General features: G+C 43.6%; 1 protein-coding gene across 1 annotated transcript; it reads left to right on the top strand.

The window, feature by feature from the left end:
- Positions 1-139,306: 139,306 nt before the first annotated feature.
- Positions 139,307-463,433, top strand: PLXNA2 (plexin A2). The gene is made up of 32 exons (XM_044001416.1): positions 139,307-140,111; positions 183,201-184,468; positions 194,259-194,441; positions 284,447-284,581; positions 346,813-346,913; positions 354,358-354,481; positions 356,625-356,778; positions 358,270-358,366; positions 364,285-364,399; positions 376,540-376,740; positions 379,993-380,089; positions 384,560-384,744; positions 410,960-411,111; positions 421,398-421,515; positions 424,762-424,898; positions 428,541-428,708; positions 429,043-429,136; positions 434,683-434,922; positions 436,023-436,166; positions 437,358-437,592; positions 439,291-439,433; positions 439,994-440,262; positions 443,218-443,284; positions 443,576-443,722; positions 445,024-445,183; positions 445,816-445,919; positions 452,274-452,373; positions 453,699-453,889; positions 455,480-455,649; positions 460,014-460,226; positions 461,035-461,185; positions 462,905-463,433. The coding sequence occupies exons 2-32, from the start codon at positions 183,281-183,283 to the stop codon at positions 462,998-463,000; spliced, it is 5,679 nt and encodes a 1,892-aa protein (XP_043857351.1). The 5' UTR covers positions 139,307-140,111; positions 183,201-183,280; the 3' UTR covers positions 463,001-463,433.
- The last annotated feature ends 113,283 nt before the right edge of the window (positions 463,434-576,716 follow it).

The following is a 576,716-nucleotide window of genomic DNA, read 5'->3' as shown; positions in this document are numbered from 1 at the left end:
GGAAGGCAGCCCAGCGCTGTCTGGAATCCTATTTATGGATTAAAGGATTTGAACAGCATTGCAAGCAAGATCTCTAAAGAGGAGGATAATGTAAACCTGGTTCCATATAAAATGCTTTACCTCTGCTATGGTAACCCCATTAAAGGCAGATTGTTAGAGGACATTGGGCATGAGGGCTTTCGTTACACTAAACCAGGATATCACTGCCCCTGAAGAGCAGGGATTTGCCGAGCTCAATCTTCCCTTGTTTTGACATTTGGAAACTACCTTTGTGGCTCCACTTGCTCCTGGGACCTGTCAATGCCAAACATCATAGGCCTGGATAGTACAGAGGTTACCGCAAGCATCCCCCCAAAGGTCACCTCCAGGAACAGATGGAAGTGATACTGTGAGGTTTTGGTGGGAAGAGTCCCAGGTTTGGAATCTGAGGTCATGAGTTTACATGTTGTTTCTGCCACTCACTCTTTATGACCTTGAGCAAGTCACTTATTTTTAGGATCACAGTTCCTGCATCTATAAAATGAGGGGATTGAGCTTGGTGACTTACAAGGTCCCTTTCAGCGCTAAATCTTAGCATCGGAGATCTAAAGTTGGAATGGACGTTAGAGGTCATCGAGCCCACCCATCCCTCATTTTAGAGATAAGGGCAGAATCTGAACTCAGGCCCTGTGACCCCAAGTTCAGCACTCTTTCCACTGTACCATACTGGGTATGATCCTACATCAATACATATCCCCACTTTTATACTCATCATATTTTGCTTATTATTGTCCTCCCAAAAGTTTTCCCTCTCTCACTCCCAGTTCCCTGGTCCAGATTGACATTTCAGGTGGGCCACAGAAAGCTTGGAGACACAGAGCTCATGGAAGGCTGAATTTCAGGGGATTGCCTGAGGTCTTTGCCGACTATTGTGCATTGCAGGAAAGGAATGTTGCCTTCTGTAGATAATATACCACTGAGCAAGCTCCTTGCTCTAGGCTTCTTCTCTCTTCCCTTTTGGGTATTTTCTGGGAGCCGAACAGGCCCTGGAGTCAGGAGGACCTGAGTTCAAATCTGACCTCAGACACTTAATACTTACTAGCTGTGTGACCCTGGGCAAGTCACTTAACCCCAGTTGCCTAAAAAAAAAAAAAAAGAAAAGAAAAGAAAAGACTCAACCAGGGTTAAGACACAACCCCCAGCCAAAAAGAGCCAGGAAGATGACTACAGGTCTCATCATGCAATACTTCCTAATCTCTCTTCTCACTTTTCCATCTTAAATGGAAAGACACAACATCCCATCATTCAGCAAAACTATGACCTATTAACAGAGTCATCAAGTGGACATCATCTGCCATCTAAATAATGAATGGTAATCCTAATTATAGCACTATGTGGAACTTGATTCAGGAAGTCCTGATTTATTTTTCTCCAAATCTTCTTTTAATCACTTCAACCAGATCCCATTAAATTCTACAAAATTTCCGTTGTGTGTGTGTGTGTGTGTGTGTGTGTGTGTGTGTGTGTGTGGTTTTTTTTCTTCTTAGGTTCAGGGCTGGGCTTTGTATGATCAAAGGTGTTTGGGATCTTTCAGGCCCTCTCATTTACCTCTCTGAAAGCTCAGGGTGAAACAGAGCCCTGAGGTTTGGCCACAGCAGCCACTGCAGGGATATGATCTCCAGGGTCTTTGGGAACTGAGTGCCTCTGAACAGAACAAATATACCCATAACATAAATTAGTTATATTGATATACAATACAATATGCCTCATTGATCTGGCAGCCAGCACTGTCAGGGAATGACTTGTTCAACATTAGTGAATTTTCCAGGCGAATGAAGCTTATCCTTTAAGCGCCAAAACTTTTATTTATTTATTTATTTATTTTTGTTAACCATTTAGGATGAAAAGCTTTCTAAAATGGATTAGACATTTCCTTTTTTTTTTTCATAAGTGGATCACATCGACCATGATTTAGCCTTTTCTTCATTCTCATTAGTAAACATTCAAACACATTTAATTCAACAAATATCTGTTTTAAAAACCTACTATGTGCAGCTACTGTGCAGGCACTACAGATACAAAAATAAAAATATGTCACAAGCCCTGCCCTCAAGGAGTTTGAAATCTCATAGTGAGATATCTCATGTACATAAATCAATATGAAACTAAGTCAGAGGTGATGAGGACAAAAGACAGTTTATCTAGGGAAACTTGAGATTGTTTTCAGGAGGGGAGATCAGGGAAGTATTGAGGGAAGGGGTCTGCGGGCTAGGACTGAAAAATTTCAACAGGCTGATGCATGGAGAGAATGCAAAAAGACCTATGTCATATGCACTGAGGTAGGAAAAGGAAAGATAAGATCCAGTTTGGCTGAAACATAGAGAATATGATGGAAACGGTATGAAATTAAATTACCAAAACAGGATGGAGCCTGATTGTGAATAACTATAAATTCTAGGCTAAGGGGTCTATATGTTTTCCTATGGGCAAGAAGGAGTCACAGAAGATGTTTGAGCAAGGGAATGACACGGTCAGTTCTGTGCCATAAGATTACTTTAGCATCTGTGGGGACAGACTGGACACAGAAAGACCAGTCGGGAGGCTAGTGAAAATAGACTTCAGGTAAGAAGTGGACAGGCACAGAACTTGGATGTTAAACAATACATGGAAGAGCATATAGAAGGAATACTTTGGAAGTAGAGTCAAAAGGACCTGGTCACATGAGTGATTGTAATGAAGTGTAATACAACGATGGTCTCAGAGGTAACATATGTGTATGTGTGTTCACATTGGTGGGGACTCCACAGGGTGAAGGCAAGAGGAAGGATTCTTTGTCCCTACATTAATGGAGAAGGCTATACAATTTCTTCTCTACTTCTTATCTCTCTTAGTCAATCGACAGATCAATTTTTTTTGTTCTCAATAGGACATCCTCCAACAGCCTCCTACCTCATGAATTCTGAACAAGTGAAGTATTGCTATAGATTTACATATAGAAATAGCTTTAGGGGCAGCTAAGTGGTGCAGTGGATAGAGCACTGGCCCTAGAGTCAGGAGAACCTGAGTTCACATCTGGTCTGAGACACTTGACACTTACTAGCTGTATGACCCTGGACAAGTCACTTAACCCCCATTGCCCCGCCAAAAAGAAAAAAAACCAATCAAACCAAAAACAAAAAGATACAGATGGTATAGATGATGTCCCAAAAGTTTTAGTGCAGTTTTAAGCTTTAATGTATGTATGTACTATGTGAATAGTTGTATTAATAAAACTCACATAACACATTTTTGTTGGTGGGGCAATGAGGGTTAAGCGACTTGCCCAGGGTCACACAGCTAGTAAGTGTCAAGTGTCTGAGGCCGGATTTGAACTCAGGTCCTCCTGAATCCAGGGCTAGTGCTTTATCAGCCGCACCACCTAGCTGCCCCCCCATAACACATTTTATAGATAAGTGATAACTCTATGTTATACATACTCAGCAAAGTAATAAATCAATTAGCAGTCCTCTGTCTTGCTAAGAACCAATAGTTTGGGTAGTCATTCAAATTCCACAACAGCTTGGAGAATCTAGGCCTACAGGCCACAGAATAATTTTAAGAGCTCCATCTACCCCCTTGCCATAGAGATTTGTCTTCCTGCCTCCAAAAGTCAGAAAACATATTTTCAATTCTAGCATTCCATGTTCTCTGTTCTCTGCTCCCATTAGAGTGGAACAGATGCCAGACTTTGCATTTAGAAGACCCGAATTCAAACCTATATCTGCTGGGGCCTTGATTTCCACATCTTTAAAATGGGCTGGTTATTGGGACAGCTAGGTCTCACAGTGGATAGAGTACTGGCCCTGGAGTCAGGAGTACCTGAGTTCAAATCCGGCTTCAGACACTTAACACTTACTAGCTGTGTGACCCTGGGCAGGTCACTTAACCCCAATTGCCTCACAAAAAAAAAAAAGGGCTGGTTATTTGTACACCACCTTCTTTGAAAGGCCGCTTGTAAGTATTGCTATGTTCTCACTTGGTGGCCCCTAGTGGTATTAGGGTCAGGGGGAATGGTCAGCTTAATCAAAGACAAACCGTCCAATCTAATTAAAGGGAGAATGATGGGATAGTTATGCCAGGTCAGCCTAAAAACAGGTAGGACCAATATTTGGGGAAACTAGCTCAAGGGAAATGACTATTTATTCTGATATCAAATGACTAAGTTGAATGTGACTGGCTTCTATACTTCTTGAGTCATGATTGTGCTTTAAAAAGAATGTAGCATAGGCTCACAAGCTCATAGAGCCTGGGAAAAAGAGACCTTGGAAGTCTAACTCCCTCATTTTACAGATGAAGAAACCAAAGCACAGGGGCAGCTAGGTGGCACAGTGGATAGAGCACCGGCCCTGGATCCAGGAGGACCTGAGTTCAAATCCGGCCTCAGACCCTTGACACTTGCTAACTCTGTGACCCTGGGCAAGTCACTTAACCCCAATTGCCTCACAAAAACAAACAAACAAACAAACAAAAAACCAAGGCACAGAAAAATGAAGCAACCTGCCCAAAGTCCCCCAGATTTTCTAAGTAGCAGAGTCCAGTTTTGAACACAGAACTTCTAATTCCAAAGCCAGCTTTGAGCTTTGGAACAAGCAGTGAAATCCCTGTGGGTCTTAAGGATTTATTGCATTTGTAAAGGACTGTCCCTCTTAATGATGTTTTACATGGGAGCCTACTGTTTGTTGCTGTTGTTGCTACTGCTACTGCTGCTGCTGCTGTTATTAATGCTGTTGCTGTTGGTTTTGTTTGTCCTTCATTCTTTTTTGTGTGTGTGTGAGGTAATTGGGGTTAAGTGACTTGCCCAGGGTCACACAGCTAATAAGTGTGTGTTAAGTGTCTGAGGTCAGATTTGAACTCAGGTACTCGTGACTCCAGGGCCGGTGCTCTATCCACTGTGCCACCTAGCTGCCCCTTGTCCTTCATTCTTGAAGGGAATCATGATATTAGGGTGATGTCATGACTAGAAATGAAATGGATGTAAGTGAGGGAGGGCTGTGCAAGGTCACCAGCCTCACTCTCTCCTCCAGAGCCATCAGGGCCCAGTGGCAAGATACCTATCAGGTTGACTGGATGGGATGCAGTGGGAAACCTTGGTCTCAGTTTGCTGAAGGCAACGTCCATTCAGTGATTAAGGCTAGGTTATTGTTGTTTGTCCTTTGTTCTAGGTCTCCTTCTCTTAGAGGAGCCATCTGGGTCCAGTGGCAAGGTATGTTATTCAGGAGACTGGAGATGGCCCAGATGCTTAAGGCTAGGTAAGGAGGGAGGCAAATAATGGCCTCCTTTACCTAGTCAAAACAAACAAAGGAATGAATGAATGAATGAAGAAAGAAAGAAAGAAAAGAAAGGGAGGAAGGAAGGAAGGAAGGAAGGAAGGAAGGAAGGAAGGAAGGAAGGAAGGAAGGAAGGAAGGAAGGAAGGAAGGAAGGAAGGAAGGAAGGAAGGAAGGAAGGAAGGAAGGAAGGAAGGAAGGAAGGAAGGAAGGAAGGAAGGAAGGAAGGAAGAAAAAGAAAGAATGAATGAATGAATGGATGAAAGAAAGCTGAAGGGAGCATGGTATAATGGATGCAATGGGATCATATTCTGATGTGTGACCCTGGGTAAGTCATTTATCTTTCCTAAGCCTCAGTTTCCCCATCTGTAAAAAGGGACAATAATATCAACCCTACTACCTCACTGGATTTATGGGGAAAGCACTGTGTAAACCCACTAAGGACCATTTAAAGGTTGATTGCTATTATTGGATATATATCTCCTCTCATCCTACCTGATATTCTCCCAATACTCTGGAAGGCATGCACTGTCCGGGAAAGTCACTCAGCTAACACTCCCTTGATGCTGGGGGAATAATTCACAAGACCTGGCTAATGTGCACAGGGTCTGGCCACTGGCCCAAGCATTTAATGGAGAGTGGGGAACAGGCCGGGAATGGGCGTTCCAACATCAGAGGCCTTGCCAGTCAACAAAGCCAGCATGACTTCCCCTCATGGTTTCACCCTGGTCCTGTAGGGGTGACGATTTGAAAACTTGTATGTTCTATCTGGGCTTCCCAGAACAGTTTTCTCTGCATTAGGAGCTGGTGGGCAGACAAGGGGGAAGGCAGCAGCAGCTGTGTGGGCACCAAGGCTATGGTGGTATGTTATTTTCCCACTCACAGACAGTTTTGTCAACACACAACCAGAAAACATCTGAAAACAGAGGAGGCTCTGTATTTGGGGTCAATGTCAAGTGGATCACAATAGAGAATAAAAATAATAACATTAGTAACTCACGTTCATCTAGTCCTTTAAGGTATAAATGGTACTTTCAAGGACTGAACAGTCTTATTTGCCTCTTGTGCTAGGGTGTGGTATGCTGGCTAGGAAGTGAAATGGTTAGAAGGCAGAAGGATTATTCAATCATGCCCTGCCCCCATGGGATGGAGAATGAGGGTAGTGTTTAGAATCTTAGGGGTAGACATCATCTAGTTCAATTTCCCATCTAATGTAGGAATCTATTATTCATCATCCCTTGACGGGTAGTCAAGGTAGGAGGCAACTAGGTGGTACAGGTCCAGTGATTTCTCAGGAAGATCAGAGTTCAAATCCTGCTTTAGACCAGCTGTATGACCCTACATCACTTCCCATCTTCTTTCTTAGTTTCCTCATCTGTAAAATGGGATAATAATAGAACCTGCCCCTCAGGGTTGTTTTGAGGACAAAATAAGAGAATATTCATAAAGCACTTTGAAACTCTTACATATAAGAATCTAAACGCTCGATATTAGTATGATTAGACATACAAACTCCCACTTGAATCCCTTAGATTAGGAGCTCAGTTCTTCAGCCAACTAAGAGTAAACAAACTCTGCTTGGCCCCAGAGGGGGTAGAAGTTTGATGGGTTACTGATTTAAGATCAGTATGACAGTTAAAGCACTGCCTTAGAATGAAATGAAAAGAGTTCAGAGTAATGAAGGAAGGGGGATGGACTTGGAAAGAGTGCCAGGGAAAAAAAATTGGATTTACAGCTAGAGGGCCTAGATTATCTCTGTCAATTAATACCTTTTGTGGCCCTGAATAGATCATCTCACCCTTGAGGCCTTGGATAGGTCATTTAATCTTTGTGGTCTTTAGTTTCCTGACCAGTAAAATAAAGGGATTAAAGGAGAGAACCTCTTGCTGCTGCTGCTGCTGCTGTTATTATTTAGTCCCATCTAACTCTTCATAGCCCCATTGGGATTTTCTTGGCAAAAGCACTGGAGTGATTTTCCATTTCCTTCTCCAGCTCATTTTACAGATGAAGAAACTGAGGCAAATAGGATTAAGTGACTTGCCCAGAGTCATACAGCTAGCTAGTAAGTGTCTGAGGCCACATCTGAATTCAGGAAGATGAGCCTTCCTGACTTCAGGCCTGGTAATCTAAATACTGTGCTGCCCCAAAGTACTTCTAAAGTCCATCATAAAACATCTCTATATGTGAGGGTTGGACAAGACTGAGATTCAATGAAGCAGTGATTTCTTTGCAACAAATGTTTATTTTATTTTTCCAGTTACATATGAGGGTAGTTTTCAACATTCATTTTCATGAGATTTGGAGTTCCAAATTTTTTCCCCTCCCTCCCTTTCCTCCCGGCTCCACAAGATCGGAAACCAGGTTATATATGTACAATCCACAAGGGCTCTTTTTATCAGGTCTTTCTTTGGGGGTGGATAGTAAGCTTCCTCATTAGTCCCTTGGGATTGTCTTGGATCATTGTATTGCTGAGAGTAGTCAAGTCATTCACAATTGCGCATTGCACAATTCTGCTATCACTATGTACAATGTCCTCCCAGCTCTGCTCACTTCACTATACATCAGTTCATGAGTCTTTCCAGGTTTTTCTGGGATCATCCTGTTTGTCATTTCCTATAGTACAAGACCATTCCACCACAATCATATACCAGAAGCAGTGATTACTTAAACTATGAAGTTTCCCCAGGAAAAACTAAATGGATCATTTATCAAGAGTATTGTCTCTTCAATTCATGCTTTAGGTAGGGGTGGAATAGATGATTCTGATTCTATGAGTAAATAGTTGCCTATAGGGTGAGATTTGAGGCAGGGGCTAAAAGATCCCTCAGTTCCTATTTCTCTCCCCACCCCTCATAATGACCATAAAGACTAGGATAAGGGATTGTTCCAGAGGTTGAAATGCAAATAACTCTTGGGTGGGATAGGATCAGCCTAGGCAGTCAACCTAGTAAAACCCACAATAAGCTTTGATAGCATTAAGGTTTGAGTTAGGGTTGAGGCTGAGGAGTGAATAAGGCTCTGGGCTCCTGGCAGAGGAAAGGATAGGGATGAAGTCACCAAAACAAAATAAAGAAGACCACTGAAAGAGAGGAAAGAGGAAAGCAAACTCTTACTTCATCATTTTGCCCGGAGCCAACTGGTGCTTACTGTCTTCATTAGGGTCTTAGGTATCTGAGCAACCTGGGGGTGGAGCAGTGAAATCTTTCCTAGGAAGCATTAACGCAGAAGTTCACAAGTAAGCACAAGCATCCCCTAAAAAACCCACTTTTATACATCAGATAATTGGCTCCATCATTTTAGAGATGTCTTATCTCCATTTTCTAATTGGCCCTCAATGGGTAGTGGTTGCCAACACTTTAGTTTTTATTTAGTCTGCCTCCCAGGCCTTTCTGTCAAGTCATTAATGATGTATAATGATGTGTTATGAAACTCAGACCTCCCATCATGCATTGTTTTTGAATAGTGTGTCTTATAGCTATCTGTGATTGTATCTTCTCCTCCTACCAGATCATGGGTTCCATAAAGGCAGGGTCCACTATCTCCATAGGCACCTAGAACAGTATTAAACAAAGTTGGTGCTTGATAAATGGGCAATTTGGGTATAAATGCATGAAGAAAGCTACTATATGAAAGAAGGCATTTGGCAATAGAGTTAATACCCCCCTCATATTTCTCCCATGGGCATTTATTTCCTCACCTGAAAACAAAAGGGTAAGGAAAGGTTGACCTAATGGCTTCAAAGAGTCCTTCCGGCTATAATATTCTATGCCTCTAAGAGTAGGGTCCAGAACTTGTTTGTCTTTTGTGCTCAAAGAGGACTAAAATGGCATCAGACATTTGGGTCAATGTAGAGTGTGTCCAACTATGGCTGATCAGACTGGTATGATTTAGGGAAGGCTTTGAGCACAAATAGTCCATGTGAACATTTGGAGTGGAGATGTCTCTAAATTTGTACATCTCATGTTTCTTTTGAGCTACTTTTATTCTGCTTTGCTCACAGAGCACAGTACCTTCTTTGATGCGGCCACATTATGCTGGATTACCCTGTGCCAGTGTCTCCTCTGTCTCATAAAGAATTCCAAAGTTCTCCAGTCCTTAGAACCCAAGAAAGAGGGGTTCAGATCTTGACTCTGATACTCAAATAAGATAAGGAGTTTCTCTCTGCCTCAGTTTCTGTATCCATACAATGGCAAGCAACAGATAATAATACTTGGACTATATCCATCTGGAAGGATTGTTGTGACTAAAACTCAACAGAAGAATGAAGTATCATTGAGTTGAGTTTGTCTATACACTGTTGGGTTTTCTTCAAATAGGGCACAACACAATTCCAAACACCCAGCTCACCCTGACACCAGAATAAAATTTCACCAGGTTCAGCCCTATTTCTGACCAAACCAAAGAAAATGGATTAAGACTGCAGCAAGGGAGATTTAGGTCAGATCTAAGGAAGAGCTTCTTGACAGGGAGAGCTGTTAATTCTGGAACAGGTCACCAAGAAAGACTTGGTGATTGGCTTTCTATAGAGATCTTTTGGGAATAAGCTTATCATGAGATGGTTTCTGTCACAGTCCTGCTTAAAAAAAGGGGAGGTGACCCAGAACACTTTCAGAGGTGTCTTCCAATTCTAAAATTTTGTTGTTTCTGGACCTAATCCCCCTCCCTCCCTTCCTCCTTCCTTCTCTCCCTCCCTCCTCAGGTTAAGCAAAGGAAGCCGTCCAACTAGCCCATCCTCCATTCTATGTCATGAATTCTTCTGGGATAAAAAGTTTAGAGCTTGTCTGAAAAGAAAAGCAGCAAAGTCACTCTGGAAATTCTGATCAGGAACCCAGAGCCTATCTTGATAAATAAAATGTGACATCCATAACAAACAAACCAAAAAGCAGATAAAGGATGAGAGCCCTCAGCATTAGTGCTGGGGAACCTTCGGCAATAAATAAGTAATATTATAATAAAAGATATTATAATGTGGTGTCATTTGTAGAGGGAAATGCAATATAGTCTGAAGAGGAAGATAGATAGCTCGAGTTGTCTTCCTGACAGTGGAAGTAATAGCTATTGGATGTTATGTTTAGCATATCATAAAATCAGTGTTAGCAGAAAAGACAGCATCCAAATCTTCCTACAGTCCACATCCAGTCTCTTGACATCAGCAAAGAGAAAAGGCACCAGATGCAGTTCACTAGGGAGGGACACTGAAGTGTAGAACAAATAGGAAGGGACATGAGCCACTCCCTAACCCTCTGCCTTTAGCTTAAAGTGGAGTTGAACTCTGGGGTAATTGAAAAGTTTCTTCCTCCTTCTATCCCTTCCAGGTTTGCTGTATCTAAGAGATTTCTATCGACTTTCTGGGCAGGCTTAAGGGGCCAGTGTCAGCATTTAAATTACTTTTAAGTCTGCTTCAGGACCAACCAGGGTCAGTTCTTATGTGTAAGCAAAGTATTCACTTGTTTCTGGGGTATAATTTGAGAGATGCTGAGAATACTGCCTTTCCTCTCCACCCCGCCCTTAAAATCTCTCTCTCAACCATCCTCGTGTCTGAAAGTATACATTTATCACTTCTTTGAATTCAAAGACTCAAGATCCTGGAAGGGGAAAGAGGGAGCATCAACTTCATCAAGAACCCCAACCCAATGAATGAATGTATAGAAATACAAAGTTTCCCACCCTCAGGGAGTTTATGTTCTAAATGGGAGATTAAACAGAAAGAATGAAGCCATAGGCAGTAGATTGTCAAGCCCTTTCCAAGAAGCATTGATAGTGTTGATCTGACTACTATTCCGCATGGTAAGAGATAGAAGAGAGAAAAGGTGGGGGTAGGAGGGGAGCTTGAAAAGAATCATCCAGGGGGCAGCTAGGTGGCACAGTGGATAAAGCACTGGCCTTGGATTCAGGAGGACCTGAGTTCAAATCTCACCTCAGACACTTGACACTTATTAGCTGTGTGACCCTGGGTAAGTCACTTAACGCTCATTGCCCTGTAAAAAAAAAAAAAGAAAAGAAAAGAATCATCCAGCAGTAGGGCTGATGGCAAAATGTCCTAGGTGGTCATGCGGATATGAAGCTTTGTCTGAAACAAGTTAGGTATTAGAGATTAGTCTAGCTTGTACTCGCTCACTCGCTCACCAATCAGGACAGATCAACCCCAAGGAGGAATTACAAAACCCTACCCACTCTGGTCTGGTTCAGAAGGTATCATTCCAGGGGAGGAAAAAAAGATATTGTTGTTGTTTGTATTGCTGGTGGTGGTGGTGGTGGTGGTTCCTCCAGGGGAGGAAAAAGCATTGACAGGGCAGATGGCTAGATATGAAGGGCAAAACAGTCTAATCCAATAAGCCTTCATTTTTTAAAAATCCTACTAAGTAACCCCAACACTTGGCACAGTACTTGGCACCTAGATGCTTTATGAATGTTTACTGACTATTGACTGACTGACCATACTCCTAGCACAGTGCTGGGTGCTGAGGAACCAAAGGAAAAAGGTAAACAGAGGCTGGCCTCAGGAAACCTCTATTCTACTGATTCAGCAAATCTAGGAACACATTTTATACACATAAGGGTCCCAAAGTCCCTTATGGAATCAGGAAGCCTAAGACTTCACTGTGTGAAGTGGGATAAGGCTGGACCTCAGACTTACCTATTAAATGAGAGGGTTGAATGAGATGAATTCTTAGGTCCCTTTCAGCTATGAATCTAGGGGCTTTGCCCTTTCTACAAACACCAACAATAGGTGTACCTACATGGGGATGCAGAAAAGCCATTTGGGCAATAATAAATCAATACCCCACAAAGAAAAAAAAAACTACACAGCAACCTGAACCCAAGGTATCTTTACATGTCAGGTAAGTTTTTTGTTTTATTCCTGCCAGACAGGGCAGACTGGGAAAACATGTTGGTCAAAACATTATTTTCAGAGCTACAATAAAACCAAATTAAAATATGAACTACAGGAAAAGCCTCCATATCCCCACACACTTGGGTTTGTAAGATCATAGACTTAGCACTAGAGGAAACCTTGGATGTCATCTCATTTAATCCCCTCAATTTACAGAAGAGTAAACTGAGGCCCAGAGAAGGGAAACAAGTGACCCAAGGTCACACAGTGAGGAAGTGACAATCGATATTTTAAGTCGAAATCCAGCAGTATTCCAATTGTGAACATGTAGGGGCTAGATTTGAAAAGGCTCCTCAGAAAGCTCAGCCTTAGCCTCTACCAGTAGGAAACGCCTCTGAGATTCAACTACAAGTACAAGGAGCAAGGAGCTGTTCCCCAGAGGGACCACAGCCCCCAAATATGTGCATCTCTCTGTAGACCTGAGAAGCCCAATCTGAGATGCATATCTTATTAGTAGGTAGTTTTCTCCAGCCACAGCAGCAGTCCTCCAATGTGCAAAGCGTTCTGATTTCTGAGGGATGTTCTTGTCGTCCCCTCCCCACATCCCAAGTCCTCTTGCCCACCTCTCTACCCTGTAGCATAGAGTGGTTCAGGATAGGATTGGAGAAAACATTGTCTCCTGTATCTCCTCCTAAGCCCACCCCTTCCAGGTCCATGGACAGATTTCACGGGGTCCACGAACTTGGTAGGGGGAAAAAAATTACTTCTTCATCTTCTCTAACCTCTAGTGGAAATATAGTGTTTCTTTCACTTATGAAATCAATTTTTAAAAATTATTCTGAGGAGGGGCTCATGACACAGAAAAGGTCATGACCCCTGGCCCTGTACCCTTGAACCTCACTGCATATGTTATGTAGTAGATATAATGCTGGCTGTGCAATTACGAAGACCTGATTTCAAAACAGCCTTCAATATTTATTAGAATATATACTCCTTGGAGGTAAAGACAATATGTGTGCCATTCTTTGTAGCTCTAACACGTAGGACAGTGCCTTGCACTTAGAAGTGCTTCAGGAATGCTTAAGGATTGACTAATGAAACCTCTCTCAGGTTCAGTTTCCTCATCTGTAAAATGGACACCCATTGGGCCTCCAAAACAGAGTTGTTGTGAGGATATTTAGAGATCTTAAAGCACTCCTAAAATGTCAATTATTATTAATATCGAAGTCCCCTGAGCAGGCACTTCCCACCCTCAAATTCCCAAACTGCCCCAGAAACCATGCCATCCAAGCAAGAAAATAAATGCGTCTATCACCAACTCAGCAGTCTGGCAACGGCAAAGAATCCCATTGTGTCAATCACCATCAGCAACTCACTTTAACTGGCGGGCTGTCATCCTCCAGGAGATTAATTGCCTAGAACTTGTTGTATGTATTAATAGATCATTTATTCAGATTGATCTCTCACCCATTGATCTTCCATCCTTGCCCATGGCCAGGTAGCTCAGCATTACCCAGATCTAGACCTAGAGCCAACTTTTTACCTCCAAGAAATGCTTGGAATTTCCTCAAGAACACAGCAGCCTCTCCCCAGTACAAGGGCTGAACCCAGATGCATCTCCAGAAAGTCATGCTGTCTTAATGCTCTTTTCTATTTTAAAATCCCCCCCCCCCGCCCAGTTTGGCTTCGAAGATTGTTAAGTCCCAAATCTGCCTCCCAGAACATAACTATCAGATTATCAAGTCACTCCCACCTTGGGTTGCTATAGTACCTTCCCTCTCAGGACCTCCAGCTTCTTTCCTACCTATGAATTTCATATGATCTCTCACTCTCTGGATTTGGGAGGACTGGAACAGGCCAGATTCTCCACCGCATTTGACTGGATAAATAAGCCAATGTCCCAAGAAGATAAGTGTCCTACCCAAGGGTCACAGGACCAGGCAGGGCAAGAAAGGTGACTACGACCTGTCCTGAGCTAAGGCTCTTCAGGAGATCAGCTGTCTCCCTCTCACACATGTGTCAGTTGACATCTGACATCTTGCAGCCCCACTCTGAGAGAGATCCCACCTGAGAAGCCCTCATTTTTCCCAGAATTTAACTAGAGTTCCACAATGCTTGGATCCAAGAGACTTTGGGCCAGTCCCTTCATCTTTGCTTTAGTTTCCTCATCTCTAAAATGGGAGAGCTGAACTAGACAAGCTCTGTGGTCCCTTCAAGCTGTGACATTCCATCATTCTACTTTCTTGATGATACTGGGTTTATGCCTTCTTAGAATTCAAGCTCTTTGATAGTAGATACTGATTTACTAACTGCATGACCCACACAAGTCACTTAACCCTGTTTGCCTCAATTTCCTCATTTGTAAGATGACCTAGAGAAGGAAATGGCTAAACCACTCCAGTATCTTTGTCAAGAAAACGAAGTGGGGTCACAAAGAGTGAGATATGACTAAAAATGAATCAGCAACAACTGATTTGCTTCTATTTTACATCTCTAGTACATAGCACAATATCTGAAACACAGTAGATGCTTAATAAATGCTTGTTGAATTGAATTAAATTATATTGTTCTGGGGCAGCTAGGTGGCGCAGTGGATAGAGCACCGGCTCTGGAATCAGGAGTACCTGAGTTCAAATCCGGCCTCAGACACTTAACACTTACTAGCTGTGTGACCTTGGGCAAGTCACTTAACCCCAATTGCCTCACTAAAAAAAAAAAAAAAAAAGATAAAAAAAATTATATTGTTCTGTTTCATTCTTCACATTTTATCTCAATATGAATATAAACTCCCTGAGGGTTGGAAATATGGCTAGCACATGACCTTCTCTACTCTATAGCACCCTGCATACAACACACTGGACATAGCATCCACCCCCACAGATACCTGCTATTGGTGGGTAATAGTGACAAAGACTAGGAAAAAGAGGGAGAAGCATTTACTGGGGCTTCAGGGTGCCCTGGGTCTATTCAAGTAGTCTAGTTTGTCATTGCCTACAGATTAATAAAGGGCTTGGAAAATCTGTGAGTGTCCAGAAAACAACACGAGAGGCAGTGAGGACTGAACCAGCCTCTATTTTGAAAATGTCTAAGATTTCTAAAAAGCTTCAGAGTGCCCTCTTCCCCAGCTTTCCCCAGATTCCTAGGAATGAGGTTTTACATGTGCAAGAATGAGCAGCTGGTGCTTTTTATAGCAGCAAATCACTAGAAATGAAGTGGGTGCCCATCAACTGAAGAATGACTGAATAAGTTGCAGTACATGAATATAATAGCATATTATCATACCATAGGACATGACAAATACTGAGGAAATCAGAGATGCACGGAAAGAGTTATAGGTACTGATACAGAGGAAAATCGGCATAACCAGGAGGACAACGTCCACTGTGACTCCAATGATGTAGAAGAAAACAGCACTCCCAGGCAGCCAAACTCTGAGTGATTGTAATGAACAAGCTCTGTCCTAGGAAACAGATGATGAAACACATCCTTCTCTCAGTAGACAGCTGTGAGGACTATGGGTACAGAATGCTGTCTGTTGGATGTGGTTGCTGTCAGATGGTTTTGCTTAACTGTCTTTCTTTGTTATAAGGGAGGGTTCAATGGCTTAGCAGGAGGTACGTGGGGAAATGATATAAAAACAAAAGCCATCAATAAAAATTGCATGTGTTTTTAAAAGAACTGGCTACCGAGTGCATAGTGGTGCTTCCGCAGGCAAAGGGTCTCTGGGAGTCATAAAGCCTGGGGATCACAGTCTCTCGGAGGCTATCCAGTCTATCCTAGTTACCATGACCTAGAGTCACTCCAATTTGTCAATGTGGTTCAAAGCAGATGTCACCCAGAACTGAATATAGTAGTCTAGATTCTTTCTTCCCAGCATTACATTAGCTGTTCAGGGCTGTCGTCTCAGTCAGTCAATAAGCATTTATTAAGTGCCTACTATGTACCAAGCAGGGCAGCTAGGTGGCGCAGTGGATTAGAGCACTGGGCTTGGAGTCAGGAAGACTCACCTTCATGAGTTCAAATCTGCCTCAGACACTGACTAGCTCTGTGACTCTGAACAAGTCACTTAACCCTGCTTGCCTCTGTTTCCTCACCTATAAAATGAGCTGGAGGAGGAAATGGTAAACCATTCCAGCATCTTTGCCAAGAAAACCCCAAAACGCAGTCATTAAGAGTCAGACAAGACTAAAACAAAGCTAAGTGCTGAGGATACAAAGAAAGGCAAAAGACAGTGCCTGCCCTCAAGGAGTTCAGTCAAATGGGGGAGACAGTATTCAAACAGCTATAATCAGGATAAACTGAAAATAATCAATAGAGAGTTAAGAGGGGTTGGGAAAGACTTCCTATAGAAGACAGGACTTTAGTTGGGACTTAAAGGAAGGTGGAGATGAGGAGGGAAAGCATTCCAGATATGGGAGGCAGCCAGAGAAAATGCCCAAAGCCATGAGATGAAATTGTCTTCTTGGTGGAATAGCAAAGGGGCCCGTGTTACTGAATCACAGAGAATGCAAGAGTGAGTAAGGAGTAAGAAAGCTGAAAAGGTGAGGGTTGTGGGGAGAGGAGTTGAGTTATGAAGAGCTTTGAATGATCAACAGGATTTTATATTTGATCCTAGAGGTAATACGGAGCCACCGGAGTTTATTAAGGGGGGGGGGGGCGGTGACACAATCAGATCTCAATGTTCAATGATATTAAGCTCTTAAAAGACCACTAAAATTCCCAGATCTTTTTCACAGGAACTGCCACTTAGTGACTCCTCTACTCCATCCTTGTGTGACTAACACAAAAAATATATAGGTACAAATTTTAATTTCATACCATCAAAGGTTTAAAACTAGAAGGGACCTTAGAAGCCATTTAGTCCTACCTCTTCATTTGTAAAGATGAGGAAGCTGAGGCTCAAAAGAAGTTACTAATATCCCCAAGGTCACACAGCTAGCAGTGATAGAGATGGGATTCAGTGGACAGTCCCCTGATTTCAAATTCAGTCTTGTTTCTGATGCACAATTGTGCTTCAGTTCTTGTTCAATTTCATCTTAGACTGAACCAAGGTGAGCGACATCATGAAGAAGTAGATGTGGCCCATCATTCTTGCCTCTCAAGATCTTTTGGGATTTTGTCTCTGACAGTGCCGGGCGCATCCCGTGCTTATACTAAATGCTTGTTGACTGACTGACCAACTGTCTCTCCAACTTCATGTCATCTGCAAAAACCTGAGATTCTGTTATTCTGTGATTCTGCCACCAGAAGTAACGAGTCATAGCAAGGTAGAAGGAGCCTGCTGTCTCTGTGATGGAGTCAAGCACCTGCAGGCAGATTGGGCCTTTGGTCACTGGCCCGATCTGCAGGAACATCATCCAAGGAAACCTCCCTCTGTGCCCAAGAAGGCAGAAAGGCAATCCTCCATGGTGGGGTCTGTCAGGTCTACAGGAAAAAGCCCAGGAATGGACAAGGAGCCGACAGCACAGCAGCAAACAGCTGAGAAAAGACTGGGCCAGGATCTGGGTAAGCTGAGGAGGAGGGGGAGGGAGCAGGCTTCTTTGGGCCAGAAAATAAAATCCCTGTGACCTGGGGGAAGGGAGGAGAATCAGGAGGATATGTGCTGGCAGTCCAGCCTCAGAGCAGAGGGACTTGAGAAGTAGAGATCACACTGCGGGTTTTGCTTCCTCACCAAATAAGCATGAAAATACCTCTCAGGCTCCACAGCTGTCCTTTTAACTCATACCCTATCCGACAAGGCTGAGCAGAAAGCAAGTGGTGACTGGGAACTCTTAGTCTCACACACACACATACACACACACACACACACACACACACACACACACACACACACACACCCCTGAGAAAAATCACCACCCAACTCACTGGTGGGCGAAGGCATAGGAGACAGATGTACACACTTGTTTACATCACCCAACAACTGGCCAATGGAAACAAGGGAATTGGTCCCGCTAAAATAATCTGGGACAAAGCATGGCAGCGTAAATTGCTAAAATCCTGACCCCACTCAGACATTTTCCCTGCTGTTCCTGTTTTCCCTCTTTTCCATTCCAGCTGAGCTAGGCCCAATAAGAGCCTGTGGCACCTAATTGTCTTCAACTTGTATAGTCCTTAGAGAGTTGCCTAGGGTACCAAGATTTCTTGCACATAGTACTTAATAAAGTGTTAGGTTTTTTTAATGAATACAAAATAAGATGGTCATGAACTGATCTTTGTATTCATGGGAGGCAAACCATGCCAAAACATGGCTTGGCCACAGCAAGCTGGATTTAAGTTAGACAAGAGAAAGGATTTCCTGACTTGAAACTCTCACAAAGCCTCTCTCTAAAGATCTTAGCCTTAATTAACTGACAAAATGCTCATATGACTGGAATATCTAGCTAAATTCTTTAATGTTTGCAAAATACCACATGTATACATATTATCTATAAATGCACATATATGTACATATATGATCTCATTTGAGCCTTACAAAAACCCTGAGAAGTAGGGTGCTATTATTACTCCCATTTTACCCATGAAGATACTGAAACAGAAGTCAAGTGATTTGCCCAGGATCACATAGCTAGTAGTTGTCTGAAACAGGATGCCAATGGAGGTCTTCCTAACTCCAACTCTACCTCTCTAACCAGTTTAGAAGTAGCCCTGCTGAAAAGTCCCTCAAAATCTATAATGAGCCCCTTTTTCCTTCTTTCCCCCCTTTGTTGAGACCTCCTTCAGATCCCTCAGAGAATGGACATTAAAATCATCATAACCACTCATCTGAAAGACACTGTAGTATTTCCATTCTTAGTGATCTAAGGCACAGAAGGGACTTAAGCTCTCCCCAGGCACCAGACATGGTGCCAAGAAGAGTTCATTTCCAGTAAAATGATGCAGGCTACTTTGTGGCCCATTCCATTTATCCTCGGGAGCTCCAAGCTCCCCACTGCCCAAACCCAGCTTCTGTCCCATCCTCCGGCAGCATGATCTCCCAGAGAGAGGCTCGCACATACCTGGGAGTTGAGTTTCAGATCTGAGATGAGGGAGGCCACCCTGCCTCCATCACTCCAGATGGCTACTGGAGCCCAGTCAACCTAGGCCATCCACTTCCCCCAACTTCTCCCCAACAGCTTGTGACTCCTCAGGAGCTCTCTTTGGTGGAAAAGTATGTTCCACCCTCACTGTGAATACAGCACACACACACACACACACACACACACACACACACACACAGAGCCCTCCTTCACTAGACACAGTTCACCACTTCTTTAACCCTTTACTTGCCTAGCTGTCCACATCTCACCATCAACCCCCCACGCACACACAACCATGAAAGCTACAAATGGCAGATGGGCTGTTTAGTGTTGGGGATTTGTTCCCCAGTGAGTGCACATGCTTCATGCTGCAATGGATCCCACTGGCCAAATTGGTGGAATGCCTTCTGTAGGCCAGAGATACTCTAAGCTGGCAAAGACTTTCCTGCCTGAGGACCTAGGTACAAAGGGGCTGGCATCCCCAAATTTGATCTTTCTGAAGATGCAAAGGACACTTTTTATGTTTACCTTTCCTATACCCATGAGAAGCTACTAATTCTTATAAGTGGTAGAAAGGATCCCTCTACAATCCAGTAGTAGCATCATGACTTTAAAGCTGGAAGGAAGCTTAGTGGTTGTCTAGTTAGGGGGTCTTAACCAAGGGATCCATGAACTTGGATGAGAAAAAAATGTATATCTTTATTTCAATATCATTGTTTTCCTTTATTATCCTCTTTGTTTTATTTTATGCATTTAAAATGATATTCAGAGAAAGGGTCCATGGGCTTCATCAGACTTCCAAAAGGGTCCGTGACACAAACAGAAAACTGTTAAGAACCTCTGATGTGGTTCAGACTTTTCATTTTGCAGATGGGGAAACTGAAGCCCAGAGAGGGTAAGTGATTTACCCTAGATCACACAGGTAGGAAGTGGCATAATTAGGATAAAAGCACAAATATTCTCTTTTTAAATTTTATTTTAAATTATTTTTCCAATTGCATGGAAAGATAATTTTTTGAGCTCCAAATTTTTCCCCCACCCTCCCTTCCCTCCCCCCTCCTGAGGCCATCAAGCAACATGATATAGGTTATACATTTCAATCATGTAAAACATATTTCTACATTAGTCATGTTAAACACAAATATTCTCAAGCCACATCCAGTGTTCCTTCCTTTTCATCACTTGGCTCCCTGTATGTATCTTCCTTCCTCTCCAGGCTACTCTCTTGGCACTCTGGACTTTCCTTCGGCACATAGTAGGTGCTAAACAAATGTTTGTTGTCTGGCCACACCATAGAAACCTCTTTGCTCTGGAAGCTGACTCTCGGCTCCTGGACTTCACACGCTGAAAATATCCTCTTCCTCTGTGATATCTCCCTCTGATTGGCTGATCCTTCCCACACCCTCCATTTTGAGAAGGACACCCAGACCAGACATACTTTCCTTCCTGTCCAGGCTATCTTCCTGATTCTCATGCCCCCTCTCCCTTTCCAATTTCCTTTTATGTATGGTCTTCCCCCCATTAGAATGTAAGCTCCTTGAGGACAGAAACTGTGTTTCTTTCCATTTGTATTCCAATTCTCAGCACTTACTACAGTCTGGGGCTCTTAGAAAGCAAGTTTGTTGATTGACGGTATTAGCATAGAGTCCGGGCCTGGTGCTCTACAACCAGAGGCATAAACTAACTAATACATGCACCTGAGGCAGTACAAACAAATGAGCTCTTTAAGTCATCACAGATCAGTTTGGGGAGTGAAAATGGGAAGAAGAGTGATAAACTATCACTTCTGAAGGATTGTGAGTGCTTTCAGTGAACTCCAAATTTGGCGCCCTGGGGCAAAGCCCAGCTTTACTGTCTCTAGTTATGTCTCTGCTGATGGTACATTTCCAAGACTCTGCACAATCTACTCCAATCAAAAGGTCGTGAACATTCATGCTCATTATTTTACCCCTGGCCCATTCCCTAATGATTAAAATGTTATTTTTAAAAATCTGATCTGATCAATTGGAATTTAATTAACACTGAGCAATTAATCCAAAATAATTCTCAGTCTTTTAATTATGGATTGAATCTCTGAAATAAAAATGATGGGAATTTTAGCAGTTGCATAAAATAGAGAACTCTTTTTCCTCCCTGTGGAAGCCTGGGCTGTGGGAGATGTGAATCTGACATAATTGTTTTATTCGTGCTTAATTACAGCTTTGATACAAGCACTTCAAAGGAGTGACCTTTCTTTATCTCCTTTGAAGTACAGAAATCTTCCTTGCATTCTTGGTTGTTTTAAGGGGCCAAAGACTCTCCACATGGCTCAGACCTAGGGAGGGGGGGAGCTTCTGGGGCTCTCCAAAAACACCCAGAAACCCTTTTTCTTTTTCTTTCCCATCCTTGTCCCTGCCCACAAGAGCAGACATTCTATTCAGGCACCAAGATACTCTGGGTCCCTCGGTGCAGGACAATCAAAGGCCAATCAATGTCTTAGTCACAGGATTTGAGTCCGAATCTTAGTTCTTGTTGCTTAGTGACCTCAGAGAAGTCACTTAATATGTCAGAGTCTCTCAGTTTCCTCATCTTACAGATGAGGACTAGATTATCATAATGTCCCTTCAAAACCTTTATGTATGACATAAAGTGCAGCTCCATGGAGCAGTTAATAAGTGTTGGACTGGAAGCCAGAAACACCTGAGATCAAATGCAGTCTCAGACACTTACTTAGTTAGCTATGTGGTCCTGGACAAGTCATTTAACCTGTGCCTGACAGTTTCCTCATCTGCAAAATGGGGATCATAATAGCATTCATCTTCCAGGATTGTTATGGGATAGGGATCAAATGAGATAACATAAGTAAGATTCTTTGAAACCTTTAAAGCACTACATAATAATAATAATAATAATAATATTATCAATAGCTAATATTCATATTGGGGTAGCTAGATGGAACAGTGGATAGAGCTCTAGGCCTAGGGCCAAGAAGACTCATCTTCCAGAGTTCAAATCTGTCTTGAGACTACCTGTGTAATCCTGGGCAAGTCACTTCACCCTGTTTGCCTCAGTTTCCTCATCCGTAAAATGAGCTGGAGAAGGAAATGACAAATCACTCCAATATCTTTGTCAACAATAATGATTAGAATGTAAACTCTGAGGGCAGGGATTGTCTTGCATAACTTATCTATTCCCACAATGCCTGGCAACACAGTAAATGCTTAATAAGTTTATTTTTTGTTTTTTCATTCAGATCTCCTGCCTTACTGCAATGAGTCTGTCTCACTTCCAGGTCCCTTCCATGACTAGCCTGGCCCAGTCCACTGTCAACCAAGCCCTAATCCTAACACATGTAGTCTTAGGAAGTTAGCACTGGAAAAGACCTTGAGGTCACTTAATCAAATTGGTCCCAGTTCCCATTGTAGACCTCTCCTTGATAGATGACCGTCCAGGCTCTACCTCAATACATCTATTGATGAGGAACCTACTATTTCCCCAAGGCATGCTCTTCCATTATATGACAAATCTAATTATTATGGGGGGAAAATTTCCTTATATTGAACTAAAATGAAATTCCCTCCACTGATGCAAACCAGCCACCTGTCTGGAACTTAGAGCCTTATTTCCCTCAGGCACTGAGAGGTTAAATGACCTACTCATGGGCATGCATCTGCGGGGTCAGAGGACAGACTTGAACCTGCCGCCTCCAAGGCCAACCCTCTATCCCCTGAACAAAACAAGTAAATGGCTTGATCATCTATAGTCACTGATGAGCACCCTCTGATCCTCCCAGAATGACTTAAGGAGGAGCATAAAGGTGAACTCGCGATAATGGTGCCTTGCCTTGGATGTGAGATGTTAGCAGCAATCAGAGAGAATGGATTCAAATCCCAGCACAGAGGTTTTATTACATGCATGACCTTGTAGGTTATACTTAACCTGCAGGGAACTCTGAGCTCCCTTTCAGCTCTGGTTCCAGAATATCACAAACTTGATCTGATTCTCTCCTCTCTCTCTCTCTCCCTTTGTGTGGATGTGTTTGTGTGTGATGGTCTCCTCTGTTTCTGTTTCTCTGTCTCTGTTATTTTTTTCTCTCTCTGTCTCTAATTCTCCCTCTGTTTCTCTGTCTCTATTGCTCTGTCTCTGTTGTGTGTGTGTGTGTGTGTCTCTCTGTCCCTCTGTCTATCTCTGTCTCTGTCTCTTTCTGTCTCTCTTTGTCTCTCTGTCTCTTCATTTTGAAGACTTTGTGCAGCTGTGTAATTTCCTTGTCCCAGTCTGGACACACACACACACACACACACACACACACACACACACACACACACACACTCACACTCACACTCACACACACTCTAACCCTCCATAGTCCTATGTTGTTTTTCCTTTTCTTTTTCCCCTCCAGTATGTGAATCTGATGAGAATAAACCCCATTGTTTTAATGTTATCTCTGTGTTATAATGAATCTGCTCTAGGAGCAGCTTGTTATAACATCATCTGTCAAGAATGTATTCCTAATGCCTTTTAAGACGGCCTTTATAATCTGTTACTACACAATAGCACTGTGCCTAGAAATCATTTATTAAATATTAGAGACACTGTCAAGTAATTTCACACACTAAGCAAGGAGGGGGGAGGAGGGACATTGTGCATGTGCACGGACATGGCATTTGTGGGGGGAGAGTCTGAAGCCCCATGTGAACATGGATATTTGGTGAGATTCGGTCATTTTCCACACACCCCATTCATTTTCTTTCTTTATTTCTTTTTTTGTTTTTTTTTCTTTTGTGGGGCAATGGGGGTTAAGTGACTTGCCCAGGGTCACACAGCTAGTAAGTGTCAAGTGTCTGAGGCCAGATTTGAACTCAGGTACTCCTGAATCCAGGGCTGGTTCTTTATCCACTGTGCCATCTAGCTGCCCCACCCCCATTAATTTTCATAGAAACCTTTCAGGGCAGGGAGATTTATTCAAACACAACTCCATGGAGAAGGAAAAGATAACAGGGCAAAATAGCGGACCCCCTCCTCATTGAAGAAAATGAAAATCAAACTGATAGATAGCATCAAAAAGCAGAAAATAATTCATCATCCATGGGGTCCATATTTAGATCAATGTTACCCTCTACTCAGAAATCTCCAATAGCTCTATAGTACCTTTAGGATAAAATATAAACTCTTCAACTTAGTGTTTAAAGCCCTGCACAGTGGGGCTCCTACCTACCCACCCACTGTCATATTTTATTACTCTCTTTCAATTTAACTGAGTCAAACTGGCCTGTCACCATCACTCACCTCTTCCTCAAAAAATCTCTAGCTTCCTCTAAAGTATAGCTCAGGAATCACTGCCTACAGAGAGACTTTTCCTGATCCTACTTCTAATCAACCTATCAATCAATAAGTATGTATTAAGTTATTAAGCACCTCTTATGTGGCAGGCACTATGCTAAGTGCTGGGGATGCAAAAAGGTAAAAAAAAAAGTCTTGCCCCCAAGGAACTTACAATCTAATGTAATAACTCTCAGTTATGTGTTATTTCTCCTTCCCCATATTTTTGGTTCATTTATGTATGTGTGTATAATATATATCACACACAAACACTATATATAAACTACACACACATACATACACACACAACAAACACTACATATATTATGTTTGCTTACTTAGTTACATATCTCTGGGTCTCAGTTTTTGTCCAGTGACAACTTAATCAGGGATATTTGATCCATTTTCTTCCCCACCAAACTTGACACCAAACAGGAACAATCATGATCCTCTGCAGTTTAACCTCCTCTACTGTTGCTCTAAGCAGGATGCTGGACTGGACAGATCACAGTGTGGTCACTCCATGTTCTAATTCTAGAGAGAACTGAACTGGTCCCTGTTTCTTTCTGCAGGTCGCAGAGCTTTATCTGTGTGTGCTCAGATATTCACAAACTTGGTTTTGTAGATAAAACATAGGAACTTCCCTCTCCCACCCACACACCATTACCACACACCTGGTACTGCAGACAGGATGAATGAGAAAGCCATAGAATTAAATTGAGTTCCTTAACCAAACAAGGAATAGAGGAGATCATAAAAGACAAAATAGACAATTTTGACTACATAAAATTAAAAAGCTTTTGCACGAATGAAATAAATGAAGGTAGAATAAGACAAGAAAATGTAGAGTGGAAAAAAATTTGCATCACATATCACCAATAAAAGTCTAATATCTAAGATATATAGGGAACTAACACAAATATGTAACACCAAGAACCATTTCACAATAGGTAAGTGGTCAAAGAATATGAACAGTTTTCAAAAGAAAAATTGCAAAGTATAAATGGCTATATGAAAACACACCACAAATCAATAATAGTAAGAGAAATGCAAATTAAAACAACTCTGAAGTTCTACCTTACATATTGAAAACTGGCAAAGATCACAAAAACTGAACAAGATTGAAAGGGTTATGGGAAAACAAGCATAAGAATACACTGTTGGTAGAGCTGCAAATTGGCCCAACTGTTCTGAATATTGATTTGTAATGGTACAAGAAAAGTAATTATTTCTATCTATGACTTCCTTGTGGTATAAGACCAATCAGTGGAGGGGTTGCTGGGTCAAAGGTTTTGAAAAGTATAAAGGTCTAGTATATACATATTTTCATAGCAGCCTTCTTTGGGGTAACAAATAACCTGGGAGGGGTGGAAATAGTGGATGTCTATCATTTAGGGAATGGCTAAAAACTATAGTATATTAATTTTTAAAATATTACTGTGCAAAAAGAAATGGTGGCAGGATGAATGGATGGGTGGGTGGGTGGATGGATGGATGAGTGAACAGATAGATGGATGGATAGACAAATGGATGGTTAGATGGATGGACAGATGGGTATATGAATAGATGGATAGGTAGACAGATGTATAAGGAATATGAACAACTCAGAATAAGATTTGTATGAATAGATGCAGAGTGAGTGAAATGAGAAAAGCCAAAGGACAAAATACAAAAAGGTTACAGTAATATAAACTAAAAGTTCACTAAAAGGAAATCAAACTCTGAGTAAATGAAAAACCAATAGGAAAACAGATAATGAAATGCCTTACTCCTCACAGCAGAGAGGAAGGGGCCTTCTAGGACAATATACATGGTCAAATACATTCACTCTATCAGATATTTTTGCTTAATTGTTGCTCTGTCACATGTACCTACATGTCAGAGGTGCAATTTTAACATCAGTACTCCTGGTTCAGGTTTGATGTCAGAAAGAAATGAGATATTCACAAATCATAACATTTAGCAAAAGGAGGCTTATTTTGCCCTAAAACGGCAAGGATAGGCAAGAGGAATACACTAGCACTTAGCTTCTCTGGCTGCAGGGAATAGGAAGGCTAGGGAGGTAGGGAGCATTTTGTCTTCATAGGGAAACCAGTAAAGCTGGGTAAATTGACTCATATGGTCCTCAGGAATTTACCAAATTTGAGGGACCAAGAGTTAGCATGGCCAGTGGAACTTTTATCTCTTTAGATGTTCAGGAAGCTGCAAGGAAAACCTACACCAATCAGGTCCTGGGAGAAGCTTTGTCCCCTTTTAGGTAAAACCTCCCTATGTTGTGGGGGGTTGGGTGGGGAGAGGATGTATCAAGGAAACTGTAAAGAATTAATTGTTATTTGAGGTTTTTATGCCTCAGCTCACACTGGCCTGGGGCTCCGCAAACCGCACGGTGCTCCACCCACTGGTTTTAGCTGTTGCCAAGGCTCTGGCACCTCACGTCATCACCACTCGCCTACGCCTACATGGGCCTGGCAAAATTTTAATGATTGGAAGCCTAGTGAGGGCAATCATGTGACTGTCAGAACGGCCATCCCATTGGCTGGGGCTGTTTGGGGGAGGAGAATTGGGCATTCTAGGTGGAAGCTGGAAAGCGACAGGCGTTCTGCTGTGTATTTTCAGCTGATTCCTGGACGATGGTATTTTTTCAGGTATTATAATTTCCCTTTCCTCATTTTATTTCCTTTCCCTTGATCCTACTGATCCTGTTTGTGTTTTGTTTTGTTTTTTAAGTTCGTTCTTGTTAAAATAAATCTTGTTCTGTTTTGAGGGAGGCTGCCGGTCTCCTTCCTTGCCCCAATATTGCAGCGAGCCGCTTAGCTAGCACTCCCCAATTAATATTTGGTCCCCAAAAAACACTGGTCCTATCTCAGTAAGGTTCACTCTGGAGGGAAAGTGGAGTGGCAGACATGACCAATATAATAACAAAATCCCAACAAGGTCTGTGACATCCTTGACTGGAAGATTACCCAGGTTCTTTAAAGTCTGAAGAGTATGTGAGTTTATGATTTGACAGTCAAATAAAGAAATTTAAAAATAAAGGGGTAAATGTACTTAAGGAATCTCGTTCCATGGGAATTAGTAAATGCAGCAAAAAGGCACCTTTCTTTTATGTGGATTAGAGTGGTCCCCAGTGGTCAACAAATAAGCCAAGTAATGCCTAATCCTTCTAAACTTAAGTGTTGGTTTTCTCTGGCCCTACTTGACTAGAACCTCCATGAAGAAAAGGAGTATTTACCTCATCTTTGTGTTGCCCAAAACAACTAGTACTGGTGTTTTCTTTTCAAAATTTATATTTTATTTTAATACACTTTTTTTCAATGCATTTTATCTTTGTATCAGTCATTTCTGACACTCCACCTTCCCTCACTGGAACCTTCATCCTATATGGGCATTTCATCTACTAACACAGATTACAACTCCTCTTTGCTTTAGTTGTGAGTAGCTATGTCCACAAAAAATCAAAATCAAGATCACTCTATGACCAAGGGATTATGAACCTCTCCAAACTTATCGGTGCTTAGCATGAGACACTTTCAGTTCATCATTAAGTTCATATTCATGGTCATTCTAGCTTGATATTTAGGCTTTATTTTGTCATGGATTTCAAGTAGTCTGATGATTCTTAGATTTTTATCTCCTTAGCCTTGTTTTATGTGAGGCTTTTTTTGGTTGTTGTTCTAGTTTTTCTTTTTGTCTCAAGGAATCACCTATTTATATTTGGTCCATTCTAAATTTCAAGGAATCTGTTATTTGAGTGAGATTTTGCCCCTGGTTTATGCTCCTTCTAACTCTTTCTTCAAGATCTCTCATATCATTTCTAGTTGTTTCTTCTAGGAGGTCTCATTTCATTTATGATATTTTAAAATTCTTGCTTAGTTTCTTCCAGGGATTTTAGTTGAGTTGAAGCTAAGTAATGTTCTTGTTGAGACTTTACTTGTAAATGTAGTGGAGGTATTCTCTTTTCTGGGTTTGTGTCTTGGGTATTTCTGGAGCTATACTATTTCTTTATTGTCAAAATCTTTTAGTGTTTACTCATTTTTTTATACTTTTCTTTCTTGAACTATCACTTTGTCTCAGGCACAGGCTTTATATATTTCTAGAGGATATTATAGAGACTGTTTTGGTCCTAATTTACATTATTTGAGGTTTTACTGCTACTATCCCTGAATATTGAGCTCTGTATCCATCAATAAGGACTTGGGAGGGGGGGGGGGTTAGACTAGTAAGCTGCAAACTTCCAAAGTCCTAAGCAGCCTGCACTAAAGAGTCATCTGATCACTATAATCCCAGCCTGAGTTTTTGTAGGCTCCTAGCCCCAAACTGGAGTCTGAGAGACATAGCTACAAGCTTGCACTGGTTAGAGCTCCATCAGATAGCTATTGACCCTAACCATTGTCAGCATACAAGAAGGCTCAGAAACCCTGGTGCTGAGCCAAAGCAACACAGCTGTAGGTTCATTCCTGGTTCATGCTCTATTCTGGACACACAGCTACCAGCCACAGCTTCCATTCTTTCAATGGAAGGCATCTGTTCAGACTCCTTAACTAAACCTTCCTTAGTATTTATAGGTCTCTATCTCCCTTACTGACTAGGGTTAGAAAAAGGTATTTACCATAGTTTTCCTTAGATTTCCTGATCACTACTTGGTCTGGTGCTTTTCTGCTATATTTGCTGGGGTAGTTGCATGAGAAAACTGGGCTGCATTACTTCTTACTCCACCATCTTTGCTGGTCTCCCAGAAGCAAATTTAAAAGCATACTAAAAACTTCCCTTACATAAGAATTTCTCAAAGAAAACCCCAAAGATGAATGTTTGTGTGGGAAAAAACTGTCTTCCCCCAAAATATCCATGTTTCTAAGTGAACTTCTTTCTGGGAGACAGGAGCAATGGAATGGAAAATGTAGTTGTAAGTATTCGAAAGTGTTAATGTTGTGAAGAGCAAATAGTACTGGGCCAGGCATCTTGGGGATAAGAAAAGGTTCTCAGGGCAAAAAATGAAAGGGAAATTATCCTACTCAGAGAAACAGAAATCAGAAGGCAGGATGATTTGATTCAGGTTGATGTAGCTACTGCATCAAAATCTTACTGAGATGACTCATTGTGGCATAGTGGTAGCCCTGGGGACTAGGTAAGCCAGAAGATCACAAGCTCTGGCCCATCCTACCAAACCATAGAGGCTGACAGCATGAGCCCAGGGATGAACGGAAGGTGTCTCACCAAAGGACCAACTTCAATAAGTTTGGAGAGGTTCATAATCTCTTGAATACAGGGTGATTTTTTTGCCACAATGACTCGCAAAAAGTGCCTACTAAAGCAAAGAGGAGTAGCATTGTAATATGAACTACCCATGAGGATTAAATCATGAATTCTTGAAGTATTGAGGTAAATTGGACAAGAAGCCTTGTAAGAAAACAAGTGTCTCCTGAAAAAATAATCTCCTCCCCAAAATTTACTATATGTATATGTGTCTATGTGTCTAAATTTATATATACAGATATATTCCTCCATACTAGGAACTGAAAGTACCTAATTAAAATGTAAATGTATACCTTTAAGTAAAAGTCAATGAGTTGTTTTTAACATGAATGTTATAAATTTCCAAATGGTGATTTTTTAAAGGAATTTTGTTGTGACTCAATTGCAAAATCACAGACTCTTAGAACTGAAAGGAACCTTTAAATATCATGTAATTTGATCCGTAGCTTTTCATCTCCCTAGCATAGTCAAGATATGAAAAAGAGGCAACAGGATTCAAGATGATAGATGATGATGATGAAATAGGTATATGTATGCCCATGATAACATATATGTATGTGTGTAGTACTTTACATATATAATCTCATTTGCTTCTCATTGATACCCTGGGAAGTAGGTGATATTATTATCTCCATTTGACAGATGAAGAAATAGATATTTGGAGAGGTCACACAGTTAATGTGTCTGAAGTGAGATTTGTAATCAGGTCTTCCTGCCACCAAGTCCAGTGGGCTATATTGAACAACATGATGCCTTTCCTTAGAGCAAAAGATTAGTCCAACCAGATATAGGGCCTATATCACATAATTTTTCCCTCTAGGAATAGCACTTTCAGACATCAAATTATAGTACAAATTATTAAATTTTTAAAAAACTATTTGGCATTGGTTAAAAATTCTAAGAGAACATTAGTGGAACAGTTTGAATAAGGAAGAATCATAAAGGAACTCAGTAATCCAGTGGTCATAAAACTCAAGAATATAAAAATGCTATGGGAAGAAATCCCTGAGAAAAATTTCTAAGAAAATTGGAAATCAGTTGGACAGAAATTAGGTGAGATCAATATCTTACACTAACACATTCAAAATGGGTTCATGAAACTGAATATTAAAAAATCAGGCTATAAAAAATTAGAAAAGACCTAGATAAGATACCTTTCACAGGAATAGCTAGAGGGTAAAGTCAAACAAGCAATAGTGGTGATCACATAAAATAAAATATATAAATTCAAGTACATGAAATTTAAGTTTTTCTATAAACAAAATCAATGCAACTAAGACAAAAAGGTGAGCAGTTGATTGAGAAAAAATCTTCATAAACTATCTCTGATTTTCATATAATGTTCAAAATATATAGAGAACTAATGCAAATACATACAACCAAAAACCAGTTTCTAATAAATAAATTATCAAAGGATATGAATAGATAGTTCTCAAAAGAAGAATTGCAGTCTATTAGCAACTATATGAAAAATATTACAAATCATTAATACTAAGAGAAATACAAATCAAAATAGCTGAGTTTTCACTCATAACAAGCAAACTGTTAGAGACAACTGAAGATGGAAGGAATGAATGAATGTCTAAAGTGGTGGGGAGAAATAGGCATGCCCAACCATTCTAGAAAGCAATTTGAGATTATACTAAGAAAATGACTAAAATTCCCATACCCTTGATCTAGTGATCTCACTGCCAGGCATATGCCCTAAGAAAGTCAGTGATAAAAATAAATGGTCCTACATATACCAAAATATTTATAGCAACACTTTAAAACTAGAAAAAAACCCTGGAAACAAAGTTATTCATTGCTAAATGGAGAAACAAGCTATGTTACACATGGAACATGACTGCACTGAAAGAAATGAAGAACACAGAGAATCATGAGAAGACATATGAACTGATGGAAAGTAAAGGAAGCAGAACCCAGAAGGAAAAAAAAAAACACAAACAGTGACTACAACAGTATAAAATAAAATGAACAATTCAAAGCAATTGAAAATCAATTCTATGAAATTCTAATGCATAAGTATGGTCCCAAATAAGAGACATGAGAATTCACTTCTCTTCCTTCTCTGAAGAGGTAGGGAATATGAGTACGGAAAAGAATATAATCCTAGACTTGTGTTATGAACTGTTTAGTTTTTGCTGAACTGTCTTTTTTTCTCTTTCTTTTATTCTTTGTTGTTTATAAGAGATTGCTCTCTGGGAGTGGTAAAGAAGGAATATTCTGGAAAATATAAGTGATATAAAAATAAAAGATATAATAAAAAGTAATTTTAAAAGAAATTCGCCCCCTATGGTTCTAGTGAATGAGAAAAATAATTTTGTCCTTTTCCCCTTACTGCTGATTTTCAATGTAATCAAGCTTTAATTAATGGAATAAAATCAAGTGCATTTAACAACCACTGTGTGGGCTGTATGCCAATGGCACCTCCCAAGCCCATGCAGCCCCAAACCTTTAAGTCTGTATACAGCCTGAAAAAGCCCAGGAGTTCAAGGAATATAGTTTGGGCACTCAGGTTTAAATCTTCCCCTTCTTCTGCTCCAAGGAGGCAAAAATAGTAGCTATTCAGCTCTAGCTCCAGCTACCTAGGATCTTAAAGTCTTCACTGGCTCCCTAGTGCTGTTCCTTTCCCCTCTCTACTCAATTCTCTTTTTCATCAGCAAACAAAGAAGGTGGTCATCTCCAGATGGCAAAACTAGTTCCTGAGTCATATCCATCAGCTAGAGGGGGAAAACACATAGGCACCCATCATCACTACTCCATTTCCCTTTCTCTGACCCTCCTTTTAAAGCATGCCTGCTCTGTATCTTCTTCATCATTTCCACCTTGGCTTCCAAAATTCTTCATTCTCTTTGGTTCTTTCCACACTCTTTTGGTAGCTAAAGCTTGGAAAGTCTATCCACTTTTGGTTTTCTCTGAAGCTTTATGGGTAGGGTCTACCTGAGGCAATGGGCTGACTTCTATCAGTTGGAGGTGGGAGATAGAAGCATATTTGCATGCCTCACTCCACTTTTTTTTTTTTTTTTTAGTGAGGCAATTGGGGTTAAGTGACTTGCCCAGGGTCACACAGCTAGTAAGTGTTAAGTGTCTAAGACTGGATTTGAACTCAGGTCCTTCTGAATCTAGGGCCGGTGCTCTATCCACTGCGCCACCTAGCTGCCCCCCTCACTCCACTTTTAATATAGGAAATCTGAGTAATGTGAATGGATCTCATAAAAGTCTTCACTAGTGTATTTTATGCTTCTAATTTATTTTATCTTTCTCTTCAAGTTGCACTCCAGACCCCCTCTTCCATGCCCCAGAAATTTCTTTATACTGGACACTCACTCCAGGCCTGAAATCCATACTCTGGAAGAAATGCACTTGGCCCCTCAGACTTATCCCTCTGACTGGGCTCCTCCCAGAACCTTCATTTATAGAGGGCATCCCAGACAATCAAGTCTACTTTCTTCTTCTGTCTAGGCTATAGAATTTCTCTTCCATGACCCTTCCCTGGGTATCTTGCCATTAGCTCCCTTTTCAGGGTAGGGACTGTCTTTCTGCTTGTATTTGTATTCCCACTGTTTAGCAAGTCCCTGGCACTTAAATGATTGTTGAATTGACTGACTTCACATTGTTAAAAAAAAAAAATCTGATTGTTCATTGAACTCATCTGTAAATGCTGGACTTCAGTAAATAAGGATATCATTAGAGAAGCCAGAGAAAGTGGAGAAAGCCCAGAACAGAGAAGTCTTTTATGGAATAAATGCAATTTGATGCAGTCTTTAATGGGAGAAATCTCCCTATTCAGTTGTTCACATGAGGAGTGAACCCTAGACCTAACAGTGATAAGACAGGATAATGTCCTTCAGATTGTCACACAGTATAAAGGAACAGACCAGGGGGTATACGCCTAAGAAAGGGAGAAGCTGGTTTGGGATGATTTTTGTCAGTTGGAGATCAAGGAAACATCACCTTTCAAATTATCAAGAAGCTGCTTGGGGAAAAGTTTATTCAATGCCCATGGATAAAGTGCAGATATACCAAGTTAAGTCAGACCAATAAGAATTTAAGTACCTACTATGTGTCAATTGTTTCTTTTCTGGCCAGAGACCCTAAGGGTCTTCCCCTCCGAATTTGATTTTTTTTTTTTTGAGTAAGCAAACTAGGCCATCTTTTGCCTCATTTCTTATCTAGGTTTTAATCACTGAATGAGTATTGCTTCAGATAAACTGAGACCTGGGAAAGTCCTGAACTATCTGGGGTCATCTCCATTTCTCCAGACCTATGTCTTACCACTGGAATCAGATGATTTTGGAGGAGAGAGGGAGGCTGATAACTATTCATAGCCCTGCCTCACTTAAATCCAATTCATTCGCAAGTGAAAACATCACCCTCCTGATGTCCTCAATCCTCTTTGAGAATGAAGGATGAACAACAGTAACAACCAGCAGTCACCATTGGCTGAACACCATTAATAAAAAAAAAAAATTTTAAATACCTTTCTCTCAACCCCCTGCTTCTCACTCCAGCTAAGTGCTCTCAGCAACTTCTATCTATAAATCGGAAGCTAGCTCAGTTGGTGACTAATTCTTGCCAACATATAAAACTCCCAGGCTGAGGCAAAGTTTTGCTTAGATTTCAAAGTCTTTTTAATTGTTGGCACTCAATCTATTCAGCACCCCTAGCCTGCCCCTTCAATTTCTAGGACCTCCCTCTTTGCTCAGGTCTAAAGTATTTATGTTCTTCTGATCCTTGGCTGACTGGTTCTTGACTCTATTCATGTATGCCCAACTCTGGCTGACCTTTCAACTACTCCAATTTTCAATTAAAACCTGGCAACTTTGCCTCAGGTACCCTAGAATCAACTACTTGATTGGTATTTTGACCCACTGCTATGCCTTAGCACAGGGGGTCCTTAAACCTTTTCTCTGTCCTGAATCCTTTGGGCAGTCTGATGAAACCTATAGACCTCTTTTCAGAATAGTGCTCTTAAATGTATAAAATTAAATACATAGTATTATGAAAGAAACCAAAGGTTGGCAAAAATTAAAATGTAATTTTTTTCTCATCCAAAGTTCACGAACCACCTAAAATCTAGCTTCTGAACCCTTGGAGGGTCCCAAATTAAGAACTTCTGTCTTGATATAATACCAAGGGAGCTGCTCCAGGCCTGTCTCCCCATAGCACAATTTAAAAATCTTCATATAACTGAAGTCTGTGTATAGGTGTCCAGGCTGGAAGAATTTTCCCTACCCCATTAAAGAGTCAAAAATGAGTCCAAGTAATGTTAAGAATAATTAATAAGAATAATGACAGTGAGCACCTGGATATTTTCAGCAAGGCAATGATCCAATATAACTCTGAAGAATATATGAAAATTACAATCCATCTACAGAGAAAGAACTGATGGTATCTGAAAACAGACTGAAACACTTTTTTTTGACAATTCCTTAATCTGAAGTTTTGTTTTTATCTGTTTTCTCTCATAACCTAGCTAATGTAGAGATGTTTTCCATGACTACTCATGTATAATTTATATTGAATTGCTTGAGTTCTTGGGGTGGGGGGTGGCAAGGGAGGGAGAAATAGAAGTTGGAACACAAAGTTTTAAAAAACTGATGTCAAAATTTGCTTTTACATGTAATTTGGAAAATAAAATTCTATTTTAAAATTTCCTACAATATGCCCAGGGATGTGTTGGTAAATGTTTAACAACTAGCTCTTTGAAAAGTACAATATACTTTTCAGTTTAATCTGACTTATTGACACTTTCTCCATCACTTTCTTAAGTCTAGACAATCAAGAAAACAATCAATCAAGTCCTGATTTGTAAAAAATAATAATAATAATAATGACAATGACAATCTCAGCTAGGCATTTATATGGTACTTTAAAGTTTACAAATTACTTTACATCTGCTATTTCCTTTGCTCCTCATAACAACCTTGTAAAGTAGATGCTACTATTATCCCCATTTTACAGACGAGGAAACTGAGAAGGAGAAAAGTTCCATAACTTGCCCAGGGTAACACAGTTAATGAATATCTGGGAGAACAATTTATACTACAACAACAGTATTGTAAAGACAATCAATTGTGAAAGACTTGAGAACTCTGATCTCCATAATAACCAAACTCAATTCCATAGGACTCATGATAAAGCAGGCTACCCACCCCTCATAGAGACTGACACACAATTTGGGGGGACGTAGCCAGTGTGGTCATTTTTCTTTGCTTAACTATATGAGTAAAGAAATTTTGTTTTCCTTGCTTTCTCAATTGGTGATAGGGGGAGGTGGGGAGGGGAGAAGGAAGATCTTCATTTGAAAAACATTCTTGTGCTAAATGATATGATTCATGTAAACAAAACTATGTATCAGTCAATGTTTTATTTTAATAAAAGTAATTTTCTTTTTTTAAAAAAAAAGGTATCTGTGAAAGGATTTGAACTTCATATATAGTGCTCTATCTATTCTGCCAACTAGCTGCCCTACAATTAGGGGTGGTCAGAAAATAGATGGTTTAGTAAATGGAAACCCAATCATTATTTACTGAACCTGCCTGATTTGGGTCTTATTTATCCTCAGTTCTTTACCCAAAGCATTAGAATCTCAGAAACCTTTTTTCCCTTCTGATGGAGGGAGAGGAAAAGAGTCATTCTGGGAACTGGGAATGAGCCCAGAGACAGAGAAAAGTGGAATGATGCTATCCCCTGTCCTCCTTCTCTACCCCTTTTCTCAACCTACAACACTCCCTTGATTCACATTTCGTCCCTGCTAAACTTTGAGTGGATTCTTGTTGACTTTGCGAAAAGTTGGTTTTAGGGGCACTGAGTTGTTGCATTAGTTTAGCAAGATTGAGCTGTTTAAAATTTCAGAGTTGTCCGCCAAAAAAATAATAATAGGAAGTTGTATTGAGAGGAATGTGCTGACAGCAGTACTGTTTCGGTAATAATTCATGTGTAGTAGATGATGCTTTGGAAGGCAGCCCAGCTGGCTAATGCAGACTGGTGAAGCTCTCCCGCTGATGGCCGAAGGATTGATTGGCATTTCTGCTCCATCATGAAATCAGCTTGCAAATGAAATAGAGGAGGATCCAAGAGGAGGGGAAAAGAATTGGGGAAGGAACTCAGAGGAGGGGAGAGGAATAGCAGGTGGGGGAATAAGGGTGGATGGCCAAGGGGCAGCACTTCCTAGATCAGTTTCCAATCTAAGCCCGCTTCATCTTGATTTGTCAACTTGGTATGATTTCAATAAAAGCTCATCTTCTAATAAGTACCATACAGCTTCTCCAGTTTCTCTCCGCCTCACCACCCAGGGATCAGCCAATAAACCTCCAATACAAATGAGCTACCTTTTGCCCATTTATCTAGAGATGGGATACATACAACTTGCACACCAGGGGTTCGCATGCAGGAAATTTGCACTAAATATTGTATCCCTGAAAAAAAATCTGTATGATGTATAAAAATAAAATCAACAAGAAAGGACAGAGAGACTTTCATCTAGGGCTTAGATATTAATAAATGGGGCAATGTCAGCAAATGGGGTAATGTCCCCCTGTTCCCCATGTATCCTGGGCCACCTACCCAACCTTCTTTATGCAGAAACAATAACTTTTATTAATAGTCTAGCATGTATAGAGAGCTTTAAGATCTGCAAAGCCTGTAGGTGTTTTATCTCATTTGGCCTTCACAACAACCCTGGGAGATAGATACTATTATTATCATCCCCATTTTACAGATGAGAAAACTGAGGCACAGTCTTCAAGTTCAGTAACTTGCCCAGGATTGCACAACGGGTGTCAGAGGCTGGATTTGAACTCAGGTCTTCCTGATTCCAAATACTCTATCTACTGTGCTGCCTGGATGCCTACTGCACTGGAAGGTTAACAAATTGATTTTTTCTCCTGAAAGACTTTATGAGACAGGTAGCATATTTACTATTATCCCCATTTTAATTTATTAATTTATTTATCCCCATGTCCTTCCCCAAAGGCAAATAGCTAATGAGTCAGTCAGGATTCAAACAAAGATCTCTCCCAAGCTCAAATTCAACAATCTTTCCACTCTACTATACTCCCATGGAGATCTGTGTAGTTATGTCTACATGCCCCCACTGGTAGTCATGCTGTCCTACCAGTCCTCATGTCTTGCCAAAGACTGACCCTATACCAAGGTTCTCAGCCTTAAAAATGCCTCGTCCCCTACAGTCTTTTGACTCTGGAAGATCCTTCTACTCCCATGGCCCCTTCTTCTGCTCGGTCATTTCCTCTATTTTAAGGAAGGGACCCCCAAGTCAGCCATGTTTTCTCCTTTATTACTCTCTGATCCCCATTCAGATTCTTGAGAATTCTTTCTCCACTCTGACCCAGATAGATTTTCCTTTCCTCCCACCCAGCCCCAACTTTTCAGCTTCCTTGTAAGTTATCCTCTTCCCCCGTTAGAATGAAAGTCACTCAAGAACAGGAACTGTGCTATTTTAATCCTCAGCACTAGGCACAGTGCCTGGCACATAGTAGGTATTAAATGCTTTTTGACTTGACCCTAGGTTGCCATTTCTCCTCCCCCCCCCCAACCTTCTCTCCACCTATTCCACTAAACACCACTAGAAGAAAACACATAACAGTGTTGCACAGGTACATTATGAATTTGTTATCTCATTTCTTTTTCTTGCAAGGCAATGAGGGTTAAGTGACTTGCCCCGGGTCACATAGCTAGCAAGCATCAAGTGTCTGAGGCTGGATTTGAACTCAGGTCCTCCTGAATCCAAGGCCCATGCTTTATCCACTGAGCCACCTAGCTGCCCCCTGTTATCTCATTTCTACTGGGCTCTCCCTAACTCATTGTAATCCTATTATTCTTCCCCTACTGGATTCTCTGTCACCATTCCCACAGCAGCTATTGACACCTCCCCTTCTCTCCTCAAACTCCCTCCACCAGCCCCACCACATTATCATTCCAGCGGACCATTCTAAGTTTATTTAACATTATTCCCCTTCACACATATTCCACCAAATTGCCCTACTTGTGTTTCCTTAAACTGAGCACTAGTCTCTCACTTCTGGACCTTTGTCCAGACTGTACCTCACAATTTGCATTCACTTCTTCCTCACTTCCACCTCTTAGAATCCTTTGCATTCTTCAAGGAACATCTCATGTAACACATCCAATAGGAATCCTTTCTTGATCTCTCCCTCCTCAAAAAATTATAGAAAGAGAAAGACACATCATAGGTAGGTAGATATAGATATAGAGATGGAGAGACAGAAAAGATAGAAAAGTTCCCAGAGGGCAGGCATTATTTTTTCCCTCCTTTATACATCCAGGACCTTGAAAAACACCTAGATCACAGTAGATGATTGTTAAATACTTGTTATATTGGTTACTGCCAATTGTCAATTATCCAAGGGTGGATCACCTGTAGTTCATTTCTAATTCTGGACTGGTTTTCCCTTGCTAGCTATCATGCATGAGGAGTCCCATTTCCCCTGGCCATCAGTCCTTTATGCTTTCAGAGAATGCAAATTTATTTTGAAATTAGCCTCTGCAAAACATCATTAGGAAAGAAAGTCTGCTGCCAAAAAAAGGGGGGGAAAAAGAAAAGAAGAAAGAGAAAAATATGTAACATATTCCAAAGCCAAATGCAAATGGACTGGGGGCGATCCACATCACTGCTCATTCCTTTTATGTGGATAATTGAAAAGTGTCTGTATAGCACATATATTTCAAAGGTCCCAACCTTTGGAAAGGATAACTATTCTTCATCACTGGGTGTAGCAGCTCCTAACAGTGAAGTCCATAAATATGGATTATGGGCTCTCGGGATTTAGAGATTATATCATCTAACTTGATCATTTTATAAATAAGGAAGCTGAGTTATAAGGAGGGGGAAATGACTTGTCTAAGGCCATACAGTTAAGTAGCAGAGGTGAAATCCCAACCCATATCTGCTGACTATCAATCCTAGAGTGGGAAGAGAGAGGAGAGAAGGGCCTCTCTTGCTAGTTTTGATTCTGCCTAAACTAGAGATGTATCAGGCAAGGCTTCAAGGTAGATTAATAAATGAATTAATAAAGATTAACTAGATTAATAAGGCCCAATCTACTGGATCCATTATACATACCTAGAAGTTTAGTGGACTTCAAGCTCAATAGGAGAAAACAGTATGATTATAGAATCATAGATATTTTTTGAAAAGACCTTAGAGGTCATTGAATCCAAACTCCTCATTTTGTCATTGTTTAGTTGTTTCATATCCAACTCTTCATGACCCCTTTTGGGGTTTTCTTGGCAAAGATACTGAAATGATTTGCCATTCCATTCTCCGGCTCATTGTATAGATGAGGAAACTGAGGCAAACTGGGTTAAGTGAATTGTCCATGGTCACATATCTAATAAGGGTCTAAGACTGGATTTCAGCTCATGAAGATGAGTCTTTCTGATTCCAAGCCCAGCGCTCTATCCATTGAGCCACCTAGCTGTCTCCCTCTTCATTTTACATTCTAATAAACTGAAGCCTAGGGAGGTTACATGACTTACCCAGGGTCACACAGCTAGTAAGTATCTGAGGTGGAATTAGAACCTCCAAGATCAGTACCTGATCCACTCCATCCATGTGCTATGAAGAAAGTGCCTCACAAAGTTCAAACTATCATGGGAGCAAAGGTTTTTGTTGTTATTATTACTGTTATCATGTTATCTTATCATCATTTTTATGGAGTTCAGATAAACATGGCCCAAGCAGAAGCTTGTTGTTGTTCAGTCATTCATTTGTGTCCAATTCTTCATAACCCCATGCTAAGGTCATGCCAGGTTCTTCTATCCTCCATTATCTCCCAAAATCTATCCAAGTTCATGTTTATTGCTTCCATGACACTAACTAACCATCTCATCTTCTGCTATCCCCTTCACCTTTTGCCACCAATCTCTCCTAAAATCAGGATCTTTTCCAATAAGCCTGTCTTCTTGTTATGTGGCCAAAGTATTTAAGCTTCAGTTTCAGTATCTGACCTTCTAGTGAATCGCCTGAATTAATTTAAGTATTGACGGATCTGATCTTCTTGCCATCCAAGAGACTCTCAAAAGTCTTCTCCAGCAGCACAATTCAGAAGCATCAATTCTGCAGCACTCATCTTTCCATAAAGTCCAACTCTCAGCCATCTGTGAGAAACCATATGGGAAAAACCATAGCTGTGACTATACAGACCTTTGTCGGTAAGGTCTCTGCTTTTTAGTATGCTGTCCAGACTTGCCATAGATTTCCTTCCAAGAAGCAAGTGTCTTTTAATTTCATGGCTGCAGTCACTGTCTGCAGTAATCTTTGAGCCCAAGAATATAAAATCTGACACTGCTTCCATTTCTTCTCCCTCTATTTGCCAGGAAGTGTGGTACCAATTGCCATGACCTTAGTTTTGTTTTCTTTTTTTTGTTTTTTAATGTTAAGCTTCAAGCCAGCTTTTAAACACTCTCCTCTTTTACCCTTACTGAGGGGCTTCTTAATTCTTCACTTTCGGCCATCAGAGTGGCATTATCTGCATATTTGAGATTGTTGATATTTCTCCTGACAACCTTCATTTTGGCTTTTGATTTGTCCAGCTCACCTTTCATATGATGTACTCTATATATAATTTCATTAAATAAGGTGACAAAGTACAGCCTTGTCTTACTCCTTTCCCAATCTTAAACCAGTCAGTTGTTCCATGTTTGGTTCTAACTGTTGCATCTTGACCCACATATAGGTTCCTCAGGATCATCTGGTATTCCCATCTCTTTGAAGACTGGTCACATTTTGTTACAGTCCATAGAGTCAAAGGCTTTAGTGTAATCAATGAAGCAGAAGTAGATATTTTCCTGGGACGCCCTTGCTTTCTCATAATCCAGGGAATGTTGACAATTTGGTCACTAGTTCCTCTGCCTCTTTGGAAACCAGCCTGCTCTTCTTGTAATTCTCAGTTCACATATTGCTGAAGCCTAGCTTGCAGAATCTTAAGGATGACCTTGCTAGATACTATCTTTCTATTATTCTTTTATATTTAATGTTCTGTGGCTTATTGTGCAGTGGGGTAAAATGACTACTTTTTGTAATGAAATAAGAGTACAGAAGGGGGCAGCTAGATGGCGCAGTGGGTAAAGCACCGGCCCTGGATTCAGGAGTACCTGAGTTCAAATCCGGCCTCAGACAATTGACATTTACTAGCTGTGTGACCCCAGGCAAGTCACTTAACCCTCATTGCCCTGCAAAGAAATAACAACAGCAACAAAAACAAGAGTACAGGGATGTGAGCTTGCCTTCTGTTTGTTGCTGTTCAGTCATTTCGGTCATTCCAACACTTCATGACCCTATTTGGGGTTTTCTTGGCAAAGATACCAGGGTAGTTTGTCATTTCCTTTTCCAGCTCATTTGACACATAAGGAAACTGAGGCAAACTAGGGTCACATAGCTAAGAAGTGTCTAATGCCAGATTTAAACTCGGGTCTCTCTAACTTTAGGCCCTAGTGCTCTGTCTGGTGCACCACCTCACTGAAAACATGGTCAGTAAGAAATAAGATAACATTGATGACACGGACCTCATCCTATTCCTAAAGAGTTTTTAAGTCTTCTCGGGGTCTCTACATTCTGAAAACTTTGGATTCCATGTAGTTTGGAGATTATGTGTATTCACTTTGGTGACTTCTATTAAAAACATTGTTCTCAAATTTTTATGGATCAATGTTGTGTCCAGGTGGTTTTGCAACAGTTCTGTCCAAAATGATACTCCCTTTCCAGTGCCATTTATTTGTTGACTTCTCAAGGTTATTTGGGGGAAGGGCTGTAATTCAGAGTATGAAATCTGTCATCTTTTAACTGGCAAAAGCTGGTAAGTTTCTGCTACCTAATTGTAGCCACTGAATCATGTCTTTCTAGGGATCCTTATTCTTATTTCCATCACTTACAATGAAAGAGCTGGAAGGTATCTTAGAGATTATCTAATATACCTTCTTCATGTTAGAGAGAGGGACCAGAGAAATGATTTATTCACTCAAGTTCTCGTAGCTGGTTTAAGGTGATCCTTGCTAAGGAAATGGGACTTCCATACTGGGCCCTATTCTCTCCTACACATATCTGCAATAATCTAATAGGTATGCTTGGATGTTGAAAGGACACATATCAACCAACAAGCATTAATTATGTGCCAGGCTTTGGGCTAGTGCTAGAGGTACAAAAACAAAGATGAGAACATCCCAGCCCTCATAGAGTTTATAATCTAGCCAAAGGAAGAAATAGGTATAAGATATAAAAACAAAGATGAGAACATCCCAGCCCTCATAGAGTTTATAATCTAGCCAAAGGAAGAAATAGGTATAAGATATAAAAACAAAGATTCATTAATTGGGAAAAATGTAGAAAAAAGTAGCATAGTTCTACAAGAATGAGTCCTGTGACGGTAAAACCAAGAATTAAGTAATAAATGCTAAGGAACATTTTTTATGGCTGTTTTTAGCTGTGTTAGAGTCAAAAGAAAGAACAAGGTAAGAATGAAGTCTTCTGTCCAGGCATGAAAATAAAATAATAATGGACAACAGAGAGAAGGCAAAGGTACTCAATTCCTGTTTTGCTTCTCTGTTCCTACCAAGAAGAATGACCTTCAGATTGGGAAAGATAGAATAAAAATGCTTAACAGCAAAGTGAAACCCAGTGTAAATGAGGAGCTCATAAGAGAGCACTTAACTATTTTTACTAAGTTCAGGTCAATGAGCCTGGGTGAACTAGATGCCAAGATATTAAAGAAACTTACAGATGTGATTGCCAAGTTATTTTCAGTGATCTTTGAATAATTGTGGGAAACAGAAGAAGTAGGTGCTGTAGTACAGAACAAACTTTTTTCTGATTTCTTTTTTTTTAAGTAGAAGGAATTGATACCACCTGTAATCTTCATGTCAATTCCTGGTGATATTCTAGAAAGTATTGTTCAAAGTATGATTTATGAGAAGTTAGAAATGGATGAAGTTAGACAATATGTGTAAATTAAGACCAGGACATACCAGACTATGTGATTTCACCACAGTAGAGAAATTCCATTCTGAAAACTTCTTCCAGTGGTACAGATCAACAATTCTTTACACTCTTGGAGACCTGTTTAGGACAGGGCTTATTAAACTTTTTCAACTTGTGACCTCTTTTTGCCTGAGATATTTTTTATGTGACCCCAGGTATATAGGTATATAAAATAGGTATACATAACCTTTTACTGTGGCCAAATGTTGGGGTCCTCCACATCCACAACCCACAGTTTAAGAAGCTAGGGTCTAGGACACTGAGAGCTGAAGTGATTTGCCTATGGTCACACAACTAGTATGTGTCAGAGGCAGCCATTGGACTCAATTGTATGCCTTTTGAATGAATGGGAAGACTACAGGAGAGGACAAACAGAATCCAAAATTACCTTTGTTCCTTTATGGTCTTCTCTTACTTATTTTCTGGACTTTCTCCACCAGGCCACAGCAGCCTCCTCACTCTGGAAGTTCACTCTGTCCTTGGCTTTCTTACTACAGAAGTATATTCCATGCCTTCAGCCCCTTCCTCTGATTGGTTGATTCCTGCCCCTCCCCAACCCTCCATTTTAAAAAGGAAAGTGCCTCTACTAACCATGCTTTCACCTCTCTCCAGACTCCATCCCTCACTTCTCAGACTTTCTCCACCATGCCCCCTGAGTCAATGCCTTCTCCTTCACCCCATACCCTTTTTAACTTCCTTTTATGTGTTGTCTTCTCCCATTAAAATGTAAGCACCTTGAGGGCAGATACTGCCTTTCTGCTTGTTTTCCTAATACTTAGTAGAGTTCTGGGCACATAGTATGCCCTTAATAAATGCTTGGTGACTTGATTTAACCTTCACAGGGCTGAAGGGGGGAAGGGGAGCTGAAAATAATAATTAGCATTTTAAAGACAGACCCATTATACCTCTCTTTCAGAACCTGTTGTACTTGAAGAAGAGAGAGACAAGAGATTGAGAGTTCTTAGTGAACAGTGCCGCTCAATATCTGCTGTTCTTGGACAGCTTTTCTGGTGTATCTATATTCTTCCCCTGGGGAAGAACAAGTGCAAAGATGTGCTTTGAGCTGCTTGAAGGCTTAGACACAGAGAATACCCAGAGTTTTGTTAGTAATAGATCGGTGCCATTAGGATAATGGTAGGGTATCATTGAGTCCCCCTCCCCCTATTTCTTCTCCTGTGCCTGTGTCAAAGGTCACAGAATTTTTCTAGTTAAAGATTATGGTACCCTAACAGGGATGAAACAGAATGGTGAGGAAGGCTTAGGAAAAGTTAGAATAAGTCAGGGAAGACCAAGAGTTCTGTCAGCAGAGTAGAGGATTCGATGACCGCTCATTGACAGTGTTATGAGCAGGAACCAGGATAGGAACAGCATGCCAAAGTATAGTATCCAGACCTAGGCTCAGGGAATTTTAACTGAAACAAGTTTTTGACCACCCAGTCTGAGCTAGATATCTTCTTGTACAGGCACATTGGATTGCCTATAACTCCATCCTACATTTTGCAAAGAAAACCCTTAGAAAACACACCCTGTGGTCTTAATTCTAGTGCTTTCCCTCTATTGATCTTTTCTAATGTTACTTCCATATAGCTTGTTTGTATTTAGTTATTTGCACACTGTTTCCCCTATTAAAGTGTGAGCTCATTGAAAACAGGGACTGTCACATAGCACTAAATTGATGCTTATTGAAAGACCAACTGGAGTATGTGAGGGTAAGTAGAAGAAAGGAAAAATGAAGAGGCACTTGGATTGAGGGTTCCCAGATATGGTGACAACAGCTGAATAGAGATCTAGAAAGTAGTCAAGGTTCGGGTGTGGTAGATTGCTGAACCCTGAAAGTGGAGTAGATGGAAGAACCAGAATTTAGGACACTCCATATCTTAAGTTAAATACTAGCAAGATTCATAAAAGAATAAAAAGGAAGCCATAGGCTAAGGGCAAGGATTCTTCAAGTTCAGTCCCAAAAAGGAAGTGATACCCTGGGAAGTTGACAGGATTCCCAAGGACTTCCTCTTAGTGTAAATCAATGTAGTTCACAAGGCCCTCATGCTGATGTGGATCTTACACAAGGCCATGCAACCACACAAGGAGTGCTAACCCCACCTTCCTTAGTCTAAGTAGAACCACTTCCAGATGAACTCCTCCTCCAAAGGTTTAATCCACACAAAGGAAGACTACGACTGAGAGAAAAGATCAGAGTAAGATGGGGGTCAAACCAAGTCCAAAGCATTCATTGCCCCACCAATACAAAAGTGTAGAGTGGCCATGGATAGGTGACAACAAACAACAAACTAAGAAATACATGGGAGAAGCAGTGAAAAAGATGTCATCAGAGGGATGTACAACCATCTCTTGAGAACAGAGAGTAGCCAATAGAGAAGCCATATACTCCATTGGTAACCATACAACATCAAGAGAACTAGAGAGAAACCACTCAGTGGGTAGACCCCCATGGAGAATCTACAGAAGGGCAGGCATTTATCAGTTGTGATCTATACTGTTGGAGGGGTTACATACATGGACCAAATCACAGGCCCATCTAAGTACCAAAGGAAACATCAAACCACTTTAAGACAGTCCTTTAGTTCTTCCCACTAGGAGAGACATCACCACTCCACTAGCTAACCTTCTTCCCATGTCTCACTTCTTTGAGCCTGTAGAGATGCAATATGGAAGGTCTGCCATACCCTGAATAGATATGCTTAGTTGGGGGGGGGTGGAGAAAGAGAAAAAGAAGAATATTAAAAAGAAAGGATGAGGAAGGGAGAAGGGTTGGTGGGAGAAGAGAAGCTTTTCCTTATCAAATATTTAGTGATCATCCAAAGAGTCAAGGCCCCAACTATTTGACATATTCAACAAGAAGATATAACCTTGGCTTTAAAACATACACATGACCATCCAAACATAGGTTATAGTGAGCAAGGTATTGTTCCATTATCATCTGATCATTTTTCAGAGGTGTCCAACTCTTTGTGGTTCCATTCGAGGTTTTCTTGGTAAAGATACTACACTGGTTTGTCATTTCCTTCTCTAGCTCATTCAACATATGAGGAACTGAGGCAAACAGGGTTAAGTGACTTGCCTGGGGTCACTCAGCTAATAAGTATCCATGGGTTTCATCAAATCTTTGCTTCTTCCCATCAAATGGGATCAAAAGTCAGATAGTCTATGGTCTTTCCTTGTTAGAGTACAATGTAGATAATTAGGTAGATAGGTAGATAGACAGACAAACAGACAGACATAGTACAGGTCATTTCTGATGAAAGTACTAGTTCCTCTGTCTGTCTCTCTGACTCTTTGTCTCTCTCTCTCTCTGTGTCTCTGTTTCTCTTCCTCTGTCTCTATCTTTCTCTCTTTCTCTCTCTGTCTCTTCTCTCTCCATCTCTCTCTGTCTCTGTGCCTCTCTCTTTCTCTGTGTCTCTCAGTGTCTCTCTGTCTCTCTGTGTGTGTTCTGGTTCTGTGTGTGTGTCTCTGTCTCTCTGTGTCTGTGTCTGTCTGACTCTTTGTCATCATCGTCATCATCTCCCATTATCTCTCTGCCTCATTGTGGTTCTATTCAGAAAGGTTCCCATCACTGTACCCAGGACTCATTCTGTCAGCTCCCTCCACTAGAAGACCAGAGTTATCAGCTGAAGCATTCCACTCTTTGAAAGACTAATGCTCCCCCTTGTTACTTCCTTCTTGGAGCACATATCCCCACTTTAAAAAAAATACAGCTCTGCTTTGCTTGGCATTTCTTTTCATTGTCCTTCAGGTGATTGGGGGCCCTAGAAAAGATCCACAGAAACATAGCTCACTCATCTAATTCTGAACACATTCCCATGTCTGACCACATTAACAGGGTCATAAATATGTCTGGGAGAAGTCTGAAGTTTAGAATGGATGAGAGTGATCAGCAAATGATTCAAATAAACATAGTTATTATGAAAGCCCTATGAGGGACTTGATGACATGCAGAGAAGCTCACGCACATCATTTTCACCTCCATCTCCTAATCTTATCCACTTTTATTTGGTGCCACATGAGAAATGGTTGGAGATTTTATCCCTCCTCCTCCTTTTTTTTTTTCCAAATAAAGTGTCACTAGTGGGCCAGCAGGCATAGTTATATTCAAGGCAAGCCCATTCACATCAAGTGAACAGAACAGTCAGGGCCTCATACCTTTTGCCTAAGAAAGCCTCATCCATGCTAATAAAAATCAAGTATGGAAGCAGTGAAGTCAGACAGAAAGACTAAGAAATATGAAATTATAATCCATGACCACTTAGCACTCCAAATGCTGGGATTATATGAACTAGATTCAATCTTCAGCCAGGAATAGAGCAATACTCTCCCAAAACACGTTTCTTAGCTTCACTTTTGCCCCTACTTAGAATTTCCTCTAAAAGCCTGAGAATATTGCTCATGTCTAGGTCTACTCCCACATGAGCAAAAAGGGTCCCAGCTCCCATGATAGCACTCAAGGCAACAATGCACATCAGGATCAGGCAAGCAAATTGTAAAGTGTTGGTAAATGTTTAACAAATGGCTCTCCTCCAAAAATAAATTACACATCATGTATATTAAGTTTAATCCCCATTATTAACATTTTCACCATCGTTTTCTTAAATCTAGACAATAACCAACAAAATAATAAATCAAACCCTGATTTGAAGCATTTGCCAATTTCTGAGGTATAAACACTCACCCTGATTATTTAACAATCAACTCTAGCAAAGCTGACTCCAGAACACCCTCAGGTATGGGACATCCTTTAGTTAACCCACAGAAAACACAATGTAACATAAATAAAGCATTTGCAACAGCCTATAAACTATTGATATAATTCTTCTCCCCTTTCTAGTGAATTCCAGGGACCTATTCAAAATCTCCCCCCATATATTTCTGCAGACTCCCAGCTTTATAATACTACTCCAAGTCTTGGAATTCCCTTCAGAATGGAAACAAACTTGGGGTTACTAAGAAAGCAAACCCCCAACTTTCTAATGGGGCAGCTAGGTGGAACAGTATAGAGTGCCAGGGTTAGAGTCAGGAAGACTCCTATTCCTGAGTTCAAATCTGGCCTCAGGCACTTATTATCTATGTGACCCTGGGCAAACTCTGTTTGCCTCAATTTCCTTATCTGTAAAATGAGCAAACCACTCTTGCCAAGAAAACCCCAAATGGGGTCATGAAGATGCGACTGAAAAACTACTGAACAACAACAAACTTTCTAATGAGTCTGACCTTGACTCTCTGTACAGAGACCTGCACAGAATTCTAATCTTATAGTACTATCCTGAAGAAAGAAAATAAATGTAAGGTTCCTATGGAACCCACTAAATTATGCTGTTACCTTATGGTAATGTAGTAAGTGTCTGGACACTACCTGGAAAAAAATTGAATTTAGGATTGCAAAAGAAGCAACCCCTTTTCCATCAATCCTGTGCTATCTGAATAAGGGAAATGAATTTGGGATTACAAAGAGATGCAACCCTTCTCCTATCAAACCTGCACTTTCTGAATAACTGACAGTGAATGTGAATTATAATATACTACAATAACTAGCAGTGGATAACAAAATACAGTGTACCAAAAAGTCTCAATGCAGTTTTTAGCTTTTATAAGCTTAAAACTATTTAACCATTTAAGTTTAAAATTGCACTCATCCTTTTGGTGTACCCTTCATAGGTTTTTGCATACACTGTATGGATTTCTGCTCCTCTTGATGCTCTTCCCCATCTGGGACCACATTCTAGATCCCCAAGCCAGGAATTCTTGCCACTTCCCTACAAGACTGAAGCTAAGAGAACTCTCACCACTTGGTCCCGCTTTAGCCCTCTCCAAGCCCCCTATCTCTTGGGCTTAGAGTTTATACCACTGCCTGTTCATGACTGTGACCAGGAACTTGAAATCCAGATAATAATGGTCTAGAATTCCCCTGGGTCTATGTGGTAATAAGACCCAACCATTGACTCTTGCTGCCTCCTTTCACCAAAGTCAGAGTAAGAGCACATGCCATTGCAATATGCCTCTGCCCTGCAAAGCTGTCATTAGGGGCTCCCTGGAGGAAACGTTTTGTGGCCACACAGATCTCCTAACCCTGTGGCCCAGGCTGCTCTTAGGTCTCTGGTTTCTGGTGAGTGCCCAGCCCTCCCTGGACGTCTCCTGCAAGAACATGACTGCTCTGTTGTTTCCCAGGGGGCTGTTGTTAACAAAGGGGCTAGTTCTGACTCACAACAGCCAGAGCCAAACAAATCAGATCTACTCACTGAAACCCATTGTCTTCTATGAGGGGTAAACATAATGTGTTGACAAATACCTAGGCCCACGATGCTATATGTCTACAACATTCTCAAGGAGGTACCGTGGGCTTCTGCACCTTTCACAGGGAAATGGAATTAGAGTCCCAAGCAACGGTTTCCCTTTCTGAAGCCATATCCAATTGATTAGGCTCCCCCGATCAGCATGACCATCTCCCCTGATCTACTCCTACAAGTGGTTGCCTTTCATAAGCTCTACTGACTGGGCAGGGAATGTCAAAGTATTTTGAGAGGATAGAATGTAAACTCCTTGAAAATAGGGACTTCCATGGGGCAGTTAGGTGTTCCAGTGGATAGAGCACCGGCCCTAGAGTCAGGAGTACCTGAGTTCAAATCCAGCCTCAGACACTTAACACTTACTAGCTGTGTGACCCTGGGCAAGTCACTTAACCCCAATTGCCTCACTAAAAAAAAAAAAAAGAAAGAAAGAAAATAGGGACTTCCCCCCTTTTGTCTTTGCCTCCCAAGTACAAGCACAAGCTTTACTCAGAATAGGAGCTCAATGAATTCGTGTTGAATCGAATTGAATTTGTCACCAGCAGAGGAGAAAACCACCAGCCTATGGATGATATCTTCAAGGAACTTTCAGAGGAGAAGTCCCTGATTTCTAGATGAATCCATTCTTCATTTGGAAAAGAATATCAGAAGTTAGGAAAGAGGTGGAAAATAAAAACAATCGGCCAACAATCAGCCAAACAATTAGCCAACCAAAAGCAATCTGAGACCAGTTGGTCTGGGAAACTGATCTCTAACACTGGGCCATACAGCCTGTTCTGAAATGTGAAGGTGTCCTTTTCATGTGTTCTTTACAGATCTGAGGCTTATGGGTGCAGCTAGGTGGCCCAGTGGATAAAGCACTGGCCCTGGATTCAGGAGGACCTGAGTTCAGATGTGAACTCAGATACTTAACACTTACTAGCTGTGTGACCCTGGGTAAGTCACTTAACCCTCTTTGCCCTGCAAAAACAAAACAATACAAATCTGGAGGTTAGCATTCTTTCCTAGATACTTATCATCCTAACCTAGCCCCATGACTGGCCAAGAAAGCACTTCCAACTTGAGCCAACATTTTGCAGGTCATCTCCTACCCAGGGGCAGATAGTATTGATCTTTCCTGGAGACATCCAGACATTTATCTGGTGGTTCAGGCCCCCTCCCTACTTTTCCTACCTCTTCTTCACTCCTGCTTTGCAACCCTCCTAATGCAAGCAGTTCCATTTTTATTCTATTTGCAAAGTAAATAGAGCTGTGATACAGATTACTCTCAAGTATCTCAGCTTTTATCCAATATAAACAGAATCAGTGTAACTCGTTCCCCTTCTCTCCTCTCTCACACACGGGCTCTGGGCCAGCACACAGCCATAATTACCACAAGACAAATAGAACTCAGGTATCATCACCAAGCAGGGATTGGCCAGATCCAGGAGAAGTAAAATGGTCTAATAGTTCATGAAAAGGCCATTGGCTTTAGACCGAAAGGGCCTGAGTTTGAATTCCTCTGGATCCCTAACCTATATCATCTAAGGCAAGACATTTAGCCTTCTGGGCCTCTGTTTCCTCATCTGAACAAGAAGGTCAGACTAAATGAGTTCCAAGGTCATTTCAGTTCTCGAGCTGATACATACAAGGTGCTTAGCACAGTGCCTGGAATAAAGCAGGCCCTGGAAAATGCTGAATGGGTTGATTGATTGAAGGTAAGCTTCATGGTGGATTTCTAACTTACCCAAAGCCTAAAATATCCATCTATCCCTTTTCTTTCCCCTGACATACAGCAATCTTGGAGTCAGAAGACCCAAAGTATAGCCTCTGCCCTCTCACCCATAGAATGAGTCACTTTCCCCCTCTCGACCACAGATTTCTCATCTGTAAAATGGACTATGTGATCATTAAAGGCCCTTGGAGGGCAGCTAGGTGGCACAGTGGATAGAGCACCGGCCCTGGATTCAGGAGGACCTGAGTTCAAATCCAGCCTCAGACACTTAACACTTACTAGCTGTGTGACCCTGGGCAAGTCACTTAACCCCAATTGCCCCACAAAAAAATAAAAAATAAAAAAAAATAAAGGCCCTTGGAGTCCTAAAAGTCTGTGACTCTTGTTTGATTAGTCCAATGACCATGAGAACAGAATCATCACTGTGAACATATGAATAAATATTTTCATATGAACATATGAAAAGAGCCATAGCTAGCGAGAAATTGATGGAGTATTGACATGGTACTGTCACCCTCCTCTGGTGGGCCCACCTTCCCCTGACAATCCCCATATTATTATTATTCTTGACTTTGGATTCAGCACTCTATCCGTTGCCCCAGATGGCTCGATTGGCTGCATTCTCTGGTCAAACTACCTCCCTTTTCTGAACCTCAGTTCCCTCCTTGGAAAAAAGTAGAGGGTTCAACTGGATGACCCCAGAGGGTGCTTCCAAATCAAACATACAATGAATCGTTGGTGGCACAACATTATCTTCACCTGCTCAATTAGCATAGCATAAGAACATTACAACCAGCCTTTCAATAAGTTGAACATCCAGAGCAAATGAGACAGTTTTGGTTCTTGAAGGTCCTCAACCTTCGGTCAAAGGGAGAAAATTTTTTGGTGGGTCATAAACAGGGCACAGTAGGAAGACTCAAAAGGAAAAGAAAATTGAAAGCCTAGCTCTCTACATTCAGAGAGTTCCTAAGTTAATGGGGCATTATGGTATGATGAACCTGTCCTGATGAGTTGGGGAAATTATCACTGTTTTACTGTATATTCAAAGTATTTTTCTAGTAAATCTCTCCCTTGGGGAGGGGATAAGAGCTATGACTCATCTGTCTAAGAACAGAGGAGGGGATAGAGCCAACCGCTGGCTTGAGGAAAAAGTTCAATTTATTCATTGGCCTCAGAATATGCCTGTTATCTGAGCCAGTGAGCTGGTAGCTAGCAAGGTCCCTGGCAGAGGATCTGCCGGCAACTGATCTCAAGATGGAGGTTTGAACCACTGCAACCCAAAAGCAAGTCTGGTGGGATTCATGCTAGGGGAAGGAGAGGGATGCCAGGCCTAGAAAAGGGGGTCCTAGGAGCAACCTGTTATCTTTAGGATAAACTACAAGCTCCTCAGCCTGGCATTTAAAGCACTCCACAATCTAGAGACCAATCACCAGACTTATTTTATAGTATTCCCTTTTGACACACAGTAGGTTCTTAATAAGTGCTTGATGTCTTATCTTCACCTGCTCCATGTATGTTCCAGATGAGTTGGTGTACCTGCTCTCCCCCACACCCAACATTCTATCACCCTTCTCCACGCCTTTGCAAAGCCCTAGAATGCACTCTGCTCTTAAGAATCCAACTCCTACAGAAAGCCTTCCTTTCCCAGTCTCCCTAATTCTAGTGTTCTCTGCCCATCCCCAAATTCTCTGATATTTAACTTACCTGTTTAAACCCTTCCCTTTGGGGCATCTAGGTGGCACAGTGGATAAAGCACCAGCCCTGGATTCAGGAGGACCTGAGTTCAAATCCAGCCTCAGACACTTGACTCGTATTAACTGTGTGACCTCGGGCAAGTCACTTAACCCTCATTGCCCTGCAAAATAAATTAATTAATTAAACCCTTCCCTTCCCTACCCCCTCAATGAATAGAAAAACCTTAGGAACAAGGACTGTGTTGCTTTGTCTCTGTATTCCAAGAGCCTAGCACAGTGCTTTGTATTATTCTTTATATACTTACATATGTTCTTTTTGTCTCTCCTAGTAAAATGTAAGCTACCTGCAAGCAGATTTGCTTATTAAATTTCATCCCTAGTACCAGTACATTAACTGGCACAATATAGCTCTTAATAAAAATTTGTTGATTGATTCGTTGGTGGCATAGGGCTTATGAAGCCGAGAACACCAAAGATAAGGGAGGGAGGGATGGGGAAATGCTAGTCTAGGGTAATGGGTGAAGAAGACAAAATTTCACCTCAAGGGCTTAGCCTATCCTCATTTCCGGATAGTAAATTTGCATCAGGCAAACCAAGCCAGACAAAAGCCCAGACAGGTCAAAGGAAGAGAGAGAGAGAAGTCCCAGGAAATGGAACCACTGAAATCTCCAGGAATCTGAAGGAGATAACTGGTAGGATAGGACAGGAGACTCAAAGCCAAGAGTATGTTTGAGGCAGCTCTGCCAATTATTACAGAGCTTGGTTTCTTGTTCTGTTGATTGCCTAGACTTAAGAAAAAGTTAATAAGGCAGATAAAACTTTAAAAGTATCCACATAATTTTTTTTTTTTCCTGGACAGTCTGGTTGTTAAACATTTACCACCATATCCTTCTATTATTCTATAAACATTGCTTGAGCTTGGCAGTTCAGTAGAATGCCCTTGGAATGAAAGCATTACCATACTAGAGGCCTGGTGACTATAGGCTGATAATAACAATAATAACAATTTATATTTTACACAGTTTATTTATATTGCGATTTATATAGGAATTTAAATAAATGCTGATCATAACAATAATAATTTGTATTCATATACTGCTGATAATATAAATAATAACAGATTTTATATAGGGATTCATGTAGTACTGATAATATCAATAATAATTTAGATTTTATATGAAAACTTATATAGCACCAGTAATAAAAATAATTTCTATTTTATATAGGAATTTATATCATCCTGATAATAACAATAATAATTTACATTCTATATAGGAATTTCTATAGCTCTGATAATAACCAAAATCATTTCTATTTTATATAGGAATTTAGATAGTTTTTATAATAACAATAATAATTATATTTATTTAGGAATTTACATATTGCTGATAATAATAATTTATATTTTATATTAGAATTTATATAGTGTTTTAAAGTTCACAACATGTTTTACTTCCATTATCTTATTTAAGGCTCACAATACGCCTTCCTGAAACTCAGAGAGATTCTCCTGAGGACAGATGGGGAAGAGTTTTCTTGAATAGTAGGAAGTCAAGGAGTGACGTGGAGCTTCAATATAATTAATACCAGCAAAGCTGCATGGATCAAGGTGGGAGAGTGCTGGATGTGAAGAGTGTAAATCCTCCCTCACACACAATTAGCCTATGTCACTTTGGTTGATTCACTTAACCTCTCTCAGTCTCCGTTTCCTGGGGATAAGTATAGCACCTACCTTACAAGATTGTTGAGAGTATCAAATACCATGTAAAAAAAAAAGATAACTTGTATAAGAGCTTTGTAAGCTTATTATTGTTGTGGTTGTTATTAAAGGTGAGGATAATGAAAATGACTATGGGTTGGGGGCGGCTAGGTGGCACAGTGGATAAAGCACTGGCCCTGGGTTCAGGAGTACCTGAGTTCAAATCCAGCCTCAGACACTTTACACTTACTAGCTGTGTGGCCCTGGGCAAGTCACTTAACCCCCACTGCCCCGCAAAAAAAAAAAAAAAGAAAGAAAAGAAAAGAAAATGACTATGGGCTCTTGGCAGACCTGAAGCCCAAGAAAATAATTAGGATACAGGAGGGCAGTATTTGGTATTTGAAACTGAAAAGAGACTTGGAGAATGTAGAACAGAGGGCAAGCCCGTCAGGTTGCAGATGAGTTCATTGAGTCATGGAAGATATCAAGTGATTTGCCCATTAACCCCCATATTGGAGGGAGAGGGCGAGGGAGGGGAGGGGAGGGGAGAGGAGAGGGGGGAGGGGGGGCAGAGAGAGCTCCGTGGTAAGACTGGAACAAGGAATTTAATCAGGAAAGAGAGAGGGGACAAAAAAGGATTAATTAATGCCTGGTTTCCTATTGTTTTTAGGGAGGACCAGAATTAACTCTCAGGGCTTCAGGAAACTTAAAACCTTTCTCCGTTTTGTTATAACCTCCTTGTTTCTCTGTAGTGTTATAACCTCGCATGTTTCCCTTAGTGTTTAATAGTAAAACCCTTTAAAAACCTAAAAGAAAAACTACATATCTTCAGAAAAGAGAGAAAGGTAAAGAAAGCTTAAAGGCAGTGAGGTGACACAGTGGATAGAGTTCTGGGCCAGGACTCAGGAAGACTCATCTTCATGAATCTTACTAGCTGTGTGATCCTGGGTAAGTCACTTTACCCTGTTTGCCTCAGTTTCCTCATCTGTCAAATAAGCTGGAGAAGGCAATGGCAAACAACTCCAGTATCTTTGCCAAGAAAATCCCAAATGGCATCACAAAAAGTTGGACATGAGTGAGATAACTATACAACAAAAAATAAAGCTTAGGTTCTATCCCTAGGACAAAGCTAAATGATAAGGCATTCATCCCAAGACAAGAAAGGCAGTGTGATAGATACAATGAGGGGGAAGAGGGAGGAGGATAGGTTTAGGTTTTGATTCAAAGGATCTGGGTTCAAATACCACCTCTACCACCTATGCAATGTCAAATCAGACTCCTGATTTCTCTGAAACCCAATTTCCTTGTCTGTAAAACGAGGTCAAATTAAATGGACTCTCATGTCCCTTCCACCTCTAAATCAATGTATCCCTAACACATGCATTCTTAACCCTTTCATGTGTCTTAAACTCCTTTGGAAGCCTGGGGAAACCTATGGATTCCTTCTCAGAATGTTTTTAAAGACATCAAATAAAAGCACAGAGAATTACAAAGGAAACCAAAGATAAGTGAAAATAAAGATGTATTTTTTCCCATCCAAGTCCATAGGCACTCTCAAAATTCCTCATAAATGTGAGTTATTATTAATATCAAGTTTCAGGTCTTCTTCCTAGTGCCTCTAGAATCCCGTGCAAACACTTCAGCTTAGTATTCAATGATCTCCACAATTGGGTGCCAAACAGGATTGTGCTGGTAAATGTTTACCCACCAGCCCTGGGTGGGTGGTAGGGGGTGGGGTGCAACAGAGAAGTGTGTGCACAAAACATTCAAGTTTTGTGCATTATTGACATTTCCTCCATCATTTTAAAAGTCTAGATAATGCACAAAGCAATAAATCAAGCCCTGAGTTGTTGTGTTTTCTGATTTCTGAGATGTAAACGTTCACACTGAAAATTTAACAATCAGCTGGAGAACTGATAAGAGCTGTCCCCAGCATTCCCCATCTCTCAGTGCAATTTCGAACCCCTCCTCTTCACAAATTTGATGTTCCAGCCAAACTGGACTATTAACCCTTCCCCAAAATATCCATTATGAAATCTACCTCTATGGACTCATCCAAGGTGCCCCCCATGCTTGTCACATACTCCCTCCTCATCGCTGCCTCTCAGAACCCTTGTCTTCTTTCAAGATTCAGTTTAGGTGTCATCTCTTCCAGAGAGTCCACTCACCCCCTACCCAGTAACTAATGCTCTCTCCCCTAATCAAATCACCTTGTTTTCACTTTAGAATCATAGAATCTTAGATTCAGACCTGGAAAAGATTGCCAGAGGTCATTTACACCAACAGTAACAAACTTAAAAAGAAACAGGAGCCACTAATCCATAGATAAGGATTCCTGTAGGCTGCATATTGACTTAGTTTTAAAATAGAATATTTGCTGTTGTTCAGATGTTTTTAGTCCCATCCCACTCTTCATGACCCCATTTGGCATTTTCTTGGCAGAGATGCTGGAGTGGCTTGCCATTTCCTTTTTCAACTCATTTTACAAATGAAGAGACTGAGGCAAACAGGGTGAAGTGACTTACCCAGGGTCACACAGCTAGTAAGTGTCTGAGGCTGGATTTGAACTCAGATCTTCCTGATTCCAGACCTGGTACTCTCTCCACTGCACCACTTAGCTGCCCTAAAATATAACGTTATCCATGTTTTATTATATTTTTTAAATTTTGTTCAATATTTCCCAGTTATGCTTTAAACTGGTCCTCATCTTTGACACTTCTGATCTAGACCAACTCTGCCATTTTGCAAATGAGATCCATTAAATAGAAGTGACCACAGCTAGGGGGCACCATAGTGCGCAAAGCTCTGGCCCCGGAGTCAGGAAAAACCTGAGTTCAAAACCTGCCTCAGGTACTTGCTACCTATGTGACCTTGGGCCAGCCGCTTCACTTTTCTCCGCCCCAGTTTCCTTTAAAAATGGGGATCACAATAACACATACCTCCTAGGGTTGTTGTGAGGCTAAAAGGAGGTAATATTTTTAAAAGTACTTTGCAAACCATAAAGTGCTGTATAAATGTTAGTTAATATAATTATTATCCAAGTTCATATATGTTGTAAGTGGCAAAGCAAAAACATGAACTTGGCTTCTATGACTACAAATCTAGTCCCCTTTCTATCACATTATACTCCCTCACTTAAGTGCATCTTTATATCCTACAATGGAAGATAAACACTGAAAGTAAAGAGTGTTTTGTTTTTTGTTTTGTTTTGTATCTCCATGTCCTTGCACATTTCCTTGCTTCTAGCAGATACTTAATAAAGGTTTTTTGAATTGAATACAAGGCATATCTGTATAGTAATCCCACTGACTTTTTTATACAACTGGAGTTTACATTTCCCTATGAATTCTGTGCCCTGAATTATAGCCACCCTGTGAAGAAGCATGCTTATTACAGGTGATGTTGCCATTGAAGACTGTGCAAGGGGAATTCAGGCATCATGGTACCTATTAGGAATGGGTAGCTAGCAGGGCAAGGCTAGCAATCTATTGGACAAGTGTGAACGTGAGCTGGTTTGTCATACAGAATAGCAACATGCAGATGTTGCAGGACTAGGAACTGAGATGGGTATTGACTGAATGTGTTGTTGTTGTTGTTTGTCCTTTGTTCTCAAAGAGGACCATGACATGGAGGTGTTGTCATGACTTGCAGTGAATTGTGTTTAAGTGAGGGAGGGCTGTGCAAGGTACCAGCCTCACTTTCTCTTCCAGAACCACTGGGTCCAGTAGCAAGATATAGAACAGGACGACTGGAGATGGCCCTGGATGTTTTAAGGCAATTGACTTTAAAGATATAGAACAGGATGACTGGAGATGGCCCCAGATGTTTTAAGGCAATTGGGTTTAAGTGACTTGCCCAAGGTCACATAGCTCATAAATGTCTGAGGTGAGATTTTAACTCAGGTCCTCCCAACTTCAGGGCCAATTCTCTATCCACTGCATCAGCTAGCTGCCCCAACTGAATAGGTAAAGGCCAGAGCAAGTGGGTGAGCAGAGCTCCTGGGAGAAGCAAGCAGAAGGGAGAGTAGACACTGCCTTCACTGAAGTTTCCAACTTCACTCATGTTCCTGGAACCTCTACTGATTCTGTGAGTTTGCTCATGCATGGCCAGGACTGATCCATCAGGAAGAGAAGCATTCCACCCACACCCCTTCCCTTGCTAATTGGCACACAGATGCAAGTCTCACATCTGCCTCCTATATGCTCTGTAATAAAAGTGCTCAGTATTCAAATGTTTGCTAAGTGCCTGCTGCTTGCAGGGTGGAACCAAACACACCTCGGTGAGATCAAGGAAGGAGCCAAATTCAGATGTTCCCAAAGAGAGCTTCCTGGTTAGAGGCAAATAAGAGCTATATAGGTGAGAGAAATCCCCCACAACTTAACCCAATCGATGGTCTTCTGAAAGCAGAGGCGCACGGGATAAACATTCTAAGGAAAGATTTAATAGGACATTTGCAAATCACCACTCACCCATTTGTACAGGCCCAATAGCGCTCATTCTCGCTTCATTCCCCCAAGGGTGTAGGGGTGCAGCTAGTGATTTCAGCAGCCTGGAGGAATTCTCAAATTCCACTTTGTCAAACTCCCGGTTGTGAGGAGAAGGGATAAAGGGTGGGGAGCCTCTAATCTTATTTAGACTACTCTCCTTGACTAAGAGTGTGAAGCATCAGAAGAAAGATCCCTGTGCCAGGAATCTGAAGACCCCAGTTTGAGGTCGGCTTCGGCCACTCTCGAGACAGGGTGCCTGAAATCAACCAATCAGCAAGTATTTTATTCAACACCTGCTCTGTGCCAGGTGCTTGGAACTGGTCACTCCATTTCTGGACCTCTGATAACTCCTCCTTGAAAAGAGGGGGCTGGGGGCAGCTAGGTGGCGCAGTGGATAGAGCACCGGCCCTGGAGTCAGGAGGACCTGGGTTCAAATCCGGCCTCAGACACTTAGCACTTACTAGCTGTGTGACCCTGGGCAAGTCACTTAACCCCAACTGCCTCACCAAAAAAGAGCGGTTTGGACTAAGTAGCCTCTGATGCCCACTCCAGCTCCAAAAGTCTATGATTCACAACTGGTACCCAATTGGAAGAGTACCCTTGGAGCCTGAAGGAGTTAATTCACTCTCTAAGGTACCTCAAGCTTTCCAAGGAAATATCTGACATACTGGGGGAGTTAGGGCGGGCTCGGGGAACGGAAAACAACCCTGTGCTCATCCCCAGAAGACAAAGCTGCCTATCATTTGCTTCTAATCTGTTTTCCTAATTTTCTTCCGAAGGAAAGTCGGAGCTCCAATCAACCTTCTAATCAATGGCTGCACCACTCGTGCACAAATGAGCCGGATTTATTAAAGGAGTCATCTCTCTGATGGAGATAGGCACCCTGCTGGGGCTGAGATTGACTGTTCTGAGAACAGACAGACACCAAGAAAATGAAAGCAGGCCTTCCAAGGTCTCTGGTGGCCAGAGAGAAGGTCAGAGCACTCCAGGCAATGATGTGTCCCACAGTTTTCCCATTCTAGAGCGTCCTAATTGGGGAGGGGGTGGAGAATGTCATCAGTTGGTAATTGGGTATTTTTAAACCCACCTCTGGCAGTATCAGAGGCTCACCTCTGGCTTAGTCACAGGGCTATAGTCTTAGGGAGTTCACTACCTAGACTGAGAATTCTTTCTGACCTCTCTGTCCCATGAGATGTTTACTCAAATACAGGTCAAAGGGTATCGTTAAGAGGAATTTCTTTTTAGTATGGATTGACCACTGTAATACTTTATGAAGTGCCTTCCTACAACAACCCCAAAAGACAAGTTGTTTAAATATTGCTATGCTCATTTTATCAATGAGCAAATTGAGGTTTAGAAAATGTGAGTGGCCTGCCTATGGTCACTCAGGTAATAAGTGGTACCAAGACTGCAACCTAGGACTTCTTATTCCAATGCTTATATACCTTTCCTAATTTGGTGATTTGTGAATCAAACAAAGTATTTAGCACAGTGCTTGCTAAATAGTAAGCACTTAATAAATGCCTTTTAATTAACTGATATATCTATTTATGCATTCAAATCCCCGTTATACCAGATATATTTTTCAGGCCCACTTTCTGCTTCACTCAAATCCAATTCGTGCTCAAGTCAAGAGATACTCCTGATGTCATTGGTCCTCTTTGAGAACAAAGGACAAACAACAATACTCTAGGCCCATGGACATGTAACTCCCTGGATGGGAGTATAAGGCTAGAACACAGTACTGATTAAGCAACTCTCCTGATCTGAAAATAAGAAGGGAAGAGTATGGGGGAGCTTTTACACAAATGTTGGTCTACAATTCAGCATGATTCAATACCAGGAGTGACATGGACCAATACGGACCAATCAATGAACTGTGGAAGATATTTTCAAAGATAAAAGCAGGTTGAAAACCAAGAATTAACCTAGGCTGGTGTTTTAACTAGTCATTTATACTATAGTTACTGAGTTCTGTGTGTTGGAAAGAGGGAGAGTGAGTTAGGTGAGACTTTTTTATAGTTGAACTATAAACTCTTGGGATCTGTGCTTCTGGATGACTTCCCTGGTGTCTGTATTTATGTTTACCTGTGTTTTGCACACAACCCTGAGAAAGCATTGTGTACCAGAAAGTGCCACTAGCTGCCTGAGGTCTTTGGCACAGAGAAAACCAAAGGGCTGGATGATGATGACTCTGTGTCATCAAGTCAATGACATCTCTAAGCCATTATACCTTCTGAGTCCTTCTGTAATCACTCAGCATAGCTATGCCAGAGGTAGCTAAACCTCAACATGTTTCCCCAATCAGACCATAGGCCTCCCTCAAACAAGTGACCTTGTCTTGTACTTCTCTTGTAAAAAAAAGCATCTGGCACAATGCTAGACATATAATGCATGATCAATAAAGGCTTGATTGATTGCTTCCCAACTAATCCATCCAATTTCCCAATGATTTTAAAACTAAAGTTATTTAGAAAAGCTGTTTAGCTAATATAAGACCTGAGTTCAAATTCTGGGCCTGTCATTTATGATCTATGTGACCTAGGGTAAGTCACTGGGAGTAAGTCTGGGACTTGGTTTCCCCATATGTAAAATGGTCAAGTTGAACTAGATCAATGGTGTCAAACTCAAATAGAAATAGATCCTCGTGGGCCACATACTAACTTAGAAAACCACAAATTGGCATTATCTATGTGGTATTATATTTTTATTTATTTTACTAAATATTTTCTTAATTGCATTTTAATCTGGCTTCCATCTCTATATCTGTGATCATATATCCTTATGTTTCTCTCAGCTTTTCTTTCTTTTGTGGGGGGAGAGGGGGACAGGGCAATAAGGGTTAAGTGGCTTGCCCAGGGTCACACAGCTAGTAAGTGCCAAGTATCTGAGGCCAAATTTGAACTCACGTGCTCCTGAATCCAGGGCCGGTGCTTTATCCAGTGCATCAACTAGCTGCCTCCAGCTTTTCTTTCTAAATGATTTCTCAAAGTCTTTTCTAACTCTAATGATTTATCAAAAGCTTTTAGCTGCCATATATATGGGTAGTTAGGTAGCACAGCAGTTAGAGCACCAGCCCTGGAGTCAGGAAGACTCATCTTCACAAGTTCAAATCTGGCCTCAGACATTTATTAGATGTGTGACCCCGGACAAGTCACTTAACTCTATTTGCCTCAGCTTTCTCATCTGTAAAATGAGCTGGAAAAGTAAATGGCAAATCACTGCAGTATCTTTGCCAAGAAAACACCAAATGGGGTCACAAAGAGTCAGACACGACTGAAAAACAATTGAACAATAACTATTCTACGTATTCCCATCCTCCTTGACTTTTCCCTTCTCTGTTCTCACTTTCCTCATTTCTAAAATTATGGGGTTGATCTAGATGACCTCTGAGACCCCTTCTGGCTCTAAATCTATGATCTCCTCAACCTCCTATTACAAAAAGAACTAAAGCCTTAAAGAAATCCATTAATGAACTGTGGACACATCAGATGGAAGCCTCCCAGATGGGCCTCGCTCACATCCTTTCCCTTTGTCTTTGGTCTTCGTGGATCTCTGAGGGAGGAAAAAGAAAGAAAAGGGCAGAGAGTGTGGCAGTCTGATTGTGATTGCAGCAGGTAAAGCTCATCAGACAGTGTTAGAGAACAGGAGGAGGAGGTGGTTGAAATAAGTGGAGGTGGCACCACAAAATATTTTGCAGATAGGTGAGAATTTGAATGGATGTGTCAATTGCGCCTCTCTCCAACATCTGCTTCCCGACATTACCAGCTAATTTCCAGCCGGCTGCCATTCCCCGTTTGTGTCTGTGTATTATAATACTAAAATTTTACTCAGAATATAAACATGCCACCCCCAAAGTCCTAAGGTAACTAGGAGAGCTGTAAAAACATTTATGATGAGCTTGAATTTTTAGCTGTCTTCTCTTTTCATTTCAAAACATTCTTGGAAAAACACACAGAGATTTCTTCATAAACTTGGGAAATGGAGACAAGAAGTTGGAGTGGAAGAAAGTATGCACTTGCTTTAAGTGCCCATTTTAAAAGACCTTTTGCTTGGCACTATGTGATTACTTAACATGTTTCTGTTTGGAAAGAGAAACTTGGATTTATTTCTTTTCTGTTGCCTGGCCAGGTCACCTCTGTTGCCTGCCCACCCCCCTCTGAATAGCAATAGCATCTGTCTATTCATGTGGGCAAACCTAGGAAGAGCAAAAGGCCAACTCGCCCCACTGGGGTGCCACATCTTCTGACTTTCAATCCCTCAAGCTACTTGGTTTCAAGGTGAGCAAGTCATGTCTTAGAACCAATTAAATATACATACCAGGGTGACCAGAGTATTCTCAAAAAGATACGCAAGGAGAGTACCAAGGAAGAGAAAGCATTTCTGGATGAATTATTGATCAAGATTCCCATCAAACACACGCACAAACACACACGCACACACACACAATCATACAATAGGTTTGGCATGCTGAGCAAGAAGCCAATTGCATCTTGTGGAGTCTTCACAGGGTTAAGAAAGATAACCTCTTTGCTTAAAAACCTATTCATTTACTAGATGGGAAATGTATTTATGTCTTCATGTGTTCCCTTTTGTTTGGCTTGCCAAGAATGCCTGAATCAGCAGGTTCATGAGGAAGCTAAGACATCTGACAGGCTTAGAGAAATGATGTGTGCTGGGCTCAAAATTAATTGAAAATAAATGCTTTTCACTTATATAGCAGTTTTTAAACCAGTCTCTTAACAGGTTGTGGATATTAATTAAACATTGTCATGCATCAGCCATTACTTCCATTTTTATTAACTTCTGTGGAAAATAATAATAATAGTAATAATTCTCTGATATGAAACTTTAGGGTAAGCAAAGAGTGTGACATACAGGATCTCAATTGATCCTCACAACCTCTATGTATTCCAGGTATAATTATTCCCATTTTACAAATGAGGATACTTTGGCTTTAAGAGATCAGGTGGGGGGGGCAGCTAGGTGGTGCAGTGGATAAAGTGCCAGCCCTGGATTCAGGAGGACCTGAGTTCAATTCCAGCCTCAGACACTTGACACTTACTATCTGTGTGACCCTGAGCAAGTCACTTAACCCTCATTACCCTGCCAAACAAAAAAGAGAAAGAGATCAGGTGAGTTACCTATGGACCCAAAACTGATGTCAGAAATGGAATCTGAACCCAGGTTTCTCCTTACTTCAAGTCCAGTGCTTATGTCTCAGTTGTAGGTAGGAAAACTGAGGTAGGGTAGACTATGGCCAAGCCCTTCTGCTGAGCACCAAGACAGCATCATTCACTCTTTTCAGGTGGATTCCATTTGGTGAAACAGAGCCACAGCCCAGAGTCTATTCTATTCTATATGATTCATTTTAACTACTGTTTGATGGACTTGGCCAGAGAATTGGAGAGACCATAGACTCTGCCTGGGGTAGCCTCTTACCAGAACTCATAGAATAACCCCCTGTCATTCATTCCCAACCTCTGTCAATTCTGGGAGCCAGGCTGGGGACAGCCAGCTCTCCTCCAACAAAACTCTAGATCCCGTTGATCTTTGCTGTGGGTTTTGGAGCCAGGAGTAAGAAACTAGTTGAACTATGAGTTTCCATCTGACGAGTAACATCAAGATCTAGCACAGTGCTGAGTGAGGAATAATTGGTGAATGGTTCATTCTAGAGCACAAGCTGCTAGACTTATTCACTGTGATTCCCAGTATCACCTCATCCAGCTTAATGCCTTTCCATTTTTTCCCCAGAAAATGCAACTATCCCGAGTATCTTGCCCTCCCACCACCCTTGCAGGCCAGCCTCAGAACAAGGAGAAAGTATACAAGGAAACTCAAGAGAGACAGGAAGTTCCATACAACAGAAGCCCCATAACAACATATCTCTTTACCCAAAACATGACTGTTAATTATGAAAACATGTGTGAAAATGTAAACGTGGAGTGCTAAGTGTGTCAAATATATGTCAACAACAAGATAGGATTTACCTTTTACATATAGATGTGCATTATCCAGTCTGAGGAAGGAAGGAGTCTAGAACTCAGCCAGTTGGGTGATTAATGGTCAGAGGTAGAATTGTGAAGAATCAGTAGTTCCTTATTTAGGAAAAAAGGGAGGTGTCACAAATTTCAGAGTGAGATCAGTTACATGATGCCAAATTGAGACAGTATTGTCTGGTGGAAATAATATCAGATATAGAATCAGAACACTTGGATTTTATTTATGGTTCTGCCATTTACTAGCCATGTAACCCATAGAAAGTCACTTAACCTCACTGGGTCTCAGTTTGCATATCTGTAAAATAGAAATTGTTGGATTAGGAGATTCTCTGGACCTTTCCAAATCTAAAATCTCATATGTCTATTTTCCCATGATCAAAAGGCAAGGAGGGAACAGACATGCCTATAGTCCATGGCAAAGGAAAAGAGAAATAATCTAGCGAGGCACCATAGAATACTAAGATTGGGAAAAGACACAAGAAAATGGAAGAATCTGAGAATCCTAGATAGACTAAAAGTATAGAGTCTAAGTACAATCTCTAAAAAGCCTTTGTCAAATCTCAGAAATCCCTACTTAGAGAGAGGATAAGACATCCAAAGAGAAGCTAATGGGACACGACCTGATTTGGTGATGGAGATGATCATGAAGTCAATGCAACTTCTAGAAGATGTGTTCCTGGCACCCAAAGAGGAAAAGACCATCCCTCTCCAGAGACCAAAACATTGAATAAAAGCCATGGTTCAAGGACCCTTGTTGGTCTCAACTTCTCTAGGCCTCATCTATATGTAGAGAAGAGGGAGAGTTGATGAGGCTCTTTTTTTTTGGCAGGCAATGGGGGTTAGGTGACTTCCCCAGGGTCACACAGCTAGTAAGTGTCAAGTGTCTGAGGCTGGATTTGAACTCAGGTACTCCTGAATCCAGGGCCAGTGCTTTAACCACTGCACCATCTAGCTGCCCCTGAGTTGATGAGGCTTAACCAACTTCTCCCCAATAAATGGGGCGAAGGGATTAGACTCAATGCCATCTCCTTGAAGTTTTACATCTCTGAAGGCAGGAACTATTTTTGTTTTTCTTTGTATCCTCAGCACTTAGTATAGTGCCTAGCACATAGTAGGCACTTAATAAATACTTATAGACTAACTGGATCCATGAACTAAATCAGATGAGACAGAAAAGTGTGATGTTATAGAAAAAAACACAAATGTATGTTCTAACCTTGGATCAGTTTTCTGACTTTGGGCATGTCAGTTCTCTCCTCGGCCTCTGTTTTCTTATCTGCAAGATGAGTTAGCTGGACCACAGTCCTTTTTAAGGGACTCATGTTCAAAGATTTTAGGATTTTATGAACAGTACATAGGCATGTACCCCCATAATTCTCTGATTGTACAGTAAAATCGATGTGCACCTGACCCCACAATATGTGCTAAACTATGAGAAATAACAACCTGACAAGCCAAGGAGAGTGAAGAAAACTCCAAGACTTTGATGGAGAGAATCTCTCTGACACCCCTCCCCTTTCTGTATCCTTAAGCCAAAATGTAGTAACAGTAATGAGTGAACTAAAAATCAAACATCAGAGGGGCAACAAGCTAAGGGGCTGTCTCCCCCTTTCTCAAAGACCCCCAGATTGCCCCCCATTCATGTTACCTTCATCTTCAAAAGCCCAAATAAGCAGGAATGACTCTCCTGGAGGGAATAAGACCACACCAGGCTGCAGTATTTTCTGACCAAGGCAATCAGGAAAGGATTTAAATTGAGGTTTCAGAACTGCAAAGAGAAGGCATTAATCACACTCATCACTGGAGCCAGAAACAAATTCATTTCTCTAGTGAAGAGGTTTATCAGGCAGAAAGTGTAGTCCTGGGGGTGAGTGCAGTTAGGTGCCCTGGTGGAAGGACCAGAAGACCTTGGGAGATGTTAAAGGAGCTAATCTATTTACCGAGGCTACCCAAAGATGAGACAACATGGCAGGTGAAATGGGCACTTTCCTTCCCATGCTTTGCACAAGGGCCTTGTCCAAAGTTTATGAGCTTCAGAGTGCCCTCAGTTTCCCCTGAGTAAATGGGGTCTTCTCTAAAGCGATAGTTACTCTTTAGGATATCTCTGTCTCTGTCTATCCCTCTGTCTCTCTGCCTCTGTTTCTGTCTCTGTCTGTCTCTCTGCCTCTCTCTATCTCTGTCTCTCTCTCCCTCACTCTATCTCTCTTTCCCTCTCTTTTATGTCTGTGGCAGATCTTAAAGGATCCAATACCAGGATTAGTCATTTTACAAATGAATAAACTGAGACCCAAAGAATTTTAAGGACTTTCCCAAAGTCACATAGGTAGTAAATCAAGACAGGATTTGAATCCAGATTCTTTGACTCCCAGTATAGATCATGGAAATGTCACTGAAGGGTCCTTGAGATCAGCAATGATATTTTGTGGTCAAAGTGAACCTTAAGACAGAAGGCGTTGGTAGCAGCTTAAAACTGAACTTGTGGGGCAGCTAGATGGCGCAGTGGTTAGAGCACCGGCCCTGGATTCAGGAGTACCTGAGTTCAAATCCGACCTCAGACACTTGACACTTACTAGCTGTGTGACCCTGGGCAAGTCACTTAACCCCCATTGCCTGCCCCCCCCCCAAAAAAAAAGGAAAAAAAAAAACTGAACTCATTGGCCAGGAATAAGTTATGAGAGAAGTCTAGTTGGGCAAGCCCACCTAGTGGTGGCGATGTGGGTGGGGGGAGTCAAGGGGAAGGTCTGTGGGTACACATACATGGGAGTCTACCTATTCCAGGAGACAGTTCACTCCTCAGCCATTTGATTAGCTTTAACAGGAAGAAAAATAACATTGGTCCTTGGACATCTGGGTTTGAATACAATTTGCAACCCAGTAGGGGCACTGGAAACAGGGCTCCTCAACCCTCACCCCACCCCCTTACCCCATCCCCCAACACATTAGCATAGCCCCCTTCCTGGATTCTAGATTGCTCAGGCTGAATCTTGAGAGCATCTGCAGTGAGAGGTCAGGTCAGCCGATTAGAGGAAATCTTTGCAAATGCAGTTCCATCAGTGTTCTGGTTAATGCCAATTAAAGACAGAGATGGAAATGGGGAGATTCAGATTCTTGGTTTTTTTTAACATAAGGATAAACCCAAAGCCCAGGACCTCTGTGATCTGCATTGGCTAATGAGGAAGAACCAAATGGAAGCTAAAATCAGAAGGAAAAACTGAAATCCAAAGGCAATGGTGGCAGGCAGGATTTTGCATGGCTTTTTAAAAAAAATAATAATAATAGCTTACATTTCTGCAAATACTTAAAAAGTTCTTGCTCATAACAATAAAACAGTGTCAATATTATACCTGTTTTACAGATAAGGAAACTGAGGCTGAGAGGCTAAGTCAACCAGTCAGACAGTGAACAGCTATGTCAAGAAGACTTGAGTTCAAATCTGGCCTTAGACACTTTATAGCTGTGTGATCCTGGAAAAGTCATTTAACCTCCATCTGTCTCTGTTTCTTCAACTATAAAATTAAGATTATAATGGAATCTACCTCCCCAGGTTATTACAAGGATCAAATAAGACAATATTTATAAAGTGCTTAGCACAATGCATGGCACATTGTAGGTGTTTATTAAAAGCTTGTTCCCTTTCCCTTTCCTATTAAGTGCTTCTATATGCCAAGGAAGTGAATCTTCTATATATTGTATGTTCCCCAGAACCCAGCAAGAAACTCTCTTGAATGCATTAGGAATGTCATTAATGTTTCCACAGTTATCATCAAACTAAGTATCAGAGACAGATCCAGAACCTGGATTTCTTGGTTCTAAGCCCAATGCTCTTTTCACTATACCTTATTTAAATACTCAATTACACAAATGAATCAGTGAGTTCATCGATTTGGATCCTTGTTGTTCAGTCATTTCAATCCCGTACAACTCTTTATGACCCTATTTGGGGTTTTCTTGGAAGAGATGCTGGACGGGTTTGCCATTTCCTTCTCCAGCTCATTTTACAGATGAGGAAACTGAGGCCAACAGGGTTAAGTGACTTGCTCAGGGTCACACAGCTAATAAGTGTCTGAGGCTAGATTTAAACTCAGGTCTTCCTGACTCCAGGCTTGGCACTCTATGCACTGCCCCTATAGATTTGGATGCACCCCTCTACTGTCCCAATAATGCTGATCATAACCCACCTTGGCTACCTACCCTATTCAACTCTAGTCCACAATCTCCCCTAACTTAGTCACAAGGGATATGCGCAATATGTTGCAGGTCTACCTCACTTTCTCCTTATATCAAAAAGATAATGATGGAGCACACAGGCTGCCCACCTGTTGCTGTTCACCCTTTGCATGTGGCCAGCCTAATGTCTTTTCCTATCTTTTCCTGGTGACATCTTTTAATCCTATTCTTCCCAGAAGTACCTTCTTACAACTATGTTGCAGCCTGCTCATATCCACCTTGTTCCTCTCTATTGCTCTCTATTTGATGCTCACTTTCAGTTCTGGAATTCTTGTGTTTCATGTCTCACAGCCATACAATAACTGAAAAGAATATTGGCATTCAGAATGTGGGTTTTTGTTCCTGAGAAAAAGATGATGTCAATAAAGGTGCTTTGTGAGTTTCTAAAGGCAAGCTAGAGGGAATTTTACCCTACTTAGTTCAAGAAAGGTCTTTCGAGTGAGAAGCAGTGGACTGGAGTATAGCAGTCCCCTATCTGCTTCTTCTTGCTAGCAGTGTGATTTGGGCAAATACATAACTTCTCTAGATGTCCATGGCCTGAGATATAAAACAGAGAAAATAAAACTGTGCCTTCCTGAATAAAGTGGGAAGGACCTGCCTGAAAGTTCTGAGATCGATGATTCTATGGAATTCATTTTCTAATCATATCTTCTATCCTGCCTGGAATTATTTCCCTCCTCATTTCTGCTTCCTGACTTCCTTGGCTACCTTCTCCAAGAACCGTTTCCAAATCCACCTTAATTAACCGGTGGCTTCCCTCTGTAGATTGTCTCCAATATATCTTTTTTATATCTTGATTGTATGTATTTTTTAGATCCTATCTCTCCCTCACTATGGATAATACCTGGAGTAGAGAATCATGAAGGCAAGTTCAAATCTAACTTCAGACATTTATTAGCTATATGACTCTGGGAAAGTCACTTGAGCTCTTTAAGCCTCCATTTCCTTGTCTATAAAATAGGCATAATAATGGTATATACCTCCCAAGATTTTTGTGAAGACCAAGTAAGATAATTTTTGTAAAGTTAGCAGTGCCTAGAACATAGTAGGCATTTCACAAATCTTTGATTCCTTTCTTTCCATTAGTCTGTAAGAACCTTGAGAGTAGGAACTGTCTTTTTTTTTTCTACTTTATATCCTCAGTGCTTAGCACAGTGCCAGGCACATAGTAGATGCTTAATAAATGCTAGTTGATTGGTTAACTAATGGCCATCTGACAACAATCCAACATAAGTGTCCTTTGGTTACCAAGACTTTTCACAGAGTTCATCCTGTCGAGTCCTCTGCCTCCACAAGATCTTTGACTAAACCACCTGAGAGGCATAAGGCTGGGGATGTGGTGATCTATGCCATTCTATGATCCCTCCAGGGGTATGTGGATTGCCTGGTCTCCTTGGCTACCATTGCTTCTTGGCTAAGGCATGACCCAGAGGTCTGCCCTGAGCAAGAAATCACGTGGAGTCTGCAGCAGCCCTGAATGAGGCCAACCTCAAGAAACCAGGAGGTTGATTCAATGATCACATGTGCAAGCTGTTTTAAGACATCAGAAAACTAACTAAAGAACCACCAGGCATGTAACACCCCCACACACACCCTGCATGATCAATGTTCCAGGGATTCTGGCAGGAGAATTCTCTCTTCCCAAACTTGTTTTACTCAGAAAGACCAAAGATTCATTAATTAATCATTAGGCTCATTAAAAAAAGAAGAGACACAATTTCACAAAGCACTGGGGACCATCCGTACCAGCAGCCAAGAACTAAGCCCATCTGGGGAGGCTAGAAGGGAACAGCCACTTCATGACCTGTCTCAGAGAAGTACAATGTACCCAGAAGCTGTCCCCTAATTCCATTTCAGAATGAATCTCCAAAGTGTTAATAAGTAGCACTTTACTAAAAACATCATCCAAAATTGTAAAAATTCCGCAGACAGAATCATCATCTGGTTGCCTGAATAGAGAGGAAGGTTACCAGGAAAATGAAGAGACTGGAATCTATGTCATAAAAAGAGTAAAGTGAAGGAATTGTGGGCATTTAGCCTGCAGAAGAGAAGGCTGAGGGGCAACATGCTATGGGTCTTCAGTTTTCTCAAGGGCTATTAATTAAGATGGTTTAGACCTTCTTTACATTGTCTCAGAGGGCAAAACTAAGAGTGATGGGAAGAGTCTGTTGAGTGTAAGCCAAAAACTTCCTAGCAGTTAGACTCGCCAAAAGGTAGAGAAAGAAACAGACATTCTGGGGCATGGCAATGAGTTTTTTCTTGATTGCGTTTGTTACAAGGGTTTTTCTTTCTCTCAATTAATTGAGGGAGGTATGTTAAGGAAAGGTAGAGATGCATAGCAATGATGATGCAAAAAAAGTTTTCTATTCTAACATTTTTGTAAATGCACAAACGAGAACAGGAGGTTCAGAAGGAAGCACAGACAAGCAAGACAGTTTTGAAAGTATCATGGAGAATTTAATTATATATTTGTGGAAAATCAAATTGTATGAAATTCATAGTTTCATAGGGAATTATTTTTGTGTGTTCTGCTATGTGTATTTAAATATTACTATTTGGTCTTTAAGTTCATAATTTTTAAAATTTCATAAAAAGTAGAATGGTCTATCTGCCTCAGTAGGCGATAGGTTCCCTTTCCTTGAGGATTTTCAAGCAGAGGATGAATGGCCACTACCACTTGCCTGGAATAGTGTAAACCAGGGGTCCTTAAACTTTTTTCTGTCATGGACCTTTTTGGAATTCTTAGTAAAGCCAATGGACCTCATATCAGAATAAAGTTTCATATAACTTAAGGAGATGCCAAATTTTCTTAGAGATCAATGAAAATAAAGATGTATTTTTCCCATCCAAGTTCACAGACCTCCTAAAATCTATCCACAGGCACCTTTGGGTTCTATAAGCCCTAAATTAATAATCTCTCTTGTAGAGGTATTTGAGGTCAGTTATGGGTTGGACTCTTTGGACTCTGAAGTCCCTTCTAACTCAGATTCTGTGGATCTGTTCATCCTAGGGGGACAAGCAACAACAGGGACAAAGGACATGGCCAACCTCACACAACAAAGCAATGGAAAAGCGGAGACTAGAATCTAGGAATCCAAAATATTCCTGTGACTCTGTTGTCTGACCTTGAAAACAATATAAAATAAATTGTTATCCCACAAAATATTTTCTATAGCCCCAGAGAAGAGTCTGGGTCTGGGTCAGTAACAAGAACATAAGCACTGTCAGGATTCTCTGTTATTCATCAAAGAGAGTTTATTATTTACCCTAGATAGATGGTAGGAAAGCACTCAAGATATCCAAAACTGAAGATTATCCTTATCCCAACCCCACCCCAAGATTTCTTATCTCTAATATTCTTCCAGTATCATTATCATTAACATTCCTATTGGTCCATACATACATACATAATGGATTGCTATTCTCACAAATCACACTCTATCTCCCATCTTCACACCTTCGCACTGGCAGTCCCTCATCCCTAGAATGCTCTCCCTCCTTGCCTCCACCTTTTAGAGACCCTTAAGACTTAGCTCAAATATCACCTTCTACAGGAGGTCTCTCCTACCTCTTCTTCCCCATCTGCTAGTGCCTTCACCTGTAAGGTTACATCCCCCTATACTCTGTATATATTTATATGTCCTTATTTGTGTGCACATTGTGTCCCCCACTAGAAAGTAAACTTCCTGAGGGCAGGAACCATTATTGCTTTTCTTTGTATCCCCAGAACTTAATACAATGGCTGGAACATAGTTGGGGCTTAATAAATGCTTTTTGACTAAATGATTGGTTGATCGATCCAGTTTCCCATGTTCCAAACAGCATCACTATCTTTAGCTCTAGCACCATCCTGACCTCTCAGTTACTAAGTTCCACATCTACTTTATCTCTCACATCTGTCCTCTCCTCTCTATTTTCAATCATTCTCAACCACCCTTATTACTACCTGCCCACCCTATTGCAATAGGTTTTATACTTCTATTCTTTCTCCCTCCAATGCATTCATTAAACTAGAGATATCAAATATACTACCAGATTAAAATGTAATTGGGAAATGGTTCACAAAATAGATAGAAATACAATAAAATGTAGATAACATTACATTTTAAAACTAAGTCAATTCTTATGAGACATAAGGGATCCTTATGTATGGATTAGTGGCCCCCATTTCTATTCGTTTGACCACATTGCTTTAAACTACTACCTGATCGATGTCATTGTTCTCCAAATTGTGAAAGACTTCAAATTGTGAAGGCTAGGAACAATTGTTCAAGCATTTCTTGGAGGACAATATGGAATCACCCTACCTTCCCATACCTATCTCATATTGCTCTTCTCTATCCACTCTACACATAAGTTGAATTCAACTATGCTCGGTCTGCTGAATCAGTGCTATACTTTCCCTGATCCTTGACTTTGTTCATATTGTTCCTTAATCATAGACTATCCTCTGTCACCCTCTTTGTCTGTTGAATATCTGTTGATCCTCCAAAATCCAAATCTTATGCCATCTCCTCCATAAAACTATTTCTGACTTTTTTATTGATTAAAAAAATCCCTTATGGCATAGCACAGCAAAAAATCCACTCCCTTCACATAACATTTTATTTTGCATCTAACTAACAAATTTATCATATATTATTGTGTCTCATAGGAATTTGTCCATATGTCATCCCCTTACCAGACTACAAACTCCATGAGGGAAATGATTGTGTTACCTAAACTTTTCTATCTTCTCCAGTGCCAACTCGATGTTCTGCAATAATGTTTCTGAATTAAATTAAACTAAGCCAGATTTAGAGTGATGCAGTGGATGACTCCCTAAACTAGGAATCAAAAGACCTAGGTTCTAGTCCCAGTTAGTCATGTGATCTTGATCCTTTATGAACCTCAGTTTCTTCCAGGATTCTGGAGGGAATTGATCTATAAATTCCATTCTAGATTTAAAATTCTGTGATTCTCTAACTAATGGTCATTTGCAAGATGGTATTATTAAATTATTAGAGAAATCTGGAGAACAGAAGCAATTGTCTGTAATAGATGTGCTAGCCAGAGGGCTAAGATATCCAGAGAATACTTCCACAAGAGGTGCTGTTGATTTGCCAACTTTTCAGAGGTTTGGGTTGGGGAAGAATAATGCCAATCAAATGGGAGCAATTTGCTTGCCCCCGACCTTTGTGCTGTTTCTTCTTGAAGGGGCTCTGATAACTCCCAACAAATACTTTTTTATGTGGAGAAACCAGTAGATTTCTGTAGAGGCTTTGTTCCAGGACTAAAGGGACAGAGATATGGGGATAAAACTACTGTGAAGCAAGGGAGTGAAGACCCCATACCAAGTGCCTGATGGCACCCTGCTTGCTCAAGCTGTGCTACCCTTGATACATTCATCCAGGGTGCTCTGAGTTTCCTGCATTGTATCAATGGAAAGTCTAACAACCAGCATTGTGAACACTGATCTACCACAGAGGCATTAGTTATGAGTGAAAAGCCCTGGGCACACACCCTTGCCAGCTCCCTACTGGGAATGACTAGGAATACTACACTTCTGGGCTAGCAGCCCATCTGCCTCTGGGAGGGGCTGATCTTGGGACTGAAGGAGGATGGAGCAGAGTAGGAAGTGCTCATGAGTTATATACATTGATTTTAACTTGCTTAAAGTTATTTCTATTATTCAGATTAAAGATTATATACAATAGCCAGGTGGCACAGTGGATAGCACACCAAGCCTAGAATCAGGAAGACTCATCTTCCTGAGTTTAAATCTGACTTCAAACACTGACTAGCTGTGTGACCCTGGGCAAGTCACTTCACCCTGTTTGTCTTGGTTTCCTTATCTGTAAAAATGAGCTGGAGAAGGAAATGGCAAACCACTCTAGTATCTTTGCCAAGAGGATTCCAAATGGGATCACAAAGAGTTGGACATGACTGAAATGACTGAAGAATGACAACAAAATTAGGAGGCTGAATTCAATGGCTTCTAAGATTACTCCCAGCTGTATATCTCTGACTGTGTGTGTGTATGTGTGTGTGTGTGTGTGTGTGTGTTTATGTAAACTGGAAGACTATTGGTTGACATTGGGGCAAGGAGGCTGCCAATACTGAACACTGGCCATGGAAACCTAATATAACATGAAAGGTAGGTAATCAATCCTTAAGAATTTAGCCATACCACTGCCAAAAGTCTGAGACTTCTCTGAGTCAGTTAAAATGACCTCTAGAGTTCTAGTGGCCTCTCCCTTTTGCTCATGGGGTTTTGAAGGAGAAAACAAAACTAGCTAATGAAGGCTCAACTACCTCATTTCTAGGTGAGGTATTCAGATTGGCATTTGATGCATCCCAGACCAACACTTGTTGATTGATTCAATCCCGAGTGATACTTGGCTTGTCACAGTGTCCAGGGCACTCTCCGGTGGCCAGTCTCCTAAAGAGATATTGAGTCATTTGCTGAACAAATTTGTCATTGTTGTTCAGTCATTTCATTCGTATCTGACTCTTTGTGACCCTTTTGAGGGATTTCTTGGGAAAGATACTGGAGTGGCTTGCCATTCTCTTCTCCAGCTCATTTTACAGATGAAGAAACTGAGACAAACAGGGTTAAGTGACTTGCCCAGGGACACACAGCTACTGAGTATCTGAAGCCAGATTTGAACTCATGAAGATGAGTCTTCTTGACTCTAGACCCAGTGCTCTATCCATTGGGCCACCTATCTGCCCAAAACTAATTTGACATCAACAACAAAAAAGCCTATGAATGGAAGGATTTATTCCTTAATTATCACGCATTTATCAAATATATATATATGTATTTGTATTAGGCTTATAATATATATATATATATATATATATATACTTATAAGTGTGTATGCTATCTCCCCAAATTTGTCCCTGTGTCTTGAGGGCAGGGATTGCCCTTAAGGGCAATTTTTTTTCTTTGTTTCTCTAGCCCCTGGCACAGTGGCTGTGAAATGGGAATAATAACATCAACTTCCCAGGTTGTTGTGAGGATAAAATGAGATCATTTTGTAAAGCACTTTGCAAAGCTTAAAGCACTATATAAACACTAGCTATCATTCTAAGGCACTTAATACAAGCTTGATGATTGATTGGTTTTGTGAGAGAAGACAAAAGGTATGTCATTCAACTTAGGTGCTCCTGCTGACTGCATTGAGTTTTCTTCCTATCATAGTTTCCTTCTCTCCCTGAGCATTTCCTTTCCTCCCAGCCTGTCATCACCATGACTCTGGAGTATGTCCTTCAGTAAGAGCAACTTGTATTCCCGTGTCAGATTTCTTAACTCCATCCATTAGGTCTTGAGCAAGTTTCTCAAGCTTCTCCATTTATTGACCAGGTAACTATCACCTAATGGACAGAGGATTTTATGAAAGAGAGAGTACCACCTTGATAACCTTCACTGTCATTTCCAGCTCAGTGGTCATAGTTAGCCTGAAGAAGGGAAGCTTCAGTGGGGAAGTGTTAGCCATCTTCAAATATTTGAAGTACTGTCATATGGAAGAAGGATTAGACCAGCTGTTTGACCCAACAGGCCAAAAAAAAAAAGATGGAAATTTCAAAGAAGCTAATTAAGGCATGATGTAAGTAAAAGCTTATTACCTACTAGAGCTGTCCAAAAGCAGAATGGGTTATGTCAAGAGACTGTGTCTTTTCCCTCCTTGGAAGTCTTCGGAGCAGAGGCTGCCCCTTGTCTGGCATATGACGATCAGAATTCCTTTTATATGGGAGTTAGACTAGATGCCCACTGACATCCCTTCTGCCTCTCAAAGGATATGATTCTATGAACTGGTTTCATCTCTAAAGTGGAGGAAAATTTGAAATCTCTTTCCTCAGAAAGAAGAGGAGATTCGCATCTCCTATAAATTCATTATATCTTTCTTGGAGGCAGAGGAATGAACCACTGGGCTTCAGAGGTGGGATTCAGCCTCTTCTATCCTCAGACTCCCCATATGATTCAGCAGAAATAGTCATCTGTCTCCACTGCCTAAGAATCTACAAATCCAAATGGAAGGGGCAGTTTTCTTCTCTATTTGACAATAACCAGATGTAGCCATCTCTACCCTCATCTCGAGAGGAACCAGAGGTTAATTTTGCTTCAAAATGTCAAAGGGGTGGGGGAAGAGGAAGAGGCAGTCTCACCTGGTCACAAATTCTCATTGCCAATTTTTTTCAGTGTCCCCCCACCCCCAGCCTCCACCAAAGCCAAACAAAGCACACCATTCCATCCTGATCCGTGTCCCTTTTCTGTACTATATAAAGCTGGCTACAGATGGCACACATGGATTGCAGCTCCAAAACTCCCCGGTGCCCACTCCCTTCTATCAAGCTGCTCCCTAAAATCTGTGGACGCAGCAGACTTCAAAAGAGGAAGCCGGCTTGATCACGCAGCATGAGCCTTGGCACACCAGAGCAGGGGCTGTGCCAGGGCCATGGTGCCCATGTCTATCCCACTCGGATGCGGCACTCTGAGCAGCAGCTGGCTGCCCACTGCCCACGTGACTGGAGCTGGTTGCTCAGCGCCAACTTACCCCCTCCCACAGACCCTGCTTAGATATATAAAGTTTATTATTTGAGAAGTAGACGAAGTCAAGAGGAAATAGTTTAAAAGACAAAATGGATTTGGCAAGGAAAGGATACTCCCTTTCTCATACTAGCCATCAGATGTAATTGTGACATTTCTCTTCTTTGGTCACTCTTACTGCAAAGCACATGGGACTTAGGTTCATATACCTGAGTTCAAGATGCTAATTATGTGACCACGGACAAGTCATAAATCCTAGATCTAGACCTTTAAGAAAGCTCAGAAGCCATCTAGGCCAACCCCTCATTTTACAGATCAGGAAACTGAGGCTAAGGCAACTTCAGTGACTGCCCAAAGTCACACAGATAACAAATATCAGAAGGAGGATTTGAACTCAGGCTCTCTACTTTCATAGTCAGTCTGTTTTCTACTGTACCATGCCACCTTCTATATTGAGCCTCTTTTTCTTCATCTGTAAAATGGGGGAAATATATTTGTTCTACCTATCTCACAGGATGGGTGTAAAGAAATCTTTATAACTACACAGTAAGATTGTAGTAGCTTTTACTCTCAACCAGCTGCCATAATCTACTTTTGGGGTGGGGTGAGGTGGGATGGGGGGGAGAGAATATTTGCAAAACCTTCTGTAGAGACAAAAATGAATTTCTAATGGTAAATTTTCAAGCATTGTGACGAGTGTTAAGGAAGATATTTGTGGGGCAGAGGACCTTACCCAAAGCAATTCAAATCAAACCATGAAAATAGTCATTACATTCTCTATCCATGAGGCCAGCCCTGTCTGGAGGTGAGCTATGTTCTGATTTTCATTGGCACTCTCCTTCCCTTCAAAAAGATGAACAGTATTAAGAACACTAGAATTTCTCAGTATACCCAAGTCTGGGAAGGCAACAGGATATTTTGCTACACACACACACACACACACACACACACACACACACACACACACACACACACACACACACAGGAGAGTAGATTGTCATCCTATCTCAAGGCAGAGGGCTGGATGAGATGAACTCTCCAGAGAACTTTCAACTTCACCTTGGAGTCCTAAACCTTCTTCCAAAGAGGTTTCTTGATTTCCCAGGACTCTTCAAAAAACAGACAGCAGCTGACATTTGTCGTCCTTAAAATAAGACTTTTTCTATACCCTTTAAAAAGAAAAACATCATTTCCCCCTCCAGCGTGGGTCAGGAATGAGTTGTCTTGGCCACCACTGTTTGGGGAGTCAATTGCTCCCCTCCCAGCCTTGCTCCCAGCACTCTCTAGAGAGGAGTTTCCAATTACATCCTGAGTCTACCTACAGTACTTCAGGACCAAACCTTATAGGAAATCATTTCCTGACAAGCTACCAAACACAACTCCTTGAAAGCAAACAGACATCCAAATCCTTTATTTATCTTCCTCTCTCCCCTCCTGCTGTGGAGAGAGAGCTTATCTCTGGGCTGAGGAAGGGACAAGTGGTACTGAGCTGAACTACTCCAGAAACCCCAGGGCCCCTGAGAGAACAAGGGATCCAGAGGTCAGAGGTCAGCAGCAGCAAGACTAGGGTGGAAAGCCCTCCCTCCCCTCCTGTTCCCAACTTCCCCTCTGGGCGTTTCTGATATAGACCAAGACAAAATGAACCAAGTGATTAAGAAAAGGGATGGGTAGGTGCTGGTAGGAAGGTGGAAAGCCTTGCAATGGCTGGTGGGAGTTCATGCAGGACTGTTTTTGGTTCCTCCTATTCATTCCCATGTTTTTCACTTCTAATTCCCTCAATTCCCATAGACACATGCTTTCTCTATCCACTCCCTAAGGAAACAATAAAAACATACACCTACATAGAATTTTATATCCACTCTCTCTTGCTCAGTCAACATGTATTTTTAGCTTTTTTAAAATAATAAACATTTTTATTATAGTTTTGGGTTCCAATTCTTGCCTCTCTGAGGCAGCAAACAATCATACATGGGTTATACATGTATTATTATGTAAAACATTACCACATTTGTCATTTTGTACAAGAAAACTTGATTAAAAGAAAAAAATGAAAGAAAGCAAAAAATAGCATGCTTCAGTCTGTTCCATCAACATCAGTTCTTTCTTTGGAGATGGAGAGTATGTTTCATCAATAGTCCTTTGGTATTGTCTTAGATCATTGTATTTTTGAGAATAGTCAAGGGGCAGCTAGGTGGTGCAGTGGATAAAGCACTGGCCCCGGATTCAGGAGGACCTGAGTACAAATCTGGCCTCAGACACTTGACACTTACTAGCTGTGTGGCCCTGGGCAAGTCACTTAACCCCAATTGCCTCACCAAAAAAAAAAAAAAAAAGAATAGTCAAGTCATTTAAGAATATTGCTGTCTCTGTGTACAATGTTCTCTTGATTCTGCTCACTTCACAATACATTATTTCATACATGTCTTTCCAGGGCTTTCTGGTTAACTCTTTTTTAATTTTGAATTGTCCAATTCTTCATGATCCCATTTGGGATTTTCTTGGCAAAGATCTTGGAGTAGTTTGCCATTTGCTTCTCCAGCTAATTTTATATATTTATATATGAGGAAACTGAGGCAAACAGGGTTAAGTGACTTGCCCAGAGTCATACAGCTAGTGAAAGTGAATCCAGATTTGAACTCGTCTTCCTGACTCCAGGCTCAGTGCTCTATCCACTGCACCACTTAGCTGCCCATTTGAAATTTAACAAATACCAAAAAATATTACTATTTCCATATACAAAGTAGGGCAGGAAAGGAAACCATGCAAAACTGTGAATCTCTATTCCATCCAATCAACATTATTAAAAGTACATAATAAATTCAACATGTTACTTTCAAAGCTGTCCTGCTTTCAATACACATTTGTTAAGCTGATTCTCAGTACAACATTGCAAAATAGGTTGTTCAAGCATTATTAGCCCCTATTTACAGGTAAGAACACTTAAGATCAGAGAAGTTAGGTGAATTTGAGGGCCAGTAATGGTGGGAAGAACAAAGATTTGATTTGGAGTCAGAGGCCCTGAGTTCAAATTCTGACTCTGACATTCTTTACTTTTGAGACCTTGGACAAGTCACTTCATTTTTTTGCAACTGTTTCTTCATCCATCAAATGAGGAGTTTGGATTAGAGTAATCATTAACAAGCAATTGTGAAGTGCCCACCAGGCACTGTGATAGGCTCTAGGGAAAATAAAGACAAAAATAAAACAGTCCCTGTCCTCAAGGGGCTTACATTCTACCCGGGAAACAAACCATAGGCTTATAAGTAAATAAAAAATAGTTGTGTGAGAGGCATTAGCAGCTGAGCGGGGCGAGGTGAGAATGAGATCAGGAAGAGCCTCTGTAATAGGGAGGACTTAAGTTAAGCTTTAAAGGAAGATAAGAATTATGGGAGTGATATAAAGAATAAATTCCAGGTATGGAGGCCAACCTATGCAAAGACAGAAAGAGGAAAAGGAGGCAGCTAGGTGGGGCAGTGGATAGAGAACCGGCCTTGGAGTCAGGAGGACCGGAGTTCAAATCCGGCCTCAGACACTTAACACTTACTAGCTGTGTGACCCTGGGGAAGTCACTTAACCCCAATTGCCTCACTTAAAAAAAAAAAGCTATTAGTAGAAAAAGGAAAAGTAATGTTGTATATGAGCATCAGCAAGGTTAGTCTAACTAGATTATAGAGAAGGTGAAGGGAAGTGAAGAACAGTAATCCTGGGGAGGCAGAATGGGGCTTGTGAAGGATTTTAAATGTGAAGCAGAGGAATTTGTATTTGATTCTAATGGCAATATGGAGTCACTGAACCTTATTGAGCAGAGGAGTAGCACAGTCAGGACTATGCTTTATGAATGTCGCTTTAACAGCTGAGAGGCACCTAGATTGGAGAAAGGAAAGACTTGCAGCAAGGACTACATGAACACCTAATTAATAAAATGCTTGTTGAATGAATGCATGATGGGCTGAAAGAACAGAAAAGTACAAGAATGTACATAGCATGCACAAGCTCCATTAGGGAATTTGTCTTGGCTTAGATGTTTTTTAACAGTACAATGCTTTCTGATAGTACATTTCGAATACCGCTCTGCTTTTCAGTATCTTTCCAACATGAAAGTATGGCAAATTGTCCACAACAGTGCTGCCAAATCTATATAGGAAAGGAGCTCTGGGCCCTTACAAATACATTGTTGTTGTTGTTGTTGTTGTTGTTGTTGTTGTTGTTGTTGTTGAGTAGTTTCCATTGTGTCTGACTCATGATTCCATTTGGGGTTTTCTCAGTAAAGATAGTAAAATGGTTTGCCATTTCCTTCTCTAGCTTATTTTAGAGGTGAGGAAACTTAGACAACCAGGGTTAAGTGACTTGCCCAGGGTCACACAGCTATTAAGTGTCTGAGACTAGATTTGAACTCAGAAAGATGAGTCTTCCTGACTCCAGGCTCAGCATTCTATCCACTATGCCTAGTTGTCCATATTATTGTCAAGATGATCAGGACAGAGAGGTCAGGTAGCTTCTTGGGCTTGGCCTTAAAGTTTGGTATATGTCCAGTTGGGGTCACCAAAAGTCCAGGGTTCTCAGTTGGAAGCTCAGAAACTTGATATCATCAGATCCAGCAGTAATAAGGTCCTGGAGAACAGAGAAATGTGTGTGGGGGGGGGGCAGGTTGCAATTCAATATAATGAAAAAAAGTACTGAATTAGTAGTTAATTAAAGGATCTGAGTTCTAATCTCACTGACTTTGAGCAAATCACCTCACCCCATGAAGTGAATTGGCATCCTTTCCAGTGATTGGAGTAAATCATTTCATCACTCTCCCAAGCTTGTTTCCTTATCCCAGAAACTAAATGACCTCTACTGCCTTCCAGCTCAAAATAATAATTCCCATTTATGTGGCACTTTCATAATTCCAAAGGTTTACAAACATACCAAGATTTTATATGATAGGTACTTTCCCCATATTAAAAGTGAGGAAATGAAAACACCCAGCTATCAAGAGTCAGAGGCAATATTTGAATTCAGGTCCCCAGATGCCAGGACCAATGTTCTTTTTACCATGCCAAACTACTTAGTCTATGATGTTAGTATTCACACTAACCCAACTCGAAAGACTATAAGCCAGAGCACTGACTGATTCATGTATAGGGAAAGCTATATCTACCAAGGCTGCCAGAAATCTTTGCACTGGCTGGTCAGAGCTCTTGGTATTATCTTCCCAGGAGCAGCCAAGTTGGAAATCCAAATTCAGATCAGAAGGTGGTCTGATGAATAAAGGGAGTTGGTTAATCAAAATGGATAGTGCTATCAAGCAATGAGCCCCTGATGGAATGAGATAATGTATGTAAAGTGCTTTACAAAGCATAAGGCAGTAAATAAGTGTTAGCTATTATCATCATCTTCATCATTATTATCATCACTGTTATTATTATTATCATTAGTTACCCTCTGCTCTAGAAGCAGATACCTTTTCAGCAGAACAGGTCCTCATGTCAGGGGGTATCCTGTGTCCTGAACAGGGATAGTTAAAAGTTGACAAATTTCCACTATAAAAAAATCATACAAGTTTTCTGCAAAACTGCTATAGAGGCCATGGCATCTTCCAATACAATGCGTGGCCATCCCACGCATTCGATGACATTGATCTGATAGGGTATGGTGGAAAACTGTTGACCCATTGATCCTCTATTGATCTGGATGGCACCCTTGAACTTGGGTCTATTGAAGAGAGCAGACAGATCTAGTGAAGAGATAAAAGAACCAGTCAGTCAGGCTATTAGTATTTATTTAGCACCTACTATGTGTCTGGCACTACTAGGTATCTAAACACTGGGAATCCAAAGAAAGTCGAAAAGAAGTCCCTTCCTTCAAACAGTTCCCAGTCCAATGGGGAAGGACATCATGCAAAGAACTATGTAAAAACAAGATATGTACCGGATAAAGTCTATTCTTCAGATAGAAGGCACTAAGAGGAAGGATTGGTAAATGCAGAAGGTGCAGAAGGTGGGACTTTAACTGAGGCTTGAAAGAAGTCGGAGAAGCCAGGAGGCAGAGATGGGAATGGAGAGGGAGAGGGGGACCATTAGGGAAAACAATTAGAGCTGGGGAATGGAGTGCCATGCTCAAGGAACAGGAAGAACTGCAGAATCACGGAATCATAGAATACATGGAGAGGAATTAGGTGTAAGATGACTGGAAAGGTAAGAATAGGCCAGGTTATAAAGGACTTCAAAAGCCAAACAGAGGGGCAGCTAGGTGGTGAAGTGGATAGAGTACCAGCCCTGGAGTCAGGAGGACCTGAGTTCAAATCCATCCTCAGACACTTGATATGTACTAACTGTGTGACCCGAGGCAAGTCACTTAACCCCAATTGCCTCACCAATAAAATAAAATAAAAGCCAGAGGGTTTTATATTTATCACAGAGGCAAAAGAGAACCACTGGGGGCAGCCAGGTGATGCAGTGGATAGAACACCGGCCCTGGAGTCAGGAGGACCTGAGTTCAAATTCGGCCTCAGACACTTGACACTTACTAGCTGTGTGACTCTGGGCAAGTCACTTCACTCCAATTACCACACACACACACACACACACACACACACACACACACACACACACACACAGAACCACTGGTTTGGCCCACACCAGAATTGAGAAAGAAATGAACAAGAGAAAGCTGATTTGGGACTTGGGAAGTGAAGCCTAAGCATCTATGGGATCTCCCAGGTAACCTCTTGGCCTCAGAGATAGCAGCCATAGAAAGTCAGAGGCAGAAGGGCCAAAGAGTTCTTAAAGAGGAAAAACCACATGGCCCCAGGACAAGAGGAAACCATATGATCCAATTTGCCAGCAGATGGAGACAGGAAAGTTAGGAAATTGTGAGAGTCTCTGGACCAAGCTTCTTGTAGAGAGAAGAGGGAACTTTCCCCCATCTTTTTGTTGTTGTTCAATTTTTTTTTCAGTTGTGTCCAAATCTTTATGACCCTATTTGGAGTTATGTTAGCAAAGATGCTGGAATGGTTTGCCATTTTCTTCTCCAGCTCATTTTACAGATGAAGAAACTGAGGCAAACAGGGTTAAGTGACTTGCCCAGGAACACTCGGCTAGTGAGTATCTGAGGTCAGATTTGAACTCAGGGCTTCCTGACTCCAGGACCAGTGCTCTATTCACTGAGCCAACCTAGCTGCCACCTTCCTGATTCTAGCCTTATGAAATAGAGAAGAGAAGCAAGAACATGGTCCTGGAAATGAAGGAACAGCAAAGGACTGAGCCACGATGAAGAGAAGCAAGCCTGCATTTGTCCTCTGCTAAAGCACGATTCATGTTGACTATGTAAATGCCCTGGGAAGGGGTTGGGTAGGAGACTTGCTCTCTACTCACCACAAGCATAAAAATCCCTCCTGAGCAAACTCCAAATCTTGAGCTGGGAGGGGGGGGGGAGGGGAGGGAGGAAAGGGGAACTGAAGGCTGAGTGGCCATTTCCCTATATCGGATTCAATTTCATTTCCTTTTTTGCAGGAGCAGAATAAGGATGGTCTATCAGTCTAAAGGACTGTATAGGTCTCTACTACAAAAGGCAAAATTTACCAGAGAGGGAAAGAGTTGTTGTGAATGCATACAGACTCCTGTAAATCTTGGGTATGTTTTCCATTTTCAGGGGAGATGGTGCTAGTGAAATAAAGACGTTACAGTACCCAAAGTACATTGTTAGCTTGACTGTCTGTGCGCGAGCTTTTTACCCACATCTGTAGAGATCTAGGTAGGAAGGATATTCCAGTGTTCTTGAATGGGGACAAGAGCTAGTGATTCATAAGAGAAGACCCCCCCCATACACAAGGCAAACCCAAACCATGTAAACTCAGAGCTTGGGGTTCTAGGCCACAGGATATGCTTCTATTCTTACAGCATCTCTTCATAACATGTTACAGTTTATTTTAAAGTACTAGATAAATGGACGTTGTTATGATTGTTAATTATTTCGGTTTCTGAATGGCAGCTAAGCAGTTCAGTGGATAGTTAGCTGGACCTAGAGTCAGGAAGACCCGAGTTGGAATCCTGCCTCAGACACACAGGCCAAATGACTTAACCTCTATCAGATTCAATTTCCTTCTCTGTAGAATGAGAATTATAGCACCAACCTCAATGAGAATCAAATGAGATAATATATGCAAAGTACTTTTGTAAACCTTAAAGGACTATCTAAATGTTAGCCATTAGTATTAGTTTCCTCTACTACCTTCACCCCACTTTCATTGGAGGGAACTGGGTGATTAGGAGAAGAAATTGTCCTTCACTGCATGGGAACTTGATGGAAGGTATATTCCCCCTCCCCTTAAGTGCTGAGGAGATAAGTCCCCAAGGACTCTGAGTGTTGTAGGTGTAAAAGCCTCATAGGGATCCCCTCCACCACCACCAGCCCCCCATGCTATGCATTCATTTCTGGCTCATCACTCAAATGTTTTCCAAGGATTGTAGTGCAAGTTGAAGAAGAAGCAGAATGAGGAGTGCATGTATCCCCTCCCTGCCCCACATCATCCTACCCCGTGCATGCACCACTCACTAGAGATCACCCCAAAGAGGGAAGAGAATTGTGAAGGTACAATTTGAGAAAGTGGAGTATGAACCCTTCCATTTGGCAGCCGGGCCCTGGGGGCCTCCCACTGCATCACTTCTCTGAGGGAGTCTGTTGAAAAGCCACAGTGAAAGAGAGAGGTTGTTGGAGGTGAGAGAAACAGAAGAATTAAAGAAGAGAGGGAGGGGAGGGGAGAGGAAAGGGGAGCTCGGAAGTGTGGAGAAAAATCGGCTTGATTCTCAAGCCTTCTCTTCCTGTTGCCGATTGTCCTGAGAAAGCCATTGGCCCTTGGCTATCCTTATCCTTCAGCCAGGATCACACTGGGATGACATCCAGAATCGCCTTTTATCCGATGTGATAAACACTTTCTTTGGGGTCACATGTGGGAAAAAGTACTTAATAAAGTGCCTGGCACACAGTAGGAGCTATATAAATTCTTATTTCTTCCCTTCCCTAAGGCCCTGGAAATCCCATAAGCCAAAGGCAGTTCAGTTTCCCTCTCGAGGGATGAGCCTCTAATGCATGATCCCCCCTCCCCTCCGCCTTCCCCTTTCCCAAACTCTCCTACCCCCCCCAGCCCCCGCCCAGATATCCCAGCACGATTGGCCCACTCCCAACTTTCTCCCTCCACACCCACCGACCTCCCTGTCTCTGTGATCTCTCATACACAAAACCCAATCCCCATTTGGGATCAGTCTGTCATCTTCCTGACGCAACGGGCAGTAATGGAGTTTTAGTCTATTCCTGGAAAGGGAGGAGGAGGAAGGGAAAAGCTTTTTGTCACCTGTGTGCCGAGAAGTCTATTGTTGGGTACTCAGAGAACACAGTAATTGATAATGATACTCTGAACAACACCAGGGTTCGATAAACATGAAACAATTACAGCAAGAGCCAGAACAGCAGCTCTCTCCGCTCCATTAGGGGAGGAGAGCCAAGGGGCCTGTGTGTGGATGAATGACCCCACACGCTCCTCTGCCAACTCCCGGCTCGCCAGGGGTTGTCAGCTATCCTTCCGCCTAAGGATTCGAAGCAGAGAATCGTGGGATTCTACAAATGTGAGTAGTAGACAAGAGCACGACGGCGACACTCCCTCCCTACCAGTAAAAATGACAGCAGAAATCCTGACCTAGAAGGAGAGAGTTGACAGCCCCAAAGAAGGGATGGGGAACCGATGCAGGGGTGGTGAGCTTCAGATTCAAACCCTGCTTTTTCCTGAACTATCTGGGTTACTGGGGCTGTGTGGAACCAGGCCCGAAATAGAGAAATTGAGCAGAATATAACACTTATTCTGGGTGCTTGGGGACAGTTTCTGTAGCTATAAAATGATAGCTTTATAGTTAGACAAGATAATCTCCACAGTCTTTTCCAGCCCTGATAGCCTGTGAATCCATGAATAATACTGCTTTATTATGCTACCTTTTGTTTTCACATCACTCATATTTCTGACTATGTCCCTCCCCCGCCCCAGGGCTGTCCCTTTGAAAGAAAGAAAAAAGAAAGGAAGGAAGGAAGGAAGGAAGGAAGGAAGGAAGGAAGGAAGGAAGGAAGGAAGGAAGGAAGGAAGGAAGGAAGGAAGGAAGGAAGGAGAAAAAAAGAAAAAACAGAGGAAAAAATATTTCAGCAAGAGAGCCAACACATCGATCAGCTTCCATATTGCACACTATGTTCCATATCCATATTTCCCCTCATCCCCATCAACCTTTGCAAATAAGGAAGGGAGATGTAACTTCATCTCTATCTCAGGACCAACCTTGGGCATTATGATGAGATGGCATTACATTTTTATTGGTTGTCATTGTTTCCATTTACACTGAGTCATTATGGATATTGTTTTTCCTGATTCTGATGACTTCATGTTCCATCAGTTCACATGTCTTCCCATGCTTCTCTGCATTTCCATACTCATTATTTCTTAAGTGCATAATATTCCATTATATTCACGTACCACAACTTGTTAAACTATTCCCCCGTTGATGAACATATACTTTGTTTCCAGTGCTTTGCTAATGTGAGTGCTGCTATAAATATTTTTGCCCATGTGGAACCTTTCTTTCTATAATTGAACTCTTTCGGGTGTATGCCTAGCCCTGGGATCTCTGGGTCCAAGAATATGGATACTTTCTCTGCATAATGCAAAATTGTTTTCCATAGTGGTTGGGCCCATTCACAACTCCACAGAGTGTATTGGTGTCTTTCAACAACCCTTCCAACATTTATAATAACATAATAATAATAATAAACAACTGACATTTATATACAACTTTGTGGTTTGCAAAGTACTTTACAAATATTCTCTCATTTTATCTTTACAACAGCCCTGGGAGATAGGTTCTATTATTATTTCCATTTTACAAAAAAGAAAACTGAAGTTGAGATTTAATGACTTGTCCAGGAACACACAGTAAATAAGATTTGTATGCTGATCTTCCTGACTCTTCCAGGTCTAATGTTATGCACTGAACCACCTTCCTAGACCCACCTTTTCTAAAAAAATCATACTAATGGGGCAGCTAGGTGGCACAGTGGATAGAGCACTGGCCCTGGATTCAGGAGGACCTGGGAGTTCAAATTTGGCCTCAGACCCTTGACACTTACTAGCTGTGTGACCCTGGGCAAGTCACTTAACCCCAATTGCCTCACAAACACACACACACACACACACACACACAACATACTTATAACTAACATTGCTATTGCCCTTTAAGGTTTATCAAATATCTTCCTCACAACCACCCTATAGGTGGGTAGGAAAATGCTACTATTTTTCAATTTTACAGGAAGAATCAAATGTACTAAAAAGGACTTGTGCCCAGTCAGTGTCAGAGGTGAGGGGACTACCTAAAGAGGAGTAGTTACTGCACCCACATTTCTTCCGTGCTTCAATATTTTAACCTGGGGCCACCCACCCACACAGATAGCCAACCTCTCAGCATCTTAGTAGAGGGTCTTTTGTAATTGTTGTGTTCAGAAATTTTAATATCCTATAGCCAACCTAGTGATGACCTTCTCTGAATTTGTCTTTGAAGGACAGACAGACACACAATTCCTTGATCATAAGCCTTTTTGGTTCAGTAGGACGTGCCAATGCTTTTTCTCCCTTGGCATTTGATACCTCATCATGCCATGATGATGGATAAGAGGAGGTATCGTAGTGCATATTATTTCTGTTGAACAACACCACATATGTATGTTTCTACAGACCAGTGAACAAAAATCACACGCTGCAACATTTTCTGACCTATGGTAAGTAATAACTCCAGCTAAAACTCGATAAAGCAATAAAGGTGTTTCTCGGTTCTCCTGCCACACAGCCTAGCTCTGGTTCACATACCACAGCAAGTTCAAGGATAAAGACTCATCATCTCTAGGTGCCAGAGTCATTTCAAGACCTAACTCCAATAGAAAGACAGGCACACCCATATTCTGGTGACACTACAAATTGATCTGAACATTGTGGAAAGCAATTTATGATTAGACTAAGAAAGGAACTGAAATATCCATACCCTTTGATCCTGAGAACCTAATGGTGGGCTTACATTTTGTACAGCTTGCATGGGTGTAAAGTCCCCATAAGACAAATAGAGCAAATGTTACTATCCCCATTTTTCAAATGGGGAAACTGAGGCTGGGAGGTTAAAATAACTAACCCAAGTCTCACAGCTTATAAGTAGTCAATCTGGGGCTTAAAACAATCTTCTGACCCCAAAAGGTATTATTTCCATCATACCTTTATAGTTTTCAAAGACCCTTCCCTACCTTCTCTGGCTGCTAGATCAGAACTGGAGTATCTTGGAGAAAACCATGCCAAGATCCTGCCTCTGTGAGAGTCCAGTAATCCATGTTACTAGCTTAGAACAGAGTAATTGCTTCAACTTACTAAGACACTATCATCATAGGTTTAGAGATGAAAAGAACATCAGATTTCTTATCCCTCATTTTATAGATGAAGAACCTGAGACAAATAGAAACGTTAAGTGATTTGCCTAAGGCCACTGCTAATAAATATCTAAAGTAATATTTTAACTCAGGTCTTCATGATTCCAAGTCCAGTGTCCTAATGCATTACACCAGTTGTGTCGACCTTAAATATAAACAGGGGCAGGGGGGGCAGCTAGGTGGTACAGTGGATAAAGGACCAGCCCTGAATTCAGGAGGACCTGAGTTCAAATTCAGCCTCAGACACTTGATACTTACTAGCTGTGTGACTCTGGCCACTAAACTCTGCATAAGAATCCCTTTGGGCCATATATCAACTTTAGAACACCACATATTAGCATTATCCATGTTCTATAGTATTTTGTTTTATTCTATTAAATATTTCCCAATGACATTTTAATCTGGTCTAGGAGGTATGTTTGACACCTCTGCATTACATTATACTACATCCCTCAATACCTACTCTCCTTTAATGTCAATTCTTGCCAAGTTCCTGGACTTTGGTCCTTTTGGGGAGAACCACTAGATTTGGATTCAGAATACTCAAGTTCTAAATATTGGCTCTCACATTTACTATTAGCTATGGCTTAGCCTCTCTAAGAGACAGTGTCCACATCTAAAAATGGGAATGATATTGGCATTCTCTATCTCTTAGAGTTGTCATGAGACTGGAATGAGATAACAGGCACTTAAATGCCCAAAGTCAGGAAGACCAGGATTCGGGCCCTATCACTTACACATACTGGTTGTGTGACCCTAAGCTAGTCACTTCACCTCTCAGCTCTCTAGACCAGTGGCATTAAGCTCACATAGAAAGGGGGCCACCAATCCCTACATAAGGATCTTTGCCAGCCACATATTGACTAAGTTTTAAAACATAATATTATCTACATTTTATTATATTTTATTTCTCTTTTTTTTTGGGGGGGGGAGGGTGAGGCAATTGTGTTTAAGTGACTTGCCCAGGGTCACACAGCTAGTAAGTTGTCAAGTGTCTGAATCCAGATTTGAACTTGGGTCCTCCTGAATTCAGGGCCGGTGCTCTATCCACTTCGCCACCTAGCTGCTCCATATTTTATTTCTTTTAAGAATATTTCCCGATTACATTTTAATCTGGTTCGGGCTGCACTTGGGAGTGTTACAAGATGTGCGTTTGCCCCCTCTACTCTTAGACTCTCTTAGACTAAGTGGCAGAGAAGGTGCTGCCCTGAGTTGGTAAGAGGGAATTTCATTTTGTCAATGAAACCACACACCCTGTTCCTATCCTAACATTATTATTGCTGTTATTGTTATTGTTGCTGCTGCTATCTCCACTTTCCTCTGCATACAGATCCACCCCTCTCCATGCTAAGCATGCATCAAAGAGGTTAGAAGAGCAGGACACATTTGGTTTTAGCTCCTGGGAGGGATGCAAAATGGAGTCAGATTTGCATAGGATGCCAGACAAGCCCTCTAGCCCCCGAAACTTCACACTTGTCTGCTGCCAGGACCCAAAGTGCCATCTGCTACCCTGGGAAAGCCAGGGTACTGTAGGCCCCTTTAGTATGTATGTCTTTTGTGGCTGATGAGAAAACCTGGTGTGAGAAACCTTAATTGCTCAAAAATGCCTTCCTGGTATGCAATACACACACACACACACACACACACAATTGCATGAACCCAGAAGAAAGAGCTTTTACAAAAGCAATGGCATTGACAGAGAGTAAAACATGATGACAAAGACAAATAGAAAAACTATTGGCTGCCATTTTCTGGACTCCAAGTCTCTCTAATGTCAGGGATGTTCTAAGTGAGTACTGTGTGTGTCCGTGTCCCATAAAACAGGGATATGGGAAGCCCAAAGTACAGCCTCATTCCTCCCAGGATCTGGGAATCTCTGAATTTATATAATATGATGCATTAATATTATTTGTAAGAGTAGCTTGGGTGAACTGATCAGTGGGGTATCTTGTTTAGAGAAGCACAGATATTCTCTGCTTGGTCCCAGTCCAAATGGCCATGTAAGAACTTGGGGAGAGCCAGATGTTGGCCACTTGTGACCAAGAGGCTTGTTCTGAATGATAATGCAAACCTTTATGATTGGATGCAAAACATGGTGAACCAGGTCGTTGAGTTGGAAGTCAGTGGACATACAAAAGGAACACCCCATCCATCACTCTCTATCTCTTGAATTTGAAGTAGGAAGATTGCTTTGAACAGCCTCCCCAATAGGCAGTAGGGAGCCAGGAAGCTGTGAACATATGGAAGCCTCTCATTTCTTTGTGTCCCATCTTTCCTAACCATAAGCAAATACAGAATCTGGGACAAACAGATCTAAGAAACCTTGTGAGTTCCCCAGAGGCTCCATCAGAGATCCTGGAAATGATCAGGGCCAAAAAAAAAGCAGGAGTGGTGACCATCAGAGCAGTAGTGGCCAATGGCAGCAGAAGCAGCTCTCAGGTCACTTTGGACCTACAAGGGAAGTAATGCTACTTCCTAACAGTGTGAACACAGATGGGTTACTTACTATATATTCCCATCGCTTTCCTCATCTACAAAATGGGTCTAATAATATTACTTTCATTACTTCCCTTGTAGGGTTTTTTGGGAGAAGGAGAGGGAAGAAAACGGGAGGGGAGGAGAGGAGAGAGGAGAATGAGGAGAGGCAAGAGTAGACAAGGGAAGGGAAGGCAAGAGAAGGGAAAGCAAGGGAAGAGAAATTTACTAAGCACCTACTATGTGCCAAGCACTGTGCTAAGTGCTTTGCAAATATTATCTCATCTGACCCTCACAACAACCCTGGGAGGTATGTGCCATTAATTATCCTCATTTTACAGATGAGAAAACTGAGGCAGAGAAAAGTTTAGTGACTTGCCCAGTGACATACCACTAGTGAGAATCTGAGACCAGATTTGTATTCATTCAGGTCTTCCTGACTCCAAACCCAGCTTTCTATTTATTGTGCTACCAGACAGCAGCTTTCTTTCCACTACTGGACCCAGCCTCTAAGGAGTCCTAATGCCTATGAAAGAGAAGCCAGCTTTTTTGAGCTCGGCATAGCAGCACCACAGGCCTGGAGACCTCTTTAGGTCCTTGCTGGGCATGAGATTCTATGGTGAATGGAGCCTAGAAAGGCCGCACAGAGAGATTATATTCAGGTGACTCCAGTTCAAGCTCTCCAGTGCCCCCTTCCAGTCACTTTCCCTGTTCCAGGTACTGGGAGGTATTTTTTAAAACCTAATAAAATAAATGACTAAATAAATAGAATCTCTTGTCTAAAGAACACAGAGATAAGATAAATCATTCTGAGTCTTAGGAAAATTATCTCCACCATCCTGCCCTGGTTTCTCTGTTCAGCCAGAAAACACTTTAATTTATCTTGTGAAATTTTTCACCCGCTAGACAAACGTTAAGTATTTCTTTCTTTCTTTTTTTTTTAATATTTCTTTTTCCCCAAAGGTGGGTTGGCTCCCAACTCATTGCAATAAAAGCTTCATTAGCCTCGGTGCACAGAAGGCATGTGGGGTTGGATTGGATTCAGGACCAGCAGAAGGATAAAGAAACCTGACACTCACTCTTCACGTAATTAGAGTTGGTAAAAAATAAACTGTGTGCATTTCATTAAGGGAATGGATCCATCACTATCAAGAGAGTCATTTATGAATCCTAGGTCCAGAACACAGAAGGAGTCCCATGCCAACAGGACCAGCCATTTGTCATGTATTAACCCCAGCTGTTAAAAGCTTCCTGTAGAGTCACTGGGGACCATTCCTCCACCCCACCTCTTTTCACCACTTCCATGTTGGTGTCCTATCTGGCTAGCTTCCCAGATGGCTCGGCTCCAGCTGATACTGTACATGTCTCCTTATATATGACACATGTTCTCCTTCCCCTCAAATAGTCAAACATATCTGTGACCTCATCGGGCAGGATTCTTCCTCAATTGAAACCTATTCATGTCTTTCCATACTACGAGACACTTATATAATCTTATATAAGGGCTCCACACAATATGCTGAGGGTCTTCCTTGATTTTTCTTGGCATCAGACAGCTTGCCGGCTCTGTATAATACCTGTGGTCAGAAAGATCTGAGTTCAAATTTGGTCTCAAATACTTACTACCTGTGTGACACTAAGCAAATCACTTAACCTCTATAGGTCTCATTTTTCTCATCTGTAAAATGAAGCTAATGATAGCAATGACTTCCCAGGATTGTTGTGTGGATCATATGAGTTAACATATATGGAACACTTTCCAAGTGCTATGTAAATGCTACTTATTATAAGCTATTGATGTTGTTGTTTGTCCTTTGGTCTTGAAGAGGACCATTGAAATCTGAATACCAGTGGAACATCCAGGCTTCCCATAAATTATTCCCCAGTCTGGACACGTGACCAGCCTTCTCCTCCTTCTCCTCCTTGTTTTCCTCCTCCTCCTCCTCCTCCTTCTTATCATTTCCTTGATGACATTCCTGACCCTAGTTGTCAGGGATGATGGTGATTATAATTCCTTGTTTGTAATAACTGACAATCATATTTAATGTTTGAAAAGTACTTTGCATATATAGTGTGTCCCAAAAGCCTTAGTGCAATTTTAAGCCAAAGCTTAATTGCACTAAAGCCTTTGGGACATCCTGTATTATTTCATTTTATCCTCACATCAACCCTGAGATATGGATGCCATCATTAGTCCCATTACAGATGGGGAGACTCAGGCTGAGAATGCCGAGTGACTTGCCCAGGACCACATGGACAGTATCTGAGATGAAATTTGAATTCGGGTCTTTCTGACTCCAGGAAGTCCAGCCCTCCTTCAGCTAAACCACGTAGCTGCCATGTGTAATGTTTTGTAGCCTTCTCACTCCCACCATGCACCTCTCTATTGCCTAACACTCCCCTCCACCTATAACTTCTCAAAAGGATGCCTTCCTCCCCCAAGAATTTGAGGAAGCAAAGTGAAGATGCTATTACTGACCCTGCTTTGGCAGCATGCAGATTTGCCTGTTTTTCTGGTAGTCAGGATGGGGTTGCACAGACCCATCCTCCCCCCCCACCCCCCACCCTTGACCATCCCTTCAGCTGAACAAAGGTAGGCATTAGTGAGAAGCCTGACAGTGGACCACAAGCCTACCTGATATAGTCATAAAGGACTGCTCTGGGATTCAGAACACCTGGGTCCCAGTCCCAACTCTCCCACTCACTTGCTTTGGCAGGACACTTCCCTTCTCTTGACCTCAGTTTCCAGCATCCAACCCCAGAGACATTCCCCATAAAAATGAAGGTGGTGCAATAGAATCAATTCAATAAGCACTGATGGAGTGCTTCCTCCCTGAAGGATGGTGATGCCAAAATTTGTCCCATACCTGCGATTCAGGATGTAGTTTTCAGAACATTCATCCTATGTGGAATAAAATCACACTCATGACCTTGGTCACATAAGTACCAGCCCCTATCCATACTTCTTTAGCATTTTCACGGGCTCTCTGCCATGTCTGGAATTCTCTCTGTCCTCTCTCCTGGCTTCCCTGACTTCCTTTAAGTCTCAGCTAAAGTCCTGCCTTCTATAAGAAATCTTTCCTGATCTCCCTTAATGTTGGTGCCTTCCCTTTGCTGGTTATCTCTAATTTATGATATGTATGCATACATACATGTTCTCTCCATGTATACATATGTGTATATAAGTATAAATATAGGTATAGATAGCAGCTAGTGGCACAATGGATAGACCACTAGGCCTGGAGTTAGAAGGACTCATCTTCATGAATTTAAATCCACCCTCAGACACTGTGTGACCCTGGGCAAGTCACAACCCTGGTCACCTCAGTTCCTCATCTGTGAAATCAGCTGGAGAAGAAAATGGCAAACCACTCTAGTATCTTTGCCATGAAAATCCCCAAATGGAGTCATACACAACCAAAATGGCCGGACAATAACTACTATCCTTCTCCAGCTTGTTTTACAGATGAGGAACTGAGGCAAATAGGGTTAAGTGACTTGCCTAGAGTCACACAGCTAGTAAGTATCTGAGGTCAAATTTGAACTCAGGTCCTCCTGACTGGAGGGCTAGTTCTCTATCATCTGTACCATAGAGATATATAGATATTGATATATAGATAAATGATAGATAGATAGATAGACAGACAGATAGACAGATAGATAGATGATAGAGAGATATTACAGGTGTTTGTACATTATTTCCCCGCCCCCTTCATATTATGAGAGAAAGAGACAGAGGCAGAGAAGAGACACTTTCTGTCTGTTCCTTATTTGAGATCAGGGACTGTTTTTGCCTTTTTTTTTTTTTTGTATCCCCAAGGTTTAACACAATGCCTGGTACATAGACAGAAATGCTTGTTGACGACTTGAATTGAGTTTAACCACTCAAGCTACCCAGCTAGATTGTGAAGATATGGAAGTCTTGGTTGTCCCCTTATTCATTCTAAGATAATTTGATCCACCCATCAAAACTCTGGGAATGACAATGAAATATGCTCCAATTAAATTCTCTAGGATGTGGACTCTTATCTATATCACTCCCTCGATTTGCTCACCCTGATGCAGGGGCTCAGTGGTGCCTTAAAATATTCACTCATTCTCCATCACCAGAAGGGGAATCATTTACATTTATATAATTTACATATTAAGCACCTATGGTGCACTAAGGTGTTTCAAAGATATGTGGGGCAGGGAAGGGAAGGGAGGAGGCATTTATATAGTGCCTACTATATGTCAGGTACCGTACTAAGTACTTTTTACAAATATTATTCATTTAGGGGGTAGGTAGGGTGATATGAGGAAAGTACAGAAAATGACAAAGACAATTCTCTGCTCTGATCAAGGAAGAAGATCCCAAGTAAGAATTCCAGCTAATTAAAGGGAAAGACCAAGGGAGAGGCACTGGTGTCCAGGAGAGCCAAGGGGCAGTCCGTGGCCAATAACAAAACAGCTTAGCACACTTTGAGCATGGACCTGAACTTGGTCACGTGGGCAAGGGTGTAGGACTAGTTCCGAAAAGTGGGAACAAAGGCCAAGAAACCTGAGAAAGTGTCAGTTTGAATGGGGGAAGGGGTAAAGGCATAGAGAGAGGGAAGGGAGAGGGTTGAAGCAAAACATTCAAACATGAGCCCAGGGCTGGGCTAGGCTGGGTCAGTAAGTGGATAGGATTTCTCTGAAGGGCAAGAGTGAGGTCACCTACTCAGCAGAACTAATGAAACAGGTGGGTAAATGCTCTTCAGTCATCCAGACTGACCTCATTCATTGCCAGAAAAGAGAGAGGTTTTTCCCCCTTGGGTAGTGGTCAGAACCAGGAAACCAGAAAGGGTAAGCCAGGATCAGAGGCCACACTTAGCAACAGGGTGGGTTGTATATCCACAGGCCATTTTTAACAAGAAATCTTGGACTTCCCCCTGATGAAATCTCAGTGAGGGAGGAAAAAGAGCATCTGCATCAATCCATCAATAAACATTTATTAAGCACCTACTATGTGCCAGGTACTGTGCCAAGTAGGGGGGGTACAAGGAGAGGCAAAACACAGATCCTCCCCTCAAGGAGCTTGCAATCTAACGGCTCCATAAGATCAGTAACTCTGTCCTCTTTAGTCCAGAAGTCAGAGTTACAGAGCTTCAGTACTGGAGAGACTCAGAGCCCATCTCATATTAGTCCAAACAAGGGTGCAGTGGTAAGTGCTTAACATCAAGCTGAATGACCCACTTTTAAGTTCAATCTTCTCCATCGCTTTCTTATGTCTAGACAAGTAACAAAACGATAAATCAAACGATAAATCAAGCCCTGATTTGTAGCACTGAATACTCACACTGAAAATTTAACAATCACCTCTCAGGAGCTGGTTCTAGCTGGCGTCAGCACACCCCTGAGTCTCACCCATGACTGAATTGAGTTCCTCTCTGCAACATCCCTGGCAGATTATTCTTCAAGGCTCCATCTGAAAACTTGTAGACCCTCTGGAGTCAGACCATATACTTTTGGATATCTGTAATTATTAGGAAATCATCATTTTTTTCCTTACATCTGCTTGTCTTCACCTTCCATTCCTCCTGGGTTTTTTTTTTCCTCTAGGGCCAAGCAGAATAAATCTCATATATCTTCCACCCAAAAAGTCACACCCCCTGCCTGTGTTTCTTCAGACTAAATCATCCCCATTTCCTTTAACCTCTCCTCGTTGGGTATGGTCCCAGTTCCCTCACAATCCTGTTCACTAGGCTCTGGAGGATGAGAGATTTAGACCCAGAAGGGACATTAGGGATCGTCTAGTCCTTGTTTTGCACCCTCCTTTTACAGATGAGGAAACTGAGGCCTGGGGAGAATAGTCTCAGAACAACTATCGTCATCATCACCATCGTCGTTGTCCTCACAAAGCTAGCTTTTACACAGGAGTTAGAGGCTTGCAATGCCTTTTACAAATAGTACCTCATTTGATCCTCATAACAACCCTGGGAGGTAGGTGCTGTTATTATCCCCATTTTATAATTAAGAAACCTAGGGGCAGCTAGGTGGCACAGTGGATAGAGCACGGGTCCTGGAGTCAGGAGTACCTGAGTTCAAATCCGGCCTCAGATACTTAACACTTACTAGCTGTGTGACCCTGGGCAAGTCACTTAACCCCAATTGCTTCACTAAAAAAAACAACAAAGAAACCTGAGGAAGATGAGGGTGCACGAGATGATGATGGTAATGATGGTGATGATAATGGTGGTGGTGGATGGATGGATGGATAGATGGATGGATGGATGGATGACCTGTCTAAAGAGGGGACTCTTCCTGTCGCAGAAGATGAGGCCATGATTCTTTGAGTCCCCAGGATCATCACTGTTCAGTCTATTCCCTAGCACTAAGTAACCACACTGGGGGCGATGAGTTTGAGATGGGAGGAGGGAGGCAGTGTACAGAGAACAGTTTAATGACAGATGCAGTCACACCAGCAGAGGGATAGAATGGTTTCTTTGAGAGTTTGGACCTCACCCCACAGGGAGTGGGGGACAAGGCAGACCCCAGAATCTGGGGGCCAAAGCATGGAGACATGGGAGTAGGGGGCAGTCTGGCCATCTGCTTGGGCAGTGCCAATGAACAAGACGAAAAATGAGAGGACTGGGAAATAAGCTAGAAGGGGAAGAGGTTCAAGAAACCAGAGTTGTTTAGTCTAGAGAAAATAAAGCTGAGGGGTGATCTTCCTGACTCTGAGGGCCCTTATAGAGATGGTGCGGATCAGCTGTTCTCTGTGGACACAGAGAACAGGACTAAAGGAAACAACTGGAGGTACAGTAAGAGGGATTAAGGCTAGACAAAAAAATCCCCGATTCTGACAGATGGGGAACATTGGAACAGGAAGCAGGATAATAGATCTATGGAGGGGATCAAGGGAGGGGAAAGAAGGAGAAGAAGGGATTACTATGTGCCAGGCACTATGTGAAGTGCTATGCAGTCATTATCTCATTTGATCCTCACAACAACCCTGACAGGGGTTATTATTATTCCCATATTACAATTGAGGAAATTGAGGCAGGTAGAGGTGAAGTGACTTACCAGGGTCACACAAAGAGGTGGCAGCTGATAGCAATACTCATATTGAGGGTCTCTCTCTGTGCGTCTCTGTCTCTTCTTCCCTTTCTCCTCTCTATATCTCTGTGTGTGTCTCTGTCCCTCTCTCCTTTCTGTCCTCTGCCTCTCCATTCCTGTCTCTTTCTACCTGCCTACCTCTGTCTCTCCCTGTTTCTTTGTCTGTCTCTGCCTCTCTGCCTTTCTCTGTCTCTCCGTATCTATCTCTTTATGTTTCTCTCTGTCTCTGTCTCTCTCTGTGTCTCTGTGTCTGTCTCTCTGTCGCTATGTCTCTGTCACCATGTCTCTGTCTCTGTCGCTATGTTTGTGTCTCTGTCTGTCTCTCTTTTTTTTCTGTCTCTGTCGCTCGCTCTCTCTCTCTCTCTCTCTCTCTCTCTCTCTCTCTCTCTCTCTCTCTCTCTCTCTCTCTCTCTCTCTGGAAGCTTATATAAACAGAAACAGCCCAAGTTTCCAGGCTGGTACTTGACTGGACTATGACTGTAGGCCTAAGTGTTTTTAAGAAGAATAAGCTGAGGGGCAGCTAGGTGGTACAGTGGATAGAGTACTGACCCTGGAGTCAGGAGGACCTGAGTTTAAATCCGGCCTCAGACACTTAACACTTACTAGCTGTGTGACCCTGGGCAAATCACTTAACCCCAATTGCCTCACTAAAAAAAAAAAAAAAGAATAAGCTGAAAAAAGATAGCTTGAAACCCTTCTGTGACAAATCAGTGAAGTTCTGGAGAGTCTCATTCTACCTTTGTACTACCCTGTTCTGTAGCTGTCTAAAGGCCACAAGGGAATACACTAGATAGAGTGCTAGGCCTGAAGTCAGGAAGACCTGAGTTCAAATTCAGCCTCAGACACTTACTTGCTGTGTGACCTTGGACAAGTCATTTAACCTCTGTTTGCCTCAGTTACCTCAACTGTAAAAAGGGGATAACAATGGGACCTATCTCCCAGGGTTGTTGCGAGGATCAAGTGAGATGATAATTGTAAAACACCTAGCACAGTGCCTGGCATATAGTAGGCATTTAATAAATGCTTTTCTCCTTCCTTTCTATTTGGATCTCCTGGGAAGAGTCTCCAGGATAAGGTTTTAGGCACGCCAGCTGATCATGTCTCCAAGCCCCCCACCAAGATTGCTTTGTATCTGGTATATAGATGCATATTGTCTATATTTCTGAATACTATGAGGGGCAGTAAGGTGGCGCAGTGGATAGAGTACTGACCCTGGAATCAAGAGGACCTGAGTTCAAATCTCACCTCAGATACTTACTAGCTGTGTGACCTTGGGCAAATGATTTAACCCTAATTGCCTTGAACATCCGAGGCCATCTGCAGTCATCCTGATGTATATCTTGCCACTGGACCCAGATGACTCTGGATGAAAGCATGAGACTAGTGACTTTGCACAGCCCTCCCTCACTTAAACACAATTCACTGCAAGTCATGACATCACCTTGATGTCATGGTCGTCTTCAAGAACAAAGGACAGGGGCAGCTAGATGGCACAGTGGATAGAGCACCGGCCCTGGAGTAAGGAGTACCTGAGTTCAAATCTGGCCTCAGACATTTGACACTTACTAGCTGTGTGACCCTGGGCAAGTCACTTAACCCCAATTGCCTCACCAAAAAAAAAAAAAAAAAAAAAAAAGAACAAAGGACAAACAAAGTACTATACACATAGATATAAATGCATATACATATATGTATGTATATATAAATATATATGTACTATATATATCTTTTCCCTTTGAATGTAGTTTCTTGAAGATAGGAAATGCTAATCATTATATTTTGCATTTACCTATGTTATCTCATTTGATCTCACAATAACCCCATGAGATAGGTGCTATTATAATCTCCAATTTACAGATGAGGAAATTGAGACTGAAGGCTAAGTTACTTGCCCAGGATCCCACAGCTAGCGTGCAAAGCACATTATAAGCTTAAAAAAAAACAATATAGGGGGCAGCTAGGTGGCACAGTGGATAAAGACCAGCCCAGGATTCAGGAGGACCTGAGTTTAAATCCAACCTCAGACACTTGATACTTACTAGCTGGGTGACCCTGGGAAAGTCACTTAACCCCCATTGCCCTGGGGAAAAAAAGTATAAAAGTAACTGGTGATTTTTAGCTCTTCAGGTACTTTCCAACTCTTAAAAAAAAACTACAGAAACTCAGTTTTAAACATCCACAATGAGTTACAGCCAGGCCAAGTGTAGACAGGACCTGAGCTGTAGAAATGCCTGGGGGCTGATGAAGAAGCACTTTGCTGCTGAGTCACCTTTGCCTTAACCCTGGGCTACGGGAGCTGGTCCTCTTCCTGGAACCTGGAAGGGTTATTTGGTGAACTCTAAATTCCGGGGGGTTCATCTATTTTATTTTACAGTTAAGGAAAATGAGGCAGAATGATGCAAGAATCCAAGTCTTCTGAACCACCACCCCCCAATGACATTCTTGCCTCTGTTCAACATTTCCTCCCCCTGATTCCTTAAGGGTAGGAGCATGTAATTTTGCTGCTCAACGCCACCCCTCTTGGCCAGACGCCCTGTGGAAAGCCTCCCTGGGATGTTTCCATGAGAGAGTGGAGTAGCCTGGGTGGGTGATGACAGAGGACATGGAGAGATGGCTTTGGGGGCCTGGGTAAGGCTCTGCTCATGTCTGTGCCTTCATTTCTCCATGAACTCAGCCCCTTGGCATCCATGACGTTTCTCCCTTTAAGGACACAAGAAACATCCCGAGGAGCTGCTCTTCCCAGCTCCCTTTGCACACTGGCCCTGTCCTCTGCCCTATCTCCCCCTTCTTCCTCTCTCCCTTGTTCTCTTTCTCTCTGGTTTCTTCAATTTCAATGACTTTATTGGCATGACGAGAGTTGCCAAAACCAATAACTGCACGTCTCCGTGTCTGGGGATGGATTTCACAGTGGGAAGGGGGTGGCTGGGACCTTGAACCACATTCCCACCATGGGTTTCTGCCTCAGTCTGCTTCAGTGGCAGACTGCCATTGGCCTCTGTCTCTGGTTTCCAGACGGGAGAAAGTCTTCATTCCTGCAGAGGCCCAGTCTGGAGCCGAGGATCTGAGGAGCAACCCCAATCCTATGTTTTCTAGGGGTCATTTGTAAACAAACCTCAAACTGTCCTATACACATGCACACTGCAGCCAAAGCTCAGGTTTCCTACCCAACACAATAAAGTCACAAACTGGGGCAGGGAGGACATGAGAGGGCAGGGACGGACAGAGACAATCATGTCTGGTCCCAGCTCCCTGGACCCTTTCAGTTGGGGTACAGGAAGAGAAGTCAACTCATGCTGAGACCATTGGAACATTGGAAACCCTTCTTTTTGTCTACCCCATCCCCATATCACCATATAAATAATATTTGGAAAATTTCTCAGAAATAAGCAGAGAAAGCATTCCTCATCCTAAATGAAGCCTTAACCATGATGTGGTGGAAAGAGGAATGAACCTGGATCATACTTGCTAGTTATGTGGTCTTTGACTAGTCACTGAGCCTAATCTGTAAAATGGGAGGTTACTTTCATTCTCTACTCTACAGTATTATTGTGAAGAATATGCTTTCTAAAGTGTATAGCACCATATAAAAGAGAATAATCACCTAAAAATAAACTCAAGGCAATTTCCCTTCTTATGGGTAAATTATGTAAACAAAAAATAAAACCTCTCTCTCTCTCCCCCCCCCACCCCAAACTTGGTCTATCAATTTCTATGCCCAACTCTGAAATTACCTCTGTCTAGATACATCTAGGTGACACAGTGGATAGATCTCTGATCCTAGAGTCAGGAATTCCTTCTCAAACACTTACTAGTTGTGTGACCCTGGGCAAGTCATTTAACCTCCCTCTGCCTTGGTTTCCCATAAAATGGGGATAATAATAGTACCTACCTCCCAAGGTTATTGTGAACATCAAATGAGATAATATTTGTTAAGCACTTAGCATGATGCTTAGTACATAGTAGGTGCTTAATAAGTGCTCAGTTACCTTTCTTCCTGTCTCTTCCTCCCCTTCTATGTCTGCCTTTCTCACGCTCTGTCTCTCCTTTCCTTCTGTTTCTGCCTTTCCCTCTAAGTTCTCTCTGTCTCTTCCTGTCTTTCTCTGCCTCTCCTTCCCTTCTGTCTCTCCCTTTTTGTCTCTCCTTTCCCTCTGTCTGTTTCTGCCTCTCCCTCTAGTTCTCTCTGGCTTTCTCTGTTTCTCTCTGGCTTTCTCTGCCTTTTTCTTATAAACACACCTTGTCAACATAGCAGACTTTCCCCTCCGGGGTGCCTCAGCTAACGGAAATTTCTATTTGCAATGAAAATCAACTTTGGAAAACGTCACAGCAAGAGAGTTTGGGGGTTTTGTTTTGGTTTTTTTTTTTCCTGGCTAGCCCAAGATTGATCCGGTCCATAGGATGCACCAGATCATTGCATTCGGTAATTTCGTTCTGCTTATGATCTATTTCTTATACGATCAATATGATAAATGCAGCAGAGAGCAAAGTAGGTTACAGCGAGTGCTGCGACGCCAGGCGGAGTGATGTGTAGAAGGGAGCTGGGCTGCCTGGCTATGTGTCTCATGAAGCAAAAAAAGCAATTCAGTCAGACTAAGGGCTACAGATGAGGCGGTATATTCTGGGCAATAAATGCAAATGATGTGACTGCATTTTCCCCCCCAGCGCAATTGGGGATGGGGAGAGGAAAGGAGCTGCGATGTCTCAGTGCAAGGGTCTCTGCTAAAGAACCCACAGGAATTTTTCATAGAAGCATGCACTCAGATGCATTTGGAGGGAAAAGGGAGAGACTGGAGTTTTCTCATACAATATGTGTTAATGACAATCCCCTCCTCCTTAGATTACTGGACCTCTGAGCACTGTCGTTTTTAAAGCAAAAGCGAAACGGAATCAGCCATCCACGCCCCGAGAAAATGGGGCACCACATTTGTCCCAGAGAATGGATCACCAGCCTGGCCATCTGAATTTCCATCGCTACTGCTTTTTGCTAGGTCACTGAGAATCAATGTGGAATTAGCTGGGTGACCTGGAGCAAGTCACTTTACCACTTTGGACTTCAGAGATGTTATCTGTAAAATCGAAGCAATCATTCAATTCAATGCAATGCAATGGACCGTTCCTTGAGAACCTATAAAGTTTACTCTGGGGCAGGGGAGATAAAATTAGATAGAACACAATTCCCTCCCTCATGGATCTTACTGTCTGGTGGGAGGATATGACACAAAGAACCCTAGTATAGAGTAAGTAGGTATGATGGGGTGAAAAGACTAGGTGAATTTAGAGTTAAAGGACCTGGGGTTCAAATCCCAGCTCTGCAAGTTATTTCATCTTTCTGTGCCTCAGTTTCCTCATCTGTAAAATGAAGGTGTTGGACTCAATGGCCTCTCAGATCCTTTCCAGCTCTAAATCTATGACACTGTAGATTGGTTTGTTTTGTTTTCTTTTTTCCCCTGGGTCTCAGTCTCTTTATATGTAAAATTATGGGGTCGGACTGAGTTGCCTCTAAGATCTCTTCCACCTCTAAATTTGTGATCCTATGACCTTCAGATCAAAGACAAAGAGTGTCTGTCATCTGAGAAGCAGCTTGGTTGAGTTGGAAGAAAGTCATCATCAGGTTGGCAGAAAGGAGGTGAATGTTTTAGTGACGTCAGCATGTATTAAGCACTTCCTTTGTGCCAGGCAATGTGCTTAATGTTTAGAGACAGGCTACCAAGCCATAGTGTGAGGGCTCAGTGGAGAGGGAGGGAGAAATACTCACATAAACAAAAATACAGATCCCTGAAGTCCTGCCATACTTCAAACAGCAATAAAATTATTTTTAAATATTTTATTTTTCAAGTTACACGTAAAAACAATTTTAACATTCATTTTTTTTTAATTCTCTCCCTACCTCCCTCTCCTCTCTCTTCATCGAGAAGGCAAGCAATTTTGTATAGGTTATCCGTACGCAGTCATGCAAAACATATTTCCATATTAGTCATGGTATGGGGGTAAAAACAGACCAAAAAGGGGGGACATGAAAAATAAAGTAAAAAGAAATATATGCTTCGATCTGCATTCAGATTCTATCAGTTCTTTCTCTGGAGGTGGATAGTGTTTTTCATCACAGGTATTTCCCAATTGTCTTTGATCTTTGTATTGCTTGGAATAGCTATGTCATTCACAGTTGTCATTGTACAATATTGTTGTTACTGTATATAATATTCTCCTGGTTCTTCTCACTTCTCTTTGCATCAATTCATGTAAGTATAAGTTTTTTGTTTTTTGGGTTTTTTTATTTTTTATTTTTTTTAGTGAGGCAATTGGGGTTAAGTGACTTGCCCAGGGTCACACAGCTAGTAAGTGTTAAGTGTCTGAGGTCGGATTTGAACTCAGGTACTCCTGACTCCAGGGCCGGTGCTCTATCCACTGTGCCACCTAGCTGCCCCAGTATAAGTTTTTCTGAAAGCATTCTGCTCATCATTATAGCACAATAATTTTCCATCACAATCATATACCACAACTTGTTCAGCCATTCTCCAGTTGATGGGCATCCCATCAATTTCCAATTCTTTGCCACCACAAAAAGAACTGCTTTACATATTTTTGTACATATAAGTCCTTTTCATTTTTAAAAATCTCTTTTGGAATACAGACCTAGTAGTGGTATTGCTGGGACAAAAGATATACACAGTTTTATACTCTTTGGCCACTTGCTCTCCAGAATGTTTGGACCAGCTCACAACTCCACCAACAATGCATTAATATCCTAAATTTCCCATATCCCCTCTAACATTTGTCATTTTTCTTTTCCTCTCATATTAGCCAATCTGATAGGTGTGAGTTAGTACCTCAGAGTTCTTTTAATAGTAACAAAATTAAATAGCAATATTGCTATTATTTTTACTCTCTTAGTCCTGGGAGTGGGGTAAGAAAAATAATTAAAAGACTTGGTTACTGCTCCTATGGAAATTGGAAAAGGAAAGAAAAAAACTGGTGAGAATATATAACAATGGAAACAGCTCTAAGCTGGGGGTGGAAGTCATCAGAATTAGACTGTAGACCTGGTTGTGCCAATGACTACTATGAAGCTTTGGGTAAGTCACTTCCTTTCTCTGGTTTTTAATTTCCTTACTGCAAAATAAAGGGCATGAATCAGATACCCTATCCCTGAGTTCCCTTCCTAAGATCCTGGCATGGGTGGAGGGCAAGTTTCATCTCTAGTTGGCTGTAGGGAGTGAGCAGCTGAGCTGGGGGAGCAGCTGAGCTCAAGCAGAAGAGGAACATGAATCGCTGAAGACAGAGGAGGAACCTCCCTCCTTCAAAGCTCAGCTCAGGCATCACCTCCTACATGAGACATTTCTTGATCGAAGATGCTAATGATTCACCCACACCTGCTCAAATTGCCTGGTACTTAAGATATATTTCATCTACCTCTGTGTGTGTGTGTGTGTGTGTGTGTGTGTGTGTGTGTTTGTAGGTTGTTTTCCTGATAGAATATGAGCTCCTTGAGAACAGGGATTGTCTTGATTTTTTTTTTGCTTGACACATAGTAGATGCTTATTAAATTAAGAGAGATTGGGAAGGGAATAAACATTTTATATAGCACCTACTATGTGCTGGAAACTGTGTTAAGTGCTTTTTACGAATAATAATACTTAATATTTGTATAGCACTAAGTGCCAGCAACTATTCTAAGCATTTTCCAATTATTATCTCATTTGATTCTTATGACAACACTGAGAGGTAGGTGCTATTATTAACCTATTTTTGCATTTGAGGAAACTAAGGCAGCTAGCAGATAAGTGACCTGCCCAGGGTCACAAAGCTAGTAAATGTCTAAAGATGGTCTTGAGCTCAGGTCTTCCTGATTCCAGGTCCAGTGCTCTAACCACTTGGCCACCAGTTGCCTCTAAATGATTCCTGATTGATTCCTAATGGGATTACTGGCAAATCTGAAATTGTAGAATGAGTCAAGAAGAGGAAGTCACCTGCAGGAGATGGTGAGCAGGGTCACTGGACAAAAGCAGAAAGTCTCCTGTGAGCAATAATGAGAAATGAAGGGAAGGGGCACTTACTTATCAAAGGGTCCTGGAATAATGCCCACATTTATTTTGCACATTAAGGCTCCTCTAATAATTCTGTAAGCTAAGCAGGATAAGTATTATTATTATTATTATTCCCATTTTAGAGATGAGGAAATTAAGGCCCAGTGCTTAAATGACTTGCCCAGAGTCACACAGCAAGTTTCTAACTCCAAAAGCAGTACTCTTTGCCCTATGGCCTGTCACCATTAGTGTAAAGAGAACTAGACTCAGGGTCAGCATTTAGTCCCTGCTCTGCCACTGACTCACAGTGTGACAAACTTTCTGGCTGATTTCTGTAGCTCTTTGCCACTCTAAATGCTAAAACACAGAAGGGAAGGGAAGGGGAGGGAAGGGAAGGGAAGGGAACGGAACGGAACAGGAACAGTAACAGTGCCTGGCACATAGTAAGTGCTAAATAAATGCTTCTCCCCTTCCCTTGCCTTCTCTTGCCTCACCTTCCCTTCCCTTGCCTCTTTCATGTCATGGGGCTTTAAATTCTTAAAGTCAGCTCTCTCCAAGTTAAACATGTACACAGTTCCTTCAAGTAATCCTCAAACATCTTGAGGTTCATACCCTGCCTCATCCCAGTTGCTCTCATCTGAAGATGTCACCTTTCTTCCCCCACCTCTACCCCAATCCTTCAACACTATCTGCCTCTCTGAATGCAGCATAAGATAAGTTTGGGCTTTTCGGCTGCCGTGTCATATTTCTGTCGTCAGGAAGTCCTGCCTTCACGTAGAATCATAGATTTCAAACTGGAAAGGACCTTAGAGACCATCGAGTCTAACCCTCTCATCCTAATCCAAAACAGATGTGGGGAATCCTATCCTGCTTTTCTTGTACGGTACCTGTGAGTCTGTCCTCGTCAGGAATGCTTGTTAAGCAACTCTACTACACAGGGAACAGTGCTGGCAGCTTTAAACAATTTTATAACCAAGCAGCAGGTTCCCCATGTGAATTCAGCTAAGTCATTTGATGTGGAGACTGTCCCCTTCCCCACATCAATCCATAGGAATAGGAGAGAGATATATTTTTGATGTATTATACACTTAGAGTTCTAAGAAAGAGTAGGGACCCCAAAAGAGCTTCCGATCTAGGTCCCTGACTTAAAAAGGCATGGATGGTATCATTTATTATACCCATTTTATAGGTAAGGAAACTAAGACTTGCCCATCATCATACAGACAGAAAGTAAGTGACAAGTCCTTGAGACCAATAAAAAGATAATTATATGGGACTGGAATGAGGAGCAAGAGAAGCTTTCTCATGGTATAGGGCAGAGTGTCATATCTGGAATCAGAAGACTTGGGTTTCCATCTCAGCTTTTACCCTTGTGACCTTGGGCAAATCGCTTAATGTCTCTGTGCATCACCTTTAAATAGGGTTGGACAACTAACTAGATAAACTTTGAAGTTCCTTTTCAGATCCATATCTATTATCCTTTGACTGGATATGATTCATAGATTGGAGACTACTGAATAGCACAATTGATAGAGCACTGGGCCTGGAATCAGGATGATATGAGTTCAAATGTGGCCTCAGTCACTTATTTCCAGTGTCATTGTGGGCAAGTCACTTGACCTCTGTCTGCCTCAGTTTACTCACATGTAAAATGAGGATAATAATAGCACCTACCTTCCAGGATCATTGTGAGGAATCAAGTGAGATCATAATTGTAAAACATTTAGCACAGTTCCTGGCACATAGTAGGTACTTAATAAATGTTTCTTTCCTTCCTCCTTCCTTCTTTCCTTCCTCCCTCCCTTTTTTCCTTCTTCCCGTTTCTCTCCCTTCCTTCCCTCCCTTCCTCTCCTTCCTTCCTTCCTCCCTCCCTTCTTTCCTTCCTTCTTTCATTACTTCCTTCCTCCCCTCTTTCTTTCCTACCTCCCTTTTTTCCTTCTTCCTCTCTCCCTCCCCTCCTTCCACCTTCTCTCCCTCCCCTCCTTCCACCTTCCCTCCCTCCCTCTCTTTCTTCCCTTTCCTTCCTCTCTTTCCTCCCTCTCCTTCCTTCCCTCCTCTCTTCCTCTGATCTAGAGCATCTCTTTGCAAAAGAAGGGAAATGTCCACAGAGTTACATAGTGGAAAGAGTCCAAGGTCTCGAGTCCCAGTTCAGACTCTACTACTTACAACCTGTGTGACCTTGAAAAAACCACATGCCCCTTGGACTCCAGTTTCCTTATCTGTCAAATAAATGGGTCAAGCTAGATGATCTCTAAGGTCTATCCTGGCCCCAACTCTTATGATCCTAAACCACTCATTTGGGTTAAAAATTTTCTCATTTTCACTCCAAATGAGGACAAGCATCCCCTGCCACTCGAGGCTTAGAAGACGGCCTACAATGTCGGCAAGGAACGAAGGGCATTCAGCTTGCCCTCTCTGACCTTCGTTAAATGAGTTGTCTAGACAGAAAGCTGCTGCAGCCTTATCAGGGACCTCGGCCCATCAGCAAAGGAGAGAAACTTTACAGGCTCACAATCTACAGAGGGAGATGGGTTTTCATTCTTTTCTCTGCTCCAAGCTCATTTTTCTATTGACTTGACTTAAGCTCCTTGGGGCCTCTGGCCTTGGAGATATTTCTCCATGCCCCTCTTTGCCAGCATCCCAGACAGCTCTTCTGTTGTGGGTAATGAGTCTGATTCACATGAAAAAAGCCCAAGCCAGTTTCTGAGGCTCTGAGCAAAGGCTCGTAGAAGCTTGGCAGTTCTGTTGCGGCTGTCTCTTGTCTTCCATCTCTCCCAGACTGAGGCTTTGGGTCCCAATGTGCCCAGAGGACCCAAAAATTCCTTTTCTCTCCATACTGTTCCAAGTGTTCCAGAGTGAGTCAAACACCCAAAAATCCGGTGGGAATTTTCCAACGAGAGGGCTTCCAAAATCACTCAAGACTTGTATTACCTTTCCATAATTGGAAAAGTTCACCAAACAGCAATGGAATTATCTCTTTCTCTTCCCCCAGCTTGCCAATCAAAACGTTGTCTGCATTAATCCAAGGCACAGAGGCCCATTCCCAACAGCTAACCAGCAGTAATTGGAAGCAGCCTTTCTTCTGCCTTTGGTCTGGGGGTATTTTCGTTGTTGGGCTGTTAGAGCCAATACTGAGCCTTTTGCCAAGGAAAACTTTCTTTTGAAACTCCCATCTTATCTAAATAAAGAGTTGGAAGTGACTCTTGGCAGCCTTGGAGGTGGCTTTGAATTATGAAAAATAATACACACGTCAGCGGGGATGTGAGCTTTCCCCTGCTTTAAGGAGAAGGATTGTACTTTTTACCTGCCCTCACTATTAAATTCATCTACTTATACACCTGTTTAAGCCTTCCTCCACTGTCACCCCTCAGTAACATCCATTTGACTCATCTAGGGGTGATGTTTTCAGAGGCAGCTAGGTGGTGCAGTGGAGAGATCATTTGGCCTAGAGTTGAGAAGACTAAGCAATTTTAAAATATTATCTCATTTGTTTGGACAACAACCCTGGAAGGTAAGCATTCTTATTATCCCCATTTGACAGATGAGAAAACTGAAGCAAAAAGAGGTTAAGTGACTTGCCCAGAGTCACACAGCTAGTAAGTATTTGAAGTCAGATTTAAATTCAAGTCTTCCTGACTCCAGACCCAGAGCTCTATCCACTGTACCACTTTGCTGCCTCTGATAGGGAAGCACTTCAGCATTGTGGGTACTGCATCCAGAGTTGGGAGACCGGGTTTTGACTCTTTGTTATTTAGTTGTCACAGTCCTAAGTTTAAATCCAGCCTCAAACTCTTATTAGATATGTGACCCTGGGCCAGTCACTTAACTATGATTTCCTTATCTCTCAAATGAGCTGGAGAAGGAAATGGCAAACCACTCCATATCTTTGCCAAGAAAACTCCAAATAGGGTCATAAAGGTTCAGAAACAACAAAATAATAAGTGGTCATTTGTTGTTCAGTTGTATTGGACCCTTCATGACCCCATTTGGGGGATTTCTTGGCAAAGATACCAGAGGGGTTTGCCATTTCCTTCTCCAGCTCATTTGGCAAATGAAGAAACTGAGGCAAACAGGGTTAAGTGACTGGCCCAGGGTCACACAGTCTGAGGCTGGATTTGAACTCAGGAAGATGAGATTTCCTGATTCCAGAGCTGGTGCTCTATCCTCTACTCCTCTGGGCCACCTAGCTACCCAGGTTTAAACTCTACTTACTAGCCATTAGACTTAAAGCAAATAACAACTTCTCTGTCCCCAGAGCTTCTTAAACTTTTTCCACTCATGACCCCTTTCTACTTGAGAAATTTTTATCGACCCTGGGTACATGAATCTACAAAATAGGCTTATATAACCTCTTACTATTGCCAAATTTTTGTGACCTCCCCACATTCAGTTATGTGACCCCATATGGGGTTGTGACCCACAGTTTAAGAAGCTAGGGCTGAGATCTAGGGCCTGCAACCTCATACAACACTCTCAATGTGTCAGGAACCAGATTAAAATGTAGCTCCTATCTGATTTAGGTGTAATGATGTATTAATTGTTTTTTTTTAAAGAAATACATAAATGTATGGTCTTCTAAGTCAAAATTTGTCCCACAGGTATCTTGATATACCATTTAGTGGGCCCCCTTTTCTATCTGAGTTTGGCACCTCTGGGCCAGACAATCTCCAAGATTCCTTCTAACTCTACCTAAATCCTATGATCTTGAGCACACCAGAAACATTTTTCCTATATCCCAGAGAATCAATGAAGGCATCTGCACACTTGGGCTATCACCAGGACAGAAAATAGTTATGGAGTGTGGCTCTGATCAGCTCTGGAGCTAAATCTCACTTAGAAATCCTTACATTCTGAATACTTCAGTCTGGTCTACTCTCAATCAATGGCCCACCCCAGTAGAAGGAAAAGTCCCTGAGGGACTGTTACATTTCGGACATCATCTCCCCAGTGACTACTACAATGCCTGGCAAATATTAAGTATTTTATAAATGATAGGCAGCTTGGTGGGGGCTAGAGTGCAGGACCTGGAGCCAGGAAGACTCATCTTCTTGAGTTCAAATCTGGCCTCAAACACTTCTTAGCTGTGCGACCCTGGGCAAGTCACTAAACTCTGCCATCTCAGTTTCCTCATCTGTAAAAAATGAACTGGAGTAGGAAATGACAAGCCACTCCAGTATCTTTGCCAAGAAAACCCCAAATGGGATCATGAAGAGTTAGAGATGATTGAAACGACTGAATAACAACAAATAAATGATTGTTGGTTCATTAATTCCATCCCAGTCTCAGGAGCTATCTTTCTAGTTCCTCCATCCTTTTCCCAGTCCAAACTGCACTTTCCCTGAGTTCTCCTTGACTATCCAGTGCTTTCATCTGGTTTCTGATTCCTTCTCTGGAGTCAGGCTAAACCATAACCGATATCTGAATTCTGAACTTATCCTGGTCTCATTTCCACAGAACTAATTGTGCTAATGAACCCCGATTTAAGCTGTCATCTTTCTCTCCCCAGAACCCTCCTTTCAATGTACTACTCATACTGGGATGTGGAGCCCTCCCGTCTCTCCACAATGAGCCAGAGACCTCTCTTGTACCATTGCCAATTAATTCTTAACACTTAATTCTCATCATTAACACATATGAACATGGCCACTCAGCAATGAGATACATGTCCCAACCATAGAGTCCCCAGTGGACCATGCAATGATATAGCATAGGGGAAAGAGTGTCTAGAGTCAGATGACCTGAATTGGAATCCCAAAACAGCCACTTAATTTATCTATGTGATGGGCAACCCACTTAACTTCTCCTTGCCTCAGTTTCCTCTATTATAAAATGAGGAGGGGGCAGCTAGGTGGTGCAGTGGATAGAGCACCAGCCCTGGAATCAGGAGTACCTGAGTTCAAATCTGGCCTCAGACACTTGACACTTACTAGCTGTGTGACCCTGATCAAGTCACTTAGCCCCAATTGCCTCACCAAAAAATAAAATAAAATAAAATGAGGAGGTTTAACTGGATAATCTCTAAGGTCCTTTTCAATTCTATAATGATATACGAGCCTATATTCAAGGCAGTAAGTCATACACCCAGGCTCCAAGCATCCCTTATAACTCCCCTCACCCTGCTGTGTTAGAGAAGTTGCTATTGCTATAAGCTAACTCCCAAACAGATTCCTCCCTTGCCTCCTGCCTCCTTTCCCTGCCAGGCCCCTGGAATGAGGTATAGAGGAAAGAGTGGGAGAGGGGCTAAATAAGGATTATCTCCCCCTCAGATAACTTTTATGTGCTCTCACTCTCTCTCATTTCATTTTTCTTGATCATCAGGAGAGAATGAGGTGGTGGGAGGGTGCAGTGGTGGGGGGTGGCAGAGGGAGCAGCAGAGCTTGCTCCCCCCTCCCAGTCTGCCCCAGTTGCTATTACTTTTATCTCTGGGGTTCTATAAGCAGAAGAAAGTTTAATTGGTGTCCTGGTGGAATGAGATGGCAGAAGAGCTGAATGGCAGCAGGGTTGGGGTTTTCTCTTCCATTGTACTGGCGGACATAATCCTCACCATGCCTGGTCCTCCTGCCTGTGGTTCAAACCAAAGGCGGGAGCTGGAGGTGGTCCACTCAGTGCATCTGGCTGTTTTGGAAAGCTCCAGGGATAGACTCATCACACATAATCTAATGCATCAATTAAACCCAACAGATCGCTTTTCAATCACTTGCAGCAGCAGGGCACACACACACACACACACACCCCAAATAGAATAATCTCAATCAGTGGATATCCCAAGACTCACACCAGCCGCCCCAGCATCTGCCATGTGGGACCAGGCAGAAAGCTATTCAGGCCACAAGGTAGAGGGGAGGGAAGAAAGGAGAGAAAGGGAAGATGGGGGGGGGGGCTTGCTGTTGAACTTGAATGTGTGCCCAAGAAGGTCCAGAAGGGCAGGGGTGTGAAGAGCTTTGAAGGCAAAGAGCACTATACTGATGCTAATTGTGATTTTTTTTTTTATTGTGCTTTTGATTCTCTTTCTCTCACTTGGATACACACAGAACTGAAACCTGGGGTGTTAGTCGCTGGGCCATTCTCTGAATTATTGGAAAGAGGCCAGCAATGGGGGAGGGAGACTTAAAGAAGGGCTTCATGTCCAAGATGTCAGTTTAAGACATCACCACGTGAAACAAGAATGCCCATTATCACCACTATTATTCAATATTATACTACAAATATTAGATATAGCAATAAAAGAAGAAAAAGAAATTGGAGGAATTAAGATAGGCAATGAGGAAACAAAACTATCACTCTTTGCAGATGATATGATGGTATACTTGGAGAATCCCAGAGAATTAGCTAAAAAAAATAGTGGAAATAATTAACAACTTTGGCAAAGTTGCAGAATATAAAATAAACCCACATAAATCATCAGCATTTCTATATGTTACCAACAAAGTCCAGCAGGAAAAGATAGAGAAATTCCATTTAAAATAACTGTAGACAATATAAATTACTTAGACGTCTATCTGCCAAGACAAACCCAGGAATTATATAAACACAATTACAAAACACTTTTCATACAAATAAAGTCAGATTTAAACAATTGGGAAAATGTTAATTGCTCATGAGTAGGCTGAGCCAATACAATAAAAATGAAAATTTTACCTAAATTAATATACTTATTCAGTGCCATACCAATCAAACTACCAAACGCTATTTTATAGAGCTAGAAAAATAATAACAAAATTCATCTGGAAGAACAAAAGGTCAAGAATATCAAGGGAATTAATGAAAAAAATATGAAGGAATGTAGCCTAACACTTCCAGATTTCAAAATTTATTACAAAGTAATAATCATCAAAGCAATCAGGTACTGGCTAAGAAATAGAGGGGTGGATCAGTGGAATAGATTAGGTACACAAAACACCATAGGAAACAACCATACTAATCTTGTGTTTGATCAACACAAAGACTTAGACTTTTAGGACAAGAACTCACTATTTGACAAAATTGAAAAACAGTTTGGCAGAAACTAGGTATAGACCAACACTTCATGCTGTATACCAAGATAAGGTCAAAATGGGTAGATAATTTAGACTCAAAGTGAATAAGAGAAACATGGAATAGTTTACCTATCAGAGCTATGGATTAGGAAAGAAGTTGTGACCAAACAAGAGATAGAGTATCACAGGAAATAAAATGGATAATTTTGATTATTTTAAATGTAAAAGGTTTTGCACAAACAAAACTAATGCAACCAAGATTGCTTCATTTCTCATATATGTAGAGAACTGAGGAAAATTTATAAGACTACAAGTCATTGCCCAATCAGTAAATAGTCAAAGAATATGAACAAGCAGTTTTCAGAAGAAAAAATCAAAGCTATCTATAGTCATGCTAAAAAATTTCCCTAAATCACTATTGATTAAAGAAATGAAAATTAAAATAATTCTGAGGTACTACCTCATACCAATCAGGCTGGCTAATATGATAGAAAAAGAAATTAAAATGTTGGAGGCATTGTAGGAAAATTGAAATTGGAGATGAGTACTAATTTGTGAACTGATCCAAACATTCTGGAAAGCAATTTGGAAGTATGCCCAAAGGGTATAAAAGGTTGTTTACAACCTTTGAGCCAGAAATGCCACTACTAGGTCTGTATCCCAAAGAGAGGTTTAAAAAAAAGGAAAAGGACTATATGTTCAAAAATATGTATAGCAGCTTTTTGTGATGGCAAAGAATTGGAAATTGATGGGATGCCCATCTACTGGAGAATGGCTGAACAAGTTGTGGTACATGATTGTGATGGAAAATTATTGTGCTATAAGAAATGATGAGCAGAATGCTTTCAGAAAAATTTGTACTTACATGAACTGATGCAAAGTGAAATGAGCAGAACCAGAAGAATATTGTACATAGTAACAGCAATAATGTACAATGATCAACTGTGAATGACTTAGCTATTCCCAGAAATACAACAATCCTAGACAATTTTGATGAAATCTGAATGCAGATAAAAATATTCTGGTTTTTTACTTTATTTTTCTTGGGGGGTTTTTGGTCTGTGTTTTCTTTCACAACATGATGAATACAAAAATATGTTTTGCATGACAGCATATGTATAACCTTTATCAAATTGCTTCCCTTCTCAATGATGGAGGAAGAAAAAGATGGGAGAAAATTAGGAATGAAAATTGTGTAAAAAAAGAATGTTAAAATTTGTTTTTACATGTAATTGGGGTAAAATAAAATATTAAATTTTTTTAAAATAATACATCACCATGGATTTAAATGGATCAGGAAAGATTTGGGTTAGACATAATGGAGAACTTTCCTAGCTAAAATTGCTATGAGAATGATCCAAATTACTAGGAGATCATGTAATGCCCTTCTATCACAGAGTTTAAAAAATTGAGACAGACATCTGTCTGTGGTGGTTAGATTACCCCATTAGATAAATGACCAGAGGACATAACAGGCTGTTTTCAAAGGAAAATATTCAAGCTATCAACAACCATATGAAAAAAATGTTCCAAATCACGAATAATTAGAGGAATGCTAATTAATGCAACTGAAAGGTTCCACCTTACATCCATCAGACTGGCCAAAATGGCCAAAATGGCAAATGACAATTGTTGGAGAGGCTTCCCCAAAACAGGCACACTAATGCACTATTAGTGGGGCTAATAGTCCAGCCATTCTGGAAAGCAATTTGGAATCATGCCCCAAAAGGCACTAAACTGTCCGTTCCCTTTGACACAGTGATACACTGTCAGACTTATACTCCAAAAAGACCAAAGAAAGAAGGAAAGGACCTATATATATACAAAAATACTCAGAGTATCACTTTTTGTAGTAAGAAAGAACTGGACACTAAGAGGGTGTCTCTCTATTACAGAATGGCTAAGCAAAACATAGTACATGAATGTAAAACAATATTTTTGTGCCATAAGAAATGATGAAAGCAATGATTTCAGAGAAATCTGGGGAAAGTCTACAAACTTATGCAGAATGAAGGGAGCAGAACTAGAAGAACAATTTATACAAAAACATTATAAAGAAAAAGAACTTTGAAAGACTTGAGAACTCTTATCAGTGCAATGATCAACCATGATTCCAAATGATTAATGATGAAGCATGCTAATAATAATAACAACAATAATAACTAGCATTTATATAGTACCTTAAGGCTTGCAAGGCACTTTATACATGCTATCTCATTTGCTAACCATCTCTTGACAGAAAGGTAATCGACTCAAGATGCAAAATGAGACATACACTTTCAGACACAGCCAATGTGGACATTTATTTTTCTTGACAATGAGTATTTGTTACAATGGCTTTGTTTTTCTTTTTTTTTTCTCCTAAGGGCTAAAGTGAGAAGGCAAGAAGAGATAGAAGAGAGGGAAGGAAGGAAGGAGAAAAAGAGAAAGGGGGAAAGAAAGGAAGGAAGGAAGAAACAAACAAAGAAAGTAAGAAACAAAGAAAGAAAGGAGGAAAGGAAAGAAGAAGGGAGCAAAAAAAAGAAGGAAGGGAAAGAGGAAGGGGGGGTGGAGAAGGTTATTAATACATTTGTTTTTTAAATATTCAGTAGAGAACAAAAGGAAGGCCAAGAAGAAGCACAGATAAGACAGCTTTGGAAGATACAAATTGACTTTATTATATACTTAAAAAGAAAAGAAAGCTGTACATAATAAAGATTGGTAGTTTCATGTACAATCCTCTTTCTCTGTTCTATTATATGTGTGTGTGTGTGTGTGTGTGTATGCAAAATCCCATTTTAGTTAGTGTTAGCTAAATCCATAATTAAAAAGATTTTTTTAAGAGGATACAGTCCTGGGGGCAGTTAGGTGGTGCAGTAGATAAAGCACTGGCCCTGGATTCAGGAGGACCTGAGTTCAAATCTGGCCTCAGACACTTGACACTTACTAATTGTGTGACCCTGGGCAAGTCACTTAACTCTCATTGCCCCTCCAAAAAGAAAAAAAGGATATAGTCCTACTAAGAGGCTAAGCACTGAGTAGGACTCTAGAGAAGCATATAATAGAACAGGCTCCATAGTCAGAGGACCTGAATTCTAGTCTCAACTCTGCTACTCATTCCCTATGTCCTTGGACAAATGACCTTACCTTTGTGGGCCTCTGTAGAAAGGAGTGGAACAAGATCACCCCTGAGGCAGTTTCTAGCTCTAAATCTGTGATGATAAAGAAGTCTTTGGCCTCAGAAGTAGACTTGAGAATGAGAGCCAGGCTGGAAGGCAAGAGTCCTGCCGACTGCTATAGGATAGCTGAAGCCCAGGAAGAAAGAGGCCACTTTGGTAAACTCCATGCTTCACAGCCCAGCTCAGGCCTTATCATCAACTCCATTAGTCAGGTGTGGAGGAAGGGGGGTAGGAGGGTGGGCCAGGGGCTGCTTCTTCCGTCCCTGGCTTTGGGGATAGGAACCAGACCAGGATTCCATGGACTATAGATCTGGTGCTTGGCTCCAGAGCTCCCCTTTCCCCCAAACAATTAGATAATCCAATAAGCATCTCAAACAGGCATGTCTTAATGCTGCTAGAGGCAAGTGTCAGAGGCTGGATGAAAGAGAATCAGATTTGAAATCAGAGGATTTGACTGTGAATGTTAAATCTGCTTTTCACTATGTATGTGAATGTAAGCAAGTCAGTTCACTCAGTTTCTTCATCCATAAAATGAAAAGATTTGATCAAAATTATTTCTAAAGTGCTCTACACCCTCTGTTGACCTAATCAAGCAGGGCCCTTTTAAGGTTGGTTCCATGATGATCATCAAAGTTCTGTCTGGTCAAAAGGGATATGTGTGTGTATTTGTGTGTGTCTTTGTGTGTGTTTGTGTTTATATAGAAGAGAAAACTGCTGGGGCAACTGGATTTTCACCAATCAACAAGTATTTATTGAATATATATTATATGTCAAGCACTGTGTTCTATGTTACCCAGGCAGCTAAAGAAATATGAAACGGTCCCCTTCGTTAGTGTTGCTGCTGAGAAGATGACACATCCACACATAAAACAGGGAGCAATTATGTGCTAAGTGATAGCATGCTGCCTCCAAGTACAATAGGAATTCAGGGATGTGTGTGGGCTAAGGTATTCAGAAAGGGCTTCCTGTGAAAATGACCGGTTTTTTAGTGGCCTGCAAGCTCAAGATGAATCCATAGGGAGGCCCCCAAACTCATGCACTCATAAGCTGTTTTAACTGAAGCATGAAGGAAGTGGATATTCTGTTATACTCCCCACCAGTAAGACCACAATGATAGCAGCATATTCAATTCTGGACTTCACATTTAGGGGGGAATATTGACAAATTGGAGAGTATCCAGGGGACCGAGGCAGGGACCAAAGGACTGAGAACTACAGGGGGAAGGGTTGAAAGAAAACATGAATATTGTCTTCAAGTACTTGAAGGTTTGTTAACTGTGGAAAAGAGATTAGATTTCCTCTGGTTCTGGAGGGCAGAATAATAACAATAACAATAATAAAATAATAATGATAACGATAGTAGTATTTGTAAAGATTTATGCATGTTATCTCAATTAAACTTCACTGACACTGTGGGAAACAGGTGACTTAATTATTCCCATTTTATAGATGAAAAAAATCAGTTGAGGTTAAGTTACTTGCAGTAACCATCTGAGACAGGATTTGAACTCAGATCTTTCTGTGAATACAGCCCTCACTCTCTCTACTGGGTGGTACACCTCCCTCACAGGGTTATTGTGAGAATCAAATGAGATAAGATTTATAAAGCCTTAGCATAATGCCTGCCACATCATAAGCATATAATAATAAATGCTTATCCCCTTCCCTTCCTTTCCCTTTCCACCACCTAGCTGAAGAATAGGTAGAGGGTACAGGGAGATAGGAAAGGTACCAAGAGGTGGTGCAGTGAATAGAACTGGGCAAGGAGTCAGGAAAACCTAAGTTCCAATCCAGCCTCAGACACTTACTAGCTGTGTGACCCTGGACAAGTCACTTAACCCTGTGTGTCCCAGTTTGCTCATCTATAAAATGAATTGCAAATCACTCCAGTATCTTTGCCAAGAAAGCACCCAAAAGGGGTCACTAAGAGTCCAACATGACCAAAAATGATTAAACAACAGCAACAACCAGAAGCAAAGAGTTGGAGCATGTCCGGAGGAAGGTGGCAAGGATGGTGATAAGACATGAAACTAAGTCACATGAGGAGCAGTGGGTGATTGAAAGAACTGGAAATGTTTAGCCTGCAGAAGAGAGCAATAGATAGGAGTTATTGGGACTTAGATTTTGGCCCGATGCAAGGAGAAACTTCCTAACACTTTGTGGAAATTTTAACAGGGCCCAGGATTCCAAAGAACACGGATGAATTCTCACATTACATCAGTCTATCTATAGGATTTCTTGAATCATATGCAAGGCATGCACATATACTCATTCATACAAGAAGTATACAAGAACACATAAGCACATCTGTGCCATAGCCACCCACTGAGCCCTCATCTGTGGTCTGGGGAATAAAGCTGAACACCAAACAACTCCCCAAAGGGTGGCTCTTTCTGAGAAAATAACCCAAACTCCAGATGGACCCCAGATCTTAGGGGCTCTGCAGTTGCACACCATGGTAGACAAAGGGAGCAAGATGCTCCCATCTCAGACAAACAAACAATCACTACCAGAGCTGGAAACAGGGTAAGGGCAGCAGAGCAGAAACAACAAAGCAGAGTACCTGCTTTCAGGAATAATTAGTCAGAATGGAAAGCTACCAGATGTATGTCCGGAGTGAGCTCCTCCCCAACCCAGGTGGCCTCCCCAGCAACAATTTCATGCTGGTTTGCTAGGGTCTCCATCTCCCCCTCGATGGAGCAATGTCTTCCTATCCCCCCCCCAACTGAAGGTGGGTTTATACATTGCCCTTGGAGAACTAAAAGTTACTTTCTCAAGCTTCAAAAATTCCTAGTTATGGCTCACTTTTTTTTTGTTTTATTTCGCAGGGCAATGAGGGTTAAGTGACTTGCCCAAGGTCACACAGCTAGTAAGTGTCAAGTGTCTGAGGCTGGATTTGAACTCAGGTCCTCCTGAATCCAGGACCAGTGCTTTATCCACTGCGCCACCTAGTTGTCCCTTATGGCTCACTTTTGAATACAAGAGTCATGAGTAGATCTGTCATATCTACAAACAAGATTTAGTATTGCTAACAATAATAATAATAGCTGGCATTTATATAGAGCTTTAACGTTTACAGAGTGTCTTATGTGTTATTTCATATTATTCCTCACAACAACCCTCTAAGGTAATTATTATCTTCACTTTACAGATGAGAAAACTGAGGCTTAGAGAAATTAAGTGACTTGCCCAGGTTTGCACAGCTAAGTATCTGAGGCAGAATTCAAACTTGGGTCTTCCTGAATCCAAGTCTGGCACTTTGGTAATTGGTAAAAATTTCCTTCAGAGTCAGGAGGATGCGTGAATGTTCATGAGACACTCTTGTTGTCTCTGGCTAGGTCACTCCTCTTCCCTCTGGATGAAGGGGTCTCTTATCTAACTAGCCTGCCCAGTTCCAGTGCTCCCAAAGTTTAATGAGCTCCCTCTAGAAATAGTAAGTTCTCCACTGTTGGCCTGAGGCAGTAGAAAGCACTCAGGTTTTGTAGTTACAACACCTGGGTTTCAAATCCCAGTTCTGCTGTTTGAAACATGACTCGATTCAGTGGATATTTTTGAGCACCTACTATGTGCCAAGCACTGTACTAAGCACCAAGGATACAAATAAGAAAAAGGAAAGACAGAGCATACTATCTAATGGGGAAGATGAATCAACAAAAGGAAGCTGAAAATTGGGAGGAGGCCACCAGGCAGTACCCAGCAAAGGGGAATGAGTCAAAGCCAAACAGAGCTGCTGATGGAGAACAGAGAGTTACCTGGAAAGTTCTGAGAGTTTGAAGCCTTCTATAAAAGGCTCCTTTAGGAGGAGATTACTGCTCCATCCTCCAGCCCTCCAATCAGAAGAGAGAAGCAGCTGAGGGAGTCGAGGAGGTATTGAGTATTAAAAACTGAGTCAATCAGCATGGTGATAGAATTTCAAAAGATCAGCTTTTCCTGGGGCAAGGCAAGACATTCTGTAGAAACTCTCTGGTGCCTGGCTTCCTCATTCCTATAAGGAGGTGTTGGACTAGATGTCCACTCTGGGCCCTGGACAACACAAAATCCTTCATCCTAAGTCTTCAATCAGGTACTGAAGGAATCAGTAGGAATTTTGCAAGAGGGAGAAGGGGAGATGGGAATAAGCATTTATATAACACCTACCATGTGCCAGGGATTGTGCTGAGTGCTTCACAAATATTATCTCAAATGAGAGGTAGGCGCTGTTATTATCTGCATTTTACAGCTGAAGAAACTGAGGCAAGTAGAGGTTAAGTGACTTGCTCAGGGTATCTGAAGGCAGATTTGTTTTCAAGTCTTCCTGACTCCAGGCCCAGTACTCCATCCACTGTGCCACCTAGTTGCCCTATTTTTATCATCATCATCATCCCCATTTTTTAGATGAGAAAAAGATAGATGGATAGGGCATTGGATTTAGAGTTAGGTAGATCTAGGTTTGGTTTCTACTTATTAGATGTGTGACTCTAAGAAAATCACAGGGAACCCCTCAACCTCAATTTCCTTACCTATAAAATGAAGGGGGGGTTGGATTCAGTGACATCTGACTTTCCAGCTGTACATCTATGATCCTATTGTAATTGTAGCCATCCCAAGGACTGTGGAAAGAGACAGGCCTGAACCCTGACCACATCTAGTGACACATGTTACAGTTGTATTCCTCCCATGGGGCACCAAGGCTGAACTTTAACCACTTCCAGTGAGACATGATTTGTTTTTATAAAGAGTTTGGGCCACCAAACACCTCTAATTGGTCTCCATGTATCACCTCCTCCATCCTCACCACGATGAGGGGGGAGAGGTATTGTATCCAAGAGTTCCCCTGATGAACAACCACTGAGCGGTGCACTCAGTAGTCTTTGAAGGGAAGGATAAGTTCTTGGTCTCTTCTTCCTCTCTACTGCACCTTTGTCTTGGCACTTTGACAGTTCTCCATTAGATGCCCCATGATGGGAGGGAGAGAAGGGAGAGAAAAGATCTTCTTCCTGGCACCTATGAGAGTTGCTCACGCATAACAGTAGTAGCATGTGCTGTCCTAGAAAATCTTGAGACTGGACTTCTAGTCTCAGGCTAAATCTTCTGCTTTCTATCCTGAACACATGACCAAATAACAATCTTGGGATGGCTGTTTCTAGCCTTTGTGGCTACCTCATGGACTTGAAAGGGCATAAGGTCATCAAGAAGTCAAAGTGATTAGGTCCAGGAGGTACTTTTTTTCAATTACACCCTTTTTATAGGGAAAGCTGAACATGGGCAGGAGAATGAGCCCAAGCAATACCATGGCTTGCCAGAAGATAGGAACCTTGAGTGAGTTGCTGAAGGAGTAACAGAGTTGAGATAAGAATGAAATACAGTTCAACAATTCCACAAAGCATTTCACATCTTAATGTTTTAAATAAAAAATCTCTTGGGAGCTATGGGTTACTAGTTCATATTTTAAATATCTGTCCATGAATATTTGCGAGTCATCTGTGTTCTAAGCATCTCTTTTGTGGTGGGGGGGGTGAGAAATAGCCAACCTTTACCTGATCTACTCTGTACATTGAGCAACTTTCTAAAATGAACCCTGTTAATCGTTTTCGAGGATGCCCTGGACAAGCCAACCTAAAGTCCCCAGAGTGAGAGGTGTAAGAAGCCACAGATGGCCCATCTCCTTAGAGATCAGGTTTTCCTAGAAATGAATTGAGTCTGTGTGAGCTTAGAGTAGGAGAAGGTGTCCCACCCCCCTGAGTTTTCAGGCTTCAGGTTTGTTACTTGAGGCAAGATTTACTGAGGGGTTTTGAAAGCTGAATGATAGAAGGGGGGAGAGGATTGATATATTGCCCACCAGAACATCAGAATAATATATTCTCTTGAGATTATGCTTAGTGAAAACACTCTTCCAAAATAGAAATGTATAAATAAATAAATAAAATAATTAAGGGAGGATTAAAAAAAATAATAACAAGCAGAGCAACATTCATTTTAGCTTTACTGAAAACCCAGCGGGAGAAAAAAGCTATATTTGCCAAACTCTAGAAAGAGACACAATTACTAGGAGGGGTGTAGGAAGGAAGAGGGGATAGGCGGAGGAGGGGTCCAGTGTTGTTTTATTCTCCTGAGAAGATATTGCAAATAATGGAGAGGTATAAAGCAGGGGAGGAGAAATTACTTTGACAGGGCCCTTTTAGGGAGGAAAATGGAGCTAAGTACACGTTCCATTATTCCCGATCTTTCACTCAGCTCCCCATTTACACGGGGGCTCCTGGAGTTGATGTTTCCCCTTTGCTGTCATAAGTAGTCATGGACTGGAACCCATCATTTCAAAATAACGGTCTGCAATTCCCCCATTGTCATGATTAACACAGGGGAATAATTATTAGCCACGCTGAAGACGGCAGTGAATAGACGTGCTGACAGCCCAGGCTGCCAGCCGGCCCTGCTTTTCCAAAGCCCATCAAGTGCAATTCCCAGGCCTTGTACCAGGAAGAGGATGTGATACCTCGAAGAGATTTCAGAGGGTGCACTTTTCTCTTCTCCCAGAAGGGAGAACCAGAGGCCTCCCACAACCATCACTCAGGCAGAGCTCTTAAGCTAACTTCAGTCACCCAGCACCAGTGACTCAAACCCATGACTACTAACACTAAGGGGAAAAGCTTGGAGTGAGGGTGGTGCCGGGGAGGGAAGAAAGAAGGCAAATAGCCAATTGCCCCAATCCATCCCACAGTCTTGGCCCCTGAAAGCAACAGGGAACATTGTCAGCTGAATGGATCGAAGGGGCCAGAGCCACCCATGACTCAGAAAGATTCATAGGCTCTGAGCAGGAGAGTTTCTCAAAAGCAGGAAAAGAAAGAAATCATGGGGCTAGAAATGATTGGAAGGCAAAATTCTATTTCTCATCTTCGTCCCTGGGTTGTACTGCCTCATCCTTTCTTGGGCATCTGACTTCCTTGGCTATTAGGAGGCTACTCTTCACTCAGCCCAAGACCTTCCCTCTTCTGCCTAAGGGTATTGAAAATAATCGAGAAACCTTAGATGTCATCTAGTCCAATCTCCTCATTTCAGAGACTACCAATTTGGGGGAAAAGAAAGGCTAGGTGACTTGTCCAAAGTCCCATAGTATTACTAGCCAACTCAGAACAAGAGCCTATGTCTCCTGAGCGAGTGGTAAATAAGCAGGGATGGAACAGATCAGGAGTTTTTAATGTGCAATTGGCAAACTTTTTTTTACTTAATTTCAACATTAATTGATTTCCTTTGTAATCCTCTGTATTTTATGCATCTAAAAACATTGTTCTGAGAAAGGGTCAACAGGTTTCACCAGACTGCCAAAGGGGTCCATGACACTAAAAAATAAAATAAAAATATAAACAATAAAGATGAAGAGCTTTTAAGCTGTCTGAAATTAGTAACTGAATATGACTGAAATTAGTGAATGAATGAATGATTGAATAAGTGTTTATTGAGCACTTATTATGCACCAAACACCAGACTGAGCACTAAAGATACCAAAAGAAAAGCAAGACAAGAAAGCAAGACAGCAAGAAAAGCAAGACAAGAAAAACAAGTCCCTCTTTCAAGGAACTCACATTCTAATTGGGGAAAGCAAGACATATAGATTTTCCCTTTCCCCTCTAACATTCTATAAGCCCTGAGTCTATGACTCATATGTAGGGAGAGATCTGAATGAACTAGTCCCTCTCTTTCTAGTTACTTTATTCAGTGGTGACTTAACTGTCCAGGAATCTTTGGGGGATGACTAGAAGCTATACAACCTTGATCCTCAGAATTGTGAAACACCTAAAAATAGCCTTTTGGTTATTATTCCTCTTGAAAGCCACCCACTTCACTAACTTACTCAAGTAGCTATTTCAAATATTATTTATTTAATCATCATATTGTTAAGAGTTATTGCTGATGAAGTCAGAACACTCATTCTGGAACCTGAGAACCTTGGCTTAACAGTTTGCCTCAATTGCTTAATACCAGTGTGACCTTGGGCAAGGTATTTTAACCTCTCTGGGACTCAGTTTCCTCATCTGTAAAATGAAGGAGCTAACCAGATGTCCTTGGAGCACCTTTGTCCCTTCCAGCTCTGGACCCATAATCTTCTGAGGAGTGGGGAGAAGTAATTGTAGGCATGGTGGTCATGCTCTCCATTTTCCTATGTCCTTGAAATAGTGAGAGTCAGTGTTGGAGTTACTAGGCTGTGGGTGTCTATGTACTCCACCATTCAAAGGGCCATTCAGCCAGTGACCATGGCTTATGCATAGGGCATTTCAATGTTTGTCTTACAAAATGTACAGACTTGCAGAATTAAGGACCAGGTACTGGACTTTACTCCTCACCAGCACCCTCCCTCAGGAACCAAGAGCCCCACAGAGCCCTAGGGTAGCCCCAACAGATCTGACAGAGTTCCCCTAGACTTCTTGTGTCACCTTGCCTATTTCACTCCATACTCTAGACACACCTGCTGGGTAAAGTGCTGCTCCTGAGAATGAAGCTGTTCAGCATTCCCATGATACCACTGGTTTTGGGGTTGTTTTTTTATTGTTGTTGTTTTCCGGAGGGACTGGCACCTTCTTCAACATGACGGAGATTAAACAGGAGCTAGAGGTAGATGATGAGGGAGAGAAATGAGGAGCTGAAGACTTTACAATTTGGAGGCAAGGAAGAATCCTTTAATATCATATACACTGTTTCCCCTCATTAGAAGAAGATGGGAGTTCAAGTCCATAGAAGTTTGGCCCACATAGATGTCATCGAGAAGAACACAGCAGCTGCTTGTGTGTTTACTGTCCCTTTGCCCCGGTATGATGCTACAAAGCTGACCCAGCACATCTTTCACAACAGGGGCAAATTTTATATTCATCAAGCCCAATTATCCCATTATTTCGAAAACCATGTTAAGATACATGAAGCTACGTGGGACAGAGGTGTTGATCTCCTCACAAGCACTGGAGCGTGTTGGTACTATCTTTGCTTCATGCCATGCCCCCAAGATGAACATACACACCCTTTAAAATAGGGGGAAATTAAGCTCATTATTATGTTCGTTATTAACTATTGTTAATAATAACTAGCATCATGAACCATGATCCCTTTTCATATAAGATGATGATGCTTCTCGTCTATTATCACAGAATACATGGACTAAGTTTTTTCAGACTTGGCGATAGCTTTGCTTTGATCCATCCTGTTATAGATACACTAGATTAGTGGGCTGAGAAGTACAGATGGAAAAGGTATCCTTACTCCTATTACCTGGCTCTCAGATCATTGATTTCCAGTCTCTTCCCTTTTCTACCTCAACAGAGACATCATAAGATCACAGAATCATCCACAGAAGTGACTTCAGAGGCCAGCTAGTCCAATTCCTTCATTTCACACATGGGGAGATGGGGTCCAAAGAAATAATGTGATTTATCCAAGGTCATACAGGTAGAACTAAGATTTGACATAACTAAAGAGTTTGGTGTAGTGAAAGGAGTTCTGGGCCTAGAGTCAAAGGACCTGAGTTTGAGAGATGTCATATTGCACAAGGCAAGAGGAGTAGGAGGACTTGGGTCAAATCCATCCCCTGCCACTTAATACCCTCTGTGACCTTGGGCAAATAGCTTAAACTCTCTGTGTTACATTTTCCTCATCTGTAAAATGAGAGGCTTGGCTAGACAGCCTCTAATATCTCTTCTGGCTATAAATCTATTACCTTAAATCCCAGTTCTGAACTTGCTATTGTTCATCCTTCATTTTCGAAGAGGACCGATGACATCGTGGGGTGATCTCTTGACTCCTGAGTGAATCGGATCTAAGCGAGGCAGAGTTGTGCAAAGTCTTCAGCCTCACTCTCTCTTCCAGAGTCATCAAAGTCCAGTAGCAAGACAAAAGGCAAATGATTGCTGATGGCCCGGGAAGTAGTGAACAACCTTGGCATCTTTGATGTCTGACCAAGCTCTAAGTACTCCACAGTGCCTGCTTCAGCTGCCTTCACAGCTGTTGGAGTAAATTGTCCTCATCTGCCCATTCCCCCAGGGGAAGTATTCACATGCTTGCAGTAGACATCTCCCTAACTCAAGGATAGGTTTGAGGCCTGTCAGTTACCCTCAACCTGGTTTAGCCCATCTGCTGAGACGGTTTGCCGGGGTGTGGCCACTTCCCACACTACAGCTTCTTAGAGTTACAGGTGAGAGTCGGATGATAAGTGGACATCAAAGGTGGATGAGCAGCTCCGAAAAGGGCTCGGCAAGTCTTCACACCAGAGATAATTGTCCTCTCTAAACACTCTATACACCCCATATACAACTGGTTAGTTAAGTGACTAGAAGCCAGTATTTTTCTCTCTCTATTCCTGTTTCCTCATCTATAAAAAGAGAAATTTGGACTAGATGTGCTCTAACATCCTTTCCAGATTGAAATTTATAATCTTAAATTCCAGCTCTGAAGCTTAGTAGCCATTTAATTTCAGACTAATCATTTCTTGTGCCTCAGTTTGCTCATCCACAAAATGGGAATGATATCTGAACTACCAACCTCACCTAATGGCAGTGAGGAGACTCTTTTATAAACCTTAAAGTGATAGTTAAAGGTTAGGTATTACCACAAAACCTGGACAAAGAAGGAAGACTAGACCACGTAAGCTTCACAGGTACCTTTGGGATCCGAGTACCTTTGATTCTCAAAGGACAAGCTACACTGAATTTCATGGCTCCTCTGCCCCTGCCTTCTTACAACATAATCCTCTGGAGTCCCTTCACCCCTGAAGGCTAAGAGGTAGTGAGAATGATTGAAGCCTGAGCTAGTTTGAAGCAGCCAAACTTAGCCCATCTAATCAGACACCTGGGAGGTCAGGTCAAAAGGTAGAGAACACTGCCCTACTCTAGCACAGTCTGTGGCTCCCAGTGAACAGCAGCAGCAGAAGAAGAACAAGGAGGTGGTGAGTCATCAGCTGCTTCTCTGAGCACCTGACTTTCATGACACAGTTTGGGAACTCATGTTCCTAATGTATCTGAGGCAATGGAGGTCAGAGCCATTCAGATTCTGACTTAATCAGGGGCTATTCTCCCCAGGAGTCTGTCTGGGTCTATAACTACATTTCCCTAACTCCCTAGTGACATCAATGTGTCAGTACATATAGGTCTTCCCAGAGGTAAGGAGCCAATTACAAGACTGATCTACTCCACCATGAGATACAGAGAACTATATACAAATGTAGCACAGTGGATAAAGCACTTGCCCTGGAGTTGGGAGGACCTGAGTTCAAATTTGACTTCAGACATTTGCTAGCTATGTGACCCTAAGCAAGTTGCTTAACTAAAATTACCTTTAAAAACATCTGGGGCAGGGCAGCTAGGTGGCTCAGTGGATAGAGCACCGATCCTGGAGTCAGGAGGACCTGAGTTCAAATGCAGACTCAGACACTTAACACTTACTAGCTGTATGACCCTGAGCAAGTCACTTAACCCCAATTGCCTCACCAAAAAAAAAAAAAAAAAAACAAACATCTGGGGCCATGTCCAGAGGAGATAGTGAAGTTGGTGACTTTGCACAGGCCTCTCTCACTTAAATCCAAGTCACTACAAGTTATGACATCACCCCAATGTCATGGCCTTCTCTGAGAATGAAGGACAAATAACAAACTTCTTGTTAGTAACTTTTTGTTGTTGTTTGGAGAATATTGGTGTTGGGAAGGGGAGGGAGGAATCATTAATGGGAAACGAAGGAAGAGGATACAGTTATCCAGTCTACAATAAAGGGATGTTTGTGTGGTTATGATTCTCTGTGAAAACTTCACAGAGAACAAGCCAAGAAAGGGATTGGACTTAAGCTGCAACATTGAGGAAGAAGCTCAAGCAATAGAAAGGACTTCCGGGCTCTAAGAGGTGGGATCATAGCTTGGGGACAGACTATGCAATCTTCTTTTCTGAGACTTTAAGAAAACTGAAGAAGAGGTATACTCCAGTGGGACTTAGGACTCTGGGCAGTCCTAAACACATGTAAAGAAAGGATCTGCAATATGAGAAAATGCACTGGGGTGAGAGGACCTGGTCTTGAAACCTTGGCTGATTTGTGTGACTTTGGGCACATTACTTCCTTTCCCTTGACCTCAGTTTTCCTTATCTGTAAAATGAAGTCCATAGACCAAGAGGTGAAAGGGAGCTCAGAGACCCTCTAGCCCAAGTGCCTCTTTTTACAGATAAGGAAGCTGATCAGTGTGTTAGATCAGCATATCAACCTGGATCTGTTGTGACCCTAGTCTTAACATTTTCCCCCAAATATCCCAGGATGCCTTTCAAAGAGCAACAAAGGGGACTTGCTTAAGAAAGACTTAGAGCTATAGTAACTCATGACAACAAATTCCCTTCCTTGGGGGAGGATCCACGAGGAGGAGAGCAGAGGGAGGGAGGTAAAGACCCGAAGCTGGAAGGGAGAGGTAGATGTGGAATGGAGAGGGTAAGCAGGGCCTAAACTCTGCTCGTGGGAGGTTTAGTGAGCAAAGTAAAATCTTCCCCTGTTTGAACTGTAACCTTAACTGGCTCGCTACTGTTTAAAGTACACAGGAAAGTGGGATTTGCAAATTGATGAGAAAGGAGGAATATGGGGACATCTTTATAAATGGCTCTGAAAATCCCAGAGTGGGGTGGCCAGTTCATTGCTTCCTAGGTTTACGGCTCAACCAGTCGGGGCCTTATCTCCCTTGGACTTTGGACTTTTTTATCTCCCCATTTGGTCTTTGGGCTCCACAAGCCAGGCCATCATCTGTTCCCTTGGTGTACAGCAGGGTTTCCAGGGCTTGCCACCTCTGCAGACACTTGAGATACTGAACCGTACAATGGTGAAGAGGTGGCATGGGAAAAGGATCCAATAAGGATCACTTCCCTGTCCTCAAATAAACTAAATAAGGGAGCTCACGCAAGTGAAAGTCAAAGAAAATTTCAGATGAGAGACAAGTGGGTGGGAGATCTTATCATGGTCCTACACCTTCAAAACTAAAATCAGGCCTGGGATGTGCAAATACACAGCCACATACTGAGAACAGACATGTACAACCACCCCCACGTGCCCTCCCCAAGGCATGAGCCTCTGCACACATTTGCTACCTCCCTTTCCCCTCCCCCCAACCCACACACATTAATCTAAATATATGCTCGAGCTCTCTCTCTCTCTCTCTCTCTCTCTCTCTCTCTCTCTCTCTCTCTCTCTCTCTCTCTCATATGCACTGGCATTCCCATGCTAAACCTTGACAGCCCAACACACCACCCCCACCTCCCAAAGGCAAGCAGACTTGATACTGAAAAGCTGCCAAAGCCTGGCTAGCTTCCAGAACCAAAAATACCTTCTCTGATACGAGGGGCTGGTGAACTGGAGTCTTATTTGTGTGGCTGGGACTGAGTCTGTTCTCCAGAGGTGGGGTGGGGGAGGCCTACCCCAAGGGACTAGGTGACTGGTCATTTACAAGCAAGGCCAAGTCCCCTTTTCTCTGAGCCCAGTGATCTTGGGAGAAGATTTGAAAATTAGGTAGTCTTATATGAGGCTCATTCCTCCACATATACACACAAGGAAAATGCTCCCCTTTATTCTCCTCTCCACACCTTGTATACCAACCCCTCCATCCCCTCTAGTTTATGGAGATAATAAAGATAGAGGCTGAGTTCTTTTAATATTTTTTTTTATTTTTTGTGGGGCAATAAGTGTTAAGTGACTTGCCCAGAGTCATACAGCTGGTAAGTGTCAGGTGTCTGAGGCGGCATTTGAACTCAGGTCCTCCTGAATCCAGGGCTGGTGCTTTATGCACTGCACTACCTAGCTGCCCCTGAGAGGCTGAGTTCTAAGGAAACAGTGTAGCATCAATTATAAAAACAATTACACCTGTGGAATGTTTTAAGGTAAAAAAGTTTACAATTAATCAACAAATATTTACTAAGCCCTTATTATGAGCCAGGCTTGGGAGTCATGGTGGGGTGGGGTGTTGAGAATACAAAGATCAAAATAAAATAGATTATAAACTACTTGAAGGCAGGGACTATCTGGAAAGACAGTACTCACTTTTATACATCTACATACACACACATATATTATATATAAAATACATATCTAGACATATGCAAAACACCTTTAAATACAAGGTAACCAACAAGATAAAGTATAGATTTTAAGAAAACTTGGTGGTGGTCGTGGTGGTGGGGAGGCAGTTGGGGGTAAGTGTCTGAGGCCAAATTTGAACTCACGTCCTCCTGAATCCAGAGCCAGTGCTTTATCCACTGTGCCACCTACCTGCCCCAACAAAACTTTTTAATAAAGCATCACATACTGTTCTTGTGGAGGAGATAGAAAGCTGTGGGTTATATGAAAATAAAGTTCAATTCAGAACAAATTGGAAGGCCAGAATTGAAGAATAGCCCTTACTGGTTCAATGACAACATGGGAAGAGGTTTCCAATGAGTATTCCAGGGATCTTTACTTGGCCCTGTCCTTTTTAATATTTTTATCAATAACTTGACTAAAGGCATAGATGACATGCTCATTAATTAATTTGCAGATGAGATGATAACAAACCAGGAAGGGATGGCAGATGCAAAGGAAGTTCCAAAAGGATCTTGACAGGCTAGAGCATTAAGTTGAATCTAATAAAGTGAAATTCAATAGAAATAAATGTAAATTCTTACCATGGTGCAAAAAATCAACTTTGCAAGTACAAAATGGGAGAGGCATGAGTGGAGTGGAATGCAAGCTCAATATGAATAAGCAGTACACTGTGGCAGCCATAAAAGTGAATGTGACCTTGGGCTACATTAAGAGAGGCCTACCTTGGGGGCAGCTAGGTGGCATAGTGGATAAAGCACTGGCCCTGGATTCAGGCGTACCTGAGTTCAAATCTGGCCTCAGACACTTGACACTTAACTAGCCGTGTGACCCTGGGCAAGTCACTTAACCCTCATTGCCCTGCTAAAAAGAGAGAGAGAGAGAGAGAGAGAGAGAGAGAGAGAGAGAGAGAGAGAGAGAGAAACCTAGCTTCTAGAAATAGGGAAGCGATAGCATCACCATCCTCTGCTCTTGTCAGAATTGTGTGCCATGTATAACCTATGTCAAATTGCTTGCCTTCTCAATGGGGGTGGGGAAGAGGAAGGAAGAGAATTTGGGACTCAAAATTTGGGGGGGGGGAGAATGTTATAATTGTTTTTACATGTATATTGGGGGAAATAATTTTTTTAAAAAGGAGTATTGTGCACATTTTAGGGAGCCACTACTGAAGAAGGAGATTGACATTGTAGAAAGGGCCCAGTGGAGAACATTAAAGATGACTAAGTGAAGGGATGATATTGAATTGATGATCCTTGAGGGGAAGTTGAAGGACTGGGGGCATGTTTAGACTAGAGAAGATCCAGGGGAAGTATGATTGCTGCCTTCAATCATTTAAAGGACCACAATGGGGAAATGGAAATGGATTTATTCTAAATGGATCCCCAGAGTGCAGAACCAGGAGCAAAGAGTAGACATTGAAAGAGTCAAATTAGTATTTGATATCAGGAAAAGGTTCTAACAATTAGAGATATCCATAAGTGGAATGAGCTGCCTGGAGAAATGGTAGATGCTTCTTGGAGGTCTTCAACCATAGGTAAGTTATGGTAGGGGTTCCCATTATGTATGGGTTGGACTACGTGGCTACTAAGGTCATTTCCAACTCTGAAATTTGGTGATTCTGTAATTTGGGGGTGGGAGGAGGGAAGTCACTGGAGTAGAGGCCCAAAGCTGGATTTTGAAAGAAACTAGGGATTTCAAGTGGTGGAGGTGGAGGAAAGAGTGTGTTACCATAGGGCATAGTTTGTGCAAAGACATGGTAATGGGAGATGAAATATTATGTGTGACAAACAGCACAAAGGCCAGTTTAGCTAGACTATATAATGCATGGAGTAGAATAATGTATAATAAGATTGAAGAATCGGGTTGCTACCGGGATATGAAGCCAGACATTAATTCATTTGATACTCACAACAACCCTGTGAGGGCTGTGGTACAAGTATTATTACCCCCATCTTACAGTTGAGGAAACATATACTCAGAAAGGCAAAAAGACCTTTCCAATTATGGCCATGCAGTCAATAAGAGGCAGGCCTGTGGATTCAGACTTAGGTCATTTGATTCCAATCTGAATACACTTCTATAATATCTAATATTACCCAACTGTGTCACACAAAGATCCAGTGCAATGGGAACCAAGATTCCATGAAAGACATTTAATTTTTCCTCCAAAATATTAAAAATTAAATTACATATGAATCCAAAACACTTATTAAATGCAGCAGTTTTCAACATAGAAAAACTTTATTTTTCTCTATTTTATTCTAGAACTTTCTTCATCCTGGGGAAGTGGGGCAGGGAGAAGAAGGGAGTCTGTAGGCTTAGAAGTATTTATAGCTTTTATCAAGTCCAAACTGCATTCATAATCCATTACTATTAGATAATTCTGATTAACAGTAATAATACTATTGTTATTGTGATTAATAATAGTGTGACTCCTTTCATTTCAATGGCCTTTCACTGTTAAGAGTTCTTTCACATTTATCATATAATTTTATCCTTGCCACAATCCTGTTAAGAAAGCAGGGTAAGTTGCTATAGTGAAACTGAGGCACAAAAAAAGAAACTGAGGCATGCAGAGGATGAGTTGCACAGGCTGCAATGAGAACTAAAGATCCAGACTCCCGACTTTCAGATATGAGACATTTCTACTGAATTCAAGTTGATCTTTGGGTTATTTTCCTTTTTGTTGTGTTACACAAACTTTTGCAGTGCTCCAAATCTTAGGTACTTGGGTCTTGGTGCCTGAATCTAGAGCTAGGTAGACTGTCTTCTCTAATACAAAATGGATTATCTCCTTTGGAAAACTCTTCCTTTGGGGATTTCCTTTGCCTAGAGGGTCCCAAATTTGCAGAAAAGGGGAGAGGAATAATCTAGATTCCTTCCTATCCCTTGATTTTCCAAGGACTCATTAGGATATTTCGGTCCAAAGTTGGTTGGTAGAGGATTGAAAAGATTACCTTTATAATGTCTCTGAGATAGAGTGAAACTGAGGTACAGGGGAAAGAAGCAGATTAGCTCTGATCACACAGCAAGCTTATCATATTCCTCATGACAGAATTGAAAAGAACAGGAATAGGCAAAATGAATGGATGGATGAATAAAATGAATGAATGAAAACACATTTATTAAGCACTTTGTATGTGTCAGGCACTGTGCTACAAGCTAGGGACACAAAACCAGACAGTCCCTGTCCTCAAGGAGCTTACATTCTAATATAAATAACACATATTGGGGAGTGATAGCCAGAGAGTGGTAGAAGGTGGTAGAAGGGCAGCTCTGCCTAGGGCACAAAAATGTGAGGAGAAGGGCACAAATTTTGAATATATTTGTTTTATAAGTACACATCAAATCTGGCCTCAGACACTTGACACTTACCAGCTCTGTGACCCTAGGCAAGTCACTTAGCCCCCATTGCTCCACCAAAATAATAATAATAATAATAATAATAAATAGGAACACATAAGTTAAATGCCAGAAAATATAGAAAGGAAAATAGATCATGGAATGTTACAGCTAGATGAATTAAAGTGAATGAATGAATGAATACCACTAAGTGATTGCTACGTGACTAACACAGAATAAAGCCTATTTCCTCAAGGAGCTTCCATTCCAAAAGGAGATCACGAATATAGAGTGAGTAGTGGCCTGGAAAGAACATTTCGGTAAGAAAAATGAGTGGATACATTAGGGAGTTGATTGACACAACCTGTCCAGAAAGAGTAACACATGATTTCTATGTAAAGCATTCCATAACCTAAAACGACTATACAAATGAGAGCTATAATGACGATGCCCTCCCTGGATCGCTGCTTCGTCGTGGTGAGGGGCTCACGTAGCTCAGTGAAACCATGAACTATGCCATGCAGGGTACCCAAGACAAACACTATGAGTGGAGAGTCCTGACAAAAGGCAGTAGAGGATGGAAGGATTTGGCTTGCAGGAATCCATGGGAATCACGAAGAATCAGACACGACTGAACGACTGAACGACAAAAACAGTGATGATGAGTTCAAGGTTCCTGCCTGCTCTCGGATTAGGGATTCTTCTACTTTGGCACTTTTTCCCCCTCCCTCATTTACATCAATGCCACTAGAGGGCAGGAGAGAGCGCTTTTCAGAAACCTTGAACGTCTAGGTGAAACTGTTTTGGGCTGAAACTGAGAGAGATAGGGCATTAGAGCCCACAGCATTTACCGCTTTCAGGGAACTTCTCGGATCACGTTTGGTGTGAGGTCTAAGGATAACGGAGATACCTGTCTCGAGGCAGTCGGTGGTTTTAAAATGCTCTAGACTGGGTTGGAAAGTCTTTTAGAGAAAGCCAGAGTTGAGAATTCTCTTTGAAATGCAAACTCTGTGGACCTAATAAACTGAATAAAGGTAAACAAGTCCGGATAGCAAAGAAAGTGAAGAATAGTGACTCATTGTTTACATGCTGGAAAGTGAAGACAAGAATATTATTCATTAGGAATCCCACCTGTCTAAGGGTCTGGGAGGGAACAAAAGCCCAGCTAGGGGCTAATCCCAAAAAGGGAAATCAGACACTGGTGCTCTAAGGGAGGGAAAGAGGGAGGAGGTGAAGGTCATTCGGCAAAGTGGTTAAGTTCCTCAAGCCCAGGCAAGGGAAGGGGGTGGAGGTGGAGAAAAGATTATATCAGTTTTTAAAAAAAGAAGAAGAACCTGCTATCTGGTGGCGAGGCTTGTGTCTGAGTCTGTGGGTGGAGATGGGGGAATCTGACTGGTGCAGGGAAACTGGCCGGGTGGAGTCCTAAGAAAGAACACTTTATTTTGGACACCAAGAACCTGAGTTCAAATTCTAACTCGATCTTTACTACCTGTATGACCTTGAGTAAGTCAATTTTCCTCTCTAGGCCTCAGTTTCCTCATTTGCAAAATGAAGATGTGCTAAACCATCCCTAAGGTCCCTCCCAGATCTAAATCCTGTGATTTCATAACATCAACCTGCAGAAATTGCTCACTAAAGGGCGGTCAAGTGGGTGCCTCTGTCCTTCTCCGTGCAGAAACCCGGGTCTGAATTCTAAGAGCTAGTTCTCCATCCCCCAGAAAACTTGGCTGATGTGTCTCAATCTCTCTACCCTGAACCCCCAGCTGAAGGCTCTACATACAAAACAGGAAAGGGTTTTTCATTTTTAAAAATCCTAATTATTATGTTTTAATACTGCGGAAACCACACTCGACACTTACTTGTTTATTTATACTGCCTTTATGGGAAGATAAAATTCCCATTTGGCTGCTGGGGGGGGGGGGAGGGGGAAATACACCCGCACTACTGTCCCTACTCCCCAACAGGCTAAGAGCGGGATGAGAAGGGGATGGAGTGCCAGAGACCAGAGTCGTGTGGTGGCAAGTGGCCCCTCTGAGCCGACCCTGTCCTGCCGCCTCCTGCTCTCATCGCTGGCCCCAGCCTCGGCATCTCAGGCAGCCTGGCTCTCGCAACCTTGGCCCTAAGTCCTCCGGCCGCGGCCGAGGTTTCCGCCGTCCCCTCGGGACGCTGAAGGTGGCCGGTTAGGTCCAGCCCCGACTGGCAGCCAGGCATCCTCCCCTATGCCAAACAGGACTTTTCCCTTTGTGGACAGATTCCAGGGGAGGAAATCCAGGAAAAGCGCGCCAGGCAGTGGAGAGGGGTGGGGAAGAGAAAGGGGAGAGGCAGAGGGGGAGAGATGAGACGCGGAGATGCAGCGGCTGGTGCCAGCCCCCAGCCCTGGTGCCGCTGGCAGGGAGAGAGTTAATGCCGCCCGGCCTCTATGATAATGAGCTGCATGGTAATATAGAGAGAGGGGCAGGCTCAGTAGGCTCTGCCGCCGCGGCTGCTGGAGCTGCCGGGCGATGAGCCGTCAGTGCCAGACTGGAGCAGAAGCTAGGGCTGAGCGCAGTGCCTGGGAATTTTTCAGCTGGTTCAGCGAGCGAGCGAACGAGTGAGCGAAAGGGGAAGCGAGAGACAGAGAGACTGAGAGGAGAGGGAGAGAGAGAGGAGAGAGCTACATCTTCGGAGACAACATCCACGCGCACGCACACACATGCACACACACACACACGCACACACGTGTGTGAAACGGATTCCCGGAGGAAATCGGACTGTGAAAGAGTAGAAGAGAAATAAGGGAAGGAAGCGCCGGGATTGCTGATGTCAGAGAGAGCCCGGAAAGTCGCGGTGGAAAAAATCGGAAGACAGGCACGGCTTGGCTCATTCCGAAGAAAAGCCATTGCCACCTAGCCCGACGCGCTTCCACACCCCCCTCCCCAAAATCGAGGCTTCGGGGGCCGAGGAGCCCTGGATGACTAGAGGAAGGCGCTGATCGGAACCCGGCGGCGGGGCGACTTGAGGAATACAGATAAGTGGCTGGCGGCTTGACGTGGATTTTAATGAATTTGGGCTCCATGTGGATGTTTTCGTCTCCGTGAATCCGAGCTGGGGGCAGGGAGCGAGGCTTCACGCAGCCCCCGGGGGCCAAGGCGAGCGGGCAGCTGGACAGACAGGCATCGGCAGGCTGGGTAAGCAGCGAGGGACTCCTGCCGGGCTCGCCGAGCGGGCAGCCGCTGGCTCGCCCTCTCCTTCTCCCCAAACCGTTGGCCCCCTCTGCTAAAGGACACCCACACACACACAGACACACACACAGACACACACACACTCCTTCACCTTTGGGGCGTTGAGATCCTACGGAAAGGCAGGAAAAGACGGGGGGGGGGGAGAGGAGGGCAGCTGCCTAGGGAAGGAGGAGAGAGTTCGCGGCTCCATTTGGCTCTGCCCACCCCGCCCCCATGCCTTTCCTCTCTCCCTTCCCATCCCCAAGCTCCGTGCCTCGGAGAACGCCGGGCCACTTTCCTGGTGCTGGCATGCGTGTCTGTGTGTGTGTTTGTATGTGTGTGTGTGTGTGTGTGTGTGTGTGTGTGTGTGTGTGTGTGTGTGTGTGTGTTCGTGCGCGCGAGGCAGGATGACCGGCTGTCTCCATCCGTGAGGGGAGAAGGGGGAAGGTGACTGGAGACAGTCAGGAGCTCCCGGGTTTGCAGTTCCCAGGGCTTGCATTCCCAGTGGTTCCTTGAAAACCCGAGGCTCAGGTAAAGGATAGGACTCGGAAGAGGAAACCGTCCTGACACCCAGTCAGAAAGGGCCTCCCTGGCTTGATTAAGAAATAGCAGGGAGGGAGCAAAATCCGCTTGGATGCTTTGGGAGTTTTTTCTAGTAATAGGCTTCCCCGTCCCCCAATACCACTGCTCCGGAACATCAGACGTTTTGGATTTTGAAGCTAAACAGCCACCCTACATGCAGTTCTGGTGTGGCTCCAGGAGAGATCCCAAAGCACTTAATAGGTCAGTATCTGGCTACTGTCTTAGAAGAGCAACACTCTCCTGAAAAGCTTCAGCACTGTTGGAGGGGTCAGGCGGCAGGAGGGAGGGGTGTCTGTGTGCGTGTGTGTGACACACGATGTGGTGGGAAGGGTGATGGGCTGGGATGAGATTTTGCCAAGGGTCGTAGGGGGCACTTTGGGTGCTCTCCTCAGTTTAAACAAAAAATTCTGGCCAATGCCCACTTCCTCTCCTCACTCAGCCCAAGAACCAGGCCTAGGAACTCTTCCTTTCCTTTATCCTAAGGCACTACTGATGCCATCTGCTCATAATCTGGAGGTTGGTCTAGGTGGAAGATGTTCCTCAGAATCTGCTGCTCCCTAGGGAACTTCAACCACTTGGCTCCAGAGCTGTGTTGTCTCCCCCTTCCCTAACTGGCCCACTTCTGAGACCCAGGCTCCTTGGGAGGGGGTCTCATGAGAGGGTGACATAGAAGTTAGGTACGGGACTAGGGCTTCTAGGTTATAGTTCTAGAAAATGAGGCTCATTTATTGGGGCTCATCTAGAAAGTAAAAGGACCCTGCCCATGACAAGGGTCTCATATAGGCATCTTCAATCCCAATGTAACAACTGCAAAGTGGTGATATAGGACATGCAGAGATATGAAGGTGCTCCTAGTATAGGTGACGAAGAGGATGGAGGTTAGAGTTTGGGAGTTTCTGCCTAGGGCTAGAAGCAGTGGCTTGGGGACTCACTATGGAGGAAAGACCTACAGGGTTACTGGATGTAAGATTCCTTAAGAGTCTAGCGAACTGGGACCATCTCAGCAAGTTAGATCGCCAAGGCTACTGATGGGGATGGCCAACTGGAATGGGAGTGGAGCCCTCCCTTGGTGAGGGAGCCCCACACACCATCATTCTTTGAAACACAATGCTAGGATCACTTCTTTATCAGCCTCCTCCTGGGGTTTGGCAGTTTCAGCCTCCTTTCTGGGTAGGCTAAAGACTCCAAGGCCTTTGCTAGAGAAGATCCAGCAACTAGATGCTATAACCATGGCTTGGGAAATTTGATTCCATCTCATGGTAACTGAAATACACAACTTCTGTGCTGAAATGCCAGCTCTCCCAACCCTCCCCTCTCTAGCCTCCAGGTGAGTAGATATCTACCATTCTGGACTCCTCATTACCCCCAAGGTACCATTTGATACAAGTATAGAAGCTCCCCAATGGCCTGGATGTAGTGGGAGATAGTGTTAGAGGAAGAAAAAATCAGGTGGATGTTGTATAGAAACCAGGGGAACAGCATGGGGAAAAAATATTGTTTCTCTGTGTGACCCTCCTGTCAAACACCGTCCCCCCCCCCATCTCAATCCTTTACTCTGACCCCTTCTCCAATGCTAAATTTGCCACCTACAAGCCATTACTAGGAAAACTAGCCCTGGCCCACAGCTGATCCCCACCAGGGATTTGATGAGAGAGAAGGTGATTCCGGCTGCCCTCTCTGCTCCCGCATGGGCCTCAGCAAATTGCATTAGGATGGGGCAAATTGGCTTGCAAAGCAGCTAAATGGAAATGACATTTGGAGCGATTTGCAGTGGGGATGCCGAGGGGCAGCAGCTACAGCAAAGGAGTACCTGAGCTTCCTGGTTTCTAACGCTTGGAGAAGCAGAGGACTAGCCAAGAGGGTCTCTCCTGGCCTTTACTTTGAGTTGTGTGTCTCGGAAGGTTGAGGACCTGGTTAGGGGCAAAGGAGACTGAGCAACTGTCTGGCTGACAAATTGTCTTACTCCAATCCCAAATCACTCTGGTGACTAAGGAGAAATGCCTTTAGTTACCGGGATCTTCATTCTTACCTCCCTCCTTCCTTTATTGACTAGGGTCCTCCCCCTCCCCTCTGTCCAAAGGTCCAGAGTTCTCTATCTCTCTCTGTCTCTATCTCTATCTCTCCCAACCACCTGGCACTAAGGTCTGGAGAATTCGAAAAGTTCACCCTTCCCTGGCCTCTACTTAGAGCATCCTTAAAAGGACAGCACGAGGGGAGAATGAGCCCACCTCAGAGAACAGTCACTTCCTGGCCAGGCCCATTTCCCATTTACAAACACGTCTGATTATTCAGCTAATCTTTATTTCATGGGCATGTTGCAAGAAAACACACAAGCAGGAGGGGAAGCCAGTGACACGGTTAAATATACACGGCGGCGGCAGCTGGCAGCAATCTAAGCGCACCGATTCAGGTAGTATGAAATATTGATGGAGCTGGGCTTGTCACTGTGTTTAGGTGTTTTTATATTGTCTATCCTGCTCCCTCTCCCCACAGATGCCTCCCTGACATGGGATATGGCAAAGGGGTGCCCCCCGGCTCTGTCTCTGGAGAGGCACAACTACACATACACACACACACGCGCGCACACACACACACACACACACACGCGCACACACACACACACACAGACTGAGGCACAATATACTTCTGTCCATCCCAACGAATGAAGAGGCAGCAAGCTCCAAGCCAAACCCCCCTACACACACACACACACACACACACACACACACACACACACAATCATAAAGAGACTGGAGCGTTGTGTTAGAGTCTGTTAAGGAGAAATGATTTCGGATTGTCCATTGGGGAAACTGGTAGAAAGCAAGGCTTTGAGGAGTCAGTGTTTTATAGCTCAGCCTCTCCACACACCACCCTTCCCTGAACCTCCTCCTCCTCCTCAGGGATATTCAGTTATTAATTCATTAGATTTGAATTTTCTAAACCCGCCTCTCCCCCACCCCCTATACGCTCAATTCAAACAGTGATGAATGGACTAAAATCCTTCAAGGGAAACAGTTTTTCACTTAGTTACAAAGATTTCATGCCTAATTAGAGGAAATGTGGGTTGGGGGTTCCCTCTTTTGGGGGGGGTATTTTAAAAGTTGTTCACCTCCACCCAGCTTTGCTAAGCCCAGGGTTTCCAGATAGGACAAAGAGAAAGATATTGTGAATGGGGAGAGGGGAAAAGGCAAAGAGAAGGGGGGAGAGAGAATTCAGACCTTCCGTCCCCACGTAGCCCCTAGAGGATGAATGAGAAAAAGGGTCCCTATTTCCACATCTCTGTTTCCCTGACTCCCATGCCTTGACATTTAGACATTTGGAGGTTTCCTATCTAGAGCCATACTCTATCGTCTGATTTTCTAGGACAGAATTGGAAGGGAGAAAGTTCTTTGTCTTTGGGAGTTGGTCCGGTGTAAAGAGAGTATGGGAGTGGGTAGAGGGGGGTAAACCAGGAATCTAAAAGAAAAGGCAGAGACGGGCAAGGAGAAAAATGCTTTGCTGCCCCACTCAGTTAACTATTAACCCTCCTGCCCTGCCTTAGCTGGTATCTGGCTGTCCCAGTGAAAGGATATCGCCTGGAAACCCAAACGACTAGCAGGTGTTCCACCGGCCCCCTGCCTCCACAGACACTTCATGTTCTCCCTTTTCTTCCTCTTTCCTCCCCCCACACCACGCAATCACCACTTTTTGTCTCCCCCCCCCTCCCATGCACAAGCTCTTCCCACCCCCTCCCAGCTGTCCCTTCACCCAGGCTTGCCAGTTGTTTGAATGGGAGGGCACGTCGGAGATTTGTCACAAAGCAATGGGGGAGAATGAACTGAGAACAGAGGGGATCCTTCCCTTCAGGGCTCCGGAGCAGGTGCCCCAGTCCCCAGGTCATAAAGAACCTGTCCTTGGCCAAGGTTTGCAGAAGGGCAAATTACAGCCAAAACTCCAAATTGCTGCAAAGAAGTTTGACTCTCCTTGGGCCTCCAACTCTGTACATTGTATACTGAATGTTGTTTTGACCCTTCTGGGTATGAGATGTTTGAATGCAGCCCTGTCCAAAGTTCTTCCAGAAAGTGTGAGACTTGCAGTATGGTGCCAGATACAAGACCAGAGCCAGGCTGAGACACCCACAGAAGCAGGAACTACTCAACCAGTTAGCATATATTAAGCACCTACTATATGTCGGGCTCTGAGCTAAGCACTGGAGATACAAAGGCAAAAAACATGAGATAGGAAGAGGCAGAGATGGAGAAACAGAGAGGAAAAAGACAGGAACTGAACAAGATCACAATATAGCCAGAGAGACAGAAATAGGGCATGGACCCAGCTGTCACTGTACAATGTGTGTGTGTGTGGGGGAGAATTAAAAAGGGGGAGAGAATAAGAACAGGAAAGAGTGAGGTTAGTAAAAATTAGCAATGAAAAGTACTCTTGGTTCTATATGAAAGTCCCTTGCGGAGGTTTGAGGAATTAAATGGGGAATGGAAGTACCACTTTATGGCCACTAGAGGGGGCCTCTTGCAGATAAGGCTTAGTTGTAAACAGTAGCTTTTGTGCATTTTGGGGAAAAAAAAAATGAGAGAAATGGGAAAAAGCCAGCTGTCACTGCACAGAGACCACAAGTGGCTATGTTGTGTTGTCAGCAAGACCCCAGGGTCCCCGTCTGGCTGAAGGGGAAATTGAAAAGGCGCCTGCTAGCCTTAAATAGGACTGCACCTAGGACTGTAAGGGGATTGGGGGTGGGGTGAGGGTAGGAGGCAGTAAGAAAAGGTGGGGACTACCCAGGAGGGATGCCCTAGGTGTGCAAGTTTGCCAGCATTCAGATCTGCCAGCTCACTGGGTGAAGGGAATTTGCCTTTATCTGGGAGAGGCTCTCGACCCCTCCCCCATGAGCTTTCTGGTTTCTGCACTTAAAAGATTCTTGCAGCTCCCTAAATGCAGATTTGCCAAACACTCTCAGGTGGTAAAACTGATCCTAAAGGGACTTAAACAGGGGAGGGAAATGGCCCTTGCAATAACTGAACATATGTCAAAGATGTATCACGAATCTAATCTTCTGCTTTGTGTTCTCAGTGGGAGCTTTCCTCTGAGTTATAATCCACCCTTCTATTTCAGTTGGAGTACAACATTGAGAGAGAGCAGAGTCCAGTGTCTTTCCTCGCCTGAGGAGTTAATGACTGTCTAATGGGGACATTGGAGAAGCATTGAAGTTGGGGGTGGAGAGGAGAAGGTGGAAGGCAAGGGGATGGGGAAGGGACCTGAGGAAAGTATCTCTTACCATCTGATCTTATCCCCTGATACCAAATCTTGGCTTTCCTTTGGCTCAAATTTAACCTGGGGGGAGAAAGAAGAAAAGCAAGATATATGTATCATGTTATGAAAGTTTAATCCTGCTTTCCCTCAGCTAAAATGACTTTCAAGATGGGAGATTAAAAAAAAAAAAAGCTACAGAATCACTCTTGGAAAGTTTAGCTTGTCTGTGAGGAAGGAAAAAGGAGAAGAGAGGTTAGTAGGAGAGTGGAGGCTGGAGAAAATGTCCAGGACCATGTTCCCTCCAATCTGATGTTATATCAATGCCCCATCCCACACATACAATGAATAGAAGGAATGAATGGGAAGAGCAAGTAAGCATATACTGTATGTTAAGCATTGAAGATACAAATACAAAAACAAAGCCTGCCCTCAAGAAACTTACATTCTGATAGCAGAGTCTGCTCACTGAAGGCAGCTAGGTGGGCTGTGGCTAAATCGCTGGGCCTGGAGTCAGGACCTGACCTTAGTTCAAATCTGGCCTTAGACACTTCAAGCTGTTTGACCTGGGACAAGTCACTTAACCTTATTGGCCTCAGTCTCCTTCTCTGTAAAATGAACTGGGGAAGGAAATGGCAAACCACTCCAGGATCATCAACAAGAAAACAACAAATGGGATCATGAAGAGTCAGACACGACACGACTGATACAATTGAACAACCACCAATACACCTAATAGAGTGGTTGCTAGAGAGGGCCAATTTAGTTCTGGAAGTTTCTGGGATGGTGAATGCCCTTGATAGTCAGAGGTTTGGTTCAAGGGATATTATTACAGCTAGATCTAAGGCAGTTCTATCATAGGATCCCTAGTCCCTTCCTTTCTAACTTAAACTCTTACTACCATGGCGGGGAGGGGAGGGAAATCAGAGAATATTGAGGGACAGTGATGTAGTAGAGAGAATATTAATGAGAAATCAAATCTCAACTCTGATGCCAACTGTAACCATGCATAAATCACTGAGCCTCAGTTTCCTCATCTTTAAAACGGAGATAATACTGGTAATGCCAGCCTCACCCAGCTGATGTAATAGTCGAGTAAGATAATGCATGGATATCCCTTTGCAAATCTTTCAATGCTATTTACATATCACCTCTATCTACTATTTGAGGGACTGGGTCCACTGGATTGACAGGCTGGGTGTGGACAACTGTTTATTATTACATTCAACTCATCTGAGCCAGAGCTAAACTAAAGTGGATGGGAAGCACAGTGAGGGCAGGGACTTGACTCTTCCGTGTTATTTTATTTTACTAACAAAAAAAAAAAAGTGTGAGATGGGAGGCAGGTACTTCTCCATAAAATACTGATCCTCTGCCATTAGAAAAGATCTGACACTCACCCCAGGGCCTCTATATCTAGTATTCAAAGGGCATTCTTTTATGTTGAGGGATTAGACTACATTGCTCCAGGGAAGCATAGCAAGCAAAAACTAGTGGGTGAAAATGATGAGATTCAGTTTCATACTCCTTATAATGAAGAACTTTGTAACAATTAGAACTATCCTTCTGCGGGACTGCTAGCTACAGGGAAACAATGAGTTCCTTTTTTTGCTAGAAGTGTTCCAGCATAGACTAGCTGAACACCAGGTTCAAATCCTGACTTTCCCTCTTTCTCTCAGTGTGACCTTGGACAAGCCCAAATTTCCTCATCTGTAAAATGAAGAGATTAGACTAGATGATCTCTGAGGCTCAAAATCTATCATCTGTGTCCTCTATGAGCTCTCAGGGATGTTGCAGAAGGGGTTTCTCAACTGAGATCGTGACCTATCTCTAGGATTCTGTGCTTCAGGACTGGCTGGGCTTGGCAGGGTTAACAGGACTGGACGCTTCTAGAAAGACAGCTAGGAGAGGGATCCAAAAAAATGATGTTCTAATCATGTTAGGCCATTTCTTAGCTATGTGACCTTGGGTCACTGGTCCCACCTTTCGAGGTCTCAGTTTCCTTATCTGTAAAATGAAGAGACTGGACTAAAAGGTCATCTAAGTTTCCTTCCTGCTCTGAAACTCGAAGTACCATACCCCTAGGAATCCCAAATCATCTGACCCTAACAACCAGGATCAGAAACTCTGAGGACTCACAATTTCAAGGAGACTGAAGATTCGGGATCGTTGTTTGTCTGGGGGGAAAGCCACGTGACTTCTCAGGGCAGTCAGCCAGGAAGGATGGGGGCAGGGCAGATGGCTCCCTACCTTTGAGGCAGGGGAGGGGAGGAAGAGAATGTCTGAGCAGATTGTCAGCACCTAGCAGAGTCCCCAACATGGAGTAATCGCTCCATAAGTGTGTGTTTGCTGACTGACTCACTGACTAATGCTGTGCTAAAAGATGATGATGACCCATAGGACAGACAGGAGCTGTGGGAGGGGATGCTACTACTTTGAAGCAGTTTCCTGATTTGGGAAAGTGAAAGCCTGGGCTGGGTAAATATTAAGTTGACCTGTGACCTCCCACCTCCCGGTGGCTCCCCTTGCCTCCCATTCTAACTGCTGGGGGATCATAGATACCTGAAAGGAAGAGGGACTGTTGCATGAGTGGGAAGGGGGTCATTTCTCAGGAGCAGCCCATGGGGCTGAAGCACTTTTTTTAATCTTTTAAACTATTTCAGGAGCCCACAGGACAGTCAGGCAGACAGATAGACAGAGGGATAGAGAGAGACGAGACATCAGACAGACAGACAATTCTTGTCTTCCAATCACATGATTTAGAGTTAGAATGGTACAATGTGCTGCTAGATTCAGAGTTAAGACAATCCAAGTTGGAAACCTGGCTTCTGAAACAAAATTCTTTACTAATTATATGTCCCTGAGTGAGTCATTTGACCTCTGTTTGCCTCAGTCTCCTCATCTGTAAAATGGGGATAATTAACAACATCTGTCTCACAGGTTTGTTATGAGGATCATATGAGATGAGGCTTTGCAAAGCTTAAAGAGACGTATAAATATCAGCTGTTATTATTCACACAGCTGCAAGAGACCTAAGAAATCATTCGATTCAACCCCTTTGATTACAGATGAGGAATCTGAAACCCCCTCCCCCCCCCCCCCAGTGATAGGACATAAGTAACATAGTAATTCAGAACTGGACCGAGGTCTTCCAATTACAAATCCTAAGCTTTATCCTTCGCATCTCTTTTCCTGTCCTTATCATTTCCTTCTGTGGGATTTTAAATCAGTAGCCCCCGGTGGTTTTCTAGAAGCCAAACTACCTTGAGCATTTTATCTTGGTGTGAATGGATTGGGCCCCAAAGTCACACACGTATGGGGAGGGAGTGGGAAGTGGCAGGCAGGGGGCCACACCAGTCAAGGAGAGAACAGATCAATTCAGTAACCTGGAGTCTGGGATCACCGGATGGGGATCTTAACACATCTAGAACAAAAGACCTCCTGCCACACTTACCTCCCCTCACACCTTTCCAAAAGGTTTATCAGTCCTCCAACACACAATTTGGCTTCTGGCCCTACCTGGGGAGAGTGAGGAGGGAATAACCATGCATCCTTGAAATAAGATGCATAGAGAAGACAGGTCTAGCAAAGGTCTCTTGATGGCGGAAGCATATGAACAAGAAAAAAAAAACACTATGCAATGATACAGAGGTTGAGAAGTCGAATGTGGTGTTTGTGGAAAGGCTAATGAGCTTTTACCTCACTTAGGTATTTATTTCCGTTGTTTCATCATTTGAGAGAGTCAGAGTGGAGTAGTGGCCAGGGAACTGGTCCTGGAGCAGGGAAGACCTGGGTTCAAATCTCACATCTGACACTTACTGACTGTGTGACCCTGAGAAAGTGATTGAACCCCTCAGTCCTGTGAGCATCTTATCTAAGATTATAAATGGTGGGGAGAGGATGCTTTGGAAGAACTGGCTTCCTCATCTGGGAGTTCCCTGTATGGATGAAATCCCAGGTTGAGCCCCTTTTCCTCCAGTGGGCATGAGGGGCATTCATTCTCTTCCTAAGGGTTCTAGCTTTGGGGAGGGGGTGGGTCAGAGAGCAGAAACTACAACTGCCCCAGAAATGAGAAACTTCCACTCCCCGGCCCGGGCTTGGAATTTGTCTTCAATTTTCATCCAAAGCATTTGTTAAACACTTATGTGTGTAAAGAAAGCACAGTGCTTCATTCCAAAGTAAGATGTGTCTAAAAAGCCACACACAGGAGAGTGCCATCGTTACAATGGGCATGACTTTGTTCCTTGAATCCCAAATATGCCCATTTCCTCCGATGGCATGCTTTCCAACGAATTCTCTCACTCTCCTGGTCAGTCTGCTCCAAACACATTTCCGCTTGTCAAGGACTTCCTAAAACACAACGCCCAGAACGGAGCAAAATGCTGTACGTAGGGTCCAACACCAGCAGATCTTAGCAGATCTATTTTGGTTATTTCTGGTTTTCTTCTTATGTGTTTATGTATTAAGCACATTGTTGTTCAATCCTTTAGTCACATCCGACTCTTGGTGACCCCCATGGACCATGGCCTGCCAATGTTGTCCATGGGGAAACGTTTTCTTGGCAAAGATTCTGAAGGGGTTTGTCATTCCTTCTCCAGTGGATTAAGGCAAACAGGCTAAGGGTCATCCAGCTAAGTAAGTGTCTAAGGCCAGATTTGAGCTCAGGTCCTCCTGACTCCAGGCCCAGGGCTCTAGCTAACTGAGCCACCCAGCTGCCTCATGAAAAACATAGTAAGTGCTTAATAACTGCTCATTGACTATCACTTCCCTCATTCTGGATACTGTTTCTTATTGACTTAACACAGCATAAAATCAGATTAGCTTCTTCAACTGCTCTGTCACACTTTTAAGTGATTGAGTTTACTACTACCCCTAGACCAGGGCTTCTTAAAAGTTTTCCACTTGTGATCCCTTTTCACTGGGGAATATTTTACTCGACCCCAGGTATGTAGGTATATAAACTAGGTACATATAAGCTTTTATTGTGGCCAGATTTTTCACTACCCCCCACATTCAATTATGTGACCCTATATGGGGTTATGACCCACGGTTTAATATAGGCAGTTGGCCCTAGACCATTTCCCACACAGACTGCTGTCCAACCACACCTCCTCCATCTTGTACTTTCATGGTTGATTTGTTGTAACCCAAATGGAGGTGAACAGTCAATAGTCCATAAACATGAAGTGTCTACTATGTGCTGGGTGCCTGTGACATTTGTTCCTACTTATTTTCATCATATGAGATGACCCAATTGTTATAAGTTTTTTTGTTTAGTTGGTTGTTTTGGGGGTTTGTTTTGGTTTGTTGTTTGGTTTGGGGTTTGGTTTGGTTTGGGGGGGTTGTATGTGTGTTTGTTTTGTTTTTGCAAGGCAACCCAGGGTCACACAGCTAGTAAATGCCAATTGCTATAGTTTGTGGAGATTATTTTGGATCCTGACTCACCCATCCAAAATGCAATCTACCCAGGAGTGTTCCGGTAAATGTTTAACCACTGGATTGGGGGGTGGGGTGGAGAGGTTTGTACCTAAATTTAATCTGTGTTGTTGATATTTCCTCTATCACTTTCTTAATGCTAGACAACAAACAATGCCAAATCAAGCCCCAATTTGTAGTGTTTCAGGGTTGCTGAGGTCAAAAGGCTCAGCCTGGAAGTTTGACCATCAGTTCTTTCAGAGCCATTGTGAAGTAGCACCAGCATACCCAGTATGTCTCCCAGCTTTGTCTCATGCACACATTTTTTAAAAATGGATAATCACGCCACCTATGGGATTCATTGATAAAATGCTGAACAGAACAGGGCCCAAAATGGATACTGGGGTGTAGATCCAAACTGACATCCATTTATTACTTATTTTGATGAGAAGATAGATTTAAAACCGCTACGGACCTTAAGGCCTTTTACTATAGAGAAAACTGAAATTCAGAGAGTCCTTTGTGCCTAATTCCAGAGAATTAGAATTAGAATTATAAGCAGCAGAGACAGGATTCAAACCCAGGTCTTACTCTAAAATCATTGATGATTCTACTACATTCCCCTGCCTCCCAGTCACTCAGTTTGTTCTGAATCCTCTCATCTATCCCACCTCTGTCTCTCTATAGGAATAACATAAAGGTCACTGTCAGAACTCTATCTGACATACAGTGATATTATGTCTAAAGGTTTCTCCTGATCTACTTACTAAGATGCTAATCCTGTCCAAAAAGAACATGAGGTTAGTCTGGCACAAGGTGTCCCCAATGAACCCATGCTAGCTCTTGGGCATCACCTTTTCCCTGTCTAAATGATCACAAACATCCCTTTAATAATAAATTTCAGAATTTTTCCAGGGATTGAAATAATGATCACTGTCCTATCATTTGAAGATTTATCTCCTCCTCTCACTTTTAAAAATTAAAGTATTTTTAGTTTCTAGTCCTTTGGCACCTTTCTCATAAGCTGTGATTTTTCAGAGATCAGCAATAATATCTTCAAGTTACTGCGGCTCCTTGGAAAAATAGTTTGCCCAAGCTTGGTGACTTGAACTCATTGAGCACAGCTAGGATTTTCTTACTATCTCCTCACTTATCTTGGGTTTTACCTTCCTAGTAACTATTTCTGTTCTGTCCTGGTACAAAGATCATCCTCCTCGATCAAGAAAACAGAAACAAATTGAAAGTTGAGCAATTCTGCCTTCATTCCCTTAAACATTTGCCTTGAATAGCAATGCTATCACTTAGATCTTTCTCTTGCTTCCAACACAGCTAAAGAAGCTAATTTTGTTGACTTCAGCCAATTGCTTACTTCAACTAATTCTGAGCTTTCTTATGGCTGACATACATATATGGGGCTTTTGTATTTTTTTATTCATTCTCATTTACCTTGTTCTTATTTCCATTTCCTTTAGGTCTTTTGAAAACATCAAAGTTGGTGGATGAGTTCCCAATTCATCTATGTCAGTCTCTTGACACGATTCACTACTTTATTCTTCCTCAAAATTGTTTATTGTTGTGTTATCAGAATGTCACTTTTTTTTTTGGCAGGGAAATGGGGGTTAAGTGACTTGCCCAGGGTCACACAGGTAGTAAGTGTCAAGCATTTGAGGCTAGATTTTAACTCAGACCCTCCTGAATCCAGGGCCGGTGCTTTATCCATTGCACCACCTAGCTGCCTCCCAGAATGCCATTCTTGAAAGTATTCCATCTCACTTGGGGTTCCCACTTGCCCTGTAAAATTTTGGGCCATGGATTCCTAACTGTCCTTTCCTTGAAATCTTTTCTCTTAAAAGCTAGGGTGGTCACTCTTGAAGCAGTCACTTTCTTCCATAGTTCCCATCATTTCTACTTAGGCAACTGATTCCTCCTTGTTTTTAAGAATCAGGACTAGGGACAGCTAGGTGGCACAGTGGATAGAGCACTGGCCCTGGAGTCAGGAGGACCTGAGTTCAAATCCAACCTCAGACACTTAACACTTACTAGCTGTGTGACCCTGGGCAAATCACTTAACCTCAATTGCCTCACCCCCCCAAAAAATAAAAAAGAATCAAGTCTGGAAACAACAATTTCTCCTTTGCCTTCTGCCATCTTTTGCAGAGTGTAGTTATCACTAAGGGAAGACAAGATGTTTTATCAGCTGCTTTGCTGTTAGCAGAGAGAAGACTTTTGGCATAGAGATATTATTTTGTAGGGATGGGTAATTTCAACTATCCTGATATCTGTTGCATAGTGCTTTTATTCTAAATATATCCATTCCCTTCTTCTAACCAGGTAGTTTGTAGTATACTTCTATTTTTTAATGGCTCAAATACTTTAAATATTCATTTTCAGTTCTTTCATTTGGTATAACCTTTGAAAATTCGATAATTTGAAATCATCCTCTGTAAAGTTTTGAGTTCCAAATTCCATCCCTCCTTCCTTCCCTCCTACCTCCCCTCCCTGAGGCAGTAAGCAATCAGATATAGGTTATACATGTGCAATTATGTAAAACATTACCATATTAGTCATTTTGTATAAGAAAATTTGAATAAAAGAAAAAATGAAAGAAAGTGAAAAATAGCATGCTTCAGTCTGTTCAGTCAATATCAGTTCATTCTTGGGAGGTAGATAGTATGTCTCATCATTAGTCCTTTGGGATTGTCTTGGATCATTGTATTGTTGAGAGTAGTTAAGTCATTCACATGTTCACAGTTCTTCATCAAACAATATTGCTATCACTGTGAACGATGTTCTCCTGGCTCTGCTCACTTCATTATACATAAGTTCATACAAGTCCTTCCAGGCCTTTCTGAAATCATCCTGCTTGTCATTTCTTATAGCACAATAATATTCCATCACCATCATATACCACAGCTTGGTTAGCCATTCCTCAATTGATAGGCATTGCTTTGATTTCTAATTCTTAGCCACTACAAAAAGAGCTGCTATAAATATTTTTGCACAAATAGGTCTTTTTAGGAGCAGCTAGGTGGTGCAGTGGATAGAGCACTGGCCCTGGAGTCAGGAGGACCTGAGTTCAAATTCGACTTTAGACACTTGACACTTACTGGCTGTGTGACCCTGGGCAAGTCACTTAACCCCAATTGCCTCACCAAAAAAAAAAAAACAACAAAATAAAACAAAACAAAAAAAAAACAAATAGGTCTTTTTTTTTTGTCTTTTTGTAGTCTTTTTTTTTCCTTGTCTTTGGAATATAAACCTAGCAGAGATATTGTTGGATCAAAGGGTATTCACAGTTTTATAGCCCTTTGAACATAGTTCCAAATTGCTCTCCAGAATGGTTGGATCAGTTCACAACTCCACCAAGAGTGGATTAGTGTCCCAGTTTTCCCATATCCTCTCCAACATCCAATATTTTCCTTTTTTGTTATTTTTGCTACTCTGATAGGTGTGTAGTAATAGCTCAGAATTATTTTAATTTGCATTTCTCTGATCAATAGTGATTTAGAGCTTCCTTTCATATGACTAGATAGTTTTGATTTCTTTGTCTGAAAACTGTTTTTTCATATTCTTTGACAATTTATCAATTGAGGAATGACTTGTATTCTTATAAATTTGACCCAGTTCTCTATATATTTGAGATATGAGGTCTTTATCAGAGATACTTGTTTCAAAAATCTTTTCCCAGTTTTCTGCTTTCCTTAAAATCTTGGTTACATTAGTTTTGTTTGTGCAAAAACTTTTACATTTTATATAATCAAAATTATCTATTCTACATTTTGTATTGCTCTCTATATCTTTTGTGGTCCTAAATTCTTCCCTTGTTCATAAATCTGTCAGATAAACTATTCTATACTCTCTTAAATTTGCTTATGGTATCACCGTTTATATATAAATTATATACCCAATTTGACTTTATTTTGTATATGGTGTGAGGTGTTGGTCTATACCTAGTTTCTGCCTTATTGTTTTCTAGTTTTCCCAGCATTTTTTGTTAAATAATGAGTTTTTGTTCCAAAACCTTGGATCTTTAGGTTTATCATATACTAGATTACTACAGTCATTTATAAAAGTGTAATTTGTACCTATTCTATTCCACTGATCCACCTCTCTGTTTCTTAGCCAGTACCAAATTGTTTTGATAATTACTACTTTATAATACAGTTTGAGATCTAGTGCTGCTAGATCATATTTCTGTGCATTTTTCAATTTATTTCCTTGATATCCTTGAGCTTTTGTTCTCCCAGATGAATTTTGTTATTATTTTTTCTAGATCTATAAAATATTTTTTCTAGTTTGATTGGTATGGGGCTAAATAGATTAACTTACGTAGGATTGTCATTTTTATTCTATTGGCTTGGCCTACCCATGAACAATTAATATTTTTCAATAGTTTAGATCTGATTTTATTTGTGTGAAAAGTGTTTTATAGTTCAGTTCATATATGTAGTATACTTCTATCATATGGCTTCTTTTTCTTCTTCCACTATTCTACACCCAAATACTCTCCATGATCTTGTAATTTCATAATATGAAGACCTATTCCTAAAATATACTGTCACTCTACCAGATTATCTAAAAATAAATTATAATAACGTGTGCTACCAAAGGTTTGCCATGCCGGGGTGGGAGTGGGGATAAGCTCCCACTCTCTATAAAATGCTCCAATAGTGTGCGTCTCAAATAGCCTCTGACAACCGAAGCCCAACTCCTGGCCTTCTCATGGAGGAACTGTTTCCACTAACGGGAGAAGGGGCGAAGGCAAGTCACTAGTGCCTTAAAACCAGTTGCTTGGGGCAGGTGGAACTCATTAGCCTTGGCAGGCAACCCGCCTAGGGGAAGGAAACCCTGATTTTAAACCTCCGCTGCCTTGCAGCTATACCCATATATGGGAAAGGCTTTGGGAGTTAACCCCAAGGAAAAATCAGGAATTGGAGTCCCTTAGGCAGTTGGATGTTGGACATCACATCCCTCTGGCAACTCCTGCAGCGGCACTGGTGCCAAACTGTATTGGCTCTGCCTCTCCTTTGGATCCACCAATGTCGCAGAGAGGGAAAACCTGCTGCATGGGCAACAGCTTGTTTTCCAATTGATCCGCCCAGGCCAGCGCCCTGGAGAGGACACTCCAGCTACTCCTCATGGGGTAGATACAACATGGGATGTGGCAGTTACTGGTTATAAGTCACTCAGGAGCCACAGCTCCCGTATCGGACTGCACAGCCACACTGTGGCCTGTGGCTCTTCAAGGTGCTGATCCATGGTCGTCCACCACTGGTGGAGGCCTACTACTACTACTACTACTACTACTACTACTACTACTAAATTCTCATTTCTCCAGATTTTAGCCCCAAAAGGTCATTTGTATTACTTTTCTTGGTTGTGTGGTTTCTTTTGTTTTACTTCTGATCTGGGTAACATTCTCAAGTAAGGACTCAACATCACAGCAAGCTGACATTTACATGGGTTTTGTTTGGGTTTTTGTTGTTGGGTTTTGTTTTTTTTCAGTTTACAAAGCATTAAATACATATATACACACATACACACTCATTCTCATTTGATCCTTATAACAACTCAGTGAAGCAGTTGTTGAATATTATCATTTTAATTTTACAAATGAGGAAACTGAGGCAAGTCGAGTTTAAGGAATTTGTCCGTGGTCATAAAATTACTAACTAAACAATAAAGGAACCTAGGGCTTTTACTATTTTATGTCCAGTGATATTTCCATTATACTACGTTGGACAGACACCCCATGAGCCCGGCTTCCTGTTTCCAAGCAGGGGGAAGGAGGGAAACTGCAGTATCCTTCAGTTTGCTTGCCTCTGATACAGTTTGTGATTGCCTTGCAGAAAGGACTCTTTGGGAAATGGACATTCAAGGCCTTATCCTATCCCTTTCATTAGATAAACTCTCTGTCTATGAACTGGTTATGCTTTTTCTGACCCTGGATTTGAAGAGCTGGAATTCTGAAGTCAAGGAATTTCAGAGTTTAAAAGGATCAGGAGAGGCAGGAGAAAAGATATTTGGTGACTTAGGAAACAAAAAGAACCTTTTGAGGGCAGTAAGATTTGGTGCCTGGAGTCAAATCTTGGGGAATTCCCATAGCATGGCACTAGACCCAGACTCCACTATTGGAGAATGGCATCTATTACCTTTTAGAGAAAGAGATTACAGAATAGGAAAGACTGACAACAGGTGTTCTTGCAGACTCAGAGGGTGTCCCCTTGTCCCCTCCCCAGCAAGCTTGAGCTGGACTTTGGTTTCCGTTGTTTGAATTGTAGAGAGAGAAGGTGGCTGCTTGCCAGAATAGTTTTCCTTGCCTCCTTTCAAACCCCCATGTGCCCAACTGATATCCTCAGGACTGGCTTATCACAGGAAATAGGTGAACCAAGATAACTTTTTGTGCATTTTTCATACTAATTTCTTCCTCCTGTGCCCATGTAGCATGGTGCAGTGGAATGAACCATGGATTTACTATTATGAGATCTGGGTTCAAATCCTAGTTCTCAGAGTTTCTAGCTGTTATTTGGAGCAAGCAAATCACTTGACTTATACTCCTCAAATTTTCTGATCCATGAAATGGGGATAATGACACTTGTACTACCTCTCTCACAAAGTTCTTTAGAGGAAAGCTGTTTTCCCTCTTTGGTTCTAGAAGGGAACCAATGATATCAAGAGGGTGGTCTTGAATTGTGCAAAAACACACACACAAGAGGAAAGTACTTTGAAAGCCTTAAAGTGCTATCCAAATCTTAGTTATTAGTACTCTAAATGGAAGCCCAGAGTGGATAAGTGATATGGTCTGGGTCACATGACTAGCTGGTAAACAGACTCACTACCAAGACTTTACAGGTGGTTTCTTTGCTCAGTCTTATAGCTGAGGCAGCCACCCTGGCATCTTCTCCCCCTCACCCAATGGCCAGGCAGGTGTTTCTGAATGAGAACAGCTAGCCTGCCCCAGGAAAGTGCAACCCCAGCAGCCTCTCTACTGACCTTCCCAAGGACAATGAAAGCTGACCAAGCCTTACGTAGGACATGACCACTGGCTCTTCAGTATACTTGAGATGGCAGGAGAAAATGATGTGGAGAGACACTCGTGACCTAAACTGTTCCAACTCGCTTCTCTGCATACACTGTGGGCCCTGCTGTTTGCAGTCTGTGATTTGATCATGGACAGCTGAGTGGTCCCTGAGGGCCAGGGCAACCTGGCTTTGTGTTTGGACTTCTATAACTCAGCTTTTACAACTTTCAGAAGGGAAGACTACAAAAGAGACAGCTTCCTAGAGACTTGATTGGGAGGGGGAAGGCAGAACTTTCCTCATTCTTGAGCATCCTTAGTAGGAGAGAGCCCTGTTTCAACTCTGAACCACTAGCATCTTCTTTTCTCTGTTGGCATTGGCTCTATGCACTAGCTGGAATTTAAGGAATGCTTTTCTGTGATGAGACTAACTGATCCAAAGGGGCTTGGAAAAGGGATTATGGCCCACTGTCCTGGTTTGGGGATACCCAATTATCCTCCACTTTATTCCCTGGAGGAACCTTCTACCAGGTGGCCTTCCAGCCTCGGGACCCTTCAGTTTCAGCTTTTGGGGGAATGATGCTAAAGATTTTAAGGGGCAAAGGGAGGGGCAGAGGTCTCAGAAAGAAAGAATTAAAGTTCTGAGGGCCATTGGACTTCAGCAAGATCCATCCAAAAAAGAAGTGCAGGAGTCATGACGGTACAGCAGAAAGATTCTCTGGGGTCAGAAGACCTGGGTTCAAATCCTATCTCTGTCACTTAATTCCTGAAGCACCTAATCCAATCCAATCCAACAAGCACTTAACATCCCTGAGCCTATGTCCTCCTCTGTGAAATGAGGGACAAGGCTCAGACTAGATGACTTCTTAGATACTCCCAGCTCTAAATTTATAATCCTTTGACCAAGAACTGAAAAATAAATGAGAGTCTCTCTCCCCCAATTTGACCCTGAATATAGTGGTGCAAAGAAGGGGCCTTGGGGGCGATAGGAACAATACTAAGAATTGGGTGTCCAATAACTGAGAGCTGTCAACCTTCCCCACCAGTATGTCATGGGGTGCAGAGCACCCCAGAAGTTCTCTGGGGCACATCAAGGAAGCTTCTCCTTGAGAAACTAAACCAGAGGACAGGTAACGCCTAGAGAGATAAGCTGAACCAAATCGGATTGAGCTATCTTGGGATTCCTACCCTTCATTCTGGTCTCCCTTACCCTGGGGAGATAAATTTGGGTGTGGCTGCGGCCTTTGTGTTCTGAAGAGGGATCTGTAGCCACCCCTCACCCAATTCCCCCAGCTACCACCAGTGGGGGATGGTCCTCTCTCACTAAAGGAACTTTTCACAGGCAGATGGTCCACCCCCATCAGTCCTCTATAAAAGTACCTTCCAGTCTCCTGTTCAAGATTTGGTACCTCTGAGCCGTGTGCTTTGTGCCAATCTCCCCATGAAAAGTCCAAGGATTTCTTTCATGGTTTCCCTCCCCCCACCCTTCCCTTCCCTTGCTCCTAAATAAACTATCACCTTATTCTAACTACTTTTATGTGCAAGAGGGTGTGATTCTTTAAAGAGGAATTCCTAAGAACCCCATCCCCTACCCAACCTGCACCCCATTTCCCCCCATTACAAGTAGAACAAGGTTTCTCCTCCCAGACAACCAGTGGGGCAGAGAGGGGAGCAGTGAGGCTAAACTGATTAGAATCTCTGAACTATAGAAGGAAGGAGATATTAGCCATTAGAAAAGTATTCCTGATGCACAGATCAGCAGAGCTGGGTTTTGATTTCCGGTTTTGACATTAGCTATGCTACTGTGGTTCATCCACTTACCTACTCTGGGCCGGTAAAACGGAGGCTGAGTTCTAAGGACCCTTCCCAGCTCTAGGTGTATGATTCTAAGAAACCAGGGCTCAGCGTGGTTTGCCTTGGCACACAGCCAGTGTCCTGTAAAACCAAAAAAAACATCATTATCTCTTTCAAACTGCTCCTTAAGAAGGAATTAGAGGCCTAGAGAGGTCAAGTGACTTGCCTCAGGTCACAGATGCAGGGTTGAGGAAGAGAGGGATCTAGAACCCAGGTCTTCTGAATCCAGGTTGCCCGTCTTTCCCTTCCACAGCCCTAGATTAGTCAGGGTCTCTTTCTGAAGCAGAACTCCTCTCCTAATAGCGTTGAAATTAGCATTCCCTCTACACGCAGGGGCAGACCTCTCTGAACTGAGCCTTGGTCAAGTCTCAGCCTCCTCTGCTTTAACTTCTAATCATTGTCATAAAGAGGACTGAAACAGCTGCTCACTCGGGTCTATTATCAGCTTGGTTGGAGACGGCGAAATTTAAATGACAGTAAGATGCTTAGCAAAGAAACGAAAGTCAGTGTTAAAAATAAAGAAAACAAGACAGCTTGTTTCATCTAAATAGAAGGGTTATTAAACAGGCCTGAATTAATCAGTGATCTGCCAGGGTTGAGAAATTGACGAGCAGGGCCAGAGTGGAGAGCCGGCAGAAGGAAGCTGCAGGGAGAGAAGTCGGTCCGCAGGTAGGGGCTATTTGGGGGCTGGCTGTTGGGAATACGGAAATAGTCTCTTCTTCTGAGGTCGACTTGGCCACTTGGCTGGGTTTCTGCTCTGGAGGGAGCGTTGAGAGCATCACAGATAAGGGGAGGGCAGAGGGGAGGCTGGGGCTGTGCTATGGCACTTGGCTTAGTGATTCTGGAATCTCTCCATCTGCCACCACCTGAGCCCCAACTCCCAGCCCCTGCCCCACCCCCCCCCAAATGCCCTCCAAAGTCTCTCTCATCCTCTCCCCAGCTTGGGCAGGAGCCAAGCTGTGGGAGCTGTTGCCTGTGATTCAAGAGACAGCAGGGAGCTGCTGGGCCCTGGCCCTTTCTCCTCATCTCCGTGATGGGAGGTTAGGGGCCTTGGAATCCTGAGATTTTAAGCCTGAGCTCGCTACACTCGATTCCACTTTTAAAAAGGGGAGGCAGGAGTCTGTATAGGATGGTTTGAGTGCAGGCCAGACCAGAGCCGAGAGAAGGCATCCACATACTCCGGAGAAATAGCCCAGGGTTTGGGAGACCCTGAGCAGCCCCTGTTCAGTTAGCCCACAGGCCTGAAGAACATAAATTAGAGCTGGAGGGACCTTAAAGGTCATCTCATTAAACTCCCTAATTTTATAGATTGAGAAACTGAGGCCAAGAGACGCAAACAGACTTTCCAAAGTCATGAAGTTAAGTAAGTGGCAGAGTTGACATTCAAACACAAGTTAAATTCATTGTTCTTTCCTCGGCACCTACCAGACTTTTTGAGAGAGAAAGGGTTGCGCCTGAGGGGAAAGTGGGAGACTTTCTTGGAGCCCCAGCCAGAGTGGGTAATCACTCCTGGAGCAGTTGGCTCTTTGACCCTTTTCAAACATTCCTTTTTCTTATTCCTCCCTCCTCCCCCTTCTCCCCATCCCCACTCCCACAGGCATAGACCCACCCTCTACCTTGTGCCTCTTCACCTCTTCCTTGGGGCTGTTTAGCCTCTTAAGCTCTCGCTATTGCAGCCCATTCATCATCCTGGGGCCAGACTCTGCCCCAACTCTTTTCATCTCAGGCTTAGGGTCAGCCCTCACTATCCCTGGCATCGTCATTGCTCTCTCCTCAGCACATTCCTCTCACTTTATCAGTGCTTCTGACTTCTCTCCCCATCATTTTCCCCCTTCAGGGGCGGGGTGGGAGGGTGGGGGGTTGGGGGCTCCAATGTTCAGAGTTGGCAGAGTCCTAGAAAATCCATCTGGTTCATTCCCCTGCCTCTCTATTGGAATCAAACAACTATGAGGCTGCTGCCTTCTAGAGGCACTTGGAGGGTACTGCCTTGGTACAATTCTCCTGGCATGGACTTGGGCGAGAGAGTGAGGGAGAGGGAGAGAGAGAGAGAGAGAGAGAGAGAGAGAGAGAGAGAGAGAGAGAGAGAGAGAGAGTGAGTGTCAGGCTGTTGGCCACAGACGGCTTACAGTTCAGACAGTAAGCTTCAGCCAGGTACACACTACACGGCTTTTGTCCAGCTTCCCCATCTTTGATTTTGTTTGTGGTTTGGTTTTTTGCCCCCTGCTTTGAGTGTGCAAGCATGTGCATTTGCTACTCAAGACACACTTGAGGGCTCAAGAACTTGAATCCTTGACCAAGAATAAAAGGTAAGATGGTGCAGGGGACAGCTGCCCCCAGTCTACTTTAGAGGCTCCCTTCCTTCGACACACCGAGTTAGCTTAGAGCTCTTTATCCTGGGGTTGGCTGACAGTTTGGAAAACTACTTAAGAGAAAAAGAAGCAAGGAGAGATAAGAAAGGAAAGAGAAACCTCATCCTCTGTGTTGGGAGTAAGCCCAGTGTCAGCGGAGCCCCAGAAGAATGCATTGAATTCCAATTGGGGGGGGGCGGTCTGGAGGTGGTGAGAGATTGGTTATCCAGGGAGCACCTTAGCCTCCTCCAGAGACCTCTCTCTTCCTGCCTTCATATCCAGTCAGCCCTTCCAACTCCGGTAGCCTAGAGGAGTCTCTGCTTTCTCTATGGCCAGCTGAAACCTGCTCACTGAGGAACAGGATGGTGTGGAAAGAAGGATATAGAGGGGTAGGAATGGGAACCTGAGAAACTTTGAGAAAGCTGGAGTCAATCAATACATGAATCAAGCATTCGTAAGTGCTTTCTAGTTGCCCATCCTTGCGCTGTCGTTGATTTAATTCAATAAACATTTCTTAGATGCCTACTATGTGCCAGCCATTGCACTGGATATTGAGGGTACAAAAACAAAATAGTCCCTACCCTCAAGGAACTTACATGGGGGAGGGGGAAGAGAAACCAACATGGACACAGTTAAGAAAAGACAAAATGTATACAAAGCAATGAGAGAGCCCTAACTGGGAAAATCAGAAAAGGGCTCTTCAAAGAAGTGCCACTTGAGCTGAGCCTTGAAGGGGCTTCCAGAGGCAGAGGTGTCCCATAAAGAAGTGCATTCCAGTCCTAGAGAACAGTCTGCACAAAGGCATGGGATTAGACCCCTAGCTTTTCTTCTTACCAAGTGGGCTCAGCGGGTTACTTCACTTCCGAACCTCATTTTCTTCATTCTGTCACTTCCACTACTCAATAAACTGCTGTGGCTCTCTATTACCTCCAGGGGCTAATACAAAATGCTCTACTTGGTATTCAAAGCCTATCTCTAGGCTCTAGGGATTTTATCTATGTGTCCTCCATACCTGCATTGTTCTCTATCCACATCTTCTGCCCATTGACTTCCCTGGCTTCCTTTACAGTTTCAACTAAAATCCCAAAGTCTACCGGAAGTCTTTCCCAACCCCTCTTAATCCTAGTGACTTCTCTCTGTTCATTACTTCCTATTTATTCTGTATACAGCTTCTTTGTATATGTGTTTGTTGTCTCTCCTATTAGACTGTGAGCTCTTAAGGGCAGGGACCCTCTTTTGATTCTTTGTATCTTCAGCCCTTAACACAGGGCTTGGCACATAGTAGGCACATAATAATGTTTATTGATTAATCTGTAATCTACTTGCCTATTAAATAACGGGGGATAGAAAAGTAGAGATATGGCATTATGAGTAGTCCTGGCCAGAGAGAACCAGATGACTTTTCAAGTCCCTTCTAGCTCTGGATCTCAACCTGTGGGATTTCAGCCTTCACTCGTGGAGAGAGTTTTCTCATGTAGAAGTTCCCCATACCAATTGAATCACAGGACTGTGTGCCAATCACTGTGCATAGCTCTTCCTTCCTCCTATACTTACACGTCTCTTGTTGACACATTTCTTTATATTGTATCCATGACTTTTCTCTTTGGAGGCAATCGGCCGTGAAGTGACTTGCCCAGGGTCACACAGCTAGTTAAGTGTCTGAGGCCAGATTTGAACTCAGCAAGATGAATCTTCCTAACTTTGGACCTGGCAGTCTATCCTCTACACCACCTAGCTATCCTCTCTCAACTAGAAAATAGGGATAATAACAGCACCTATCTCCCAGGATTGTTGTAAAGATCTAATGAGATACTACTTTGCTTAACACAGTTCTTGGCACACAGTAGATCCTAGATAAATGCTAGTATTATTAGGTCCCTAAAACAAGCATGGGAGTTCAAACTGGTCTTGGATCTACACGGGCAGGAATGCTATCAGATCAGGAGAAAACAAGTTAAAATCCATTCTTCCCAGCAAAATACACATATATCTCCTAAATGCCATAAGCTTCCTTTCCTCCCCCAAGACAGAACTGGCTTAAACCTATTCTTTCCACCTAGCCTTCAGAATCAAGTTCAAATACTGCTACTTTTTTGAATCCTTTCCTTTTCCCCCTAACTAGAAATGATTTTCCATCATTCTATTCCTTAGCACGTGGGCTTGTGCTTCCATTTGTGTGAATTCATCTGTATACTTTCATAAGCTAGTTACTTCCATTCATTACATAGCTTCATACTTTTATTACTACTTACTATGCATTCATAAGCTACTTACTACCTATGGGACTTTCCTTGGTGAAGTGTAAAATGAAGGGGCCAGACTCAATGATCTTTTAAAGTTTTTTCTAGCACTAAATCCTAAGTCTGTCTGTCTAGATACATAATCATATTATGGACTTGTCATATTATATAATTTGTACTATTATCTATGAACGTGTCATTTCTTATTAGATTGTACGCTTCTTGAGGACAGGCACTAGATATCCGCTACCTTTGCATTTCTCCCAGGACCACCACACTTCACCCATAATGGGCACTTAATAAATGTTGGTTGAATTAATATTTTTTTCATTCCTCCTGCTTCAAACTTTCCAGATCACATCCATGTCCATAATCCTCCTCTTCAATGAGTTTTCCCTTCACCATCTGGCTCTTACCTACCCTCTAATCCTTATTTCATATTAATCCTCCTTCATAAATTACATTTAAGCTAAATGGGACTCCTAGCTCTTCCCCCTACTGAACATTACTTCTCTTGCTTCTGGGCACTGGTGCTGACTTACACTCCCCATCTCCAACCTTGTCTGGAATGCACTCACTCTGTCCTCATCTTTATCTCCTTCCAGGCTTAGCTCTGGTGTCTCCTCCTTCCGGAAGCCTTCCCTGAACTCCTTGCATGTTAAACTTTCTTCTCCCTCAAACTATTTGTTATTTTACTTATGAGTACATAAAATCTAAATGAAAATTTAAAAATTCATAAAAATAAAATGGTTCCTACCCACAAGAACGTTACTTACCACGGGAAGTCTCAGCGGACGTTGATTTCTTTTCTTCCAGAACTTTGTTAGGGGAGGGGTTTGAGTCACCCTAAAAGAGCATAAGTTATTTGTGTTTAAGGACCATTCCATTTTTTTCCCCTTTTTATCTGTATGGTCTAACATATGGATAAAGTCATACAGAGTAAGCACTTAATGTTAGCTTGATCAAATTTATAATTTATGCTCTAATGTCTATAATCTATATAACCTTAGTTATTTCACTTAAACTTCTCTAGGCCTCAGTTTCCTCATCTGTAAAAAGAAAAGCTTGGGTTACATGATCTCTAATGTCCCTGCCAACTCTATTATGATTCATTTATCCATTCATGGTGGTACGTGAGAGAAATCATTTTTACTTGGCATTTTAAAGGAGGATTCTCTTCAGGAGATGTACTTTCACAAGGCCAAGCATGTAGATCTCTCACCCTAAACTTAGGGAAGCCAAGACACATGGCACTGAGCAGGTTTCTGACCTGAAACTTGTCAATATTTTCTATTCCAAAGTGACATCCTCTCTGGGATTTGTTTCCTTTGCCCATTCCTGGAAGTGTTTGCTATATGAGGCTTATACTTAGAAAGGAGGGAAAATACAGCAGGGAGAGACAGGCTTCGTCAAGGGATTTCTATAAGTGAGAGAAGTACAATTTCAGAGAAAAAAGTTTAATCTAGTTGGTAGTCCAGACACCTGGCCAGAGATTGGGATGTAAAGCTCTGTCCCCAAAGTTCACCTATTTGGTTCCCCCCATCTTCAACTTAAGTTTCCTCCATTTCTCCAGCAGTCTCCACTCAACTCCTTCCCTAATCTCTGGCACTGACAGGTAGATCCCTAAAGAGTGACTGACTACTTCTCCCCTCAGGCTTCTAGGAGTAACCTTCAGGGGATAGGAATTTTTTTTCCTAATACTGTCACTCAAGTCCCCATTCATTGTACTCAAAGCTCTCTCATTTAGCTATTTAGAGTTAATTAGCTTTCAGAAGCAGCTATTTACTAAGGTGGTATTGGAAAGACAGTTAGTACAAAACATCCCTAATACAGATGAGGTACTCTGAGTCCAAGAGGAAATGGGCTCGATCCTAGAGAACACATGAGGCTCATTTTTGGATTATGAGGTTTTTTCTCCCTCGTAGAGTCCCTCACTAAGTTTTCCTGAGGCGTGGATAGACTCCACACTAAAGGTCATGCTCCCTGAAGCTGCTTTTCCTCATGTTTAGTTTGTCCACTCTCAGGTAATATTGATATAATGCTTTTTACTGATCCAGTCTCTCCAATGACTTGGTCAATAAAGGAGAGGGGGGGAAGGAGTATGACACTCCCTCTGGACTCACTATCCTTTCCCTCCACCCACCCACCCCCAACCACACCCAATGAATTATCATCTGATTTCATGAAATGAATGAAAGTACTTCTGAGACTCCCAAATTTTGATTGATTGATTCAATAGAGGTGCCTAGAATTTGTTTACACCTTTGATTGATTGATTGTGCAACTCAGTAAAAGTGGTTTTCTCACCTGATAAAGGCATCAAAGCTAGAACATCTTTTTAGCACATTAGTTAGAATTTAAGGGTATGAAGGGTTTGAGGGGTTTTGTTGTTGTTGTTGTTGCTCTTCCTTTCTTTCTTTTTCTTTCTCTCCTTTCTTTCCTTCTCTCCTCCCTTCCTTTCATCCTCCCTCCCTCCCTCCCTTCTTCCCTCCCTCCCTCCCTTCCTTCCTTCCTTTCCAACACTCCTTTTAAACTACCATAAAGAAAAAGGCATCCTTGCCTCTTTCTTCCCTAATTTTTAGTACAGCTATTGTTTTAAGATCTTTATTATTACAAATAATGCCAGTGTAATATTTTTGCTCATTATACTATCATTAATCTCTTTCATATATAATCCCAGTACAGGGACATCTAGGTTAGAGGATATGAACAATTTAATAATTTTGCATTAATTACAAATTTTTTCCAGAAAAAGTTAGGTCAATTCACAGCTGTAAATTTGGATTCCTGTTTTCCCACAATTCCTCCAACATTGAATTTTCCTATCTTTTGCTACCTTTTCAACTTCACATGTGTGTGATAATACCTCCAAGTTTTTAAATTTTTATTTCTCTGATTATTTCTGATTTTGAACAATTTTCCAAATAGTTGCTGATATCTTTCAATTCTTTTTTTAAAAACCATGTGTATCTTATTGGGTACTTATCTACTAGGAATGGGTCTTAATCTTATAACTTTGTGTCCATTCCCTTTCATGGTGAGTGGAAAGACCACTTAAGTAAGTTTGAAATCCAGCTCTGCCACTTAGTTACCACCTTCATTTTCTACATCCTTAAAATGAGAATTTTGGAACAGATAAATTCCAGATCTAGATCTATGATCTGAATGTCAGACTTTTAGCAGAGATATTTAAGGAAAAGATTATTTTTTCTTCAATCCATCTTTTTAAAAAGCATTAGTTGTGGAGCAGCTAGGTGGTGCAGTGGATAGAGCACCGGCCCTGGATTCAGGAGGACCTGAGTTCAAACCAGGCCTCAGACACTTATCACTTACTAGTTGTGTGACGCTAGGCAAGTCACTTAACCCCAATTGCCTCACCAAAAAAAAAAAAAAAAAAAAGCATTAGTTGCACTGATTTTGTTTATGCAAAATTTTAAATTTACACATTCAAAATTGTCTATTTTATCTTTTTAAATCTCCCCTATCCTATGTTTGGCTTTGAATTCTTTCCCTCTTATAAAAACAACAGCTGTAAAAGATAAAAATCTTTTATTCTTTTCTTGGAAAAAAAATTGATTTTTTTATCATGCTATTTATATATTAGTAATTTATCATGTTATATCATCTAAAGCACTTGCTCTTATACTGTGATGCCTTAATGTTCTATGGAAATAGCTTTAAAGAATCCAGGGTCATCTCCACACTACAATGAGGCATTGGGTAAGACTTCAATGAAGGGACAGAGAATAAGTGTCAAAAAATGTTTTGTGAAAGGGAAAGCTATATACTTGAAAGCAGCCCTTTTTAAAAAAAATCCAGCCCATCACTAGAGTTCTGGCAAGTTTTGCTAAGCCATAGAGTATTTGGTTGAGAAGAGAACTGTAAATTTAGTTTGCAAATAGTCACTAACATGGCCTTTGGTTGTTAGGAAAACCAAATACCTGTCCTCACTCCTCCTCACTTTTCAAAGAAATGTGAGGGTTATTTTCCAAAGATCTCTTTAGTATTAGAATAACTTCATAGCTATTAGTGGTGGCTTAACTGGAGTCCTGCCAAGAAACAAAGATGAGTTGACATCAGACACTGCCTTTGGGGTTGATATACTCTGAGGACCAGTTCAGGGATAACACCCACAACTTTGATAGATTTTCTTAGTCTAATAGCATCCCTGCCTAATTCACCCAAACCCCTTAAGGCCTGGGGCCTGGGTAGTTTTGACAAGCAAGCTCTCTAATTTGTGCTCTTCCAACAGGGTTAGAGTGAGGGAAGAGGGGAGGGATGAGGTTGGGATGGGGGGGATTCGAGAGGAAGGCACTGTACGAAATTGATTGCTCTTGTAGTTTGGTTTATACCATGCTGCTCGTTCAGCTCTGCCCGGGTGGCGACCTTTAGATAATAAAGGGAATTCTGGGAGATTTCTGACAGGCCTGTGACATATGGGGCAGGTCTGCAGGGTCAGTCAGTGTATCTCCCCACTCCCGGCCCCAGGGTAATGAATCTTGTTTTGGCTTCAAAAAAGCCAGCCCAGCCAGTGCCCTAGAAAGATGAGGAGCCACGGGAACAGGATACCAACCCCACCTCCCCCAAACCCCAGCCCCCAAATGAGTACATGTCTTTGGAGTCCTTCATAATTCAAGGAGACAACTCCAAACTTTAATAGCCTGCACAAGAAAAGACAAACACTGGATGTTTTGCTAAGGTCCTGGGAGAGCTAGCTCGGTTTCCAGGGTTTGACCATAGCCCACTGGGGAAACCTGGGGCGGGGGGAGAAAAAACCCCACTGACTGGCATCAAAAGCCACGGTCTCAGGACAGGGATCAGGGAGGAGGAGTTGGGATAGGAATCAAAGGGGAAAGAGAACTCTCCCTGGGAGCTAAGAAACTCTCAAGAAAGATTCTATTGGCTCACACGTTGTCTTCACTGACTTCTGGGAATTCATAAGGGGCAAGGAGGGGAGGGTCATGCTATGAAAAGTGCCCACCAGATGAGGACTTTACAGACTTCAATTTGAGCCCACTATTGCTTTGCTTTTTAATTCAGAATAAGTTGCTCAATAAACCTTTCTGGGCTTCAGTTTTCCACTCTGAGATGGGGAGGTTCTTGCCTCTCTCTGGTTTTTATAGGAACGAGACACTAGGAAATTGATTGATTTTTGGTAGGGCAGCATAGTGCAATGGACAGAGCACAGTCAGAAGCCCCAACTCCCACTTGTGCTGTTTCCTAGCCTTGTGATTATGGGCAAATTTTCTCACCTCAGAGCCCGCCTTTCCTCCTTGTAAAATGATATAATTACTCTTGCACCACCTACCTCCGATAAGCTATTGTGAGAAAAGTGTTTTGTAAAAACTATAGAACATTATAGAAATGTGAGCTATTAATATGATTGTTATTCTTGGAGATCTTTGCCTTCCCCCTCCCTTTCCTCCACTTCATCCTCGCCCTTCAAAAGAAGGACTCCCCCAAAGTTCAAGTTGGAACACGTTCTTGCCTTCCCTCCTTCCATTCCATTGCCCACAGCATTCTCCTTTTCTGGGAGGGAGATGATGATGTCCTCCTCCCCAGCTTTTTTCTGTCCCCTTGCCTTGGGGTTTGAGAGAATTATGATGAGAATACCAGTGATTCCCACTTGTATCTCCCGGCAGCTTAGGTGGCTTGGATCTGAGCTTGAGAGGAGCCTACCTTCTGTCTTCCTCCGTGGTGGGTCCATTTCTTCCCCTGACAGCAACAGCTTAGATATGGATGAGTTTTCCCATCTCTTGCACCTTTCCTCAGCCACTCAGTGACCAGGTTCCACCAGTTCCCATCTCACCTGTGAAGAGAGTATGATGTATCTTGACCCCTGGGACATGATTCTTCTTGGGGATGAGGGAAGAGTGTCTCCATGAAGATTTTCACCAAAAGGAGATTCAGTCCAGGATAGAAAGGCAGTAGATCCCATCTCCCATGTTCATTTTTTTCAAAGAGGTGAAATGCTAGATATGGAGCCAGAGGCTGTAACTCATCTGGGCTTCAGAATGTATTAATGAACCTCCCCTCTGGTTCTTTCTGTCCCTCTGACTCAGTCTCATTCTCTCGGTTTTTTTCTCTGTCTTTTTTGGGGGATCTGGGGGACCTGGCTATCTGTCTTCATCTAACTCTCTCAATGTGTCTTTCTTCGGCTATCGCTATTTTTTTCTTTTTATCTCTCTACTGTCTTCTCTTTTTTGTATCCCTCTCCTTTTTTTGTCTTGCTCTCCCTCTCCCTCCCTTCTCGTCCATCTTTCTCAGTCTCTCTTTTTCTCTCTGATTCATCTATCTATCCATCACTATCTCCCTCTTCCAAGTCTCATTTTTGTCTCCCTCTCATCCTCTTCCAGCAGGTCTTTCTCTTCTCTTGCTCTCTCTTCCTGTCTCCCTCTTTCAGTCTCTGGCTCTCACTTTCTATCTCTCTTTCTCCTCTCTGTGTCCCTGTCTTTCTTTGGGATGAGGTATAACAATCCCTGTTCCGCATAGCATAGTAGACTCTAAGGAAAAAAAAATTGACATCCGATTAATGAAACCAACGCAGCTGGTACAGCAGTGACATCTAAATTGTTCCTTTGGTCCCGTTATTTTCTGTAGGAAATTCTCTCTCTCCCTTTTCTCTCTTTTCCCTTTAAAATCGCGTGCATAAAATACGCTAATAACAATCTTCCGTGTCTCTGAGTGAGTGACAGCTGAAATAAGAAAAAGACTAATCATCCCTCCTGCAGCCCTGTCACATGGAGATTAAATGAGCCTCTCTTTTCTCCCTACCCCCCCCCCATTCCTTTCCCCCTCCATGACTTGCTTGCTCTTTTCTCAATGAGAACCTTGGGCATTGGAATAATAATATTATAGACACCATCAGGGTGACAGTGGGGGGAAAAATCAGCTCAGACCCATGATTATTCCTTCAATCTAATAATTATTTAAATACCAGATAACTCCTTTCACTCTAATTGAGGCCTTTCAGTTGCTGGCATTACCAGCACCGTTCCACGCACCTCCTCCCTCACCTTATGCTGCCCAACATGTTCTGAGGCCACTGTTAGAATTCTATTCAAAGGGCCCCCAGTGCACACATGCCATCCAAACAGGGCTCTTCCAATAGCTAGGATGCTGGAACCAGTCCCTGTGAACATACAGTTCCCACCTTGCCTTGAATTTACAGAAATCTTGGGCCAAAAGTACCTGATAAAGGTCATCTACTCCATCACCCTGCCTTCAGCTAACTGCTCAGACAGAGAGCTGTCTAGCCTCACCTTAAAAGAAAAAAGACCCTAGAGACTGCATCTAGCACATAGTAGGTGGTTAATACATGTTGGTTGGATCAAATCAGATAATGAGCGCAAAGTGCTTTACAAAACTTACAACACTCTATAAATGTCAGCTAATATTAAGGGGATTAGTATTGTTGAATCGACGTTGTCAAAAGTCATCTTATTCATGGCCCTGCCTTCAGGCTCGAACAGATAAATGTCTACCCTTCCCTAAAAGAAGAAAAGAAAAGAAAAAGAGAAGAAAAAAACCATCTAAACATAGATTTTTAGCATCCACACCACTCTAATAGCTAGGATGCTGGAGCCAGTACATGAACATGCAATTCCCACTCTGCCTTGAATTTACAGAAATCTTGGGTCAAAAGAAGCTGATAAAGGTCATGTCATCCATCACCTTGCCTTCAGCTAACTGCTCAGACAGAGAGCTATCTAGCCTTTCCTTAAAAGAAAAAAGACCCAAGAGATAGCATCTAGCACATGGTAGGTGGTTGATGAGTACTGGTTGGATTAAATGAGATGGAATGTACGAAGAGCTTTGCAAAACATAAAGTGCTTCATCATTAGCTGACATTGTTGTCATTGTTATTGTTGTTGAATTGACAGAGAAAAAGATGTCCCACAAGCTCCCTTGGGAAGGTTCGCTAAATTACCCTTCCAGTCAAGTTCTTCCTAAGATCTAGCTTCGGTCCCTCCTGCTTTATGCTCTCTATGAATTCAGAAATTTCCTTCCTCATGCAATATCTGACCTTGCTTAGGAAGTATTTTCAATTTAATAGCAAGCTTTCACATTCCTTTAGTGTGAATTTTACAGTCTTGAAAGCATTTTTACACGTGTTCTTTCTTTGATCTTCACAACCCTAGGAGGCAGACAAAGAAGACTATTCCTACTTTACTTTTACAGGAAGGTGAAGAGATTCCCCTGAGGTTACAAGGCTATCGAGGGTAGAGCCTAGGATTTGACCTCGGGTTTTCTGCACCCTAGTCCTCTGCTTTTTCCCACCATTTTTAATGATACCTAAAGACTTGACATGGAATGCTTGACTTCTCCTGTGAAGTGGCATTCTCCATCATTATATCTCCCTGCTTCTCTGGATGGCCAGGAAAGGGAAAGGGAAACCCGTGGAGCTTACCCGTTTAGGAATGGGAGATGGCATGGTATATAGCTCTGTATTTAAAGTGCCAGGATGTGGGCTTAAATTCTGCCTCTGCTACTTAGTAGAACATGGAGTATAGTGATGGAATCCATGCTGGTTTTGGAATAAGAAAGACCTAGGTTCAAATCCTGCCCTTGATAACTTAACATCATTTTTATTTTATTTTTTGTGGGGCAATGAGGGTTAAGTGACTTTCCCAGGGTCACACAGCTAGTAGATGTCAAGTGTCTGAGGCAGGATTTGAACTCAGGTCCTCCCAAATCCAGGACCGGTGCTTTAATCCACCTAGCTGCCCCCACTTAATATAATTTTGACTATGAGCAAATCACTTCAGTTTTCTGAGACTTAATTGTCTCATTTGTAAAACTGAGATAACATTACTTATAGTACCTATCTCAAAGGTTTGTATGGAGGTGCAAGAGGTTATTTAAAGCACCTCTTAAATGTCAGGTATTATTATTACCTCTGTGACCATGGGCAAGTTACCTAATTTCTTGAGGCCTCAGTTTCCTCATGTGGAAAACAAGATGTTGGACTATATAATCTCAAATGTCCTTTCCAGCTTTAAATCTACTAATGAATCATTTTGCTGGTCTCTGGTTTCTTCCCTAGATCTCTGTTCTCATCTGACCCCTTCATTCTTTATTCTTCATGAGCACAGCTCTCCCATTGCCACACCCTGCACTCGTCCTGCAAATCAGGCTGACTTCTCCATTGCCTTAGCAGGTCTTTGTTCAAGGGACATCCTATCTCTTCCCAGAAGGGCCAATCCAGGATAGAATAAAGCTTCCTGTCAGATGCATTATCTGGTTATGTTTTTATTGATAACTTTTGTGTTTACATCACCTATGTCTCCCAGAATTCTTTCTTCCCCCTCCCAGGGAGCTATCCCATATGAAAAGAATATTTTTTAAAGAAAAAGAGGAAAGGAAAAAATCATCAAAATAGAACAATACATTGAAAAAGTCTGAAAACATATGCAACCTTTTTCACTTTCTAATAGAAAACAGCAAGATACAGTAGAAAGAGAATTACTGGGACTTAGGACCCAGACCTACTGCTTTCTTGTGATACTGGCAAAGTGACTTCCTGCTGCATTAGATGATCTCCAAGCTCTAGGAAACATTATTCTAAGGAGTCAGCAACATCCCAAGGCAAAAGGGGGTTCCAAACCACTTTTTCCATACTCCAGTTAGAGATGACTGAGGGAGGAAGCATCTGAGAGGGAGAGACCCAGCTTAACCCAAGAAGATCCATTACTTACTCCCTCTGTTGGTCCCATACCACTCATATTTTCTTTTTTCTTGTCCATGCTTGGAACCCCAAAGTTCTGGCTGCCATCCAATCCTCTCTGTTGGAAGAGGAACAGTTGAGGTTGGTGTAGAGATGGGAAAGAGAGCATCAGGCTGGACCCTTCAGCTGAACTGCAAACCTCTAATTGTCATTCTTTCCCTGCCCTGTCACTGACACTGTGCCACCCAGCTCTGTCACCACTACCTGCTGCCCAGATGGTGTTATCAGGCCTTTGAGATAAAATATTTAGTGGAAGTGACTTCTCAGGCTTTAGGCTCTGGCTCAGGCATCCAACTTGGCCCAAAAACTGAGTATGAGAGAACAATAACCCCCTAGTTTGAGGCTCAGAGTAAGAGAGTCGGGAGCAAGTAAGAAGTTGGAAAGAGGCAGTGCTGAATTTGGGAAACAGTCAGAAAATTTGAGGCACATAAACATGTAGTGATAGCATTTCAGTTCTATGAGTCTGTCTCCCTCCTCATCTGCAAAATGGATGATATCCTATTACTGCCAGGGGGCATTGGGAGAAAGGTGTTTTGTAAACTATAAAACATGATAGAAATATGAGCTACTGTTATTAATGAGAAATCAAGAAAATTCTGGATCCTAGGACTGTCTTTGTGTGCTGGTGAGATCCCCTCAGCTAGCTGGAGGAGGAAAGCCATGGACAGAGGTACACATTCTACCGTACCTACCAAAAGGCCACTGAGATAGAGTCTAGCCTGGAGCAAGAGTAGGGAGCAGACTCCTGAAGGAGAGAAGATACAGGAATATAGGGACTGGAAATACCCAAGTTGAATCAATCAGCAAGCATTTATTAAGTGCCTACTATGTGCCAGGCACAGTGCTAGGCACTGGGGAATACAAAGACAAAGAATGTCACAGTTCCTCCCCTCTGGGAACTTGGGAACTTAACATTCATGTTTTTGTGTGTGTGTGTGTGTGAGGCAATTGGGGTGAAGTGACTTGCCTAGGGTCACACAGCTAGCAAGTGTTAAGTGTCTGAGGCTGGATTTGAACTCAGGTCTTCCTGACTCCAGGGCCTGTGCTCTATCCACTCATTCATATTCTTTTGAAAGTATCTTTCCATGTTTTGTTTTGGTTTGGTTTTGTGAGGCAATGAGGGTTGAGTGACTTGCCCAGGGTCACACAGCTAGTAAGTGTCTAATGTCTGAGGCTGGATTTGAACTCAGGCCTTCCTGAATCTAGGGCCAGTGCTTTATCCACTGTACCACCTACATACCCCCCTCCATGTTTTTTCTAAAATCAACTAGCTCCTCATTTCTTAAAGCACAGTAGTATTCCATCACAATCATAAACCACAATTTGTTTAGCCATTCCCCAGTTGATGGGCACCCCTTTAATTTTTTTTTGCAGGGCAATTGGGGTTAAGTGACCTGCCCAGGGTCACACAGCTAATAAGTGTCAAGTGTCTGAGGCTGAATCTGAACTCAGGTCCTCCTGAATCCAGGGCTGGTGCTTTATCCACTGTGTCACCTAACTGCCCCCACCCTTTTACTTTCCAGTTCTTTGCCACCACAAAGAGAGCTGCTAGAAATATTTTTGTACATGTGGGTTCTTTTCCCTTTTCCTTGATCACCTTGGAAAACATAGCTCATAGCCATATGGCTGGGTCAAAGGGTAAATACAGTTTTATAACTCTTTGGGCATAATTCAAGGTTGCTTGAAGGGGACATCTTCGAAGTTGAAGATAGTAATCTCACTTTCAGGCTGTTCAGAAAATTTAGGAGAAGCAGGAGGAATGGGGATCTAGGGGACCAAGTAAAAAAAAATAATAAACAGTACTCAACCTCAAGGAGCTTACTTCTATTGAGGGAGACAAATGCAATTCCATAAAAGAGTATATAAAATATCAACTTGAGAGCTCACTCTCTGGCTGCTCAGAAACCAGGGACACAGGGAGCAAAGTAAGTGAAGTACTTGGGACCAGTGCTGAGAATTCTGATAGGAAATTTGACCTTTCCAGAGTGGTTATGGATTGGAGCCACGACTCAGTGCCATTAACATTGGCCACTTAGGGGGCAGCTAGGTGGCGCAGTGGATAGAACACCGGCCCTGGATTCAGGAAGACCTGAGTTTAAATCCGGCCTCAGACACTTAACACTTACTAGCTGTGTGACCCTGGGCAAGTCACTTAACCCCAATTGCCTCACCAAAAAAAAAAAAAAATTGGGGACTACTAGGTGGCACAGTGAATAGAGCACTGGCCCTGGAATCAGGAGGACCTGAGTTCAAATCCAGCCTCAGACACTTGATACTTACTAGCTGTGTGATCTTGGGCAAGTCACTTAGCCCCAATTGCCTCACCAAAAAACAAAACAAAACAAAAAACAACATTGGCCACTTAGGGCAACAGGGTCTTGGCTTCCTCCATCTCTGAGATCAGCAGAACTTCTGGAAGTTACATGTGTGGAGTAACTGAGATCAAGTCCCATCTCCTCTCCAGGCAAGGGAAAGTTGGTACCCTGGCCTTCCAGGTTCTTAGAGTGGCAGCTGCTCATAGCTGGGTGCTTCTCCTTGGCACCATGGAGAAGCCTCAATTGCCTCAATCTCTTGACCTACCACCAGGAAGAGTCTGCTCTGATCAGATCCAAACTGCCTAAAAGAAGTGGCCTCTGTTGTCACTGATGAGGAAGTCTGACCCGCTCAGCCCAGTCGACAGGGTTAGAAACCTCTAAGTCGGTCTCATTTCTAGCCTCTGAGAGCTAAGGGGGCTTTGAGATTCTGATGCCCACCTCCCTCACTTTGTTGTTAAGTCATGTCCAACTCTCCATGACCCCATTTGGGATTTTCTTGGCAAAGATACTAGAGTGGTTTGCCACTTCCTTCTCCGCCTCATTTTACAGATGAGGCAAACAGGGTTAAGTGACTTTCCCAGGGTCACACCACCAGTAAGTTTCTGAGGCCAAATTTGAACTCAGGATGATGAGTCTTCCTGACTCCAGGCCTGGCATTCTATCACCAAAAACTGAGACCTAGGAAGGCAGAGTGAGTTGTTGAGATCAGTCTAGACTTATCTCCTCTGGAGAGAGGAGTCAATCAGTCAAATATTTGTTATAGTACTTACTATGTGCCAGTTGCTGTCCACATTAAGGATACAAGAACAAAGGCTGACATAATCCTGACTCACAAGGAGCTTACATTCTAACTGCTGACCACGGGACCCACATCCTTTCTGCTGTATCATACTCCCACTGACTTTATCTTTCAAGCACAGGCATCCCATTTCACTGTGGTCCAGTCAAGTTTACACTAGCCAGACTCCTATGCTCTAACGTCTCTGTCACTGTCCTTGCTGAAAGGGGCTCTGTTATCACAGCTCCAGTAGGGTGGCATCTGTGGCTGCCACATAGCCTCTAAACCCTCTCCCCCTGCCCCAAAAAGGAACAAAACAAATATACCCCTTTCTAGTAGCTTAGTGGATAGAGCACTAGGCTTGGAATCAGGAACATTCATCTTCATGAATTCAAATTTGTCCTCAGATACTTTCTAGCTGTGTGACCCTGGGCAAGTCATTTAACCCTGTCTGCCTCAGTTTCTTCATCTGTAAAGTGAGCTGGAGAAGGAAATGGCAAACCACTGAAATCCCAAATGAGATCATGAAGAGTTGGACATGACAGAAAAACAACTGAACAACCACCAGCCCTTCCTAGAGCCCCTCCACCCCAAAAGGGGCAATAATGGAGCAGTTATATGTCAGCAGAGTCAGGACATCATGAGCAGAAAAACATAAGCAGAAAGGGGTCTCAGAGATCACCTGCTCCAATCACCCTCCTCTTACAGATGAGGAAACTGAGGGTCAGAGAAATTAAATGACTTGCCCAGGATCACATAGATGATGGGTCACAGAGCTAGAATTGAAGGTCCTCTAACTCCTAACCTGAAAACCAGGTTTCCTGAGGTTCTACTTTTATTTTCCCTACACCACAACTCACTGGCCCCATGAAAACACAACACTCCTGAGTACCACCTGAACCAGATTAAAGTGTAATTGGAAAATATTTAACAAAATAAATACAAATACAAGAAAACACAGATGCTATTACATTTGAAGACTCAGTATTTGGCCTCAGGGATCCTTATGTACAGATTCTGAATCTCCTAACTCTGCTATAGGCACAGGGCTTCTTAAATTTTTTCCACTCATGACCCCTTTTCATCCAAGAAATTTTAATGTGAGCCCAGGTATATAGGTATATACAATAGGTATACAAATCAAACATTTACTGCCAAATTTTTCTTGATCCCCACATTAAGTTATGCTACCCCCATATGGGATCGTGACCCACAGTTTAAGAAGCTTTGCTCTATACTATACTGTCTTCTTGTGGGACTTACTACTAGCCAATCAGTTGTTTAAAAAGAGTTTATTATGTGCTGAATGTGTTCTAAGTACTGTGGTAAATTCCTACAAAGAAAGGGAAAATTAATCCCTGCCTTCAGGAAGCTTACATTCTGTTGGGGAGGCAACCTGTAAATAAGTAGGTATAGACAAGATGCATACAGAGTTGATAGATGGTAAGCCTAGAGGGAGGAGGCAGCTAGGTTGGCTCAGTGGACAGAGCATCAGGCCAGGAGTCAGGAAGACCCAAGTTCAAATCCAGCCCCAGTTACTTAGTAGATGTGTGACCCTGAGCAAGTAAAAGCCTACAAAGGTGAAGTGACTTGCCCATGGCCAAACAGCTAACAAGTAGCAGGAGTGGAATCTGCATAACTCTTTGATGCCCTTTCTGCTAAAAGAAGGCATTTTCCTACACAAAGATGTGGTGGGAAGGGAGCTGATGAAAGAAAATGTCCTTCCCAGGTGCTTCTCCAGCTGGAGAATTGGGTGAGTCTCTGAAAATCAGAGAATTCTCTTGAGCTCATTTCCCTCTCGGAATCTGAAACTTGCTTCCAGCCCTGGAATGCAGCTAAAAATACCCTCTGGCTTCCAAAGGGGAGCTCTTGTCTGGGGCTCCTGTGGAGAGGGAGGCTTTGCCGGTGTGGTGTGCGTGGAGCCGGAAGGGCTGGGGCAGAGGGATCTGAGGTCAGCCTGTGGCTCACGCTGGTGTTGCTTTCCTCTTTTCAAGGAGGCCTCTGGGACCTCATGACTCACCCCATTGAGCACTTGGGGTGACTCTGACCCAAGGTATGTGGGTCCTTTCTCAGGGGCTCTGCCCCAGACAGGAAGGCACTGCTGTCAGACTTGAATTTAGGGTTCAGAAGAGAGAGCTGGAGGAGGGCTCAGAAAGGCAAGGAATGCTGCAAAGACTTGCAAAGCCGTGTGTCCTGTTCTAATTATAACCTGGCCAAGCCGGATGGGGCAGGGTTCAGGAGACGCCTGAACAGTGTCTGAATGAGATTTCCACCTTCCACTTGGATGTTTACAACCCCAACACACACACACACACACACACACACACACCAGCTTTCTCCCAATTCTTCAGCACATCAGTTCTTATCACATCACTTATCACATCACTTTTCTGCTGAAAATTCTTAGGATCAAAGACCCAAGATCATAAATGTGGAGCTAGGAGGGACCTCCAAGGCAATCTAGTCCATTCCTATCCCCTTATCTTACAGATGAAGAAACTGAGGCTTAGGAAAGATAAATGACTTCCCCAAAGTATTCAGGGACTCTTGGTTGCCTTCCAAGCAAAGTTTAAACTTTGCCTGCATTCAAGGTCCCCTGGGATCTGGGACTATTTGACCTTTCCATCCTTATCTCATTGCTTCTCTTCATGAACTATGTTCCAGTTCAAGTGAACAGGTGGCACAGCGGATAGAGCACTGGGTCTGCCTTCAGGAAGACTTGAGTTCAAAGCCAGCCTCAGACCCTTAACTAGCTTGTGTGATCCAGGGCCAGTCACTTCACCCTGTTTTCCTCAGTTTCCTCATCTGTAAAAGAGCCGGGGAAGGAAATGGCAAACCACTCCAGTCTCTCTGCCAAGAAAACCCAGAATGGGGTCACACAGCTGAAACGACTGAACAACAACTCTCGGAGTCTTTATTCTCACTATTCCCACTTCCCTCTGCCTAAGAGACCTTCTCCCCCACCCCCTCATTCTTTATATCCTTTTAAAACTCAATTCAAATGTCAGCTTCTTTGTAAAATCTTCCCTGATTCCCCTGGTCCTTCCCTCTCAGACCTCCTACAGCATTTTGTTTCACAGACTTTTAATGTATTTGTCATGTAAGTCTGTCTATTATACTTACGTATGTTTGTCTCTAGACTATAAGTAAACCCTTAGAGGCAAACATCAAATCCTACCTAAACTGTCTATCTCCTGAATTATCTAGCACAAGACTGTACATGCAAGAGGCACTTAATAAATATTTACTGAAGGCAGCTAGATGGTGCAGTAGATAGAGCACCAGGTCTGGAGTTAGGAAGACCTGAATTCAAATCCAGCCTCAGACACTTACTTACTAACTGTGGGACCCTGAACCAGCCACTTAACCCTGTTTGCCTCAGTTTCCTCACCTGTAAAATGAGCTGGAAAAAGAAATGGAAAACCACTCCAGTACCTTTGCTAAGAAAACCCCAAATGGTGTCACGAACATTTGGACATACTGAATAATAACAAATATTTGTTGAAATGAATGTCACTTAAAATAGAAGGGACCTCAGAGACCATCAAATCCAATGCTGATTTTTTATAACAAAGGGCCAGAGAAGGCATGTGATTCTCCTCGGTTTGCACAGGCAGTAAGGGGAAAAAGCTGTAGCCTGTCCCTCTGATTCTTCCCACTACACCTGGTGGCCTCTTCAGCCCCTTCATTTCTGAGCCTCAGTTTCCTCTTCTATAAAAAGCAAACACAATAACATTTAGACTTAAATAGAAACATGGGCCACTAAGCCATCCATAAGAATCCCTGCAAGTCACAAATTGACTTAGAAAAACCATGTTAATATGATTCATGTCCTATTGTATTTTTATTTATTAGGTTAAATATTTCCCCATTACATTTGAATCATATTCAGGATTGCCCCCTGCCCAGGCCTCATGTTTGACCTCTGATCTAGACCACCTATTTAGCAGTATTTCTGTGAGATAAAGCACTGTCAATGTTCTAGGATCTTACATAAAGGGAAGAAACCTGAAATGCCATCTAGTACAACCCCTTCATTTTACACATGAGGAAACTGAGGCCCATAAAAGTGGAGGGCTTTTTATCCAGTCACACAGGTAGTAACTTTACAAGTGCAGTCAGAATATGGGTTGTGATTATTACTGTTGTTATTTCACAAATGAATAGTCAAGTAATGCCTGGAGTAGGAGTGACCCACAAACCTCTATTCCCCCTGCTTCTCTCTACCCCGCGGTGTCCACGGGGTGCGGTGTGGTTGAATGAACATGACCCAGAAAACTACTTCCATTAGCAAAAGCTTGAGCAGCCTTTAATGCGGAGATACCGAATTAAGCAGCTTGCTGGGGGTGGCTGGACTTTCCTTGTCCAAATGGATAAGGAATCGGCAACCCTCCTTTCCTGGGGCCGTTCCTCCATCTGAGTGGCACTTTCGGGCCATTAGCCCAACCTAACTCAACTGGAAAACCACAATGCCTCTCTTACTGATAATGTGCCAAGCTATAAGGTTAAAGAACGGAGATTATTCGGTCTTCAAAAGAGAAGGGTGAGGGGAAATGGGAGCTGAAATTATTCATGTGGAACAAGTCTAGGAGCAACTTTTTACAGAATGATGAGATCGTGGATTTAAAGGTGGAAGGAGCCATCTTGTAGAAACATCTCCTTTTATAGAGGAGGAGACATGAAGTGATGAGTCTGAGTTCACACAGGCAGTAAACCTCAAAGACAAGATTTGAACCTAGGTCCCCTAATTCCAAAGCCACTGTTTTGTCCCACTTAGGCTGAGAAAATAGTTCAACTAGTTCCTCCCCTCCACAGAAGAAAGAATAAGAAAAAATAAGTTTAAACAGATAGCATGCTGTTCTTAGGGTCAAGAAAACCTGAGTTTTATGCTGGCCTCCTACTCTTACTAAGTGTATGACCCTGGGCAAGTGATTTAATGAGCCTCAAAATCTTCATTTATAAAGTGGGGTGGCAAGGTAGCCCCTACCTCACAGGTAAGGCTCAAATTCAATAACACGGACACATTCAGAGCTTTGCAAACTTTAAAGTGCTATGTCGGGGTGGCACAGTGCCCTACTCGAGCACAGGCCCCGGAGTCAGGAGGACCTGAGCAGATGACACAGAAAAAGTATTTTTACTTAACGCTGACCTACATATAGCCTACGGCCAAAGATTTAACCCAAATTTTATAATAAGGTATTGTAAACACCCCCAAAAAAGAAAGAGTCAGGCTTCTTCTCTGGTAATAAGGGAGGGCCAAGAAATTTACTCGAGTTTTCCAGCTGAGGGTGTCCGCCCCTAACCCCCGTGATGTGGAAGGGATAATGGCAGGTTCCACCCCCACCCCTTTATTGTCCTAATGCGTTTTTAGAGCAGTGAGAGGTTAATTAACTTGCCCAGGGTCACAGGATCGGAGGCTGTACTGAACCCAGCTTTTGAGGTTTCAATGGCAGCTCTCTCCACTCCGCGGTGAGTGCTGAATCTCTTAACGTCTCTCCAGAGCTTCCCTGCATCTGACCATCTGTGCTTTGTGTTTTCCAGAACCATGTGAGTCTCACCCTTGGAGTGTGGGATAAACCAGACCTTGGAGAATCTGTCTCCTCTCCCTACCCCCCCTCATAATGGAACAAAAGAGACCTTGGCCTCGGGTCCCAAACTCCTCTGGCTGGCCAGTGGTTCTATTCTCAGTGGTTTGGGTGCAGCTCTTACCCCTGACAGCTGGGACATCCCCACTCAGCACTTTCCACTCAGAGAACAGAGACTGGACCTTCAACCACTTGACTGTGCACAGAGGCACAGGCGCAGTGTACGTGGGGGCCATCAACCGGGTCTACAAACTATCGGGCAACTTGACTATCCAGGTGGCCCACAAGACGGGACCAGAAGAGGACAACAAGTCCTGTTACCCACCCCTCATCGTCCAGCCCTGCAGTGAGGTGCTCACCCTCACCAACAATGTTAACAAGCTGCTCATCATTGACTACTCTGAAAATCGCCTGCTGGCCTGCGGGAGCCTATACCAAGGGGTCTGCAAGTTACTGCGTCTAGACGACCTCTTCATTCTCGTAGAGCCATCCCACAAGAAAGAGCACTACTTGTCGAGTGTAAACAAGACAGGCACCATGTATGGAGTGATCGTGCGCTCGGAGGGAGAAGACGGTAAGCTGTTCATCGGCACAGCGGTGGATGGAAAGCAAGACTACTTCCCGACGCTCTCCAGCCGTAAACTTCCGCGGGACCCAGAGTCCTCCGCCATGCTGGATTATGAGTTACACAGCGACTTCGTCTCCTCTCTCATCAAGATCCCCTCGGATACCCTGGCCCTGGTCTCCCATTTTGACATCTTCTACATTTATGGCTTCGCCAGTGGTGGCTTCGTCTATTTCCTCACCGTCCAACCCGAGACCCCGGAAGGCGTTGCCATCAATTCGGCCGGTGATCTCTTCTATACCTCCCGCATCGTGCGGCTCTGCAAGAACGACCCCAAGTTCCATTCCTATGTCTCTTTGCCCTTCGGCTGTACTCGGGCTGGGGTGGAGTACCGCCTTCTGCAGGCTGCCTACCTCTCGAAACCTGGAGACTCTCTAGCCAGGGCTTTGAACATCAGCAGCCAGGACGACGTCCTCTTCGCCATCTTCTCCAAGGGGCAGAAGCAGTACCACCATCCTCCTGATGACTCGGCCCTCTGTGCCTTCCCCATCCGGGCCATTAACACCCAGATCAAGGAGCGTTTACAGTCCTGTTATCAGGGTGAGGGCAACCTGGAACTCAACTGGCTGCTGGGGAAAGATGTCCAGTGCACCAAGGCGGTAAGGACTCTATCCCTCTATCCACTCCCTTCTCTGCTAGGGCTGGATTTTCTGGGCTGGGCATTTCCCATTTGTCTTCACTATTAATCTCACACTCCTTTCACCGCATCTGTGTATCTTTGAGGCGTCGAATGGGACTAGCTTTCAAGCATTGTGTTGCTAGTATATTACTAGTGAGGATAGTACTTTGTGTATTCAATGAAGATTTATTTATACTGTATTTATACTTTTATACTTTTATTTATAGTATAAATAAGCATAGTATAACAAATAAAGTGCTGAACCTAGAGTCAAGAAGACTTGGGTTAGGGGCAGCTACCTTACAAAGTGGATAGAGCATTGGCCCTGGAGTCAGGAGGATCTGAGTTCAAATCCAGCCTCAGATGCTTATTAGCTATGAGATCCTGGGCAAATCACTTAATCCTGATTGCTTCCAAAGGAGGGGGTGGAGGGGTGGGAAGAAGACCTGGGTTTGAATTCCAACTCATGCCAGGATAAAGCACTTAATGTTAAAGCCTCAGTTTTCTCATCTATAAAATGGGGATAATAATAACACCTACCTCACAGGGCTGACATTAAGGATCAAATAAAATACTGCATATGAAGTGTTGCAAACCTGGTAGTGCTACATAAGTGCCAGCTGTTGTTATTGTTATCAAGAATCATCATTATTGATTGATTGGGCCAGATTAGGATTTAGAACTGGAAGAGATTTTAGAAATCATTTGCTTTCTAATTTTATAGACGAGAAAACATAGCCCCAGAGAAAAGTACTGATTTGTCCAAGTCACACCATAGTCGGGTTGGAATTCAGTCTAGGTCTCTAATCCCATGTCCTGGTTTTTTCCACTACACCTTAATGAAACAATAAAAAAATCAGAAGGGACCCTTTCATGTTTGTCTTTATCTCCAGCATCTAGCATGATGTCTGTTCCATAGCAGGTCCTGAATAAATGCTGCTTGAACTGAATTGAATAAGAATCAGAGATTAAATAAAGAAGGCTCATCATTTTATAGGAGAGGAAAATGAGATTTCAACATAGGATTTTTAGATCTGGAAGTCAGGTGGTCCAACTTCCCTCATTTTTTTGTTGTTTTGGCTTGGTTTGGTTTGGTTTTTTTGCAGGGCAATGAGGGTTAAGTGACTTGCCCAGGGTCATACAGCTAGTAAGTGTCAAGTGTCTGAGGCAAGATTTTATCTCAAGTCCTCCTGAATCGAGGGCCGGTACTCTATCTAATGTGCCACCTAGCTACCATGAAAATGAGATTTCTAACTACACAGGAGTTACTGGTAGAGCCAGGACCAGAACCCATTTATCTCTTGGCTCTCAATCATGAAGATCTCAAAATTCTTTCTACCAAACAATGCTACCCTTAATGATTACCTTATATCAGTTCTGTGCTTTATCCTTATAATCTATTCTGTAATCTTCATTACAGCTAAGCCAAATTATAGAGCTAGATGTGTTCTAGATTAAGCATGATTGGTTCCACTATTAGGGCAGATTGGCCAAACCATGGTCTGAACCAAGATGGTGGCTCCTTTTCAGTATCCTTCTGAAACAGCAGTTTAAACATATACCAGTGGGATTAGCATAAGTCTCCCTTGACAGATGGGCAACCCAGACATTATAAAGGGAATGGCAGGATGCTGTAGGCTGTAGGCTCTACTACGCAGCCCAAAGCTTGGCTGGGCAGAAGGCAATCTGGGTTCAGTGTGGCTTACTAAAAACAAAAAGAAAAGAAAAAACATCAACAAATCTGGAGTAATGCAGACCAGTAACCTGGTCTTCCCAAGACCGGAAAGAAGCTCTGACCTTTTAGAGACATCATTCAGGACTATTTGGGGGTGGGAGTGGCTTTGATCTGAGCTGGTTTGTTTTGAGGTCTTCTCATTCCAACAAGTCCCTAATTATGCCCCAAGTTCTACAACCCAGGTAGGCAGCATGCCTTCTTCATGCTACCAGAAGGAACCGCCTCCTTGTACTCCTACTCATTAAAAAAATGTTTAAAGTCTTGTATTAAGGGGTGGGTGAACACTGCTTCTAATAGTGAAGGAGATGGAGATAAGCTAGACTAGAGTTAGTGTGGAAAAGTAGGAGAGAATGAAATACACACACACACACAGAAATACTGTAGGAAATACTAGGGTTAATTCTCCCTTGCATGGCTCAGAGGGTGTTCCCACAGAGCAGGAGGGGGCCTTGTCAGGAGGAAACTGCAAATTCCTGCCTTGCTCCTGAGCCAGGGGAGAGAGGAAACCGACACCCTTCTCTGCTCCTGTATTGATGCAGGGAGACATGGAGACAGGCCCAGACTTGTTACATAAGGAGAATCAGGACACAGGAGAGGAAGGGAGACAGCAAGGGACTCTCTATAATGACAGAAATAAGAATAATAACAAACAAATGCCTTTTACTTGTAAACTGCTATATAGTAACCCGCAAAAGCATTTTCACGTACACTCACTCCTTTGACCCTTACGACATAGTAGACGGGCCGGGTATTGTCCTCATTTTGCAGATGAGAAAACTGAGGCTGAGAATTCTGCAATTTGTACAGGATCACTGATAACAAGTGGTGGAGGGAAGATACCAAAGTGGGAGGTACACAGAAAGATCTGTGAACTTGGGGTCATGGGACCTGAATAGTGATATCATTTTGGTCCTCTTCAAGAAGGAAGGACAGCACCCTTGGGAACTGAATTTAAATCCTTGCTTTTAACTGAATCACTTAATTTCTAAGGGCATGTCTACTTCAGTTCTATGATCTTATGACTCAAACCAAGGTCATGTGCCTTAAATTTCATTGCTCTAAGAAGGTCAGATTGAGGGGCAGCTAGATGGCGCAGTGGATAGAGCACCAGCCCTGGATTCAGGAGGACCTGAGTTCAAATCCAGACTCAGACACTTGACACTTACTAGCTGTGTGACCCTGGGCAAGTCACTTAACCCCAATCGCCTCACCAAAAAAAAAGGTCAGATTGATAGGCCCCTCCCCCTTTCTCTTTGCCTTCCATTATTACCTTTAGTTTAAGCCTATGGTTCTTTAAATTGCTGAGAACGTGGCAAAGGGGAGATGGAACAGGGAGGGAAATCCAGTATAAGGCCTAGTATGATCCTTAGGAAGCCACGGTCTTAATCTTAGAGCTGGGAGAGACCTCAGAGGTCATTTAGTCCAGTTTACCCATTTTCTAGATGAGTAAACTGAGAACATCATCAGCCCCAGGACTGATTTGTGGGTTTGGACACCAAGGGCCTAGAACCTGACCCCTGGAGTGATGCTAAGCTTGCAGATCAAGATGGGACCGGATCTGAGCTTTAGAGAGCAACATTCTCTAGGTCCCCTCTCCATGAGACAAGGATGGGATGTGGGGGGAGATTGGGAGGGGAAGCAGAGAGCCAAGGGTCAGGCAGTATCTGTTATGAAATTATATCTGTTGTATTTGTTGTTGTTATTGTTCAGTCACTTGCCGTAGTGTCTGACTCTTCATGATCCCATTTGGGGTTTTCTTTGCAAAGATACTGGAATGGTTTGTTATTTCCTTCACCAGCTTATTTGACAGATGAGGAAACTGAGGAAAACAGGGTTATGTGACTTGCCTAAGGTCACACATCTAGTAAGTGTCTGAACTCAGGTCTTCCTGACTCCAAACCAGTCACTTTATTCACTGCCCGTGTATTCGTATTTGCTGTATGGTAATTATGTAACCCTACTTAGATGTTCCCTGATACCTCAAAGATCTAGGATTTCATTTGTTACACAGTGGGCATTCCCTTCACAGGTGTAGACTGCCCAAAAGAAGAAGACTTTGTCTTACAGGCTGCTGTCTCTCTTAGCCCAGAGACTGGCTTCCACCCTTGAATTAGAAGGGTTTCCCTAGTCTCTGTGGCCAAAACAGCCGATCACCAAGTGACCAGTCGACCTTACCTCTGAACTTAGCTAGAGGTTGGTTCTGAGAAGGGTGGAGCACAGTACATCACTGGGCCCTACTCAGAACCTCAGCATCTTGGAAGGGCCTGCCAGAGCCTGCCCTCCAGGGCCATCACCTTTGAAAAGTCAAGACCTTAACCCAGTCACAATGACATACCTGGGTAAAACTTAGGTCTAAGGAACTCTCCATATACATAAGTATTCATTCAAACATCTTATTAAGTACCTGTTATGTGTAAAAAGGCTCAGTGCTGAATACTGGGGATACAGATATATTCACAATATGAGCATATAGGATCGTGTGCACACATGTGTATGCATGTACAATACATGTGTGTATCATATGTGTTGTGAGAATACACATATACAATATATACATGCAATGTTCCAAAAGTCTTAGTGCAGTTCAAAGTTATAATAGCTTTGAACTGCACTAAGACTTTTGGGACTGGGACAGCTAGGTGGTCCAGTGGATAGAGCACCAGCCCTGGATTCAGGAGGACCTGAGTTCAACTCTGGCCTCAGACACTTAACAGTTACTATCTGTGTGACCCTGGGCAAGTCACTTAACCCCAATTGCCTCACAAAGAAAAAGACTTTTAGGACTATATGTGTATGTGTGTGTATACACATACACACATGTGTATACATCCACATATACATACATTATACACACATTTATGTATATATATATACCTATTCACATGTATACATATATACCCACACATGTATATATGTATGTATGGATGCATTTATGTGTGTAGATATTATTGGACTGGAAGGGGAATCCACTTCAGAGGAGAGGTATGATACAAGCCAAGGCCCAGAGGTTAGAGATAGTGGGGAAAAAATAGGGGATGAAGATGAATATAATTTGTCTGGAACATAAGCCATATGAGGAAGAGTGTTATGAGATGTGGCCAGAAACAAGTGGGAGCCAGATGGTGGAGAATCTCGAAAGCCAGAATCAGGACTTTATACTTTGTTCAATAGACAGTGGAGAATAGCTGAAGGTTTTCGAGTTGGGGAGCAATGTGATTCAAGAGGTGCATTAGTATTACTCAGGCATCTGTGTGAAGGCTGGATTGGAGCAGGGATAGACTTGAAACAGAATGATCAGTTAGGAGACTCTTGAAGTAGTCTCAGTGAGAAGAGATGATGATGAACAAAGGTGCCTATGTAGAAGGAAAATTGACAGGGTTGTAAGACCACAGGCATCTTTGTATTTCCAGCACAGAGCTTAGTGTTTTGCATATAGTAAGTACTTAATAAATGTTCATTGAATGAAATATGGCTTTTATATCTTCTGGTGTCCAGCCCGAGCTAATAAAGGAAGTCAAGGGAGAAACTAATATGGATTAGGAAGTTTGGATCCAACCACAACGAAGCACCTGAAGAATGGAGATGGGGGAGAGGGGGGGGTAACAGAAGAAGAAGAAACTGAGACTGAGAGCAATTATGTAGCTTACCTAGGCTCACACAGCTACTAAATGGACCAAGGCAGGATTTGTACTCAGGTCTTCCTGACTTCAAGTCCAGTACTCTAACACACTAACTAGTTGTGTCATTAAAGACAAAGGATCCTAGACTTAGAGCAGAAGTGACCTCAGAGGCCATGTAGTCCAACCACCCCATTTTCAGGTAGGTCTTGGTCTGTTTGAACCTTTGCCTATCCAGGGATACTTCACCTTCACCTATGACATGAAAGGCTATTTGAGTAAGCTAGCTAAGCTCACCTTTGACTCTTCTCCTACTCATGAGGAGGAGGAGGAGGAGGAGGAGGAGGAGGAGGAGGAGCAGCAGCAGCAGCAGCAGCAGCAGCAGCAGCAGCAGCAGCAGCAGCAGCAGGAGGAGGAGAATAATAACTGACATTTACATACTATGTTATGGTTTTCAAAGTGCTTTAAATACATGATCTCAGTTGACCTTTACAATAACTCTATGAAGTAGGTAGATCTTCTGTGTGAAGAATGTGGGGCCCAGAAAAGTGAAGCCTGTGGTCACATAGTAAGTTAAATGGCAGAGCTAACCCCAGTCTTCCGATTCTACATTCAGGGCTCTTCCACTACACACCCCGGGCTGCTTCACAGGGTTTAAAAGACAGGTCTTCCCTCCTGAGAGTAGGATATCTATGGTGGGGGAGGAGGTTCCTCTAGTGCTTTCTATGCTTCCCACAATAGTCATTTCCTTCCCCCTCAATTTGGACAAGACTCATTTCCGTACCAGGAAGGAGCCACTAAGGGAAGATAAGTGCAATTCTCTGGCCCAGAGTCCAGTGCGTTTCTCCATGGAGCACTTGGCAGTGATCAGCCATCAAGTACCAATAGAATACCTGCTATAGCTTATAGACCTCCTGCCCAGTGCTTGTTACCCCATGGTAGGAGTGAGGGAAGAGGATGTGTTAAATGGAATACAGAAATAAATAATACAACCTCTTCCTTCAAAAAGCTTGCAATCTAGCAGACTGAATCGTGGAATCATAACATTTTAGAAATGAAAAGATCATCTAGAGCCAGAATGCTTATCTTATATTGTGTCCTGGACCCCTTTGTTAGTCTGATGAAGTCTATGAACCTCCTTCTCAGGGTAATGTTTTTTATCTTTCAATTCATAAAATAAAATACATGGGATTACAAAGAAAACCCATTATATTAAAATTCAGTTATCAAAAAAAATTTTTTTAATTAATGGACTTCAAGTTAAAAACCCACAATCTAGAGGCAGTTTGATAGAATGGAAACCAAACAGGTATTAAAAGCCAGTCAACCAAAGTTCAAGTTCTACCTCCAATGCCTAGTTGCTGGGTTGCACTGAAAAAGTCATTTAACCTCTCTGAGCCTCAGTTTCCTTATCTGTGCAGTAGAATACTTGAACTTTCTCATTGAGTTGCTGTATAGAAAGAACTTTGTTAAATCAAAAGTGGTACATAAATAAGAGCTAGTATCTAGTTAGTCAAGTTTCTTCATTTTATAGATGAAGATATAGATATAGAGGTGCAGGAGGCCACAGAAGATGATGAGTCCTACCTCACATTTTACACATTAGGAGGTAGAGAGCCAAGGAAGTTAGATGACAGTGTCAGAGGTAGGATTTGAACACAGATTACTGGGGTCCAGATAGGTCAGTAGTGCCTTGCAAAGAATAATAGGTGACCTATAAATGTTGGATTTGAATTTACTCAACCAAGCTTACTCCACTACTTGGTGACAAAGCCAAGGCCACATCCTCTGTCAGCCTACGTAGTCTTTTGTTGAGCTCAGTGTGAATTGGAGATTGTGGATCCCTTGGAAGAACTCTGTTGGCTACCAAGGGTATCTGGACATAAGTACGTGGTCTTCCACCCTAGTACCCCCCAAAACTGAAAGGCATAAAAGAGGGTTGGAGAGGTTTGAGGTCATCTCCTCAATAACAATAAGAACTAACATTTATATAGCCTTTACTGTGACAGGCACAGTACTAAATACTTACAGTTGTTATCTCATTTGATTCTGACAACAATCCTGAGAAGTAAGAGCTGTTACTATCTGCATTTTACCGATGAAGAAACTGAGGAAGACTGAGATTAAGTGACTTGTCCAGGGTCACACAACTAGGAAGTGCCTAAGGCCAGATTGAAACTCAGATCTTTTTGGCTTTCGGCCTAGCACTTTATGCATTGTACCACTTAGCTGCCCCGAGAACTCTCCTATACTAGATAAGTCCCTCTTATCTAGTCTTTAATATAAAACAAGATGTCTTGTATTTAGCCCCTTCTCTCCAGCTCAGGACATGGTCACAACCCTAGGTGAAGCCCTCAATCACCTCTCACATAGAGATTACAATAGCTTTCTAACTGCTTTTCCTGCCTCAAATCTCTCCTCACTCTGGTCTAGTGGTATCCAACTCATATAGAAAGGAATCTCTATGGGCCACATATTGAAAACCACAAATTAACATTATCCATGTTGTATTGAATTTTTATTTATTTTGCTAAACAATTCCCAATTACATTTTTTTTTTAGTGAGGCAATTGGGGTTAAGTGACTTGCCCAGGGTCATACAGCTAGTAAGTGTTAAGTGTCTGAGGCCGGATTTGAACTCAGGTACTCCTGACTCCAGGGCCGGTGCTCTATCCACTGTGCCATCTAGCTGCCCCCCCAATTACATTTTAATCCAGTTCAGGCTCAACTTGTAATTTTACTGACTGACTCCTCTGGCCTAGTCCATTCTCCATTCAGCTACCAGAGTAGTTTTTTCCTAAAAAGTAGTTATGACGATTTCATTCTCCTACTCACTCAGCAAACCCCAATGACCACCTACTGCCCCCAGAATCAAATATAAACTCCTCTGTTTGGCATTTAAAGATAACAACATGGCCTCTTCGTGCCTTTCAGTCTTATTCAACTCTATGATCTAGCTAAACTGGCCTACTAACTGTTCCTTGAAGACAAGCCTCCATCTCCTATTTCTGTGCCTCGGCACTGGCTGTCCCCTATAAATGGAATGGTCCCAATCCTCACCTCTGCCCTGTTTTCCTACATGTCCTAGCTCAAATGCCACCTTCTGCAAACCATCCCTCGTCCCCCTCCCCCCTCCACCCAGATACCAATTCCCTCCCCTTTCAGATTTCCTTCCACCATAAAACACTGGCCCTGGATTCAGGAGGACCTGAGTTCAAAGCGGCCTCAGACACTTGACACTTAGTAGCTGTGTGACCCTGGGCAAGTCACTTAACCCTCATTGCCCTGCAAAAAAAACCAAAACAGATTTCCTTCAACCTATACTATATAAATCTTATATACATAGAATGTAAGCTTTAAGGCAGGAACTTTTTTTTTGCTTTTCTTTGTCCCTAGAACTTAGCATATTGCCTGACACATAGTAAGTGCTAAATAAATACCTATTAACTGACTGAGTAAAGATAAGGATGTAGAAGTCAGGGAAGAAAAATGACCAGAAGTTCCTGCCCTTTAAAGGGAGACCACATAATAACACCCCCTGATGACAGAAAAATTCCAGTGATAGAGTTGGGGAGAGCATGGGAGAGGAACACAGGACTTAGAGCCCACAGGAGTTCCTGATATTATAAAATGCAACAATTTGTTTTTGTGGGGGGTTTTATGAAGCACCTACTATGCATATAGCATTATGCTAATCTTGGGCAGATACAAAGTTTAGATAAGGTAAGGTCCTTGCCTTCTAGGGGCTTGCAGTCTAGTAGAGTGATAACAGCGATGCGTCTAAGACACAATAATATTTGATCATTGCATTGGAGAGTTATAAAACAAAGTTCTTTGTTGACTAGTTCCATTGGTTGATATATGAGGTCTCAGGAGGAAGACTGTCACTGACCAGGGGAATCAGGCAAGGTTTTTAGAGGAGGTGGTATTTCCGATGGGATCTCAAAGGATCCAGATCCATGGTAAATTTATACCATAGAAGAATCTAAGCTAGTATTTCCACTTTGCAAGCAGCCATTAGTCCCCTCCCAAAAGTGACTCAGTGACAACTTTGGGTGAATGGTAAAGAATTTTATTCATGAGATCATAGATTTAAAGCTAGAAAGAATCTCAGAGGTCATCTAGTCTAACCCTTTCATCTAATAAATCACTCCCTGGATACCCCTTGGAAGGCTGTCTATAGGGTCCTGTGAAATCGCTCTGTGGGTTAATAAATAGTTCTTAATTCATAAATCTATCCAAAAAAAAGTTTATTAAGCACATAGCATTTCCAGGTAACAGAGGATGAAGGGTAGTCTCTATGAGGCTTCATTGGCCGATGCTGGTAACTCTGAGTGGACCCAGCGTCTCAGGCTTGAAGGACATGACCATTTTCTGGCCTCATCTTGACTCACCATTGTCCCTTCCTTCTTTTTCAGCCGGTCCCCATAGATGACAACTTCTGTGGCCTGGACATCAACCAGCCTTTGGGGGGCTCCACTCCTGTGGAAGGGCTCACCCTCTTCACCACCAGCCGGGACCGAATGACATCAGTAGCCTCATATGTCTACAATGGCTACAGTGTGGTTTTTGTGGGCACCAAGAGTGGCAAGCTGAAGAAGGTAGGCACTTTAATGTGTTCCAGGTGTCGTGGTGGGATCTGGAGAAAAATGCTGGCACCAGAATTCTCTGGAAGACAGCCATAGGAATGGATCTAACTATAGACAGTGCAAGAGGAACAGGGTCCAATTTGTGTACTATCCAGAGCTTATTATAAACCTCTGACTGGCTTCTGCTACCAACTGGTGTGCCCCAAACCCTTCTTCCTCTTGCCGTTGTCTTTAGGGGTTTTGTTTGTTCTCATTTTAAATATATTTTTAATGATAGCTTTTGTTTTACATTGCCTAAATTTCCCCCTGAATACCTTTCCCTTCCCCTTCCCTGTCTCAAAAAGCTATCATTTATAACCAAGAATGTTTTTAAAAATAAGAGAAAAAAATTCAGCAAAATGCACTAATACAACAAAAAAATCTCATATGATATGCAGTGTCCCACACCTGTCTGCCATTATCTTGTTAGTTCACCATTCCAACCTGTTGAGACACTGAAAAAATCTTGATTGTGTCATCCAGTGTATTAGCTATCCCTTTCAACTTCATGGCATCCACAAATTGGATAAGTATGCAATCTATTCCTTCAGCCAAATCTTTGATAAAAATGTTGAACAAATCATCAGTTGATGGATGTACAAGGAGTTAAAACTCATTTTTAAAAATTTTTTCCCTAAGCTACAAAGGTACACCTTCTTGAAAGTTGGGGAACTAGAATCAAACAGAAATTCACAAGTTGTGGGGTTTTTTGGCTTGTTTTTTGTTTTTTTGAGTGCCTTATGGATGTAGAGACTAGTTGAGGCTAGGTTAGGCTTTTTTTGGCTTTTAAAAGAGGAGAGGTCTTGGAATCCATGGAGCTCAAGTCCCAGCACTGTGACTTATCAGTGTGACCATAGGCAGCCATATCATTTCACTGGGCCTTAATTTCCTTGACTGTAAAATGGAATAATAACCATTTTAACTTGAAGAGTTGTTGTGAGAATAAAATTAGATATATATAAAGTGCTTTGTAAACTTTAAAGCCCTGTATAATGTTAGCAGTTATTATCATCATCACCAATTATACCACCACAAGTTATTGTGAGGAAGTGCTTTGTAAATCTTTAGCATTATATAAATCTGATTCGATTCAACAAACATTTATTAAGATCCTGCTATACTAGATACTAAAGATAATTGGATCAAGGACACACGGTCCCTACACTCAGTGAACATACAGTTTGATGGGGTCCTGGGGAGAAGGACAGATAAAAAAATAACTGTGATACAGGCAATAAGTGCAAAGGAGGGGGTCCAGGGAAAGTGTTAGGAGAAACCTGTAGAAGAGATGATTTTCTCTTTAGGAAGAGGAGAGTGGAAGGGTCAGGGAAGAAACATTTAATGGAGGGAATGGCATTTGAATTGAGCCTTGAAGGAAGGGAGAAACTTCAACCTGTGGAGAAACAGGGAAGGTGGGCATAGGGGACAACATGAGCAAAGGTGTGGAGGTTGGAAAATGTAGGATGAGAACAGGACATGGAGAGTAGTCCATTTTGTCATGCCAAGTGTCATACAGCGGAAAGAGCACAACTCTGGATTGAGTTAAATCCCACTTCTTTTATGCCCTAGCTGTTTGAATTTAGACAGGCCTCCTTAGGCCTCAGTCTCTTCAACTATAAAGAGAAGTGATTGGACCAGATATTTCCTGAAGGTCCTTCCAACTCTAGATAAAGATCCTGTGAAGTGGGGTAGTACAAGTCTCTTAGTATTATCTGTTTCTTTTCTTCTAACATCATCATCATCATTCTTGCTGTTGTTATTGTTGTTGTTATTATTATTATTATTATTGATCAAACTCAAAATAATCATTTCAAACCAGCCAGGGTCAGGGTGTGCGTGTTGGTAGGCTGCTATGCCAGGGTAGGTGGGGATGCCACCTGGAGTTCCCACTTCTGCTCCAGCTGGATGAACCCTCTGCCCTGCCCTGGAATCCTGGGTAGCACTCACAGTCTGGTAAGCAGCTTTCCCTGGCTGTGGTGACATCAGCAGCTGGAGGGTTCGGGCTGCCCGACTCTGGAGCCAAGGGGGCCAGTCTTGAGGCAGGCTAAAGCCAACAGCTTGTACCTGCTTGTCGAGCATTTAGGGCTGGGAGCAGGAGCACAATCTCCTTCATTATGTGGGATTATAGGAGCAGCATTCTTTCCGGTTCTGCTTAATCCTTCCTCCTCCAGACCCCTCCCCACCACCTGCCACTGACAGGCTCGGTGGAGGCCTTGCTGCATCTTCCTCTTGGAGGCTGACCCCATCTTCTCCCTCCTCACGGGCCTTAGAAGGGATAGGATTTCGGAAGGTCGGGAAGGAGGAGGAAGGGACCAGGAGAGGGAGGGCAGGCAGGCAGGAGAGAGCCTCCAGGAGAATCCCTGTGTGTAAAGCTGCCAGGAAGGGGTGAGAAGACAGACAGACAGACAGACAGACAGACAGACAGACAGACAGACAGACAGACAGACAGACAGATAGATAGATAGATAGATAGATAGATAGATAGATAGATAGATAGATAGATAGATAGATAGATATGGGTTTGGCATGAAGGCAGTGAACCTTCTAGATCTAGTCTGGTTTTCATGTCACCAGAGAGATCCCTTTAACCCTTTCTCAGTCCCATCCGGGGGGTGGCCCCCCTCAATCTGGCCTTGTGTTCCTTTAGATATCATGGAGGAAATACCTAGGAAATGGGCCTCCTGCTTTCCTCTCGACTCTGACAGCTAAAGCTGTTTTCCTAACACAGAGCAGCCTTCTTTCCAGGGGTCAGAATCAAAGAACCTTAGAACCACAGAACCCTGGATCAGATAGATGTTCCAGGGGCTCTTATCCTGTTCTGTGCAGTGGACCCCTTTGGCAGTCTGATGAAGCCCATGAAGCCTTCTCAGAATGCTGTTTTTAAATGCATAAAAATAAAATACATCAGATTACAAAGGAAACTAGTTATATTGAAATCTAGTCAGCAAATTTTTTGATAAAGTTCCATGGACCCCACGTTAAGAAGCCCTAATTTAATCCAGTCTATTCATTTTACAAATGAGGAAACCGAAGCCCAGCGACATGAAGTAATTTGCTCAAAGTTATACAACTATAATTAGAACCCAAGTCTCCTAATCTCAATGGGCAGAACCAAGGGCAATTCTGGGACATATAACTGTATGTAACAGAGTCAGCTGTCAGTGTGTTTCCTGCTATGCATTCAGTTCCCTGGTGACCCTTTGAGTTGAAGAAAGGAAAGCTCAGGGTGCATTGAAAAGAGACCGGAAGGTGAGCCTGAATTTGAGACCCAGCTCTGCCAACTTACTATCTAGGTGACTGTGGGCAAGTCACTTCCCCTCGTTAGACCTCAGTTTGCTCTAAGCTCCTTCTCAATTCTAGATCTAAGCTGCATTAGTAGATTAATCCAGAACAGAAGGATTTGGCCCCCAGGATACTAAGCTGCCCGATATCTTTTCGCTGTTTTTGGAACACAAGGTTCTTCAGAGGCATCTTTCCAAATTGAATGCTCTCCTTGGACATGTTTAGCTGACTCTGTAAAAACCATGGCCCCAGTGCGTATAGGCAAGTCAGAGGGTTCAAGGGTGGGGCAGGGGAAACTGCAGCCAATGGGGCACTTTCAGACACGAGTTGGCTGCCCTCGTGATGTAGGCTTGTCCTTTGCATGACTGTGTCTCTGAGTCTGTCACTCACCTCCTTCGGCCCACTCACCCTCTGCTTCCACATCCACTTTCCAGGAAGCTTTGCAGCTCTGAAATCCCAGCCTTGTTCCTTACCCTACCTGGTAACCACCCCCACTCCTACCCCCACCCCAGCTCCTCCAATGAAGTGGTCTGTCAGGAAGCCCTGGAATGTCCCCAGGAAATGCTTCTGCAGTCCCGGCCCCACAACTCTTTCAACATGGAAAGGAAAATAAAGAAGAAAATAGACAAGGGGGTGTGGGCGGTATGGGGGGAAAGCCAAGGGTGCTCAGCAGTCATTTCTTCCCTTGCTGGGCCATGCAGCTGTCAGCCAGCTCCACCCTTGACCCATAGAAATAGGCCTTCTCTAGGGGGTGACAAACTCAGCCGGGGGGGGGGGGGGGGAGGGGGAGGGGAGCAGACTCACCAACAACATTGATAGCTACCTTAGGTAGTTTGGAAGCATGAGTGTCCTGATGTGACATCAGACCAGGGTCTTCTGATGTCATCTAATCCAACACCCACCCTAGGACTTTCCCATCCAAAAGCCCCAACAAAAGTGGCCATTTCTTCTTCAACTGAGTCATTCATTCATTCAGCATTCATTAAGCACCTGCTGTATTCCAGAGGGACTTGGGATACAAAAACAAAAACGATTCCATTTCTTGCAAGGACACGTAGAGAAAATAAACTTTTGGAACTCTCTAAAGGGCTACCTATGTATTTAGATCATAGGAATCCAAGATCTGGAGCTGAAAAAGAACTCAGAGGTCATCCAGGTCAAGCCTCTCATTTTATACATGAGGAGACTGAGGCCTGGAGAGATCCAGTGACTTATCCAGAGTCATAGAGCTAATGAGTGACAGTGACATAGAATTGGAATTCCATGACTTCCTTTCCTACACCTCTTTGGTCCTTTGGCCTGAAGCAGTTGGGCCAAATGGAAACACCCATTCTTCTGGGCACATATAGATTTAGAAAACCACGAATTAACATTATTTACCTTGTACTGTGTTTTCATTTGTTTTGTTAAACATTTCCCAATTACATTTTCATCTGGTTAGGGCCCCTGGGGGTGTTTTGTGGCTTTGTGGCAGGTGGGGTTGAAGCTTCTGGTCTACAGGTTAGCACTCTAAGTATGCTGGGTTCGGTATTTGGAATCAGGACCTGGGTCCTACCTCTTCCACTCACCCCTGGTGTGGACTTAAGCAAGTCCCACTAAGTCCAAGTCGTACTTTACCCATCTATAAAATAAGGGAGTTAGATGAGGGACTAGATGGCTTCTAAGGTCCCTCCACTTCTAACCAGATCTTTGATCCTGTGACCACTTGGTAGAACTTTTAGAGAAGCAGGATGTATATAGTAAGAAGTGTCATATGGAGGCCTAGATTTGATGCCTACCTCTGACAAGCACTAGTTTAGGAGCTTTTGACGTTAAGGAGATTGGCTAAGTGGTGTGTGGCGGATAGAGTGCAGAATTTTGGATCAGATGTTTATTAACTAGGTGATTCTGGGAAAGACATTTAATTCCTATTGCCTCGGTCTCCTCACCTGTAAAATAAAGATAAGAATAGCATTTTACCTAGTAGGGTCAAATGAGATAACATATGTACTTAGCAGACCTTAAAGGGCCTCTTAAATATTAACTCTTCTTCTTCTCCTCTCCTCCTCTTCCTTTATTATTATTATTTATTATTTATTGAAAGTCAGTGGCAGTAAGTTTGAAGTGTCACAACACTGAGGTTGTCATGGAGAAGGACACAGATGAGAAGTGACTGGAAGTTCTCCCACCAGAAAGTCTGAAAAATAGGCGATATTCCCCACTTATGGATTTCTTACCTCTGCAAAGCTGTGGAGGTCCGGAGGTGTCTTCTTTGGTGCTTTGCTGGTAATGCTGCAATGTTTACTTTCCATTTTTGTAGTTGCTGGTCTTTCCATTTACATTGTTGCATTCATTGTGTCTCTTGTCTTCTTAGTCCTGCTTACTTCTTTCTGTATCAGTTCATGTAAGTCTTTCCATGTTTGTCATTTCTTAGAGCTCAGTAATACCCCTTTACATTCATGTATTGCAATTTGTTTATCCATTCCCTAGTCAATGCATTGCCTCAATTATTGCCCATTCCACTTTTACAGATGAGGAAATGGAAAGAGAGACAACTTAATGTTTTCAAAAATCTAGATTTGAACTCAGGTCTTAACTCCAGGGCTCCATCCAATTCAGTTGTTTCAGTCATGTGCAACTCTTTGTGAACCCATTTGGGGTTTACTTGGGAAAAATACTGGAGCGGTTTGACATTTCCTTCTCCAGCTCATTTTACAGATGAGGAACAGAGGCAAACAGGGGTAAGTGATTTGCCCAGGGTCACACAGCTAATAAGAGCCTGAGGCCAGATTTGAACTCAGGAAGATGAATCCTCCTGATGCACTCTATCCATTGCACCTCCTAGCCGTCCTCCCTCCAATACTACTACTTCCCATTACTAAGGCTACTTGCAAAGGAAGCCTCTTCCTTCTAACACATGATTCCATCATAGATGTGAATACTGTCAGGCAAGCTACCTTAAAGGCATGAAGGAAGAACAAATTGGTTGCTATGGGTTTTTTTTTTTAATGCAGTTAATGAAGTTTTAAAGACAGGAAGATGGTCTTCTAAAATCTGGATTTTATAGGCATTGGGGTGTTGGTTAGAAAGGTCTTAAAAATGGAAAAGTCCCCTTTTTTGGCTCAGTTTGGTAAGAGATAGTGGAGGATGAGATGGGGACCTCCTACCACAATCCTTAAGAAAGGGAGTTTGATCCTCCTCTAGAGTCAGATGACCTGAGTTCAAATCCTGCCACTGTTTGACCATAGGCAATCCACTTTAATGGGTTTTGGTTTCCTAATCTATGAAACGAGGGGATCCAACTAGATGGCCTCTGAGGGTTTCTCTCCTCTCTGGAGCTGCGATCACGCCAGTGCCTTTGTTTCTAGGATTTTGTGTTGTGAGTAACATCTGATGGTCCCCTGGGGCATTTTTGCAAATTCTCAAGCATTGCCCTTTGAAAACGCTTAAGGGGAACCACTAGACTCTTGGCAACATCCCCTTTCCCATTAGCTAACCATGACTGAGATGCCTGTGAAATTCCTAAGGAAAATTCTTTCTGCTTTTCCCCAAGGAAAAAACCAACACAAGGTCTCCGGTCCTTGGCGCACAGGAAGCACTGATGTCACAGTCCTATTATTCTATGCTTTGTAATCTCACAAACAGTTTATTGAGAAAAGCTCTGAAACTGAGTTTCAGTTCATGTGCTGGCTTCAGTCTCCCACCTGAGCAGAGAGTATTAACGCTCCCAAGCCCCAGACTTACTGCTCGGGATTTTGACTTGGGCCGCCCTGTCTGTGTGCAGGTTGCCCGAGTTTGCCTCTTCCCATGTTCCTCATAGGCCTTGCATCAAATTAGTGTTGTCATTACCCTACCCATTTTACAGATGAGGAAAACCGAGACCCAGAAAGGTCAGATCACTTGGCACATTCATGGCAGAATAAGAACTCTGCCAATCAATAAACATTTATAAAACACCCATAATGTGTCAGGCACTGTGCTAAGTGCTGGGGATACCAAAAAAAAAAAAAAAAGGCAAACGATAGTCTGCCCTCAAAGGCTATGTCTCCTTCCCTGTGTATGCATCTCTTTCTACCTCAGTTTCCTCATCTGTAAGAACAGGGATAATAATAGCACCCACCTCCCAGGGTTGTTGTGAGGCACAGATAATATTTGTAAAGTGCTTAGCACGGTGCCTGGCACACGGCAGGTGACTGATGAATGCTTTTTTCTCCCTCCCCCCTCCCCCTACTCACTGCAGTCGGGAACATGGACAAGTTTCCAACCTGTTGCTTGGCTCCATCATGAAATAAGGGAGGAGCTGCTGAGCAGGAAGGAAGGCTGAGTTGGATAAAGAGCTGAGAAACACGCCATCTTCTCAGCCAGGCAGGCCAAACAATAGCGGCTGGTTCCCCCTCTGTGGAAATGATTCATTCCTTTCTTGGTGTGAACTCTTGATTCTGTAAATAGTGAAGGCTCCAGGGTCAGATTCTGAGGGAGGGAACTAGTTCTGTGTCCCAGCTCCCCCATACCTCTCCAGGACACCCAGCCATGCTGGGGGTGGGGGCAGGTAGGAAGGTGAGGATCTAGGCTTTCCCTTCAAGCCCCTCCCTAGACCCCCCACCCACCCCCCCAGCCTGAAGACAGGAGGGAGTGGGATAGAGCACATTGCTGCATCCCTGGTAATGAGTTTGGCTGCCTGCCCAGGTTCCTGCCAGCAATCTTGCTGTCTGTTTTGTTCGTTTATAGGCCTCTTGGGTCTAAAGAGCTGGGCTTCTGAAAGCCCGTAAAGGCCGAGCTCAGTCAGCATAGGAATGGGACCTGTTTACCACTGTTGCCCACCGTCCTGGAGCACAACCCTAACAGGTGTAGGGGGGGCGGACTCAGGTTTATTCAGTTTCCAAGCATCTGCTTCTGTGGTGACTCCCTCTCAGAACAATGCCCATGCCACCTAGGATCATAGGCTTTGGGGCTGAAACGGTCATCTCATCCAGCCCCCACTTTGGAGGTAAAGAAACTAAACCCAGACACAAGTGACTTGTCCAAGGTTATGAGCTTAAAATGCTGAGCTGGTGTTCTACCCAGCATGCCCTGACTCCAGGTCTGTTAGACTTCCCATTACATAGTGCTGCCTCTCACTAGTATCCTTAATTATGGATTTATTATTATCTTTACTAGTAATAGGCAGTGACGTGGCAAATAGATATTTGACCCAGGGTGGGGGGCTGAGCTTGAGGCCTGCCTCAGACACATACTAGCTGTGTGACCCTTGAAAGGGATAGGGAAACCCAAATCCCCGCCTTCCTATCCCCCATACGCTATATCCTGGAGAGGCTTGGGGAAGCAGTGCAGAGATACTAGTTTCATCTGCCCCGGAGCCTTCACTAACCCCTTGTGGCCTCCGGTGAACTACATAGGAGCAGGTATGGACTGATCTATAGAGGTAAAAGGAGCTTCTTCCCTGGAAGGACCCTACCCCAGTGAAGTCACACAGCCTAGAAGCAAAAAAATAATAATAATCAATTATATTTATGTAGTTCTTTTAAGGCTTCCAAAGCTCTCTAATGTTCATAATGTCATTTGTTTTTCATGACAACCCTATAAGGTAGGTGATGCAAATATTATTAATTATCCTCATTTTACATATGAGGAAACTGAGGCTCCTCAGCTCTTCTGATTCTTATGTGCAGGACTGTTTTCACTAAAGCACACTGGCCACGGTCTCTCCCATTTCATATTTTGTAACTCTTGCGGCAGCCTCTTTCAGACTAAGCCCTTCTCTAAGTCCTGAATATCAGGAACCGGACCATCTATTTACCATCTGTCCTTAGCAACCAAAAAATCCCAGCGACAATTCAGAGGTTAGGGCTGCCTGCCTTTGCTCATTTAGATTTTCTAACTGCTTGGCCTCCGAGGGCAAAATGAAAGGCAGTGTCCTTTGTTGATTATCTCCCATTTATGCTGTAATTAGCTTGTTTGTACGTAGTTGTTTGCAATGTTGTCTCCTCTCATTAGCCTAGGAGCCCCTTGAGAGCAGGGACAGTCTTTTGCCTCTTTTTTTGTATCCCTAGCACTTAGCTCAGTGCCTGACACATAGAAGGCACTTCATCCATCCATATCGACTCATCAGAAGTTGGAGAGAGCCAAGTTCAGCTCCCTGCTAACAATTTGAGTGGTCTGAAACTCAAATATCCTAAGGGCAGGGCAGCCTCACTGGACTTCTTTAAGCTGAGGCTGCATCTCACTTATCAGGGTGCTGCAGAGAGACTTCTTATTCAAGCCTGAGTTGCACTAGACAACTTAAGTTTCCTTCCCACTCTGAGCTCCTCTGACTCAATGATGCTCATCTGACCTTTGTTCCCCAACTTCCTTCTCAGGTTCCTCTAGGTGACTTGCCAGGGGGAGGGATGCTCAAGGATTTGGGAGAATTACCCTTTGAAAGCCTTTTACATTCCAGAGAGAGAGAGAGAGAGAGAGAGAGAGAGAGAGAGAGAGAGAGAGAGAGAGAGAGAGAGAGAATATGAATGAGAATGGGCTCAAAACCCATGCCTTGGGGGCAATAGCATAGAGTTAACTTGCCTAGACCAGGGAAAAGGAAGTGGAACCCAAGTCTTCAAGCTTGGAATGAAGTGCTGCTCTAGTCTCTGCCCAGCCATAACCTCCCTGATAAGATTCAGACCTACTGCTTGCAAGCTTAGTAGTCAAGCTAAATACAAACCAGACCCTCTCCCTACCCTCTCCCCAAACCCTGCAGTTGCCTGTTGCTAGAGAGAGGCCCAGAGCAGTTTCCCAGTGGCCAGCTCATGGGCTGGTGGCTTCCAATTCCACTTCTCCATGGTTCCCCAAGGTGCTAAAACACTCAGTGCAACTTCCTTGGCTACATGGACGTAGGAATTGGGCAACATGAGGAAAAGCCACCCTCCCAGGCCTGAGTCATGGGAAAGGATATTTAAAAGACTGGACCATCTGACCTTAATTCATCTAATCCACTGGGACTTCAGCCTCCAGTTGTATTAGTCACCAACAGAGGCAGCCCCACTGTGTCCAATCAGCAACAAGCAACAAGCCTGGGGCTCCCCTCCGAGGGTGTCGGGGATAAAGACAAGTTTCTGCCCTTCCACTGGAGCATTGCAAAATGATCTCAGAAAGGCCCGTGCCTCATACTCCCATAATAATAATAACAACCAGGTCTCTAATGTTAGTAACTAGCATTTAGATAGCGCTTTATATAGCAAGCACTCTGCAAATATCCTCTCATTTGACTCTCACAGCTACTGGGAGGTAGGTGCTATCATGATTAGCCCCATTTTACATCTGAGGAAACTGAAGCTCAGAAAGGCTAGTAAGGGCCTGGCGCCAAATCCTGTATTCTGCATCTTGCATCACCTGGCCAACTGTAGTTCTTTAAGGTATATGATGTGCTTGGCCTGTGGTAACCCTGGAAGATTGGTGGTAATAAAACAATGAATGAATCGCCTAACCTCTCTGGGCTTGTTTCCTCATCTGAAAAGGGTGGGGGGGGATCCATTTTGTAGGTCACCTGAGTTTTCAGCTTATCATTTAATTTTCCTACAAGGAGTTCATATCCCTCTGGCTTCTGTTCCTCATTTCCCCTAGAAGGTAAAGTAGGGTTGGGATAGCCATTCTCCTCTTATACATGGAGAAACTGAGGTCCAGAAAGGTTCATTAAGAACAGTACCCAAGTTTGCAATCTACACCTTAGGTCACCATAGAGAATCCAGTAAAAAGCTCACCATAGTCACAGTCAAAAGACTGCTCTAGGCCTCAGATTCTTCACCTGTAAAATTAGGCCGTGAGACTAGATGATCTCAGAAGTTTCTACCAGTTTTAAATAGAATGGTTTTCTAGAGACCAGGCTCCTCATGCCAATGGCCCCCAGCACACAGACCCAGAGATGTATAATGAGGCATTTAGAAATGTCTAATGGAAGATGATCAGAGCCAATTTCATTTCCCTTGTGCTTTTCTTCTATTGTTTCTGCTGACCATGCACCTCATGCTCTCCCCCACGTAAAAGGGGCAGAGTGTACAAACAAGTACTAGGGAAGTGTAATTGAGTATCGGAAAGCAAGGCCCAAAGGTCTACCCTTTTCAAATCCCTATTCCCCTCCCCCCCAATCCCTGTAAGCATGGGAAAAAGTCCCTGTGGGGCCCAACGGGGAGCAGGCAGGGTTTGGGGCTCTCTCACCTGCCCCCCTTTCCTTCCCCCTCTTTGTGAGCATTTGTTTCCTAATTCAGAAACCGATGTTGCCAGCTGTGCATCCCCACCTAACCCAGAAAGGGAAACAGCGGCAGCAGCAACAACAAGAAGCTAACAGAGGCTTCTCACATCTTCTTTTTCTTCACCTGTGAGAAAGGTGCCATCTCTAGAGAAGGGGGGAAGGCCATGGAGAAGCCTGGAGAGGGACACAGGCTCTGGGAAAACAGGGTGAGACCTTGCTAGGTCAAACAGGGTCAGGCTTATTTATTCGAATGTGGGTGACCATTCGCTCTGCCCTGGAAGCACACATTCTCCTAACCAACCTCTCGGGCCTAGGCAGTGCCTTGACAGAAGCTAGGCTTGAGCCGCTCAGGTTCCCAATCCATGATCCCAGCCATTTAGAATTCTGTTGCAAGGCATTCCTTCTAATGGGCATTTACCTGTGGGGAATTAGCCCTCAGTAGACATGCATGGTAGACAGAGGGCCTGGTTCTGATCCTGGGTCAGCTTCAACCTGCTCCCATCACCTTGGACAAGTCTCATCCTCTCTGGGCCTGTTTCCTTCATTATAAAATGAGGGCTTTCTTATCTTAAATCTTATGAGCCTGTGATGGATTAGAGAGGGTTACCTGTTGAAGAAGATGTTTGGCAACTGAATCAGGAGACTCTGACTACTTGGGCAACTCACTATTTCTCTGGGCCTTCGTTTCTTCATCTATAAATGTGCTGAGTAAAGTGAGGGTGCTGAACTAGATCCCCTCCAAGGTCCCTTTCTTGTTTTAATTCTCTAGGCTGAGAACTAGAAAGAGAACTAGACCAGTATCCTTAAGCCCTGGCTCTAGGCATGTCTTGTGACCATTCTGGGCCTCAGTTTATCTGGAGAGTCACAGGGGAAGAAGTGATGGGAAATATTTTTGAGCTCTTAGAGAAAAAAAGTGCCTCGGAAATCGCAGGAACGTTTACTCTGACCATGTTGTTGGCAGACACTGCTTGGCATGCCTCTGATTGGGTCTCCTCCTCTGCCTCCCATCCTCCCCCCCCCCTCCCCATACACACACACAGCCCAGCCCACAATGCACTGGGGTTGCAGCCCTTTATGCCACACGCAGTTCCCAGCTGACTCCCCTTTATCTGAGCCCCATTGTTTCCAGTGAGCTCTCTGAAGGGGAGACAAAGGATCCTCGATGCCGAGGCCAAGAGCCACTGTGTAAAGCGTGGGGCCTGGGCCCTGCGTTGGAGCAGCCTTTGACATCTCCCGGCTCTTCTTCAAAGACCGTGTCTGGAATCTTTGGTGTGCCAATCATACCCATTCAGAGCCCGAGTGAGGCAGGGGGTGGAGGGCATTCAGAAATGGAGTCACTTTGGTAGGACAAAATTGGAATAGACATTAATGCAATAGTTACCAAGGGCCCATCGATGGGGGATGGGTCCGCTTGCTTGTTCTCTGTTTATGGGGCTTATGCAATTCCATCAATATTGATGCCTGATGCCTTTGATTCTGACACTAATCATTGCTATGAATTAAATTTGCAGCCATATAATTAGGATTGCTATTAATAGGGCCCTGAGCTAAGTGCTACGACGTGGCATGTCTTTTTCTTGATATAAAATGGCATCCTTGGAACTCTGCTAATGGGGTGCACCTGGGATTTGCCAAGAATGATGTGAAAATTATATATTCTATATTTATATTGGGCTTTTGTGAAATACCAGTGCAGAGAGGTGAGGCCCGGGAGAAGGTGTTTTCTGGATGGGGGCAGTGGCTACCAATGGTGCACCTTTCCTGGGTTAAAATGTTAAAACGTTTCCGGGAGAATCTTTAGATTCTATGGACACCTTTATTCTCTCTGCTCAGCCTCAAACCCCTCCCAAATCAGGAAGGTTTTCCCTGAAGGCTAACCTAGATCTAAATTGCTGTGTGGGCTACACTAAATCCTTGTTGCTCAGTGGCAATGAGGAAAGTTTTTTTCCTAATCTTCACAGACTAAATTGGAGGAAGACAAAGAAAGGACCTGGGATTTCAGGGCTACAAGACACACCTGAATGAGGAGATCCCCTCTATTAATGCAGAATGGAACTTTCTCTGCCAATTATAGTCTTAGGAAGTTAACTAGGGTATTAAGAAGTAGGGTGACTTGCCCAGGATCACACAGCCAATATGTATCAGGCTCCTCCTGGTTTTGAGGCAAGCTCTCTAGCCACTATGCCATGCTGCCTTGTAGACTAGAAAGGTTTATTAATTTCCCTAAAGAGAAGAAAATCTGCTTCCCAGCCAGATGGATATATGTGGCTTATGCCTGAATCTCAATGGGCTAGTTTCAATACAGACTGAGGAAGAATCTTCTCTCCTCTCCAACATCCAGTTGCACTACTTCCCTGACCCAGAGACCCCTGAAGAGCTCAGAGCCCATTTAGAGAAGCACTCTAAGAGGTAGACTGCTGAACACAATGAGAATGGATGGATGCAAATATAATTAAAAGGCAGTTGTCAAGGTGGCTTTGCTACCTGTGTGTCACTCAGACCATTGGCACATCTGGCTGCCAAAGGCTCACGCCTCTGAGGACAAGTTGCCTTCACTCAGCTCACCTGGACTCTTGTCTACAGCTTCACATAGCCATGGAACTCTGCTAAAATTCAGACTGCGCAAGTCATGAACATCCCAGCCTTTACCTAGTGAGCTCTCTGATGGGAGCTGACATTTAGATATAGTGCTTTAAGATTTGCAAAACACTTTGCAAACATGATGTCCTTTGATCCTCACAACTCTGTGAAAGAAGTACTAATGCTATCCCCATATTACAGATAAGCACACTGAGGCTGAGGAAAGTTAAGTGACTTGCCGGAGGTCACATAGCTAGGACTTTCTGTCTCCCAATCTGTCACTCTACCCATTCAGCCAGTGAGCCATTAATATGTCATGATACATGAGAAGTGCCCTTTTATCACTGAGAATATGTATTTTCATCAATCTGCATAAGGAATGCGTTAGCCTGTGCTCTTCTGCGACTTCAGATAAGTTGTTTTTGATCTCTCTGAAGCCAGCATTTTTTCATTTCTTTTACCTCATCTCTTTCTTTTCTTTCTTTCTCTTTCTTTCTCTCTCTCTTCCTCCCTCCCTCCTCTCCTTCCCTTCTTCTTTATCTCCCTCCCTTCTCCCTCCCACCCTCCTTCCCTCCCTTCTTTCCTTTCTTCCCTCACTCCCTCCCTCCCTTCCTTTCTTTCCTCCCTCCCTCCCTCCCTTCCTTTCTTCCATCCCTCGCTCTCACCTCCTTCCCTCCCTCTCTCCTCCCTCCCTCCCTTCCTCCCTTCCTTCCTTCCTTCCCTCTTTTTCCAATACAGAAAGATAGAGAAGGAAAGGCAAAAATTCCAAGTTCCACTCTCTTTCTCAGTGTCCCCAGATGCCAATTTGTTGTTCTCTCCAACTAACTCAAGGATAGTAGAGTGAACTCTCTAAGTGTCCCCGGCCTGAAGTGTTCTGTGCTCCTCAGAATACAAACACGCATAGGCACTGAAAAGGAAATGAATCTTCACTGGATCACACAGCAGTTTAGTTCAATTCAACAAACATTATTAAGCTCCTACTATGGACAAGGCCCTGTTCTAGGTGCTGGAGAGATAAAGATAGAAACAAAGCTGACTCGGGATCATAGATTTAGAAATGGCAAGGACGTCTAGTCCATATTATATAAGAGGAGCCAAGGCCTCTAATGGTTAAGGGGCTTGCCCAAATAACACAGGAAAAGTGAGTGGCAGAACGGGCATTGAACCTTGATCCCCTGGTTTCAAGTCCAGGGCTCTACCCTCAAGGACCATGAATTTTCCTTGGGAGTGGGGGGTTGGGAAGGAAGTGTGCACAATACATACACAGATGAGTAAATGCAACCTAATACAAAGACAAAGAAAGCACTGACTGGAAGATGCCCAAGAAGGCAGTTCAGGGAAGGTTTCAAGGAAGGGGTGGCACCTGAGCTTTCTCTTGAAGGAAGATGGATACTGAAGAGAGAGATGAGGAAGGAGTGTATTCCAGGCATGGAGGATAGCTTGTGAATATGGCCCAGAGACAGGAGAGGTGAAAGTCAAACAAAGAATCCGCTCCTCAATCTATCCCTCTCCAGACACTGAGGGGTAGGGAGAGATTCCTCCAGGTGGCCTTCTTATTTATATCCTTCCATATAAGTGCCAAGTTGGAGTCTTAGGAAATCATATTTGGCACCACCCAGGATGGTGACGGTGAGGTTGGCTTCGATGCATTGTAATCATCTGGAGGTGGAACAAGTCTCCACTGGCTTCCAAATGGATTTACCACCCTCCAAACCCACCCCAACCATTCAGCCTCAGTATTCCAACACGTAGACCTCCAAAGGTAAAGAAATGACAGCAAGAGTCTCCCAGGAAACCTGCAGTAAGAGACATCTTAAGTTGGAAGTCCCCTGGTTAAATCAGTCTCTCAACTTACTAAAGTGGGTTCCTGGGCAACTCCTAGGACATGAGCATGTGGAGCTGTGGGAATAGGGTACAATGTCTCAGGTAGTCACCTCCCAAAAAAGACTCTCAGAACAAATGAATACATCACTAGGAATAGGAAGACATGATCCCCCCCCCATTTTTATCCAATTCTCTGCCAAACACCACACATTCACACAGCACACCTACATCTTAGAAATCATACCAACATTAGCTCTCCTGCATATGCTAATATCTAATTGACTGGTGTCTGTCATTGGCCATCAGGATTGGCTAATATTCAATAGAAAATGTAAGACATCAAAGTACTCGGTTGCAATGTGCCTTAACTTCAGTTTCCTAATGGTGTCTTTAATTACTTAAATGCTAAGATAGATCACCAGGGGGTATTTCCTGCACAGATGCAGATGTCAGCCTTCTTTCCCTCCAAGTCCAGTTCAATTCTTACTCTTTAATATAGGCTGTCCAAAAAGTCTTAGTTCAGTTTTTGTTGTGTTTTTTTGTTTGTTTGTTTTGCAGGGCAGTGAGGGTTAAGTGACTTGCCCAGGGTCACACAGCTAGTAAGTGTCAAGTGTCGGAGGCTGGATTTGAACTCAGGTACTCCTGAATCCAGGGCCGGTGCTTTGCCACTGTGCCATCCAGCTGCCCCACACTTAGTTCAGTTTTAAGCCTTAATAGCTCAAATCCCCAAAGATTGGGAATACCGATACAACATGAAGTCTGTCCGTCTCTTGCTCCTCATTCACGTGTAGGAATATAAACAGTTTGATCTTTTAATATCCCTCATTCACTACACAGCTAACCCACCTCCTTTTACTGTCCTTTAGGAATGTATTTTATGATGTCTTTCATGCTGCTTCTCACCCATGTCATTTTTGGCAATATGCTTCAGCCTACTTATGCCCACTATGAGTCTTTCACTATTCACTTGGAAAATTAAATGATTAATATCCAGAGTTTAAGGCAGAGTTGTGCCCTAATGGCCTCAAGCTGACTGAGCTGGAGACAGAAGACCTGGACTCAGATCCCTGCCTCCATGCCACTTTATTAACTGTGTGACCTTCAGGCAAGTCACTTAACTTCTATGTGTTTCAGCAACTCTTGTAGGACTTAACTGTCCTTGATGGAAGAGAAGCCTCATACTACAGGTGGAAAATTGGCTACTGCCCCTGAAAAGGGACTGGTTTCAATACCTGCCTCTAATGTTTGTGTGACTTTGGACAAGTTATTTAATTCTCCCTGGGCCTTATTTACTGATCTGTAAATTTGGAGTTGGATTAGGTGGCTTCTGAGGTCCTTTCAAGCTCTAGGTCTGCTGTTCTTCTGGCCTAATTCAAATCTGCCTAGACATTGCCCTTGTGACCCCATTCGGTTAAACCACTTAACCTGCCTAGGCCTTAGTTTGACTATCTATAATCTGAGAGGGCACTGGACAAGTGGCCTCTGATATCTTACTGACCTGTAGATATACTGTCCTATTATATTGATAGGAGAAATTCTTATAACAAAGGGGCCCTCAGAGGGATGAAATCCCAGTTCCCTTGCTTATTTTCATAATACCTGAAGCAATATGCAGAAGGGGATTTTCTTATAGTTTGATTTCCGCTGAATTATGGACAATAGCCAGGCTTTCCGGCTAACACTAGATTCGCCAGATGTTGAAAAGGCAATACTCATTTGTTCATCTACTCACTCCATTTCCATATAGACACACTAATACAGTGTTATCACCTCCACGGTACGGAAAGCCCATATGCCAGCAGCAGAAAGAAAAAAAAAAGGCATCCTAAGACCCATCGAGACAAGACACATTCACATTCCTCTCACTTCCCCAATCCTTTCTGGGATCCCCCCTTGCTTTCTGGAAGCCCCCATTGTAGGGCTGTCTGTTCCTCATGCAGACTGGTAGTCACCCCGAGGGAAAAATAACTGTAGCTTGATGAATAAAGGGGAGGGGGCTGAAATGACCCCAACCTCAAAGTAAAAAGCTAATCTCTTTGGTGTGTCCCCAGTATTTATGGCTGAGCTCAGCAGACACCCCTGGGCTGCAGCTAGTCTGTATATTAGCATTAGGTCCATTTATGCCTTTTATGATGCATGCTCCAACCCACTCTCCCCACCCCGATTTTATGACTGTCCTTTTCATTTCTGGAAAGAGCTCGCTGGAATGGCAGATGCCTACATTTCTGTCTTCAGGGAGCTGTTTGCAGGCAGCCTGGCCCAGGCCATAAACAACAGGAGATAAACCACAGCCAGTGGCATGAAACGCCTCCATGGCCAAGAGACTCTGTGTTTGTGTGTGTTCTGGAGGCGGGGGAGGGGCTACCAATTTGTCTAGACATGGGTTTGGGGTCTGGGCTAAGGTGGTAGTCAAGAAGGAAGGAATGAACAAAGCATCTGCTTCATTCCTGGTCACCATTTATTGGAGGATGAGGGGAATCCCTTCCCCACCCCTCCTGACATTACTTGTGCCTTAACTGTTGGAGTCAGCAGCTTCCCTTGGAATGGTTTTTCTGCTTTCTGCTAGTGTTGCTACATAGATTACTGTAGGCTGTCTTGCTCCATCTGTGGTTCCCATTCCTCAGTGTTACTTCTCTGAGTCTCTACCGCTTCTCCTATTCCATCCCTCTACCACCACCCATCACCCACTGACCCCCCCTCCACTTACTATTCTTCCCACTCCACTACCCTATCTCCTCATTCTTCCCCTAAGACCAGATCCCACCAATCCATCACTGCCCCTGGCTCATTAAACCCTCAGTTTGTTATTGGGGGTGGCCACGAATGTGATATTTATCTCCAGCCTTCCACCAACAAGTCACTCCTGAAGCTTTGGGAGACAGGCACCCGGAGTCAGCTCTGCTCCTTAAAAGGCACCCCTGGGAGGAGAAAACCAAATTCTGAATGAATAATTGGCCTTGTGGAGATTTTACATTTCTTCTGCACACACACACACACACACACACACACACACACACACACACACACAAACAGCTAGTGAAAACTAAGAGAGCAGGAAAAATAGCAGAGAGAAGGAAAGAGCCAACAAGCCCTGAATAATTAGTCAGTGGATTAGAGATATTCCTTCCTATTATTAGAGATCCTTTTTGGTGGTGGTTGTATAATGGAAGGGGGAGGGGGCAGCGTGTGTGTTTGTTTATTGGAGGTGGGGAGGGATGCTCATTGTCTCTTTCTTATTTGGTTCTGGGTCTCCACCTCCAATGGAAACGTGTAGATGAAAGCAATGTGCATTTAAAAATGTATGTACACATCAGACCGCTGAAGATAGTCGCTATTATAGTTCGTGTGTGTGTTTTTTGCAGTAAGCTGCTAAATTATTTATTGGGCATTGGGCTTTAATCTCATAAACCTGCCTGCAGGCCCCAGGCACTGGCAGCCTGAGAGCGAAATAAAACATACAAGTCGGGGGGCACGGAGCACTCCAGTGACTCTAGGTAGTAATTGTTCATCTTCCCTCGGCCTTTTCCCCCAGATCGGCTCATTAAAAGCAGCCGGTCCCTATGAAGTACGCTCTCATTTTCCCATCACTGCTAACTTGGGAAATTGATTTGCATCTCTTATCAGACAAGAGGCCCCAGCTGAGTGCTGTGGAGCAAGGGAAGCAGGGGAGAAAGCTGGATCCCAAAGCCCAACCCTCCGTTCCCAGCACTGGGATGTTCCCCACTGATGAGGAACAGGACCTGGGGCCTGGGTTTAGGTGGAGGTTTGGGTTTGCCCTTCTGACCTCTGAGGTACTCACGGTTAATGGAATTGTCCAGGACCTAAGTGTTCCAAACTTTCAAGTTCCATATGCAATGTTCCATTACCTGGAGGCCCAGTGAGGAAGATGAATCAGAGCATCTCGATATGAGAGAGTGCTACCTCAGAGTCAAGCTTTGTGATTGATCTCCGAATACCAAGATAACAGAATCTTAGAGGCAGATGGCGTGCTGGACTACAGTCTAGAAGACTTGGGAGCAAATCCAGTATAAGACACATACTAGCTCTTTTGACTGTGGATTAATCACTTAACCTGCCTCCATTTCCTCATCTGTAAAATGGGATAATAAGAGCATCTACATTCCAGGGCTGTCATGAGCACCAAATGAGATGACGTATGCACTTTATGCATCTTAAAAGGGCTATTCTTAGAAGTAACCTCAGGCAGCCCCTAGCTCTAAACCCCTTATTTTACTGAGAAGGAAACTGAGACCGAGAGAGGGAAAGTGATGACATGCCTGGAGGACTGTGACATTGGGAGGTGATATCATGACTTACATTGAATTGGATAAAAGTGAGGGACAGTTGTAGAAAGTCACCAAACCTCACTCTCTCTCTAGAGCCATCTGGGTCCGATGGCAAGATATACATCAGAATGACTGGAGATGGCCCCGGATGCTTAAGGCAGTTGGGGTTAAGTGACTTGCCCAGGGTCACACAGCCTGGTAATTGTCTGAGGTTTGAACTCAGTACTCTTGATTCCAGGGCCAGTGCTCTATCTCCTGCAACCACCTAGCTGCCCCTTGTTGCTGGCACTCATCTGTAGAGCTACCTATTGGCTATGACTGGAGCAAAGAATGATGGAACCACACTGTGATTGGTGAACCATAGCACTGCCAAGTCACCCTCCCTCTCCCTGATGGTCAAAGCCAGTCTAGTATCTGGTTAGGCATGAAGCAAAGTGTAGCCTATTGTGCCAAGCAGTTCTATAGGGAGGAGCTGACCAACAGAAGGGCAAGGTTCTATCAAGGTTGGCGTAGGCAGCATGCTGATCAAAGAAGGTCCTCTGGTCCTCTGATCAGTAGACCTGCAGGAAGCAGCAGGCCAGTGGGCTGCTTAACTGTCCTGGAGAGAAGCTTCTGTTCCAAAGACTGAAGACTTAGAATCCTGTAGATTCATTTACTATCTCCCTGCAACCTCAGGGCAAGTCACTTAACTCATCCAGGCCTCTTTCTTTCCCTGTAAAATGAGGGAGTTGCATTAGACGATCTCTAAGATCCCCTTCCAGTTTTTAAACTCATGATGCTATAAGCTCTAGACCTTTTTATAGGATCATCAATCTAGCGCTTAAACACCCCCCCCAGACCCACCCATTCTCCTGTTTTGTAGTTGGGGACACTGAGACCCAGGGAGGTCTCAGTGGTTGTTCCCAAGGCCACATAGTTACTAAGTTATCAGGGTGTGACTCTCACTCCAAAGCTATTCCTACCGCATCACCCTGTCTTGGCTCTGCCCACTCTCCAGGTTTCTGTTCAAGGGACTTCATCCCTTTATAGTACCAGACATCCCTATGGAGCCAGGAAGTCATCCTCCCAAGAACTTGTAGTCTCTGACTAAGAGAGAATGGCCTAAATTTGGCCCGAGAGAGCCAAAGTAAATAGTCATGAGCCAAGGTTCAATGTGAGACAGTCAGGGAGGGGCAGACAGGAGCCAAAAAACATCTTCAATCATTCAACAATATTATTGAGCATCTATAAGATACAAGGCACAGAACTAGGTGATGAGGGAGATTCAAAGCTGAGTGAAACAGCCCCTCCTTGCCCTTAAGGAGTTTGTTGAGAGAGATACAAAGATGAATCTAAGAGTCCCTCCCTGACTTCAGGGCTCTTCTGAGGCCAAAACCTACAACAGGGAGGCAGTTTTGTATTCTCTCCCTCTCCAGACCTTGGCCTCATACTGAACCTTATGAGGCATTCACCAACCTGTTAGTTAATGGAATTATAGAATGTTAGAGCTGGAATCATCCACCTCAGCTCTTTCTTTTACATGAAACGAGGATGGAGCCAAGATGGCAGTTTTAAAGCCAGGAAGTTGCCCGACCTCTCCCCAGTTTCCCTCACAACAACTTTAAATCATTTTACATGTAACTCTTGGGTGATAGCTTCAAATAAACTCTTATATATAGCTCCAACCTCTGGGATTTTATGGACTGGGTCTGATCTCAGAGGCTGACCCAAAAGGGTCAACTTATCATTGCCTCATTCTATCCCTCTTCCCCTGAGTTTGTTGGGATTTTCATGTTTTGTTCCGCTTTCATTTGTTGTTTTTATTAGGCTTGTGATTTCCTAAGTGTAGGAAGCTTCCATTGAATAATTTCTTCTCACAATGTAAATGGTCACCTTCCATGTGACACATAGTCTTATGTTGTCACCTTGAAGACTCAGAGTTTAAGCAACTTTTGCCCATGGTCATAAGCCAGTATATGTCAGAGTTAGAACTTGAATCTAGGTGTTTCTGACTTTAAGGCCAGCTCTCTCTATCCACTGTGCCTTTGCCTCATTTACCCCCACGAAGAGAAAATGCCTGGGAAATCTCTGAATTTACTTGAGGGAAAAAAGATTGGATTGTAATTCCATTGACATAGGGAACTAACTTCCAATGAGGATTTTACCAATGTGGGTTGGCATGTGCTCGGCAACTTTTAGTTATACAGAGTTCCTTAGGGCACTGAAATGTTCAATAACTTGAACCCAGTGTTTCCTCATTCTAAGGCCAGTGCTCTACCCACTGGCTGGCACATGCTGCTCTTGTCTTTCTAAAAATGTTGATAACAGAGTACTCAGCTCCCTAGAAGTACTTTGGTAACAAATGCATATCGAGTAAAGGACAGCCTTTATTTCATTCCACGGAAAATGCAGACAATACAAATGACTCACAGAAGCCCATAAACAGATCTAGGAAAGACATAAAGCATTCACAGTAGTTCATAATTCCCCTTGAAAATGAACTGAATTCATGGTTTGGAGAGCACATTCTTGTATATCCCTAGCAAAATCTTACACAATCACCCCCAAACTCATCATGTCATCATGTGATTTGAACTCTTCCCAAGAAGGCAAACACACTTTGGGGCTGATGGACAGGTGAGCCTTTCTCCATCACACCTTTCCAGTCAGAATCATTCATAAACATAGCAAAGGGTGTCAGCATCCTGATGCCTTTGTCTTCCATGTTATAAATTCAGTCTCCTTGTTTCCCTGCATCTCCCTGAGGAAGAGGGGGGATAGTAGCTAATCATCTTAGGTCTCTGAATTAACTCTGGAACTAGGAGCTCTTTTCTTTCTCTTCCTTCCTTCCTTCCTTCCTTCCTTCCTTCCTTCCTTCCTTCCTTCCTTCTTCCTTCCTTCCTTCCTTCCTTCCTTCCTTTCTGGCAGGGCAGTGAGGTTAAGTGACTTGCCCAAGGTCACACAGCTAGTAAGTGTCAAGTGTCTGAGGTCAAATTTGAATTCAGGTCCTCCTGAAAACAAGGGCCAGTGCTTTATCCATTGCGCCACCTAGCTGCCCTTAGGTAGCCCCTTTTTTTAGCTCTTTTCTAATAAGATCCCCAAACTCATGCTCCTCAAGAAATCTCCCTTCCGTCTGAATTCCAGAATCATGCTGCCTAGGAAATCCAGATTCTCCCTTCTCTGTTTAGGAGGTTGAGGTTCAGGAATATTCACCCTTCCTCTGGGTAAGCACATTGCCCTGTGTTTCTGCAGGATATTCCCAGCATGCCCCTGCACCCGGCTGCTGCAGTCTATTGGGCTAGGCATGCACTATCAGAAATTCTCCTCCTGCCTAGGAGGTGAGCGTCCATAATTCACATGAGTCTTCTTTCCCAAGACAGCCAGTTATGGGACCTGGGGAGAGAAGACTATTTATATGAACAGATTTCCTATCATCACCATCCACCCACTTATACCCATGTCAACTCAGCTTCACTCTGATCTGTCCTTTAAATAGAAAATAGGTAAAAAAAAAAACTACCAGTTAAGAATTTGGGGTCACTTAGTAGTCCAGCACAAGGAGGCGGTTTCTCCCATCCAAGTCTGTCCTCCCAGCCAGCCAATCATTTTGGGGCAGCCCTTTCCTAGAAAGTGATGAGCAATTGCCCTTGACCTCAACAGACTCTATAGGAGAACAACAGCAACAATAAGAACAGCAGCTAAGATTTATATTGTTCTTTAAGGTTTGCCAAGCACTTTACGAACAGTATCTCATTTTATCCTCATAATGGCCCGGGGAGGTAGGTGCTCTCCTTGCCCCATTTTACAGATGAGCAAACTGAGTCAGATAGAGGTTCTGTAATACATCCAGGATCACAGAGCTAGTGTCAGAGGCTAGATTTGAATTCAGGTCTTCCTGACACCAGGTAGGGTCATCTTTCCATTGCATTGCCTGGTTAGGGTCATCAAATTTATGGGAGTGGGGAGAAACTCCTTTTTTTAAATATTTATTTATTTATTTATTTTAGTGAGGCAATTGGGGTTAAGTGACTTGCCCAGGGTCACACAGCTAGTAAGTGTGTGTTTAGTTTTTGAGGCCAGATTTGAACTCAAGTACTCCTGACTCCAGGGCCGGTGCTCTATCCACTGCACCACCTAGCTGCCCCGGGAAAACTCCTTTTGATCACTCCCTCTCATGTAAATGAGGAAGCTGAGGTTCACAGAGTTGAACTCAAATGAGGATCCAGGTCTTTTTCCCCCCTAAAAAACTGATATCTTTTGTTTATTTCTAAAAATATCCCATCTTCCTCCCCAATGGAGAGAGCCAACCCCTGTAACAGAAAATAAACAGAGGGAAGAAAAAGTAGTTCAGCCAAACCAACCAACTTATCATCTAATTCTGACAGTATCAGCAAGGTTCTCTATCCACAGGGGAGAGAGGGGCATTTCCTCCTCCCTTCTCTGAAGCCAGACTCAGTCATAATCTCACAACTTTGAGGGGCTCTGTTGCTGCTGTTCATGCTGCTATTCTTTCCATTCACATTGTTGTAGTCGTTGTGTATAGTGTCTTCTTTCTTCTTCTGCTTCCTTTGTATAGGCCCATATGTCTTCCTCTGTTTTCCTGTGTTTTTCATCATTTTTTACAGTGCAGTAATATCCTCTCACATTCATGCATCACAATTTGTTTAGGCATTCCCCATTTGATAGAACCAGGTCTTTTGTCTTCAAGTTTGATGTTCTTTCTCTGTGCTACTTTGCCTTATACCAAGGCTTCCCACACCCTAGCCTAGCAAGCACAACAAACTTACATATGTAAGCATCAGCATGAATGGATGCTCACCTATGCCCTTCTGTGTCCATACAAGCAAACTCCTACCTACCCCCCCCAACCCCACCAAGGACCTTATCAGTACTGGGTTGTTGGGGTGAAATGGGACAGGACAAACTATGGGGCTCTATCCAAGACCAGTAGCAATGTCAAACTATTGAGGTATGGCAGATAATACAAAACATAAGAAAGAGGACATTAGTTTAGAAAAAGGGAAAGAGCAGGTGCTATGAATCTAGAACAGTGGTTTCCAACCTGGGGTATGCTTATCCCAGAGGGTACAAGAATCATGTTGAGGGAGTCCAAGTCAAATAAAGTCAACAAATATTTATTAAATGCCTACTGTAGGTAGCTCAGCAGATAGAGTGCCATCCCTGAAGTCCAGAGGATCTGAGTTCAAATACAGTCTCAGACACTTACTAGCTGGGCAAGCCACTTCACCCTGTTTGCCTCCGTTGCCTCATCTGTAAAATGATTCAAAGAAAGATATGGCAAACTATTCTAGTATCCATGCCAAGAAAACCCCAAATGAGGTCACAAAGAGTCAGATATGAATGAAACAACAGCAACAACTATGTGACAGACATTATGCACTGGGGAAACAAAGAAAGGCAAAAACAGTCTGTGTCCTAAAGCAGCTCACAATCTAGGGAGACAAAAAGCAAACAGCTACAGTATGTACAAATTAGGATAAATTAGAAATAATCAACAGTGGGAAGGTACTAGCAATAAGGAAGACTAGAAAATGCTTCTTGTAGAAGGCACAAGGAATATTTGGTGAATAACTATTATCCTATTGAAGTTAAACCCAAATTAATTAAATTTAATTAGTGAAAATTAATCCCTTTTATTTTTGTGTGTATATTATGGTAAGCTCTAGAATTTATTTCCTTTCATATTGAATAAGAATAATGAGAAGGTTTGCTAAAATCCAAGGAGTATTTGGAACCAAAAACATTGAGAATTCCTGACCTGGAGGGTGAAACCATGATCAGGGTTTATGGCACTAGACTAAACTAGGAGGAACACACCTGGTGGGGAGTGTGAACAGGGAAGGAGTCAGTGCCTCTGGAGAGCCATTCTCTGAAGGAGGGTCTGGCTAGAAATGTGCTCCACATATTGGCAGGATTTCTACCCAGAAATCCAGGCTAAGAAGGATGGTCCAGGCAGAAGCAGAGTTTTGAGGATGCAGAAATGATTCAAACTGAGCATGAGGGAACTAATGGAAAACAAAGGCCAGCTAGGGAGACTGGAAACAGGGTTCTAGGATCTAAGACAGGAAGGTGGGGTCACTTGATAGAGTAACCAGGAAATAATATGACTGAATCTTAGACCAGGAGATACCATCTGTCAACCTTGCTTAAAAAAAAAAACAAACTCTTTTTTGGGGGTGGGAGGATGTGTTGGTGGTATCTCCCACACCCCCAAGAGTCAAGGTTATCTCTGCATCTGCTTAGAGCTGGTCACTCACCTCAGAAGTGGAGGATTTGGGCTGAATGACCCTTGAAGTTTCTTTCTCCTCTCAATCTTATAACCTTGCACTCCCAGGCAAAAGACTGGGTATTTTGAGGAGTGAACTTTATTGGTTCCTTGATACTCCCATCTGGAATTGTTCTGACTCCTCAAATTTTCTGAGCATTTCATTGTCTCCCTCTTTTCCAATCCCACCCCAATCTCTTCCTACCTTACATTATACTAATCTGTATTGTACGAGCAGAGATTTAAACCCGGAATGAAACTTGTTGTTGTTCAGTTGTTCTTCAATCGTGTCCAACTCTGAGTCACCCCTTTTGGGGGTTTTCCTGGCAGAGATACCAGAGGGGTTTACCATTTTCTTCTACAGCTCATTTTACAGATGAGAAAACTGAGACAAACAGGGTTAAGTGACTTGTCCAGGATCACACAGCTAGTAAATATCTGAGGCTGGATTTGAACTCAGTATGTTGAGTCTTCATAACTATAGGCCTGGCGCTCTGTGTGGTATGGCGCCACCTAGCTGCCTGGATGAACTTTAGAGGCCATCAAATCTGACTCCCTCATTTTAGCAAGTATGTGTGTATAGATCATATCTCCACCTCCCCACTGCAGTAAAATGTCAGCCCCTTGAAGGCATTTTTTTTTTTACCTTGCATCCCTTGTGCTTGGTTATACATAGCTTTTTTGAGTGTGCTGAATTCTAAACCCACCTCTTGTGTTGAGATGTAAGCCATTAACTGCGCCGAAGAGTGCCCCTCAGGTTTTGTTCCTCCCAAAAGGGGCTAACCCTTCCTCCTCTGGATTAGCTTGCAGTTTCCCCTACCTTTTGAGACACAGTCCTAGGTCAGGATAATCAGACCTGACCCTGCAGGTGGGCAGGAAGCTGAGAGGCCTCCGGGAGCAGTCAACATGGTTGTGTCCCCCCTGGGCCTATCTGCCTCTGAGTCTCCTAAACTTAGCAAAAAAACCCGTCCCTCTGCAGAAGCTCCCCGTGCCATTCCACAGCTCCCGTAGGACATTATTGCTTCACCCACCTCCACTCTAGTCAGACTTGAGAAATTGTCAGGGAAAGAGAAAATTGTGTGAAAGAGAAGAACTGGGTGGAGAGGAAAGTGAAGGCCATAAATACAGATGGGGTCCTTCCCACTGGCCACTATGTCCTGAGCCTCTGAGCCCCATTTGTCCTGAGGCTTTGCCAAGGTGGGGGGCGCCACAGGGATATTTTAGTCCAAGAATCCACCCCTCTCTTCCTAACTAAATGAACTTTCTCATCTCCTTACAGATGGGTTTGGCCCCTGACAGGACCTGATAAAAATCTGCTCTTTGCCACTGCCTCCGATTGCTTGTTTTGATTTAGTGCCCAGAGAAAGAGGCCTGTTATCTGATGTGGAGCTCCTAGGTGGTTGGCTGGGTCCCCCTAATACTAGAGCTTTCCCCTTTAAGATAACCTTCCATCTACTCTGTATTTATCTTGGATGTACCTATTTACATATTTTCTCCCTCATTAAAATGTCAGTTCCTTGAAGTCAGGAGGGGTTTTGCCTTTCCTTGTATGTCTGCACATATAAACTCATAGCTTTAGAGTTGAGAGGGACCTCAGTGACATCAAGTCGACTCCATCATTTTATAGATGAGGAAACTGGCACCAACAGGTTAAAGTAATTTCCCAAGGCAAAACAGCTAGTACACATTTGAGGCAGAATTTGAACTCAGGTCTTCTTCACTCCAGTTCCACCATTCTTTCTATCATGCCCCACTGCTTCTCATAGTTACCTAGAAAGTGTTTAATAAATGTTTGCTGACTGATTGACCGTCCCCCCACCCCCACTTTAATTTCTTAGAGGGGGGGGGTTGTTTCTAAACACACAGGCTCAGATTGGGACATGGCATCAAGAGTCAGCTTGTGACTTTTTGTAATTGTCACCCCTTCTAGTGATTCCACCCTCCCCCAGGATTTGGGTCCTTCCTGAGATAATAAAGAACCCGTCCCAAGGGAGTTTCATGGGTTGGCCAAGATTCCAAATAGTTATCCCTTCCACATCACAACTTTCCCCATTGAGGTTTCAACATATCATGGGTCAGCATAAGAAATTAAACGGGAATTTTGGGGAAGTTTTGCAGAAGCTGCAAACAACACGTGAAAACCAGCAGATGACACGGAAAGTTTATAAACTCCAAAAGGCATAAAATATATGTATAATATTGTACAATCTCAACATATTTTATCTTTTAATGTCATGAATATATACAACTTCTTCTCTGGTACAAAGGGAGGGCCAAAAATTTTACATGGATTTTCCAGATCTCGGGGGCACCGCTCCCCTCACTCTGGGGATGTGGAAGGGTTAACTGTATGTATACCTCCAAGCAGCCACCCTACCCATCTCTGCAGTGAGTCAATCTCACACCACAATTTCATCTTGAGATCAAGTGAGCTAGGGAGAGCATACTTAGCTGACTCCCTTATTTCTACCTCAGCTTAGCTGAGATTCAGAGGGTGCCCTGGGAGTAGTAGCCAGTCTGTGCTGATTGGGTGAAAGTTGTGCCTATTTTTAAATGCTGTCAAGAATCGACTTAGAACCCTAGGGCTGAATGCCATTGGAGTTAATTTCCTTTCCCTGGGGCACTCTTCTTAATCTACCCACTTGTGACAGATGGGTGTCTATACAGGTTTAAGAGACCTTTTGGGATGGAGAATGCACATCCTCCCTCTATCTCAGTGCATTAGGACAGCACAGTTCGGAGGAATTTTGAATTGTTTGACCCCAAAAAGAGCGATTAATACATAGACTTCAGTCTGGAAGGAGGGCTTTTGTAAAGTGCCTCTAGGATCTGATCTCAGGCTTTTATCCTCTGAGTTATGGAGACTTATCAATTTTGCTGATGACACAAAGCTTATTGGGAGGGGCAGGGCTGGAGGAGGGAAATCTAGAGCCAACTCAAATTTTCAGCATGAGCATTTACACCTTGGAAGTCAACAAATGTTACAAATCAGGGCTTGATTTATTGTCTTGATGACTTAGTGATGGATTTAAGAAAGTGATGGAGAAAGTGTTAATATGGCAGATCACACTTTAAACTGTGTTCCTTTAGGAGAGCCAGTTGTTAAACATTTACTCACACAGGACACATTCCTAGCCCAGAGCTAACATTAGACGACAGAATTAGACTCCAAAAAGATCTGAACAGGCAAAACCCAAGGGGCAAATCTCTAATAAGGTAAAACACTAGGGATAAATGTAAACTACTATGTGGGTTCAAATAATCACTTTATACAAGTACAGGATGGGGGAGGTATTCCTGAATAATAGTTAATGTTTTTAAAAACCTTCAGAAACTTAGTGGACGAGTATGATATGAGTCAGAATTATGAAAAAAGGATAACATCATCTTTTCCTTTTCCTTCTTTCTTTCTTTCTTTTTTTTTTGGCGAGGAAATTGGGGTTAAGTGACTTTCCCAGGGTCACACAGCTAGTAAGTGTCAAGTGTCTGAGGCTGGATTTGAACTCAGGTTCTCCTGACTCCAGGGCCAGTGCTCTATCCACTGTGCCACCTAGCTGCCCCTATAAACATCATCTCATGCTGCATTTACAGAAGCCCATTGTCCAGAACAAGGAAGGTATTCATCCCATTATAAAAATTGTACAAAGATTTCTAAACCTAAAATCCATGAACTTTTTAAAACAATATTTTGGCAACTGTATTTCAATATAAGTGTTTTCCTTTTTAATCCTATGTATCTTTAAGCATTTAAAAACGTTATTCTGGGGGTACAGTAGATAGAGCACCAGCCCTGGACTCAGGGGGACCCGAGTACCTGGGTTCAAATCTGGCTTCAGACACTTATCAACTGTGTGACCCTGGACAAGTCACTTAACCTTGATTGCCTTCAAAAAACAAAACAAACAAAAAACCATAATTCTGATAAGGGGTCCATAGGCTTTATCTGACTTCCAAAGGGGGCCAGGACACAAAATAAGGTTAAGAACCCATTCATTATACTCTGTCAAATCAAAGGTGAAGCTTTGTGTTCTATACCGGCAGGGCATTTTAAGGGGGAAAACATTGACAAACTGAATCTGTTCAATTGAAGTTTGGTTGAAGAACTACAGACATTTACCTTGGAGAATCAAAAACTTAGGTGGGATAGAATGTCCTCAATTGTTTATAAGACACTCATGTTGGAGAGGGATTAGATGTGTTTGCTTGACCCTGGAGGAACAAAGGTTAGAAGTTACAAATTAGAGTCCAAGTCAAGAGAAAAAAAATCCCCAAACAATTCAGCTGGTGCAAAACAGAATTGGCCAAGTTGGAAAACACATCCTTGCAGGTCATCATGGGAGGCTGAGTAGCAGAGGAGATTCATTTTCAAGCATAAGTTTGGACTAGATGACCTGTTTGTCCCATTGAAACTCTGGATTCTAATTATGTGACCTTAATGTCAGAAAGTGGTGTGTGTGTAATGTGTGTGTGTGTGTACATACACACACATACAATAGCATTTCCTGACATATATATCTCTACATGTGTATATTTACATATAGAGACCTATATGTGTACATAGATATATAGTATACACAGACATATACAACGTCTACGTATATGTAGACATAGACATAGACATAAAATCTTAATCAACAAATATTTATTGAGTGTTGACAAAGTAGAAAACTCTAGGCTGTGTTCCATGAAGGATAGAAAAGCATGACAGAAAATCATGATGCAGTCTTTTGGCAAGGATCTTACACACTGTTAAGGTGATAGAAGCAAGGTAATATTTAACAACTGGCTCTCCTAAAATGCACACTCCCATACTTTAAAGTTTAATTGCATTATTAAACATTTTCCATCACTTCTAAGTCTAGACAACAAAACAATAAATCAAACCCTGATTTATGGAGTTTGTCCATTTCTGAGGTACAAAATGCTTGCTGGAGGAGCCTGCTCCAGCACACCACTCAATAGAAGGCACATATACAGAAGAAAAAAAAAAGATAACTCGTGATACCAGACAGTATATGCTAAATACCCAGTGAGTGTCAAAGCAGAGAAGATGAGGAAGTGTAGAGGAGGGAGATTTGGCTGGAGTGGACAGGGAAAATTTGGAAATGGAACTTGAGCAGGGCTTAGAAGAGTAGACATGCTTTAGAAAGGTCAGGATGAATGGGGAGGGCAGGAGTGGTCTGACTGGTATGATCAAAGGTGAAGCTGTCTGCTCTGACCCAAGCCTTTTCCCCTTGGCCATTCCTTAGTAAAGACAGAAATGTCTTTTTTTGGCTACCAGAGGTTCATATGATACGTCAGTCACAGTTATACCATGCCAATCTCTCTAGGGAGAAACTTACCTAAATGACCTACATTAAGCCCAACTGCCCCTGGTATCTAAGCGTTGTTCTCCAGGATGTCACCAACAAACTGAAATAGCTAGTCTGCGGTGGAGTGTAACAGTGGTTTAGGAGGTAGTTAGGTGTGCAGTGGATAGAGCTCCAGGCCTGGACTCAGAAAGACCTGAGTTCAAATCTGCCTCAGATACTTCCTAGTTGTGTACCAATGGGCAAAGTCGCTTCATCATGTTTGCCTCATTTCCTCATCTGTAAAAGTGAACTGGAGAAGAAAATTACAAATCACTCCAGTATCTTTGCCAGAAAATCCCAAATGTGACATGACGAAAAAACAACAGAGTAGAGGTGTCAAATATTTTAGCCTCAGACTGTATGACTTTTCTCAAGACAACCAAACCAGATAAAATGTATTGGGAGGGGCAGGCTAGGTGGCGCAGTGGATAGAGCACCAGCCCTGGAGTCATGAGTACCTGAGTTCAAATCCGACCTCAGACACTTAACACTTACTAGCTGTGTGACCCTGGCAAGTCACTTAACCCCCAATTGCCTCACTAAAAAAAAAATTTTTTAATGTAATTGGGGGGGCAGCTAGGGTGGTACAGTGGATAAAGAGCACTGGCCCTGGATTCAGAGTACCTGAGTTCAAATCTGGCCTCAGACACTTAACACTTACTAGCTTTGTGACCCTGGTCAAGTCACTTAACCCTCATTGCCCCACACCAAAACAACAACAACAACAACAACAACAACAAAATGTAATTGGGAAATATTTAACAAAATAAATAAAAATGCAATGGAACATATGCTTTTCTAAGTCAACATGTGGCCAGCAAAGATCCTTTGGTATGGTTTTAGTGCTCCCATTAGCATTTATACCACTCCTGTGGTGTCTTGGATAAAGCGTTGGGCTTGGAATCAGGAAGATGTGGATTTGGATATTGCCTCAGAAACCTTATTAGCTGTCAAATCACCTCTCTGGTGCTCAGTTTCCTTATCTATAAAATAAGGGCTTAATTCACGTAGCCTCTAAGGTTCCCCAGCTCTGTCTGTGATCCTCTGATCCTTATTGAGCAGCCTCATAAAGTAGCCTCAGGAGGTACGACAGTAAGTACTTAGGACTAGCTAGAGCCCCAAGTATTGAGTGGTCCTCACCAACCCCCAGGCTCTTTAAAAGCCCAGTTGCCTCATGAGGAAAAAATGAGGAGGAAGCCTACCGATGGTTGTGACGATGAAGAGCCATTTAGGTGAAGATCCTTTGAAAGAGATCCAAGAGGAGTCAAATGGGAGGTGGTAGAAGACTCCTGGATGATGCTGGCATCATAGAGCCATGGGAATGGATTTAAGTCACATGCTCTGTCTCCTCACCCTCCCCTCCAAAGAATCCACTTCTTTCTACCTTTCCCAGCTGTCTTTAGTGTGATCTGGTCCAGAGATCTTTGGCTTTAGCCTGTGGTATATGAGAGAACATATGTGAAGGAAAGACCACTGGTTCAGGTCTTTAGGGGGCAGGAGACTTGAACTTTGATCCTTTCTCTGGCACTTAAACCAGTTCTGTGACTTCTGGCAGTTCATTTGGCCTCTCTAAGTGCCTATTTCCTCAACTACCAGATGGAAATAGTGGTATCTGCCCTGGCTTTTTCACTGGAATGTTTGTGAAAATCAAGTGAATTACTCTATCAAAAGTGCTTTTAAAAACAACTCTAAGGCCCCATATAAACAGAAGGTGTTCTTATCAATGTGCCCCTTCATTCGCCAGCTTTCAACAACCTTGAATTTTCATTTGCCTCGATTTCTACTTCCCATTCCACTCCAAAACCAAGTCCCAAGTTCAAGTCACTTGGGTATATAACCTGCTTCTTTGCTGCCTGACAACCCAACCTCTACTAACCTCACCAAAATGCCCATCAGTTATTCTAAAGGGGGGCAGATTACAAAGGACCTCCCCCAAGTGAGCAGGAAGAGGGAAGATCCCAGGACAAGAAGGGCCATTATGCTATCCTGGTAGGTTGATTCCCTGAAGGTGGTATGGCTTTCTGCCCAGTGGGCAAGGGAACAGTTGTCATGCAAGTGGGTAAGTTTCTGGCAAGACCTTGGTCATTGTCCAGGCAACAAAGGGATTAACAGGACAGAAATACCATGTCTTTATTTGGCTCTGTCCCTGATGCTTAAGGAATTTTCGGTTTGTTTGTTTTCTGTCCCCCCACCAGTCAAGTTAGCATACACAGGCCTGAGGAAAGCTTCAGATATGAAGGGCTCTTCGCTGTCTGGTTTGTCAGGGATCTATCATTGTCTGCCTCCCAAACCTTGAAGCCACTTGGGTCTGTGAAGGCAGGCAGTCTAGTCCTGAAGGAGGAGACATCTCTTCCTCTTACTCACATGCCTGAACCACCTTCCAGATGTGGATCCGTGATGCTGCCGACCCCTGAGTGTTGGCAAAGATCCATCTCAAGAGATCCTGGGTCCCTTACTTAATTTTCTAGTCAGCTGATCCCCAAGACAGCCATCTGTGATGGACAGGGAGAAAGGACCAGAGCAGTTTACGACTTTTGCTCAAAGTGACACAGTAAGCTGTTGGTGGGAGACTCCAAGACCAGGGCTTTGTTTGTAGATGTGGGTGAGGTCATCTTGTCCCCTCCCCCACCTCCAGCAAGATTTTATCCAAAATACCTTCCTGACTTCCCCTCCAAGTCAAGAAGAATTTATTAAGCACCTACCCTGTATCATGAGGGGTAGCTAGGTGGCACAGTGAATAGAGCATTGGGCTTGGAATCAGAAGATTTATCTTGAGTTCAAATCTGGCTTCAGATACTTCCCAGCTGTGCAACTCTGGGCAAGATCCTTAACCCTGTTTGCCTCATTTTCTTCAGCTGTGAAAATGAGCTGGAGAAGGAAATGGCAAACCACTCCAGTATCTTGGTTAAGAAAATCCAAAATGGGGGTCACAGAGTCAGATATGGCTTAAATGACTCAAGCAGCAGTGAAGAAGTGTAAAAATGGATTCAAACATTCAGGACCCCAATGGGGTCAGGAAGAGCAGACACAGGATGTGACTGAACAGCAGCAGTAGCATGTATCATGAACTATCCATTTGGGATTCAAAGAAAAACAGAAACAGTCTCTTCTCTAAAGGAGCTCACAGTCTAATGAGGAAAGAAATAAGGAAGTTTATACAAGAGATTTAAGGAAGTGGAATCCACAGAATTTGGAAACATATTGATTGAATGAGAGTGATGAGTTAAGGGTGACATCTATGTTTCGAGCCTAAAATGAATGAGAGGATGGTGGTATCCTTAGTATAATCTGCAAGTCAGCAAAAGGGGAGGCTTTGGGGGGAAAGATAATCAATTCAGTTTGGACATAATTGAGTTTTAGATGTCTGTGATACAGTTCTATATGTCCAATGGGGAGAGGAGGTCAGGAGAAAGGTTATTGTTTTTGAGTTTTTTTCTGAATCTTCATGACCCCATTTGGGGTTTCTCGGTAGAGATATTGGAGTGGTCTGCCATTTCTTCTCCAAGCTCATTTTACAGATGAAGAAACTGAGGCAAACAAGGGCTAAATGATTTGTTCAGGTCCATAGCTTAGTTTTCCTGACTCCAGGCCTGGCACTGTGGTCCACTGTGCCACCCAGCTGACCAGAGAAAGTTTATGGCTGGATAAATATATCGGGGAATCATTTTCATATTCACTTTCATGGAATTTTGAACATTCATTGAATTCAAATTTAATTTCATTGAATTTATGGGAACTGATCCATCACCAAGCAAAACACTGTAGAAGGAGAAGAGAAAAGGGCCCGGGACAGATCCCTGAGGGACAACCCACAGTTAGCAGCTTATGACCTGGATGCAGCAGACAAGTAGAAGGCAAAGCAGGAGAAATGTCATTCATTCCCTCAGCTGGTTGGGGGCAAGAGGACTAGCACAGATAACAAAGCTATCATGTCATTAAAACCTAGAGAGAAGAGAATATTGAGGAGAAGAGCGTGGGAGACAGTATTCTATTCTCTATCAGCCTCTCTTTGGGGGTTGGGGCCACATTCTTCACTTCTTATCCTACATTCTCCATCACTCCCTCTGCCTTCATTTCTAACCTTCTGAACTCATTCTTGACGTTGTCATGAAACAGCTGCCAGCAACACCTGCCCATGTTCTCTGTTGTGCAAATAATAATCCAAATAAAAGGAAAAGGAAAAAAGAAAAGATGAGAAAAGAAAAGGTAATGGGGCAGGAAGAGAGAACAGAAATGGAATGATTTGGGAATTATTTTTGCTAAACAATGACTTAACCTCAGTGCCTGGAGCAACTCTCAAAGACTATAAAAGTGTCTGGAAGGTGCCTACCTACATTGATTGAGGGAGTTTCCTCACCTATAAGGTCCTATACACATGAAATCACAGGTCTGGTACCTATTCCTCCTTTCCTCCTCTCCCCCTCTCCCCCAGGTTTGTTTTCTTTCATTTTCTTCCTTTTTTTTTTTTTTTTTGCTAAATCCCATACTCTGTCATTTCTGTTATAATTCCTTCTTCCTACTGCATATCACCTTCCTCTCCTGCTAAGGATCCCTTTAAATCTTGAAAGAGGAAGGGTTGGGGGAGATCTTTCCCCTACCCCATGTCAGGGCCTCCTTTCCTCTCTCTACTTTGAACCCCATTGAAGGAGGAGAAGCGGGGTGGCTCCCCTCACCCACTCTGCCTTGCCGCAGACATTCTAAAAGGTTTTGGGGAGGAAGATGGGAGGAAAAAATATCCTTCCCCACCCTCCTCCCTCTTGGGCCTTCCTTCCAAGAAATGCTGATGTGCCCTGATGAAGATAAGCTTCCCAACACCTGGGCCTAATGATAACTCCCTCAGAAAGTCAGTACCTGTGTTGCTTTCCCAGCCCCTTCCCCCTCCCCCACAGTTTATCTAAAGGGCCATCAGAGAGAGATGCTCTCCTGCATCTTTGCTAACTGCTAGAAAGCACAATGCCCCAGCGATTACGAATGTTGTGTTATTATGTTAAAAAGCCAAACTGACACTTAACAGCTCCCTTCAGCACAGCCCGACAATGGTGGCCTCCTAAATCCAAGCCTCCCTTCTCCACATCTGCTCCCAAGTGCCATCCAACCCTTGACTCCTATCTGACCCTCTCCCTCCTCCCTGCCTGCTAGAGCTAAACACCAGAGCATTCCCTGCCTTCTCCCCATCACCCCCCATCCCCCTTCCCCCCCAAAAGGTGATGGGTTAAAGGAGGAAGGTGCATGCTTCCCGACAGGGCCTGAGTTATCTCCGTCCCAAAAGTGGGAGAGGAGGTGGAGAGATAGGAGTTGTGTTTTTTCAGCTCCAGAGGGGCCTGTGACGTTGGTGGTGTGGGGTGCAGAAAGGGTCCTGGCAAAAAAGGTCAACCAGAAACTCTGTTTGTGGGGAGATCAAACTGATGACTCGCTCATTTTCTATTGTGTCATGGAAAAGGCTTCGAGGAGAACCCTTGCCAAGTCTTTAGGAGAAAGATATATATAAGAATGTAGATATGTATATTTATAGCTATATCTATATATGCTGTGAGAGAGATATTTATTCTACCATGGCAGCGAGCTGTGGTGGGGGAGGATCCTTCTGGAAGGAACAAGGCACCAGGGTCTCTTTGCAGCTTCTCTCTTGGTCCTTAGGAAAGGGAGGATGAAGGCAGTCCGGGAAGGGGGCTGACCTCCTGAGCTGGGATTCCTAGGTGCCTCACTCATCCATTCATGCCCTCCGCTAGCAAAAGCCTGAGGGAGACCCCGGCCTCAGAGCAGGGAGTTTTCCTTTGAGCTGAATTTTTTTCCTGACTGCAGTCCAGGGTATGCCTCTTGGGAAGCTATTTCTAGGATCTCTGAGCCCTGAATAACCTGATCCTTAGGGTAGGGTGTGAGAGGAAAGGGTTCCATATGGAAAAAAGAAATCCTGGGGGGCTGGGGGGTGTGTGAATGGATTTTCTTGTTTCCTAAAAGAGAAAAGGAATAAAGTCTAGGGATTTGTTGGCTTTCCACCTGTGGGATGCTGGCTAATTAGACTCTGGGCCTTGGAGGGGCCAGATTATGTGATGGGGAGGCTTTGGGGTCCTTTACTGCTTAGCCAAGCCATCTGTTGGTCCCCTCTGAGCCTGGGGAACAGCTAAGACCTGCCAGGAAGCTAAACTCAAGATTCTTCTTTCCAGAAACCCCTTTGGGTCACTCTGTGGGCAACTGTGTGGTAAGCCCTGGTGTATATTTTACCCTGCTTGTTTCTCTCCCTTGTAGAGCCGGATGCTAGGGCAGGTGGGACAGCCCCGGGCCCCTGGGTGAGATGGGTGTAGCCTATCTGAGCATCTCCCATCTCATCTCCATCCCGTCATGCTGTCTTGGACAAGATATGAAACTGACCTGCTCACAGAACAGGGCTTGCCTCATCCCCTGCCTGCCTCCTCTCCAGCTCTGAGGAGCCCCTGGGGCGGGGATGAGTAAGAGAGGTTAATGGTGCTCCACCCACTTTATCTAAGCTGGTCTTGATAGTGCTTTCTGGGAGAAGTTTTGTTGCAGAGCTTGCTCAACTACTGCCTTCAACTCTGCCACCCTCAGTGTTTCCCTGCTCCCCAGTCAGGTCGAACAGTTCATCACTTGCAAAGAGGCAGGAGGGGCGAGGGCAGTCTCAGAGTCAGCAGGGCAAGCTAGACGGATGGGACAGTTTTACCCATCTCCCTGTCTTCCTGAATCCTCATAACCATCCAGTCCTTGGTGCTAAACAGACCCATCATTCCAAGGCAATGTGGTTTGTGCTGGGTTAGAGGATGCCTGGAGATAGCTAATGTTAGATCCAGAGAGCAAATTCCTGGGCTGTGGGCGTCACCAGGGAGTAGTGAAGACTTCCCAGAAACCTTTAAGCATGAAAAAGAATGCCATCCTGATGCCCACGACCCCCACTGCCTCTCTTCTGCCCCCAACTCCACTATCCTCGGTCTCCCACCTCTCTTACCTGCTGTGTTTGGGCTGAGACAGAATACTCCTTATGTGGAGACAGGGGGAAGGACAAAATGACCCACTGGGGAGAGCACTGATGTGGAGTGATGGGATCTGGGTTAAAATGCCGAGTGTGACCTTTCCTCAGCAAGCTGGCTCTCATTGTCCTCATCTGTAGAATGAGGAGATGGACTGACTTCCTGACCTGGGAGATGCCCTCCCGCCCCCATCCTGTGGTTCTGTGTCCAGAAGGCCACAGTCGGTACTTTCCTGCCCTAATATTGCAGAGTATTTCCAACTAATCAGGTTGAGTGAGGGACTCCCAGGGAGGCTCAGAGAACCTAATTCACAACGCTCTGTCTCACAGCCAGGAGGAGTAAGCAGTGGGATGATGGACCCTCCCCACCCAGGACAACCTTTAGCCTCCCGCTTCTGCAGTCACCCAGGAGGCACTGGTCCCTTGTGAGTCAGCCTGGGACCAAGCCAAGTGGTGGTGGAGCTCTGGGCATCTGGCTTCTCTCTGATCTCTGCCCCTTCGTTTCTTTCCGGCATCAGCAGCTTGGAGCCCCTGCTGGTCAGCTGACTCAAAGAGGGCCTCTTGGACCTCTCTCACCCATCTGTCCCCAGCTGTGAGCTGTTAAGGGACATGGGGAGGGAAAGAAAGGGGTAGATTCAGAGTGAAATGAAATTCTAGTGACAGGAAAAGAGATTTCTGGGGCTTTCGTTGCCCTCCGTGTCCTAACTCAGGATGAATTGCTGTCAGGTTTATAAGTCAACAGTGATTTCCCCATTCTCTGAGTTGCCAGCCCTCTCCCCCCAACCCCCAACACATGCCCCTCTCCTTCCCCCCTCCCCCTTCCAGTCATTTGCAAATCCAGCTGTGACCTTTTTTGCGTCTGACCTCATCCCTAGTGGGAGAAGGAGGAACTTAGATGAGCTTTCATCGCCTGTCCCAAGCTGAATAAATTCAAGGACCCTCTCTCTCCCTCCCTCCCCTTCTCCTTAGTTCTATAGGGCAAAGGGGGAGGGGGAGCGGAGAGAGGAGAGAGCTCCAGTTCTGGATCATGAGGCTGCTTTGGCTTGCCCTCTGGCCTGGAGTCCACATGTGGAAGAACAAACCCCAGGTCTGAAAACTAAAATCCAATTGTTCCTTCTCTAATTCTTGCCCCTTGACCTTTCCGGCAATCCAGTCAGTCATCGAGCCAGCCAGGAATGCAGTCCCTGTCTAATGACACAAACTAACCGAGCTGCCTAGCGGCCAGATGCTCAATCCAGTGCCCCAGCTGGGGCCGAAACCAGAATCTCAAAATGTTAGAATCTGAGAGGACCTGAGATCATCTAATTAAATGCTCTCATTTTATAGACACGGAAGCACTGAGGGATGCAGTGAGTTGTGGAAAGTCATGAAGCCAGTACTAATAACTTAAATTTATATAGTACTTTAAGGTTAACAAAGTATTTCTCTCCTAACAACACTCAGAGGTAGGTAATACAAATTTCACTTTCCCTATTTTATAGATAAAAGGCAGCTACTTGGCCCAAGAGATAGAGCACTGTACCTGGAGTCAGGATTACCTGAGTTCAAATCCAGACTTATGTACTTCCTAGCTATGTCACCCTGAGCAAGTCACTAAACCCCATATCTGCCTCAGTTTCCTCATCTGTAAAACAGGGATCATTGTAACACTTAACCTCCCAGAGTTGTTGTGAGAATAAAATGAAATAATATTTGGGAAATTCTATATAAACACTAGCTATTATTACTATTATTATTATTACAATTGAGACTCAAAGAGGTAAGTGGCTTACATGGGTTCAGACAATATATAGTAGAGGTATTCAGCTGCAGAGGATGGGTCACAACTAAGGTCTCCTGACTCAAGTTCAGTGCTTTTTCTGCTAAACCAATCAATCAGCAAGTGTTTATTAAGTACTTGCTATGTGGCAGACACCATAATAAGGGATAAAGAGAAAAGCAAAAATAGTTCCTACCTTCAAGGAACTTAACATTCTAATAGGTTTGACAAATGAACACACACATTATACACACAAAGTGGATGGAAGGCAACCTTAGAAGGAAAAGCTTTAGACTCTGGGCATGGTAGTATATACTTCCAATCCCAGAAACTAGGAAGCTGAGGCTGGATCTCTTGAGTTCTAGAGTTCTGAACTGTAGTGGGCTAAGCCAGTTGGGTGTCTCAGAATCAATATGGTGAGCACTCAAATGGGGAGGGAGAGGGAATAAGCACCAGGTTGCCTAAGGGGTAAGAGGTAGACTGGGCCAGGTTGGAAAACAGCAGGTCAAGTAAAAGATCCCATGCCCATCATCATCCTTCATCAACTAACCCATGAATGGCTTCTGCCCTTCCAGCCTGGCTAAGATAGGAAGATCTAGCAAAAATAAACAAACAAAAAAGTGAATGAATGAATAATGGACTGCTAGCACACCAAGGCGTTCTAATGCATAAGCTCCTTCCATAAACCCACCAAAAATAAAAATTTTAAAAAGACTAATTTTTTCACTATTCATCCAATTTGATTCAATTCAGAATATATATTAAACATCTACCATGTGCAAAAAGTCTCTGCTTGCCTCAGGGTAGCCCAGAGTTAACAAGAACCAGTTTGAGGGGCAGCTTGGAGGTATAATAAATAGAGCACTGGCCCTGGAGTCAGAAGGACCTGAGTTCAAATCCAGCCTTAGACACCTGACACTTACTAGCTGTGTGAACCTGGGCAAGCCATTTAACCCCGACTGTGGGGGTGGGGGGGTGGGGGAGAGAGAAAGAAACACACTAGTTTGAGCTTTTCTTAAACAGTTTTATACTGGGCTAGTATATAATGTCACCCCTCTCTGGGCCTGAATTTGCTTCTCTGTAAAATGAGGGAAATTAACAGGTCTTTCCCAATTGTTAACATTCAATAAGAAAAAGGATCCTGTGCACTTGGCTTGAGACCTAGGTTCTACTCCTGCTTCTGCCACAAACTTACTCTGTGCCATTGGTTAGATAAATCACTCCCCTTCTCAGACCTCAGATTTTGTATCTGTAAACTCATTACATGATTCACAAGGCTTCCAAATTTCCATGACTCAGACTTGGTTATTCACTGACTTCCTCCTATCATTTTCCTGTACAGTTAATTCCTCATGCTGCCAATTCTCCACCTTCCCAAAGACCCTTATCCCATACCAACTCTGGTCTGCAGATGGTGGGAGCTAGGAGAGGAGGAGGAGGAGGAGAAGATCTTCAAGGAAAGGGGTCTTTGCCTTAGAGCAGAGGTGAAATTCCACTCCCAACCCCCTCACTGACGCCTGACCTTTGCACCTTTGCTGCTGGTGACCCCTAAATTGCCTTTCTTGTCTTACACTCCTCAGGGAGGAAGAAGTGAAACAGAACTAGATGAAAAAGGTATGAGAAGGAGGTTAGAGGTCATTTCACAGTAGGTTTTGGCAGAAGAGGCCTCTGGGACCACCTGTGAGATCTGACTTTCATCCTTGCCCTCTGGGCTGTTTCCCTATTTGGAAATAAAAATCCCACTGCTAAGCTTGGATTCGGAACTGGGTTCTGTACCATAAAGGTACTCTGTCCTCTAGGGAGTCAAAAATACATGCACTCTTTGTCTTCTGGGGACTCATGCAAAGTATTGGTTCAAAACCACCACACATTCCTGTCTGTACTTCCTCTTACAGCAGCCTCAGTTGTAAGAGGATGGAGCCGGGTCTGAAGAGGCTGAGGTGTCTCCTTTTCCAGAGATCTTTCATGTATCAAGGTTGAGTTGAGTGTAGCCTTGCCCTTGAGCAGGGAGATGGGGGCGGTGGGAGGGGGGGGGGGAGGATGAACTCTGTCAGGCCAAAAGCTCTCTAGCTCCTTGATGCCATTGCCCTTAGCATGGGGGAAGGAAAGGAAGTATAAGAAAAGTCTCAGTGTAATGGAAAGAGATCTATGTTTAAGTCAGAGGATCTGGTTCTGAGACTTACAGTCTAACACCCAGAACCTACAGGTCAAGGTCACGAGAGGTACCCCCTACTAAGAATGGTCCATCCAATGGAAGGGGGTGGGAATGCAACCCAAGACTCTCCCACCATTGTCCAGGTGACTCTGGACAATTCCCTCCTTCTCTGGGTTTCAGTTTCTTCATCTTAGATAACCTCAAGGATTTCTTCTGGTCCTGATATTCTGCCCTTCTCCTGAGGGGACAAGGAAGAGTACAGTAAAAAGGAGCAAGTCTTGGGCTCAAGGCCTGAAAAATCCCAGGATTCCTGATAGCTGCTAAGGTGGCAAGAGGCTCCCTTATTTGGCCTCACAGCAGCCTCAGGTTGCTCTGCCCACAGCAATTCCTCATGGCCCATGGCTGTTGCTCCTGCCTCCATCTTGTCCAGGGACTATTCTCCTCACCCGCGTTTGACCCCCCCTGGGATGGGGAGGGGGAAGCATAACAAGGTGGGAATCTCCAACCAGCTTGACAGGGACAAAGTTTCCCAAGACACCACCTCCCTACCTTTGCAGGTGGCTCATTTACCTAGAAACACTGTGAATCTTGGGCACAACCAGAGCCACACATACCACATGTCCCTTCCCGCTTCACATTCCTCTTCCCCACTTTCTGCTCTCCCTCATGCCATTACTGGCCACCAGAGCAGAGAGGTGCCCCTACCAGCTCCTTCCACCCCACCCCTCCCTAATACGGGTGAGTTTTCTTTGTTGACAGCCTGAAGACAGGTCATTTTTCTTCTCCTCCCATATAATGGCCTTTCCTTCCCCACCCCCCTCCTCTCCAGCATCTAATGACTTTAACATATACACACAGTCCTAAAAAAAAAATATACAACCCCCCAGTGAGCTGCTGCAAACCTCATGTTGTGGGGGAGAAACAACTTAAGCATGTGTTCACAAGTCACTGCATGTGATGACAGGGAGCCTTGTGCTAATTTCCTCTGAGTGTGTTTGAAGATGGTGAAAGAAGGGGGGAGGGGGCGAGCGAGGCAGGGAGAAGGCCTGAGGATTTAGTGGCTCCCTTTGAACTTCGTAGTAATGTTGGCGCATTTGGCCAAATTTCATGGCATCGTCAATGTACCTTGCGTTACAAAATACCTTGGAGGCCATCAAAGTCCAAGCCCCTCATTGTTACTGCTGAGGAAACTGAGACCCAGGAGCATTGCATGATCTGCTGAGGATATAGGAAGGAGGTGGCTTAAAACCCACGTCCGGGGCAGCTAGATGGCGCAGTGGATAGAGCACCAGCCCTGGAGTCAGGAGTACCTGAGTTCAAATCTGGCCTCAGACACTTAACACTAGCTGTGTGACCCTGGGCAAGTCACTTAACCCCAATTGCCTCACTACAAAAAAAAAAAAAGTGTTAAAAAAAAACACCCACGTCCTCCGACTCCCAAGTCTAGGCTCTTTTTTTCCCTTTTCTTAAATTGTCCTTTTTATTCTGAATTTAAGTCATCAACAATCACAGATGTTTCAAGGTACAAAGAACGAGAGAGGATTATAGGACAAATTGAACTGTTGCATGCTTTTAATATAACAAGGCATTAACAAGGTAACAACAAAATTGCCTTATTTTGTTTCCCCCTTGTAGTTTTTTCCTTCTTTTAAACATATGTTTTTCTTTTAAAAATATGTTTTCTTGATGTTCCCCAATACTCTTTCTATTACATCACATTGTAGCATCTCTCCATGCCAGAATATCTTGGATGGGAAAGCCATGTATCTGTCTTTCTTAAATAGACCTAGGTCTATTATAACATGACCTTCAGAGGGAGGGTACAGAAAGCTAGCCCTGAATATTTGTGGGAGTCTGAAGCGAAGATGTGATGGACCATCTTCCCCTGCTCTGCTCTCCACCCCAGTCCCTGACCCAGGCCCAGACTCCATTCTTCCTTCAGATATATCCCAATCATTCCCCGGCAAACTCCATCTCCATTAGGAAGCATGTTAAGAGGCCTAAATGTTTGCTCCTCACCATCTATTTGAGACACTTCATCCTACAGCAGGCCCTGGAACATTATCCAAAGAGAGCATTCCCACCGGTTGACATAAGCTAGCTTAGAGCCATTCCAGTCATTTAAAGCAAGTAGATAGCCCAGAGAGAGTCTTGGCTTTAGAGATCTGGGTTTGAGGTTCAGCTTGCCTATTTTACTTCTTGTGTGACCTCATTCAAATAACTTACCCTCTTGGAAACTGTTGTTGTTGTTTTAATCATATGTTTGCTTAAGGAAAGGTACAAACCCTGTGGTCAGAGAGGTAGAAAGAGCTTTGGGTTTGGAGTCAGGCGTCCCGAGTTCAAGTTTCTGCTCTGTCATTTGTTAGTTATGTGACCTTGGTCAGATTCCCTCTATCTCTCTGCATCTTGATGGGCTCATTGGAGAAACTGAACCAATAAATATCAGTACCATACACCCCACAGGGTTTGTTATAGACTAGAAATTAGGGGTGCTGATTGATGAATTAAGCCATTCCCCCACTTCAAGGAATAATCACTGATCCCTAAAAATGGGATTTAGATTATTAGATGGGCAAAGTAGAATTAGAGCTTGTCAAGGTTCTGTCTTCCTGTAACTTTACCAAGAATGGAGCAGGCTTCCCTGGCAGGAGGAAGGAGTTCTGACTGTATGGGAAGCAGTCCTTGCTGAGTCAGAGAATGGGGAACTTATTCTCCTCTTTCTGAGCCCTGGAGTTTCTGGGCTGCTGCCAGCTCTCCCCCCTCACCCTCGGCTCCTGAAGAGAAATATACCTAGGATTCAAATTCTTCAAATCAGAAGCAATGCTCTAAACCTACAACTTTACCTCTTGAGAGGAGACTGGAAAGTGCCTGCCTGACCTCCCATTATCGGTAACATTATCATCATTATTGTTAATATCACTGCCATCATGCTGTAATTTACTGCAGAGTCAATGCCTGTGGGGCTTGGGGCCTCCTCGGGGCTTTCTTGTTGGAAGTGAAGGAGCTTAGGGAATTTTCCCTCCTCCAACCCTGATATGGTGGGGGGCGGGGGTAAGGGGTGTGGAGGGAGGCTTGCCCTTCTTTCCTTAATCATCAGCTCCCTCCACACATTGTTCAGTGAAACTGGCTCAATACCGCCTTGCACCTTCTCCCTCTAGTGGGGTGGCTCCTTGGCAAGGTTTGGAGCTTGGTATACTGAGGAAGAAGAGGTAAGGAGTGATGACGGGAAGAAAATCCCACAGCTATTAGAGCAACACAAAGCCCCTTTTTGCTCAGAGCAGGATAGGGGTGACTCACACCCCCCACCCCACTTTGGGTTGGGAACCATCCCATGTGTCCCTCGAACCAATCCTATAGGGGTTAGGGAGGGAATTCTCCAAGATCCAGTTGGCCCCTCCCTCCCTGAAGTGCGGTGGGCATTTAGATTATACCACATGCATGACCCTGGTAATCAGGTGCCCAGCAAGTAAACCCAGGTCCAGCAAGGACTGCTAGTAATCAGACAGAAGGCCCTTAGTGGAGGAGACAGATAGCACTGCTTTCCTCATCCCCTACAATTTATCTTTCTAGACTTATTTCCCGTTCCTCCTCCTTACCCATTCATTGTTCCATCCAAACTAGGCTACTTATTATTCTCCTAACACTGCATTCTCTGTCTTGCCTCTGGGGCCTGCCCCCCTACTTAGAATGTTTTCCTTCCTTATCTTCAATTCTTAGAATCCCTATATCGGTTCAAGGTTCGGCTTATGCTCGGCCTCCTCTAGGAAGGCCTTCCTCTGTCCCCTCCATAGCAGTCCCCAATCCACCAGCCCAAATTACTTTGTGTAGATTTTGTGTATTTGTCTGTGTACGTCTTGTTTTCCTTCCAGAAGAAGGAAATCGCTCTGAGGACAGAAACCGTTTCATTTTTGCCAGTTAGAGGGGATTTCTTCACCTTAGATATTGACATATTGTCTCTCCTATTAGAACTGTGAATTTCTTGAGAACAGAGACTGTGATCTGGTTGTCAACCTGAAATAAAGAGAACTACCAAGTAGCACCAAGAAGGGTCTCTAATGGAGGTAATGGGATTGCAGTTTGGGATACCACTCAGAACTGGAGTGCCCAAGAGGAGCAGAAGGGGCAGGGTTTAAGGACACTTCAACTGGGAGGAGTTTAGTTGTTTTGCAAAGTGGCCAAAGGCTGGGAAGTAATTGGCATTTGATCAGGACTAGGGGCTCCAGGTGCATCGAGTTTCCAGAGATATAACAAGACTTGTTCCAACCATGGGGTCAGTGAGGTCTGATTACTGCATTCAAAAGGGTTTTGTTTTGCCTTTTAATTTAGGGGTTTCTTTGTTTAGCCTTTTTATGTATCTCCAGTACTTCAAATGGTGCCTGGTACATAGTAAACTTTGCTTGATTGACTGTGTGGAATCCCCTATAAAATCACAGGTCCAGAAGCTATCAGTGTCCTTTTGTATCTCCAGAACCGAGGACAGCGCCTGGTACCTAGCAGGTGTATCATAAATGCCTATCGCATTTGATTCTAACCATTTTAATCCTTCCTACCTCCACCCTTGCTTCTGTAAGCCCTCAACCCTAGCCTCAGACTGTAATCCAAACATCTGGGTTGTTTGTGCAATACTGGATTTTGGTTTCTCCAGTTACAAAAATTGAACTAGTCTCTTTTTCCTTTGCATTTTCTGTGTAACTGGATGCTGTGTAACAGCATCTACTCTGATGCAATGAAGGGTAGTGGTTGTGGAATCAGAAATCCTGGGGTCAAACCTAATTCAGCCATTTACTGTCTGGGTGGCAACGATCCAGTCACATAACCTCTCCGGACTTCACTCTCCTCAGCTATAAAATAAGGGGCTTGGATTAGATGACCTTTAAGATACTTTAAGTCTTTAAATCTGCAATTTCTTACTTTGAGGAGTTTTCTAGTTGACTGGCCCCTAGTCAGCCAATGTACTTCTTTCTAGCCACTCCCCTCTATCCCTTCCCCCAGCTTTCCCTCACTCTACACCAAATCATTGTTTTATGATCCTCAGCTTGTTAAAAATAGGTCTTATTTCTCTTCATCTTCAGCTCACTCACTTCCTACATCATGCCCTGAGGGCACCAAGATTTCTCTCCTAGTATCTTTCTTCTTTTCTAACCACTTTAACTTTCTCAAAGCTCACACTTTATTTAATATGACTTCTGGTTCAGCCAGACAAAGGTCCTCTTAGATCATAGAATCACAGAACATCAAAGTTGAAGAGAAGTCACAGGTCATGAAATTCTGGCCACAACACCCCTGATAAATGGTTATCCAACCTCTGCTTAAAGAATCCCCTATTTCTTGAGGCAACTTATTCCACTTTTATACATCTCTAATTAAAAAAAGTCTTTGCTATATATCTGGTTCTGCAACTTTCTACTTGGTGTTAGTTTTGTCCTTTGGGATCTAACAAAACAGCCTCTAGTCACATGACAACTCATTATACAGCTATCATATCTTCCCTAAGTCCTGTCTTCTTTCCAGGTTAAACATTCATAGTTCCTTCAACATATCATCATCTGCCAAGGTCTCTAGCCCTTCATCCCCCCCCCAATCTGATAACCTAGGTGACCCCTTCTGGATTTGCTCCAACTTATAAATTTCCTTTCTAAAGTATGGTACCCAGAACTGAACATAATATACAAGATGGAGTCTGAGTGGAAGATGGGTGGTAGCACTGTATATACAATTGTAGATTGGGGTGGGGAAGGATGTCAGATGTGGCTACTCCAGACCACTCTCTGATATTTTGTTGTTTGTGTCTAGCATCAGTATCCTGGGGTACTTGAGCAATCATCAAATCATCCAAGCCTTTTCTTTAGGATAGAACTGCCAGTGATACCCAGGGTGGGGAGGTTTAGAAGAGGGATGTGTTCTCTGCAGTATTAAGCAGCAAGCCATCACCATCAGATAGAGAGCATTCTCCTGGGTGGTCCTCATCTGAGCTAGTCAGTATTCTAGGACCTTTACTCTCAAACTCTTCAGTAATCCATTATTGGTGGAATTTCCTCCACCATCTTCCAACCTCCTCAGTTCCTTTTTGTTGTTGTTGTTGTTGTTGTTGAGTCATTTCAGGCATGTCCAGCTCTTCATGATCCCATTTGGGGTTTTCTTGCCAAAGATGCTGGAGTGATTTGCCAACTCATTTTACAGATAGGGAAACCGAGGCAAGCAGGGTTAAGTGACTTGTCCAGAGCCACATAGCTAAATTTCCTGACTCTAAGCCCAGTATTCTATCTTCTCTGGCACCTAGCTGCCCCTTCCTCAACCCCTCTGCTTTCCCATTTATTCTCTTAAGACAGAGTTCTTAACCTAAGGTTCTCAGACCACTCCCCTGAGAGATTTTAGCTGAGTATGATTCTGACTTTAACAATTAAAACTCCCCTGAGATGAAATACCCTGCAAGCTAAGAATGTTTTTTTGCATAATAAAATTTTATTTAAAGGTGTCAAAGCCATTCTTAGCTCACAGGCCATACAAAGACAGGCAGCAGGAAAGAATGAATCCATGGGTCAATACTTTTCTGACCCCTGGTCTAGATGATCTGTAAAATCTCTTCCAGCTTTATGATTTTGTCTGGTTATTGGACAAGTCACTGGTCAGAAAATCATGGCCGTCTTGGCCAAATCAAGGCACCTTCTAGTGGGGATAGAGGCAAACAAGAGGATGTGCATTTCATTTCTTTCTCCATTTTCAAATGTCTGAATGGAAAATGGGGGTGGATGATGATCTGAGCAAAGGTACATCCCACCAGAAGACAGTCCCACCCATCCATCCATCCCACACACATACACACCCTCAAATCATGGGGTTTAAGATAGAATGAATAGGAATGAACAAATGGAAAAAGCATTTATGATGTGCCAAAGCCTATGCTAAATATTGAGAAAACAAACAGAATGAGACAGTGCCTGTTCTCAGGAAGCTCATTCTCTCATTGGGGAGACAGCATGCTTAAAGAGTTCAGCTGCAGGGCAGCTGGAAAGGCCCCAAAGTCAAAAGGGTACAAAGAGCAGTGCAGTTGGCAAGTCTCAAGGCTCCTTAGCATATACCAGCAGGTCAAATGATGGCACCCAGGGGCTCTGAAGGGCATGGCAGCAGGGAAGATGGGCCCCTACCAAGAGGGGAGCACCGAGGGATGAGATAGTTGCTCAGACACAGATGCCTGTAGGACTGTGGGGTGGTAGTTAAGATGTAGAGATGGCAGGTACCTAATGAAAAGAAGTGCTCTCCTATATATGTTGGCTCCCTGAAGCAAAAGCCTACTTGCCACTCAATAGATAGAGTTCTGAATATGTTGTGTATTGTCATTACTATGCATGCCCAGCATTCCTAGTCAGGATACAGGGTGATGAAAGTTGGAGCAGACTGCTGGAGCAGATGCTGTATAAGCCAATCCTCTTGGCTTGGCCATGCCCATCCCTCTATGGATCTAAGGGTCAGGATGATAATGAGAGGATTAATTTTCATTTCCAGATTCTACCCATCCACCACCCCCATCCCGATGCCCAACATGGTTAGTTAATGCCAGTTCAGCTGGTAGCATTTTCACTGGCAAATCCCTTCTCCTGCCCCAGAGGAAAACTCAGCTGAAATAGTGAGCCCAGTCCTGGACTTGTCAGAAACTGAATCTCCAGCCCCCAACTCAAGAGACAGAGATGCAAGCCCAGTATCAGAGAATCAGTCTTTATTTATACCCCCCACCACCACTGCCTCCTACCCCCAACCTACTGATAAGATAATATTGTATGTTTAGATCGAGGAGGCACCTGAGAGGTCACCCAGTCAAATGGTGTCAAACCCAAAGAGAAATGGGGGTTGGGGGAGAGGGGAGCCAGGTTTTGACTTAGAAAAACACATATGAACAGTATCTCTGCTAGATTGCGCCTTTATTTTGTTAAATATTTCCAATCACATTTTAATTTAATTCAGGCTGCACTGAAGAGTGTTGTGGGCCCAGCCAAGTGTGTGACATCTCTGATCTAGTCCAGCATCCTCATTTTGCGGATGCGGAAAGAGAGACCTAGAGAGGTTAAATGTGTGGCCCAAGGTCACCCAGGTAGTAAGTAGCAAAGCTGGGGTTAAAAAGCAAAGTGGCACAGTAGATAGAACACTGGCCCTGGATTCAGGACCTGAGTTCAAATCCGGCCTCAGATATTTGACACTTGCTAGCTGTGTGACCCTGGACAAGTCACTTAAACCTCATTGCCCTGCCCCCCCCAAGTCCTCTTGATTACAAAACCAGTGGTCTTTCCACTGTGTCAGCAAATGCTTTATGCACAATGTCTCATCAATCCTCACAACAATTTGGTGGGTTTGTAGTATGGGTCCTCATTTTACAGAAGAGGAAACTAGTTGACAAAAGTCAACTAATCTTACTCTAGAAAATCCCACCTTTTGCAGGAGGCCCTTCCTGTCCCTCCTCCCCTATTGTGCTAGACCTTTCCCTCTTAGATGACTTCCAGAGAGAGAGAGAGAGAGAGAGAGAGAGAGAGAGAGAGAGAGAGAGAGAGAGAGAGAGAGAGAGGGAGGGAGAGGGAGAGGGAGAGGGAGAGGGAGAGGGAGAGGGAGAGGGAGGGGAAGAGGAAGGCAGGGGAAGAAGGGGTAAGGAGAGGGAAAGATACACATAAAAAGATAGATCTAGGGGTAGCTAGGTGGCGCAATGGATAAAGCATTGGCCCTGGATTCAGGAGGACCTGAGTTCAAATGTGGCCTCAGACACTTGACACTTAACTGGCTGTGTGACCCTGGGCAAGTCACTTAACCCTCATTGCCCCACAAAAAAAAAAGAAAGAAAGCTATATCCACACATACATATGTATTTTATATGTATGATATTTGCTTGTTATCTCACCCACTAAAATGTGAGTTCCTTTCTTTTGTATTCCCGGTGTTTAGCACAGTGCCTGGCATATAATAAGCACTTCATCAATGCCTAGTGACTAACTTACCCAAGATCACAGAGCTAGTGAATGGTAAAGAGAAGATTCAAATCCAGGTCTCGTGGTCCCCCTAAGTCCCATATTCTTTCTACTACCCTTCCTGGTCTTAGTATCCAAGGGACAGACAGTGTGATCAAAGGGAGCCAGAGACAATCTCTGTGGCCTCTCATATCCCTTCTGCTGCACTGAAATATTCCTTCACTTGAGGCCTAATTTTAATTAATACCCAATATTCTGGTCCCTGGAGGCTGAAGGGCAGCTATTCAGATCATCTCAAACCTTCCTTTCCAAAAATATCAGGAGAAGGCTCTCATCCATGTCTGAAGAACAAGCTTCTCCCCAAACTCTTTTGGAAACAGGGACCAGCTTCTTTGGGACAGCCACCATCAGGGTAATCCAACACCCAAGGGCTTTGGGGATGATCTAAGTGTCAGGAACATGTACTTACATCATTCTGCCTGGATCTAAGATAAGACTCTTGGTGGCTTGGGCTGTCTTAGAACATCTGGGAAGGAGGAAGAATATGGAACCTTAAGGGATAGACACTAGAGGTGCTGCTCATATGTGTATGTGTGTATGGATGGATGGATGGGTCTTACCCCTTAAGGGCAAGAACTGTGTCTTAGATTTGAATGTTCTGCTTAGAGATCTCTGAGATATCTTCCAGTTTTGAGTTCCTATGATCCTATAGGTTCACATAGTACCTGGCACAGGGCCCTGCACAAGCAACTGGTTAGTAATTATTTGTTACTGGATGCATGTGATATGATGGACAAGGGATTTGGGGAAGGGAAGTGATTTCAACCTCATTTATTTGGCCTCTTTTGAAAGGTGAGGCTGAGCAGAAAGAATTAGGGGCCGCTGGAGACACGCCTTTGGGCTCAGTTAGATCTTTGGCCAAGACAACCTTATTCCTCCATCTTGGTATTGGCCAAAGTAAATCCCATAGAAAGATTTTCAGGATTCTGTTGGCATCTTTCCTTCCTCATCAGCCATCCCTTATACCCTGTACTTCTACTGTGCACCTCTGTGAATGGCTGATGCATCCCCCACCCTCCCCCACCTGGCCCTAGTACAGTTCCCACGTACTCCTTCCTCCCATCAGCCTGTCAATCACAACTCTCTAGAGATCATCCCCCAGCCCCATCTCAGTTTTCCCCCTATTCCAGTCACTAATAATTGCTTCAAGGCAAGCTGGTCTTTGTTTAAAGTTCTTTTCATTTGACTTCGGACTAGAGAGGAGAGTAAATGACACTCTGTCTCTTTAAGGCAAACAAGAGGCATTAGAAAAATACTTTTTCCCCCTGCTTTTGCTTTTAAGAGAAAAAAAAAAATCCTCCAAGTTATTAGGGGAAAGAAAATCATTTGACTTAAGCAGCCTCTGGCAGTCTGGTGATGCTGAGAACAATATCCCTGTCAGCATCTATCAGGTTTGGAAAACAAAGCCATCTGCATATGGGGGGATAGGGAGGGGAGGGGGAGAGCAGAGCTCAGCAGAAGAGGAGGTGAATTATAATGAGAGATGAACAGAGGACCCCTTATTTCTCTCCCAACACCACCACCCCACACACATCCACACCGAATTGGGGGAGGTCTTGGAGACGTTGGTTTTTATGGTTGGCTGAGAACAGGAAGGCCTAGACATCTGGGGAAGAGGTCCTAACACCTAGGTCAAAGGAGGGACAGTTGGCAATCCAATCTAACTCCAGCGGGGAACTGAAAGCCACCTGAAACAATACAATTGTAAGATGGTAAGATTGAGAACCAGAGAGGGACTTTTAGAGATCGTCCACTCCAACCCTCTCATTGACAGATGAGAAAATTCAGGCTCCAGAGAAGTGCATTGACTTTCCCAAGGGTTCGATGGATAATATAGAGTCAGGATTTAGTTCTCTTTCTACTATACTGTACTAAAATCTTTATTATGGAACTAGACCCCTCCATTTGTGTCCATGATCTCATCCCCTCCCATCTCTGGCAAAAAAAAAAAAGATTTTACTCCTTCAGTCATCTATGCTCTTCCTCCCCCATTCAAATTCTCCTTATTAAAAAAAATTCTCCTTATCTACCCTTCTGCCTATAAACATAACCACCTCTTCTTCATCCTTAAAAAAATGCCACTAGACCCTACCATTCCCTTAAGCTTTCATCCTGTATCTCACCTCCTTTTCACACCAAACTCCTAAAAAAAGTTCTCATTCCTCTCCCTCACCTCCTGCTCACTTCTCAGCCTCTTGCAGTCTGGCTTCCCACCCTGTCATTTGATGGAAACTGCTTTCCCCAGGGTTATCAGTGGTCTCTTACCAGGCAGATCAGACAGACTTTTCTCAGTCCTCCTCTTGGAACTTCAGCTTTTGACACTGGATCACGGCTTCTTCCTGGATCCTTTCCCTTCTTCCCTGGTTCTCTTCCTATCTATAGACTCACTCCTGTTCAGGCATTTGTGCTTCTAACTGTGAGTGTGGACCTCAAGGTTCTATCCTAGGCCTTGTTTCTTGATACTCCCACGAGCTTCCATGAACTCCCTCTATATCTAGCCCTCATCTCTCTCATGAACTCCAGTCCTACACCTCCAGTCACCTCCTGAACATCTCAGTCCCATAACCATGTCAGACTCCATCCAACTTAGAATTCATTATCTTTCCTACTAAAGCTGACCCTCCCCTAAATTTCTTTATTTCAATGGAGAGTACCACTATCAGTGTAAGCTGGAGGATTTCTCCTGAAAGGAAGCTAAGTGGATTATAGACGTGGAGATGGAAGGGATGTTAGAAGTTATGTAGACCAACCCCCTTATTTTACAGATGGAGAAACTGAGGCCCACAAAAGAGAAGGGACTTGTGGGGGCAGCTAGGTAGCACAGTAGATAAAGTACTGGCCCTGGATTCAGGAGGACCTGAGTTCAAATCTGGCCTCAGACACTTGACACTTACTAGTTGTGTGACCCTGGGCAAGTTACTTAACCCCCATTGCCCCAGAAAAGAAAAGAAAAAAAAAAAAAGAAGAGAATGGACTTGCCTAAAGTCACACATATAATATTCACCAAAGTCAGAATTTGAACTCAGATTCTGTGATGCCCAGTTCAGCATCTTTCCACTGAATTTTGCCAAGTCCCCAGTAAAAGGAAAAATTAACCTTCTAACTGTCATATGTCTGCTGTGGCTGTTCCTGGCTAGAATTGAGGCCTTATTATGACATCATTCCCTGGTGAGGGACATCTAATTAAGCTCTCCTTAGAAGCCCAGCAGTTTCTGAAAACGGATACCAGTTGCTCTCAGAAACTAACTGCTTTTCTTTTTGTTCCATCTTGAATTTTCCTTATTCCTTGAGTCACAATAGAGTCTGGAGACTGGCAGCACTGGCTAAAAGGTCATTTAGTCCATTCCTCTGCTTCCAGAGACAATGTTTCCTTTTCTTTTTTTTTTTTGCAGGGCAATGAGGGTTAAGTGACTTGCCCAGGGTCACACAGCTAGTACGTGTCAAGTGTCTGAGGCCGGATTTGAACTCAGGTCCTCCTGAATCCAGGGCCAGTGCTTTTACCCAGTGTGGCACCTAGCTGCCCTGAGACAATGTTTTCTATGGAAAGTAGTTTAAAAAAAAAAAGCGCACTGATTTTAGAATTGGAGAGCCTGAGTCGGCCACTTACTGTCTCAGGCAAATCCCTTTACTTTCTCTTAGTCTCAGTTTCCTCATGTGTAAAATGAAGAGCTTGGACAGATTTAGTGGAAAGAATGCTGAACTGGGAGTCACAGAATCTGAGGCCAAATTCTGAGTCTGTCACGTACTATCTGTGTGACCCTGGGCAAGTCCCTTCTCTATTCTGGGCCTCAGTTTCCACATCTGTAAAATGATAGGGTTGGCCTTGTTCCTTAATTCCCTTCCAGATACAAATCTATGATCCTTGCTTTATAGTGTGAGGACCCCTAGGGCTGGGGAGAAGGGAGGAAGAACTTTTGCTTTCCGAAATTTAGGAAAAGAGAGCAGACAGAACTCCCTTCATCAGTTATTCCTGTGTTTTCACCTCTATATCAAAAAGATTCCTCTCCCCACTCCCATCCCCTAACCAGAGGGAACCAGAGTGCAATTCTCAAAGGGGCTAAAGGAGGAATGGAGCAGGGACAGCTTGCAGGTGCTCACCACTGTGTCTGGTGAGCCCGTGTGTGTGTGTGTGTGTGTGTGTGTGTGTGTGTGTGTGTGTGTGTGTGTGTGTGTGTATGTGTCTGTGGTGTCTTAACTACACAGAGCTCAGTGGGGAATTGGTATTTGGACGGCTAAATAACCACAATTTATATTAAGCAGAAACATAGTCATTAAGCTCCATGTGCCAGTTGTTGCAGGCTGGCTTGCATTAGAGGAGCAGGAAGCCAGCTCCCGCATGGCCTGCAGAAGGGCAGGGAGCCTCACTGGGGGGCAGGGAGCTCTCCACTCTCCTCCTCCCCCTCCTCCTCCTTCTCCTCCTTCCCCCCCCTCCTCTTCCTCCCCCTCCTCCCCTTCCCCTCCTCCTCCCCCACAGATCTGCAGGACCAGAGAACAGAATGGAGGGAGGAGAAAAGGTTTGTCCACTTCCACTCATAGACATGAACCTCTCACTTTAGTGACCACCTCTGTGTGTTTCTCTATCAGCGAAGGCCATTCCTATCCTAATTAATGGAGCAAATACCAATCCTGCACTGGGCAGGGGATACATGTGTTGATATTTAATTATCTAGTGTGCACTGAGTCTATTAGAGCCCCTCTGGAGATCGGGAACTGCAGACAATGACATGCAGTGGAGTTCATTGCAAAATAATTAATTAATGCACTCGTGGTCCTGGTTTGCCAAGAGTGGGGCTTTGGGCCTCTCATCATCAGCCTTAAATGAGGTAGCGATGGGTTGATGCCTTGCCGGTTTTAGCATCCTCACCATCATCTCAGTTGCTACCAACTTTCAGGTCCACTCCAGAAAGTTGTATGAAATTTACACTAGGTACTTCAGCATCGAGTCCTATGCTGTGGTCAAAGCTTTGATTATGGTGAGGATTTTAAAACAAACACTAGCTCAAATGAAGTTTGTGGTTCATTCTGAGAATTTCAATGATCTAGGTTCTCCCTGCCCGCCCCCCCCCCCAAAAAAACTAGTAGGGAACCATACATGAGCTCCCTGAGGGCAGGACTTCCGGATTCATGTTTCTTCTCATTTTTATCGTCGCATCTCTGGCATCGAACACACAGATGCTTTGCTCGTAGCTTAATAAATGTTTTCTGAATTGAATCTGTAAAAACTGGATACTTAAGTCGCAGGACTGACATTTTCCCACAGGCCCTGGCTTTGCTTTCTGTTTTTGCAATTGCCTTTCTCCTATTCCATAGCCCCAGGTGCAAGCTCAGGTGCTGAATTTGTGAGAGCTCAAAATGACTCAGATTGAGCACTGGGGGATTGGGGTGGGAGAAGGGAGGAGTCTTGAAATTAGCTAGCAGTATGTATTAGCCAGGCACTGTGAGCAGAGGAAGGGTCCTCACTGATATGTTATTTTGCAAATTTCCACTAAACTGGAAGTCAGAAGACGTAGGTTTAAACCCTACTGTGCCATTTGGCCTAGAGACAGAGCTTTTGTTCAGCCCTAGAATTCTGGGATTCTAGAAAATGCTTAAGGATAGGTCATCTCTTTTGCGGTTTGTTTTTTTGCAGGGTAATGATGGTTAAGTGCCCAGGGTCACACTGCTAGTAAGTGTCAAGTGTCTGAGGTCAGATTTGAATTCAGGTCCTCCTGAATCCAAGGCCAGTGCTTTATCCACTGGCACATAGTAGGCACTTAATAAATACTTATTCCCTTCCCACTCCTTCCCCCATGTCTTCTAGGCCTAAATTCAGCTAGCTCTTTTTCCAGTAGCTGAACTAATTCAGTGATGGGGAGGAGCCAGGGCTGATGCATGCCTTATCAACTCAATTTTCTCAATGGATAGCCCGACAGACCCTGTTAAAAAAAAAAAATAACCGTCAGTGGCTCTCCCGGCAGCTTTGCTCTCCTGGCCAGCTGCCCAGTGTCCTATGCATGTGGACCGAGAGCTGGTGGGAGGCAAGCATGCCAGAAGCTCCCATCTCCACCATGTCCCCTTGCACCCAGAGTCCTTTCATTGGCCGCATTTCCCATGACATCTTTCCCACCTAAGCCTGTTTGCTCGTTGAGTATTTTTAACTCAAAGCCTCCTTGCGCTTTGCTGATCTTCAGACAAGGGTCCAGGCAAGATAACAGAATCCATTAGTGCCGCTAGAGTCAAGCAGTGTTTGCTGAAAATATACTCAGGAGTCTCTGCTTCCCCAGCTTGCTGCTGCTGCTGCTGCTGCCTCCACTCTCCCTGGCCCTCCTCCCAACACCCCCCCACACACACACACACACTCCCCCCGGCTGCCCTTAGTGATTCCTCTGCTGGATTCCCACAGATCCCTAAGCAAAATAAAGGAATCTGGGTTCCAGCTCTGTGACAGCCCATCTGCAGGAGAGGGAGGAGAGACAACTGAAAGAAGAGGAATTCCCAGGCCCTAATACCAGTGATATGGGGAGAGTCAGTTTATAAATGGTGCCAGAAACATGAGTTTCCAAGACTCCCAAGCTAGTAGGCCCATCTTAAGGTAGAAGGTTGGAAGTTACCAGAAAAGCCCAGCTAGACTGAGAGAGCAGAAAGAGTATGTAAACCTGGCTAGAATGGGGTAGTCTAGAAAAATCAAGGAACAAAATAAGAAGGAGTCAGTCTCTAAAACCCAGTGAGGCTGGAATTGTCATCTAAATATCTTGCTCTGATGAGAAAACCTCTCCTCCCAGAACCCTGGACCCTGGGAGCAGTTTTTTTTAACTGTCATTTTATTTTTTTTTAATTAATAAGCTTTTTCTCCATCCCATCCTCTCTCATTTTTCTATTAAAAATAGTATGTCCCAAATATACATACTTAAGCAAAACAAATTCCCACATTGGCTTATGTCCAGAAACATATATTTTATTTTTGCATGGTATTTAGTGAGTCCACTAAAAATGCTCACCCTCTAGAAATCATGGCTGATTATTACTTAGATGAGAATTCTTAAATCTTTCAAAGTTGTTTGATTTTACAGTGGTGCCCTTACTGTATACATTATCCTCTTGGTTCTGCTCATTTCACTCTGCATCAGTTCATATAAGTCTTCCCAGGTTTCTCTGAAACTGTCCTTTCATTATAGCTTATTGTACAATAACATTTCATTGCTTCAATATGCAATAATTTGTTCAGTTTCTTGCCACCACAAAACGGACTCCTACAAATATTTTTGTACATATGAGTCCTTTTCTCTTTCCTTGATGTCTTTGTGCCTACTAGTTTTTATATTAAACCATTCATTACAGCAACTGCATCTCCACAAAGGCCTCAGTACCTATCCGTATAGAGAGGGAGAGTAGAGACAAATGAACAAAGGAATGCCAACTTTAGGGGAGGAGAACAGCTACCCAGAAGGAACAGAATCCAGAGTGATAAATCCCAGATACCACAAACTCAAAAGCATCTCATCTCTGGCCCCCCAGCATTTAGTCTATATAATCTTGGGAGTCCCCAAAGATCAGTTAACCAACCTCCTATTTTCAGCCTTCCCAGACACAAAGGTGTTAGTACTTTGGGGGGGGGGGCCCGCAGGGAGGCAATTGGAGTTAAGTGACTTGCCTAGGATCACACAGCTAGTAAGTGTTAAGTGTCTGAGGCCGTATTTGAACTCAGGTCCTCCTGACTCCAGGGCCGGTGCTCTATCCACTGTGCCACCTAGCTGCCCTGTGTTAGTACTTTTAAGACATCTCCTTAGTGGTTTGGAGATTCTGTTACTCCCTTCAGTCATCCATTCTAGTGTCTCCCAGGAAGACATCTGAGCTAAAAGACATTTATGAGGACATTAGTTCACATACTCCACCTGCCCCCCCATTTTATAGATGAGAAAACTGAAAAAAAGAGAGAGAGGTGAAGTGATTTGCTCAAGGACACACAACCAGCCAAGGGTAGAACAAAAGCTAGAACCTCCCACTTTGATGGAGTAAATAAGTAAAGGAAGACTTTTCTTGGGAGGTCTGTTGCAGTTTAAATATTTTTCATTTTTCTTTTTTGGAGGAGGACCCAGATGGTCTGTGTGTCATCCATAATCTAATCCTGAATATTATTGAAAGTCCTTAATAAGACACCCTTCAATCTTCTCTTTTCTGTCCTAAAGAATTTCACTCTTCCCAAAGCATTTAACCTTTCTTTGGAGACCCTATTTCCTGGTCCTCTGATCCCTTTGATCTGCCTTCTTGGGCTCCCTTCCCAATCCTCCCCATCCATCTTTCAAAAAGGAGTCCTAAACTGAACTCGGACTGGACTCCTAACCTCTCATCCCTTTCAGTAGAGAGGGTAGAAATGCACCAGTATAAGAACATGGGGGGCAGTGCCAAGGAAATAGGAGACAGGTAGCTATATAGGGGTACACTGTCGTGTTAAATTTCTTCTCCCTTCCCCCAGTGACTACACATTTAGCTTCTGTGGTCTCCTCTCGCTGTGGATGTGATCCAACCTGGAAACTGCATTAAACATTACACAGAGTAGTTGACGTGCAATTAATAAAGTACAGATTTTGGCTGGAAGCCACTACTTAACATAGCCACCATGACTCCCGGGGAGGAAGGGCAGGGGGAGGGAATCAGGGAAAATGGCATTCGATGAGAACAAGGACTGATATCTATAAGAGTAATAGGACATGTTCACAATAGCTTGTCTCTCAACGGCACCTTGAAATTAGGGGAGGAGGCTGGTGATTGCACTTTTCGAGGGGAGTAAAACTGAGATGCAAAGATGTTAAGTGATTTGCTCAAGGTTATTTAGTAAATACCAGTATGGCATAGTGAGAAACAGCCCTGGACCCAGAATCAGGAGGCTTTAGGGTTCAAGTCCTGGAAGAGAAACACAATGATGCAGCAGGAAGAACTCTGTTCTGGATACTTTAATAGCTTTGTGACCCTGGACGAGTCACTTGAACTCTATGTATCTCATTTTCCCCATGTTTAAAAGGGGGATAATTCTATACTACTTACCTTACCAGGGTTGTATGAGGTAATCACTTGATCAGCCTTAGAGTGCTATTTAAATATGGGAATTCTATCTAAATAGAAGCTATTATCCTGCCAACAACTAGCTGTGCAAAGTCACTTTATTTCTCCTGGCCTCAACTCCCTCATTTGCAAAATTATCAGGTTAAATAAAGTAGGTGATTTCTCAAGTCTCTTCCAGCTTTAGTCATTTTTTTTTTTAATGATTCCATGATTACTCTCTACTATTGTGATTCATACTGCCTCCATCTATGGAGAGAGGAAGGAAGGACTTACTTATTAAGTACCTATTGTGTACCAGGCAACGGTGCTATCATTCATAATTTATGCTCACAACAACCCTGGGAAACAGGTACTATCATTAATCCACTTTTACAGTTGAGGAAACTAAGGCAGACCGAAGTTAAGTGACTTGCCTAGGGTATTACAGCTAATAAATGCCTGAGGCTGGATTTGAATTCAGGCCTTCCTGATTCTAGGCCCAGTGTTTTATCCACTGTACCACTGAACTCAAGAGTCTCTCAAATATAGTACTTTCTCTCCTATGTTCTATTTTTTTTGGTCACATTTCAAGGCTTTGCTTAACTTAAGGGCCTTTTAAAGACTGTTGTCCATCTTCCTGTCATTCCCCCTCTGCCCCTCCCTCCATCATTCTTTAAGAAGGCTGGAGCTTCTTCTTTGAAGAGGCCACAAGTGCTTTTTCCCCACCACCATGTTCAGAAAGGCTTTTACTGAAGTCTTGCTCCCTGTTGGTAAGAGAGCAGAGTAAGAAAAGCTTAGGGGTACAAGGTTGGGGAGTGGAGAGGAGCATAGGTAAAAATGTTTCTGTACTTAATTCAAATGGTTAGGCCTTCAGGCATTGGCTATTGAAGCTAAAGCCCTGCTGTTCTCCACTCAGTAAGATCCCAAACTGGTTTTTTTGAAGCAAAATGCAAATTTCAACTCAACTAGTCAAAACTGGCCCATCTGCACAACCTCCAGGCTGCCAGTCATTAAGAAATGACCCAGGTGAGGGCTGGGGGGGGGGGCAGTTGAAGTAGTGGTAAGAGGGAGTGGGTCAGGGGCTCTAAAGCCAAATACTACAAAATGAAGCCCTTGGTGCAGAGGGGGAAACTGAGGCCATTTCTCTGACATGTCATGGCACCTGAAATGGCCACTGTATTATGGTGACATGCCTTCAGTGCCCATGTTCACGGCCTCCTCTGTTTCTGAGGACGATCTTCTCTGGGGATGAGGACATCGAGAGTCTTCTATCATAGCTCCAGATTCCAGTGGGTATTTCATAAATATTAATTGAATGATAGTATAATGTCATGGAAAGAGCAATCGATTATATTAGCTAGCATTTTTGTAGCACTTAATGGCTTGCACAGCATTTTGCATGCGTTATCTCTTCTTATCTTCACGACAACCCGGTGAGGGAGGTGCTGTTATCAGCCTTATTCGGCAGTTGAGGAAACAGGTAAACAAAGTTTAAGTGGATTTGTCCAGCGTCACACAACTAGTAACTTTCTGAGACTAGATTTAAACTCAGGTCTTTCTGACCAAGGCCCAGTGAGTGGAACATCAATTGTATTCATTAATTAACATTATGATGAACTGTATTTTTTAAAATATATTTTGTTAAACATTTCCCAGTTATATTTAACGTGGTTCTGGGAGCACTTGGGAGTTTCATATTATGGCCCTAGGGCCATATAGAGTTTGACTCCTCTCTGTAAAGCACTGCACTGGAGAAACCCACAGTTGAGTAAGATCAGAGCTTCTTAAACTTTTCCCACTCACGACCCCTTTTCACCCGAGAAATTTTTACTTGACCCCAAGGTGTACAGATATATAAAATAGGTATACATAATCTTTTACTGCTGCCAAATTTTTCTAGACCCCCCACATTCAGTTATGTGACTCATAGTCGTGACCATCGTGTCATGAGCCACAGTTTAAGAAGCTTTTATTAAGACAGTGCCTAGCCTTAAATAGTTGACAATCTACACAATAATTTACACACACATATATAATCCACACACATATATGTGTGTGTACATACACATATATACATATACATATGTGTATAGATTATATATGTGTGTACATATACATATATACATACACACACATATATATACACACACACAAAAATAATCCCATACATAATCTTTTACTGCTGCCAAATTTTTCTAGACCCCCCACATTCAGTTATGTGACTCATAGTCGTGACCATCGTGTCATGAGCCACAGTTTAAGAAGCTTTTATTAAGACAGTGCCTAGCCTTAAATAGTTGGCAATCTACACAATAATTTACACACTTACACACACATATATAATCCACACACATATATGTGTGTGTACACACACATATATACATATACATATGTGTGTAGATTATATATGTGTGTGTACATATACATACACACACACACACACACAAAAAGAATCCCATCTTATCTAGTAAGGAAGCTAAGACAGGAACACAAGTAACTAATACTAATTAGAACAAATTTAGTGCATATAAATGGGAACAAATTAGGGGGATGAGGGAGAGCTCCCTCCTAGCTGGCATGCCTGAGAGCCTTTGTGGTACATGGAGAGAGGAAGGATTTAAATTAGCAGAGGATGGGGAAGGACATGTTCCAGACCTGGGCATCTCAATGGGCAAAGGCGCTGAGGTAGGAAATATCACAACTCCAGGAATAGCAATTCATCCAGTTTGGTTAGAACATCACTAGAGCATGTCAAGAAGAAAATATAAGGGCAGATACATTCAATTCCAATTGTAGTAAGTCCTCAATGCCAAGCTGAGCTTGGGTTTTATTTGGTTCTAATGATGATGATGATAACAACTAGCATTTATATAAGTACTTGCCATCAATATTATCTCATTTGATCTTCGCAACAACCTTGGGAGGTAGGGGTGCTATTATTATTCTCATTTTACAGTTGAGGAAACCGAGGCAAACAGAGATTGAGTAACTTGCCCAAGGTCACACAGCTCGTAAGTAGCTGAGGTGGGGTTTGAATTTAGATCTTCTTGACTCCAGGCTCGGTTCACTGTCCAACTAGCTTCATTCTAAAAGATAAACACAGAATGCAGCCAGGTCCTGATTAATGTGAATAATGGATTCCCTGAAGTAGTCACATCTAACCAAATTCTCACTATTTGAAGTTATAATTCTCTAAAATAGGGTGACTGGTTTCTGCCCCATGGAAATAGGGAACATGACTTTGAATAATGGGACCACTTCAAGGGATTCATTACTCGCACTAATCAGGAAGTGGCTATGAGTGGCAGTTAACACTAGAGGGGATAGCAGTAGAACCTGGGGGTAGGGGGAAGAGGAAAGGCCTACTAATGTAGCTGAGCCTTGAGCCTCATCTTAAAGGAGACCAAAAATTCTACTGGTTGGATATTGCGAGGGAGAGCCTGCCATAGGGAACAAACAGCACAAAAAGATGGAGGTAGGAGATAGCATCATACACATGGAGCAGGAGGAATAGACCAGGATGATTTGGATAATGGAGTGTGGGGAAAGCAATAGGACACATGAAGATTAGAAAAGCCTGCAAAGGACAGGCCATAAGGAGATTTACATGCTGAACAAAGGACTTCATATATTTGGTGCTGGAAATAATAAGGAAACACTGGAGTTTATTGAGTAGGTGTGACTTGGTTGCCCCCGTGCTTAAGGAAAATCGCTTTGGCGTCAAAACAGAGAATAGATTGGAGTAGGGCAAGGAATCTAATTAGAGGACTATAGCAATAGTCCAGGTGACAGGTGATGGTGGACTGAGGTCAGGGAGGGGAAAAGAAAATGACGTCTGGGCACAAGAGGGAGAGGGGAAGAAAGTTGGTGAGAGAGTCAGGGTTCAATTTCACTGGCATTCCACAGCAAGGCTTATGATCAGGGCCATTCCCATGCAGCTGAATTCTAACCCGGCGGGCTTGCTACCTAGGGATTCAGAAGCCACAGAGTCTACTTCAGGCAAACCGATACCCTCATCTGGAATCCATCCACAGCCTATTTCCTCCCCCATGCCCTGAGCTCATTAGAGGAGCTAAGATGGGAGAGCCGTCAGGACTCTACCAGAGACCTCCTCCAAGCCCACAAACCCCCAGCATGCCAGGCCACTGGGAAGAGTTAACACAGGCTCTGGTGACTTACTCTGCCTTCCTAAAAGTGCAAAAGCTGCAGCTCCCCATGGCATGTGCTTTCTTATTTCAGTATCCCTTCTCTCTTCCTCTAACTTGATTCTCACCTTTTTCCTGTCTGATCACCCAAGCCATCTAGCACCAAGCCCTTTTGATTAGGCAAAAGGGAGAAAAAAGTTCTATCCCTTACCAGGGGTTGTTTGGGGCCTGGAATTCTAGTCCTATTTTCTCTGTCTTCCTTTGTTCTGGCAGGAATCCAACTAGATGAAATATGGCCAAGTGCTAAGATGGAGAGGAGGCTTCCAAAAGATGTAGGACCCTGGGAATATCAGTGTGAAATCTATGAAATTTCAAGCCCCTTGCTCTGAATTTCTTACCAATCTAGCATCTGGGATATATCTTTTTAGACAACATCTATTAGAATGTAAGTTCCTTGAGGGCAAGCACTGTTTTTCCCTTAAAATTTACATTCCCAATGCCTTGTGCATTTTTTTTTAAATAGACCTTTGATTTCATTGGTGAGGAAACTCCAGTCAGCACTTACTCTTATACTCATAGAGAGTTTCTGCAGGTACTGAGGGGTTAAGTGACCACGGTTGCATGGCTGGTAGGGGTTGAGAGGCCAAATCTGAACCCCAGTCTTCTTGACTCCAGGGTTGGCTCTGTGTTCCATTAGGACCTGCTGTCTTTTGCATAGTGCTTCATACATCGTAGATGCTTAGTGAGCGTTGCATTGGATTGGAATTCCCAGAACCTCTCAAGGTATCATGTATAAAGTACTAAATATACCAGTCTTCAAATGAGCTGAATTCTAGCATCATGTCTACCATTGTCTCCCCCTGTCTGAGCCTCATCTGTAAAATGGAGATAATTAAACCTGCGGGTTTTCAATAGTTGATGGTGCTAAAGCTCTGAGAAGCTGAAAAACACCCTGGAAAAATTTCATTATTATTACTAGAAGCATCTCTTCAGAAGAACAATAGGGAAAGCAAAACCCTGTCTATGTTGTGTCAACAAATGGTAGTCTCAGGTGGGTAATCTGAGAGCTGGCCAGGCTGATCCTGCTGCCCTCTCCCCCCACCATTCTCCCTCTTGAGCCATGGGGAGTCCCAAAGTTCTTGTTGTCACCCGATTCATTTTATTAACCTTTTGACCACATCCCTGCTGTTGTACAAGGAGTCTAGGGGAAGCAGATCTAGTCAGCTTACACACATACACACACACACACACACACACACACACACTTTCATATGGGAATGAATACTTCCTCTGGGAACATCCTTCCCTTTGGCATGCTGGAAGCATAGCATTACAGTTACTCTGTGGAGGTATCTCCATCCTTCTCCAGTTTCAGGATTCTGCAGGCCCCAGAAAGTTATCCCATTAGCAGAAGGTGCTATCAGGGTTAGGGGGCTGGCTGAAAGTACCACCCAAGTCCTCAGGCACAGCAAACCAGCAAACCGGGCCAAGGCAGGGAGAACCAAGTCCCGGGGAGGGGAGGGCCACAAAGCTGTTTAAACAACACACTCCAAGAACAGCCTGTTTTCCCAGTGCAGTTTCCTGCCGAGTGTTTGCCTGACCCGTCTGCCCAAAATCCCTCTCCAAACACTGGGTTTCCTGCCTAACACCAGCAATCAGAGAGCTAATTATCTGGGATTAGGGACGGGATGGAGATGGGATGGGATGGGGAGGGGAGGAGGGAGCTTTAATTAGAGGAAAACATTAGCCTCACTAATGTCCATCAGGCTTCCAGGATTATGACAGAAACCCAGAGTTTGAACACAAGTCAGTAAAGAGGGTAGAAGCTATACTATGGGGTGACCTGGGCAAGATTTGTCTGTCAAAAGAACGAAATTGGTCTGATAGCCTATTCTGAAGCCTGGGTTTGGGTAGATGGGGGATTGGGAAGAAGTGAAATCTTGAATCTTGAATAGAATCTTGAAATTTTAGTTCTCTGGGGTTGGGGGGAAGTAAAAAAACCCTATAGAATGTGTTTGGTGGTGGTGGTGGTGGTGGTGTGTGTGTGTGTGTGTGTGTGTGTGTGTGTGTGTGTGTGTGTGTATAAAACAGGTGCAGAGGGGCCTAGAAACTTATTCAGGTGGATGAGAGTTGTAGGGGTTTAAGAGAGAGGGGACTGCCTCTGAGTAGAGAAATCACTGTTTAGAAATAGCTGTTCCCCTGAAACTGACATTTCTGTGGACCAGTGACTTTGTCCCTATCTCATCCAAGGAAGAGCAAGAGAAATCCAGAAGAAAGTCCCCCCTCTCCCCCAAGAAAGCCCCTGGAAAAGAGTGTGTTCTTTCCTATTAGTCTGCCAGTCTCCTCAGTCCCTTCCACCCTCCTTTTCCCCTCCTCCACCTTCTTTCCCTCCCTTTTGCCTTCTCCTCTGGTCCATGGCACACTGACCCAGTTCCACATTAGGCCTGTGTAAGTGATGCTCTCTCCCTTTCAGGGGAGGAGAGTGGGAAATGAAACATGCATCCACTCGGAAACTTTGAAATCCATAATGACCACTGTGCTCTCCAGGTTGGCTCATTGGGGCCCTTCACAGACCAAACCATGATTCTCCTTTCTGAAAGGAGACTAAGGGACGAGATACTAAACCCACGTAGTACAAAGTATAATGAAATTAGTGATCCCAGTAAGAGATTCGATCAGACCTCTAGAAGGACACGTCCCACCCAGTCCCACACTGTAAGTCCACGTACCGCTGGTGGCAGCAGTATCTGAGCTGCACCATAAAGAGAACTAGCTCATTTGCAGGTAGACGTGCCTCTCTCCCCTTACCCCTGACACAGACTTTAGAGAGGGTCAGCTATGTATGTGAAGAAACATAGACATTTCTTCTATTCTGCTTAATATCTTTCCTCAAAAGCTCAAGCCTTCAGGCTTCTTTTGGAAACGAGGAAAGCCTGGGCTGGGTGGGTTGGTCCAGCATCAACTATTGGTTACTGAAATCATGGGGATCAGGAGAACACCTGGGAACACAGGATAGTGTGGCGGAAAGAAACCTTGGTTCAAATTCTAAATCAACAATTTCATTACTTAAGCACTTTTGGAAAAGTCTCTTCCCTAATTTGGGCCTCATTTTCTTTTACTCTGAAATCAGATGTTTGTCTCTCCCCTGTCACTCATGCTCAACAAGTCAGGTACAGATAAAAGTGTGTAACGATTGGAATAACGCCACCTGCTGGAGACTTATTGTAGAAGAGTTCTGCCCATGAAGTGAAGGTCTTTGAGGGCAAGACCAGGAGTCTTTTCTTTGGCATCAGGAAGTGACGCGGACTAGTGGGAGGAGGAAGGAAGAGACTGGCGCTCGGTCTCGGGCTTTTTCCTCTGGACTCTGGTGGAGAAGGGAGCTAGAAATGTGCTCTCCCTTTAATAGATAGAAATCTAGGCCTTTCTCTCTCTTTACCAAATTCTTATTCTCCTTAATAAATGCTTAAAAGTCTAACTCTTGCTAAAGCTTATAATTTATTGGCGACCACTCATTAGATATTTTAGACAGTTTAGCTAGAATTTTAGCCCTTAACAAGTGAAACTCTTCTGTTCGATGTTAAAAGTTCACCCTCACTCTCCCCTCCATAATCAGGCTCTATCTATGATCCATGGTGTCCCAAAAGTCTCAGTGCAGTCTTGAGCTTTAATTGCTCAATTAAGTTTATTAATTGAAGCTCCAAGCTATTAAAGCTTAAACTACACTAAGAATTTTGGGGACACCCTTGTAAGTTATTCTCCATCACACACTCTAATAATTTCACACCAGGCTGGTCCATTTATTCTTCCAAGGAAAGACCATCCTATCTTCTTACTCTGTATCTTTGCACAGACTGACCTCTGGACCTAAAAGGTTCCTCCTGCTCACTTTAGCCTTTTGGAATTTTTAGCTCAAATGCTACCTCCTACACAAGGCCCTTCCTGAACGCCCAAGCAGTTATGCTCCCCACTCTTGAAATTCGCATGTGCTTATTTTGAATATATTTTGGGATATACATGTGTGTATACATAATATTATTCTAGACTTAAACCCCAAACAAAGTAAAGTTTTAAATATATAAAGTGCTTTTGTTGGGTCATTTAAGTCATGTCTGACTCTTCATTACTCCATTTAGGTTTTCTTGGCAAAGATACTGGAGTGGTTAGCCATTTCTTCAGCACATTTAACAGAGGAAGAAACTGAGGCAAACAGGGTTAAGTGACTTGCCCAGGGTCACACAGCTAGGATGTGTCTGAGGCTGGATTTGAACTCGGGAAGATGAGTCAGTCTTCTGACTTCAGGCCTGGCGCTCTGTGCACTATAGCACCCCCTAGCTGCCATATATATGAAGAAGAAAAAAATGCACATAAAATCACACATTTCTATTGCATAGAGCTTGCCGTTCCTTTTACATAAATAACATATGAATATATAATAATGTAATGTGTAATTATCAAAGATTTCCTGTTTCTCTTTGTTTTCTTCTGGTTTTTCCTTTGTTCTGTGCATTTAAAAGAACTCATCAGTAAACCTCTTTTCATTCTCTTCTTTTCCTCTTTTTTTTTGACAACCCTATGACTAACCCTACTACTCCCTTCCAATGTTCCTTCAATTGAAACATAAGAAATACAAAACCCTTGTAACAGATATGCAGTCGAGAAAAAAAAAAGTCCCACATTGGTCACATACAAAAATGTAGGTCTCATTCTGCATCTTGAGCCCATCACCTCTCTGTCAGGAGCATGTTTCATAAATCTCTGGAACTGTAACTCATCATAGCACAGAACACAGTTCTGAGGTTTTTCTAAACTTGTTTTCCTTTACATTGTTGCTGTTATTGTGTAAGTTCTCCTAGTTCTGCTCATTTAATCCTGCATCAGTTCAAACAAGTCTGTCCAGTTTCTCCAAAACTGTCCCAATCATCATTTCTTATAGTACAATAATATTCCTTTATATTCACAACTGGCTCAACCATTCCCCACTTGATGGGAACCCCCTTTGTTTCCAATTCTTTCCTTTAACAAAAACCGGCTCTGGATATTCTTATACATATAGATTCTTTTCATTTCTCTTTGATCTCTTTGAGAATATAGGTTTAGGTGTGATATTTCTGGTTCAAACAGTTCAGCAACTGGGAGCATAGTTCCACATTGCTTTCCAGAATGGCTGTCCTAATTCACAGCTCCATCAGCATGCATTAGTGTGCCTGTGCTCCCACAGCCCCTCCAACAATTGTCATTTTCCATTTTTGTTATCTTTGCCAATCTGATAAATGGGAAGTGGAACCTTAGAGTTCTTTTCATTTGCATTTTTCTAATTACTAGTGCTTTGGATCATTTTTGTGGTGTTGCTATTGATAGCTTGGATTTCTTCCTTTGAAAACTGCCTGTTCATATCCTTTGATCATTAATCTGCTGGAAAATGACTCTTGTTCTTATATGTTTGAATCAGTTTCATATATAGCCCAGATAGCAGTCCTTTGTCAGAAAAAGTTCCTGCAAAGAGGTTTTGTTTTTTTTCCCCCCAAGTTAGCTATTTTCCTTCTCATTTTCACTTGTCTGGGTACATGTTGTTTCCCCTTGAGGGCAGGGACTATCTTGCTTTGGTCATTGTACCTTCAGTGCCTATCACAATGCCTGACACATAGTAAGTCCTTAATAAATCCTTGTTAAATTCAACAGACCAAATGATCCATAAGGTCCCTTTCAGCTCTGACATACCAGAATCCTGGAATTCTCAGTGTGCACTTAGCACAGAACCTCACCTATACGCTCGTTGACTTGATTTGACGGGGAAGGGAAGAGGAAAGGAAGCATATAATTGGGAGCAATATAAGGAGAGGGGCCACGGGCTGAGCAGGGAAAGTCATCATCTCTTCTCCACTGAATCCAAGGATACTGTTAAGCCACTGACTCTCCTGAGATGATTCAAGGAATCATCCCTCTGGGATCCAGATCCCATTTGGAACTCCCAGGGCCTTGCCCTCTTTGATGGGTTGGCCTAGGTCCAAACTCGACTGGGAAATCTGTGACACTGTCTGCTCCTCAATTTTCCTTCCTCTTAAAAAAGAGCCAGTAACGTGACTGCTCTTCCCCAGGGAGTGTTCTTTGACCTTCCCTCCCCAAGGACCCTCCGTCCTCTGCCTCTCTTCTTTTTATGTATACCTATGTAGTTGTCGTTGTTGTTGCTGCTTAGTCATTCGGTCATGTCCAATCCATTGGTCCCATGGGTCATAGCATGCCAGTATTGTCCATGGGGTTTTCTTGGCAAAGATACTGGAGTGGTTTGCCGTTTCCTTCTCCAGCTACCTATGTGATACTTTATAGTTACAAAGAGTTCTTCATATCTGATCTCATTGGTACTTCATAAGAATCCTACCAGATAGGTCATCAACCTGTCAAGTCAACAAGCATTTATTAAAATACATACTATGTGCTAGGCATTGGGTGGTAATGATATTATCTTCATTTTATAGGCAAAGAAGCTCATTAGGGATAGATTAAAACCTCTTAGACCCTCTGGGCATCAGGATGCTGTCGATCACTTCACTGCCTTTCCTAGACTGAACTAGTCAGCATCACGAGTGAGATGAGGAGGGGCAGCTAGGTAGCACAGTAGAAAGAGCGCCTGGCCTGGGATCAGGAGGATCTGAGTTCACATCTGGCCTCAGACACTTATTAGCTATGTGATCCTGGGCAAGTCACTTAATCCTGATTGCCTCCCCAAAAAAATGTGAGAGAAGGAGTTTTTCCTGGTGCTAAACAGTTACCAAAAGTGTCTCATGGGAGACCAAAAAAAGTGAAGAATGGAGTCCTAGGATCTGAGTTAGAATCCTACCATGGCCTCTTATTGCCCAGATCTCCTGGCTCTCAGGGCAAGTTCTCTTTCCACCATACTGAACTACATCTAGAGTTTTCCCTGAGCCCACTCTCATCTAATCCCATGATTTGCCCCCATCCCATCCAAACCTCCCCCAGTCCCTTGCACACACACCCTCTGTGGTCCCAGCCTGCTGTCTGTCACTGTGAGGTGTAAGTGTCAGGAAGAATGAGGGGCAGTAGTTATCATTTGTCAGACTTGTCGGGGGGAGGTAGGAAAAAGGGTTTCCCATGGCTCAAACTGGATTTCAGCCAACTCCTGGCAGCCTTGAGGCAATAGTGGCAATGGGGAGAGAGGAAGGAAAATCATGTGATTCTCCCCCTAGCTGGGAACTCAGGACTTAGGAGAACAGCAGAGCCAGGTCAAGAAGAAGGGGGCACTGTCAAGAGCAGGTGGGCCTGGAGCCCAAGACATACTCCTACATTCTCTTCCCTTTCCCCCAGCCCCTTCTTTGCAGATTCCCATTGTATTTCACCTCACTGCCAAACTGTGGCAAGCTCAGCAAGACAGAGTACTCTTCAGTTAATGATTCTGGTCCCCAGGGAGGTGGAGCAATCTTTTAAAGAGAAAAATATATAGAAAGAGGAGTGGGCAGGGATGCTTTAGTTCTCTACACGAAAGAGACGCTGCAGATCTTTCCATCTCTTTTTAAAGATCAGATTAGAAGCCAGCAGATTTGCCCTGAGCTGCCTTCTCTCTGTGGGCAAAGGACTGGGACCGCCATCTCTCTCTCTCTCTCTCCCCCAATTTGAAAAAAATTAGAAAGAGAGCATGTTCTCCTTCCCTCCCTGTCCCAGCAGCCTCAGCCCTCTGGGTCATCAGTTCAGGTGTCACAGGAATCCTGACCAAGCCAGGACCCCCTGCTCTGAGTCAGTCTACCTTCCCAAAGCGGGCCAAGAAAAGGAAAACAAGAACCTTTCTCTTTCCCCAATTACCCCATTCAAGGAGCTCAAGCAACTGCTGCTCCTTTTTTCAACCTCTTTCACCTAATTAAGGGTAGAAAATGAAAATTAATTTATTGACCTCTCAGCCTCCTGGGGGAACATCACATAGATCCCTCCTCGGCTACCATCGTAGGGTTGTTAGATAAAAATACCCCATCAATCAATCAATCAACAGATGTTTACTGACGAAATTCTGTAGTGTCACTTTGTACCCAGAGTTGTGTTGGGCATTACTGGGGGCAGGGCAGAAAAGTAGTTTAAGAAACCAGCCTTGTATACACAGCACCCTTCCAGTGGAGAAGACGTCAATATGGGAATGAAGAAAATCTGGCTGAGAGAATCGGGAAGGAGCTCCATGAGCTGTGTTCTACCTAGCACTCCATTCCCATTTCCTTCTGGATGGAATTCAGCTACAGAGACAGACATGTTGTAGTGTTTTTTATTTGTTTGTTTGTTTTTTTCCTGCTTTATTACTAGAGCACATCTTTATGGCCTGGGCCCCCTATGCCTAGCATTTCTTTCCACTACTCAAGATGCTCTGGGCTCAGGGGAGGGAATAGCCACTAGAAAAATAGGTACCGATGGGCTATGGTGTTCTTGTGGGCACACAGCAGGGCTGCCTGAGAGGGCTGCCCATCTGAAGGATTGTCCTAAGAGAGAGGAGACAACTTCTGCTCGATCTTGGAAGCGAGAGGAATAATCGTTGTCGTTCCTAACAATTAGAGCTACCCCAAAGTGGAATGGGGCTCCCCTAGGAAGAGGGAGGTTCAGAGTACTGGACGTTTTCATGTTGAAGTTAGATGACCATTTGTAGGGAGATGTTGTAAGGGATCTATCTGTTCAGGTAGAAATTGAGCCGGATGGACTGGGGATGGGGACAGGGAGGTGGGGGGAGGAGGGCCGTGTCTCTTACAACTCACACTGCCTATGATTCTGTTTGGCCTGGGTGACATTAACTAGAATTCTCTTTCTGAATTCTTGGGTATTCACACCCAAGATTTTCCTGGTTGTACTTTGCTTGAACTTAAATTTGGTTTTTACTATAGAGCTAGGCCTGGCCTCACTGTAGGGCTCACCCATTCAGCTTTCGGCCAACATACTGGGTGGCCAAGGTTGTTTGTCTCGATACACTAATACATTCACACCATGCTTCAGACTGAATATCAAGTGTTTCTTGAATATCTGATGATAAAAGAGATCTGGTCATCCTGACCATTACAAATAACATTTGGTCAAGATAAGCAACACTCCTCACAAGCATCTGGTCATCAAGTTGTTTACATACTTTGATGCTTTGGCATGCAAGTGCACATTACAAATTCAAGATGGAGCCACTCATGTCAGGAGTGTTTCCTGACATGACACTGTGACAGAATGCTTCAGGAAGGGTTAGGGAGCGGGGGGGAGAGAAGAGAATGGAGAGAAGAGGAGCAAATTGCTAGAATCAGAGTAAGCATTGCCCAGGTGACTGGCCATTCTCCAACACCCTAGGAAGGCAGAGTACAGAGGCAGCTTCTCAAAAGTTCAAACCCTTCTCTTCCTGGTCCCATACCCATCTCTCTCCTGGCTCTTGACACCTGCTGTTCCCAGCCACCATTGGGGTCTGCACTCTGGCATCCTGCCCAGCAGCTGCAAGTCAATCACATAAGAGGGAGGTGGGCATCTATTGAAGAAGAGGAGCAGGTGTCCATCCAGGGAGTACAGGGGAAAAGCAGGTGTCCCTTTCCAGGAAAAGGCTATTTCAGGGTGTTGTGGGACATTCTATAGCAAGTCGCCAATAAAAACCCCATTCATTATTCTTTCCTCCCAAATTTGATTAGGATGAATCTGGTCCCAGAAGAATAGCAGCGAATTAATTAGGGGTCTGTTGGTATGAGGCAGCTCATTATTAAAGTCCCTCTCCTGGGAGTGGGAACGGGAAGAGGTGTGGAGACGTCAGCTATTCAAACAGAAAGCCTCTTTAAGAATCTTCGGCTCCCTTCAACTGCCTGCTGTGCCCTTGGGCACTGCCAGGGAGTGAGCTGTCTATGCATAGGACACCCCTAGGGCTGCTAGGTACCTTGAAGGGCATTACTTCTGGAGGTTAACAACTTACCTCCGCTGCATCAGCCTGCTTACTCCAAATCATCTCCCCTGATCCCAGTTACTTAGACATGCTCTGTCCATCTCTGAGCCAAAGTGTCGGCTAGTCCTTGCATTCTTGCCTTACCAATAACAACTTTCACTTGTACAGGGCTTTTAGGTTTATAGGTTTATATCCTATGAGCTGTGGAGTATAAAAGCATTATCCTCCCTGATCCTGAGCCAGTCACCTAATCTCTCTGAGCCTCAGACTTCTCATCTGTATAATGGAGATGATAATAATAGCAGTTACTTCACAGAGTTGTTCATAGGATCTGAGACCTAGAGCTGAGTGGGACCCCAGGGGGCATCTAGGCCAACCCCCTTATTTGAGGGGGATGTTTAGTAAAGTGACTCCCTCGGGGGTCACGCGGATGATCTGGTAGTCCTTCTGGTCCCAAATCTAATGCTCTTTCCATGGTGACATATTGCTACTTGTAGGGGAACAAATGAGATAACAGATGCAAAGTGTTCTGTGAACTTTAAGGCATTATACAAATGACAGCTGTGACTTTTTCCTTATTTTAGAGATAAGGAAAATGAAGAAGTGACTTGCCCTCAGTGACTGAGCTAAGTGATGGGATGCCAATGCTGGTCTCTTGACCTCAGGTCCAATACTCTCAGCTACATCTCACCATAAGAGCATCTTGGATTTGTCTCAGCTAGGGTTCCAAGCTCTTTTACGAGCATTACAAATCCAAGATGGAGTCACCCGCGTCAAGGGTATGCTTTTGACACTGTGACAGAATGCTGAGCAGATTGCTAGAATCAGAGTGAGCGTCGCCCAGGTGACACCCCAGGAAGGTGGCGTATGGAGCCAGCTTCTCAAAAGTTCAAATCCCTCTCTTCCTGATCCCAGATTCATCTCCCTCCTGGGACTTGATACCCACCCTTTCCAACCACTGTTGGAGTCTGCACTCTGGCACCTCCTTTGTCTTTATAAGTCTAGGAAGACTAGAGATAGAGGGCTTGATTCTTTCCTCTGCCTCCCTCTGGACTCCAAGCCACTACCTTTATAAATATATATATATATATAAGGCCAGAATGGTTTAGTGCCATTTTGATCAGAGGTGGATATTAGATCAGTGGAAGAGCTGGAACCCAATTCAACTGGATTCAGGACACCCTATATTCTACGGACTAGGCCCTGCCATTCCCCATGAGGCCTAGTCCCATAGCAAGGCATTTGGGGAAAAGGTGGATTAAAATGGTAGAAAGGATAGGAGGCATGGAGAACTTGGGTACATTTGAGGCTTCTGGCTAGGAAATGAGGTCTTTCCAACCCTATGCCCTTTCTCAACACCAAGAATCAATTGATTTGATCAATCAATTCATTCAAGAAATATTAATTGAGCGTCTGCTACTTTGGACAAGACCTTGTGCTAAAAATGGTGGGAAATACAAAGGTGAATGGATATAACCTGGTCCCTACCCTCAAGAAGCTTATAGTCTAATGAGAGAGATAAAGTGTGGACATGTAATTACAAGGAAAAAGCAGCATATAATATAAATGGTCCAGCCAAAATTCTTCAGACAGAAGCTCTAAAGCCTGAGGTTAGGATGCTTTAGGAAAGACTTCATGGGGCAGCTAGGTGGCTCGGTGGATAAAGTACCGGCTTTGGATTCAGAAGGACCTGAGTTCAAATCTGACCTCAGACACTTGACACTTACTAGCTGTGTGACACTGGGCAAGTCATTTAACCCCAATTGCCTCACCCCCTCCAAAAAAAGACTTCATGCATAGTTGGGGAGGAGGGGGTTAAGGAGGGGAGAGAGGAGGATTTAAACTAAGCTCGATAGGTCATAAAGAGGAGATAAGGGGGAGAAAGAAGACATAGCAAAAGGGCAACAGTGAAAATAAGCAAGAGGTCTTTAGGACACAGCCAATGGGTAGGGCCTAAGCAAGAGCAGTGTTAATAAGAAGGGACATTGAAATGCCCAACACATGGACGTTGAGTCTCAGAGTTAGAAGCATCCTCAGAAACCATCTAGCTCCCCCTCCCCCAATTTGGCTAAAGATTCCTTTACATCACCCCCAGCAAATGATCATCTAGCCTTCATTGATGACCTCAAACACCTAGAATTGTATCTCTTACTTCTCTTTTGCTATTTTATGAACTACTGGACAGACCCTGAGGTTTGTCAAGCAAATTTTCTTCCTAATGTTTCAGGGTTTGTAAGAACAAAGTTAGGTCTCTCCTTTATCTCTATTCTATAACCATCAAACACCTCCTACTCTCCTCCCCTCCTTTACTTTCCCTAATGGAGCAAAAACAACAACAACAACAACAACAAACCCAGTCACCATGTCAATAAAAAGGAAGATTACAGTTGTTTCCAGAACAGACATTCTGAAGAATGTTTCTTATGATCTGGAAAAGAAAGAGTTCACTAAAAGGGGTAATAACCCTTATAAATAGCCCATCCTTGGCTCTATTTGCTTCCATCCAATTCAACAAGCATTTAGATCTCATCTAGGTCCCAGTTGGTCTCCTGTGGTCATACATAGAGGAAAAAACTACTCTTTGGTAATGGACAAGCTATTTTATTTCCTGAAAATGGAATTTTTTTAAAGGCCTCTGCAGCTAGCTGATTTGACAGAGGGAAAACTGGGGTCTTAAAAACACAGAGGAAAATAAAATAAAATAGAAAATTTTTTAAAACAAAAAACCCCACAGAAGCTATTTCTGAGCTACGTCTGAGTCTATCCACATCATCCATCCTAGGGCCCCCTCTGGGAAGAGGTGGCCCCATGGGACCTGTCTGGTTATGAATCACCCCTAAACTCCAGGGCTCAATTCAAAAGCCCACCTCTGAGCAAGGAAAACTTGGTGTTGGCATTGCCTGGAACATGGATGTCGCGTGTCTCTCTGCCACTCCCAGAGTGTAGAGAGTAAACAGAGATTGGAGTTTGGCAGAAGCTCCTCATCATTCTTTATTAATTCCCTCTCCCCTCCCCCAAAGCTCCCCCTCCCCACTCCTGTAGCCTCCAAGTGAAATATTGCTTTTGCTGCCTGCGTGATTTGATTTCATCTGAGGCTGCTTAATGCCTCTTCTGTCTCTTGCTGTGTTTATCTCATTGTTTCCCAGAACAATCGAGAGCTTCCCCTGCCTCTGGCAACTCCATCTTATTCCTGAGCCTCCAGCCCTGCTCTGCCCTGCCCTGCAGGCAGTTGGAATTGAAGCAGGGACAGGAAGCCAGAGCTGGGTTTATACCTGGGCCATTCTTTAAGACCAGTCCCGGAAGCCAGAATCATCTAGTCCTTTGCCTCCTGCCACATGTAGCCATCTTGCTCTTCTTCCTTAGAGCTGAGAAAAGTCTCCACCAAAGATGGAGTCAAGAAGCAAGTGATTATTTTTCTGTTTACTGCCTCATAGTGTCCCTTTCTCTCCTCACTGTGGGGGAGGAGAACACTATGGCTTGGGCAGTGGCAAACATATCTATGGCTGGTACACGGTAAAAATGCTTTATCTGTCCATCTTTCTATTTAGTGCCTAAGGATTTGGAATTATATTGAAGAAGGATAGGACTTTGTAAACCTAAGATTACTGCATGATGTGGTGTTTAGAATGTGGTTGAAACACACAAAGGGGGAACTGTCCTGCAGAAGAAGCTAAATGATGTCAAAGAAATGTAAGAACCAAAGATGGGGGTTGATGGAAGTATCTTTGCCCAAATGCAGCGCTGGGGCAGCTAGGTGGCGCAGTGGATAAAGCACCGGTTCTGGATTCAGGAGAACCTGTGTTCAAATCTGGCCTCAGACACTTGACACTTACTAGCTGTGTGACCCTGGACAAGTCACTTAACCCTCATTGCCCCCCCCCCCAATGCAGCGCTAGCATTCCCATTTTATAGATGAGGAAACCAAGACTCAGATTTGTTAAATCATTTGCCTGGGGTCCCTCAGCTCATGTCAGAACCAGAAATTGAATTTGGATCATATGACTCTAAGACTTGTTGCTGATGCCTAAAGAGAAATAACCCTGCACTGTCCCCAACTCTACCAAGAAAACCACCTGGCTGATAGGAACTGGATTATTCAGTCTGCACTTTGAAAAGCTCCTGTCAGGGGTGGCTTGCTTCTTTCAGCCCAGAGAGCGAAGGGATAGGCTTCGGGGGCATTTTTCTCTCCTTTCACTCATAAACACATACACACACACACATACACACACACACACATACACACACACACATATACACACACACACACACACACACAGGAAATGCCCTCCTTGGCACTTTACCTTTTTTAAAATGTCTTTTGACATTCCTTCCCCTCTCTGATCATGGGTACTTGTGCCACCCACAGCCCAGCTGAGGACCCCGGGCAGGTCCTTAACATTCAAGGAAACAGATATAATTGTGCCTGGATGGAAATGTCAATCTCCAACATACAGCCTCCCTTCCAGTGCCAAAGCCCTGGTGATTGACAGCTCATTTGGGACAAGTACTGAAAGGTACCTTAGTAGCAAAGCTGGGGGAGGCAAAGGGGGATGAGAGCAGAGGAAGACGAATTTGCAAATCTTAGCAAATCTTAGAAGAGGTCTCCTGTCTCTCGATGGACGATGGACGATGGACGAGACCCCTGAGCCTTCATCCCTTCTCCCTCCACCCTTCTGGCTCAAAGCAACAGACAGGAGAAGTTTGAGCTGCCTCCTTCTTTCCCCTCCAATTATCCAGGCATTTAGGGCCAGGCTCCCAGTCATCCTCCAGGGAGCTTCAGCCTGCTGGGTTGTGCCTTTGAACGTTTAGTTAACATTTCCACAGCTCAGAGGTTGGGGAGGAGGAGGAAAGCATCGAAGTTGCTGCTGCTGCTGCTGGAGTGTGTGTGTGTGTGTGTGTGTGTGTGTGTGTGTGTGTGTGTGTGTGAGTGTGTGAGTGTGTGTGTGTTTGCAGGATGGAGGGAAGATGTATTTCTGAGATTGAATTTACCAAAGACTTCAATCTATAAATAATTCGGGTCATGAAGCTGTACAGAAATAAACTGAAGCTTCAATCCCACCCCCCTCCTTCTCTCTCTCCTTCTCTCCCTCTCTCTAGCTTTCTCCCTCCCTCTCTTACTCTTTTGCGCTCTCTTTTGCGCTCTCTCTTTCTCTCTCTCTCTCTCTCTCTCTCTCTCTCTCTCTCTCTCTCTCTCCCTCTCAATCACCCTCTCCCTTCTCTCTTTTTCTTCTCTCCTCTTTCTTCTCTCTCTTCTCTCCCCTTTTCTCTTTTTCCCCTCTCTCCTCTCCTCTCTTAAATGCACAACTACAGAGACAGAAACTCATTACTTTCCTCTCCAGCTTAGTTTGAACCACACACCACAGCTTCCCTACCTTTCCCCACATTCACCATGCAAATCCATTCACCCAAACAAGCACAGTACCCTGGGCAAACACAGGGTTCAAAGGGGAGTTCAAAGAGAATGGAATAGTAGCAGTGCCTTGCAAAGGAAAACCCCAAAATGCTAATGGGGTGGTTTGATGCCGAATCCTTGCTGCTCTGAATTCAGCACTAAGGGCTTCAGTCCTCTAAACACTGAGGCAGTGTTGGGGAGAAGGGCTAGCTCTGGGGTCAGTCAAAGGGCCTGAATTTCAAGTGGGGCTCTTTTCCTTAATCATTGTGTTACCTTGAGTGAGTCATTTATTCTCACCGTGCCTCAGTCTACTCAGCAGGAAAATGGGGATAAAAATAGTTTCTTCATAGGATGGTTGTGAGGATCAAGTGAGATACTACATTTCAAAGTTTAAAGATAGGCAGATAGATATGTTTATATATACATAAATTATACATACATATATGTACATATGTATATATATTTCCATGCATCTGTATATGAATGCTAGTTATTATTATAACCTTTCCTCCCTGGGTCTCAATTTCTTCATCTGCAAAGTGAAGGGTTTGAGCTAGATGAGCCCTAAGATTTCTTCCACCTCTAAATCAAATCCTAGTTATGATCATATTTAGAGAGGTAGTAGTAGCATACTCAAAAGAGCTCTGGACTTAAAGTCAGGAGAGATGTGGGTGCTGATCCTGCTTCTGAAACTTACTAGCCCGGTAAGTCGCTTTAACCCTCTGAGCCTCAGTTTTCTCAAGTGGAAAATGGGAATAATAGAGGTTCCTTCCTCCCAGGATTGTTTTGAGAATGATATAAAATAACATGCAAAAAGCACATTTTAAAACAATGCATGAATTGTCTAGTGTTTTATACTACACAGTGTCTATACAAGTGCATTTGTCTAGTGCTTTATACAGTTCAAAGTGCTTTCATATCTATGGTCTTATTTGATGCTCTCAAGGCACCTATAAGATTGGTAGGGCAGGTATTATCTGTGAGGATACTGTGCCTAAAGAAGTAAAATGACATGCCCAGTGTCCCACAGTGAGGGTTCCTGCTGATATCCTATCACAGGAAAAAACCTTTTTTCACATAGTCTATGCTAAGGTCTCTCAATTCAGTTTTCTTTCCCTGATACCATATGGCCATCCCTGAGACAGATTCTCAGAATCCCACTGCTCACCACTCCCCCAGTGTGATGCCCAGTGCTTGCTGTTCCCCGGCAGCACTGGGGAAGAAAAAGTAATATTAAAGTGTCAAAGCCCGAGTAAGCGCTGCCATAATTTAGGGCTAAATAGAAAAAGGAATTGACGCACAAGAAAAAGGAGTTTCAAGGGGCCTGCAGGTAAGCGAGTTAATTGGATATGCTGATTTGAATTGGATGTGCTTGTAAAGAGACTGTCATTAATTTCTGCATAGACATAGCTGTGATTTAAAGGAAAGGGACTAATAGGATTACTATTTCACTCTCATTTCAATGGGGGAACCTCCCACATAGAGGACAGGACGGTAAATCAGCCTTGGATTGCTCTTCTAATGATTTGGCTCCAAGGCCAGCTCCCCGGCAAACTGAATCTTCTGCCTCCCTGCATCTTTTACCAAATTGAGGTTTTCCAGCCTATTGCAATTACCAGTTCAGGAAACACACTCGTGGCCCCCATCTGCCCTGCATCACTGAGGATGGGGCTGGGGCTTTGGTCAGTCTCCTCAGCCTGTTATCTCAACTATCTCTCAATCTTCAACCTTTTTGTCCTCCCTGGAACATTTAACATTGCTCACCGCTGCCTAGATGTTTTCTCTTCCCTGGCTTTTCATGATGCTTCTCTCCCCATTCCTCAGTCTCTTTTTTTTTTTTTTTTTGTGCACGGCAATGGGGGTTAAGTGACTTGCCCAGGGTCACACAGTTAGTAAGTGTCAAGAGTCTGAGGCCGGATTTTAACTCAGGTCCTTCTGAATCCAGGCCCAGTGCTCTGTCCACTGTACCACCTAGCTGCCCCCTCCTCAGTCTTTTTTTTTTTCTTTTTTGATAAATCATCATCTACATAATGCCTCTTTTTCCTGGATAAACCCTAGATCTCTTTCTTAGGCCCTCTTTTCTTCTCAATACACTCAACCTCTTAGAAATCTCCTAAATTCAAATCTAAATATCCTATAATATCTGGCCTCTGATTTCCAACCCCAAATTACCAACAGTATGCTGGATATCTCCACCAATATGCCCCATGCTCAAATTCAAACTTATTTCTCTGCCAAAATACACTCTTTTCCCCAACTTCTCAATTTCAGTTGAGGATTCCACCTTCCTTCCTTCTAAGTCACTTAGATTAAAAATTATAAAAGACAACTTTAGGGCAGGTAGGTGGCACAGTGGATAAAGCACTGGCCCTGGATTCAGGAGGACCTGAGTTCAAAAGCCATCCTCTGACACTTGACACTTACTAGCTGTGTGACCCTGGGCAAGTCACTTAACTCTCATTGCCCCACCAAAAAAAAAAAAACCTATACCATCACCCTTGGCTCTTCACTCTTCTTCATCTTCCCTATTCTATTAGTTCCCAAGTTCTATTCATTCTACCTTTAGAATATCTCTTGTATCTGTCTTCTTTCCACTTAGACAGCTTCCGCCCTAGTTCAAGTCCTTATCATGTCTTTCTTAGACTAGTTTGGTAGTCTCCTAACTGGTCTCCCTGTTGCAGATATCTCCTCTCTCCAATTTAACCTCCTCATAACTGCCAGTGATATTACTAAAGCACAGGTACGATGTTACTCCCCTGTTCAAGAAACTTCAATGGCTCCCCCTTGCCTCTAAAATGAAAAACAACCTCTTTTGTCTGGTATCTAAAGCCTTTGGCTTCAACTTCTCTTTCTAGACTTTTGTATGTCAGCCAAATGGACTTACTTGCTATTCCCCATATTGGACATTCTACCTTTTTCTTCCATGTTTTTGTTCAAGCTGGTTTCAGCCTTAAGTGTTCCTCCTCCACACCTCCACTTCAAAAAATATCCAGCTTGCTTTGCAGCACCCACAACTGAGGTACTACCACTGATTTCCTGATTCACCTTAGTTGTTAGTCCCTTTGCCCAGATTCTTTGTATTTACTCTTTGTCCATTTTGTATGGGCTTCTCATTGTCTATATTGTTTTCTCCCAATAGAACATGAGCTCCGTGAGGTCAACTATTACATTTTTGGTTTTGTATCCACAGAACCTAGAATAGTTTCTGGAACATAGTAGGTGCTCAAAAATTTCTGATTAATTCAATTAGCCATCAAACTCCTAGAGACACTTTAACAAAGAACAACATTGTTTGTCTTTCCTTTTCCAATACCAAGGTAGCCTAGCGTGGTATACAGAGAAACCAGATCTGGTGTCTCTGTATACTACAAAAACCAATGTTCAAATACTGGTGCTCACCAGCTGTGCGACTATAGGAAAGTCATCTGACCTCTCTGAACCTCAGGCAACTCTCTTATAAGATGTTATACTTTATAGAAAGACTACAATTTGTATGGGTGGCAGGAGTCCTTGACATATTAAAGTGTTGTTGAGTCACATTTCGGTCACGTCCAACTCCTTGTGACTTCTTTTGGTGTTTTCTTGGCAAAGATACTGGAGTGGTTTTCCATTTCTTTCTGCAGCTTGTTTTATAGATAAGGAAACTGAGGCAAATACTGTTAAATGACTTGCCCAGGGTCACACAGCTTGGAAGTATCTGAAGCCAAATTTGAACTCATGTCTTCCAGGCCAGTTGCTTTCTCCATTGAACCACCAGTGGCAGAAATGAGCAGTTATTATCTTTTCTAGCATATAAAGAAACATTAGGCTCATGGAGACTGAATTGTTTAATAATAATAGGAATAATAGATATTTGATAGCATTTTAAAAGGCAAAGTATAGAGAAAATAAACAGCTGGCCTTGGAGTAAAAAAGACCTAGGTTAGGGGCGGCTAGGTGGCACAGTGGATAGAGCACTGGCCCTGGAGTCAGGAGTACCTGAGTTCAAATCCGGCCTCAGACATTTAACACTTACTAGCTGTGTGACCCTGGGCAAGTCACTTAACCCAATTGCCTCACTAAAAAAAAAAAAAGACCTAGGTTCTACCTCTGGCACATACTGGCCATGTGATCTAGAAAAAAAACTCGATTTTGTGGTGCCCAAACAACTCTCTGAAACTATAAATCACATTGGTAGAGGGAGTTTCCATATCTGGGAGTTCCCAATACTATTGAAAACACAAATCTATTCCCTTTAGCATTTTGCATAGACTCTAAATACATCATCCTCTTTGAACCTCAAAAACATCCTGTGGAGTAGGCAATACAAATATTGTACCCATTTTCCAGATGAATAAACTGTGGCTCAGAAAAGTTACATGATTTGCCCAAGGCCACACAGAGCTAGTATTCAAAATCATTTCTTCTGACTCCAGACCGAATGTGTTTTGCAGTACACAAAAGATGCCTATAAAGTGTGGTGTGGGTAGTGCCCAAGCAAGGGGCAGAAGCAGGAGAAGAGCCACAGAATCCCAGACCCATGTTGTTCCCACTCTGCTATACTTCTCCAAGAGAGTCAAGAGAATGGAGACAATGAAAAGGGGAAAAGAGAACAAATGTCTGTCAGGCCAGTCACTGTACTAAGCACTTTACAAACATCATCTCGTTGGACCTCATCTTGCAGAAGTATCTTTTGGTGGAATTCTCTGCTCAGCGTCTAGCCCCTAATCTCAGCTGCTTTGGCTGACCCTGAGGTAGCAGGGTTGGTAAGGGTTGTGCAAGCTTGGGCCGAGTGTCATGATGGAGGAGGGGAGAGACAATCTCTTGTTCTGACCTTGCTCTTCTTACCAGGAACTCAACCAAATAATGTATCAGCCTGATTTGAGCTCTTTCTGGACTGGCTCATATAGTTCCTTTCTTTGTTTGCTGTTTTGAAATGCTGAATTATTTTCTGATCCATTTAAAAAACTAAAAAGTTAATAGTTGGTTTGGAATCTGTCTAGAGTTTAGAAAACTTGTGCCACTCATCCCAGGTAGTTTACAGCATTTGCCTCTAACCTGATTTTTCTATCTGCATCCCCCATCTCTGGCCTGGAGAGCTAGCCTTTCAAGGGCCCCCGCCTTTGTATTCTTCCTTCTGGGGCCCGGCTCTGTCATCCAGGAAAAGTCCCACATGTGGAGAGGTGGCTGTTCTCTCCCCCAGGGGGTTAACCTGTGACCCTAACCAGGGAGATCTGGATTGGGGCTCAGTGGCTCCTGGCATTGAGCCACTTGTCTACACAAGGCATGTAGGTCACTAAAGAGGCACTGCCATCCTGGGGAAGAGAACTCCCCTGTACTCCCCTTTAGCATCAGAAAAGGAACGTGGTTTATTGGAATAAACAGTTGTTTTTGAAGTCCAGAAGCTTGGGTTTGAATCCCAGCTCTGCTATTTACTGTCTCTATGACTTTGGGTAGATCATTTAATTTCTCTGGGCCTGCTTCCTCCTATATAAATGAGGGGATTCTACTTGAAGCCCCTAGAGGTCTCCTGCAGCTCTAAAACCTTGGATGCCATGCAGTGAGCAATCCCCCTATTTCAAGGAGCAGGAAAACTGAGTCTGGGAACAGCAGTGTACATTGCAGAGCCATCCAAGACCCCTGGCTCCCAGTCTTCCCCATCCCCCTTTAGTTACTACAGAAGGGGCTACTTGACTGAATGTGGCAGTCAGAAATCAAGGAGCCAAGCACTTAAAATAAGTCTTTGTCAGGATTTGTCAGAGGACCTGGGTTCAAGTCCTGCCTAATCTTTCTGGGCCTTAGTTTCCTCCTCTGTAAAATTGGGGGGATTTGAGCAAGTGACCACTGAGGTACTTTCTCCTGACCCCAGCATGGGGAAGGAAAGCAAATGACCTTTTTTCTCCCACCCCCAAATATAGGAAGGAGGGATTTCAGCAGTAGTTGCCAAGGCAACTGCTTTAAATGACAGGTTGGAGAGTGAAGGAGAGAGTTGTGCTTGAAGAAGAGAGGAGGACGAGGGAGGGAGAGGAACTGGAAAGCAACAGGGAAACAAGTGGGTTTGGTGCTGTAACCCTGAGGTCTGCTAGTCCACCCCGCCCTAGGTCCAGGACCCCTCAATGCTACCAGGACTAGGAAAATAGAGGTGGACAGTGCCTGTGCCCCCCTCACCTCCTCATCACCCCCCTTCCCTTGGAAGATTGAGCCACAAGTGGTCACAGGAAAGGACGGAGCACAGAGCTGGGGGCCTCTGGTATCTCTGTCCCTGGGCCGTCACCTCCCCCACCCTGGCCCCAAGCCCACAGCCCACAGCTGTCCTCCAAACGGGCGCCAGCTGTGCCCTTATCGTGTTTCTCTGGCAAGTGTGCAAATTCTAGACAGGCTAGAGGAATGTGGCCCACAGGACTGATCCTCCCTCCCCCAGTCCTTCGATAATCCCAGCCAGAAACCCCACCCCTGTGGCTTCTGTTCATCTTCTCTCACACTGAGGTGGGGGGTGGGGTGGCAGAAAAGGGGGCCAGGATGCTGATCAGGAAGGACACTAAAGGGGACAGGTGGGAATAACAAGAATAATAGAATTAATACTAATAATAACCCAAATCTCCATGGCTCTTTAAGATTCAAAAGGTACTTTCTCCACAGCAACAGACTCACACAGTAGATGTAAAAGAGAACCTGATATTACAATCATACAAGAGAAATACTTGGCAGCCTCATGTTGACTATGGCACCAAGGCTGAGATGCCGGAGTTATTTGGTTTCCAATTCAGTCCCATTGCAAAAGTATTTGTTGAATTCTATAGTAGGAATTGAGTGGTTCATACAGGAAATAGACACTCCCGACGTCCCTGATTCCCAGAATCTCTCCATGGGAAGGAACCTCAGAGACCATATCTGATCCAATCCATGCCCAAACAAGCCTCCTTCCAGAGTGTCCTCATTGACTGGCTCTCCAGCCTTTGTTTAAAGAGCACCAAGAAAGGGGTGTCCACTGACCCCCTGCTCCCCAAAACCACTTTCTCCATAGGGCATCTCTAATTGTTAGAATGTTTCTTCTTTCATCAAGGCAAGATCTGTCTGGGTTTCTTTAGCTTCCATCCATCACTTCTAAGTTCTGTCTTCCAGGGCCAAGTGGAACAAGGTTAAACTCTCTTCTACATGACAGTCAATAACCACAAGCATGGCATATAATAACAATATTATATGATAATGTAATAATGATAACCACAAGCATAATATATCATAACAATATTATATTATAATATAATAACGACGACCACAAGCATGATATATAATAACAAGGTTATATGATAATATGGTAATAATGACCACAAACATGATATATAATAACAATATTATATGACAATACAATAACGATGACCACAAGCATGATATATAATAACAAGGTTATACGATGATAATAATGACCACAAGCATGACATATAATGACAATATTATATGATAACATAATAATGATAGCCACAGGTATACTATATAATAACAATATTATATGACAACACAATAACGACAGCCACAAGCATGATATATAATAACAAGGTTATATGATAATATGGTAATAATGACCACGAGCATGATATATAATAACAATATTATATGATAATGCAACAACAATGACCATGAGCATGGTAATATAATAACAATATTATATTATATATGATGCTACAACAACAATGACCGCGGGCGTGATATATAATAACAATATTATATGACATGTGATAATATGATAACTATAACCACAAGCATGATAATATAATAGCTAACATTTACATAGCACTTACAATGGCCAGGCGTTGTGCTAATCACTTTGCAATTATTCTCTCATTTGACCCTCACAACAGCCCTGGGAAGTAGGTGCTATTATTTTCCCCGTTTTACAGATAAGGAAACTGAGGCAAACAGGGTGAAGTGACATGCCCAAGGTCACACAGCTAGTCAGTGTCTGAGGCCAGATCTGAATTCAGAAAGATGAATCTTCCTGACTCCAGGCCTATCCTCTCTGTTGATTACCTTCAATGTGTCCTGTATATATCTTCTTTGTACATAGTTGTTTACAATGTCATCTCCTCCATTTAACTATGAGCTCCTTGAGAACAGGGACCGTCTTTTGCCTCTTTTTGTACCCCCAATGCTTAGCCCCATGCCTGGCCTGTAGTAAGCACTTAATAAATGTTTATCTATTGATTTCTTACTATGGACCAGGCACTGGGCTAAGTGCTTGGGATGCAAAGAAAAAAAAAAGAAACTCCTTGTCCTTAGGGAGTTTACTTTCTAATGGGAGGAAAACAGGTACACATAAGTATATTCAGGTATACTCCATGAGGTGATTGAAGGTGGGGAAAGGAGGCACTAGCAGCTGGTGGGGATCAGGGAAGGCACCCCATGAAAAGAGCTTTAAAAAAAGCTAGGGATTCTCCAAGGTAAAGGTGGGGACAATGGTAGCCTGAGTAAAAAAGGCAAGAAAATAGAAGTCATGTCATGCAATGGGAAGGGCAAGTGGGCCAGTAGCATGTGTGAAGCACAGTACCTGCAGAAAGCCTAGAAAGGTTGGTGGGAGTCAGAGTGGATGGTGTCCTTCCCAGGCAGACAGTCCCCTGTGCTTTATGGGTAATATCTCTTCCTATCAAAACCTGCTCTCAGCTCTCATCCAACCTTCAGATCTGAAAGGATCTAATAAACTACTGACTAATAGTGGATGAACATCTCTCCAGGCTATTTGTATTTTTATAAGGGTCATTGCCTTTACCCAAAAGGAATGAATATCTAATGGTGGAATTTCAGGCATCAGTGACATGCCTGAGTTGGGAAGAGACTTTAGAGTGGAACTTGGACCTTTCCGGGCCCCCTTAAATCATTCTGCCTAACTGACCAACAGCATGGAAGCCTGCCTCCCTCTCTCTCCCATTGGGTTCCAGGAGCTGGCCTCATTTTCCTTCCAAATTTAGCAACACCCCCTGAATGTCACCATCTTGCAGCCAACATACCCAGGCAGGCAGACAGGCATAAATATATGCATTGTGCATGCCAACTAAGACATAGCTGGCAGGAACATACAAACACACTTACATGTTTAGAGGGATCAGATTCACATGTTCCCTAGAAAAGGGAACCATTCTGGTAACACGTGGGCCAGTTCAAGCTTAGGGACATATCCGTGAGAGCTCACATTGACAGATTTGCTTTTAAGGTTTATTATCATATGTAATCCATTTGATCTTTACGACAATCCTGTGAGGTGGGTGCTGTTATAATCCCCATTTTATGGATGAGGAAACTGGGGCTAAAGGCATTCATCTTTCCCTCCCCCCGGTAGCTGGGGAACATTCTAGCCTGCCCATGAAGTTATAGGAATTAAGAGTCAGCTCACTCATCTTTTTAAAAAAGGAGACCGAGGCCCAGGGAGAAGTAACCCACATGAGCTCTTGAAATTTATAAGTAGCAGAACCAATATTTGAACCCCAGTCCTTTGAGTCCAGACCCAGTGTTCATCCTCTGTACTAAGGAGTACGTGGTTATTTCCTCATCTTCTTTTGGGTAGAATGGGGTGCGGTAGTACAGGACTGGAGAGAGCAATGAATGTTTTCCCTACTAAAGAGGGTTAAGAGTAAATTCAATTCAACCCAATTCGTATCAACAGAGATTTGTTAAGGTCTAATACATGCTAAGACATTATGCTAAGTGCTGGGAGATACAAAGATGAAACAGACTTGGTCCCTGAGCTAATAGAGTCTAGAGTCTAGTAGGAATTCTATACATAAGTAGGAGTCAAACAAAATGAATCTCATGAGAAGCACAAACAAATTGCTAGGGGAGGTTTTATGGAGATGCTGAGGACACCTCTGATTCTCTTTCAGATTCGGGCAGATGGTCCTCCCCATGGAGGCGTTCAGTATGAAATGGTCTCCATTCTCAAAGATGGGAGCCCCATCCTCCGGGACATGGCCTTCTCTATTGACCAGCGTTACCTGTATGTCATGTCAGAGAGACAGGTGAGTACTGACATCCCAAGGCTACCTAGAAATGATGACTAGAGTACCTCTGTGAAGAAATTGTTGTTTACTCATTGAGATCATTGGGCTTCACTACATGGAAATCTGAGCCCAGGTCACCTGCTTTTCTTTAATCATAATGATAACTCATATTTTTATAGTATTTTAAGGTTTCTAAAATACTTTCCTTATAGCAACCCTGTGAGGTGGGGAGTATTTGGGGAGAAACCTATGATGTCATCAGCATGAGGTATTCCCTGCGTGGAAATCCCCTCCACTCATGAATATCAACAATTCATCTGTTACTTCTACTATTGGAGAGTTACCTGGGGCACTGAGAGGTTAGCTGGCCTGGCATGTTTGAGAGAAAGGGCTTGGACCCAGGTCTTCCAGACTCCAAAGCTGGCTCCATATCCAATATGGCAGGATTCCTCTACCAGGATCCCCATTTTATGGATGATAAAGTAAAGGTTCGGATGGGAGAAATAGCCGACACATAGTCACGTAGCTGCTCTCTAGTTATCAGAACTGAAAACCAAGTCTTCTGCCTACAAGACTGGGGCTTTGTACACTCTACTGCCTGACTCTTGTCTCCTGTTCACTCTCAGTGTTTCAAGGGGAATTAGAGAGAGACATTTGGGGGCCAGCTCCTTCCGGGATGCCTGCTGCCCCTGCCACAGCTCCGTGTCTCTGAATATGATAAACTGCCCCACAAGAACAGGCCATGCTGCACAGAGCATCTTGGTGTGATTAGGAGGTAGATTTATGACCTGTGGGCCAGCAGAGTCTGCCGCTCTAGGGAGCCAACAAGGTGTAAATAATCCAGGCCTTGGTGCTTGGACCAATCTCGTAAGGGGCCAACCCAAGCGAGGAATCAGGAGGGAGAGAAGAAATCTACATCTTAGCTCACACTCACATAGACCAGATGAAACTCAGCCAGCTGTGAGAGGGTGAGGTCATGCCTGGGAGAAGGGGGAGCCTGCGCTTATGCAGTCTGCTGTGAGGCTTTAAGGAAATCTTGTGACATTAGATTTGTACGTAGGATCATAGATCTAATAAGACCTAGCATTTCAACAGTGCCTTGAGGTCTGCAAATTGCTTTACAGTATTATCTTATTTTGTCTTCAACAACAACCCCAGGAGGTAGGTGCTATTATTGAGGCAGACAGAGGTTAGTGACTTGCCCAGGGTCACACAGCTAGTGAGGGTCTGAAGCTGGGTTTGAACTCGAGTCTTCCTGATTCCAAATCTAGCACCATCTAGCTTCCTGAAACTAGATCTAAAACTAAATCTAGAAGTCATTTTGGAGCCCACCCAATCCAATCTCCTCATCTTATAGATGAGGAAAATGAGGCCCCTCAGAGAAACTCAGTGATTCATCTGAGGTGACACAGGTACTAAAAGTGGGATTGGAATCCAAGTCCTCTGATGACAAAGTCAGTTCTTTCTACTGTATCATACGCTATAGCCACCAGTCTGTGCCTCAGTTTCCCCCATGACCTGATGAACTATTCATACTCCAGTTAGATGGTAAGGACTGGAATAAGCTAATTCTCATCTTCCATAACCAGGGAGACTCCAAATTCATGAAAAAACTTGTGATTGTTCCTAGCCAAATAGAGGAAAAACTTTGGAGGAGGGGAAGGGGGGAAAGGCTGGCCATGCTTTTCTCTAAGATCATATGTAACTGATGGTAGAAAGAGGGAAATTTTCTAAATTTAAATAAAATTAACTTAAGAAAATGAAAGAAGGGACAAGATTTGGTCTTTCATTCATTCAACCAACATTACTAGGCAACAGCCATTCATGCAGCACAGTGCTAGGTAGTTTTGTTGGTTTTTCAGTCATGTCCAACTCTCTGGGACCCCATTTGGAGTTTTCTTGCAAAAATACTGGAGTGTTTTGCCATTTCCTTCTCCAGCTCATTTTACAGATGAGGAAACTGAGGCAATCAGGGTGAAGTGATTTACCTAGGGTTGCACAGCTAGTAAGTGTCTCAGGCCAGATTTGAACTCAGGAAAATGAGGATTCCTGACTCTAGTGCTGATGCTCCACTGTGCCACTTAGCTGGCCACTAGTTACTGTGTGAGTGTATAAAAGGAGAAGAGGCAAACATGGCTGTTCTAAGTAAGGCCCCATGGTTTTAGAAGGGAGTTAGGATTTTAATGCTAGTGGAGACCTTCAGTGTCATCTAGCCCAATCCCCCTATTTTAGAGAAGAGGAAAGTGAACCCTGAAGAAGTAAGGTAACTTGTGGCGGGTCCCACAGCTGCTTAAATGAGGAGCCAGGCATTAGAACAGCTTCTCCTGGCATTCAGCCAGTGTGCCTTCACCTACACCCTGTTGCTCGCCTTAAAGGGGACTTGGTGGTGATTCCATATCTCTAAATCTGGGGTCCCTGACAAGGTAGCAGAAGATGCCAGACAAGGGCCATTGACTGACTCTTAGTTGGCACTTCCAACCTGGCTCTGCCAAGGTTTCTGGTATCCCTCCATCTCTCCTGCCTTTTCCTGAGCCCAGGTATCCTCCAGTCCAGATACAGAGGACTCAAGTCAATTGTAAATTGATGGGTGAGAAGGAGCAAGGGAGAACTAGATGGGGATGTGGTGTATCCAGAGAACGGAGATGGAATTTTAACTTAAACATTACCTCAGAACAGACGGCACACACCATCTGCGGAACACATGCAAACAGCATGAAGATCCACTTGGCTCCTCCAGTTCCTTTTATCATTTTTGTGTGGCCCTTTCTCTGGAGTAGAACCAATCCCAGGTGGATAATGGCCCGGTGTACCCAAGCTTGCCAAACGTTACAGATTCGGAATTTAGAGTTGGAGTTGATTTTTCATGTACATGGATCCTATTGATGGCATGATTTGAAGGCCACTTGGAGAGTTAGCCTAATCCCAAAATACCTCACCTATGGACCCGTTACAGTGACTTCTATTTTTTTTAATTTATTTATTTATTTTAGTTTTCAACATTTGTTTAGATATGTTTCCAATTTCAAATTTTTCTCCTTCCCTCCCCTCCCTCTCCCTTCCCCTAGACAGCAGGTAATCTGATATAGGTTATATATATATATATATATATATATAATAACATTAAACATATTTTTGCATTAGTCATGTTATACGAGAAGAATCAGAGCAAAAAGGAAAAACCTTAAAAAAGAAAAACAAAAGAAATAGTATGGTCCAATCAGCATCCATATTCCACAGTTCCTTTTTTTTTTTTTTCTGGATTTGGAGAGCCTTTTCCATCATGAGTCCTTTGGAACTTTCTTGTACCGTTGCATTGGTGAGAAGAATCTAGTCTATCATAGTTGATCAACATATAATGTTGATGATACTGTGTTACCATGACTTCTTTTTTTTTAAGTGAGGCAATTGGGGTTAAATGACTTGCCCAGGGTCACCCAGCTAGTAAGTGTTAACTGTCTGAGGCCAAATTTGAACTCAGGTACTCCTGAATCCAAGGCCAGTGCTCTATCCACTGCACCACCTAGCTGCCCATTACAGTGACTTCTATACCCAGCACTGATGATGAATTCCTTCTGGTTTACTTCATTCTGGTTACTTTTAAAATACAAATACCCTGGAGAATAGTTTTTTAAAATTATATATACATTCATTCACTTCACAATATCATAAATTTAGACATGGAAGAAACCTTAGAGAGCATCAAGTTCAATTACTTCATATTACAGATTAGGACACTGAAGCCAAAAAGAAAGAAAGTGATTTGCCCAAGGTCACACAGGTAATAAGTAACCAAGCTGAAATTTAAAGCCAGGTCTTCTGATTCCAAATCCAGTGCCCTTTCCTCTAAACCATTTAGCAAACATATTAAGCACCTACTGTATGCAAGATGGGTTAGGAAGACTCATCTTCCTGAATTCAAATCCGGCCTTGGACCCTTACTACCTATGTGACTCTGGGCAAGTCACTTAACTTTGCTTACCTCGGTTTCTTCATCTGTAAAAATGGACTGGAGAAGGAAATGACAAACCGTTCTAGTATCTTTGCCAAGAAAGCTCCAAAAGGGGCCACAAAGAGTCAGACATAGCTGAAATGACTAAACTACAAAAATATACAAGATGCTGTGCTAGGTTTTGGATATGCAAAGGTTAAAAAAAAAGACAAAACAAGCCCCACCTTCAAGGAGCTTACAGTCTAATACGGGGAATGTAACATGTTCAAAGATGAATATGATACAAGGCAAAGGAGAAATGTGGACAAAGCACTCCAGGAAAATTTGAGGAGGGAGAGCTACCTGTTAGATGGAAGGATAAGGAAAGGCTAGGGGAGAAGTGATAGTGGTCTATGGAGAGTTCTAGAGGGGCAGAGTCACAGAACAAGGCCAAGGTCTTTGAGCTGGACTCTTTTTTTTTTTTTTTTTTTTTGGTGAGGCAATGAAGGTTAAGTGACTTGCCTAGGGTCACAAAGCTAGTAAGTGTCAAGTGTCTGAGGCCAGATTTGAACTCAGGTCCTCCTGAATCCAGGGCTGGTGTTTTATTCACTGCACCACCTAGCTGCCCCCTGGACTCTTCTTAAAATACAGATATTCCAAGGAGGGAGTCCTACATTAAACTATCAACCAGCTGCACGTTAGTATAATTTTCTGTTACTGTTAACCAATTGAAATCAGGAAGCCAAAAGAATGAAAGTATTGTTGGGGGCCAGAGAAGGATGACTTTGAAGAATGAGACCCTGCCTTAAGGTGAGATGCTACCAGTATCAGTAGAAGGGCATTAGATGATTGGGAGGCTTGGTGACATGCAGCAGTGTGCAGGAGAAGGCAGAAGAAGGTAGAGGTGATAGCAGAAAGGTTGGATGCAAGATCATAAACTTATTTATTCATTATCCTACCTAGGGTTAGCTGTATTTGGGCTGCATTTATTTTCCCTCCATATCCTGGCTCATTTTACAGATGAGGAAACTGAAGTAAACAGGGTTAAGTGACTTACTCAAAATTATACAGCTAGTAAGTGTCTGAGGCCAGATTTGAACTCAGGTCCTGTCTTCTATTCACTTTGGCACCACCTAGCCATCCCTTGATGGTTATTAGCTGCATACTTTAGGCATATAACTTGTCCTCTCTGGTCTTCATATTCCTCATGTATAAAAATCCTTATTTTCTTCATTTAGGTCTATATTGTTAGATCATTTAGGTGTTTTTCCAAGGCAATGTAGCATAGCAGATATAACCTCAGGAAAACCTGAGTTCAAATCCCTCCTCAGACACTTGCTAGTTATGTGACATGCTAGGCCTCAATTTCCTCATCTGTAAAAGGGGGATAATAATAGTCCTTACTTTACAAAGTTGTGGTAAGGACCAAATGAGATAATATATGTAAAGTGCATTGTAAATATTAAAGTGCTATTGAAATATGAGCTAGTATTATCAGTATTCTGCTCTAAATTCTTTTTGACATGATAGAAAGAACTCTGGACCCGAAACGAAGTGAGATCTAGGTTCAGATTCTGACCCTAATATATCTCAACTGCGTGACTCTGGGAATTGATCCTGACTGGGCTTGACTTTCCTATTCTGTAACATCTGAATCATAGTAATACTGCTATGACCCACCTCACAGGGATGTTTTCATACTAAAGCATCTTGTAAGTAACTGGAAGCTATTCTAATCCTTTGAAATGCTTGTGGGAAGGTAGGAAACCCATCCCACTGGACCTACATGAGGATTCAGCTTGTCGTAAGGGAAGATGATGGGATAAGAATGAGGTAGTGTAACTTTCCAGCACAGATGGTGACATGAGGCCTGACCAGGAGAGAATGCAGTTTGTGGCTTACCTGTGAGATTTGTGGGGTCCTCCTGGTTATCTCGAAGCAGTTCTGAACTAAAGAGAGATCCAAGAAGAGCAGAATTGTTCATACACAGCTATGCCCTAGAATTGAGCTCTCCTGGATAGAGGCTGAGTACCCTGATGGAGAAACTACAGATACTCCAAAGCACAGAGAATAACAGGAAATAGTATCCCATCCCCCCATCTCCTCAATCCCCAACCCTCCCCCGCAAAAAAAATCAGCAAAAAAAAAAAAGTGAAACAGAAGGGAAAAAATAAGATTTTCCTCATGTGACTAAAATAGCCATAGAAATAATCATTGGCCCATGGGTTCACAACTTCAGTGTGGCAGCTAGCAGGCCCCAAAATAATTCTATCTCCTCTGTCTCTTATTTCTATTTGATTTTCATGAGAATGAGCCTGGCTGAGGTCAGGGAAGGTAATCTGTGGAGTGATTCAGCTTTTCTTAACCCTGAGACATGGGGAAACAAGAAAATAATAATGATAATAATAATTCACATACATCTAACATTTAAAAGTTTTATAAAACACTTTATTCACAACAGGCATGTGAGGGGAGGCATTGAAAGAAGTATTGTCCACATTTTACAGACTAGCAGACTGAGGCTTAAGAGGACAAGTCATGGGGCAGCTAGATGGCGCAGTGGTTAAAGCACCGGCCCTGGATTCAGGAGTACCTGAATTCAAATCCGGCCTCAGACACTTGACACTTACTAGCTGTGTGACCGTGGGCAAGTCACTTAACCCCCATTGCCTAAAAAAGAAAAAACAAAACAAAACAAACAAAAAAAAAAGAGGACAAGTCATTTGTCATGCTCAAGGTCTCCCAACTAGTAAATGTTACAGCCAGAATTTGAACCCAGAACTCTTTCTGACTTGAAACCCGTCATTCTTCATTACACTGTGTAGACAGGGGTCACTCGGTAAGTGACGGAGCCTTGGGAAATGAAGAATGTCAGCTTCTGGAGGACAAGAACTGGTTTTTGGTTTTACTTTTTGTCCTGGGTCCTGGCCCAGGGCCTTGCACCTAGCAGGCACTTAATAAACAATCACTGAATTGGATGGATCAGAAGGTACCATGAATGGTATCACCTCTAAATATCTTTTTTCTGATTTGATTTATTTGTGGATGAATGATTTTTGAAAACAGTTTGCAAAGCCATAGACTAGTGAGGAGAGACGAATTGGGCAGGGCACGGTGACAGATGAGATGAAAGACTCAATGAGCATCAAGACTTTGGAGGAATAAGTGGCCTTGTCTCCAGAAGTATGAATCTTGTCCCAGATTGGCGTCTCAACTTGCAAACACCCTTTCATCCTCAACTGTGTATCTTCCCTCAGCTCTCCAGCTCTTCCTTATCCTGGGCTTTGAACAGTGAGAATGCAATAACAGTTTCAGTAGGAGACCTTGACCATTCATGGCAGGAATCTCGGTCTAATGCCACAGAGCTGTCAGTAGAAACATGTGGGTTGGGGAGGGATGCCCTGTGCCAGGAGAAGCTGTGATCCAGGGAGAGGAAGTTTCAAGGGGGATTTGCAGTGGAGCACCTAACCCTGGCACCTGAAGAGCTGTAAATCTTGTGGAAACAGGTGCCCAGCTGATTTAATGAGGGGTCACAATCAGGGATGGGAGCCAAGAACAGCTCAAGGCCCATCTGTTTGAGGCTGAGATGTTGTGAGTACCGAGAACATCCCCAGAAAGCCGAGTCCTCTCAGGGGAAACATTGACAAATACAAGGCAGCCTTGTCTGACAGTTTCCCTGGAAATACCTTTTTGGGGTATACAAGAGATTATTAGATAAAAGAGAAGGTGCGACATGATGGAGAAAGAGCATTGAAGACCCAAAGGAGACAGGAGACCTGGGCTCTATTAACTAACTGTGACCTTGGACAACCTATTTAAGTTTTCTGGGATTCAGTTTCCTTGCCTATAAAAGCATCCTTCACATAAAGGACAAACTTACGTCTCTTCCACTTAAATCTGATCACTTCGCTCTTCTCAAAAAGTTTCAATGTCTCCTTCCAAGCTCCTGAGTTAAGTTCAGCCTCAGTAGACCAGTATAAAAAGTCCTTCACAATCAGGCACTCAAAATTTCCACTTTCTAGTTTTCACTCAAAATATTCCTCTGTATGGACTTTATGCCCTAGCAAAACAGATATACTCTCTGCCCACAAAACCCCTCCTTCATTTTGTTACCTCATTCACGCCCTTCCCCATGCCTGCAGTATTATCCCTTCCTCTTTGCCCTTGCCTATTAAATTTCTACCCATCCTTCAAAGCCCCAGTGCCACCTCCTCCAGAGGACTCTTTCTGATCTCTGTAGTCAGTAATGGCCTTCCCCTGTACCTTGGACCACATATAACATACAAGTTACATCTCTCTCATACACTTATTATATATTATAGTTATTTATGTAGATGGTATACACCAATCAGGCATGCACACGTGCGCGCGCACACACACACACACACACACACACACACACACACACACACCTGTAAGATCTATGAGGGCAGCATTCAGATTGTATTAAATGTATCTTCTTTAATATCTAGCCCTGTCCTTACACCCAATAGCTGCTTTACAGTATTTGTTGGATTGAATTCAATGGATTACATTAGATAATCTCAAAATTCCTTCCAATTCTAAATTACTATGATATATATATACATATCATACATACACACATATATAATACGTGTGTGTGTGTGTGTGTGTGTGTGTGTGTGTGTGTATAGTACCTGGAGGCAGCTAGGTAGTTCAGTTGATAGGGTACATACAGAGCCTGGAGTCAGAAAGATCTAAGTTCAAATCTAGCTTCTGACACTTATTGGCTGTGTGACCTTAGGCACATCACTTAATGCTTGCTTGCCTTGATGCACTGGAAAGGGAAATGGCAAACCACTCCAGTATCTTTGCCAAGAAAACCCCACAGACAGTATGGAACATGGGGTTACAAAAGGTCCCACGTGACTTGAACGACACAACAACAAAAACAACATACAGTATCTAGGTTAAATCCTCACAAAGAGCTGAACTAGAAGAAATGGACATAAGACTAAGACAGCAAGGAGTGTGGTTAGACGAATGAAAGAACTTCCTGAATGATGAGTTTCTGGTGCCCAAGGAGGTCTGTAGACTCTCCTTCTTTGGGGGACTTTTAAAGCCCTCATCAGCTGGAGATAAGATTAGAGGCTAGGGGCTGGATGAAATGACCTCTGGAAGACCCTAAGATTCTGGGAAAGCTCTGATATGACAAGATGTGTTGGAAATGGTATTTTATGTAGGTCAGTGTTTTAGCAAAGAAGATGCAGATCTCCTTTATCCTGCTCTTAGAACCTGGCGCCAATGCAAAAACCAACTGTCTTGAAAGATCCTTGGGGGGCAGCTAGGTGGCACAGTGGATAGAGCACGGGCCTTGGATTCAGGAGGACCTGAGTTCAAATCTGACCTCAGACATTTAATACTTACTAGCTTGTGACCCTGGGCAAGTCACTTAACCCCAATTGCTTCACCCCACCCCACCCCACCCCACCCCCGACAAAAAAAGAAAGATCCTTGGGCCTGTCACCACATAGAGAAGGTCCAGAGAGAACAGAACATGGATGCTGCTTCAGGGATTCATTCTTTTTCCCATAGATCTGCAGTAATCTGGCATAAACTTCTTTTTTTCCCTCTGTTTTTCTTTTGAGTCAATTAAAAGTAATTAAGAAATGGGGCTTGGTAAGAGGTGTCAAGTAGTTAGCGCCATTGCCCAACAAGTCAATGTTAATGTACCACTAATGGACCTAAAACAAATATGTTGGGGGGTAGGGGAGAGAGAAAAGAATTGGGAACTAATTCTCCATCCATCTAATTGGCCAGGTGCTTCATTGACAGGATGCCAGTCTACTACCTACATAGGTCATTCTCCCTAGAACCAGGAGCAATGAATCAACAGATGTTTGCAAAATTCAGCGCTGCCCAGGTCTCCAGGGCAGCCTAGTGGAAGGCAGACAACATGTCCAACGAAAATCAGGCCATTGGCCAAGTGAAAGCCAAGCAGCAGGCTTAAAGGAAACCTAATATCCCATTTCCACCCAACTTGTCAGGGCCAACCACTCCCCAAGAAGGGATATAACTCACCACCAGGGCTGGTGGGGAAAGAGTGTGGGGATGGAAACAATTATTCTATTTTATACTTTAATTAGTTTGAATTAGCAATGGGAATAGAGGCATAAAATGATTCAGCGAAGGGTGAAATGGGGAAAATGGAGCCTCAGCCGAGGGGCCTCTTTCTTCTTGCCAGTGGGATGGGATCATGGGACAGGCAGAGAGACTGTCAGTGTGGCCCCTGACAGGCTGCAGAGGAGTTGAAGTGTCTATGGGGAAGTGACTAGGAGGGATTCTCTCCACTGATCTCCTTTTCTCATTGTTACACCTTCCCAGAGAAACCCCAAAGAGTCTTTCTCCTTTCCCCTGAAAGGACAGAGAAAACATCTCTGATTTAGAACTCCACTGGCACCTCAGAATGAGCTTCCCATCTCCCCATCCCTAAACAATGACATGAATGGGGAGACATGCAGAGTAGCCCACACCGGAACAATCAGCTTCTCCCCTGCCGGCCCACTGCTCCCTCCCTAAGGACCACTCAAAGGCCTCCAGCTTGGCTAGATGACAGTGTGAGGCCCAGCCACTCCTAATCTGCTATTTATTTTAGAAATCCAGGAATGTGCCCTCAGACTAAACAGTGCCAATCATTCTCAATGTGCATGAAGGCAGCTTCAACCCGGTGCTGGACCCACAGAGTCCAGCTAAGCACCCAGCCTCTGGGAGAGGGGAGAGGGCTGCTGAATCCTGATCAGACTTGGACATGGAAGGCCCGTCCGAAGAGCACATCCAAGGGGATATTGCCACTCTTGGTCTTGCCGGGTAAAATAGGTCAGGAAATAGAACAAATGAAGGTTCTATTATTATCAGACAGTTGGTGCCTCTTCATCTCCTTCCCCTCCCACTCCCACACCCCACCATGCCATATTTGGGCCTTTCTAGCTATATTCTTATGCCACCACAACAGAAAGATTTAGTAACCAGACTAAGACCCAGAATTTCCAGATTGTTTGGGTTTTTTTGCCCTCCTAACCACCCTCACCTGCCCCATAATTCACTATATAACTCTGGTAATGCTTTTCTTTCCAGAACTTTCCCTTATAAAACCTAGGGGAGGAAAAGCATACATATTGAATCATAGGACTAGAGATGACAGGGTTCTTAGAAGCCATCTAGGTAATAATTTTCTCATCTCTAGAAGTATGCAAGAAATGACTGGATGACCACTTGCCAAGACTGTTGTTGAGAAGATTCATGCTTTACATAAAACTTAGATTAGATGACTTCTACAAGTCCCTTCTAGCTCTCCAGCTTATAATATAGAAATTTAGATGTGAGGAAAATCAGTGAGTAGTTAGGGATAGTTTCATGGAAGGGGTAAGGTTTCAGCTGGTCATTGAAAGGTTTTTGGGTAAGAGGAGAAAATTAACCCAGAATATTGGACCCCTTACCAAAATTATTTTCTGTCATTCTTGCCTCTATTGGTGGGAGGTGATTGGCCGAGAAGAATCTTGAGTGTGGTAGGGAGCAGGAATGGAAATAAAAAACAGAAAATAAAATAAAAAATAGGATCATAGACCAATACCTTAAGGAGTCTCAAACAACATCAGAGCTTTATATTTTCCCCTCTCCTTTGGGGACCAAATCTTTTCTCATACTTCCCTATCATAATAAGAATATCCCAACCTGAATTGGCACAGGTGCCTTGTTAGTTTCCAATCCACAGTAGATCTGGTCAAAGGAAATAGACCTACAATGCTGGGGCAACAAATACAGAACTGAAGTGAGATGGGGGTGAGAGGGAGAGAAGGGGAGATGGGGAAAGTGGGATTAGGTGAGACAGAGAAATTCAGTTATGGGGTTCACTGAATGGCTTTGGATTCTTAAAGTGACAACTGTTTTAGGAGTGCACTTTAATGCGACTTGGAGCCAAGAGATCTGGCCTCATATCCCAGCTTTTCCATTATTCATTTTCATATTCTGCTTACAATCTGTAGAACTATGGGCAAATCACTCCATCTCCTAAGCCTCAGTTTCCCCATCTGTGAAAGGGGGATAATGATGCGCATTCTGCCAATCTCACAGGGACACCTCACAGTTTTCCCAAGGAAAATTCTGTAAACCTTTGCGTCTTAGATCTCCATGAGCTGTTCTCTGTGAGCTAGTGCCCTATTCGATTGCTCCAGAGACACCAGTGTCCCTTTTCTTTACGGGTCATTTCATATCAAAATCTGGTTTCATCCGGACCTAACCCTAGCACTCTTAAGGCAGCCTAATTAATTAGCTTGGGTGCTGGTTTCTGATCGACTGAAGCTGGCATCAGCCTCCAAAGTGATTGCCCAAAGCAGGGGCTGGACGGAGATTTCTGAGGGAAGTGGGAACATTTTTTAGAAGGTTTTGAGGAGCTGAATCAGGGGATGGCTTCTCGCTGCTTGGAAATTACTCACACAATGAAAGGCTGATTCGGAAGACCCTCTTCTAGGCAGCCCCAATCTGGCTCCATTGTGATTTTGGTCCATTAGGCTTTCTTACCGCCCGCCACCTCTTTCAAACCTGCCATCACCCTGCCTTCCAGGAGGCTGGCGTTTTAACTATGTGCTGTCCAAGTAGGGAAAGGATGAAATGATGGCCTGAAACTGTTAGAAATCAATGGCATATTGGAGAAAATGTGGAATCCTGAAGAAGGCTGAGTGAGGATCGTCCCTAGAGATCTTGAGGAGAGACTCCAACTCCTCTTCCCTTCCTCCTCCTCCTCCTCCTCCTCCTCTCCCTCTCCCCTCCTTTCCTCCTCTTCCCCTCCTCCTCCTCCTCCCCTCCCCCCCTCTTCCTCCTCTTCTTTTCCCTCTCCCCTCAGTTCCAGATTATAGAAGAAGCTCTCCTGATCAGCAAGGGAAGAGACAAAATGCCCCGTGGAGGACCTTGTCTACTTAAGGATCATAGAGCTAGACCTAGAAGAAACCCCAAAGGGATGTAGGTTAACCCCCTTACTTTCCACATGAGGTTAGGTCTCTTGTCCAAGGTCAGAAAGATAACAGAAATTAGAGATGGGATGTGATCCCGGATCCTTTAACTCCAGAGCCAACATTCCTTCCATCAGGCTCTGTTGCTTCCAAGAGTGTCAGCCTCCCAGAATCATCAAAAGTGGTGATGAGGTGAATTCTTCCTATACATTTCCTGCCCGAGCAGCAGCAGCAGCAGCAGCAGCAGCAGCAAAGGGCCCTGACCTGACACCAGAAGACTGACTTTGGTGCTCTTGGTAACTGTGGGGCTTCAGGTTTATTGGGCTTGAGTAAACTCTGTGGCCTGGGTCTTAGGTCTGAAAGGAGAATGGCTTTCAGTGCACGTTTGTTGGGCCAGTATTGGAGGTCTGGTACCTTTGGCCAGATCTCATGGATTGGGAGGTTGGCAAGGCACCCAGAGAATTGGGAGGGGGAGGGGGGGAGGAGGAAGGGGAACAGACCGGAGGAGACGAGATGGAGGCAGCAGCTCTTCCAGATGTCTTCTGTTCATTTATTTTGACATCTCAGTCCATTATTTTGGTTCTGCACATTTGTTTAGTCCAGGCGATAACGCTTCCCAGGGCACGGGCAGAGCGTGCTGGGGTGTATTTTTACAAGAGGAATGAAGCTTCGGTAACATGAGACCTCCCAGCAGCTTGGGCCAGGGAGGCCTCGGTTGAGCCCCAGGGGGGTGGGGGTGGGGAAGCTGGTGGGCAGAGTTGGAGGGGGGAGAGGGGAAGATGAGGGAGAGGGGCTGAGCCAGAGGGTCTTTTGGAGGGAATTACAGAGTTTTCGGATTAGGAAGGTGAGGATAAGGGACTCTGGGCTACACTTTGTTTTACAATGCGTCACTTTCAATAGGATTCTTGGCTCCACATGAGTTTCTGGTTAAGGATGTCGGAACCTGGTCTGCTCTTGGGGCTGGGCTGGGGTATCGCAACCTTTCCCTCTGTAGGGAGACGCTGATTCCTGGGAGAGAGGAAGGGGAAGGTCCCACCAGGTATAGGCTCTTCACTCAGTGATTATCCCTTGGCTCTGTTTTCCTTTTTTTTCCCCCCAAATCTCCCCACCACCCCCACCACCACATTCCCCAAATCCCTGGGAACAGACAGTCTGGCCCACAGCAAAGCCATCCACTTTTGCTATTAATATTCTCATCAGAGCTTTTTTTTATTTAATAAATATTTTTGCAAGAGAGAAGAGAAACGCAAACTCGCCCTATTCATCAGCTGCCTGGCTTGGTGCTTTCCAGAGAGAACAGCTTCCAGCCTATTTTAAAATCTTTCCCTTTCGAAAGAGACGATGGAACACAAAGCCCAAACTTGGGGGGGGGGTGGAGATGCGTGCCAAAAACCTCATCTCTGATAGTGGGCAGAGGACTGGAGTCGCCTTCCCTAATCCTCGGAAAGCAGTCAGATCTCTTTTTCTCTGTCGGTGCTGAAGGCCAGCAATCTAAATGACTGCAAAAGACATTCTTAGGACTGAGAACTGAGAACACCTAATATCTTGGATCTTGAAGGGGCCTTGGAAATCAATATAATTCAGACATGCAACAGGCACTGATTAAGCACTTACTGTGTGCCGGGTTCTATACTAAGCCTTGGGGATAGAGATACCAGAAAAAAGACTGGCATTTTAATGGGATATAACAACATATAAAAAGAAGCTAAAAAGGGGAGGGGAGGAAGGGAGAGAGGGGGTAAGGCACCCATCCAGAGGCATGGGGTCATGATCCAGAGAGTCAGAAGCAGAGCCGAGAGGGATATGAATGAAGCATGGCTGGCCTGGGCCCATCTCCAACAGGGAAGACTCAGAAGGAGGAGAAGGGGGCTGGTACAGCCGTGGGATGTTCCAAACTAAGAAGGCAGCTGGGTCATGGTGGCAAGGTCTAGAGACAGTCAGAAACATAGCTGGAAGGGATCTGTGCCCGAAACAGAGGCCTCATACAGTGGGAGAAAGGTTACAGCATGGTCAAAAGATGGTCCAAGGAAGGGAGTTATGGTGGCAAACCAAGAAAGAATCAAATGCACAACCAAAAGATGAATTTTACAGACGAGGAAACTGAGGCCCAGAGAGTGAACCTAAGGTCCTCCAGCTAGTTAGTGGCAAAGCAAGGAACAGAACCCAGGCCATTGACTTTTCCACTCCAGTAGGGCTGTGTCTACTCAGGCGCATGGAGCAAGGAAAAAAACAGAACTATATGGGGGATGGGGTGAGAAACTTACATGGGAGGCTCACTAGCATTGTGAGGCTCAAATGAGATAATGGATGGAAAGAACTTTGCAAACCTTAATGCACTATATAAATGCCAGTTGTTAATATTATTAATTATTATTATTAACCTCCAGTCATCAGACCTCTAGTCTGGTATGACTTCATTTCCTGAGCCTCTTACGCCACTCCTGCTTAGCTCAAACAGTGTTTATAGAACAACACAGAGGTGTGCTCTTTGTTTAATATATCAAAATGTTTAATAACGAGACTCTCTGAAAAAAGGAAAAAAAGTATGCACACACTTTAAAGTTTAGTCTGCATTATTAACACTTTCTTAAGCCTAAACAATCAACAGAAAAAATAAATTAGTCTCTTTTTTTTGTTAAGTCATGTCTGACTCTTCTTGGCAAAGATACTGGAGTAGTTTGCCATTTCCTTCTCCAGCTCATTTTACAGATGAGAAGCTGAAGCAAACAGAGTTAAGTGACTTGCCCAGGGTCACACAGCTAACTGTTGTTTGTCCTTCACAGCTGGTAAATGTCTGAGGCCGGATGTGAACTCATGAGGATGAGTCTTCCTTTTTCCAGGCCCAGTACCGTATTCACTATATGCCACCCAGCTACTCTAAATCGAATGCTACTTTGTAGGGATTGCCTATTTCTGAGCTGTAAATGGTGACACTGAAAATTTAACAAGAGACTTTCACAAGCTGGTTAGAGCTGGCTCCAGCACACTCCTGCTCTCTAAGTATCTTTCTTTTGTTTGTTTGGGTTATTTTTGTGGGGCACTGAGGGTTAAGTGACTTGCCCAGGGTCACACAGCTAGTAAGTGTCAAGTGTCTGAGGCCGGATTTGAACTCAGGTCCTCCTGAATCCAGGGCCAGTGCTTTATCCACTGCGCCACCTAGCTGACCCCCTCTAAGTATCTTTCTAAAAGTTAGATTAAGAGGCACTGTACACTGGGTTTTGGATATCATCAGCATATACAGATAGACATAGGATTAGGCTGGAATCAAAGAATGGTAGAGCTAGAAAGAACTTCAGTCAGTCAACAAGCATTTATTAAGTGCTCACTATACTCCAGACACTGTGCTAAGATCTGGCGATACAAAGAAAGGCAAAAACAGTCCCTGCCCTCAAGAAACTCACTTTCTATTAGGGGAGAGAACATGTAAACAACCACATATATGCAATATTTATGCACATCAAATGGGAAGCAGTCTCAGAGATAATACACTAAAAGTCGGACCAGGGACTGGGAAAGGTTTCCCACAGAAGATGGGGTTTGAGCTGAGTCTTGAAAAAAGCCAAGGAAGGCTGAGATGAGGAAGGAGGGGGCTGCACACATTGGGGACAGTCAGTGATGACTTGTCCTCTTTGAGGAACATCACAAAGACCAGTGTTGCCAGATCATTGAGTACATAGAGTAAAGGACCAGTTGGTAAAGAACTCTGAAAGCCAAAAGGGGACATTTATATCACCTCCGACATCCCTCTTCCTTTCAGACTAGAACCTGAGACCGTGAGTTATAAAATAACTTGTTCAAGATTGTGTGGCTAATAAGCGTCAGGATCAGAACCCAGGTCCTCTGACTCCCAGTAAGATGAAACCATCAGACTCTCCAGTCCATTGTGCTCTTAGGAATGCCTGTTCAGTTGCAAACAAAGCTCCCGTCATATTCAGCCTGTGTTCTCCCTCCCAAAGGGACTCTCTGCATTTATTCTATATTTTCTTCTATTCGTTCATCCCCCCTCATCCCTCCCTGTAGAGCATAAGCTCTTTGGGGGCAGGGATTGTTTTGTTTTGTCTTTTTCTCCCCAGAGCCAAGTACAGTGCTCTTTGAACATGACTAGACACCTAATAAATGATTGTTGAATTAAACGGAATTTCCCCCATACCGCTCTACCTTTCTGTAATGAGACCATTTTATTTCCATTTCTCAGGTGGCACACTAACATTCCTTGCTGCTATGGTTATAACAAACTATATTAAATTTAAATTTCTGTACAACAGATGTGTCCATAAATGCAAGTCAATTTCATGAACATTTATTCAGTGGCTACTTATGTACAGAGCATTGTACTGGGGATAGACAGATAAATAAGACATGGGGGCAACCCTGGTGGCCCTTACAAAAGGGGGCACAACCTATGCACAAATAATGAGACTGAAACATATCATGGAAAGTACATAGAAATCCAGTGTTGTATGAGACTGGAACAGACAGAGATCATTCCCCATCAAGTGCATCATGGGATTTAAATCTGGGAGAGACCTTGGAGACCACCTGGCCCTATCCCACTTTACAGATGAGGAAACAGGCCCCCCTTAAGATTTCTCCCTCCCTCCCAGGCTCAGCTCAAGATCCATCCCCTTTTCAAGGCCTTCCCTGATCCAACCCAGTTGTTAAGTGGCTCCTGCCCTTGCCAGTGACTTTGTATTTATCTGGTATTTGCTTATCTGAATTTATGCTCTTTCCCACTAGTAGAGTTTAAAACTCCTAACGGGCAGGGATTGTTTTCATTTTTGACTTTGTAATCATGCTGCCCATTTACAGTGTCTGACACACAGTAGATGCTTAATAAATTCTTTTTGAACTGAATTTAACTGAAGGAAGTTGTTCAAGGTCATAGTTAAGCAGAGCCAGGAACTGGGATTCCAAATACAGTGTTCTTGCCACTAGGCCAAGTAGTAGTCATCAGAGAAGGGTAATTAATTAGCAGTCAATCTATTATTAAAGTATGCGTTTATGCATTTATGTAACTTGCCCTGTGATCTTTAGGTTTACAAAGTACTTTGCATACATTATCTTATTGAATCCTTACAGTGAAGGAGATATCTCAAGAATCACATTGATACCACAGATGACGTTGCCATGACAATTCTTAAACGATCATTTCTTTGCAGTGCCCTTACTTGTAAGGTATAGAGTGCTGTGCTTGGAGTGAGGAGGATCTGAGTTCAAATCCTTCATCAGACTTTTTACTTGATGTATAAACTTGAGCAAGCCACTTAATGTGTCTCTGCCTTAATTTCCTCATCCGTAAAATGGGGGGATTGGATGTGATGGTCTCTAAACTCCCTTCTACATCAATATCTATAATCTTATATCACCAACTTACCTTTTTTTCTTTTTCTTCTTTTTTGCAGGGCAGTGAGGGTTAAGTGACTTGCCCAGGGTCACACAGCTAGTAAGTGTCAAGTGTCTAAGGCTGGATTTGAACTCAAGTCCTCCTGTGCTTTATTCACTGTGCCACCTAGCTGCTCCCATCACCAACTTACTTTTATCAAAATAATCTTTAGAAGATTGGTGATTTAAACACAGCTAGGTAGTGCGCTGGATTTGGAGTCAGGAAGACCTGAGTTCAAATGCAGATTCGGATACTTACAAGCTGTGTGACCCCGAGCAATTCACTTAACCCTGCCTCAATTTCCTCACCAGTAAAATAAGGAAGATATTAGCACTGGCCACACAGGGTTGTGGTAGCAATCAACCGAGATAATGGATGTACTTTGCAAAACTTTAAGCACTATAGAAATGTAATCTTTTTGTCCCCCATTGGTATGGGCACACCCTTCCACAATAAAGACTGGAGCCACCTTCAAGTCTTAGTAGGTCTTTATCTGCCTCTGAGGCCAAGAATCTCCACCACCTGGCTTCTAGCCTCCAGGCCCATGAGTGTCTCAGCCTCCCTAGGGACCTTGGAAGGCAAACACACAGCTCTTTCCAAATTGGTCAAACCTGCTGGAGCTTGCACTTCCTGGCTGAGCCTTTGCGAAACCAGTCTGGGTTCCGTGCCAAAATGAGATTGAGAAGAGGACTTCCGTGGAGGTCATTAAATGTGTGGAGGGCTTTCACCAGGGGTAGTTGTTCTCTACAGTTGTGAAATATTGAACAAGAGGAGAACATGGGATTGCACAAAGCCAGAAGAGGTTTCAGTTGAATAATAGGAAGGCCTTCCTATTACCATGGCGTGGTCTTGGGCAAATCACAACTGCTTTCAGTCGCCTTATAACGATATTACAACTGGGATTGTAGATATTGGTATTTATGACTTCAGACAGGGACTGTGTGAAAGCAAGGACTGTGTCCTTTCCTCTGTGTACCAGTACCTAGCATGATGCTTCAGAGATAGGAGAAAGATTCATAATAAATTAAGGTTTATTCAATCTGTAAAATGAGAGTGTTGGACTAGTTTAGTCTCCAAAATCCTTTCCAGCTGTAAGAATGTCTACCTCTATTAGTGGCCTCAAATCCTTTGTTCCTTCAGCTTTGGAGTATGTGGTGGCCTGTCTGCCACTTCCTCTGTCTGTCTTACTCTCTGTTATTGGTTTTCTCCACTAGCTTATTGTAGCAAATTATAGGTGGCTCCCCTCATTCCACAACAAGAGTCATAATTCAATAACTTAACACTTGATATGTTGGGAGGGAATGAAGTTGTGAAATCTTCTTAAGATTAAAAAAAAAGCATAACTAAGAAAATCAGATCTGCAGTGGGTTGTTAGCCCCCAACAATCAATCAATCAGCAAGTATTTATTAAGTATCTAAACTACTGTGTTCACCATGCTAAGGTACTGTGCTAAGCACAGGAGATTCAAAGATAAAAGTTAAAAGTTGCTGCTTCAAGGAGCTTATATTCTACCAGAGGGGAACAATGCATGCATAAATAAGTCAGTATAGGGGATATACAAAATGTATATGGTAATTTGAGGAAGAAGGGTGCAGAGGAATTCCAGTATGGCCAATGTGTGAGCCAGCTGGTCTGCCAGTAGTCACTGAATTTATCTGATGGCTTCAATGACTGTCTAGGTAGCTTGGGCAGAAATGGGCCCTTCCCTCAGAGAGGTTCCAGTCTAGTATTGAGGATAGAAGAATCAACAGCCAGCTAGTATCTCCTGGTTTTGTACCTGACTTAATATTGCAGACTAATTGTTATTGTTCAGTTGTTTGCAGTCATGTCCAACTCTTTGTGACCCCATTTTGGGGTTTTCTTAGCAAAGATACTGAAATAGTTTACCATTTCCTTCTCCAGTGCATTTGACAGATGAGGAAACTGAGGCAAACAGGTTTGAGTGACTTGCCCAGGGTCACACAGCCAGTAAGTATTTGAGACTGGATATGAGTTCAGGAAGATGAGTCTTTCCTATTCCAAGCTCAGCACTCTATCCACTGAGCTACCTAACTACCCATTATAGACCAGAGAGGCCATCTTTCTTTTGTTGTTATATCTTTTAGAGAATCCTTTATAATTTTGATTAATGCATGCAAGGGAGATATATTGTTAAGGGAGAGTGAAATGCCTTTTTACAGTTCCCAAACAATTATCACAGTGGGATCTTGTGTTCTCTCCATCTCTTAGTTAACTACATAATGGTAAAGATGTGGTCCCCTCTGGAATATTGCCCAAGTTCGCCTGCCTGTTCCATTCTAATATTTTCATCAAAAATGCCCTCAATGTATGTGTAAATCCTTCCCATGAATGTTTCTGGCTTTTAGATGATCAAATGAGGTAACATATGTAAAATGCTTTGCAGATTTTAAAGTGCTATATAAATGCTATAATTATCATCACCATCATCACCATTAGACCCTAAGCCAGAAACCTACCTTCACAAAATGATAAATGTTTCCTGAAGGGAACTGTGGGTCAGTTTATGTTGGCCAGTGGGAGAATGGGTTGAGCATTTGCTGAGCTTCTCTTGTTGTTTCCCCATTTCCACCACACAATCTAGCACTCGATTATATATGTTTTATATCATTCTCTGGCTGTTGCTCTAATTGTTGGTCTTGGCTCTCCAACTAGGAGGTGAGGTTTTTGAGTGAAGGGATCGTGTTTTCTCCTTTCCCTTCTCTCTCACCCACAGAGACCAGCTCAGTATCAGATTAATGATAGATGTTCAAGTAGGTGTTAAATGTGAATCCCAGGGAGGCTTTCTGAAGAATGGGGATCTTGGGGTGTGCTTTAAAAGATGAAAGCAATGCCATATGGGAGACAGGAGAGAGGCTTATGTTTCTCAAGCTTTTATCAAGCTTCTCTCTTTGTTGACAACGTTGTGCTGAGTTCCCTGGAGAATATAAAAAACGAATAAGCCTTGCCCTCAAGGGGCTTACCATCCGATGGGAAGACAAACCGCATACACAAATAATTACAATGTAAGGTGGACTGTGATAAGGATCAAATAGAACAGATATGAAGTGCAGCTTATAGAAGATCAGAAGAGGAGAAAATTAATTTCGGCTGTGGTGATCAGGAAAGGCTTCATAAAAAAGTGGCATTTATGCTGGGCCTTGAAGGATGAGTAAGATTTAATAAGCGGCTTTTGTCTCTGTATCTCCAGTGCTTAGCCAATGCCTGGCACATAATAATTGCTTAATAAATACTTGTTGATTGATTGATGTGGGGAAGTCTTTCCAGGAGCTGAAAATAGCATGAGTAAAGGCAAGAAGGCAGGAAGGAACAAGACCTCAGGAAAGGCAATTAGGTTGGTTTGGCTGGAGTATGGAGGTGAAGTTCATCGAAGGGAGTAGTAAAAAAATAAGACTGGGAAAGTAGGTGGGAATAAGATTGTAGAACACTCTGAATTGCCACACTCAAAGGTGTGGATGTCAAGGGGCACATGGGTTTTGGAGAAAGGGGCAGCCATGATTGTTTAATCCCCTCCCTTCAACCCCTACCATCTGCTTTTGACACTATCTTGCAGATGGAAGCCTTTAAGATGAGGACCACTTCCAAGAGTTGATAATATGCAGAAGTCCTGATTCAATCCTTCGAATTCCACTTTCAATGTGAGCCTTTCATTCCAGTGTGTATTGAATCAGATAATGGTGTCTAGGAAGATGGCAGGAATGCTTGTCATTGTCTCCATCTAGCATCTCGTCCCACCGACAGAGCTCAGACGAGGTCAACCAGGATGGTGAAGAACCCCAGGTTAACTTCCAAAAGAGACTGGAGAGATTTAGCCTGGAGAAGAGAAAACTTTGGGAGGACATAAAGTTAGGGACTGGGTGTCTCTGGGTGTGTGTGTGTGTGTGTGTGTGTGTGTGTGTGCTCTTGGATGTCTAACCCTTAGCACAGCGCACATAGTCAGGGCTTAATAAATGCTCATAGGATTGAATTGGAGGAGGAATTTGAATGGTTTTGCTTGTCCCCAGGCATAAAAACTAGTTTGTTTGTTTGTTTGTTTTAAAGTGCAAATTACAAAGAATTAAATTTAGGCGCTAGGTAAAGAAACATTTTCTAACAACTACAAGTATCCCTAAATGAGCTAAAGTGGCTTCCCTTCTTTGGAGGTCTTCAAGCAAGGGTTAGATGAGCTCTTGCTGGGAATGCTCTAGAAAGCATTCCCATTCAGGTCTGGGTGGGCCCCCAGGGACCCCCGTAGTCCCTTCCCACTCTGGCTTCTGTGACCCATGGGAACCCTGAGCCAAGCATCCTCCCTCCTCTGTTCCTCCTCACACATGCTTCCCCCACCCGCCCTGCCTCCCTCCCTGCTCCCTGTGTGTGAGTCTCAGTAATCGAATGTGTTTTATTTAGACCATAACATTTAGTGCCACTCTGGATTTCCAATTAGGCTTCAATCAGACACCGAGAGCCTGATTCGTTTGGTTGTTTTGATCAACACAAAAGACGGTGACATCAGAGGAGCTGCCGTGAAAAGTTATTTTCATCCTCCGATGATTAGGACAGTGGCTATGATGTAGTGATACAGACACCAGAAATGCCAGGAGAAACACCAGGCAGCATTGGGGAAGGGGGAGGAGGAGATAGGGGTGGGGGGAGGGGTACTGGCATCGTCTCTGGGGAGAGACAATATAGTCCTCAGCCCCCAAGGACTCAACTTTCTTGGAACTCTGGGTGTAGAAAAGGCAGCCTGTTACCATGTAGAGCATGCTGGTATTTTTATCCTCTGTTTACAGGTAAGGAAACAGACTCAGAGAAATTACATAGCTTGGCCACACAGCCAGTTAGTGTCAGACAGAGGACCTGGATTCAAATTTTGCCTCTGATTCTTATTAGCTCTGTGACCCCAAGCAGATCTCTTTATTTCTCTGAACCTGTTTCCTTAAGGAGATAATAATACCTACAACACTTACCTCACAGGGTTGTTGTTAGATTTAAATGAGATAAAAGATGAGGTAATTCTTGCTCTTTTTCTTAATAAAAAAATAACGATGATGCTCTATAGATGCTGACTGGGCCTAAAGAACAGAGAAGTCTGGTTCCTGCCTGGTCACCTGACCAGGCTCTAAAAGAAAGTGCTTCATTAACGGTCAGTGCCTGGGGATGAATAGCAGTTTGGTGGAGGTAAAAGAGGTGACTTCCACACCCTTGGTTTATCTGCAGGACTGAACTTATTACAGGAGCTGACTCACTCACCGTCCTTTTGCCCAAGAACATTTCTTCGACTGGGGCTTTGTATGGGATGGGGAGCTGACCAAAGGTCTCCCCTTCTGGAAGGCTTCAGGGGTCTGGATGGCTTTGCTGTAACCAGTAGCAGTCTCTTTCTTCCAGAAGGGAATTTCGTGGTCAATAGGTTTTATTTTGTTTCGGCGGATGATGAGAACTGAAAAGTGGACCTTCTGCTGGCATGATGGTGAGGGGAGATGCTGCCCCTCTTTTCCCCTTTTGGAACCAATTAACCCCTGTGCATGAGAATGAAGGAGTCAGTCTGAGGTGGGGGCAAGAACCCTTCCATGGATGTGCTCCTTCATTCTGTAAGCCATTCCTGAGTGGCTTCTGGGTAAAAATCAGGACATGAGGTGTACAAATGTGGATCTGGAAGAATGCAAGTGTGTAATGAGAGGGTGATCCTGTACATCCTGGGGCATATGTTATTTGAAGAAACAAGGTTCTGTGTGCCACAGGGAAAGACCATTTTGGCCTTTGGAGAAGAGCAGGACTCCAGTGCACCGGGCTGACTTACCTCAACTGTGTGATTCTAGCTGGCATTTTGAACCAGATCTGTTTGCTCTAAGACTCAATTTGAAAACAGGGGAGCTCTGGTGGATATTTTCCAGGCTTGTTTGATTTTATTTCGGGTTAATTTCTAGATATCAGCCAGTGAGCATTTATTAATCACCTTCTATGGGCTAGTCACTGTGCAGAGCACAGAAAGACACAACACTGAACTCCCAGCAGAGTACAGAAGAAAGAGGCCCCGGTTGGTGAGGAAGGAGTCCAAAGGACAAGAGAACCAGTTCCTCTGCTGGTGATATTAGTAATTACCTAAACCTCTCCGAGCCTCAGTTTCTCTGGATATAAGAAGGGGAGCATTCTCCCTGCCCCACAGTGAATAGCACAAGTGTAAATTCTAGTTCTATGACTGTGGACAATTTTTGTCATGCTTATGAGCCACATTTTCTTTATCTGTAGTATCTGTATAATGAAGAATAAGTGTTAATGATAACTATAATTATGTACTAGGTGGCACAGTGGATAGAGTGCTGGACCTGAAGTCAGGAAGACCTGAGTTCAAATCAGACCTCAGACACTTACTATCTGTGTGACCTTGGTCAAATCACTTTGACCTCAGTTTGCTCATCCCTAAAATGAGCTAGAAGAGGAAATGGCAAACCACTCCAGTATCTTTGCCAAGAAAACTCCAAATAGGTCACAAAGAGCAGGACATAACTGAAGTGACTGAACAACAAGAAGTTACATGTAGGAGGGGGTATTTGAAATGAGCTTTCATTTTAATCCACAAGCACTTATTAAACACCTTATATGTGCCAGGCATTGAGATAGGCTGCTATTGAGAAATTACCTCCCACTTGGGAGATTCTAGCCCAGCTCCAGCAGATTTAAGATGAATAAAACTCAAGAGTAGAAATATCACCCCAACTCAAGCGATCAAAGCTCCCAGCCACTCTCTGGCTCCAGTACTAGCCCGCCTCCACCATCTACCATCGGCTCCAGTGTGCCTCACCCCCCTGACCAATATGTTGCTCATTTTTCATACTTAAGTCACGTCCCAGTCCCATCCATTTACAGCCTGGAGTATGAGAAACAGAAACAGATAACCACAGAGCCTCATTTGCCAATTGTCAGCCACCTACCGGCAACAGAGTTATCTGTCTGCTTCCCTCTTCCCCGGGAGCCTTAGAAAATCATCGTGACCTTTCATGTACTGGGCCTCATTGCCACTTCTTGTGGCCCTCGGGTCTTGGTGGCCCAGCTGCTGCTCTGTGATTCCCAGCCAGATCCATCCTGGTTGGAAAGGAAGGCCTCTGTCACACATAGGGACAGCCAAGCTAGGTGAGTTTCTTGGCTCTCCTCGGTCCAAGGCCTTGGACATTTATGAAGTAGGTAGCAGAGGAGGGGAGTGTACACAACTTTTTACTCCCCTTTCCACTCAGCAAATCTCCTAGGAAGGTTTTCTTGTTGCCTGGGGTTCTCTGCACCCCTTCCCCTAGAAAGACACAGAAAGAAATGGGGCACAGCCTGAGTAGAGATAATTTTCCCTCTTTGACAAAGGGTGTAAACTGAGGCTCAGAAGTGTCAAGCCACCAACCTGAAGATCACTCAGTATGTCACTAACACAAATGAGATCCTAGCTCTTCAGACCCCCCACTTGAACCTGCATCCCTGTTCTCTCCATAAGCTTTGCTATCTGTTGTTTGTTCTCAGAAAAGAAAGAGTGAGTGCTAAGAGTGCAAGCTCTGGAGTCCAAAGATAAGTTCATATCAGCTCTGCCACTTATTAGCTCTATGGCCATAAACAAGTCATTGAATATCCTTGAGCCTAAATGTCTCCATCTGTAAAATGGGAGATTACAAACATATATTACCTAGCTCACAGGAAAGTGTTTTGTAAATCTGAGACCATTCCATCAATGTCAGCTATGATTATTTCCCCCTCAACCTGACATGCTTTGAGCCATTCTTCCCATCTCCGGTCTTTGGCCTGGATCACCCATTTTTTCCCCACAGCTGTTTCTACTTTAGCACCTGCCTAATGGGCCCCAGCTGTGACCTCACCAGCTTTCCATGGGCTCTTCCAAGCCACATGAGCTGAGGTTTCCACAGTAATGGTGGCAATGGTGACAGGGAGACAGAGTAGAAAAGGGAGCCAGGGAGTAAAGAGTGAAAGGTGGTAGCAGGGATGGGCCTGGTAGACCCAAGCTACTTCTTTGTGCCTGCTGCATTAATGCAATTAATGTAGACTCTATGTGTGTGCTTGTGGGTCCTGTTTATGCATGAACTCTTGAGTACATAGGTGCATATGTATCCCCTGCTGGGGAAGCTAACTCTTGATGGAGTCTAGCTTTCTCCCCTGCCCTCTTTTTGGTCATATGGTGCTAGTTTGCTGGGGCCCTTATCATGGTTTCAGGTTGGCAAGCTTCACAGCTCCCTCAGATTTCAGAAAAGGAATGTTAAAAATCTTGTGCAAGGCTCCTGCCTGTTTGCCAGCCACCTTCCCAGCTCTCTTCGTCTGCATCAATCTTCTTCAGGGAGTGATTTAACCTTCATTTATTCATTAATTTCTTTTCCCCCTTAACTTCATTAGGTAAGATTTATATGGGTGCTGAATTGGAAAGGTCACCTGTCCCCAGGTCCAGAACACACTGTGCCAGCATCTCTGGCTCACAGACTTCCACTATGATTGGTTCAGGGGAGTAGGGTGATTCTAGGAATGGTCAGGGGAGAAGGGGGTAAGGGAGACCCAGAGACTGCAGCTCCTAGGGAGGGGAGAGTAGACATGGGTGTAGAGACTTTCAGAGCAAATGTTGTCTTGAAAGGGACTGTGATAGTACTAGCCAGTGGCTAGATTGGATAGCCTTACTTCTGTACCCATGGAAGTAAGGAAAGAGAAAAAGAAAGAGGGGGAAGGGAGGAGTGGGAGAGAGAAATAAAGAGAGGGGAAGGAGGAGGAGGGGGAGGAGGAGAAGGAGGAGGAGGAGGAGAGAGAGAGAGAGAGAGAGAGAGAGAGAGAGAGAGAGAGAGAGAGAGAGAGAGAGAGAGATCTGTTGCCCGACATCAAAAGACTTAGGAGAAGATTGAAAGGCTCCTAGCAGTCAGTCATTGACATGTTCCCGCTTGAACATAAGATACACCATCTTATCCAACACATAGATACTTTGGCTCCATGATATCACTAATTTGGGTACTCCCTCCAATATTGTCTTTTTAATTTTTTCCCTATTGGTATTTTTTCCAGTTACATGTAAAGATAGTTTTAAACATTATTCTTATATGATTTTGAGTTCCAAATGTTTCTCCTTCTCTCCCTTCCCTCCCATCTCCCCAAGACAGCAAGCAATGTGATATAGGTTATATATGTAAGCATATTTCCACATTAGTCATGTTGTGAAAGAAGTATCAGAACAAAAGGGAAAAACCTCAAGAAAGAAAAAAAAAAGAAAGAAAAAGTAAAAATAGTGTAGTTCAATCTGCATTCTGATTCCATGGTTCTTTTTCTGGATGTGGAGAGCATTTCCCATCATGAGTCCTTTGGAAATGGCTTGGATTGTTGTATTGCTGAGAAGAGCTAAGTCTATCTCAGCTGATCATCACACAATGTTGCTGTTACTGTGTACAATGTTCTCTTGGTTCTGCTCACTTCACTCAGCATCAGTCCATTTAAGTCTTTTCTGGTTTTTCTGAAATTTGACTGCTCATCATTTCTTAGAGCAAAATTGTATTCCATTTCATTCATATACTACAACTTGTTCAGTCATTCCCCAGTTGATGGGCATCCCTTCAATTTCCAATTCTTTGCCACCACAAATAGAACTGCTATAGATATTTTTGTACATGTGGGTCCTTTCCTCTTTTTTATGATCTCTTTGGAATATAGACCTAGTAGTCTGGGTCAAAGGGTATGCACAGTCCCATAGCCCTTTGGGTATAGTTCCAAATTGCTCTCCAGAATGGTTGGGTCAGTTCACAACTCCACCAACAATGCATTAGTGTTCTATTTTTTGCACATCTTCTCCAGCATTTATTATTTTCCTTTTTTGTCATATTAGCCAATCTGCTAGGTGTGAGGTGATACTTCACAGTTGTTTTAATTTGCATTTCTCTAATCAATAGCGATTTAGAGCATTTTTTCATATGGAAATAGATAGCTTTGATTTCTTCATCTGAAAACTACCTGTTCATATCCTTTGACCATTTCTCAATTTGGGAACAACTTGTATTTTTTTTTTTTTTTAGTGAGGCAATTGGGGTTAAGTGACTTGCCCAGGGTCACGCAGCTAGTAAGTGTTAAGTGTCTGAAGCCGGATTTGAACTCAGGTACTCCTGACTCCAGGGCCGGTGCTCTATCCACTGCGCCACCTAGCTGCCCCCACAACTTGTATTTTTATAAATTTGATTCAGTTCCCTATATAATTTAGAAATGTCCCTCCAACATTTTCACTCTCAGCTTATTTTACTCTTTTCCATGTCCTACTAACAGTACACTAGTAAGGGATCCACCATGTGGACTATTCTGAGGCCCCACCTCTAGATCTCCTGACATGTTGTAGATTCCAGTGAATTATGTGTTCAGTCCACTGGTCACCCCTCATTCTCAATCCATAATGGCTCACCCTCTTTCCCAGAAATTCATCTCTTTAATGATATTCTTTATTTAATTCTTCTGCACAATTTATAAAACAATGGAAAAGATAAAATCTCATCCAAATCCTGGGGTTATTTATAGCTTTAGCCCCTCCGCTGTAGCTCTAATTTCCATCTTATCCTACCTTCAGCCTCCATGCCTTAGCCTAGGCTGGAAGTCATCCCTTCAGTTTTAGGAAACTGTGCCAAGGAAACACCTTTCTCCCAAGTCATGCCAGGAAGGCAGTGAAGCAGCACATGGCTCCAGGGACATCAAGAGATTTGGGACTCATGGGAAAAAAATGTCTTAGTCTATCTTCCTTACGGTATCTAGCAGTACTGTCATATCACAAACCCCACTGTTGCCCACAAGGTCTTCCCTTATCCCCCCAGCCATAAAAGTGTTCTTTCCCTCTGAATTCTAGTCACATCTCAGATAATGTCAGAATTGAAATGGGCTTCAGCGATCACCCAGTGCCACCCACACCTGAGGAAGAAACCCGCTATGATATATCCAATGGCCAGTGGTTTGCTTGAAGGTCTCCAGTAGGGAAGAACCAGATGCTCCTGGTTCTGCCTTTGGGGGCCAAGCAGAAAGGTCTACTCTTTCTCCTCTGGGAGAGCCTTTCAGATACTTGTGGATGCTGATCGTGTGCCTGCTGAAGCTTCTCTTCTTCAGATCAAACATCCTCAGTTACTTCAATAGAGCAGTCAGTTGTATGATGTGATAGCTCCTCAACTAGTTCTAAGCTCTCGAAAGGCAATGGGTGTGTGTATTTACACATATGTATACGATGTATATTTGTACAATACACACGTAAATATAGAATTCATATGCATACATATATAGGTATACCATATACCTTTTTGTGTATCTATGAGCCTATTACTAGGTATCGGAGAGGCTATGCATGTAGATACACCCATGTATATGTGTGTTGTATTTCTGTATATACATATACACATGCTCACAGAGACCATCACCAAAACAAAAAAAAAAAACAACACAAAAGTGAGCCTGCATCAGCCAAGGCTTCATGTTTGAAGTTTGGAGCCAAAGGAAAGGAAATGGACAGTTTTGCAGAATATATACTTGTGTGCATACATGTATTCATATGTGTATGTATGTGCATACACGTGTGTATTTATGTGTGCATATGTATGCATATCTATGCTGTTGTGGACCACCCCCACCCCAAAGTCTCATATAGTATCTTGTTGAATATGTGTTTGAATAAATGAATGAAATATTCAGTGTATCAAGCTATGAATATTAGTTTTTGAATATGATCAGGGAAGATTATAGGAATTGATTTACAGATTTCAGGACTTAATTTTATTTTATAGATTTAGAGAAGCCTCTTGAATTTAGCATGCAAATTTATGCCTGCAATGCAAATTAATAGTATCCCTAGATTAACTGAGAAAATCCTTGTACCTTTACTTTTCCCAGAATCCCATATGCTTTTGCTCCCAGGGACAGCCTGATTTGTTTCACTGGGAGCATAATTGGGAGTAGATTGCGAAAGGGCTTCAGGGCCAAGTAAATGGGCTGGACTTTGCTAGATGGAATGCAGACAGACTCAGAGATCTGGATGGCAGGAATCCCAGCAGGGACCAGGGCTCCCAGGCAGTAACCACAGGTCTCAGGGCCAGCTTTGCTATTATGCAGATCATCCCCATATATTATACATTAGTCTGTACTCTCATCATGCATTTATATTTGATTAAATTCTTTGCTCTCTTTAAAAGAGTGATTCCCACCCTTTTTGGAGTTGTTGCACTGTATCTTTGCTTGTTTGCGCTTTCAACACACACCCCTCCTAAAAGAGCTGCTATATTAGCAGTGTTTTGAAATGCAAAATAAAATTAATTTGGTTGGGGGGGAGCGGGCTTGGACAGCATCCCTTGAGATAACTGAAGACAATGTAAGTATTACCACCCAGGGTGGGGGATTCCTGCTAAAGAGAGACACAAAAAGACTCTCATCTCTGTCTTCTGATTAATTCTAATTCATCAAAGCCTAGGCTTGAGAAGGCTTTACTGGAAGAAGAACATCTCTTCCTTTTTTTTTTTTTTCCTTCTTGGGTGGAAAGAGTGTGGACTGGTGAAGAAGTCATGCACATTGATGCAAGTGACTAAGGAGTATGTCAGTCAAGGGTCTTGGGGCCAATCAATGGTGTTTTTGGCCATCTTTTCCCATAGGTGGGCCAGACTTTTCTCCTCTCACTTTTCAGTTCTGGAGTCATGATGCTCAGGTTAACTTCTTAGTGATCTGTTCTGTTCTCACCACCTCCCACCTAGAATTGAGGGTAGTCAACCTACGGTGCAAACACTAGCCAATGGAGGTCACTCAGGGCTATTGCTATTAACTCTGGACCATTCTTTACCGTGCTGACTCCAGTTCTTCTGTCTCATTGATTCATTTACTCATCCAACAACTATGTGCAAGGGACTGTGCTAAGCACTTAAGAGGAGGCTTAACTACTGCCCTCAAGAAGCTTACAGTCTAGAAAGGCAATCAACAAGCATTCCTTAAGCATTTTTCGTATGTCAGGTGCTGCATTAAGCTCTGAGGATATAGAAAAAAGAGTAGACCAGTTCCTGACCTCAAGGATCTTACATTCTAATAGAGGAGACAATATATAAGTAATTAAATACATACAAAGGTAGATAGAAGATTACTTTAGAGAGGAAGGTTCTAGAAGCTGAGGGACCCAGGAAAGGCCTACTATAGCAGGTGGTTTTAAATGTCTAGTAGAAGAAAATGACACATACACAAATGATGATTTAACATGGAAGAATAGGGAGAGTGTTAGAAGAACAAATTGCTTTAAGATCAGAGGAGGAAGAATTCACACGTGGGGGGAGAAATCAAGGAATGCTTCATGGAGTGGCTGGAATCTGAGGTGGGCCTTGAAAAGTTTTGAAAGACAAAATGGCAGATCTATGCTGAGGGAATAGCAGGGAGATATATTCCAGAAGCCATTTTGGGAAGTTAGGGAAGCACAGAGAGGGTCTGGGAAGCAAGAGAGTATTACATATAGCGTGCCTCTGACCAATAACCTTTTGCAATAATGTCATTAATATATTATAACCAAATCCTACCCTAATTTCCAGAAACCCTGACGTTGCTTTGTTTAACCAGGTCACTCAAGTTTCAAATACTCTCTTCCCTATAATTGGTGGAGAGAGTAAATAGCCTACTAGGGATCAAAACTTTAATACCCAGGTCATTACAATAGGCTGTCCTATGAACCACCCAAAAAATGATTGCAGGAAAGGTCAGGGTGGAACCACTCAAGGTGGCACCAACACACACTGTCTCTCCTGGCCACCAGGCAAAGATAGGTAGTTGGTGTGGTGGATATTGCTCCGGGCCCAGAGTGAGGAAAACCTAAGTTCAAACCCAGCCTCAGATATTTCCTAGCTGTGTGACCCTGGGCAAGTCACCTAACCTCCATTTGCCTCAGTTTCTTCATCTGTAAAATAAGGATAATAATAGCACCTGCCTCCCACAGTTGTTATGAGGATCAAATGAGATAATAATTTGTAAAGCAGTTAGCACAATGTCTAGCTATGTAATTGCTTGTTTCCTTCCTTCCTTCCTTCTTTCCTTCCTTCCTCCCTTCCTCCCTTCCTTCCTTCCACATTTCTTTCCATTTTCCTTTCTTCCTTATCATTTTCTCCAGAATGGGAAGAAAGTAAACAAGCCTGTGATTTACTTCGATCCCCTGGAAGATAGACAATAAGTGCTGAAGCTGTGGATATGAGGATCCATAGGGAAAGACATGAAACAGCAGGGAAGTGAGGAGATGCAAGGAGAAAGGGAAAGAATGAAGGGAGGTGGGAGCATTACCATTCTAAAGATGACATGGTCTCCAGTCTCTTTAAAGCCTATTCTAAATCTTTGGTTTCAGAACAGACATATAGACCAATTCTGGTTGCTCGGGAACATATCTCCCATTTATAGCATTGCTCCTGTTGCGCTGAGACAAAGCACCTCAAGTGTTTTTGCAGAAACATTTAATGATGTTAGGAGGGTCATGTCTAGAGTCCAGTTTGACTGCAACATAGAATATATATAAAATATACACACACACACACACACACACAAATGCAATTTTGGACTTCATTCAGGCAGCAGCGAGGAGTCAGTGAAGACTTTTTTTTTTTTTTTTTTTTGCGGGGCAATGGGGGTTAAGTGACTTGCCCAGGGTCACACAGCTAGTAAGTGTCAAGTGTCTGAGGCCGCATTTGAACTCAGGTCCTCCTGACTCCAGGGCCGGTGCTTTATCCACTGCGCCACCTAGCCGCCCCCAAGTGAAGACTTTTGAACGGGCAAGTGATATGATCAGAGAATGCATCTTAAGGTTATTCTGGCAATGGTGTAGAGCATATAAATCTGAGTGAGAAGGAACTAAAAATAGAAGGCCAATTAGAAGACTGTTGGGAGGGCCTAAGGAAAAGAGGTAATGGGGGCATGACCTAGGAAAAGGAAAGCAAGAGACAGAAGTGAGAGATACTTTTGGACGGAGAACCAATAGGACTTAGAGTTTATTGACTATGGCATCCAAAGGAGAGAGCGTGTCAAAGGAGAAGGCGAAATCATGCAATTAATTTGTAACCAGAAGCCCCGGGTTCAAATTCTAGTCTTCTACTTATTACTGATTTGTGATGTTGAAAAAGGCTCATTACCTGGCTGGGCCTTCATTTCTATATCTGTAAAATGGGTGGGTTGTATTCTATGTCCTCTCTAATCCCTTCAGCTCTAAATATAGGATCATACACCCCCCAAGGAGGGGGAAGGGGAGTGTGGCAGTGTGGAGAGTGTCTGGGATGAAGAAATGGGGCACCAGGGAATACTGGGATGAATGGTTTAGCTCCTCCTAGGCATGGTCTCTAGGGATTATCCCATATGGAAGTGCAGTAGCAGCACTGGCAATGTATACAGAAATGTAAATACAATGTAATTTCGAGAGGCTCAGAACACTAACTGCGATTATCAAGAAAGACTCAAGGAGAAAGTGGCATGTGATCTGATTCTTGAAGGAAAATAAGGATTCAAAGAAGAGGAAAAAAAGGAATCCACTTCATATAGGGAGGATAACCTGTGTATAAATCCACAGAAGCAAAATCCATTAGAATGGATCAGATCAAGGATTGAGGCCTGGGTACTAGAATGAGGTGGGGAGAGACAAGTTCCAGGATACAACCTTGGGGACCTCCATGTCTAGAGGGTGGGAGGAAGATGCTGAATTAGCAATGAACACTGAGAAGGATCAGTTAGAAGGGTAGAGAAAGAATCAGGAGAAAGAGAGTAGATTTAGTCGGTCAGTCAATAAGCATTAATTAAGTACCTACTGTGCCCACAAAGTGCCTTGGATGAAGAGAGTGTCTGAGAATAGGGAAGGTTTCAACAATGGTGCATTGAGGTCAAAAGGTACACGGAGGTCATCCATAATCATGAGTAAGAGATGGTCATCAGATTTAGTAAGAGATCACTGGTAACCTTCAAGACAGTCATTTCTGTAGTATGGTAGGATCTGAAGCCAGATGATAGAGGTTTAAAAATGAATGGATAGGAGGCAGCTAGGTGGCGCAGTGGATAAAGCACTGGCCCTGGATTCAGGAGGACCTGAGTTCAAACCCAGTCTCAGACACTTGACACTTACTAGCTGTGTGACCCTGGGCAAGTCACTTAACCCCCATTGCCTGGCCAAAAAACAACAACAACAAAAAATGAATGGATAGAAGTGGAGACTGGGAACATAAGTGCCTGAGTTTGGCAATCAAGGAAGGAAAAATATATGGCAAGAACTCAGAAGAATCGTAAAGTCAAGTGAACATTTCTTTAAAGATGTAAGCTAGCAGAGCATGTCGGTAGGCAGTAGAAAAAGAACCAGTAGATAGGGAAAGACTGAAGATGACAAGGGGGCAATGACTAGTGGAGGAAGTTCTCAGAGGAGATAGGAATGGATAGAATCCAGAGCACCAGTAGAGGGGTTGGCCTGGCCAAGAGCAGGGCCACTTCTCCCTCAGAAACTTAAGTACGGTACATGGACAGGGAAGGATATTTAGGGAGGGGAATTTTGATATATGGAATGGGGGAAAATGAAATAATTCACAACTGATGGGTCTAGATTTCCTCAGTAAAGAAGGAAGTGAGAGAAATTAGGGCAGAGATGGCAAAGGAGAATGGATTTTTGAGAAACCACCACAGGAAGCCTGATAGACTCAATCAAAGAGGAATAAAAGGATTGCCCCCAGAGTGATGAGGGTCCTGCTGAGATTGGATGATATGAATTTCTAGTTGACCCAGTCACCACAGTTGGGTGACCACCTTCAGCAGCTTTTAGCAGCCAGGAAGTAAGAGCAGGGAAGGCAAAATGGTGGGTATGACCTGGGGTTAAGCAATGGAGGGGCCTTTGTGGCATAGGGTGAGGACACAAGGAATTTAAAGGCAGAGGACAGTGTACAGTTGAATTGGTTAACCTCACAATCAATACTGTAGGGGGGGAATTTCAGACCAGAGCAGGAGTGATAAGTAAGAAAACAAGGAAGAGTGGAGGGACTGCAGGACAAGGGGAAGACGAAGAATATGTTTAAGAAAAATGAAGCATAGGGACAATTAGAAGGTGATTTAGATCCAAGAAAGCAATCTGGGAATCCAGGGTTGTGGAGGGGACAGTTTTGCCTGGTGGTTAGGTTTGAGGTGTGACCACTGCTGATCCTTGTTGAAATGGAAAGAAAATGCAAATCATAGGCATTGAGAAAGGTATTAAATTGAGGAGGGCAAGGCATTTAAAGAGCCTCAGCACACTGAGGTCCTCAAATAAAATGAAAAGGTTTGGGGTGGAAAGAAAGATTGTGACCTCTGATATTTACCTCCTTGAAAAAACAGAGAAGCCAAAGGCTTCTCTATTATAGCAATAAGAATCTAGAGGGTATGATGTAATAAGGAGTCATCCTTTCTCTCTTTCCCAATCCCTTTGTTCTCTCTTTCCCTTTTCCCCTTTTCCCTTCTCTGCCTACTGAATGTATCTGACCTGATTGTGTTCTATGTGTGCTTTGGATAATGAGTTCAGTGATCCCCTCCATAAAATCATGGGAATGAGAAGCCCAACAATGGAAGAGGAAAAAAAGGAGAAAGAGAACTTTAAATATGATGTTGGGCCTCATTATTTATTGATGAATTATAATGCAGTAATTTGATGGGTCCATAATGGTAGTATCCAGGATCTCATCTGTTGGTCTAATATTTATGACCATTTATAGGTGATATTTGTGTGCTCTTCCATTCATTATGATTTTTCATTAAGACTCTAATCCCATTTAGAAGTCTGTTTGTCATTTTTAACTCCTCTCTTTAATCTTAGGCAGCCCTAATCCTTCTTCCCAAAGCTAGACTATGACAACTTCAGATGGGTCCTGACATTTCTATACTGTATCATTTTCTTGAGATCGGGTTCACATGAAGTCATAGGAAGAGATCTGAGGAATTATCTAGGCTAAACTCCTCATTTTACAAGTGAAAAAAGCTAAGGACCAGAGAGATTAGGTGACTTTGCTAAAGGTCACGTGAATAGTAGAAAGCAGGATCAAGATTTGAACTCAGGTCATCTGCTTTCAGACCAGTGCTCTTTTTTAAAAAAATGTTGTATTTTATCTTTACATTTATTTCCCACCCCATTCCCCCCAGACTGAACCTTCCCTTATGACCAAAAAAATTAAGTTAATATATCTGATAGAGAGAAAGACCATGGCTGCCAACGTATACAGTATTCTGTCCCACCCCCCCTTCAGCCTTGAGGGACAAGCTATGCTCCATCATCCCTTCTCCATTGCCTTCATTAACTTTTCTGTTACTCAGAGTCCAGCTTTCTTTTGGTGATATCATTTACACCAATGTAGTCATTGTTTATGGTTTTTTCTTGGTTTTGCTCATTTCAATCTGTACCAATTCATACAAATATTCCCATTTTCTCTGAATTCTTATATTCATTATTTCTTCCTGTTCAGTGTTATAGCATTACATTCATATGGCATAGTTGTGGGGTTTTTTTCTTTTCTGTAAAACATAAGCATAATCAAGCAAAGCAAATCGACACATTTAGCATGTTCAAAAAGGTATGTCTCATTCTACACCTTTGAGTCCATCACTCTTTTTTCAGGAGGTAAGCAGCATGCTTCCTCATCAGTTTTTTCTATATAAATTGTTCTCCACATCCATTCATAAAAGTCTTCCCATGTTTCTCTGAAACAGCCCCTTTCATCATTTCTTATTGCACACTAAGGTTCCATTATATTTATATACCCTAATTTGTCCAGCCATTTTTTCCAGTCTTTTTTTTTTTCTGACTCTTTGCTCTAACAATAAGACTTGCTGTCTGTATTTTTGTACATATGGGTCATTTTCTTCTTTCTTTGATCTCTTTGGGATATAAACCTACTAGTGGTATCGCTGGATCAAAGGGGAGTCACAATTTAGTCACTTTAAGGGAAAAGTTCCAAATTGCTCTCCTAGACCAATTCACAGCCCCACCAACGGTGCACCAGCATGCCTATCTTCCTAGAATTCCTCTAACAATTGTTATTTTCTGGTTTTGTCATCTTTGCCAAAATGGTGAGTGCTACATAGAACTTGGAGATGTTTTCATTTGCATTTTCCTCATTATTAGTAATTTGGAGAATTTTTTCATATGACTATTGATAGTTCAGATTTCTTCCTTTAAGAACTGACTATTCACATCTTTTGAATATTGATTGGAGAAATGCTGTCATTTTTTACATATTTGAATCAGTTCCATATAGATTATATATATATTATTTTCAATTTAATTATTTCCTTTCTAATTTTCACTATATTGTTTTTGTTTGTGCAAAAGCTTTTCAATGTAATGGGGGGGGGGGACAATGAGGATTAAATGACTTGCCCAGGGTCACACAGCTAGTAAATTTCAAGTGTTTGAGGCCAGATTTGAACTCAAGTCATACTAATTCCAGGGCTGGTGCTTTATCCACTGCTCTACCTAGCTGCCCCCTTCAATTTTTCTTTCTTTCTTTCTTTCTTTCTTTCTTTCTCTCTCTCTCTCTCTCTCTCTCTCTCTCTCTCTCTCTCTCTCTCTCTCTCTCTTTCTTTCTTTCTTTCTTTCTTTTTGCAGGGCAGTGAGGGTTAAGTGACTTGCCCAGGGTCACACAGCTAGTAAGTGTCAAGTGTCTGAGGACAGATTTGAATTCAGGTCTTCCTGAATTCAGGGCCAGTGCTTTATCTACTGTGCCATGTAGCTGCCCCCTGCCCCCTTCAATTTAATCTAATCAGTGGTCTCTTCCTTCTGTGATTCCCTTCTGTCCATTTTTTAGTCATGAACTCTTCCCCTATCCTTGGTTGTGAAAGATATTTTTCTTCTTGTTTATCCAATTTGTTTTATATCTAGGTAATAAATACATTTGGAACTTATTGTAATACACTCTATACCTAATTTCTACCATACTTTTTTCAAGTTTTCCCAGTATTTCTGTCAAATATTGAGTAATTACCCCAAATATTGTCATCTTTGAATTGTTACTAAGCTCATTTCCTTATGTTTTATATATATATATATATATATATATATATATAAAACCAAAATTTCCATCTTTTAGCCAGTACAAAATAGTTTTGGTGATTACTATGTTGGAGTATAATTTGAGATAAACTACTGCTTGGATGCTTCCTTCCCACTTTTTTCATTATGCTCCTTGAGAATTTTGACCTTTTATTCCTCTAGATCAATTTTGTTATTATTTTTTTTCTAGCTTTCTAACAAAATCCTTTGGTAGTTTTATTGGGAAGGTACTGAATAAGTAAATTAATTTAAAACGTATTTTATTTTTATAATATTATCATAATCCAACTATATTTCTATACTTCTTTAGATTTATATTTGTTTCTGTTGAGTGTTTTGTAGCTTTATTCATACAGTTCCTGTCTATGTCTTTGCAAGTGGAATTCTGAATCTTTTATATATTCTATAGTTATTTTGAATTGAATTTCTCTTTCTATCCCTTCCTAGTAGATTTTATTAGTTATATATAGAAAGGCTCATGATTTATGTCATCTTATTTTATATCCTGATACTTGTCAAAGTTATTAAATGAGTCAATCAATTTTAGTTTACTTTGTAGGATCCTCTACATAGACCATCAATTCATCTACAAAAAGTAGTCATTTTGTTTGTACTTTGCTTGTGCTTATTCCTTTATTTCTTTTTCTTGTCTTATTGCTATACCTATCATTTCTAGCCCTATGTTAAATAATAGTGGAAGTAATAGACTTCCTCGCTTTATGCTTGATGTTATGGGAAACACTTCTAATTTGTTTCTATTACATACAACGTTGGCTCTTGATTTCTGAAAGATACTGTTTACCATATTAAGGAGAGATCCATTTATTCCTCTGTTTTTTAACATTTAATAAAATGGGTATTGTATTTTGTCCAAAACTTTTTCTGCATCTATGGATATGATCATATAATTGGGATTATTTTTTATATTAATCTGGTTTGTTTGGTTTCATTTTCCTAATATTGAGCCAATCCAGTGTTCTTTCCTCTAGTTTGCCCTGTCTCTGAAAAAACAGATGACACTTCCCCCTTTTAAAAATTATTTTGCAAAATATCTCTCTTTGTGACTCTAAATGGAGGGTGGGGAAAGAAATGGAAGCAGGGTAAAATCATAATCTACATTACTTTAGAACTACCGCTAATATACATTGATCAAGAAAATTTACTCACCAAGTGCTCTTTGAACTGATAAAATCACAAATCTGCCCCACCTCCCCCCACCAATATCTCTATTAGTGGAGGGGATAGGGTGCTAAACTTGGAGCCACAAAGCCTGGGGTTTCAAATTCTACATTGGAGACTGACTAGCTATGTGACCTTGGGTAAATGCCTTAATCGCTCCATGCCTCAGTTTCCTCATCTATTAAAATAATAGACTTGGACCCAAAGACCTCTGGGGTCTTTTCCAGCCCTAGATCTGTTATCCTATATAGAGTCCTATGACTCAGGACTCCTGGCACCTAGTGCAGAACTGTTCTAGATCATTGCTTTTGACTAACTGACTTTGGTCCACTAGCCCTGGAGTTTTACGTTCAGGGATAAAGTCTGGGGCAGTAATCTCACCCTGGGGCAGACACATTACTCTGCACTAGAGCCCTCTTCTTATAAACCCTCTTCTCCCAGTATCACCTCCCCTAAGAATCCTCCAAAAAGAAGCAAATTATTTGGGGGGGGCACAAAAGATTTTTGGCACTAGCCTCCCTCCCCAAAGACCTAGAACCCTGCCCAAGGAGAAATCACCCAATTCCAACGTTCTCTCCCTCCAATGACTCCAGGTTCTGAACAAGAAAATTGTACTCTTTACACTTCCCCAGAGTCTCTTTTAGTCATTTATTTAGTGGATTCTGGATTGGCCTTCTCTAATGCTCATTGGCATGAAATTAACTGAGACTCTCTTTGGGATGGGTAAAGCGAGATCCTGCATTACGCAAGGGGCCTGGACAAAATGATCAGTGAGGATGTTGTTTCATGCAAATGTGGGGTCAGAGGTGAAAGAAAAGTGGCATATTTATCCCAAATCAGCAAAGTAACATATCTGTACCCACTGTTTTCCCCTGGGTCTGAATCCTCCCCACATCAGTCACCTTGTACTCACCTAATATTCAGCATTGACCCTGCCCAAATATATACGCACACAGGTTTACATAAAATACACATGCCTGTAAACACATATATATCTATACACATACATGTAAACACATATACACATGCAGCAATAGCAAAGTATACATAGGTGCATCTTCTCATGCACAAATGCATACATACATTGTGTATGCATGGATGTGGAACAGCTAGGTGGCACAGTGGATAGAACACTGGCCCTAAAGTTGGGAGGACCTGAGTTCAAATCTCACCTCAGACTAGCTGTGTGACCTTGGGCAAGTCACTTAACCCCAATTGCCTTAAAATATCCGAGACCATCTCCAGTCATCCTGATAATGTATCTAGCCATTGGACCCAGATGGCTCTGGAGGAGAAAGTGAAGCTGGTGACTTTGCACAGCCCTTAAATCCAATTCACTGCAAGTCATGACATCTGTCAGGGTCCTCTTTGAGAATGAAGGACAAAACAACCACAACAGCATGGATATATTGCACCTATACATTCACATGCTCACACATGTTTTGTACATATAAAAATGTACCACACATGATATATGAACACACGTGGTCTTGCAATAAGTAAATGTACAAATATCCCCATATGCATAAGTGAGTGCGTATCACTATGTGCATTCACACACATGTGCATGAAGGTTGGCAAGCGTTGCCCTTCATCTAAACACACATATGCATATTCACAAACTCATTCCAAAAGCAAGGATTCAGGTGGTCACTAAATAGCACTATTGATGCTCTGTCCCTGCATGCCCTGCCATGATAATGCATCACCCGTGGTGCGGAGTGAGACGGAGCCAGAATATGCTCAGGTGGTTAAAAGTCCAGGTCTAATTAGAGTTCCAGGGAATCAAGCCATTGTATTATTAATGATTCTCCGGCAATGTTCTGATTAAAACAGCAATTTTAATAAGCGCGGCTCGATGCTAAGTGTTCACTGAGCACCTAATTACATCAGTTATAACTCTAAAATTATTTAAAATCCCCCCCTTTTTTTTCACCAGGCCCTGCATGCACCAAGTAAAACAGGGACTCAGAAAGAACTGGGTGATTATTTGCTCTAATTAATTTCCTAAGCACCTGTTTATTAAAAAAGAAAGAAAAAACCCACTTTTATTATTCCCTCACACCACACATACACATACCCCTTGTGGTATCATGACTTTGGTGACGTCAGTTACAGGAAGCAGTGTGGTGGGGGTAGAAGGTTTGTTGTTCAGGACAAATTCTCCCAGAAAAGGTCACAGAGTCTGTTTTTGCAGTCCCTGGAGTTGAGTGAGAGATCTCATTCCTTCCACCCAGCACCCTAGAATCAAGAACCTACAACTAGAAGGGTCCTCACAGCCCATCCAGTCCAGCCTCCTCATCTGTAAGATGAGGAAATGAGGTTCAGAGAAATTAAGTGACTTGCCCATAGTCACACAGAGATGGGATTTGAACCTTGCCCTATGACTTCTAATGCCATTGCTTTTTCCATTAGGTCATGTTCACTCCCGGAGGCTATAATGAAATGGGTTCTCCTGGGTCAGCTTTCCCTGAAGGTCAACTGTAAATAGATTGGGAGTTTGCCACTGCTACAAAGGGTCAGACTTCAGAAACCATCTACCCCTATCCATTGCCTCATCTACACAAAACAAAATCACCAGGCAACCTAGAAAGAATGGTGTTACTTTTGATGAGGCATTCATGAGTTCTTGGCTTTCTTTAAACTTCTCCTTAGCATTATTACTATTATATTTTTATGTTTTTTTGGTTTGGGGTTTTTTTGCAGGGCTATGGGGGTTAAGTGACTTGCCCAGGGTCACACAGCTAGTAAGTGTCAAGTGTCTGAGGCCGGATTTGAACTCAGGTCCTCCTGAATCCAGGGCCAGTGCTTTATCCACTGTGCCACCTAGCTGCCCCAGCATTATTACTATTATAAACAAATTATTAGTTTATAATAGAAATAGTTAAAAGCAATGACGTTATTAGGATATCAACCTGCCAGCTGTCAATGTGTCCTCCTTCCAAAGTCTCTGGACCTTGGCAGTGCAATCCTTTCTGTCCTGGTCAACAAGAGAAGGAGATCCAGGAAACATTTCTCTAGAGGATAGGACGTTTGCCCCCAAAGTTCTTCCTTGGTGCTTAGCATGCATCTTCTTTAGAGTTGTTATGAGCCCAAGTCTGTAGTTCATCATGAGAGGGGAGTAACAGCATCCCAAACATCAGTGCACAAAGTTTTTTGTTTTTTTCCAGAAGTAATTAAACATTCACATATACCTGCAGCCATCACATTCTGTGTCTCTGCTTCTTTCTCTGTATCTCTCTGTTTCTGTCATTCTCTTTTATGTTTTTTCTCCCTTTGTCTGTTATTTGCTCTTTGTCTCTGCCCCATTCTTTCTATGTCTGTCTCTCCTAAACACACAGATCATATTGTCTTAGGAAAAAAGGGGGAGCTACAGGAAACTCCCTTAATGGAACTAAGCCCTCACCTTGCAGCAGAGAAACATCAGGGAAGGAGCTTTTCAGAGCAGTTGAGGGGTTAGCAGTCCAAAGGAGCACTAAGCTTAGAAAGAGACGACTGACCGACCGAGGTACAGCTGGAGGGAACCACTCTGCAGACTCAACCTTTTTCAAAATCCCACTTTATAACATGAGACTTTGGTGTTTCTTCTTTATGCAAAAATGCCCCCCAGCAAGGCACTCATCTTGGACCAGAAGATATTGGCTTCTTCTGGCTCTAAGGCTCCATTTTGTTGGGATGACATTGGCTAGGGCTAATGGCATAACCCAAGGCTGTGTCTATAAGCATAACTTAAGAGGGGAGGGCCCAGAGACTCTTGGCCCTAGCCAGTTCTGTTTCTCCTGAGGGCCCTCTATGGGCAGTGGAGCTCCCCATAGCAGGATGAGTTTTGTTTTGTTTGTTTGTTTGTTTTTTGCAGGATGAGTTTTGAGATGGAGGAGGCAAGAATTAGGTCCTCTATACCCCACATCCATGAATGCCTATCTAAGGCCCTTGGACACAGACATAGTGACAATCTTTTACCTGGAGGTCAATAGATTCTTTCTTAGGAAAGGACAGACTTGGGAAAGGAAGAGTACAAGAGAGCAGAAACGAGGTGGTGATATTCCCAGAAGCCCTTACCATACTCTCTGCCTAATAGCTTGGGAAACCCATCAACCCAAGGAGAGCTCTTCCCCATCCCAGGAGTAATCTCTAACGCTATCATATCACAGGCTATCATACTCCTTCTGAACCCTTGAGATCCTGCATATGCACTAATAACGAAAATAATAATAGCTTGAATGTATATTGCTTCAAGGTTTGCAAATTTTTACCTACATTACAAGCATTATCTCATTTGATATTCACACCAGCTCTGGGAATTAGGGACTACTGATATTCCCATTTTACAGATGAAGAAACAGAGACTCAGAAGGCTTAAACCATTTGCCCAAGAGCAATGATGCTCTTCTCCCAGGTCCTCAGTAAGTCTTTGCCCCTACCTCCCCGTCACTGAGCTATACTTGCACACATTTGCCTCAGAAACTTTGTTAGGAAGATAGGCTAGTGGAGAGCTGTCCATGCATTTTTCTACCCTACTGGGGGGTCCAGTTTTCAGGCTAGCAAGATAATTTAATCCCCAGGAGAGCATATGGAAGCAGGGTGCCTGTTTAGGTTGGGATTATTCTCTTGTTTTATGCATTTCCTTTCCACTCAGGAATTTTATCCCTTGCCTTGGCATAGGAGAAGCTAAATCACCCCCCATAGACAAGTGTTATGGGCTTCTTTTACCATATATGCTCACATGAGAACAGAAGAGATAGAGCTATCCCTGTTGTTTCATGGGACCCAGCAGGTTCTCCCATTTCCAAATCCTCCTAGCCCCCCATCTCCAGCCCCATTTGCTCTCCCTGAGTAATTTCATTGTTGTCATGGAGACAACATAGTATCAGCATCTCTGCTCTTTTTGTCTGTTTATCCTTCCAAAAAGCGCAGCAATGCAGTGGCCCACTGCCACGTCCAAAGGGTTGTAGAGAGACAAACGACACCTCCTCTTTTCAGAGAGCAAATGGAGGTACATTTGGAAGATCTATTTTGCCCAGTTAGCCGTGTCACCTTGGGGGACCCATATCTCTTTGTACCATTTTCTTGTTTCTATTTTTCCTGCCTCCTTAAAGCAATGCTCTTAATTTGATATCTTTCAACTGAGCAGACCAAGTTTCAGTCTCTCTTCCAAGTAGGGTGGTAGATATTTCATTAGTTAATTCATGTGCATATGCTTCTTCTAAGAGATACAAAGCATTTTCCTACTTATATCAAAATATCCTGATGTGGTTTATGGCATGCTGGATTTACAGCAAGATCTGGGTTCAAGTCCTGCCCCTAAGACTTACTAGCTGCATGACTGTGGACAAGTCACTTAATCTCTCTGAGCCTCAGGTTTTGTTTTTGTTTTTTTTCTGCAAAGTGGTGTTAATAGTACCCCTACCTAGTTCACAGAGTCACTGTGAGGTCCCATTGACATGATTTAGGTAAAGCACTTAGGAAACCTTAAAGCTTCTAGAAATGTGATTTATTTTAATTACTGTTCAGTGATTTGCTCAAGGTCATACAACATATTAGTGACGATCAAGATTAAACCTTGGGCATCCTGACTCTTTCCATTAAATTATATTTTATATATAGCGTGTCTTTCCCAGCCGTTCATTGCCACCTTTAGGGAGGCATGCACATATTCAGAGTGAAAATAGGATTCTGGGAAGGTCATTGCTCTGACCCTTATCCAAAGGTGGAATTTCCCCTGGCTAGAAAGAGCAGCTTCTTCCCCTTCGACCTCTCCCCTCTTTGTTTCCTCGGGGACCCCAAGCTGAGTTTTTATGAATGAAGGGGGAAAACCTCATTGAAAAGTTCATCAACTTTGGGTTTCTCCTCTCCAAGTGATAGATAGCTTTAATTACACAGAATTACTCAGCAACTCAGCTCTACTCCCCTAAGTCATTAAAAATAGATTTTCTCTTTGAACTCCACTCTACCCCTCTGGTCTCCAGGTAGTCCATAGTTCTTAGGGGACAGCCTCAGGGTCACCTCCTGGTCAGAAAGGTTGGCTATTGTGTTAGTAGCAATCATAGACTCTAGAAACTTTAGCTTCTTTTTTTTTGGGGGGGGGGAGAAGGATGGGAGGGGGAGTTGTTCCTCCTTATTGCTGCTTTGTTTTCACAGCTCAAGGGGCTGTAGGGGGGCTATGCTAGTGTTTACAATAAGGATTTAAAGGGATCTGGACAAGTTACTATTGATTTTTAAAGGAATAAATCTAACCCTAGGAAAAAACAATAATGAGTCTTTCACATTAATTACAAGGAAATGGGTTCCTGCTTAGGAGTGTAAAAATCTGAGAACAAGATATGGTTTGAAGGGACCCAGCACAGTGGGGCCAGGATGACCATACCCTAAGGAAAGGACCCCTTATTGAACTCCTCCAGAAGGCTAGGGAGCCTTGACAGCTAGTGGACAACTGCTTTTCCTCCAGTGACAAAGTGTGGAAAACATGGAGTCAAGATTGGCTTGGTCTGTCTCCCATTGCCACAACCTTTAAAGCAGAACTTAATATTTTTAGGTGTTATAAAACCCTTTGACAGTCTGGTGAAGCCTATGGATCTCTCAGAATAATGTTTTTAGATAACTGAAGGAAGTGCTAAATTCTAGTTAGAGGTTAGTAAAAATAAAGGTATAAATTTTTTGCCCCATCTACATTAAAGGACCCCTTGAAATTTATCCACAGACTCTCCCAAGAGTTAGATCCTCTAACCTAGAACTCCAGAAAGAACACCAGTAGACTAAAAATAAATCCAGATGTGAACCAGTAAGAATTTTATTTATTTATTTATTTTTGTTAGAGACCTGTCATTTAAGTGATATAGGGAATAGAAAGAAGACTGGGTTTGGATTCAGGGCAGCTGGTTTCCAATCTCAGCTCTGGCATTTGCTATCTGTGTAAAAAACTGGGCAAGTCATTCTCTGGGCCCCAGTTACCTCACTGTAAAATGAGGGGGTTTGGACCAAATGACTTCGTGCTCTATTCTGGATCTATAATCCTGGTGAGGAAATTTCAATTATCAATGATAACAGGCAAATGTTCTGCAAATTTTTGATATAGAGTGACCTGGGACTCTGAGGAGTTGATTGACTTGCCCATGGTCACACAGCTAGCATGTGACAGAGATGGCCTGAGGTCTACTTTCCATCTACCATGTCATGCTGCCTCTCTGTAATAACCAACGTTTAGAGTGTTCTGTGAGTTTTAATAAAACTTAAAACCTCTTCTCCCCTCACGCTCACCAGTCCCAGCCTTTGAGTGCTAACTTTTATCTTCTTCTGACTCTTTATTCTCACCATTACCAGAGGTCTCATTGTTAGGATGGAAAAACAAATGAGAAAGACTAAGAGATGCTTTGTGGACTGAGGATGTATTCGTTCCAGCAGGTGTTTGGGAGGTGGTATCTGCAAGGATGGCTGATGCCTCTGTTGGCACAGCTGGGATCTAGCTTCATGGAGTGCCAATGGAAGAAGTGTACTGACTGTCCATGCTTCAAGCCAGCTGCTGAAAGTTCTCTCCTTAGCTTCATCTCTTTGCTTGGCAGGCCTGAGGTCCTCTGGACTGTCCTCAATGGCCACACTGCCTTCTGAGTCTCTTTGCCGTTCCTGCTGCTGCATGCCATTTGAAAAACATTGCCCTGACTCAGAGCAGGTCACAGTCAGACCTTGGTCCCCTAACAGCTCAGCAGGAGGATTCTTCTCTACAGATCTCATTGAAGTTCACTCAAGGGAGATAACCAAAGGACCACAGATTTAGAACTGATAGGGACATCCAACCTCCTCATTTGATAGATGAAGAAACAAAGGCCCAGAGGGATGGAATTACTCGCGTACATTCACACAGATAAAGAACAGATTTGGGATTTGAACCCGGGTCTTCCAATGACATATCTAGTTCTTTCCACTGCACATTGCTGGTCCATTTCCAGAATGGGGACAGCAAAGGGGCTGGTTAAGGTACTTTACTATTGTTCTTAATAAGCCAAGGGAGAGAAGTGGGGCCAAGAGCATTCTACCAAAGCACACGCTTTCCCTGGAGGAAGGAAAAGGTATGCAAAACAAGCTGGAGAGTCTTCTCGCCTCTGGGGGACACAGGCTCATGGAGCATCCACCTTGGCTCCACTGCCTGGGAGTACTGAAGCGAGAGCTAAGACCCAGGCTTGGCTTCCCCTAATGCCATCTGCTCACATTCCTCTGCTGGAGGACTTTTCCTTCCTGCTACACACTATAAAGCTCAGCTAATAGAGAACTTTTTGACTCAGGACTCTCTCATAAGCTAGTCTTGCCCACCCACCCCGCCAGGGTCAAAAGTTGAGCCCCATGGGATGAAGTGTGGCGATTCCATCAACTAGTCATCAATAAACTTTTACTAAGCTTGTACTCTGGAGGCTTAGAAACACTGAACTGGAAGTCAGAAAGACCTGAATTCGAGGCTGTCTACACCTTTTAGTAGTCAAGTGCTATTAAACAAGTCGCTTATCTTTGCTGAGCCTCCTCTGCAAAATGGGGATGATTGCTCCTCCATGACTTCTCAAATGTATTGTAAAGGTTGAAGAAGATAAAATCTATGAGAGTGCCTCAGGGCAGCTAGGTGGCAGAGTGGATAGAGCACTGGCCCTGGATTCAGGAGGACCTGAGTTCAAATCTGACCTCAGACACTTGAAACTTCCTAGCTGTGTGACCCTGGGCAAGTCATTTAACCCCAATTGCCTCACCAAAAAAAGAAAAGAAAAAGAAAAAGACAGTGCCTCAAGCACTTTAATTCTTAGCTAATTAGTTAATAACCAGTATTAATTAATACCCAAAAGCTAATTAATAACAATAAATATAAAGTCATTAAATATGACTATAAATATGACAAACATGTATAATATAGCACATAAGTATAAATGTAAATAATACTGAAACATGAATAAATTTATGTGAATACAGTATAAATGTAAGTTACATGGCATAGTGGATATAGAGCACCTGTGACATATTAGTGTCTGTGTGACCCTGGGGGAGTCACATAACCTCTGTTCACTTCAGTTTCCTCAGTTGTAAAATGGGGGTTATAATAGCATCTACTTGCCTAAACCTCTTAGTTTTCTTGTATTCTTTCAGGATTCAGCTAACTCACACTATCTGCAGTAGGATCTTCCAGATCCCTTCAGCTGGTAATGCCTTCTCTTTTGAGACTGCCTTCCATCTACTTTGTAAGTGCTTAATAAATGTTTGTTAACTGACTAGAACTAAGCTCTGTAACTCTGTGTGAAGTCCTTTCACCCAGGGACCTGGGCCAAGGAATTTGGCAGGGAACTTGGCATACGAATTGTGTTTTTGCCTTCCTGGGGCATGGGCACGGAAGCACCTCTTGTCCCATCTGTCTCAAGCATCAAAGGCAGTAAGGTTATAGACTGAAGTAGGACTGGCACCAAGGAGAGCTGCCCAGTGAGACAAACCTTCACCCAGCTTTCAGTTGCTGTCTAAAGCTTCCAGTCAAAATCTTCTCCTTCTCCCTGAAATTGTGCTTTTTTGAAGGATGGGTGTCTGGGCCTTGGGCCTTGGAATCAGCTTTCTGAGGCACAAGCCTAGCTGATGGAAGGAGCCACTGTTGTCCTGGGAAACTTGTCTTTTGCCGCAGGACTTTTACCCTCCATTACTTTCTTTGCTTTTTTTTTTTTTGGTGGGGGGGTTGTTTTGTTTTTGTGGGGCAATGAAGGTTAAGTGACTTGCCCAGGGTCACACAGCTAGTAAGTGCCAAATGTCTGAGACTAGATTTGAACTCAGGTCCTCCTGAATCCAGGGCCAGTGCTTTATCCACTGCGCCACCTCGCTGCCTCACCCCCATTACTTTCTAAGCCTGTATTGATCTCTTCACTCCAATCTGAGGCACTGAACCTCTTGGACTTTCCTCTTTGACCCACAAAGTTTAGAGTTCTTCCATAGCCAGACTTGAATTTGAGGAGCCCTCCCTTCCTCTGCTGCCGTCACAGCACCCAGTGCTGGCATTCACCTCCCTTCTCTCCACATGCTCTTCAGGCCACAGAGCATATTTTCTAGGGTTTATTTTTATGAGAAGACAGAAAACATACAAATTCATAAATAATAAGTTGGAGGAAGAGAATGAGAATGACACACAAAAGAAATCCATCTTATCCCAGGCTGGGTGGCCTTAAGTTTCCTATGTTGCTCTATCTTCCCCAGCCTCCAGCCATTCTAGGCCAAGAAGGTCTAGCTACTTCATGACTCCCCCAGTAAGAATGGCCTTTTCTGTCTCAAAGCAACCCCTTGTTGATTCACCTTCCTGGGCTGATGGATAGAGAGACAGAACTCTCTTTAAAATCATTTCCCTCCCTCCTCCTTACTCCCTTCCTCTCAGCCATTCAGGAAACTCCCTGCTTAAAAGATTTTTCTTTCTATTTTACTAAAGAATCACTTAGTTGACCTTCCTTTCTGCTCCTTCCCCTCATCCCAACCCTAAACAGGGAAATGCATCCCTGGCACAGTGCTCCCAAAACCTTAATATCAGAAAAATCCAACCCAACACTCAGTTCATCCCCACCACCAGCATCCTCTCCATTCCCAGAAGTAAGCCCTTTCAAGGATCTAGCACAATGCCTTGTACACTGTAGGGGCTTAATAACTGTTTGTCAAACTGAATTATAACTCCTTTCAGAAGCCTTGGCCTCTGACAGCTTCCAATCAGGTTGCATTTGACTCTGAGCCTGTCTCCTGGGGAAGGATGTCAGAAAGGGTATTTGGTGAGAGTGAACATTTTGAAGATTTTATAGCAAGTGCAAGTCAAGCCCGGTCTCTGACCCTGCCATGGATTTGGCATTCCCTTTCAATGAGTCATTTCCTCCCTTTAAGACATTTATCACACAGGCCATCTTGATGCCCAAACCCTGTTCAGAATTCAAACCTCTCTCCCCTAGCACTCTTTGCATCTCAAAGGTTTCATAATTATAGGATCATTTACTTAGAACTAGAAGGACCCTTAGGAATCATCTAGTCCAATTCCCTGATCTTCCACATGAGGAGTGGGAGTTCACCCAAAGTTATGAATAATTGGTAACTGAGCTGAGCAGAGCTGGGATGTGAGGCTTAGAAGCAGCCTCAGGGCTAGCCAGAACAATCCTTCCCTCCAGGCAGCCACCTATGGGGAAGGATTTCAGGGGCGGCAGACCCAGCTACCTCCCTAGAATACCCAACCAGTGCTTGAAGCCCAGTTATGAGCATTTCAATCCTTTTAGATTAAGGCTTTGGTTCCTATTAAAATGTATTATTGTTATTATTGCCCTTTGTTCTTGAAGAGGACCAAAATGACATCACTCTGATGGGGTCGAGGTAGTGTGTGTCTGACTGACTGATGAGACCGATATAAACTCGGAAGGTTCTATTACAGGTTGGGGCACAATTAATCCACGTGAACATTTGGAGTGAAGATGTCTCTGAATTTGTGTGTCTCATGTTTCTTTTGAACTACCACAAGTCTACTTTGCTCCTAGAACACAACACCTTCTTTGATGCGGGCACGCCATGTTAGGTGATCCTGTGCCAGTGTCACTCATGTCTCACAGTCAATTCCAAAGCTCCTCAGCAAGATCTTGAGAGTGTCACTTCTTCTGACCCTCCCGTGTGCTGTATCTACTGTGCCACCTAACTGCCCCAACCACCCACTGCCCCTCTCTTTTAGAGCCAAAATCACAGACTAACATAATGCCTGTTCCAGAAAGGACCCTAAAAACACCTAGTTCTTATGCCCAAAGGACTATCAAACTGTGCATACCCTTTGATCCAGCAATACCACTGCTAGGTTTATATCCCAAAAACATCCCCAAAAGAGAAAAAAGACCTATTTGTACAAAAATATTTCTAGCAGCTCTTTTTGTGGTGGCTAAGAATCAGAAATCAAAGGAATGCCCATCAATCAGGGAATGGCTAAACAAGCTGTGATGTACGATGGTGAGGGAATGTTATTGTGCTATCAGAAATGATAAGCAGGATGATTTCAGAAAGGCCTGGAAAGACTTGTATGAACTGATGTAGAGTGAAGTGAGCAGAACCAGGAGAACGTTGTGCACAGAGACAGCGATATTGTTTGATGAAGAACTGTGAATGACTTAGCTATTCTCAGCAATACAATGATCTGAGACAATTCCAAAGAACTAATGATGAAACATACTATCCACCTCCAGAGAAAGAACTGATATTGTTTGAACACAGACTGAAGCATGCTATTTTTCACTTTCATTTTTTTCTTCTATTCAAGTTTTTTTTGTACAAAATGACTACTATGGTAATGTTTTACATAATTGCACATGTATAAACTATATCTGATTGCTTACTGCCTCAGGGAGGTGGGAGGGGAGAGAGGAAAGGATAGAATTTGGAATCCCAAACTAAATTAAAATGTTTATTAAAAAAAACAACAACAACAAACACCTAGTTCTACTTTGACCTTTGCCTGCGGAGGAAACTGAGGATCAGTTAAGGGAAACGATAAAGATCCATTGAGCTGAGTTACCCACGTTCCCATATCAAGTAATTGGGGAAAGGAGGGTCAGTCAGCTGGAATTTCTTAAGGGTCTCCTTCAGACTGGACACTAGGGAATCAAAGAAAGGCAAGAGACAGTCCCCGCACTCATAGAGCTCACGTTCTAATGGGGGAGACAACACGCAAACAATTCTGTACAGACAAGAATTGATCTCAGAGGGAAGACACTGAGATAAAGGTGGGCGTTTTTGCTGAGGCTTAAAATTACTTAGCTACTGTGTGCTGCTAGGGGGCGAAGATGATAGAGTGCTGAGCCTGGAGTCAGGAGGACCCGAGTTCAGAGCCAGTGTGACCCTGGGCAAGTCACTTAACTCAGGTTGCCTCAGTTTCCTCATCTGTAAAATGAGCTGGAGAAGGAAATGGCAAACCACTCCAGTACCTTTGCCAAGAAAACCCCAAACAGGGTTAGGAAGAATCAGAAACCACTGAACAACAAACAAAAAATTATTCAGGAGCTTGCGATGTGGAGGGAGAGACTTCCAGCCAGTGAAAGTTCTAGGAGTCCCTCAAAGTGTTGTGTTCAAGGAACAACCAAGGATCATGTTCCAGGATCACAAAGACTTGAGTACCAGAGGTGGAACTGTTAGAGGGGAGAGGACAGGGGAGAAAGGGTTGGGGAGGGAAGAATGGCTAACTTAGTCAGTTTACCGATTTTGCCTCAGGGCGATACAAACATCTGCCTCCCGGCACTAATCCCCACCTGGTCTCTCCCAGCTTCCCCTTTCCCTGTTCCCCAGGGTAAAGAAACAGGAGCCTGTTGATCAGGCCAACTGTAAGCTAAGATCTGTACCGGCTGTGTCAATCCATGACATGGCCCACTGTTCTCTCCGTGGTGCCTCCAGGAGGCAGGGGATGAGCGTGGGGACAGGTGGACCATCTGGCAAGGCTGGGGAACGGATTCCTGTACAGCAGCAGGATTAAGTGCTTAGCCGCTAGGGGCTCTTGAAGGCCTGGGGAAGTGCTCTCTTTCCCTTCCCAGAATCCAAGAATTTGAGAGTGGGAAGGGCCGTCCGTGACCCTCTAATCCAACCCATACACTAGAAGGTATTGCTCCCACAGCATCTGAGGAGCAGAGTGGAGAGAGCACCGGAACTAGAGTCAGGAAGACCTGGGTTCAGTTCCCACACTCACTGTGTGACTCTGGGCTAGTCCCCTAAATTATCTTCAAATTTCTTCATCTCTAAAATGAGGGGGTTGGACTCTGAGGTTCCTCCCAGATCTCAGCCGACCATCCTGTGATTCTAAGAGGTCTGTTTGAAAACTGCCTGAGACAGCCCAATTCTACGGGCTGGAGAGTTTGTGTTGTTAGAAAGTCTCCCCCCTCCCCCATTTCAAGCCCGAATTTGCCTTTTTGTGACTCCCACCCACTGGTCCTAGTTCTGCCCTCTGGGTGCAAACAAAGCAAGTCTAATCCCTCTTGTACTTGGCAATGTCTTCCTTGCCTCTCTCTTCCTCCTGCGGGACTGCAAAGGAGCTAACAAGCAGTTTTTGCCTCACTGAGTACCTTGGCTAGGCAATTTCTAGGGCCAGCCATGGACCACATCCGGACTTCTTTGAGACGCTTGCAGTTCTGGTGCACGTTGAGCTAGTATGTGGTGCGGTGTCTCTGTTGTGGGCTAACTTCCTTCATGGTCAAAGATCGTGCAACATCTCTGACTGTCCAAGCCCATTTGCAAATTGATGTTGTTCATTTGGCATCCTACTCGTCATGATCCCATGGACCTTAGCTCACCACTGATGAACATGGGGTTTTCTTGGCAGACACTAAAGTGGTTTGCCGTTTCCTTCTCTGGTAGATCAAGGCAAACAGAGGTTAAGTGACATCTAGTTACTGTCTGAAGTTGGATTTGAACTCAGGTCTCCCTGACTTCAGGCCCAGTGCTCTCACCACTAAGCCACCTAAGGGGCTTCCCCAGGTACAAATGCAGATGCTATAAGATGCTGTTCTCTGAAGTCTGCCTGCACAGATCAGTTGCCCCAGCACAGAAATAAGGAGTCACATATTAGGTCTCAGCTCCAGGGGTCTAACTATGCTGTGTGTCTAACTGATGTGCCTACCCATTAGAGTTGGAGCTTTCTAAAGTAATCCTTTAGATCCCTTCTCAGAATATTCTTTTTAAAACGCATCAAATAAAATATATAAGATTCCAAAGCAAACAGCTGTACTGAAACATAGTCATAAAATATTTTTAATTCACTGACTCCATTTTAAGAACCCCTGGTGTAGAAGCAGTGTGACAGGACTTTGCGGTTGTCATTGTCATTGTTGTCATTGTCGCTGTTGATTGTACCACACTCAGTATGGCTCTCTGAGAGATGCTTTCAAAGGGTCCTTTCTAGCTCCGCATCTCCGGGCCTACAATCCTTGCCCAGTATAGACCCAAGGAAGTGAGAGGAGAGGAGGTGGCTCTTCCTAAAGATACCCAGGGCTTCCATTGAGTCCCAGCAACTGACTACTATCCCACAGCCTCTGACTGTGCAGTGCCTAGAATCCTGTGGACACCCTAAGGATTCTGGGTGAATAGTCAGCGAGGGAGGCAAAAAGCACATTCTTTTCCTTTCCTCACCTCTACCAAAGTCTTTCTACACAATCGTGGACCCAGTTGAATTCAAAACAAAGGAGGCACTGGAGACCCGGATCCCTGGGGCTACGGGAGCCAAGAAAGCAGCCAGAGTCACCTTTAATTAAGAGCATTTCTTAAGTAAATGACTTAATAGGACAGTTATAGTCATCAGAGGCATAATTACAAAACATAAGATCATGCAGAAAAGAATGCATGAGGGTCAGAGTGGAATCTAGCCAAAAGAGCATGTATAACACCACCCCAGGGGAAAGGAGTGGGATAGAAGTGGGGGTTAGGATATGGGCCTTCCTTCCTAGGCCTAGGAACCTTCACATAATTCCCAAACCCATGCCCCATCACCCTCACATCCCAAAGCTAGAGGAGCCGGGGGAGCCGGGGGCATAATTAAAATGCAATAATAATAAACAAACACTAATTAGAGCATCATACATTGTTCCATTAAACTCTGAATCAGCCCTGACAGAATGCCTCTTCACAGTGGAAAACTTTCCAAGAGAAAACTAATGAGGAGGTTGAACTAGATGATCTCCAAGATAATAATAACAGGTAGCATGTATGCCGACACTTGGAGATTTGTAAAGCACTTTGCAAATATTATCTCCTCACAACAAGCCAGAACAATAGGTTATCATTATCTCCATTTTTTATTTATTTTTTTTTACAGATGAGGAAACTGAGACAAATAGTAGTTAAGTGACTTGCCTAAAATCTCATTTCTTATCCGCATGGAATATGAACTCCCATCTTCTTGGCTACAAGTCGGGTATTCTCTCCCCTGTGTCACCTTTCTGCTCTTAATCTCTTCTGCCTCTAAATTCTAAGCTCTTATGATCCCTTCCCCTACCAGATCTGCATGTGAGTTTCTCCCCTTCCCTCTTCCCCCAACCCAGGACAAAGGACAAATGCTCGGAGGAGGCCTTGATTAGCCATTGGCATGACTATAAGCCCTGGGAATTCAATGTTATTCTGGTCCTAACTCCAGAGATTTGAATCCTCCCCTTCAGACTCCCAGATAATGGGTTCTCATGAGTTATAAAGTACTTACCTAATATATTTTCCAGCCCCTCTGGAAGTCAGATGAACTGTTGTAGTGTCATGAGGTAGAAATTTATTAGAGTCACTTCCCTTGGTCTGACTAAACTAATAAGGTTTCCAGGACTGGGTGAATTATTACCAGGAATGGCTGGCATCCAGGGAGACTCAGTTTTCCTTTATGGACAAATCCTTTTTTTATTTTGGTGAGGCAAATGGGGTTAAGTGACTTGCCCAGGGTCACACAGCTAGTAAGTGTCTGAGGTCGGATTTGAACTCAAGTCCTCCTGACTCCAGGGCCAGTGCTCTATCTACTGTGCCACCTAGCTGCCCCTGGACAAATCCTTTTTGAGAGTCATTTCTCCTTCACATACTCTATGTAGTCGACTGACTGTTCACTGAGGACACCACCACAGCTCCTGCCTCTGGATTCAGTCCTTCTTCATCTCTGACTTTGAGAATCTTTATCTTTCTTCAAGTCTCCAGCTCCCTGTCATCTCCTCCCTGAAGCCTTTTCCCTACCCATCAGAGGAGAGTGTTTTCTCCCTCCTCAGATTTTTTTTTGGGGGGGGGTGAGGCAACTGAGGTTAAGTGACTTGCCCAGGGTCACACAGCTAGTAAGTGTTAAGTGTCTGAAGCCGGATTTGAACTCAGGTCCTCCTGACTCCAGGGCCGGTGCTCTATCCACTGCACCACCTAGCCGCCCCCTTTCTCAGATTTTCACAGAATACTTTGTAGATTCTCTCCTTTGCTTCCCATTCTGTACAGGCGCTATGGCATTTTTCATCTTCATATCCCAAGAACTTAGTCTAGTACCTTGCCCATAATGTTGGCAGAGATACTAGAGTGGTTTGCCATTTCCTTCTCCAGCTCATTTTAGAAATGAGGAAACGGAGGCAAAGTAACTAATAAGTGTCTGAGGCCAGATTTGAACTTGGGAAGTTGAGTCTTCCTGACTCCAGGCCTGGCAGTCTATCCACCCACTACACCACCAATCTGTTCTTGTACATAAGTAGCTATGTAATAAATGTTTGAAGTTCTAATAGCCCAAATCAAAAACCTTGAGAGACTAGATGCTTTGTAGACCTTAGTAAGATCACCTCATATTTATAAAGTGCTTTCAAGCTTGTAAAATGTTTCTCACAACCCTATAAGGTAGAGAATGTAATTATTGCTATTCCCATTTATAGATATGGAAACTGAGGCACAGAGAGGTTAAGCAATTTGCCCAGGTCAGAGGCTAGGCTTGAACTAAGGTCTTTTAGCTCTGAGACCAGTGTGCTTTCCATCACACCATACCTAAAAAGCAATGTACTTTGTATTTGTCAAAATAGAATATTTCTTCCCCATAACAAGGGAGGAACATCTTTGGGGAGAGGTCAATTCAGCTTTAAGTTCTCTCACTATACCCGATAGGTCGCCTTTTTTTTTTGCACTTTGCTCTTCAAACTATTTTGTAAAAAATAAAAGCCGGAGGGCCCAGGAAACAAGAAAAATAATTGTGCTATTGGTTTCATGTTTAGAGAGGAAGAGGGTTCTCACTATCTCCATGGCACTTGGCGTGAAAGTGGGCTTTGTTCCTGGAGACACTGCTCCCTTTCAGGGGCTTATTTCCCAGCTGCTGAGAGCCGGGCTGTGTTTTGACGGACGGGGTGAATGCAATGCAGACAGTTGTTTTAATTTCCAGCCAGATGCAGACATCACTCAACAAGGAGCCCGAAACCCAAGAAAGGGAGGCTGGGCACTGCGCTGATGCCTTCACTGCCTAGAGTGGAGGGCTGGCTGGAGGGGGCTGGGCGGAAGGAGACCAGGCGGTCAGGGTAACAGATAGCCTACTGTAGGGTACAGAGTGAAGTCAGGACCTGCAAGAGATAAACTAGAGAAGAAACCCAACATGTACTTGTCATAAGGCTGCTCTTTTGGTGGGGGGAGTATGAACAGAAGGAGGAAGGAGAGAGGGGATTATGTTGATACAGGATATTTTAACACAAAAGGTTATATAACAAAAATATGGATGGGCACAAAAAAGGGATTTGGTAAATCCATGTTGGTAAGAAGAATCATGGAATTTGGGGGGATGGAGTCATCTAACCCAAGTCTACAACCAGAGAGACAAGAATCTTCTCTCCTAAGAGTAGGAAGAGAGATAGACTTTGAATCAGAACTGGGCTTGATTCCAGCTCCATTACTAACTCCATAACCATAAACAAATTATTCTGCTTCTTTGGATCTCAACTACCTCATCTGTGAAATAGGTTTAATACCATTTGGGCTAGTTATATCATGACGTTATTGGGAGGACAGAGTTTTGCATACCACAAGGCACAACTTTATTTAAAGCAGGGGTTCCTAAACTGGTGGGGGGGGGGTTCTGTGAGCCTTATCTTTTTCTAAGATTATGATAACTATAATATAACATAATTGGTTTCCTTTATAATCCTAAATTGTTGGGGGGGGCTTGTTGGTGGTGGTTTTTGGTTTTGGTTTTGGTTTTGGTTTTTTGCAGTTCAATGAGAGTTAAGTGACTTGCCCAGGGTCACACAGCTAGTAAGTGTCAAGTGTCTGAGGCCGGATTTGAACTCAGGTCCTCCTGAATCCAGGGCCAGTGCTTTATCCACTGTGCCACCTAGCTGCCCCCAATCCTAAGTATTTTTTACGCATTTAAAAACGGTATTCTGAGGAGTCTTTAGAGCCTTTATGAGACTGCCAAAGGGGTCCATGACACCAAAAAGATTTTTTGTTGTTCAGTTGTGTCCGACTCTTTGTGCCCCCATTTGGAGTTTTCTTGGCAAAGATGCTGGAGTGGCTTCCCATTTCGTTCCCCAGCTCATTTTACAGATGAGGAAACTGAGGCAAACAGGGTTAAGTGGATTGCCCAGGGTCACCCAGGTGGTATCTGAGGCCAGATTTGAACTCATGAAAAGGAGTATTCCTGACTCCCAGCCCAGTGCTTCATCTACTGTACCACCTAGCTACCCTAACCAAAAAGATTAAGAACCTCTGACTTAAAGAAATCCTATTTTGTAGAGCAGTGGTCTCCAAATGAGGACCTAAAGCAGTGATCAGCCAAATGGATGGGTAAGAAGATGGATCTCGTAACGCCGTTCCCATCAGTTTGTCTATCCTCCAACAGTCCCCATATACCCTCCCTTGGCTGAACAGGAGGCCAACCTACCTCCTCCCTTCTGATCCCAGCTAGGTCCCTCAGGGAAGTTATTAGCTGACCCACGAGATCACCCACAGCCACCACTGGGAAAATCCCCACATATCCTCCTAGCAAGCCTATGCCTATTCCCCAACTCATTTCCAGGCCTCAGCAGGAGCCCCTCAGAGGGCTGGCTTTGAGGCAGTGACTCCAGAAGAACAGCCTTCCCTCTTTTCATATTAGGTGGGATAGAGCCAGTCAAACCAAGGTATGGATAGGTTGCAATTAAGAAAAAAGACCATTATCTCTCCCCCATATCCACTCCTCTTCTACAATGGCCTATTACCTTCAAGGGTACCACCATCCTTCAAGTTCCTCAAGTTCATAGCCTGGAGTTATCTCTGATTCATTCTCCCACACCCTAAGTATCCAGTCATTTGCTTCAACATCTAGCATCTGTTCCTTTCCTGGTACCCACACAATTACTGCCCCAATCCCAGACTTTATCATCCTCCTGCACTGACCTCCTAATTGGTTTTCCTGCCTCAAGTTTCTCCTCACTCCACTCTATCCTCCATATAGCGGTATTTCCCTAAAATCCAGCTTTTGATCATGTCACTCTCCCGGCTTAATAAATTCCTACAGCTCCCTATTGATTCTAGAATCAAACACTATTTCATCTTCAGGTGATACAGTGGATAGAGTGCTAGACCTAGAGTGAGGAAGACCTGAGCTCATCCTGCCTCGGATACTTACTAGAGAAAGTCAACCTAGGTTGGGGAGGCCAGAGGGATATTCAGATATGAATGTATCATAAAATCATTTTAATTTAAATAATTTCTAGGCCAATTGCCAATCTGCATTGATAGAGGCAGTTTCCATACAGGGAGATCCCTACACCAATGAAATCACAGGCCCAAAACTGCTACCCTCCACCAAAAAAAAAGTTTGCGTTAGGTTTTTTTTAAAGCCATAAAATATATATAAAAAAGAAAAATCAAAAATCAAAAATAAGCCATAGTAGATTATTGCCTTGCATTGAGCTTATGGTCCACTAAAATCCTCAGATTTTTTTCTAATGAACTGCTGTCAAGTCTGGACTCTCCTGTATTTATGTAATTGGATGTTTTTTTTGTTTTTTGTTTTTTATAGGCAATGGGGGTTAAGTGACTTGCCCAGGGTCACACAGCTAGTAAGTGTCAAGTGTCTGAGGCCGGATTTGAACTCAGGTCCTCCTGAATCCTGGGCCGGTGCTTTAACCACTGTGCCATCTGGCTGCCCCTATGTAATTGGATTTTTAAAAATCATAAATATAGGTCTATATATTTCTCCTAGCTAAATGTCTTCTTCTTAGTTATTAATAACTCACATATATACAATACCTTAAGGTTTAAAAATGCTTTCCTTACAATAAAATCTATACCTATTCTTTGAAGTGAGCATCCTAGAGGAGAAGGCTCATAGTTACCCAAGATACTCTCCCAGTGTCTTTGTGCCCACTCAGATATCTTGTGTACTGGACAGATTATGTATCTAACCTGGTAGATTTCTTATTACCTCTACTAGCTCAAAGACATCCACAAAGAGGAACAGGACCTATATGTACAGAAATATTTATAGCAGCTCTTTCTGTTGTAGCGAAAGAACTAGAAACAATGTGGGGAGCAGTGGCCATCGAATTGGAGAACGGCTCAACAAGTTATGTTTTATGAACATATTGGAATATTAATTTGCTATCAAATAACAAAAGGGAAAGTTTTAGCAAAACATGTGAGCACTTGTATGAACTGGTTCAAAGTGAAGTGAGCAGAATCAGGAGAAAAATTCCTACCACAAAGCAATATTATAAAGAAAACTTGGAAAGACTTTACGATCTGATCAATGCAGTGACCAGCTGGGATTCCAGAGGAATGATGATGAAGCGGGTTTCCCACATTGTGACAGAGAGGTGATGGACTCAAGGTGCAGAGTGAGACATGCTTTTTTTGGGACAGGAACAATGTCGGAGCTCATTTTACTTGATGATGCATATGTGTTACAAGGGTTGGGTTTTGTTTTTTTCTTTTTCAATGGGAATAGAGGGAACAGGAAGTAGAGGGAGGCCAGCAGCACAGTTATCCTCCTATCCCATTAAAAAAGGAAAGAAAAGAGAATCATTGAGGCATTGTTTTGATGCACAGAAGAGAACAGAAGGAAGGAAACACAGACAAGAAGGATAGTTTTGACAGTTGCAGGTTGAATTTATAAAGGAAAGGACAAGCTACACATAATAAAGATTGACCCGGCCGGCTCAATTTTCTATTCTACTTTGAATGTAAAAAGAAATTCTTATTTAATTTGGGGTTTATTAAGTTCACATCATCATCATCACCATCATCGATCTTACTACCTCCTTCTCTCCACCCCAAACAAAAGGATATTTCTTCTATGTTACCTGAGCTCACATGTCCCTTTGCTTTGTTATGTGGAGTGCAAATAGATTAGAGACAGATAAGCCCCAACATGAGAAGTAAAAATGGACCAGTCCACAAAATATTTGCCTCAACCTACCACCCCACTTACCTTTGCTCTTGCAAGTGGGTAGCCTGAGGGGAGACAGTAGCAGGCACCACTCTTGTGATGACCCATAACACTGGCTCAACCCTTCCCTGTTGCCACTCTCTTTGGGTAACAGATGAGGTGAGTCTGTGCTTTCCTGCAATCCAGGGGCGAAATAAGGAAACTGATCTCTTCAATGGGGGTACATAGATGGGTTCTGACTCCACAGATTCCCATTCTCCCCAATGAGACAAGACTCAGACAAACAGCTTCCTCATGGGTGGGGATGTTCCCCCTTACCCAGACTTTTCAAAGACTAGGAGATTTACTAGAGAGTCTGAATGCATACATCAGAGAGTGGGATAATTGGATCCAGGTGGTATATTTTGCAGAATGTAAAGAGATTGTGCCGTACTCTGAATAATATTTGATGGGACAAGTTTTCCCTCCCTCTCTTTTTTTCTGTTTTCCGTGCAAGCAGGATGTCTCAACCCGAGCCCAGCTGACAGCTCTTCAGAGATGAGTTTATGTCATTCACTTTCAGCAGATTTAACCATTTTTCAGCTCCAGCCCGTTGGCATGAATGGCTAGCTCTCTGGGAGATTTTAAAGGTTGGCAGAAGGAGATTAAAGAGTTCTATTTGTATCTCTAGAGGGGGTAGGAGTGCCTAGCCCACTACCACAGTAGCCAACAAATTTATCTCTGCCTTGAAGATAGCCACTGGCCTGGTTGAATTGGCTGAGTCAGAACACCTGTTGGGCAAGTAGAAAGGAATTATGTCATTCATTCCACTCCTGCTATACTCTCCTCCTCATAGGGGGAAATTTGGGGGGGGGGACGTGTGGGTAGTTAGGGGTGAGTTGTTTAGCCTAATCCACAAGACTGATTATCCCTATGCTCTTTTCCATTTCTCTACTAGGTTTCCAGGGTCCCAGTAGAGTCCTGTGAACAATATACGACATGTGGGGAGTGCTTGAGCTCAGGGGACCCTCATTGTGGCTGGTGTGCCTTGCACAACATGTAAGTCTGGGTGATAACAACTCACGTTTACATCAAGTTTTACAATATACAAAGGGCTTTCCTCACAATACTGCTGTGAGGTCGACAGAACAAGCATCAGTATTCCCATTTTATTGGTGAGGAAAGAGAGGTTCGGAGAAGGTAAGTCACTTGGCCCAGATCGGGCAGCTCATTTAACGGCAGAGCTGGGACTTCTGACTTAAAGTACAGTGATTTTTGATGATCCTTGTAACTCATAAGAACTTTCTTATAATTTGGACAGTTAGAAGAAGTTTATAGAAACTGAGGGCACATGTGTGAGTTGAATATGAAGGGATGATATCTGAAGTGTAGTTATTTTTTTTTAATCTTATATAGCCTCCGTATGAACCCAGAGAACCAAGCACAAATGTCTTCTCTTGTGGAGCTGGGCTTGATGGGGGGAAAGAGGTGAGATCCTCCCTCCCCAGCTGGTGACACTAATAGTTGTTGTTGTTGTTGTTGTTGTTGTTGTTGTTATTATTATTATTATTTTGGTGAGGCAGTTGGGGTTAAGTGACTTGCCTAGGGTCACACAGCTAGTAAGTGATAAGTGTCTAAGGCTGGATTTGAATTCAGGTCCTCCTGAATCCAGGGCTGGTGCTCTATCCACTGCGCCACCTAGCTGCCCCTGGTGACACTAATAGTGAACAGAAGGTGGACAAGAAGTAGCTCCAGGAGATAGTACACAAGACATCTTCCCATTCATCCATCTCTTCACCCACATTCTAGAACCCATCAATATTGGGAACCCGGGCCCTGATATCCTATGGAGTCATTTTAATACCAAATACCCCTGAAGTAGGAAAAGTTGAATTTCTCTTCCTATACTTCGGTCTCATTCCCAACTGCTCTAAAGTCAAGCCTGTGTGTCCCGAAGAAAGAGTTAAGATTAAAAGAAAGGACCTAGGATGAAACTACAGTGTTTCCTTATTTCACAGCTGACATTTATGTAGCTCTTTAAGATCTGCAAAGTTCTTTGCGTGTTATTTCATTTGATGGTGACATCCATCCTGTGAGGTAGGTGCTATTATTATCTCAATTAAAAACACACACACAGAAGTCTGATTTCATTGGCAAAGGAAACTCCTAGTGAGCATGGCTTCTGTTTAGCATTCAAAGTCCTCCATAATTTAGTCCCCTCCTACCTTTCTAATCTTTTTACACCTTACTCCCTGACACAGACTTTTCCATCCAGTGACAGCGGCCTCCTATCTGGTCCATGAACAAGGCACTCTATCCCTCAGCTCTGGGAATTTCCTCTGGCTGTCTCCCATACCCAAAACACTCGCCCTCCTCTGCTCAGATTACTGACTTTCCTGGATTCCTTTGAATCCTAACTCAAATCCCGCCTTCTACAGGAAGCCTTCCCTGACTCCTCTTAACTCCAGGGCATTCCCTCTGTGAATTATTTCCTATTTAGCCTGTATAGAGTTTGCTTTGTCTGCATTTGTTTGCTCCCGTTAGATTGCAAGCTCCTTTCGGGCAGGGACTGTCTTTTACCTCTTTTTGCATCCCCAGCACTTGGTACTGTTCCTTGCCCATAGTAGGCACTTAATAAATGTTGATTGATTGATTGATTGATTGATAGACAACTGTTCTGCACCTTATTACCTTAAACCAGTGCTCTGAGTAGTTAAATGATTGGCTCAGGATTACACGGCAGCAGTCTTTTTGACTCCAAGACAGGCTTTGCCTGCTTCTCCTTGCCCGTTTTTTACAGATGAGAGAACTGAGGGAGAGGGAAGTGATTTGCCCAGAGTCCTAACAAGTATTAAGTATCTGAGGAGGGATTTGAACCCTGGGCCTCCTGACTCCATGCCCAGCATTCTAAGACTTCTCCTGTCTGTCTAGAGTAACTAGTAGGTAGCACAGTGGTTAGATAGAGTGCTGAGCCTGGTGTCAGGAAGACCTGAGTTCAAATCCAGCCTCTGACACTAGCTGTGTGACCCTGAACAAATCACTTCATTGCTGTCTGCCTCTGTTTCCTCCTATGTAAAATGAGGAAAATAAAAACATCTATCTCAAAGGGTTGTTGTGAGGATCAAATGAAATAATAATTGGAACATGCTTAGCATATAGTAAGTGCTATAGAAATGTGAGCTATTATATTATCATATCAGAGTAGGTAAAGAGCAGTCCTGCTTCAAGGCAACCCAGTGTGGTGTATAGAACACAGGTAAGGACTTCTTCAGGCTCTAGCAACAGATGAGTCACTAAGTAGCTGTGTGAGCCATTCACTCTCTCTGTGCCTTGGTTTCCCTATCTCAGAAACAGGAATTACCACCTCCCAGGCTGACATAATGGTGGAAATGCTTTGAAAAGTATAAAGTGCTATACAAATGCAGGAGATGACCTTTGGAAGACCCTCCCAACCCCGGTACTTTATGGCTCAAAGGTGCTGGCATCTCCTCCTAACTGTGCCTGGCCCATGTCTGAAAGAAGCAGTCCTATAAAAATGCAGGATCGCTGCCTTCCTGGCCAGGGCATCCTCACTCCGAGAGGAACCCGGGAGGGAAAAGAAAGAGAGAAAGTCGAAGAGTCTGCCTGATGAGAAACTAAGAATCCTTCAGCCACCCCCACCCCACCCCCACCCCAATAGAGCTGGAAACTCTATGGCCACGTGCCAGCCAGAAAACATCTCCAAGAAATGGGCTGAGTTGGGGCGGAGGCAGAAGGCCAGAGCTCAGGGTCCCACACAATAGCTCTTGGCTCCCAGCCTTAGCAGCAGGTGTTGGGAGGGCTAAGAAGGGAGGGAGACTGGCATGTCACAGATGCAAAATCTGGACTGGATTTGAGCCCCCCACATGCTGGGTTCACTACTTGTGTTTGGGGGGTTTTCCCCCCAGAGAGTATTCTAACCACGAATTCTCCCACAGCCAGCAGCTCCCAATTCAGACTAGGCTCATAGAAATATAACAAGGACAGGCCTTAGCAGCCATTAAGTCTTGACTTAATTGAGGAAAATGAAGGTTAGTGAAGGTAATGCCACGGTTACAAAGTTAGAATTGACAGAGACAGGATTGGCACCCTGACCAGTGGCTAGAACCCTGGACCTGGAGTCAGGAAGACATGAGTTCAAATTTGACCTCAGATACTTATTGGCTATGTGACCTTAGACAAGTCACTTAACCTCTCTGCCTGCCTCAATTTCCTCTTCTGTGAAATGGGAATAATAACAACACCTACTTCCCAGGGTTGTTGTGAGGACCAAATGAGATAATATTTATAAAGTGCTTAGGACAGTGCCTGTCACAAAGTAGATGTTATATAAATGCTGTTATTATTATTATTATTATTATACTCATCATCATTATTATTAGCCCAGCTCCTCTGACTCCAGAATCAGCCAGCCCTCTTTCCATTGAAACTACCAGCCCTCACCCTTATCTTCATCTTGGCCAACCCCCTTGAGGCCCAGAATACCTTCTCACGGACAACTTTTCATCAGAGGCCACTTGATTTTGAGTAACAAAGGCATCTGCCTTCCCTTGCTCCTGGCCTCACCACCCAGTACAATCTTGCTTGTTCATCTGCCCCAGCTGTGGTAAACCATCACAGCACAGAACCCATCCTGCCTTCCCTTTGGTATGGATTCCAGAACCACAAAATTGCTTGTGGGCATGTCAGCTCAGTCATGCCAATGTAGGCTGCTTTTGCCCAAGCTCCAGCTATGTCACACAATTCCTCAGCAGAACATTGCCCCCCGAATCAACAGGAGATAGCTAAGCCTCCCTAGACCCTTACAAGGTTTTCTTCTCCTTCCCAATCATACTGCCCTTGACCAGAATAGGAGGCTTTTTCTGATTCCCCACCCCCAGAGGGTGCCCTCTGCTTCCCAGAAATTGCTTTCCATATAGTTTTTTGTATTTTCTTTTAGGGGGAGTTATTATTTGGAATGTAAACTCCTTGAGGACAGGGCCATTTTTTCTTGGTCTTTATACCTCTGGTGCCTAGCTCAGTGTTTTGTTGAATGGTTAATTTACTGAAATTAGATTATCTCCGCCTTATTACCAGAGCATTTTCCACTCCACTCCTCCTTCCAACTGGGCCTTCCCACAATCATCTAACCATGGCAATGGTGGCAGCGGCAGCAGCAACAGACAGAGTTTGTCTGGCTTCTGCACTCCCAGGCCCCCATCTTCTCAGAGAGGGAGGCAGAGGGCTTGGGAAGATTGCTAAAGAGCCTCTTGGGTCTGGGGGGATTTGAAACCTTCCTGTCTCTTCTGTATGCCACGCTCTTGCAAGTGTGTTATTGTCTCCGGGGCTATTTATCTCTGTTAGGGCTGTTGCCATAAATAGTATGATAAAAAAAAAAAGAGCCATTTTCAGTGAGTCAATGAGATAAAGACTCCAGTCAAGAGCTCACTTTGGAGCTATCTTACAGATTCACTTAAACCTCAATAATTCTTTTCTTTGACAGCATTCATATTTAGATCCATTATGTGCCAGAAAAGGGAAAAAGGAGGGGACCTTGGGGGGCTGGGGGGTGGGGAGGGAGTTGGGGTGGAAGTTGATGAATAAAATGTGGGGAAGTGCTAACTTCAGAGAATCTTCCCCTACTCAGCAGCAGGCCCAGGACTCCCTGGCTGTGAGGACACTTAGCTCCAAAGATCCCAAGTCACCAGGGGCTTAGAGCCAGGACAGGAAGATCAGGTGAAAGAAGGCACCTCAGAGCTCAGAGGATCCATCATAGACCTGAGCTGGAAAGACCCTCAGGAATCAGCTACTTAAATCCCTGCAATTTACAGAAAAGGAAATTGAGGCCCACAGGGGTTTTTTGTTTTGTTTTGTTTTTAATCTAGGGGCAGCTAGGTGGCGCAGTGCATAAAGCACTGGCCCTGGATTCAGGAGGACCTGAGTTCAAATCCGGTTTCAGACACTTGACACTAGTTGGGTGACCCTGGACAAGTCACTTAACCCTCATTGCCCCACACACACACACAAAATTCTAGGGGAAACAGATACAGAGGCCATGAAAAGAGACATTGCCCTCAGATGGTCCCTTCTGGTTGTTGGAGATGGCCCCAGTTGGCATCTCTCCTCTGTCCCTTTGTCCCAAATACACATCTTACAAAGGAGCAGAGAAAAAAAGCAATTTCTTTTTTGGGGGGGGGCAATGAGGGTTAAGTGACTTGCCCAGGGTCACACAGCTAGTAAGTGTCAAGTGTCTGAGCCTGAAAAAAGCAATTTCTAACCATAAGAATTAGCTGGTATCAATTGTACAGTGAGGGGGCTTGGATTCACTGGCCCCTGAGCCCCTTTTCAGCTTTGATCCTATGGTCTCTCTAGCCACTACAAGACAGTCAATATACATACAATAGCAATATCTCATTTAAGACTCATAACAACCCTAAGGTAGGTGCTGTTATTAACTTAGCCCCATTTCATGGATAAGGAACTTGAGTTGGGAGAGGTTAATGATCTGCCCAGAGTCACATAGCTAATGAGTGAATCAAGATTCATACTCACATTTTTCTATCTATCTATCTATCTATCTATCTATCTATCTATCTATCTATCTATCTATCTATCTATCTATCATCTATCTATCTTATCTATCTACCTAGCTAGCATTCTATCCACTTTGCCCTGACAACAACAGCAAACATCTATTAAGGTTCTACAAAGAGAATCACTTTGCCCAGTGCTGTGGATACAAAGCTAGGAATGAAGAGTCCCTTCCCTCTTGTATTCCATCTCCTCCCTTGATCCCTTATCCCCGCTTTGCAGCATGTTACTCATTAATGAGTTCTTACCAGAACTCTTACAAGGATTTTTTAAAATTGCAAATAAGATTTCATTTTGGGGTGGTAGGAAAAGAGAAACACATAAAAGATGTATAGACCAGATGGATGCCTTCTAGAATTCTACACTTTCATCTTCTGTGCCTACTTCCCCATAATCCTTCTCCGTGGCAGCCATATCTTCCCAAGCCTTCTCCTTCCATGCCTTCACCCATGTGCCAGTGCACAAATGCCCACTTAGGGCAAACTTGTGATCTAGATGGTCTCATGTTTTGGCAATGGCTGATGGGTTACTGAGCATGCATCCTGGCCACCGTCCCTTAGCCAGGCCTCCTCCAGGTGCCACAGTTGGGGGGGGGCTGGTAATTGATACCAACCTTGAAGGCAGTGGGATACCAGTCGGTGAACTGAATGGTTCTTGAGGACGGCAAAGGTAGCATTGGCATCCTTGCATCCCACATCACCTAGGTACAGAATGCAGCAGGCCATGCACTCTCCATGTTGTCGGTCACACTTTACCATCTGGTTGGAGGGATCGAAGCAGGCATTGGAGGTCTCTGCTACAGAGAGCTGCTTATCATAGGGCTTTTCAGCAGAGACAATGGTTGAGGAGGTGATGAGGGGAAAGTGGGTTTAGGGATGACACTAGGTGAGTCTGGAACTCTGTGAGGTCTACATTTGAGAGCACCATCAAAGTGGGGGGAACCAATGATGGAGGAAATGATCTGTCCAAGAGCCAGCTGAGGTTGGTACTGAACCATACTCAAACAAGACTTCTCTCAATAACATCCCCAAAGATTGACCATCCAGACTCCATCTGAGACTTCCAGTGAGAGAAAACTCACTACATGCTGACTGCCCATTGTATCCTTTTTAAAAAAAAAAAAAATTGGGGGTGGGGTGGGGCAATGAAGGCTAAGTAACTTGCCCAGGGTCACACAGCTAGTAAGTGTCAAGTGTCTGAGGCTAGATTTGAACTCGGGTCCTCCTGAATCCAGCGCCGGTGCTTTATCCACTGTGCCACCTACCTGCCCCCTGCCCATTGCATCTTTGGGTGGTTGTCATTGTTAAGAAGTTTTCTTTTTATCAAGTCAAATTTAAAAAAAATATATAAGTTGGTTGATGCTCTTTAGACAAAGCACCACTTTTACAGGACCCTATATTTAGAGCTAGAAGGAGAATCAGAAATCAATTTTCAGATGATGAAATTGAAGCACTGAGAGGTTAAGTGACTAGCCATGGGTCACACAGCTAGTAAGCCTCTAAGGTAGTATTTGAACTGATATCTTTGTGACTACCAGTCCCCAGCTCTATCCTATGTAGCCAGCTGCCTCGTCAAAATCATTTGTGTTTATGCGACCAAAATTTCATTCTTGAAAGTGTCCTATCCTTGAGTTGATTTTTTCCTATAGAAGTTTAGGCCTTGCATTGTGCCCTCTTGTGTCTAAGTTAAATCCCTTTTCCTATGCGTAAGTTCAGTGGTAGTCAAGCATAGTAGTCACTGTTATATAGCATCTCAAAGAAGTCCTTTCCCCTGGGGGAGGAGAAAAGGGGAGAAAAAAAGAGAAAGGTCTGAATGGGTAGGTCCTCTGCTCCACAATGACAGGCTCCCATGTCACTTACCCTGTCCAGTGGAAAGTGAGAGTCCTGACCCCCTCATGGCTCTGTGTGTGTCATAGGTGCTCCCGGAGGGACAAATGCCAGAGGGCCCGGGAAGCTAACAGGTTCGCTGCCAGCATCAGCCAATGCATGAGCCTCAAGGTAAATCCCAGCAGCATCTCCGTCTCTGAACACAGCCGGCTGGTAAGTACCCCAGAATAAAGTGGGGGGTGGGGCGGTGAGGGGAGTCTCTATGTCAAAAGCCATATGTAGATCATTGTAAATTGAATCTTATTTTAAACTCACTGGCAGAGCTTTCTATTTAGAGGAATTTTATAGTGAATCCATTTTTTTTTTTAAAGTGAATAATTGGTGCAGCTAGGTGGCGTAATGGATAAAGCACCGGCCCTGGATTCAGGAGGACCTGAGTTCAAATCTGGCCTCAGACACTTGACACTTACTAGCTCTGTGACCCTGGGCAAGTCACTTAACCCTCATTGCCCTGCAAAAACAAACAAACAAATAAAGTGAATAATCACTCACTACCCTCCCCTAGGTCTATCTCATCTGGTTTGGTTTTGTTTTTTCATTTGAGACTTTTTCATCCAGTAGACTTCATGAATTGAGACAGGCCTGAAATATATTCCACAAGTGTTTCTTGCCATAATCCACTGTTTGAAATTACCCATAACACCACTTCTGCCTCATCCATTGGCATGGATCATGAATTATTTCTGTATATATTTGGGGGTGGAGGGCAATTAATCCCATACCTGTGTGGATTCAAGATAGAAAATCCTTTAGTCACCTGCCAAGGTCCAGCCCAGAATATTCCATGGCCTCAGGCCCTGCACTGTCATCCAGTTTGGGAGGATTTTTATGAGCATCCATGAATGTTAATTAACTAATGAACCATCTATGATTTCAGTTCCTCCATCCCTATAAAGAGGTCTGTTCTCCATAGGACAGGGTAGGTAGATGATACAGAGGCATAGAATGATAGGTAGGGAACCCATCATCTGAAGGGAACCTAACTAGACCAGAAATTTGGGGACAAAGTAACTAACAGGGGGACTGGGAAATATTAGCAATCAAACAATATACATTGATTAAGCACCTACTATGTGTCAGGCACTGGGCTAGGGAGCTGGGAATTCAATATGCCTTGAAAGCTCTCTTTATATCTTCCTCAGACCTCAGTTTCCCCATCTCTCAAATGAAGGGCTTAAATTAGATGTTCTCTGAGGCTCTCTCTAGCCCTGGTATTATATGATCTATCACCTAAGAAACTATAGCCAGGTCTGGATAATTCATCCCATACTTCTTTTATGAAATATATCCCAACCTTCTCTCTACCCAGCACTCAGATTTTAGTAATCAGAGTGAACCCATGTAAATATCCATTTCTTTTTTTTCTTTCTACCCTGTCCCTACCTTTTGGGGTGGGAGACTCCAAATACTGAAAAATGGCTGTTAGATGAAGCCAAAGAGGAACAGAGAAGAAATGATAATTGCAGGTAACTCATCAACTTGGTCTTTAGCCTCTGATGATTAATAAGTTGGAGAATTCATTATGTTGCCTAAATCTGGAGGAATCATGGAAGACCACGCACCTCCATTTCAGGGATGCAGCCTGAATTAAAGGACCAAGGTCTTAACTCGGTTTCAAATTTGCACTGTCCCTCCACCCTACTCAAGCCCTCAGTGATTCCTGAGAGCAGCTTGGCCTGGTGCGAAAAAATAGGTTGGTCTCTACCTTATCAACAAATCCTCATCACCCGCAGTGTCATGATGGAAGAACCTGGGAGTGGAAGGGAGCTCAGAGACCATACACTGTTTGAGACAGTCTTTGCATCTCAGGGCCTGATACATAGCCGGCATTTAATAAATACTTGTTGGGGGCAGTTGGTGGCACTAGCTCTGGATTCAGGAGGACCTGAGTTCAAATCTGGCCTCAGACACTTGACACTTACTAGCTGTGTGACCCTGGGCAAGTCACTTAACCCTTAGTGCCTGGCAAAATTTAATAAATTCTTGTTGATTGTTTGATTGAATGGGTCCGATATCTTCATTTTGCATTAAAGGAAGCTTGGGCCCAGATTCACCAACTGTGACACAGGTAAGTAGTAACAGGGCTAACACCTGAACCCTTCTGAATCCCATCTTCGGGTACATTCCATTATAACCCACTCCCCGTCCAGTTTCTGAGGCTCTTTCCCAGTAGAATGTAAGCTCTGTGAGGGCAGGAAGTGCTTCATTTTTGTCTTTGTATGCCCAGCACCTGTTGCAGAAGTCCCTCAGTAAATGTTTCTTAGATTGAACTGAATCAGATTTCCTTCTCCTTCAGCTCAGCCTGACAGTCAGTGATGCCCCAGACCTGTCTGCAGGGGTTACCTGTGCTTTTGGGAACCTGACAGAGGTGGAAGGGCAGGTGGCAGGGAACCAGGTTATCTGTGCCTCCCCTGGAGTCAAGGATGTCCCTGCCATCCCTGTGGATCAAGGTAAGAGGGGGCCTCTGACAGGAGACTCCCACCAAGGAGCTCCTTCCTGAGCTGAGCATGCCCTTCTCCTGAAGGCCAGAAACAAGACAGGAGCCGGGATCTACCACTGTATTATTTGTGTGCTCAGGGTTATTTTGGATCCTGGAACATGAAGTCATGTCTATTGAGTCTCCTCTGTAAATTGAGCACTGAATGCTTTCCAGGGCTTTGATAAGATCTGAAAGTCTCTCAGTAGCTGATTTTACTGCAACCCAAACCAACAGATTCTAGAATATTTGGTCTATTAAGCCCTCTTTCAACAGCCCTCACAATTCTTTTTTCTTTTAAATTTGTATTTTTAAGTTACTTACCTGCTTGTGTGGTATTTCTCCTCAAGAGAGCATAAGCCCCCTGAAGGCAGGTACAATTGTTACTTTCTTTTTGTCTTTGTATCCCCAGCACCTACCACAATGACTAGTACCTGGTAAGTGCTTAATAAACGCTTATTATATTGAATGGAATTGACTTGCTTAGAATTAGCAACAGAAAAAGGCAACTCAGAATGCACATGATAATTCATAATTCCTCTAGTAGTGCATTAGTGTGCATGTTTTACCAAAACTTTTCCAATAATTATCTTTTTTTACCTTTTTTTGATATTTTTGTTAATTTTATGGATTTGAGGAATAACCTTGGTGTTGTTTTAATTTCCATTTTTTTCTTATTATTGGTGATGTGAAAAAATTATATTTATGTCTCTATCAACATTTATAATTTGGAAAATAATTTCTATACATTATATATGACATTTGTTAATAAAATAGTCCTATGAGGAAGGAGTTTATAATAAAAAAAAGAAAAAGGCAACTCCCCTTTTGACAGGTGATGCAAGCCTAGGGCTCCAGCTGATTAGCAGACTCCTAGGAAGTTAGAGAAGTCACTAAAAATTGTCATTAGCTCATCCTCACAGTCTAGGACACAAGTGAGGGGAAAAAATCGCAGCTCCTGGGGGGGCTTGGATATCACCTAACCCTGACCCAAAGGAGGTAATCCTCTCCTCAAGGTGTATTGCCTCCCCAGCTAGATTAATGGCTTCAAGAAATCACCTGAACCCTGGTTGGTCTGAAACTAGGGTTCTAATTCTGGCTGGTCTTAAGCCAGCATCAATGTTGGCCTTTATAGCCCTTGTAGAAACTTACAGTGTGAGCATCCACTCCCCTTTCCTTTGTCTTTCTCCCTGTTCTATAAGCTGGGGCCAACATGAGGTTAGGCAGTATTTATTTACAAGGAAAAGCAGAGTATGTGTGTGTGTGTGTGTGTGTGTGTGTGTGTGTGTGTGTGTGTGTGTTAGAAAGGGCACATGAAATCCGAAGGCATAAAAGCTATCTGGCCAACGCAGAGCCGGCCAGATTTGTACTCCCAGATCGAATCTGTAGGGTTTCCTCCTAGCCCATATCTGGAAATTCCTCTGCTCAGAATGCCTTGTTCACTCTCTTCTCCTTTCTCTTCCAGACTGGTTCGGCCTGGAGCTACAGCTAAGATCCAAGGAGACGGGGAAGATGTTTGTCAGTACTGAGTTCAAGTTTTACAATTGCAGTGCCCACCAACTGTAAGCATCATTTATCCCTCGACCACCCTCTCTCTGCATCCCCTCCCCAGTCCCAGATCCCAGCACCTACTAACCACCCCAGCCCTCACTCCGAATCACAGACACAGAATTTGAAGGTACCTCAATTCAGAAAAGCAGCCCCTGGTAAAAGGCTGAGCTCTCAACTCATTTCCAGACTTCTACAATGACCCTGGTGGAATCCTAGGTCTGGGTGGCAAAGCAGCAAAAATTACCCACTTGCAGATGCTGAGGATGAGGGGGGAAGGGGCTTCTGAAAATGGAGATGGCAGCAGACAAATTGAGGGGGGAGTAGGACGGGCGCCATATGCATTTGAAGTTAGAAGAGGCTCTGTGTTGGGAAAGACTATGTTGAGATTGGCACCTATGAGGTGAACAAGAGGAAGGGGAGAGATGACCTGAGGCAGCACAGGCTAAATAAAAGGGGGTGGGGAGGAGGGGGGGATGCCCTCTGTGCCCTTCTCCCACCAACCTTCCTGAGAAGAAGTGGGGAAAGGGGCCCCTAGGCTGGTCTCAAGGCAGCCAGGCAGATTGAGCCAAACTCCTCCTGGGGCTTTATATAACCTGATGGTGCCCCCAAGCTGTATGATTCTGTAACTGTACACAGAAGCTGGGAAATGTCTCCAGTGAGGAGCCTGGCCAGAAGGGACCGGCGTGAAGGATGGGCCTTTGCGTGGAGTTTCTCCTGAATGAGCCCTCCCTGGGAAAGGCTCTAAGTCTCCTCTTACAGGCTTCCGTGCATTTGGCTCCAAGAAGGGGAAGTATTGGCATGTATTTGGCTTCAGGAAGGGGCACGGAGCCAGTGGCCCTGGGCATTCAGCAGGGAGGGTGGATGGTTAGACACTGAGCCCAATCAGGTAATTCCCAGAGACCCAAGCCCTAGGAATAATCTACACCCCCCACTCTGGGTACCTGACACAGGACACACAGGGCCCGAGAAAGAGTCAGACCCCTACTAATGTCATGTTTGTAGGACACAGGCTGGGGAATGTACTGGATAGAGGCAACACTGACTCAGAGCAAAGAATTTTCTGAGAGGAGAGAAGAGAGGGTTCAAATAAATAGCTAAATAAACCCCCAGTCCTTGATCTTTCTTGCTCAGATCTGCATTTACATTTTTAGAATAAGGTCACTGGAGAGGCAGAGGACAGAGAGTACTGAACTGTTCATTCGTTGCAGTCATGTCCAACTCTCTGTGACCCCATTTGGGGTTTTCTTGGCAGAGATAATGGAGTGGCTTGCCATTTCCTTCTCCAACTCTTTTTACAGGTGAGGAAACTGAGGCAAATGCAATTAAGTGACTTGCCCAGGGTCACACAGCTAGTAAGTGTCTGAGGCCAGATTTGAGCTCAGGAAGATGAGTCATCCTGATTCCAAACCCAGCACTCTATCCACTGTACCACCTAGCTACCTGAGACTACTGAGCACCAATGGGGGGAAAATACCCCAAAACATTTGTAGCTAGGTTTGCCCTGGACAAAGGAGAGCACCAGAGTCTCAGAGCTAACTAAGGGAGGCCTGGGTGGAAAGGGAGCAGGAGAACCAACAGCAAGATCTAAAATGAGGACAGGCTTCCCAATAGCCACCCTCACCAGTCCTGCTCTTTGGAACTTTAAGAATCTCAAGGACATAACCTCTTCATTCTCTTTCCCCAAACCTACCCTGCTGACGCCCTCTGTTCTGCCCACATCCTATTCATCTTTCCAGTGGGTCAGAGAAACAGAGCCTGAACCAGCCCCTCCTCCCCTGAGAATGCATTCTTTGTGACAGCATCCTCATCTCCATGACAACCTTCTGTGATGTCACTGCTTTCTCTCTCTCAGGTTACTGTAGCAATGTGGATGCCATCACGGTGTTCAGGGATGCGGTAGAAACCAGGAGGCTTTGGCAGCAGAAATCTCACTTTGCTACCAAAAACATTCTACTTCTCGTAGGAAAAAAGAGCACTTGATTTACAGTGACAGAACATGAGTTCAAACCCTAGCCCTACCACTTACTAACCTAGGTGACTTTACCTTTTTGGGACAGTTTCCTATAAGATGAAGGGATTGTCCTAATGACCTCTCAGGTCCCTGATTGCTCTAAATCTGGGGGCCTGTAATATTTGCACCCCAGTAGTCATGATTTAACATCTTGGAACCAAGGAGTCGTAGAAATCATCTCATCTAAGACTTAAATTATACAAATTTTTAAAAAAAGTTCCAGAGATTAGCTCATTTACTCAAGGTCACACAAAGTCAGAAGGAACCTCAGAGGTCAGCTGGTTGTACTCTAGGCCCGATGTCCTTGAATGCCTTCTACAACATTCCTGAGGAGTGGTCATCCAACCTCTGTTTGGCAACCTCCAGTGACAGGGAACTCAAAGCCTAGGTCCTCCCAACTCCTAGTCAGGAAAATCCACCCCATTTTTACACTGCTCTATTAGGAAGTTTTTTTCTTATTCTGAGCTGAAATCAATCTGCCTGAAACTTAGGAGGGAAGGAGGATGGGGGGGGGGGCTTGGTTTTTTACATAAAAATATAGTGTTTTTAATGCCTCCCTTCACAGGAGAATTCATTGGTCCTGTAGAGCTGGGGCTGAGAACCCCCAGTCCACTGTCCATAGTTTTCTCCAGTCCATGATAGAGCTTCCTGATATCCTGAGAGAAAGATACTGTTGGATCTAAAACTATTCTATGAGCCCATGCCCAAGGAACTAAAGGACATTGGTCAACAGAGCCAAAACAAATACAATAGTGGACCTGAAAGAAATTGAATGAATGGCTTCTGTATGTTCATTAAATAACCCCTATGATATTCTTTTTTTGGAGGATGCCTGTCTATGACTGTTTGCTATGGGCAGAAACTCTCAACTCAGTCACTTAAGCAGTGGTGCCAAACTCAAAGAGAGAAGCGTGCATATTGACTTAGAAAATCACAAATTGGGGCAGCTAGATGGCGCAGTGGATAGAGCACCGGCCCTGGAGTCAGCAGTACCTGAGTTCAAATCCAGCCTCAGACACTTGACACTTACTAGTTGTGTGACCCTGGGCAAGTCACTTGACCCCAATTGCCTCACTAAAAAAAAAAAAAAAACCCAGAAAACCACAAATTAACATTATCTATGTTTTATTGTGTTTTTATTTGTCTTGTTAAACATCTAATTACATTTTGGGGGGGTGGGGCAGTGAGGGTTAAGTGACTTGCCCAGGGTCACACAGCTAGTAAGTGTCGAGTGTCTGAGTCCAGATTTGAATTCAGGTACTCCTGAATCCAGGGCTGGTGCTCTATTCACCGCGCCACCTAGCTGCCCCCCCCCCAATTACATTTTAATCTGGTTTAGGCAGCACTTAGGTTGTGGCCTTGCATGTAGCCAGTGGGTCATGAGTTTAATTTAAAGGCATAGGGTCAGGGCCAAAAGATAAGTAGGTTTGGGCATTGTAGGGAGACTGAGTTGAAGTTTCACCAGGAAATTATCACAACTGATATATGGGGATTTGGCCAGTATCACCCTGTTCCTGATAGTAACACAGGCCCCACAAGGTGGCGCTAGATTGTGATTCCCAGCTCTGTGACAAGGAGCCAGCCCTGAACCTTAAGCCTTATGGACTCGAGTCACCTTTTTGCAGCCTCATGAACTTTCCCTTTTGCCTTGACGTTACCACTTTCTAAACTTCCCCAATTATCAAATCATAATTTGAAGCCCAAAGTCTCTTGGCTAGAGGATAAAGAACTGGCCTCTGAGCCAGGAAGGCCTGGATTCAGGTCCTGCCTTTGATACTTCCTAGCCACATACAAGTCACTTAGCATCAATTCTGGACCCCAGAGGTTATCATTGGTCTGGATCTACCCCATCACCAACATATACATGCACATACTTGTATATGCTGCTTGTAGGCAGCTAGGTGGCTAAGTGGATAGAGTGCTGGAATTGGAGTCAGAAGGACCTGAGTTCAAATTGAGCCTCAGATACTTTCCAGCTGTGTGAACCTGGGCAAGTCACTTAACCTCTCTGTGCCTCAGTTTCCTAATCTATAAAATAGAAATAGCAATAACCCCTACCTCCCACAATTGTAAACAGAAAAGGAGAAAATATTTGTAAAGTGCTTAGCAAATCTTAAAACACTGTAAAAATGCTACCTATAAACATCAATATAGTGCTGGTTAAAAGTAACTCCTTTTTTTTTAAAACTCCTTTTGTTTTTTACTCTATCTCTGCACACTCATTCAAGATTGTGTTTTCTTAGGTTCATTTACAAATAAAAAGCAAAAATACAAATTGGCATCTCTGGAGTTGTAGTCCAAGGATCATATTCTTAGAGAAGAGGGAACCTTAGTCAAATGCCCTCGTTTTTTGGTTTTTTTTTTGGAAGAGGAAGCTTGAACCCAACCATAGATGTTAAATGCTTAGACCAAGACCACTCAGGTGATCCTGGGTCAGCATCATAGACTCAGAACTAGAACCATTGATTATAAACCTCTTATTTTACATATGGGAACACTGAGGCCCAGAGAGATTTGGTCATTTGCCCAAGGTATAGGAAGTTTCTGGGACAGTGTTCATACCCAGATCTTCCTAACTGTAAGTCCAGGGGTCTCCACTCCCTCCCTCCCCTCACTGTATTACATCATCACTCAATGTCTTATCAGTGTCAAAGGTGAGATAAAAAATTCTTTTTTTATTCTCTCCTAGCCAGTTTAGAATGAGGGAAATGAAAAAGAGGTGCCTGACCTACTCCATCCCCTAAAACCAGCTCCATTTTATCAGTGGGCCAGTCTCTCCCCCTACACACACTGACCTGTGTCATTTCTGAGAAATACCAAAAGAACAGCAAAGGATTGTCTGTTATATGTCAAGGAGACCAGTATGTCAACCTAAATTCTGTTCATATTATCTTAAGGACTAACCCCCCCCAAAAAAATTAATATTAAAAAGTCTTTAACTCTTAAGAATAATGCCTTTTATTTTAATTACACTGTATTTCTTTTTAAAGTGTTTTCACCATCTTATTTTGATCCTCACAAAAACTTTGTGAGATCAATTTATTGTCTCCATTTTACAGATAGGGAAACTGAGGCTCAGAAAATTTATAATGATAGCCAGCACTTATATGGTGCTTTGAGGTTTGCAAAGTACTTTACATATATTATCTCACTTGATCCTCACAGCAGCCCTATGAGGAAGGTGGCGGTATTATCGATATTTTAGAAATGAGAAAACTGAGGCAAACTGATGTTAAATGACTTACCCAGGATCACACAGCTATATAACGGCCTAAGCTAGGATTTGAACTCTGGTCTTCTTGATTCCAAGTCCAGTGCTTTACCCAACCTTGACGCCTGGTGCCTGGTTAAATAGTTAATAGGCAGAAGAGAGGTCTTCTGATTAGTTCTGAGTAGTTCCACTACTCCAAGCTACTTCCAAGTCCTTTTCTTCCCTCCTCTGCACCCATACCTGCTAAGCTATTCAGTATTAAAAACTACCTTCCTGGGGCGGCTAGGTGGCACAGTGGATTAAAGCACCGGCCCTGGATTCAGGAGTACCTGAGTTCAAATCCAGCCTCAGACACTTAACACTTACTAGCTGTGTGACCCTAGGCAAGTCACTTAACCCCAATTGCCTCACTAAAAAAAAAAACAAAAAACAAACAAACAAAAAAACAAACTACCTTCCTGACTAAGACTGGTTAATAAATGAATCACCTTGCTCTGGCTTCACTCCCTCTCTAGTGACAGGATCTTATTATAAGAGCTTTGGATGGAAAACAAATGGTTCTCGCTGCTCTAAGTTGTCCCTATTATCATCTTAAAGGGTGGGAAATAAAGTATGTGACCCCAGCCTCTCCGTGTGACTGGAATAACTGATTAGTGTGACCCAATTCTCAACTTCCTCTCCCTCTTTCCTTTCCTCCCCCCATTCAGGTGCCTGTCCTGTGTCAACAGTGCCTTCCGCTGCCATTGGTGCAAATATCGAAACCTCTGCACCCATGACCCCACAACCTGTTCCTTCCAAGAAGGCCGTATCAATATTTCTGAGGTAAGGTGGGCAGAAATTAAACATGGGCTTTATGTAGGAGTGTGTTGGTAAATGTTTAACAACCAGCTCCCTGGAAGGGGGGGCGGGGTTTATGACATGCTTAAACTTAATCTGTATTATTAGTATTTTCTCCATCAGTTTAAGTCTAGACAGTCAGCAAAATAATAAATCAAGCCATGATTTGTAGTTTGCCACTTTCCAAAGTATAAGTGCCAACTTTGAAAATTTAACAACCAGCTTTCACAAGCTATTTTGAGCTAGTTCCAGCACATGCCTGGCTTTATAGAACACTTGCTGGGTCTGAGTGGCCTTGCCCACTCCCATGTGGTAAGTTGTAGGGTCCTTCCTTCCATCTCCCTGCCTTAGTTCTATCTCTTACAACTTTCTTTGGAGCATGCAGTGAATCTGGTTCCAATGTCCATCTGAAACACTACTAAAGGAGGAGAAAATGATCCTCACAATGTGGATGGATAGATAGATGGATGGATGGATGGATGGATGGATGGATGGATGGATGGATGGATGGATGGATGGATGGATGGATGGATAGATGGATGATAGATGGATAGATGGATGATCGATAGATAGATGGATAGATGGATGGATAGATGGATGGATAGATGGATAGATGGATGGATAGATGGATGGATAGATGGATGGATAGATGGATAGATAGATAGATAGATAGATAGATAGATAGATAGATAGATAGATAGATGGATAGATAGATGGATGGATAGATAGATGGATAGATAGATGGATAGATAGATAGATAGGTAGATAGTTAGATAGATAGATAGATAGATAGATAGATAGATAGATAGATAGATAGATGGATAGATGGATAGATGGATAGATAGATAGATAGATAGATAGATAGATAGATAGATAGATAGATAGATAGATAGATAGATAGATAGATAGATAGATAGATAGATAGCAGTTCCCAATTGGGCTCATTACTCTGTTCCTTAGAGCATTATATATCCAAATATCCAAGAGGTCCAAGGCAAAGGTTTGGAGCAAGTTTACTTTTTTTGGAGCAAAGTTACTTTAAGACTGGCTAAACATAAGCCCTAATTCAGTAGAAAACTGTTTTACTTCTCTTTCTCAATCTTTCATAGCAAGGTACCTTTCACGTATAAAAGACTATGTGTTTTTTATTCTAATACATTAGAATACTTTATATTCCAATACATGAGAATACTTTATCTTCTAATACAGACAGCTAGGTGCTGCAGTGGCCTGGAGTCAGGAAGGTCTGAGTTCAAATTCAGCCTCAGACACTTTCTAGTTGCATGATCCTGGGCAAGTCACTTCTCCCCATTTGCCTCCATTTCCTCATCTGTAAAAACAAACTGGAGAAGGAAATCTCCAGCCCCTCCAGTATCTTTTCCAAGAAAGGCCCAAATGGGGTCACAAAAAGTCAGACATGACTGAGATCACTGAACGACAACAAATATTCTAATACACACATGGGTGATGGCCTGTTGGAGGGAAGGAGAGAATGAATTGTAGCTAGGAGAGAGTGCCAGGCCTTGCTTAAAGTCTCATTTTGTCATCTAGTAAACATGGTGCCTGACCTGCCTTTGTTATCAACACAGTGAAATGCCAAGTTGCTTATCTTCCCAATAAATATTTCAGGTCAATGAATATTGATTGATGCTGGCTTGCTGGGCATATTTCGAGAGCCTGAGGGATAGTATGACTTGCTGGGTCTGTTTCCTTTTTTGTTTCTAATGTGTTTTACACTCCAGAACAGCAGGATTTGAGTTTCAAAGACCACAGATGTCTAATCCAGACCGATATGTGTGAATGTCTAAATGCTTTTGTCCCTTTAATTCTGGCTTTGAGGAAAAATAACATGAATGGCAAGAGGTCCATTCGTCTGGATAAGATCACTGTACCTGAACTAGACCCCTGCTGGCAGCTGCTTGGTTAAGGTTTCAAGGGACTGGGAGTTGGAGGAGATAGATAGGGGCGTCTGGTGGCATGCGTGCATTTTGGCCTTAGCTGCAAAGCAGTGCAGGGGGTGTGATGCATTTTTATGAGTGTCAGCAGCTTCTGTGGGGGCAGAATACGTGGGGGGCACAGTCTGAATCCCCTCCTTTGCTTTGCTTCTGACCTCAAGCGGTTCTTAGCACCTTGCGTTTTTACATCCATCACTTCCAGGCTGGTAAATAGGGCTGCCATCATTGTGAGAGAGAATGGGTAATGGTATGTCATCACCGAGAGTCAGGCAGTAAGGATTGATTGAGCACTTACTACCATGCGGAGTGGGACACTAAGCATTGGCTTCCCAAGAAAAGCAGAACAGCCCCTGCCCTCAAGGGGCTCACGTTTTAATGGGAGAAACAAATATGAAAATCACTAGATGAGGGAGAGGGAGAGAGAGAAAGAGATAGAGACATGGAGAGACAGACACACAGAGAGAGAAACAGACACACACACAGATGTAGAAGGTAATGTCAGGAGGGAGAGCAACAGCATCTGGAGGGACTGGGAAAGACCTCCTCCAGAAGGTAAGATTTGAGCTGAGTCTTGAAGGAAGCCCGGGAAACTAAGCAGCAGAGGTGAGGGAGCACAGCACCCCAGGCATGAGTGAGAGTTAGTACAAAGGCGTGGAGGTAGGAGATGGAGAGTCCTGTTTGAGGAACAGCAAGCCCACATCTTGGCCTGGCATTGTTCAGAAGTCTCAATCTACCAGTGGCTCAGCATGACTTGCTCTTGCTGAACATGGACAGTGGTGTTGAACTAGCTAGTTCTAACATGGAATGGGCAAGTCGTATCAACTTTCTCAGCCTCAGTTTTAACATCCGTAAAAAGAAGGAGCTAAGGGGGCACAGTGGATAAAGCACCAGCCCTGGATTCAGGAGGACCTGAGTTCAAATCCGGCCTCAGACTCAACTTGACACTTACTAGCTGTGTGACCTTGGGCAAGTCACTTAACCCTCATTGCCCCACCAAAAAAAAAAAAAAAAGAGCTGAATTAGAGGATCCTTCCTAGCTCTGAATCTATGGTCCTGTCATTCTAATGACTGAAAGCCGATTCTGAACCTCCTTGGACTAGGTGACCTCTGAAAGTCCCTGTTGGATCTCAATCTATGCTCCGATTATCATTGGAAACATTTCAGAATATTAACAATAACTTGGAATTTGGTGTAGGGTGAGATTATTCCCAGTGAGCTAGAAAGAATTTGGGGGTTAGAGTCAGAAGATCTGAGTTTGAATCATGACTGCTACTTAGCCAAGTGACCTTGGATAAGTCACTTCTCTGTGGGCCTTAGTTTCCACATCTATTCACTGAGGGCAATAACTCCCTTGCAGTTCAAGATCTCATAAAGGAATTCCCTTATGAGTTTGGGGTCAGTAAGTCAGTCAGTAAACATTCATTAAGCATATAAAGGCAAAAAAAAAAAGGCAGGGATACTTCAAATGTGTTTCCAGCAGCTAGAGCTGGAAGAGACCTTGAAGGCTGTCCTAACTCCCCCACTTTGCAGATGAGGAAACTGAGACCTGGGGTGGTTAAGTAATTTGTTCATGGTCACACAGGTTGACTCGCAAAATGTTAGCATTAGAGCAAAGCTTAGAGCTCTCCTATCCAACGCTCGTATTAACAGTCGAGGAAACCAAGGCACAGAGGAACAAATGGACTTTTCCAAGGAAAAACAATTAGTAGGAGGCAGGGCTGATACTTGAACCCACATCTTCTGCCACCAGTCCCAGGATTCTCTCCCCAAGGCCCCCCGCTTCTGCCCTGGACAATTACTAAATATTTCTTCCAGCCCTGCAGGTCTATGAATCAGCTTCCAGGCAGGAGCTGGTCTTCTGCTCCTTCAGTAGGGTGGGAGGTTTCCCAGTGAAAACAGTAGGCCAGGAACACCCATTAGCTCAAGCTGCCAGAGAGGGAGGAAAATGGAGATTTAAGGCCCAGATTCCAGGAGTCCACAAAAAGACATCTGAGAGAGTAAAAGGGTCAAAAGAGCCAAGGTAAGGAGGAGACAGCTGTAGCCAAGTAAAGGGGAGGACAGGTGAGTTCAGTCCATGGTCGGGCTGGGCACCGGCCCGCACAAAGGGCTTAGGTTTCTTTTGAAAGATGAGTCCAGGAGAGAGCGGGGGAGGCCAGGCCGATGAAATGCTGATCTAGACAAGAAAAGGCAGCTGTTTCTCTTTCTCCCGGGGAGCTCCCCCACTCAGTAAAAGGAGAAACCTGAGGCCAAACTTGAAAATGACCTGCAGCTGGAGAGATGCTGGGATGAGTGTAACACAAAGCCAGACAAATAAACTCACAGCCCGAGTGTGGAGGCTGGCAGGGCTCAGGCATAAAGAAGCTAATTGGAAACAGGCCCGACCTCCCTCATGCAGTTTACATGAAATCTCCCCCTCTCCCCCTCAGACAGGCCCCAGAGCTGGAACCCCAAGAAGCTATGTGAGTCCCCCTCCCCAGGATCAAGGGATCCTGAGAAAGCCCTGAGGACAGATTGGGAAGCTTCCTGCCTCCCTGGACTTACTCACCCCTTCCCCTCCCATACTAAGCATCTCTCCACTCCTGGGGGGTGGGAGCAGAGAAGCGCTGTCCACACCGTCGTCTCTGCCTTTCCCCCATTTCCCCTAAGCCTGTGAAAGGGGTGGGGAGGATGTTCAGCTGGTTTTATTCCAGCTAATATTTACTGACCGGGCCCTTCTCCAGGGATTTCCTCTCTTAAGGGGAATGAGAGAAACAGAAAGCTCAGCCCCCAACTTTGCAACAGGTTGTCAGGGAGGTTGTTAGGAGCCATTTCCTAAAAAACAGCACTTTAACTAACTCTAGGCAACAGCTCATCACACTTCCTATCCCTGCAAACACCAGTTACTGGGCCTCTTGTTCTCTGCCAGAGCCCTTCTGTTTGGGAACAGCAGCCTAGAGAGGTTGGGGCACAGTAAGAGAGAACATGCCCCACGGAGAGACGGGGGGGGGGGCTGGGAGGACATCCCCTACTTCAATGGGACCTCCGTGGGTTCCTGTGGTTGGGTTTGGGAAAATTCCTTTCTGACACTATAAGACTTCAATTTCACTGGGTGTGGTGTGGTATGATGTGTGTGTGTGTGTGTGTGTGTGTGTGTGTGTGTGTGTGTATAATCAGAAGGCTTAGAAGTCAGTCATGAAACCACATTTCATGAATACCTATTTATCCAGTTCCACCCAATACAATCTAGTTGAATTCAACACACATTATTCAAATGCTTACTAAGTGTAAGATGAGAGGTAGGGAGTTGAAGAGGATATAGGGTTGACCTTGCAGGTGGGAAGACCAGGGTCCAGAGCTGCTTCTGGCACACAGTGGCTGTGTGACCCTGGGCAAGTCATGCTCTCAATGCCTACGGGTCAATCTTTATGACTAAAAGCTGTAAAGAAGGTTCCCTTGGAAGCAGATGCTCAGCATGAGAGGGCAGGGCAGGGGACAGTAGGAGAGTGACTCCAGAGAGGCAGAAAGCATCCCTGTCTGTCCCCAGGGCTTCCTTAGGATTCCTTGATCCTGAGGAGGGGGAGGCAGCATTCCCCCTCTTGGGCCTGTTGGGGTAAATGGGAGAGATTTCATGTACGCTGCATGAGGGAGGTCGGGTCTGTTTCCATTAAACGTTCTATGCCTTGGGTTCCTCAATCTGTAAAAAATAAGGAAGTTGGACTGAAAACTTCCAAAATATTTTCTGGCTCTCAGTTTCTTCATCTGTAAATGGTGCTAATAATAGCACCAGGTTGTTGTGAAGTTCAAATGAGAGAACATGGGTAAAGAGCTTCGCAATCCTTGATTGAAATATTGCTCAGTCATAACAGACTCTTCATGACCCCATTTAAGGTTTTCTTGGCAAACAAACTGGAGTGGTTCGGAATTTCCTTCTCCAGCTCTTTTTACAGATGAGGAAACTGAGGCAAACGTGATTAAGTGACTTGCCCAGGGTCACATAGCTAGTAAGTGTCTGAGGCCAGATTTGAACTCAGGAAGGTGAATCTTCCTGACTCAAGCCCAGGCACTCTATTTCCCTACCTGGGCAAACCTTAAAGCACTATTATTCACCCTCCCTTCCCCTACCAAAAAAGTCTACCAGCCTCCTTAAAAGAATTTGGGCTTCCTTTAAGGCTGTGTGTAGGACTCTCCCTCTGCCAGATGTATGCTCAGCAGCCCTGGAGGTGGGACCCTGAATCCTCTCCTTGCTCAAGCTAGGTCCAGCCTATGACACAGCATTAACACTACAGGGTTGTGGGTGTGCAAACAGCTTTTAACTTTAAAAGCTCATCTCCCTCCATGGCTAAACCAGGCCTAGCGTGATGTAGATACATAAATATCTTCTTTACGCCCTGTCCCAGGGGAGAGATAGAACTAAATAAATCCGATTAGCTTCCCAGGATGCCGGCTCCGCTCCCCCTTTGAAGTCCAGTGGGTGAAGATAATGCCATTTCCACATAGAAGTCGATTCAACACGCTGAAGTGTCCCGAGTTCTGGGAGCTGATGAAGCGGAGCTGAGCCACAGGGCCCATCTTTGCCGGAGCTCCAGTGCTCCCTGGGCTCCTGGGCCTCCATCTTTGGGGTCATCACCTTAGTGGACATCCTTGATGGAACCGTGCCTCCCCATTCTGCTAGCTGTGATTGATTACAAGTAGAGAACAGGAGTTAGGAAGGAGGCAGGGCCTGGGCCTATTCAGGGGAGAGTTTGTCTAAAAGGGGAGGGATGGAGGAGGATAGAAGATGACCTTGAGTGGTTCTCCCAGTCCTGGTGGACTGTGAAGCTCCCATGTGGCAACAGGCCTTCATAGTGACACTTTGCATTGTGCATCACCCAATGGGATCATTTCCTTTCTTGTCCCTAACATGGCGGCAGTGTTTGCATGCAGGGGTAGGTATGTACTTGTGCTTGGACAGAAGTGGGAAAAGCAGGAATATTGTAGGAGACAAGCAGCCTGCAAGGAGTTGTGCTCCTTGCTTCTACATATAGACCTGGAAGGGGGAATCTTAGGAGTCATTTACAGATGAAGAAACAGAATCCCAGAGAGGTCACACAAGGGGTAAGAGGCATGATTCAGACTCAGGTCATTTTACTTTAAGTCCAATGCTCTTTCTACTACACAGTGTGGGCCTATGCTATCCAGTGGCTATAGGGGTTAGGTGGTGCAGTGGATAGAGCGCTGGGCCATGAGTTAGGAAGACCTGAGTTCAAATCCAGTCTTAGACACTTACTAGCTGTGTGACTCTGGGCAAGTCACTTAACCCTGTTTGCCTCAATTTCTTCATCTGTAAAATGCAAAGTTGTGAGGATCAGATGAGATAATAATCGTAAAGTGCTTGGCACATAGTAAGCACCATATAGTTATTTATCATGATTATTATTGTTATTGTTATTAGTAGTAGTAGTAGTAGTAGTAGTAGTAATTACTGCTAAAACCTTCATTGTACTCCACTGGCAGGTACAAGCCCTACACTTAACAGACCTTCAGTAGAGCAGGGCTGAGGCCTGGCAGGATCCCGCTCTCAGCCTTCAGCTGAAACCTCTCTTTCCATGACTCCTTGCCAGTTCCCTTGTTAATACCATCCCTAGACAAGGGCTAAAGAGCCTACACCCTCACAGTGAAGAGCAGAGAAGGAAATAAGCATTTATTAAGTGCCAACCATGTGCTAAGCACTTCACCTCTGTTATCGCGTGTGATCCTCACAACCACCCTGGGAGGTGGGTGCTATCATCATCCCCATTTTACAGATGAGGAAACTGAGGTAGACAGAGGTTAAGTGACTGGCCCAGGGTCACACAACTAGTAAGGTAGGCTTCAAACTCAAGTCTTCCTGACTTCAGGCCTGGTACTCTACCCACTTAGCTGCCTTCTAAAGAGATGTGCAAGCATTTGGTAAGCACCTACTATGTGCCAGGCACTATACCAAGCACCAGGAGATATTTTTTGATGTGGTTTTGTTTTTTGTTTTTTGTTTTGTTTTGTTTTGTTTTGTTTTGGGGGCTTTGGGGGTTTTTTTCAGGACAGTGGGGGTTAAGTGACTTGCCCAGGGTCACACAGCTAGTAAGTGTCAAGTGTCCGAGGCCGGATTTGAACTCAGGTACACCTGAATCCAAGGCCAGTGCTTTATCCACTGCGCCACCTAGCCACCCCCAGGAGATATTTTTTTAAAGTAGAAAGTGATGCTTCCCCATAAGATCTAGTGTAGGAGACAACACCCAGACACATTCAAACAAGATAAGTTGGAGCTCATCACTGAGGAAGGAGAACTGGAAAAGCTTCTCAGAGAAGGTGGGATTTGGGCTGGGACTTTAAGGAAGACAGGAGATAGAAATGAGGAGGGAGAGGATTCCAGGTATGGAGGACAGCCAATGAGAGTCAGACGAAATTATCGGCAAGGTGCGCCCCACCTCCCCAGCCCCTGCCCATTTGATAGATGAGGACACTGAGACCCAGAAAAGAGAAGTCACTGACACAAAGCTATGAGGAGAACCCATGACTGCTGACCCCGACGCCCACGTTCTTTCCCCTCCACCCTACTGCCTGTCTGCTTCAGCAGCAGAATCTTTCCATTGTTCTAAAACCATAGAGGCCACTCCTTGCCCCTCAGCTGAGGGATTTGATTGATGGTGGGAAGCCCTCAAAACTTTAGGACCTGAGATGCAATTTGTGACACTTGGAACCTTCTGGTTTTGGTGTTTTAAGAAAAGTAAATACCGTTTCCACTGTTTTCTTTTTTGAGGTTTTCCCCTTTTGTTCTGCTGCTTCTTTCACAACATGACTAATGCAGAAATATGTTTAATGTGACTACATATATAACCTATATCGGATTGCTTTCTGTCTTGGGGAGGTGGGAGCGAAGGGAGGGAGAAAAACTTTTAACTCAAAATCTTATAAAAACAGATGTTGAAAACTATCTCTACATGTAACTGGAAATGATAAAATTCTTTTATGATTAAAAAAGAAGTATAAAGAAAACCCCCCCTACAAATGCAAATCAATTGTTCTGTGATTCAGTCACAGAGAAGTGAAGTGACTTTGTTGTTGTTGATGATGATAATGAATTATATCTGCCTCTTCAAAACCCCATTTGAGGGGCAGCTAGATGGCGCAGTGGTTAAAGCGCTGGCCCTGGATTCAGGAGGACCTGAGTTCAAATCCAGCCTCAGACACTTGACACTTACTAGCTGTGTGACCCTGGGCAAGTCACTTAACCCCCATTGCCCCACCCAAAAAACAAAAACAAAAAACAAACAAAAAAATAAACAAAACCCCATTTGAGGTTTTCTTGGCAAAGATGCTAGAGTGTTTTGCCACTTCCTTCTGCAGCTCACTTCACAGATGAGTAAACTGAGGCAAACAGGATCGATGAAACTAGTTGATTTGGCCACTGCCACTGAGCTAGTTTAAAAAAAAATGGCAGCACTAGGATTCAAATCTCGGTCTCCTGGCTCTACCTGGTATTCTTTTTCCTATCCCTGCGGATGACTTGAAAGAGGATAGAGCAGTCCAACAAGCATGAATCAATGTCTCTCCCTGTCTTCCCCCTCAGCCCCTCCTCCCCCAAATAACATTTTATTCTTTTTCTTTTTTTTTGTTTTCCAAAGCAACATGGCATTCACGCAGGGCCTGGTAATTAAATGAGATAAAAAGCCCGAGCAAGTGTTGAGAGCGTTGCTGGGAGGGCTCGATCCACCTCCTGGAAAGCTCGGCTCAGCCGGAGCTAGAAAGCTGAAGCTGCTGATAACATGATGCCTTTGGCAGAGGGGAGCGTGAGGGGGTCAGCTGGCAGAAATGGGGCAGAGGGAGAAAGAAAAGAGAGCCTCAGGATGGGGGGAAGGGGCCAGAGCAGGGGAACTGGAGAGTCCTGGGTCTCAGGAGATAAAATCCGTGCCTTCAGTTTATGTCCTAAATTGTGAATTATCATCACCCCTCCTAAACACGAGCACACACACATGGACTGTAATGACAATATCAAAGCCCCTGAGAATTGAGACAGTTCATTTTCCCTTCTACCTCCCAACATGCAAATTTTTTTGACCTGTAGTGTATATCGAACACCAGGGAACTCCCAGTAAGGGAATTCCCTCTACCCATGCAAATCAGCACTTCTTGTACAACCTAGCAATTTTCCCAGAGTGTTGAGAGGCTTGCCCAGGGATCACATAGTCAAGTCCAAGATGAGACTTGAGCTCAATGAATGTTTCTAACTCACATTGTGTCACATTAAAGCCACAAATTTCTCCTTCTTGGATAACCTGAAATAAAATGTGACCTGGCAAGAAGGGGGCTCATTCTCACTCCCCAAAAGGTGTTACTCTTCTGCCCTACTCAATAATTCTCTACTGGCCCATATATCAACATTCTGGAAACAGGGAAGGCACTTCTGTCTCTTAATGACTGCTGCTAATCCTTGCCCAGCCTCAAAATGGATGGAGAAGGAAACAAGCATTTATTAAGCTCTTACTATATGCCAGGAATTGTGTTAAGAATTTTGTAAATAGTATCTCATTTGATGGGTAGGCCCATCATAGGGTCTAAAGCTAGAAAGATCCTTAAACATCATCTTACTTTTTGTTTTATAACTTGGATAAATCCCAGATTCAGGTTGACTTTTCCACAGTCACACAGATAGTGAGCAGACAGAGCCAGGATTTGAACCCAGAACCTCAGCCTCTCCATCCATAACTCCATTCATTCGAGACAGTTGGAGCAGTGAATGAAAACAGAGTACTGTATTTGGAGTGTAAAGCCCCGAGTTCTAATCCTGATTCTGACACTTGCTACTTCTATGACTTTGGGAAGGTCACTAGGAGTCTTCAGTGTCAAATGAGGAAGAAAATAAATATCTAAAATTGTTTTTATCTCTAAATCTATGATCCTCAGATGGAGATGGTGGCTTTAACAAGGTTATATCAGCAGAGAGGCAGCCTAGTATAATAGACGGAGCGCTGGTGTTGATGTCCAGAAGAAATACATGGCTTCTAATTATGCCTCTGAAATATAATGGCTATGTGACTCTGGCCAAGTCACTTATTTCTCAGTAATACTAGGCAAGAGGTATCAAGTATATGATCCACAGCCCTCATGAGACTCACAACACTCCTGAGTTTGACCAGAACCAGATTAAAATGTAATTGGAAAAATGTTTGACAAAAAAAAATGAAACCACCACAAAACAGAGATAATATTAATATGTGGCTTTCTAAGTTAACATTGTAGCCCATGGAGATCTTTAATGTATGGCTCAAAGGCCACCATTTCTATTTGAGTTTGATACCAGCTATCTGGGGCTGACCTACATTGGGAGAGGGAGTGTCCTCATCCAGGTATTCCCCATACCAGCGGTTCTCAAAATGTGGTCCTTGGACCAGAGAACCTCGCAGGGAGTCCCGAGAGTCAAAACTATCTTCATAGTTATACAAAGACATCTTAATTTCTAATATGGCAGGTATCAATAGATATAACCCACAGAAACAAAAACTCTTTGGGGTCCTCCATCATTTTAAAAAATGTAAAAAGAGGTTGAGACCAGATGGTTTGAGAACCACTGTCCTATTCCAGTGAAATCCCAGGTCCAGTCACTTTCCTCTATTAGTGTATAAGTTCTTCAACTTTTGCATCTAACCCTAAGATGCTTCATTTGTCCATAAATGATCAGCATAGCTTTCTAGGTTAATGAGCCCTACTTCACCTCTTTCTAGCAGCTGGGTCTGATTTTTTAGCTGGCCCCACCATACTTCCTTCATCATATGACTCCCACCTCCCCCTCAGGGCCAAGCCAACTCTCATTCTTTTCAGCTTTAGAGTTGACGTTCTTTCTGCCCTGCTCCCACTTAGTGCTATGGCTCACCCCCTACACACACACACACACACACACAGCTCTTACCTTGCTAAATGACTTGCCCAAGCAGAAGCCAGCTCCAGTGTTTTTTCCATTGTGCCAAGTCTTTCATAAGTGACCTACTGGAAGGAAACAAAGACAGCAAAGTATAGTAATAGCCTACAAAGGGGGTCTTTTAAACACAAGAACCATTGATGCACAAATGGTTCCCTGGGCCTTATGCTCTTTGGAGGACTGAGCTGAGTCTTGGGGTTCCTGGCCACCTAGGATGATGCAAATGGAAGACACTAATTCTCTCTGTGTCCTCTCTCTAGGACTGCCCCCAGCTGGTGCCCACAGAGGAGATCCTGATCCCAGTAGGAGAGGTGAAGCCAATCACGCTGAAGGCCCGAAATCTGCCTCAACCACAGTCTGGCCAACGGGGCTACGAGTGTGTCCTCAACATCCAGGGAATCGTCTATCGTGTCCCTGCCCTTCGCTTCAACAGCTCCAGTGTGCAGTGCCAGAACAGCTCGGTAAGAAGGACCCCTGAGAGTGGACCATCCCCGGAGCTGGGGCTTCCGTCACCACGGCAACACCTGGCTCACAGCCTGCATCCACCACTCCCAGGGGGCACTTGTCTCCCAGGCCTGAGGCATCTTCTGTCTTTTTCATTTGCTCACCCAGTAATCCGAGGAACAGAGGAGAAGCCACATTGAGTACTCATGGACCTATGACACGGCATTGTTTAAACTATGTCAGTAAGCACAAGTGTAGTTTCGCTGCTAAGACTGGGTCATGTGGGGCTTGAAGAGATGAACTGAGTTGGCTTTCCTGAAGCATCACTCATTTCTTCCCATATAACCCTTGACATGAATACCATCTTCACCCAAGGCTGAAAGAGCCAAAGCCAGCATAGGTCTCAGTTTCCATCAAACGTCGGGATAGGAAAGAGGGAAGAAGGGGAGGGAAAAGTCAGAGGAAGTGGGAGAGGGGAGGGAGGAAGTCACTCATTTCCTGAGCATCAAGGGTTAAACTCATCCTGAATGCCAGACAGAGAGCTGGGAGGTGTTTAATTATAATACTAGCCCAGAGAAGATCTTTTTATCTGCCAGCTCCCTGTCTCTGACGGTGGGGGGTCAGCTCGGAGATGTGTGTGTTGTGGGGGTGAAGTGACAGAGGTGTTGAGGGAAGCTAATTCGCCTGGGAGAGATAAAGAGAATCTCGGGCCTCTTATCTGGAAGCTGTCACATTCCCAGGTCACCAGTGCTTGATAGAATTTGTAATCGGCGGAAAGCCGCCCGGCACAAGGGAAAGGAGGGGTAAGCACAGAGCGCAGCACAACAAAAGGGAAAGAGGGGCAGGGGCTTGGGTGGGCAAGATCCCAAGTGGTGACATGGACTCAGTAGAGACCAGGGCAGCCTCTAGGATGGGAGATTCCTGGAGTTCGTCATCACTGGCCCCAGTGGAGGGACCATTGAATCAGAGATTTAAGAGTCAGAAGAGCCACATCTCAATACCTTCAGAGTGGGCAGATCTCGTGCTCAGAAAGATAATGGGTATTTGTCCTGAATGGACCATGGACCAGGTCCAGGGAGGAAAGGGCAGGCAACACAGGATCAAGGGAGAGGAGGAGAGGACAGAGGTGGGAATAGTCAATCAACTGGTCAATTTATTAAGCACCTACTACGTGGGAGGTTTTGAACCAGGCATTGAGAATAAACAATCCTTCCCTTCGGAATTGCATGTTACTTGGGGGACATGATATGCATGCAGATAAGTATGGAGAGGATCACTTAAGGAGCAAGAGAACCCCAGTAACCGGGCAACCTGGAAAGACTACCAAATTGCAATGTATACATATATATATGCTCCTCTTCAACTGCTGGTGACCTCACTCCCAAACTACTTTGTATTGAACTACTTTTTCTATGTGGGTATTTATTCACTAAATGTTCATGTAGAATATATTTACATATGTCCTTATTGTCTCCCCTAGTACATTGTAGGCTCCCCCTGCAAGTAGGAAGTCAGTTGGGTAACCTAATAGGTAAAGCAGAACCTTGAAATGGGTAAGTGCTGAATTCAAATCCTGCCTTGGACTAGCTGTGTGGCCCTAGACAAGTTATTTGATCTCTAACAACCTCAGTTTCCTTATCTATAAAATGGAGAGAATAATAGCATCTACCTTGCTTTGATTCTTTCAAGGATCAAATGAGGTAACATGTAAAGGGCTTTTCAAGCCTTAAAATACTATAAAAATAGGGGCAGCTAGGTGTCACAGTGGATAGAGCACCTTCCCTGGAGTCAGGAGTACCTGAGTTCAAATCCGGCCTCAGACACTTACCACTTACTAGATGTGTGACCAGGGGCAAGTCATTTAACCCCAATTGCCTCAGTAAAAAAAAAAAAAAATACTATAAAAATCCTAGCTGTAACTATTATTAGGGATTGTTTCCTTTTTCTGTACTTGTATCCCCAATGCCTAGAATAGTGTCTGGCACATAGTAGATGCTTAATAAATACTTATAAATTGATCGATCAATCGATCGATTGATTGCTATAAGCCAGGGCAGCCAGGTGGCACAGTGGATAGAGTGCTAGGCCTGGGCTCTGGAAGACATCTCTCTGAGTTCAAATCCAGCTTCAGATACTTTCTAGCTGTGGGACCCTGGGCAAGTCATTTCACCCTGTTTGCCTCAGTTTCCTCATCTGTCAAATGAGCTGGAGAAGGAAATGGCAAACCCCTCCAGGATCTTTGCCAAGAAAACCCCAAATGCAGTCACAGAGTCAGACATGACTAAAATTGACTGAACAACAAAAGTCCTCTATACTCTAGATTCACACAGAATAGATCCAATGGTTGAAGCTGACCACCCTGTCCCACACCCAAATATCCCAACTCTTTAGTTTGCATTTTCCCCACCCAGGGTTCACTTTGGGAAGATCTCAAATCTTACTTATGTGGATGAGAGGTCCCCATATCCACTTGAGTTAACAAATGCATGTTTCAGGTGCAGGACAACCTTTATCTTGCCCTAAAGATAATGGAGAAAATGTAAAGGATTCCCAGGAGCCCATAGTCAGTAATCATCTATTGATCGACTACTCCACAGAAGGCCTATTTTACAGTCTACTTGGGGAGATAAATAGATACACTTGAAACGATACCAAACAACATAGGATAGCATGGGGTCAGTGACAACACGAGGACTCCAGATAATAAGGGACCGCAAGGAAGAGAGACATCACTTGGAATGGGTGGCCTAGGAAATGTAATGTTAGCTAGAATTTGAATGAGTAGGACTAAATAAGAGGTGGGAGAGGTAGGCAGCTGAGTGGCCCAACAGGTGGAGCAGAGGAAGACATTCCATCTCTAGGGACTAGTTTAAGCAAAGTAAATGAAGCAGGGCTCATACAAGACATGTTCAAGGGTCCAGCTAGAGTGGAGAGTTCATTGGAGGAAATAAAATTGGGAAGATTAGATGGGAGTTATATTGGGACCAGCCTTGAATGCCAAGCTAAGGAGTTTGGATTTTATCACGTAGTATTGGGAAACCACTGAAGGATTTGGGGGGATTGTTTAAGAGAATTGGTTAGTGACAGAAGCATGATAGAGACGTAGGCTCCATGCTTTCCCTGCTGTAGTGTCCATCCCCCCAAGATGCCAGCACTTTTGGCGTAGGACTTACCTTATTCCTCAGATGGATGGGAACTTCTGGCTGACCCTCAGTGGGGAGCAGGTGACCACATCCCACTAAGCCATGCCTGTTTCTTTTTCCCTTCAGTACCAATATGATGGGATGGACATCAGCAATCTGGCCGTGGATTTTGCCGTGGTATGGAATGGCAACTTTGTCATCGATAATCCAGAGGATCTGAAAGGTGAGCAACCGCTCTCTGGTGGCATTCTGATGTCTTAACCACCCTGGGGAAGGGCAAAGCAGGAGGGGGAAGATCCAGCCAGCTACTGTGTCATGAAGACTACACCCCCTGTTTGGGGAACACTTCAGTGGATCTGCAAGCTAAATTGGGGGCCATCGAAGGGGTTCCCTGTGGGACACCATGTTTTATCACAAACAGAGTCTTTCCTGCATGGCCTGCCGGCTCCTCCTCCTCATTCTTTGACTCACAGAGCCTTTGAAATGTTCTATGGAATCAGATCTAGTAGAACAGCAGGCAGGAGAGCCCTGCCAGCTTCCCAGGAAAATGAGACGTTGTTTCCCATCAAACTCATTCTCTTGTCTACTTGGCCGAGGTCACTACACACAGAGGCCTTTCAAAGCTATTCTCTGGAGGCCCATGGGAAGGAAAGTTTAAGAAGAGAGGGTGGTATGGGGGGGCGGGGATTTGGGAGCCAGGTTACCCCAACTTTCCTAGTATATGACTCATCGCCTATCAAATAGCACCTCACCCCAAACCATCAGCAGGAACCGAGTCCAAATGTTCGGAATGAGGGAGGGACCAAGGTTGCAATGGGACCTTGAAGGCAGAAAATGCGGGCAGCAAAGCCTTTGACCTGCTCTGTGACGTAAACCTCTGATCTCTGATTTTGTAACTAAATGAAGGTTCCTAGACCTACAATGGGAACTTAAGGTTTCCCTGGATGCACTGGGGTCTCAGGTCCAAAAGGGGATCATAGATTTAGAGCTGAATAGGACCCTGGAAACCATTGAATTTGTGGGGACCAATTTTTAATTGGGGAGTGCTAGCTAAGCGGCTCGCCACAATATTGGGGCAAGGAAGGAGACCGGCAGCCTCCCTCAAAACAGAACAACATTTATTTGAACAAGAACGAACTTAAAAAAAAAAACACAAACAGGATCAGTAGGATCAAGGGAAAGGAAATAAAATGGGGAAAGGGAAATTATAATACCTGAAAAAATACCACCGCCCAGGAATCAGCCGAAAATACGCAGCAGAATGCCTGTGGCTTTCCAGCTTCCACCTAGAATGCCCAATTCTCCTCCCCCAAACCTAGAAACACCCCATACAGCCCCAGCCAATGGGATGACCACTCTGACAGTCACATGACTGCCCTCACTAGGCTTCCAATCATTATAATTTTGCCAGGCCCATGTAGGCGTCAGCGAGTGGTGATGACTTGAGGTGCCAGAGCCCTGGCAACGGCTAAAACCAGTGGGTGGAGCACCGTGTGGTTTGTGGAGCCCCAGGCCAGTGCACACGGAGGCATAAAAACCTCAAATAACAATTAATTCCTTACAAATTCAACCTCTTCATTTGACAGATGAGGAAACTGAGGCACAGTTGGAGCTTCCGGGTTTAATGATTTACCCAGGGTCACACAGTTAGCAAATGTCTGAGGAAAGATTTAAAGCCAAGTCTTCTTGATTCTCGGGCTAATGCCCTATTTACTAATAAAAGCTGATTCTCAAAGGTGGCTGCTGCCACCTCCCAGGATCTAGAATCAAGCTCGTATCAACCTCCATACCACTTAATCAGATGCCCTCACTCCAGTATCCACAGTCCTCTCCCAGGCCCTGAACTGTCTCTTCACAACTGAAATAGACTTAGCTTAGGAAGGATTTTCCTTATAAATACCACCAGCAAAATATGAGAGTAGAGTCAAATGACAGTGCATCAATCAGACAAGCATTTATTAAGTGCCTATTGTTCACCAAGCAGCCTACCGAGTGCTGAGGATACAAAGGCAATGCCTACCCTCAAGGAGGTTATATTCTCTCAGAGGAAATAAAATATACTCATCAGAGTATATATTTTCAAATATTTAAAATATTTTTTAAAATACAGTGCACAAAGTGAGACAAGGAAATGTCTGTCAGGTTAATACAAGGTAAAAATGTATGTTTGGCAGGAACGATGGCAATTAAGGTGTTCCCAAAGTCAAATATCCCCGCACATGCACACACACCCCGATTTAGGTCCGACTTCTTTAGGCCTGTGGCTTCCTCCATTAAGCCAAATCAGAAGCTGAAGCCACCAATCCCTGGTCCCTCTCCCTCACTGCCTTGGAAGTGGCCATTCTTCCTCCTGTCATCTTCTACATTTTCTTGCCTTTGCCCAACTTAAAGCACCTAGAGGTTTAACCACTGATGTATCAAATTCCCAGTAGGTTGAAAATGGCCATGTACACCTGACTGAGACCTGGTGTTTCCACCCACACAAATAATCATCAGTGTGATAATTAATTACATCTGTATTTACCTCATCATCCCCTCTAAGGGAACATCAGAGAACATGAGCATATAAGGCAGATTATAGACAAGATCCCAGTAGCCCCAAAGTTCAATGACTTTCCCTTCCCCTTCCCTTAAACCTTTATAACTAGGAGACCGGAATTGAGCTAAAAAGCTTTCCTGCCATTCCCAGTTTGCAGGCCAAATTTCCCCACTGCTGAGAGACAGGAGATATTTCCCCTGCTAGATGTTCTGGGCTTGACTCCCAGAGCTTGATTTTGCACCTGGAGCTTAAAGAAATACCACTCCATCCAAGCTGTCACATCCCTGCAGCTCAGGCTGCAAGATAATAATAATTGACATTTATATAGCATTTTCAGGTTTGCAAAGCACTTACCATACACTATTTCATATAAACTTGAAACAATCCTGGGAGGTAAGTGCCACAGTCTTATTATCAGGTGAGGAAACTGAGGTTACAGATGTTGAGTTGCCATGATCACATGGCTATTGTCAGATGCAGTATCTCCACCCAGGTCATCCTCATTTTCCTTTTCCTTTTGTGTCTTGTCTTCCCCCCATTAGATTATAAGCTCCTTCAGGGCAGGGACTAGATAGATAGATAGATAGATAGATAGATAGATAGATAGATAGATAGATAGATAGATAGACAGACAGACAGATAGACAGATAGATAGAGATATATTCACATATAGATATAGATATTTTTTTCTTGTGTCCCCTGCACTTAGCACAACATTTGGCACATAGTAGATGCTTCACATATGTTCATTTAATTGAATTGATTTTAGATCCATCACTCTAACCATTATACCACATGGCCTCACAGGATTGAAGGAAGAAAAGTAGTGTCTTTCTGTCTCCATCACTAGAGAGGACCCTGTTCTCTCTATTAAAGAAACTTTTGAAATAAATCAAGGAGTAACGCCAGATCTTTAAGCAGTTCCTTTAGGGCCAGGACTGAGGTATAGGGCTACAGAAAACAGAGGAGTCACAGATGAAGACCTTGGGAAGATTAGAAAATAGGGCTCTTGCCTTAAGGGTATTGTTATCAAACCCCAATAGAGAAACACCTCTGAACCCAACCGGCCAAACATCCAGCTAGACACTAAGCTAGACCCTAAGGGTAAGGACACAGCCTACCCACACACTATCCCTACCTTTCCCACTTAAAACCTACTCCAAAAGTTAAGAGCTGAAATGCATCTGATTGCTTTGGCCTGACCAGGGAATTTCTAGCTATTGTGGCTCATGTGTCAAGGGGTTTATAAACTCCAAAATACATCCTACTAAAGTTTTAAACAGCCAGATGGCACTAAATAGGGTGCTGCCCTCCAAGTCACTCAGATTGATGAGCAAAGATGCTTCAGTCCTCATCCTGCCGGCTATGACTGGTCTTTCAGGGCCCATCACAGCTTTCCACTCAGCCCCTTGCAACTCCAGCATAGCTGTCAGGCAAGTCTCATCCCCGTATCTGTGTCCCAGAATATAGACAGCGTTGTTGATGTGAGACTTCAGAGTTCAGATTTTGACCCCACTTGCATTCAGTGGGGTTTCTAGATATCAGTAAACCTCTCTGAGTCTCACTTTTCCTATTCTGTGAAACGGGCAATCGGTCTTGTCTATCCTTACTTCTAATGAACAAATATAGAAATTCAAAGGACAAAATCCATAATACTTCGAAATACTTGAAAAAGACATTACATGTAGATACCGGATGGTTCTGATTATAATTGATTATAATTATTAGTCTTGATAACTATGATTAGTGGCATTTAATAACAGATAATTATCTAACACTTTAAGGTTTTCGAATGTACTTTGCATTTTTTTTTATTTGATCCTCATGTCAAACCAGTGAGGTCAGTGGTAGAGGTTATTTATGCCCATTGCACAGATGGAAACTGAGGTTCAGAGAGACTAAGTGATCTGCTCATGTTAAAATAGCTCTAAACTGTCAGGGGCAGAATTTTCAATTCAATTCAATTCAGCAATCGTTTGAACACAAGTCTTGACTGACTTCAAATCCAGTAACACGCTATGTCTCATGTCCACAAATGAGAACAGTTTATGTCAGAAAATCATGAACTCAACAGGAGAGGACAAAGACTGGGGAAAGAGAGCTCCTGGTTTCCATCCATCAGCACAGGATATGACTGTCCACATCTCTCCACAGTCCATCTCTACAAATGTGCCGCCCAACGAGAGAGCTGCGGCCTCTGTCTCAAGGCTGACCGGAAGTTTGAGTGCGGCTGGTGCAGTGGTGAGCGCAGGTGTACCCTCCATCAACATTGCTCCAACCCCACCTGGCTTGATTGGTCCAGTCACAATGTCAAGTGTACCAACCCTCAAATCACAGAGGTAAGTGTTCAGATTGGGAGAAATTGCCCAGATCAGGACCCTGGACAGCAGAAAAGAGATTAGTCTGTGCTTGCTTTATCAAAGTGTTGTGTGAATTTGTGTGTATGTGGATATACATGCTTGTTTGCCGAGCTGGATCAGATTATTCAAGATTTTACCCTGCTGTATACATATACATCTCTCTTTCTTTTTCTCTTTCTTTTCTTCCTTCTTTCCTTCTTTCTTTCTTTCTCTCTCTCTATATATACACATATTATATATATGTATGCATGCATAAACATATATACGTAGACACACAGGGGTAATTCTAGAGACTTTATACTGTGTTCATTGAAGGGTGGTTCTTTGTGTATATATGGATATGCAGGCTTGTCTATGGACCTGTAAACATACAGGATTAATTCCAGGAGGTTTACCACTGGTTGTGCTTTCCCAAGAGATCTCTAACACTTTATGAGGATATTAAGTATAGATTTTGCTACTCCATAAGGAAACTGGAAAATTTCATTGGTTCCACTTTTTATAGCTTATTCTTACAGAGAAAGTAGCCTAGCATGGTATAAAAAGCATGGGATTTAGAGTCAGAAGACCTGGGTTTGAATCACAGCCCTCTCTGGCCCTCACTGGGGTTTTGTGGTACAGTGGAAAGAGGACTGTGCATGGATTCACAGGAGTTTAATTCAAATCCTGCCTCTGTCACTTACTACCTATGTGACCTTGGGCGAGTCCCAATGTCTCCAGGCTTTGCTTTCCTCTTTTGTAAAATGCAAGGATTGGATTTGATGTCCTTTGGGGTCTCCTCTGGCTCTAGATCTATGATCCTAGGACTAGATACAGGATCTTTTCCCACCTCTGAAGCTTATGATGCTATAGATGCAATTCAAATACCATTTATTAAACATATGCTATATGTAAGGCATTTGGGATACAAGAAGGAGAAGAGACATAGCCCCTAATATTAAAAAGTTTAAAATATGCTTAGAGGACATATGATATGAAATAACACGGTGTGGTGGATAGAGGACTGGACCTGGCATAAGAAAGACTCAGATTCAAATCCCACCTCAGATATTTACTAATTGTATGACTCTGGGTAAGTTATTTAACCTTGGCCTCAGTTTCCTTTTTTGAAAAAACAGAGGTAGGGAGTTTGGAGTTGACAGTCTCTTCTAGATCTAAATCTATAATTCCATAAGGCAGTTGGTACCACTGTGGATAGAGCACTGGAGTGAAGAGGATATGATTTCAAATCGCCAGTCAGACAACTACTAGCTGTCTTGCTCTTGGCAAGGCTCCTAACCTCTACTTGCCTCTGTTTCCTTAACTATAAATTGGGAGTACTAATAGCATCTATCTTGCAGGATTTTCGTGAGGATCAAAGGAGATAATGCTTATAAATCACTTAGCACAGTGCCTGGCACATAGTTGGCACTTAATAAATGCTCATTTCCTTTCCTTCCTTCCTTTCCTTTCCCAAGCTATATACAAAGAGGAGTGTGATAGAGGCAAAAGGGGAAGTTCCATAATACTCTAAGAAAATTTGAGAAGGGCAAGGACACTTTGAGCTAGGAGTAGGCAATCAGGGAAGGCTTTGCAGAGAAGGTGGCACTTGAACTGAGTCTTGAAGTAAAAGAGGAGGTTTAACAGGCAGAGAGGCGGAGGGAGAGCATTCTAAACAAGGAAGCCAGATGGCCTGAATGCAAAGAGGCCAAGATTTCCCTGTAAATCAAAACGATTCCACAGACAGGCAGGGAATCTTCTATGATTCAGGGCATTTCTTTAACTTCATATATCTCCCCTCTTCTCATCAATGCATTAAGTCCATTAAGGCTCCATTAGGGTTCCATTCCTCAAGAAGGAGTCCTTCTCTTTCAGTAAATATTCTACACAAAGGACATCCTTCCTGCCTATTAATGAATAGAGACAATTCTTAATTGTATCAATTAAGAGTTTGGGAAAGAGCTAGCCAACCAACTAGCTAGTACAGAAAAATGTGTAATAAGATTGGAAATATAAGGTGTATTGTGGGACTTAGAGCTAAAAGGACCCGGGCCCTTAGAGACCATATCTCTAAAGCTAGAAGGGACCTTAGATAGTATCCTGTCAAACTCACTCATTTTACAGATGAGGAAACTGAGTCTGAGAGAGGCAGTGACTGCTCCAGGTCACACAGGCAGTAAGCTAGCTGTGCATCTGTGTGTACTAGGGTATACAAAGTAGGTGTGTGTGTGTGTGTGTGTGTGTGTGTGCATGTGAAGGGCTACATATATAGGTACTGCTGAGTACTTAAAAGTCGCTTTGTGCACATGCAGTTGTGACATGTATGTGTGAGTATGGCTAGGGGGTGGATATGTGGAGCTTTGGGGCATCTGTGCATGCCTGTGTGCATAACAACCCTAGGAGACAGTGATGGAGACAGCCTGTCCTCCCCACCATGCTGACTGAGCCAGGTGGGGATGAGAAATTGGCTCCACAGTAGGTGAGCGTCTCAGAGAGCAGGTTTAGCTTTTCTCAGCAGAAATGGGATTTTGGTGACTGCAATTAGCTTAGAATCACCAAGCTGAAACTGTAATAAGAAAGTAAAGGCTGGGACCAGATTAGCCCCAGTGCTCATTCTCAGGGTTTTCTCAGTGTCCCAACTTGTTTGTGCATTTTAATGGGAAGAAACAGGTAATTAGTTACCCAGAAAAATGATGTTTCCTGAATAACAAATTACAAAGGAAGATGAATAGATAATGCATAAGAAAATATAGCTACACTCAGGCTTGAATGGCCCAGGAGAGGAATAGGTGTACTTTACTTGAGGTTGCATTGTCTGCTCATCATCTTTTGCAACTTGCTATTCATGGGCTGTCATTTCTAGCTGGAAACTAATTGCATATTTCCTAATGGTTGGGATGAATAAAAGACTGGGCAGGTAGCATTGTTGTCCACCATCAAGAGCAAAGGAATACACTGTTTCATCTCTGCCTCATAAAAAAGAATCATAGAACCCTCAGATGGCTCTCTCCCCCTCCCTCCAGCCTCAGTTTCCCTGTATATACAAAGGAAGCAGGTCTTGTTTATTTTCCACCCATTTTAGGGAAATGTGTACCTGAAACTCCATTAGAGTATAAACTCCTTGATGGCACGGACTGTCTTTTGATTCTTTTTTCTTACATCCCCAGCATTTAGCACAGTGCCTGATACATAGTAGTCACTTAATAATGATTGATTAGTCATACTATCTGAATTTCAGTTTCCTCATCTTTAAAGTGGGAGGATGTGATGAGATATCTCTAAGGTCCTTTCCAGTTCAAACTTTCATGATCCTACAAACCTTAGATTAGACTATTTTAAAATACTTATTTCCTCCCCTAAAATTTTCTATTTTTCAATACATTATTAAATAGCATTTATATAAATATTATTAAATAGTATTTCCATAGTGCCTGAGACTATTATTCACTTTTTACAGTTGAAGAAACTGAGGCAAACAGATGTTAAGTGATTTGCACAGGGTCACATAGATAGTAAGTATCCTGAGGTCAGATTTGAACTAAGGTCTTCCTAACTCTAGGCCCAGCATTCTATCCACTGTGCCACCTAGCTACCACCAATCACCACCATCATTGATGTAATCATACCCCCTGCCCTAACAGATGGATTGACTGGGACAGGAAATAGGTATCCTTCCCCCTTCCCCTCCCAATCTAGATTTTTTTTTCCTAACCGGTATCGATTTCAGTACATTCACAAAGCAGCAAGATCCCTTGTTAAAGGAAATCTGGATCCCCCTAGGGAAGCTGTAGGCAAGTGCACCTGGATCCAAATTCATTTAAAAAGCAAACCATTGGCCCCAACACTTGCTAGCTGTGTGACTGTGGATGAGACACTTAACCTTTTAATATCTTAGAGATGGCCAGAAGTGGAGAGGATGCTCTCACATGAATGAGTTCAATGCCCACCCGTTGGAGATGTTTTGACTCTCTGTGCAGTTATAGGTCAGACTAAATAGCTTCTAAGGTCCCTTCCAGTTTAGATCCTGTGATTCCGTGTTCTCTGCACCTCAGTTTTATCCTTCATCTGCAAGATGGGGACAATAAACAATTATGTTCCCTCCCTCCCAGAGTCATTGTGAGGAAAACATTTGAGAACCTTAAAGCCCTACAGAAGTAGGTTTTGATTCGTGCGATGGCCGCCTCCCCCAAACCCGGTTCCAGGGGCCAGTACGGATGTGATCTGAATGTCTCCTTTGACTCTTATCAGGCTGAAGAAAGAAACATGAGCCTGAGACACTGTGCTGCCAGAGAATGGTGTTTGTCTGCAGCCGGTGCCCCACAACGGCTTAGCTCCCTGAGCTGCGTCTGCGGCTCCGTGCTTTCTCTCTGATCCTAGTGATTTGACATGTGTGCTGACCAGAGACTTTGGACAGTTCCATGGTTTCTCTTACATTAGCAGTCATCCATCTCAGCGGCCTGCTCTCTGGGCATTGCAGAGGACTTTAGGCAGAAACCCACCGCCGGACCCCTCCCCCTCCCTCCCTCCCTCTCACCAGATGCCCCCTCTGCCACTTTGCACCCAGGCCAGTGGCTTCCTTAGAGATTTTTCTCCTTTTTTGCCCATAGGCCATGCTGTTCTTAGGGGGCACCCGAACTCTTCTGAGGCTAATTAACCCCCTGAGGTAATTAGGCTATAATTGATTTTCCCAGATAATATAGCAGCAGGGGGTTGGGGCCCTAAGCTGAGGTGTCTCCCATTAGTTTTGTTCAACCAGAAGCAGTGGACTGAGAAAAGTAAGGGCCTTAAGGAAACGGAAGCCCATGAAGCAGAGAGTCCTAGGCCCTCTGGGAGGCCTCCCTCACTATAGAGGCCCTTCTGTGGGGCAAGGTGTCTACAAGAGCCCTTTTATTCCCCATGAGCTAAAATATCCTCTTTCATTTTATTCCTCCCAACCCTTGCCCTGCTTCTCCTGTCATCTCCCTGCAAAAGTCATTTTTAAGACTTATTTTTTTAAGCATCCCTCTGGGCTCATAGTCAGCTGTCTCTGCCCAACTTGGTGAAACCTGCAAGGAATTTTTTTTTACAATCTCTTAATCACCAGGATTTACGAGGACTATTGCTCCTCTTATTAATCTCCCCATAACCACCACCTCCCAGATGTACACATGCAGTTCCTTCTCATGGATGATCCATTTAAAGTGGGCCACTGGTCAGGTCCAGGCTCCCTCTGGAACAACGAGGAGAGGTGTGTCAGTCCTGGGGAGGGCTCTTCAAGCAGAGGTTGGGAGACCAATGGCTCAGGAACATTGGTGAGATAATTCGAATAGCTGATCCAGGATTAGACTAGATGGCCTTGGTGTTCTCCCCCAATACCTTTGATTCTAAGATTCTGCTGGGACTGTCTATATCTGAGCAGGAGAATACAATTTCACATGCATAAAAGGTCCTTTTTCCAAATGGCCAGGGCCTTGAATCACAGGAATGAATGAAATGCCCAGGAGAGGACCCTTCTCCTTTAGAAAAAGCAGCGATGGTCTTGAGGGACGTGTGTTCTTCTTCCCTTAGATTCCCCCCCCCTTCCCCATTGTCACCATGGCAACCAAGCCTATCCCTCAGAGACTCAGCCTTCCTGGAAGCTTCAGGTAGGATGAGTCAAAGAACCTATTGATTTCCCAGTTTGCATAAACTTCAGGTTAGGACCCCCTCAAGACTTTCCGTCTGCTCTTTCCCAGCCAGCTCTGGTGTGATAATGATGCTGTCCCCCTCGGGAGCTATCTTAGGCTGTTCCCACCTCAGCTGTCAGCTCTGTGTGTGTGTGTGTGTGTGTGTGTGTGTGTGTGTGTGTGTGTGTATCTTGGTGCACATGTATCACCTGTTCAACCCCCAAAATAGGAAAAACTGTGGATGATTGAAAGCCCAAGAGATTTCTGACCCAGTGTGCTTGATTCTCCCACCCCCTTCCCCAGTCCTTCATTTCAGGAAGCCTGGATGACTTGGAACCTTCAGACTAAGGAAGAGGGGAACCACCCCCTTTTAGGAAGTGCAGATCTGGAGAACAGATTTCTCAGGATGGAGTGAGCAGCTTAGAAAAGGAAGAGGCGAAATGTACATTTGAGAGAATAAATCCCCTTGGAAGAGAGCAGGTCACAGAGTTTAGGATTTTAGAGCAAGGAGGGACCTTAGAGATTCAATGACCTCTAAAATGTTTTTCCAGCTCTCAATCATCAGCCCTATGATAATGTCCAACTCCCCTGTTTTATAGATGAGGAAACTGAGGTGCAGAGAGTTGAAGTGGAAACCTAAGGTCACATAGCCGTGCATATCCACTGGTAGGATCACAGTCCTAGTGATGGGAAGAGAGCATCTAGTTCAATTCCTTTGCGTTACAAATGAGGAAATGGAAACCCCAGAAGTTGAAATGACTTTTCCAAGGTCACACAAATAGTGTGGGACTCAAACCCAGGTCTTGCAGCTCCAAATCCAGTGCACTTTCCATGACAACATGTTGCTAAAATAGAACATTCAGGTCCTACAGGGACAGTTTATCCACTGGGTAATAAGCTTATCCATTAGACTGTGTGCTCCTTAAGGTCAGGGATCGTCTTTTGCCTTTCTTTGCATCCCCACAACTCAGCACAGTGCCTGGCATATAATGGGTACTTAATAAATGCTTACGAGCTGACCGACAGATGTCCAAGTTCCACAGAAGTTTTCACAAACACACACACACACACACACACACACACACACACACACACACACACACCTAAGCACAGTGAGACACATACAGGAAACCTGAATTCTAATCATATGCCACCATGTGACTTTGAGCAAGCTGCTTAATGTCTACAGGGCCTCAGGCTTCTCATCTCCTCACTGAGAGGAGTAGGACTCACAAAGAATAGTCTCTACATAGTGCTTCTTTTAGGCATGGGGGTCAGTAGGCATTATCACCATTTTACGGATGAGAAGAACGAGGCTTAGACAATATGGTGAATTTGGAAGCTTGAAATGGGACAATCTATGTTTGGGTCCCATCTTACTGGACTTGACCTTGAATGAGTCTCTCTCCTGGGGCCTCAGTTTTCTTTCCTATAAAATGGGAATGATTTCCTTTAAAATGGGACTTCATCCCTCACGGGGTTATTATTGTGAAGATCAGGTGAGATAACAGGTGTACAGCAGTTTGTATCACTCTATGTACACGTCAACCACTATTACTCCTTCTAGCTTTGTGACACTCTGACACGACAGGTACTCCCATAGGCGCATGGTGCCTGCCCACAGATAGGCACTCCATCTTCCTGCCTTGGCACCTTTCCATATGGTTTGATAATTGAGAGCTCAGTGGCACAGAGATCTCTTGGCCAATGCCCACGTCTTGCTTGAGATCATTCACCAACTTTAACCTCACAAGGGACACCAGAACCTGCTTGCCCTGCAGGCTACATAGTTTTTAACAAATGGCTCAGGATTGAACCTTCTCATCTCTCTTTGCTACCTTGAGGCTGTCTATCCTCTTTGGTAGTGTAGTAGAAAGAATGATCTTTCTGGTCTTGAGCACCTCACAATCTCCCTGGGCCTCAGTTTCCTCATCTGTAGAGTGAGAGGGTTGGACTAGATGGCCTCAAAGATCCTCTTCCTCTATGTGTGATTTAATGAGCTCTGGACCTCACTTTTCTCATCTGCAAAAAGGGACCGATAACTCCTATTCTGAGGCTCAAATAAGATAACAGATGGGAGGTGCTTGGCAAAACCTTAATGTACTCTATAAATTCCAGTGATTACAGTGGACGGGGATCACAGAGCAGAGACATTTTTGCCCTTGACCATTCTCTCCAAGGACCCACAGACGTGATCAGGGAGCCACTGCCAATTCAGGAGCAGGGATAGGCTTAGGAAGTCTGCGTATGCCACTCTTTGGAGATTTGCATAAGACAGAATCATGTTATTCTCTTCTCCATCCAGACCAGGAATGGCTATTCTAATGTCCAGAGTACAGAGCCTCCCAAAAGATTCCAGGAGACTCTCAGCAAATTCGAGAAAATTGGCAAGTCAAGGCATAGAGGCTCCGAATCTCCTCAACCCAGCCTTCTTTCTCTGCAGAACTGGGAGCAAAGATCTATTAATTAAAGACTACAAAAGGACATGAGGCAGTCCAGGCAGCATGTCTGAGCCCAAGGCAACCCTGCCCTTGCTACCCCTGGGCAGGAGGGCCCACAACTTCAGGCTGTTTCTAAAGGAGAGACTAGGATCAGCCTTAATTTACACAATTTCTGATTGTGCTGATTACTAGGAAGTCTGGTGAAAGTAATGACCTGAGCCCTAGATTTCCCAGCTTGGATGCTCAGACTTCTCAAACATCTCAGCTTGATGGAAAAGCCCAGAGGACAGGTCAGAAGGCAGTTCACAGCTACTCATTTGGAGCAGAAAGGAATGCCAAGTAAAAGCATAGCAGGCTAAGAAATAGAATGGGTGGTGGTGCCTATCCTTGGTTCAGGTGTTTCCTAGGATTAGAGCTGCTTATGGGGATCTTAAAATCATCTTGTCTGACCCCCCAATTTTACAGATGAGGAAACTGGGGCCCAGAGAGGTAAGTGGCTTACTCAGGGTCACACAAGTCTAAAGTTACAGAGTTGAGGAAGCACCCACGTCCTGTTAAGGTGATCTCATTGTTGTTGTTCAGTCATTTTCAGTTGTGTCCAACTCTTCATGACCCCATTGGGATTTTCCTGGAAAGGATACTGGAGTTGCTTGCCATTTCCTTCTCCAGCTCACTTTACAGATGAGAAAATTGAAGCAAACAGTTGAGTGACTTGTCCAGGGTCACACAGCTAGTAAGTGTCTGAGATCATCTTTGAACTCAAGATGATGAGTCTTCCTGACTCCAGGCTCAACACTCTATCTACTGTGCACCTACCTCATGATCCCAGGTACCTCCTTTTGCACCTGGGGGAAATAGGGAGCAGGGTGTTGTTAGTAAGAATCTATTAATATTCTGAACTGAAAGCATCTTGCAAATCTATACTTTATCAGAGTGACGCATCCTTTATGTCAAGGGAAAAGTGGCTTTTACAGCTGGCTTCCACTTATCCACAGTTGAATTACCCACTTTCTGAATTTTTTTATCTTTGGTCATCTTCTCTAGTGGCCCTTCCGGTTCTAAATGCTCTGATCATAGCTATTATCAATTCAGTGTGCACCTTAGGAGATGTGAACTTTATATATACTAAAGTCCCACTGCAATGTCTTCCTGTGGTATGGGGGTGGTCTTGGGTTCTCAAAAGCCTAGGACAAGCTCTGGAAAGCTCTGTTTTGATGGGAAGGCTTTGAGTATGAGCCCTGGGATAAGACTGTATATCATCTGAGGAACGGCTTAGCTATGGTGAAGAGTCCCAATACCAGGCTGACCAGAGCACAATGAAATTTTAGACCATAGATGGGCTTGGAGAGGATCAGCTAAGCCAGAAAGAGGGGGCCATCTAAGTGGGTGGAAGGAATGCTTGCCCCCTCAAAATCATGTTCCTTCAAATACCCAAATATGTGTGTGTGCATGTATGTGTACATATATTGTGTCTATACATGTACATATGCATGCATGCATACATACATACACAGAGGGGCAGCCTGACATCATACACAGAGAGCTGATCTCTGAGCCACGAAGCCTGGGGTTCCAGTCTGGCTTCTGATATATACTGGCTGTATGACCTTGGGAGATCACTTAATTAATTACTCAGTGCTCTAGACAACTCTCTACAATAAGTTACAGAGCAAGACACAGCTCTACACTAATAGAGCAAGATTGCCAAACCAATCATATCCCAGGTCCAAACCAAAAGTATATTCATGTAAGTGTGTGTGTGTGTGTGTGTGTTTGTGTGTGTGTGTGTGTGTGTGTGTGTGTGTGTGTGTGTGGATTCGGCCCTCTTCTTTACAGCTGAAGAAGCTGATGCCTAGAGAGGTGAAATCCCCTACCCAAAGTCACAAAGATGGGAAATGACAGAGCTGAGGTGCTGAGATTCAAACCCACATATTCCAACTTCAAATCCAGGGCTCTTTCCACTATACTAAGCTCTCTTCTCTCTTTTTCTTTTTTTCTTTATCTTTCCTTCTTCCTTCCTTCCTCCCTTTCTTTCCTTCTCTCTCTCCCCCTTTCTTTCCTCTCTCTCAAAGATAGCTACATATGTAGATACATGTACAAAGCAATGAGTATGTAATGGTTATGTGTACATATAGAATGCCGTCTTTGCTATGTACAGATACAAAAATGTTATCACATAAAATCACAATTTAGATGACAAATCAGCACTGAAAATGTCAAAATATTGCATTCCAAATGAAAATGTAATTTGTAAATATTTTATTAACACCACTGGTTTCACTCCCCCTCTCTGAGACTTCATTAACAAATTATAACCCATTTATGATGTTTCCTGGGACCCCTTGAGATAAAATGACTTGCCCAGGGTCATACCGATACTAAGCATCAGGGACAGGTCTTCCTGACCAGTACCCCTAGGACTCATACATACAGTTATACACAACCCTATACAATTCTTGCCATCCTTGCCATAAACACACAAAATAAACAAACTGACTTTATTTCCTTTACTTCCCATCTTCCTTCAAGATGAAACTAGACTTATCAAGGGGCTTATGGGCTGGACCATTTGTGAATATTTATTTGCAGCGCTGCACCAAACCTCTGCTCAGAGGCCATAAGCCAGCTGTCCCAGGCCATGGGGAGGACTTGCTATAAAGTTCCCAGCAAATAAATAAATAAGTCATCCAGCTTCGTGGAGAAACAAGGCAGCTCTCTGATCTCCTGTTCATTTATTTGCAGGCCTCATTAATATAACATCAGTGCAACAAACAGCTAAAGGGGGATAGTGTCAGGATGAATAATGGAGTTACTCTGCTGAGATAACAATTAGGTTTTGAATGTACTATCAGCTAAGACAGAGCCAGTGAGGATTCATGCAGGGCTGAAGAGCCAGGGCTGTTGATGCCATAGACTCCTGCTGAGCTCATCAGCTGGGCTCCAGCCTGCTCTGTAGAGCTGACACATGTGTGTGTGTGTGTGTGTGTGTGTGTGTGTGTGTGTGTGTGTGTGTGTGTGCGCACGCACATGGGCATACACATGAGCGAGCACACACACACACACAGGCACACTCTGAGAAAAGGTAGGACCGCTATTTGGCTTCTACTGTCCCTGGGGCCCTATCATTACTCTAGTGTCCACTCCATTGGGACAGGCTAGGACAAAGACTCCACAGCATTGGGGTCAATGCTGCTATCTTCAAATACTGGAAGAGACTGCACAGCTGGGAGGGAGCTCTAATAGCTCAGAGCCTCCAGGGGACTGTAGTGAGTGCCTGCATCCTTGTGTACAGGGGTCAGCAGCAGCAGCTACTCCCTACAGAGCTGCTGGATAGGAGGCATTTTAGAGAAGACAGGGCCTCTGCCCCAAAGGGCATCGATGAGTGAGTGACCCAAAGGAGAAGGGAAAGAGTAATGGAAAAGCACATTACCCCAGAGCTCAGGGAGGCTTCGTGATGCCAGAGACAGAGCTTGGTCATCTTTATATCTTGCTCAGCAGGTGGTGAAGTGATCTTCATCTATGGTTGTCATATAAATAAATGAATGAATGAGCAAATGATGCGTGGCATGAGGGGGGAGGCAGGCAAAGCCTTGCATTCCAGCCCCTGGCTCTGCAGCGCTCTCTAAGCTGCCGTGGATGTGTCTCTTGATCAAGAGCTTCATGTCCCTGCACCTGGCTCCTTCTGTCCCCAGAGCTGACCTTTCCCCCTCCTCCCTCATGCCCCACATTGCCATGAACCGGCAAACACAGACCCAGTGGTTTTAAAACCCCAAAGAATGAGGACATGGTACAGTGCAGGAGTAGCAAGAGCTGTGTGTAGAATCAGAGGACCCAGGTTCAGATCCTGACTCTGCCATTCACTAGCGATGTGACTTTAAACAAGCTGTTGAACCACTCTGGGACTCAGTTTCTTCATCTATAAAAATGAAGAGTTGACCTCTAATCTCCCTTCCATCTCTAAATCTATGTTCTTAAACTTCTGTGGATTATGTTGATACAATAGACGGGAAAACAAGGTGTCTTGGCTCATGTTGATACAATGACTAAGTATATGATCACCAATCAGCAAATGGCCACTCAGACAGAAATTCAGCCTGAATCTTCTAACACGGGCCCCAGTGGGCCTGTCAAAGAAAGAAGTTCTAGGAGAATCTACATGGGGTGGAATAGAAGTGGTTTATGTTCTTCAAGGGGGTTGTAAAAGAAAGGTAGGGTTTATTTTTTTTTAATTAACAAAAATCTATTTTCTCTTCCTTCCCACATTGGAAAAAAGAAAAAATAAATAAATAATGAAATGCATCATCAAGCAAAGCAAATTCCCACGTTGGCCATGTCAAAAAAGTACATGTCTCAGTTTGTCCACTGAATCCATCCTTTCTCTGTGAAAAGACCTTTATCCTTGGTTCTCTGGGACTATATTGGTCATCACACTGCTCAGAGTTCCTGGGTGTTTCAGTGTTGTTTGTCTTTCCAGGGTCTTGGTTATCAGGTAACTTGCCCTCCTGGTTCTGCTCACTTCACTGAAACAAGTCATAGAGGTCTTCCCAGGTTTTTCTGAAACCATCCTCCAGAACACCCCCTACAGGTGACTAGTACAATCAGCCCCATATGTAGTCTCAGACTTCCCTAGTAGGTGACTGGGCCAACAGATAGCAAGAACCCTGAACCCAGAGTCAGGAACTGGGTTTATAACTTGGCTCCACTGCTCCTCAGCTGTGTAGCCTTGGCTAAGGTCCTTACCCTTTCTGAACCTCCATTTTCTCATCTTTAAATGCAACTCTGACAGTCTTTGAATCTAAGTACCCCTGGAGCAAAAACTACTTTACTTCTGGATCCATTTCCTCAACTGTAAAATAAGGGGATTGGACTAAATGACTTCTTGTTTTCCAATGGATTATCTTTTGTTTTTATATCACCTCCATTCCCAAATCCAGCATTTCCCTTCTCCACCCCACCCCTAAAGCTATCCCTTGGAACAAAAAATTTAAAAAAGAAAGAAGACAGAGTAATTGAGCAAAGCTATCATCAGATCAGCTGGATCTGACAGCATTTTCAATGTTCCACACCCATGGATTAGAGGGCTTTTCCAGTCACTTCCAGCTCTAAGTCTTTGACCATGTGAACCTTTGGTTCTTTAAGAACTGGGCAGGTTGAGCTAGAAAAGCTGGTGAGGTAACCCCTACCCCATGCAGATGACACTCCCCCAACTCAAAAGGGAATCTCCCTTCTCCTTGTCTTCCTCTCCCTCCCATCATTCTCCTACCTCCAGCCTAATCCCCAGAGCTTCCATGTGGATAAAAGGCTTGTAAAACCTGAATCATTATCCCTATGGATCCCAGCCAGCCTGCCTTCTGCCCCGAGCTCACTAGATAATGGGGGCCAGAAATCCACCAAGATGAAAGTGACCCTAGAAACTGAGAACCTGGCTTGGCATCACACATCAGGCCAGTGAGGCAGGGAGGGGCAGAACTCAGGTGTCCTAGCTCCCAGCCTCACATTGATCTTCGATTGTGACACTTTAATCACCTCATCTTCAGCAGCCGCCAACATTTATTGATACTGTAAAAGGTGTAACACAGGGCTGGCGCCTGTCCTCAAAGACTTAACAATCCGACTGGGGACTGGGGACTCGCTGTTCTATTTTGATAGATCCACGATCTCATTAAAGCAGCCAACCCCTCCACTGAGGGAGATCGCAACTCAAACATGCCCTTTCATTTTATGTGGTAGAGATTAAATTTGAACCCAGGACCTCTTGACTCCAAACCCACTTTTTATGTTGCTAGTTCAGAATGAATTAAAAGGCATAATTAGGATCATGAAGTTTTATTGCTCAATGAACCCTAACAAATGGGTAAGATAGTCAATGCTATCTGAAGGAGGCTAGGAAGCACTTCTCAGAATTGCAGAATCATACAATTAGAAGGGACCTCAGCAGCCATCCGATCCATTTGTTGTTGTTCAGTCATTTTTCAGTTGTGTCTGACAATCTGTGACCCCATTTGGGGTTTTCTTGGCAAAGGTACTGGAATGGTTTGCCATTTCTTTCTCCAGCTCATTTGACAAATGAAGAAACTGAGGCAAACAGGGTAAAGTGACTTGCCCAGGGTCACACAACTAGTAAGAGTCTGAGGCTAAATTTGAACTCAGGAAGATGAGTCCTTCTGACTCCAGGCCTAGCTCTCTATCCACTTCGCCACCTAGTTGCCCCCCACCCCACGCCCAAAAGGAATCCCCACTATAAGCTACTCAACATGTAATTATATAGCTTCTGTTTGGGCAGCCCATCCCACTTAGGGGCAGCTCTCATTGTTATACCCTTTTTTCCTGACATCAAGCTCAAATTTGCGCCTTTACAGCTTCCACCCATTGAGCCTGGTTCTGTCTTGCAGAGCCAAACAGAACAGGTCTAATTGCTGGGTACCTGGCTTCTATAATCTACCAGCAAGGTACTAGAGAGGAAATACAGTTGGGTTCCTTCTCCTAATGGGTAATGAGGCCGTGGGACTGAAGATCCACCATCACCCCTATGAGTCTTTCCAGGACCCAAAGTCTCTCTGTGTGTTCACTCCTTTCTCTCCATCTCTGTAGTGGCAATGACTGTGGGCCCCATGCCCTAGCCAGGCCCCCTTCCCTGCCTAGGTTTTGCCCGGAAATGACCAAGTTAGCCGGGAGGTGCTTCCTACCCTGCTAAATCCCTGGGTTTTCCAGTGCTTCCCGATTCTGGTGCATCCCAATGGATCTTCATAGCTGTAATTAATCGGTTGCATCTGCTCTCTTACCCTGGGGCGGCTTTGTGGCACAGTTCCCTCCCAACCGTTCAATTAGCTGCTGTAAGAATCAAGAATCGGGGCGAGTACAGCTCCACATCGGCTGTTTTCCAGGTCAGGTCACCCACGGAGGAAAACAAACTTGACAGGATCTGGCAGTGGAAGGCTCTTGGCTTGAATGCCCAAGGCTCCAGGCTTGGCAAAAAAAAGAATTTCTGCTGGCTGCTCAGGTTTCAGGAGATGGGTAATAGGGCAGGCCCGACCATAGGGCCCAGTCTCATGCATACCCTGACACTACCATGGACTGAACAGATCCTGGCAAGCAAGTAGGCCTTAGCTCATTCTTCTAGCTTCCTTCTAGGTGATTTGACCTGAGCATACTGACACCACACTTTCCCCCCACCCACTACATAAAGAGTCACAGCTTGGAAAGAACGAATGAATTAAAAGATGACATGGGGGGCAGCTACGTGGCACAGTGGATAGAGCACTGGCCCTGGAATCAGGAGTACCTGAGTTCAAATCCGGCCTCAGACACTTAACACACACTTACTAGCTGTGTGACCCTGGGCAAGTCACTTAACCCCAATTGCCTCACTAAATAAATAAATAAATAATAAATAAAAATTAAAAATTATGACATGGATATATGACTTGGGGTGGTCCCATCGAACAAGTGACTGTTTTAGAATCATCGTGATGGTCACAACAACTAATATTTATAGAGGGTTTCAACCTTGTATGTGGTTAATGCCAATATCTTTAGCTCACAGATGAGGAAACTGGGGCACAGAGAGCTTTAGTGACTTGCCCATGGTCACGCAGCTAATAAAGGTATAAACTATGATTCAAATCCAGATCTTCTGACCCCAGATCCAGCTATATGTACTCTTTCTACTATATAATAGTGTCTTTCTTTTGGCACTGGAAAGAACCATAAAAGTAATCCAGTCCAATCTGCTCATTTTACAAATGAGTAAACTGAGACCTAAGACCTACAAATGTTGTTGAATCATAGAATTTAGAGTTGGAAAAGATCTTAGAAATGTTCCAGAGCCAGATGAAAAAAGTGAGACACAGGGAAGGGAAATGACTTGCCCGAGATGACTTGGCCACTTTGTGATCTAAATTCAGTAGTTCTATGAAGGATCTACTTAAATGACAAAAACAAACACTTTCCCACCAGAGTGTTGATTTCTGGAATTATAGGAAACAAAGGATTTCGTTTCAAAATAACAAAACAGAAAAAATAAAATAATTTTTAAAAAATAATACAACTGACTTAAATGCCAATTCCCCTGAGAGCAGTAATAGGATAGCTGCATTGATATGTGGATATTCTGTAGATAGGTGAATATCATTGTTGAACTCTCTCCAATGGTGCAGCCCTAGAAACTCATCCACACCTACCTTTCCTATACCCTCTTGTTTATGCCAGCCTGTAAATCTACCATGGGGGCTCTCTTCAAAGGACAAAGGTCTTCCTCATTTTGTGGACACCAAAGGAGTACATGGGATGTTCATGGGCTATGGACTCATGTTAAAATCAAAATGACTGATTTCAGATCCTTTCCTGAAAACCAATTTTGAGAGAGGCTAGGAAGGTACCAGCATATTGAAAAAGCGAAGAGTGTAGAAAACAAGGGAGGAAGGAACTAGTACTGAAAGAAGGGAATGGGAAGATACAAAAGATGAGCTGGGCCTCCTTCATAATTTGAGCACTTTCCTGATAGTCAGCATTAGCTAGGCTTTTATTAAAGTATCATATATAGTTAACAGTCACTATATTTTGCCTGGCACAAAGGAGAGAAGACTGACTGTTAGCAGTTGCATAGGGGCAGCTAGATGGCACAGTGGATAAAGCACCAGCCCTGGATTCAGATAGACCTGAGTTCAAATCTGGTCTCAGACACTTACCATCTATGTGACCCTGGGTAAGTCACTCATTGTCCTGCAAAAAAAAAAAAAAGTTACATAAAAGAAGGTGCTGATTCCATAAAAGGAGAGACTTGCTAACCCTTAGAGCTGCCCCAAAGTAGAGGTGGTGGGTTGCCTCCAGAGGGGTAGGTTGCCTGTCACTGAAAGCCTTCAAGCTGAGGCTGGATGGTCACTATGGGATGAAGTAAAAGGGACTAGGCTTCAAATAATAATTGAACAATACGATCTCTGAGGTCCCTTCCCAGTCTTTGATTTTATGAGATGGACGCAAGAGTCCATCAAATGGATAAACAAATTGCAGTGCTGTGCTGAAAGAAAGGACACACATGATGAATACAGAGAAGCATGAAAGCTTTATGATCTCTAACCAATTTTTTTATGGGGCAATGAGGGTTAAGTGACTTGCCTAAGGTCACACAGCTAGTAAGTGTCAAGTGTCTGAGGCCAGATTTGAACTCAAGTACTCTAGGGAGGGTGCTTTATCCATTGCGCCACCTAGCTAGCTGCCCAGCATGAAAGGTTTAGAAAAGTGTTAGGTGGCACAGTGGATAGAGAGCTGGACCTTGAATCAAGAAGCTCCAAGTTCAAATCCCACCTTAGGCACTTACTAGCTATGAGACCCTGGATAATTCACTTAAAATTCTGTCTCTCAGCCTCCTCTTCTGTAAAATGGGAATAATTATAACACTACCTCCCACAGTTGTTGGGAGAACAAATGAGATAATATTTGTAAAGTGCTTTGCAAACTTTAAAAACATTATATATATGCTAGTTAGTATTATAGTTATTATTTATATGAACTGACACAAAGGCAAGTAAGCAAATTCAGAAAAGAATAGGCAGAGTCCAGCAATGTAGGTGCAAACAACAACCATAGAATAGTCGAAATTGGATGTTGCAAAATTGTAATGACCAAGCTGTACCCCCAAGAAGGTGTGTGAGCATGTACCTTTGCCTCTCTCCTTTGCAAGGGGTGAGAGTGGTCCATGGATGCTGCATATGATATCAAATGCAAAGAAAGATTAGACAAGGGCTAATCCCTTGTGGAACTCACAATTTTAAGAGCCTGATCCCCTACCTGCTAAGTCTTCTCTTCTTCCTCCTATCTGAACCTCTCCTTTGCTCCATCACGCTCTACCTTGTAGGACATTTCTCTGTGTGAATGTCTTATCTCCTATCCCCACACCCAGCACAAAGGTTTAAGGTACTCAAGGAGAGGAAATATGTCCTCTTTTATCCTTGTATCCCCTGTGCCTAGCACAGTGGCTCACACATAGTAGGCACTTAATATTTTTTTATATTATATTGAATCCTGGAGCATATCCTTGGCTTGCATGTCTACATTGCTGATATGCCCAGGAAGGGATGTAAATAAACCCTAGTCACTCACACCACTATCCTGGGGAGGCAAGTGAGAGTATCCGAGGGAAGTAAGGGGAAAGAAAGGGATAGAGAGCAGAAAAGATATTCTCCATTTTATCCAAGAGGAACAATGAGGCATAACCAGAGAAGAAACATTCAACCTAGGTGTCTGGGCTGCCATCCACCAAATGGCACCGGTGTGATTTAGTCCTGGATTGTCACAGGGCTCTTGGACCGAGGAAGGGAAGCTAGTCAACTGCCAGAAGTCCCCATGAAACTGGCAAGAAGAAGCATGAAATTGGCGTAACCCCACCCCCCTCCCAGCCCCACGGGTCAATCTCTAAGTCAAGAAACATTAATTAAGTGTGTGTTGGGTGCTAGGCACTGTGCTAGCCAGCGGGGCCACAAAGACAAGACTGAATACACCTTGCCCTCAACGGGCTTACATTCCAACTGGGAGGACAACACGTATGCACAGAAATGGATTCAGAACAGGTACAAAATGAACGTTGGGCAGTTTGGGGAGATGGCGCGCTAGCCATTGGTGTCCTGGGCTATCAAGAGCTGATGCTCTAATAAGGAGTGCCAGGAGATTCCTATCATCTGACCTGGTCTGGGAATTAGAGGAGCTGATTACTGAGCCAGGAGCTCCATGCAGACTGGGTCAAGGGGATATCCAGGTCCTTTCACTTCAATAAACATTTATCAAGCATCTCCTGTCTTCGAGGTCCTGGAGGGTACAAACAGGAAAAATGCTATGGTCCCTGCACTTGCAATCCACTCAAGGGTGTGTCAAGCACATAAATAACTAAAGTATAGGTCAGAACCAGGCAGGCACAAAAAGAAGGTGGATTATGCCAGAGAGATCCAAGGAGGAACAGAAAAGTCATTGCTGCCTCAGAGGGATAGGGAAGCCTTCATCAGGGAGTAGGCACTCGGCCTGGGCCTTAAAGGATTGGCAGGATTTCAACATATAAGAATCTATAAGAAGAACAGTGCAGGCATGGGAATTAACTTAGGGCAAGCCTGTAGAGTCTATGAAGGGGAAGGAGTGTGAGATCAGGGTAGAAACAGATGTGGTATCCAGAGCTTTAAATTGTTATTCAGTCATGTCCGACTCTGTGAGCCCATTTGGGGTTTTCTTGGCAAAGATACTAGAGTGGTTTGCCATTTCCTTCTCCAGCTCATTTTATAGACGAGGGAACTAAGGCAAACAGGGTTAAGTGACTTGCCCAGGGTCACACAGCTAGAAAGTGTCTGAGGCCAGATTTGAACTCAGGAAAATGAGGATTCCTGATTCCAAGGCCAGCACCACCTAGCTGCCCTGACACAGGCACTCAATAGAGCTTTAATTAAAGGCTAACTTTGAACTTTAAACTGCATTTCCCACAAGTAGCTATTGAGAATTATTGAACATTATTGAGCAGAATGACCTGATCAGAGCCATGCATTAAGAAAATTATTCAGGCAGTGATAGGCATTAGATAGGACTGGCATCTCCAATCCCCAAGTCCCTTAGCATACTTGCTAAGCCTTGGGACTGAGAATTTTTTGGGGGGTGGAAGAGATGGTATGTGGTTTGAGCTGTGATGAGGTAAGAAGGATTGGGGCCCAGGGAGCTTCCTTCACAGAGTATCTACTCTGGCCTACTCTCTTTCTCTTCAGAGTTCCCAAGAACTTGACTATGATTTTCCCAGTAGTCACCCACCCCCACCCCCCACCCCCGCTTCTCCAGCTCCAGTCATAGAATCATAGGCATCATAGAATTTTAAATCTGGAAAGGGACCTTATAGGTCAGCTGGTCCAAGCTGCTCATTTTCACTTTGAGGAAACTGAGTCCCAAAGAGACTTGCTCATAGTCACACAGATAATAATGACAGACTTGCTATCTGTACCTGGTCTTCTGATTCCAAAGCCAGTGTTCTTTCCACTATACCATGTTATCTCCGCACCATTGTCCTCTGGGTACACCCACATAGGGAGAGGGAGATGCCTGCACTGGTGAACTGAAGCCAGCTCCTACAGCCTCAGGAGGGCCCATTGTTAAATTTTCAGTATGAACAATGCTACATATCAGAGCTTAATTAATTATTTTGTGGATTGTCTAGACTTAAAGTAATAGAGACAATATTAATCGTGCAAATTACACTTAAAATGTGTGGTGCATACCTTTTTTCTTTCTTTCTGGAGAGCCAGTTATTAAATATTTACCAGCACACCCCTGAATGGACCTATCTGACCTTGTCCTGTGATATGGGTGAATTTTTCTTTCCTTTAATTGATGAGTTCCTTTCACATTGTGTTGAAATAGGACTTTCATAAATCAAATCATATTTCAAATTCTCTAGGACAGTTGGTTATTTAAAGGAACCCTGTGGTGAATCGTCTCGAAAATCAAACAATTATCTCCTAATTTCCATTTTAAAAAAGCAAGATGTTCACATTTCTGGCTTATTGAAAGTGAGGTGCACCTATGGAATGTCTCAGGGAATACTTGAGCGGCTTGCCATCTGTGTCTCCCGGTAAGAAATGCGCTCCAGGTACCCATGGCATGGTCCACAGCATCCTGAAGCCTTTTAGACACTTCAAATTCTGTGGAAATGGGGGAACACCTGTTTTAGTGACTACCTGGGGAAAATGGCTATGCTAGGCTCATTCTCCTAAGAGTTGACATCCAGGTTAGAAGGGACTTGGCAAGGCTTGTGTGTTCCCTGCATCCAGCTTTCTCCTGGTCTGATGCCCCCTTGCCAGAGCTATATCAATTGTCAGCTAGTCACTGAATAAACCAAGGCTCTCATTCTGGAAGCACTAGAAACAGGATTATGCTGCTCAGCTGTCCTACAATAACAAACCACTCTAGCAAATGAGGGGCATGAACTATCCTACAGAAAATAAAACAGGCAGCCTACCATAGTGCAAAAAGCACTGCACTTGGCATCAGGAGATCTAGGTTCAAATTCTATCTGTGCTATTTACTACCTTTGACACCTTCATCAAAGCACTTCATTTCTCTCAGCCTCAGTATCCTCATCTATAGAATAAAGGGAGAAGGGGAAAGTTATCTCCAAGGTGCTTTAGAGCCCTAAATTCTGTGTTCTTGAGAATTGCCTATGCACTCCCCTATAAAACATTGTCCACAGGTTACCCTGCAATAACAAGTGTGTCTCTGTGAGCGATAACAAACCAGGATTCCAACAAGCCACTGCCCTCAAACCCAAACCCAAAGCACAAGCTATGAAAACTTTTCATCTACTGATACTCCACCCCCTGCAGTTACCTGTGCCAGTGCCCTAGAATGACCCCATAATAAAATCTCAGCTCCCTACCTTTCCTGCAAGAGGAAAATATTTTTAGGTTCCCAGAAATATTTCATTTTTCAGCTTCTCTGAAAGGTTGTAATTAACCACAGCAAGGCAAAGACTATTTTTTTTTCAATGGAGAGAATATATGACAGAGGCTGAAGAGAGAGAGGGAGGGGAGAAGAGCAGCACCACAGCTTATGGGGAGGAAGGGGCTGAGGGCTGGGGGCTGAGGGGACCCAAGAGCTACAGAAAGCTATTTCCTGAACTCCTCAATAGAGCCAGTGGCAAACTGCAACTGTGATACTAATGATGTTCTCCTTCGGTGGCAACCCTCCGGAGCCCCCCTCCCAGTGACCCACTAACGAGTCTGTAGCTCCCAGAGCCCATGGGGCCTGAGGCACCTGGAGCTAGGGGTGGGAGGAGAGAGGAGAGAGAAGATGGGGTAACCCAGTTGTCACCGGGTATTTTTAGAACCCCTAAAGGCAGACAGGTGGCCAGTGGCTGCAGCTTATTGCTGCCAGCTCCTCCCCCTCCATAGCCCTCCCCTCTTTCCCCCAAGTGAAGAAGGCTCAGAGACACCTCAGCAAGCCCTGGTGTGCGTCTTCACTATTTGTACGTTTTTCTTTTTATTCATAAAGTGAAATGATTTATTCCCAGGAAGAGGGCAAACCACTGACCTGTGGAAAATGGGCCCGTAGGTATAGCTGTCAGGAAGTGACCCGACTGGGACAGAGGCAAGAAATGCCATCTGAGCCCTGAACTTTTGTTTGGACTTGAACTCAGACCTCTGCTGTCCACTTGTTAAGCACGTGTCTTCTTGACAGTTAAGAAGACACTTGGGAGAAAAAAAGATACCTGGTGGCACACCTTCCCAGACACGGGAGGGAGAAGGGGTCTTGGGTAGCCAGGTTACACAGTAGAAATTGAGTGCTGGATTTGAGATCAGGAAGGCCAGAGTTCAAATCCTATCTCATGCACCCACTAGCTGTATGACCAAGTCACTTAAATTCTGTCTGTTTCAGTTTCCTCAACTCTCAGAGTTGTCATGAGGATAAAATGAGACAGTATTTGTAAAACACTTAGCAAACTTTAAAATGCTATAGGAATGTTAACTATCATTATTGTTAACAATAATAACTGGACCAGCCCTGTAGGCTTTGCCACCATCATTTTTTTTGCCCATAATCCTCCAGCAGCTGGAATGGCTTCTGGGAGAGGTGCCTGATTGGGCCTGTAACCTAGAAAGGAAACAAGGCCTTTTGTACACCCTTATTAGCTACACCATGCAGCTCAGAGGCTCCTGGTGATGCCCACAATATGGCGCCACTTGTAAATTCATAGACCTTAAACAAAGGGTTCTAGCCAATATGCAACTGAAACATGTTCAAGGAAAGTAACTAATCATCCAGGAGACCTGAGTTCTAGTCCCAACTTAGCTTTTTGCTGGCTCGGAGACCATGAATGCATCACTCTAATCAATCAATTAACAAACATTTATTAAGGGTTTACTATGTGTCAAGTATAGTGCTAAGCCCTCGGAGCAGCCAGGTGGCACAGTGGACTAGGGCACTAGACCTGGAGTCAGGATGACTCCTCTTTCCGAGCTCAAATCTGGCTTCAGACACTTACTAGCTATTACCCTGGGCAAATCACGTAACCCTGGCTGCCTCAGTTTCCTCACCTGTAAAATGAGCTGGAACAGGAAATGGCAAACCAGTTCAGGATCTTTGCCAAGGAAACCCCAAAAGGGTCACAAAGGGTCAGAAATGACTGAAAAATAACTAAACAACCCTAACAATAAAGCCCCAAGTATAAAAATAAAAAGCAAAATAGTCCATGCATTCAAGAAACTTACATTTTGTCAAATGGGAGAAGGGGAGGAAAGAGGGATGGGTCAGATGATCTCCAAGATCTCTTTCAGCTCTTAAGAGTCTTTGATTGTAGAAGAAGTCCTACTTGGAAAAATCTTCTTTCCTTCATAAAGTTATTTATTGGGGCAGCTAGGTGGCGCAGTGGATAGAGCACTGGCCCTGGATTCAGGAGGACCTGAGTTCAAATCCAGCCTCAGACACTTGACACTTACTAGCTGTGTGACCCTGGGCAAGTCACTTAACCCCAACTGCCTCACCAAAAAAATAAATAAATAAATAAATAAAGTTATTTATTAACTATCTACCGTGTATGTATGGACCACTGAACTGAGCATCATGTGGAATCCAGAGCTTTCTAAAGTTGGAATTCCCACTCTCAGGAAACAAACTATTGGGAGGTATGGGATAGGAGATGCACCCAAAGTAGTGATGATCCAAGGCTGTAAGTGATGATGAGTGATAGGCCGTGTGTGGTAGGAGTCAGGAAAACCTAAGTTCAAACCCAGCGTCAGCAGTGTATTTCACTAGTTCTGTTAGCCCGGGCAAATCCCCAAAGCCTTTTAAGTCATCATTCTCGTCATCCAGTGCTCAGATGGCATTTCTTGCCTCTGTCCCAGTCGGGTCACTTCCTGACAGGGTTGAACTCAATTGCCTTTAAGGTCCTATACGGCAGGAAATCTATGATCCCATAAGTGCAGAGGAGGGAGAGATCACTCCCAGTTGGTGTGACAAGTGAAGCCCTCGTAAGGGAGGGAGCAGAGCAGATTCCCCATGTGTATGAGAGAGATCAGCAGCACAGCTGTCCCATCGTGCCCAGAACACGGCAGCTTGAGAAGTGAGGGACATGGAACTGGACACTGGGGTCCCTATTCACAGTCACAGAGCCATAGTCTTTCTGAGCTGAAGGGGACCTTAGAGTCTGTCTCGTCCAATCCATTCATTTTACAGACGAGGACACTGAGACCCACAGAAGTTGCCCAGAGACACGTTTACAGTAAAAAGCAGATCAGGATTTGAACCCAGGTTTTCTGATTCTAAATCCAATGTGCTTCCTACCATGCCAAAATACTTCTATAAAATACTTATTTTATGTCTTTCACAACATCTAGCTCAGTAGTAAGGATGTAGTATCCTTGAACACTTTCACCAATGAATGGGAGAAGGAATCAGGGGAGACAGAATTCTGCTGGGGAAAGAACACTGGCATTTGAAGTAAAATTTTCTGGCTTCCAAGTCTATTGCACTACATAGTACCTTCCCTCAGATCACTCCAGTGTATGAATGTGTTCAATGTTATCTATTGGACCTAAAATTCACATTAACTGGAGGATCTGATTTACTTTGGGGAGCAGCTCACACCCCAGGGAGAATCTGACAGTATAACCCTTGTTCTTACCTATTGCCCAGGTAGGTTGTAAAAGGAAAAATGAAATACTGTGAGATATTCTCAATTACCACAATTATGGGAGGTGTTGAGTTGCAACACAAGGAATGATGAATTTAGAATCACGGAACCTGAGTTCAAATCCTAGGACTTCATTTACTGCCTACATGAGCTTGAGCAAGTCACTTGACTACTCTTGGGCCTCAATTTCCTCATCTGTAAAATAAGGGGGTTGGACTAGATGACCTCTAAGGTCACCACCAATTTTAGGTCCATGCAACTAGATCCATCCTAGCAGGTATAAAGAGATCATCTGAGAGTCATCTCTCTTTCTTTGAAATGAATGACATTTACAGATTTACCTCCATTAAATTTTTTTTGTTGATGCCTTTTGTTTTTACCTCACTGTCATTTCCAGATACAGAAAAATATGATGCCTGTTATTAAACCTTTCCTTGTAACAAAGAAAAGTAAAGCAGAATTTTAAAGTGATACATAAATATAAACTATAGTAATGATTGTTAGTCATGCGATAAATATTTGCTTAGTATCTGTCCTAAAAAAAAAAAAAGTAAAGCAGAACCAGTTGATTGTGAGTGATATTTTCCTTAGTCCTTAGATATAAGCAATTTAACTATGGTAATAATTAGTATATAGACTAAAGGATTCTGATTTCACATATTAAGGTATTCTTCAGTAGCTTAATCAAATGATAATGTAGTAAGACAGATAGACAGTAGAGACAAAATCTAATGCCATATGACCATTAAATCTAGAAGTCATCTAAATGACATTCATCTATTCCTCTAGCCATCATCTGGTTACACCTCAGTGGTCAGCAACTAAGTGGGTAGTAACCCAAGTTGGCAGAGTTTAGCAACTAAGGTGGCATTTGTTTAAGTGGAAAAGGGGAAATCCAAGAAGCTAGCAAGTCTTGATTGGTAAACTTATGTACATGTACCACTTGGGGTGTATTCTATTGTGGGAGGAATTTGTTTAAAAATAGTAAGGTATACAAGCATTTAAGCCTCATGGGGATGTAAAAGTCTGAGATCCACACTGCTCTGGGTCTTTGGGTCCTAGACCTGAGACCAGCTTTATTGTGAGACAGGCTCCCTCTCTCCATATGGCTTGGAGACTTCGCTGTTTCTTTTCCTTCTTCGGATTTAGAAATTTTCACGACATAATGCAGTAAACACACATGATAATGTCTGCGACATTCTGAATCTGTAGTCCCCCACCTTTCTGGAGGAAGGTATGTTTCCCTGACCAAGATTTCTTCATTCTGTTTTGTTCCATACACAGTGAAATGAGTCTAAGTCCCCAGCTCACAGGACAGCCAATGGCAGGGTCACTGGCAGTCCCCAAAGTGGATCATGAAGTTAGCGAGAGCCAAGTATCCACGAAAGTCCTCCAAGTTCTTAGAAGGACAAGTGTTCTGGACAGTGGTGTCGATGCTGGTCCCCACGGGTTACTAACCCCTATTGCTCATTCCTCTGCAGATTCTGACTATGTCTGGCCCCCCTGAAGGAGGAACTCGAGTGACCATCCATGGCGTGAACCTGGGTCTAGACTTCTCAGAGATCGCCCAACATGTGCAGGTGGCTGGGGTGCCGTGCACGCCCCTCCCTGGGGAGTACATCATCGCTGAGCAGTGAGTTTGCATCGTCCTGACCTTAGCTTCTCTTGGGTGGAGGGGGGACCCCTTTTAGGAATTGAGCTCTTTCTCCTCCCTGCAGGGGCCTTCCCTGAGACCAGACTCATCCTCACCCTCTTATCAACAACCTAGGAAAAGGAACACAGTCCTACTGAACATCCCTCCCCCACCCACAGACCCTCCTCCCACCCCTCAGATGGTCCTTGACTTTGTTCCATCCATAGAGATTCCCAAAGTTGGAAGGGATCTCCAGTGTCTCCCAGTCTAACCAGCACCTTGAAGTGGCTCTCTCTCTTTTGGGACTCCCCCCTCTAAACCTCCCTCCTAACCCCTCTGTGCTTAGAAACGGCTTTGAGTGAGATAGAGAGGCAGTCCCAGTGCAGGAAGGGCTAAAGGACATTTGTTCCCTGACCACCTCCCCCAGCTTCTCCAAACATCAGGATCCTTGGCTCTGATGTGGCATCTCATTCAGCACCCTCCCCGTAGTACAAGTGAAACACTTTTCCCACAAACGTCAGCTCCTCAACCTCCTTCCCATCCCGCCCCCACCCTTGGCTTCCTCCCTCCCAGCCCCCATTGGAATGCATCCCACATGGTGGGCTGCAGGCGACAATTTGTTTGGCGCATGGGGCTATGACAGCAGCTTAATCCGAGCAGGGCCTCCGCCGGAGCAAATTCATTTATTTCACTAAGGGAAATGTCAGCTGGAAATTAGAAAATAGGCATGTAGCGGCGGACAGGCGGACGGGGCTCCAGGAGTGACATATGTTCCAATTTGGGGTGTTCATTTGGTTGCGGCCAAGTGGCAGGCGGTAGGCCTGAGACTGCAGGGAAAGAGGGAGGAGAACTTCCCACCATGGGTTTTTTTTTTTGGGGGGGGTGGGCAGTGAGGACATGCTGAATGATTCCTTTGATAAAGTCACCCCAGTCCTACTGAGAACATAGCTGCAGAAGGAAAATGTGGTGGTCTGGTGGAAAGGCTAGCCCAAGGGGGCCAGGTAATGGGGTCTAGTTGGGTCATTCCTTTGTCTACTTCCTCCTGTCCCCCTCCCTCTTCTTCCCACCTTACAGTTGACCTGTGTTGATGAGGCATAGTCCCTGACCACCAGGATCCAAGATTTCCTAATCTGGCTTCCTGGGGTCAGGAATTCTGAAGATGTCAGGAGCAATCCGAGCCCACCTTAATGTTCAAGGTCACAACCAGCCATGGCTTCTTGAGGAAGAGGGAGGTGGGAGAGACTCATTTTGGAGGGAGAACACTCCAAGATATTTCTGGGGGCCAGTATGACTCCAGCCAGGAAGAGAAAAGGGGTCAGCCCGGGAGGGAGAGAACATCAGGAGACCTGCGGACTCATGAACCCTGTCCTCAAATTCTTCTCAAGGAATGTGACAGAGCAGGGAGAGAAAGACAACTCAAGGAAGAAAGATGGTGAGGGGGAAATTTTAAAGGAAAGAGAAAATATGTGGGAAGCACTTGAGAGCTGGGCTTATTTCCAGTGTGGATGCTAGAAAGAGAATGGCAGGGACAGGAGCCACGGCCAGTCCACAGGGAAGCTCAGAGTGAGAAGGGCCCTTTCTAGGAATGGGACTTGCTAGGAAGAAGGAGTGGGCATGGAGGAAAAAAGGGAAAAGAGTTGCCTTTGCTGGCAGGCAGAGGCCTTAGGTTCAGGCAGCACCTCTGAGGCTTACTGCCTGTGTGGCCTTGGGCAAATCACTTCCCCTCCCTGGGTCCCAGTTTTCTCCTCTGTAGAATGAGGGATTGGTCTAAATGACCGCCACCCTCTGAATCTATGTATAATCGTGGTCTGGAAAGGACCTGAAGGTTCCCTCCACTCCCAAGCACTTACCTCTGGGCTCCCCAGTCTGTTTGCCAAAAAACAAAGGAGCAGGCGTGGAGAAGCTTCCGCGGTCCCCCCAGAAGAGAGCACGGGGGCGGCCGCCCTTAGCTGAGAGCTCTTGACTCCTAAGTTCCATCGTCTTAACACTGATAGCACCAGTGTAGCTTTGGCTTCCCAGCACAAGGGGAAGGAACTTCATTCAGTGCTGAGAGAGGAGGCGAACGTGAGGAGATAAAAGCAAATTGTAGAAATGCAGGGTCAGAGTGGGGGTCCCTCCCAGCAGCACCTCGCTGGCAATTACCCTTGAAAACCACCACGGTCTCCTTCCTTGTGAAGGGGCAGGCAGGAGGGATGGAGCAAGCCTTGGGGCCGGCTGGATGCAAGCATCGCTTTCCAGTGGCGCCGGGCTCATTAGAGATCTTGAGATTTCAAAGTTTGTTAACATCATTAAAGCCTTTATCCCGGGCAGCGAGCAGCAGGCGTGATCATTACGGATGTCTTCGTGAGACGAATTTGGCTAGAAGGGCCCGGTGCAGGGGCCCTGGAAGTGGTAGGATTGGCGGGCTGGGTAATGATTTACCATATGCTCATGCCGTGCCATCTATCACTCAGCAATTAGGTTAATATTGGTTAAAGGGCCCCACATAGGCCTATAATCTGTACCCCACCGATCTGGGGGGTGGGACTTGGTAACCAGGAACTTTGGGGAGGTGGACCTCAGCATTTGGCTTTGGCATCTCCTTTACTGGCGAGGAAGGGGGAAGGTCAGAACCATCTTGGGGTGTCAGATTTGAGCTCACGGCTCCTCTGGTCTCACCGACTCATCCCTGCTGACCACCCCCTGCAACCTCCAGCCCTGTGTACTAGCTAGGTGTCACCTACAACCACACATGGGGAGAGGAAGAAGGCCCAGCTTAAGCTGACACCAGCACAATAAGTCAGTGGGAAAATGAAATATCTCCTGGATGGACCCTGGAATTCCCACCATCAGAAATCGCTTCTTCAATGGCCTATCTCCTGAACGCCCCTGTTAAAATGTAAAAGTTGCCTGGAAAGAAAGACACCATTAAAAAAAAAAAAAAGACACCATAAACTGATGGAGCTGAGATGGCCTTGGATTGAAAAGGAGTCTTAGAACCCAATGAACACAACCTCCTCATTTTATAGATGAAGAAACAGCCTTGAAGAAAGTAAGTGACTGGCCCATGGTCACTCACCTGGTGAGTAGCAGGGACAGGATTTAAACCCAGAGTTAATGACTCTAGATAGAATTTCCTTTTCATCTGGACCTACGAATTCATTTTTATAAGGAACTCGCAGGTGAGGAAATTCCTTCTACCAATGCAGGTTGATGCCTCTGCAATTTATGGTTTTTAAAAGTTGCCTAGGGGGCGGCTAGGGGGCGCAGTGGATAAAGCACCAGTCCTGGATTCAGGAGTACCTGAGTTCAAATCTGGCCTCGGACACTTAACACTTACTAGCTGGGTGACCCTGGGCAAGTCACTTAACCCCCATTGCCCCTCAAAAAAAAAAGTTGCTTAGAAGCTTGGATGTTATATGACTTGCCCAAGGTTACACAGCATGTCTGACTCAGAAGCCAGCTCTCCCTCCACTCAGCTATGTTGTCTCTTTCATCTAACCAACCCCACCCACCACCTCAATTTTACAGATTAGGAAAAAAAAGCATTTTAATAGCCAGGGTTAGCTATTAATGCATTTAGGGATCTGGAAGTTTTAGGGAGTGTGGGAATTGGGCACAAAGCCCAAGAAGACAAAATCTCCTAGCTGTGCTGAGCTTTGGTCCTGGAGGGAACTTTTAAGGACAGAGTCAGCGACAATAAGCGAAAGAATTATTGTACAATGAGGAAATGGTGTTCACTGCTTGGGGTCTTAGAATCAGAGAACTGCAGGGTTAGCCGGGTCTTTGGAGCTGCCTGGTCCTGCCCAAATGTCAATGAGAATATTCTGTATAGTATACCCTCTAAGCAGCCACGGGGCTTTCCCTCAAGACTGGCAATGAAGGGGAGGCCTTTCCCTCCTGGGTCCCCCACTTTTGGAAGGCTCTACCTGTCAGGGAAGTTTTCCTTTCCCCTGAGCCAGTATCTGCCTCCCCGCACTTCGAGGTTTCTCCTAGAACCGCCTTCTGAGGCCAAGTACGAAGGGGAAGAAAAAACTAATCGGTCTTCCACATGACAGCCTCTCAGATACGGGCAGACAGCTATCATGTCTTCCCTAAGGCTTCTCTTCTCCAAGCTAAACATGCCCACTTCCCTCCACCAATCCTCATATGCCATGATCTCAAGGCCCTTCCCCAACCAGGCTTCCTTCCTCAGGATCTGACTGTGAAATTCAGCCAAGCTGCAAAATCTCACCTTGTTTCTGACCCCGTCCCTAGGGCAATATTGCCCAACCACCACCACTGAGTGTGTGTTAGTCGGGTCTCCTTAGACCTTGGGGACCACTGTTGGCTATCAGAACCCTCAGGAACCTGGCCAGGGGCCTGCTGCTCCCATCCACCTATACACCCACCCCTCATATGACTCAGCACCAAAGGAGTCTACAGAGTTTTAGAACTGGAGACCTTTAGGATCATCTAATCCATGGCTCTCATTTTAGAGATGAGGAAACAGAGGCCCCAAAAAGAAAAGTGACTTGCCCTAGGTCTCATGACTATTAAGTAAAAGAGTCTAGATTCAAACCCAGATCCACTGCTTATAGTTAGTGGGCAACTAAGTAAGTGGTGCAGTGGATAAAGTGCTGGGCCTGGAGTCAGGAAGACTCATGTTCATGAGTTCAAACCTGGCCTCAGACACTGACTAGCTGTGTGACCCTGGGCAATTCGTTTCACCCTGTTTGCCTCAGTTTCCTTGTCTGCAAAATGAGCCAGAGGAGGAAATGGCAAACCACTCTAGTGTCTTTGCCAGGAAAACTCCAAAAGGGGTCATGAAGAGTCGGACATGACTGAAAGGACTCAACGAGAAGGTTTTTCATCACGGTATATCAGCCACCTCAACATTGTTCCTGTGCCCAAGTCCTTTATTTGCTTGCCTTCCATGCCCAGTGCTTCTGATCCATCAACAGCCCTAGGAAGCAGGTGTACACCTTTCTGGCCCCTCTCCCTTTAGTTGGCAGATGATTTTCTAATTTGCTCATAAGAGGTATCTGGGTTACAAAATCTTGCTTTGCCCTGTCCCCAACACAAGCTTCCTCCCCACACACACCTTTTTTAGACATACTGACCTCTTTTCTCCGGCTCCTTAGAAGACATCTCTGGTTATAGCAAACTCACTCAAGCTCTTCCTGCTGTCATGGACACAGAATCCTAGGAAAGTAAAACAAAAAAGAAATAAGAAGGTTATTTTACTCTATCTAATTAGACTGTGTAGCGTCATGTATGCATTAGCCTAGGGCCATATTCAAATCCTGGCTACTCTGCTTGCTAGCTGTGTGACTATGGGCAACTTAATTCACCTCTCCCAGCCTCAGTATTTTCATCTATAAAATGGGCTTAATACTACTTGACAGGCTTATTGTGAATAAGGTATCTCAGAAGTTACAAAATCTATGTAAATGTGAATGGTGTTTTTCCTGGCTATCATAAAGGACTAGAAACACTCACTTACTGTTCCTGTCCCCACATCCTTGACCCCTCTCAGCCCCAGCCTCAAATAGCAATCCTCTTCTGCCATCTCCTCTTTTCCTTGACCTTCCCTACTCCATTCCATTCCCATCTCCACCGTAAGTGTCTGTCTGCCATGTAAGCCTGTCATTCAGACAGTGGACAAGATGAGACTCAGGAGCAAGACGCCCAATTTGGCTAGAACACAGTGACTAAAAAGCAGGGAATGAAACGAGTCTGGAAAGCTCCCCCAGGCCTGGATTACAGAAGGAGGCCTTGAATGCCAGTTTGTATGTGATCCTAGGAACAAGAGAGAGACGGAAGGTTTTACAGCAGGGGGTGACATGCTCAGCTTTGTGCCTTAGGATGATTTTTGGCAATGGCATAAGGACAGATTGGAGAGGGGAAAGGCTGGAAACAGAGATCAGTAAAGACCAGAGATGATTCAGACCTGACCTAGAGTAAGGGCTGAGTAAGTGGGGAAGAGCCAGGCAGATGGAAGAGATTTTATTGTCTTTCATTCTCATTGGGTTCCAGTTCAAAGAGTGTCTTTTTCTGACCTTTCTCCATATTCAGCAGTATAACCATTTGGGGCTTACAGCCACGTGGTATACTGATTGTAAATGTACATACTCCAACACATGTTATAATAGATACATATATGTATGTGCTTATACCTATTTGCGCATTTATATGTGTTATAGAATTCACACATCTACATATGTATGTGCTATTGTGTAAATATACATGCATACACACATGTTGTGATATCCATGTACCCGTGTGTCTGTACCATAAATGTGTGTGCACATAGATGCATTTGTACATTGTTATAATATGCTTGTGTATGCATGTATATTATACAGTATGAGTGTGTGTATATATAGTATATAGGAAAGATAGTATATGTGTGTATATACATATAGATACATATACAAACATATACACAAACACACATACACACACATAGACTTGGAGATGCCATCTCTAGTCGTCCTGGTCTAGACATCTTGCCAGTAGACCCAGATGGCTCTGGAGGAGAGAGTGAGATTGGTGACTTTGCACAGCCCTCCCTTACTTCAATCCAATTCAGTGCAAGTCATGACATCACTCAGACGTCATGGTCCTCTTTGAAAACAAAGGACAAACAACAACAACAACAATAACATAAGGGAAAGAGAATAGGCATTATATAGTTCCTACGATACGTCAGGCATTGTGCTAAGTGCTTCACAAATATTTCATTTGATCTTCACAACAGCCCTACAAGGTAGATCCTGTTATTATGTCCATTTTATAGTTGAGGAAACTGAGGCAGACAAAGGTTAAGTGACTTGCCCAGGGTTACATAGCTAGAAAGTATCTGAAGCAGGAATTGAGAACAGATCTTCCTGACCCCAGGACTGATTTTCTATCCAATGTGCCACCTAGCTGCCTATTTGATACAGAGATAGATAGATAGATAGATGGATGGATGGACAGACAGACAGATCAGTATAAGCATTCCCTCTGCCAGAGTTGTGGGACACAGCTCATCTTTTTAATCCTATGAGATTCTTACCCATGATTTTCTCTGTATCTGCCATAATCTACACAATGCGCTAGAGGTCTTTCTCTTGTTCTTTTTAATATTTCATGGATACCAGTGTTACACTCAGGCTGCCTAGGGGATATATCCCCCACATTTTTTATCCTCTGGTCCCTAAACCCCCCAAAATTTCCTTCCTTCCTTCTTTTCTTCCCTCCCTCCTTCCTTCCTTCCTTCCATATTACATCTTATTTGTGTCAGGCACTCTGCTAGATATTGGGAATATAGATATAAAATAATCACCACTCTAAAAAGCTTACATTCTATTACAGAATACAACATATCTATATGTGTGTGTATACATACACAGAGACATACACACATATATATTTATATATAAACATATACAGAATAAATATATAGAGAACATGTGCATATATGTATGTGTGTGTGTGTATATATATATATATAAGAAATATAGGCTATATAATCCCAGGGACAAAGAGAGTAGGGAAAGAAAAGTTTCCAAGAATTTAGGAAGTGGAATGCAGAGGTCATTAGAAAGCAGGAAGTAGAGTTTGGTCCTTGATTCTCCCCATCATTCCCTCCCTCCTGGTTATACCTAATCCATCTCACACACACACCCCAATGCCGTTTCCTTATTTGTAAAATAAGATGATAATACCCACCATGCCTCCCTCATAGAATTGTTAGAAGGATCTATAATAATCATTCAAATTTGGCTATCTCATTATAGTTTACAAAGCATCATCCTTATAGTACAATTATCATTCTCATTTAACAGAGGAGAAAGCTAAAAGAGAATAAGAGGACATGAGACTTGCACAGGGTCACACAACTAGGACACCTCAATGCCAAAAATAAAGTTCAGAACTTCTTACTCCTAATATGGTCTTCTTTCCACTACAGCTAAGTCCTTTTGGGTGCAAATAATGAACCTAGCAAAATGGCTGTATTTTTCAAGTTTGTACTATTCAAAGTATAATTACATGTAAAATATGGTGATTGGTTCTAGCCCAGTGAAAACATGCTGTGATTCAAATAATGCAACCACTTAATGGGCCTCATTGTTTGCACTAATCAGGACCTAACTGTGCATCACCCTGGATGGGCTAGGAAACTACTTTGAAAATTTCAAAGCCCTCTATATAGTAACTAAGGATATATTGGTAATTATTAGTTATTATTCTGTAGAGCTACTCCAAGCAACGAGGAAGTGAATTGTGTACAGACCAAGAGAATCTCCAGGGCAGTTGGTACAGTGGGAAAAGTATTGGCTCTTGAGTCAAATGACCTGAGTTCCCAGTTCCATCTCTGATCACCACTACCTGGGTGATACTGGGAAAATCACTGGAGGTCACCTCCCTGGGTCCCCATTTCCTTGTCTATAAAAGAAGGGCATGGGGACAGCTAGGTGGCACAGTGGATAGAGCACTGGCCCTGGATTCAGGAGGACCTGAGTTCAAATCTGGCCTCAGACACTTGACACTTACTAGCTGTGTGACCCTGGGCAAGTCACTTAACCCTCATTGCCCCACAAAAAAATTTAAAAATTAAAAATTAAAATTAAAATTAAAAAAAAATAAAAGAAGGGCATGTAGAATGAAATGGCTTGGGGGCAGCTAGGTGGCGCAGTGGGTAAAGCGCTGGTCCTGGATTCAGGAGTACCTGAATTCAAATCCAGCCTCAGACACTTGACACTTACTAGCTGTGTGACCCTGGGCAAGTCACTTAACCCTCATTGCCCTGCACAAAAAACATGGCTTCTAAAGCCACATGTAGCTCTAGACCTAGGATTTCTGCTGAATCTGTGATACTCTGGGTGGGAGCTGGCTCTGAGATGGGGGAAGGAGAGTGAGAGAGTTGTTAGGCCAAGCCTGAAAATAACAACTGATAGTACTTTCAATTAAGCCTTTCAAGTGCTTTGCTAATGAGGCTTAAGGAGATAGTTACATGTAAAATGCTAATTCATCATCACCATCATCATGATATTGACTTCAGATCCCTAATTAATTTATGTATATGTATAGAAAGAGGGAGCGGCTGGCTCCTCCAATGTGTCTACTACCTTATTTCGTCTAATACGCAGAGCATAATAAGACCATTATTGCATGTTATGTTAATATCTACCAGCACGCAATGCCCTTATTTACGATTAACTGTTCTGAGAGAGATGGAGATCAGTGACATGCCAGGGCTGTGTGAGCATGCGGCGTGTTTGTTTAATGTAAGCTTTATTACATCCAAATGGAGTCTGTGTTTAGTTACCTTCATTCCTAGAGAAGCTGTTGAGATAAGGATCGCTCAGTTAAACCAGGGATCTTCCCCAAAGAGCAATGATAACACAGTGGATTAGTGTTCAGGGGGGTTTGCTTTCCTCCCTCCCTGCTTTGCGCTGGGTGGCTCTGGGTTGGTTCTCCATCTTCTCTCCTAGCCCCGCCCCCTCACAATCTGGGCCATGGTGGGAGTGGGGTAGAGGTGTCCTCTGTTCTGGGGTACCCTTTCCAGTTGGCAATAGTTGAGCCCTCCACCACCCCCACATGCAGAAGAGCTAAATGGCCTCTCCCTCTTCTCCTACCCTCTCCCAGTCACCCGCCTTTTCCAGACTGTGCCTGTGGTGACAGCATCGGTGTCTAAATGCCCTCTTTGTAACTATCTCAGATGCCTTGAAAGTAGTCACTCGGGTATTGATCTGGGCTCGATGAGAGAGAATTCTCACTGTGAGTTCTACTCACCTCTCTTCCCTCCAGCTCTCTCTATTAGTATCAGATCAGGCGTGACTTCCAAACCCAAGGCTCCATCAAGTGCCTCTTCCACCAGGTCTCTCTCCCCCTGATTAAGTGGGAGTCCAATGTCAACTGATCTCTTAATGAACTCATTCCTTCCCTCGGGTCTTGGGACTCTGCTCATCCCTTTTTGCTAGGAGCGCCCTACTCTGGATCTTACCATCTCAGCAAATTGTCAGTTATATCTATTCCTCTTTTTAAACTCACTGCTGCAAAGAAGCCAGGATTGAGACAGCTTGGCAAATAACCCCTCAACTACTTGTCTGGGGAAAGCAAAGATGTGTTATAAGCAAGAAGAAAAAAATGCTGACCAAATTTTTCTCCCTGGGCCTCCTTGGAAGGCTGCAGGCTAGTAAGCCGCTTGGATGGGCTGGTACATACTGGATCCTTATTTTCAAGACTATGTTAATATTTTCTCCAGGGTCAGAGGGAGTGGGGTGGAAATACTTCCTCTGGGACTCTCTAACCAGGAGTTTTCTATACATTCTCAGGATTGTCTGTGAAATGGGTCGTGCGCTCCCAGGAATCAGCTCTGGTCCCGTACGCCTGTGCATTGGCGAGTGTAAGCCAGAATTCATGACCAAGTCCCACCAACAGTATACCTTTGTGGTGAGTATAGGATTCTGGACCAGGCTAAGAGGGAGAGCAAGGAAGAAAAACTGTTTCAGAGCTTTCCCAAAAGGGTTCCAATACCCAAAACTCCTGGGTTCTTTTTATAAGAGGGCCTCCTTCAGAAAATCTTTTGGGTAAAATAGTCTCTGGATCTTTGCTCTTCCCAGAATGGGATGGGGTATATGACACACATTTAACTATGCTGTGACAACTTCAGAAGCCCTAAGGGTATCTGGCCACATTTCTAAGCAGCACAGAATTGAGGTTTTCCTAGAAGGTGGTTCAGAAACAGCATCAGGAGAGGAGAGGGGCACAATGAGGCTGATGGGTCATGTTAGCCCTGCCAATGTGACATCCTCATCTAATTTCATCCTAATGAGGACACATCGCCTGGGGGATCTAATTAAATAGTATTATATTTATCTGGCTGCTTCTTTCTGCCAAGGATGGTATATGTAGAAATTTGGAAGAGTTAATGAAAGCCTGAAGGGAGTGTGTCTGTGTGGGAGTATGTGTGTGGTAAGGTGCCGGTGTGTTCTCGCCTATTCAGAGACACCTGGAAACACCTCTGCAGGCACAAATCAAGGCAATAGGTACGGCATCCTGAAGGCTGTCCCTTAGGCCGGGGCTATATTAGCACTCGATCCATAACTTGCTTCCAGGGCCCTGAACAGTGTATGGTTTGACACTTGCCTGCACCTCTACAGCAAGTTGTTCATTAAAAAGTAAATGGGGTCATCCGAACTCAGCTTTTCGAACAGTTTTGAAAAAAACCTAAATCCTTCCTCTTCGGAGGTCTTTGAGCAAGGGCTGGCTATCACCCATCAGGCCTGTTAGAGCGGGGATACCTTTCATGGATGGGATGAACTAGCTGGCCACTGAGATCTCTGCCAACTCTGAAAATCTGCGTGACTGATTCTGTTAGGACTCTGAAATCTGAAACCTTGCTAAGAGACAAATAACATGGGTCTTCAACCTCCCTCCTACTTATGTTAAAGTATATACAGTCCCAAAAAGGAAAAAAAAAAAATAGAAAAATCACTAAACCACCCTGATACATTTCACCAGTCTGCCAAGTCTCTTCATTTCCTCCTAACTTCATTTTCCCCACCATTTTTAAATGTTTTCCTTAAAATAAATGTTTTTACTTTGATGCTCTTTTTGGTTTTACATTGCTGACATTTCCAGTGACCCTTCCCATTCTTTACTAAAACTGCCCCTTATGACAAAGAAATATAGTTCAAGAAAATAAATCAATACATTGGCCTTGTCTAGCAACATAGGCCTCATTTAGTACCTATGGTTTACAAGTCCTCTGCTGAAAAGAGGGAGGCATGTATCGCCAACGGTTTATGGAAGTCATTACTCATCACTAAAGTGACCTGATAGCTTTCAAAGTCATTTCCCTTCACATGAAAATTGTGGTCATTATATAGACCTTTTTATAAATATATTTATATATCATATTATATGTAAACATATTATATATTATCTTTATAATATTTATATTATATTATAAAATATATACAAATAAATCTATAATGTGACATGAAATATTACTTTATATATAAAGCTTCTTAAACTGTGGGTCTTGACCCCATAGGGGGTCACAGAACTGAATATGGTGGTTGTGAAAAATTTGGCAACAGTAAAAGGTTATGTATACCTATTTTATACACCTGGGGGTGTGTAAAAATTTCTTGGGCAAAAAGGGGTGGCAACTGGAAAAAATTTAAGAAGCCCCACCCTAGATTATTCTCTTGATTCTGCTTTCTTTGTTCTTCATCAGTTCACATGAATCCTCCCAAGCTTCCCTAAATTCTTCCCAGTGCTCTGTGCAATGATATCCATTACTACCATCCAAAGCCCCCATCTTTTTTCCCACTATTCATGTTTCCCAATACAGACACTCCTCACTCTACGAATGAATGTTTTTTATCTTCCCTTGCCCAGCTCCAATGAAGCAGTCTCATGAGAAACAAACACCGAAAAAAGTAATTCTTAGCGTCAGAAGGGACCTTAAAGAGCACATAGCCCAGTGGTGTCAAATTCAAACAGAAACAGCCACTAAATTATGACAGAAACACGTGGGTGACTGAGAAATCCGCATATTAACATTATCTATGTCCTATTATATTTTTATTTATTTTGTTCAATATTTCCCAATTTTATTTTAATCTAGTTCAGGGCACACTGGCAAGTGCTAGATTCTGTGTTTGACTAGTCTGATCTAAGTAACCAAATTCCTTCATTTTCAGAACCAAAGAAGTAGTAACTTGTCCAAGACTGATGCCTCATTTACAGGCCTAGAGAGGAGGGGTGACTTGTCCAAGGTCACACAGCCAGTTAGTGGCAACATGAGGACTATAACCCAAATCTCAGATAGGATACTGCACCTGGAATCATGGAGACCTGAGTTTGAATCCTGAATCTAGCACTTGTTAGCCGTGTGACAGTGGGCAAGTCACATAACCTCTCTCGGCCTCAGTTTTCTCATCTGTGATGTGGGAACAATAATAGCATCTATCTCCCAGGATTGTTGTCAGAATCAAATGAGATAATGAGTAAAGCACTTTATAGACTTTAAAGGGGTATATAAATACTAGTTATTATTTCTCATCCCATGCTGCTTCTCTAGGCAGAAATAATTCATTGTTTTCCCTTAAATTAGGTCCACTAACTGTTTCTTTTCCTACCCAGGCTATGTGGCTGAAGGCTTGTTTTCATAGCCTGCTTAGATCCTTGCCACTTCTCCATGGCCCATGCCACAGCTATTCCCAGTGTTCTAGAGAGAAGTTTGGGGTAGGTGCAGCCTCATGGCGGCTCAGCGCTGGGCAAGGGCTCTTTATTCAGCCACATTGATTTTATGACGGAGGGAATTGGCACCAGCTCCTGATAGGGAAGCATTTTCAAATTGTCCTCAATTTGTAAACTAATTGATAGATCAATCAGTGTCGCACCTGCCTTCCCATCAGCTTTATGAGCACCAAGCTCCCCAGGGAGGTGATTAATTCAGAGACATGGTCCTGATACAAACTGAACATGCCCCAAAGCTGCTCTCAGACACAGGGTCGGACCCAGAGGAAGCAGCAGAAAGCCTTGGGGCCTGAAAGGCCAAGAAAAGAGAAAAATCACAGCCCTGAGCAGGTGGCTGCTACTTCTCCCTACCTTTAAGTCTCACCAAGGTTCTGCATTCTCTGCAATACCCAAGCAATGATCCCTCTTCTCTGCTTCCTTCCAAAGAACCCAACAGTGATGTCACTTGCCCCAATTAGAGGCCCAGAGTCTGGAGGCACCATGGTGACCATCACTGGCCATTACCTAGGAGCTGGGAGTAGTGTTACTGTCTTCCTGGGAAACCAGACCTGTGAATTCTATGGGTAAGAGAAGCTAACTATTCTATTTCGATCTGTTAATACGTTGTGGGAATGTTGGTGTCTGATCATGCGCACGTGTCCTGTCTTGTCTTTTTGTCTCAGTGATATTCTTTTTTATTAAGTTTTTCTTAACTTTTATTAAGGGTTTTTTTGGAGGTAGTGAGGATTGTGACTTGCCCAGGGTCACACAGCTAGTAAGTGTCAAGTGTCTGAAGCTAGATTTGAATTCAAGTCTTTCTGACTCCAAGGCCAATTACTTCTTTTTTTTTTTTAAATAAAGTTTTTCTGTTCCTTTCTGTTTTTTACATTGTTGGCCTTTCTCAATTAAGTGCCCCCCCACAGTGTGCCTCACCCCCACCTACACCTCCATCCCAATAAAATCCTCTTTAATAACAAAGTGTACTTAAGGAAAACAAAGCAACACATTGGCCATGCCTGACAATATAAGACTCATTCAGTACCCATAGTCCACCACCTCTCTGCCAAAAGGGGAGATGTTTCACCATTATTTCTCTGAAGTCACCATTGGTCAATAATATAATATGAGAGGCAGCACTTATAATTAGGAGATGGGGGTCAAGAAAGGCTTGAGTTGCTCAAGGAGAGATTTCCTTGACTTGGGTGATTCTCCATGCCTTTTCCCAATGTGCTGTCAGGGAAACAGTCAATAAGCATTTATTAGGTGCCTGCTATGTGCCAGGCTCTGTGCTAAGTGCTGGCAATACAAAGAAAGGTAAAAGACAGTCCCTACCCTCAAGGATCATCCACTCTAATGGAGAAGACAATAAGCAAACAAATATGTAAAACAAGATATACAGAATAAATTCAACAAAATAAACAGAAGGAAGGCACTAGAACTGAGGAACTGAGAAATTACTATGGGAAGATATGTCTTATTCCTTTCCTAGATTTCTAGTGTCTTGTGGAAGTGCCCTGTACCCTCCCCAAGTGCTATGGGGGCAGAGATTAGAGTCCCAATGCCTTTTAGTTTGGTTTTCCATTATACGCTTGTGTTTTTTGGGTAAATGATTCTCTTGGTTTGATTTACTTTGTACCAGTTGTTACAAATTTTCCTGAAGGGGCAGCTAGATGGCACAGTGGATAGAGTACTGGCCCTGGATTCAGGAGGACCTGAGTTCAAATCTGGCCTCAGACACTTGACACTTACTAGCTATGTGACCCTGGGCAAGTCACTTAACCCCAATTGCCTCACCAAAAACAAAACAAAACCCAAAAAAACAAATTTTCCTGAGTTTCTCTGAATTTCTCATCTTCATCATTTCTTACAGCACAATAATAATCGATCCCATGTGTATGCCACCATTTATTCAGTTGTTCCCCAATTCGTGTGAACGCACTCTGTCTCCAGTTTTTCGCTACCTCAGAAAGTACTATGAGAAATAATTTTTGTGTGTGTATATATATATATATGGGGCTTTTCCTTCCATCCTTGGGGTGTGTGACTAGTGGCTGTATCCCTGGGTTAAAGGGACTTTTCTAATACAGTTCTAAATTGCTTTCCAGTGTGGTAGGACCTGTTGTCCTGGGCTCTTTCTCACAACCATAATCCAAAGCTCATTCCAATAAGGAACACAATTCATCAACTTGCCTGCCATGGCCATTCATCAATGGGACTGAGTACTTTAAAAGTAAATAAATAACATCCTTCAGAGTGGACCGTGAGAATCCCCACCTGGAAAGGAACTCTGAGTTTATTTAATTATTGCCATTGTTATCATTAGGTATTTATTGAGCAGCTGCTATGGGATATTATGAATTATGGCAAACACACAGTCCCAGCTCTCACAGATTAGAAGCTCTCATATCCAGCGAACATCCCTGGAAGGGCAAGTCTCCAGCTCACTTCCCTCTGTCAGTCAATCAATCAAGATTTATTAAGCACCTACTATGTACCGGGCACTGTGGCTGAGAGCCTGGCATATTTAATATGCACTATTCCAGGGGAGATCTAAGAGGCTTTTCAAGGGACCCAGAGTCCACTACATTTTCTCCTTATTGGGACAGTTCCCACTAAGAGGCACCTGCAGAGGGTTCGCTCATCATTCACCCAGCAACAAATCCTTTATCATCATTGACCTATTTGTAAAAGTTCCCCAGACCCTCTCACCCCAATTCTCTTCTCTGGCTAATCAGCCTTGCCCCAGTCTCTGCAGGGACTTCAGTGATCTAAATCACCATATGCTGACATAATAGCTACTTGGTCCTTTGCTGGCCTCTGATTACTGACCTCCTCTCCAGGCCCATAGGAGTGACCTAGCTAGCTCCTTAAGTCAGGAGCACATGGTAACCAATCACAGCCCATACGAGGCCAGTCAACTATAGAAAAGCAATTCTCTAAAAGCCCTGTGTCCCCTTGATTTCATACTTCCACACCTAGTTAGCCAGGTGGCATAGAGGATAAAGTATTGGCCTTCAGACCAGGGAGGCCAGAATTCAAACCCTGTCTCAGACACTTACTATCTGTGTGATCCTGGGAGTGGTTATAATCCTTACCTATAAAATGGAGACCAGTACACAGTATCATCCACATTATGTGTTGATCAGCTGTGATAGACTTGATTCTTCTCAGCAATACAAGAAAGTTCCAAAGGACTCATGATGGAGAAGGCTCTCCAAATCCAGAAAAAAAAAGAACTGTGGAATATGGATGCAGATTGAACCATACTATTTCTTTTGTTTTTGGTGCTGTTGTTTTTCTTTTTTGAGGTTTTTCTTTTTTTGCTCTGATTCTTCTCTTATAACATGATTAATTTAGAAATAAGTTTAATGTTATTGTAACCTATATCAGATTACTTGCTATCTTGGGGTGGGGAGAGAGGGAGAAAAATTTGAAACTAGAAATCTTATAAAAACAAATGTTGAAAACTATCTCTACATGTAACTGGAAAATAAGAAAATACTTTTATTCAAAATTTTTAAAATACTTTTGTAATTAAAAAAATAAATAAATAAAATAAAATGGAGACCAAATAGTTGGGAAGATCAAATGAGATATGTAAAGCTCTTTGCCAACATTAAAACACTGCATAAATGCTATTAAATGAGCATTATTAGATGATTTCTCAGTACTCTCTGCCCATTACCCAGTCTCAATCCTTCCAACCTAACCCAATTTGGGATATTTATAACAACGCCTTGCCTTTTATAAAGAACTTTTCCTTTCCCTTTATAAAGAATCTTATAAAGAATAGTTCCAAATTGTTTCCATGAACATCATCTCATTTGATTTACATAATCACCCAGTATGGTTATTAGAGCAAGTGTTACTGAGCACAAAATAACTCTGTATGGGCCCAGGTTTCATCATTTGAAAAACAAGTCTTGGATGAGGCCACTCCAAACATCTCATCGATCTCCAACAGCCTATGAATCTACTCTCCATATTCTGTAGATAAGGAAGCAGATGCTCAGAGGGGTTGCCCTTGCCCAGAGTCACTTAGGGATTGAGCAGCAGAGCTGGGATTCTGGCCCCAAACCAGTGCTCTTTCCCCCAAACCACAGTTGCTTGTTCTGTGTCAAACAGAGAGCACCTCACAAGCAAATGCATTCCCGATGACCTGTGTCCTTTCTGCTGCTTTTGCCCAGCTCCCCACATTACTCTGTTGCCTTCTGTCTCCCTGCTAGGAGATCTATGAATGAGATTGTGTGTGTCTCCCCACCATCAGCCCACGGCCTGGGCCCTGTCCCTGTTTCTGTGAGTGTGGACCGAGCCCACGTGCACAGTACCTTGCAGTTCGAATATATTGATGACCCCCGAGTCCAGCGCATAGAGCCAGAGTGGAGTATTGCCAGGTAAGGGGGAGGGGAAATTCTGGATGCCCCCAGCCCAAAAGAGCCACGAGCCAGCAGGGCCTGGGGTATGACTGCATCACGAAAAGCCAGAGCCTCACCTTTAGGCCTCAGCAGAGCTGAGATTCAAACCCAGGTCCTGTGATTCCAAACCTAGTGTCCTTTCCATTACACCATCCCTCCTCAACTTTGCTGAGAGTCAGTTTCCTGGTCTTTAAAATTAAAATAATAGCACCTGCCCTGTCAGCCTCTAGGAGTTGTGAAAACTAGATGGGAGTACTATAGAAATGTACAGTATTGTCATTCTTTCCCTAACTCAGCCTCTGCTTCTCCCCAGTGGCCACACACCCCTCACCATCACAGGCTTCAACCTGGATGTCATTCAGGAGCCCAGGATCAGAGTCAAGTTCAACGGCAAAGAATCTGTTAACGTGAGTAGTCACAGCCTCCTCTAGGTTTTGCTAAAGGAGAGCTGATAGAAAGAACTAGAAATGTTTGGAAGAGGAGAAAACTTGAGGGGGCGCAGGGTGCCGATCTGTCTCAGTAGTGTGGGGCCTACGAGAAGCTTCCCCGAAGAATGAAAACAAGCCAGTAATACATAAAACCGTATTCTTTTCTTATGGTGTGTGTTAACTCACCTGAGGAGAGACTTGAGGCCTAAAACAAAAGACTCAGGGGCAGGGGGATGGACAAATGCAAGGAGGGGAAGGGGCTTTCAGGGCAAAGGAAACATCTGGGTCTCAAGTGCCTCAGGTGCAATGATCTTCAGGGCCACAGCAGGAAAAGAGTGGTCCTTTGGAGAGCCCAGCCTTCGCCCAGGTTCCATCAAACTCTCCATCTCTTTTATTAGCTGCTAAAGGGAATGCCTTGGTCCTTTATCTGCTCCACAGTGGGGCAGCCCATTTGATCACATGGGCAGCATCCTGGGTTCTATAAGGAGGAGGCACATTTAGGCTCAGTCGTATCTGTTTAGTTTCCCATTTCAGATATGTGAATACATGTTGTCTCATTCAGAGAATACATATGTGTACATGTCATCTCCCCAAATAGAATGTAAGATCCTTGAGGGCAGGGATTGTTTGTTTGTTTTTTGTATTCCCAAATCCTATCCCTGTACCTACCGATTGACTGATGAAACTGTCATAACCACATAGATGCTAGGGCTTGGCTATCTGGGAATTCAAGCACGAGATTTGGAAGTTTCCAGGAAAAAAAAAAGACAGAAAGAAAGGGGACATCCAGAGCAAGAGCACCCTGCCCCAAGTGAGCCTCAGAAAGGCCTCCAAACCCAACTTGTTTTTGGACCATCAAAAAAGGGACATGATGGCTATCTTCAAATCTTTGAAGACCTGTGATACAAATTGGACTCTTTTTGTTTGGACCCAGAGGACAGAACTAGAGCAAACTGGGCCATGTTGAATAGAAGCAGATTTGGGCTTGATGTGATCAAAATAATAATAATTTTAATTAATGGTGAGAGCTGGTCCGAGTAGAATGGCCTGTCTCAGGACTATCTCAGGATATCTTGGGGTCTCTGTCACTGAAAGGGGAATTTTACCAAGGCTGGGGGAATCACTTCTTGGGGATTTTGTGGAGGCAAGGTTTTGACTAGATCATTCCCATGGCCCCTTCCAGTTTTGAGATCCTGAGACTTTGTTGCTGAAGAAGGGAAGGGGACAATGTCCTAGATTCATTCCCTACCCTTTCATGCCTGGGAGGCATCTCTCCTCACCTGGGACATGAGGTATATGCAGACTGTATTTGGGAGAGTACAAAAACATATTATAGAAGGTGACTTTCAAAATACTGCTTGCTGATTCCCAGGAAAGCATTTTGGAATGGGATTGGATGGGTCACCCTTCCATTCTACCCCTCCATTCAATCTAGGATAACTTAATTCGGTGGTATGCCCTCTTGCCCTCCCTCCCTCTCTTCATCCACTGGGACCCATCAGCACCCGCCCCCTCACCCAAAGACTCCTCCAGCAGTACTGCCTCCCTGCTCCGTGGTTCTAAGATTTAGAGCTAGGGACCTCTAAAGATGATCAAGTCCAGTGATTCAGGGCCTGTGAACCTTGGAATTATTGCAAGGGGTCCACAAATCTATATATGAATCCAAAATAAGCCCATTCTTTCTGTGGATTGAATAAATGCCTTTTACGTATATGCCTATTTTTCAAGTATACTGTACTATTAATAGAGTCCATATTGATTTAGAATTATTACTGAATTCATAGAAGCTTTTTGCTATCTTGTAGTTTCTCAGTCAGTCTGTCAGCAACAGGCATTTATTAGGTCCTTGCTAAGTGCTGGGCTAAGCATTAGGGAGGCAAAGAAAGAAAAAAGATACTCCTTGCCTTTAAGGAGCACTCATTTTAATGGGAGAGACAACATGTAAAGAGATATATGTATATGCATATATTTACATAATATACATGCATATATTGTAGAGACAATATGTAAATATATATAATTATCTGGAGTATAGCTACAGATCTATACATAGATATATGTGTATATAGATAAATGTAGGTATCTAAATATATATGTGTAGATATATACACATAGAGAGCTACATATATGAATATATGGATATATATCAAGATCTAGCTCTAGATTTCTTTAAAATTTCTTCTTAATATATAGGCTTCAAAGCATTTTTTAAAGATAGCTCTTCCCTCCTCTCCCCCCATCCCCCAAAAAAGGTTTAGAACTCACAGCTTAGATATATTCCTGTCAGGAGACAGAAGGATTGCTTAGCTGACTTTTAGGAGAGCAAATAATTGTAGTCCCTTTTCTTTTGAGCTGGACTAGCACTTAGGAGTGATTTATCTAAGGGGAAGCATATACTACATTAGGACAAGCTTATAGTATAGGAACCACCTCCTTTCTCAGGAGAAAAGTAAAGAAGAGGGGGTTTCTCAGTTTGGTCAGCATCAGCTCCCATTGTCTAAAGGGAGACACCATCTCCTTCCCTGGCCTTCACTTTACCAAGGGGCCTCACAGGGTGATGTGGAGGACAGAGTTGAGAGCAGTCCAGTCCAAAAGAATTTTTGGCAGAGAAAGTGCCAATGCAGCATTAGGCAGGAAGCAAACAGAAGTGGGCTTGTTCGTTCCAAAGCTATTTGCTTATTCATCAAGGAATTGAACCCAGGGGAACTGAAAGAGCTGCAGGGAGAGAGCTGTCCAGAGGCAAAAAAGCAGAGATAAGAGGGTCTCCAAAACAGGGTTGGCCCCCCAGAAAGCCTTGGGAGTCCTATGCTAACCACCTGCATTTGCCAGCCTACCCATGATTCAATGTCCCTGCTTGGAAAATGAGGACAGTACCTGGTTTTTAAAGGACCATTCACTCAGATGAAGAGGACTGGAGAATGATGTTGTCCAGGGGAGAGGACTTTAGCAGGACTTGAATTTCCTATGGAAGGCCCGTGTAAACCTCAGGTTTTTTTTCAAAAATTTTCATACTCATATATACATTTTAGTTTCCTTAAAAAGAAAGTCTGTGTGTGTGTGTTTGGCTCGTCATACATGCCTGAAGTTGGCTGCCAATACAACACGTTCTTGAGAAGCCAGATGCCTCCATCTTGGCTGTGGTTGGGAAACTGAGGCTCTCGCATCAAAACCCAAACTAGGTTGATCCAAAGCTAAGTAAAAAGGAGGAAGCTGGGTGGTTTGGTGGAACAAAGGAGAGCCTAAAAATCAGGAGAACTCGATGAGAATCCCAATTCTGATATTTACCAGCTATAGGACCCTAGGCAAACTCAGATGGTTTGTTTTCATCTGTAAAACAAGTATAATACTGGCACTACTTAACCTGCAGGGCTATTGTTCTGTTCTTTTTTATTCTAAATGTTTGATTAATGCTCTTTGCTTTTTAAAAATCACCAGTATTTGCTATTGTCTAGCCTTACTCCAATTCCCAGGCCAAGAAGAACCTTCCCTTTTAACAAATAAGTAGACTTAAGCAAATCAGTGGCCATATTTAAAAATGCATGCCTTGGGCAGCTAGATGGCGCAGTGGTTAAAGCACCGGCCCTGGATTCAGGAGTACCTGAGTTCAAATCTGACCTCAGACACTTAACACTTACTAGCTGTGTGACCCTGGGCAAGTCACTTAACCCCCATTGCCCCGCAAAAAAAAAAAAAATGCATGCCTCATTTTCCACCTGTAGCCTACCACTTCTCAGCCAAGACATACAACTGGTTACCATCAGTCCTCTGACGCTACCATGGGTTACTGCATTAAGGACTTCATAAGGCTTAAAGGGCTCTAGAGATTTAAGCCATTCCTAGGACTCAGATGGGCTCTTCAAAGGTCCCTTGACCCAATTCTTGCCTTTTGGCTGCAGGGAGTCAAGAAAAGGAACTATTTGTTTAATTTCTTTAGCTGATTGTTTGGGAGCTACAGTTAAGCAGGAGGGGACCTGGCTAGGATGTAGATGGGAGACTAAATTCTATAGACTCTAGAGGTAGAAGAGACCTTAAAGAGTGACTTACCCAAGCTAAAAATGATATATGTAATAAATCAGAGATTCAAATTCAAGCCTTCTGAATTCAAATCCATTATACCATACTGCCTCTCACTGAAGTAGTGGCTGACTTTTCTACATCCATACAAAGCCTATCCAGAGCCACAAGGTATTTTGCTTTCCTCTTTCTTTGATCTTTTTGGGATATGGCCTTAGTAGTTAAAATGCTGGATCAAAGGGTATGCACTAAACTATGCATACCCTACTAGGGTAGCAATATACTAGGTCTGTATCCAAAAGAGATCAAAGACAAGGGGAAAGGACCTTTTTGAATAAAAATATATTTATAGTAGCTCTTTTTTGTGTTGGCAAAGAACTAGAAATTGAGGGGCTTCCCATCAATTGGGGAATGGCTAAACGAGTTGTAGTATATGATTGTGATGGAGTGCTATTGTTCTATAAGAAATGATGGGGGGCAGCTAGATGGCGCAGTGGATAGAGCACCGGTCCTGGATTCAGGAGTACCTGGGTTCAAATCCGGCCTCAGACACTTAACACTTACTAGCTGTGTGACCTTGGGCAAGTCACTTAACCCCAATTGCCTCCAAAAAAAAAAAAAAAAGAAAGAAAAGAAAAGAAATGATGAGCAGGATGGTTTCAGAAAAACCTGGGAAGTCATATGAACTGATGCAAAGTGAAGTGAGCAGAAGCAGGAGAACACTGTAAACAGCAACAGCTATATTGTACAATGATCAACTATGAACGACTTGACAATACAGTAATCCAAGACAATTCCAAAGGACCCATGGATGAAAAATGCTGTCCACCACCAGAGAGAGAACTGATAAACTCTGAATGCAAATCGAAGCAAACATTTTTCACTCTCTCTATTTTTTCTTGGGGAATTTTTGCATGGTTTGTTTTTTGCTTCTGGGTGTCTTGTTTTGTGGTGGGTTTTTTGCAACACGACTTATATGGAAATATGCTTTGCATGACTCCTCATGTATAGTGTTATCATATTGCTTGTCTTCTCAGGGGATGGAGGCAGAGTAGAAAGGAGGGAGAGAATTTGGAACTCAAAAAATTTTTAAATGAATGTAAAAAATTTTTTGATGCATTTAGAAGATATTTAATGAAATAAACATATCTTACACATATGTGTGTGTATATATATATATATATATATATATATATATATACATCTATTTTTTAAAAGAGTATGCACAGTTTAGTAACATTTTGAGATTAGTTCCAAGTTGCTTTCCAGAATGGCTGGACCAATTCACAGTCCCTCCATCAGTGCATTACTGTGCCTGTTTTCCCACAGCCCCTCCAGTATCTGTCACTTTCTGTTTTTTGTAATCTTTGTTATCATTGGCATGGTGCTCAAATAAGCACTGGGGAAGAAGGTCTGAAGAATCTCTGTGGGAAGAGGATGCATCTCAGTGTTCATGCTATCCCTTGTTTGGCTCCTCATGCTTTAAGTTTTTGCCCTTTTGTCCTCCTCAGGTATGTAAGGTTGTGAACACAACCACCCTGACCTGCTTGGCCCCTTCTTTGACTCCAGAATACCGGCCTGGCCTTGATGCTGTCGAACGGCCAGATGAGTTTGGGTTCGTCTTCAACAACGTGCAGTCCTTGCTGATCTATAACGACACCAAATTCATCTACTATCCCAATCCAACTTTTGAACTGCTTAGTCCCACTGGGGTCTTGGACCAGAAGCCAGGATCCCCAATCATACTAAAGGTAGGGACATTTATTCATTCATTCATTCATTCATTCATCACCTGTAATACTCAATGTAACATGGAAACCTCTCCTTCTTTTCTTCCTTCCTTCCTTCATTTACCTTCCCTCCTTCCTTACTTTCTTTTACTCTTATCTTTCTGTGTATTTTTATCCCCAGGTCTTAGCACAGTGCTTGGCCCATAGTAGGCACTTCATAAATAGTAGTTGATGCTTGATTCCTTACCTTCTTGCTTCCCTCTTGACATCTACCCTACTCATATTATTCATAACTTCTTTCTTCTCCACTCTTCCTTCCTTCCATCCTCTCTTCCCAGTGTGCCACATATTCCTTTGAGTTTTGTTTCTTTTAAGTCCATTCTCCACGCCAGTCCCTGCACCTCTTCCCAAACTCAAAATAAGAAGAGGAGATGGCATAGCTACAGCTGGGCTCTCAATGAAATGAAGGAATAGGAATGGCCAATAGTTGACTCAATGAGGAACTCCTTCCCTTTCACTCCATAGGGCTTAGAGTATAGTTCAGATTCTCTCCTCCTCTTCTCTCCATCCTCTACATATGAATTTGAAGCATTATTTTCAGTTGTTTTATTTTAAAAGGGGCTATTTCCTCTACCTCCTCCTTCTTCTCTTCCTCCTTCTCTATATCTTCCTCCACATCTTCTCCTTCCTCATCCCCCTCTGCCTCATTTAACTTTTCAATGATGGAACTTTGGTAACTAAAATTTTACAGCAAGTCAAGACTGGCTATAACTGTTTTCCAGTTTGGGGCCATTCTGATTGCCATAGTAACCCCCTGTTCTTATATTTCCACAGATCAAGCTTCTACCTTAATAACTGTCCAAATTTCTCTTCTCTAACAATGTTACATTTGATTCTTGAGGACTTCTTACATAGTTACCCAGAATTCTTTCATTTGTTCCATTGAAAGCACGCCCCCACCACTGAAAACCAAAGCTAAAATGACTCTTGCTTATTATAGAATCTGCTATTTCCGTTTTAGCTTTCCTAGTTATCCTTGCGTCTCCTTAGTTGTTGTTTTCGTAAACACACACTTGGCTTTTTCGTAAACCTACCAATTTTTCTATTACTGTTTCCAACAGGGCAAAAACCTCTGCCCCCCAGCCTCGGGGGGAGCCAAGCTGAACTATACGGTGCTGATTGGAGAGACTCCCTGTGCTGTCACTGTGTCTGAGACACAGCTCCTTTGTGAACCCCCAAATCTCACAGGACAACACAAGGTTATGGTGAGTGGGGCTTGCTTTTTTATCCAGATCTGGAAGATCTTAGAATTGGAAAAGACCAGGTGACCTAGTCAATTTCCCTGCACGTAGGAAGTAGCAACTTCCTGCACAAGAGGTAGATTTCCCTTCTCTTTCCCATATTTCTTATCTCATGTATATTGGAATTTAGAAATGTATTGATATCTTGGTCTTTCTATCACCTCCCCATTCCCCACTCAAAGGACAAACAATAGAAAAAAAAAAAACTCCATTGAGCAAAACTCAAATGAATCAAACAAGTCCCCTAGTGAAAGCAGTGCTCTGCACTGTAGTCCCCCAATTCATTGGACTTAACACCAGTTGGTGCTTAGATTTATATAATACCTTTAGGTAACATATGAACCTCACAACTATCCTATGAGTATTGTTATCCACATTTTATGAATAAGGAATCTTCAATTCAGGAAATGACTTGCCCAAGATCACATGGCTTTTAGACCAAGCTTCCTGAACATCTTTTCTAGCACTTAGCACAGTGCCTATCTTATAGTAGACACTTATTGACTTGCATACAGTGAGTGCTTAATAAATGTGTGTAGATTTAAATTAGAAAGTGACAAAGCCTGGACTAGAACTCAGCTATTCTGCCTCCAAATTCAGTGCTCTTAAAGCTGCCTATACTATTCAGCCTCTGGGGGTAAAGGAGCAGAAGACATTGTTAGTGCAGTTTAATTAAAGGTAGACAATAAGTAAAAGATAGATTTGTCCTCAAGGTTATACTGTGTAGTTGTTGACTAAACATCCTACCCCAAAAGTCAAGAGCAGCTTGATATCCTTAGAGGCAAGAATGTACAATAGAAAGAATATTCACTCTGACATCAAAAAACCTAGGTTTGGGGCAGCTAGGTGGTGTGGTGGATAGAGCACCGGCCCTGGATTCAGGAGGACCTGAGTTCAAATCCGGCCTCAGACACTTGACACTTACTAGCTGTGTGACCCTGGGCAAGTCACTTAACCTTCATTGCCCCACCAAAAAAAAAAAAAAGAAAGAAAGAAAGAAAACCTATGTTCAGATCCCACCTTTGATGTTCACTTCCCGGGGCCTCAGTCTCCTGCTCTATAACATGAGGGGATTGGAGTAGATGACCTCTGAGCTGTATGACACCATGATGATTAAGCAGCCACTGACTTTGTGTGCATGTCCACAATGCCCAGGTTCACGTGGGCGGGATGGTATTCTCCCCTGGCTCAGTGAGCGTCATCTCAGACAGCCTGCTGACCCTGCCAGCCATTGTCAGCATTGCAGCAGGGGGAAGCCTCCTGCTTATCATCGTCATCATCGTCCTCATCGCCTATAAGCGCAAGTCTCGAGAGAACGACCTCACCCTCAAGCGCCTTCAGATGCAGATGGACAATCTCGAGTCCCGGGTGGCCCTGGAGTGTAAGGAAGGTGTGTGATACTTTTCTACTTGTTCATTTTCTTGATCTCATGGGATTCCACTATTTCTCTCTCCCCCCACAAAGAGCTTTCAAGCTTTTCTCCCTTCCCTCTCACTTGTATTCTTGACTCCCTTACCTTAGTCCCATCTCTTCCAACCGCACCTTTTGGCCCCAAATAAGAGACCCCTGGGACTCCCCAGGGGACATCAGTGTAGGAACCAGGGGCAACATGGGATTCATTCTAGACCCACTTCTGACCTTGATTCAGGATGACTTCCGCCAACTTCCTCCCCTTCTCTGGGTCTCGGTTGTTCCATCTGCTAAGTCAGAATGAAAATTCCTGCCCCATTTCAAACCCTTCATCCCCAGGCAAGTCACTTCACCCTGTTTGCCTCAGTTTCCTCATCTGTAAAATGAGCTGGAAAAGGAAATGGCAAACCACTCCAGGATCTCTGCCAAGAAAGCCCCAAATAGGGTCACAAAGAGTCAGATGCAACTGAAATGACTGAACAACAATGTCAAAGCATTTAACAGAGGCCCTGGTCTGCTGCAGGTCACCTATTAAAAGAAATCAGTGTCTTATATGGGAGAAGCAGTACACGAGTCAGGAGGGACCTGAGCCTTTTCCGTTCCCACACAGTCTATGAAAACTGAGATAGAGGAGGCTGCACCTGTGCCCATGCATATTTAGCTCGTGTGTGTGTGTGTGTGTGTGTGTGTGTGTGTGTGTAGTTGGGGGGAGGGGAAAGGAGGTTGTATTTTCCCACCTCCCACACGTTTCAGGAACAAGGAGCCTCCAGCACACTCCCCCTCCCCACTGCTTTCATCCGCTATGGATGCCATCCACAACTGAGAACTTAGCAGACTCTCTGGATGAATACCTCAATTGGAAGTAAACACTTTCCTTTTTTTTTTCAGAACTCAAGATCAGAAACAAATTAAAGGAGGTTGGGAGGAGGGAAGTGGGAGAAGTTAGGTTTTCGGGAGGAAGGCTCCTCCTGGCAGAGTAATATAGGAGCGGGGGAAGGGGACTGAAATCACGGCTGATGAAGTAGATATTTCTTTGGAATCATCATGGCTCCCAAACTTGGCCATTTCATCTGGGCTTCTGAGCAAGGTAGATGAGAACTGGGTTTAACTTCACAGTTAGATCCCGGTTCCTACTCTTAGCATCTCTTGCCTTCCTGTTGCCCTTGAGAGCTTCAGGTTAACCTAGAATCATGAAATTATATTGTTAGGAAAGACTTTGGAGGACCACCCATCCAAGCCCCATTGTGGAATCTTAGCATTGGACCTTGAAGGTCATCTAGTTCCATACATGGGGAAGCTCAGGATCTCAAGCTGATTGCTTCTCTGCAGTGGGACCTCTTTTCCTTTTCCCTCAGGGATTTCTTTCCTGTCCTCTCCCCCTTGGATTTACATCAGTCATAGAGTTGTCCTAAAGAAGCTAAGTGGTAAAGTGGATAGAGTTCTGGGCTTGTACTCAGGAAGTTCCGAGTTTGAATTCTGTCTCAGTCATTTACTAGCTGTGTGACCCTGGGCAAGTCACTTAACCTCTCTCAGCCTCGGTTTCTTCATTTGTAAAATGAGCAGGTTTGGGTTTCATGGCCTCCAAGGACTTTTCCAACTTTAAATCTATGCTCCTTTGACGCATTCTTATCACTTCATATCTCCCCATACCATTCCCCACCCCCACCCCTACACACAGCTTTTGCTGAGCTGCAGACGGACATCAATGAGTTGACCAGTGACCTGGACCGCTCAGGGATCCCCTACCTGGACTACCGGACCTATGCCATGAGGGTTCTGTTCCCTGGCATCGAGGACCACCCTGTCCTTCGAGAACTGGAGGTAATACCCTCCCACCCAATCACCATCACACCCCACCCCACACACTTATACCACCACCATAGCAAAGCACCCCATTGCCAGGAAATCAACGAGCAAGTAACGACTCACAGGTCAGACCAATTCACCCTCTCCTTGGGTTGGGACACAGAGTGGGCAGGTAATCGGGCTACACTGTCGCATCATATAAAGAGAAATGCCTCCTTTGGGATTGAAAGGAAGTGGGGAGAGAGGCAAAGGGGGGAACTGAGGCCTCTAGACTGGTCTTTATCTTTGGGTCCATTGATATATTTCCCACGTTTCCTCTTGGAGACTCAGCCTGCTTCCTGCCTTATTCTAAAAGATAAACACAAGGTTAGAGACCCTGCTCATACACAGCCCCTGCACCTACCTATTTATCCAACCCCTCCCCAAAAGAAAGGCATAAAAGGAAGGCGCAGGATGGAGAGTGGGCTCTGCGGCCCAGGTAAGCTCAAGTAGTAGGCCCTCCATGGGTTGCTAGGAGATGGTGGGAGTGGGAGAGCAGGAGGAAGGTCTGATCTCCGAGGGGGCCACCCCAACAGGTTCAGGGGAATGGGCAGCAGCACGTGGAGAAGGCCCTGAAGCTCTTTGCCCAGCTCGTCAACAACAAAGTCTTCTTGCTGACCTTCATCCGAACTCTGGAGCTGCAGCGGAGCTTTTCCATGCGAGACCGAGGCAATGTGGCCTCCCTCATCATGACCGGGCTGCAGGGCCGCCTGGAGTACGCCACAGACGTTCTCAAACAGCTGCTATCTGACCTCATCGACAAGAATCTGGAGAACAAGAACCACCCCAAACTGCTTCTGCGCAGGTCTGGTCACCACTGGAACGGGGGGGGGGGGAATGAGGAGGTGGGGGCCACCAATCAGTGATCAGGGCTCTGACCGGGGAGCCCAGTGTAGACAGGAGGTCATGCAATGCCCTGGACCCTAGCTGGAGAAGGACCAAAACATCAGAAAGGCAGCTACAGGTCTAGCATCCTAGAATGTCTGATTATCTGAGGTTCAGAGGATAAGGGGAGGTTATCTCACTTGACCCTCTCACAAATGGTCCTTTGATGCAGTCAGGAGCCATATTGTTCTTTCCAGTTTACAAAAATAAGGCTCAGAAAGGTGGAGACTTCCCTAAGGTTAAGCCAGTTCATCAGTGTCATCTCAGATTCAAACCCAGAGAGGGCTTCAGCTCTTCCCATGACAGTCTACACACTAGTCAGCCTAAGACTTGATGCCCAAGCCCAGAAAGTAGCCTGGGGAGACCCTAAAAAGTGGCCAAACCAGCTGTATCTTCTTTAAGACAACATTCCATTCCCTTCCTGTCATTAGCCAGGGGACAACACCTCCAGGGTGAGAGCAAGACACTCAGCAGGCAGGGTCCTGTGAATATTCTTCTGGTGTATCAACCCACCCCAGCCCCCCTTTCCTGCCCTTCCTATTCCTTCACTTCATCTCCTCAGATGTCCACCCCATTCCCACCACACCTTGCTTCTCAGGACTAGCTCCCCAAGTCAGAAACCCAACCTTCCAAGCGCTACATCTCCATCTATTGAAATCCCTCCCTTCCTTCAAGGCCTAATTCAGGTAGCCCCCCCCTCCAGATTATGCCACTCTCCTGGATGAATCTTTCCTCTGCTCCTTTCACATTCTACTAATCTGTGTATTTGCTGTGATGCCCTGGAAAGAGGGAGGGACTAGATAATAACAGCACCTGATTTATATAGTGCTTGAAGGTTTGCAAAATGCTTTACAATGCCTCTCATTCGATCCTTACAATAACCCTGACCCCCATTTAATGGATGAAGAAACTGAGGCAGATAGAGGCTGGTTATGTGACTTGCCGAAGGTCACACAGCTAGCAAGTGTCAGAAGCTGGATCTGAACTCAGATCTTTCTTTCTTTCTTTTTTTTTTTTTTTTAGTGAGGCAATTGGGGTTAAGTGACTTGCCCAGGGTCACACAGCTAGTAAGTGTCAAGTGTCTGAGGCCGGATTTGAACTCAGGTCCTCCTGACTTCAAGGCGGGTGCTCTATCCACTGCGCCACCTAGCTGCCCCCTGAACTCAGATCTTTCTGACTCCAGACCTGGTGCTCTATCCACTGAAACACCAGCTGCCTTGACTTCACTTAAAAACAAACCAAAAAACCTCTGTAATCTTTGACAAGTGGTTTCATGTCTCTCAGCTTCAGTTTCCCAGCCTGTAAGATGGTGATAACCATTTGAAGCTACTGTGGTTTCATGACAAAAGCCCTAGACTTGGGGTTGGGAAATCAGGGTTTGAATGACCATAGACAAATCACCTACCTCAGTTTCTCTCCCTGTAAAATGGGGATGAGGATACATTCCCTCCTTGCCCTGTAAGCCTTAAAGTTGTAGATAAAGGGATTATATTCTTAGTATTATTATTAGGTCAAGGTCAGAGGCAGTTTCGTTTTTCTCTTGGAATATCCAGTGCCCAGAATAGTGCTGTTTGCTGACCTTCACTTCCCCGAAGCCCATTTATTATGGAAGACACTAGGCCAACTTCAAAGCATCTATTGGAAGCTGTAGGGAAGGAGCTCATTAACCTTCCTTTGCTAGCCTTTCCTCTTCCCTGAAACTGTCACTTGGAAAAGGTCCCCAGCTCCCAGGGCCCCACGTGGGGTAGTGGTGGGTGGAGTGGAGGCCTTTATTTCTTTAAGTAGGGAGCCCCCAGCCTGCCAATCTGAGCATTAGAGATGCTCATTAAGAGCCTTGTATTTAAATTAGAGCTAATCTCAGGCACAATACCAGGAGAAGATGCTGGGTGGGGCCTGGGGAGAAAGCTACAATTTCTCCTGCCATTGTCACTCTGGGCCCAGGATTGCTGGAAGCCTGGGCAAATGCCTGTGATTTGCTTGGGATAGAGGGTATAATTTACACCATGTGTGGAGTAAAATACCCCTCGAACCTCTACCAGCCAGGCCAGTTACTAACAGGCTCTTGAGGAAGCTTTTGTTCCTGCCCAGGACCTAGCTAGCTAAGAGCACACTTCTATGGAGAGATCAGGAAAGCAGGTCCCGCCCATGTTGGGGATGAGCACCAGCCACCCATCTCTGATTCAGACTCCCTCTTCCGGAGGAGCTGGGTTCTAGGTCACCTGGATTCAATTCAATTCAATAAACCTTTATCCAATACCTACTAAGTGCAAGGCACCTCCCCAGAAAGAAGATGTGAGCTCGACGTCCCCACCCCCCACTCCTTAGCAGATGATTTAGGAGAGAGACTGGGAGAAAGTAGCAAACAGAAGGCATAGGGGGAGACCACTGGGGCATCTGAGACCCTCTCCCCATAGTCCTGGGGTCAGAACGAGCTAGATGTTTAATAAATGTATGTCAAGTGTATTGAATTGACTAACTCGGACCTTGGGTGATTAAGCGATCATTTCCCCTGCCTTTCCTTCTATTCCCCCAAGCAGCTGCATTGGCTCACGGCAGCTGGGGCAATTCATTAGAGTTGGAAGGGCCCTTAGAAGCCACGTAGACCAAGCCTGGGAGTTTTCCAGATGAAGCAGCTGAGGCCAGAGAGATAAAGGGATTTGCCCCAGATCACACAGGTAGTGGCAGAAGCGGAACTCTAGAGGCTCAGGCCTCTGGATTCCCGGGCCAGTGTTCTCCCGCCTGCTCGCTACTGCCCTGGCTCCTGACTCACGCCTGGGGAGTCCCCACCTTCCTGCCAGCCCCTCACCCCACCTCACCCCCTCCCTGTGCCTGGCTCCTGGAATGAAGAGCTCTTGCTCTCCCTTCCCTCCTTCAGGACAGAGTCTGTGGCTGAGAAGATGCTAACCAACTGGTTTGCCTTCCTCCTGCACAAATTCTTAAAGGTAAGGAGTATGGGTAGCAGGGCCAGCAAGGGGTGAGGAGGTGGGGGAGGGGGGCACCCCGGGTGGGAGGGACAACCGAGGACAACAGTTATAGGACTGTGTTCTGCCCCTCCAGCAGGTGACCTGAGAGCGGGCTCGAAAATAAAAAAAAGCCTTGGGGAGCCAACATTTTCCCCTCTGCCCCCCAGGGTCTTGGTGGACAGTCTGTTTCACCAATTGAGTGGCAGAGTCAGAAGGGCTCCTCTGGACCCCAACTCATGACGTATGTGTGTGTGTGCGCTCGCCCAACAGGAATGTGCCGGAGAACCACTGTTTATGCTGTACTGTGCCATCAAGCAGCAGATGGAGAAGGGCCCAATCGATGCTATCACAGGGGAGGCCCGCTACTCCCTGAGTGAGGACAAGCTCATTCGACAACAAATTGAGTACAAGACTCTGGTGAGGCACCTTTCATGGAAACGATGTTCTGACCATGCTGAGCCGTTTGCCATTCACTCCTAAAAGCCCAAGTCTTGTGGCCTGTCCCTCTAACCCCACCACCCCACCTCTCAAACCCCCGCCCCTCATCTCCAACTCACACATCAGACTTTGCCCTCAGCTCTTTCTGTCCAGGAGATGCCTTTCAAGAGGAAGACAGGGAAGACAGCAGACTCAGGATTGGAAGAACATTTTTTTTTAACTTTTTTCAATTAACAAAAATCTATTTTTTCTCTCTCTTACCTCCCCCTCCATTGGGAAAAAAAAGACAAAGAAAACTGTTGTGACAAACATGCACAGACAAGAAAAAACATTCCTGCATTGGCTGTATCCAAAAAAACGTTTGGAAAAGGGAGAAAGCTTTAAAATAAGCAGTCAATCAGCAAGCATTTGTTAAGTGTCCACCAGGTGCTGGGGGTGAGGATACAAAGATAAAACCTAATTAGTCCTGCCCTCAAGGAACTTATATTCTACATTCCTAAAACAAAGGATCCTGCAGGTTACTGAAAGTAGATGTTCCCTAAGCTCTATTTACCCAGAAAAAAGTATGAAGAAGAGAGAGTTCACTGTCTGGCATGGTAGATGATGGGAAGGGTGGGGGGAATCCTGTTCCCTAGTGTAAAGTAGAAAAATTTTAGGATGACCCTTTATAGTCCACATCAATCAAGTTTAACTAAATTTAACTATTTTTAATTTTTATATTTTATTTTATAAATGTTTATTATGTGAAAGGCTGAGTTCAAATCCTGTCTCAGACACTGTGTGACCTTGGGCAAGTCACTTAACTCCATTTACCTCAGTTCCTCATCTGTAAAATGCGGACACACTAGAGAAGGAAATGGTAAACCATTCCAGTATCTTTGCCAAGAATACCCCATGAACACGAGTCCCATGGGGTTACATAGTCAGACATGACTGAACAACAACAATGGGAAAGGCGCTGTGTTAAGTGCTAGGGAAAAAAAGAAAAATAATGTTCTCTGCCTTCATGAAGCTTAAATTCTACTGGAGAAATACAGTATACAGAGAGAAGCCATTACAAACTCTAAACAAGATGTTACAGAGTCATCTCAGAAGGGGGAGAGAATTAACAACCGTGGGAGGAAGGTCTGGAATCAGGTGGGAGAAACACCTACAAAACCAAGTCATAGGGGTAGTGCCTTGGGTGGGTGTTGGCGTGGTAGGATCCTGTGGGCCAGGCTCAGCCTCCCTGAAGCTGTCTTCCCCGTTCTACCACTCCTCCAATGCTTGTCCCTTTGCAGATCCTGAACTGTGTGAATCCAGACAACGAGAACAGCCCGGAGATCCCTGTGAAGGTGTTAAACTGCGACACAATCACGCAGGTCAAAGAGAAGATCCTGGATGCTGTGTATAAGAACGTGCCCTATTCTCAGCGGCCCCGAGCTGTAGATATGGATTTGGGTAGGAGTCAAGTACCTTGGAGTATTGGGATGGGGGAGGAAAGAGGCTTTCTCGGGGACGTCCAGCCTGGCTATTGGGGTGGGAGGATACAGAGGTCTATTGAAATCTCCAGTGTTCTCTGTGAATTGCTGGGCAGCATGTACCAACACCATTGTAAGACTTCTGCCTTATATTAGATATTACTATTATATACTCTGCCCTAAAGGAAGAAGGGGGTCCAGTGGAAAGTCCACTGAACTTAGAATCAGTCACAGGACCTGAGCAGATTCTGTCTCCACCACTCCCATGTAACCTTGAACAAATAACTTATTATCACTTGGCATCTATAAAAGGAGGTAGGGTTGGACCACTATGGTCTGCTAATTCTAGAGTCACGATCCTCTTACCCTGCTGGGCACCGAGGGAGGTACTTGTATTGATTCATTTACCAGGTTAAGAAGAGAGCAAAATCCTTGTGAGCCTCACTGCCCCAACTTCAAACCCGACTAGCCATGTGAGCAGGGCATGGCATTCCCATGCCCTCCCCATTTGTCTGGATGGCCATGGAGGAGGAGGTTCTGGGGGAAAGTTCCCATCCAGTGGGGTCGTTCTCTGACCTGAGAGCATGACTGTAATGCTCACTCTCTCCTTAGAATGGCGCCAGGGACGGATCGCCCGAGTAGTGCTACAAGACGAAGACATCACCACCAAGATCGAGGGGGACTGGAAAAGGCTCAACACATTGATGCATTATCAGGTGAGCAAGCAAGAACAAGGGCCCCAGGCGCTGCCTTTACAGGGAGGGCAGTCTTCTCCTTCACATCATACAGGGGAAGGAGCATTGGGTATAAATGAAATGAAGGGAAAAGCATCTATTATGTGCCAGGCACTGTGCTAAGGGCTGGGGAAAGAAATACAAAAAAGCAAGACGGGGACCTGTCCTCAAATTGCTTAGAGTCTAATGGGGAAAGACAATACAGATGAGGAGCGAGGAGTGTTTTGGTTTGGAAAATTCCAGAGATGATGAGCAGAGTAATATGGCCATTGATTAACACATGGTTTCCAGGAATAGCAGTGTTGATTTGATGGTTGTTCCCAGACCAAGAGATGGAAGGGAACTGTAATAAGTTACATAGCAAGACATGAAGGTGGCCTGAGAGCAGCATGGTGGGAACGGGAGTGCTTAGATTTGGTAAACTCTCACCAATCAGTATTTCAGGAAGCCAAGGGGTAGGGTGGACTGCCATCCCCAGCTGGAGGATGGAATGAGATGACCACAGGCAGCAGCATGGTAGAGCTCAAGATGCTTAGAGAAAGGCCTCTTCTGTCTAGCCAAAGAATTGAGTTCAAACCCTACCTCTGCTAATTATTATGAGACCTTGGGTCACATTTCCTCCTTCACTTGGCTTCTGGTCCTAGCTCCCTTTATCTGTAAAATAATAATAATAATAATAATAATAAATATGAGTAACTTGAACTAGATTATCTCAAAGATCTCTTTAACTTTAAATCTATCATCAGGTAAGATAAACTATGACATATTGTTGTTCAGTCATTTTCAGTCATGTCCAGCTCTTCATGACCCCTTCTGGAGTTTTTTTGGCAAAGATACTGGAATAGTTTACCATTCCCTTCTCCAACTCATTTTACAGATGAGGAAACTGAGGCTAACAGGGTTAAGTGACTTGCCCAGGGTCAGGCAACTAGCATCTAAAGCCAGATGTGATTTCATGAAGATGAGTCTTCCTGATTCCAGGTGCAGCAGTACCACCTAGTTGTCCAGCTACACTTCCTATTACATATAGGAGGTCCTTCATAAATGTTTATTGAATTAAACTGTAAGCACTTTGAAAACCTTAAAGAGCCATGTAAAAGTGAATTACCATCATCATCATATCTATAAGCAAGTTACCTCAGTCATACTCTACCCTGGCATATCTTACCCTGGCAGGAGCTGGTCCCCATCTTCCCTTCCCCCTCACACTTTCTCTGTAACTCACAAACCAGAGAGAAGCTTTCTTGTTACCATTTGCCTCTTTGACACCCCATCTCAAAGCCGTCAGGGGGCACCCAAAGACTATCCGCTACTATCCTTCCTCTATCCCCCACCCCAAGAAAATGGCTCAAAATGTGCAGGTTATGTAGGATTAAACAATAGACAAACATGGAAGCTAAGAGCTGTGATGGAGATGTGACACAGGAAGGATTCTGTAAGAAACTGTTTTAAATTAGAAATTGGAAATGAGGGAGACTGAAGGAAATTAAAGCCAGCCAGAGAGAGATAGCAGCCACTTCTGACTGCAAGGAACTATGGGATTTACATATTTAATATCCTTCCTAGGGCAGGTCTGTGAGAATATTGTGGAAAGCACACAGGATTTGGAGGCAGAAGGCCTGGTTTTGAATTGGGCGAGTCTCTTGGCCTCAGTTTCCTCAGAGAGTTGAACTAGATGATCTCAAAAGTGCATTCCAACTGGAAATCCTCTGGATCATCCAGTGGCTATGGCATAGCCTGTATACGTGGGACTTGGAAGGGCACCGTCTCCTTTGGAGGGGCGATATGAATAATAGTACTGTCCTAGAGACAGAAAATCCAACCTCAGGTACTTACTAGCTGTGTGACCCTGGGCAAGTCACTCAACCCTCTTTCTCAGTTTCTTCATCTGTAAAATGAGCTGAAGAAGGAAATGGCAAACTACTCCAATATCTTTGCCAGAGAATCGGACACGACTCTAAATGACCGAACAACAACAATAGGAATGAACAAATTTGTATTGAAAATGAGAATGGACAGAATTGTGCGGAATGATCAGAATTGTGAGCTTAGTTCATACATATTCTTATATAATCAGAAGCCGAGCAGTACCGGGGAAAGTACACTGACTCTGAAGTCATGGGAACATTACTTCAGAATTGGAAGTCAAGGGGTAGGGTGGACTGCCATCCCCAGCTGGAGGATGGAATGAGATGACCAGAGGCAGCAGCAATGGTAGAGCTCAAGATGCTTAGAGAGAGGCCTCTTCTGTCTAGCCAAAGAATTGAGTTCATTTAGTCTAAACCCACCACTAACACTGCCATCACCACCATTTTGCAAATAATTAAAACCCAGAGAGATTAAATGACCCAACTAGAATCACACAGGTAGTAAGTCACCAAGGTAGATTTTAGCCCACGTTCTCTGACTCTAAATAGGACACTTTTTCCCTCCTAAGGACTTGGTTTCAAACCCTGCCTCTCACAATTACCTCGGTGACCTTGGGCAAGTCACTTAACTTTCCTAGACCTCAGGTTCTTCATCTGTGAAATAAATTAGTTGGACTAGATCAAAAATTCTTAATATTTTGGGTATCATGGACCTCCTTGGCAGTCTGGTGAAGCCTATGGACCCCCCTTCTCTGAATAATAATGCTTTTAAATGATGGAAGGAATTAACAAATTTTAGTTTGAGGTTAGTGGAGATAAAGATGTCCTTTTTTCCCATCCAAGTTCAAAGACCTGAAATCTAACTAGAGACACTTTGGGTGCCCCAGCTTCAGAAGCCCTGGACTACATGGACCCTAAGAACCCCTTGAGCCCAAGATCTAGGATTCTAGAATCCCATATGGACAGGGGCTGTCTCTTTCTTTGAGCTAAATGGCCCTACCCCTTTGCCCTTAGTGCAGCACCATTTCTTCTATCCCCATGGTCCCGTGTACCATTTGTACTTTCATTTCCCTCATAGCATGTGTCATTCGCTCAGTCAGCAAGTATTGACTACCTACCTACCTACCTACTGTGTACGAAGAACCCTGCATGAAGGGATGCATCAGGTATAATGACATTAACTCCCTATAAGAGACGGGGAAATTGAGTTACAGAGCAGTTAGTTGACTAGAAATTGTTTTCTTTTCAATCTTTTTTTGTTTGTCTTTTTGCGGGGCAATGAAGGTTAAGTGACTTGCCCAGGGTCACACAGCTAGTAAGTGTCAAGTGTCTGAGGCCAAATTTGAACTCAGGTCCTCCTGAATCTAGAGTTGGTGCTTTATCCACTGCACCACCTAGCTGCCCATCTTTTCAATCTTAATAGTATTTTTTTCCAGTTACATGTAAAGATAGTTTTCGACATTTGCTTATATAAGATTTTGAGTTCCAAATTTTTCTCCTTCCCTTCCCTCCCCAAGCAACCAGAGAGCAACCAATCTGATATAGGTTATATATGTGCAATCGTGTTAAACATATTTCCATACTTGTCATGTTGTGAAAGGAGAATCAGAAAAAAAAAAGAGAAAAACCTCAAGAAAGGAAAAAAAAGTGAAAATAGTATGCTTTGATCTGCATTCAGATTCCACAGTTCTTTTTCTGGATATGTATAGCATTTTCCATCATGAGCCTTTTGGAATTTGTTGACTAGGAATTGAATGAAAAATGAATTAACTGTATTCCCTTGAGTTGCCCGGCCAGTCTTTTTTCAGATCCTAGGATCTGAAGCTGGAAGGAACCTTAGAGATCAACCCCCTTCTTTTTCAAACAACCCAAAAGGCAAAGGGGGCTTACCACCCAAGGGCCAATGACCAGTTAAGTAGCAGAGGGGGAAATCAAGGTCCTCAGATGATAAACGTAGAATTCTTCCCACTACCCCGTGCTGCCTCCCACATAACTTATTATGTTGTGTTATATTTTCAAAATATCTTGTGAAGCTTTAAGCTAGTCAAGCTTAAAGTAGAGGATCATGGAAGAATTCCCCCATTCAAGCTTAGAGCTGCCTGAAGATTTTCGAGACACCCTGTACTTATGTGTGTGTGTGTCTCAAAGGACTGTTTCACATTTGCCTCTGTAACCCCAGGGCTTAGTACCTGGAACACAGTAGTCACTTAATAAATGGATGTTGGTTGATCTAGTCCAACCCACTCATTTTACAAATGAGAAAGCTGCAGTCCCTGGTGGTGAAGTGATTTGTCCAAGGCCTCATGGGTAGTAAAAGGGAAATGCTGCTGGTCATGTGCAGAGCATTGGACCCTGGGTCCAGTGTCCTTTCCACTTTACCATACTAAGTTGAGAGGTGGTGAGCAGTGTGGGATAGTAACGCTAGATCTGAGGTCAAATAAGTTCAAATCATCTAATTTCTAGAAATCATTATCCTGGAGACTTTTAGCAAGTCTCTTATGCTCTCCCTTAGAGGCAGCTAGGTGGCAGGGTGGATAGAGTGTTGGGCCTGAAGTCAGGAAGACTCATCTTCGTGAGTTCAAATCTGGCTCAGACACTTACTAACTGTGTGACCCTGGGCAAGTCACTTCACCCTGTTTGCTGCCTCAGTTTCCTCATCTGTAAAATGAGCTGGAGAAGGAAATAGCAAACTGCTCCAATATCTTTGCCAAGAAAACCCCAAATGGGATCACAGAGAGCAGAAGATGCCGGAAAAACAACTCAACAAGAACAATCCTCACCTGGAGTCACCTTCCTTATGTATAGTATGAGAAAGTTGGACTAGATGACCTCTAAGATTCCCTTCTAGTTAGTTCTAAGTCTCATTGTCATCATCATGGTTAGCATCTATATAACACCTACTATGTGCTAGGCACCAGGCTAAGTGCTTTACAAATATTATCTCATTCCCACAATATGATCCCAAGTCCTTTCTGAGCCTCAGATTCCTCATGCATAAAATAGAGGGGTGAAACTAGATATTCTCCATAGCCCCTCCTAGCTCCACACCCTTTCAAATTCAGCCATGGGCCAGTCTCATTGGTGCAGCAGGACCACATGGATTAAGACTGAGGGCTTAGGTAGTAAAGAATACCCTGGCTTGGAAGGTAGCCCTCCATGCTCTACAAAAGTGACCTTGGACAGGTTACTTATTCTCTGTGGACCTCAGTTTCTTCACTGGCAAATGAAAAATCCTAATTGAACTCGATAATCTCTCAAATCCCTCCTAGTTGTCGCCTTCCAGAAGTCTGTGGTTCTGTTAATAACAGACACCTTAAGGGAATGGAAAATTTACTAGGTACAGTACCAAGATGATGAGCCAAAGTCCCAAAGCTTTGCCCTATCCTTGCCCCTTCAAAAACAAAGGTCCTTGGACCCCAACTAGGGGAAATCTCCATAATTTTAATTAACAAAGAAATGTTAAAAAACTTCCAAGCCTTCTATAGATTTATAAGGAGGGTAAAATTAAACACCCGCCACTAAAACCAGCTATCAGGGAATCTCGTTAGCGTTAATGTGCATTTATAGTTTGACTTCCCCACATTTAATTCTTTTTGGTGGGAGAAAGGGACTGACAATTTAAGACCCAGAAAGATGGTTTTATGGCTGGTGCAGCCATAAATCAAACTTATAAAGTTCATAAAAATTGTTAAAATAAAAAATGGTTTAATAGGAATGTTTTATGACCCATAACATTATTATAGCTGTTTTATTCCCTTTGCGTTAAGGGTTTAATTGGATCGCCACAATTCTAGGGATTCTCCGTTTTTATTGGATGGAGTGTGGCCTTAAATCAAAATGGCCCCAAATGTCTTCAATATGTCGCCTCGTTTATCAGCCTGCTCCCTGAGGGCCTGGGTGTTGAGCCTATGAATGAAGTCCCCACAAAGGACTGAGCAAGATAGAGGCTTTCTTCGGAGGCCACAGTGAGAGTTAGCCCTCAGAATCACCATATGGGAAGTCTAATTTGTATAGGTCCAGAAACAGAAAGAAGTTAGGTGGGACCTAAAACAAGTAAGGTCTGGGGAGCAGCTAGGTGGTACAGTGGATAAAGCACCAGCCCTGGATTCAGGGGGTCCTGAATTCAAATCTGGCCTCAGACACTTGACATTTACTAGCTGTGTGACCCTGGGCAAGTCACTTAACCCTCATTGCCCTGCCCCCCTCCAAAAAAAGAATAAGAAGAAGTAAGGTCTCCCTCAGACCAGGATGCTGGGTCAAAAATCCAAATTACATGGATTCTTCACTTGCCATTCTCTAACCTCACCAGGAAGCTCTACTTTCCACCCCTGTGGATGCCACGTTCCAACATGTGCTTAACCCATTTAACTTTTACCTTTCGATTTTTCCCCTGTCCAATATCCTGCGGTGATGGTGGTCTCTACATCCCACTGCTCACCTCAGCTCTTTTCTCTTTCTACTCCAACAGGTGTCAGACCGTTCTGTGGTGGCTCTTGTCCCCAAACAGACTTCCTCCTACAACATCCCCCCATCCGCCAGCATCTCCCGGACATCCATCAGTAGATACGGTAAGGAATGGGCAGGCAGGGGGGATCAGAAGCAGGTGGGGGGATGACACCTCTCCCTGATCCAGATGGTGACTGTTGATACAGCCCAAGTCATGATCCCTTCCTCCTAAGAGCATTTAGCTGGCTGGGGCCAGTTAAAAAGTCACATTCCTATTCTTCACCCCCACTCCCTAGAGAGGCAGTGTATTGTGAGGGATAGATGGCTGCTATTGCAACCAGGAAGCTTGTGTTCAAGCCCTGCTGCTGACACATACTGGTTTTGTGACCTTGGGCAAGTCATTTGATGGGTCAGAGCCCTTGATGATTCTCTCAGACTGTAGTACAGAGAAGGTACTTACCTGCATTGGTGGAGAGAATTTCCCTACCAAGGATATCACAGATCCTAGCTGCCCTCCCCTGCCTTCATCACTGGAGAGATGGCCTGTTCAGAGGTGTGTCTTGTGGGCTCGGCTCTGCCTCTCTTGTCAGCTGCCCAACATAGGGAATGAAGAGCTTACTTATCCCAGGGCCAGTCGAAGCAGAGCTCATGCCCTTCCCAGATGAGTACCAGGACCTCAAAATGGAATCTGGGCAGGGGAAATTGTGGCGCCCCATTTCATGGACTTTGCCTCACCCTGTCTTACTCTTTGATCATCTCTGGTCCAGTGGCTCTCAGGCCATCCAGGTGGGGATCACACAGGACCAACCCAGCCCAGCCTCAGACAGGCTTTTTTTTTTTTTTTTTTTTTGGTGAGGCAATTGGGTTTAAGTGACTTGCCCAGGGTCACACAGCTAGTAAGTGTTAAGTGTCTGAGGCTGGATTTGAACTCAGGTACTCCTGAATCCAGGGCCGGTGCTCTATCCATGCACCACCTAGCTGCCCCTCAGACAGGCTTTTAGGGCTCCAGTTCAGTCCCCAGTAAAGGAAGGACTGGCTGGCTCCTAACACGGGGCATTCTAATTCACATGAGTCCACCGTATTAAAATGAGATGACTTCCAATTTGATTTGTGGTTGTTTGGAGAATCGCATATTTATTATTCATTGTTGGCAATATGATGGGTTCCTTTATTCTTCAGTAGGCCCAGCTTCAGAATGTCTTAATCCAACTCTCAATGGAATAATCACTTTTAAAAGGTGCCAGACGCCTTCCTTTGCATTCATGCCAACCAAAAACCTTTTTGCCAGCCTTTATTCCCCAAATCTGAGGCCGTGAGCCAGTAAAAACTGACTTTTGTGGGGCTGGATGTAGCATGTGAAAGAGACCACAATCCAAGAATCTTGAAGTAAGCATAAGAAAGTCCCTTAAGCTTAATCTTCTTCTACCCCATTCTTTTTCTTTGCCAGATTCATCTTTCCGATACACAGGAAGTCCAGACAGCCTGAGGTCCCGGGCACCTATGATCACCCCTGACCTGGAAAGTGGGGTCAAGGTGTGGCATTTGGTGAAGAATCATGACCATGGAGACCAGAAGGAAGGGGATCGGGGCAGTAAGATGGTATCTGAAATCTACCTGACCCGGCTGCTGGCCACCAAGGTAATCCTTGTGCTGTCTCTGAGACCCAGAGGCCCTGGGGGGATGGGGATGGGAGAAGAGCCAGGGATTTGAGAAGGACCTTGTCCTTCACACAGAGAAGAAATGAAAATGACCCTTCACAGGCAGATGACTTGGCCAGTCAGCCATCAAAGCAGGGCCCTGTTCAACATGGGGCTGCCTGTGTTAAGCAGGCTGAGGACAGTCTTCATGATGTTGGGTCACTGAACAGGGTTTCAAGGTTGCTGGCCACAGCCCTTTCCTTTCCCAATGAAAACAAGTGTAACGTAACCGAATCTCTTCAAGCGGAGTTACTATCTACCCCACCCCCACCCCCACTTACCAGTGTAATGAATCCAGGTTTTACAAGCTTCTCCCAATGGCGTGTGTCCTCCCTCCCAGACTGCCTTCTGGGAGGACACCCTTGGCCTCATCAGCCACAGTTTGCTGCTTTAACAGAGACAGCTGCGCAAGAGAGTGGCTTCCAGCACCTCCACTTCTTCCAGCTCATTTCCTGACCCGGCAAGATGGGGGAGCATCTTGCCTAGGGTCAAGGGTTAGGATTTTTGCTGCTACTCTCAGCACAGTGAAGTGGAAAGAGGACCTGGGTTCTACTCCTGGCATCTTGGGAAAATCACTTGAACCTCTCTGGGCCTCAGTTTCCACATTATAAGATGAGCCAGTTGGTCTAAACAACCATTTACAGTACCTTTCAGCCCTAAATCCACACTCCTATGATGGAGCCAGAATTAGAAACAAGAGATGTGGTGGATATATCAGTAATCCAGATTATCCAAAATCTAGCTTTCTGAAAGGTCCCACGTGGCCTGCTCTGGCGAGCAAAGAGCAGCCACCCCCAGTGAACTCCAGAGCTGGAGCAAGCCCCAAGTGCCACTCCTCAGTCCCTTCCAGGGGCAGCTTTTCAGCTCTGGGTGCTGTGCCGTCCTGTTCCCACTTCGGTCCCCTTTATGGGTTCAGGGGACAAAGTGTGATTTGTGATGAGCTAATGTGGTACCTCAGCGGTTGCCTGGAGCATTCCTGAATCGGTGTCAGGGGCCGCTTCCTCTGGATCCCATGCTCCCAGCCACCACTTAGCCCGACTTAAGCCAATTAATACCTTGGGCACCCCAGGGACCTCCTTGCCAAGCTCTCCATCTGGCCCAGCTTGTCTGTCAGCCATCTCCTCTGCCTGTTAGCCCATAGCCTTTCCCTTGCCAATAAGACATACAGAATTGGCGGCCCTGTGGCCTCGAGTCATGAGCCCACTCCAGCCCACCCCTTGGTCCTGTGCCCAAAGATATTAAAGACTGCCCCCAGAGACCGAAGCCAATAGAGCCAAATGCCTCTTCATCTGTTACCACCTCCCCCCACCCACAACCCACACCCTAAACCTACCACCACCAGCCTCCCCCCCTCAACAGTCTGTGCATCCCCATAACACAGACATTTTTACTTTTCCAAGGCAGTATAAAGCCCGTGGCACCATCTGGCATCCCCTTCTGCTGCCTGCCAGCACCCCCCCATCCCTCCCTACTAAGCCTTCTCCCTCCCAGCCTCTCTTTCACACCTCCCACCATCCTTCCCCTCCCCCAGGGTACATTGCAGAAGTTTGTGGACGACTTGTTCGAGACCTTGTTCAGCACCGTACACCGGGGCAGTGCCCTTCCCCTGGCCATCAAGTACATGTTTGATTTCCTGGATGAGCAAGCAGACAGGCACAGCATCCATGATACAGATGTGCGGCACACCTGGAAAAGCAACTGGTAAGCCCCATAGGAGGAACAGGGCAGAGAGAGCTAGCCTGCCCCGGGGTGGGGAAGAACCCAGGGCTGGAAGGGGGCAGAAGCTGGAAAGGCAGAGGGGAAATGAGAGGTGGGGGGGGGGGCGCGCGCGGGTTGTCATTCTCAGCTGCGACTCATTGATCCAAGACCCAACAAACAAATAGCATACACATGCTTGGAAGAATAAGCATGTTCCCACCAGCTTTCTCCTCCAGGAGTTCCCCTGTTGGCTTGAACCTCGGGCACTAAGACTGGTGCCTACACTTGGCCCTCCAGGCTACAACCCTCCCTGGGAGGGTATACACCCCTGAAGCCTAGATCACCTATTCTATAGCAGCCAGAGGAAGGTGGGGGGAAGAAGGTCATTACCCTGATTCAGAAGCTAATAGTGGGGTGAGAGATGGGTCTCATCTTCCTCCATTCCAAAACCAAGCAAGTTTAAAGTCAACCAGCAGAACTACAAAGCCAGGACAGGTTTGGGAAATGATGTCTAGCACTAGGTATCTGGAAGGAACCCACGTCACCTCATAAAGACAGTGATGGCTTCAGTTGAAACCAGACCCGCCAAATTTGGAAAAGCTGACCAGTTCAGGACAAGGCCGGGAGAGCAAACGCCCACTTTGGGCTGGAGCCAGCTGCTCGCAGGCATTTCATTTCAAACCTAATCTCTTAAGATCAATTTATTACCCCGGCGCCAGAGCATCCCAGAAGCAGCAGGTGGGATGGCCCTCAGACACAACTCTTCCCAAAGGTGATAACAAGCAGCCAACGCCAGCAACTGGAGACAAATTTCCCAGAGTCCCTCGGCACATGACTGAGAATGTGGACTTGCACTCTCCCAGGCCTTGAAGAAAGGCCCCTGGCCGGAGTGGAGGCAGTGCCGGAGAGAGCACTTGGGTCAGACAAAGCCTGGCCAAGGGCCAGAACGGAAATCTTCCCCCGGAAAAGAGCACAGGAGAGCAGTGCTGGCTGTTGGAGGAGGGGTGAGGTCCTGGCCCACATGGTGGGTGGGCAGCACAAACAGCTGTCTCTGGCCAGCATTCCCTCCGGAAGACAGCGAACGCAGATGTGCTGAGGCTGGTATTTGAGGATCATCAGACCTGCAAAATGCCAGGCGCTTTAGAAAGCTAACCAGGGCAAATCCAAACAGCCCTCCCCACAAAGAGCCATTTCGCCCTCCACCTCTTTGTGGTTGCCAATGCATCTTCATTCTGCAGCTCGTAAGAAAGACGAGGATAACGATAGCACCTCCCTCACAAGGTTATTGTGAAGATCACATGAGGTGATATTTATAAAGTGCTTTGCAAACCTTTACGCACTGTATAAATGCTAGCTATTATTATGTGATCTAGTGAAAAGAGCATTAGATTTGACAGGACGAAGACCTGAAATTAAATCCTGGCCCTGCCACTTAATATCTGTGTGACCTTGGACATTTAACTTCCCTAGGTCTCAGTTGCCTTCTCTGTAAAATGACTTGGGGGAAGGGGGAAAGGGGTTGTTAAACTAGATGACAGAGGTCCTTCTCTTCTATAAATCTATGATCTTGTCATCTTGGTATTCCTTTCCTTCTCTATCATCCTTCATTGTGTCCTGCATGTTTTCCAGAGCCCTTCCCCAAGGAGGAGGTGACAGAGATAAGACATGGGGCCTACATCTGTTTCATTTGTTTTGTGGAAAGCCTAACTCAGCCCAGTACTAGTTGGGCATGGGCACTGACATTGGGGAGATAAAGAAACGATCACAAGTTCAATGCCCTGTGTCTTGTCAGCTTAACACTCACCCCTTTTTGTCCCCCAGATTCACTTTAGCAAAGACAAACACTGCCCCTGGAGCTGAGCTTTAAAGGGTCTTCTTGCCACCCAGGCCCGAGGAATGGGGTCACGGAAACCCTTAGCCTTGCCTGCCCACCAGCACTTGTCCCAGAGGCTCATAGGTGCTATGAACACAGATATTCCCCCCAATGGGACAGGAGACAAGAATTGCCCAGGACAGGGACCGTCCCCTACCCCCTACACCGACCTCCTCCTTATCACAAAAAACTGAGACCATGATTCCCTGAGGGGACCCAGAGAGTAGGGTTGGGGCCTAGTCCAGGAGGGCATCTCCACAAAGCCTGAGGTGAGAAAGGGGGAGAAGTCAGAAGCTGATGGAACAGTGAAAACAGAAGTGGGAAAAGGGAGGAGGGCAGTGAAGTGATCCCTCTGAGGCCAGCCAGCAGTGACGGGACCCCAAGGATGGAGTGAACGTCCGTGATTGGGCCGTGATGGATCTTCAGTAGAGTCTTAGGCTCATGGGGAGTTCAAAGGCACCTCAGGAGTCATCTAGGCCAACCTCATTTTACACATAAAGAAACAGAGACCCAAAAAGTTTAAAGTAACTTATCCAAGGTCACACCAATATTAAGGTTTTCCAGGGTGTTCCCATCCGTTCTCCCTATTCCATAAAATGTAAAACAGAGCTGTGGTTAAAGAGTTAAACTTAGGGAATTGACCAATCAATCAACAGATGAGGAAATGGAGGAGTGAAGGTCACACAGAGAATAAGGAACAAAAGTGGGATTTGAACTCGGGTCCTTCAGTTCCTGATCCATTCATAACTCTTTACATGGTACCGAAGGGCTTCTCAAAAAGAGTCCAAAGGGTTAGGGCTCTAAGGGTGCAGCTGGAGACAGAAAATCACAGCCTGGAAAATGATGAGAAAGCAGCTGTTTGGGGATTTGGGAAGGGGGTGGGCTGGGTGGGTCCTTTCCTCCATAGCCAAAGAAACAGAGAATATTCATCTCCCCTGATTAAAACCTCCTTTGGGGAGGAAATCCCTTCATATCTGACAAGCTCCTTTGGGGAGGAGGAGCAGCCCCCGACCCACAGGAAGTCATTCTCTGAGATGGCAGCCACACAACAGCCCCCTCCCCACAGCCCTCTCCACAACTACCCACAGCCTGGACATCTGAATGAACTGGCGTTTTCAGGAGGAGGAGACTTGATGAAAGGGCTCCCTGGGGACCCCATTCCTCCGGCCTGAATTCCACCCTAGCCAGGCCAGGCCAACTCTGGGAAATGATGCTGGGAGCGGAGGCTGGAGCTGGCTGGGCGTGAAACACAGGTGGAGACCATTGTCCCTGCTCAGTGGAAGTGCCCGGAGCTCTCTGCAGTTGTCCTCCAGACAATAGCAGTGGGCACCGTTGTGGGGTACAATATGCCCGATGGTTTTGTGTGAGACTCCAAGAAAAGAATGCTGCCTTATGTTGCCATTGAGGCTTCACTCAGAGCATTGAGACCCTTAGAAATGCTTCCAAGAGTGGGGATGGGCTCTCCATCCCCAGAGCTGGTAGGAAAGGGAGATGGTGGGTTGAGGTTTCATTTTTTCTAAATCATCTCATTCTTGGGAGTTCAGATGTGGCCCAGAACAGGAGACACGCGAGCCATCCTGATGGACCATGGACTCCATAGGGACTAATGTCCTCGTGCCTATGTAGGATGATCAATTTAGAGCTGGAAGGGACTTCAGAGGCCTTTAGTTCAACTTCTGTTATATGTATAAGAAAACTGAGGCCCAGAGAGATAAAGTGATTTGTCCAACATCACAAAAATAATCCAAGTCGGGATTTAAACCCAGGTACTCTAGGGGCAGCTAGGTGACGCAGTGGATAAAGCCTCAGCCCTGGATTCAGGAGTACCTGAGTTCAAATCCGGCCTCAGACACTTGACACTTATTAGCTGTGTGACCCTGGGCAAGTCACTTAACCCTCATTGCCCCGCCAAAAAAAAAAAGAAAAGAAAAGAAATAAAAGAAGTAAACCCAGGTACTCCAACATCCCTTCATTCCCATTCATTCACATATGAAAGCCCTCAGGGTTCCTGGGCTCATTGTACTGACCTCGACATAAAATGTCAGAAAGAGGTGTCTTAATACAATGCAAAGCACGCTAGACCCTGGTCTTCCTTCCTGTGTGGTCTGGGGCAAGACACAATCTCTTTGAGCCTCAGTTTCCTATCTGCAAATGAGTTTAAGTTCAGTGATCTTTATAGTTTCGTCCAGCTTGAAATCTTCTGACCTAGTGCTCATTCACCTTGGATAAGTTAGGGTAAAAATGTCTCCTGCCTTCCCCCCCCCCACCCGGGTCTCCTTCTTCCTGGGTGAATAACAATTCCTGCCAAATGATTGGTGCTAAATACTAGTTATTCTTGTAGTTCATGGTAGGAAGACTGGGGTGCTGAGCTGTTAATGGATGGACACTGGAGGTAGGGTCACGGTTGAAACGACATTGATATAGGGTAGACCTCTTCGTATGCTCCTCAGTTCCCAAAGCCCAGGAGCTCACTGAGTGCCCCTACTTCCCACAGCCTCCCTTTGCGGTTTTGGGTGAATGTGATCAAGAACCCTCAGTTCGTGTTCGACATCCACAAGGGGAGCATCACCGATGCCTGCCTGTCGGTGGTGGCACAGACCTTCATGGACTCCTGTTCCACGTCCGAGCACCGGCTGGGCAAGGACTCCCCTTCCAACAAGCTGCTCTATGCCAAGGACATTCCCAGCTACAAGAGCTGGGTGGAGAGGTCAGTAGGACACCCTGATTCACCCCAACTCCAAGGAAGACACCTGTATAAAAACATTAGGTCCCACTCCTTGGGCACAGACATGCTGGATGCCACTGACATAGTGCCACCCACCCCCATATTTCCATGTTGCAGGAAGAAAGATACATTTGTTACTGTCACAGTTCTGATTTTGACAAACCAGGAAGCTCCCAAGTACATGCCAAGACCCCTCCCAGAGCACTCTAGCTATAGCAGGCCATGCAGGGGACTGGAGTGCTAGGAAATCAAGAAATCAAGTTAACAAGCATTTATTAAATACTTACTATGTTCTAGGCACCATTCTAAGTGCTAGAGATACAAAGAAAGGGGGGTGGGGAAGCAGAGCTTATGTTCTAATGGGAGAGACGACATATCAGCAACTAGGTATGTGTATCCAGACTACATGGAAATTAATCTTTAGCGAAAAGCAGTAAAACCTAGAAGGATCAGGAAGAGCCTCTTGGACTAGAGGGAATTTGAGCTGAGTTTTTAAGGAAGTCAAGAAAACTAAGAGATGAAGGTAAGGGAGGGGAAGCATTCCAGGCTTGGGGAGCAACTGATTCAAAGGCAGAGAGATGGGGGTGGGGTGGGCTGGATGTTATGCTCAAAGAATAGAAATAGACCAATCGAGTTGGATCACACGGTATGTTAGAGAAGGCTGGAGAGGTAGGAAGATACCAGGTTATGAAGAGCATTGAATGCCAGACCAAGGGAGGCAATAGGGGAAAAGTGAACAGGAGTCCTTCCTCCAGCTCCCTGACCATAGGGTTTCTCCTGTCCTCTCCAGATACTATGCTGATATCGCCAAGCTGCCGGCCATCAGTGACCAGGACATGAATGCCTACCTCGCAGAGCAGTCACGCCTCCATGCTGTGGAGTTTAACATGCTCAGTGCCCTCAATGAAATCTACTCCTATGTCAGCAAATACAGCGAAGAGGTAAGAGGGAGATGAGCTGGGAGACTGCTATGAAACGATCTCATCCAACGAGGAAATCAATTTCATATATACTCATTGGGCACCTATTATGTGCAAGAGACAGGAGATGTTTATTGATCTGTATGCAGAAATTGGCCCATTAGCAAGCTGGCAGTTGAAAGTCTTTTGATTAATATCACTTTTAATGCTGTTAACAAAATAGTGAGGGTTCTTTTTTTTTTTACTAATTTAATTATCTTATCTCAATAAAGTATTTTAAAATTAACATTATTGCTTTAAAAAAACCCTGAGTGAGGCTCTTCTCTGCATTTGAGAAGATGCCAACTGCCAATCTGCAAATGGACAAGGGGACCCTAACTTCTACTAGTGTGACTTTGGGCAAGTCACTTAATTTCCCTAGGCCTTGATTTCCCCTTCTTACACGATATAAAATTGGAAGGGATTTTAGAGGCCATCTAGATAGATGAGGAAACCGAGGTGTAGGGAAGTTATGATTAGAATAATTTGTTCCCACGGCTATGAAGGTGGCGGAAGCAGGCAGTATGGAATGCTTAGACGCTGGTCAGGCATCAAAGACAACCAGGTCATTCAGTGCATTTCGGGCCATTACCAGCTGTCCTGACTTTTGTCCTGCACCTGGACTCTGAAGACTCTGGAAGAGAAGCGAGGCTAAGCACTTTGTCCAACTCTGCCTCACTTAAATCCGGTTCATACATAAGTCAAGACATCGCCCTTGGGATGCCATTGGTGGTCTTCAAAACGAAACATGAACACCAATAAATATTAGACATCCGAGGTGGAAGTCTAACCCATCTCTTGGCTCTACAGCCACTACTTTTTCTACTATGCCACACCTAAAAGTCCTTAGGGTCTCAACAGAAATTAGAGCATCCACATAGATGCTATAGAATGCATAAAGACAAGTAAGTCATTAAAATGAGAGTGAGGGGGGCAGCTAAGTGGCACAATGGATAGAGCACCGACCCTAGATTCAGAAGGACCTGAGTTCAAATCCGGCCTCAGACACTTAACACTTACTAGCTGTGTGACTCTGGGCAAGTCACTTAACCCCAATTGCCTCACTAAAAAAAATTAAATAAATAAAAATAAATAAATAAATAAAATGAGAGTGAGGAGGTGCCTTGGTGGTTGGCAGTGTGCTAAATGAATCTGGGTTCATCCAGAAAGACTTCTAGGAGACAAAGAGGATGAGGCCTGAGAAGGATCTGTAGTAGAGTAGAAGTTTAGCATCTGAAAGGACCTGGGTTCAAATCTTGGGTCTGCCGCTGACTATATGTTTGACTTTGGGCAGATGGGTAGCTTAGTGGATAGAATGATGGGTTTAGAGTCAGGGAGAGGAGTTCAAATCTTGTCTCAGCACTGACTAGCTGTATGACCCTGAGCAAATCATTTAACCCCAGTCTGCCTCAGTTTCTTTTTCTACAAAATGGGGGTAATATTAGCACCTACCTCACAGGGTGGTTGTAAGGATGAAATTAAGTAAAGAAAGAAAAAGGAAGGAAGGGAAGGAGGGAGGGAGGGAGGAAGGAAGGAAGAGAAAGAGAAACAAAGAAAGGGAGAGGGAGAGAGAGGGAGAGGGAGAGAGAGAGAGAGAGAGAGAGAGAGAGAGAGAGAGAGAGAGAGAGAGAGAGAGAAAGAAAGAAATAACCTACTAAGGTCTATGATGTCCACCTGACTTCTTTGCTTCTCTTCCCCCAGATCATTGGGGCCCTTGAGCAGGATGAACAGGCACGGCGACAGCGGCTGTCATATAAAGTGGAACAACTGATCAATGCCATGTCCATTGAGAGCTGAGAGGAGGCTCCTGGCACATCTCTTGAGAGAAGAAAGAGAAGACGAGGAGGCAGCCTTCAATTCTTCGAAACTGGGAAGCTGGAAGTGAAGGACTAGTGACGGGAGGATAGCTCCCAGGGCTCACTGAAGCCACCCTGAGGGAACGGGAGGGCTGTGCCCCTCCCCCAGCATCCACCAGGGTTCACCCTATCCAGTTCCCGAATCATCGAACAGTGGGCATCATGCATCCTTGGCAAGAACGAGAGAGAAATGGGAGCCAGGAGGTCGTCCTGGAAGCCAAGAGGCAGGAGCCGGGGACAAGTCTGCCTCTGTGACTGCTGCTTTGCATGAAAAAAAAGCATTTAATGTATATTGAGAAATAATGAAAACTTTATTTAATTTTTTTTAAGAAAAAGAGAAAAAAACTACAGAAATAAAATAGACAAAAAAGCCACTCTGCTAATCCCGTCCCACCTTTTTCTTTTCTCCATTCTGGTTGTCCCCCTGCTTCTTTCTTATCCTCCTAAGCCTCCTCCCTACAAGATCCCTGCTCCCTTTCCAACGACAATTGGCAGACAGATGACGATGGGAATCTTGGGGGGAAAATCACTTGTTTCCTTTCCCTGGGAAACAGAGAAAAGGAGGAGAGGAAGAATGAGCACAAGTTTGCACCAAACGTTTTTTTTTTCCACAGTCACAGAGGCCCGTCAAACCTGGAACTATCCCAGCAGTCAAGAGCTCATTGGTACTTCTGTGTGAACTCCAGAACCCGTCCGATGAAAGCAACCCTACCTGGCTGGAAATCAAGCTTTACATCCACACACCTGTATAGGATCATCTCTGGAGAGAAGCTTTGTCTTGATACTGTGTCTATGCTTTTTGCTACTGTTTGTTTTGGTTTTTGGTTTTGTTTTGTTTTTATTTTGTGTCTAACCAACTGAGGACCCAATCTTTGGTACCTCCCCTTTGAGCCAGGGGGTGGTGAGACGGGCCTCTCTTCATGCTGGGCTCATGACCCTCACTCGGATACCAAACATCTCCACCTCACGTGTCTTTCTCCTGCCACACTCTGCTTTGGGGAGCCATTTCTACATCCTAGCAGTTGGCTCGGGGTGGGGGGGACAGCCTATCGGGGCTGTGATCAGAGGCCCTGGGCACTAGAAGAAGGTCCGATGGGCCATACAAGGGGCTGTAAAGGGACCAGCTCTCCAGGCTCCATCTGGAACTGGATTTGGGGAAAAAAATACAAAAACAAACACTGTTTACAGCAGGTAATACTTGAAAGAGTTAGCTGAAGAAGCTGCAATATTTATTGTTCTACTTTTCCAATTGTCTAATGCTTGCAGAGAGAAGGAGAATGTTTGACATTCGTCTTTGGACATGTCCCTGGATGTGCAGGGCTTGCTTCTGAGGGGTCAGACCAGGCCAAATGGTTTGACTCCCAGAGAGTGCCAGAGCCTTTGTCTTCTGTCACTGTCTCTGTCTCTGTTGCTGATTCTTGGGGTGGGGAGGCCCCCAGCTGGCTCAGATCCTTCCTCCTCCCTCTCTCCCTCCACTAAAGATGATGGGTGACCAGTTTTCCTTAGTGCTGTTTAACAAGAGACCAAAGCTTCACCTCTCTTGTCCAGTTACCCAGAGAGGCTAGGAGTTCCCCCAGATGTTGACATTACCACCTTGGGAGTTGGCAGAAGTCACTGATGGTGGGACTTCAGTGATCTGAGAAGCCTAAGCTCTCTGCTAATCTAAATAGTCAGAATTCTCTTCCCTAGATTTACCCTCCCCAGGAGGAGCAACTGAAACGAAGGGCATGTGCTACTGAAGAAGGGAAGGGGAGGAAGAGAAGAGATGAGCAGCCTCTCCCTCCTCCCATCCCTCCAATTTGGGAAGGGGCCAGAACTGCAAGTTGCAAGGCTGCGACTCTTAGAGGTCTGAACTGGCTGCCCCAGAAAGAGAATGGACTGTGGAGTGTTTCCTATTTGTTTAACTCAAACCACGCATCTCCCTCGCTATCCTGCTACATCTCCAGGTGGTCCCAGTTTTCAGAGCTTCCAAGGAAAATGGGTGAAGGGGAGCTGGCTGCCAGCCTCAGCTGTCGTGTGGCTTTGGATTACTGTGCTAACCACACAGCAGACTCCCCTAGTCTGTTCAGCTCCAGTTTCTTGCCTGAATGCCACTGACAAAAGGGAAGAGAAACGCATTCAGTGAAATACTCAGGAAACTTGCTGTTTAAATTATGATTCACGGCCAGGCATGCCAAGTCCACTTTTCTTCTGATAATCCACTTCTGTTAAAGTTTCTTTGGGCCCTATTAATAGCCTGAAAGAAATACTAATGACCGACCTTGTGCAAGAAGCCAAAGCATTTGACATTCACAGATCCAAAGCTTAGCGACTCAGAGCCCATGATTTACAGCAATGAGGGGGTGAGGGAACCAAGGGGAGAGAAGAATTGAAGATGGAGATTTCCTGCTTCCAACAAAGGAACCTATCTCCGAATCCTTTGTGCTCGCCCTCCAGGTTTAGTCTCAGTGGTGAGGTTCTAATGATCCCCCTTACGTGATATTTCCCCCTTGCCTTATCAAGCTTTGAAGGAACTGGAAACTGAAGGTTAAGAGACTCAACATCCTCTTAACCCACCTTCACCCACCAATGACACCATGTGCTCCAGCTGATCCCACTGCTGCAGCCCTTGCTGACCTCCAAACCTAGCAGCAGAAGGGTCTACCAGCAAGGTATTTAGAGAATATACCTCATTTGATGTACTTTCATTTGAGAATGAGAATGAGGAGAGGACCTTAAGGGGAGGCTGCCTGTGAGTCAGGGCGAAAGGAGCTAACCACAGGTAACTTGGCAGCCAAGAAAAAGAAAGGAAACCAAGAAGGATGTTGGGAAGGAATACCCAGCTAGACCCAAGCTCAGTCATGGAGACGTGGAGATGAGAAGGTCCTGGAATACCCCCTCCCTTCCCTGATCCCCTAATAACCTCACAAAGAATGGGGAAATGGAGTGGGATAAATATTCTTATTGTCCTCACTCATCCAGGAAGTCTCTCCCAGTATAGGGGTGTTCTAGGGAAGTTGAACTTTGTAGAAGAGTAACCCTCTGTCTCACTCTCTGGACAGGACACTTCCTTTTCATCTTTGGGTCCCTTAATGAACACTGGACTGAGAGAGAGAGAGAGGGAGATGTCTGTCCATTCATGCTGCTACAAAGATGAGTCTTCTCAAAGTGGCCCAAGAAAATTCTTCTAACCCAAGATATTTTCCCCAGCCAACTGGCCAGCTAGCCCAATATAAAACATCCAGACCTCAGTCATTGCCATCATGAATCCATTGGTTTTCTCACTGGAAAGACAAAGCTGGTTGCCGTGGGCTGCTTGTTTCTGCTACTAAAAGAGTGAGCATGGACCAGATGCCTTGTTCTTCTCTATATCTCAATGCCCCAACCTGTGGAAGGCAAGAGTGATGTGGGCAAAGAGCCGGCAGGAGGAAGAAAATAACTGGGAAAGACCCTTGAGATCTCCCCCCTTAAAACAGGAGCAGTAAAAGTTTCCACTACCTTAGATTGTTCCAGCCACACTTTCCCTTCTTGCCTGAGGCTGTGACCTTCACCATTTCCCCCCAAGGATGACATGAAATACCAACAGAAGAGACCATAACTGCTGAGTCCTCAATGGCAACAATGAATGGGTGTGCTCTACAGGACAGACTAAAGTGGCCCAGGCAGAATAAATGGGGGACATTTTAAAAGCCATGACAGATAAATCTCCAGGTGCATTTCAGCATCACACCTGGCCCCATTAACCTGTGGTCAGTAAATATCAAACAAGCAGCTGCACTCTAGGGATGGACAATGTGTCCTTTCTACACATAGTAAATCTGTAGCAAGAACCCTCTTCCCTAAATTGCAGCAGCCTTGCTCTGGTAGAGGTGAAAGTTGAAGTCAGGGGTCCATGTGGAAGAAAAGAGTTGGAATGGATTGCTCTGTCCAAAGTTCTGGGGAGGAAACACCATGTCACTAAGGTTCTAGACTGAAATGGGACTCAGCCTCTGTGGTTAAGGGACTCTGGGCAATACTCTCAGGAACATCTGTGGTGGCTTCTTCACTACTCCAAAGTCTCTTTTCCCACCATCTCTTACCCTTCCCCAAAGACTGCATATTTGATATGTAGGACCGGATGCATCACTAGATGCAGGGATGCGTTTTTACTCTTGGTTCATCCAAACCAGTGCTAGAAGATACACTGAGAAGTTAACATGGCCTTCCCCTTTCTCCAGGAAGGTTTTCCCCAAACCACCACAGACAGATTGGCTGTCTTGCCTATTTCTGGAGACTCTCAGTGAAGGAGATTAATTCCACAGTAACTCCCAGTCATGTATGACCCACATCGTGCCCCAACCCTTTCCTGCAGGAAGGTTTTATTCATGTCTCACCTAAATGGGCTGTGCTATAAGTCTCACTCCCTCTTGTTCTGCCCCATATAAAGATGGAGATCAGCAGGACTTAAGTCAGATTCTTTATTTTCACCTCTCTTCTCTGTCAGTTTCATTCAAGGTAGAGATTGAAATGGGAAAGAATCAGGAGGTTGGGGAAAAGTATCTTAGGTGTGTCTGTAAGGAATTCTCTTCTTCCATGAAATGGGGAAAGAGCCTGAAAGTCTTTGCTTACCCCATTATCTGGATCCCTTTTCCCCAGCATACCTGCTTCTCTCCTTTTATCTCTCCCTTTACCCCTCTTTTCTTGACACACTGGAATTCTGTAGTATATTTTTTTTATGAGAAGAAAACAGTGTTTGTCTGGTTTTGTTGTTTTTACAGGTGTTGTGGGGAAAAAAACTGTAAGAAAATTTAAGTATTTAAAATGTTCCAAGAAAAAAACTGGGATTTTTTGTTATTATTCTAATATATTATTGTGTACCTATTGTAAATATGAAACGCTCCTATTTTGCAAGCCAAGGACACACTTTGTACTGTTGTTATATATAAATAAAGTTTACTGGATAAAAAAAGCAACCTAGAATAAGATGTCTCAATGGAATGAGAGGAAATCCCAATCCTAGTTCTTACTCCTTGGGCGACTTCTGCCAAGTCATTTGCCTGTTCTGAGCCTCAGTTTCCTCAATTGCAAAAATGATCTAAGAGGTTCCTTCTAAATTCCCAATTCTATGATCATGGGCTTAAAGTTGCAAAGGATTTTAGGGTCCACCTAATCCAGTCCCCTAATATTATAGACAAGAACACTAAGGTTCAGGGAAATTAAGCCATATAGGAGTCACAGATTTATATTTTAAAAAGATCCCAAAAAATCATCTAACAACAACACCAACAACAAATAGCATTTATATACCTTTTTAAGGTTTGTAAAGTACTTTATATACAGTAACTTATTTTATCCACATATCAACCCTGGGAGGTAAAGTGCTATAATTAAACCCATTTTACAGATGAGGAAGCTGAAGCTAGGAGAAATTAAGTGAACTGCCCAAGATCACATAGCTAGTGTCTAAGGCAGGATTCAAACACAGGTCTTCCTGAGTCCAGGTCCAGCACCACCCAGCTGTCTCATCTAGTTAAAGGAACATAGATAAGGGAACGTAGAGGCTGAATCCAGCTGCCTTATTTTCACAAATGAAAAAAAAACAACAACAAAGACTCTAAGAAATTAAGGAAGTGGTCCAAGGTAACACAGGTGGAAAGGCATCAGAGGGAAAATTTGAACCCAGGTCCTTTCACTCTAGAACTAATGAGTGTTCTTTCTATCGTATTAGATGGCCTTCTGGCATAACTTGGGCTACTGCAAACTATGTTATCACTTACTCCAGGTTCAGAAAGCCAATTAACATCTAGTCACCACAGCCCTTCCCCCACCCCCAACATAGCCCCCAACTTTCTCCATAACCAGCGGGCAAACACTGACCCCTAGTGCCAAAACCCCAGAATACAGTTCTCCAGCTCCCTGCCGTATATATGAGTACATATGTCAATAAGACTTCCAAGCACACCCTTTCACCCTGCAGCAAGTTCCCTTCCCTAAAGACTAGTTCATCTATATTCATCCTCAAGAGTGGGCTGACTTTTGGAAGGATTTAGTTTGGTTCCCAAGAAACACATCTGTGATTGGCTACTATGAGTTATGTTTCAACCCTGCTTTAAGAAAAAATGTCCTTGACAATGGAAGATTTTGGGGTTGGCTCTAAGGAAGATTGTCTGGACAGCCCAAGCTGGTAAAACTATGGTACAGGGGCAGCTAGGTGGTGCAGTGGATAGAGCACCGGATCTGGAGTCAGGAGTACCTGAGTTCAAATCCAGCCTCAGACACTTAACACTTACTAACTGTGTGACCCTGGGCAAGTCACTTAACCCCAATTGCCTCACTAAAAAAAAAAAAAAAAAACTATGGTACAGGTGAGAGGGAATAAGTGACTACAGGTCTTTAAAAGTCATCAGGCTGGTTTAGAGACTAGGGGCTTGAGGTGTCTGCCAAGTTTGTCTTGGAGATAGAGGATTGGTTTCATTGACTCCCAGTCCTGGGATTCCCCCACTACCACCACCTCCTCTATTCTCTGCTTTATGGCTTCATTTATCAAGTCATGTTGACGTGGCTCCCACACACCATCTTCAAAGAGGTGACAGGTAAGTGCAAATTCCAGCAGCCTTCTAACATTTCTAAAAAGTATTCGAGGCATCCATTCATTGATTCATTTGTTCATGGATGCCCTAGCAATCTTCCTAACATAGTTTTCTGACCATGTTACTTGTTTACTCAAAAACATTCAATGGCTCCCTATTGCCAATGAAATAAAGCACAATGTTCTGATCCTGGCATTCAAAGCTCTCCAAAATCTGACTCTAGCCTGCTTTTCCAGCATTATATACTACTATTAATGATGATAATAATAATTAACTTTGATATAACAGTTTAAGGAAGTTTTCTATATTATGCCCAGTTCCCTCCCCCATCTCCATATCTTTGCTGATGCTATCCTATCCCCCTCTTCCTGGGATGGACTCCACCCACTCACCCAAACTCCTAGTTTGTTGAAATTTTTTTTCTTCAAGGCTCAGCTGAGGTCCCATTTCTTCCACAAAGCTGGTCATGATCACCCCACCCTTCCACCAAATGAATATAATCTCTCCTTTCTCAAATTTCTTCTAGTATTTGGATGAACTGTACCCTTTACGCTTATTCCACTCCTCATTATATCACAACTATTTGTTTGCATATAATTTTACTCCATTAATGCACAAGCCCCTTGAGAAAAAGGTGAGTTTCACATCCTTTTTTTGTATCCTCTCACCCATCTCGCCAGTTGCCTCGCACAAAGTAAGTATTCAGTGAATATCGAAGTCAAAGTTCCACAAATATATTCATTCAGCATTTCTTAAATGGGTACTCTGTCAGTCCTGTGAAGGACAAAAAGATAACTAAGACAAGAGCCCTGCCCTCAAGGAGCCTGCAATCTAATAGAAGATATAAAGCATCCACAAAATAATGATAATATGTATATTCATAGAGAAAGTACAAATGAGGTATTGTATGAGTTTAGAGAAGCGGGGGAAAGCTATCTTTTCTATGGAATTTTACAGTTTCCAAATGTTATCTCATATGATCCCCACAAGAACCCTACAAGGTATGAGTTATTATTATCCCCATTTTACAAGTGTAGAAACTGAGACTGAGAGACAGTAAGTGATGTACACAGTCACATTGCTAGTATATGTCTGAGGCAGGATTTGAACTCAGATACTTCTGACACAAGGTCCAGTAGTCCAGCCACAAGCTATACTAGGTAAGATCTACCCAGGAGGAAGGGAGACAACCTTCTCACTTCTTGACAATGAAACCCAAAGAGCCTTGAACTTAAATAGAACCTAATGGAGCCATTCTGGAACCCCTGATGTAGCTAGAATTCTGCTCTGGAAAGATATGGAGGAAATGACAAAGCCCCCTCTCATGCAGACCTACCAATGGGAGGGGAGAGACAGAGCCTTGGAATCATTGTTAAAAGGCAAAAGATTTATGCACTCTGAAGAAAAACCAGAGTATGTAGATTTGGGGGGTGGTGAGGCAATGAGGGTTAAGTGACTTGCCCAGGGTCACACCGGTAGTAAGTGTCAAGTGTCTGAAGCTGGATTTGAACTCAGGTTCTCCTGAATCCAGGGCCGGTGCTTTATCCACTGCTTCACTTAGCTACCCCTGGAATCATTATTCTAAAGCTGAGAGTTCAGCTAGTCCAATCCCCCCATCATTTACAGATGAAGAAACTGAGACCCAGAGATTAAGTGACTTACCCAAAGTCACACAAGCAGTAAGTGAGATCAGTACAGATTCGCACTTGGGTTCTACAATTCCAAGTCAGACACTGTTTCCATTTGTTACTACATAGCGTGGCACAGTGGACAGAGCACTGGTTCTGTTGTCTGAGAACTCGGGTTCCCATGCCAGCTGCTCACTTCAACACTCATGTGACCCTGGACTCTCCAAGTACATGCCTATGAGCCTAGTCAAATAGGAGAAACACAGTGTCTACCTGATAGAGCTCAGTGCCTAAAGAGGAACATGAATCCTGACCTGGGGGAAGAATATCTCTATCTGTCCCCCTGATAGGACCAGAGAGACATATACAGATGAAAGACCTACAGAATGAAAACATATAAAAAGAGCTTCAGTCGCTTCTCATCTAACTGACCTTGGACAAGTCACTTCCCTCAAGCCCCAGTTTTCCCACCTGTAAAGGAAGAAGTTGATGGTAAGTTAACAGTCTCTGGAGTTCCTTGCAGCTCCAACTGTATAAAACTACAAATACAACAGAACATAAGTCAAAGGAAGCTCAGGGGTGATTTGGAGTCAAGGAATGGTGAGCGTTGGCTGAGGGGGTGGGGCACGGTAATTAAGGCTGTCTTTCTGGAGAAGGAAAAAGACTGCAAAGAACACTTGACAGATATTCCTTGGGAATGGGTTGTTGTTGTTTTTTCCTCCTAATTTCCAGTAAAACTAGAGATGTAAATTCTGGTCCTAGGGGGTGAAAGGAAATGCAAACAACAGCCCAAGGAGCCCAGGGGGAGCTGAGAGCGGGGCCAGGATGCAATTTGCCCATTGTTTTAAATAACAGCACAGGGTTCTGTCAGGCATCAGGCTGTTTTGCTAACATAATGCCATCTTGTGACTCTGTGCTAAATGCAAATCCAAAGCATCAGTGAGACTCTTCCACCACTGCCAGGAAGGTGTAATCGTTCTTCAACAAAAGCCTTCTTGTGACCCTGGTTATTTCCTGACGTGCTAATACAGTTAGCCATCAGGAGCCGGCAGATCCAATTAGCACTCAGCTTTCCTTTTGTTGTCGCTGAGGACGTCTCAGCTCCAGGGGGAGTTCTGCCGGAGGCGTCGCCTGCAGCCTGGGAAGTGTGGCGGGGAGAGGCAAGGAAGCCCATCTCCCACAGGGACCCTTAGTCCTGTGGGCCACTCCAGAAGGCCCAGCGTCACTCCTTCTCCTACCCCCTGCAGGTATACAGGTTACCCTGCTCTCAAAGATGTATAGTCACTACTAGGCACCCAAGCAGCAGCCCGCAATGGTGGGAAGTCCTTATTTGTGACTAACTCACTCCACCTTGCAGAAGTGTTGATTCATCATTCATTTAAACCCACATGCCCTGGGGGTCTTGTGGCCCTGTAGGGAATAGAAAGCCTACTGAAACACAGTCCTTGCCCTCAGAGAGTTTAGCTCTCTAGTCTCAACCCTGTGGTTATGCCTGGAAGAATTTGGTTCTTAAAACAAATACTCAACATTTACATAAGAGCTTTAAAAAAATTTTTAAGTGCTTTCCTCACAAGAACCCCAGGGCAGGTGCTTTATCCACTGTGCCACCTAGCTGCCCCCCAGAATGACTTGTGTGTGTGTGTGTGTGTGTGTTTTGTGAGGCAGTTGGGATTAAGTGACTTGCCCAGGGTCACACAGCTAGTAAATGCAAAGGGTCTGAGGCCGGATTTGAACTCAGATCCTCCTGAATCCAGGGCCGGTGCTCTATCCACTGTGACACCTAGCTACCCCCAGAATGACTTTGTTTTTTTAAATTTTGATGTGGTTTAGGGAGTGAGAGCATTAGCAGGTAGAAGAATCAGGAAAAGTTTCACAGAGAGGTAGGTTATTCAGCTGAGTCTTAAGAGAATTAAGGGGGTGCAGTGGATTAAGCACCGGCCCTGGATTCAGGAGGACCTGAGTTCAAATCCAGCCTCAGACACTTGACACTTACTACCTGTGTGACCCTGGGCAAGTCGCTTAACCATCATTGCCCCACGCAAAAAAAAAAAAAATTAAGGAACTAAAAAAACAAAAAGAATTAAGGGATTCTACTAGAATGACATATTAGAAATAGCAATTAGAAATAGGGAGGAACAAAAAGAAGACCAGTTTGGCCAGACTACCAAATGCCAAACAGGTAGAAATATGTAAGGACACTGGAAAGGTAAATAGGTATCAGATTGTAAAGGCCAAATGCCAAAAGGGAAGTCTATATTTTTATCCTAGAAACAATAGGAGGCTATCGGAGTTTAATGAGTAGAAGAACAATGTGGTGAAAACTTCACTTAAGGAAAACCACTTCAACAATGGTATGAAGGGTGGATGGGAGCAGGGAGAGAGTAGAGTCAGGGGAACCAATGAGGAGGTAAGTGTAATAATTCAAATAAGAAATGACGAAGGCATGAACTAAGGGAATGGAGCTTTGTGCATATAGAAAGGGGGATGAATGAAAGAAATACCACGGAAATAGAAGCAGCAAGATCTGTCACCTGATTGGATTTGTGGAGTGAGGAGTCAAGGCCAAGAGCAAAGGTGTGAAGCTGGGCCCTTGGAAGGATGGTGGTGCCCTTCTCAGGCTGAGGGAAGTTTGAAGGAGATTGATTGAGGGGGAAAGATGATGAATTCTGTTTGGGCCATTTTTGAGGTAGCCCATTCCACCTTGGAACACCTGTGATTGTTGGGTTTTTCCTTTCACTGAGTCTTAAAAAGGTGCCTCTTTATATATTTCCTCCATTGTTCTTCACTCTGCCCACCCAACCTCCTGGGGCTAAGCAGAATCCTCTACTCTTTCTTCGGTGCAACAGCCATTCGAGTCCTTGAAGACAATTATCATGTATCCCTTGAGTTTTCTCTTTCCCAGTTCCTTCAAGCAATTCTCTTGTGGCAAGGACCCCAGCCCCTTCATCTTCCTGGTTTCTCTTCTCTGAACTTTATCAGTTTATCAATGTCCTCTCTGAACTATGCTGCCCAGAACTGATCACGGTAGTCCATATGGAATCTCACCAGGGCAGAGTTTGGTAATGGGACCACCTCTTTTGTCTTGGATGTTGTTTCTCAACACAGCCCCAGATCCTGGGAGTTTTAGGAGAATGTCATACCCTACTGTTGACTCACATTGCGCTTGCTGTCTACTAAACCCTCCAGATATTCTTCAGAGAAATAATATCCACCCATTTCCTCCCCATCCCCTATACTTGTGAAACTGATATTATATGGAAGAGGGGAAGCATCCCGTGTGCACATGCAGCATGCTCCCCCCCCCCCTTGCCAGCCCACATGGAAGAGGCTGGGAAGCCTGCTTCTAGAAAAGTGCAGTTCTGTGTAATGGAAAAGCCCTCCTCATCAATTCAGAGCATGCATAGGTTTTCTGATTATTTCCAGTCCACTTATTTCAGGGGAGGAGAGAGAAGGAGAGAAGGAAAAAGCATTTATTGAGCCTCTATTTTGTGCCAGGCACTGTGCTAAGCACTTCACAATTATTATCTCATTTGATCTTCACAACAACCTTGGGGGTGGGCATTATTATCATTGCCATCTTACAGTTGAGGAAAGCGAGGCAGGCAAAGGTTAAGTGATTTGCCCAGGGTTACACAGCCTATAAGCATCTGAAACAGGATTTGACCTGAGATCTTTCTGACCCCAGGCCCAGTCCTCTAACCACTGGACCACATAGCTCTTGACCTCATGGTCAAGCAGGATCTTTTTGTTTGGCTGCTGAATGGGAAGTGAGAGTCAAACACAAGACACCATAGGGGTGAGTTACCCTCTTTTCTCCCTTAAGGGAAGAAATATTGTAAAGGAATTTGTAAGTTTCAGAAGGTGGGGAAAGCAAGCCACCAAAGGTGCAGAAACTAGAGACCATGACAGATTTGTGGAGAGCCAAGGCCAACAAGAAGCAGAGTTGCAACTCATGCATTGGCAAGGCTGTATTCCTTCTGAAGTGAATTTGGTGGAATAAATGCTTTGTAGCAACTGCTTTAGGGTTGAGTTCATTCTCCCCAGGAACTGAGGTATCATAGGAGAGACATTAACACCAAACATGGAGTGGGGGAGAATGCTTCGTAACTTCTATTTTGGGTAGATATTCTCAGTAAATATCTCTTTGTATAAGCTAATAGAAGCTGGTGACAGGGTGGATAGAGCATCGGGCTTGCATCTGAGTTCAAATCCAGCCTCAGATACTTACTAGCTGTATGACCCTAAGCAAGTCACTTCACTTTTGCCTGCCTCAGTTTCCCCAACCGTAAAATGGGGACAGTAAGAGCACTTACCTCCTAGGGTTGTTATGAGAATCAAATAAGATAATTAGGAAGTGCTTAGCACAGTGCTCAGCCCATAGCAGGGGCCTAATAAATTCTTGGTGACTAGTTAATTGACTGACTCCCTTCAGGAGTTTCTCTCAGTAAAGCAGATGCAGACCCCCTCCATGCCTGCTGGTTCTGTGGGATTCTTGGCCTCCCAAGAATTTCATCATAGACGGTCTACCTGCCATTCTGGAGGCTTTCTCCTGATATAGTGAGGGTATCCACCGAGCACTCCATGATGCTTGCCATGCAGACCAGACCATCATCTCTTCTTATCATACAGTTCCTTAGTGGTGCCTTTTACTCCTGGTCTTCTTGGAATTCCTCTGGTTATTTATTGTAGTGTGCTCATACCGCCCCATCCCCACCCCACCATGGGCCATGAGAAAATATTTGTCAAGAGCTTGGAACCATGCCTGGCACTTGGTATTCTTCCCTTCTCTCCCCCTTCTACCCCTGGGAAATATTCATTTTTGAGTTCTTTAGAGGCAGTTGTGTTCTGTGTCTTGCTGCCATATAACAACACTAGTAGAATATTAATGTTTTTAAATGGGCCTTTGTTTTCAGGGAAAGTTTGGGGTCAATAAAGAAACTTACTATCTCCTGAAGGCAATCCAGCCCACTCTACTGTTCAAATCTGGCTCCGACTTGTTTTCCATCTGTACTATCTGAACTAGGCATGCATACTGAAAGCCCCACAGGGTGTGAATCAAACACATATTGAAATCTGGGCAATAGACATTCTTCATCACCTTGATCTTTCCTGCATCAATGAGCTGATCGAACTCCTTCAAGTAATGACAGATCTCTCCCAGGAGGCTCTGCAATGTTCTGGAATGGGATGCAATCCACATGATGCCATCCACAAACAAGATCATCTGTAGGACTTCACCAACTAGGGGGCAGCTAGGTGGCGCAGTGGATAGAGCACTGGCCCTGGAGTCAGGAGTACCTGAGTTCAAATCCGGCCTCAGACACTTAACACTTACTAGCTATGTGACCCTGGGCAAGTCGCTTAACCCCAATTGCCTCACTAAAAAAAAAAAATGGACTTCACCAACCACCTGGGCTCTGGGCTAGGTTTTCCCCATCACAGTGGTGGATACCATTGGTGAGCATACATCTTCCTGTTTTATGCCTCATCTGATGTTCCTTATCAGAGGGTCACTGAACAGGGTTATTGCTAGGATTATATATTCTCTCTCTCTCTCTCTTTTTGTGAGGCAGTGAGGGTTAAGTGACTTTCCCAAGGTCACACAGCTAGTTAAGTGTCAAGTGTCTGAGACTGAATTTGAACTCAGGTCCTCCTGAATCCAGGGCCAGTGCTTTATCCACTGCACCACCTAGCTGCCCCCTAGTATTATAATTTCTAAGGAATTGTGAATAATTTTGATATATCCGTGATGTATGGATAGGAGAGACTTCATGAGGTGACAATTTTTTCTATTGAATGAAATACTTTTTCCACAACAAGCAAACAATAATCACAGCGGAACTGTATATTCTCTACATCTTCCTGTTAACTGTTAGATGATAAAGATGTGGTCCATCGTTGAATAATTGTCAGTCAGTCAATCAATAAACAATTGTTAAGTACCTACTATGTGCCAGGCAATATGATAAGCACTGGGAATACAAAAAGAGGCAAAAGACAGTCCCTACCTTCAAAGCACTCACAGTCAAATCGGGGAGACAAGAAGCAAATAAATATATTTATTTGCTATATACAGGATAAAAAATGAAATAATTAAAAGAAAAAATTAAAAGAAGGAAGCACTAGAATTAAGAGGGGTTGGAAAAAGCCTTCTTGTAGAAGTTAGGGTTTCAGTTAGGACTTAAAGGAAGCCAGAAATCAGTAAGTGAAGATAAGGACGGAGAGCACTCCAGGCATGGGGGAATAGCCAGAGAGAATGCCGGAGAGATGGAGTGTCTTGTTCATCGAACAGCCAAGAGGCCAATGTCACTGGATCCAAAAGTACATGGTGGAGAGTAAGGTATAAGAAGACTAGAGGGGCAGCTAGGTGGCACAGTGGACAAAGTACCAGCCCTGGATTCAGGAGGACCTGAGTTCAAATCCAGCCTCAGACACTTAACACTTACTAGCTGTGTGATCCTGGGCAAGTCACTTAAGCCCAATTGCCTCACCAAAAAAAAAAAGAAGACTAGAAAGGAAAGAAGGAGCTAGGTTATGAAAAACTATAGATTCCAAACAGAGAATTTTGTATTTGATCTTAGAGTAGACAAAGAACCATTGGAGTTCACATAACACTTTAGGAAAATCACTTTGGTGGCTGAATGAAGGATGGATTGGAGTGGGGAAAAGATGTGAGGGAGGCAGACCCACTGACAGAATACTGATTATAAAAGACTGTTTGTTCCCTATGAATAACCTCATCAAGGATGCACTCAGTTTTTGTATAAATAATATTCATAAAGCTTTTGCACAGAAGTGAGAGCAAGCATAAAGGTTGGTAATTATTAACATTCAGTCACCTTTTTCAGTATTAACAAATCCTGAGGGTTTTTTCCCATCCTTTGATATCTTCCCTTCCATCACACACTTTGTATATTGGTTTATCGATGTCCTCACAATTGAAATATTTACCAATACAGATTTCTTCAGTGTACTTGGCATAATGCAGCTGCTTTGACATCTTTCTCTTTGATGTCACAACGTACTCGATAAACCCCTGGACTGATGGCAGGGTCCAAATGAAGTGGTTTTACCATCCTTGATGGAAAATACCGTTCTTAAAGTACTTTCTGCAAACCTTTACTATTTTTCTTTGGTTCCCATTCCTTTTTATATTTTCATCCTCGAATAACTTCAAAGTGACTTTACTTAGATGGATATCTTGTTTTGCGAGATGATCCTGTTCAAAATTATTACCCTTCTTTGCAAGATTGTACAAATAAATTCATATTCTAACCCACAGTTGCCTTTGGCAATCTACTCTTTCCATTTAGCCAACAAGCTATTTATTTGATGACTAAGGGACTTTGGGGGTCGGGGCTCTTTTGGTCTCCTTGGATGTAACAATGAACTTACATTGGTTAAACTTCTGGTTTCCTTCAAGACCCAGCCCAAATCCCACCTACTGCAGGAAGCTTTTCCCCATCCCCCAAGCTGTTAGTGCCTTCTTCTCACTCTGGATATATCTTCTATGTACATAATTATCTACATGTTTTCTCCCCAATTAAAAAATGATATCTCTGAGAGTAGAACCATGCCTTTGCTTTTCTTTGTACCCCAGCATTTAATACAATGCCTGATATAAAGTAAGTACTTAATAATACTGGTTGATTGACTATTATATTTGGTATTGTCATTACCATGGTTTATTTCTCATTTTTAAATTTTCAGTTGCTTGTTTAAAGTAGGTAAAGGTTAAGTTGTTAAAATTGTACAGAATATCTTTTTCATCGTTATTATTCTTCTTGATTTTTTAAAAAATAATTTTGATGTTAAATCTGACAAGTCAATGACCTCCCAGAATACTAACTGCTGACTCATGGATAGCTTCTCCACATCAGTAACAGATCTTTCCTAGTCTGTTGAAACATATTGGACTTCATTCTTTATAGCTTTGGTTGGTCCTTTCATATCCAGCACCTAATTCTTTGACATAGAGGTGATGTTGCTCTCCTCTGGAATAAATATATTCTTTTTTTTTTTTTTTGCGAGACAATGAGGGTTAAGTGACTTGCCCAGGGTCACACAGCTAGCAACTGTCAAGTGTCTAAAGTCAGATTTGAACTCAGTACCTCCTGAATCCAAGGCCAGTGCTTTATCCACTGTGCCACCTAGCTGCCCCCCAGAATAAATATATTCTAAATATTAGAGCTATTCCAAAATGGAATTTTGCTGCTATTTCAAGAGGTTGACTTTCCCTTAAGATCTTTAAGCAAAAGCTGGATGACAGCTTGCCTGGAGATGGTATTCTTTCTCAAGTAAAGTTTAGACTGCATGACCATTGAACCCCCTTTCAAGTCTGGAACTGTCTGAATTCTGAAATCCTGAAAGTTCATGGATTCAGACCAACCCTTCAAGCCAGTGATACTTTTATCACTGGGAGGCAGTAGATGGGGTTGTTTCCACCATTTGATGCTAAGGGGGAAGAGAAGGAAAGAGAATAAGCATTTACTAAACACCAACTATGTGTCAGGCGCTGTGCAAAGAGGTTCTTTCCTCCTTACACACACACACACACACACACACACACACACACACACACACACACACACACACACACACACACACACCCCTCAGGCTCCTCCTTGTCCTTTGAGGTTCCCTTGGATGTTCATTTTACCCTCATTTCACATAAAGATGCTGGGGTGGGGGGGAAAGTGTAATGTGATTTGCCTCAGGCTACACCCCTAGCACATCTTTGTATATTCCAGTCACTCAATAAATGCTTGTTGGTGGTGATGATGGCCCTGGGCCCTGCAGCCCTCTGGGGAAAGCCCTACTGAAGTGGTGACTAGTTAGAACTTCTCTATTCTTTTCCAAGTGGCCCAAGTACACGTGGCTTTTTCCCCCTTCTCTTCAGTTTCCTCCAAATCAATTCTACCATCGTTGAAGAGTGGCAAATTAATAACTGGATTTCCCCTTGCAACGCCATCCCTGACAACTAATTGGTTCGATATCTCCCTGTTGCTGTATCACTCTGGGATTTTCTGGGTGAGATATAAATAAGCCGATTCTATTAATAAGCCATTTGGCCAAGGAAAGAAAATACACTTCTAAGGTCCCGAGGGGGACAGGAAAGCCACTCAGTGGCCCGTGGAACGAAAGCCTTGATTAGGGGAATGAAGCGTCCTATATCTGAGCTTTGCTCCCAACAGAGCCTGCCCACATCCCACTCACTTCCACACACGTGGTAGATCTCATTCAGTCCTTAGAGGCCTTGGGGAGGAGCAAGGAAGAGGCGGGGGAAGTAGGGCTCATGGGGCATTGAAAAAATTATAAATTTAGATAAATCTAGGCATTCATGGGCCTGAGCATGTCTCTGGAAAATATTAGTTACCAGGGTAGAACCTGATGCATTTGGGGGCGCTTTATTGTCTCTTTATAATTAAGTCCTGCACAGAAATCCAATTACAAATGTTCCCAATTGCCCTCTGGCTAAGGGCTGACAGAGAAGGGGAGACTCCTGGACTTAAACAAGTCTGAGTAAAAATTAATATCACAGCAGCATCAGCTAATTAAAAGTGCCGCCTCTATTAGGACGTCTGGATATTCATAAATGGGACTATTATTATTTCATCCGACTACCGCAGCCTTATCGGGCCTGCTCCATCAGCCCTGCTCTTGAATACAAGAGTTCCTTGCCTTGCCTAGAGACTCCTGGCCAGATAGGAGGGGACTTCTCTAAAGCATTTTCAACTCTGCCCACATGCTATTATGAGGCCCCTGTCTGAGTGGGACTGCCACTGTGAGAGAGGCCGTACAAAGCAGAGCTAGCATTTATATAGAACTTTAAGGTTTACAAAGAGTCTCACCCTGCAGGGTGGGTACCCATTTTACAGATGAGAAAACTGAGACAAAAGGAAGTGAAAAGACTTACCAAGAGGAGCAGAGGGAAGATTTGAACTAAGGCCTTCCTGACTCCAAGTCTGCCACTCTGTCCTCCATGATGCCTTCTGGCCTCCCTCTTCCACATAGCAGAGACTTGCTAGGTAAGGGGGAACCTGAGACTACTGACTCCATCCTCCAAAAGCTGTACTGGCAGGGGCAGCTAGGTGGCACAGTGGATAGAGCACTGGCCCTGGATTCAGGAGGACCTGAATTCAGATACTTGACACTTACTAGCTGTGTGACCCTGGGCAAGTCACTTAACCCCAATTGCCTCACCAAAAAAAAACCAAAAACCAAACCAAACAAACAAACAAAAGCTGTACTGGCTGACAGAGCTGGGAGGAAGCTCAATGCCTGGTTAGCAGGCAGAGTTTTAGTCACTGACCTCCCTCTCCTTTGCCCATCCTCCACCCAAAGACTTAACTGCATCTATTTTGTGTTTCCTAGCCTTTTTTTTTTTTTTAGTGAGGCAATTGGGGTTAAGTGACTTGCCCAGGGTCACACAGCTAGTAAGTGTTAAGTGTCTGAGGCCGGATTTGAACTCAGGTACTCCTGACTCTAGGGCTGGTGCTCTATCCACTGCCCCACCTAGCTGCCCCTCCTAGCCTTTTTATGTGGCTTTAATTGTTATTTTATACCACGTTCTGTCTTGGGCAGGGCCAACACATGCTATTAATTAGGAAAAGCCCTAGGTGGGGTGCAAGGGTAGAAGAGTAGTCCCGGCCTGGGGAAAGCCTGAATCCAGGGCAGCTCAGATATAACAGGAAAGTCAGGCCAGGTCAGTTAGCAAAGGTCAGAGAGCGAAACCACACGTAATCAGATTGTGATCATGCCAAGAGAGATCCAATGGGTGGCGACTGGCAGGTAATGAGGTTGCCAATCAGAGTATTCAGAGCCCAACAAAGCTACAAAGATGAGGAAATCCAAAAATGAAGGGATTATAAGTAAGTTCAATTCAATTAAAAAAAAAACTGTATTAAGTGTGTTAGATTGTAGGGCAGGAGATGTAAATACAAAAAGAAAACAGTCCCTGCCCATAGGGAGCTTACAGTTTACTGGGGGAAGAGGGAGGGAGCAGAATCCTTTGATGCTTTGACCAAAGCTGCTTTGACCAAAGCTCTCTGTTTTAGGCTTCCTTCCTAAAGGTCTTAGGGCAAGGAAAAGCCTGAGACATTTGAATTGTGTCTCAGGAAGTTTTATTGCTCAGGATGGTTGACACAAGTGTCAACTTTGTCACTGAAGAAAGGCCCAGCAAGATATTTTATAAGCCAGCTATTCTTAGCACAGTGGTATAGTTCCAAATTTTCCCCTTCAACACTTACTTAAACCTATGCCTTCCCTAATAGAATGTAAACTCCGTGAAGACAGGGACTGTTTTCATTTTTGTCTTTGCATCTCCAGTACACAGTGCCTAGTAGGTGCTTCATGCAGGCTTATTGATTGATTCATCTCATAAAACTAAAGGGGAGGGACAGCTAGGTGGCACATTGCCTAAAGGACCTGCCCTGGATTCAGGAGGACCTGAGTTCAAATCTGGCCTCAGACATTTGACACTTACTTAGCTGTGTGACCCTGGGCAAGTCATTTAACCCCCATTGTCCTGGGGGGGGGGGAAAAACTAAAGGGGAAAGTCAAGCTTCAGTCAATCAGGAAAGATTCTGAACCATAGTCCAGCCTCTCTTAAATAGCAAACAAAAAACAAATAATTTGGAACCATCTTCCCCATATTCAAAATTCTGATGGAAGTCTGGTCTCAAAGTCCATTTGTATGGGGATGATCCTTATTAGTAGAGATGAACTTCATCTGGATGAGGAGTAGAGTATTGAACAAACAATTTCCACCAATGAGAAGAGCCTCCTACAAATGACTTTGGGGTTACAGAGGTTAATTGAAGATTTTTGTTAACTGATGTCTCACTAATAGAACTGTTGTATTTACTGCGACTGACTACCCCAAAAGCACTTGATCTTATGATGTGCCCAGATGCTGGGAAGTCTACCAAGATGTCTCCAAACACATCAGCCTCTATGATTGAGAACTACCAGAGAGGGATGAGCATACTGAAGGGATGGACTAGGGAGGATGAAAGAGGGAGCAAAAAAGAAGGGGAAAGGATAAAGGTAAGGAAGGAAAGAGGAGAAAGAGCAACAGAAAAAGGACAGGTCAGAAAGAAAAAGTGTAGAAATAGGTAAGGAGGGGGCAGCTAGGTGGTGCAGTGGAAAGAGCACTGGCCCTGGAGTCAGGAGGACCTGAGTTCAAATCTGGCCTCAGACACTTGACACTTACTAGCTGTGTGACCCTGGGCAAGTCACTTAACCCCAATTGCTTCACCAAAAAAGAAAAATAAATAGGTAAGGAGGGGAGAACAATAGCAGAGGCTGATGAGCTGTAATTTTGAACAGGTGCTGACCCTCACCATCCTTTGAACTTTGGATAACCTTCAGGAAGCCCATATTTAAAGCAAACTGAGGTGTTTCCTCATTTGTAGGAAAGAGGTTGAACAAGATGAGTTCTTGCATTCTGATGATACCTTGGGATCCCCTTAAGCATGGGCTGCCTGAAGGCTATCCCAGGTTCAAAGAGGGCTTTGAGTCACTTCAATGTGGTGACACCTTCTCCAGTAACAGGCTGCCCCTTTTAACAGGACCAGTATCCAGAGCCAATCACAAGTACATCTGATCTTCCTCCACCCATTGCAAGTGAGGCCGATGTGACTGTGCGCTTGAAGAAACAGCCCTGCTCCTTCTGCCCTATCGAGACTGTACCCATTTCCAAGGTTGCAATGCACTGGAAAAAAAGGAATGGACTCTGTTCTCCTGATAGCCAGCCCCCCACCCAAAAAAAAGATCAGTAACCTTCAAGGAAGTGGTTGTGGACTTCTCCTGGGAGGAACAGGGGTTTCTCAGAGGGAGTTATAGTAAAGGGAGGTGATGCTAGAGAATGGAATCTAGATGGGTCTGGTCACTTCCAGATCATCCTTCTCCTGATTCCCCAGACTTCTTTCTCTATCATGTCCAAGCAGCCTTCCCACACTGGAAGATCCCTCTAACCCTGAGAGCCCTTCCTTTGATTGGTTAATTCCTCCCTGTTTCTCTGGGAGCTTCCATTCTGAGGAAGGGCCCAGGTCATCCATCTTTCACTCCTTCATTCATCTCTGGCCTCCACTCACTCCTAATTCTTCAGCCATTTTCCTCCACCAGACCCCGCTTCCCTTTTTGGCTTCCTTTATGTATAGCCTTCTCACATTAGAATGTAAGCTTCTTGAGGGCTTGAACTGTCTTCCTTTTTGCTTATATTTATTCCCAGAGCACACAGTAGGTGTTCAACAGAATACTTGTTGACTTCTCCAAGGCCACACAGTTGTGAGTTGTGGAAAGTGGGATTAGACATATTATAAAGGGAGGTCCTTCCACGTATAAGCTGAACCAGATAGCTACTTAGCCATCCTGTCTTACTCAAGATTTTGTGATTCTGTTATTTCTATGTTTTCCCCACTGTGTCTCTCTCTTTCCTTAACACAGGAAAATTCAAAGGTTTAGTTTGGAAGTCCGTGGGGCAATGTCTAACAGAAAATCTGTCCGGAGTTTCCATATCATAGCCTGTAGGATCATAGGTTTCTGGGGTTTAAGGGACTTCAGAGGCTATCTGTTCAACGCCCTCATTTTACAAATGAGGAAAGTGAGGCTTGGAGAGATAAAATGACCTGCCCAAAGTCACATAGCTAGTAAGGACCACAGGTGAGATCTGAACCCAGGTTTTCTGACTCCATCATCCTTTTCATTATACCAAGTTAAATGATTTCCCAAGGCCACACCACTAAGTTGAGAATTCAGCTCCACGTTGACACCTCGATTCCACGTTCAGCAAAACTCGTCTCCCTGATGCTCTCCCTTTTGATCCCCCCAGCTCCCTCTGTCTCTCCTTCTCTGTGTCTTTCTGGTTTTCTCACTGTCAATCTGGACTCCTTTGAAGTGACAAGAATAAGGCTAAAAGTCAAAGGTCATGCACTACCCTGGGTTGAGATAAAAGCTAGGAGGAGGCTCTCTGACAAGCAAATGATTTGGGCAATGAGGCTCTCAGGGGAGCTGTCCCAGGCTCAGCAGACAAGCCAGCAAAACCTGCAGCACAGATGGGAACTTGGCTTCACCTGGGATGCAAACTGCTCCCTGAGGTCACATCAAAGGAGCTAATACCTCCTCAGCCCACCCCATTCCCACCCTCCAGCTAAGAAGAGAACAGAGGCCACAGAAATAGCATCAGGAAAAACCTCTGGTCTTAGCCCCACTTACTACTGTTGGTAGTCTAGATTTGAACTCAGGTCCTCCTGACTCCAGGGCCAGTGCTCTATTCACTGCGCCACCTAGCTGCCCCCTAACACTTGTTTTTATAAGATTTCTAGTTCCAAATTTTTCTCCCTCCATCCCTTCCCTCCTCACTCCCCAAGACAGCAAGCAATCTGATATGTTATATATGTACAATCCCATTAAACATATTTCTGCATTAGTCATGTTGTGAAAGAAGAATCAAAACAAAAGGGGAAAAAACTCAAAAAAGAAAACAACCAAAAAAAAAAGTAGAAACCGTATGGTTCTATCTGCATCCAGATTCCACAGTTCTTTTTTCTGGATGTGGAGAGCATTTTCCATCATGAATCCTTTGGAATTATCTTGGATAATTGTTTGCTGAGAAGAGTTAAGTCTATCACAGTTGATCATCTCACAATGTTGTTGATACTGCGTACAATATTCTTCTGTTTCTGCTCATTTCACTCAGCATCAGTTCATGTAAGTCTTCCCAGGTTTTTCTGAAATCTGCCTGCTAATCGTTTCTTACGGCTCAATAATATTCCATTACCTTCATATACCACAACTTCTTTAGCCATTCTTCAATTGATGAGCATCCCCTCAATTTCCAATTCTTTGTCACCACAACAATAGCAGAAGCTTCTACTTTTTAAAGAGTGGTGATGATTAAGATCTTACTACCAGCCTCAGCCACTTATTTCAATGTTAATCTAACTAATTGAGTGAGTTGTTTCTGGTGTCTTGCCTAAATTCCTCCTATTATCAAATTCTATGTGTTCCTTTATGTTTTAAAAGGTATTTTTGTTGTTGTTCATCCTTCATTCTCAAAGAATATCAATGACATCAAGAGGGTGATGTCTTGACTTGCAAGTGAATTGGATTTGAGTGAGACAGGGCTGTGCAAAGTCATCAGCCTCACTCTCTCCTACACAGTCATTCAGAATCCAGTGGCAAGACATAGTCTAAGAAGACTGGTGATGGTCCCCATAAGGTAGAATATTGGGGAATGCTCACAATGTTGGGTGCACCATGGAACAGAGACAGAAAGCCTCTACTTCCCAGAAGCTTTGTATCTGTACTATGTAACCAAACACTGGGTGCTCCCAGAGACAAAGAGGGACAGAGGTTGAGCCAGGGAAGGAAGGTGTCCTGCAGATTCCTGGTGGTCTTTCCAAAAGGCTAGTCAGTATGTGTCCCCAGGAATGTAGTTATATATTATAATATTATTAGTGATGATGACAATGACAACTAACATTTCTATAGTGTTTACTGTGTGCCAGGCATTGTGCTAAGTAATTTACACTTGATCCTCATAACAACCATGGGAGGTAGGTGCTATTTATTATTATCCCCATTTTACAGATGAAAAAACTGAGGCACAGAAGGTAAGTGGCTAACCAAGTCACATACCTAGTAACTGTGGTGTGATGATACATATCTATTATTGTCTTAAGATTCAATATACTGGGGGCAGCTAAGTGGCACAGTGGATAAAGCACTGGCCCTGGATTCAGGAGGACCTGAGTTCAAATCTGGCCTCAGACACTTGACACTTACTAGCTGTGTGACCCTGGGCAAGTCGCTTAAACCTCATTGCCCTGCAAAAAAAAAAAAAATCAATATACTGACCTCACCAATGGTGCTCTTGAGATTTAAAGTTGAAAGGGGACTTAGAGATCACTAATCCAAACCTTTCATTTTACAGATGAGGAAACTGAGGCCCAGAGCAGGGAAAGGACTTAGCTAAGGTCATACAGGTAGTATTTGAACCTACGTCCTCTGAATCCAAATTCAATCTAATCTTTTCCCAACACACCATGATACTGTACTGCTTCCTTAGCTGGGAGGCTAAAATCAAACAGGAAATATGACCCTTGGAAGGGGAAGCACCACCCCACCTCAAACACCCAACCCCAACACCCATGCCCCTCTGCTCTGGACTAACTCCTTCCCATGTGATCTGGGCACGCTGTCGAGCCATCTTTTTAATTTTCTGGTTGGCTTGGCAAATCGCAGATGCTCTCTCCCCAGAGCTCGGTGCCTATGCGTCACATTCATTTACATGCGGCTGGGGCTCATCCTTCTCCCCACTTCACTTCAGCTCCTCCTGCTACCTTTCCCTCAAGGAAGCCCCAAGCATGGAACAGGGAACCGTCCTCCCCACACCCAGAGCAGCCCGAGACCATTCAGTGCTCAGAGAGGCGATGACTGTCTTCTTCAACCCCTCAGTCTCTGCCTCCGAGCAGCAGGAGAGTTCCCCAAACCAAGACGGGCGATCGGAGGGGATTAGAGGGGAGGCCAAGAAAGAAAAGTGTTGGACCCTCCCCATCCATTGCCACAGTTACAGCCCCATAGTTGGGGGAGAAAAGCCCTCCTTACATCCAATGGCTCCTGCACAGCCCTGCTATCAGGGAAGTGACAGCAATTTGGCTAAGTCTGCCCAGTTCTGCAGCTGGGCTAATTACTATGGTTCTCGAGCTCAGGGTCCAGCCCCAAACCAAACAAATAGTGAAGAAAACCAGAGGGGGTATCCCTCCCCTTACTCCTAGTTCTGCAGGAGCCCTGGGTGAGAGGGGCAGGAATCATTAGGACTCAGTGTATGAGAGAGACTGAAGGGAGAAATCGAGGAAGAAGAAAGAGGAGAGGGAGAGGGAGAAAGAGAGACAGGGATAGAGAGAAATGGAGACAGAGAAAGAGGAGAGGCCGTGACACAGAGAGAGATGAAGAGAGCAAGAGAGCAAAAGAGGGAGGGAGGGAGGGAGAGAGAGAGAGAGAGAGAGAGAGAGAGAGAGAGAGAGAGAGAGAGAGAGAGAGAGAGGAGAGAAAAACAGAAACAGAGAGAGAAGAGGAGAGAGAAAGAGGAGAGACTGGGAGATGAGAGACAGAGAGGAAGGCAGAGGGGAAGAGAAGTGAGAGAAAGACAAACAGAAAGAAGAGAGAGACTGAGAAACATAGAGTGAGACAAAGACAGAAAGGAGAGAGAATGAGAAACAGAGAGACAGAAAGAAGAGAGACAAAGACAGGGAGAGAGAAAGGAGAGACAGAGAGATTGAGAGACACAGAGAGAGTGCTAGAGGAAGACAGACAGAATATAGTCCAGCTGTACTTAGACTGGTGCGATGAGTAGGGAGAACACTATTTCTCACATCTCCTGATCAATCACATACTCTATTAGAGAGCCAAGTCCAGTAAACATTTATACCTAACAAAGTATGTTAGCAGTATGAACACTGTTGTTCAAGGTTCCCCCAAACTAGAGCAGGCTGATAGGTTTCCAGCTTGAAGGGATATAACAGGGTATCTGGTCCAGCTCCCTCACTTTACAGATCAGGAAACTGAGGCCCAGAGGGCAGAGCCAAGATGGCAGAGGAAAGACATTAAACACACAGAGCTCCTGATACAATCACCCCCAAAATAGCAATAAAAGAACCCCTGAAGCAGAAAAACACACAAAAATACTGGCTGAGATTATTCTCCAGGTAGAGATAGATTTCAGGGGGCCATGCTGGACCACGAGTAAAGTCTAACCCTTCAATCGAGAAAACTGAGGCCCATAGAGATTACATGACTGGCCCCAGGTCAGACAGGCATTAAGAAGCAGGACAGGGGCAGCTAGGTGGCACAGTGGATAGAGCACTGGCCCTGGATTCAGGAGGACCTGAGTTCAAATCCGGCCTCAGACACTTAACACTTACTAGCTGTGTGACCCTAGGCAAGTCAATTAATCCCAATTACGTTACCAAAAACAAAAACAAAAAAAAGGAAGCAAGACAAGGATCCAAACCCAGCTCCTCTGCCTTCAAAGCCCTTATTCTGCCTCATACCTAAACTCAGTAAATCCAACATGCACTTATTAAATTTTGCATCCGGGATCAAAAGTCAAAATGGAAAACAACCCCTGCCTTCAAAGAGCTTCCATTCAGTTGGGAAAGGGGAGAAGAGAGGCTGAGATGCAAAATTTTTAAAAGATAGGATAAAACTTGAGGAAAGGTAGAACACTAACCACTAGAGGGAGCAACAAAGGCATCTAAAAGGCAGATGAGCAGAGGGAGGAGGAGAGCATGCCAGGCAAGTGGGACTGCCAGTGCAAACGCACAGAGTCCAGATATGCGATGTTCAAGGAAAGAGTACGCCATTTTGGCTAGACTAGAAAGTGGCCAGAGATCACATCCAAATTGGTACTCCTACCTCCAACATTTACCATGTGAACAATGGCTTATCGTTAATTCCCCTAAGCCTCAATTTCCTTATTAGTGCACTGGGGATAATTATAGACCTACCTGAGAGTCATGGTAGTAGGGAATTGAGCACTGGACTTGACGTCAGGAAGACCTAAGTTCTGCTGTGCTTAGGTATGTAAATGAGTCATCTAAGTTATTTCATTTGTAAAATGGGCATAATATTAGCACCTACCTTTCACAGGGTCTTTGTGAGGTTTAAACAAGATGATGGATGTAAAGTTCTTGGCAAATCTTAAAGCACTCTATGAAGTCCAGATATTACTCATGAAGAAAATGTTCCAAATAATGAAGAAAATCATGCTTATGCTACCCACTTCACCCTTGTTGTGAAGATCATTTGAGATTGTATAATATCAGGTCCTAGTTCATATTCCTCTAATACCTATTATGGTGAAGAGGTGACTGATCTTCTGATGACCAGGACATTGAAACTTGTCAGATTCTTGCAAGCTGGTAGGTCCCAATGATGGACCCTGTGTTGTCCCAGCTGTGTCTAACCTAAATTCCTAGGTGTGCATCACCAAACTAGGTGCAAGGTGATGAATGTTTCAGTCAATAGCAGAACTAGAAGACCATCTCCTGGGTTGTAGACAGGTTGTGATCAACTTTCCTGGAACAAATGCCCACATCAACAAAAATACAAACTCATCCAGCATGTGCATATATGAATTATATTAAGATGTATAGGCACACAACCAAACCATCTTTGGAGAGGTGGACAGCCCCTCACATTTAAAGATAGTTCACAATTTGGCATCATCCTCAACCCCTTACTCTTACTTGTCATATGTGGCAAATCACTTGCCAAGTCCAACATCTATTAGATCTGTTACATCTCTCTATTCACGGTCACTACCCTTGTCCACAACCTTTGACACAGATTATTGCACTGACCCCTTCATTGGTCTTCATACCTCAAGCCTTTTCCTCTCCAAATTCATCTTCTACAAAGCCACCAAAGAGATTCTGCAGAAGTAGAGGTTTGATGATGTCACACTTTGCATCTCCTCTCCCTCCTACATTCAATAAATCTCAGTGACTCTACTATCTTGAGGGCCAAATATCAAAACTTTTCTCTTTAAAGCTCTTCAAAACTTGCCTCTTTTACCTTTCCAATCTTCTTATATATCACTCCCTCCTGTTCACTCTGTGGTCCGGTCATATCAACCTCCTTGCTATTTCTTACTTGCTATTCCATCTCTCATCTCCATGCCTTGTCCCCATGCCTGAAATGCTCTCCTTCTTCACCATCACCTCTTAAATACTTGGCTTCCTTCAAGACTCAGTTCCTGTGTCACATTCTATATGTCTTTCCCGGTCTCCTCTCCCCAAACTCCAATTAGTTCCATCCTTTCTAAGGCCTTTTGTCTTGTGTGTGTATGCAAATAAATACATGTATGTATACATGTTGTCTCATGTTAAAATGTAAGCCTCTTGAGGGCAGGGACTGTTTCATTTTTATTTTTGTATTCTTAGTGTTTAGCAAAAGATCTGGCACATAATAGGCATTTAGTACATACTCACTGAATGATTGAATCATGTGGCATAATGACATAGTGGATAAAGTATTGGCTTTTAAGTCCGGAAAAGCTAAATGTGAGCCCTGCCTCAGACACATCATACTGGTTGTGTGACCCTGGGCAAGTCACTTAACCTCTTAGTGAACCAGGATTCTCTCTAAGACTATGGGTTTCAGGACAGGTACCATTCTGTGATGAAGAGGAATTTTCCTCACAATGATCTAAGATTTAGAGTTGAGAGGGATCTCAGAAGCAATCTTGTCTGTGCTGTTTATTTTACAGATGAGGAAATTGAGGTTCAGCTAGATTAAGTGATTTACCCAAGGTTGTACAGAGTAAGCATCGGAGGCAGAATTTGAACCCATGTGCTCTGACTCCAAAACCAATGCTCTTTTCACCATATTCCAATAACAGGATAAGAATTTGAGCCTAGGTACCTTTTGATGGTTTGGGTTTTGGGGGTTTTTTTTTCGGGGTAATGAGGGTGAAGTGACTTGCCCAGGATCACACAGCTAGTAAGTGTCAAGTGTCTGAGATCCAATTTGAACTCAGGTCCTCCTGAATCTAGGACCAGTGCTTTATCCACTGTGCCACCTAGCTGCCCTGAGCCTAGGTACTTTTTAATCCAGCGATTTCTACTATAGTAACTGCTTTGTTATCATCTAGACAGTTGATAAACTACTCAAGGTGTCACAGACAGCTTGAGGACTGAAGATTTTTGTTGGACTTTATGACCTCATTGAACAATTAAAATAGTGGTTATTAGTTATAAGGAATTTGAAGACTATTGTGATATATTATTTATTCATTGATTTATCTACTGGAGATAAAATAATGTAACTTCCTCATTTTACAATTGAGACTGAAGCCCAGATAGAAGAAATGACTGTCCCAAAGTCACAGGGAGGTAATAATGGATAGATATGGGATATAAAGCCAGGTTCAGAGCAAGATCCTTTGACTACCACTGTAATGCTCTTTCTTTATACCATCATTTTGTCTTTTTTTTTTTTAGTTCCTTGAGGGCAGACAGTGTCTCTCTTTTGCATTCTTATCCCTAGTACGTTGGACAGTGCTTAAAACACCATAGGTACTTAAAAATGCTTATTGATTGATTGTAAGAGATCACTCTGCCCTGTTACTTAGTAACCTTGGGCAAATCACTTCCTTTCCTCTGGGCTTCAATTTCCCCTTCTGTAAAATGAGAAGATTGAACTAGATGATCTCTTCTAGTTTTAAAACCTAAGACTTGACTCTTGCCCCAGTTCTGCCTACTTGGGAAGCCACACCATCTTCCTCCTATTCCCCACTGCATGTATGTGAGGAGAAGGAGGACTGGAATGTCAATTCCATGAGAGAAAAGACCTTGTCTTGTTCTGCTTTTGGTTCTCCACAGTGCCTTGCACATAGTAGGCACTTAATACACATTCTCTTTATAAATAGATTAGTGACTTAGTATCCAAAGAGGCACTGAATCCAGCTGTATTTTTCTTTAAAATTGTCCTCCAAATAGCCTTTTCCTCTCTAATCTAGCTGCCCCCAGCCTAGTTTAGGGCTCCACCTCCTCACCCTGAAGATGGAGGCAGAACCTCCTCCTTGTCCAGTCTGCTTCCTCCAATCCCTCCCATTCATTGCCTGAGAGATGCAGAAATCAGGTGGGCAAGCGAAGCCCCACCCAGGCAAGGAGAGGCTGAGCTCTCTACTGAGAGAGCAGACGTGGGTCAGAGAAGATTTATTAGCCACTAAACCAGGAGGGGGAAAAAGGCAGAGAGTAATCAAAGTGATACTTTATGTTGCTTCATCTTTGGAAAATAATTGTTCTGCTGGAACATCATTACACTGTCATCTTTCTACTCTCGTGCCACTTACTGGAAAATAAAGACTCACTTTCTTCCTCATAATGAGCTGTAGCTTCAATAACTCAGGAGGCTTTTCAGAAGGCACTCCACTCCGCCCCCACTCCCCTGCCCCCCCTCCCCAGTCATCAGGATGGTCTGTCTTACCCTCTGATGCTACTTCGGGGTTAAAGCTACTGGACTGGACCTCCCCTCCAGGGCCCTCAGCCTCAGGTGGAGTGTTTCATGTACTCCCAAGACTGCCCCACACCACAGCCGCTGGCTAATGATAGACATTTGGAGTCAGAAAAATCTAGTTTGGAATTACAACTGAGCAGTTTAGTACTTGTGTGACTTTAGACATATCACTCACCAACCCAGGGTTTCAGTTTCTTGTTCTGTAAAATGGGAGGGTTAGACTAGATCATCTCTAAGATTCTTGAAATATGTGACCTCAGACGATGGAAGGAAGGAAATAAGCATTTATTAAGCACCTACTACATGCCAGGCACTGTGCTAAGCACTTTACAATTATCTCATTTGATCCTCACAACAACCCTGCAAAGTAGATGCTATTATTATCCCAATTTTACAGATAAAGAAACTGAGGCAGACAGAGGTTGTCACACAGCTAGTAGGTGTATGAGGCATGATTCAAACTCAGGTCTTCCTGACTCCAGGCCCACTGTACCACCTGTCTCCTAATGAGTAAATTAATGAAAGAGCATTTATTATGCACTCACTATTCATCAAACACTGTGCTAAGCAAGGATACAAAGAGAAATGGTTAGGCATTCATTCTCTCAGTCTAATTAGAAGAGACAACACTTGTTTAAAAAAAAAGTTCAAGTGAAGATCAATGAAAAACCCAGAAGCCTTAAAGAGAATGGGGAGCCTGGGAAAGCCCAATGGGTCACAGAACAGTGCTAAGGGTCTATAGTGCAAAGAAGCAAGATGGATAGTAAGACCTAGAAATCCTTAGGTAAGGCCTTATGATTCCTTATCTTGGTGGTTTCTGTTTCTCCAACCTCACAAGTAGCCTGGGTGAGTTGGGGGTGGGGAAGTAGTATGGGACAGGAAGGGGAGAAGGAGAAAGACAAGGGAAGAAAGGCACACCTGGTAGAGATGGGTCTACCTGCAACCCACACCCCTCTCCCACACCAGACAAGTCAGTTCAATTCTTTGGGGTTCAGTTTCCTTCTCTGTAAAATGAGGACTTAGTACTGCATGACTTTTTTTTTGCATGACTTCTAAGGTTCTTTCCAGCTTTAGTTCAATGATCCTGAGAATTCATAGTTAAATAGATAAATGGATAACTGTTAAAATGGATGACTGGGTAAATTAATTCATCCAGTTAACAAGGGTCTGAAGTAATATCCAGCAGTGATGTCAAATTCAAATAGAAACAGGAACTACTAAATCATACATCAGGATCCCTGTGGGCCACATGTTGACTTAGAAAACCCCACATGTTTGTAGATTTCTTTTATCATTTATTCATTCATTCACTTGTTCGTTCGTTCATTTGTTTGTCTATTGATTTATTTATCTATTTGTTTGTCTGTTGGTTTTGTGAAATGTTTCCCAATTACATTTGGGAAAGTTTAGGACTACAGGTTTGATATGTCTGAGATTTAGCTTTAGAAGTTCCAATTGTACAAAGAAGGATTTAGAATAGACTAGACAACAATTCCAAATAAGGCCATTAAGACATTGAAAGAGGTGACTAAGAAGGGCTTTCTTTGGGACCCTTTAAACAAAGAGTAGACTCTCATATATCTGGATTGGTTAAGTGAGGGTCTTGCCTTGGGGCACTGGGATGCATGACATGACCAGATTAGGAGTCAGGGGAAGAGAACTGGTTTTAGAATTAAGAGATTTAGGTTCAAATCTCAACTCTACCATTTACTAATCTCTGACACCTTGGGCAAATCAATTGGGGGGGGGGGAGAAAAGGAATAATTCAATTCAATAAGCATTTATTAAACACCTACTACATACTAAGAAATGTACTAAGTACTGAGGACACAAACAAGAAAAAAGAAAGACAGTCACCTCCTTCAGAGAGGTTACAGTCTAATGGGGGAAGGCAACATAAAAAAGGAGGCTGGAGGGGGCAGTTAGGTGACGCAGTGGATAAAGCACCGGCCCTGGATTCAGGAGGACCTGAGTTCAAATCCGACCTCAGACACTTGACACTTACTAGCTGTGTGACCCTGGGCAAGTCACTTAACCCCCGTTGCCCCACAAAAACAAAAACAAAAAAGAAGGCTGGAAAAGGGGAGGAGAGGACATTAAGTGGGGACCCAGCACAGGGCATCTTGTTCCATGGAGTTGAAACCAGGCAGAGCTACAAATATCAGCACCTAATAGGAGCCAGGCACTGTGCTCAGTTACAACCATTATCTCATTTGATACCCACAACCACCCTGGGAGAGAGGTGTTATTTATTATCCTCGTTTTACAAATAAGGAAACTGAGGTTCAGTGACTTACCCGGAGCCAGTAATTAGCTACAGTTGCATTTAAACTCCAGGCCTAGCACTCTATCCATTGTACCACCTACCTGCCTCTCTAACCCTCATTTTCTCCAAGGGATAAAGGTCCGCTCATACCTTGGAATTCTAAGTCTATGACCCTAGCTGGCAATCTGAGAGCTTAGTTTACAGTACTGCATTCCCGGAAGTGACCAGTAGAGGGCAATCAACTTGGGGCTCCAAAGGTAGAAAGAAGCAGGGTGATTGTCTCAATGTCATTTTTCTAAACCAAGTCAACTAACTTCTTCCATTGATCATAAATATTTTTTAAATTCCTCCCACATACCATTATTAGAGAAGGAAAGGGCTCTAGAAATCACTGAGGCCAACTTTCCTCCCCCGTTTTATAGATGAAGGGGAGAGAGCAAGCATGAAATAAGGCGCCTACTATGTGCCAGGCACTGTGCTAAGCATTTTACAAATATTATATCATTTGATGAGCCCCAGGGAGGAAAACTATCACAGTAAAAGTCATGAAGCTAGAAAGTGACCAAGCTGGGATTTGAACACAATGCATACAATTCCAAAATCATCCTATCCTCTTTCCCCTACTCCCCTTACTTTTCTCCCCAATCAGTTTCTCTTTCACTGAGGCTGATGTTTGTTTGGGTTTTCTTTGTTTTTGTTTTTGTTTTGCTTTGCAGGGCAATGAGGGTTAAGTGACTTGCCCAGGGTCACACAGCTAGTAAGTGTCAAGTGTCTGAGGCTGGATTTGAATTCAGTTCCTCCTGAATCCAGAGCTGGTGCTTTATCCACTAATGAGGATGATGAATGATTGAACACTTCTGCTCTAGGGGCTTCACAACAGCTCCAAGCTCAGGAGGTGAGGAATGTGGTCACCAACCATACTGCCTAATCTCCAACACTTCCCAAAGCTCATGGGGACACCTAGGGACCAGAAACAACTTGGTGGTTATAGGAATATTTGGTTCTTGGGGAGGGTGGAGAAGAGAGAAGATAAGGTCTGTCCAATTTGTTCTGGGCTCTGGAAATGCCTCCTCTTATCTCCTCTCCCATTGCTTCAGCACATTGCCAAAATTACCTCGATAATATATTTTTTAATTTAAGAATTCATTTTCACTTCAAGAAAGAGGAACATTGCAGCCTGATAAGAAACTCCATCTGTCTTCAAGAAAAAGGGTCGTGGATTCTGGTGTCACTAATCCTGTAATGTCTTAAATTAAGGTGCCACTTCTGAATGCTTTCTTCGTATTTATGAAATGATTATTCGACAGAGGTGCATTTAATATAGTTAAAATAATGATTGTGCATGTTTAATACATCAATTTAAGTTATTATCTCCCATGCTATAAAATGCTGAATAATTTCATAAATAATTATAAAGCATTTACAAATGGCGCCTTAATGCAAAGCATTCTCAGCTAATCCTTTATCTTTCACAAACACAGAAATAACAATTAGATTCCTGGAATGAAAAAGGGAGGTTATGTTGGAGAATGTGTCACCTCCACACAGAATGCCAATCAGGAGTCAACAAGCTCTGAAAGGGCCAGAGCTCCTGGGGGAAAGGGGAGGAAGATGGGGGGTTGGGAAGGTCATGGGATCCCCTAGCCCAGCTCCTAGAAGGTTGTGGCAGAGGATGGACCTCTCAATCCCTCTGGAGGAAGACAATTCACTGGCTACCCAAATGTCCACTGATTTTTAACCTGAAGGATATATAACCTGCCTGAACAGAAAAAAAAAAATTATTAAGGCCAAATGTAACAGGGTGAGGGAGAAAGGAGTTCCATTCCAACCATAGAATTCTAGGATTTGAACCAAGGTCATCAGCCTTTCCAGTATGTATTAGCAAGCATAGTTGTTGTTGTTGTTCAGTCAGTCATTTCAGTTGTGTCTGACTCTCTGTGACCCCATTTGGGCTTTTCTTGGCAAAGATACTGGATCGGTTTGCCATTTCCTTCTCCAGCTCAATTTACAGGTGAGGAAACTGAGGACACTGGGGTTAAGTGATTTGCCCAGGGTCACACAGCTAGTAAATGTCCGAGGCCAGATTTGAACTCAGGAAGATGAGTCTTTCTGACTCCAGACCTGGCACTCTGGCACCACCTAGCGCCCAATGGGCATAGTCCATTACCTAATTAGTGCTCAATAAGGGGAGCTCGCTGAGTTTGAAATGGTACACCCTATCAACAACACATAATAATGTATACAGAAAGCAAAAGATAGAATCCCTGCCCTAAAGAAATTTATAAAAAAGTTAGGGAGGTCGAGACTGCACAACTAAAATGATTTAGAGCAACTCAAAGGATTTAAAGCTAGAAGATCCCACAGATGGAGTAACTGAAGTCTGGAGAAGTGGTCTGTTCAAGATCACACAGATGATGAGTAGCAGGGCCCTAGGAAAACAAGGAAGATGTAGGTGAATGACCAATAGACTGGAAGTCAGAAGGCCTGGATCTGAACCAACCAATCAACAAGCATTTAATAAGGTTCACTATGCACCAGGTACTATGTGAAGTGCTGGACATACAAAGAAAAGCAATCCTAATCCTCATTAGCAGTTGTGACTTTGGGCAAGTCATGTTACCTCTCAGGGTCTCTGTTTCCTTCCTGTAAAATTAAAGGTTTGGATTAAATGAATTCTAAAGTGCCTTCTCGCTCTAGAATCTATGAAAATGTGCAGCAGACCAGAATGTGGGTATCCATTCGGACCCTGAAAACAAATAAATAAATAAAGAGTTCCATGGTTTAGCAACTTTGCCTTTAAAGCTGAGGTGGGAAAGAAAAAGGGAGAAGCCTCAGGGGTGCCTGTGCTGGGACATCAGCTGCCTGTCATGGTGCATTTCTGCTCCTAACTCAGCCCAGCGGAGCGAAAGAGAATCCCAGCTGTTGTTTGTCCTCCATATCCACAGTGGTGGGGTGAGCAGAGAGGGCGGGTGTTCTCAGAATAGTCTCACTAACCAAGAGATCGGCAAGTCAGGGGTTTCATTAGGCTGCTGCACTAAAAAGGGAGCTGTCAACAAGTAAGTAACGGAGCTAGGAGGGGGACTTCCATTCCGGCTCAGAAAGGAGAATCTCCATACGGCACCATAGAAAGAAATCCTGACTCTGCTGCTTTGCTCACCCACAGCACCTTGGGCATGTCACTTCCAGGCCTCAGTTTCCTTATCTGTAAAATGAGAAGGTTGGACTAGACTATCTCAGAGGTCTTTCCGGTCTCTAAAACCCACAAAATCTCTCCTATAAAATCTTTCTCCCATCCCTTGTCCATTCTCTGTAGTGTGCCTTAGAGCATGCATAGAAGAGCTCAAGGTTGTTTGTTTTGGGAGGTTTTTGTTTTTGTTTTTGTTTTTCAGGGGATCTTTAATGTTCTTCCCATCCTTTAAAGAGAGGCTCAAAATTCACCTCCTCCAGAAGAGCCTTCCCTGATTCACTTCACCCTAATTTGATCTTTTATTACTAATGCACTTACATGTGCTTACTTAAGACCCTAATGCAATTACAGCCTGGCTTGCATTTGATTGTATGCTATTTAAGCAGATTGTGTTGTATTTAAGCAGCTTTTTATGATATTTTAGGTGCGTGGTCTATCTTCCTAAGTAGATTGTAAGCCTTGGGGGCGGGGGGGGGGGGCATGGAACAAGGACTCTAAAACTTTATCTTTTGTTTCTTCTATACATCACAATGTGTTGATGACAGACTGATGGATATCAAGCTGAAGGGTCACCTTATAACTCCCCCCCACCCCGAAGGTTTTTAGATGGTATCCTGTGAATACTTAGTCAGGACCCAGGACAAGGACAACCAACTTAACTCCGGGGTTCTTTACTGAAATTGCCAAATCCTTGGCTTTTCACAGTGTCTTCTTCCTTTCCCTGACACATCCACCCCACTTATCCAACATCAGCTCAGGCAGATTCCCATTTGGGGAAACCTGAAGCCTGGCTGCTAGTGTCAGGTTTGGCACCGAATTGCTATGTGACCCTAGGCAGGTGGCTCAGAATCTCTGGGTTTTAGATCTGTATTTCCATTTCAGATCCTTCACCCAGATGCCACTCCCATATCCCCAGCTGCTTTTCTGTCTTTTCCATTTAACTGTCCTTTCATATTTTTTTTAAAGACTGTGTCTCCCTATCTCACACAGTTTGGGAATACAGTGGCTACTCACAGGCCTGATCCCACTTCTGATCAGCCTGGGAGCATTGACCTGGGCTGGTTCACTCCTCCTTAGACAAATAAAAGCTCCCTTCCCTCACCCTCTCACCCAAGGGCTCACCATATTGATTACAGACTTAGTGAGAACACCCAGATGACTTAGCCCACTGTAGCTCAGGACTGTTGAGTTCAAACAATCCATCAGTCTCAGCCCTCCCAGGGGGTAACAGGGATTACAGGCATTTACCACCATACCCTTCAATGTCTTTCCATCTCAATGTCCCACCACCATGTCAATTATAAGCCCCCAAATCAATTCATCCTCTTCCTCCCAGAACAACTTCTCCCTCTCCCTCTTTACCTCTCTCCAAGGCTTTTGTGAAGATTTTCCGGACACTTTCAAGGACATTGGAGGTAGAGAGCAGAAATCCTTTATTCAAAACATATGGCTTTCCTTCTTCTTGGTGTAGGTGTATCATTAGCACTACTGTTCTGTGGATCAGCCATGATTAGGGTTTATTTTTGGATCACAGATAGAATAATGAAAGGGAAAGAAATTACTGAGGTAACTGGGCAAGAACTGAAAAAGAAAAGAGGAAAAGAACCAAAGAGGATAGGGAAGGGGTGGGGGGAAGTGTTCAGGTTGGCATGAACTGAGCTGTGTGTCCTTGAAAGTACCCAGATCTCCTCTACAGAATCTCTGTCTTCCCTACCCCCACCATCTACTTTTTCATCTTCCTTTAATTTAACCTGCTTTCCCCTTAGTACTAGCAGTCAACATCCATTTTTAAAACTCTTATTCAGTTGTATTGATTTTCTATTTTGTTTAATTGCTAATATTGCAACGGTATTGTTTTCTACCATTTTTCATTGCAAATGTACAGTATTTCAATTACATTATGTGTTAAATAGGTTTGTGAAGGCTGGGCCAAGAGCATAAACACCATTTATACTTTGACATTATTTCTATGGGAAAAGCAAGTCTCTTGGCCTCTCTGTGCCTTGGTTTCCCCATCTATAAAATAAGAGGAATGGACTACATAATTTCTAATGTCCCTTCCAGCTCGAAATCCCATGAACCCACTGTATGTCTTGCTTTGCTTTCCCTACTAAACTGTATGCTCCTGGAGGTCAGGGAAATCTTTTTTTTTTTTTTAACTCCCTTGTTTGTCACTAAAAGTCCTTCACAATCTGGCTCCAATCTAGATTCTGATTATCTGATTATATGTTACTGTAGATTACTAGATTCCAATTATATAATTAATATGTTACTATGCCTCATCTTTGAGAAGCTAGGTGGTACAATGGATAGAATGCCCAGGCCTGGAGTCAGGAAAACCTGAGTTCAAATCCAGCCTCAAACATTCACTAGCTGTGTGACCCTGGGCAAGTCACTGAACCCTGTTTGCTGCCTCAGTTACTTGATCCGTCAAAAGAACTAGAGAAGGAAATGGGGAATCATTCCAGTATCTTTGCCAAGAAAACCCCAAATGGGGTCATGTAGAATCAGACACAACACAACAACAACACCTCAACTACTCTACTATCCTGTCAAACTATCGTAGTCAAAGATGTTCATTAAAACATTCCTACTAGGTGGCACAGTAAATAGAGGGCTGAGCCTCTGGTCAAGAAGATCTAAGTTCAAATCATACCTCAGATACTTACTAGCTCTGTGACCGGGACAAGTCACTTAACCGCTTTCTGCCTCAGTTTCCTCATCTGTAAAATGGAGATAAAAATAGCACCTACTACTTCCCAGGGTTGTTGTGAGGATCAAACGAGATAACATTTATAAAGTGTGCTACAAACCTTCAAGTGCCACCTAAATGCTAGCTATTATTATCTCCAGCCTCTGCACCTTGGCAGAGGTTGCCCTAAATTTCTACAACTTCTCCCTCCTTACCTTTACCTCTTGGAACCCTTAAGTCTCTTCTCCTTCAAGAGGCCTTTCCTGATTTTCCCAGTTATCAGTTCCTCTTCTCCTCACCCCCCTCCAAACCATCAATCAGCCAGCCAAACGTTTATTAAGCACCTACTATGTGCCAGGCACTATGCTAAGCCCTGGGGATATAAAAAGACAAAAATTAGTCCCTGCCCTCAAGAAGCTCATAATGTATCAAGGAGTTGGTGTTTATCTTGTCTCTATCCTGTACATTACAGAAAATTAAACAAGTTTAATCCTCCCAGTAAAAGAACACTTCTTGCCAACAAGGTCGGTTTCATTTTGGTCTTTGACTGCAGTGCCTAGCACAGTGTCCAACATACAGTAGGGGCCTAACAAATACTTGTTGATGGATGAATTGTATATTCCACAGGACCTAATAACTTAATCAATACTTGTTGAATTAAATTACATTCTCCCTTGTCCATAGCAGGGATGAGCTCCACTCCCTTCCAGCCTCCTGGGATATACAAGAAGCAAGAGATGCTTGAGCTGCTGTGTCAACACAAGCAATAATCGCAGTCTAAAATTTCAGCCACAACCAATTAGGCGCAGGCTTGGAACCAATGGCTCAAGGAGCTGAGTCCCCCAGCCCCCATCCCTGATTCTGCCAAGAGGTAAAAATCACATTTCCCCAAACATGCACACACATGAACACCACCCCCAATCAGCCATTCGTGACCCCCTTCTAGACTTTGCCGGGAGCTCATTCTCAAATTCCCCTCCCTGAACCCCCTCCTAGAGGCCTGTCTGCTCGGGCTAGGGAAGTCCAAACCAAAGAAATCCCAAGTCCCCCATCCTGATGCAAGGTCTTCCCTTGGCTTACCCCCAGCCAGGGTCCCCACACACCCGTCCCCTTCCCCCAGGGCTTTGTGCGTGAGCATCTGCTGCTGTCGCCTGAGCAGTCCATCACGGCTTCACGCCGCTGTCACCCGGAGACGTGGTGGAACAAAAACAAAAGACGTGACAAATTTGTCCTTTTCTCTTTCATAATTAACCAAAATATCTCAGCATGTAGCGAAGCGCGGCTCCTAATTAACAGACAGGCGAGAGGCGATTAAGAAAAAAGGAGGCAACCCCTTCCAACACCCCCCCCCACAAACACATTCCTCCTCCCCGCCCTCCTTGCTCTCCCCCCTCCATAAATTATATTTGCAGGAGAGAATGATATTCTGGTCAGACATGACAGACAGAGAGAGCCCGGTCCCCAGTGAGGCAATTAATATTTCACACCTGCCAAAGCAAAGCGGCAACAGCCAGGGGAGGGAGAGAGGGAGGGAAGGGGGGAGCAGCGCTGGGAAGGGGGCTTGGCATTGTCACAAGGCCAAGGTTTGCAAGAGGCAAGTGGGGACAGTCCTTCTGTTGGGCTGCCCCAGGGGCAGACGGGGTGGGCTGTCCCCGGAACAAAGACCCTGCACCTGCAGTCCTTAGCAGCCAGCCCTCCCAAGATCAGCAGACACCTCAGTGCGCCACAACTCATACAACTGCACAAGGCAAAAGATGGGGGATGGAGGGCGGGGGACAGGTTAGGGAGGGTCGGGAGGAGGGAGGGACAGAGAGCAGTGGGGAAAGAGCCTAAAGAGTAACGGGCTTTAGGGGGCAGCTATGTGTCGAAGTGGATAGAGCACCGGCCCTGGAGTCAGGAGTACCTGAGTTCAAATCCGGCCTCAGACACTTAACACTTACTAGCTGTGTGACCCTGGGCAAGTCACTTAACCCCAATTGCCTCACTAAAAAAAAAAGTAACGGGCTTTGGGGAGAGGACAAAGTTTCTGAGTGCCACGTGTCACTTCCCCCAATAGCACTGATTGATGAGGCCTCAGATGCTGTATTTACACAGAGAGCTTTGCCCACACACTTTCTCTCTCACTTGAATAAACACACACACACAAACACTCTGATCCACTCACACACCCAACCACTAGCTTTCTCCTAGTCAACAAATAAATCAATCAACCAATGTTTATTGAGCAGCTGTCTGGGGGCTGGTCAGATTCTGGGGTCCTTGAAGGATGCTCTCTGTGACCCCCATTTGGAGTTTTGTCATTTCCTTCTCTGGCTCATTTTACAGATGTGGTAACTGAGGCAAACAGGGTGAAATGACTTGCCCATGGTCACACAGCTAATAAGTGTCTGAGGTCAAATTCAAATTCCCGACTCCAGAGCCGGTACCTTATCCCCTGCATCACCTAGCTATGCCCTTGAAGGATACAAAGGACCTCCAGAAGGTTGCAGTTTAAAGGGAGACGACGAAATAGACATGAAAAGTCATCTAAGAAGAGAGGGCAGAATGTAGTAGGCTTGTGGGTCCATAGAATTTAGAGCTAGAAAGGACTTCTGATGCTGTGTCCAGTTAAGTAGCACCTACCATAAGTTCTATAGGAGTCCAAAGGAGAAAGACGTGGCTTTGGGCTAGAGAAAGCAGGGAGGGTCTCAATGAGGAAGCAGAGCTTGTTCTGGCTTCTAAAGTATGGTTAGGCATTTGCTGGCTTGAGGAAGGTGGTGGGTTTTATGCCCTTGAGAACCTGCAAGTTCATTGAATGGGATCTGTCAAGGGATTCTATAAAGGGATTCCTAACTGATGCATTGAAGTGAGCAGAACCGGGAGAGAAATTTATATGATAACAATAACATTATTTTAAAAAAACAACAACTTGGGGGCAGCTAGGTGGCGCAGTGGATAGAGTACTGGCCCTGGAGTCAGGAGGACCTAAGTTCAAATCCAGCCTCAGACACTTAACACTTACTAGCTGTGTGACCCTGGGCAAGTCACTTAACCCCAATTGCCTCACTTAAAAAAAAAAAACAAACAACTTGGAAAGACTCGAGAACTCTGATCAATGTTAATAATCATCTGCTATTCCAGAAGACGAATGATGATGAAGTTTGCTACCCACCTCCTAGAAGAGGGGAGATGGATCCAAGATGCAAAATGAGACGTACAATTTTGGACACAGACAGTGCAGAAATTTGTTTTGCTTTACTATGCTTATTTGTCACAAATTTTTGTCACTTGTTTTTAAATTTTATTTCTTTGGTTGTTGTTTTTTCAATAGGGTGAGCATGAAAGGTTGAGAGGGAAGGAAGAGGGATAGGGTACAGAAAAGAAAGAAAAGAGAATCATTGGGGCATATTGTTTTTAATTCAAAGAAGGGAACAGAACTGCCAAGAAGAATCACAGACAAGCAAGATAGCTTTGAAGCTACAGGATGAACTTATTATAATATAATAGAACACAACACAACATAACACAATACACACAATAAATACCACAATTACTGTTTACCTTTGCTAAGCACTAGGAATAAGAAAAAGAAAGGCAGTCCTTGACCTCAAGTAGCTTGTGATCTAATGTATTGTAATTGAATATACTAGTTAAGTCATTATATATTTTAAAAGAAAAAAAAGTACATATTAGAGATCCACAGTTTCATGAACAATCCTCTTTATTTCCTTCTGCTATGTATATAGAAATACTTATTTGATCCGATGTTTGTTGAGCTCAGAATAAAAATAGATTTTTAAAAATGAATTCCTAATTTGCCTAGGAGATAAACCTAATTAACCACTAAGGTCCCTTCCAACTACAAGACTCAGATTCTATGATTCTAAAAATGGTAAAGGCCTTTTTAGGGGATAAGTATAAGACCAGCCGGGAAGGAGTAGGAGGATTTTTCACCTAAAGGAAGTGATTCTTTAGGAAAATGAATTTAGTAGTAGTGTTTAGGATAGATTGAAGCTAAGGGAGAATGAAAGCAGGGAGACCAGTTATAACAGAGCCTCATGCAGATTATACTTGAAGGCTTACAAAACACCTTCTTTACAACAACCTTATGAGGTATATATTAAAAAAATTTTTATCTCCATTTTACAGATGAAGAAACTGAGGTTCAAAGGAGTTTGTAGTTTGCCCAGGCTCACACAACCAGTAAATGCCAGTATGTGAAGCCTTACCTTCTGATCTCTTTCTTTTTAAAATTTTTATTCTTTTTTAATTTTTTAAAAATTAATTTTATTTACTTATTTATTTTTCTGAGCTCTTTCTACTATTTCAGACTGTCTCTCCATTAGAAAGCTAAATGCCAAGCTTGAAATGCTCAGTATGAACTAGGGCAGTAGCAGTGCAACTAGAAAAAGAGCCATTATGCTTCAAAACTTCAATGGATCGGGGCAGCTAGGTGGCACAGTGGATAAAGCACCAGCCTTGGATTCAGGAGGACCTGAGTTCAAATTTGGCCTCAGACACTTGACACTTCCTAGCTGTGTGACCCTAGGCAAGTCACTTAAACCTCACTGCCCTTCAAAAAAGAAAAAGAAAACTTCAATGGATCTGTGTTTTCAATAATGATGATATTCCTTCCAACAAGCCAGATTATAATTTATCCATACCATCTCATCTTGGGCAGCTCTTGTCAGTGTCCTTCATCATGCATCCATCCAACCAAGAAGGTCTTCTTCTAGGTCTGTACTTTTCAAATACAAAAATACCTTTATGAGAAGACAAAGACAGAGACAAACAGACAAGAGAGACATAGAGCCACAGACAGACAAGAGAGACATACAGAGACAGAGAGAAAGAGAGATATAGTCCCCAGAGGTTAGCTAATACTCATTCTCCTCAGGATTTTAGCAATAACTCTGTAGGGTTGTGGCTTCTAAAACCATCTCTCACAAGCCCACATTGGTGTATCCTCCCATATCAATTAATCAGTTAATATCAATTAGCTTTTATAGAAGAATGTTTACTGAGAAGGTATAGCAAGAACAGTAGTTACAAAAACATCTCTGAATTAGGAACACAAACCTCATTCATAAAGACACCTAGGCATCCATGTGGGGAATTTGTGTACCCAAGGCATACCTCCTGGTTCTAGGAGCCCTTTTCTCCTTTCAAAGAATCCCTACCAAGTTCACTTCTATACTATAGTATAGCTAATGCACACAGTCGTTCCATTTTTTTTTTCAGGACATGGTGTCTCAGCTCCTGGGTCAATTTGCTGCTAGCCTGGGTCATGTAGGTTACCATCTGACTGTTGGCTTCTCACTGAACTCAGCAGCTACTAACAATGGCTCTAGGACTCTGGATGTTGGTGGGACTTCAGATGGCTTTGATGAATTCCCCCATCCTCATCAGTCACCCAGACAATCCCATCTCAGAAAACTGCAAAGTGTTTTCAATGACCCCAAGCTTCTTCCTGAAGCAAGGCCCGCCTTTTTAACCCCGATGTTCAACAGGTTGTGCTGAGGGTCTCTGAAGCACTGAGGTCCACCCGAAGGATCATGGGGATACATATTGTGGATAGTAGTGCCACTGGGTGGCACTGAGGCAGCATCCTGAAGCAAATGGAATGACTTTGTCTATTGGCTAAATTGTGCCCAGAAGTGAATTTGGTGGAGACTCATTGAAAGGGAAAAAAAAGGCTCCTGGAGCCAGGAAGTACCTCCTGGGCATACATATTTCCTACATGGATGCCACACGTGACAAAAAAAGGAATTATGTGATAAAATAATGGAATTTGGCAGACACCCAGGGGTCCCACCTGAATGATCTAGTACTGTTTGGGAAACCAGCTAGGGATGATTGGATATGGGCCACACCTGGCCTGCCCTGAGTGATGTATCTGCTGATGTCAGCAGGGGAACCACTCTCCAACATTCAGCTTGAAGGACCTCCCTTTTGGGGGAGGGAGAGCAAAAGTAGAAAAGGGGTAGAGGAGCTCATCTCTTCCTGTTAGTAAGCTTCCAGGAGCAGACTGCTGAGAGGCAGCACAGCTGTTTCCTATTGAAACTACGGACCCCAGGTGGTGAGTTAATGAAAATGAGTCTGGCTCTTTGAATTAGCTGAGCTGGAAGCAAGTTTGGGGGTTGTGTTAGCCTTTGCTAGAGCCAGGGAACTTATCTAGTTTCCTCTTTCCCTATTCCCTTGTCATTGGCTTAATTAATTTCACCTTAGCTGTGTATTTTGTTCCCATTAATAAAACCTGATTTGTTTGTGGAAAAGAGGCTGTTAATCTCCTTTTTGTTTTGGTTTTTGGTTTTTTTGCAGGGCAATGAGGGTTAAGTGACTTGCCCAGGGTCACACAGCTAGTAAGTGTCAAGTGTCTGAGGTCAGATTTGAACTCAGTTCCTCCTGAATCCAAGGCCAGTGCTCTATCCACTGCACCACCCAGCTGCCCCCTAATCTCCTTTCTTATTGGCCAGGGAAAAATAACTTTAAAAAGGCAGTTTGGAGGGAGGAAACTTTGGACCTAGAGGTCACTCATTATTTTCTGAACCCCAATATTACAGCAAGCCATCCAATTAACTCTCCCCATATTAAATTTGGCCCCTACATATGAATGAGAAAGGTACAAAGGATGCCATCAAAGAACGTATACTGGAGAAAAGGATGATGGAACACAGAAGGAGAGTGAGAAATAACCAATGGACAGTCCAAATACTCCATTAGTTTCCTACCAGTGTCTAGAGCACTTAAGGGAGGCTGTGTGTACATTGAGTGGACCCTCGAAGGCAAACCTTGGGGACATGGACAGGAGTGTAAGCAGACAGACAGGCATAAATGTCTTTAATAGGCATCCTAGAAGGGAACACCCCCAACAACAAGATAACAACTCTATGGAAGTATTGGAGGCAAATGCCACTTTATAATCAACAATAAGCTGGGGGGGGGGCGGGGCGGGACTCACATTCCCTTAGCTTTTCAGTCAGTTGTGAGTCTGTGAAGATATGTGCTATTCTGGAAAATCATTTGTTGGAGACTGCCTCCGAAAATGTGTTTTCTAAGATCCCACATCACCGCACAGGCCATTAGACCTCAGGTAATAATGTAATAAAATGACCGGAGAAATAAAGGAATATATTCTAGCAACTGTGCTCTAGGCACAACACCCTGGAGTTTTCCTTCCTTCAATTATTTAACTTGAAAGCAAGCATAGCATAAACATAGAGCACTGAACCTGGAACAAGAGCTGAATCCCAACTCTTCTACATTGATCAAATCCCTTTGCTTTTCTGAGCTTTGGTTTTCTCATTTGTTAAATTAAGGAATTAAATTAGTTGATATACAGGGCTCCTTCTCCAACTCAAAATCTTGAGATCCTATGATCTTGAGTGGCTGGTGCCCCTCAACTGCTGAAATTTGTCCCTATTCTTGCCACCAGCCTTAGGGACAGATGTACACTCCCCACCTCTTAATTTGTTTCTTCCTAGTGAACCCAAAACAGGAGGTAGGTTTTGTCAAAAAGGATTTTATAAGCATATCCATCAGTAAATCAATCAGCAAGCATTTATTAAGTGTACACAGACACATATATATACACAGAGATGATAGAGGGATAGATAAATAGATAGACAGGTAGATAGAAAGAAAGAAAGAGAGAGAAAGATAGATAGATAGATAGATAGATAGATAGATAGATAGATAGATAGATAGATAGATAGATATGGCACTGGATATACTAGGTGCTCAGGTTATAAATACAAAAATACATTTTCTGGCCTCCTTTATAAGAAAAGGGAACATATATAAATATAAATATATATAAAATATATATACAAAATAAATCACATAAGAGAAGAAAGGTAAAATAGAAACAAGCTTACGGAACATAGAACTATTGAACGGAGCACTTGAATCTTATCCTAGAACTCCCCCCTTAATCTAGCAATAAATAGTTGGCACCATTTCCTGGACTAATCAGCCCTCACTCATACTAACTGACCTCTGGGCCTGACCTTGCTACAGTGGAGACCAATATGCTGACACCTAGCTTACTCCAGCTGAATTCTCATTTTCCTTTGTGATTCAAAGTTGGTACCCCCCAAATGGTCTCCCATCAAGTCCCAGGGGCAGTGTTCATAAGTATTATAAATCTTCCATATTAGCAAGACTCCAGAGCCACTCCCCCTCAACCAGGTAAAGCTGAATAAGTCATGACCCCCTCCCACCAGGAAAGTGTACCCTCACAAAAGACCCTTACCAGCTGGCAGTGCCTAATAAGCATTAATACACACACACACACACACACACACACACATACACACACAGAGTCCCCACTAATACTGAGGGAAAAGTCATTTCTTCAAGGAGAATACTGTTGTTGAGAAAGGCTCTCGGAATCATCTGACATCATTCCTCAGCCTGGTAATGGGGGCGGGAAGAGGGGAAGGGGGAGAGGAAAGGGAATCTGGGCTTAGGAAATCTTTCCTCTCATCCCTTCTTCAGTCTGGACTGATGATTTAGTAGTGGTTCAATGTGCTGAACTTTTGAGTAAGGAAATATGGCTTTTCATCCTGGCTTTGACACTAACCACACCTTGGGCAAGTCACTTTACATCTCTAAGTCCCAGCCTTTTTTTTTTTTTTTTGGTGGGGCAGTGAGGGTTAAGTCACTTGCCCAGGGTCACACAGCTAGTAAGTGTCAAGTGTCTGAGGTCAAATTTGAACTCAGGTCTTCCTGAATCCAGGTCCACTGCACCACCTAGCTGTCCCTCTACGTCCCAGCTTTTTTAGCCTGAAAAAAAAAAAAGAAGATAATAATATTTGTTGTAATCTCCCTTCCTTTTTTGAAGAAGTGGGGGACTACGGGTTTGGAATACATACACTGCCAGACTAATTTGATATGTTGGTTAGTTTTCTTGAACATCTTTTTTTCTCTCTTTTTTATTCTTTGCTAGATTTGAGTAGGAGAGGGAAGAAGGATATACTTAGAAATGAAAGTGACGCAAAAACAAAGATATAAACAAAACCTACATAAAAAAATTTTAAGTGATCTTTCCAATACCTACCTCATGGAACTATTTTTAAGAAAACATGGTAAATCTTGAAGCACTGTATTAATATGAGATATTCTTATTGGAACTGGCCAGCCTACTTCCAGCCTCTCTTTGTAATCCATCCTACACACTCCTACCAGATTAATCTCCCTAAATCAACACTTTCATTACATCATTCCCTTGTTATAAAATCTACCTTTGCTCCATATTACCTACTCAATGAAGTCCAGACTCTTTAGCCTGCCCTGAGATGATAGCAGCTGGTATTCACTACTGCTTCTTACAGAAGCCAATAGGGACGTTACATTTTGCATGCTGCCTTGAATTTGCTGGTCAGTGAAGGGTAGAAAAAAAGCTCCTGAAAGATTTCATCTCAAAGGTCTGTCTCAAAACAAGGCCCAGGATCAGGAATCCCAAGAGGTAAGGCAGTCAAAATTCAACAGGTATTCGTCAAGTACCTGCTACGTGCCCAGTACAATGCTAGACATTGGAAAGATATGTAGTATGAGGGAGATTACTGTCTAGTTAATGGATATTAAGCATACACAAGTGAAATCATTAAATTTGGAGGATGGAAAGAACCTTAGGGATGACCTGATTGGAGCTTTTCATTTTACAAATAAGGAAACTGAGGTCTAGAAGAGGAAAGCGCCGAGGGCAGCTAGGTGGCACAGTGGATAAAGCACTAGCCTTGGGTTCAGGAGGACCTGAGTTCAAATATGACCTCAGACACTTGACACTAGCTATGTGACCTTTGGCAAGTCACTTAACCCTCCTTGCCCACCCCCCCGCCCCCCCCCCCCCCCCCCCCCCCCAGCAAAAAAGCTGAAAAGGAAAGCACCTAAGATTGAACATCACACAATCATAGCAGGCTACAAGTCAGCATTGAGTCCCTGAGGTTTGTTGACCCTTGCCATCCTGATTCCAAGTTCGGCACCAAAGGGAGTGGGACCAGACCTGTGATCTCTTTGGCTTGGGAACATCCCTCTTATCAGTGTTGGTGGGAACCTCCTCAGGGATTTCTAGTCTCAGGGAATTGGTTTAGGACCCCTAGAGGTTAGGTGACTAGCCCAGAGACAAGTAGCCAATACCCATTTGAAGCTGGACTCCATTGCAGACTGAATACAAAAGATGTGAAGGTGCAGACAGTCTGCTGCCCTGGGGAGTTTACAAACTGACCTGGAAGATAAGGGACCTACCTTAGTGAAAATATCTTCTTAGTGGCAAAAGCACAAAGGAGTGTGCATGAATATAATGTAAACCAAGAGATGCAAATTAAGGGAGAAATCAGTCCAAAGAAGAAGCAGGGGGTGGGGGAGGGGACTATAATCCAACAAGGCTCCTGGAATGAAGTCAGTTCTAAACCAGGTTTGGAAAGAGGTAGAGAAGGATACAGGCTGGCACGGTAGAGGGAAGAGGGACGTTCGGGTAGCAGCAAGGAGGAAATGGCCCGTGTGAAGGCAAGGAGACGGCAAGGAGCAAATTATGAGGCACACGACTTGCAAATGCAACTGGGAGCCAGAAAAATATGACTGTGTGGTGTGGATTTTTTAATTAAAACCTAAGGAGTGAGACGGGTTGCCTGAAGCCGAGGCCCAGACTCCTCGACCTCCGCAGGTGCCAGGGAACGGGGCAAGCTTCTCCTTGGAGACTCCTCTCCGTAAAACAACCCTCTTAAAGGATGAGCGACTGAGCCCAGGGCTCTCTGGGGACCGGGGAAACAGAGCCGGCGCCGCTGGGATGTCACAGCCCCCTTCCCCATCCCAGCTGCAGCCCCTTCCTTCTGCCTCCTGAGGGGCTTGTAAAGGAAGCCAGCTGTGGCAGCAGCCTTTCGGAGATGCTTCAGGGCTGGCCGAGAGTGTCTGAGAGGCTCCCGGCCTGACAGGAACCTCTGTCTTTAAAACACTGTGAGTTATGAGTGAGACACGGGCAGCCAGGGCCCCTGGGACTTCCTGGGAACATCAGCCTCTGATTAATCAAAGGCAGCTGACTCTTAAGCATTTCTCAGTGCAGACCAACCTCATTTCACCTGCTGCTCCTCTCCGCCGCTCCCTCCCATCGTCCACCTGTCTGGCCTTCCCTGCCTCCCCTGCCCTCCTCTTTCTCATACCTCCCTCTGCTTTCCTCCTCCCTCTCCTCCAGGTCTCTGCCAATCTCATCCCTTCATTTACTTCCCAGTATTTTAAATTTATTATTGGTAAATATGAAATGAAAACAGTTTTCCTTGTTAAAGAATTCCAGGCTGATGGGGAGATCTAGTTGGAAAAGGAGGGTTTCTGAAAAGTCAACAAGCATTTATCAGGGGCTTGCTATGGAGCAGGCATTGTGCTAAGCTCTGGGGGTACAAAAAAGGCAAAAATGAGGTGTCTGCCATCAAGGAGCTCACAGTCTAATGGGGAAGACAATGCACAAATAGCTAGGAATGGACAAGACACAGACAGGGCGATTTGGAGCTAATCTCAGAAAAAAGGAGGAGGAGGCAGAATGGGAAGAACTGGGAAAGGCCTCTTGCAAGAGGTAGGATTTGAGCTGACTTTAAATTAAGGAAGCCAGGAGGCAGAGGTGTGGAGAAAGAGAGCATTCCAGGCATGAGAGACAACCAATGAAAGGAATAGAGTGGGGCAGCTAGGTGGCACAGTGGATAAAACACCGGCCCTGGATTCAGGAGGACCTGAGTTCAAATCCAGCCTCAGACACTTGACACTTACTAGCTGTGTGACCCTGAGCAAGTCACTTAACCCTCATTGCCCCACAAAAAAAAAAAAGAAAGAAAGAAAGAAAAGAAAGGAATAGAGCTAGGGAATAAAGAATCACGTATGAGAAACAGCCATAGTCCAGTGCAGTGGATTGTTGAGTCTGTGGGAGAGAATAAAATGAAATAAGAAAGAAAAGGTAGGAAGGGACCAGGTTGTGAAGGCTGAGACACACACACACACACACACACACACAGTATCTGGAGGTCATAGGGAACCATTGGCGTTTATCATATCCACTGGTGACATGGGCAAGTCTGTGCTTTAGAAAGATTACTTGTGTAGAGGATGAACTAGAACAAGGAAACATTTAAGGCAGGGAGATCAGCCAGAAGGCTATAGGTGTGAGCTGATGAGGGCCTAGAACAGGGTGGCTGTCATGTAAATAGACAGAAAGGGGTATGTGTGAGATTTGTTGTGAAGGTAGGAAGCACAAGACTTAGCGACAAATTGGATGTGTAGGGTGAGCATGAGGAAGGAGAGAGGGATGACACTGAGGTTTTGAACCTAAGTGACCAGGAGGATGGTGGTACCCTGGGTGGTAATGAAGAAGCTGAGAAGAGGGGAGAGCTTGGAAGGGAAGATGCTGAACTTACTTTTGGTCCCATCAAGTCTGAGATGTCTACAGAATATCCAGTTGGAAGCATCCACTCAACACACTAAGCCCAACAGGTGGTGGTGGTAGTGGTGTTTGTCCTTCTTTTTCTTTTTCTTTTTCTTTTTTTTTTTTTTTGGTGAGGCAATTGGGGTTAAATGACTTGCCCAGGGCCACACAGCTAGTAATTGTTAAGTGTCTGAGGTTGGATTTGAACTCAGGTCCTCCTGAATCCAGGGCTGGTGCTCTGTCCACTGCACCACCTAGCTGCCCCTGTCCTTTTTCAAAGACCAATGACATCACAGGATGATTCACTCATGGGTGAATTGGATTTAGGTGAAGCAGTCACAAAGTCATCAACTACACTCTCTCTTCCATCGTCATCAGAGTCCAGTGGCAAGACCAAGTGGATGGATGACCTCGGTGTCTTTGATTCCACCAGGGAAAGTCTTCACATATTTAAGTAGACATCCCCCTCACTCACTGAGAGGTTTGAGGCTTGTCAGTTACCCTCAACTTGGCCTAACAGGTAGCCATGACTTAGTTCTTTAAGGGTGAGTCAGATATGAGACTGAGGGGAAACATTCAATCAACAAGCATTTATCAAGCACCTCCAAGGTGCCAGTAGTCACTGTGCTAGGTACTGAGGAAACAAGTACAAGAAGTGAAACAAGGGGGCAGCTAGGTGGCGCAGTGGATAGAGCACTGGCCCTGGATTTAGGAGGACCTGAGTTCAAATCCAGCCTCAGACACTTGACACTTACTAGCTGTGTGACCCTGGGTAAGTCACTTAACCCCCATTGCCCTGCAGAAGAAGAAGAAGAAGAAGAAGAAGAAGAAGAAGAAGAAGAAGAAGAAGAAGAAGAAGAAGAAGAAGAAGAAGAAGAAGAAGAAGAAGAAGAAGAAGAAGAAGTGAAACAAGCCCCACTTACAAGTACCTTACATTCTAGGAGTATAGAAGGGGAGGGACCACGAGGACACTAATAAACAATAAATCAGGGAGCTAGGTACTCAACAGCAGATAGAGCTCCTGGCTTGAAATCAGGAAGACTCCTCTTCCTCAATTCCAATGTGGCCTAAGACAATGACTAGCCATGACCCTGGGCAAGTCACTTAACTCTGTTGCCTCAGTTTCCTCATCTGTAAAATGAGCTGGAGAAGGAAATGGCAAAACACTCTAGTATCTTTGCCAAGAAAACCCCAAATCTGGTCACAAAGAGTTTGGACACAACTGAAACAGCTGAACAACAACAAAATAAACAGAAATAGAATAAATATAAAGTACCTTGGGGATGGTGCATGAGCGGTTGAAGGCATCAGGAAAGGAAGACCTCAAGAAGAAAGGGGTGCTTAAATTACATCTTGAAAGAAGAGAGGGTTTCTGTGAGTTGGCAATGAGGAGGCAGGGAGACAGCCTGTTACAAAGTCTTTGAATCAAGGAGATGAATAAAGATCCATATGCGGGTGGGGAGAGGCCACTTGGCTAAATAGCTGAGTGGGAGGGGAAGTGATGTAGAATAAGGTCGGAAAGACAGGGGAAAGCAAGGAAAAGAGAGTTCGTATCTGATTCTAGAGGGAACACCAATGGCTTTTCTCTTAGCCAGAAGCTTTTCGGTGTCCTGATAACTTTTTTCCCTCCTTACACCCACAAGACTCCTCAGTCCCTTATCTTTCCCTCTCTGCCTCCCCAAGCTCATCAGCCTCTGCCCATCTTCCCTGTCCAACCTCTTCTTGGGCAATTCTTGGGGCTCCAGCTTAATAAGGACCACTTTGTCTTCATCATAATCCTATGAGTCCCTCCTCCTTCTAGAGACTCCATAGGGGGACAGCTGGGTGGCACAGTGGATTAAGCACCAGCTTCAGGAGGACCTGAGTTCAAATGCAACCGCAAACACTTGACACTTACTAACTGTGTGACTCTGGGCAAGTCACTTAGCCCTCATTGCCGCAAAGTGGGGCGGGGCGGGGGGGGGGGGGGAGAGACTCCATAGGCTGTAGTTCTGAGAAGCCACTGGAGGAAAGGCAAGTGAAGGTGGGGGTTGAGAAGGTGGAAGAGTCAAGAAGAGCAGCCTCCTTCAACAGGCTGGGCTGAACTTTTCCTTACCGAGTCCTCACTGTTCAGTTTTGCTGCTTCACCAACTCCTGCTGCCCCCTCCACCTCCCATCTGCAGGGGTCTCTTCCAAAAGCCAGACCCTGGGCATCGAGCCCATGGCGGAACCAGTCACCCTGCCAGCTCTGGGCAGGCTCTGGCAGCTTCTTGCTGTAGCTACTCCCCCCACCACTGTGAATGCCCCATATACATTAGCCCTGCAAACATGGGGGCATCAGATGTCCGACCAGAAAGGGTCCTTAGTGATGGTGTAATCCAATCCCTTCTGCTTTTCATTTCTTCACTGAGGAACCCCCAAGGGACTGGATTCAGGAGAACCTGAGTTCAAATCCAGCCTCAAACACTTGATACTTACTAGCTGTGTGACCCTGGGCAAGTCACTTAACCCTCATTACCCCTCCCCCCCCCAAAAAAAGACAAGGGAAAACTTAGCAACCCAGCTTGTGGGCTTTTGTACCCAGGAAGGTAAGGGAAAAGCAAGAGTGATTTATTCTTGTTTTATAGATGGGAAAACGGGGCCCATAGAGACTCATATTTACAGCTATGTAGTATACCAGAGACAGAGCAGAGCTTAAAGCCTATAACCCCTAAATCTCTAAGCTGTCTTTTATCCTCACCGAGGGTTAGCATATCCTCCATCTGTGTGAGTGGGTTACCTTAGAAGAGGAGTTTCTGAAATACCCATTAATTTCAGGGACCAAAAGAAGGGTATCCTTATTTCTCTTTCTCGTGTGTGTGTGTGTGTGTGTGTGTGTGTGTGTGTGTGCCCGCGCGCGCGCGAGCATCTAACCTTCCTATCTCTGTCATTATCTCTATTTCTATTAGAATCGTAAACATCGATACAGATTCAGGAGGTGTATCCTGAAAGAAGTCAGTCTAAATCTAAAAAAAAAAAGTCATATTGTGGGGGCAATAAGATTTTTTTAATTAAAACAAAAATGATGGCTCGCAGCACTGGGCTTGGGCCCTTTAAGCCAACTGGTTCTCCCAGCCATGTCTGAATCTCCCCAGGGGGCAATTTGCAATAACAAGCATTGATTGAGCACCTTGCTAGATGCCTGGAAATGGGCAAAAATGAAATCATTCCTTGCCTTCAAGGAGAATACATTCTATAGAGGAGACAACACGTATATGTATGTGTTACGACAGAAGGCACATTGCGCGCCTTTAAACTTAGCCAAGCTAAATTTTTAAAGAGGTAAAAGCAGAAACATTAAAATGCAAATAAAGGAAACTCTGACAGATGTAAAGGAAGCGTCGCACACCTTAGACACGGTCTGAGATTGGAATAGCTCAACTGTATATATGAAAAGGCCAACATGGATAATGAATAAAGCATAACCTGCCGTTGTTTCCTATCACTCATTTGAAGAAGATCCCAACGGGAGTCTGGGAAGTGTAGCTGGCTAATGACCCTAAGTAAAGGGAGAGTACCTGGGACCTCATTCTGAACCAGGGATACTTTTCCGATAGCAGAGGTTAGACCCCTGCAGAGGCTTCTGCTTGAGCCTAGGCTGAGTTGTTGACTCTGTTAGAGGAATAACCTTGCAGGGGCCCAGTGAAGAATGAATCCAATGTAGTGATATACTCAGGAGGAACTCTGCCCTGTGAAGGACAGTGTAATGTAATAATGATGATAATAATAATAGCTAGCATTTATGTGGTGTTTTAAAGTTTGCCAAGAATTTGACAAATATTCTCTCATTTGATCCTCACAGCAACCCTGGGAGATAAGTTCTGTTAGTACCCCTATTTTAAAGATGAGAAAACAGAGGTGTAAGTGTCTGAGGCTGGATTTGAACTCAGGTCTTTCTTATTCCAAGTCCAACACTCTTATCAACTGGTATGTAGATACTTCTCAAAGATACACTGACATGCCTGACCCCAGCAGCAGATGATATACCTCACCCTAGTCAAGCCAGTCCATCACCAACACACATGCCCAGAACTCAAGCATCCTTGGGAGAGGTGATGAAGTCCCAGAGGGTGGTGATAAGAGGGTGATGATAAGGGTAGAGTTCTGAAAACCCCTTGAAGCAACAGGCTGTCACAGAAAAAAGCCAATGAGTCAGGTTTCTGTCTCAACCGATTTCCTACCAAAGTACTAAATACTAGAGTTTAACATTAAGCACTCAATACCATTGTTCACTAACTGACTGAAGGTCTTCCATGAAGTGGGAGATTGCCAGGACATGGGCCAACAAGAGAGAAAGCAGGGGGCAGTTAGGTGGCACAGTGGATAAAACTCCAGCCTTGGATTCTGGAGGATCTGAGTTCAAATCCAACCTCAGACACTTGACACTTACTAGCTGTGTGACCCTGGGCAAGTCACTTAACCCTCATTGCCCCACCAAAAATAAGAGAGAGAGAGAGAGAAAGCACTGAGTCAAGACTGGAAGCCTCAGTTTTCCCTCCCATTAAATGGGTACAAAAACTGCCTACTCCTTCCCCAGGGGTGAGAAAGAATTTGACAAGTTAATTGGCTAAAGAAAATTGAGACCCAAGGAATAAAAATCCAGAATAAATACCAATTACCATTTTTATCAGTCAAAGTTTTCCTTATTACAACCAAACCTCCAAACCTTAGATGTTCACCCAGCCTTAATTACTACTTTTAAGTGGCCTAAATGAAGTGCTTTATTGCTTCCCAGATAATTTACATACCATTACTTTACCATTTGTGTTGTATATGATTCTTGATTAAAATTGGTAAACTAAAAGAGAATGATATTAGCTCCAGTTTAACAGGACCCGAGGGTCATGTCACTCGTTTTTGTGGGGATTTTCATTATTTTTGTCAATTAGAAGAATTCATATGGCACTTAATCGTGTATTTTAAAAAACAAAGAAACCGTTTGTAGGCAAAATGAATTAATCTTCATAAGTTCTCTGGGAGTTAGATTAGACCCAGAATTTCTGCTTTACTGTAAAAGAGCTGGACAGGAATAGGAGAGAGACAGAGACAGACAGAAGAGACCTAGACAGAGAGCAGAAGGGGGAGAGGAGGGAGAGGGAGGGAAAGGGGGAAGGAGGGAGAGAGGGGGAGAGGGAGGCAGAGAGAAAGGAAGAGAAGGGAGGAAGGGGGAGAGAGAGGCAGAGAGGAAGAAAGAGGCAGAGACAGAGACAGAAAGAAAGGAAAAAGCAAGAGGAAGAGAGTCAGAGATAGAGAAAAGAAGAGAAAGAAGGTAGAAAGATAGAGATGGACAGGGACAGAGACAGAGAAGGGAAGGGAAGGGAGGAGGGGAGAGGGGGGGGAGAAGGCATAGAAAACAAAGAAAGATTAGGTAGAATCTGGGGGGGGTCACAGGGGACAGAAGTGAGCCAGCCTGGCCAACTGACAAGATCACTGCCCTGGGATTTGCCACTTACTACTTGTTCGACCTTAGGCAAATTACTTGGACCTTAATTTTCCCACTTGAAAAATGAGGGGCTGGATTAAATGATCTCTAAATTCCCTTCTGGTTCCAAAATTTTATGATTCTAAGAGACAGAGAGAGACAGATGAGGAGGGGGGATGATAATAACTGACATTTATATTATGCTTTTAGGTTTGCAAAGCACTTTACATAAATTATCTCATTTTCTCCTCTCAACAACCCTGTGAGTAGGCACTTTTTTTTTTGTCCAGACCTGAGATTTAATCTGTGTAGGGAAAGGTTGGTGTGGGAGCTCCCTCCACCACTGCAGACTGACAACTCACTGGAAATTTCCAGTCTCAGAGACTTACCTATTTCACTGACAGGGTAAGTGTCTTGCTAGGGATTATAGAGCTAGTATGGTTCAGGAGTAGGACACAGACCCATGTGTGGCTCCAAGGCCAACCTCTCTGCCCACCACACCACACTGCCTCATCAATTTAGTACTAATGATATTCAAGCCACATTTTACAGATGAGGAAACAGGCAAAGTTAAATGATTTTCCCATAGTCATATAGCCAGTAAGTGTCTGGAATGGGACCGGAAGTTTGCCCCAAGAGCTTGACCTCTTTGGTAGGGCTACGTGTCTTCCCTTAGCCCTGGTTCATAACCTCCCCCCAGACCATGTTACCACCCATAGTGTCCCAACACTTTGGCATCCTTCTCATAGAGTCAGACTTCCCTTCCTGTTATTCCCTTCGTCAAGTCCTGAAATAATTCAAAGCCGTGAGTTAAGGAACAAAGTGTCTTGAATTGAAATAACAGGGTAGCAAACCTGCCATCTAGGGGGATGTCCAATGGATTTCCCAACTCCAAGACCCATGCAAAAGCTCCTTATACCTTTAGGAGGGGAGGGGGAGGAGGCAGTATGAGGTAGCAAGATAGTCATGAGACTCCAGTGGCCCTTGGCCATCCAGAGAAAGAAAGCCACTTCATTCTGGTTGGTTTGACTTTCATACCATGCATCCCAATGGAAGGGGGTGACAACACGAGAAGCTGAGATCCAGCTTGAGCTGGGCTCCCCACGAGCCAAAATCCCTGGGTTGGGGGACCTAGGGTGTGGTTTGGCTCAACCTAATCAAGAGCAGTAGGAATATAAGGGCATGGCTGTAATTCTGACATCACAAGGATCATTTAAGGGAGTCGTAAGTAGTCCGGGTCACATTTGGTATTAACAATTTTGTGTCACCTTTCACCTCCTAGGCTATGGCAGGGTGGAGGAACATTCACTATATTTCATAGGAACCTCCTGTGCAACAGGATACCCAAGGCAGATTGTCCTCTAATTCCAATGGAATTTGCCTCCACAAGATTCTAGTTATGATTCTGTTCAGTGTCAGGTTTTGAATGCAGATCTACCTGACTCCAAACGTAGCATTTCATCCACTATCCCGCACAGCAAAGACCAAGAGGGGAAGAAAAAAAAAGAAAGACAAAGAAATTGAGAGGAACCACAGGGCTAATATAAACTAGACATAAATAAACAAATATTTTAACTGACTGAGGGAAGGAGGGAAGCAACCTGAAAGTTTGGAGCAGGGTTTCACCAATGTGAGCCAGAGGACAAGAGTCTTCTGATGCCAGACACATTGGCCAACATGGAGAAATACAATGGGTGCAATGCTTGCCTGTAGCAGGGAGGTTCTGAATCGAGCTTGCACTAACTTGGGAGGGCCGATTGTTAAATTTTCAATGTGAGCATTTGCAGCTTAGAAATCTGGCAAACACAAACCAGAACTTCATTCATTATTTTATTGATCCTCTAGACTTAAGAAAATGTTGATAATGCAAATTAAATTTATAAGTGTGTCTAACATAGTTTTTCTGGAGAGCTGGTTGTTAAACATTTACCGGCACACCCCTACCTTCAGCAACCTGTGAGGATATGAGCCTCTGAGCTGGTGTCAGACTGATCCATTATATTATGGGAGGAAGAAGAGCAAAGGGGCTGGGCACTGTATAGCAGCACAACTTTAGGGAGTTTGGTTACCTGTATGTCTGTATTTCTATTTTCCTGTGTTATGTGTGTCCATAAGGGAAGTTTTATGTATTCAGCCTTGAGGCGCAATGCCTGAGGTCTTAAGCACAGAATACAGTTAGGAGAAGCTAGGTGCTGGGCCTAAAGTCAGGAAAACTCATCTTTCTGAGTTCAAATCAGACCTCAGACACTTGCTGTGTGAACCTGGGCAAGTCATTTAACCCTTTTTGCCTCAGTTTCCTCCTCTGTAAACATGAGCTGGAGAAGGAAATGGCAAACCACTCCAGTATCTTTGTCAAGAAAACCCCAAATGGGGTCATGAAAAGTCAAGCACAACTGAAATGACTGAACAATGACAAACAATTAGGAGCTGGTAAATGTCAAATCAATGTCATGAGATCAGTAATAACAGCACCTTTGACAACACCTTCTTCGACCTTCTCTATTCTCTACTGGGGGGGTGAAGTTCTTGAACTCAGCAGTAGCAGGACCCTGACAAAAAAATGACAAAACCCTCCCAGAGAATTGTCAGGTCACTCCACACTCTGTCACAAAGGCCTGAGGTCGCCTCTTCAATTATATCTTCTCTTCTCCACCCTGACCCTTAACCCTAATGTTTAAGAGAAGCCGATAAAGCTTATTGGGCAGAGTGATGGGTGGACCCTGGGGATTGCTCCATCTCTGCCCATCTCGTCCCACTGTACCTCCAGACCCTGGGCAGAGGGCTTTCCTGACCTCCAGCCACACCTGAGCAAGGTTCACCATCCCCTACATCTGGGAGACCTGCCCAAACGAACAGAGATAGTACCACCCCCAGACCCAAGACAAGGAGCCTGACGGCTTTCCCTTTCAGGGTAAGAACAGACCTCTCTGTATGTACTTCTCTTATTAGTTAGATTGTAAGCTCCTGAGACAGCTAGGTGGAGCAGTGGATAGAGCACCAGCCCTGGAGTCAGGAGTACCTGAGTTCAAATCTGGCCTCAGACACTTAATACTTACTAGCTGTGTGACCCTGGGCAAGTCACTTAACCCCAATTGCCTCACTTAAAAAAAAAAAAAAAAAGATTGTAAGTTCCTTGAGGACAGGGAGGAGGGACTGTCTTGCCTCTTTTTGAATCTCCGGCGCTTAGCAAGGCAGCTGGCACATAGTAGGCATTTAATAAATGTTTGCTGATTGATTGATTCTCTTTATTTCCTTCTCTCTCCTCTCCTCCCGATTCCCTCCGTCCCTGTGGACTTTAGCCTTTGATCTCCTCTGTCTCTTCCATTATTCACCATCTTCATTTCCTCTCCCTTTCCTCGAGGGTCAGATCAGTCCGCAGTGCAAGCAGAGGGTCTGCTTCCTGGATGGCTTGGACCCCCCACCCCTTCTCAGTCTGTTCTCTCTTGGCTTTCCTGCTCCAGGCCCTCCCAATCTAAATGACAGAAGGGAGGAGACCAGGTTCCCCAAACAACGAGGGAAGAAGGGGGAGAGTCCTAGAGACAGAGCATCCTGGGAGGTACTTTGCAGCCACCCTCCCTCCCCCTTCTCCGACGACGGTGGGTTTGGGCCGGTGTGACATTCCCTGACAGCTCTGACAGGCCTCAACGAGACAATTAATGTATCACAGCTGCCACACTGAGAAGGTGACTGAAGATGAGGAGAGGGGGAGGGGACTGTTTAAAATTCAGAAAAAGCGATGGAGGAGGAGGGAGCAGAACTGAGTGAAACTCTTGACTTTGGAGACTTTCTTTCAGAATCTCTCTTAAAGGGCCAGAGGGAGACTAGGAGGAGAGCTTTGGGGCACTTAGGCATCCCTGCGTCTGACTGAGGTGGCCTTGCCCTCCCTTTCTCACTCAGCTTGGACTGGAGTCGGACTTAGCCAGAAAGCCCCACCCCCCCAGCTTCTCATCCATAAATTAGCAGAAGCTCTGAAAGGAGAGCTGGAAGGGACCTTAGAACTCAAGTCCCTCATTTTACAGATTGGTAAACTAAGGCACAAAGAAAGTGACTTACCTGAGGTTTGCTGTTGTTCAGTCATTCAATCATGTCTGACTCTGTCAAAGTCCATGGGGTTTTCTTGGCAAAGATATTGGAGTACTTTGTCATTCTCTTCTCCAGTGTGTCCCCATTTTAGAGATGAGGAACTGAGGCAAATAGGGGTCAAACAGCTAGTAAGTATCTGAGGTTGGATTTGAACTCAGGTCTTCCTGACTCCAGGCCCCATACTCTATCCACTGCACCACCTAGCTGCCCCTAACCAAGGCTACCTAAGTAATAAGTGACAGGTCCAGATATCGACATCTGATGACAAATTCTGCACAGCAAAGCCTCTATCCTTCATCATTTTGAAAAAGCATTCCAACCGACCGGTAAGACAGACCTGTAGAGGCTTTTTGGCCATGATACCCCGTCTAGGGCTGAAGCCCCCTCCTTTCCATGACTGAGTGGGTGGAGAGCAGCCCCTGAGATGGATGACTAGCCAAACAGATGGGCCTCATGCGTTCTAAGTTCCCTGGACTCTTCCTGTCCCCATGTCTGTCTTGACAGACAGATGGGCTTCTCCTCCGGGCTTTACAGATTAATGTGTCCTTCTTATCAATTATGAAGACACGAAAGTGTAATTTTCTCCCCATGTTTATACTGCTCGGGATTAATCTGCCCATAAATGGATAATCTGTCAGCTTTCAGCGACACTGAAGTGGGGAGGGGGTGGGGCAGGAAATGGGGGAGAGATTTACCAGCGGGTAATGCCATCTGCTTTATTAGGTTGTTTTACAAACCTGACATTCAATTTGTTCTAGAGGACTTGGTGACGGATTATTCTGTAAATTCCCAAATAATTACAATAACCAGAGAGAAGCAAAGAAGGGGAGAAGGAGATAGATCTGAAAGGATGGTACTTGCCCGGCCCAAGAGTGAGTAATGGTCTGGGGGAAGAGTATTAAAAAAACAACAAAACAAAACAAAAAAACAACCCAGCCCATCCCTGCATCCTTAGGCTAAGAGTCTAGAAATGATTGCATTAGAGAGGGTGGTCAGGGAGGGCTCAGGTTAGAGACCCGGATGAACTTGGAAAGCTTCTCTTTATTGTTCAGTTGTTTTAGTCGTGTCTGATTCTTTTTTAATCCGTTTAGGGTTTTCTTAGCAGACACTGGTGTGGTTTGCCATTTCCTTCTTCAGCTCATTTTTCATATGAGGAAACTGAGGCAGCAAACAGGGTGGTGATGCTGATGCTAATGATGACGACGACATTAAAATAATAATAATAATACTAACTTAAAACCTAGAGGGGTTGTGACTCAGGTCTTCCAATTAGTGACCGACCAGGACAGAACTAGGATTTGTCCGTATCTTAACCCAGGGCGCTTTTCATTAGACCACAGCTAGAGGGCCCCAAAGACTCACACAGGCTCGGAACTCACACCTTAAGTGGTGTCCCGGTTTGACTAAAGGACCAACAGCTCTCATTCTGGACATCTGGTTCTCTCAGCTAGTTATGCGCCCGGGGGCAGCATTTGAACCCAGCTCTTTCTGATCTCTCCAGGCCGGCCCTCCAGCAACCGTACAAGCTGCTCTGCTTGAGAATCCCTGAGCACCCCCTCCTCTTCTTTCCTCATCCTTTCCATGCCCACAGCTCCCAAAGGGTTAAAGCTACTCCACTGTTCCCGATTTTGCTAAGGGAGGCCCCGTCTGTGACGCATGGCCATGATTATAAGCTGAGAGATCTCATTTTTCATTAGGACTCTATTCAATTACCCTGGGCAGGCTTATCTTATATATTTCCCTATGCTGCCTTTCCCACCACGGCAATATTACTTAGCCTCAAAGCGTGTGTGTGTGTGTGTGTGTGTGTGTGTGTGTGTGTGTGTGTGTGTGTGTGTGTGTGCTCAAGCTGGGGGGGGGGGGTCAGGTGGCATATATTTCCGAGGATGTCGTTCCCAAGCACACTTGACTGGGAGAGCAAGTAAACTGCAGAGCTGTGAGCACTCATACTGAGAAAAGAATAACTGTGTGTTTGTGTACGTGTATAGGCACATGTGCTCCCCTCTCTCTGCAGAGTTCTTGTCTATGGCCAGTAATAAGTTACATCATTTGCTTGGTGCTAATGAGGGTGAAGTGATTTTTTTTCTCTCTGTGGGCTTTGGAGAGGGAGACAGACAGAGAGACAAGGATTGGGAGGGGGGAGACAGAGAGAGAGAGACACAGAGACACAGAGACAGAGAGAGACACAGAGAGACAGAGACAAAGAGAGAGAGACAGAGACAGAGACAGAGAGACAAGGATTGGGAGGGGGGAGACAGAGAGAGAGACAGAGAGACACAAAGACAGAGACAGACAGAGAGACAAGGATTGGGAGGGGGGAGACAGAGAGAGAGACAGAGAGACACAGAGACAGAGAGACAGAGACAGAGACAGAGACAGAGACAGAGACAGAGACAGAGACAGAGAGAGGGGGGAAGGGGAGAGAACCAGGAAAGAAAAAGAAAGCAAGGAACCGATTGACAGTGGATAAAGCACTGGCCCTGGATTCAGGAGTACCTGAGTTCAAATCCGGCCTCAGAGACTTGACACTTACTAGCTGTGTGACCCTGGGCAAGTCACTTAACCCCCATTGCCTCTCTCACACACACACACACACACACACACACACACAAAAGACATATTATCTCATTTGATCCTCACAACAACCATGAGAGTTAGGTGTTATTATTATCTCTATTCTACAGATGAGGAAACTGAGGTGGTCAGACTGGATTTGAACTTCAGTTTTCCTGACTCTAAGGCCAGCACTCTTAGACTTCTCCTCTTTGTCTAGAGTAACTAGTAGGTGGCACAGTGGATAGAGCAGTGGGCCTAGGGTCAAGAAGACATGAGTTCAAATCCAGTCTCAGACACTTACTGGCTGTGTGTCTTTGTTTTTGTTTTTTGGGTTTTGGGGGGTTTTGTTGTTGTTGTTTGTTTAGAACTTTATTTTTCCAAATTACATATAAAAACAAATTTTGACATCAATTTTTTAAAACTTTGAGTTTCAACTTCTCTTCCTCTCTCCCTCCCCACCCCACCCCCAAGAACTCAAGCAGTTCAATTTAAGTTATACAATATAAGTTATTCATGCCAAACATCTCCATATTAGCCAGGTTGTGAAGAAAAAAGACAAAAACAAAACTTCAGATTAAGGAACTAACAAAAAAATATGCTTCAATCTGTTTTCATTATACCATCAGTTCTTTCTCTGTAAATGGATTGCAATTTTCATAAGTCCTTCAGAGTTCTCTTGGATCATTTGCATTGCTGAAAATAACCAAGTCATTCACAGCATGGCTGTATGTTCTTTGTATGGTCTATTGCACCACCTATGTGCTTGGAGGTGGGAGATATCATATATGGGAGGTTGTGGAATGCTTATATATGTGTGTATACATATATAGATATAGACATACACATAGATATAGATATAGATGACTATACTGGAGTGTCATATATGGGAATAGCTAATCTATCCATTTGATTGGAACAAAGTAAACACAAAGGGGAAAGGATATAAAGTAAGGCTGTAGGAGTCATATTAAATCTCATGTGTCTCCAGCAATTCTTGATATGAGGCTCTCTGTCCTTGTTACTGATGGGCATCATGATCCAAGTATATGTGGGGAGAAGGTAGCATACATGTGTATACACATGTGTCTGCGTTGCACCAGGACGATGTGAGTGCCTTTGGCTCCATGCATTAGAAGACCTTTGTGTTTTCTGCTACAGGTTTTAGGAATGGATTTTGCGCCCACCCCTAGTGCAGGGCCAATTTGAAATGACTAGAGTCCCCCTATTGTGCTGTCGGATTGTCCCTGGCCCCACTGGACATTTTGTGCCCTTGGCATGTTGTTGTTGAGTCATTTCAGTCTTGTCTCACCCTTCGTCACCCCATTTAGGATTTTCTTGGCAGATACTGGAGTGGTTTGCCATTTCCTTCTCCAGTTCATTTTTTTTTTTTTAGTGAGGCAATTGGGGTTAAGTGACTTGCCCAGGGTCACACAACTAGTAAGTGTTAAGTGTCTGAGGCTGGATTTGAACTCAGGTACTCCTGACTCCAGGGCTGGTGCTCTATCCACTGTACCGCCTAGCTGCCCCTCTCCAGTTCATTTTACAGATGAGGAAACTGAGGCCAACAGGGTTAAATGACTTGCCCAGGGTCACACAGCTAGTAAGAGTCTGAGGCTGGATTTGAACTCATGAAGATAGTTTTCTTGACTCCAGGCTTGGTACTAGATCCACTGTGCTAAGTAGCTGCCCTTCCCTTCCCATTTCAGTAGAGTAAATAAAATGATTGGAGACCTTGAAGACACTGTCCCACCCCTACCCCTACCCCCCCCCCACCCCCACCATGGGTTGTCCCAGGTCCCACTTTCCACCACATATCCTCTATAAACGCAGTATTTCCCCAAAGTAGCCAACACAGGGCCAATTTAGGAATGAGGTTAATCAATCAACAAATATTGGTTAAGCACCTACTATGTTACCGACTCCACAGCTATATGGCTCAGTGAATAGAGTACCTGGAGTCAGGTAGACCTAAATTCAAAATTGGACTCAGTTTTGAGGTTTTTCTTTTTGCGCTGATTCTTCTCTCATAACATGGCTGATGCAGAAATATGTTTAATGGGATTGTACAATATATAACTTATATCAGATTACTTGCTGTCTTGGGGAGGGAAGAGGGAAGGGGAGGGAGGGAGAAAAAATTTGAAACTAGAAATCTCATAAAAACAAATGTTGAAAACTATCTCTAAATGTAACTGGAAAATGATAAAATATTTATATGGGAAAAAATAAAATAGAGGCCTTGGCATTACAGGTCAGAAATAATGAAAAAAAAAAACTGGACTCAGATACATGCTAGCTATGGGACTCTGGGCAAGTCATTTCACCCTATTTGTCTCAGTTTCCTCGTCTGTACAATGAGACAGAAAAGGAAATCCCCTCCAGGATCTTTGCCGAGAAAACCCCCAGTAGGGACCCAGAGAGTCAGACCCGACTGAAACAAATGAACAACAGCAAATGTAGAAGACACCTTAGGCACTGGATATACCAAGACAATAAAGCAAACAGTCCCTACTAACAAGGAGTTTACATTCTAACAAAAGAGAACTTGCGACAGCTGGGTGGCACAGTGGATAAAGCACTGGCCCTGGATTCAGGAGGACCTGAGTTCAAATCCGGCCTCAGATACTTGACACTTACTAGCTGTGTGACCCTGGGCAAGTCACTTAACCCCCATTGCCACACATACACACACACACAAAGGGAAACTTGACCCTGTCCTTTACCTGCTGTCCAATGACTCAGTTTTCTTTTTAATCTTCCCCATCGGCAGAGCCATGATCCCAGTCATCATGCTAGAGGCTCTGGCCCTCAAATTAGAATCCCTCCCCAAGCTACTTTGCTTAGAATCTCTCATTAATACCCCAGATGTGGCTTTTGGGGGAAAAGTGGAAAGGCAGGCTTCCCAACTGGAGCGAAAGTCAGTTTTAAGGCTGCTCCTGTGCCCCGGTCTCTCTCTTTTCTCCCTTCCTCACCCACCCTGGTTTGCCTCTGGGCAGCCCTTCAGGTCTGTGTTCCAGGGGCTGGTGCACTCGAGTGGAAAGAATGGAGAGGCCTGCTCAGAGAGACATCAGAGAGAGAGGAGGAAGGCTTGTCCTCGCCTCCTTGTCACAGCCTCTCACTGAACGAGCCCCCGTCAGAGCTATAACACTAACAGCAGGGTGTCCTTAGACCTTGGCAATCTCTGTGCAGGCTTGTGTCCTCATGTGTCTACACCTGTTGTGTCCTGATATGCACAAACCTGTGTAGAGAGCATTTCATTCTTTTGTATTTATATCTCAGTGGCTGGCACAGTGCGTAGAACATACACAGCAGACCCATAATAGTGCTTTTTCTGATTGCTTGCTTGCTCTGTGTCTACGTATTTGTGGGTCTCTATCTCTGTGTGTTCGGGCCAGCCAGGTGGTACAGTGGTTAGAGCATCAAGCCTGGAGTCAGGAGGACATGAATTCAAATCCAGCCTCAGACACTTACTAGCTGCATGACCCTGGGCAAATCACTTAACCCTGATTGCCTCAGTTTCCTTGTCTGTCAATGAGCAGGAGCAGGAAATGGCAAACCTCTCTAGTATCCAACCAAGAAACCCCAAATGGATCACAAAGAATCGGGACACGACTGAAGGATAATAACAACATCTCTTTGTGTGTTTCTACCAGCCCCAGAGTTCACACACAGAGGGAAGTGTTTTCAATGACTTTCCTCTTTGAAAATACATTGTTTTCTGGACTGACACATTTCATGCTCTAATTACAAGGGTTTGCCTCCTCACCCTCCTTGGACCAAGGGGAAAAACTACTCAAAGCACAAAAACAAGGAGCTGATATTATTTGTTTGTTTGTTTACTCATTCATTTCTTCCTTCTTTCCTTCCTTCCTTCTTCATTTCCTCCCTCCCTTCCTTCCTTCGTTCATTCATTTCAGTTTGCTCAGTCTGTAAATGGATAGAACAGCTTACTTTCTGACTAAGATCATTCCCTCAGGCTAAGCAGGGACTCCCATGATCTGTCTGTTTCTTAGTCTCCACATAATCAGTCACTCTAAAATGGTTTCTGAGCATTTTCTGATATGCCTCTCTCTGGATGTATGCATTAATATACATAGAAACAAAGACTTTTAAATGCTATAACAACAATCACACTCGTGTAGCAGTTTACAATTTACCAAGCCCCCTTACCACACTTCAAAATGGCCATGTATGTCTGGGGATTATTAGCCTCATTTTCACAGTTGATAAACTGAGTTTCAGAGAAATATTTATAATACTGATGACGTATAAAGGCAATAGTACTGCAAAGTTAGAAACGTAGAGGGTGTAGGACCTAGAAACAAAAAAGACCCTTAAAGATCATATAATCAGACTTTTCTCATTTTGTTTTTACTGATAAAATCAGGAACCCCAATCAATTGATTGACAAGCATTTTAAGCACCAAACATGTGCTAAGCATACTAGATGCTGGACATACAAAGACAAAAAACACACTATTCCCTCCCTTCAGGGAACTTACATATTCACTCCAGTGGAATATCATGGACAGAGATAAGTACATACAAAATACATAGGCAGTAACTCTAAGTTATTTTGGAAGTAGGACATTGAGCAGCTCTCGAGATGGGGAAAGGTCTCACATAGGAGATGGCACCTGAACTGAGCTTTGGAGAACACTAAGAATTCTCTAATGAGGAGGGTGTGGGGAGGGAGTGCACTCCAGACATAGGGGTGAGGGGAGGGCATCCCCTGCCACTCGGGAGAATAGCAAGAAGGCCATTTGGGAAGTAATGTATAGTAAGGGTGGAAAGTAGGTCCAGGCACAGTTGTAAAGGGCTTTAAATAACTCTAAGAGGAGTTTGATTCTATGGGCAATGGTGACCAATGATGTTTCTTGAGCAGAATAGAGATGTGGTCAGACTGTACTTTGGAATGTCTTTGGCGGCTCTGTGGAGGATGGATTGAAGAAGAAGAAAAACTAGCATTATTAACCTCCTGCTATGTGCCAGGGTAGCTAGGTGGCACAGTGGATAGAGTGCCAGGCCTGGAGTCAGGGAAATTCCTATCCTTATTCTTGTTCAGTGTTTCCAGTCATGTCCTGACTCTTTGTGACCCCATTTGGGGTTTTTCTTGGCAAAGATGCTGGAGTGGTTTGCCATTTCCTTCTCCAGCTCATTTGACAGATGAGGAAACCAAAGTTAAGTGACTTGCCCAGGGTCACACAGCTAGTAAGTATCTGAGGTTGGATTTTACCTCAGGTCTTCCTAACCTCCAAACCCAGTGCTCTATTCACTTTGGGGACAGACTTGAGGTATGGATGCTTGAATTGGTACAGTAGTAACGTAAGTGGAGAGGAGGGGGGAAATACAAGAAATTCGGTGGAGGCAGAATCTCATGAGATCATGGACTTGGAGCTGGAGAGGACCTTTGTAAGCATCTGATCCAACCCCCTCATTTTTCAGAAGAGGAGACTCAGAGGTCAAGTAAACATCCCCAGGTCACACAGCTGGTACTCAGTAGAAATAGGGAAGTGAGGAAGGGGCAGGTTTGGGGGAAAAGAAAATGAGTCCTGCTTTGGACAAAATCACCATGATTTTGAGATGCTCACAAGTCACACAGTTCTCAATGTCTCCAAATCCCCAGCTCAAAGCAGAGAATAGAACCCCACGTCTTCTTATCTCCAAGCCAGTGTTCTTTCCTTTGAAACACACCTGCTCCCAGACGCTTTCCCCTCTCCTAAATAATTTGCTGACTGATGCTTGACCTAGGTCAAAAAAACAAGATCAGCCATGAGAACCACCATATCTGGCCTAAAACAAATCAGGGGGGCAGCTAGGTGGCGAAGCAGATAAAGCACTAGCCCTGGATTCAGGAGGGCCTGAGTTTCAAATCCAGCCTCAGACACTTGACACTAGCTGTGTGACCCTGGGCAAGTCACTTAACCCTCATTGCCACCACCCCCCAAAAAAGCTTATAAAACAAATCAGGCAGCAGAACTAAAAGAAATCACATCTTTTCCCCTTCCCCTTTCCTAGAATTAGAGGGCATCTTAGACACTGATTAATCCACCTGCCTCTTTTTCAGGTGAGGTAGTTTGAGGCCCAACTGTGGTAACTTACCAAAGTATGGAATTAGAATCCAGATGTCCCCACTCGAACTGGCCCTCTTTCCCTTTCTCACCCATGTTTCTGGTTTCCCCTGGCCTTCCATCTCTGGGGGAGGGAAAAATGAGAGAGGTTCCATAGGTATTTGTTTGCTGATCTTTCTTAAGAGGAAGGCATAGGGGGGCAGCTAAGTGGCACAGTGGATAAAGCATCAGCCCTGGATTCAGGAAGACTTAAGTTCAAATCTGGCCCTCAGACACTTGACACTTACTAGTTGTGTGACCCTGGGCAAGTTACTTAACCTTCATTGTCCTGCCCCCCCCCCAAAAAAAGGGATGGAATTGGAGTTTTGAACTAGAATAGTATTTCCTCTGTTGGGTTTGGGCAAGAGACCTATGGGTGTAAAAATGCAGGAGGAGGAGGGCAAGGCCTGTTCACAATTGTTTCCAGCTCTCTCCCCTGCCCCAGCCCGAGGCTGGTCTGCTGGGATGTTTAACCGGGAGATCCCCTGATTGCTCATGGCTTTGATCCTCAGACTCTGCCAGTTTTTGTTCTATTATCACTGCGAGTTTGCTATGGTGTCTATGCTTATTACTGGCATGGCTGAGCCCCCCTGCCCCCACCCCACTGCTGATGCCTCTTCAAATCCCCATCAATAAGTCAGCAATGTCTGGGGTTGAGATGCCCTTTGGAAGAAGGAATCAACAATATCTCGGCACCAGGGCTCGCCAGAAGCCTACCTTTTGAGGGATGATAGCAAGGCAAAAGAAGGGGCACACAAATGACAGATATATGGGCAACTGCTTTATGAGCATGGGTCTCTCTCCCTCCCCAGCTGGACTATAAGTTCCTGAGGGCAAGGAGGGTGTCTCACTCATACTTCCAGCCAGCCCACAGTTCCTAGAACTTCCTAACTGGAAGGAACACGTGCCTGAAAAAAAATAATAATTTATGAATCTCTTTCTTCCCAAGCTTCAAAACACATCTCTTATGTCTTTGATCTCACTTAACAACATCAGAACTGCTGCACAGGGACATCCCAGTGTGTTGGGGTCTATCTATATGTCCCTAAATTCATGCAAGTATGCACAGATGAACATGGGTGTGTCTGTATTCACCTAATTAATTTTAATTCAATTGACATCTGGAGGGGGGGGGGAGTGGATAGAGATCTGGACTTGTGACCCTAGGTAAGTCATTCCTCATCTCAGTGTCTCCAGGCAACTTCCCTGGAGTTCCCTGTGCCATTGAAATCCCAGGTCCAATACTTTAGATTGTAAACTCCTTGAGGGCAAGCATTGTCTTTTGCCTCTTTTTGTATCCCCAGCACTTAGCTTAGTCCCTCTGATGAAGGCATATATTAAATATTTATTGTATTGAATTGAAGTGCAAGAAAATAAAAAGTACAAGGAACTGTACTAGTCCCCGGAGGTATAACGACAAAAATGAAGCCATCCTTGCCCTCAAGAAGGCTTACATGGGCAGGGTTGGGGGGGAGATAGGTGGCACAGTGGATAAAGCACCAGCCCTGGATTCAGGAGGACCTGAGTTCAAATCCAGCCTCAGATACTTGACACTTACTAGCAGTGTGACCCTGGGCAAGTCACTTAACCCTTATTGTCCCACAAAAATAAAATAAATAAAATGCTAGCTAGGGAGTAACCAGGGAGAGAGCAAAGGAGAGACCCAAGTGTTTTAAGAAGATTTAAGGGATAAAACACTTTACACTCTGAAGAGAAGAAGATCCTGTGTGTTTCTATGTCCATATATGCATAGGCGGCATAGTATGGTAGTAAGAATGCTAGATTTGGAGCCCAAAAACCTGAGTTCAAATCCTGGCTCTGCTCTGACTTTGAGCAAGCCAATTAATCTCTCTGAAACTTTTATCTTTCTCACTTGTAAAATAAAGGGTCTAGACTAGATGAATTAAAAGGTCCCTTCCATCTACAAATATATTACCAATGAACTATAACCTAATATAATATATGTGCATGGAAATCTGCCCAAAAAGAGGCAGAAGAGGGGATAAAGTGGTAAGCTTGGATTCAAATCTCTGCCTCTAACACTTCCTAGCTGAAAATTAACAAATCTTCACGTGCCCAAGAAAGTCCCTGGAATTTATCTACAAAACAAATCTTTAATAGTTGTGATCTTTGATGAAGGGAGTTCCCCACGCTGAACAAATCACAGATTCTTCCCATATTCGGATGCTTACCAGCGTGTCCTTATATGTTTGCATTAAGGAATACTACTTGGCTGGGGGATTAGGGCACTGCCCCCTCTTCCTCTTCTCAAGAGACTCCTCTTTTCTGGTTGCATATCAGGTTCAGGCCTGGAAAAGCCTGGCCTGCAATAAGGCAGACCAGGCTTCCTTGTTTCACACTCTTCAGCTTGTGAATTCCTCACCCCAGTCCTCCAGGGAAAAATTACTTAAAGATTAGGTTTTGGCTCATGACTAGGCCTCCCCACAAGGCAGAATTAAAAAGGTTCTTAATATACAATGTAAATCAGTTATTTATTTCCTATATGCAAAAGAAAGGATGAAAGACACACATTTACAGAAAAGATGAAAGCAGGATTCAGTCATTTATTTTATAACCACAATTATTCTCTCTCAAGAGGCTGATACTTAAACTTCCTCAGATCATAAAGCGGTTTGTGGAGTTACCAAATAGGTATTGCATATTCACCTGGGTTCTTCACTGTCCAAAACAATTTTCTGTTCAAAAAAGTCCTTTTAAAAATATCTTGTATGTATTGTGCATATGTAATATAATATATACCATATGTATTCTAGCAAGAAGGATCAATCAGTATTGGGCCCATCCTCTTCTTCATAGTTATCTTCATTGGAGTAGGAGCACCCTGAGGATAGGAATGACTTTTTGCTTCTTTTTGTATCTCCCTCAGTACAATGCCTGACATAAAATATAATAAATACTTAAAGCTTAATAAATCTTAATTGTCTGACTCTTCTCCAAGAGTGCTAGAGCAGTTGCTGGGGACTCCATCCCTTGTGACCAATGGAAATTGTTGTTGTTTGTCCTACATTCTTGAAGAGGACCATGACATTAGGGTGATGTCATGACTTGCACTGAATTGGATTTAAGTGAGGGAGGGCTGTGCAAGGTCACCAGCCTCACTCTCTCCTCCAGAGCTACCTGGGTCCAGTGGCAAGATATATATCAGGACGACTGGAGATGACTCTGAATATTTAAGGCAATTGGGGTTAAGTGATTTGCCCAGGGTCACACAGCTAGTAAGTGTCTGAAGTGAGATTTGAATTCAAGTTCCCTTGACTCCAGGGCCAGTGCTCTATCCATTATGCCATCTAGCTGCCCTGACCAATGGAAATAACATGAAAGAAGAGGCATTACAATCTACTTGGCCTTTATAATCTAAGGACTATAGGAAGGATTTTTCCATATGATTTGCAGCTGAAACCTTCCAAATGACTTGTCTCCCCCATTAGGGGGAGCTTTTTGAGTGTGAGCTTCAAGAGAGCAGGGACTATCTTACATTTCTATTTCCAGTGCTTAGAGCTGTGCTATTTTAATAAGTATTTAACAAATGGGTTTCTTTTTCATTGATTCATTGATTCATTCAACTGACCAATCAACCAACCAACAACAGGACCTAAGTCCTCCAGACTTCTCAAACTCCCAAGGTCATCTCAAGACCTACACAAGTTCTTCTCAGGATACATACTCACTCACCTGAGTTCTGGAAAGAACAAACACAGACAGAGGTAGCCCAGGCTGAGACTCATCAAGGCAGGATATTAAATGCTCAGAGCACACGGTGCCTAGGCTAGAAGAAAGGGCAAGCTGCTCCTCCCCTATCCCCTCAAGGGAAGCATCTCTAAGCATGCTGGGCAAGAAGGAAAGAGAGCATTGAGGGTGAGGTCAGTCCTTTTTTTTTTTTTTTTTTTTTTTTTTTTTAGTGAGGCAATTGGGGTTAAGTGACTTGCCTAGGGTCACACAGCTAGTAAGTGTTAAGTGTCTGAGGCCGGATTTGAACTCAGGTACTCCTGAATCCAGGGCCGGTGCTTTACCACTGAGGTCAGTCCTTTTGAAATATCCGCTGCATCATCATCAGCTTTTTAAAAAAATTTTTTTTTGCTCAGCAGTCAGTGTGCCAAGCCCCAATAATGTTGAGTCACTCACATGTGATAAACCAGAAGTAGGAAGGTCAGCTTTTCAAATGCCCAGAGATGGCCACAGTTCTGCTAGACTTGGAGAAGCTCAACCCCACCAAATGAGGAACACCTCAGCCACTCCATGATCAAAGACCATATGCTAAGCCACCAAGGGATGAGGCCTGCATCACAGGAGAGTGAACCCACGTTACTAATTCTTTTTTCTTTTTTTATTTATTTTTATTATTTTTGTGGGGCAATGAGGGTTAAGTGATTTGCCCAGGGTCACACAGCTAGTAAGTGTCAAGTGTCTGAGGTCGAATTTGAACTCAGGTACTCCTGAATCCAGAGCTGGTGCTTTATCCACTGTGCCACCTAGCTGCCCACGTTACTAATTCTTGAATTATATGAAGCTATAGCTTTGTGTGTCTGTAGAGCCAAAGATATCTATGGACTTCCATGGGCAGAGCCATGAGGTTTTATGTTTTGTCATATCTAAAGGTTTGTATGTGCCCATGGGGAACTATGAGCACAGCTCTGTTTATTCCAGCCCAGTGTCCCTTCTGTCACAGTCACTAAGGGATAGAGCTGCTTCCCTAATGTCAAGCTTGGCAGAGTGGGAAAACTCCAGGGACTTAGAAACAAGAAGACCTAGGTTCAAATCCTACTCACTTACTAGTCACTAGGCAAGTGACTGAACTCAGAATTTCAGCTTCCCCACTGGCAAAGTGAGGCTGATGATAGTAGTTGCCTCACAAGATGGGGCATCAAGGTGGTATGGTGCATAGAGTGCCAAACCTGGAGTCAGAAAGACCCATCTTGGTGGGTTCCAATCTGGCCTCAGACACTTACTAGCTGTGTGACCCTGGGCAAGTCCCTTAACCTCTGTTGCCTTAGTTTCCTCATCTGCCAAATGAGCTGGAGAAGGAAATGGCAAACCACTCCAGTGATCTCTGCCAAGAAAACCTTAAATGGGGTCATGAACAGTTTGAAAAGACTGAACAGCAACTACAACACGGGACTGTGAGGATCAAATGAGTTAATGTATGCAAAGGCTTTGTAAACCTTAAAGTGCTTATCATAAGCTGCTATTATTCTTAGCCACCCCTGCCTTCGCATTTAAAGCTCCTCACAACCCAGCCTCTTCCTAGCTTTCCAGTCTTTAATATATCACTCCTCTCTGTGTTTTAGCCATACTGGCCGACTTTCCATTCCTCACCCACTGTACTTTCCTTTCGTACTGTTTGTCCTCAATGCCGGGAATGCATTCCACTCTAATCTCAGCCTCTTAGAATCCCAACTTCCTTTCAGAGTCAGGTCAGTGCCTCCGCCTTCCTGAGACCTTTTCTCATCTTCTCTAGGTACTCATGGCTTCTTCTCTAAGGCTATCTTCCATCTACTCATGTAAGTATTAGTTTATGTACTAGTTTTATCCTCTATTCGAATGTAGTCTCTCAGAGGGCAAGGGACTGTTTTGGCTTTGTCTTTTGATTCCCAGTACTTAGCACAGTGCCTGGCACACAGTAAGCATCCAATAAATGCACTTTTTTTTTTTTTTGGTGAGGCAACTGGGGTTAAGTGACTTGCCCAGTGTCACACAGCTAGTAAGTGTCAAGTGTCTAAGGCTGGATTTGAACTCAGGTCCTCCTGAATCCAGGGCCAGTGCTCTATCCACTGTGCCACCCAGCTGCCCCAATAAGTGCACTTTTGATCCCCTGCCCACTCTGTCTCAGGGAAGACTGTCTGACCCACTGTGTGGAGGGGGTCAAATGGGTAAAGCTGAAGCCAAGTCCACTTACTATGTTCCCAAGCGCTCTGGGTATACAAGTCAAAGCAGAATAAAAGACAGCCTCTGCTCTCAAGAGTTTACATTCTAACGGCAGAAGAGGACGTGAACGCGGGTACAGGAGGATCCCCATCACTGGGGCTTTGTGGAGAGTTACTGAAGAGTCAGGCCTGGTCGAAGCCTGGAGAGTAATGATAACGTGGGTGACTGGGTGTCCTTCAAACCAGCGACTGGTCCAAGGTCACACAGAAAGTCCGGGCTGGCTGTCCTAGACACTGAAGCCCCGATCGGCAGCCTCAGCCCTTTCCGGCCGGCCCCACCCCACTCCTCGGGGTGGCCTCCCAAACAATAGATGCTGATGTGCCTGGTACTTCGAGTCCTGCTTCCCTGTACTTCTCCTCACACGGTGTCAGCCTGGCCTTTGCCTGGTTTGGAAAAAAACAGTGGTTGGCTCTGCTCCTTGGTATTTGCGGGCAGTGTGCCGGCTTCTCTCCCACTCCTTGTTCCCAAGCCCGGGGCCGACCTCAACGAGGTGGAACTCGCTGCTACCATTGCTGCAAATTTCCAGCAGAGGGCAGCCGCGAGCCACAGAAGACGGGAGCAGTGCGTGTTGTCCAGCACCAACCACCTCCTGCTGGCCATCGGCCCGGCCCGGGGCGCTTCCTACAGCTGTTGGCAGGGCTTCTGTCTGGGACTACAAGAAATGGCCCTAGTGTCCCAGGGAGCAGGGGAACAATGGTCGGCTTTCAGCCTCATGGCAGAGCAGCCCCCCTCCTGGGTCACCGGGCTCCCAGACAATGAGATTAGGGAACAGATTTGCTCTAACAGGGAAAATTCTGCAATGCCAACGGTAGGGCGGTGGAACCTTTACTTCTGTGCCCAGCTAAAAAACCTGGGTCCCCTGCCCTCACGGGAGGCAGCTGAGAAATCTGGATAGACTGTGAGACCTGAAATCACAAAGACCTGAATTGAAGTCTTGTCTCCAAAAATTACTAGATCCTGGGCAAGTGGCCTACCCTCTCCGAGCCACAGTTGTACTACCCGTAACATAAGAGGTTTGAACTAAACGGCCTTCAAGTTCCTTCCCAGTTCTGAATCTATGAAAGAATCCAGAGGAGATAGTCCACATTTTCCCTTAGATAACCCTTGCATAAGGCAGGAAGTCCTAGATTGTAAACTCCATGGGGACCTTTGTCTCATCAAAACTTTGTAACTTCCCTAGTGCACTTAATAAATGCCTGTTCAATCACATATATTGTCAGGCTCATTAGTTAGTTTTAATAAACTGCTTTCCCCCCCCCTTTTAAAAAAAATTGTGTTATAAGGAGTGGCTTTGATATGTGTGAGAAGGGAGGGAGGCATTAAAAAAAAGATGATGTGAAAACTGAACATAATAATAAGTTTTAAAGCTCTACTGTTGAATGAGCAAACAAGGTGAATCATACATCCTTCTGAGTTCAGTCGGAGCTTTTGCCCCCTCCCTTCTTCCCTACTTCACAGAAAACAGGACCCCAGATTTCTGCTGTCCCAAGGGCATAAATACCAGAGAAAAAGGGAAATGAGGAGGGAAATGGCAGAGGAGCCAGCAGGAGAGATAGAGAGAGATAGAGAGAGAGAGAGAGAGAGAGAGAGAGAGAGAGAGAGAGAGAGAGAGAGAGAGAGAGAGAGAAATACAGAGACAGAGAGACAGACTGAGACTGAGACAGACTATTTGCAATCTAGTTTGAAGGAAACAGATGGACCAGGCCAGAAATTCCTAGAAGGGAAATTAAGAGACCAGGAAAATTCTTGTTTTCACTGTGTCCAGCAAGGTGCTAGGCTTTTATGTCATTCCGGCCAAGGTTGGGTTGTCTCAAGTCCCTACACTGTAGGGTTGGGAACTAGGGAGTCTCCCTACCCTTACAGTAGAAAACAAGCAGATCTTAAATTATGCTTAAGGAAAGCTTCAGGAACTTCCTTTTTTTTTTTTTTTGTTGAAGGGCAATGAGGGTTAAGTGACTTTTCCAGGGTCACACAGCTAGTAAGTGTGAAGTATCTGAGGCCAGATTTGAACTCAGGTCCTCCTGAATCCAGGGCTGGTGCTTTCCCACTGTGCCATCTAGCTGCCCCCTGCTTCAGGGGCTTTCAAGTGAAGAAATAAACCTTATATTTATTTAATAAAGTTTTGTTCACTTCAAGGCACTTAAAGAGCTGATAAATTTAGCATTTTACAATTCTCTTAGAAAATAATTAAGTCTTTTGGAGATGGGTGGCCTTTGATTACTTTTTTGTGGGTCTGTCTCCCTGAAAAGAGAAAAGTTCCCCATCTGGTATAATGAAAAGCACGAGGTAAGAAAAGTAGGCTAGAAATACTATGAAAGTAAATAGGGGGGGGGGGGCTCAGATACTTAGGGACACTCATTTGTATCTCTCTCTCATGATTAAATCATCCGGTCTTTTACAGTTATTTGTGTTTGAGTATTTGGGTTTGATACTCTAGTAGGCTATCAACTCTTTAAGGTTGGGATCGACTTACTCAGCTTTATATCCCATACTGACAGAGCCAGTTGAATGTACGTATTAGGATTTTAAAAACAAGCAAAACCCGAAAGCTGTGAAACAATTTTTATAACCAGTATTTATGATAAAGGCCTCATTTCTAAAACATCAGGAACTAAATCAAATTTATTTTTATTTATTTAATTTTTTTTTTTTGCGGGGCAATGGGGGTTAAGTGACTTGCCCAGGGTCACACAGCTAGTAAGTGTCAAATGTCTGAGGCCGGATTTGAACTCAGGTCCTCCTGAATCCAGGGCTAGTGCTTTATCCATTTCGCCACCTAGCTGCCCCCTAAATCAAATTTATAAGAATCCAAGTCATTCCCCAATTGAGAAATGGTCAAAGGATATGAACAGACAGTTTTCTGATGAAGAAATCAAAGCTATCTATTCCCATATGAAAAAATGCTCTAAATCACTATTGATTAGAGAAATGCAAATTAAAACAACTCTGAAGTACCACCTGACACCTATCAGATTGGCTAATATGACAAAAAAGGAAAATAATAAATGTTGGAGAAGCTATGGAAAAATTGGAACACTAATGTGTTGTTGGTGGAGCTGTGAACTGATCCAACCATTCTGGAGAGCAATTTGGAACCATGCCCAAAGGCCTATAAGGCTGTGCATACCCTTTGAGCCAGCAATACCACTATTAGTTCTTTTTCCCAGAGAGATCATAAAAAAGGGACAAGGACCCACATATACAAAAATATTTATAGCTGCTCTTTTTGTGGTGGAAATTAAGGGGATGACCATCAATTGGGGAATAGCTAAACAAGTTGTGGTATGTGAATGTAATGGAATACTATTGTGCTGTAAGAAACAATGAGCAGGCAGATTTCAGAGAAACCTGGAAAGACTTACATGAACTGATGCTGAGTGAGATGAGCAGAACCAGGAAAACATTGTACACAGTATCAACAACATTGTGCGTTGATCAACTGTGATAGACCTGACTCTTCTCAGCAATACAATGGTCAAAGATAGTTCCAAAGCACTCATGATGGAAAATGCTCTCCAAATCCAGAAAAAAAGAACTGTGGAATCTGGATGCAGATTGAACCATACTATTTCTATGGGGTTTTTTTGTTTGTTTGTTTTTTCTTTTTTGAGATTTTTCCCTTTTGCTCTGATTCTTCTTTCACAGAATGACTAATGCAGAAATATGTTTAATGTAGTAGTAGCAGGCCTCCACCAGTCAAGGACGACTATGGATCAGCCCCTTGAAGAGCCACAGGCCACAGTGTGGCTATGCAGTCCAGTCTGGGAGCCACAGCTCCTGAGTGACTTATAACCGGTAACTGCCGCATCCCATGTTGTATCTACCCTATGAGGAGTAGCTGGAGTGTCCTCTCCAGGGCGCTGCCCTGGGCGAATCAATATGGAAAACAAGCTGCTGCCCATGCAGCAGGTTCCCCGCCCCCCCCCAGACACTGGTGGATCCAAAGGAGAGGCAGAGCCAATACAGTTTGGCACCAGTGCTGCCACAAGAGTTGCCAGAGGGATGTGATGTCCAATATCCAACTGCCTAAGGGACTCCAACTCCTGATTTTTCCTCGGGGTTAACTCCTGAAGCCTTTCCCATGTATGGGTATAGCGGCAAGGCAGCAGGTTTAAAATCAGGGTTTCCTTCCCCTAGTCGGGTTGCCTGCCAAGGCTAATGAGCCCCACCTGCCTGAAGCAACTGGTTTTAAGGCGCCAGTGACTCACCTTCGCCCCTTCTCCTGTTAGTGGAAACAGAGAAGGCCAGGAGTTGGGCTTCCGTTATCAGAGGCTATTTGAGACTCACGCTATTGGAGCATTTTATAGAGAGTGGGAGCTTATCCCCACTCCCACCCCAGCATGACAAACCTTTGGAACAAACCACATGTTTAATGTGATTGTACATATACAACCTATATCAGATTGCTTGCTGTCTTGGGGAGGGGGGGAGGGGGAGAGGGAGAAAAATTTGAAACTAGAAATCTTATAAAAACAAATGTTGAAAACTATCTCTACAAGTAACTAGAAAATAATACTTTTATGATTAAAAAATGTAAAAAAAAAAAAAGCAAAACCCGTCCAAAATGTTATTCTCCAGTTTGGTTTTGTCTACAATTTTGTTTTGGGTTTTTGTTGTTGTTGGGTTGCGTTGGGTTTTTTTGGTTTGGTTTGGTTTTGGGTTTTTGTTTTTGTTTTTTTAATTTAAGATATATTAAGCAATTTAAGGAGAAAGGCCAGGAAGGGGAAAGGAAGCCCCAGCAGCCTGGGTCATTGAAGGGAGAACTCAGTCTGAATTCCTTGTCCCCTGAGTTGGTTGTTCTAAGAAGTGCTGGCTTGATCCCTGAAGAGTTGAAGGTGGGACAGAGCCTATACTGGGGAAAGGACAGCAGTGACTGCCCAGGGGATACTGCCCAGGCGATTGGGGTAGCTGGATCCCCAGCCCATTCTGCACTCACTGCTCCTCCCCTCTGTGACTTGGCTTCCCCACCTCATTGGCAGGCAGGAACTCCTGCACAGGTCTGGCCTCTCTTCCTCCACTCCTGGGCCACTGTCCCTTGGCAACCCCTCCGCCCCACAGCTGTATACAAATGGAATCTCATCCCTCCCAAGCAGTTGCTGCCAGACTCCATGATCGGAAACATCCGCTGGGACGACGTCAAAGGAGACTGCCTGAGTCTCATGTGTCTTTTCATTCCCCGGTCTGGATACCATTGACAAAGTGGGAATGAGCCAGGGGAGAGCCTGCACCTGGTGGACAGAGGTCACGTCTTCCCTTTAGCGTAGTGCTGTGAAAGGAACAGGGAATCGGGAGTCACATGGAGCTGGCTTCAAATCCCCACCTTTGGCACTGTGACTTTGGACATCGCTTAAGCGCTCTGGGCTCCGTTATCTAATCTGTAAAATAACGGGAGTTGGCCTCTGTGGCCTTTCAGAAGGTCCCTTACAGTTCCAAGCCTATGATGTCACCCTTGGGGAGGGAGCAGGGAGAGAAAAGTTCCTAGCTCAATACTCTTCAGCTCCAGATGCGTAAACACTAGGGAAGAGGCGGGGATGCTCGCTTGGGAGCTGGGATGGATAAGGGGGACTCCCTCTGTTTCCGCGCAGAGAAGTCGTCGGGCCGCCGCCTAGGGCGGGCACGCCTAAGGGGCTGGAAGCTGACACTTCTGCGTCTCTCCAAAGTCCCCGCAAACCAGGCGTGGAGAATGAATTTGTCTGGTTCGACTGGAGAAGTTTGGTCTTAGCCGAGAAGGCTGAAGAGGGGCAGACCTGGGGAGAGTGGGGTCTAAGGGAGGCCAGTTAAGAGCAGCCGGCCAGAGCTGGACTCGGCGGAACAAGACGGGAAGGAGAGGTGGGGAGGAGGCTTTTGGCTCTCCACGAACCTCTGCTGCCTCTCCAGCTGCGCTAGGGGTTTAGCGCAGGCCAGGGAAGCCAAAACCCAGGGCTTTCTCTTGCCAGTGACTGCGGCCAAAAAGTGACGCCCGAGTTTTGAACAATGTGTTGGAAAAACCATCACAGTTCTAGCGCTGGGCCAAGGGCGTGCGGGAGAGGGCGCGATCATCCTCTCTGCGTCTGTCGGGCGCACTCTTACTTTTGTAAGAGAGCCCCAAGGGGCTCACGGGTGGCTGGTATGATCACGAGGAGCACGTCCTTCCCCGTCGGCGCCCTCCCCAACTAGGTCCCGCCCTACGACTACCTCCACTAACTTGGACTGAAATTGAGGAGTGGTCCCCAATTGTCCACCCCCAGGCATAGATCTGGCAGCTTCTAGGAACGACTGGGTCCCCAGAAGGCAAAGGTGGGAGAAGAACCTGGAATTGGAATATCAGTAACCTAAGGGTAATTCTACTCAAGTACACCCTCCTCCCAAGTGGGAGGATCACAAGCTGTACCGCAGAAGACCTGAGTTCATTAGCTTTGTCACTTTAGGCAAATCATTTAACCTTAGTTTGCCTCAGTTTCTCCATCGGTAAAATGGAGATAATAATAGCACCTATCACCCACAGTCGTTGTGAGGATAAAATGAGATATTTTCTGAAGCGCTTTACAAACCTTAAAGCACTTATGCTAACCATTATTATTGTTAATGAATGGGGGGAGCCACACCTCCCAGGAAAGACATCACCTCTCCGGACCTGGAGATTGGTGCAATCACTCAGTTCTGACTCCAGGATAACAAGAATAATAACTTATATTCCCCTTTAAGGTTTCGGTGCCTTTCTTCACCAGTATTGTTCCATCTTACAGGCCGGAGTGAGGGGGTGGGGGGAAGAGCCAGGTTCTGAGATAACTTGCCTACAGTTACTCATGCAGGAAGTTGTTTAGCTTGTTTAGTACTTCTCTCTCTCTCTCTCTCTCTCTCTCTCTCTCTCTCTCTCTCTCTCTGGGGCAATGAAGGTTAAGTGACTTGCCCAGGGTCACACGGCTAGTACGTGTCAAGTGTCTGAGGCTGGATTTGAACTCAGGTCTTCTTGAATCCAGGGCTGGTGCTTTATCCACTGTGCCACCTAGCTGCCCCTGTGTCTCCTTTCTTCATTCGGAATTTTCTCTTTATTCCCCACACTGCTCCATTACTCCTCTTACCCAACCACACCGTAAGTTTTGAGGGCATCATCTCCCTTCTCCTACACCTTAATGGGAAGGGGCTCAGGGGCTAGGTACCAGTCACCTCTGCTGCACTCCTCCCTACACTGTCTACACAAACCCAATCCTCTTCCTCTCCCCTGCCTCTTTTCTCCTTCCCCCAACCTCCATACAAATATGTCAAGAGAAGGAGAGCCAAGGAAATCTCCCATTTTCTTCTCTAGAAGGTGAGAGATCACAGAGGTGTTTATTGTCCCTGAGCCACTCAAGACAAGGGAACAGGCCATGCCCAGGTCAGGACCAGGAGAGACAATTCCTCCTGACTTTGCCCAGGAAGTGAAGATGAGACAAGGCCTCCAGTTCCTTTTCCTCTTCTTTCTAGCTGCCAACCCTCACTTACCCTGATGCCCCACCCTGAGGGCTATATTTATAGAGCCTTTGATCCCAGGTCCCTTTTCCAGGATCCAACCAGGCTTCTTCATATCTTGGCTTGTCAGGTCCTATGGTCTCTGCCTGCTTTAGTGCCCTCAGTGCAGGAAGGAGTCCAAGCCCTGTGTAGCTATGACCTTGGGCTGCTTAAATTGAATTAGTGACTAGCCCTAGGATGCTATCCAAATGTTTAGCCTGCTACTCATCAATTAGGGAATAATTGAACAAATTATGTTATGGAATACTATTGTCTTATAAGAAGTGATTACCAGAACCATTTCAGAGAAACCTGGGAAGACCTTTATGAACTGCTGCAGAGTGAAGTAAGAAGAACCAGGAGAACCATTTAGACAGAAACCCTGAAAAACAAACAACTTTGAAAGAGTTAAGAAATCTGATGAATGAAATGACCAACCATCTATCTAGAGTACAGATGATGAAGCATGCTACCCATCTCCTGACAGAGAGATATTAGACTCAGAGTACAGAATCAGATGTGTATTTTTTTAGACAAGTTCAGTGTAGCAATTTGTTTTGTTTGACTATACATATTTGTCACAAGGGTTTTCTTTAATTTCCAATGAGGGAAAGAGGTAGGAGGAAGAGAAATAGATTTTTATTCATTTAAAAATAATTTAAAATGTTCATCCCCAAATCTCCATGCTTACCTGGAACTAGTCCAATTTCAAGAGTTGACTCTTTAAAAGTTCATTTTTCGGGGCAGCTAGATGGCGCAGTGGATAAAGCACTGGCCTTGGATTCAGGAGGACCTGAGTTCAAATCTAGCCTCAGACACTTGACACTTAACTAGCTGTGTGACCCTGGGCAAGTCATTTAACCCTTATTGCCCTGAAAAAAAGAAAAAAAAGAAAGAAAGAAAAGTTCATTTTTCTTTCTGGCTTTGTATGTTGGTTGGTTTGTTTATTGCTTCATGCTTCTACCTGGAATTTACTCCAGGATACATATTAATCTATCTTAGATATAGATTGTGTCTGTTTCCATAGATATGAGTAAAATGTATCCCCAGCACCCAAACACTCAAGATAACAATATGGGTATCAGATATGAGACAACTTTTATTTCATGCTACAGAAGATGCAAAGGACGCATAAGAAGCCATAAACAGATCCAGAAAACCCATGGAACACTCAAATATCCTATAAAGCCCCCAGAATGCAATCCTATTTGGGTGCTCCTTGAACAATCAACAGACCTTCCCAATGCCCCTGTATTGTGTGAATCATTCACAGTAACATTGAGTGGCTGAAGGGGAGGGATGAACCAAGTTCCAGTCCCTTGCTTCCTTAGGTCATTGGTCCCTTCCACTACTCCTCCAGCACATTAATGGTCCTTTTCTTTCTCCAAGAGGCAACACTGCTCACAAAATCTGTGGAGATCTCTATACACACAGATTATTCCCTCCCTCCCTTCCTCCCCCCCATGCCCTCCCCCACACCCCAGCACAGGTCTCTACTGTACTCTTATCTGCTCTCTGATCAGGGAAAAGGTGAAAAAAGGCAAAAATAGATCACTCTATCTCTAGGCTGTGAAGAGGGGGCAGTTCATCTAATAAAACATAGTCCCTCTTTCTGCTCCAAGACATCCTGACACCTCCAGGACAGTCCTAATCACTGGAAACCAGTTAGGAAGACCCAAAGCACACATCCATACACACAAGGGGGAAAAACATTCAAACTGATGGGGGGGGGCAGCTAGGTGGCACAGTGGATAAAGCACCGGCCCTGGATCCAGGAGGACCTGAGTTCATATCTGGCCTTACACTTACTAGCTGTGTGACCCTGGGCAAGTCACTTAACCTCAATTGCCCAGCAAAAAACAAACAAAAAAACAAAACAAACTGATAGGGGTAGGGAGGTGAGGAGCTCCCAATCACACCCACCTCCCTTAATGAGACTTCAGTGCTTATTTTTCCTTTTTTTTTTTTTAATTTTAGGGAGGCAATTGGGGTTAAGTGACTTGCCCAGGGTCACACAGCTAGTAAGTGTTAAGTGTCTGAGGCTGGATTTGAACTCAGGTACTCCTGAATCCAGGGCCGGTGCTCTGTCCACTGCACCACCTAGCTGCCCCCTTCAGTGCTTATTTTTAAGCATTTTCAAATGCTCCTAAGATCCAAGTGGGGTCAGGAGGAGGATGACCTTAAATACTAGGAATCACAGAATTTTAGCATTGAAAGGAGTCTCCAAAGCCATATGTTCCAATGCATAAAGAAATCCCCATTATACCATACCAGTAAGATCTCCCTGGAAGGGAAATGTACTAATTCTCAAGGCACTTCTGGTCAGTTCTGAGGATTAGGCATCTTTTCCTTACATTGAGCCTAAATTCGGCTCTTATCCATGCTCACCCCTTGTTCCTTGTCTTGCTTGCTGGGACCAAATCGAAGCTTAATCCTTTCAGATGACAAACCCTTCTGGTACTTGAAGATTCCCCAGCAATCCCCACCAACTTCTCCTCTTCAAGTGACACAACCCCAGTTCTTCCCATTGTTCTTATATGGCATGGACTTAAGACCTGTCACCATCTTGGTGGCCTTCCTCTGGCAACTCTCCAGCCTGTCCATGGCCTCCCTAAACTGTGGTGCCCAGAAATGAATGTAATGTTACAAATATGCTCTGACCAGGGCAGAGTATTTACCTTAGAACTCTTACCTTCTTATTCCTAAAAGCTAGGCCTCCGTACAGTGCAAGACTTCATTAGCATTTTTAGGGGCTATCTCATAATGCTGGCTCTTATTCGACTTGCAGTCCATGAAAATGCCCAGATCTTTTCCTAACAAACTGCAGCTTAACTATGCCTCCCCATGTTATACTTGAGAAGTTGATTTCTTGAACCCAAGTATAAGGCTTTACATTTATTCTTATTAGAGTTAATCTTATTAGGTTTGGATAGTGGGATTAAATGATATAAAAAATGTTAAAATGCTATATCAGCAGGCAGCTAGGTGGCACAGTGGATAAAGCACTGGCCCTGGATTCAGGAGGACCTGAGTTCAAATCCAACCTCAGATACTTGACACTTACTAGCTGTGTGACCCTGGGCAAGTCACTTAACCCCCATTGCCCTCCAGAAAAAAACATGCTATATTGTCATTGTTGTTATACCCAAAGGGGCTCGGGCATAAATCTTATAATTTAGCAGCTAGGTGGTGCAGTGGATTGAGCTCTGGTTCTGGAATCAGGAAAACCTACTTCAAATCTGGCCTCAAACACTTATTAGCTGTGTGACTCTGACAAAGTCATTTAACCTCAATCGACCTTAGTTTCTTCATCTCTAAAATGGAGATAATGATAGCACCTATTTCCCAGGGTTGTTGTGAGGATTGAATAAAGTACTTTGCAAACTGTAAATATAAATGATAAATGATATAAATATAAATCATAGCAGCTCTTACTGGAAGCCACTTGTAACCTTTATGTCAGAGATTTGGGGGATCTTTCCATTCTTCTCTCTGGCTTTTCTGCCCCACCTACCACCACCCAAGTAAAACCTGGGAACATCAGTATCTGGCATTCCTTAGAGGGCCACTCTCAGTTCAGTCATGTCACTAATCTGGCCTCTTTGGCCCAACCAAGGCAGTACCTGAAAACATCAATGTGTTACACTTTCCAAAGCCTGGCCATTAGAGTCTCTCTTCCAAGCAGTAGGCTTACAAGATATTAAACACAGAACAGTTTTTATTTGCAGTAAAAAAGGCACAAAAAAGGCACTCTAAAGGGAGTTCTTTTTCTCCAGGGAGAAAGACAAGAGCCCCTAGGAATGTTTACAATCCATGTGACTTAAACAACATTACCCTGGATGAGATCTCAGTGAGGGACAAAGTCAAGGTTTGTTCCTCCAAAGCAGTCACAAGTCCATCTCCCAGTAACTCACTTTAGTGATACTGACTCCCTGTTGCTCCCCATTGTGAGTCCATTTACTGCCTCCTGACCCATTATTCTGTCTCCACACTTTCTCCTATTGGTGTATTTTGCTACCACTTCTCTTTGACTTCCAGCCTCTGACTCTTTCTTTTCTTCTGTTTCCTCCTAACCTCTATCTCCCATCAGGATTCCATTGCTGTGGTTCAGATATGGTCCCACTGCTGAGTTGCTCAGCTCTTTGACTCTGTTTCCCTGGACAGGGGTGGGGGTTGGGTATATATATACATACATACATACATACACACACACACACACATACACATCTGCATATACAAGATATAGCTATGTCTACATATACACCTGTGTAAATATACTTCAACATTTTCCTAATACAACTAACTGTAATATCTATTACCTATATCTCTTCATCTTTTCTACAAGAATAGCATGCAAGACTTTGTCTAATACTTGGTCAAAATCTAGATGAACTGGGGCAGCTAGGTGGCGCAGTGGATAAAGCACCGGCCCTGGATTCAGGAGGACCTGAGTTCAAATCCAGCCTCAAACACTTAACATTTACTTGCAGTGTGACCCTGGGCAAGTCACTTAACCCTCATTGCCCTGAAAGAAAAAAAAAATCTAGATGAACTATATCTAAAGCATTCCCTTCATCTACCAGTCTAGCAACCCTATCAAAAAAACAAAAACAAAAACAGGAGTACGAACAAGATTAGTCTGTTCTTGATGAAGCCATATCGACTCCTTATTTTTTATCTGTGCACATGATGTTTTCTCTCAGTAGAGTGGAAATTTATTTTGATTTGGGGACCCTACCTTTGAGCTGAGATTAGAAAGCCTTAGGCCCTCAGGGTCTCTTCTGTGTAGGAGGTGCTGGTGTCCCTCCCCCTCAGCTTCAGCTGAGCCAAAAAGCCCCATGGGCTATATGAGATGCCAGGTCAGACAGCTGGGGGGAAAAAGCCCCCAGCTCCCTCCCTGTGGATATATCCCAGAGATCCTGGGCTTGTCCAGGCCAGGCTCTGGCGTAGCCTGTGCTGAGGCACGTGATGCTCAAGCATTCCCCCCAGACCCAGCCGCAGCCCTGGCTAGCAGATTAGCTTGGGGTCTGTGAGGGCGAAAAAAAAGTCCCGAGATTTGAGTGGAGAAAAGGAAAATATATAGAGACCTGGGAATTAGATTGAGGGGGGAGCCAGGAGACAAGAACAGAGAAGAGAACTGAGAAGATTAGAAGAACAGGAGGGAGGCGGAAGGACAAGATTAAGAAAGCAGAAAGGCTGGAGTACTAAGAGAGGGGGAAGGAGAAAAGGTTAAGAGGTTGGAGAGGAACAGACAAGATTAAGAGGAAAGTTAGAATAAAGGACCTGAGCAGTGAAAGTAGAACATACCCTAAGGCAAGAGGCGGCAACAGGCCTTATTGTATTAAAAAAGTTCCAGGCACAAAAGGTGGGAAGAGACCTGTGGAACACAGTCAGGTTGTACATTTTATTTCCCTGTATTCGTAATTTTAAATTGTATCTCATAAATAAACTCTGCTTTGATTATTTTTTTTTAAAGAACATTTTTTTTTTTGAGGCAATTGGGGTTAAGTGACTTGCCCAGGGTCACACAGCTAATAAGTGTTAAGTGTCTAAGGCTGGATTTGAACTCAGGTACTCCTGACTCCAGGGCTGGTGCTCTATCCACGGTGCCACCTAGCTGCCCCTGTTTTGATTATTTAGTTAAGAAGCTTCTTAATCCTCTGCTTATCAATTTTGGGAGTGGAGCAGTGTGGTGGAACTATATAAATGACCCATGTTAAGTTAATAGCAGTCAGATAGCCAGTTAGTCAACAGCCCCCAGATTAAGTACCCCAGTCAGATTAGTCCCCCCAAATTAAGCTAGTCAGTCAAAATATTTTTACATTTGAATGGTGACCACGGCAGGACTTACGGCCCAATTATAATTTTCCTAAACCTATAATTTTTCATATATAGTTATAATTTTTCATAAGGCCAGTTCTATAATTTTCTAGATTAGCTAATTATTAATTTTTTTACAGTAGAATATATACTCCTCGAGGACAGGTTCTATTTCATTTTTTACTCTGTATCCTCAGTGCCTAGCACAATTCCAGGCACACAGCAGGCATTTGATGAATGGTTATTTAATTTAATTCCTACTTTTTCATCTAGATGTTTGCTAATGTCTCTCTAATAATACATAATTTTGTCAGAAATAAAAGTAAAATTCACTGCCCTAGTTTGGAGATTTCATTAGTTTCCCTTTATTGAAAATCAGGACATTCTGTAGCATCTCTCTGGCTACTGAGTCTCCTTCCTCCTCTTTTCTAGCTCCTTCTTATACTCTGTCTTCCCATATTAGAATGTAAGATACTTGAGGGTAGGGACCAGTTGGCTTTATTTTATTGGTATCCTCATCTCTTAGCATAATGTCTGATATGTGATAAGTACTTAATAAATTCTCTTTTCCTTCCATCTTCTTTCCTTTCCCTTTCCCTCCCCCCCCCGTTCTTCCTTCCTTCCTTCCTTCCTTCCTTCCTTCCTTCCTTCCTTCCTTCCTTCCTTCCTTCCTTCCTTCCTCTCTCTCTCTCTGTCTGTCTCTCTGTCTGTCTGTCTGTCTGTCTGTCTCTCTCTCTCTCTCTCTCTCTCTCATATCACACTACTTATCTTAGGTATCAACTCCTCCTATTAGCCTTGTTTTACTTGTACTTCCCAGTCCAAAGAGCATATGACACAGAAAAGAGATTCAAGATAAGATATAGGAAGCTCTCCCTTCTCTCCATCATCTGTTATCATCACCCTATCCACCCAAGCAGTAATACTATCTTATTTTAGTTCCCCTCTTTTCTACAGCATAGATGTTTAGGAGCCCTTTTTGTTGCTTAGCTTTCTGTACTAACCTCAGCTCATTCTGAGCTTTAGAATCACTGGCAGCATTTTTACAGGACAAGGCCAGCCCATTGTATTTACCCTTTGTTCCTTGCCCTTTCTGCTATATTCTGAATATTTCTTTTTAAAATCAAAATTGGTTGATGAGTTCTCTGTGTATCCCCATCAAGTCCTTTGATAAATTTCCCCTTTCCTACTTGTTGAACTTGTTTCTCTTTGTACCATCAGAATTTCATTCCTGAGAGCTATCCCTCTCTCCTGGTAGAGTTTCCTGGTAGAACTTTTTGTCCAGGAGATCCTACCTAACCTTTTTTTCCCCGAAATCAGGGTTAAGTGACTTGCCCAGGGTCACACAGCTAGTAAGTGTGTAAGGCTGGATTTGAACTCAGGTCCTCCTGACTCCAGGGCCAGTGTTCTATCCACTGTGCCACCTGTCTGCCCTTATCCTTTCTTTTAACCTTTTAAAATCTTCCCTCAAAAAATAAAATAAAATCTATCCTCTCCAAATCTAGGCATATTTCCGATTATTCCTGGTTTTCCTTTCCTTTTCTATTATTTTCCCTGTCTATTCCTTATCATTTCCTTCTCTATACTCTAGGATTGAGTGATTGAAAAGAATTGTGGCACAGTGGATAAAAGACCAGCCTTGGTGGCAGGATAGCCTGCGTTCGAACTCTGCTTCTAATACCTCCTAGATTTCTGACTATGGAGAAGTAACTCAATCTCTCAATGCCCCAGGATAATCCCTAAGACTAGAAGATATAGACAAGACGCTGATCAGTGCATGGGGTTTCTATATAGGATATGCCTTATAGCATATAAACCACAGGTTTGAGCAAAAAGAAAATGAAGTGATCAGTTCACCCCAAGGAGGATGACTAAAATGGTGGCTGGTAGGGCAGGAGACTATGCCATACAAGGATAGTGGAAAGAAACTGGGACTTTTTTGTCTGGATCAGAGAAAATGGGGGGGGGGGAAAGGGAGGAATATGACAGCTATTTTCCAGTATTTGAAGTGCAGTCACATGGAACAAGCTCATTCAGCTTAGTTTGAGATGGCAGAACTAGAAGCTTATTGGCCAAGCTGTAGAGGATTTTTGACTTGATGCAAAGTGTATTAATGGCAACAATTAGAACTCTCCAGAAATGAAATAGGCTGCTCTCCCTCACTGGAGGTCTTCGAGGTGAGGATGCGGGACCACTCATCAGGAATTCCTATTCAGGTGTGCGGATGTTAGATTAGATGGCCTCTGATGGCAGGCAGGCAGGCAGGCGACTAGCATTTATTAAGCACCTACTATGCACCAGGCATGGTCCTAAGTGTCAGACATCACTTCCAACTCAAAGGTTCCACAGTTCTATGAAGGTCTGGAATTGAACTGGAAAGGCTTCAGCTATAACAATGCAGTAACAGTTGTGATACTGCGCAGGTGTGTGCTGTCCGTCAGTCAAGTCTTATCTCACCTTTTGTACTATCCCACTCCTGAGGATGCTCTAAATACCAGGACCTCCCCCCCCCCCCCACCTCAGACTCTGCTGCAGCCACTGAAACTTACGTCATGGGTGTGGACCCAAATTCCTTATCAAGGTCTAATGTTGGTGTCATTTAGTTATCAGTGTTGTTTAGCCGTTTTTCTGTTCTGTCCAACTCTTCACGACTCCTTTTGGAGTCACAGAGATACTGGAGCGGTTTGCCATTTCCTTCTCTGGGTCACTTTACAGAAGAGGGAACCGAGGCAAACAGAGTTAAGTGACTTGTCCAGGGTCACACAGTTAGTAAATATCTGAGGTCAAATTTGAACTCAGGTCTTTTTTATTCTAGGTCAGGCACTCTATCCCCTGTGCTACCTAGCTGCCCAAGTGTTGGTGTGATATGCCCAATTACATCAAGGCTCAGCCTCCATCCTACCCCATGAAGATTCCTCTTCTCACCCCGTTCTGGCTGCATTTCATTTGAGACCACTTACAAAGGCAAAACTATATATACCTATTTAATTCCAATATTTAGAAATAAATAAAAAGCAAATGCATCAATGTACCTGGGCATCTCCTCCCAGTGATCTTCCTTAGATTAGGTCTGACTCCCTTCTGCAGGAGGCATGCCATAAACCTAGATACTCAAAACCACGGCCAGGATGTTCAGCTCAAACCTACTGCTTCCACTCCTGCGGGAAGGGATACCCTAGCGAGGCTGGGCATTGGAGACTCTGGCTGGATCCCATCTCACTCATGTTCTCCTGCAGTTGTCTCCACTGTGGTCCTTGTTCTGTTCAGTGCTACAACTTCCAACTGCTCTGATCTAGGCATACTTCCCACTTCTCCCTGGGTTTCACATGCATTCAACCCTTTTCCACAGTTACAGAATACACAGCCTATTATTACCAACTTATTGAAAGAGTAGCTAGAGTACAAGAGGGCCGGCAAGTCTGTGCCAATGTCCATGTTTTGTCTATATTAGTCACCTTATCCTCTTCTGGACCCCAGTGTTATGTCTTCTTTCCTCTCTATAATTCTCTCCCTTCATAATCTTATCTATTCCCACTGCTTCAACTACAACCTTTGTTCAAGACTCCTAAATAGCCATCTCCATTCTTGACCTCTCTTCTAAGCTACAGGCAGCTGATTGGCGCAGTGGATAAAGCACTGGCCCTGAAGTTGGGAGGACCTGAGTTCAAATCTCACCTCAGACACTAGCTGCGTGACCCTGGGCAAGTCACTTAACCCCAAGTGCCTTAAACATCTGGGGCCATTTCCAACCATCCTGATATGTATCTTGCCACTGGTCCCAGATGGCTCTAGAGGAGAAAGTAAGGTTGGTGACCTTACACAGCCCTCCCTCACTTAAGTCAATTCACTGCGAGTCATGGTCCTCTTTGAGAACGAAGGATAAACAACGACCTGCAAACCTGCATCTCCACTTGTCCCAGTACGCTGCTAAATATTTAACAACTAATTATCCAAAGGGGAAAAAGGATGCATGAAACACTTTTAAATTTAATTTGAATTATTAACATTTTCTCCACCGCTATTCTTGTAGTTATTTTGATACCCTAGCAGTCATCCTTAACTCTGCCCTCACTAGACACCCCCTCATCCATTCAGTTGCCAGGTCTGATCAATTCCACATCTACAACATCTTTCACTTGTGAACTCCATGGACATCCACCCCCCTGCTTCAGGACCTCATCACCTTTCACACGGATCATTCTAATAGCCTCCTAATTGGTTTCCCTGAGGCCAGCAACCTCTGCTCTCTAACCATCCTCTGAAACAGTGGCCACCTATTCTACCCCCTCTAGGATAAAGTCCTCTGCTTGGCATTTAACACCCTTCACAATCTTCCTCCATCCTACTTTCCCAGGCCAATTACATATCACCCCTTCTCTTGTACTCTACCCTCCACCCAGAATGGCCTGAACTTGCTGTTCCCAGTACCCAACATTCCATCTCTTGATCCTATGCCTTGAATAGGCTGGCCCATATGCCTATAATCTACTCTTTCCTCATTTCCATTTCTCAGAATGACCAGCTTTCCTCAGCCCAAGATTCCTCCCCTCCCCTCTCCTTCAAGAGGCCTTCCCCGATCCCCTGAGTCATTAGTCCCTTCAAAGGAAGCAACAAAAATCATTTTGTATCCATTGGGCATATAATTTGAATTTATTTATTTGTAGACTTCTTGTATTCCCTAGGTAGAATGTGAGCTTCTTAATGGTGGGGAATGCTTTGTTTTTGGCCTGGGTGCCCATTGATTGACTTAATGATTCCCCATAAACTTGTTCTTCTGATTTTCCTATTTCTTGTTATTGTACCCCCATGTTGCCTGTCTCCAATGTTCAAAACCTTGGTCTTATCTTTGACTCTTCCCTCTCCCTAATGTCTCATGTCCAATAGGTAATAAAGTTGAATTCTGCCTCATATCTCATATGACCATCCCCTCCTCAACAATCCCACAACCACTGCTTCAGCGGATTACTGAAAACTTCCCTGGATTATTGTAAAGAGCTTTCTTCCTTCCTTCTTCAAATTCACTTCTCACATCAATGCTAGGAGGATAACAACATTTAATAAGCTAACATTTATATGGTACTTACAATGTGCTAGACACTTTCTTAAGTGTTTTACAATTATTATCTTATTTGATCTTGACAACAACCTTAGGAGGTAGGCACTTCTATTATTCCCATTTTACAGATGAAGAAATGGAGAACAAAAGTTAAGTGACTTGCCCAAGGCCACACAGCTGATTAGTGTCTGAGACTGGATTAGAACTCTAGTCTCTCTGACTGTAGAGGCAGCACTCCATCCTGCACCACCTGGGATATTTTCTCTTCTACATCTTTGTAGTTATGTCATTCCTCTAGCCCAAAATCTTCAGTGGTTCTCTATTGCCTACCAAGAAAAGTTTAAATTCCTTTGCCTGGCATTCAAAATTCTTCCCCTCAGATCTCACATACGACTATGTTTTGCATGATTGTTTTTTTGACTTTTTTGTGTGTGTTTGCAGGGCAAAGGGGGCCAAGTGACTTGCCCAGGGTCACACAGCTAGTGTCAACTGTCTGAGGCCGGATCTGAACTCAGGCACTCCTGAATCCAGGGCTAGTGCTTTATCCACTGCGCCACCTAGCTGCCCCCCCCCCGTTTTGCATGTTTTTAATGCATACATCATGTAATATTTAGTTATATGTATTTGTTCTATGTATCTGTGTCTGTATGTAATTTAGTTCTATGTATTTGTGTCTGGACTATAGCTCCATGAAAGTAGGGACCCAGAGTGTCCTAATATTTAACAAGCAGCTCTCAAAAAAAAAAAAAGACACCCACGAGGCACTTTAAGTTTAATGTGCATTACTGACATTTCCCCCAACACTTTCTTAAACTTGGACAATCAACAAAACAATGAATCAAGCTCTTGTTTGTTGTGAGAAGCCATTTCAGTCTGGCTGCAGCATATCCCTGGTAGGGACTATTTTATCAAAACTTTGAATATCCTTCAGGACCTTGCTGGGAAAGTTGCTTTCTGGTCTCTTTGGGTCTCCTTGTTGTTGTAATTAAGTTACGTTGGCTTAATTTCAAATTGTTAGACAGGGTGTCCCACAAGTCTTAGAGCAGATGAATGAAACAGGAAACCTAACATACAGAAGAAACAGTTGCCCTATTTTGATTGGCTCATGACAGAAAAGGCCTTTGCTTAGACAATAGACGTGTGAAATTTCCTAAACAGGAAGGTCATCTATGGAAAGAAAGGCTGCCCCGGCAGGCCAAATAACATGTGGAAATTTAATCTCACACTAAGAGAATGAGATGTGAGATCAGTGATAAGTTTGTGTAAGGAGCAAACACAAAGACAGATGTAAAAATCAAAGGCTTTCACCCACCTATTAACAGCATCCCAATGAGAAGCATGTGTGCTAAGAGCCAAACCCCAGCAAATACACAGTGAACTACTTTGGAAAAAAAAAAATTGGATTCAGAAAAGGAAAACACTAAGCAAATGCTATATTTACCCTCACACAAAAGAGACCCCTCTGATTATAAAAGAGCATAGAATAATTTTTGGCCCAAGGGGTATTGGGAAAAATACAAAAATAATTTAATTAAACAGAATTATAAATAATTTAAAAGATATTTTTTAATACAAAGTAGAGAAGAGTTGATGGAATATTGTACTAGGAATCAGGAAAAACTGGGCTCATATCCTTCCACCCATACTTACTATCTATGTTTTCCCCATAAGTTACCTAAACTCTCTGTGGAGCTGCCTATGAGGTTATAGACAGTTATAGTGGGAGTTACCCAGAGATCCTTCAGACATGTAAAAGCAACATCTTGTATTTGATTTACAAATGGGCAAAGTCTCAAAACCACAAGGAACCTCAAGGAATCGCAGAGTAAAGAAGGCAGAGATTCTGTCTGCTTTCCCCATCCCATTTACCAGTATAATGGCATAAGAATAAGGCTTGAAAGTTGGTTGGTTGGTGTCCTTTGTTCTTTAAGAGGACCAAAATGACATCACAATGTTGAGGTCAAAGTATAGTGTGTCCAACTGTGTCTGATCAGACCAATATGAGCTTGGAAGGTTCTACCACAGGTTGGGCACAAATAATCCTTATGAACATTTAGAGTGGAGATGTCTCTAAATGTCCACGTCTCATGTTTCTTTTGAAAGTAAACAGTGGGGGCAGCTAGATGGCACAGTGGATAGAGCACTGGCCCTGGAGGCAGGAGGACCTGAGTTCAAATCCGGCCTCAGACACTTAACATTTACTAGCTGTGTGACCCTGGGCAAGTCACTTAACCCCAATTGCCTCACTAAAAAAAAAAAAAGAAAGAAAGAAAGCAAACAGTGGGGGCAGCTAGGTGGTACAATGGATAGAGCACCCACCCTGGAGTAAGGAGGACCTGTGTTCAAATCCAGCTTCAGACACTTATTAGCTGTGTGACCCTGGGCAAGTCACTTAACCCCAATTGCCTCCAAAAAAATTAAAATAAAAGTGTAGGATGATCAGAGTCTGGAATTTTCATCCTTTCACTTATGTCTCATAGCATGCTTGTGTCTGAGGCATGTTAACCAAGCTTCTAGCCCGGGGTGATTAGACTGCAGGATGCCCAGGAATGGACAGCCCAGGCCAAGCTCCAATTTCAATTCAGTCAGAGCTTTTTTCACATATTATAAGGGGATGGCAGGACATGGGCACATCTTATACTTAGTTTAACATCTCTTTATTTGCCCCTTACTTTCTGTGTTATAACCTTGGGGGAAGGGGGAAGGGGGAAGGGGGAAGGGGGAAAGGGATCAACTCAGCCCACACACATATACTCACAAGTATTATTACCATAACAAATATTTTTAACTGATGTTCTGAGGTTAGATCAAACAGATAGTTAGTATGAGTCTCTCCCAATTGCAGGGCTAGCCTTCTCTCCATTGTTATACCACACTGCTCCCTCAAAGGAGATACTGCTCCTTACTTTGGAATGACTCTTTATTCTTCTTTAAGACATTTGGTAACTAGCTGTGTGACCCTGGGCAAGTCACTTAACCCTCATTGCCCCCCTCCCCCAAAAAAGACATTTGGTTATTGCAAAACATGGCTCAGAGTCCTCTTTAAAGGTGAAAAGGCACAACCACCTTCCGGTTGTCTCCCACACTTAGAATATACTGTCTCTTCATCTCCAGCTCTTGGACTTCCTAATTTCTTTCAAGACTCAGATCAAGTGTTACCTGCTTCATGAAGCCTTTCCTGATTCCTCCCTGCCTCCTCCCCTGCCAGCTACTAGAGCCCTACCCACTGTGTAATTTAAATTATTTGGGGACTAGGCTAAGATTATTGTTGCTGGTATATTCATTGCTATTTATATAATTAATGACTATTCAATCCGTTTTGGCAGTAAGCATTTATTATTAATTAATATCACATATTATTAAAGTATTGATCGTGTGTCTCCTTGATTTGCCCACTAGCCACAGGCTTACAGGCCTAAACAATTACATACCCAGCATATTGAGCCAAGAGGGCAAGCAGTGAGAGAGAGGAAAGGGCCCATGGAGAGTAAAAGAGAGCAAACTTCTCATGGCCCAGACTTTTTATCCTCTTTTAGTAAAGGCAGATCACTATACATTGATCTAAGTTCTTTGGTTAGCATCACTCAGCTTTGATTTGACATGAATTGAGGGGTGGTCTTAGAGAGGTCAAGTCCCTGCTCTGGGTGTGTCTTCCCCTACCTAATCAAAAGAATCAATCTGCATTACTTTGGTTAAGGTGAACTCATCCCAGGCAGGTTTCTGGTGTAAGGTGGAGAGAGCAGCAAAAACTAATGTCTGGGGGGCAGCTAGGTGGCGCAGTGGATAGAGCACCAGACCTGAATTCAGGAGGACCTGAGTTCAAATCTAGCCTCAGACACTTGACACTAGCTGTGTGACCCTGGGCAAGTCACTTAATCCCCACTGCCCCCACAACAATAAATAAATAAATAAACTTAAAAAAATAATAATGTCTGAGTTTCTGCTAGAAATCCATTATTAATAATTATTTTCTCCCACCACAACCCAAATTACTTATATGTACATATGTTATCTTCCCCAGTCATATGTAATTTCCTAAAGGTCAGAGACTTTCACTTTCATATTTGTATCTCCAGAATCTACCACAGCACCTGGAATGTTTTGAATCCTTAATATCTGTTGATTGATTTATTGATTGATGGGTTTTTGGGATTTCAGTATTCCATGATGACTATGTTGATATCTCTGCTGGAATTAGTGGTACTTAATTTATCTAGGATCCAATACTTCAGTCCAGTCTCTTAGAATAGGAGAACATAGAGGTTTGCGAGATCATTCCATCTGACAGAGGAAATGGCTCAGAGAAGAGTTAATTAGAGTCACAAATTAATCCTGCTCTGTAGAGATGGAGAGTGAAATGAGTTGAGACTTGACATAAGATAGCAGAACCTTCAAACTGAAAAAATAATTACATCAAGGAACAACATAATTAATGTCTGGGACTGGCACAAATATTGTTGGGAGCAAGATTTTCATTTGGGCATAAGGTGAGGAAAGCTTTGGACAGAGGCACAGAATGGGTCCCTTTGACAACAAAAAGGTCAATGAGGGTTAAATGACTTGCCCAGAGTCATACAGCTGGTAAGTATCAAGTGTCTGAGAACAGATTTGAACTCAGGTCCTCCTGAAGTCAAGGCAGTGCTTTATCAACGGCACCACCTAGCTGCCCCTTTTTTCTCTGTGTGTGTGTGTTTTTTTAATTTGTTCTGAAGTATCAGAAGCCTACCCCAAATAGCCTACTAGCTGTTCTTAGGAAGATGTGCAAATCGACTCCAGAGAGTATCTCTAAGCGACCACTCCTACTCAAGAAACTCCTTTATCAAAAATGAAGTTTAGCTTGTGTGGTCATGTGATTCATCTAAATGTCTTGCAGGCTTTCTTTTCCTGTGGGGCTCTTAAATTTATAATTAAATCATGGTTGACACCATGCTTTTTTTTTTTTTTACTGTCGGATGAAGAATGGCATTACTCAAAAGAGCAGAAGCAGCTGCCTCTCTTTTGAAGGCCCCATTGGGAATGATCCCAAGCCCAGTCACTTTGTTCTCTGTTTTCAGGTTGAGAAGGAGAAATTAGGAAGAGCTGAACAGCAAAAAAAATCATTTTAAAGTTCTATTTTTTTAAACATAGAAGATGAATCAATTAATTCAAGTCTATTCAGGATGTTGGCTGGTAGAAGTGAATTTTTTAGTATCTTATATAAGGTACCACTGGGGTACTTTGTCCCTATTGAGAATTTCAAGACCATGAAGAAGGCTTGGTCTGGAGAACTCTTTAAGGGTTTCACACCTGATCTATGTCCCTCACAACTTTCAGATTAGTCAAGATGATGTCAGCCCACAGGGGCAGCATGGTATAGTGATTAGGGAACTAGACTTGGAGTCAGGAAGTGCTATGTTCAAATACTTTCTCAGATACTTACCACCTATGTGACCCTGGGCAAGTCACTTCAACTCTGTGCCTCAGTTTCTTCATCTTTAAAATGATAGGTTGGGATAGATGGCCTTTAGGGTCATTTTCAGCTTTAAATGTATGATGCTATGAACAAATCATATAAAGTAGATAACATCAGGACTTCTGGATCACATGACCAACAAGATGGAGGACTAGACATTTTCTCTGATCCTTATAACCCCTCAAACCTCTCCAAAACAGAAAATATGCACCAGAGATATAGAATCTTCATCTGTCTCCACGATCAGGGACACCAGGAATCCAATAGAAGGTAAAAAAAGAAAACAAAACAAAGCATGAACTAATGAGCTAACTCAGTGCCCTTCTCCCACTACCGACCAAGCAGCCAGCATCACAGTGATACTAACCAACCCAAGAGCCCAACACAAGAGCTTGGAACAAAACCCAGTGACTTAATACATGGGCTTACAATCCCACTCACTGGTCCTCCCTCCCTTTGTCCAGTGTCATAGAAGTCTGGATGCCAGACTGTGCAAGTTTGCTTGGGCTGACAAAGACAGCCTTCATCAACCCCCCGCCACGCCAACCCACCCCACCATCTCTCTCAGATCCTCAGAGACCCAAACTACAGAAATCAATCCCATAGCACCAGCATGGCAAGTCTCTAAACTACCCGTGTTGGACCAGAGAACTGAGGAACAGAGGGAGCAGTACAGGCTACCGTGACAGGACATGGTGTAGGGGAAGAGGGGACTGTGTGGCCCTTTACCAAGCCTGAAGGAAAGAGTTCAGCATCCAGCTGAAGCCAGTTCTAGCCTCCCAAAAGCCACTTAGGGCAGAGACCTGGGCTGGTGAACCATGAATCACTTAGCATGGGAGGAGGCTGAGATGCTCTGAGATGCCACCATTAGAATGGAGTCATAAAATAAGCAATAGGGAAAAATCAAGGGGGGAGATAAAGTAGATAACATCAATTAAATTTCTCAGATATGTTTTATAAGGAATATGAGTGAAGTAATACTGTAAGTGAATCTCACAACCTCTTCATTAGTCAGCTTCCAGAAAACTACCCCAGGTTCAAAGCACACTTAGAGGGGGCAGCTAGGTGGCTCAGTGGATAAAGCACTGGCCTTGGATTCAGGAGTACCCGAGTTCAAATCCAGCCTCAGACACTTGACACTTAACTAGCTGTGTGACCCTGGGCAAGTCACTTAACCCTCATTGCCCTGCAAAAATTAAAAAAACAAAAACAAAAAAGCACACTTAGAGTCAGCATCCATGCAAAACCAAAGCTTTCAAACCCTCATCAATCTTTATTTTTACAACATCAACCAGAGAACATGCTGGTAAATAATAATAAGAAGAAGCTCAAGGCAAAAAACCCCCAATTAAACAGCACAGCAAAACAAAGGACAAGAAAAATTCTCATGCACACAGGAATATATTCTCTCACAGAATACCAGCAGGGGAGAGGGAACCCTCATGGTCAGGGAATGAGTATAGTCAGGACATTTTATACTCCTAGAATGGTGTCCTGCTGGAACACTTCTTCTGTGTAGAGCTGACTATGTCATATAATATCACATGGTGAAATGATGTCATAGGGCTGGAAGCTACTTTTTCCAGTATGACATGCTGCTAGGGTCTTTTGCTAGTTTCTTCTCTCCACTGCAGTGTCATCTGCTCATGTTGGGGCTGAATTGTTTTTTGCTGTCTCTCTCTGGCTGCCATCTACTGGTTCCTTATTGAAATAATCTGTTATATCACCCTTTCTTTATAAAAGGGAGGGTCTCCGCTCTTTTAGATAATAGCCCCAAGGGTTATCTCAACCCTTTTGTGATTCAGATCATAGTCAACCAGCCAGTGGATGAAGCCCTTAAACACTGTTTTTCAATTGATTCCCCCCTACCCCCACCCCTCCCTGCCAACTGTTGTTACTGAAATTCAGTGCAATGTTTCAAACAGAATGAAGAAAATTCCTTTCAACTTCTTTCAACTCCCATCATAGCCCTAGTGGATCCCTGTAAATCACCCTGTAGTTTCAGTTAGCAAGACTGTAAAAGGTTTCATGAGCCTGTTAACTATTGTCCTATTTTTTTTTTAGCAGTAATTTGAGTCACTTCCCTCCCTACATAATGACATAGCACTGTACAATAACTCTTTGGTGGGGGGAGAGGGAGGCTAGACATACTTTGAAATGGGATTTTATTCTGTGACCTCTTTCCATCCTTTGTACTGTGTCCTTAAACATGAGAGTAGCAGTCTTCCCCAGAGAGCAATCCTTTAAATCAAGAGAGTAGTCTGGCTAGAAGCTAGAAGAAATCTATTTGATGGTGCTCAAGTCAGGGATGGAAGTCTGGGTGATTGGGTGTGTGTGTGAAGAAGTAACAGGAAAAGCAAAACATTTAGTCTCTAGTGTTTAAGGGACACCAATTGTCCCAATTGTTCTGCCTCTTATTCCCCATGAAGCTACAAAAAAATGCTAAAATTCTGATATCATAAAAGAGAGTTTTCTAAGGGTGAAAAGAAGCCACAGAATTCATGGGATGAGGTCCTGAGTAAAGCCAAGGCCATTTTTCTTGAACTTTACAAACTGCTCAGTACAATATTGGAATTTCAAGTCTGTTCCAAAAGAATGGTATGAGAGATTAGTGATAAACACGCAGAAGAAGCAACATAAAGACATGTGAAAAACAGAGGCTTTGATCCAACTGCTTTGGGTGATCATAGTTAAATTATTTATTTGGGGGGGGTAAGACAGTTGGGGTTAAGTGACTTGCCCAGGGTCACACAGCTAGTAAGTGTCAAGTGTCTGAGGCCGGATTTTAACTCAGGTCCTCCTGAATCCAGGACTGGTGCTCTATCCACTGTGCCACCTAGCTGTCCCATAGTTAAATTATTTAATCTCTCAGAGCCTCAGTTTCCTCATCTGCAAAATCAAGATAATTATACTTTCCCTACTGGAGGGCATTAACAGAAGCAAGGCATTCTTTCTCTCCTCCCATACACACACACACACACACACACCCTACATGTATGTGTATAAATGTATGTATATATACATATATGTATGGAAAATATGAGCCTACTATTGTATTGCATATTATATGTGCATATTATAGATAATCATAATATTGCATATTGTGTACATTATATATAATTCTGTATTGTATTACATATTATATATGTGGGTATACAGACAGACAGACACGTATATCTTTATAGGACCAGTATCTACTAGGGTTCTCTCTCTCTGAAACAGGAATTAATTTTCCCTAGAAGGCAAAAAAGCTATTCCTAGGACCTGACTGGAGCCTGCCTCCCTTAAGAAAACTTCTTGGTCACCTAAGGACATAAAAAGTACCATCCATGGGAAGTAGAGCCTTTCTGCCTTGATGGATGTCTGAAGACCCCTCAAAGCATTATATCCTTCCCTGCTGATCACATACATTTCCAGTCTTGATGAGAGGGCCTTGTCTATAGAATCTAAGGGTCACTAGGTCCTTTATGTGTGTGAGCTGGGTTTGTCTATCCCCACTCACCATTCCTGTAAATGTCATGACCCTGGCTACCATTCCCCATGTATGTTGCCTCCTCCCTTAGTAAGTGCTTTTTTCTTTTATTCATTCATATATGAGAGATCTGAGAAAGGAGACTGAGAGAAATGCTTCCTTGTATGATAGATGATAGTCTCAGGGTTTCCAGTTACTTTTCTAGGTAGATGGAAACCTTGACTATCTTGTTACCAGTGATTTTTGAACCCAGACAATAAGGCTAGACTCATAACTCACGTTTGCGTAATGCTTTCTTCCCAACTACTATGTCAAGAGGGTATTATTGCCTTAATTTTTACAGATGAGAAAACTGAGTCTTTTATCAGAGATTACATGATTTACCTATGAATGACCACCTAAGGTAACTGGGTGAAAACCTCAGATTTTCATATGCTTTTCTGTTGCTTCTTCAGCTTGCTGAACACTAATCTCATCTATCATTCTTTTGGTCCAAACTTGAAATCTCATATTGTACTGAACAGTCTGTATAGTTCAAGAAAACTGGCCTCAGCCCCACAGGCTTTTCCAAGGTCTCAGCCCCAGAGTTTCTGCATGAGGCTGTGTTTTCCCTAGAACTCATCTTCCTCCACCCAGGCAGATTACAACCCTGCTTAAAGATTCTCCCAATTTAGCCAGGTTGGAGCACAGAAAACAGCCAAGTGAGACATTGCTGGGTCTTACTCTAAGCCTTCCCACTTTGGTAGAACATGCTGGCCCTCAAATGTCAATGCCTTTGAGAACCCTGGTGGTTACCTCCCCCCAACCCCCACACCGCCATGTGATCTTTATTCTTAGCATCATAGATTTAAAGCCAGAAGGGATCCCACACATGCCCCTGTCCAACCTCCAGATTTTACAGTTGCTGATGAAGGAATGGTGGACCCCCTAATAATATATATACCAATATATATACTAGAATCAATCTGATAGTCTTCCAGTGATTGATTATTTATTCAATTAATGCATGACCAATTAATTAATTAATGCACGATTGTTGAATAATTATTGGATAATCTTTCCGAAGAGGCAGCCTCAGTGCCAGGAAATACCTGGCTTTCAGTCCTGCCTCTGACTCATACTGACTGCTTAACTCTAGTAAGTCCTTAGATCTCACAGTGCCCCCCAGCCAGGTGACTCCCTAAAACCATAAGGCACAGGAGTTACTGATCTGGTTAGTAAAAGGATTCTCTTCATCAGGAATGCCCTGTGCCACTGAAATCACAAGTCCAGTTTAAAAGAAAAAAAGATCCTAGGGTATTTGAATGCCAGGATTAATTCGGTGAGAGTTTGGTATATAGGAAATCTGAACTGAGAAGACTCTTTCCCTTGGGATCTTGCTCTAGGGTTAATTGCCTGATTCAAGAAGGGAAAAATATGTACTGAGATTGGATTATCCCAATAGCTTTAGAATATTAACAGTTAAGTGGTTTAAAAGTCTTGAGCCAAGTCTAAGGGAATTCATGTCTATACATACACATACATAACACATATACACACGTGCATAAACATGTATATATGGGTGTGCCCATGTATTCTTGTACATACATCATGTGCTCATATTGTGTACGCACATGTGTGTGGGAATATAAATACACATATGAATGAATATTCAACACATTTGTGAATATATAACGTATACCACACATGAGTTGCGTACCCATATGAATATACATGCACGTGTGGACATACATGTTTATGCACGCATCAATACAAAACAAATATACATGTGAATATATATGTATGCGAATCTACATATACACAGCACCCATGTATGAATGAATATATGTGTGTGGTTATACACATACACACACACACACAAATGTAGCCACCTTCCAAGCTCCCTGCTCAATGGACCCCCAACTCCACGCCCCATCCAGAAGCTGCCTCTATGTTCAAGATATTCTTTGGATCAGCATTTCTGATCAAATCTGGGGGGTGGGGGGGAGCAGGGCATTAAAGTCTAGAGATTAAAATCTCCAGTTCAAGTCTGCTCAGGCTCTAACAGTCTATAATCCCTTGATTCTTTGCAGAAAATATCCTAGTGAATGAGTGGCAAGGATGGATTTTCCCCAAACAATGCCTTGCATATGGATTCTGGGACTACCATTCCACCACTGTCTGGCTGAGCTCTATCTCATCAAAAGAACAGGTAAGACCAGCCCAAGGCTATCACTAACCAAGTTCATTGACCTCTTCAGCCTCTGACTCAAAACATAGGAGCTGCTTCAGAGCCAGATCCTGTGGACTGAATATAGATCTCAGGCTCTTAATGCTTCTGAGAAGCAACCTGTCTGGAAAAAAACCCATTAAGATCAGAGGCGTAGGCAGGAACAGTCTGGTCCCAGCTTCCTATGGCATCAAACAGCATACCCTCCTAATCTGGCTCCTTTTTAATTGTCATTTAAATCATTTTGGCACTGATTGGGGACAAACTGGATGCGTGACAACTCACTACAGAGTCATCTTAGTAACAGCTGATATGATGTGGCTTTTTATAAGTACACAATACTTTCCCATGCATTATCTCATTTGAATTTCACCAACAGCCTGTTGAAGTAAGTAGTTTCAGTACATCCCTTTTTATAAATGAATATGCTGAGGCTCAGTGACTTGACTCGTAAGCGGGAGAGTCAAACCTAGAAGCTAGGGCTTCTGGCTCCAAGTCTACTGTTCTTTCCATGAAAATATAAATTTGAAAAAGATAATAGCAGTAACAAAAATAATCGCATGTACATAGTGCAGCAAGATGGGACAGTAAATAGTGTGTTGGATGTAGAGTCAGAAAATCCTGAATTCAAATCAGTTCTCAGATATTTACTATCTATGCGAACCTGGACAAGTCATTTAATTTCTGCCTCAGTTTCCTCATTTGTAAGATGGGGATAATAATAACCCCCACCTCTCAGGGTTGTTATAAGGATAAAATGAGATCATATTTGTAAAGCACTTAGCAAACCGTAAAGCACTAGATACTGCTATTATTAATAGTGTTTCAAAACTTACAAAGTGCTTTCCCCACAACCTTGTGAAATGGGTAGATGATAAACAACATCTCTACAAGGTTTTAAGATGCTTCCTTTACAATAACCTTGTGAGGCAGGTGATGTAAGTGTAATGAAGTGAGTGAGGAAGCTAAAGCTCAGATGATAAAGTGACCTGTCTAAGCTGACACAGTCAGTAAATAGTATAACCATCACTCCAAACTCAGGTCTTCTGAATCTAGAACTTCACCTCACATATCAAATCCTATTGGGCACCTCAAACTGCACATTCTATAGACATCTCAAACTCAACATGTCCAAAACAGAGGCCATTCTCTATATCCCTCCCCCAAACCTACTCACTTACCAGTTCCCCCATTACTCTCAAGGACACCACCATCCTCGCAGTCACCCAGGCTCAAACCTAGGTGTCATCTTCAGATCTCACTTACATTCACCCCAATCTTTTCTTTTCTTTTCTTTTTGCGGGGGCAGTGAGCGTTAGGTGACTTGCCCAAGGTCACACAGCTAATAAGTGTCAAGTGTCTGAGGTCAGATTTGAACTCAGGACCTCCTGAATCCAGGGCCAGTGCTTTATCCACTTCGCCACTTAGTTGCCCCGCCATGCACTTCTTCTTCTTCTTTTTTTTTTTTTTTAGTGAGGCAATTGGGGTTAAGTGACTTGCCCAGGGTCACACAGCTAGTAAGTGTTAAGTGTTGGAGACCGGATTTGAACTCAGGTACTCCTGACTCCAGGGCCGGTGCTTTATCCACTGTGCCACCTAGCCGCCCCTCACCATGCACTTTTAATGACTGTCTCTTGTGTCTGGAATTCTTTCCCTCCTTATCTCTGATTTGTCTTCCTTCAAGTTTCAGCTAAGGACCCACCTTCCACAAGAAGCCTCTTCCACTTCCCCTTAATTTTAGTACTTTCCCTCTTTTGATAATCTCCAATTTATCTCTTATATGTACCATATATGTATTTATCATATATGTGTACATATATGCATAAATATGTATATTTATCATACATATATACTGTGAGTCTATCTAGATATGTATAGAGATATATCCATGTGTGGATAGATAGATAGATAGATAGATAGATAGATAGATAGATAGATAGATAGATAGATAGATAGATAGATAGATGATGGATGGATGAACAGACAGATGGACAGACAGACAGATCTAGATTGATAAATAGATTGTTTGTACAAAGTTGTTTGCATGTTGTATCCTCCATTAAACTGTGAATTACTTGACAGGGATTGTCTTTTGTCTTTCTTTGCATTCCCTTCCAGCGCCAGTGCCTGGCACATAGTTGGCACTTAATAAATGCCTCTTGATTGGCTATGCCAAAACTGACTTTTATGTAAAGCTAAAGTTGTATAATGTTATATACATTATCTCATTTAATCATCACAAGAGTGAAATAGCACAAATATCACCTTCGTTTCACATACATATATTCCAGGAAACTGAAACTAAGATAAGAGAACATAGGTGATTCACTGAAGGTCACACAGCTAGTATGAGGCAGGACTCCAGCCCATGTCCTCTAATTCCTGGACCAAGTGGCTCTAGGTTTTCTCTAAGGCTATGTCAGTGGAGATCTCTCAGTCTCTCTGCCTCTCTTGCAGATCCTACCAAGCTGAAAAAGACTTCTGTATAAACTGTACATTATATGATTGTTATGCAATAAATTTCCGAGAGTTCCATCTCTAGGTGGTTGACCATAAGGAGATAATAAATTTTGGTGGGATAGGAAGTCACAACTCATAGAGCTCATCAATTAGGCTGTAGATACCCTGCATCAGAGGAGGGGGTATCCACTTGGATGAAATTGGAGAAGGGGGCTCTTCTGCCAATGAAATCATGGATCTGGAAACTACTAAAGTGGCATGATCCTCCGTTTTTATAGGGCAGCAACATAAAAACTATTAGGTTGGCCAGCATTTCTGAATCTTTTATAAAAGAAATTATCTTCTAAATCACTCAATGTCCTTTATATAAGGACCCACAAGATCCATTTCTGCTTGGGTCTAGTTTCAGGAAAAAGGTTGTCTCCAGAGATGAATTTGTTTATTTTCTGTTAACAGAAAATGAAAACTGCCATATTTAACACATTTCCTCTTTTGCCTTTGCTGCCAGAACTTAATCAGATTTACTGCCCAAGCATTGTTAATCTGCTCACTCAGGTGACTGAAATAATCTACCCCCTCTGCTTCCTTCAGATGGATCCCGATATGTTTTATCTCCCACTGTTTTTTTTTTAAACTCAAGTCTTTTTGAAAGTAGGAAGGTTATATGTTTAACTTTTTTTATAGTTCTATCCAACTAAAAAAACAAAATAAGCAGATTAGTATTATACATAGGCAATGGTGTACTGGGAAATGCTTAATAACTGGCTCTCCAGAAAAAAAATACATGACACATTTTTATTTTAATCTACTTTAATAATATTTTCTCCATCACTTTCTTAAGTCTTGACAATCAGTGAAACAATAAATCAAACTCTGCTTTGTAGCATTTGGTGATTTACATGGTATAAATGCTCACATTAAAAATTTTTAACAATCAGCTCTTGAGAGCTAGTATGAGCCAGCTCCTGCACACCCATGTAACATAGGTATAAGGAAAAAAGCAAAGCTCCTTTAAGAAGAAGATTTGCGAAGCTTTGCTCTGTTATGATTGGTTATTGTGCAATCTGTAGTGTTTTGTGCAAATAACTTTTACATAAATATTAAGCTTCAACGGTCAAAGAGGGAACAAGGAGTTAGAGCTGATAAATTAATCATTTATTTGCCAAGAAAACTCTATCCTGATTAAGGCGGGGGGAACGAGGCAGTTTTGGGGGACTGTGGACATGAAGACATTGTTAGAACCACAATCTTTCTCGGTTTTTCTCTTTCAAAGTTGAGAGCTGCTGCAGGAAGCATAAAACCACTTTAGGAAATAGAAAATCGGTTGTTGGTTTGTTTGCTTTTTTTCCTTTTGAAGGACCAGACTGCTGCTATAGTTAAGTCTCCTAATTAACTAAGGAGGCAAATTGGCTCTTTTTCTTATGTAGAACTATCTTGGTGTCGAAAGCAGGTCAGGACCCTGCATATGGCTGCACATTGCTTTGGGGTGGAAATCCTTCAGCATTCTCGTCTTCAACCAACCCTTGGAAAATCCTTCTTGACCATGAGATTGGCAGGGCCAGACTTTAACTGACAAGCCTAGCCATCTTAAGGATTCTAAGGATGGGAAACTGGGAAAACATTCAGATGGAGGAAGGGAAGATGCGGGGAAAAGATATAATGAGTAGTTAGTACTAGACTCCTGAGCCTGAGTAAGTTTGATTTAATCCTGCATGAGAGATAGGGGAAAGGTACTGTGTTCTGGAAATGATCAGGACTCCTTAAGACTCCTAAATGGGGGTTGGGGAAGGTAAGTAAGAGTGACTGACAATCTTGCTTACCATTACAACAAAGCACCTCTACTAGACTTAGAAAAATATGAGGAAGTAGCTAAAGGCCTTTCTCACCAAGGCTTCTCAGACCCCCTGAAACCTTCAAAATAGGCAGAAAAAACAAGATGCAGATAGAATAAGGCCTTTTTTTGTTTTTGTTTTTGTTTCTTCTTTCCCACAGATTTCACTTAAGTGGGAGAAAATTAAAGGTTGATAAAGAATAAGGAAAACCATGGTTAGATTAAGCAGCGATAATTAATAACAGTGAAATTTAGCATGAGAAAAACACTTAATTTGTGCTCATTTGTCTTTTTTTAAAAATTTGCTCTAAAACGAATCTTTCCTTAAGAATTATTAAAGAAAGACTAATAATGTGTGCTATTTTAATGAGTTCCATTTTTTCTAGGAACAAAAGCATAATTTATTGCATCTTGTGCTAACTGCTCCAAGATCTAGTTTTCCATGGCTGGGAAAACCCTATCAAGTTGTCCTATCCAGTCATAAGTCAAGAAACCATCTTCATGGAGTGGCTAGGTGGCACAGTGGATAAAGTACCAGCCCTGGATTCAGGAGTACCTGAGTTCAAATCCGGCCTCAGACACTTGACACTTACTAGCTGTGTGACCCTGGGCAAGTCACTTAACCCCCATTGCCCCGCAAAAACAAACAAACAAAAACCAAAAAAAAAAAAACCATCTTCACCTGAATTCCTGAAAGGAAATCACCAGCATTTCCAGGTACTATCTATCTACAAACGCAATCTTTTAGAAACAACACATGTCACAGCTAGCAATGAATGCTGACTGCTGACTTACAAGACAAATGAATGAAAACACATTTATTAAACACTTATTATGTGCCAAACACCAGAGATACAAATAGAAAATCAGAGACAGTCTATGCTCTCAAGAAACTTCCATTCTACTGGGAGGCAATAATACATATAGAAGAGGAGTAGGCAGGGTAGAGTATTTTGGTTTTGAAAATTTCAAGGAGGGTAAGTGGAGTCATGGGGGTGGATATTGATATACCCTTTCCAAGAGTAATAACAGTATAGAGTGTGTAACCCCTGACTAAAAGGGTCAATTGCATGAAACTTTTTTCTAATTAGTGGGGATAAATGTCCCATGCCTGCATGAGGAGGAGGCCGAGTTAATAAGAGTGGTTTCCAGATTTAAGAGAGAAGATATGAAATTCCAGCCTCTCTTCAGGTTAATGAGAGGAGGGAAAGACTCTGGGAAGAAGTTGAGATGTAGAACTTTGATCATATCCCTATTCCTAGCTTCCTACATTAAAGACTTTGGGGGAATTTCTCTTTGGGTGAGATTTGGTACTCTCTTGGTTGGGCTGAGTTACTTCACTCCCAAAGGGAGAGCTCATTCAATCAGTATTTTCTGGAATATATTCTCTCTCTCTCTTCTTTTGGTGAGGCAATTGAGGTTAAATGACTTGCCCAGGGTCACACAGCTAGTAAGTGTCAAGTGTCTAAGTCCAGATTTGAACTCAGGTCCTCCTGACTCCAGGGCCAGTGCTCTATCTACTGCACCACCCCGCTGCCCTGGAATATATTCTCATATGTAAACTTTCTCTGATTTCTGCTTTGCTAATAAGTGGATAAATGGGTTTATTTGCTATTTTCTATATGTGTCCCCTGTGGGACTGGCATGTGCTAGGATGGGGGTCAGTCCTCAGATATATAGGTCAGTACACTCCTTTTCCTTTCCCCATTAATGATTTGTGATCAGGAACCTAACTTGAATATATAACTTATATCTTTAAACCAGTAGTGAAACAGATCTTTGAAGGCCAAATAGAGTGACAGACCCAGCCCACAGGCCAGAGCACCATTGTAATCCATTGGTCAAGAGTTTGACACTTTTTCCCTAGACTAATAATATTTAAGGTAGATATAATTCTTTCCCAGTATCCCTTTCTCTGAGGATAGCAGAGTGGTGTCCTCTGGTCCCAACTTCCTGCTTGCCTTCCTGGAAGGATTCAAAATGGTGGGAAGAGACAAGAGCAATGTCTATTCTTCAATCTCAAAGGACTAATGATGAAGTATACTATCCACCTCCAAAGAAAGAACTGATGTTGATTGAACACAAACTGAGGCATGCTATTTTTCACTCTCTTTCATTTTTTTTCTTTTATTCAAGTTTTCACATGCAAAATGACTAATATGGTAATGTTTTACATAACTGCACATATATAACCTATATCTGATTGTTTACCACCTCAGGGAGGGAGGAGGGAAGTAAGGAAAGGAGGGATAGTATTTGGAACTCAAAACTTGAAATAAAAATGTTTATTATTTTTTAAAAAGGGAGAGATATCTATTCTTGCTTCCTTCAAACCATCTTTGGATAGACTCCTGTGGACATACATAACCTACATGAGCAACAAAATTCTACACATTCTAACCCCTTATAATTTGATTATAGTCACTAAGGCAGGCTGCTCTGGTTTGATAGAGCAGGCCAGTGAGGCTCTCACCAATCAGGACAGTGGGTGCTCCCTGGATGAAATAGATAAGTCCTCCAGGGCTTAGTCTCTGGTCCTAAGGAGGTAGCTTTCAAGGCCATGGGGGTGGGGATTGGGGGCTGAGCCACAGACTTTAGCACACCAAGGAAATATAACTGCAGAGGACTCTCAAGAGAAAACTTTTATCGAAAAGCCAGTAGGGACAAGAGAGCACAATATTCCTAGAATACTTAAACTGTGAGTTTCATGAAGGGTGAGGGCCATGTCTCTCAGCTGAGATTAATGAATTCAAAGTCAGACCTAAGTCTGAATCCTGACTCTGCTACTACTCATTACTTATGAAACATTGGACAAGTTGTTTACCTCCCTAGGTGTCAATTTCTGAATCTGTAAAATGAGGGGATTGGACTATAAGATATCACCCCCTCCCCCTTTAGCTCAAAATTGCATGATACCCTGAAAAGTGAATTCCTGACATCAAGCACATTTTAAGGACCTTGGCATACAGTAACATGACAGGCATTGTGCTGGGTACTGGGGATACAGTGAACAGTTCCTGTCCTCAAGGAACTTACATTCTTTTTTTTTTGAGGGGGGGAAGCTTACATTCTAAAAATAATTATCAACATAGAGCTCTGTGACATTTGAAAAAAACTGCACAAGATCATAGATTTGATGTTGGAAAGGATCTTAAAGGTCATGAAGTCCAAGTGTGGGTAGCTAGGTGGCACAGTGGATAGAGTGCTGGGCTTGAACTCAGGAAGACTCTTCCTTGAGTTCAAATCTATCCTCAGATACTTCCTAGCTGTGTGACCCTGGGCAAGTCACTTCACCCTATTTGCTTCAGTTTCCTCATCTGAAAAATGAGCTAGAGAAGGAAATGGCAAACCATTCCAGTGTCTTTGACAAGAAAACACAAAGAGTCAGACTGCCTGAAATAACTGAACAATAACAAGTCCAAGCGTAACACAACTAAAAAAAAATCACACAGCTAGGATTTGAATGTAAGTGCTCTGACCACAAAGGCAATGTTTTTCTCATCATACTATGGAGCCTCCCCATTTCAGAGAGGTTACCTCATTTGAACCTCACAACAACCCTTTAATTTTTTTTTTAATATCTTCTATTAGGAACAATTGAACATCAAGACAATTGATTACCATTGTTCTATAATCCCCTGAGCTCCATGGACTGGATAACATCAAGCAGCTGTTTAGAGCCAGAGTCCAACAAATAGCTGTAAGAACCACAACCACTGTGGCCAGATTTCATGATTGCCACAACCTCTACAAGACTGGGGAACAGTTGTCAAAAAGAATATCCTTCCAATTTATGCCTTTCAGAATATGTAATGGCCAACCTTCTAGCACCACCTCAGAGCTGAAGACAAGATGAGATCTTAGAGCACTACCCTTCTGTTCACCATGTCCTGTTTAGTTATTAGTTTCTTCATTTTACAGATAAAGCTCAGAGCAGTTAAGTTCATAGGCACATGTGAATCCCAGCATCAGAGGAAGGATTTGAATGTTGGTTTCTTCTGATTCCAAGCCCAACATTCTATCTATGACACCAGTCTCATACATGCCATTTAGAGCTTTTTATCTTCTCTAATGTCTAGTACCCTAAAAATACTTTGGTTGAATGAATGAATGAAAATAGAACTGGATGGAGTTGATTGAATATAGATATTTAGAGTTTAAAACATCTAAGGAAATAAGTAGAACCAATTAAGCAACATACACAATGACTACTATAGTGTAAATATAAAGAACAAGAAAATGAAACTGAATATAATGACCAGGCTTGGCCCCAGGAAAGAATTGAGAAAATGCACCTCCTTTTTTTTTTTTTTTTTTTTTGCAGGACAATGGGGGTTAAGTGACTTGCCCAGGTTCACACAGCTCGCAAGTGTCAAGTGTCTGAGGTCAAATTTGAACTCAGGTCCTCCTGAATCTAAAGCCAGTACTTTATCTACTGCGCCACCTAGCTGCCCCCTTATGCACCTCCTTTCAGTGCAGAGGTGAGAACCTATGGGTGTGGGATATTGCAATATAATGGACAGACTAGGTTCATGTGTTGGTTTTGCTGAACTACTTTTTCCCTTTAAAGAAAAACTTTATAATAAAGGAAATTTCATTGATAGAAGGGAGAAGGTATATATTGGAAAATGAATATGATGTTACAAAGAAGGCATAAATAAAATATTTTTAAATATAAAAAGAACAAAAATTAATACAAAGACAGTATTAAAAATGTAAAAATGTTCTATCCAATTAAGGAAGAGGGAGATAAATCGAGATGATGTCAAATAACAGCAAAAGCAAAACTTTATTATGGAAAGGAACTTGAGTTTTAAAAAATATATATCACAGCTCTTGGGTCTTGTTTTCCAGACATGTGCTGGCTCTAAGAGGTCAAGCTATTTCTCAGATTAGAAATATCTTTCCTTCAAAGTGGGAACATATTTTTAATAATAAAGATGTTTGCTTCCTCAAAGGAAAAAATGCAGATTCTCAGAGGTGGAAAGGGCATTAGAGGCCATCTCTAAACCAAGCTCTACCAATCTGT

Source organism: Dromiciops gliroides, chromosome 4 (genome assembly GCF_019393635.1).
Source record: "Dromiciops gliroides isolate mDroGli1 chromosome 4, mDroGli1.pri, whole genome shotgun sequence".
NCBI lineage: Eukaryota > Metazoa > Chordata > Mammalia > Microbiotheria > Microbiotheriidae > Dromiciops > Dromiciops gliroides.
Note: the sequence above shows the minus strand (reverse complement) of the source record. Positions and strands in the feature narration are given on the sequence as shown.

What these genes read in the sequence shown, in the direction of transcription:
- PLXNA2 (XM_044001416.1), top strand. Translation starts at nt 183,281, where the DNA reads ATGGAACAAAAGAGACCTTGGCCTCGGGTCCCAAACTCCTCTGGCTGG. An exon ending in TGCCATCCCTGTGGATCAAG is followed by an intron (nt 356,779 to 358,269) that starts GTAAGAGGGGGC and finishes TTTCTCTTCCAG; the next exon opens with ACTGGTTCGGCCTGGAGCTA. An exon ending in ACGGCAAAGAATCTGTTAAC is followed by an intron (nt 429,137 to 434,682) that starts GTGAGTAGTCAC and finishes TGTCCTCCTCAG; the next exon opens with GTATGTAAGGTTGTGAACAC.